At 41.8% G+C, this 440,144-nt stretch overlaps 5 protein-coding genes and 1 pseudogene across 5 annotated transcripts; 4 read left to right on the top strand and 2 right to left on the bottom strand.

Annotated features, from left to right (window-relative positions):
• The first annotated feature begins 384 nt into the window (after window positions 1-384).
• LOC139338237 (U1 spliceosomal RNA) lies at window positions 385-529 on the top strand (annotated as a pseudogene).
• Window positions 530-14,195: 13,666 nt separating this feature from the next.
• On the top strand, window positions 14,196-258,454 carry cdh13 (cadherin 13, H-cadherin (heart)). Its single transcript, XM_070971981.1, has 15 exons — window positions 14,196-14,207; window positions 14,401-14,521; window positions 44,513-44,724; window positions 57,097-57,198; window positions 73,100-73,105; window positions 73,762-73,914; window positions 98,997-99,141; window positions 139,254-139,432; window positions 188,897-189,037; window positions 204,101-204,283; window positions 204,376-204,629; window positions 222,631-222,773; window positions 241,716-241,949; window positions 243,937-244,155; window positions 256,755-258,454. The coding sequence occupies exons 1-15, from the start codon at window positions 14,196-14,198 to the stop codon at window positions 256,760-256,762; spliced, it is 2,112 nt and encodes a 703-aa protein (XP_070828082.1). The 3' UTR covers window positions 256,763-258,454.
• Window positions 258,455-322,293: 63,839 nt separating this feature from the next.
• mlycd (malonyl-CoA decarboxylase) lies at window positions 322,294-340,313 on the bottom strand. The gene is made up of 5 exons (XM_070973101.1): window positions 339,706-340,313; window positions 335,383-335,495; window positions 334,806-334,962; window positions 334,236-334,388; window positions 322,294-325,266 (listed from the first exon to the last, which is right to left on the bottom strand). Exons 1-5 carry the CDS (start codon window positions 340,249-340,251, stop codon window positions 324,721-324,723), a joined length of 1,515 nt encoding a protein of 504 aa, XP_070829202.1. The 5' UTR covers window positions 340,252-340,313; the 3' UTR covers window positions 322,294-324,720.
• Window positions 340,314-343,959: 3,646 nt separating this feature from the next.
• Window positions 343,960-377,050, top strand: LOC139338153 (DNA topoisomerase I, mitochondrial). Its single transcript, XM_070973100.1, has 19 exons — window positions 343,960-344,075; window positions 345,301-345,349; window positions 346,716-346,762; window positions 351,687-351,797; window positions 351,973-352,060; window positions 352,169-352,296; window positions 352,412-352,527; window positions 355,893-356,014; window positions 358,587-358,709; window positions 358,832-359,019; window positions 359,194-359,338; window positions 362,549-362,692; window positions 363,238-363,423; window positions 368,328-368,396; window positions 374,148-374,262; window positions 374,809-374,936; window positions 375,119-375,219; window positions 376,007-376,156; window positions 376,692-377,050. Exons 1-19 carry the CDS (start codon window positions 343,960-343,962, stop codon window positions 376,792-376,794), a joined length of 2,229 nt encoding a protein of 742 aa, XP_070829201.1. The 3' UTR covers window positions 376,795-377,050.
• Window positions 377,051-377,419: 369 nt separating this feature from the next.
• On the bottom strand, window positions 377,420-380,945 carry hsbp1b (heat shock factor binding protein 1b). The gene is made up of 4 exons (XM_070973104.1): window positions 380,735-380,945; window positions 379,280-379,346; window positions 378,847-378,973; window positions 377,420-377,927 (listed from the first exon to the last, which is right to left on the bottom strand). The coding sequence occupies exons 1-3, from the start codon at window positions 380,777-380,779 to the stop codon at window positions 378,852-378,854; spliced, it is 234 nt and encodes a 77-aa protein (XP_070829205.1). The 5' UTR covers window positions 380,780-380,945; the 3' UTR covers window positions 377,420-377,927; window positions 378,847-378,851.
• A 4,888-nt stretch (window positions 380,946-385,833) lies between these two features.
• Window positions 385,834-429,247, top strand: LOC139337939 (solute carrier family 66 member 2). The gene is made up of 4 exons (XM_070972784.1): window positions 385,834-386,042; window positions 386,720-386,853; window positions 412,615-412,831; window positions 429,073-429,247. Exons 1-4 carry the CDS (start codon window positions 385,834-385,836, stop codon window positions 429,245-429,247), a joined length of 735 nt encoding a protein of 244 aa, XP_070828885.1.
• The last annotated feature ends 10,897 nt before the right edge of the window (window positions 429,248-440,144 follow it).

Raw genomic sequence — 440,144 nt, 5'->3', positions numbered from 1 at the left:
ATTTTTGGAGAGAGGCATAAGAAGAACACAGATAGGCAAAGTTTGGAATATCCCCCTGACTACCAGGAAAAAAAAAGAAAAAAAAAGTTATCCAGTCTTTGTAAGGTCATTAGAATACTGAAAACTTTTTTTAGGACATTTTTAACACTTACTATGCTAAAATACAGTTAAAATAATTCAGAAAATGCTTTAATGTGTTGTTAAGAGACTTGTCTGAAATATACCAACAATATTTCAAGCCGAAATTCGCTCAATGAAAAGTATTCTGCACTTACTTTTCCTCTTCCCATAAAAATGCGCTTGCACTGATGGACGCCATTTTCCTTAAAGAGAAAGAGAAAGGTACCAAAGCCCCACCCCTTCACATTTGGTATCATTGGTATCATACTGGCAGGGGAGATTCCATGATCAGCAAGGTGGTTCACTCATGGTGAGGCGCATCCATTGCACTAAAGGATGTGCTGACCCATGTGGGAATCTCGACTGCATAATTTGTGGTAGTGGGGGACTGCGTACGCGCTCTCCCCTCATTTTTAAACAATTTCCTCTCGGGGATCAATAAAGGAATTCTGATTCTGATTCTGAAAAAAGCCCTAAATGTCCTCTGTAGATAGAAAAGGAGTTAATTCAGTAGTATGCAGTGGGTGGGAGATATTCAGGTTTACAATTGTCCTCCACAGAGGACAAATTTGAGCCACTGGTAGTCAGGAGGACATAGAAAAGAAAGAGGGAGACTTCTAATGTATTATGAATGCATATGGAGAATGAGTCACATCATCAGTGATTACTATGTGAGAAATGCAGTGGTGGTCATAATGTATTATGAGCCCCATCAGTCAACCACTAGTGTTTAAGCAGTCGAGATCATCCATAAGACACTTTGACACGGTCACATCTACGGAGTTTCATGGCTGCTGATATCGTGCATTAGAAAGCAGTGTGTGTGTGTGTTTATGATTGTAGTCACAAAGCATGATAATTCACTATGAATGCCCCCATAGTGCACTACAGATGTGGTCTTCATACAAAGTGGGCCTGAATTTTCATCCAGGTGTACGAGTCATGTACAGATAGTCTGTCCCACTAAAGTTAAGCGTTACTGGAGAATGGGACTTGGATTCTTGTTATGAGCCTCACAGAAAGCAGTGAGAGAAGTTTCGGATAAGAATACAAAGATGTTCTTGCCTGAGGCCTGCTGCCTTTCAAACATGGTTCACAGGTGGCTTCACACAGTGTGCTGATTGTCTCAGCCTCTTCCAGTGGTTTTTAATCAAAACAAATTTTAATCGAGGTGTTGATTAACCTTGCTGGGCTGTTGACAATAGGCATGATTAGCAAGCTGTCTAACTGAATCAGCACAAGTGAGAGGGAGACATGAATTCTATACGAGGTAAGTGATGGATGGAAGATGAGGAATATCAGAATAACAACCAGGTCAAAGTTGATTAAGCAGAAACAAAAGAACTGAGTTTCAGCAGGAAATGTAAGAGATGAGATTAGGACAAGGATAAGAGGTGAAATCGTGCTTTGGCTCAGAAATAAGGAAAAATCTGAGGAGCGGACGGTTTTGGTGTAGGCCAATATAAGGTGGAGAAAGGAGTATCAGTAGCAGCCTGTTACTTTTGATGAATGGAGGTCAACTAGGTAGGAGAAAGGTTAACTGATAACGACAGATAAACTGGGAGGGGAAACAAACACAGACCTCAATACTTTACTTCTAATGACCAGTAAGTGTGTGCAGCCCACCAGGCGCCCAACAATAGCTTTACACACCAGCTGAGAGATAACACACAGGCTTCATGAATCTACGTCCGTACGCTTTCCCATTCGTTATCTCTTCCTGTTCACCCCAGTGCATCACCGCCTGATGCCAGCCTCTGATAGGCTTGTGTTTTGGAGAGAACTCCTGATTAGAGCCATTCAAACCTGACTGGTATTGCAATTTGCAGTCTTTGAGGGCAAAGTGTGATTGCATCAACATTCTTAAGTAGGCTCTGACTGACAACACCTGAAAAGGTGTAACCTCCCTGTCAATGGGGCACCATTTCAGCTTCAGCAGCCTGTGCATTGCATTGGGTTTCCATCTGTCACTGCCACGAGTGGGAGGTTCATTGGAAACCTGTGGCTGTATTTAGACACACCAAACTCTAACAAAGACGGGAGAAAGTCACTACAATACTTATGAAAACACTCCTTTTTTCAAGTTTACTTACTGATGCTTTTAGACAAAACATCCCTTTCAAGGTGAATGAACATGCCATCTAGATAAACCTGAACGTGCTCAGATCCACACACCAAATCCCAACAGGGAAGAAATAAAGTGCATTCAAATGAATTCTGCTGGATAGCAGCTGGTGCCTGCAGCTGACGCTCTTGTTGTTTTTCAATCCCTCACTTCACACCTCTCTCCCGTTCCTGTGCGGTGAAGTGAAAGGTGTGAGAGGTGGAAGTATTGACAAGCTTGCCAACTAGAAAAGGGATTTGAGCAGAGTGACGGTGAGGACATGATACTGCCAGGGTTACGCCAGCTCACTTACGACGCAGCTCTACACTCCCCACCAGAGATGTTGGATTTGCATCGCAATGGGACCTGTCTGCTTGAATAATCTCTAAAAAGTCAAATCAGTTTTGGAGTGTTGCAAGAGAAGTTCTGATCATATGGTAGCCAGGCCAATTTGCTGTTTTGTGCGTGCTTGCTGTTACCTGAGCTCACCTCCAAGCCAGGGATCTATGAATAGAAATAGTTTGGTAAATACACACTTGATTTCATGCTCATGCATTTTTCTGCAGCCCCACTCTCCTCGCACTCATTGTTAAACATTTTCATTCTACACCAGCCCACTTTTCTGGGTAGTTTTGTTTAACACCAGGATCCACTGATCTGAAATTTACAGGTTTGCACAGTTATTTATTTTTTTTCAATTGATAGATCTACAATTTTATTTATTTCTCAGAACTAAAAACATGACAACAGTCAAGTAAGGTATTCAGTGTTTTATTCATGAGGATGTACGTAGGGTTCCTTTGTGTTACTGAAACCCAGGAGTTCTCTCCAAAACACTACCCAGTCTCACTCCAAGTTGTGTAATACCTACGTTGGTCCACAAGGCAAAACGTAGTCATTTCACAAAAACGGCTCTGAAATTGTGACATGGGCACGTTTTATCTGCCTGGTCTTTTCTGCGGGCATACTTTAGGTCACGTGACTGCCGAGTTTCTCCCCGGCGTGAACAAAAAACATGGCGGACATCCCTTCTATTTTCGGTGGAAATTGCTATATTCTAAGATAGCTTGTGGCTTTAGCTTTGTTTCGCTAACTTTTCTAGCGACAAATGTACACTTTATTATCATAGTATCCATTTGGTTTATGTATATGATCAGTAGTTTTTTCATTTCGACGTACATTCTTTCAGGTCTCTCTACGAAATTGTTGGGAAAATACGTTTTTGTTGTTGCTATGGTGGTAGCTATTGACGCTTTTAACAACGAACAGGAAGGAAGTTGATGTCGGTCACGGACCAAGTTGCTCTTAAAACTGGTTAGGCTACATTTGACCACAAATATGCTTCTGTGCATTAAATAATGACTTCTGTTTGATTTTCAAAACATAACTAAATCTTTTAAAAATTAATGATACGTTTTTTGTTGTTGCTACAGTGGTAGCTACGGACGCTATTAACAGTTCAGTGCAAACTCAAAACCCATGCTGTGTCACTACTATACCTCAAGCTACACTTTGCAGTGGGATGCTAGGTAGACGTTACTTCAAAGAAGGACAGATTGATCATGAGCCCACCTGAATTCCCATGCTGACTGCTGGTTCCACAACAGCAGCGCTCACTCATAATCACCTCCATTCAAGAGGGAACTTCCTCCTTAATTAAGTTTCATCGCCCACTCAACACATTGCGAATGTTGACCGTATTACACATAATTAAATGCCTTATAGCAACGTTTCCCAATCAGTGCAGTACTAAAACACACAACTGTATGTGCACTTGGTTATCAGTTGTGCAGAGATATGAATGCACCTGGTATTATACCTGTTTTATTCATACACAGTGGGATTAAAAATAATGATAGCTTCTGTCCTACCATATGCTTAACTTTTCGCCAGACATCCTTTTACATAAGCTTTGGCTCACTTTACTTTCAGTGACCCAAGTTTACCAATGTCTTGGCAATTAATACAGTTTTTCACGGTACTTTGAGCACAGAGTTTTTGTAGGCATTAGCCCACTTCATCCTGCCGATCTGCCTCTGCATCTTTTCTGTGTGTGTTTATCTCACTGTTTTTGTGCCTCTGCCTTTCCCTTGTTTCTCAGCTTTCTCCTTTATTACTCTCTGAATATTGCATTCACACTGTGACAACAGCCACCCAACAGCAGCTTCTTTTCTCCTCTCCATTCTCGCCCGGCTGCTCCTCCTCTATGGCGTGGCCGTGTGTTTACTGCTCCAGTGTTATTTTACAGGCCCAGCAGGTGTGGCCAGGGTTCGGCAGCCTGGGCTGGGAACCAGATGGTTTCATGACTCAGGTGCTCCATGCCTGGCTAACCTGCCAGCTGCAGGTGTCTGAGGCCCAGTCTGATTGATTCTTTCTCCCTCTCTCTGTCTCTGTCTCTCTCTCTCTCTCTCTCTACTGGCTTTCTGGCTTCATCTCAGGCTGTGGATGTCGCCAGGCCTGGATGGGTCAGCCAGACCTATACTGAGGTGTGTGCACTGACATTTACCTTGATGGAGGCAGAGGCAATGCAAGATTGAGGGGGAGAGGGAAATGTAGAGTGGGGAAGAAGAGACAGTGGCTGGATGAAATGTCAGGCAGCTGGCAGGCTGTCTGTCTGACTGGCTGGATCATTGGCAAACCATCCAGCATGCATGCAGAGACACAGACACATGCATATGCATATGCAAACACACACACACCAGACACACACTGAAAAGAACTGAAATGCATACATGCTGGCTGGTTTGCTGGATCATTGGCAAATCTATATGTGCAGACATATAGGCGGACACACAAACACACACATACTGTGTATGTACACACTCAATATTGAGAAATGTGCCTAGAAGAACACACCAGAATGCAGCATATACTCTACCAGTACTGCAGGGTTGTGCACATATGTTAAACTGTAAAACATATATGTAAACACTTTTTTGGTAATTTAAAGAGAGACAGTTGCAAGTTAAACATAGAGTTTATTCTTACAAAATGAACACAAGTAGTTGGACTGTGTTCCATATGCAGGTCAGTAAAAACAAGTGACTGAAAGAAAATCTAAATAATAAAGACATTAGAATGCATGAACACATGCACATGACGCTGACAGAAATGTCGTCCCTCTTCTTGACCTTTCTCAATCTGCCATTTTTCTTTCCTCCACGGTCTGATTGAGTTTATTCACACATACATGTAGTCACACATCACTTCCAACAGCTATCAAAGACTCTCTCTCAGCCTGTCTCCCGCTTACCCTCTTCAGCAAATATGAGGCATAGTGGCCTTCTTCATCTCTATCAGATGTGTTGTGGATTCTTGAGGCGCTATTGATTTCCACCAGAGGTGACATTTACTGCGCGCTCTGCCAAGTCATTGCCTTAATCACCTGACTGGTCCTTCACACTTGAACTGAATCATATGTCAAACTCTTGAGCGAGGAGCTGACCCATCATTGCTCCTCCCCTGTGAGTATGAGTTGACCAACATCATAGCTACAACCACAGCGACCAGGAGCCACTCAGACATGTCCTCCAGTCATCTGCCTCCCTCATGTTAATCAATACTACTGTCTACACAATCCTGCACAGTTAGCTATTACTTCATTTACCGTTTACTACGTTGCAAAGCACTAACCTTGAGATGACGGTAGTGTACGTTTTATCATAAATAATTGAGTACAACAAAGCTCTTTTAATGTCTTCGAATGTTTCTTTATTTCACTTCGTTGTTGGGAATGGATCTTACAGTAGGACGGCATGATCTGAATGCTTGAAGTGAAGCATATGGATCTTTTCTCCTGATTGAGCATTCCTTGGCTGCACTTACAGCACTAACATAAACCTAAAGACCTGCTCTCCGGCTTTTTGTCAATAGATATCTTTATTTATTTCTGCCCCATGAAAACTGATCTATAGAGAACCAATCTACGTCTATCAATCTACGCAACACACATTTTTTTCTTCCTCCTTCAGGGCTCCTTCGACTTCTTTTTCTTGTATATATATCTACTCTTTATACTAATCTCTACTTACAAACTAATTTGTATTTTAGTGATGTCTAAATATCTGTTTATAACAAGGCTAGGTTTGAACTTAAAGTGGCTATAATCAGTGTTTTTGTAATAACATCAAATGACGATCTGAAAACAATGTGATAATGAAATGAATGTGTCATTCATAGTGATGAACCTTCAGAGAATTATCATCTGAATCTGCTGCTCCCCTCACTTTTACAAAGCTTTATTTGCGAGTTTCAGTCATTGTTTGTTGTCCGGTCAGACACTTAATTGTTTCGGTTCACTGTCATAGCATCATTTTCAGCCTCAGAAGGGAGCTGTCTTTAGTAAAATACAGTTCCCTGCAGTGGAAACCAGATGACAGACTGACAGTAGCCCCCAGAGCTTGACAATACTCTCTTGACACTAGGGAAATTAATTGTGAATCTCTGTCTGAGCCTGTATCTGAGGGAGTTACATGGAGTCAGAATACATGTGTTACTTGGAGGTCAGGAGTCTCTCTGGCTGAGGGGAGCTTGGGAAGGCCTACAAAGTGAACTGCCTTGGAGAAATGGCCCACTATGATGAGGATAACTGTGCTATCTTGAGAAGGAGGTATGTCTTTGACAAAGGAAACCAGCTAGATGATGATGTGAGGCCTTCCCCTGGGTGCAGATGGAGCAAGCAGAGACAGTCACGGGTGCCGATCTCCACGGTAGGCCTGTCGATTTGGGGATCGCGTAGCTGTCAGCGGCATTTCTGAAAATCTGAAATTACACTTAGCTTAATACTCTGTCTGTGATTACAAGACAATGATAACATGGTAGGAACTGTGCGGTGAGTTGCTTGGGACAAAAACCTCAATGTTAGTGGTTCCAAGGGCACAACGGACTGAATGGCCAAATCATGGTAAAGAGAAAAGAATAAGAATTTCTCCAACAATAGTCAATGAAATTATCTTCAGCTGCTGAATCAGTTGAACCTTTGGAGAGGAAGAGTGTGCGTCTTATTACGGAAGGTTGTCTGAATTTGCAGTCTGGGCTTTGATGGGGATGAGGACGCAGATTGATTCATTGCTATCCCCACTGCAACTGGTGAGCCCTGCCCTTTTAGCCCACTGAACAGATGGCAATGAAATGACCCGATTGACCACAGTATAGGCACTCACCGCTCTCATGCAACCCAGTCTTTCTTTAGGGGACAACTGGGCCTGACCTAATTGTTTGGGCTCATCCGAAGGAACTGGAGACAAGGAGGAATTATTAGAGGTGCCAGACGGAGGCTGTATTCTTAATTTTGTTGAGGGGAAAATGGAGGTCCAGGTGGTGGATGATGACTGATGAGTGTTACTGGCCTCTTCAAGATGCCGCTTCCGCTAAGGAGACAAGGGATTCAAGGTTAGCTGGTTCGTCATGTGAAGCCATTTGATCTTTGAATTGTTCATTCAGGCCTTTAATGAGCACTTCCCACAGTGCCTCGTCATTCCACTGCCAGCACCCAAAAATCCACAGTGTGGTCTGCAACACTTCCCGATCTCATAGTGATCAGTGTGATTAAACACAGCTCTCACTTTGTGACAAAATCTCCATAGGAAATAGTGCCCAAAGAATTGCTTGCTTTCACCTCATCAGCCCATGTAAGGGCCTTTCCTCTTAAGAACCTCATAATATATTGTACCTTAGATTGATCCAATGCAAAGGTTAACGGCTGCTGATTGAAAACCTATTGAGCACTGTAGTAGGAACCCGTGGCATTTCTCCAAATCACCAGCGAAAGGCTCAGGGTCCGTGAAATATGAATCTCTTACTGGTGTGAGTGCAGGTGGTAATCACGGCTGAACAGCTGAGGCAGGTGGGGACCCTGACGGGGCTGAGGGACCGATTTGAGACGTTAACAGAGAGAGTTGATTCATTAATTGTTTTATTTGAAGTCCCATGGCTTTAGTATCGTCACAGTGTGGGCAGTGCAATTGCTCAAGGTGTCCGAGAAGGATTCCTTGTTTGGAAATAGTTTGATACATGTTTGATGTTTCCTGCTTTGAGTCTATTGGGTCCTTGTTGCCTGATCATTCTGTTAAGCCGATCTGGGAGACCATGTAAAAGATCAACCAAAGGCAATTTATTATAAAGTTTATTTGTGGTGGAGTGATGGAGCAGGACTGGTTGGATTGTGTTTTGGGAATTAGAGGCAAAAAGTGGCACAGGGCAGGCGGTGGCTGGAGCACTGGAGACTGACGAGAAGCAATATGAATGCATTATAATTCAATGTAGATGTCCCTATAGTGCACTACAGATGCGATCTTCCTAGAAAGCATTGATGGACAGATAATTATTCAAGTTAATCACACATGGTCTTAAAAGTCAAACTCTGAATCAGGTCCTGTGGGTAAACATATGCCCATGTTTGTTCACTTAGAAACAGATGTAGATGTTTTTATTCATTGCATGCTAACCCCTAAGTACCGATAGCTTCAATCTCGCTCAAGCACATCTATGAATCAAATCCTTTCATGTGTGCTACATGGTCCAGACGTGAAAGCAAAACAAGTGCACAGAAACATGCCTGCACGCAGACAAATGTACAAAAGCCCAAAGAAAGTCTTGATATGGCTCTCCTCCTGTAAAATTACCTCCACACAATGAGTGGGAACATCTGTTGAGATTGTATTTTCAATGAATTCTTCTTTTGTAAAAGAGTATTTCAAAGTGGTCAAAAGATGGGCATTGTTGAATGGTATGACCTTCACATGTCTAGTTCACTCTTAAATGGTTTCCTGATGGAAAGTATTGCCCATAATTATAGTCCCCTTTGCTAACAACATTGTCATTAGCATTGTGTTGCCTTAATGCTTTTGCTGCCCTGCTGTGACTCACTGGGGCTAGATTGTAATATTTCCTGCTTAATGGACATTAAAATAGGTGTTGATGTTGTTAAATCCTGCTGAAGAACGTGCGTAGTGTGTGGTGTGTTTATAGGGGATGCACTTGCTTACATGCACATATCACTGAGCTTGTATGTTGGTGTGCATATGAAAATGTCTTTTTTCTATTTACATGTACGTCCCATGCATCCTTACTATGCCGACATGCCTCTGGCCCTTAAGTCAACTTGACTGAGTTTATGGACCAACAAGCATTGTATCCCAGCTTGTCACGATGCTTCGTGATAGATCTGAATTACCATTTTGACATCAGCAAGAAAAGCATTAAGTCCTCTGGGTGCAGTGATTACTTTGCAGGGACATTACATGTAATGACTTCTATGGCTGACTGTCTGCCAAAGCTTGTTCATCATGCAGACAGATCTCTATAGACAGCATAGACGGTGCTGTGTGAAAGTCTTGTAACTTGCATGAGGTCTCATATAACTGTTGTTCCAAAGCCAATGAAATATTTCACCTTGTCTCTAATCTAGATTTTTCCCATTAATGCTAGAAAACATTTGAGGTTCCATTATTTCCCGATTATCAGTATATACTCTGTGACAGACAGCATCCAGTTATTATTTTCCATTGTTCATTTCTCTGGGGAAGCTACTACAGGCGGGGTCAGGAGATATGAGGATGAGCAGGTGTGTGACACTGATCACAGATGGCTCAGTTTGGCAGATGCTTATCATGCCATACTTTGTGATGTATCTAATTACAGCACCTACTGTGTCGGAATAATCCAATGATTTCCCAGATGACTATTTGAATGAATATTTGCAAAAACGCAATGAATTTTCTTGTTTTCTTACATTTTCTGTTTTTCTGATCAACTACAGAAAAACATTTGGCATTTTACTCAACCACTAGAGTTACTAGAGAGGACAATATGTGGTGGGAATTGGACTGTGACCACCTACTGAGTCAAAGTCCCCCAGTCTGTCATCTTCCCCTCTTTCCCCACTCCATAGTGGCCTTGTCCAATGTGATTTCAGTCGAATATTGACACCTTTTCACAATGTTGGTGAACATATTAATAATCAGTAGGTCCCTTCAACTCCATACTCTCTGCTTCCTTGTAGTGCTTCACCAGTCATTTCTCAGCATACAATGCTAAGATGGTCTACATACTGTAGGGATTCGGGTTTGTTCAGTGTGCTAAAATCATCAAGCTTCTGTATTTCCGAACTGCATTGCCTGCAGCACGTCTGTCAATTTTTGCAACGCAACACAATTCTGCTTCCAAAGTGATTCTTCATAATGATGCCAAACAGTAGCTATTACCAATACAAAAAGAGGGTGAGGTTACTTATTTCTCTACACCTGTCACAGCGTCACCCATCATTCAAGAAGAGGCCACATCCTTTTTATGAAATCATGAGGAATATTTGAAGGCATGCCCCACTTTCAAGGATGTTGAGAGTACAATTACAACAGAATAAATCCACACTAAGACAATTAATGAGAAAGCAAACAAAGGACAGTTAAACAGTCAAGAGCTCTAGTTTGGTACTCGTCCCACACAAAGCGGGGTCTTCATAAATTAAGTCTTACTCGCTGTCCTCCTTGGTGTCTCCATCACTGTCCTCTACTTCAGCGTCCTCCATGAAAGATGATAAAGGTGCACCTCCAGGCCCTGGTTGAGTCTCATTCTACAGGTAAAAAGCTGGCTTCGGGTCAGATTTCTCTGTCATCTTAGACAGCTGAATGTGCGCCAGGGCTGAGAGTATGTGACAGACAAGATCTGTACTTATTATTGTTATGCTGATTTTCAGTAGCTATCTAGATTGCTTGTATTTACTGTTTGAAGCAAATCACACACAGAGGATGCTGCCATGCATTTCCCTGCTTGCTTTAAGTACATCCATTCTCTCAGTGGAGTCTCTGTCAAGTTGCAAGGTTGTTTTTGTGATGTCCTCCAATCCATCAAAGAGCAGCCTCAAAAATTCAGTGGACTGCAACTTTAGTCTTAACTCCCCACCGATACATGCTCTGCATAATATGCACCTCCAACACGGACTATTAGACGCAAAATCCTCAGCACAGGAAGACACAGGACGTGCATGTTTAGCATTATAAAATGCTAGGCGAAAAACATTATGCAGAACTTGCAGTTGTTTTTCATTCAACCTATTTTGCCATTTAGCAAGTGCGTGACTGGGCTTTTCAGCTTGTTAGCAACAGCTTGTGCCATATTTGTTTGCTCTGTACACTCGTCTTGTTTAGCAAATAATGAATGAAAATTGTTTCAGACACTATAAAACACACCTGTTTTGTCGGTTAGCAGCGGATGCAAACAGCATAGCTTACAGCACACGTCGATGCACTCATTGTTAGCTTCAAACCTTGGCACAACTTGGAGCCACTTTTCAGAGAAAAGTCAGTTCCTCTGCTTGGCTTCTTTGAAGGTGGCGAACACCAAAGTAGCTGCTTAATGTCTGTTTTTTTTAATATCTCTCACAGTAGGGTACTTCACTGGGTCACATGTGGTGACAAGAAATGCGTACTGGCATGAAATGTGTATTGATGACCAGTTACTGTCACAGTCTTACCTGCTGCCATTGTTTCCTCATCTGCTCACCGGTGCCCTCAGTACTTTTCCACTCTCAGCCACACCCACCTGCCTGCTCACCTGATCACACACCTGAGACTCATTGCAATCAGTGCAGTATATAAGCTGCTCTGCCACACTCACTGATTGCCAGATTGTCATTGTCCTCATGCAAGACTCTCCAGCTAAATCTTGGACTGATCTCTCATTGCTGACCCTGCCTGTTCCCCGGTAACTGCCTCAGCCTTTTGTCCCCGACCACGAGTCTTGCTTTTTGTTTCCTGGACATTGTTTGTCTGAGTGTTTGGTGTTTGCCACACCGAACACTTACAGAGACTTGAAGACTTTGTGTTCTGCACGTCCCAAGTCTTTGCCTGCCTGTGATTGCTGGAGGTTTTATTCCCTGCACAACACCAGAGACTGTACTTGTTGCTGATAATCTGGTCCTGCCAATTCAAGATTTAAAAAGTTGATAAAAGCTTTACCTGTGGGCCGAAAACCCGCTTTGTGACAAATTACAGCTGCTGCCTTCTTCTGTTTTATGATCTCCAAATGTTGTATTACCGCATCTGCTGGATTGCAAGAGCTTCACAGTGCAAACTATTTACAGTGGGTATTTAGTACCCACCCAGAGTGATCCCATTTTCTGTTCTGTCACACAACTGGACATTATGCATATCTGTTTTTTGTGCAAAGACGTTTTTAACCTGAATTTAGCCTGGCAGACTATGTAAACTTTACAGTACATCTGAAGAAAATGTAATGCACCATGAACTCATAAAATCTTGAGCATTTACCGCAGTGCACGCTGTCATCTTTGCTATCTTTGCCGGTTCAGTCTTTAACTTCACATACAGGGGACAGACCTATAGATCTGTAAGTGAACTTGCACAGGAACAATAGAGTACATTTTTAATGAGACATCTTGCTCTTGAATAGCAGACTAAAGTTAAAAAAAAAACAAAAAAAAACTCAGTAGCATCTGTAAATGGGTCACTGTTGAAAATAATACAATGTGAAATGGTAAATAAAATGAAACGGCATGAGGCACATATCTTTGAATTAATGCGTCTCATGGTTACGTACAGTAGGAATTGTTATTTTTGCTCGGCTGCTGCTGGTGAGAGAGTGTTTGGTCTCTATCTGAGAATTAGTTTAGACAAGCCACTTAAAATCGTTCCATGTTTCCATGGGAACACCCACTCTTTAAAAGGTTGTTTTTCAAAAGAGGGGTTGAAGTGCCTTTTCCCTGTGTAATTTTTAAATTGAATAAATGTAATTTCCAGAGAAAGTGGGTCAATGAAAAGTCAAGGAAGGTAATTTTGCAGGTTTTTGTCCATTTTTGTCTGAATTCTGAAATACAACCATAGTACATCATGACCTTCCCTTCAGACTGAGTGCATGTTTACATGCACAAAGTATTCTGTTTTTTATTTTCATGCTGCTGTGGATACTCGATTAATGCAATGACGTACGCCCTGTTGTCTTTGCGTTGGTTGTTTGCATCAAAATAGGATTTTTTTCAAACTTTTTCTACCAGTTGGTGTTGTTATATTTGTACATAAACAAAGACCTATTGATATTGAAGTCTTTCATAATGTTAAAAAGTCGTTGTGTCTCTCCTTCTGACCAGAAGCATTGGCTTTTCTTTTGTGCGTGTCTCTGTCCCAGCACGCTGTTGGATAGTTAGCTTGTTTACTCGACACACAGGCAAGAGACTGTGTGTCACTAACTGCCCTAAAAACCCCAATTGAGACACATATTCAGTTTTCATTATGCCGTGGGAATGCTCCTAAAAGCTGAATAATATCCACATGTCTTAATCGGAAAAGGCTATATTAGGAATAAGGCCTAATTTGCAATATCCAAATGGAATTTGTTGTTCACATGAAGAGGGGAAAAAAAAGATAAGCTATTGAACACACTCTCTTTCGATCAATCCTTGAATAAATCATATTTTATTTAACGTTAGTGTAAGGCTGAACCATCCTAAAGTACAGCAGGTAGTAAAACCGTCATTTGCTGCCAGCCTCTCAAGCTAATGCTCTACATTTTTTGTACTTGTATCCCACACTGTCACCACAACAAGCTCAAAAGCAGTACAAGTTTGACTGATTTAAGGGGTTATTGCTGCCAAATTTCACATTACATATTCTTGGTCAATAATACTTCGTCTTTTTAAAAAAGCAGCTATGTAAAATCTGATGAATTGCCTCAAGTGATGTCACTCGAGTTGTGAAAATGCAAATAAAACCTGGGGGTATGGAGTTAAAAAGCAGTAATTTTACAAGACCTCTTCAGTCAGCTCTGCATCTCTGCTCGAGGCGAGTGGCTCGACCAGCTACCAGCATAACGACTCCACCATGGTCAATGCAGGATCCACGTTTTGACATGTTCCAAAGATCCTTCTCACAAAAAAAACATCCACTGTGAATTTGACAGCGTTATAAAAGTGCAGTGGATATTTGGTGGAGTTGTCTGTCAGTAGTTCAGAAACTTTATGCTCGTCAAAGTACTGATTTTCCTTTGTCACTGCATGTTTATGTATCTGCTCCAGCCTTGTGATGTTTATTCAGGATTAACAAGGATCAGGTCTTCAAAAGGAAAACATTTATTTATTCATTCTGTCCTCCTGCCTGTACCTGTCAGGTTTATCTCCACAGAAACTTATCGTTCTGACCTGTCCTTTGTTCTGTGTGTTGCAGGTTGCCCATGTGGGTGGCCAAGAGGATGGAGGCCATGAGGGCTGTGTACCTGGCTTCCAGGTCAAGCACTACCAGGTGGTGCATAGTGGACCTTTCCAGAAAGGCCAGGTTCTTATACAAGGTCAGTAAAAATACTTTACAATCACTTTAAATTCAAACTTTTTCTGCTTTGCTTTGGAGTTTGATCTGTTGTTCCCTCTTAAACTGATCGACACAATGTTGCATTTGTGAGTGAAGACATAAAAAAACCTGAGTGGCTTCCGAGAATTTGAATAGCAGTATATGTGTGTGTGTGTGTGTGTGTGTGTGTGTGTGTGTGTGTGTGTGTGTGTGTGTGTGTGTGTGTGTGTGTGTGTGTGTGTGTGTCATGTGAATTCTTGTTACAAATAGGAGATAGAACAACAACATAATTTGTGTCTGCAAATGAATTATTCTCCTTGATTGGATGATATTTTTACTGAAGGTTTTCTTCTTCTTCTTCTTCTTCTTCTTCTTCTTCTTCTTCTTCTTCTTCTTCTTCTTCTTCTTCTTCTTCTTCTTCTGTTCCTTCAATGAAGACAGCTTTGGGCTGTTCAGTTAACTGTGTGTGTGCTGTGTGTTCATATGCTAAGTTGCGACTGTTTTGCTGAAGCAGTTCAATCCCAATACAGCAGTCATCACGCTGGAGACTTGGCCTTCCAGAGACCGCAGTCAGCCTCTCGGCTCATTCTTATGCAGGGATGTGATCTCAGCAGGTTTATAATCAAAACATTAGAGATTTGAGAGGGAGTTTAGAGGAAGGTCACTGTGGTTTTTCTCATGGAGGCTCGCTTCCATCTCTGAGGCAGCCTCATCACCCTGTAGTTTCTTCAGTGGCCGGTCAGATTCCCCACAGACTCTCAACTCTCAGCTCCATATTGTTGCTGCAACTTACTGGTCCAGTCTGCTCCTCTGGGACCCTCCGGCAATGCTTACCTGCACAGTTCCTCTCCATCTCCACAGAGATCAGCAATAATGTATGCTGGCGAGCAGTGTGCTTCTGTGGGGCTGTGAGCTATGTCTCCAAAGAGATCGACAAAGTGCAGTCAGCTAACGCTTGTTTTATTACAAAGCTGAGAAAGTTTTCACCAATGCATGTGCTTAATAATTCATTAGCCTTTGCACTGACTTGTTTTATTCGCACAAGATGATGAAACACAATGGAAATATGTAAATTAAAATGGGAATAATTTATAGTTTATTAATGCAGTCTGTCATTTATTGCGGAACTTGTTTTTATTCCCCTCTCATTATTCAGCCTCTTTATTTATTTCATCATCCCAGTGTGTTGCTTTCCACAAGGCTGCAGCGGTAGAATTTCATTAGCTGCTTCAGTGACAAGCACATATTGTGTATCTATACAGGAGTATCACCGTTTCCTCTTCCATGGTTGGAGTGTCATGCAGCGCTTGTAGAGGTGCTCTTACACACCACAAACTTTTTGTAAGTGGCTCTCCACCAACAGACAGCTTTCTCAACTGCAAATACATACTTTCCTACCCAGATGACAAAATATGACAAATCTGAACATTTTCTTCTTCAATCTTCTTTTTCTTCTTTTTTGACTTTATTGTGTTTGATTCGACCAGCCAGCGAGGCTTTTTTTCATCTGGAGGTTCAGCGGTGCGTGCAGGAGGAGACAGAGCTCAGTTCTGCTTTAGTGCTCTGCTCTGGGACGACAGAGTGGTTCTATTACCTTGAATATGCTCCTGTCAGCAGAAACACCTCTCGCTGTGGGGGGGGGGGGCACCTGCTCAAAAGTTATGGACAGAAGCATGGGCATGCCAGTGCTCACACACATGCACGTACACACACACTCAGAGAACAATATAAATATGTACCATAATTTCCTATAAGCCACTACTTTTTTCACATGCTTTGAACCCTGCGGCTTAAACAACGAAGCGGCTAATCCATAGATTTTTACGGGTTAACAGACTCCAGGGGGCGCTCTAGCAGGAAACGCAAGAAACGGACGGGTGGAAGAGATAATGCACCGAGGAAGATGCTAGTTTGATTGTGTTTTCTGGTAGGCTAACAGGCTACTGCTGCTAGGCTAGTTGTGTTTTTTAACCAGCCGTGTTACTGCATGTTTGCTGTCGTTTTACTGTCATGTTACTGCATGTTTGCTGTCGTTTTACTGCTGTACTACTGCTGTGTTACTGCCGTGTTACAGACACTGTTTGGAAAAAAACATTTATTTACGGTAATTAAAAATTAAAAAAATCTTCTGTTTTCTGTAAATATCTCATGCTACAATGTGGGCACCTGCGGCTTATAGACAGGTGTGGCCTATATATGTACACATCTTTTTTTCTTTCTAAATTTAGTTGGTGCGGCTTATTTTCAGGTGCGCTTAATAGTCCAGAAATTACGGTATGCATGTACATGTATTATAGTGGATTTTAAAATCTCAGACACACACATGAATGTAGGCTGTGCATGCTGTAAACTGTGTCAGTGATTTATAGCTGAACACAACTGCACCACAGAAATGCTATATGGTTTCTGATCCCATTCAGTGTCTCCTAATGATTCAAAGCACTTGTACAGACTCAATGCCTCAGCAGGTACTGAAGCTGAATGGCATGTTCAAAAGCAACGATGATAAAAGAAAGAACATGTGAAAGAAAACTACAAAAGAAGCGAAGGAAGCACATAATCTCAGCATTCAGCTGAGATGTGCAGTGAGTATCTGTGGTTATGTCACTGACTGCTCTGGATGGATCGATCAGATTCAAGCATGCTAGCTTCAAAACAGCGGTCGAAGTGAAATAACAGTATGTGCGCATGTCGGTGTGTCTGTTTTTGTTCATAAACACACATGTTGTGGTGTGAAAAGTGAAAGGGAAAGCCAATTGTTAGCACAAGTTATTCAGTGCATCCCCCGGCCTGCGTGGATATCGAGGTGAGCATCGACGCTTTTTCATCTTCCCGCAATCCATTTTGCTAAATTTGAACAAATTGTCTGTTGAGTGTGAGTGTGATTCATACAGAGTGCCAGAGGCTGCAGCCAGGCTTAGTGACACATGCAGATTTATGTAAATTCTGCTCAGCCCTGTGCCACCTGCTGTAGACCTCTCTGTGTAATTACCAGTGGAGGGGCGGTCTGTTAGCAAGAGATACCTGTTGGCGCAGACCCGGGTTCAAGGACATTCATCTCGGCTAATGGCCATATCCAAGAAACAAATGCATACACATACAGAGTGCCAACATTCACTCTTTCTCTGTCTCTACCATTTCTAGGTGCTACTCCTGTTGTGTTTTTCACTACAAATACTACCATTTCCTCTCTCTGGCTCTTGGTTTTGCTACTTGTTGTGCTTGTGTGTTGTTTGCCTGCTTTTCACTTTATCAGTTTTCATCTATTGACAGTAAGTAAGGTCCATGGCCTTAATAAGAAATGATGTGCCACATCTCTAACCCTGCTGGATTGTGTGATTTGACTGTGTCGTGTCAGTGGTGTCATCTTTCAATCAGCGAACCTGACCGCATGCACACACCAAAAATGTCATGTAAAGTCACTTTCACCCAAATATCTGGATGCACCGACTGATGATTTGACAGACTCTTGAACTAAAACTCTGCACATCTGCACCACTAGATTCAAATGTTACACAATTAACCTTCTATTGCCTGCAGCTTACTGCTCAATTTAAAAAAAAAAACATCCTGACCAAAGCAGAAATTCATTTCATAAAATGAAAAGCTTGATATGAAAGCCTGTAAATTGCTTTTCACCAAGGAGTTGATTTTTTCAGGTGAGGTAAGAGATATTTGACCCGATGGTGAGGAATGCCATTTCTACTGAATAATTAACAAAAGTAAAAATGGACTTCAGCGCAACAGACACATGCCTTAAGATTGAAGAAGCAAGTGGAATGTGTGCTTCACCTTCATACGTTTTACGAATAAATGCCACGTTTTTAGTGCTCAGATACTGTTAAGATGCAGGCATTCGATGACATTTAACAAAGTATAATTAGGTTTTCTGTTCTGAAAAGTTACTTGTATTTGCTCTCTCTGCGAGGACACAGAGCAATGAGATGTATTGATTTTGATATTATGTTATAGCTTACCTTAGTTTTGCAAGCTGTTTGTTTCTTGCCTTGCGGCTGCCTTCTCAAGGGTGACAGGTTTTCTGTCAACAGCTTTGCAGGCTATCAGAAAGAGCGCTACTTTAGAACATCAGCAATGCTGCGCCTGTGTTTGAGCATCGCTGATAGCATTAAGTACCATTGTTTATTGTATGCTTTTTCTGCAACAAGTCGTGATAAGAAGACATTGTGTTCCGTTAATTAATGAAAACGTTTGGTGGAAATGCAGTTTTCGATTTTATGGTGTACTGGGAAGCTATGGGGCGTACCGCACTGACAGCCAGTAAAATGTGGAGAATAAATGAGGAGAGCCACCTTATCTGTATTCTGCAGAGCAAGACCATGGCTCTGTGAGGCATCTCCACAATCCCACCACCAACCATAATTACTCCTAAAAGCTAGGTAGCCTTTGGCATGCACTATAGCATCACTTGATTGAGCATTCCTTAAGATTTTACTTGTGAAAAATACACCTGAAGGAGAAGCTCCTGTCTGGGCTTGGCATTGCTAGCTTTAAGATTTGCACTTCTTGTTTGGCAGCAGTCTGTGGACGTGGAGCTCTCCTTGCTGGCTCAAGGCCCAAAGCATATTAACTACGTAGAGCTCCAAAGACCTCCATGCTGGCACAATTCTTGTCTCGTGCTTGTGTTCCCTCCAACTTTATCATTGAAGCAATTTAAAAGTACTTGAATTCTGACATAGCCTAGTAGTTTTAAATAAATTAGACAGTTGGAACAGCTCTCTCCTCCCTTTTATTTTTGCTTCTCCTCTCCTCGACCTGCTTTCCAACTTTAGGTGGTATAGTTTGTCCTTCCTGCTGTAGGACAGTAATGTTGTTAAGGGAAATTTTTGCATCACAAGTACACACACACACACACACACACACACACACACACACCCACGTGTGCACGCACGCACGCACGCACGCACGCACGCACACTCACTCACTCACTCACTCAAGGGGGTTTTCATCACCTGTGGGGACATTACATAGACTTACATTCATTTCCTGGAGACTTACCCTAACCCCTCAGTCTTTACCCTAATTACTAATTAGTTTTTAAATAATTGTTATAAAATATAATCTAATTATTTTTTAAATCGTGATTATAAAGTATAATTTATAAACCTATCATATCGAAATGTTATTTGCTCATCTTTTTGATTGCCTGCCAGTCAAAACGTCGTTCATGACATCATGAAGTTGCGTGTAGACCATTAATTATTGAATAGTGAATAAAAGTAAGAAAATCATTCTAAAAGTTGATGTTTCTTTACATATTTTGTAGCCTTGTCGGTGGGTTTGCAAAGGGGGTCCCCGGCCAGAAGCTAATGCTGTTTGGGGGGCCACAGCATGGAAAAGTTTGAAGAACCTCTGCCTTAAAATGTGATGATTTAAGTTGTGGGGACCTGTATTTTGTCCCCACATGTGACTGTAAATAGATTTTTGTCCCCACAACGTGAGTAATACATGGGTGCAGACACAAACACACACATACTACTCACTCTTATTTACTGTATCTTTCATCAAATACTCCATTATGCAGCATATGAAAGATGAGTTTTGTGATTTATTTGCTGCTTTAAAGGTTGCTTCCCTCCTCTGCTACACCTCATTCAAATGGATCTGTTGCTCACTGCAAACAAATGCTTTTTCTTCTCGAGTCAGTCCACCGAATGTGTTACTGCATTATGTTGATCAACCAGCACATCCCTTCTATCTTTGTCATGGTCACTGAGTACCTCATTATTTCACCACTGTTACTTTAGACAAACAACAGTCAGACGTTTGTTGGTATAGAGCAGTATACAGGCATTATATTTTACCACTATGTGTATCTGTTTTGGTGCTGCTCTGTGTGATACATTGCCAAATGTATTTTTATCTTGTGGTGTTTGCCTAAACTAAAGGAAAAAGCCAATTAGAAAGAACATTCCCTGCATGGAGATGGAGCAAGGCTATAAACAGACTAGCTTTACTGTGAATTAAGAACAGCTGTAGCCCACATGTTGCCCTACTTACTAATTTTGGCAATATAACCTGCCCTACACCCTCAACCCATCAAAAACCCACCTACTACAGGCGGTCTGTCATCCATGCAGATGTATGGATTGATTTTTTCCCTCGCTTCTGTCCGTACAGCAGGATGCATATCCTGATCATGCCACTCTCACATCTGTAATGGCGCAGCATTAATCACTTTCTGTAGCCGGAGTCACTGGGACCTGCAGCTTCTTTTCCGGTGTATTTTTAATTTGACCATAAATCAAGGTGTGCATTTGACAAATGAGTATAATTACAGGAAAGACCATTACTTGTGTGTGTGTGTGTGTGTGTGTGTGTGTGTGTGTGTGTGTGTGTGGACATGTATTAGTCATGTTTTGGGGACATAAATCTGTTTACACAGTCACATTGTGGGCATTTCCCTTCCTTATAGGTACAAAATTCATGTACTATGGTTAGACTAAGGCTTAGGTTCAGGTTTAGGTCAGCGTTAGGGTTAGCCAAGTAGTGCTTATGGATACGGTTAGGGTATATGTAGGGCACATATGTGTGTGCACACTAGTGTTCGTGTGCGTGTGTGTGCATTGGTACATGAATGTGCGGGCAGGTGTTTCTACGATACCGTATGTTTGTGAATCTGAGCGTTGTATGTACAGCATGTATACTGCGGCACGGCATTTGTTTAAAGTAGCTAATAACATGGTTGAGGAGTAAACCAAAAAGACAGACAAAGACAGAAGCAATGTGGCTCCCTGGTGGACTTACAGTGAACCTTATATAGGTCAACTCGTGACTAGAGGCTGCTGGTAGATGGTGGTTAGGATGGCTGGGATGGAAGGGGGAGGGAATGATGTTGCAGACAGAGGAGAGGACTGGAGAGGAGAAAAGAGAGAGAGAGACAGTGGAAAGTAAAGCTGAGGTGTCAGGAAATGCTTTTTTTGCAGACATAAAAACATCAGTGACAAAAGAAAATGTCATGAGAATTTTTGACTAGAATAACAATCAATGACTTCATATGTGGGCTGCTGTATGGTTCAATTCATGATTTACAGCAATATCGTTCACCAGAATATATGAATTATATTAAAATAACATGTATGGCAGGGGAAAATAAGAACATTATTTCTAACATACTTTTGCAATGGGAAGTAAACAGAAGAAACTGAACAGATTTGCTCTGCGGCTTAATGCGGAACCAGCTGATGTACCTGACAACCTACAACATGAAATCACTGAGTTGCAAAGCAACAACCTACTACTCTGAGCAGTTCTTCTCACAACTGAATCTCACAAAGACTTGCTTCCTCTCAAGGCTGACTGACCCAAAACTGGAAAACCAACAGCCAGAAGCATTTTCATCATCTGACATCAGAGGTTAGTGTGATGCATGTGTTGAATGATTTAGTATAGCCCTCGAAGGATGTTAATAAAATTATATTGGCACTTGATAGGAAAAGGGTTCCCCACCTCTGACTCATGGGCTCATTCAACATGTCACATCCAACACGAGACATTTTAGTCACTTTTACTAAAAAATGTATATCATTAAAATACAAAATGAGCTACAATTTTAAATAAACAATATACCTGTGATTTTTTTAACAACGTATTTTCTATAATTATGGTTTTATGTAGTTAAAACACTTCCATGAGGTGGACCAATGGACCAGGGAACCTAATCACAGTAACTGGCACCATAATAAAGGGGCAATACATCAATATTCTCAACAGCAACAGGCAGTCTGCAGAGAAACTTGGCCTTGGGCACCAGTGGACAAGCCACTTTTTATTCAAATGTAAATAAAAGCTGAGAAATGATTTTTTCCACAATGATGCCTCTTGTACATTGTCTTATTATCTTCTGGGAGACGTCTGTGTCATTTCCAGTCAAGAAACGACTTGCTGGTTGATTAAAAGCAACTTTAAATGAAAATTTTGCAGGGGTAAGAATCATTTTGGGCTTGACTGTATTTGTGCTTAGCAAACTAGTTACAGTAAGCTACATCAGGTGACTTTATTGTGCTAAAAAAGAATTATAGTATTAATTTTTATCTGATGCGACATTCAGATGGATGTCTTACCTTTCTGTCAGAACATCTGCTGCTGGCTGTGAACTGGCATCTTTCTCCACTGGCACAAGAACTCACATCAGCATCCCCGAGAGGCTGCCTGTGGAGGCTGCAATCACAGTCCATCAGGGGCACAGGGACAGTAGTGCCAAGACCCCATCTGCAATCACAGTGCAACTGGCAATTTTTTGAAATACTATCTCTCTCTCGCTCACTCTGTGTCTGTTGTATGTCTTTTCCAGTTTTTCTTTCCTTGTTAAGTCCCAGAAGAAGATCACTTTTTGCTTCCTTCCTACACTCAACTTAACTCAACTTGGTTTATATAGCACTTTATGCACAACACAGCAGATCCAAAGTGCTTTACAGCACACACGGAGAGGAAAAATAAAAAAATAAAACAAAGGAAACAAAGATGAGTGAGGAATATTCTCTTGTGTTGTCTCTGCCAAACCTACTTAACAGGGAAGAAATTTACATTTCATCTGCTTGTAGGTCTAACATCTATCATTCACAGCACTCCTGGAATGAAAAATAAATCTCACATGTTTAATTCAATGCAGGCTGTTCACTAAGAGGCTGTTCATCAATTAGTAACATGATGTTTTTAATTGCAGCTTTGAAGGACTTCAGGGAGCTAGTTTTGGCAAGCAGATATGAACTGTCAAGATTAATATTACATTATTCTGACCAGACGTTGACACATCTTGATTCTGCAAGAAAGTGATTGCCTGAAATATCCAGAGACCAGTCAATCAGAGCAATATGCACCAGCTAGGAACCTGTTCAGGAACTTCTTCTAGATGCCGTTAACAAATACTCACGTCTTTTGGTTTGCTTGTATTTGTAATCATCGTGTAGTTGTTTTGCCTGCCTTGAGACACATTATGCCAGAATCAGACACAAAATCTAGTGCGAATTTGAGATGATTTTGCCGTTGCTGAGCTTGAACTGTTCAAGTCCTTCTACAACTGTGTGATTACATTAGTTTATATTGACTGAGCCAGATGGTGGTAAAGCTGAAACGATAGCATTTCCATATCTTAAAACATATCATGAACTGTAGGCTATTCCCTTTCAACAACATGAAATGAATGCATTATCAGAACACAGTAGCTGAGCTAAATGCACTGTTCAGCAAAGCACAAATGATGCGAAATGAGCCCAATGCAAGATGGCAGGCTAATGGGCAAATTCAGACAAAAGAAACTTGCCAGAGGTCTCAACAGAGGCAAAGCAGCATGAAAACATGGCTCTCACAACAGAGTATTTGAGTTACTACTAAAAGACATCATATCCACAACTCTGATCTTGCTTTATTTATTTAGATGATCTGCTTTCACCAAATGAGCTGGAGCTCTTATGCAGCTATACACTCAAATCTCTGAACTGACGTAACTGTAGCACTGATGGTTTTTTTGTACTGCATCAACCACAGGACTGGGCTGTATGTCCGTCTTTGGCACAATTAAAGCAATACCATGGCCAAGGTTTCCGTTTGCTTTTCCCACATTCTTCTGTGGTTATTTTTTCTTTCAGCTTAGATTTCCTTGACTTGACAGTGTTAAGGTAGCCTTTGTTCCATACTCATCCTTAGATGAATAACAGACTCTTAACTATATGTAGTAGAAATTTCGTAGTATATAGATATATGATATATTTATGTGAGTGATAAATGTACGTATTGGGAACAAATGGTATATGTACATAATATAGCACTATGGATGTAATAATATGTAAGTATGGCTAATAGTAGCAGTTGCAGTGGATGTCAGGCAGGGCCATGGCAGGAGACGCAGCTGTAATCCACAATCCAGGTTCAGCCGCTATCCATGGGGACCTGAGAGACGACAAAGCACAAAGAGTTGAGAAACACTGGGTTATAGCATTGTTTAATACATTTAAAACAATGTAGAAAAAGTAAACTTGTATGTGTTTAATATGTTTATGTTTTGTTTTTTTTAATTCATTAAATAAAGGTCTATAGATGTCATTCTTTGTTAATCACCTACCTATATGAATGGTACAGATTCGAGAGAGAAGGGATTGTATATATTTGTAGATTATTCAGGCCGCACATCGCGAATAGCACACACCACAATAAAGTGCTCAGAGTCCCCCAGACTGTGTGCCTGGCACTTCATCTCTTCTCCACTGGCGCATTTCTGTGCACAGCTGGAGATGCAGAGACTATTGGCAAAGCATCGGTTTGCTGCTCTGTACGTGTGCTGTACCTGTCTTTGAAAAGACGTGCTGTATATTGACATTGTCCTGCATGATGCCGGTGGCTTCAGCAGGCACACATAATTAGCCATCATTATGAAACAAAAAATGTTAGAGCAAAGACTTTGTTCAGGATAATGGAGATAGCACTAGGTGGCATGGATTCAGACGCTGTTCCTCCCTCCGTTCCCTCGGTGACAGGCCTCCAGGTCCTCTGCAGGAGTTTAATTTGCTGCTGTCGGCCCTGCCTCGGTGCCAGCAACATCACTCTTCTCTTCGGCAGGTGCAATTAATAAACATCATGAGATTGGACACTTGTAGCATCAAGGTGGTTATGCTGAAGTGTTTATATAGCCTTACCATTCTGAGCAATATTTTTCTATAGATATATAGATATTTTAATAACCTAACTTTTTGAATGTATTGCGCCCAAGATTTAATTAGGTCGTATCAAAATACTTCATTATATTTTAACTTAGTTGTTACTTACACGTTCAGTCGATCGGCATTGTCTTGCCAGCCTGCCTCCCTGGTTTTGTTTGTGACAGCTGTCTCACCTTTTTTGATGTTATATGATTGAAGTCTTCATATATTTCCAATAATAACTGCAGCTCAGTGGTTGTGAACATTTAAAAGCTTCAAGACATAACCACTGCTGTTGCCATGGTGGAGCAAATTGATCGAGGTCTGACCTCTCTGGCTGCTAAAGAATAGCGTGCAGATACAGTTATCTTGACTGCTTGAGTCTGTTTTGAATCAGTCCGTCTGTGTGAACTTGAATTGACCTTTGTGGAGCTGCTTTAGATCATGGCTGATTTCTTAGGTTCATTCCAGTCAGGTGTTGGACTTTAAGCTCCACTTTTGGTAGAGCACGTAATGAAACAGGAACCTGGTGGGTGGATGATTACCAGCTGACAGGAAACAACAATCCATTTGGACAACCTGGTCAACAGCGCATGTGTCTGCACTGACGCTCTCCCGTAAGCTCATTTTTATCTAGCAATAAACTACCTTTTTTAAGATATACTTCTGAGATGATGGTCATTTTTACCAATATCTTTTAACTGGATAGTGGATTTTAGACATTGGACGTTGGGATTTTAGGTTATCAGAGAAACAGGCTCTCCCCGTCTCCACAGAAGGATGGCAGCAAACTCGGCTCCAACCAAGATTACCCTGGTAAATGCTGGATCACTAGCAAGTAAAACTTTAATTTGAATGAGTGTGTGTGTGTGTGTGTGTGTGTGTGTGTGTGTGTGTGTGTGTGTGTGTGTGTGTGTGTGTGTGTGTGTGTGTGTGTGTGTGTGTGTGTTGCTAAGTGTCGGTAAGGTAAGCTTTAGTTTTACAAGTTTTACAACTGGAATGACTTTTCTAATTTCTTGGCTGGAGTTATGCCAAAACACGAGAGGCTTCTAATTGGTGGATATTTTAACATTCATGTCTGCTGTCCTTCTAAGCCGTTGGTTAAAGACTTTCTAAGTCTCATTGACTTTTTTTCGATCTTGTACAGCCCGTGACAGGTCCTGCACAGGAGCATGGGCACACACTATATCTTGTTTGTTTTGTTTGTCTCTGCCTGTTTCATTGGAGATCTCTTTCCCCAGTCATGTTGCTAAACCGTGTGCCCCAACTCGTACTTGTTATATTTTTAACCCTTCCACTGCTGTACAGTTCCGTGGTACTAAAAATGCTGTCATGACATACTGAAGACCCTCCTTTTGTTTTAATACTGAGGAGTTTAACCTATTATGGGTCAATATTTTATTGTACCTTCTCAAACATAGAGACACAGAAATGGTGTCCCACCTTTTAAAATCCCAAACCTTGGTTGATGACACTACTTGTGTTGTCATGATGTGAATGCAGGAAACCTGAAAGCAAGTGGACAAAAGACAAATTGCAGATGTCCTTTGACATTTTAAATGGCAGCTGGTGCAGATATCAGTAAATCGTCAAAGCTAACAAGAGTAATATTTTCCTGATATTATTTCTATAATTGTCACAGGGCTCATGTTCTTTTTTATTAATATTAATGCTATTTTTAATAAACCCAATCTGCTTGCTTTGACGTTTCTTCAGAAACTGAAATATTCCGTCCCTTTTTTTGTTGACAAGATTGCAGTCATTAGAGCACACATCTTCCAGCCATCCAGCCAGTGTCTCTTTCCCTTCTTTAGGAGTTCATTGGTCATATGAAACCTTCAGCTTTTCCTTATCAGACAGAAGTTTTTCTGTTGGCCTGGTGACTCTGGATCCTCCTCAGTGCGCCTCTTGTGGAGTTCCTCAGGGTTCTATACTCAGGCCAATCCTGTTTTCCCTTTGTATGCTCCCTTAGGGTTCATTCTTAAAATCTGTGGCATCTCATTCCACTCTTACACAGACTGCCTTTGAAACAGAAAGATGCAAACTCCCTAAAACCAGCAGAACATCAAAGCTTGAATGGCATCAATTTATTTATTTATTTTTTTAACGTGAAGAAAAATAAAATCCTCTCACATATGCCACTCATATGGACCTGTGTTGCCTTCAACCATATGTGAAATCTTCTGTTTTCTGTCACCTGTTTATTATGACAAAAAAGGACAGTGGTGATATATTTTTTTATTTTAAATTGGACAAGCAGATAAACTCAGTGATAAAAACTAACTCTCAGGTTATTTGCTGGTTATACGTTCTTCTATTTTGACCCAACTTAACTATTGTACTGCCCTTTATGTTGGTGTTGGGTAGGCCTCACTTTCATGCTTGTAGCTGGTCCAGAATGCTGCAGCTTGTCTTTTGACAGGAAAACACATGTAACAGCATATTTCCTCCCAGATTTAGTCATCTCCAGGCATCTATTTACCCCCCCCCCCCCCCCCCAAAAAAAAACAAAACAAAAACACAAAAACAAAACAAAGCACTTACATTGTGATGTTTGGCTGGGGTTTTGGGCTGCAGAATAAAGTGGTACTTGTTGGTCATTGGTAACATGCCCACAGTGAAAACACAGTGTTTAAATGGAGATTTTATGCTCCGCTGCATTTACTTATCACCCAGCTGTGTCCTCATATAAGCTCTACAACTGCATTTTTAGTGTTTAAACTTTGATTATTCTGTAAACAAGACTTTCTCCTCTAGTCTTCAAGGCCAAAGTCAAGTTTCATTTTGTTTGGGACACACTAAATAAACACATAAGTTTAACATTGTTTTCTGTACAGCATTTTCTTGGACATGGATGTTGCTCTGTACCATATAGTCGTTAGCTTGTTGGACTGGTCTAAAGAGAATGTGGTCATTTTACGACTGCAAAAGGGGAATAACCTTTGTGCTTCCCTCTTGGAAAGTGTTGCTCTGTTTTGTGCTGGGATAGTCTTTTTTACGTCACTCAGTAGATTAATTTGGCTAGTGATAGCATTCTGCAGTGATAGCTTCACTGAGTTCTTATAGCAGTGCTTCGAACAATTGGATACTATGTCAACAGACTGTTCCTGGTTTTACAGTTTGAGAAAATCTGCTGGTTAAATATGGTTCAATTTCGATAAGCATGAGCAAGATTGCAATTTTATTTTATTATTTTTTTAACAATGATAAGAGTTCTAAAGGGTGAAGTTTGTATTTTATACACCATATTGTACATATATGTTGAGGAATGGCACCTCAGTGCATTGGTTTCCCAATGGAAGCATTCCATTCCATATTTAGTCCCAGGAAATTTGGCAAAACATGTCATGATGTATCCTGATCACATAAAACTGTTTATGTTAAATGCTTCTTTTTTATGGAACAAGTAGACTTCAAATACAGTGAGAAATTATTCCTGCCTGTTAATATATAAAATTAAGTCATTTGCTATAATTTAAATGGTTAATTAGAGGAACTTGCTCAGTGTAAGGGTTATCAATCAAACATAAGCATTTATTACTTATTTGTTGGTCAGTTATATGTTGTATGTCTTAACTGCTCAGCTATTGAATGCAGATCATATTGAAAATAATATTTTAAAAAAATGTCATAATGCGATGAAAGTTCACTATAAAATGAACAGCTCTGTTAAAGTTACTATTTAGAAAGGTTTTTGTTTGCACTGGTAAAGACCTTTGGTCCTCAACTGGATACACTCATGAATACATTCAGGAAGTGATGCAATTATTCTGGTCAGTTCTTCAAAAAATGCTCCAGCTCATTTTTTCCATCAGATAATTAGGGCTGTTATCACCAGTGCTAAATATGCTATTTACATGGCCTCTTGTAGGTAGTGACAGCCATCAAATAAGCCACAAATTTCTCAGAAATTCATCGTTGCAGACACACCAGCCACACATGTATCTGCATCACAGGCATTCTGTGTTATTTTAGAATACCTGTTCTTTCATGATAAGACCACAGACACGTGCACCCAGCCAATCCCTGAGTTTTCCACTTACAGATGTCATTCGGAACTGGAGCAACTGTCTAGTTCACTTGATATTTTCATGATCTATCTTTGGGTCAACCCAACCTAAAATTAAGAAAGCATACTAAATGTGACATCCTTTTGAGATTTGGTTGTTGGTTTCTTTGTAGATAAAAGAGCTTGGTCTGTACCAGCTCTATATGGAAAGTGTCCTGAGACAACTTCTGTTGTGATTTGGCGCTATACAAATAAAATTCAATTGAATTGAATTGAATAGATTTTTAACCTCTTCCTACTTTATATCTTATTCCCACATATCGTATTCCCACAACAAGCTAAAATTTCCCCACACCTGTAAAAGCAGGTGCTGGCAGGATGTATGACATTTAACGAAGGCATTGCAGAAAACAGCTCCACTATGCTTTAGTGCAGACGGCCAAGATGATTGATTAAAAAAAATGTCTTTCAAATCCCTAAATCTTTGAGAGTGCACTTTTGACTCCATCAACATCCGTAGCTCATCAAGACATACAACCAGACATCTCAAGTGAATGGTGAACTCACTCACTGAGGACATAATGATGGCTGCTGTCAAATAAGTGACAAAATTATTTTGTGTCAAAAGTTTTGTTCTCACTCGCATGCTGCTTTCCTGTCTTTAGCTCTTGGCCCAGGGCCCAGCATGGCTCCTCTTGGGTAGCCAGGGAAAGTGCTGAGTAAGTTGGTCAGAGCCCCAGGGGCTCAACCCGAGTGTTACTGGCTTCCTGAAAGCATATCGATCTGCCTGAATGCTCGAATGTATTGCTGGGTACCTGTGCATTGCTGGATGTCAGCTTGTGTTTGAAGTCACGTTTGCTTATGGATTTGTGTGTGTGTGCGTGCTTATATGTGTTTGTGTAGTCCTCTGTGTGTGTCCGTGGCGCAGAGTTGTTTGATTGACAGGTTTGGGTGTTACTGCAGTTGGCAGGAAGTTTTCAGCTTTTTTTTCTGCTTGGCTGTTAAATGGGTTGGCAAATATCCTTTCCTCTGCACTGGCCAGAAGAGAGGTTTAAAGACAACTCTGAACTTATGTGCACAAACAGCAGGGTACAGGCGCTGAGGGAAAATGCATTAATGGACAGGCGTGAAGTTACAGCAAATATATACATGATCACATGCTTAATCTCATCTAACCTTGTGCAGTCGTCCTTACAGATGCACAGGGACACTCACAGAACATCCAGATCACAGCTTTTGTTGAGCATCGAAACACTTGAGACTCATACTCATCGTCCTGGTCCTATTGTGCCCCCTAAAGTTGGCATGCTATCAGAGGCTGTGGTAAACGGCGGCGGGTGGAATTGCCAGTATACTCACTGTGACTGGTCTGTTCTCCCATGCCAAAATGGGTCATTGTTGGCTAAAATAATCCTGATATTGAGACCCAAAATGAAGATAACACTAAAAATGGAAATGGAATGAAATGGAAATAATAAACAACAGGTTAACTGGAAAATCATGTCTCAAGCTCATACGTTACAAACACAACTAATCACATGAGTTTGTAAGTAAATGTAGGTGGAAGTTCAGGATCAGGTTCAGGATCAACATTGTACAAAACATTTGACATGTTCTGACAGGAATGGATGTAACATATCAAAGGCCACAATACAATATCTATTGCGATATTTAAAAAAGATAAAATACCAGAATAAAAATATCTTTTATTAATAAATTAGTGTATACAGCATTTTTTATTCATATAGGATCTGTTTCTGACTTAAAGTGCTTCTGCTTTCTTTCTTTCATAAAATAAAATTAGCCATGACTAAAGCATGAGCAAAAAAATTTTTTGAATTGTCTTTGGCAATGAATTATTGAACCGTGTACAATAAAAAAAAAAAAAACACACTGCATCAGTCAGTAGCAGTCCTTTTCTAAAACAGTTCAAAGAGCTGTTCCATCAGGTGACCACATCCATGATCAGTTTATGTCCTCGCAGGTTTAACAGTCTCTGTTTGGTGGTCAGTTCCGCTGTGGTCATTTGAACTGGGGTGAAAACACGCTGCTACACGCCTCACTTGACCAAGCAGACGGCTGCGGCGGCCTACGTTCAAACCTGCCTGTGAAGCAAAGTGTAAAGTGTGTGTGAAACTCTTCATGTGTGGAGACAGTACAGCCTCTCTCACCGCTGCATCCACAGTTCCTGCATTGTAACAACAGCAACTGTGATGATTGTTATGCTTCATGTTGAGTTCCCACTCCAGCAGAGCAGATTTCAAAAGCTCAGCTACGTTGAGTCCAGTGTGTGATTGGAGAAGAGGCTGCATCTATCGGACAGAACCTTTCATTTCCCATCCTCTGGTCCTAACATGAGCTGTGACTGTAATCTAGCTCTGAGCAGCACGTGAAGTTCACCCATCTGTGGTTACTGAGATGCACTCTGCTTCTTTGAGGTTCTGGGTCACTTTAGCTGTTGTCTCTCGGTAAAGAGCTGCTATCACTGTGCGACTTCACTGCTGCCTTGGTGGAATTGTACACTTTGGCTCCAGTGTGTTTACGAATTTCCCAAATCCATCGTTGTCGATCACAGAAAACGGCCTTAAGTCTTGGGCTGTATGTTCTTCAGCTCTTGGACTGTTAGAGGGAAGCGAGGCTCCAGATGCTTCTTTCAGGCTCCTTTGGCCTGGCTGAAGCTTTGCTGTTTGAAGCTTTTCTGGGTGGCGATATGACAAATGGCTTCTCGTGTTTAATGTGATCCCCGTAGTGTAGTTGACCGTTGTCAGGCAGTATTTGCAAGTTGTTTTGTGTTTCTCAGTTTCATTTTCCCCATCGTCAGTTCTTGAAATGGGAAAACCTGTGAAAGTCGATGGAGCATCTTCAATCCCTTTTAGGTTATCAGCACATTGATCAGTAATTTTCTCGCAGGGTTTGCTTTTAGCAATGCTTGGCATGGACGCAAAGGATGATGGGAGTCTGTCTTCTTGACTACTATGATTGCGCCCTCTGCTGTTCAAAGAAAAACAATACAGTTTTTGACTAGGACAAGTAGTCAATTACTATGTATCATCACAGTAGATAGCGGCATGGTACCATGACAGCATCGAACCCCTTGACAGGAAGCCTGATCACACTTAGAAACACATGGTGTTGCTTTTGTATGCATATGTTTTTCTCACATCCGTCAATATCATCTTTGAGATACGGATGTCAGTTTCAACTGTGACCAGAGTTTAATGGGCTGATTTGCTCAGTGACAACAATAATCATAACAGTGTTTATTTATAAAGCACGGTGCTATAATATTACCTCGGTCCAAGGCTCATTCTGTGAAGTGTGAAGCTTATACTTCACGTGTAGTGTTTGTTTCTCACTTTTTAAATACAACACCTTTTGTACTTATACTTTTAGCATTAGGAAGTTTTAGTTGTTATTAACAAATCATCGTATAATAATGAGTCTCGACAGAACGACGAACCAGGCACAGAACTTGCTGCAGCTATATGAATGGATCTTTATGGATGTATAACCTTGATCTCGCCAGAGTTCAATAAATTATTTACTTTTTTTTTTTTTTTTCCAGTTTTGAACGTTGGGTGAGTCATTGCGGAGAAAGATTGTTGATATTGCCATCTCTACTGCAATTACATGTTAGCGTGTACTGTCCTTCTCTCTCCCATCTCCCCTCTCCTTCCCCTTGCCCTGTGCTGGGCGTGAGCTGAATATAAAATTCACTGAGTATCAACAGTCTTTCTCCTCTTTTAACATCGGAATACAACGCAAGTCGGTAAATCTCTCAAGCAAAATCTGCAGCACTGCACACTTGAGTAAAGTGTCTGTAAAAGGCTCAAGTCCAAGAGGCAGCCCTCAAGCGCACAGCAGGACAGCTCTGAGCCCTGTGCATCATACATGAACATGGACATCAGCTTTAAACTGTGAAGTTTAACACAGTCTGTAAATGCAACCCCCAGCAGGTCTAAATCCAGACGCAGAAACAAAATGTAACATTTATCGCTGGAGAACAGTTAAAAGTCAGCTGAGAGTGCAGCACTGCTGAGCGGTCACTGACACTTTTCCTACGACCCAGAGCTTCCTCTGTTGCTCTTGTAGTGCCAGATGGTTTGTCAGTTGCAATCATATGTCTGAAAGGCTATGGAATGACTTTTGACCTCTAGAATTTGTTTTGGCACTGAGCCTAAAGTCATTATTTGAGGGCTGATTTTCCAACAGTGTGGCACCTTATCCCAGGGTCCATCTGTCATCTTTAAATAGCCAGATCCACTGATGGTAACTGTGTACTGTGGTTTATTGATCCCTCACTGTTTTGTGTGCCTAAGTGCTCGGTTGTGTGGCAGATCTGCTAATACATTCATGGAATAGTAGTCAGTTTTGGCTCAGATGGCTGATGACTTCTCTAGCAGAGGTCATCTGATTCATTGTGCTGGCTGTCTGATGCTGTAGATGAATTATCAACAAGATCATCAGTTGCCTCATTTGCCGTTATGCAACTCAAGTGCCAGTTGCACTGAATATTATCTCTGTATTATCTCTCTGTCTGGTTCACTAACGGCGCTCTTAAGCAGGGATGTACAGTAAATACATAGCTCTGCATCTGATTGACTATTTGATGTGTCTTTATATGACAACAGCAGTACAGAAATGTCTGCCTTCTGCCAGGTTATCTTACTATCATCAGCTGGCATCCGGCCCTGCCCCGGCCTTCTTTGATGAAAGCGTTGCCCTGCCATGAAGAAACAAACACGGGCCGATTGAAGTTTGTTCTGGTGCTCAAAATAAACCTCCCTCACTCCCCTCAGATCTGTTGCTCTGGTTAACCTTGTCAAGCTAGGCTTCAGGGGATCTCAATCACGTAGATGCGCTGATACATTTTCATTTATATTTTCACATAAAAATAGGGTGAGGAGTGCAATCATTGGTTTTGAAATAGGAATTTAAATGAATTCAGATTTAAGCAGGTGTAACCTTGAAACAGGCAACTTCAAAGACCAAGCCTGTAGGCCCAAACATTTCCAGCTTGCGTGGAGACAGCAGGATGTTTACTGTTGCTGTCAGTGTTATGTATGCATGTTATTTACTTTTAAAAACCTTGAACAGTATATATTTTCGCTGCGGGGCTTACGAGCTCGCTGATGGAATGCAAGAATTAATTAATTACATTAAAGTGAATATTGCTTGTGTTTACCCCCCTACTTGCTATACAGCAGTCGCTGAGAAACACTGACAGGTTCACTGACTTAAAACCGTGCGCCAGGAGAGACGCAATATTTAAATCAAGGCATACGCAAGACATGCGTTGTCGAAATGTGAGCTGCACAGTTTCCAGTGTGTGTCTGCCTCAGACCTCTTTATGAAGTGCTGCTGGTAATTGTGAGCTACTGATGTGGGTTTTGTCTTGTCTTGTTTGAGTTTGTGACTGCGAGTGATAGAAGGAGATTCTGTCTCTTATGTATGTTGCATCCTGATGAACGTGGGTGATTAAAAACAAAAGTGCTGCATTCCATCAGGGGAAATACACATCGCAATTACGGCAGAGAAAAGATGTTCAGAAAACCTTGTTAAAATCTAATAAGCCCAAGGTTCTCTCTTGTTTGCCTTGTTTCGCCAAGGCCGAATATTACGATTGCAAATATACAAATTGAATTAAACTGGGAGAAAAGCCAAAACCAGAGAGATGCTGAACATGGATAGATAGTTAAGTAGATTTTTCCATTCTCCGTCTACCAGATGGATGAATTACACTGCACAAAGTGGTGTGATTGCAAATGTATACGGTTTAGAAATTACCCACAGCAATTTAGCATGTTGGCTCTGGCAGAGGATCCACAGCATCTGGAGCAGCGCTGGTCTCTGCAGCCCTGCTATTGTGATGCAGCCTCAAATCCAGCTGTGCTTCACATGTATGGAAGACATCTGGCCAAAACTAAGAGAGCCACAAGCATCAGGGAGAGCTTTTTCACAGCAGAGATGGCAGTGGAGCTCAGTCCGTCTGTCAGTGTGGTTCAGACTGAGATATTTCAACAGCTATCACATAAGTTGTCATAATATTTCACCTTCATCATCAGAGGATGAATGTTTGTGGCTTTGTGATGCCTCCAAGCTTTTCTGGTGCAGCACCAGTACACCAATTTTCATTTATTCCGAGAAATATCCTCGAGAAGGATTGGCCAGCCTTGCCATAAAAACGGCTGTACAGGTTTAATTTCGGCCAAAATGAAATGGACAGTTTACAAAACATACAGTGAAGTTCTGGGCCCATAAAAGAGGTCAGCTAAAGAGATTTTAACTCAGGCTATGCTAATTTAACTTTAACTGAAAAGAACTGACTAAACGAGGCAAAGCAGACCTCCCTAACTGGACACAAAAGGAACATATATACAGTAATGAGACCATTTCTCAAACAAAGGGGGTAACATAAAGACCTCAGGTTGATTTGATAATCGTCTCACTTGTAATCTAGTAAATTTTTATAAACTAACGCAAAACTAATGACGTTTGAATAATCTTCACCTTAGAAAATGTGAGCTTGCAACTACACTAAAACACTAAACATTATACCTGCTAAATCAACATGTTAGCACTGTGATTGGATGTTGGCATGTTGATGTTAACATTTAGCTAACTGGAGTCTTGCTTACAGTGTTTGCGTGTGTGTGTGTGTGGGGGGGGGGGGGGGGGGGATAAGGTGGTGTGCTGGTAAGGTGGATGTGCTGTAACTCAGGGCAATAACAGGGAGAGGATCACCCTGAGCCTCGTGTGAGAGAGCACCGAGCTGGTCCTCATTATTTCACTATAATTACTCTGTTTCTTTCTTTCCTCCTTGCTCGATCTCTCATTTCTCATCTGACAAACATGAACCTGTATTTACCCACAGGGAAACAGACCAAAACAATGGAGAATGAACCACCTTTGTTTTTTGACTATGACAACAGTGGAACAAGCTGAACCATCAGATCAGGACTAAACCAGCCGCTGTACAGTATTTAGTATAAGGACAGACAAAACCCTTTCATGTACATGGTGGAAGATGGTGATTTTGAGTTTGTACAATGACTTCAACTCAGCTCCTAAGCTGATAGCGATTGATCTGTCCTGTGCCAGCTTATCGTAATCAGCTTTTGCACATTTCTAAGCTGGTGATGCAACACAATCTCTGAACCTCAAGTAAATAATTTCAAGAATGTCAGTGAAGCACAGTGTAGCTTCTTTACTGTTTTGAAGGTTTTTATTGTAGATTAAAATAAAAAAAAGAAAACACAAACAATAGAAATATTTTTTCTGAGGGCATAAGTTGACAGTGACATTTTATCGCCCTGTTATTTGTTTGAACACTCAGGGAGCACATTGTGTGTTATAATTATCTAGTTGTTTTCTGTGAGCAGAAATGCATTGTGCACCGTGACAAGAACAACTATAAAAACAATGTATGTCAAACAGTAATAAGGCACAAAAGTAGATCAACAACTTTTTGTGCTCTCATCAAAAATGAAATGGCCATGTTATAGTTTTCTTTGAAGAATTTGAAATGCATAAACTTTCTTTGGAACAGGCAACACCATCAAAGAGACATTTTAAAAGCTGTTATTATGCACAGACGGCTGTATGAGTTCGAATATCACGAGTGTCCATCTGGTTTCTGATAGAGATACTACTTACCCTGCTGGGAGTGTTCACTACTTTGTCAAATCTTTGTGTGAGTGGTGCTTCACGTCAGCGGGGTGAAGTAACCTTATGTCTCAGAAATTACATTTCTAAACAAATTTGTTTTGGCTGTGAAAGAGATGCAGCAGTTTTGTGCGGTGTATACATACACAGTTCCACATGTAGGTTTTGCCAACAAGAGCACTTTGATTAAGACGAGAGAAAGATCTGTAGCATGTTCTTGTGTCTCTTGCTCAAAGATCACGAACCAAACGGAAACATATAAAAGTTTTTTTTTTTATGATGCTTTAATTGTTATTAGCAAATATTGTAATGCAATACAAGTCAAACGTGAATATTTCGAAGTCAGTGACAGCATTTTGCAGCTTTGAAGATGTTCATTAACAACATTTCCCCATTAAGTTGATAAAAAGCATAATTAAAATGGCTAAACGGCTACATCTATATAGCCATGTTTTTGTCTCTCCTTCATCCATCCTCATGTGAACTCACACACTGGTGGCAGCGAGCTACCAAGCAGGGTGCTGGCCTGACCATCAGGTGGACAGGTGGAGAGGATGGGGGATGAACTGCCAACCCTGTGATCAGTGGACGACCTGCTCTACCTCGTGAGCCACAGTCACACTGGTTGGAATTATGCTTCTGTGGAGATTCATGTAAATGTTGATGCTGCAGGCCTACCACATCTCAACATTGTGTAGAGTGGACCTGTGTGTCAAGCAAGCTGATTGGTTGATCGAGCATCCTGTCGGGGAGTCACACCTGCAATCACATGTTAGAGCAACATACATATGTATTTACAATTACAGTCATTTGACAGACACCGTTATCCAAAGTGACTTACATATGAATTCACACACAATGGCCCAAGGATGCTTCAGCATGTGGGTGCTGAGGCTGGGGACTGAACCACCCACCTCCTGATTGGCAGACAATCCCTCTACCTCCTGAGCTACAACTGCCACTTACATGGTGGTATGCAAACATAACCTGGTTGTTATGTAGCAGCAGCAGTAGTAACAGTAAGAATGTAGTTACATAGACAGAATAAACTGAGAAAGAAAGAAAGAAAGAAAGAAAGAAAGAAAGAAAGAAAGAAAGAAAGAAAGAAAGAAATGATGCAACAACATCACATTGTAAATATAAGAAATGCGATGAGATGCTGCCTTAATTGAGAGAGTAACTGTACTTTAATTGAGTTCAGTCACCAGTAAAGTGGATATTGCCACGCATCATATCATCATCAAAGGCACTAGAACACACACACACATACACACATACGTAAATGTTAGTATGCGCAGACCACACATACACTGACAAACTCAGGATACAATTCCTCTGCTGTGAATGACGTGAAAAATACCATGAGGTTTGCTAACAGCTCAGATCCTACACACTTTCCTGCTTTATCCAATGGATTGGATTGTGTTGCACAAGTAAAGGTGGAAGTGAAGGGATCTTTGTGATCTTCTGCCGTCAGGACCCCTTTAGTAGGCAAAATCTGTCAAACTGTTATCTTTGGAAAAACCCAAGCTTTTTTACCACTGAGTCCCAATAATGGCTCTTACACAATGCTCTGTGATAGGAAACTCTGGAGTGAAATGCAATTCAGGGTGTAAATACATTTTCAATAGAAGCTCCTTCTCTCTAATGCCTGGTGATTATTTGAGAGTGTGTTCTCCTGAGCCTTTTTATGACACTGAGCGTACTCTTTCTGGTTAGACAGAGCAGCTATCAGCTCAAACACACTCGTGCTGCCACCTTTGAGATTACTCCTCTGATTCCCATCTCTCCCATCGTGGAGACTTGACATTTAGTTACGAGACAGAAAATTGGCTTGAAAACACCTCAAAGGAAAACTTTAGTACCTGAGAGAGGAGGAAAAAATCCAATTTATGCAGCTGACAAAGAGAGAGGAGCCAATGTAAATATGCCTGGATACTGTTGGATGTCAAAATATGTTTTTTCATCACTGGGAAGCAGAAAATCAAGATTGCAGTTTTATGTGTAGATATTTTTGTTTTCATTGTTCGTTGTACGTTTTATCATGATTGATTGCTTAGAAGGTAACTGACATGATAGTTATAGTTGTATGGTTATATACTGTAACTTCTTGAAGGGATTTCAAGTTAAATTCATGACTAAGACATCACCAGTTGACGTGTAACTTGTAAAGAACAAAATGTGCAAAATTGGTTACAATTGTTTCTTTGTTTCATAAATTCCATTATTCAGTTTGACGTCTGAATGGAATTCAGTCAGTTGGACAGTTATACAATCCCTAAAGAACGTGGTGTTTGTGTTGCAGGCTTGAATGAGAACTTTGAAGTGTTTTCTTTTTTCTTTTTTTTTTTGGTGCCAAGAAAGCCGATGGAATAGTAAGCATGGCCCTAGGTGACTGGGTTTCTTGAACATTTGCCTCTCAGAGGCTCTACAGGAGGTTTTGGCCTGAAAGGAACTTGAATGTCAAATTTGAGGAAAAAAGTTGAATCCCCATCCACCCACCCAGCAGCTCCATCTCCTCTTGAGTCATCAGTGAGGGATTCTGGCGACCCTAATCCATGTTGTGTGCAGTTATTTCAACCCTGAGCCAGCACTCTGAAGAAAGAGAGGGGCTGCATGGTGGTGCTGGTGGTGAGTGGGGTTAGTTGCGTTCTGTCATTGTTGCCTGACTTCAAAGCCGCCAGCTCACCAGGCTCTCCTCTGAAATCCCCCAAAACCTGACAACATTAGAATACCATCAAACACTCGCTGGCTGCCTTTGAAATGCCACTGACACTGTTTGGTGCTGCAATTTGCAGGCTCTAAAGAGCGCACCCATGTTATTGAAATAAATCTGAGGGTTGTAATGGGAATGGAAATGAACACATCTTTCATGCTTTGGCTTAGAAGTGAAGGTTGAATATTGAGATGGAGCCTTGTCTCCCTGGAGAGTAGGTTGTTGACTTTGTAGCTCTCCCTCAGTGTCCATTGAAGCCCTGCCTTCTCTGTCATTTTCTTTTTAATTTTTTTTCCTCCTTCTTCTTCTCTCCCCTCTTCTATTCTTCACTCTGTTATTCTCTTCTTCACCTCATCCAGATGGGAGACAACGATTCTGTCCAGAGGGAAGATTTTAAAGTGTCTGCAGCGAGAGAGATAAAATGAGCCAGACTAAACAGTTGCAAAGGTTAAGCATACTAAATGAGTGTTTTGATAGACTTCAGTCTATTGATTTTGTAGTCAGGTAGTGCTAACCATGGACTTTTCCCATTTCACTTGGTGCCGCCATGATGGAAGATAGAAGTGTGAGGATTGATGAGTTTGAGTCACACACATCAATTGTTTCTACAAGGTAAAACAAAGAGGAGGATAGAAGAGCAGGCATATACGAGAATGAAAACAAGAAGCAGACTCTGGTGGCGAGGCCATCTGCCTATTTCATAACAACAACAATTACAGCAGAAAAATATGTGTTACAGCAGTTACAACAGTGATTTGCCATAGTACTTGAATTGAATGAATTGAATTGAATACTGTGTGGTAATCTATATGCATTAGGACTATCACTTATTAAGGCTTAAAGGACCAGTGTGCAGGAGTTGCTGGCAACAAGTGGTCAGGTTGCAGATTGCAACTAACTAAATAAATACCCTTCATCTCACTCTTTCCTTTTCAAGCATGTAGGCGAGCCTACAGTTGCCACAGAACTCACAGCAAAACGTGAAAGGTTCTCTGTAGAGCCAGTGTTTGGGTTTTCTGTTCCGGGCCACTGTATAAAAATGGCGGTGACAACATGGTCGACTCCATGCTCACAGCTGGTTTTCCAGGGGCGGGTCAGTTAGTCTTGCGCAGAACTGAGTCATTGCAAGAGTCAGTTTTGAAAAGGACTGCTCACAGTAACAGTAACAGTAACTAGTTGCTTTACAACTAAATGATTTCATCTTGTAGGTTGTCAGATACATCATCTGGTTCCACATTATATGGTGTAGAGAAAGCGTTTGTTTAGTTTTCATGTCCTGAAACTTCTCTCCAGTTGCCTGAAGGAGTTCTCACACTCACACTTAATTTGGCTTCATATAATTTCACATTTCAAAGAGAGCTGAGAAGCTGCTGCAGCTTGAGGTTCTTGGTAATGTCCACCAGGAAGGCTAAATCATACAGACACTTGCTGAGTTTCAAGCATCAGGTTTTCTCTTCATCTCTATTAATTATTCCAGACAAAATGACACTTTACTTTGTCCAGTACCAGCAGTTCTGCAGTAACAGCAAGGCACTCCTTCACAAATCCTCCTTATTTAGTTTTCTGTGTGTAAAAATTGATTATATGTATATAATATATATAATATATATGATCAAAGGAGTTCCACAAGGTTCAGTATTAGGCCCAGTCTTGTTCTCAATTTACATTAATGATTTCCTCTTTATGTGGCACAATTCTATACTGTATGGCAACTTTTATGAAATCAGCCGTCAAATGTCTGCAGTCTTCTTTTGATTCACTCCAACTTCAACTGCAAAAGTTAGTGCTAAGTTCCAATAAAACAAAATGGATGCTGTTCACCAAGTCCACTACTACTGATTCTGCTGGTGTCCACGGCACATGCATAGAAAGAGTTCCTCAATTCAAATACCTAGGTATCTGGTTGGACTGTGTTGTAGAGAGAAATGACAATGATGACAAGGTCAATCTAACTTTCAGACATCACATCAATACAATGATCGATAAATTGAGAACGACTTGTTTTTTTGAATAGAAATAAGAATTGCTTTCCGATCTCCTACGGGAAAAGAATTGTGGAATCCTTATTTTTAAGTGTTTTAGATTATGGGGATGTTATTTATAGTAGAAAACTGCTGCCTCTGCATTGAAATCACTGGATGCTGTTTACCACTCAGCCTTAAGATTTATTACTGCTGCCCACTACAGCACCCATCATTGTGTCTTTACCAAATAGTCGGCTGGCCTTCTTTGGCTGTAAGACGACATTGCTTTTTATTCATCTATAAAGCTTTAATGCAGTTGCTTCCCCCTACATTAAATCCTTTTTAAACTCTGAACTCACATAATCTCGACACTCACTCCCAGACTCCATTGATCAGATGTGCATTTTGGAAAATTTCATTTTCTTACTGTTTACCTTATACATGGAACAAGCTGCAAAAGGACTGCACTTGGACTCTCTGCCGCTACTATGGCTGTTCAAAAGCTTCATTTCAGGCCGAGTTTTAATTGATTGTAAATGTTTTTAAGTTGATGTTGTACTCCATTTTAAATACTGTATTTATTTCTTCTATTTTATTCCTAGATTTGTATTATTTACTTGACAGCATCTTATTATTCTGTATATAACTGTTTTATTATCTGCTGCTGTTTTGTTTTGTATCTCAACACCATTGTAAAGGAGGATACCTCCACAGTGGTGTTTCGAGGTGAACTAAAGGCTGAATGAATTAACATACATGCTTTCACTAATGTGTACACAACACACACGCATATGCACACATGTTTATATCTATACCTACCACCACCTTAAAAGAAAATACAGGAGGCTGATTATTCTCCTAAAAACTCAAAATGTATTAATTATATTTGACAAGTATTGATAACAATTTGATTTTCAAGTTACAGTCCTCAAGATTTCAGTCGTGGTTGATTTATCAAAACACCAGTGGTTACTTGTGATAACAGCAAGCCCTGCTGAATACTGCATTTCCCAGAATTCTGGTGCATCTGTGTACAAACAATCTCACAATGTTTGAATAATAATAAAAAAGTAGTTCAATAATTGATGTTATTCTCATTATTCCATGAAAAACCTGGGATGGAATTCATGCTACACACTGCACAAGAAGTTTTGAAATTTTTCACACAGCAGCAGAGCACAGTAAATGTGATCACCTTGCTGGGAAGTTGCAGGTGTGAAGCCTGTCACCTGCACCCGACTGTGGCTCCTCATTTATTTCCCATTACTCACTGATCTGCTGTCCAAAAAAAAAAAAAAAAAAAGGCAGAAAATGACCACGTCTTGTTTTCTTGATGCATTTCTGATGAGCTGCCAGTACTAATCTAATTGATAAATACATTGTGTTTCCTGTTGCATCTTCACAATAAAAACCACTCCATGTTATACTTCATCAGCTCAGTGCTTCTCATGTAAAGCATCAGCAATAAATGTTGGGTTTGCATTAGCAATAACGTAAGACTGATAGCGGTGAGCTAAAATTAAAAACTGTAACGATGGAATTGAATGCTTGGATCTATTTTTGTTGATCCCTTCATGCGTAAATATGTAGGTAATTTGAATCCTGTATCAAACTGAATCAGATGTTAACTGGTTGTTTTTATTGTTGTGCAAATGTATTTGCATGGCAACGATAAAAATACATTGTGTTGGCGAGGTGGTGAGGATTCAGGAGCTCACCATCAACATTACAGTACATTGTTTCAGCCTTTAACTAGCTGGTTCAGCAGAGAAAGTGCACAGTATTTGCGCTGGAGAGGGGAGCTTTGCTTTATCTTCAGAGAGGCACCACTGATCCACAAGGTGCTCTCAGAAACCTGATAAACATGGGCTCAAATCCTCCTCAGAAAGATGGCCTCCCAGTTAGAGATTTCCAGCTCTTTCTGCATGATATCCTTCAACTCTCATGTGCTACCACAGAATTTTCCTTGTCTTTATGGTGAATAAACTAGTAGCTTGGACAGACGTCAGTCCAGAAACATGTGGCTGCATTAATAATGAAAGCCATATGGAACATCCTGTTCATTATGTTTTCAAATTCAAGCAATTTCTGATCTCAAACAGAACTGAAAAAGAAAAAATGAAGCCTGCCATAAGCCGCCATATGTCTGCAGCAGATAGTTGTCTTAGCATTTTCAGACCCGCACTGAAAATTGGACAGTACAACCTCCTTTACAAATCAGCAACATGTGAACACATCCACGCATGCAAACTTCCTCTGGGACCCCTCGTTCCACATTCCACAATAGTAAGAAAACATCACGGGAGGCCGAGGTAAAGAGGAGGTGAAGGATGTGGGAAGATTGTCAGGGCTGGGCGGGGGGTGGGGGATCATGTCGCGACACTGAAGGGGAGTGTGTGAGACAGATAAAGAGAGGATGAACATGATGAGAGGGGATAAAGCCTGGTGTCGTCCTCGGCGGTATCTCCTTCTGTCAGACAAGACGGGCTCACACGTGCACGCGCCACATGCACGTTACTCTGAAGTGTCACTTTTCTTCTCCCGTACCTCAAATCCTTTCCGCTCTTCCTGTCCTGCAACTGGGTGCCGCTGCGTTCTCTGTAGTAAATGCAACAACCCTGCAACAACAAGTCAGACACATTAATAAGTCTACAACGCGTAGGATGTTTTGAAATGCGTCATAAATATTGCAGCAGGCTTGTGTGAATAGAGATCACTGAGTTTTATTGTACCCCAGCTGACAGAGCCTTTCAGAACACCCCACTCTTTCTTCAGGATATCTGTTTATCTTCAGGGCATCTGTTTATATCTGAGAATGACTTGTTTTTGTGCTTCTTTTGGCAACCTCTCCAGTTCTTTTCTTTACAGCGCGGTGTGTACCTCAGTGACTGTGTTTTATGTGGCACATTTTTCTTGACATTTCCGTTGTTTGTAATTTGTTTGGAGTGAAGGCAAAACATCTACCCATTCTGTGTGTTTCTTCCAGTCAAGTTTGATGACTGTGTGGGCAATGAGGACTTGAAGTTTGAGGTGTCGGACCCCAGCTTCCACGTGGACGGAGATCTGAATCTGGTTCCTCAGCGAGATGTCCCGTACAGCAGTCCAGTCCTGTTCATCCACGGGCTCAGTGCACATGCACATGACATGGCACAAGTGGAAGTAACTGGACTACCGGTTCAGTCGCCACACACTCTCAGGGTTAGTAGAAATTGTCGCTGGTGTGTGTGTTTCTGTGTGTGTGCCGTGTGTGTTTTTATACCAGTTTCTTCATTTACATTTCATCAAAATTGAAAAGGCTGCACTTCATCGAGGACTGAAAAGGTTATTGTACTGTAGTTCAATCAGGAGAGACTGATAAGAAGAATGAAAGAGACTGTGAGTGAAGGTAGGTCACGAAATCTCAGGGTCCTGACATGCAGCTGAATGACAACAGAGACACATCTAAAGTTTTACAGCTTACAGATGATTGGCTAAATGTGAGCGTGTCAGGTTCAGATTGGATGAAGACAAGAATGGGGTTGTGGAGCTAAGAGATAGTGAGAAACTGTGCAGCGTGACTTAGAGTATGTGCGCACAGGAGATAGTCGACCTGACTGAACTTAGCAGTGATCAAATAATGATGCCCCTGGGTGAATGAGAGGATTCATGAGCTGTTACTCAGTTTGATCCATTCATAAATAAAGTGTAAACACAACACAATGCAGTGCCGCAGGGCTTAACGTGCTAGACTTGGCCACGGCAGTCTGGAGTCTTTTCTGGTTTCTTGGCAAACTCACGGTGACAACCTGCTGAAGTTACTGCCCCCAGTCAGAAAATAGTCTTGCCCCTTACAGCAATGTAGCACTGTATCACAGTTTTTACTGTAGAGATTAAACAAATGGTTAATAGGCGACCTTTAGAAGTGCTAGTGGTGCTGGCAGTAACTGTAGAAAAGACTCCAGCAGTGCGCTTGTTAAGGAACAAATTATTATCAACAAAACAACGGCAGGCCAGGCAGGCAGCAGGAATCAACTGTGCTGCAATAGACGTTTTCTATTGCTGTGAAAAGAAGTAAACATAACATATTGGGTGCATAGAAGTGTAATGATAGTGTAATGAAAGAGACTTTTATGTGTTTGTGTTGATGTTAAGGAAATAGTTTATGTTAAGTCAGCCATACTTGCCTGTTGCTGTCAGTTACCTGGAGGTCAATTATGCTAATATTAGTTTAGACTATATTAAGTGTTACGAATTAAGCTGTGTGGAAGTTGCCAGTTCCCGTTTCACACCCAGTGTTTTTTAAAGACAGATTTCTTCAGCTTGTGTGAAATGATCCACTGCTAATTAATGACAGTAAGCTTCTTTACCTGTTGTGCCCGTTCAATTATTTATGTGCTGTATTTCTTCTTTCTCGCATTAGTAACAAGGATGACTTGCGCTGCCAGTGGCAGGCAGATGAAAAAGACTGATGGACTGTAAGCTGTGCTGACTCTTTAAGTCTGCAGCAAAGCCACATCCAGTCTGCATGCCCTGACCCGACAAGCCATGTTGGTGAAAACCTCCTTAGCCAGCTAAATCCTCCAGTACAGTAGCTTCAGACAATGTTACCAATCTGTTCATCTAACTCTTGACAAGGAAGCAAATTATTTTACCTTCCCTCAAACTGTTTCTTTAAATGAGGATACAAGGTGGAGATTTTGGTGTGGACAGCTTGCTTGGAGATGTAAAAACAGTGACACTGTGTGTCAATTACAAAACATTCATACAATAGTGATTGTAATTTCTAATTAAAAGCATTAAAAAGCGAATTCATTAAATGTTAAGAGATATCTGGTGTCAGTCATATTCATGCATGTTGCTGATTAATTTGAATCCCAATTTAAATATGAGGCATGCTCATGCAACCTTAATTATCATCAATTAACATAATTGCACCACCTCAGAGATGCCTTATTAGGCAGTTGGGAAACACCCACACCCATAATTACTGAGACCACATGGACCTATTACAGAAAGTGAAAAATAATTTCAGTGATGCAGAAAAAGTCTTCTCTTTTTAACAAGCAGATGCATTACAGCCTTTGTAAAAGATGACATGGAGAGAAAGCACAGACGAGGTGATTGATGTTACATCCACATCTGAGAAGTTAAAAGACAGAGTTTTGATTTGCTGACGAGGACCATGTGAATGACCAGCTGCTGCTGTGCTCTGCCATCACCGGAAATGTGTCAGCTTCTACCACTGTTGCGGATGGGAACAGCCACTGAGCTCAGCACTAAACCTGTCTGCAGGCCCTTGGATTGAAGCTTTGATAATAATAATTAGATTTAATAATTAGATTATTGATCCAAATTACTGACATTAAACAATGTTTGCCCCTTGAAAGGATGCAAAAGGCCTGTGAAGGTGTCCGCTGTGGGTTTCACAAATGCTTTACAGATACTCTGAATCAGTTTAGTGCAGTTTTTCTTGAATACAGGGATGCATCGGACCCACTTAAACTTTTATGAGTACTCTCTTGCCATTGTCATTTAATCATTATTCATGCATGAGGTCACATGGAGGGGAAAAGGAAAGAACGGGGGAACATAAACAGCTGTTATGTTTATGCACCAGGATTTGGTGTATAAAAAATGATGCTGGCCAGTTCCAATTATGTGGGTATGTGGCCAGTAAGCCCGCACCCCAAAACTGAGCTTTGTTTTGCTGCAAATGTGTCCTTTTGTTTGTGTAATCTACAGAAATTTGCTTCTGTAGCCAGCAAATTGACTGCCTTTCAAAACCTACTCCTAAATAAACACCATTGTCCCTCATTCATATCCTCTTTATACTGAACCTCAGCTCCTGCCCTGTTTAGTCCAAATACACTAAGTTGATTAGGAGAAGTTTCCAGGGACTGCAGGTACAGTCGGTGCTCCCTTCATTCTCTCAGAGATCATCTGTCTTCCTGCTGCAGCGCTCAGAGTCCTGCTGCTACCAGGCCTCCAGCCCTCAGCTTACTGAACGTCTCCGTCCCTTTCAGTGTGATGTAGCTCTCATCTGTTTGTGCCTCACCATCATTTATTTGGTTAGCTAGTCCGTGGGTGTTACCTTGGCAAGTCGTTGAGGATGTAAGTGAATTAGTCTTTTGGCAAGTTATGTGTGGGAGTTTTTTGTGACTCGTGACCATATGGTCTGTCTTCTGTGTGAATGAATGTGTGTGTCTCTATACTCGTAAATACTCACATTGTGGGGACTTGAGGCAACAAAGGATGCGTCCCCATAATGCAAACCATTACATTTTAGGGTCAAGGCTTGTGTTAAGGTTAGGGTCAGGGTTACATCAGGTGGAGGGTAACACTTAATACTAAGATGTGGTTATGATTAAGTCTCCAGGCAATTAATGTAAGTCTATGTCATATCCCCAAAATGTGTGTCCTGTATAGCAATTTTCTTTTATTCATGTGAGAGCTCTGCGGTGAGGTTAACATCTGTGCTTTTAAGTTAAATGCCTTCAAATCTGGCACACACAGTCACGTTCCCCTCAGGATGAATCATAGCAACTGTGATCCTTGATGCCACGATGAGGTTGACATTTGACATGGTCCAGTGCTTTGATTTATGACCAAATGCCAGAAAAACTGATAGCTGGCTAATGATAGCTCTGTGTGTATTCCAAAATAGCTAATGTTAGCATTCTAATTTGATAAACTACGGTGGCCGTCATGGTAAACACTGCACGTGCGTGGCATCAGCATGTTTGCATTGTCATCATGAGCTCGGGTGCATGCTGACATTAGCATTTAGCTCAAAACACCGTGCCAACATACAGTCTCACGGATAAGCTAGCGCGGTTGTGAACTCTTGGTCTTGTTATTGTTTATTGTATACAACTGTTAAGCTTTTAGAAATGTAGTTACATACTGAGGGGAAATCTGGTTTTCTTGTCCATCACTTCTATGGATTGCATTGTACTGACTGAAGTGATTGTTCAGGTCTGGGAATGCAGTGGAGGCTTGTGGGAAAAACAAAAATACTAAGCATAAATGGTTTGAAGATCAGGCAAATTGTAAACAACATTCAGTGTTATTATTAATAAGGAAAGATTGACTTGTGTTGTATTTAGCTGGACGCGTCCTTTAAGAGGTCGTACAACATATAGGACAGCAAAAGTCCACAGCAGTTTTCACTAGCTTGTCTTTTGTCTTTCCTTCAGTTCCTGCTGTTTGATGCCATCATGCTGAATGAGAGCAGCTTCATTTCTCAGAATGAAGTATTTAGTCATTCCTGTGGACACATATGTTGACGTCTCTGTCTATTGTAAAATAGATTGACTCCACTGTTAATTGCAGAGTATCCACAGTCACAAAGTGCTTTAATTAGGTAAAGGGTAGAGAGAGAGAGAGAGAGAGAGAGAGAGATGAAAAGATTATTGGGCAGAGAGGAAGACATCCTAAAGCTAACATATGAGAGAGGGAGAGTCCTCTCGTGAGGCAGGGTGGTGAAAAACTCTCATTATTTCACTATCAATTAATCTGCTGTGGCTCCTCGAGCTCTGGGACTCATATCATCAGGAAATCTATTGTCCCTTCCTCTGTCCACATCCTGCAGTCCCCCCCACGCTGCGCCTCTGCACTGTCTCAAGTGGCCCATCAAACACGAGTTCAGCGTGGCAGCAGCTTCTTAAGAATCTGAACTTGTTCCATGTTTTAAAGCTTGTTTCAATAAGCCGGAGGTTTGAGTGGTGGAATGATTCTGCTGGCTGCGCTGCGATGCCGAGCTTTAAATCTCCAGTCTGAGATAGCCCTCATGATAGTCCGGCTGCCTTGATGCCTCCTGTTTTTCAATTATCCTAGTGCAGAGCAAGATTCCTGTTGAGATTGTGTTTTAGCAATAAATGTCTTTGTTATGCTCTTGTCAAAGTTAGATTTTGTATTCACCCAAACCTCCCTTTGTTTTCTCTAACACAGAACGGAAACATTCCATGGTGAATTTATTGGCATAACTAATGGTATTGTAGCAGAAAATATTGGCTGGTGATAAGCGCTGCGAGCGGAGGTGGAGAGAATCTGTTTTTAATTCCTCAGCACGAGCTGTTAGTTTGCTGTACCACAAGCCCGCAGGCAGAGAAGAGGCTGATGAATGATTCCTATTATGAGCAAAACTCTGAATTCAAAGAATAATCTATTTGCAGCCGATCAATATGTGAATTAATGGAAGAATGAATTTCAATTTAACAAATGCACGCTCCAAGACATGAGCTTTTTTTGTGTGTATTATTCTGTGTTGTTTTGGTTGTGTTGTGCAGAACAACAGCTATGCAGAACATTTGCTTACCTTCAGGGGGCATTTTCAGGCACCATTCAAATGCAACAGCTGATAAGATGCAAAATAATCTGAGTCCAAAAGCCTATTTATTCTGCTTTTGTTATGTTTCATCCATTTTCACGTACTGAATGAAATGTAATATTGCATCCTGAGCAAAATCCTCATCCTGCAATGGCAAATAGATTTTCTCTAACCCGGCTTTCAGTGTTCAGTTCGGCTTCCTGGGGATGACTAAGATGTGACATCTTGCAGCCACAGCACAGCTTCTCACATTATACAACACAACACAAATAATCCTCCCCTCTGTGTCTCCTTCCCACTCACACTATCTCTCCTTAGCTTGCTCTTTAGCTGTCATTTGTTAATTCTGTTTACTGCCTTTGTTCATTGTCTTTTTTTTTTACACTGCTTCCTCCTAACCCTCCATCTTGTGCTGAAATGATTCAATATATATGCTCACTTACTTTTTTTTTTTCTAGCTTTTATGCGTGGGAGTGAATACTGGAGAGTAAAAACCAACAGGCTTATGTCATGTTAATGTAGAGCAGCACAACAAATCATCACCTTCAGAATTAAAAAGACAAAAAAGATGTGGTAATTGAAAAAGGTGTTGTCTCACATCAGGTGAAATACTGAAGCAGAAGAATACAACATAACACATATGGTAAAGATATTTATATGAGGATGTGCAAGACATACAAAACACATTCAGTACATTGGCACTGATGGGAACTGCATTTTGATAAGTGTTAATGGTGGTTGATTATCATGACTGAAAAAGACAACCAATATGCTTATAGTTTGTTTGTTTGTTTGTTTAACCTCTTCAGTACCAGGCCTATTTTGTCTGCCTCCTATCCGAAATGACCTACCCAAAATAAATAGAGTATATCTTCACAACTACAAGGGCTGTATGAATAATCTTGGTCTCAAAAGAAAGCTAAGACCTGTGAGATTACTACAGAAGTATCAGAATCAAGATATGTGTTACTGTGTCAGAATAAATTCATCTGGAACACAGTAGAATTTTTTACTTTTTATCTCCGCCTAAAAGCAAAACATTATTTTGAGTGAAAACCACCTTTAAATCATGTGATAAAGACCAAATTATTCTATGAATTAGTAAAGTAATATCGGATGAGTAACTGTGCAAGAGTACATGCCCAAATAATGAACCTGAGCAGTTTTACGGAGGTTTTCCCACAGGCGGGGGGCGGGGCTTGTGGACAGGCAAGCCAGGCAGTTGCTTGGAGCCCCCGGCCACTAGGGGGGGCCGGACCACTTATGTACAACAATGATTATTGATAGGCCTTGGCTTTCAGGGACCTCTGTTGGTTCCTGGACCTCACTTTGAGAACCATTAATCAATTTTTTCAGTATTCATCTCAAATGTCCCAGAAATTGTGCAAATTTTTGCGGCATGCACGGGTGGGGTGGGGGCCCCAGGGATTTGTTCAGGTTCCCATTTGGCTCATAGGATTCTTAAAGGTCAAGGATATAAGAAGAATTGTTACATTTTTGGAATAAATCCTAAAGTTAGGTGGCAACTGAAGCTAAAATTAGATTATTAAAATGACGCTCAGGTCTCTTAGATTTAGTTAAAAGCCTCTCTTCTGGGTGCTGTACCTTCTGCAGATGAGAGAAACTCTGACGGTGACAGAAGTCAAGGAAAACATGGATCATCGCATGGGTGACTTTTTCAGGTCAGCAGGGGATAACAAAGAAATTATTTTAGAAGTGGATTCAAGAAGAAGAAACAGGGAATGTTTCTTGGTAGTCAAAACAGCTCGTGCATTATTCCTGTAGGGTGAAAACTGCACTGGTGGGGGCTGGTAAGGAGAACGTGGAGACTCAAGCGAGACTTTCTTGCCCAATTCACACAAACTGACACGTTAGAGATGTACATTTTTCCTATAAGAAGGCTGATGATTTCAGTAGCATGAATTGCACGATGGCATTGAATAGAACTTTCATGTGCTCTAATGCATGAACCATTGAATATGAAGACAGTTTAGAGGGAAAAAAACTCTTACTTTTCATAATGTTTGTGAAATTAGTTTGCATTTAGGTCTAAATGGGGAAGTATTGAATGGCTTCATTTTACATTGAGCTTGTTTTGAAACACTTACGTCTGTTTTATTGTCAGTGCACACTCCACACCACTATCTGCGGGTGAGATTGTATACATCACTTTGGCACAGCGTTAATTAATTCTGCTAATTGAATATTTGAAAGAAGCATTAGTCATCAGCGTCTTGCTATATTCCATTTCACTAAGATGAAAAGTGTTTATACTTTGCTGATTACACTTTAACAAAGTGTGAAACATTGTGCTGTCAACACCCACATTTTGGGACATGTTACTGTGTAAATGTGTGGTTTTAGACGTAAAGTAAGAGAGCTTAACTGTGCATCAAGAGCACTGACTGATTGCCTGACCTGGCTGCATATCCAAAAGTTTATTCCACTCAGAATAGCTGTACATCCCTGTCACCAGTGGGCGATGCTGGCCTTGATATTATCCATTTCTCACCAGGTCTGCAACACATTGTCACAAATGAGTAATGACACGTCTCAATATAGCATTGAGAGTGAAAATGGCAGAATAGACAAGGACGTGACTTTACTGCCACAGTAACTCTGCGCTCAGATGACAGATGACGAAGACTCCATCTTTCTCTCCCTCACACACAAGGGAACACACACAGGCCCCATGCACACACACTGTAGTACAGTATACATACATGTTCACACTATAAACATTGTCGTTGTTGCTCTTGACTACATATTCAGATTTTCACTTCAGGACACATTCAACTCAGCACACTGCGATGCCCTAATGATCGTTTGAGAGACAGAGACAGAGGAAGAGAGAAGCAAATGCATTAAGGCTAGATCAGGGTTGATGGTGCTGCAGTAATTTATGAACAGGACACATTAAAGATTCATGGCTTCCTTCTCTGACGGTGTCACCAAGCTGTAAGAACACTATTCATCACACATGCAGACTGCAAAGAGAGACCGTGTGAAGAAAAGCTGTTGCTTGGTGAGAGGAGAGAACGAGGGAGAGGTGCAAAGTGGCACGGAAAAAGATAAAGGGGAAGAAAGTAGGTCTGCAAGTTATCTTTTGCAGAAAACCCTGTGGCGAGCCATCCACAAATAGCTGGACAAACATCTGTATCCAGCTAAACGTGCTCGTTAGTGCGTCTCGCCACCCTGATCCGCCTGCAGAACATTGATAGGTTTTAAAGCACCGTCACTCCCTTTCCATATCCACTGTATTTCAGCCCAGTGAAGACGTGGATTTGACAGCATGGTCTGGCTTAGCCCTAACCTCTGTCACCAGTCTCCACATCCAGACACTAAAATTACCTCATGGTGCCTGTTTGCCTCCCAGCTCTTCTCCCTCTCCTTTACAAATATCACACAGCTGAGACCTGTGCATGATGGGATTGACGCACTCATCCCTGGACTTCAGATTGAAGCTGGATTTTTATAGCGGCCCTTAAAAGTCCATCAACTCGCTTGTGAACCGGTCACATACATATACACACACCACTGACTGTGCTCTTGAGACACCAAATAGGTCATATAATCACACAGTTTTTTGTTTTTTTTTGTGCAGTAGTCTGTTTAACTGTTTCAGGTCCAGTTTTAGATTTCTGTCTTTGACATTATTGGGAAGGTCATCCCCCAGTGGGTTCGATAAGAGTGGCCATTTCAGAGACTGCTCTACGTGTCTGTGGTTTGTTCTGGTCGGCTTGTGTTTATGATTACTGTTTCTGTGTTCTCCCTGACCTTTGTAGTTTGGAGGGGTGGACGAACAAAGCGGTTAGTGGTGTGAGTGTTTGCTGTTGCCCTCTCTGTCTGAGCGTCGGCACTGTGCGCTCTAAACAAATGGCTCAGTTTTTCCCCTCTTACCTGTTCTCTTTCCGTCATTCTGACAGGGGTGATAGTGGTGCCAGAGTCCCTGTCAGCCAAGAACAGCAGTGAGAACAGTAAACACGCAAACAGCCCCTGCGTATACTCAGACAAACACACACACAGCCACAGTGCACATTGTCAATAAAGTGTTGCAAAGTAGGCTATATGAAGGACAAAAGAGGCTATTTGCATTGCAAATGAAACACAAAAACCTCAGGTTGGCATTTTCCCTTTCATATTGAAACTGCATTGTTATTTTAACCAGGGCTCAACAGCTTTGCTTGTTTCTGTGTCGTGTCTTTCACTGTCATTGTTCACATCAGATTAGTGCACACATTCAGTCATCTTTCTTCTGTCAAAAATGTGTTTGTTTGTTTGTTTTTTCAAAGCTTTTTGTCATCAAGGCAGCAAAAAGAAAAGCAGCTCTTTAGGAAAAATATGTGAAATGCTCCTTTTCTGCAAAGTGCCAGCAGGGACGTGTGGGTGTCTGTGTTTGACTGCTAGCAGCTGGCAGGATGAGCCCCAGCAGGGAACAGACACACAAGTACACAAACTCACTCAGGAAACTGTAGCTTATGAGCTTTGTGCAGTGTGTTGTTAGCAAGGTAATGAATGGTAAGTACTGCATTAGCATCTGAACGGCCTGAAATGATATTTGAAAGTTTTTAAGATCACTTAAGCATTTATTAGCTAACAAGGTAAGTGGTTAATTAAGAGAATTAGCTATGAACCTATTAGCTATTACCTGGAGTTAGAAATGCATTTTCCCTGTATGTTTGTTTGGCCGCTGCTTCAGCAGAGCAGGACATAACAGGCACATGTTCATTTAGAGAGGAAGACTTTCACTAATGTGGTTGTTATTGAGGTCTGTGACTCTTAGCAGTCATAGCAGGCAGCTGTCTGGCTCAGTATGACCATCTGCCTGTGATAGAGTGCTGGCATTACTGCGTCATGTAAAGATTTGATCGGCTGTATGAAAACTGTATAAAACTGGGAGATACAGCTGGGTCACTCCTGCCAACACTGGGATTTCCTGACGCCTCGCTCTACGCTGTCCCACAACCCTTACTACTGTTCGCATCCCTCTTGCATTTAGACAAGACGACAACAGTGAATGCTAAAATCACCACTAGACAACTTTGAAATATCAGAGCAACAAGGATGGAGTTAGCTTGTTCCTATATTAAGTGACTACAGCTAGGTGGTCAAAATCAGATCCCTGGTTGAAAGTGAAATGTTGTGCTTTATATAAATGACAACTCAAAAGGCTAAATAAATTCAGCACTTAGTTTATTTCTATATGTACAGATCACTTCTTGCCTCTTGGGTGTGTTAATGCTTGGCAGATTTGTTGCTTTCCCTCCATGTGACACATTAAAATTCATGTGGCATACAGTATTTGACTTCATTAAGTAGAGGTAAGCCTCCTCCCATTTGATGAATTCGTGCACAAACGTTTAGACTTTTGACTAAAGTTAATCTTTTCTTCTTCTTGTTGTGACAGAATTTTAAGGTCAGTGATTGGATTTTTCTTAATGAAATGTACCTTGGCAGATGAAGTTAACTTCTCCCTTGAGGTTTTTTATGTACACAAGCTTGTACCTTCAGCTTTTTATCGAAAAGAACCAGACATTTTCCGAAGCAGTTCTTAATACGTTGCATTGATGATTAAACCAGGAGAGTTTCATGCTGATCTGAGCTGTAGACGTGCTCTTACTGTGAGTCGCATAGCATTATCCATGGGAAAAATGAGTGGCACTTTTACTTCAGGAACCACGGGCACCTGAAACATTCCCCATGCTGTGTTCTTGTTTGGGGTGAAGGATGGACTCTACAAGCAAGCTTTGTGCTATTAGTGAGTTTTCTGCTGAGACTGTAAACCAGGGAAACGGTATTCTTACTATGAACTGATGTTTAATAGGAGCACAAATAATAGAAGAAAACCCACGGGGGATTGTCACTGATGCATATTTTGCATCTGAACTTCTCCCACTTTAATTCTCAAATTTAACAATATCTTTACATTGTGCTTGTTATGAAACTGTTAGAGGGAACATGACTTGTATTACTTGCTGTAGTCTCTATATTGTGGAATAGCACTACCCCCTTTCTACTAATGCGTCATCGTTGCTTTAACCAAGAAAATGCTTAGAGTATGGAAGCTAGTGGATGAAACCTCACAGACCTGTTCTGGTATTTTTCTTAGGTTGCCTAATCTACATGTGACGGATTAGCTCTCTGTGCAGGTCATGGCTTTCCCTCTGACCCAACTTGTGATTGCTTTAGGAGATAAGGATGCGTCATTGGGCAGCACTGCAGTGCTTGGGAAGCTTTAATTAATCCTCGGCCTGGTAGGTGTTGGAAGACATAAACAGAGGCTGATGGCAAAGAAATGAAACGTATAGGACGTCAGAGAAAATGTGAATCTCCTTTATTGAAATTTAACTGGAATAATTTCAATTTAAATAAAACATATCAAATAGTTTGGACCTTTCAGCACTAAGAGCTTATTGCTATAATATAATGTATGTCTTTAGTAAAGCATGTATGTTTTGTGGACATGAGTATTTGTATGGGTATGATGGAGCAGCCAGGACTCCAGCTTTCTCTTCCTAGTGTCACTAACAGACTTATTTTCATCAGCATCCGAGCAGGGGGGCCCTAACTGTATCAGTGATCCAAAAGCGAAGCAGAAAGGGAAAATCGCTCACTATATTATTATAAAGTAACAACCACACTCTTGTTTACAACAGCAGGAGGCTGGAGGACGAAATAAGATTATGCTATTGTGTTCTCAAGAGCAAAAAATAACATTTCAGATTGGCTCCCTGTGCATGAACAGTGCAAACGCTTCTCTAAAACCTCATCATGTCTCATTTCTACACTGTCTCTTTGTCTTTGTTGCTCTTGCTTAAAAGCTTCGTTTATTCCGCTTCGCTCTCCGGTCCTTAATTAACATTTGAGCTGAATAAAGATTAAAAATCTAAATGAAATTGAAGTGAAGGTTGTCCAGAGAATGTCTTGTCCTGTCTTCTCCTGTCCAAACGTGTAAAGCATATGGTGCTACCTGCTGGATGCAGGTGCTCAGTCTCTCGGCATTCCCTGTTTATCGTACGTACCAGTCTGCCATTAAAATCATGGGAATCAGTCCAAGACAAGCTCGTTTCAACATGTTTCAGTACTTCAAAATGCATTGTTGACTGCTTGCCATCTGTGTGTTTATGTGTCGTCAGTGGGATTCAGGTTAATTGCTCAGTAATTTTGGGCAGCTTGGGTTGGTTTAAGGATTACGGTACAGGGGTTATAACTACGCAGGATATTGTTATTTAACAATGTGGCTTCTCTTCTTTGTGTTTTAGGATATCCTGGGTCTGACGAACAGATCTAAAAGGTCCCTGCTGGTCCCTCCTATGATTGTAACTGAGAACCAGAGAGCTCCCTTCCCCAGGATCATTGGCAGGGTAAGAAACACACGGACATTCATGAACTCAGGTCAGCTTGATGACAAGGCGAGAGACAAGAAGTGCCTGTGCTGTTTTGCATTTGAAATGATCAACCTGGACAAAAACCTTCCTCAGTTACAGAACCAGCGATTTAATATGTGCATTATTTTACAGCTTCTTCTCTTTTTTTTCACCATTGTCTTCATTAGCTCCAAACATAGAGGAGTGCTCAGTAACAGATGACACCTCTCCATAGATAATTTAATGAGAGATGTAAAGATGACAGCTGTGACTGCACAGGGGAATATATGAAAAGAGAAGTGGTGGTTCTATGATTGTGATTTCATATCAAATTACAGAAAAGCATCAAACGGGTCCCTGAAGTTATTTCCAAACCTAGTGTTATTGAACCAAAGGGTTTAGAAAGTTCTTTGCCTTCACTTAATAAGTTTCATTTCATTGATCTAGAGTTAAAGTCTATTTGCATAGACTGTTTTACAGTTTCAAAAATATAGGAAGCATTATTTTCCAATCACATCCCATCATATGTATTCTGGAAATCGTACAATCTTTTCACTCAGAGACAAACTCATTGAGGACCAAACCAAAATATGTCAGCTTAAATTTAAATTTGCCTTTTAAATTATGGCAGACTAATTTGAGGCGTCTGTGGCTCAGAGCGTCGGTGGTTTGATCGCTGGCCTCAACAGTCTACATGTCGAAGTATCCTTGGGTAAGATACTGAACCCCAAATGGTTCCCGATGCTGTGCCATTGGTGCCTGAGTGTGTTTGAAGGGTTAATATTCAACAAGCAGGTCGTCGCACAAATATGCGTGTGAATGGGTGAATGCAGACTGTAAAGCGCTTGACAAGCAAATGGTCATCAGATTAGAAAAGCGTTATATAAATAGTCTATTTCCAGTTTAATACAGGCATCACAGGGGAATTTCCATCAGAGACCAAGTTTCAAAAGCTCTTAAGCAAACGCCTGCTGTCTCGTTCAAGCTTGAACTAAAAGTTGAGCGCCTACAGTTTCTTCTGAATGCTGTTTTCGTAATCTATGCAGAATATACTTTTCTTTATCTCGATCCGACAGTGACTGAGTGCACGCCATTCACAGGGCTCACGACCAGGCGCGTGGAAGTACAGCAGAACTTGCTGTTGTGCTGACTGATGATGATGTTAATAACCTTCACAAATCTGGAAATCCTAGCTGAATTTTAGTTTGAATAAAGATTCAGGATATTCTCTTTAAGATGTGTCCAGCACCAAATCAAAGCAGATTTCTCATTAATGTAGATGTGATTAGCAGCAGTGCTGTGCTTGTTGAAAAGAGAGGCCCTTGATTTCTTAATTCAAAAAGGACAGTGCTCAGTGTATGCCTGAAAAAGCCACTTGATCATAGATCATATTTATTTTGCTTGTGGCCTGGACATTGAAGAATTATTTTAATGCGATGAATAAACACGGTGAAAGCCCTCATTATCCACCACTTGATACGAGGACAAGAGGTGGTCACAAATAGACAGAAATGTGACATTGCTGCAGCTGTTTTTCTTGATTTGTTTTTGACCTCTTCAATGCCTGTTGTCCCTTAGTGTCCCCTGCATGGCATTGATCAATATTATATAATATTACTTTCCTTTTAGATATTACACACCTTTATTATGTTTTCTGACAGGAAGCTAGTGAGAAGGAAGGCATAAAAGTGATAGTATATATAATAGATGGAGGATTTGATTATTAATTCACAATAAACCGTAGTCAACCATACTGTGGATATAATGCACTGTACTGTACTGTCATGTAGGATGAAACCTGTTCAATCTGGAGTCACCCAAGGCTCATAGTGGAAACAGCAGATGCAGCGTGAGGATTGTTTTCATTTATTATCTGTTTAAGATCAATTCGAGCCCCGTGTTGGTATTGAGAGGAAACTACTTCATACAACTACTTCGTACAAGCTGTTGAGTTCAGAACTTTTTAAAGTAAATTGAAACAGCTGAGTCATCAAGACAAATTGAATAAATATGAAGAAGCAAGTGTTATCCAGAATCAAATGCTTTGCTTAAGTCTACAAATAGAGCAACGTGTTGTTTTTGTCAAGGCACTGAACTGATGCCTCAGTGTTAGACTGGCATCAGAGGTAGTGGTAAAAACAGACTGGAATACATTTGAAATTTAATTTCCTGGAAATTCAGTTGGGCACTTGTTTATATTCAGTGATATTTCAGATTGGCGATATGATTTAATCTAAGATTCATGAGCGATTCATAACTTAACAAAGGTTAACCATTCTATAATAACAGTCAATATTTGTAAATCTGAGGTTTATTTTAAAGATAGAAATGAAATGAAAAGCCTTTCTTATCACATTCCCGGTCATAGTGAGAACCCGTTGTCCAATATATAAAAAGTTTATTGTAAAGAATGAATTTCTTTGATACCCACCCACCCAATTAATCTCCAGCTTTAATTCATCCGTTAGCTAGCAGCACCGTGGTTAGCTTGCCTTGGTGTTTCCAGATTAAGGCATCTGACAGTGGGCTGCCTCAGCAGCTACATGGAGCACATGATGGGCTCTCTCTCCCTGATGGATAACTCATTAACTAACCCTCCACTCCCTGCAGCTGGAGGGCTACGCCTGCCTGCTCGGTAACGAGGGTGATGAAGATGTTGAAGGGGGCGAGTGCTCCTTTAGCAGTGAATATAGGCATCAAACTGTAATTCTCTGGGTTTTTCATGGCAATCCCGCTCAAATCAAATTGGTCCAAACGTTACGTCCAGCCTTCCTGTCTGTTTCAGTCACAAATATGTTGTGATACAGACTCTGAATACTTACAGAGAGGATCCAATAACATTAAGTACCTAAACAACAGCTGTATGTAGACTTTACAGATGCTTTAAATAAGGGGTCTGTATGTGCATATAATATAACGGATGTATCATATAAGAGGCATCTCAATGAATATATTGCAGCGCCAACATACTCTCGTACCTGAACAACTGAATAGCCACTGACTGTAAAAATGACTCCTATCACTGTTGGACAGGACTGACGACAGGCCGGTAAGACGAAGGTGGACCACAAAACCACTCGAAGCAGCAAAAGCGCTTGGTTAAGTTTAGTAAAAGAGGGGTTAAAGTAAGTTTGTTATGTACATAACATAAGTACACTATGTACCACACTGAGCTCCATAATGGCTCTTCAGAAACACATAGGTGACATCACAGAGGCTATGTCCATGTTTTATACTCTATGGTTTCACAAGGGACACAAACAGCTGTCTCCTGTTTGTCTGACCCCCCCCCCCCCCCACCTTCCTCCACAGGCAGGCTTTTTTTGCTCTTTATACCAAGTCACCTGACTTCCTCCTCTTTTTCCATCATGATCACATAATCACTGCCTGACAATAAAAGTAAACAGGGATCATAATAAGCTGCTTGCAGAGTCGAACTATATGGGCATTCTTCTGGTGAGGACAGGCTGAAAGGGGACGAAAGTTGATGTATGGAAATGACTGCCAACTGTTCATATATTATATGTGAAATCTATACTAACAACATTAATTGTTAGTGCTGTTTCCTTTGTGCCATCTTATAAACAAGGTACAATTTGTGTTGAAGGAGAGCCAGCTGCTAAAAAAAAAAAAAAAACTCCAAAATGCAAATAAATAAAGGAGCTCTCATAGGATTATACTCATCTTTCATAGCAACAGTTCTTCCATCTAAGAGCGATATTATTGAGAGATGAGGCCCTGGTCAGAAAAGAAAAGCTCGCTTGTGCTCTGAATGAGATGAAGATGAACTCTGGCATAAATTTCCATATTTATTCTGAGCAGAAACATCCGCGATCAGCTTCAGGAGGGTCGCTGCACATGACTAAAGGCGGAAGCGTATTTTTCCTGTGGCATTGCTTCAGGTGATTGGATTTCATTAAGTCTCATACAGCAGGATAAACATATTTTCTGTTTGTAGGAATGTTCCTGGTCAGCTGTAGTTATTTTAGACCAGGCTGAATGTTTTGTAACCATTAAATTGAAATGCCAGTTTGGTTATTTCCCCATACTTGTAAAACTGTTTTCTTTTCTGGACAGGATGTGGCTCTTGTGCTGTTACTTTGTCACCTTCTCAGTTAAATAATATTCTGCTTTTACCGGCCAAATCTTGACAAAAACAAAGCATATTTAAAAATGACTTAAAAGTTTTAATACTTATGCTAACAAAGCCATACTGTACATTATTAATGTTTCATGTATGGTTTGAGGTGGTGGATGATGTAACATGTATGTCACGCATGCACAGAAATGTTTTATTCATATTAGAGGTTGTGAAAACTCTGTCACCAATTCAATTTCTTATCTGTGTGTCTTACATGTGTTTGTGTTCTTTTGTTTATCTCTGTTTTTTTATTCATGTGACCCTGTTTGGTAATTTAAAAGCCTGATGAGTACATGAATTTAGATTTGGTGCACTGAAACAATAAACAGCACAATTAAATAACAGGGAATTAAAAGCTTCCCTGTTCCCACTTTTATTTTGGTGGGGAACACTAATTGTACATAACTGACAGGAAGAAAAAGCTGTGGTGGATGGATGAAAATAAAAAAGTTCAGGCTCATGACAGAAAATATATTTTTAATAGTCTATAGATTAGTTGTTAACACCCAATTGAATTCCTTCTTATTGTGAAGCACTGTCAACCCCGCTGTCAATAGGACAGCTCCATATGTTTTCAGATATCATTATGTCAGATTATGAGAGTTTGAGACCAGAGATGTTTTCTGCATGACACATTCCCTGAAGCATACTTCTCTATTTCAAGGATTTATTCATTGTTTTGTCACTGATGAAGGATTTTATTCGTCCAGCTCGGCCTCTGTGGAAAAGGCCAAAGATGGTGCGACACATCTTTACGTGACAGATTATGAATTATCATTGCATAATGCATGCAACTCCTCTAATAGCTCTCAGTTAATTTCCTCAGAAAAACAACTGCATCATTGCATTTTCTGTGGTGAGAAGTCTGTCCAGCAGGTAGATCAAATCACCTGAGTGGTGTTCGAGCAGAACAAATGGTCAGCCTAAAATCATACATTTGGACCCCGTGCGAGGCTCTACATTTATCTCTCCCCGAAGCTTTGATGTATCTCTACGTGTCAAGTAGCTTTGTTCTAGATAAGACTCGGCACTAAGAGATCAACCACATCTCTCAATGCCTGCAGAGACTAACATAAAAAGATATCCCATACTGAGCCCTGCACATAATAGATAATTGTACCCCAGAGAGCACCACCAAAGCACAGAGCCGGTGCCTCCAGCTCATACCAGCAGTACCTCAATGTGGTTCCTGTCATGCAACTTGAAGGCCTGGAGACACCAGGTCGGTAGCCATGTTAGTGTCCATGCAGTGATATCGGGGGGGTGGGGGGCTTCTGTAGTCCCCAGGGAGTTGTGCAAATTTCTCCCCAGGTGAGCTGCAGAGAGATAACAGAGAGGGATGAGAGTCAGCAGATAGGTTTGGTCTATGGGGACACAAATTATCTCTACAGTATGCTATGGAGCTGCCGTGGATTGATGGCTAACCAGTACAGCCATTGCGGGACATTTGCACATTCAGCTGAGTAATTGGATGCATACAGCATAAGAGAAATCTTTCTTTCCCTCCTTTGCAGTCCTTTAACAGTCCCCATCTTTTACCCCAATTCTTCTTCTCTCCACTTTCCATCCATCCTCCTCTCATCCTCGTATCCCGCCATCCTTCTCCCCTACCTCCACAGTCAGCTTTGCATGAGAAGACAGGCTAATGTGGGCTATTTTACCCAATAGAAGCTATATGTCGGCGACTTGGCGAAATTGATTTTCCACACCAATAGCTTTCCTCTTCTGACGCAACCTACCACTTCCATATGGCAGCCATTCATTTTTCATGCTCCCTCCTTCTCTCTGGGAGATAAGCAGCAGGGGAGAGGTGAGAATCCAAGGGCTACAATTTGACATGTATGAGTGTGTGTCTGCATGCACGTGAGAGGGACGTGTGCATGTGTGAGTGTGTGTGTCGGAGGGGTGAAGGTGGATTGGCTGTCAGCAGGACTCACAGGGGAGGGTAAGAACCTTGTTGTTTATGTCACACCTCTTGCTGGCTGTGGAATTGTTTTGATACAGAGGTCTCTCCCCTGCCCTCCCCTGGGTGCCCATAAACAGCTCACAACAATCACACAGCAGCTGGAGCATGCAATGAAACTGATATGCTTTAATGTTTCTCTTAGTACACGATGCTTCAGTCACTGCTGATAGGACCATTTTTTATACCGCTCAAGTCTTCAGGAATATAAATCAATCATAGCTTAAGTAGTTGAAATATTTATTCCTGAAGTCTTTTAGCTCATGTCTGGGATTATGTGTGAGTCAGGCTCAGCGTTCTACATAATCAATCTGGCCAAGCGTGCATTGTGATTGCACAATTGTTGACTTCCTATTGGTTTCCTGCACAAAATGGCGTGGAAATAATTGATTGATACGCTTTAAAGAGACTTTGCAATTGTCGCTGGACATAATGGGTAAAACTCTCACAATGCAAAGAGCCATAATTAAATCATCAATCATTTAAACTCTCCCGTTTGTATCCATGACGCTCATTTCCAAATAAAATACTCATCTTGTCCACCATTGCTTGTAAGAACATGTGCTTAGCTGCATCAATCATGGCAGCGAGTTAGCTGTTTAATCACGTTCCCTGAATTATCGAGGTGTTGCATATTTTTCAAAATACATTTAAAGGTGACTACGTCAGTCGTCTCTCGGGGAAATGCAGGACTTGAAATGTAATAATGGTGTCAGTGTTCTAGCACCTGTTTGTCCCATGACAAGCCATCAGCTGGCTCCAATTTTGAACAATTTTCCCTTCATCTCGTGGAGGTTTCAGATTGCAATTCTCCTAATGTCAAGAAAACTAGGAATTCTATTAAATCTTGTGGCAGGCCAATCACAGGTGTTGACCAAAGATTGGTGGTTTGACAGACAGCCGCCAGCCCCTCTTTATGTGATGAATATGTTTGTGTTTGTTGACATGTTTTGTTGAGAATGGGTGAGGATATACAACACACGTTAGACACCAACTGTAGTACATTATATGGAAAAGGATACTGTAAAGTAAGTATTAGCAGGCTTTTTGATAAATGGCAAATTTAGCTAACCTGGTCCATATATTTAAGACAGGTGCAGTGCTCTCCATGGTGATTGAGACAGTTTGTCATCTCTTGATTTGCTCTTATAGCTCAGATTGTCAAACTTTTGACTTTGAAGAAAAGTAATGAGCTACAAGAGTAGCTGAGTTAAATTTTTGCTGTGCACCTGAAGGTCTTTCAGACCTGAGAATTCAGATTGTTTGACTCACAGCATTTCGTTTAGATGCAATTAAAATATTCAAAATAAACACAAAGTGAACTGTAACTGTTGTGGAATGTATAAACCAAATTTACAAACCACAAAGGGCCAAAAATCTCAAATTCAGCTGTCCAGTTGTTCAGGAAAAATCCTCTTGAAGATACTCAATAAAAATTTTGAGCAGTACTTCATTGCCGGCAACAAAGGGGAACACGCTCAGAAACACACAGCATGCAATCCTGATGAACTCCAACTTACAGTGGTCTGTGCTCAGGGTCTGCCACGCCCCTGGGGGCATCTTCTCTTTTTTCTAAGGTTACTCTAATTTTACACCATTACCTTATCTTATCTTTCAGCAGCTGTTCTGCCTTAAATTTCCCAATCTTTCCCAGATTTGTATTGATACATTAAAGATGCATTCTTTTTATTTTCTCTTTATTCTTCCCAAATTACACCATTATCTCTTGGCCTTTTTACATGCTGATTTTTAAAAAAGGTTTACAAACTTTCATTATAAAGCAAAGAATGCATATTATAAAGTATAAAGGCATAGCACACAATACTATTGTCATTAAGTGCACTTTTGAGATTATATTAAATCGTAGTGAGACTATAAGAACATTCAGTCCATCAGTAATCATAGTAAAAAAAAACACAAATATGGGTTATAAGAGAATACATACTTAGAGAAGTAGCTGCCAAGACAGCTGCAAGGTCATGGAAAGTCCCAGAAGGCCCTGATAAGGATGCTCGACGATTTCATGATCTCTCTACCTCTGCTACAGCGTCATGCTCGGCGCATCAGCTGTTACTACGATATCACTCTCAGCAAGTCAGCTGCTATCAATCATTTCTACAACAATATCATGCTCAAAAAATCAGCTACTTTCAGCTACCATTGGTTAGAATATTTCCTCCAGTTATCACATATCATCACATATCTGTTGGAAAAAAATTATACTACATAACCTACTACGCCAGGTGACAGGTGGATTTTTTTTGCATTTTCTTTGCATGGTGGCACAGAGGTAGTGTTGTCTTCTCTGTGAGAAAGTACTAAGTTCAAGTCTCAGCATGTACAGGATCCTTGCATGATCTCCTCATGTCTGTGTGGGTTTGTTCCAGTGAAACAGCTGCAGATTATTTAGAAATCTGGACTTTTCCATAGGATGAATATATCCCTGTGATGGACTGCTGACCCACCAATCACGTAGTAGATGTTTTGCATAAATACTGGAGTGATGCATTCAGGGTCATGTAGGAAAAATTGAACTCCGTTTGGGGAATAACACTTGATTGATTTTTATTAATCATGTATAGAATCTTTTGTCGGGGCCACATTAATTACTCGTTTTTAATCTTACAGTTTGGTTTGGTTTAGGCACCCAAACTGCTTGGTTGGTTAGTCTGTAAGTGGAGCACGCTGTGGTGCACGGATGCCTCAAACAACCAAATGACTTTCTACCAGCAGACCAACATCTTCACACACCTAAGGTGACTGGGTGTGCTGGATTCACAGTCTCTCCAGTTCTAATTCTGCTGCATTAGAAGACAGATATTGGTCAGGCTCCTTTCAGAAAGCTCTTGTTTTCAAAGCTGGCTGGACGCTTCAGTCCACTTCAGTCCGCTCTGTGCAGCTCAGTTCCAGGCCAGGCCGTTCTGATCTGGGCACTCAGCAGGCCCTGCCGGCCAGTGGTCCAAAACCCGGGGATTAGACGTAGAGAGGACACAAGAGCCACGAAGCAAGAGAGAAAACCCTGATCCTTGAGTTCCTTCTTCTTTTGTAGTCTTCCATAGAAAGACGGCGGTGGTGTGATGTCATCAATTTCACACTTCACTCCTCCCCCCCGTCTGAAACTTTTACTCGCTCTGATTTCTGTCTGAAGACTTAATAGTTTGTCTGGTGCTTCCATGTCTAAAAGAGTCACTTTCTGCTGCTGAGTAATACCAAACACAACTAATATGAATTAACAGGATGTCATACTTAGTAATAAGTGATATATGTAAATATGTGTGTGTGTGTGTGTGTGTGTGTGTGTGTTTAAAAAATTGAACCGTGAAATAAAATCAATACAAGTTTGTACAAAGGAATGTCACAGCGATGTCTTTCCCTTCGTCTGTGTGCCCTTGAGGGGGATGAATGCAGATTTAACACACACACACACACACACACACACACACACACACACACACACACACACACACACACACACACACACACACACACACACAGATCCACCCTCCTCCCCACAGGCATTTCCACTGAAATCTTCTGTCTGTCTGTCTGTGTGCGTTCTTGTTCGTATAGTTCTTACAGTTTCTGTGTGTCTCCCAGTTCCATCCAAACATCTCATAGTGCACGTCACTGCGTGTGGCTGAGCCTCTGTTTCGTGTTTGTTTTCTGAGCTCCCACTGTGGTGTGAGCTCCCTGGCCAGACCTGAGGGTCTTGACAGACCGGGCTGGGGGACTTCATTGGTTCAGCTTTAAAATGAAATGATCCTAATCTCCAACCTACAGGCATAACTGATGAGTAGGCTGTATACAAAGCTGATTTCATGTCCTTATTGAATATTATTGCATCTTAAATCCTATAAAACCCAATAACTCAGATTCACCAATTCACAGGCAAACGTCAACATGAAATCTCGAACAAAGTCTGTAAAGTGATCTTAACTTTCCGTGCTGCACCGGAGCTGTCAGTTATTCAACCTGTGTTTATCTTTCCTTACCTCAATGTCCAGCTCACAAATCAAGTCAACGTGTCTGACGCGACATGACAGCTCCAATAAAGTACTGCTGGTGAGAGGAATGAGGGCCTGGTTTGGCTGTAGCCTCGGCTAATATAGAAAGGAGAACAGACACGTCTGGCACCTTTGTGCTGTTGCTTCGGTACCAAGCGCATCCTGATTTGCTCAGCCCATCAGCCTGTCTCCTTCCTCTGTCTTGCTGTACTCTAGCTGGTGTCTTACAACTGATACATGTTTATTTTCTTGCTTTATTTCTCCGTGCCCTTCTTTGTATGTTCTCCCCTGCACTTTATCTGTCTGTGGCTCTGACTATTGCTCCTCCTCTCACCAAAACAGCCCTTCAATACCAAGGCAAGCAGGAGGTGAGCAAGCTGCGCTAAATGTTACAGCACTAGAAAGCAGGCAGCCTGCGGCCCTCATCATTTAGTCTTCTATTAATTGTTTTAGGAAAACCAGAAAGTCCCTGCTTTTTTCTCCCGTCTGTCTTTCAGCTTGCTAATCATACCCGGTTGTGGCGGACGCTTGCTGGTGGTGAGTTAAACCATCTGACGGAGCTTCCAACGCATGCCTGGACCCGCACACACATCAAGCAGATGGGAAATCCATTTTGATGAGAGGGTCTCAGAACACAAAACAAAAAACAGATTTGTTGGGTGTGACCTGCCCAAGAGATGCGGTCTTTGCATGAAATTAAGCGAGACTGACTCACGGCTCATCCTGCTGTCTGAGACAGCCACAGCCTTTCAGCTTCTTAAAGTGTCAAGGCAGATGGCCGCCCACCCAGAGTCTGGTTCTGCTCGAGGTTTCTGCCTGTTAAAAGAAAGTTTTTCCTCGCCACTGTCGCCAAGTGCTTGCTCATGGGGGAATTGTTGGTTTCTCTGTAGATAAAAGAGCTTGGTCTGTGCCAGCTCTATATGGAAAGTGTCCTGAGACAACTTCTGTTGTGATTTGGCGCTATACAAATAAATAAAATTGAATTGAATTGAATTGAAAGTGAAATACTTTAAGATTCCTGAAAGTACTGCTATTTCTAAAGTTAGCTTTTTTTCAGTTGTGAGAATTGAGCAGCATTCAGTTGTTACCTTGGAAGAAAAGTAAAAACATGACATGAGGCGTGAGGACAAGCTGGATTCTGTGATTTGAAGCTTATTTTCACAAGTAGAATTTCACACTTCAACAGTAACTGTTGACCTTCTTGATGCTTGATGACAGCATTTTCAACAGAGGTCCGTCCTGATTATTTCCCCTCTCAGGACACAGTGGCTGATGGCTCATGATTAGCAGAGGCCTGGCTAACCAATCAAAGTCAGTTAATTGGCACCGTGCTTTCCCATCGCCCTTTGTTGAGGATTCGGTCGGTTCTTCCTGTCTAGTCTTCACCAGGCCTTCCCACCTCGCCTCGTCCTTGTAATTAGCAGACTGGAGTGGCGGTACAATCAGACAGAGCACTGGTCCACGCCTGGAATGCTTGTGTACACACACACACACACACACACACACATGCACGCACGCACGCACGCACGCACGCACACACACACACACACACACACACACACACACACACTTTACCTCACATTCATGTACACTTAAGGTGTCACGGGCAATAATGCAGTCACATTCACAGCACAATCAGTCCATCATTGCCTCCTCTCTCTCTCTCTCTCTCTCTCTCTCTCTCTCTCTCTCTCTCTCTCTCTCTCTCTCTCTCTCTCTCTCTCTCTCTCCCTCACACACATTGGGCTTGGCCTGGTCTCAGGAGTCCTCTCATGGCCAGTGATTGTCATTTGCAGCTGGCTGTTTGACCTTGATGGGGATAACAGAAGCACCACTGAGGGATGCTACGCTCTCTCTCTCTCTCTCTCTCTCTCTCACACCACACACACACACTGTGTACTTCCTCATTCTCCCTCAAAAAACACAAGGACACGAGGAGCGTGTGTGTTGGTGTGTGTTTGTGTGCGTGTATATACATAATTTGCATGGTAATGATTGAGTATGATGATGTTTTCTTTGGACCAACTTGTACTTTCTTTGGCACAGTTCGCTTCGCACAGCAGATTTTTCTCTTGATTTTTGGCACACACACATGCACACACACACGCGCACTAACTAAGAAAAAACACACTCAAGTGCATTTTTGTGAGTGTTAGTGAAGATGTCTGTGTGTACATACTGTATTTGTACATACTCGTGTTGCTTTTCCACAAGTTTTTGTTTGTCGCACCCCCCACCCCCCCCCCCACCCCCCCACCTGACAGGAACACAGACAGCAGGACGTATTATCAAGGTTTAAATACACACAAGCTCACGCAAACCTCCACACTTTGGTGCCGTGCCATTGTATCGCTGCTCATTTCCTCTGTGTGCTCGGAGGTGTTTGGTGTTGTGGAGCAGCGCCACACCTCCTGTCATCTTCCCACAGTATCTCGAGCCCCACAGTCTTTCATGTCTGCTCGACTGGTAATGAGAGCTGATAGAAAGAGGTGAGCTTCTCTCATCAGTCCTCCCACACACACGGAGGGAGACCGACTCGGTGGAGACAAAGCCACTGGGTGCACGTTACAATGCCAGCGTGTGTGGAAGTCAGAGTGTGTGTGTGTGTGTGTGTGTGTGTGTGTGTGTGTGTGTGTGTGTGTGTGTGTGTGTGTGTGTGTGTGTGTGTGTGCAGTGCAGATGATCACTTCTCCCCCACAGAGACATCTCCTAATCACACTAAACTTCTCCTGACACTTCAGTTACTCTTCAGATGAAGTTACTTTATCTTCATCAGTGATCTCTCCCTCCCTCGCTCTAACTTTCCACTTCCCTCTCTCTCACTTTCGCTCTCATTGTGCGTCCTCCCCCCCTCCCCTCTGTGTGTCCACTCTTGTTTTTCCCTCACTCCCCCCGCATCATCCAAGTTTGATGCAGAGCCATCTGTGAATCCAGCTAATATTGCACCTCATGCTTTTTTTGGTTTCTTCATCTGACCCAGTTTGTCACTCTCAGCAGGTGCTGCTTGCCACTGTGATTACTGCTCCGAAATATCTCTGTCCTGAGTGACAGCTATTGCACCTGTGTGAGTGTGAGTGTGTGCATGGATGGGCCTTGTGTATCAGTGTTTGTGTCCTCACAAGAATAAAAAGATTAGGGAAATGCACAATGATGGACTTACTGTGTTGTATGATTAGGGGTTTCTAACACAACTCAAAGTTTCCTTGAAATTACTGCTGTTAAAGCAAACATCCGTCAGATTACAAAGAACAAGGCTCAGGAAGAAGAAAGACAAGCAGGACAGGACAGAAGAGAGGAAATTTTTTTTTTAACATAAGTGTATCATCCACAAATGATAACTTTGTCACATGGTGTGAGCAGAACCATCTGCGACTAAAAATGGCGAAGACTAAGGAACTGGTAGTGGACCTGAGGAGACCCAAGGCACCGGTGACCCCTGTTTCCATCCAGGGGGTCAGTGTGGACATTGTGGAGGACTACAAGTACCAGGGGGTACATATTGACAATAAACTGGACTGGGCAAAGACACTGACGCTCTCTACAGGAAGGGCCAGAGTCGTCTCTATTTTCTGAGGCGACTGAGGTCCTTCAACATCTGCCGGACTATGCTGAGGATCTTCTGTGAGTCTGTGGTGGTAGTGCTGTTCTCTATGCTGTTGCATGCTGGGGCAGCAGGCTGAGGATGGCGGACGCCAACAGACTCAACAAACTGATCCGCAAGGCCAGTGACGTTGTGGGGATGGAGTGTGACTCTCTGACGGTGGTGTCAGAGAGGAGGATGCTGACTGAGCTACGGACTGTCATGGACGTCTCACACCCACTTCATGATGTGCTGGTCAGGCACAGGAGTACGTTCAGTGAGAGACTCATCCCACCAAAACTCAAGACTGAACGCCACAGGAAACCATTCCTGCCTGTGGCCTTCAAACTGTAGTTATCAGTATATATATTTTGTATATATATTTTGTTATTATTTTTTTTTCTCTTTTAATTGCACTACATGTTTATCTCTTCTGTTATCTCTTCTATCTCTTCTTCATCTCCTCTATTTCTTCCATTCCTGTATGGAGCAACTGTAACTAAAACAATTTCCCCTTGGGGATCAATAAAGTATTTCTGATTCTGATAACTGCCACGAGTGTTTCTTACACTTCTGACATTTCTCCCTGTCATCAAACAAAAACAGCAAAGCGAGTCAGCGCAGAAGGATGCAGTGGAAAACGATGAATGGAGAATAAGATATGGATGCTTAGTGGAACAGTGAGGATGGACACAGTGACAAACGGGACCCAAGAGCGAATGGGAATGGAGGGAAGAGATGAAGCATAAATGGCAGAGATCTTTGCAGAGGCTACAAGGGCTTGAGTTTTGCCTGGCATACGCTTGTAACACTGCAGTCTCATCTCCCATGCTCTTTCAAGTGGGGAGTGGAAAGGCCTTCATTTTAGCGGCTGCCCCATGGAAGCGTACCCTCATTAAAAGGGTGACCTCATGGCACCCCTCTGATCATGAGACACAGTGCAGGGGAACTGTTTAGATCCTCGACACACAGTGACAGAGCCGAGGCCCAGAAGGATGTCCTGATGGTGACAACCCGGTGTCTGTTTGTGTGGCTTCAGCACACACCAGCAATTGAAGGAATTTCGATGGTGTATGAGCATTTACACAGTGACACATTGCTGTGGTGTCGGCTCTGTCCTCCAGCACATTAAACTTGAGATGAAAACAACATGATGACGAAAGCATGCACTTTGACCTCCCTACTTCATTCTCAAATGGCTTGTATGCCAGTTATAATCCTACTGACAAACATCATGATTTTGCTTCCCTTTTAAATACATTGTATGACATTTTCAGAAATGCACATATTCCTGTTTTGGTGAGAGTTAGATGAGAAAAATGATGCCACTGTAACATCTGTACGGTAAGCTTGCAGTGGGAGCTGACACACACTTAGCTCTGCTTAGCATACAGAGTGGAAAGAATGGGGAACAGCTAGCTTGCCTACATCCATATGGTGAAATAGTCCAAACTATGATGTGGTAATCAGTAAGCTTTTGAGGTTCTGTTATTTCTTACATTTCATTACTACATTCAGTCAGCCATGCTAGTTCTTTTTGACCCTTTTTCCAGTCTTCATGCTAAGCTAAGCTAAGCTAAACCGCTTCTAGCCCTAGCTACATGTTTACTGTGAAGACATGGGATGTATGGATGGGTCAAACAAACACACCACTTGAAAGCAAACGTGAACAACCTTTTACCTAACTAGGCAGTTTTGGTGCCAGGCGTCAGAGAATGTCTAATATTATGTATGAGACACCGAGGGGTGCGACAAAGCGTTGGTATTTGACACACTGGGAATAAATATGGGATGGGACTTGTCAATACACCTTTTTTCAGCAGACATTCAGCTCAGGTGTATATAATAACATTAATGATGACTGCACTTCACTTTGGAATATCCTTGTTGTTGTCACATTATTAATTCCACCTGTGGTTTTCCTGCCATGACAGGTCAGATCTGTATGTATTCATTGTGTTATAAAGGACAAAACTTTGTTTGTCTATATAGAAAGTTTTGGCTTATTTTGGTTTATTATTTTTTATGTTATTGATTTTCACGTTTCCCTCTCCCGCATGTGCCCTGAACTGCAAAGTTCTACAAAGTCTGTGGCTCTTGCTGCTGTGTTATGTTAATCTAACATGCTGTGTTTTCTGTGTGCTTCTTTTTTTTTTTCACCTGGCCGTTCCTGCTGCCGGGGTACCTGGGGTTGCTACTGGCTACCGCAGTCTCATGTGAGTACATCCATCCAAAAAGTCCTTGGGTTAGATCGCTCCTGTCTAAGGAAAATAAGACTGTTAGTCAACTAACTTGGCAGCACTCCTCAAAAACACGACTGCATGAGACCAGTTTGTGCTTCTAAATCTTCCTCATGTTGACAATGAAAATGCTAATTTACAGAACATTCACTTTTCTTAAGGAATTCATTTTTGCATTTATCCAACTGTTCCACTTTTCTTATCGAAAATAAATCCCACCATGCATTAACAAGCGCTCACAGCGTGAGTCCAGTGCTCAGGGAGACGATGCTAACTTTCTTATTTTACAAGCTGAATTTGCCAACTGATGAAATCAAATCAAAGTCTTGTCTGACATGAATTTTTAATTGCTAGCTATCTGGGATTTGCATCACCATTGAAGGCACAGTAAAAGTCCCTTTGCTTGAGTAAAGTCAACAAATTCTAATATAAAGTGTTTTTTCAGAATGCTGCGCTTAGAAAAAAGGGTGAAAAATATCGAAGCTTTAAATAATTCTTTGCTCCAGGAAATAGGCTGTGTCAGAATTAAAAGGCGAAAGCTTACAATTGTTCAAGTTGTTGTTGGTGTGTGTGTGTGTGTGTGTGTGTGTGTGTGTGTGTGTGTGTGTGTGTGTGTGTGTGTGTGTCTGCAGGTGATTTCAACAGAGAAGGCAGGGAACCATATCTTCCGACTGACAGGCCCCGGTGCTGACCAGGATCCCAAAGGCCTGTTCACCATTGACATAGACACAGGAGACGTGTCAGTCAGCCGCTCACTGGACCGGGAGGCCATTGACTCCTACCAGGTTGGTGTGTGTGTGTGCGCCTTTGTTAGATCTGGTGCTTACTGTGTACTTTGTGTATGTTCTTTTCTTTCCTCTCTACCCACCTAGATTCCCTTTCTCCCTCTGATTCTTTCACACATTTCTTGTTTCCTTGTCAGTCTCTGTGCTTGCCGTAGTTCAGTTCCTGTTTTGTTCGTCGGTTACTTCCTCTTCAACCCGGTCAAGTTGTGCATGATACTCTGTACTCAAAAATATATTCACTTTGACTATTCTCTTTCAAATTTAGCATAAGTTTAGCACACTGGCCGGTGGAAAAAGAATGAGTTGAGGCTCGGTTTGTGACCCACTGTTCTATATCAGCAGTGTTATTTTGCAACAGACGGGCTTCGTCTTTGTGGAGGCTGAACTGATGCTTTCAGTTAGAAGTCTGTGGTTCCTCGCAGATGAAAAAACATTAGAGCCTTTTTGAGGTTCTTGCTGGGTTTGGTGCCCTCTGGGTTGTCTGCCTGACGAAACAATTTCCCCTAGAACAGACAGGGAGCGAGGGGCAAAGAAAAAGTAAGTCAATTGATGTTATCCTGTTTTCTGCAACCAGACATGAGTGCAGGTGTTCAGCTGGATGCAAGCTGTTGATAAGCTAATTGGCTTTTGTAAAAACTCAGAAATAATTCACTCTGTAAACACCAACAGATGTGAGAAGAGAGCAGGCAGGAGAAAAAGGCTGAGAGGAGCAAACATGTATTCACCAAATTTCCTCAGTTTTCCCTGCTCTGCTCTCATTATTACAGGCATGGAGTCACCAGGATATTGGCTTTTTGTGGTTACCTTTAATAACCAGTAAGTGAGCATCCCTGAATCGCATGAATGATCTGGTTAACAGATAAAATGGTCTACTGGACCAACATACAAGACATCACATGTAGCCTTCCTTTATGAACAGACAGCATCTTACTCTGACTGTGGAAAGAAATGATGACCCCGTAATAGAGGCAGTGTTTACAAAACACAAATGTTTACATGTTTACAAGCCCTTATCTAACCCTAACCCTAACCCTAACCCTAACCCTGACCCTGACCCTGACCCTAACCCTACACGTACAAAAGTGTAAGCAACGGGTGAAACAGTGTGTTATTTGCCTTCCTGTAAGCCGCTATTGTTAGCTTGTCTGGCTAACTAGCTTACCACCTTCAGTAGTAACCAAGCATTGCTTCCAAGGCTAAGGAACACATTATTAACGTATTTAGTTTGTCACAGGTTACAATAAAAAAGCCTCGTTCTCAGCTAGCACGTTGCTGATCTCAAGTGGAAGGCTAACATTAGCGGCTCTGTCCGGCCGATCAGAGGATGTGGGGAAAGTTTCACTAGTTGGCGTGACATTTGCTAAGCACACTGGCTAGTCCTCAAAGGCCCTGTGTCAAAAGGGAGAACATACTGTTTAAAATGATTCAAAGAAGTAAAGCTGTGTTAATTAAACAGCCAGACAGAGTTAAGGATGACATTGTCACAGTTTCCTTGTCATACTTACTAGGATAATCGAGCTTTACACTGTGATACAAGAATAACACTGTCTTTACTTCCATGTCTTCTACACGCATCATCAGCTAGAGAGGACACTGACTGTCTGGGACATGCAGCTTTAGCCTCAGTCAATCAATTAAGATCCCTTCACAAGGTTCTGCTGGAATAGTAGGAAAATATTAAAAAGTCATGTTCGCACAGTTGAGCTTCAGCTAATTTTAGCATAATTATCCTAAAATTCTGCCACTTGAGATGTCAGCCTGCAAAATCAGTGGTCACCAGCTAGAAATGAAAAGCCTACTTTGTTTGCCTCTGTGAAAATTAAGAATTTGCGGTCGTACACTTGCCACTATTATTGTGAGAATAGAAGGATTGACAGGTGAGCCAACAGTGATGAAGGTGGTTGGGTCACTGTTGGCTCACCTTACTTTTCACTCAGCATTGCTACTATCATTTAAAAAACAAAGATTATAGATGCATGCACAGAAAGAGCTGCAGAGGCAGAAACCTTCAAAGAAACCAAGCTTTATCCACTTATTACTTTTTCTAATATCCTCAAAGTGTTGTGACAACTCGGTAAGACAAAGTTTTTCGGGTCCTTGTTGGCTACTGCAAAAGTTTTAAAGCTCTGGAGAGGAAGACAAAGACAGAATTGGAAAAGAGGACAGCGAAGATTGAAGAGACGAGAATGAGGGTTTGGGGACCTTCTCCATAAAGATTTTACTGTGTTCAGTATGGAAAAGTTAAGCGCAGCGCATTGATATTTAATGACACAATGACTGAGCAGAATCAAATGCGAGGAGAGAGATTAAGAGACGAAGAAAAAACGATGGCAGAAGCACAGAAAAGTATCTGGAGAGCTTCAAACCAAAACCTGCACACACAAACCTTACAAACTTGTAGGTATACACAATATCAGGGTATTAATTATTAAGATAAGTATGATTTATTAGAACAGCTAGCGACAGATTGTATTGTTACCCAAGCTACTTCCTACATTACCTGCCAGAAGGAACTAATGGAACTTTGAATCCCTTATCTTTCACTTCCACAGCGTGAAGCCTCCTGAATCGATGTTAACGCTCATCTATTCGGCTTCTTTGTTGCCTCGAATGCTGCTTCTTTGATAACATGGAAGATGGCGTTGGAGCCTATTACTTACTGTAATCAGCTTTTTCATAAATATCTGTCCAGCGCGATGCTGCTCATTTCAGCCCGCAACACTGAAGTACAAGAATCGTGGGAAACACGTCTTTCGTCATGTGTCGGCTCTGCTTTGAACAGAAACAGACTTTATTGAAACTGTCAGTCAGACAGGTAGCCAGTTACCAACAAGATTAAAGAGATTCAACAGATATATGTTCATATAAAGTCTATTCAACTCACCTCAACATCAATCCGTCCACCATGCAGATAAACTTTATGGACATCAGATTAAACCTCACCAATTTCTGTATTTGCCAGCTGACCCGAGACTGAAATCCATCAGCTTTCCAAAATCCCCCTCTGAGTAAATTTGTCTCCATAGTCTGACCATTAAAACTCAGAGATTTAATTGTAGGCTTTAGTCAATCGCTAAATATTTCCATCTCAGTGAAAAACTGGACCAGTCTAATATGCCATTGTTTCAATGGCCTGCAATGAATTAGCTTCTAACACCAATTACGCCGTCAGTAATGATCCTCATCTTTTCCAACCTGATAGGTGAAATCCCAAAGGCCAGAAGCTTCTCTGTGCACATACTGCCCATGTGCTTATGCAGGAACACACACATGATGTACACACAGGCAGGCGGCTGCCTGACATCTTGCTCCGTGCTCTCATCATAAGGAGATACTAAGTCTGCATCGCGGACATAACTCGGAACAAGGGTCTCCTATCAAACGCAGCTTTGCTGTTTCTGGTCCGACACTGTGTGCAGAATGAAGACTGAATCACTTTGTAGTGCCCAGTGGTTCTCGTAGGCTGTCCCAGTCACATTCATTAAGGGTCTCCTCTCCCACTGTAGTTAATGGCTTGTTTGGGCAGGAAACATGAAATATTCAGAGACAGATTAAAATCACCATTACTCCACAGGAATTTTAAAGGCAAAGTGAAACACAGGCTTTTTCATTTTTATACAGCAAGGCCTTCTCGACAGGTTACATGTATCTGCTAAAACTGCTATCATCAATATTTTTAGATTAACATGACATCACGTGACTACTTCAGTGTGAAAGAACCACTCGAACAGATTCATCATCCGACTCTGCAGATCCTCTCACTGCTACGAAGTGTTTCACTGTCTTCTAACTAATTGGTTTGCTTTTCCAGCTGCAACTTAAATGTTTTGGCTCAGTTTCTCTGCTGTCATGAAGCAGCACTTGTTTTGAGCTGAAAACTATCTGAACAGCATCAAACTGTGGACAGCAACTATCTGCTGAGCAGGAAGAACGCTGTACAGTGATACAGCAGCGTGTCAGCATTGTGCTTACAGCTGTTTTGTTGCTTTCTCTGCTGCTCGTTCAGTCACAGTGTTAAAGGTAAATGTAGATTAAAGCCTTACACGGTTATTTCTGGCATGTTTAACATTTTCCCCAACTGGTCACATTGACATACAAACATGTAAGATGGCCATGAAAGTCGGTTATGTCAAATCAATAATCCACCAAGAGACATCACAGAACGCCATCCTGTTTCCCGTTAGGCTCTTCTTTATGATCCTGTGGATGTTGTTTTGGATACAGATTACATCTTTCTCTCCTCGGAGTGCAGCTCCTCTGGTTCAGGGTTATATCTCACGCTCATGTCAGTGCAGCCCGCTGCTGTTCAGCACAGACCCTCTAGCAATCTTCTGCCTGCCTGTATGATTAAGGTGTGGGCTTTTAAGAACCGTTGTCAATATCCAGCAATGTATCAATGTACCAAGGTTGTACTGAACTGGCCCTCCACTCCCTGCCTTTCTTTCTCTCTCCCGATTTTACAGTATGATGGTGATTGATTGATATTGGCAAAGAAACGCCTCACCCTCCCCACAAGGTCATTGTTTATGAAAATAAAATTGCCACCGGCTCAGAAAAAAATAAATCGATGAAGTTCACCGGCCTGGTGGTCAGAGTTTTGGCGGCTCAGCTTGTAATATATGGACGCAGACAGTCAAAGTACCGATGAAGCAAAACTTGGGAAACACATTATAGAAAAGCACAGTCTAACTTCAGCGATACAACAGCGAGGGGTCAGCTGAAGACAGATGGAAACCGGGAATTCTAAATAGGCTATTACAGGAAGCACAAGCACAGCAAACAAACAAACCCCAGACAAAGTAAACATTTGCTGTGGAAGAACAAACAGACACAGTGATCAGCTGGGCCACATGTTCACAAGAATTTAATGTCAAACATTATTTTCTTATTAAGCTCAATTAGGGTGAAAATGAATGTTAATGAGATGGAAAATGGAGAGGAAGGGAGAGGGGTGCCGTGAGGAGTCGGGGGCTCATCACTGCAGTTATGACAAGCCCGGATCGGGTCGAGAGTGACGGGGAAGAACTCTAATTGGTTTAGAACAGAGGAAGGATGGAACGTGAAGTGATAAATAACAGTCTTGTTTACACAGGTTGAGGGATGACCCTGAGTAATGCAGGTCATCACAACAATAAGTGCGGTGGGTCCTTTGTACGTGCTTACCTTGGAAATGCTGAAATTTTAGCTTGACAAAAAAACCATGCAGCTCTAAATAGTGTTGGTACATTATTTTAAAGCTGAAATCTCTCTCTTTTAATACATTGCCAGCATAGTCTGTCACTGTATTAAAAAAGGAAAAACAGCTGATTTTGATACTATGATTTATTCCTTTAATTCACTTGTTTTTATCCTAATAATGATTCTTCTGGCTTTCTCTGGGCCGTGTGCCTCAGAGCCAGGCGTTGCAGCTTGTGTGCCTTGCAACTCCACACCTGTGATGTCCTTTGACAGCAGATCTAAAAGGCACCATATTCTGCTCTCTATATCCTGTCTGTCAAGCCACAGCGCTCAGTGTCAAAGGCAAGGCTCACTGCAAACCCATATGGACCTATCTTAACTCTACAAAGGCCAAGCTCTGAATTGACAGCTGTTTTGAATTTTAGATTTTTAAATATCTCTGCTTTCAAAAACTGCGCAAAGCTGTCCCCTCAAAACAGTTTTGTTAGGTTGTCAAACTGTAGAAATAAAGCCAAACATTTTACCTATATTTACCTATTTTTGACAGAGCAGACATCAAACTGTGGCATCCTTTGACAGATCGCTCGCCTGGAAATGACTGGCTTTGGCTTCTGACTCTCTTTATCGTGACATTGATTTTAAAGCGTTTTATTTTAGTATTTGTATTGTAGCAACCAAGTTCAGGTGAAATATTTCAATACTGATTGTTTGAATAATGTATGCAAGATCCTATATGAGTAGACTAAGGCACAGGGCCGTCGGGGGGGAGGGGGACCCAGTCCGAACTTGAAATGCATGACACAGCTCTTCTACTTCTACTGCACTCATAATCCCGCTGCAATACGTTTTTATCAAGCAGAATAATACAGCGTAATCATACACACAGTCTCAGCTATGACTTTTTGCTTTTTATTTCAAAGGGGGGAAAATCAGCTGTGCAACAAGTGGCTTTACATCAAGTCAGCTCAGCCACTTTATTTTTGGCATGTTGACATTTTAAAGAAGTAGGTTAGGACACTTTTCATTCATAATATACGTTCATTTTCATTACAACTATACACAACATATTTACTGCACTGTGACTCTAACAGATGAGACGGACACACCTGCAGAAACTGATCATGTCAGAGTCACTTTCTGCCTTCTCGGCCGCAAACTCAGCAATAAGATCTTTAATATCCAGTTTGGATGCAATGTCTTTTTCAGCTGATAGCAGGGCAAGTCCACACAGTTAAAATAGTTTTTAATCAGTTTCAACTTTGAAAAGCTTCGCTCGCCCGATGCCACCATTACTGGAAAAGTCAACAGGATCCTGTCTTTGCAGGTCAGTCTCCTCCATTTCATGCAGTTTGTTCAGATCAAAAAGAAATCACGTTGCCACTCCTGCATTTGTTTAAAACGGTATGGAGAGCAGTGAGGGCCTGGTCCACTATCACATAGGCCTAATGACACAGCGACAATGAAAAACACGCTTAATTTGTAGGATTTGTTTTTTATTTATTTGTTTGTTTTTAATGTGACTTTGACAGAGACAGACAAAATCATATATAACTAATGTATTTATTAAAAAAAAACTGCAGGATTGCAGGCGCGAGGCCCCCTAGTGGCGCGAGGCCCTGTGCGGTTGCACAGTTGGCACAGTCCATGCGACGGCTCTGCTAACGCATGTCAGTCAAAGCTGAAGCGATGATACATTCTGGAGATTGCATTGGAATTACATGCTGTGAAAAGGTTTAACACAAACGTGAGGTTTGCAGACACATTCTGTACAACGTAGTCATCTCTCCTCATACTGTGTTTACTACATTGTATTCAAACATACATGAAGAATATTTGCATTAATAACATTTTACCACAGCGACTGTATTTCAAGCACAGCCTCGACAAGGCACCTAAACCACTTGGTCAGGTTTAGGAAAAGATCACAGCAACTTAAAGTAATGTAAATAAAATAATAAAATTAAAAAGGTCAATGTAGACTTTCAGTTTCACACAAGCTGCAAGGTCTGGGGCTGAAATACGAAGCCAGAGCAAAAGTGGCAAAAACTGCAGTCCCTTGAATGGCCACTTGAGGCAGACTCCAATAGCCCCCCACATTAAAATGCCCAACAGCAGAAATAAACAATTTGACAGTCCGGTACAAAAAATGTTTATGCTCTCTCTAGCTATTCTCCCTGTTCGTGACAAATGTAGAGGCAATCCTTAAATAATTACGAGCATTGCTGCTTTGAGTGACAGCCAGCTACGAGGCTTCATTCAGTCCACCTCAGCTCCACCCACACACCTCTGAGACCATTTTTGATTAACTGGAGGTTTGGTGGAGTCAGGCACTGCCTAGATGGCAACGGCCACCACACTGAGCTAAACAATGGCTCTTCAGAAACATACAGGTGACATCACAGAGACTACGTCCATGTTTTCTACATGTTTATGGTTTCACACAAAGCACAAGCAGTCTCCTGGGTGGAAGTCCTGTGTTTGTTTGACCTATTCATCTGCTCCACCTTCCTCCACAGGCAACTTACTGCCTGACAATAAACATAAATATGGATCCCAATAACCTGCTTGTACAAACGGCTTATACAGCCACTTTTTCCTGGTGAGGATGGGCTGGGAGTAAGGAATCTGTTGACACCTGGATAATATGCATTAATCCTCTCTTTACACGCAGTGCACATACAGCACAAAGGTGCGAGTTAAAGCATTTCAGGCAAGCTTCTCACCGATTTGTTTTAACATTCCTAACAGTGTAAGCATTAAATTGCCTCAGGCTTTTCATTTTTGCAGACAGACAGAACACGTAATTCCAACAATTTGCTAATTTGGTGACTTTGCAGAATTTGATCCCCGTGCCTTGCAGCGTAAGGCGCAGATCTCGTGGATGCCTTCAAAGTTTTGTTGTTTAATCACATTTTACAGTCACTGCTCCCCTTTCTCTCTGTCCTTTTGGCTTATACCTGCTCCGCTGTGGCTGCTTTCTTCTGCTTAGGTGTCAGAGACAGGGGATTTTTGATTAATCTGTCATGTTGCTGAGGTGGGGGAGCGCTGACTTTAGACGAAAACGCAAACGCTTGACCCTTATGGAGGTTACATAGAGTGCTCTGAGTGTTTCTTTGGCTCTTTATGGATATGGATCTTCTTTAATTAATACCAAGATGGCAAGATAGTATGCATCCAATTTCATTACCCCAGCTTGTGCACATCGCACTCTACTTCCGTTACACTCATAATTGTCCCTCCTAAACAATCGCAGGTAGGAACTGATACAAGCTCATAAGAAAAGGTGAACAGCAGCTCACTCGCCCATTGTAGCTGGGATAGGCTCCAGCCCCCCGCAACCCCGAAAGGGATAGGCGGTATAGATAATGGATGGATGGATGGATTGTAGTGAATATTAAACTTAACTCTCCAAGTCCATAATAATGAGGTGTACCACAGTATACTATACAGTATAAAAAGCAACATAAATTAGTATAATAAACTTCTGCAATTAAAATAACCCAGAAATATAATGTGTAAGGTTACATATGCTGTGGTATATATTATATATCCCACAGGGTCAAACCTTACAATGACAGAAGAGAAGGTTTTAATGAGCTGTCAAGTCTAGAAAATAGGATGCAGCCTGTAAGCGAGTGACATGTCTGGACCTTAAACCTTTAAAAAATGACATGAAGTTATATTCAGATGTATTTAAGGGAACAATCACAAGCTCATGTCCTGTTCTGTAATCTCACATCCTTGCCACACAGTAAAGATGCACTTTAATAGTTTTATCAATTTGCATACTACCAAGAATTGCTGTTTGCTGTAAAAGGTCTGATCTAAGACCGACGAAGTGATGTGTGTCAAACCTGTGTCAGTCTGCGTTATCTGACATCTTCCCACCCAGGGTTGAATGCGTGTTACGCAGTGCTTGGCTTTGAGCACGTTTCTGTATTAGGAATGAGGATTTCGGTTGAGTGACATTCAAACAACATGTATATCAATAAAGTACCTGATTAAAAAACAAGTAAGATAAGAGTTTGAGTGGAGAAAACAAGACAGCGTGAACATGTGACGAGAGAAAAAAACAATTTTCTGTAGCCGCGATAAAGGAAGGGTATACCTGAAGACCCCGTTCACATGACTGCTTCACGGACAGCGCTGTGTCTCTGACGGGCTCACTGCCGCGAGCGTGGTCCATACTGTTTAACTAAATGAACACAGTTTTCCTATTTTGGTAAACAAAACAGCCAAATGTAATGAATAATCTGGGTGTAGTGTGCCTCAAGACAGTTCGAAGAAAGAGAAAAGACTGCAGTAAGAGGACCGCAGGAAGAAGATCACAGGGAAGTGAGGACAGGCAGATGAGACGGGAGAACAATAAGACTGCAAGATTAAGAATGAAAGAAATTAAAAACCTAATTATTCATTCATAAAAAGGAACAGTATATTGCATGTTCTTCACCATAATGCGACATACAACACTGTTTCATATAGCAATTTGACGCCTTCCTCATTTACAGTGGTGTTCCTTTATGAGCCCGAGGCCTGAGACAGGTGAAGCCTGTTGTCCAAATCCCACTCCTGTTTTCTGCTTGGCTGGACTGTAATTTCCTGGGCTTTGGAGAGCAGGATACGCTGCCCTGCACACAGGAAAACAGCCCTGATGTGCACTTAGTCCCTGTATGTGGCCAAGAGATAAAGGACACACACATACAGACGCCATCAACACCAACACCACCATCACCTATTCCCCGAGCGAACAAACCTTCAGCCACCATAATGGCTCTTGCCTTTCTGAAATATAACCTCAATACTGTCAGACCACAGGGTCGCACACCACTGCACTCCGCTGATAATGCCCATGGTCTATAATTTGTTATTTCACATGCATAATTGTCAAGTTAACTGTGTTGTAACGCTCTCTGCCTATGTCAGAGACGCAGTAAACAGTATGTCAGTTTTGTATTTGTTTCATTTCTCAAACAGCAGTTCAGTTCTCAAAATTCACCTTTGAAATTTTGAATTAAATGAAAGAAACCTGAAAAATCTTTGAGCCTTTTTTTTACAGTGCAGTTCAGAGAGATTTTTCCCAAAACTTTTCACATGTTTTGCTGTTTTTAAGCCTTCCTTCAGGTCAGGATCTTTCAACTCTGAGAGTTGTGTCACTATCCCGCTGTCCTTCCAGAAACCCCCTTAACCCCCTGCGGACATACTACCATTCCCCTACTCCCAGATAACCTGATTAAACGCTGAGTGTCCTGTTGCTCAGCCTCAGGCATTACCGCTGCTAATTCAGCCTGTCCGCCACCTGCTGAGGCACATGGCACAACCCCTAATGCACTCTGCCTTAGTACTGGGGCAGCTCCACTTTCAACTGTTGAGACTGGAGACAGACACACGCTCAGTATTATCGACTAAAATGGATGACATTGACCACAATATAGGGGAAATGGACTGAAATGGGTTACTAGATTATTCAAAACTACTCTGAGGGAAGTCTAAAAGTGAAAACAGTAAGAAGAGACAAATTCATTGCTGAGAGTGAGATGCCATCTAAACATGAAAACGCATTCATTATTTAGTTATTCCTGTCAGCTGAAGGTCATTTGTTGAAGTTTGTTAGATCACGGAGCGCACAGGAGGCTGCATTCCAAGTTTCATTTCAGTCTTTCTTGAAATGAGCAAAATAAATAACCATTTTATTTTCCTGTCAACCGCCTTTCTCCACCAACTTCGCTATCAAGCACTGTTTCCTTAAAAAACCCCCACTAAAAACAGGCAAGAAGATCACCACCTGACCAGTGGTGACGAAACAGATTGGGTCTCCGGGCGCCGGTCGGATGGCGGCCCACCGCTCCTGGTCTGCCGTGGAGGAAGGTGATCAGGATGGGATAAAGGCGGAGGACAAGTTTCACCAAAATCTGCATTGTTGTGTGACTAATAAAGGGGATTGTCCCTCCGATTCTTCTCAAAGGCACATTAATTTGAAACAAATTTGCAACCAAAAACAAGTCTGCTTATGTGCGCTTGTCCAGCTTACTTACCGCAGCATTCTGTACAAAATCATCAAAATCGAAAGCCATACTAGCTGTTCAAAGAGAAAACTGCCAACCAAAATTACCAAAAACCTACTAAAGTAGAAAAAAGGACGGATGAGCCCCCGTTTTATGTTACGCCCCAGTCTAGGGGAGCAGGGATGCAACATAAAAGAGTGACCACACAGGAACAAACAAACAGTGCGGAAGCAATACGGCCAGGGCCGTAACACCACTATGAATCCTTCAATGTAAGGTTTCTTAAATCTTCTCCAAAGAATTTGTCGCTCCAAAGATGCGCAGTATACATGGTAAAAATAATTACAGAGCAGCAGAAGATGTGCAATGCTGATTAAATATTCATCTGGCTCACTGGGATAACATCTGTAGACCACTGAATTCAGTACAGCTTGTTTTCCATGAGGTACTTGATCCAAATGCTGAAGGCCTTGATTCAAAACTGTGGAGTTGATATGATTAAATTATTCATATATCAATCAAAGTTTATTTGGGAGAATGTGAAACCTGAAATTGACGTGACAGATTAGATCATTTTACTACAGAAGACTTATTCCTCTGTACACTTGCTGGAAGTACAAAAACACAAGTTGAACTGTAGTGTAACAGAGTGGAGCGTCTTCCCTCACAAGTGATCTTTGGTTGAGTACAAAGTGCAAGAGCGCACACAAACCTGACAACAAAAAAGTTTTTCTTATTATCAAATTACTCATTTTGACATTTGAGCCAGCTAAAGCAATGCACCAGCTGAAAATGCAGATTCAATAACAGATTTGATTCAATAACAGACCTCAGTGAACCTGTGTAGTATTTAGCATTTTTTTACATTTGCACACTCTAATTAAAATGCTGAGAGCGGCTCTGCAGCAGCAGGAGGCTGAGACGGACAAAACACAGAGGATGAGCATTTCATTTTAGACTGTATGGTCCAAAATATGTGTGGAGCAGCCCCGACCTGGATTCAGGACACCTCTCGTGGAAATATCAGTTAGTGAAAGTGCACTGATTTTACATTTAGTTGTTATTACACTGATTAAAACTAGTCCTTTCAAAGTCACCTCACAATCATGTAATGCGCTCTGTGACCAACAGTAGACTAGTAGTAATATATTTGAAATGACCACACTGTACACAGTGTAAATTAATGTCAGAGCCCCCCCCACCCCCCCTCCTGTAGAAGCTTTGTAGACGCTGGTCACATCATCTTTTCCAACATGTCTTTGCAAACAGATACAGCAGTCTTTTATTCAAAGAGAGAAATGAAATACCTGTACAGTGATTGCCTGGTGATGGAATAATAAAGTCCTGAGTGCATCATATCTGGGTTTCCTGTAACAGCAAATATTAAACATTACGAAAGAAGCGACAGAGACGGCAGCAGACAGGTAAGCCTAGTTTTCCACCGGCCATCCAAACAGTCCCTCCAGTGCCAGACAAAAGGAGATTGAATTATACCTTAGGAGAGGAGGGGGGCTATTTTGTACTGTGATACACCAGGGAGAGCCTTTGTGACTCTTTCAGCGCCTTTCAGAAGCAGGATTATTTTTTATCTTGCCAGACGGCCAGCTGAATGAAAGATCTTTTCTATCATTTTCTATCTTCTCTATACTTTTAACTTCCTCATTCTTTTTTACCTTCCATCTTTTGTTCAATCTCTCTCCCTCCAAAGACCACCTATTTATATCTTCTTTGACATTCCGAGGGCTTCTTTTCTTTTGATGTAATGAGGAACATTTCAGATCAGTGATTCTGGGAAAAGAGGAAAGAGGAAAAAGAAATCCGTATTCCAAGAGTGGCTGAGGAGCATGTTTTCAAAACAATTCACAGTTTCTGAGATATGTGCGCTGATTAAATAATAAGGGCTTTAAACACAAATTAAATTAATAACTACAAATTTGACCACCAATATGTTCACATTTCCAATTAAGGGGCTCCATTTAGAGTTGGTTGGTCAGACATGGATTACATGAAGAGCTATGCTGAGATTTCTTTTTCAACAAAAATCTCCATTAATGTAAGGTTTTGAGTGGCAGATGAGCCTTGTTAATGTCTTAGCAGCCAGCCAGAGTGCTTGGGATTTTATTTTGATCATATTGGATAGTAATAGACTAATATACTAATAAGTTGGGTCATGGTGTGTGCCAAATTGAAAGAGATTATTTACTCAGTTCAACATCATGTACCAAACAATTTGGGATAAATTCAGGTAAAATTAAACTGATTGGCTAGCTTTATTTAAAAAAAAAAAAAAAAAGGAGTTATAGTATAGTTAAGTAATATGTTTTTTGGATGTAAGCATATTATTTTGTTAAACACTTTAGTTTTAGATTAGTTTCATGTATTTTAGACTACAGCCATGCTTTAGCAGATGACTGTAACATGCATACCTTCTCTGTTCACCTAATTGTGTGTCTATTATGGAAATTATAAACTGTAAATATGTAAATGTGCGTTCCTGTCATATTTTATTAGGTCCATCTGAAACTTATGGCAACTAATAGAACAGTCCTCCATAATAACATGCTGATGTTTAGCAGGTATAATGTTCACTATGTTAGGAAACTATGTAAGACCCCCACTAAAAACATGCAAGAAGATCACCACCTGACCAATGGTGACCAAAGAGATTGGGTCCCCGGGCGCTGGTCAGATGGCAGCCCACCGCTTCTGGTCTGCCGTGGAGGAAGGCGACCAGGATGGGTTAAAGGCGGAGGACAAGTTTCACCAATTTGCATGGCGTGTGATTGCATGTGTGTGATTGTGTGACAAATAAAAGGGATTGTCCCTCCGGTTCTTCTTCTAGCATGCTAACATGCTAATCCGCTTTGTTTTGGACAGATTGAGATTTTAACCTGATGATGGCACTAGATGAAAAGTCAGAGGATCACCAAAGTGATCGTGTGTGTGTGTGTGTGTGTGTGTGTGTGTGTGTGTGTGTGCGTGCGTGCGTGCGTGCGTGCGTGCGTGCGTGCGTGCGTGTGCTTTGACCCACTGGTTACACTCGATGAAAAGTGAGATGTTCTAAGTCGCTACAACAAGAAACGGATATTTGTAACAAATTTCATAGAGGTCCATCCAATATTTGTTGAGATATTCAACTAAAAACCAAATAAACTCGCCTTGCTTTCTTTAAGCCTAGTGCTCTTTGTGCATTGCCCGTGTTGAGATAGATTATCATGAAAAATGTAAACTTCATGATGCTGCACCTGGAATTAAGGCAGTAGGCTTCAGACCATGAATGTCTGTCCAAAATTAAATTTGCAACCGTCAAATAGTTGGTGAGATAATTCAGTCTGGACAATGTGGTGAATGAACTGTCAGGCCAACATTGCCATCCTTAGAGACGCTGCTGGCATGACTTAAAATGCTTTGGTAAGGTCCTAATCTTATAATGCACGAATATGGGAAGTTTTTGGTTTAATGGATTTGATTACATTTACAGAAAATGATGCTCTTTAGCAGAAAACTCTGAACCAAACCCAGCTGGTCTTTCCATGTCTCTCAGAGAGTTATATGGTGAGTGCATGAAACACACATGGGAGCTGTTTTTCTTTCTTGACAGCCTGCTTCCATGTCTTAATTTTACTGGTGTAGAGTTATTTAAGATTGTGAGGGTAGATGCAGCAGATGTGTACAAGACCTTTGGATTGACATCTTTGTGTCCCAGTGGGTGTTGCTAAGGGAAGCTGCCGCCTGGAGGTGCTCACTTTTAGAGGAACGGAGGAAAAGGTGAAGTTCTTTTGGGAAACTGAGAGAAAAGAAATCATCCCTCTATTGTTATCAAACCTTGCTGAACTCCAGAAGGTGTAAGGAATGTCTCATCACAGCTATGCAGGCTGTGGGCGCAACATATCAAAATAACTGCGCAATTAAGCACTTTCTCTTGAGTTTGGTGGTAGTGGGTGTACAGTATGGTGTGGGTTTCATGTATGTATCTGTCAAATTAGATGTTGTCTGTCCAGTTTGATGTATGTATTTGTGCAAGCGGGGGTTTTACAGAAGTTGGATACAATTTTCTTTGCAGAAGGACAAATAAATCTAAGCCTAATCTAAAAGATATTGTATAAAGAAACGTCCCACGTTTGACTTCTGATGGTCAGTGGCACTGCCAGCTTCCCCACCTTCATTAGGCTGCTTTGATTGATCCGCCCCGGCCTCAGGTTCCATACTGATCTGACCAATCAAAGTCACTTTGCTGGAGCTGCACAGTAAAGCAGTTTTCAGCCAGTTTCACAGTGATCAGATTATGGCCCCCTTGCTGTGTCCAAGGGGAGCACAGAGGAGAATTTGAGGGAGGGAAAGCTCCCCTTCCTGGGGATGTCTGTGCTGTGTTAGGGCAGGACCAGGCTTCTGCAGGGTGGAGAGCAGCCTGCTGATAAAAGCTGAGCCACAGGAGTGTTTGAGAGGTGCGGGGTACTATTCACCTTGGAGCTACTGCAGAGCAGTTTCACTGGGATCTTAAGAAAACGGCAGGCAGGCAGAGACCCTTTGAATTCACCACCCCAGCAAAGAAAGGTCTACTTGAATGGCTCAGGAGGAGCTGCATGCTGAGTGAATGTAAAATGAGTCGATGGCAGTGGAAAGCAATGAAGACGCTTCCATATGCATGACTTGGCCCCTTTTCTCCACTTCCCTTTTCACTCTTCTTATTTTTGTCTGTGTTTAAGCCTGTGATAAAGCCGCCCCAGCTCAGCTACCTTTGCCTCTACTTCTGCCACAATAAGCCAAGCGCCCATTTGACTAGGTCGTCAGCTCACACCTCTGCCTACAGTATATCCCTCCCCTGTAATGAACCTAGCTTCTCATCTGGGCACAAAGGCCTTTCAAGACTGGGAGGTATCCTTGGAGACAGGAGAGGAGAGGAGAGGAGAGGAGAGGAGAGGAGAGGAGAGGAGAGGAGAGGAGAGGAGAGGAGAGGAGAGGAGAGATAGGAAGTCAATGCTTGGTTCTACTATTGAAGTAAGCCAAAGCATTTCAGAATAAAATGCTGCTACACTTATTCACCCTTGAATAATCCAGTTATGTTGCACATCCTTGTCTATATTTGTGTGTGTCATTGGGTGCACTATGACTGGCAGGTGTTTATTTTTTTGTATCTGAAGATTGTCAGTGTGATGATCTATGACCACTGACTCCTTTCCATACTGAAGAGGATCAAACCACAGTGTTTTTACACCAAGAGTGTGTCAGTATTAAAAAAAAAAAAAAAAAAAGATATCACATGTATGAGGTCCAGCACTCACACTTGTAATGCAATGGTGCTTGTCACTTACAAGCCTCGCATGGTTGAAAACAACACTTGAATAAGGAATAAGTGCAGCCTTTATTTAGAAAGTTGGCCTTTAAACAAACTGCAACTGCCCCACCATGGAGAAGTGTCAAGGTCTCAGTGTGATAATGATCTCAGCTCTGAGAGAAAATTGCCCTGCTCAAGCTTCTCCGACACTCTCTCTGCAGGAGAGAGATGCATTCACTGAGACTTGCAATGTTCACAGACAAGATGGCTCATAGTCACAGATCCACACTCTGAAGACGGGGCCGGGTCAGCCAATAAACTCGGAGGTAATGGTCACAGAGTTTATCATCTCCCCTGTGACTGACTGCCACTGATCTGGCACGGGGAAGGCCCATCTTCTCCAATTCTCTCTGCCTTTAATAAGCAATTTTCCCTCCAAATGAAATCACTGCCACATAGATGCTAATTTTCAACTTGAGAAAATATTTCGCTATGATCCATGATAGAGACAAAATAGCCTCCTAATTTCGCTAACAGGCAAGTGATGAGCCATGTGAGAAATGCAGTGCCTCGGGTCTGACTTAAACTTCTCCCACTATCTACCACACACACACACACACACATTCACACACACACTCACGCTGTGTCATTATGGCTGGCTCATTGTCTTTGTACATTGATGCAGAAAGAGTCCATAATTTATTTCAATGAGTCAAATTTAAGACAAAGCGTACATGGAAACAAGTAAGATATATTTCATATATTTTCTCATATTCTGATGGGAGCTCTCCCTTCGTTAACTTTGTTCGATTCTCAGGAGCTGGCAGCTCGACGTGATGGATGATGGTGGTGTGTAGAGTACCTGCAGTATAAGTATAACATGCTATATGCTGGAGGATGAGTGGGTCTCAGAAGACCCACATATTCCCACATGCTAATAGACAGAGCCCACATATATTCTGAAAAACAGGGATTCTCTATCACTCTTTCTGTTTGTCAGACAAAGTCATACGCACACATTCTCTATCTAGTCTATTAAGCAAAGATGGCTAAGAGGACAGGAAAGGTGCACAGGTAAGGATTTGCACAAGCATCCAACCAACGAGGACCAGTGAGGTTTCTTTATACACAAGTACAAACAGAGCTATTAGAGCAGCTACAGTAGCAGCAGTGCCAAGATGAGTATAGAGTGAGAAAAGGTACGTTGTGTTTGATAAATATTCCCTTTGCTCTGAGGACAGCTGTTTCATCAGTTTCACACAGAACCTACAGGGTAAGAAAGATGCTCTTTGTGAAAGATCATGGTTAAGGTATAAATTATGACAGCCATTTATTAGATATTTAAGGCAAATTTCAGTCAATTTTCAGTCTTAGAAGAAGAAGAACCGGAGGGACAATCTACTTTATTTGTCACACATCACACACACACACACACACACACACACGCCATGCAATTGGTGAAATTTGTCCTCCGCCTTTAACCCATCCTGGTCGTCCTTCCTCCACGGCAGACCAGGAGTGGTGGGCTGCCATCTGACCGGCGCCCGGGGACCCAGTTTCCTTTGTCACCATTGGTCAGGTGGTGATCTTCTTGCATGTTTTCAGAGGGTTTTTTTAAGGAGGATACCTCAGGTGAACACGGGGAGAACATGCAAACTCCACACAGAAAGGCCCCTTTCCTCAAGCAGCAGGCACCGAAGGCATGGTGGAGGACACGGAAGAACCTTTGAAAACCTTTAACTTCCTTCAGGAAGTCATCTCTGACCACCACATTGAGGTGCAGCAAGCACTTTTCTTCAGCTCACACCTTAATTTGACTGAGTCCTCAACCACCTTGTGAGTTCCTAGAAGAACGACATGCCTATGAGGGTTCTTTGAAGAACCCTGATTGTGTCTAGGCTTACCCAATGACGCTTTAACTCAGGAAAGCACTGCGCTGCATTGATCTCCTGGGATGGGGAAGGAAATTACAACAAAGAAATGAAAATAAACTAGATGTCAGTGATTTTTTTAGATCTTAGATGATTTAACTTGGTCATGTATTTGGTCATTTTTCAGCGAATTTTCTTTAAGGCAAAGTGAATTTGTGTTAACGTAGGTTGATTTGGTTTGGCTTTAGTTGAGCAATGTAGTAGTTCAATCCCTCAGATGGAAAAAGTCAAAATAGAGACGGAACTGGCTAAATTCAAATGTTCTGCATCTGACAGCTGTTACATAAAATTCCTTTCAAATTATTAAACTTTCACGCACACATTCATACACTGGTGGCAGGGACTAGCGTGCATTCTGCCACCTGCTCATCAGAAGCAATAACCATTCACACACAATCACACACTGATGGTGCAGCATCTGGGGCAATTTGGGGTTCAGTATTTGTCCAAGAATACTTCGACATGTAGACTGCAGGGGCCAGTGATCGAACCACACGTTTCCCAGCTCCACCTTTAAACCATGAAAATATTTGAATAAACTCAGGGAGAAAGCGCTGTATGCGAACATGTGTGTCCCAGCAGCCCAGCAAGCTTGTTCAGATGTTTTTCCTACTCAGACATCTCACACAACAGATTCACTCTCATTTTAATCCATGCAGCCGTCTGCGCCGGCTCCGTGCAGCCTCACACTTCAGCTGTGTCTCATGGGCAAAATGGGCATTTATTTATGCTTCAAGTCTTTTTTTTTTTTTTTCAACAGTACACACATAAACAGGAGTCTGATACCCAATAAAAACGCACTGAATAAATATATTTATGTACATTTTTCAACCTAGGCGAACACGTAACACATTACAGTAATCCGATATATGCTATATAATACAATATACCAAAAAATGTCAAACATTTAGTCTCATTTTCTCCATATTTAACACTGCAAGTGATGCCGCATCGGACCAACGGCAGTTCTGCTCTTGTCTTCTGAGGTAAGTAGACGTCTCTCTACTGCTAACTGTTTAACAGGAAAACACACGTGACACATGACAGCTGGTACAGAGTTTACACATTACAGTTAGTACTGCCTTTAGGTAGCATTGCTGTTTGCATAGTTATAATTACTAATCATGATAAAAAATCACAACTAGAATGTGTTTTACAGTACATTTACATCTTAATCCTACCTCCATTGCGCCAATGCTTGAGTCTGGCTTTGTTTTCAGCAGTTTTAGCTGTTAGCCAGCTTTAAGACAGGAAAGCTAACTATAATCTATAATCTGAGTCTTTGTGCTATAAACTCCTCTCACAAATGTGCAAAAGGCTAATTAGTTAAGTGCCAGTTTGTTTCTGTGACTTACATTTGTAAGTCGATAGCTGCAGCTGTGTGCATTCAACTATGCAGAACTGAAATGTTTCCAGAGTTTATGAACATTCTTTGATGATTTTGAGCAAAACAGTGATAATTAGTAGATTTTAGATTGAACAAATTTTGACCAGCTGCACACTGACAGATGAAGAGAAGAAGATGCTGAAGCTATGCTTGATTGATGAGTAAATGAAAATCTGAGCAGAGTGCAAGACTTGTCTATGGATAACAGTTTTAAATTATTTTAAGTTAAGCAATGACGGATGACATTTGAAAGTTTAATATGAAAGTTTGGAGTGCATTGTTTGCACAGAACCCAGACCCTGGATTTTGATCTTGAATCCACTGCTTACTCTTACCTGCTGCCACACTGCTCACCTGAAAGCCATCCAGACATCCAGCTACTTCCTCCTACTGCCCTCTGCCCACCAACACCACAACATCAACCTGTAGGGTTCCGACTCAACATGTCCTGAGGGGGAAAGTTATTATCATCGCTCCCCACTTCCTGCTTTTCAGATCTTGGTGGTTCCTCGTGAGGAGTTATGAGATCAGAGCCTAGATAGCTAACATCAATTTTGCACATGTTGTGCATTCATGTAATAATCCATTGCACGAGGTAGCTGACTGATATATAATGGAAACTGTCAACAGCGATTAATTATTTTTTGATTAATTTCGTCTTTAAACCATCCAATCCAACCAGCCAATCAAAGTGCACAGTATGAAATGGCCAGTAGGTGTCCATCTATATTCAAAGTATGTGTTAGGCTTTTTAATATAATTAACTGTCAACACATTTTGACTAAAATTACACAGTCATGCAGTTCTATGAATGTTGTGCGTGACAACAATTGTTAAATTATTTTAGAATAATTGTTTTGTACATATTTACAGTCATGTGGCTGAACATTCATTTAAATAGTAATTCAAGCAATTATCATGAGGAATGATTTTGTTGTTAACTGTTAACTGTTGTTTTCTTTCTGTTTTACACTACAGAATTAAGAAGACTGGAGTTCTGCACAGCACTGCTACATAAGTTTGATTATTTCTGCCATATTGTGCCAATATATCCAGCTAGTCGAATGTATTTTTACCAAATAAAGAACTGAAGTGAATACTGCACTCTCAATATGTCAAGTGTGGATGTCTGTGTTGCTGTGAAATCTGGTGGTGACAAATGTGCCAGTAAGAGTCATCACATGCTTTTTGTGTATTTTGTTAATTATGTGTTGTTGTTTTTTAAATTATATTTATTTCATTATTAATTTGACACCTCATTATTGTATTATCCTTTAAACTCCTAATGTGTTATGGAAAAGAAAAATGAATAAATTATCCTTAAATTAAATTTGATTTGCTGACATAATCTTTTGGTTTAGTAGTAGCAGTAGTAGTAAGCAATAATAGGCTGCAAACTTAAAAATGCAAATATAATCAATCGACATAATCTGCAGCTTCAATCAATCCACTTTCAGATTCTGTGTCAATTTTGGGATGCATCTGTCATTTGAGGTGCTGAGAATTGTTCACAACTGCAACGATGAAGCCTTCTAAAAATGTTGAATTAATTATTTTTATTGTTGTTGTTGTTATTTCTGAGAACATCCTGAAGCTGTCTCACCAACATGTGCAATTCAGTCTTTCAAGCTGCAAGTTGCTTCTACTTTTCCCTTGAGCATTAAATTATAGCTCCCATCAACACTACACTCAAGCCTCAAGCCAATTTTCTCTGCATACTAATACCTTTGAGCATAATAAATTATTTCACTTTTCATCGTGCACACTCAAAACCTGGTTATGCTATGATATACATTGTGTGGAATGGGAGCAAAAATATCTGCATGTTGTACCATATCGTTTAAAGAAAGTCATGCAAATAAAAGGTTCTCATGGCTGGCTTTGTTTGAAAGATCACACCATTTTCTTTGCTGCGAGACGATGTGTGTTTGATTCTGCATTCCCTCTATCTGCCAAACAGGTTATTGCTGTGTTGTTGGTGCGTACTCCCATTTGAGTGATCTGACGCTCAGCACCTCACAGATAATGTTCTCATTACTGCTCAGACATGCTGAGAAGAAAAGTTCGACTGTGTGCTTGCAGTAGTGTGTTTGTGTGTTCGTATCTGTGTGAGTAGGCGTAAGTCATGCGTACATATGCTCCTTGGCATACAACAGCGATTCTTTTGCCATGCAGATCCCTGCACGCTCGTTTCAGCCATATAGTATGTCTTTTAGAGTGTGTGAGATGTACATGTTGGGTTGAGCACAGCATTAGTTGAGAGTCAACGCTTCTGCAGGATGGAGACAAAGGGGGAAATGGTCCTTCTCATGAAAAGCCTCCCATGGTATATTTTCAAGACAGAGAGAAAGAGAGAGGCGATGATATATGAAACCATTATGCTCCTAACACCTGAAACACTTTGTTCAGCTGCATGTGTGCCATTACTGCCATTACACTATGTGCTTCAGGCTCGGTGGTGACAGAGATTGGAGGACAAAGGAAGTGGAAGACAGAGGAGTGAAATAGAGGGAGAGGAGTGGGATGACCCGTGTGATAGAGAGGTTGCATGATGTCATGCATTACTGATAGGAAGAGGAAAGGCTGCTAATGTGATGCTGCAGATAAATGATGAATTTCTCCAGCCCTGCTCCAGGGGTGGAAGTGATCTCTTTAGCCACAGATTACAATTGATACGGAGGTAATGCCATCACATATGGTACTCTTATAGGATACAGATTGCTGACGTCGGGGTGGATGTGGTGCATAGCCTCATGTGCAGATAGGATTTCTAGCAGTGTATATATTTAAATTATAATAAAGGTAATCCCAACGTTGTGACAGTTAGCACTGAAAGCATGTAGGCTATTGTTGGCATCTTCATTGTATCTTTATCTGTAGCCAAACATGCAAGACATAGGACTTTAAAATCAATACCACATTCTTTCCCAGACATTAATGTGCATAATTACAGTAAACAAAAGAGACCACTGCTGAGAAAAAATGTGTCTAATAAGGAAGATGAAGACAGCCAGTCATGTCAACCATGGTTTCACTTTTTATGCTAATCACAGTTCATTTGACAGTGGTACTTGTATACATATCACCTTCAAGGAAAGGCTTTCCTGTTTTCTTGTGATTTGAATAATTTGTTAGGCCAACTGTAATTGTACTTGTATTCATGAATACAGGTAGCAAATGCATTGAATGCTCCCACTAATACTCAGGAAAGCATTTTTCTGCATAAAGTTAAGTTGTAACATTTTTAGCCAACATTATGAGTTGTCAAAGCTGTGTTTAGACATGAGCCCAGCAACTGCTCCTCAGCATGTGGAGCGTCTCAACAGGAAAAAGGAGGCCAAAAGAGATGTGTATGCTGAAGCTATGTTGAACCTGAAACATCTCTGCTCCCAGACAAATGTGTCAAGACAATACTGGAGTCACAATTACAGTATTATACACAGTACTTGAACAATAACGCAGATAATCAAAGTCAGTCGATGCAGAGAGCCTCTTTTATCCCTGTATCTACAGAGTGATTTTAGTATCTATTGGCATTTTCAGCCAGAGGTTGGCAATGTCACCCCGTTGGTTGGTTTTGGTCTAAACTGAAACTGAAATGTCTCAACAATTATTAGATGGTCCTCAGAGAATGATGGCTTTGGTGGTCCTCTGTCTTTTCCTTGTGACTTTTAGTGAAATGTCTCAACAACCAATCAACAGATTACCATGAAATTTGGTTCAGACATTCATGGTCCCCTCAGGATGGATTGTAATGACTCTGATGATTGGATTAGTCCAATACTTTATTTTATGAGTAAATACTCCTAAAAACTAAATCCATTCCCATCAGCCTCAGCTGTATTTTGTGTCAAGTGCAAATTAGTAAATGTTAGAATGTGAACATGTTAAACTAAGATAGAGCATGTTAGCATGCTAACAAAGCACTGCTGCATTGAAATACAGTATCAGAGAGCTGCTACCATAGCTGTAGACTGTTAGTCTTGTTGATCTGTTGCTTAAGCACATTTTCTATAATTCTATTCAAAATCTCCAAATATCACCTCATCACATCAGTTCACATAGTATAACACAACAATTGGTTTGGTCTGCTAAATGTTGTGACACACTTATATTACGTCCTTTAAAATTAAATGCATTGATAAGTTGCCCCCATGTTGACATTTCCTCTGGTCATTGCTTAAACTGAGGCAAAATCCTTCATTTCCTTCATTCCTTTGATGTCATTTAAAATGTGGAAGTGTTGAGTTTCCACCTGGAAACTACATTTGCCAACTAATAGGTAGCACAAAAATGAATGAATGAACTTGGTAATCAATGAGTTTCTGTAAGATAACAATAGCAGTTATGTACAGTTTGTAGCATACTTATTTACCCACCATTGTCCATGGCAAATCTCTTAGCAGTTCAGTAAGCAGAGGAAGAGGCAGACTGACTAAACAGGACAGGGTTGTGCCATTCTGGATTGAAAACTGCTTGTTTGCTGAGTTGATACTGTGCATATTTTTACTGTACTCTGTTAAGCTGGCATGGTCCCCAAGGTTATCCCGGATGGATGGCAAGCAAGCTGGACTCCTAAATATGTGATGTGGGTCTGCTGCGTGGATATTTGAGGTTGACTGACAGCATATAGCCAGAGTTAAAACTACCTAAACTGGTATTTAAACTGGCAATCGACCATTTTTTGCGTACCCTATGATTATAAAGTTACAACATAATGGCTATAGTTGATGACACCATCAGCATTTAGATTGGTTCCCAATAAGCTTTGTTTGCCACCGGGTATGAGGGAAAAATAAGGGCTGACTGGCAATCCAGTCCGACTGGCAGCATTGGGGTGCTGAGTAAAACATAAATATAACAGAATGTGATCATTTGCTAATCCTATTTGACATATACTCAATTGAAAACAGCACAAAGACAATATATGTAATGTTTCACCTCATCAACTTCATTGATTTTTGTAAATATCTGCTTATTCTGAATTTGATGGCAGCAGCACTTTTCAAAAAGTTGGGACAGCAGCAACTAAAGACTGGAAAAGTTGTGGAACGCGTCAAAAGCTTTCCACAGGTAAACATCAGATGATAATTTAGCATAATTGTCATTTGTAGTAGTAGCGGGAGATGCAGTGATGATCACAGGGAGTCCGTTTTTGACCGTGTTTGTCTTTTCATTGGGAGGCTGGTGAGATCTTTCTGTAGCTGGATGCAGAAAAAAGCCATCTACAGTTTTAGAAAGATGACTGTAAATAAGAGCTACCCCCACAACACCATCTTTATAATTCATTTTTCTTTCCATCTGCACAGCTGGAAGTTTCAACCACAGACTTGATTGGAAACCTTGTGGAGGGACCAGCCATACTAGTGATCACTGTCATCGACCAAAATGACAACCGGCCCATCTTCAAAGAGACACGTTACACAGGAGAGGTGCTCGAGGGATCTCCTACAGGTAGGTGACATTGTTATATTGAAGGACCCCAGAGAGAACTGGACTATTATTGGATTTAGCTGGACAGCAATATCACACACACTATGATTGCTACACTTGAGATGTCCTCTGATCTTAGGTTTCGAAGCGGTTGTGTTGATGATACAGTTGTGTCTGAGCCAGGTGGTTGGATGTGTTGTTGAGGGGATGGAGCCAAATGCACATTGCACATATACACTATATCATGAGTCCGCAGTGTTATTATTTCAGACACGAGTCTCATTGGTGCATATTTTTAATGGCAGTTGCAGGCTGTCATGAATATTAGATTGAATTCAAATTCATGTGAGCCTTTAATATAAACATAATGAAAACATTTTGGATTAATTCAAATGTAAATATATGTGGATCAGCATTTACATCTTAATAAATGGGACGCTCAACTCTGTCTTTATAGTGATAGTCATGCTATGTCTGCGGAAGTGAAAACAACTTTGGCAAACCTGAAGACTGAAAATGTCTGACGCTGGCATTTCCCCACTGTGGCAGTGTGACAGACAGCATTGTGCCACTCCCTGCCCCCCACTCTCCTGTATATCCTTTAGAAGAACACTGCCATGAAGGGACTGAAAGCAACACATTTTTTTTTAACAGAAATTGCCCCATTTTTCTACACACAAAATCTTATTACATCAGAATGACTTGAAAGATGCTACACTCACAGTGGCAGTAAATATCATCATATTAGACACGTCACCTCTGCTGTGCCAGCACCTGAACGCAGCACTGTATAATCTGATGTTGTTTACCATTTGCATGAGGCTACATTTTAGCTATACAAATACAAAATAAGACCCACATAACTGTAAGATCTCTACTGGGGTAGGACCCTCAGCACCAGTTCTCAGTGCAGGATCTACAAGAGGTCTAATCAGTGGTGGAAATATCAGCCAGAACTCACTGAGGACATTCACCTGAAGGACTTTTTTTTTTTTTTTGGTTTGCTGCAACATACATGTTTCTGGTGCTTTTTCACACCTCACCTTGACACTAATGATTGTTTTACATTTATTGATCAGCAAATACGTGGTTGGTCGAATGTATTTCCTGCATTCATGAAACACGAGTAAGCTTAACCAAGCATAACCCTTTAATCCATTCACCCCTCCTCTCTGTGTCTGCAAAAGCTAAATTAAGAGCAAATTGAGATTTTATATGAGATTTGAAGACAAAGCTAAATACCATTTATAACATTGACTATAAAGAGTTTTTGGACGTCTCTTTGATTCTGATGATCGATATGCCGCCTTATGACAGATTGTTACTCTTTGACTTTATCGCAAGAGACTCTGAACGACCTTCCCCCTCCCGTCCCATCTCATGGTCAAGAGTTTAATGAATTTTGAGGCATAGCTGGCAGAGTCTTTGAGAAGACTCCTCACCTCTGGCTTCGACAGTACATCTTAACGTTCGCTGAGATGCTTTTGTCAGTTTGTCACAGTGGCTTCTTTCTTGGTCCTCTGAGCTGTTGTCACTGTTGTTGTTGTTGTCTGTTGCTGTGCGTGCCCTCACTGGGCTGAAATAAATAAGTGATGTTTGAATGTACAGTGCTTCGTTTTTCAGGAAAGATGGCGGTGATAAGCTTCTGTGTTTGGAGCAGAGGAAATTAAGATTCCAAAATGTTTTTTTATTTATGTTTTTAATGATATCTGCGTACAGCTGTGGTGTACATACAGTGGGTGTGGCATGATGCCTGGGTGTGGAGGCGGTCACACCCTGAACAAACTGTGTGTTGATCACTGCCAGGTTCTGTTCAATGGTTTCCTACAGGGCCAGTGGATCAGAATTTCTGCACCTTCTACACATGAAAATTGGTTTCTTCAGCAGTGAGGCTTTGTGGTGTAGCCACTCTGGACTGCCTGAGCAGAAAATGAGTTCCCACCACACTTACTAAAATGTATTCTTAGTCCCACAATGTTTCCAACTGTCTTAGTTGCACCACATGTCGTTGATGATGAAATTAGTGAAAATCAGTTGCTTCACCCTGTGTGCTCCTGCTGCTCACCTTGAACTGCGTTCCACTGAGTCAGTGAAATAAGAGGCCCTCAGGCCTACCTGTCAAGCCTCTTAAGGGCAAACATGCTGCAGCGTACGGGTTGTTTGAAGACTGTAGGTCCCACTCAGATGGTTAGAGGTGGAAAGCACAGGCACTACAACAAAACCTATGCACGGCAGATTCTATGACGGGTCTCACCATGTTTGTTCTCACGTCATTAGCACAAAAGCCAACAGACAAAAAACCTTTATCGCCAACTGAGCTTCACAGATAAGAGGGATTAGTCAACAAGCAGGCAGACGCAAACACGCACATGCACACACTCTCACACACAGACAGCTTCCCATAGAGACGTTTTGAGCGGTTGTCAACTTCATGCTGAACTTGTGTTATGAATCACTAATACAGACGTTGACTATGCAGTGGTATGTATTAGGTAAGCAACAGCATGTCATTACCGGCTATACAGAGGCGGATAATGGGCTGACAAAGTTGCACAGTCGAATCTTGTTAGAATAATGTAGTCAATCTAAGTGCATTTTGATGTTGTGAGCGGCAGAGCTGACATGATGAAATCTAATTGGCACCGGAAAAGAAGCGTCGATTGGCTGTTTATTCAATGATTCGGACTCCGATAATGTGGATTCCTGACCAAATGTAGAGTAAGTGATAGTGGTTTTAGTGAAATTGTTTACAGCTTGGCTTATTTGCACACTCGCTCTCGACTCTACATGCAGCCTGACATGCTTACGTAGTTTCCTGTGTATTGAGCAGGGAGAAGATGAGCCCACTCGGACTGAATCTGAAATATGACAAATTCCCCAGCAGGAATTTATTTATTATTGTTATATTTCTTTTATTGGTTTGGTCTCAGTGGGGGCCAGACCTCACAAAACACCTGACTCATCAGAGCAGCTTTTAGCCCTGACTCTGACTTTAGTGGACAAGTTAACACAGACTTCCACAAGCTCAGCACCAATACATTTTTAAAAAGTCATTTGACATTACTGGGTTAAATCTGACATCATCTGCCAAGACCTTCTTGCTTGACTTGATAGAATTGAATTTGGTTTTATATGGAATTATTTGACACTGTGTCCTTTATTTAAGAAAAAATAAATAAATAAAAATAATATGAAAGACGTTCAGTAGATGCTTTTATAACCCCGAGCTTCCTGCGAGATGCTACTGGATTATTGCCTGGTTGAATAAACCAAAGTGAGCAAAACAAAATGAACTGAAGTATGATTTTATTTCCAGTATGTATATTCTGACAGCTCCTTGGTACCTTGGTTGCCATGGATGCCAGATCCAGTTGAGCTCAGAGATAAGATGAAGGATGCAGCTCTGTGTTTCATGCATATGCCTGCACAGACATGTTCTAAATACTCCCTTTAGCCAACATGTCAGTTCAGCATCAATGATCTGTCTAGTGATAAGTCAATCATTCAGACTGTATTTAACTGTTTAATCTAAACCAAATGATGCTGCAGCTATAGACTCTATTACTTACTGTCTCGTGGCAGTAAATAAATAAATGGATGAGCAATGATTTCTTGAAGTTAAACGAGGACAAAACTGAAATCCTACTAGAAATGGTGTTTAATAATCTGGGGAAATTAACTAAATCTGATTAAATCTGAGGTTACAAGTCGCGGTGTCATCCTGGACATAGATCTTGGCTCCAAGTCCCACATCAGCAAGGTGATGAAAACTTCATTGTTTGGCCGTAAAGCAGGACCATTTCTAAACCAAAAAGATGCTGAAAAACTGATTCATGCCGTTATTTCAAGACACGTGATTACTGCAAAACATTATATACGCTGAGAGACCTCAGCTCCTTCAAAACTCTGCAGCTCGGCCATTAACCAGAACTAAGAGGGGAAAGCACTTCAGCCCAGTTTTAGCTGCTCTGCACTGGCTTCCTGTCGCATTCAGGACTGATTTTAAGGTTGTTCTCCTCGTATACAAAGCCCTTAATGGACTAGGACCAAGCTACATCGCTAACTCCCTCTTCTGTTATTTGCCTTCAAGAACACTGCGATCATCTGCTGCTGTTGTTTCCAGCAGCAGTCGAAAGAAAACAGGGGATGCAGCCTTCGTCAATTACGCTCCAAAGCTCTGGAACACACTACCTCTAGATATCAGGGAAGCAGCTCACTGAATATTTTCAAAGGAAAATTCAGAAATGTAGCTCTGTACTTTAGTCTTTCACTCGATATGACTTCCTGAAGCGGGAAACTATTGTGCTTCACCTTGCACTCACTTGGTGCATGACATTTCTTTCTTGTAAAGCACTTTATAAAGCAATTCCTGTATGAAAGGTGCTACTTAAATAAAGTTTATTATTATTATTGAGGCTGAGTCCTTCTGAAGTAAAGATGGGGAGGGGTTCACCACTCTGTGACAGACTGTGCTGGCAAATAGAGCAACTACTTTAGAATAATGTTTCTCACTGTAAAATTGCAAAGAGTTCGGCGATTTCATTGTGTTCGGTACGTAATGTCATTAAAGGTTCAGAGAATCGGAAGAAATCTCTGTGCACAAAGGACAAGGCATTGACAACAGACATGATTCTTTGGTCGACGTCACCGCATGGCTTCAGGAACACCAAAGGCCATCGTCTGTGATCACAGTTCATCACATCCACAAATGCAAGCTGAAACTCTACCATGCAGAGAGGAAACCGTATAAACTATGATGGTATGGGGATGCTTTAGTGCACACACCACAGGTAACCTACCTATTTGTGAAGGCACCATTAAGGCTGAATTATACAGGGTTTAGAGCAACACATGCCACCAAGTAGACTGCGGCTCTTTCAGGAAAGGCTTATTGCAGCAAGACAATGCCAAACCACATTCTGCACGTATTAAACAGCATGGCTCCTTAGTGAAACTGTCACCTGTCTGTAGTCCTGAATTGTCACCCACTGAACATGATTGGCGCATTATGAAATGTAAAATATGATATAAGGAGACCCTGAAGTGTCGAGCTGCTGAAATCATACACCAAGAATGGGAAACCGTTCCTCGTTCAGGATTATAGCAGTTGGTCTCCTCAGTTCCCAAACGCTTACAGTGTTGTTCAAAGGAGAGGTGAGCAGCAGAGTGGCAAACATCACCCCGTCCCAGCTTTTTTGAAACGTGTTGCTGCCATCAAATTCTAAGTGATGATAGAAATAACAGTATCATTTCTCAGTTTGATTTGTTGTCTTTGTGCCATTTTTTAATTAAATATGGGGTTTCTGTGTTTTGCAAATCATTTTTTCTCTATTTACATTTTACAGTGTCCCAACTTTTTTTGGAAACGGGGTTGTAAATGAGAGTGGGAGCAAGAAGATTCATAATGGAAAAACAAAGTCTACTTCAGGTTGATAGGGCTAACTTGTTTGCAAACAGTTGCTTATTTGCACATCCAGCAGATACAGAGCAGCATTATCATTCATTCAGAGTCATGTTGGTGGTGAACCTGTTGAGTTCAATATTCACTCTATCTCACCAACTCCTGAGAGAAATATCTGCCTCTTTAGCGGCTAAATTCTCTCTAACATCCACCAGCTCGTCTCTAACTGAGTCTGTTTGCTAAACAATGTGCTGAAACCTGCTATGAAACTCTTTACATTTCCATAATTTTCCGTGGGTTCATCACTATGAGCAACAAGCGCTCCTGAAAAAATGATTTCTTATAAATCCCTTTGTGGAAAAATAATTTCCTCGCAGCAGTTGTTGTCTATGGACGTCCTCATCTCAAAGGTCAAGAGGCCAAACTGCATTGAGGTCAGCGAAATTAATTTTTCAACTTGTTGCAACCACAAATTGATCGTCCGGCACTTTTATTTCTGTGTACTCGGGCAGTCAAAATGAAACATTATGTGATTACATTTTTAATATTTGCATATATAGTGTGTTTTGCATGCGTTCATTTTAGACTGAATATATATGCATGTGTTCTTCCACAGTTTGTGTGTGTGTGTGTGTGTGTGTGTGTGTGTGTGTGTGTGTGTGTGTGTGTGTGTGTGTGTGTGTGTGTGTGTGTGTGTGTGTGTGTGTGTGTGTCTGTGATCTGTAGCAGTGTGCTGTGTGTGTTACACAGTAGCGGCTGCATGGGCAGCAGGGGAAGCTGTAGGGGAGAATGTCACAGTGCACTGACATTTCTGCGCAAACTGATAACAAAGACAGCCAAAGCCTGAGTCTCCTGGCAAGCTCTCTCCTCTGTCTACTCCTCCACTCTTCCTTTTTTCTTTGTCCCTCTTTATCTCATTCTCTTCTCCCTTCTTGCCTTGGGCTTTGTGTACACGCTAACCTAGTCTCCTTTTCTCCCTACTTCCCAAAATTTACTGTTTTTCCATCCTGGTCAGTCCTTCCTCCGCGGCAGACCAGGAGCGGTGGGCTGCCAGCCGGCAGCGGCGCCCGGGGACCCAGTTCTTTTCGTCACCACTGGTCAGGTGGTGATCTTCTTGCATGTTTTTAGTGGGGGTTTTCATGGAGGATACCCCAGGTGAACATGGGGAGAACATGCAAACTCCACACAGAAAGGCCCCTTTCCTCAAGCAGCAGGCACCAAAGGCATGGTGGAGGACACACCCCGGCGCCCACAGCGGGAATCGAACCCGGGGCCTTCTAGCTGTGAGGCAACCATTCCACCGTGCCACCAAAATGCAAGGGGTTGGGTTGCCTGCATCATAACTTTTTCAAACCAAGTGTGGACCAGACTGTTTGTCTTTATTTACTCCCTCTGACTGCTATCACGAACAAGCAAACATTTCAACGAACAACTTTATTTTTAATGGAAGGATAAGCAGATTTTATTCTATATATTTCTAATCGTTGGCAGCTGTGAGGTGCACTGGTGGGATTTTCACACCCACATTATATTTGTATTTCTCCACATCAAAATCAATCGTGTATTTCATGTGCATCACTAATCTGCATTTTGAGTTGTATTTCACTTCCCATTCCCGTAAAATTATCCAAAGCGTACTTGCAGTGAATTGAAAGCTGGTCTTGAGCCATTTGGAGTGGTGAAGTGTCAAAGCTGTGAAGGAGAAGGTTTTTATTTCTGCCTGAATATTTTTTGTAAAAAGATGCTGTTTAAGTGAAGATTGATTTGAAAAGTCTGCACTGGGGTTTAGTTTACATCAGTGATGGTGATGTAACTGTAATGAATCAGGTCATTTACTGTAAGTAAGTGTCAGTTAATATTCATGTCATATGATGGAAACCAATGGCTGTCTGAAAAGAAAGATTAGAATGAAAGTCTGTGGTCTGGATTGATGTGCAAAATCACCTGTAATGTCATGTCAGATGCATTTCAGTATTTAACTTCTGCCTGGTGAAACTACCCAAACAGCTATCTGATGATACTTAATCTTCCTCCTCTGAGCGACGGTATGGTAATGTTACATTTTTGAGTAGTTTCCACCGTGTCAGATATCTCTGCACTTTCACTCCTCCATTTGTTTTGAAAGTTACTTGGGAGTCATTGTTGCAAAATACTAACATCACTAAAAGTCATGCATATTGCCAATTAATTTGCAGAGAGAAAACTGTTTGATGTCGAGTTTAGGGATGGAATGGTGTGCTGCTGGAAAATGACTGTGTTAAGACTGTCATGTTTTTGGCAATTTATGTTTATCTTCCCTCTGCCAACACCATGCAGGCAAGTTAAACCTAGCATCTAGGTGATATATCTTGTATAATTGGACATGATGGGATATAAATGAAGATATTACTCATAGCTGAGTCTCTGTTTGTGTTCCAGACTAATTTGTGTTTATATCAGAGGTAATTAAGGCCTGAGTTCCTGCTGCGAAGGGAGAGAGGGATGGATGTGGTCCACTGTTCTGCTCCATCTCTCTCTCCCTCTCTCTCTCTCTCTGTCTCTCTCTCTCCCTCCCTCCCTCCCTCCCTCGCTCTCTGTCACCACTAACCCACATGCCATCACAAAAATGGGGCCTATAAGGAGCACACATTGTTGGCAGACCTGCTTTATGTTGACCACTTGTCTTCACCCGTACCCTGTGTACAGTTACAGCATGGTCTGAACTACAGTCATTCACATGTCCTCCGTCCTTTGCCCCTGTCCTGCAGTTTGTCCTTACACCCCTGCCACGGTCCCTCTCAAAACACATGCTTAGTCCTCTGCTGCAGCGTCTCTGCTGCCCTGTACAATGCTGGGCAGGACTCACACTGCCAGCACGCCAGAGAAAAACGTCAGCAAAATGAAAGGAGAACAACAACAATAGCTAATTGCTAGCTCAGATAAGTTTTGTGAAAGGCTTGTACAAGAAGTTGAGGCAGAGGGTTGGTGGGGTGCCAGCAGTAGTCAGTGGGTGCAGAGAAAGCAAGTAAGAGATTGATTCAGGAGATAGATAATGATTCAACTGAGAGATTACACCAAAACTGGCAGGTAATTTGTAGCATGATGGTGCCCGTTTGTCCCATTATGGTCTCTGTCTCTGGCTTTCTCTCCCTCTCTCTCTTTGTTAGCTGGAGCACAGTCTGTCCAGCACCCCACCAGGTGAACTGCTGTCCCACAATGCCTCATTATCAGCTTGTCAACCTGAGAAAGCCTGGCAAATTAATGTCCAAGGTACTGTATCTACTGAGGTGCTGTCCAATTAACTCTAGGGCATTGTTGTGTTAGGATAAATTAGTTTTGGGTTTTTGGTTGGTTTTTTTTTGCACTTATGGATGTGTATGGACATGATGCCATTCAGCTGAGTGAAGTAATCATCCCACCTGGTCGACCTTTATTTTCCTCTAATTATTTGCTGCCTCGTATTTAGTCTCAGTGTCGAAACTGAAAGTTATTAAATGATATGCCAGTGACATTTCCAAGTATGCTAAATGATAAATCGTTGAAAGTGTAAAAAAGGGAACTGTTAACATATCGATGCAATGTGATCTAAGTCCTTATGGCCACTGGATAGACATGCATGCTCCAGTCCAGTGAGAAACTCACGTATTTATATGCATCTGTTCTCTTTTCACCAGTAAGGCGTCATTGATTTTCTTGAGCCTTCTTAACAGAGCTATCTTCTTTTGAATTACCATTGGGAGCGATATGCATTACACCACTGAGAGGGAAAAATTGCATTCTAAATGGGCTTTATTTTCAGCAGTGATTTGATCTGAATACATGTGAATATGACTTTATTTGAATACATTTCTGTGGTGTGGAGTAAATTATTTTGCTCCCTCGCAGGCTTTATGTGATTCTGTGCGTCATTCCAAAACTAAATAGCATCAACATCCATCTCTCTCTCTCTCTCTCTCTCTCTCTCTCTCAGCCTTCCTCCTCTCTCTTTCTCCCCACCCCTCCTCTGCTTGTCATGCATGAGTGTTATGTAGATGAGAATTTATTCCTAATTTCAGAGAGACAGACTTGCCCAAAAGCAGAATGTGAAGCCCCGAAAGTATAGTTGTATGAAGGTGTACAGAGGATTGGGAATTCAAGGTGTGACAATGGCTCAACTCTTGGCTTCCCTGGTGGCCGTTCCACTACTTGAGTGCTGCTAATCTATTAAAGAGTTTCTATTCTCCTTTGCCCCTACACAAAGTCCCACATCAACTCGGGCTTGATTATCTGCCCCTCTCTCCGGTTCAGCAGGGACCTGCTTCTCTCACTCACACACATGCACACGTGCATACACACACACACACACACGCTCAAAACCCTCGGAGTCCAACCAGACAAACCAATCTCTCCCCATCGTCCCGTTTCCTCTCCCCCTCCCTGACAAGAAAAGACAGCCATTACCCCTTTCAAAACCCCCACTGCACTCCAGGTTCTCCAATTTAGATTATCTCCCCTCTTTGTTTCACAAGACTGGTCCCAGCCATCATAGCCCCTCTCTATTGTTAACCAGCCTCTCAAAAGTCCACTTTTTAAAACATCTCCAAGCAGAGACTGTCTGAACAGACAGTGAATTATATAGCAGTTAATGTCACTACTTTGTGTGTAAGTAAACGATCGGTTCACAGTCTTCAAATATTACTACAATTTGAGTCCAATGTAAGATCAGGGGGATGAAATCCACAGTCTGTGTAAAAATGCTTTCGAAAAGGTCAGTTGAAGCCAATGTGAAGTTTGAGCAGTCCGAGTTAAAACAAATGAGTATTTATTGAAGTTAGTTTTTTCAGTACAAAATTCCCGCCCTTGTTTTTTCCAGTTTTCCACTTTGGAATATCTCAACAAAAGCCTGACGTGAAAACTGTTGTACATTATCTATTGATGGTACTCAGAGGATGGATTTTGATTTGGTCATGGCCTGACTTTTCATCTGTAGCGTCATGTCCATGGTGCCAGCAGTAGGTCAAAGGTTACACTTACCCCAACACGTACAATATGGATTGCCACAAAATGTTGTACCAGATGATGAATCCTAATGATTTTAGTGGTCCCCTGACATTTCCTCTAGTACCACCAGCCGGTTCACATTTGTGGTTTTGTTTGAAATGTCTCAACAACTATTGGATGGATTTCCATGAAATTTGGTACAGCATTCGTATCATTATTCATATACCGTCATGATCAGGTCAAACTTTCAGTTTCTCCAGTACTTTGGTATTTAACTGAATACCTGATAAACTAATTGCATTTCCATTAGCCTCACATGTAATTTATGTTCAAAGATCAATAGACGACACACTTAACTACGATGCTGAATATGTTATAATACCTACTAAACATCAGCACGATAGCATGCTAGTCACTGCGAGCGTGTTAGCGTGCTGTTTGCCATCAATGTGTCCAGATCTTTTGTTATGAGACATTATACAGCAGAATATATCAATGTGCAGATATTTCCTCCATAATTGAATTCAAGACAACCACAAAACTGAAACCTGGGCAAGTGCTACACACAGTTTCACAAATGGAATATCCAGATAGCCAAACTCATAGAAGAGGAATCTCACTCCCTGTCATTACCACATACGGCCCTTTGATATCCTCTTTTCACTCTCATCGTTCACCATATTGTTGATAATTACTGCAAGAGTGTAGCCCTAACAAATGGAAAATTAAAGAAGTGTGTATTTATTACTTGCTTACTTTGAGGACATTTCTAAGAAAGAAGTAAGTGTGGTCTTAAGGTTATGTGTTTTCATCAAATGTAGATACATCAAAGTGATTCCAGTTAAGCTCATAATTCGTGTATACAGCATACAGGAGTTTTAACTGGAGTAGACACTGTCTCACAAGCATTCCCATAAAGAGCTTCGTTCTTTTCTTCTAAGCAGTATGGCACTTCAGTTCTTTCATTAGGACAGTGATTTGAGCGCAGCGTACTGATGAGAATGTGATTGGAAGAGACAGCCTCCTCCATCTAGTATCCTGCTTATTCCAAATTAATACTGTGTCACGCTGAGTTTGAGTGAAGTTAACAATACACGGTCACTGAGAATCTCCTCTGATACTCCTGCTCTCCCTTCCTCTCTCACCTCCCGCAACGCTTCTGTATTTTTTTAGAGCAGTCCACTGCTTGGTATCGCACCAAGGAGCAAGAGATCACCTGAAAGCAAAAAACTCTTTGATTGAGTATTGATCAGGGATTGTCACACAAGCAAAGACGGCAAAGTTCACACATGAGAACGAGGCAGCAGCCTGCTGTGCATTTTTTGCTGTAATCAACTCTGCAGGGCAAAGAGATGTATCCATCAGTCAGGAATTACATGGCCTTGTCATCTCCGTGGTGAGCAGTGATCATGTGTTCACCAATCTTGTCAAAACGCACGCGGTACAGTTGCAAAAGTAATGGAACTGTCAAATCCGCAATATCATATCACATGCTGTACATCACCTTTTAAGCAATGGAATTTGTGTTTCATATGACATTTTAGCACTGAGTAATGAAAACGTGGACAGAAATCAATAGGAATGGGACAGCGTGAAAAACCAGTGTTTGAGAGAAGCTCACAGAGCAGTTGTAGCTGTTACAGAGGAATGGCTGTATTGATAAGAGGTTTGAGATGGGTGTAGCCATATGAAGTGATGGCGAGATGGATTTGGGCGTGTTTCTTTTCTTCTCTTCATTTATTTTTATTTTCTCTCTGACAGCTTGAAAAATGGTTTAACGATGAAAATAAAACATATAGCACTTGATAAAAATAGAATGCTGTCAGAGTCATATTTCCCTGAAGCTTTATAAAAATTGCTTTTTCTGCATTCATTTATCAAGAAATGCTCTGGTTTGTTTAGTCCCATGAGGATAGACTGCAGTATTTATGTTCTAGACACACAACAGAGAACATTCTAATTGCCTCCATGAATGCTTTTATGGTTTTGAGCACTAGAGGTAATTTCAGTATCTGAATCGATTCCCGGAAGACTTAGGCAGTAATTGGTTGAAACAGCAACTCCAGTGAACCTAGCACAATTTATTTATGATTATTGAGAGGTAAAGATCATAGATTTTTCCTGCTTTTTGTAGTATCTCTTATTTAACAATTAATGTAGTGAAACACACATTTTAATTCAAAAGTTGTACTCCCACCGTGCTCTCACAACAAAGTTGTCATTATGACACCATCATGTCTACATTTTGATAAGCAATATGATGAAGATGGCATATTAATGGTGCTGGGAACAACTATACAACCCAAATTCCCCAAAAAGTTTGGACACTATGCAAAACATAAATAAACCAGAATGTGATAATTTGCTCATTCTTCAGACGCATACTCAATTGAAAACAATATAAAGAAAATATGTTTAATGTTTGACTTCATCAGCTTCATCAATTGTTGTAAATATGTGCTTATCCTAAATTTGATACCAACAACACGTTTCAAACGAGTTGAGACAGGAGCAACAAAAGATGGGAAAGTTGTGGCATACTCAAAGCAAATAAGGGTCACTAATATTTTGAGCTTGTGAAATGTTGTTCACAAATAATTTCTCATCCTGCAGTTGTGTGCATTTGAAAAAAAATGTATGCAAATATCTGAACATGTGAATTTGTAAAAAAGTTTTGCAACTGTAAAAATATTTAGTGCGTGTGTGAAAAGGTTATGTGCACATAGATTAAAAAAAAAAAATATGCAGGAATATTTTGAACAGTGAGGTTTTCACAAATTCAGAAAGGCAGAGACTCAAATTCCCTGTTTGTGTATGTTTGTGTAACTTGACTCCAGCATCCTCCAGAAGGAAAAGGTAACCAGAACAATCCCGCTAGAATCTTTTGGCCCATGGGCAATGCCGACTGGTTTGTCAGTGGGCACCATGCTAATTGGCTTGTCAGCTCAGGTGTAAAAATAGGGTCAAAATGTGTGCTTGTAACTGGCAGCTTGTATACTTCTGCGTCACATACACAGATAGAAAATGTATGTGTCTGCATCCACAAAATATTTTTACCGCTACAAAAACATTTTGTACAGGTGCAAGTTATACCTGTGTGCACAAAATGTTTCTGTTTCTGTTTCTTAAAAACAGGAGATAGTATCATGATTGGGTATGAAAGGGACAACCTCAAAATCAGTCAATCATGAGCAAGAGTGGGGGGAGGTTCACCACCTTGTGAAATACGACTGTATAAAGGCTTTACTACATGGTCTCAAGAACAGTTCATAAAACTATTGGTAAAAAGTTTGTTTGCAAATGATTGTGTTCTGTTTTTATTTACATTTTACACTGCGTCCCAACTTTTTTGGCATTGGGGTTGTAATTTTTTTCATTTGATTTGAGCATGTATTTCTATATTAATACAGTCTCATTGCATACTTTCATTTGATGCAGTAATTGCAGAAACCATGTAGTCTGATTGCTTGAACAAAACATTGCTACCCACTTCTTGGTCTCTCTGCTTGCTCAGCTTCAACACTCTTCCCTGCCTCCGGACACCCTCTAACTATATATCACCGGACAAAGCACGATGCTTGGTCAGCTTGATCAGATTCTCAAGACCCTAGCCACCCAACAGATTTGTCACAAACCCTGTCAACTCCTCAAGTCCAACTCAACAACCCTAACCCTCCAGAACCTGCAGAGCCTTTTCAGTCCATAGCTTGTTAGTTTTCAAGCACCAACCCCGCACATATACCGGAGAAAGAGCCAAGATTTCTTATCTGATGGGCTGCTTTCTTTGGGCTTCGGTTGTGTGAAAGAAGCAAGTAAGGTCTTTGTTACTCCTCTTCCCAGTTCGTTGAGGAGATGAGGATGATCATCCCATCTGGAGCAAAGCAACTTCTGTCCTTCTGTTAAGGCTCCTGGAGTTTCTTGCTGCTGCGCAGGTAGTTGGAATAAGGAGGTGGTCCAGGGGGTTTTCCAGAACACTTTGTCTGAAACCAGTGCAAATGAATTGGAGTCTAGAGATGATGGAAAGCAGCCGAGACAAGCTAATCTCTCAGGGTTGATAACTGCATCAACATCAGAGGGTGCGGACAGGTAAGAGTGTGCCATGTGCCTTGTTACACCCCCTGACCATCTTGCCTTTGTTCCAGAATCTGAATCTGACCAATGCAGCCTGGTTGGATCCGTCTCTTCCTCCTGAAGAAAGACTGTCTACACATCAATAGCTGTCTGTATTGTGGTCAGGTTGGCCATTTCCTCTACTCGTTTCCTCTGCAATCAGTAAAAGGAAGGCAGTTGTGAGAGATATTCTGCTGACCTATACTCCCTGTTCATATCCCTCCAGAGCTTTGCTAAATGGACCCCTCATGTAGAGAGGCCTCATTTTTACCCTGCCTATGATTCTGATGCCAAAGAGGGCGCTATAGATCAAAGGACAGTTTGATATTAATACCATCCACCTGGATTCTCCCATTGAGGACAAGGACAGGTCATTCTGTTCCTCTCCCCAAACTTCCATCCTCCAAAAAGACTGCAGACCTGCTTGTTCACCACATGTTCCACCTGCATGGCATCCTTATGGATATTGTCTCTGACAGAGAACATCAGTTTGCATCCCAGTTATGGAAATCTCTTTGCTTAGCCCTTGATATTAACAGCAGTCTTTCCTCCAGAAATCATCTGCAGTCCAACTGAGGAGGCCAACCAGGAGATGAAGTCCTCTTCAAGAAAGCTTGAGGTGCCCTGCTTTGGGCTTCCACCCAGTCCCAATCACAGACCAACTGTTGCTGTGCCCCTGCCCCAGCCTACATCCCTGGTCACCCCCCAACTGTTACATCTGTCCCTAGAACATCATCTAATCTGCAGTAAACCTCGTGTGGTGCGTGATTTAGTGGCAACACGTGTCGAAGCCAGAGCAGTGCCTCTCCACCTACACCATATGCCACCAACAGATCCACACTATCAGTGTCACTCCAGCTCATTCTGTCATCTATGCTCCAGATCCAGACTCCTGTGAAGCCCAGCAACTTCTCAGATTCCACTCTGGACCTGCTCAGCTCTGCTACCTACTCATTGCTCTCTCTGCCTGGCTTGGCCTTGGCTTATATTCCATTCCTCCTGCCTGCAGTAAATTACATTATATCTCTTGCCTGACTCGTTGTCTGCACCTTTGTTCACTAGCGTAGCCCCTTAACAAGGGGTGGCAGTAGTTCAGTCCATGAGGATTTAGCTTGGGAACCATAAAGCCGATTCAAGTCCAGCACAGATGAGTATGGAGTCTGGACTCGTAGCCAGCTGAAACTTGAACAAGGCATCAAATCCCGAACTGTTTGGGGCGCCTGACTAATACATTGTGCCGTCTTCTTCTTGATGTTTACTAAGCCTGCCTTGTGTTTGTATTCTCTGTAATGAATGGGCACATTGTCTTTCAGTGCATCATATATTTAGATATTATCATTGGGAACTTCCACCTGAAAAAGATGACACCCACAATTTATTATTTTTAATCCAAAATACTGCAACAATGCATTCACTAACTTCTTAACCTCGCTTGCCGTTTTCCTGGTAAGCACAGCATAATTGTGTCCTCAAGGACGTGTCTTCCTGCTGAACTCTGTACTCTTCACTTCTTTTGATGGGCTTGTGACAGAAACTGAATAGGGCAGAGCAAAAAAAAAAAAGAAAAAGCGAGTTAAGTATTTATAATGCTGACACAGAAATGACTTCAAGAGACCTCTAGCAAAATTTGCCAGAGGAAAGTTGAAGAGTAGGAAGCACATACACAGGTAGCTGCAGAGACACACAAACACACACTTGCAGGACATAGACATGTTAACGACATACTCGAAAAAGAGCTAGAGCTGTGAATGAACTACATCACCGTTATAAAAGCTGCGACAAAGGGGGCTCAAATTAGGTTGAATGCCAATTAGCAGCATCTGTCAGCTACCTTTAAACTTTGATGTAGTGCAGTTTGGCACAGTTTTTCATTATTTCTGAGACAACTCCTTACATGTTAAACAGCTGTGTGTTTGCTGTGACTTTTTAAGCTTGGGCAGTTTAGCCTCAATTGAACTCTGTTTGTTTTGTCTTTCACACACTCACACACACACACACACACACACACACACACACACACACACACACACACACACACACACACACACACACACACATAATGTGCCAACTTGACTGACATTGAGGTTTAGCTGTCTGTTTCCTTACAAACTGTATGAAAGACATTGTTGATTTGTATGTTTTATGAGTTTGTTTGTGTTTATCTTTCTGTTCTGATGTCAAGAAGCCTCATTGTCTCTGTTGGTTTGGCATCCTGCTGCACTAATCACGGTGTTGACTGCCCTCCTCAGATAAATACGTACGTGTAGATTACACAGAGTTGCCTCATTCACTTTCATCTCCACCCAGAGGAACAATGACTTCAAAATGCAACAAAATTATTGTAATGATGGCATTTCAAAATGGCCTGTTCAGTCATGTAGTCTTGCATTCCTGCTAGATTTACGGATAATCCACCATCCACCATCATATATATTCGATATAATGTTGTATATTTCCATCCACTGTGAATATATTTATATATTTTTCTCTTTTTGTTGACATGGACGTAAACAATCTAAAATGTCTGAAGACTCGTGGGTTGAGGAGGTTGTGTTGTATTTTTGATGGACCCGTACATTCAGTCCGCCATGGCTGATCTATTTTTGAGTGACATTTTATCTTGGCAATCTCGTTGATCTTAATGAGATTTCTGTCCTTCACTGGTGTGTGTGCACACATCAGTGTATGTGAGGGTCTATGGTGGCTGCGATTAAGTGGAAAAAGAGCCCCTATCAAACAATTTGTTTCTGACAGTGAAGGCTTACGGCCCAGAGGAGGCGGGACCTCTGCTGACCTTGGACTGCTGACTGGACTAAGGAGGTTTATGACACTTGCAAGACTGTCTCACTAATACCTCCTTCAGGTCAATTACTCATGTCAGGAAGGTGATAAACATGTTTTAAGAAGGCCATAATAACAATATGACGATTAATCAAGTTTATTAACAGCCTTTGTACTTATAGATTTATAGACCAAATTAATTAGAAAACATAAAATCCGTATTATTAGCTCACAATAATTAAGTGTTTTACATGTGTGTGTGGTTGTAATGTGATACCCTGCTGGTATTTACAGTAGTAGACACAAGACCAAATGGGTGTGTACTGGCCACTATACTAAGCATGCACTTTGGTCTTGCCCATGGTTGCATCAGAAGTGAAAGCAAAACAGGAGAGGGGAGTGATGAAGAGGAGTCTGGATCTTCACATTTCACATAACAGGTTATTGTATAGTTAGTGTTAGCTGGCTTTGATGGAAAATTTGATTTTATACAGCAATATAATATAATATAGATCTGTGTTATCATATCTCTGCCACTGAAGATCTCACAGGCTTCACGGCTAAAATTTTCTGTTGGATAATTTGTGAATATATCAGAGGCTCACGCACAATTAGTGATAAAGTTACCACATTTTTTAAAATGAAAGAAATATCTGGGGACGATACTGGAGTTGAGCCTTACATTCTGTAAAAAGTTGATTTTGTGGACCGCTGTTGATAGAAATGATAGAATGAGAGAAACAAAGTAGCCAGATTGTAGTTTTTCAGTATATTTTGCACTTCACTGCACGCAAGACTCCCACCTACAAATGCTATTGCATCACTGCAGGTATTTAAAAAATTGGTAGACCAAAGCAGAAAAACTGTAGAGAGATGTAGAGACAGTAAGTAAGTAAAAAATAAGAGAAAAGGAGACTAAAAAAACGCTAAATGTGGAATATTGTGTTTCAGACAAAGCAAAGCGAAGTGCAAGGAATTCATGGTCCATGCATGCTGTAGAATATGCACGGTCCATACAGAAATACACCTCGTAAAGGCAATGTATATTTTGTGTGCTTTTGATTCAGGATAGTTTATGTGAAGGGAATTATGCTCGCTATTCAACTATTCCTTTGTTGTCTGTTGCCAGTTTATCCTTTTGTTGTGTGGAGGACTGAGACCTCATTGTCCATGTGCACATCAAAACATGTCCAGTAACACACACAACTCCTGTTCCTTGATTTCAGTCATTGATTGCAGTAGAAAATATGCACAATCCCATTTGTTGCAACAAACACCCCCCCGATCTCTGTCAGCCTGTGGCTCTCAGCCCGTCTGTCCATCCCTGCGACTCTCCCACGGCGCTGCTACGTAACTCCAGGCAGCAGCTGTTTCTTGCCTCCACTGCAAAATCTCCTGAGCAGTGAGCTGTGATTCACATGGCCCAAGTGTGGACTGGGAAAATGCAGTGCTATACATTGCATTGCCAACAGTGTCTTCAGCAGTGTCTCCTCTCTTGCCAGAGTTATTTTATATCAACAAATACAGTAACCTAGTAATATGCTTAGCTGCTATCCTGCGTATTGCTGGAACAAAACGGCTCAGAAGAAAGAACTGCCCTTGTCTTACATGATGTGTGTCACATCAGACTGCCAGGAAATGAGATCAAAATTTGGCTTTCTCGTTTAGGAGTAAATAAATAAATCCATAAATGTGAGTGACATTGACATCTCTTATCAAAGCGTTACAGCGCCTACTTCCTACCTACAGAATTGGGTTTGTATTGTTCTGTGGTTTCACTTTCATTTAACTCCTCATTAATCCCCAGGTACGGTAAAGATAAGATGTTCCACACTTTAATTTTATTCTTTACATATTGCCCAGCAATACTGCCAATTCAAAGCTAGAATACTTATTTTAGTTTGCGTATGTGTGCTTGCTTCTTTGTTCGTTTGTGGTTGATCAAGTGGTGGCGAATAAATGCACCTGTTCTTACTTTAGGTGCTTCATCATGTAAAAATCCGAGTTGTCATCATAAAAAATGGTTAAACTAAAGGAAAGAACATGGTTATTGTTAACAGAATTGTTACGTGTTCATCCACCACCCTGACCTTCACAACGCTATCTTCCGTGTTGCTTAATATCTAGTTCACCAAATTCATTCTCTTATAGTTGGTGGCAGTTGGTGGCACGGTGGAACATTGGGCAACACTGTCGCCTCCCAGCTAGAAGACTCCGGGTTCGATTCTCGTCTGTGGTGCTGTGGGCGCTGGGGGCGTGTCCTCCACCATGCCTTTGGTGCCTGCTGCCCTGTATCTCGAGGAAAAAGGGCCTTTCTGTGTGGAGTTTGCATGTTCTCCCTGCGCTCACCTGGGGTATCCTCCATAAAAACCCCCCACTAAAAACATGCAAGATCACCACCTGACCAATGGTGATGAAAGGAACTGGGTCCCCGGGCGCCGCTGTCGGCTGGCAGCCCACTGCTCCTGGTCTGCCGCAGAGGAAGGACTGACCAAGGATGGGTCAAATGCAGAGAAATAATTTCACAAGCATGGCGTGTGCATGTAGTGTGCATTGTGTTGTGCTGTGATAAATAAAGTACGTCTCTTCTCTTCTTCTTCTCTTCTTCTTGTATGTTGTGCACACTAGCAGCACTGCCATTCACTGACAATGAAAGCAGAGATAGTGGGCGGAAACACCCCAGATAATAATAAGTAGTTTGTTCACATGTGGAAGTGATTTGTTGTTCAAACATTAGTGTGGAATTGCTTTTGTCCAGCCTCCACAGAACGGATGTGAAACTTTCTAAATGAACAAACTTTCGATCCATCCAATAAAAAATCTGAACCGTGTGAAAATGTAAAAGCAGAGTGTTTGTAGCTGTCCCTCCAGGTCTTCTGTCAGCAGGCCACTCCAAATGTAAAAGGTGAGGCTTTTCATTTCACGGTGCAGAAGCTTTTGCTCTGAGAGCAGCAAATAGCTGCTAACAGCAGCTGATAACAGCACAGAAAAGTGTGCTTTTATTGATTTGTATCTGAGAAGATGTCAGGCTGTCTCTTAAAACCGCACAAAGTTTGAGATCTTTTTTAATTGTTTTAGAGTCTAGTCTTCCTTTCAATGACATTTGATGACATTTTTCTTCAATGTCAGAAATTCTACCAATGTTTTTGGGAAAAACATTTCCTTTATACACAGTCTTATTGTGTGAGTTTAGCGTTGATGCCACCGCAGTACCCACAGCTTGTTTGCTTTCATCTAAAGGGCATACTGCTTCCTGTGCTGACACAGAATATTGGCAAGGATTGTTAACTCGGACGTGCAATGTGAATGTTTCTCCTATGGATGTTGGGCAAGTTGTTAAGGCTAATGCATTAGCAAACAACTGCCTACACATGCAGCAAGAACAGAGCAACACAGGCCTCTCTGTGGAGTCCCTTATCATATGTTGTCTTGTAAATCTTATATTCACCTGCCTGGAGGCCCTGGTTTGATCTGCCAGCTGCTGAGAAAAATATCTGGGTCTTTTAGGATTGCTAGATGGTTAAATAGTTTCACCATCCACATGTTTATTTCAGTTCATCAGTGCTCTTTGTTTTGCACTGGGCAGATTGCATACTTTCCATTCAGGAGGGTGGTGTAAAATAAGCTTAAGCACAACCCAAGCAAACACAGGGAGGGATTAGTTTTATTGTTTGGATGAAAAATATTTCTTTCTTCTTTTAGACTTACAGTACGCTGTGTTCTTAGAGCCCCTTGAAGTAATATTTGATAACATAGCATATGTGTTCCACTTTCAAACAGGTGTGCTATGCGACTCTGCATGAACACAACGTATTGTTAGTCATTATCTTGATGATAACAGACCTCTATTTGTCGTCTTTGATCTTTGATGGAATCCAGCTTGAGTGAGAGCCGTGCTCTAAATAAATTGTTTTAAATGGAAATTGATTCAACCATGTCCCACGCACTTCAAAGACTCCCTTTTCATTGCATTGTTCTTTTGTGACACACAGGGATAAATAAAGCATTGTGTTTCATACACCACTGTGTAGCCACGAGCATTTCCTCCATTTGAAGAAATCAGAGTATCAATCAGAGCAATATGGTACATCTTCGACAAGTTAAAGGCCAGCCTGAAAGATTTCTGGCCTGACATACACCCTCTAGCCATCTTTTTGAACATCTGTCAGTCTTTCATAGTTGTTGCGTTTCCACAACGATATCCCAAAAAGAACCATGTACAGTTTTTCTCCACAGCCATGTTTAAATTGATGTATGTGCAGCATTATGTAACTATAAAAATGATGGGAATGGCAAATTCAAGACACTTGCTAGCAACCAAAAACTGGTGATGATGTTTTCCAACTACAGAACATCCAGTCCCTGTACGGTCTGATCCGTGTAGCCTGTAGTAAGTAGGACCTGTTGCCGGTGAGGGTTGGGCTCTGCCAAGGCTGCCCTCTGTCACTAGTTCTGTTCATAACTTTAATGGACAGAGTTTCTAGGTGCAGCCGAGTGGTGGAAGGTATCGGGTTTGTTGACCTGAGGATCTCATCTCTGCTTTTTGCGGATGATTTTGTCCTTTTGGCGTCATCGAACCACAACCTCCAGCTCTTACTGGGGCGGTTTGCAGGTGAGTGTGGAGCAGCTGGGATGAGAATCAGCACCTCCGGGTCTGAGGCCGTGGTCCTCAGCTGGAAAAGGGTGGATTGCCTGCTCTGGGTCAGGGAGGAAGTCCTCCTCCATGTGGAGGGGTTTAAGTATCTCGGGGTCTTGTTTTCAACGGAGGGTTGGAACGAACGGGAGGTTGATAGGAGGATTGGGGCATGGCCGCAGTGATGCAGGCGCTCAAACTGCCCATTGTGGTGAAGAGAGAGCTAAGCTGGAAAGCAAAGCTCTCAATTTACCATACAGTCTACGTTCCGACCCTCACCTATGGTCATGAACTTTGGGTAATGACCGAAAGAACGAGATTGCAAATACAGGCGGTCGAGATTGGGCTCAGCCTTAGAGATAGGGTGAGGAACTCGGACATCCGGGAGGAACTTGGAGTAGATCCGCTGCCAGGACACGCTGGAGGGATTATATCTCTTGGCTGGCCTGGGAACGCCTTGAGATCCATCAGCGGGAGCTGGTGGAAGTGGCTGTCCGGGCTTCCTTGCTGATGCTGTGTGGTGAGTTTTCACACGCAACACTTAGAAGTTCAACTGCTTTCACCGCATCTGCGTTAATTCTACAAGACAAACTGAAACTTTGGAACAATTTTACCAATGTGCTGGCAGCACTGCACTGGTAACAAGGCACTACATCACAAATTCTTCTTCTGAATAAGGTTTCAGCTTCTTTGTCCCTCCATACCACACTGTCTCTGTCAGAACATGGTCTTGTGAAAGCTACTTGTTGTGGACCCAAATCAAGCACATTTCTTTATAATAAAAGGGAAAACATAAATCAACTTACTTCTTCAAACACCGGCATCAGTTTCTTAGTACACAGAACAGTTGGGCTAAAGATATTTCCAAGCCATGGTTGGGATCCTGGTCTTTGTTAAAAGTAATGTGGAAATGGACAGTGGTCTCCTGTGGCAAAGTCCCACACTCTGAATGGTCATAATCATGACTATTAGTACTCAAGGAAAAAAAAAGACGACTAATAGATCACATGGAAAAAAAGTGTGAATTTCATAAATGCACTCCATATAAAGGGTTTCATCAAGTTTTGATTTTTATGATGTCATTGATTTTGCCATTCAGGCTTATAAATCAAGAACAATGGGGAAAAAAAAAGAAAAAACATTGTTCAAAGAGCCACTTAATTTGTGACTTTGTCCTACTCTCACTAATCCATTGCCTCTCTCTCTCTCTCTCTCTCTCTCTCTCTCTCTCTCTCTCTCTCTCTCTCTCTCTCTCTCTCTCGCGCTTTTAAAGTTTCTGGGTAATTAAAATAGGCTCATCGTTTAGGAGTGTACTTGCGTTTTGTCTGTGTGCTATAAAAGGTTTGTTCTTTTACAGCTTCATTTTGTTCGTCCGTTTCTGCCCTTGAATGTTTGTTCTCTTTTCACGAATCCTTGCTGGCTGATATCTTTTACAGTTAGTACAGACTCTGCAAGCACAGCATTGCAACAGAGCTGCATTGTGCCTGCTTAGTCTGTCCCATACCATTGTTTTCTCAATTTTCTATTAGTCACAGTGGTTTCATATTCTACCCACCTGATCATACCCAAAGCCATTTCAAAAATTAGGACATATTGAGGTGAAGGAAACACAAGTAGAGAGGTTGAATTACATTTTACCTGTGTGCTGTGTCCATCATTCATGCTGCAATAATACGCCTGATTGAAGAAAAGCTTGTCTGCTCATCACAGTGGCCTTTAGTGAGCCACCCCTGCATCTGCAGCCACTCACTTGGAGAGGATGTGGGCCTAGAAAGTGGGAATATGGTCACATGTTTTGACAGCGTAGGCAAACTTAGATCGGGTTGCTGTCGGTTGCCTTCCTCACAGGGCGGCCCCTGTGCTGGCTGTAGTCGTTTGCTGGAACACACCAAGACATGAACCACATCAACCACAGCCTCTTCATGGCTATGACAGTGAGAGCAAAAGTCATTGACCCTCTCTCCAGACACTCCTTGGTGGAGCTGCTCTCGACCACTTTATCGTGGTATCATCCGAGCACAGTCATTCATTAGGTAAAGTCTTGCCACATACAGTATCTGACCCTGTGCACAAACAAAGATACACTAACAGATTTTTGCTGCGATGCAAATGCTTGAAAGTTACAATTACTCACCCAGTCCGTAATGTTTGTCCATCCCCACGGAGGTGATGATCACACAGTGGAATGCACCCCGGTTACCTTGCACCTGTGCAGACATTGCTCAACAAGCAGGAATGAAGCCAGTTGCCGCAGACTCTCATCTTACAGGATGAAGACATTCTTCCCTTTGAGGTCTTCCTCACATTGCACCCTGAGTGTTGTTGGGAATCTCAGTGGTATGGTGTCTGTAGTCTCAAATAATATTGGCTTTGTGCCATCTAGGATGTCATGTTTCATCAGAGGGCAGGAGCTGGAGTCAAGCGGTGGTTCTTATTCAGTATGAAAGGTTTGGAGTTCAATAGGCCGTCACTTTGATGACGTCCAAAGATTATCATTACAATAACATAATAAACATGTTAGTAGCTATTCACATGCCTGGTGCACACTACACAACTTTTAAAATCCCAAAAATGTACCTCACTGTAATGATGTCTTCACACCCAAAATGCCATACTCTTTCAGTCTCGAATGCAATGCCTCACAAGGCCAACATAATTTGGACTAAAGTTGTTCTCCATTGAAAGCAGTGACAAAATGTCCACCCATCCATCCATTTTCTCCCACTTGATCCTTGGCAGGGTCGCAGGGGGAGCAGTCTGAGCAGGGACGCCCAAACTCCCCTCTCCCTGGACGCTTCCTCTAGCTCTTCCGGGGAGATCCCGAGGCGTTTCCAGGCCAGCCGACCGACATGGTCACTCCAGCGTGTCCTGGGTCTTCCTCTGGGCCTCCTCCCGGTGGGGCATGCCTGGAACACCTCCAGGGGGGGCATCCGATAGAGATGGCCAAGCCACCTCAGCTGACTCCTCTCGACATGGAGGAGCAGCGACTCCACTCTGAGCTCCTCCCGGGTGACATGACTAGATTCAAACCAGTAGTGACTAAGTGCATGTATGTCGTGGATGTTGATCTGACGAGACAGTGCTGGTTTAGATTCCAAGTTAGTTAACTAACGTTACCGCTCACACCTTAGCTTTAGCTTCAGTCAAGAAGAAAAGCTTACTGTTAAACCCGCTTTTCTGTTTGTTTCCTTACTAACTTGAACCCACCACATGATACCAACGTCATTACATCATTACATCGTCACGTCCACTAGATGGCACAGCTGTAGACTCTTAGTCTTGTTTTATGGTAAATATGAAAAGTGGTTTGCTTAAAAAAAATGGTGTACAATACACATTTTGAACTTTCAGGTCTTGCTTTGGACCATATATTTTTTTACATCCCAAATTTGGGAGGGAATTGAAGTTACCATATTGCAGATAATATTTACAGGCTTAAATCCAGATAAACTCAGTATTAATAGCAACTCTTTGGACAGTTAAGACAGGAAACTTCTGCTGTACTAGTGCAGACTCTGCATTTCTGTTGTTAATTTGTTCCCTGTTCTTTCATTCAATAATCATGACTAAGAAATCTTAAGAATTGAGCGATCCATAATTTAACAAAGAAGAATAAGCCTCTTGTACCTTTACTGCAGCTTTGGTGCTATAACTCATTCCATGCCCTGCATCCTCTCTTCTAGTCTACAGTAGCTAGCTGCTCCGCACTGATTGCCTCCTTTGCCTGGGTGAGATCAGATGAATGCCCACTAATAGGTTTTCAGTTTTATTCACTGAGCCCCTGGTACAGAATTAGAGGGATTTTCCGGGGGTAATTAATTGAAGTGTCCTTTTAAAGGGGAAGTATCTTTTGTCTTGATTTAGCGAGTGGAGTCATTAGCTGAAACGTCAATGGTGGAGGAGCAGAGAGATTATGGATTGGTGAATCACACATTCCCAGCTGAGTTACTGAGGCCATTTTGAGAATTATATAGGAGGTTATCAGCGGTCCTCTGACTGCAGGGAGCATTATTGTTAATCTCACATATCCAGAGGAGATGTGCACTGATATGACTATATAAGTTTTCTACAGATATATCTCCACATTCTGCTTTGTGAATCAACTGAATTATGGCCATTTGATGCTCAGGGAAGCCAAGCAGTACACAAATGAGCAAATGAAATGTGAAAATTAACAGCTCCAGTGGTGCAGACCTGTCACAGGCTGTGCTTTTGTGTGACCTATATGCATGCATCTGTGCAATTATATTTTTACCTGGATTCTTTCAGTCTTGCTGGTGGCCCTGGCCATGCTGAATCATTTAACACATATATGACAGAAGCCTCTGCACTGGCTGGAACTGCTTCACTTTGGTGAAGTGTCTGATGTCAGATGGTTGTGATGATGATGATGCTACTCAGCTGGTTTGCTGGGTTTGAATCAGTCAGTCTTGAGAGGTATTGAGTCTGAGAAGGAGTTAGCTTTGGGAAGAGCTGCTCACAATTTTTTTTTTGTCTGGTGCTAGCAGGTCTGCAGCAGCAACGAGGCACTCACATGAATGAGGTTTCAGCTTTTTAGCTATGAGCTCACTCACCACAAATCTTACACAACACTGTTTCTATCAGAGTCTTGTGGTGTTGTGAAAGCTGCTTGTTGGGCATCCAAACTCTGCATATGATTGTTAACTTTGTCCATGTGCATTTGCACTTGTAGCTCATCCTGTCATCATGTCATCATCATGTTTGTTGCTGTCATGATGCTCGAGATTAGCCTTTTTCATCGGTGCAACCACGTCCCCACAAACTAAACAAATACTTAAGCAGCAAGAAAAAAAAAAAAAAAAAAATCTTTGTTCATTTCTATTAGAAAGTGTGACAATCTGCATCTACTTACATTTTGTTGACAGGAATCATGATGCATTGACATGATATGAACGGTGATGTGTGTGTTGCATTCAGGGACCGCTCAGAAAAATGTACCATTTTAAGTTGTTTTCTTTATCACTGAAAAAACAATGAATGCATTTTTGTGTGTGTATTTATGAACTGCCTTAGAGGCTGGATCAAACGGTCTTGCAGGCTGGAATTTCCCCTTCGTTGAGCTAAATGGGTTGTGACAAATCTATCCGCCTCATTTGAAATCCTAATGAACTCTACCGCCCCTAAATGCTGCTAACCGTAAATAACAAGTTGGGATCAGCAAAAAAATGTGGCAAATGTCAAACATTATGTCTTTTAATTTGGAAAGACGACCATTTTAGATACTGAAATATGAGAAGATGCACACATATTGACATACATACACACACACACACACATTCCCACTGTTATGTAATGTACAATGTTGTCATCACCTCATTTATTCTTTGTCTGCTGTTTTCATGCAGGTTAAAGGCTTTGATCCTTTCACTTAATTTAAAAAATACATATATAAAAATAGGACAACTCAATATAATTTTACAAACTTCTCCACAGCTCACTGAGGAGACAGTGTTGTTAATTGGCTCACAACAGTTCTCGAGGCCACGCTACAAATTCATTAGAAAATGTACATTTTAAACAGATCTTCCTTTTAATTAGCACCATTTTGTAGCAAACATCCCAGCATAATTCCTTTCTAGGAAATTGTTTAAAAGACCTGTAAATTAAACATGCATTTCTCTGAACTGAATTCACTTTTTCGAATCTCTTCCCACAGTTTTCTTTAACAACATGGAGCTCAGCACAACAGGTCATCTAACATCCAAAGTGCACTTATTTATTGACACATCTCAGGATAAACTCTGTGCCAGAACACTCACAACATTTCAACGAGTGAATGAAAGTATTTGATGCTAAAACTCTGCAAGGAGATTTTGTACTTTTTCTTTTATTTTTTTTATAACTTTTTTAAATAAGGGTGCAGGCAAAAAAAAGTAGCCTAACATGATCCCCAAACAAGAATGAAAGAAGCTATAATTGAACTAACAAGAGCAAAATCTGCTATACATAGACTACAGCACAGACACAGAAAAGCTAGATGTTTTTCTTTTGTTTAGTTTAGTTTTTTTCTGAGCCAGCAATGGCTAGAGGACAGAACACAAAACCAGCGACAACCACCAACATGCAGTTGCTCACTGTAAACTGTTCAGGCCTTAGAGATCTTTGAACTTGGATGATTGCAGTCGCATGTACGCATAAATAGAGGATGACCAACAGCCCAGTTGTTGAAGGGAAGCTTCTGGTTGCCGCACATTCTTCTATGTTTTGGGGGAATGTTAGATCTGAGAAGACTCTGCATTAAATGATAGCTAAACCAAGTAATGGACACAGGATTATTATCTGAGATCAGAAAGAGAGGGAACCAGAGGAGAGAAAAAAAAAAAGAAAATTACAAATAGAAACAAAAGGACAGAAGTGAGAATCAATATGAGCAATGAGTACAGTGCAAGCATCTCCAGCTTTAAAGTGTTTAAGGAAAAGACTAATGAAATCTGGATGAAAGGTTTAACTGGATCGAATAGATTTGAAAAAGCTGTAAAGTCACCACTTCACAACCCATAAAAAGCTAATAGAAAAGAACAACCCACGATGCCATGATGAATACATGCGCAAACAGCACTGATGGTCACTGCTTTTAGCGGCTAATTTAAAGAAGAAGAAACACAGAAGAAGAAAAAGTTTTTCCAAGCAATTTCAGGGTAGAAGCGGCTTAATTTTTTTCTCATCTCTGTCAAATTCTATATAGATTGAAGGGAAAGCTGATTTAAGAGAGGGCCAATGATGCTAGAAGGGGCACTGCTGCGCAGCTTTGGGCTAGCTTCTGGGCAAAGACTCTTGAATGAAGAATCAGTAATGATGTTAGTATGACCTGGCACATGGTGGACTGTAATTTAAAAAATTAGCATGACAGATAAGTATGTAATACATCTCATGAATAGCATGATTTCAAGGCTGGATAAGCAGCCTTTTTTGATGACACCTATGACTGCTTCACTGTCACACTGAACTGCCGTGTGTTTGCGTTGCCAGAAGTGACCATGTGTCATTGCAATGGGACGAATGCATCCATTTGCTGGTGGATACTATTGTCTCCAAATAGTAGTGTAAAACTTTGTCCTTCACACAGTGACCTATAGACATATTGTCTTTTGAGTTTATTTTATTTGTTTATCTATTAAATAAACCAAGATTCTATTAGCACAGAAAGGACACTACTTTTTTGCATTGATTGTGCTGCCTTGCCCTGTCAGATATGAATCAGACTGTACGATACAAATCCACACGTATTCACCACACATACGTGAACAGGACAACTACAGATGCGTATATGCAACAGTAGTTACCACAAGTTCTCCTCCAAGTCACACCTTATTGCAAAACACCTGGGAAAGAATCTTTTTGCATGCTTGATCGATCCCTGCAATCTTCTGCAGATACGTCCAGACCTCTGGCATTCATTGTGTCCAAGAGGGACGTTTGATCATGTGGCTGGTGGTCATAAACTTTCCACCACCATGGGATGGGATTCTGCCTCAGCTGCCCCCTCTCCTCACCTGGTGCAAGTGTTTCATGGAGGTCATTGAGGAATGAAAAAAGGTGCTCAGTGTTGTAGCATGTCCCAATTAGCAGCATGTGCATTTTCATCTTTATGATTCTTTGTAGATCTCGATGTAGCTGAATGGAACAAATTTCTGTCTAGAGTCATTTTATTTTATGTTAGGTTTTGAGTGTAAATTTAACAGTTTTCAGCACAGAGTTGGTGGTGGTTGAGCGTGACTGAGAAATCAGTTTATGCATTTTGAAAGATGTGGTCACTGAATGCATTTTGTGTCAAAGCAATGAAAAGAGAGACGGTTTAGTCTACACTGACTTCTGTTGTCCTGACTGAAGACTCGTGAAAAAGCAACTTAGAAATGCAAATTACCAATTGTAAAAAACAAAACAAAACAAAACTGTAATATCAGGATAGGATTCTGGTAGTATTGCACAATTAGTAGTGTGTACTGTAACGAGAGAGGGTGCAGGCGGACAGGCTAGCAGGATTAGCAGTTAGCGGAGGCTGCGGTTAGTATGTTAGCTCAAAGAGTCGACAGACAGAGAAGTGGGGATTGCACTCAACAGTTTTATTCTATAATATTGAACATCGACCGTACAAAGCCAGGTCTCCACGGCGCTACGTTCACTAACCACACATGTGTCGTAAGACGTAGACAGCACGACCAGCACCAATTTGTTACTGAGTCTTCCTGTGGGAGTTCCTCCTGGTGGATGTCCGCAGAGCATGAGACATCGGCGAACAACAAAAAGGCTCTATACGCACAACAGAAGGAGGTGCCACCACCTTGTGGCACTATTCAGCAGTAATAGCACTTCAGACTCTGACTGTTACAGTACGTTGGTGAGAAATTAATCAAAAAAACAGCATGAAATGTCTTAGACATAATTTCTCCAAGTCTGAAATTTTCACTGGAGAGATGAACATCGTTCTGAAGATAATCCAGTCGTGTTCTTCCTGTGTTTGTGATGGTAGTGGATAGCACTGTTCAACATGTCCCTCCAAAGTCTCCCTCGGTTGAGATCTGGTGCTCACGCTCTGAGTGTTTCTTCGTTCATTTACTCACGATTTCAGGTGAACTTGCCAGCTGTCTTTAAGTTCCTGCTTCAAAGAAAAGGAAGCTGCTTTATGATTGTTTCACTTAAATTCATGGTATGAACCAGGACCAAGTGGCTATTTATATTGTAAGCTGATAAATGACCACAGGAGGTGGAAAACTATAATAGACAAAAGCCAAGAGGTGTGCCTAAGAGGGAGTAAAAGTATGTAAAAATCACCTTTGAAACTGCTAAACTCTATGAAATCATGCCTCACTTTCTGGCTCTTTTGTGTAATCTGTCTCTTAATAGCACGCATACTTCATGCATAAAATCCTGTGTGAGAGGTTGCGATCTTTCATTCAAATCACTCCCCAGGGTCTCGCCTTTTAATGAGTTGCCTTGAGCCTTCAGTCCATATTCCAAAGTCTAGTTAATATGGAAGTCTCACCTTATGATTCAACCTTGGCTCAGAAACTCATCCTTAAAGCCAAGTGCAAAACCTGACAGTGGAACAGTGAGTAGATATAACCCACCTTCCTCTTGTCAGGTACTGTGAAATTGCTCATGTGAATGTGTGCCCTGTTTTTTGGCCTGTGTATGCTCGATAAACAGGTATAAAAAATGGACAAATAAGTAACAAATTAATAGATTTTTTCTTCATATCACTTCCCAGTCCATTTCCAGCTTCCCACCCACCTCCTGACATTGGCATGTGTAATTTTTCCCACCTGTCCCAGCAGACATATCTCCTGTCCCTCCAGAGTCTCTGTCAGTCACTGTGGAGATCGCCTTTGTAGATCCATCCAATATATCATCAGCAGTAACATCAGATATGATCTGCTGTGTAATTGTGCACGCAACAAGATGATTCATTAATCCTAAGGAAACAAAAGCAATGTTCTGTCACTTCCGCGCCTCCTCAGTTTAATGAGTTGGGGGTGATCGCTCTGGCAGAGCGTTAAAAGCATGACACACTCGGACATGTCTGCTGCCATCACAGCCACCTTGTGATTGGATTTTCTGTAATGATGATGGGATCATGTGGTGTGGCTGCTGAAGTTTTCCCTTAATCAACACATCCTAGGTTGTTACTGAGTTTGCTGGTCACTGTTACAAGTGTGTACCATGAACAGCTGAGTCACCAGCTTTGATGAATTCAAAAACCATCCCGCTGCGTTAACCCTGAGCCACACTTTGCTCTCTCTATCTTAGTGTTTCTTGATCAGTGTGTCACTTCCTCAGCTGTTCCCTGCAGACCTCTGCTGAACAGCTGGCCATCCTGTTTCCCAGCACTCCCAGTGTCAGTTTCTTTTCTTTTCTTTTTTCTTTTTAATACACCGAATAGGACTTGTCGGAACATATAACAGGCAATGTTCTCGGTCACCCACCCCCCTCCATCATACACATATATTTATTACTATTCTACTTCCTTTCAAAGTCAGTTTAATACACAATTTGGAGAACTGGCAAGATAACATGCAATACCTTTTCTCCCTTTTTTAGCTTAACTCTCTGCTCTCGTTGGGGTCACAAGAGGAGGTAGTTCAGTTGGTCTTTATGCATTGTAGACTGCCTGCCAGCCTCAGGGCCTGACATTTGGCTTCACAATGGGACTTGTAAGACTCATTATGCCAGCAGAGGCAGGAGGGGACATGCAGAGATATGCAGATACGAGAGAGAAGAAGAGAGAAGTTTGCTACGAAGGGGAAAACTCTGATTAAAATCCCAAATTAAAATAGTTGTCTAGTATGAGCAGGTGCTCTCATATGTAAATGGCGCCTCAGACAAAAATACTGTAATATAGAGCTAGAACATAATAAAGATAATAGTAATACAGACTTTTTTCTGATGGTTTCTTCGGGTTTGCATGTTCTTCTGTATCTCTCTGCACAGTTTTCCTCTTAGTGTTCAGAGACCTGCAGCTCAGGCGGTATGATGACACGAAATTGCCCTGAAGCACCATCTGTGTAGACAATGCTTACCTCTAGTCCACTGTGATTATCAATGGGAGTAAGGTGGCTAAAAGATTAAGTAGAGTAATGGCTGACTGTTTATCTTACAGGAGCATAATAGTAGAAATGGAATAACCAGAGGCATTACTGGAGGCGAAGTGAAAATGCAGCGTTAAACAGAAAATGCAAATGGTATTTATTTGGCCTTTGACAGTTCATTCAACATTTCTGGAGACCTATAAGCACAAAGGCAGGTATCAGCACTATTAGATGCACTTATTAACTATTTTCAGCAACTTCTGGAGTGCTTGTGTCAGTAATCATTAGCTAAACCAACTTAATGGACATTGATCTGTTGACAGCTGACGGGGGGGCGTGAATGAGAGCGTCAACTATTTGAAGTATGTACATTCATATGCATACAGTATGTGTGTGTGTGAGTGTGTGTGTTTGACAAACTACAGACAGATTAGAAAGAGGAAAGAGGATTAGAGGAAGTCATTTTGACTTGGCTGTGTAAAGTATCCCTGATTTGAACCATGACCGTGCACAGTCTGGTATTAGTTTGGTTACTCAGCTGAGTTAAAGTCTGAGAAAGTGCTTTTTCATACACTGGACATTATAAGTGCTTATGTCTTAAAATGCATTGATACATACCTGAAAAATCAGTCCCAGGTGTTTATGGTGCTCATTTTGATTCCTATCTCATGTCTGCTTCCTCTCACTTAATACAATTCATTTATTTTTTCAATTATCAAGTTAGGATGTGATTTCATTAAGCAGCTTTGGATGTCATTGTTTAGGCAGGAGTTGTTTGCCAGGTTCTTGCGTTCATTAGCTTGTGTGTTATTTATATTCTTATTAGCCAGTTATTTATATTCTCATTAGCTCATAATATTCTCGCAGTGTGGCGAATGTGCCATCGGTATGCTGTGATGAAGGTGATAACTGTTCCCCTGTCCTCTCTGTCAATCAAGCACAACAAACACCAACCGCGAGACAAATGAATGTTTTTGTCATATAGCAACATAATCATGAATATTTTAGGTAGCCCTTCAGGCCATGCACTCAACTTGCCTATCGCAGTGACTTTTGTCATCATTAGATGCTTGATGTCTTTGTTCTTCATGGATTACAGTGGGTCACACCCAGTATAAACTGTTTATTATCTAGCTTTTCCAGTGGTCCAGCTGCAGCCTGAGCAGGGCTGGGCCCGAGAAGATAGAATGAGGAGACTGAATTGTGAAAGAGGCAGGAAAGGGCAGCTGGACTGTCCATTCACTTGACTGTCAGCTCAGAGCTCATTATATTATATTTACTTCCAGCGTAGCAGAGCTCGACACCAGCTTTCCAGCTCTACGCCTTCAGCCGCGACTGCTATTGCATCTAAATTAATTTATTGAGAAAAGTTTCCCTGAATGGTGAAACTTTTCCAAAACATTTGCTCCTCTTCCTAAGCTGTAAACATAAAGTTTCTTATCATCATTTATATTGGAAATGAAAAATATCAGAATTAGAATCAAGTTGCAGATCGATCTAGGAACAGCGTGCAAAGATGTACACGCTTTGCTGAAAATGAACCAGAATGCACTGAAATAACACTGCAGTGGTAAATCTGTTTAATGCCAAAGTAAGCTATTAGTTTGTTAAAATCTCTTATTTTTGTCTCTATCAGGGTGCTGTTGGACTGGATTTCTTGATAGATATTGATCGTCCAGTAGATCTATTCTTCCCTCTATATATATATATACAAACATACATTCAAATGACATTTTTTAAATGAACGAACAAGCAATTTTGTACTTATTTTAGTTATATTCATTAAAACTCACAAAAACTGCCCAGGTTTTATAGATATTGTCAGGTGCTTGTGGACGCTGGAACGTCTTTTGGCGATGGGTAATCAAAAATAGTTTGTGTGTTTTTAGACAGTGGTGTTGCATTTTCTTGTCGTTACGCTTGGTTTTCCTTTGAGAACATATGTCTAATATTGCTAAATTCCTTTAAACATAATCCCCAAAGTCACAGCATCCTTGCAGGTTTCATCATGACTACACTTCTTCTTAAAGCTGGGGAAAGAGCCAGACAGGTGGTTTACTTTTAGTGTTCATTCGTCTTTTGTTTTTCTGTTCTTCACATTGCCAGCTCTTCCTTTTGGAGCTTGAGAATGTGCCACATTGTCTTTTAAGTGTACAGCCTTAACAGGAAACCTCCTGGAGATGGCACAGTCATGCAGGAGAGTGCAGAGGGCACGCAAACAAACCGACGGAGTGAATAAGGTGGCAGACTGTGACTCATATGCTAACAGTGCCTTACGAGAGGAAGTTGTACAGATCAGAGAAGTGTAACAAATATGTGTTCAGACAGGTAATGAATGTGTGGAGCAGGCCCACAGTTTATACAAATATACCAGACTGATACTGTCATCCCCAGGCTTATCATTTGATCATTATCAGAAGCATTCAAAGACATGGCACACAAAAAACATCTTCTCCACACTGCGTCAAATCTTTAAATCCGATAAAAAGTGATCATGTCCACAACGTGACTGTAGCACCATGTGACGCAACACTTCTGTATTAAAAGGCAGAAAGTCAGGAAAATAAAAGTCCGAAAGATTTAAAGAGTACGACTTCACAAGTGTGACGTCGTGTGATCCAAAGAAAATAGGATCTTCAGAATCGTCTCTTTATAAAGACACAGAGGCAAACACACAGACCAGCATCGCAGTCACTGAGCGGTGGAGTGGTAACGATAGGCAGGCAAACCGTGCAGACAGGCAGAGCACAACGCAGCATTTAGTCACACAGATCGCCTCGCTGCTGAGAGCTCCTTCAGTATGATATGATAATACACCTGCACCACTTGCACAACTATCACCTTAATATTTAGACATGACTACATGCACTCAACACCCAACAGGGGACACATTTCAGACTTGAGTGGGAATAAAAATGGCTGTGCAAAGAATGAAAACCACAGAATCCTGTGTGAGTGCATTAAGCCTTCTTTTCTTGTTTAAACAAACACGATTCAGTCCTCTTTTATGTACATGCCTGTCTCCATCTGTTTTCCTTTTTCTGCTCGTTATATGAATAAATAAATATTCAGCCTTATTTACAACCTGCTTTTTGGGCCTGTAATCCTTTAAACTGAAGCCTCTACAAAGCATCATATGTCTACCAGCTCTGAGCACTTAATGAAGCGTGTGTTCTCGCTTAGAAAGGCCTTTTTCACAGCAGACATCTTGACTTCTCTTAGAAAAGTGCACGTTTCCAAAAGCATTAAAAACGTTCTTTCAAGTGTCCCAGTAAGTCACGGCAGTGTGACAGTGAAGAAACATGCACAATATCAAGACCATAAAACACCTTTTCCATCATTTTTTCCATTATTTCCACCTGTACTTTTACCACTGGGACATGTCAAAATGTCAAAACACTGTTTGCTTCATTTCGATAGTTTAGAGACTTAAAGACGTTGAACTAATATTCTAAGAAGCAAACAGATGTGGAAAAAATGATGTCATCTCTGTAGCAGAAGCATGCTTTTATTTCTTATGCGCTATCCTGTTAATCATCTGCCGATCCCTTAGATTTATCATGTGACCTTCCCAAGTGTCATGAACTCCATGTTGGAAAGCATCAGGCTGTGTTAGATTTTTGATGTTACAGTCGTGCCAGCGTTTGGGACTTCCAGAGCACTAGTTTATTTACACAACACTTTCCTGGAAAAACAAAGGGAATTATTTATGGTATTTTAACCCTACATCTAATTAGTATCAGATACACACAGTATTACATCTTTGCGTATTTTTCTAAATCAAATTTGTTGTTGGCTTACATTTAACCTAAAAAATAATTACTTTGTTTCACCAGCCTCATATTACAGTTATTAGTCATACATATCCATAAATAGATACATCACCTCATCTCTATGCATCCTACAAACAGCTGTTAAAAGTAAGTCTTTCTCTAGCTTCCGAACAAATTGCACATTTGCATTTGGAAATACTTGACGGCACCTTTTTCAGCTGAGCTTCCTTCACTTCAGAGCAGTGAGAAAAGACGAAAACACAAGTACAAACATCTCAGAAATAATCAAAACTGTTCGGGCACAAAATGTTCGTCACTTAGAATAAAAGGCTAATGGAGGAAATAGGTTTGCAGGGTATTTAATGTGCTGCTCATTACTGCTTTAATTGTCACACTGTGTTGCAGGGGTCAGTTGAGCAGCTACAGTACTTAAAAATAAAAAAGTCTGCTTCTTCTTCCCACATTTTGTACTGCTAAATATAAACATCCTTAAATCCAGACTGTATCATCCCACAGTCACACTTTAGCAAAGGTAGATTTTTAAAATGTCATTAATGTAAAAGTTCAGTTTGACCCCACTGTTAACATGGGCAACGTCAATACGACTGTGAGGGCTCCACAATGTGGACATCACTCAAATATTCTCATGCACAGTCATCTCTGCTGCCGCCTCTTCACTGCAGTCTGCTTCTTATGAATACGTGCTTGTAATTCATCGTCGTGTGTCTCAGCTGAATTGATGCTGCGTAAAGTGATTCATCCTTTAACTTGCTGTGATCTGATTCACACCTGAGAACAGAACGGGTCACTCTTTTTCAGTCACTTGAGCCTGATTAATAGAAATCCCATTTCAGGTTTTAGAATATCCATCGTGCATGATGAATAATTAAAATGAAGTCCTGATCGCTCACGCTGATGCAGATACACTGAGCCACAGTAGACTCCAACACAAACTGCCATCACATTCACCCGTTTTTTCCGTGAGGTCTATGTTCCCTTGCTTCATCTAGTCTTTTCACACTGTGTGGCACCCACAGATCTGCCGGCCCCCACTGATTTCCCTTGGTGTTTGAGAAAGATATAGGGAGTTAGCTTTAGGCAGCAGCATCATGTCCCACCAGTCTGTTTGATTAAATCAATCCACACCATGTGTATCTGTGTTTGCTTTCTGTTTCTGTGTCAATCTTGGTGTTATTTCATGTGTGAATCGGTGATGTCTTGCCTCATACCCCGTTCTCTGTTTCTCTTCTCTCTCTTTTTCTTTTTTTTTTAATAAGGACACATATGTGCATAAAAAATGGACGACATTTGTGTAACGCTTTCCTCGTCTTGCTGACCACTCAAAGCACTTTACAACACAAGTCAGGATTCACCCATTCATGCACAGACACTCATATACTTTGTAAAGTGCCACCTGCTCATTGGGAACGATAACCACTCATGCACACTCACACACTGACGGCAAAGCATTGTGGGTAATTGGGGTTCACTATCTTGCCATGTTGACTCCAGGATCCAGGATTGAACCACCGACCTTCTGATTAGTGGACCACTGCCTCCTGAGCCAAAGCAGCTATGTGCTGTATATGTACAAGTCATTATAGAGTAACTCGACAGACTTGCTACACACAGTGTTTACAGACCCTCTCTACTGTCTCCATCTTTATTGCATCACTTTCCTCTTCATGCAGCCAGTGCTGGTGTAATCCAGAAGCACAGCAGATGGCTCCAAGTGATAGTCAGGTAATAGCAGTCCTGTGCATTCACATCTATCCCGCTATATAACCATCCAATGCAGTTAAGATTGATTGAGCCTTGGCTCCTGCCAGAGGATGAAGCTGATAAAACAGGGCAATGAGACTTCAGTGAGGCCGCCCACATGATGTCACCGTATGATTAAGCACAAGAGACATCAGTTGTCAGACCTAAACCCAACCCCACCGTCCCATTACAGAATGCTAGATGTTTATCATCTAAGTTTATTGATGCTGATGCTGCGTTGTGTTCCGACTCATGAAGGCTTATTGGTTACAAGATCCTCATTTGCAAGTTGAATTACGGTATCTGATGAAGACAGTGAGGACTGAGAGGGTCAGCTTGACTCTGATGTCACATAAAACCTGTAATATGATTGTGGTGCGTTTGAGAGACCTTGGTTTGCCAGAGGGATGAGAACATAATTCACTGAGATCTGTTCAAGATAACCAATTTAGTCATCGTTTTTAACACCCTAATTTGCTGCCAGTTAGTGTGTCTGTGTGCAAACCAGTGTGTGTTTGTGCGCACGCCCACTGAGTCATCTCTAACAGTGTGGCTTTCAAGGTGTGAAGTGGAACAGAGTATAGGTAATGAAGGAGATGGGACTGTGTAATTATTCTGCAGAGGAAGGATTACTGGTTTACTTTACTATTAATGGTTCACCTTGAAGTGCAAATATCAAGGGGATAAAACCCACACTTCTCTGCCCCTCATTACCTTCAGCTGGACTAAAGACATTTGGTACCAAGCCACCATTATTAAAGTAGACTTTGCATATTTTTCAGTAGCACTTTTATTTAGATAGTTTGCCCTGTGGCACAGTTCCATCCAGTATTAAGGAGAAGCATGAAAACAGGTCGATGTTTATGAGCCATGCTATGAATCGCTACTGTTTGATGCTTAGGAGAACTTTAAGTATGTGGGTCATGTCTGAATCACAAGGTTTCTTTGCAAGAAAACACAGAAAACGTCAGTGGGTTTAATCATTTCGGGAAAGAATCTGCGTTATATATTCAGGTATTTCATAAAAAAATGCTGTTGCCTGCTCCCATATTGTTCAAAAACCCAAACAAAAGCAGAGTCACATCATCAACGACGCTGATTTTTTGTGTCATTTTAGAATTATGGTACATTATTACCAGTTCTCCACTGCTCATTTAAAAAGAATAACACCCCACCATTTAAAGTAAACCACTTCAAATTTCCTTCACACACACACACACACACACACACACACACACACACACACACACACACACACACACACACACACACACACACATTAAATCATCAGTCCTACATTTTAGAGTGTGTCAGACTATGAGACACATCCATCTGTGTCACAAACACACCATCTATAAGAATGAGTCAAACTTAGAGCCTAAACAAATGAAGGTGTGTGTGCGTGTGTGTGTACGTGTGTGTGGAATGCATGGAAGCATATCCGTGTGTAGATTCTTGCATTTGTGAGTTGTGTTGTGTGTCCTGCTGGATCTGTGTGAGTGTATCTCATCACTGACGGGAGACAGAGATCGAGGGTTGAGGGTATGTCAAGGATTGCCTCCTGTTTCAGCGCAGCTGCAGAAGCAGGATTTCCATTTTTGTCCCCATTACCAAATAAAATGCCTCATGCTGTTAGAGCTGGTGTGAGGGAAAAAACACATTAATAGGAAAGGCTAACTTTTTAAGTGGCTGTCTGGGCAGCAATCGCTTGCACTTTTCACACACCTGCTGCCATGATTGTTCTCATTTCAGAACCCTAAACACAACACGTGCTATAATACAGAATGAGTATGTAGACAACAAGCTAGTCTCACTTTAATAAACCTGCATTCAAGTGATTATTTTAAGTTCTCAGGAAATTTAAACCATGCATCTATAAACTTTAGATTGCATACTTTTTAAAGAAGTCTGAGGGTTTTCCGATTCCAAATGATTCATTAGTTCATTTCTGAGATTTATTTTAGATGCTGAATTGAACAAAATCTGTTTAATCATTGATCTCCAGAATAATAAAGCAACTCCTGCTGCGTTTTCTATAACTGCATTTTATTCCTGTAAAAGTGTTTTATTTATGACAGCTGCATTTGGCTTCTCCCTCGTATTGTACATGCATCAGATTGTACGTATCTGAGTTCACACTCAACCCCGTCTGTCCACTGTCCCCTCAGGAACCACAGTGATGACGATGATGGCGTTTGATGCAGACGACCCCGCCACGGATAACGCCGCACTGCGCTACAACATCGTCCGGCAGTCGCCAGACAATCCTTCCTCGAACATGTTCTACATCGACGCAGAAAGAGGCGACATCGTCACCGCCATCTCCCCTGTGTTACTTGACAGAGAGGTAGGTTGAGAGCGTGTGTGGTTGAAGTGGAGTGTGAGCTGTTGCTGGACACAGGTATTACACTTCACGTCACTAATGCTGCCAGTGACCAGAGTGAAGAAAGTGTGTATATATAGTATAGGTGTGTGTGCATGCATGCGTGCATGTGTGTGTGTGCCATATCCAACCAACACGAGTTTGCGTGTGTCTTTGTGAGAATGAGCACTGGTGCATCCCAATGAGCAGGCGCAGAAGCCAGTTTCTCTCCATTTCCCTGTCTAACCGGAGCGAGACAACAGGATGATTGCTTTTTCAGCAGGGTGACGAATGCCAGAACATCGATTGGGTTCGCTGGTGGAAGAGGAATATTAGCTGTTGTCAGACACTTAGCGCATAGTTTAATTGAGGTGATACACACTCATCCGCCGGCTCTGGTGGTGTCCAACAAGCCTGGCTGAAAACCTCCCATCCGGAACTGCTGGAACCATGGCAGCTAACTGCCCTGATGAGCCGCTCCCTGAGCTACAGTAAACTGTTTAATGGAGGCATAATTGATTAAAAGTGCGGTGGAATGAGATGTAATCAATGCAATGAGCACTGTTAGTGATGTTTTTTTCTGAGGCGATTGAGAGATTGAATGATTCAACAGATGTATGTTTGTGTGCAGTTTCGCATCGGTGGTAGAGAAGTCAGACTTTGGAAGCATTTTCCTTCCAGGATGTTTTAAAAGATAACACAATGGAGAGAAAAAAACCCAGCACGATTCCTCTGCCTGCCTGCAGTCAAGATTTATTACAACCCCTAACAGGCTAGTGTTCGAATAGTAGAGTTTATTTAGTATAACATCTTTCAAAGAGCAAGGTCACAACGTGCTTCATAAAAAAAAAAAAAAAAAACAAACAGCAGAAAGAAACAAACAATAAAACATAAGCAACAAAAACACAAAATTACAAACGCTAAGCATAAGGCAAGACCAAGGCCAGTTTGAATAAATGAGTCTTTAGCTGCTTTTTAAAGACACGATCACCTTTAGTTTTCAGTCAGGCATGAGGGACAGCGAGTAAGATGGTCAGGATATCTAAGTGACCTTCTGGTGATATAAGGATGGAGCAGGTCAGAGATGAACACAGGGCTGCATATGAGAGAACAAGAACCTTAAAGTGAATCCTGAACTTGATGGCAAGCCAGTGTAAGGAAGATATGGGAAGATGGGGGTGATTTGAAAGCTCAGATGTAATACAACACACCTGACAGTCACGTTTCATTGATCGTGATTTGATATCTCGATAGAAATACGTAGCTTGATCAAATATAACACCAAGATGTGCAAGATTTGACTGTACAACTGAACAAAGCGACAAATACTCTGAGCAACGCTGGAAGCAATGCTGTCTGAAGCAATGATAAGGACCTCAGTCACATCTGCATTTAGCTGTAAAAAGTGATTGGCCGCCCAGTCCTTAATGGCATTCAGACAATCATGCAAAACAGTTGGTTTGTCAGTCTCGTCAGGCTAGAAAGAAACATACAGTTGGATATCAGCAGTGTAACAGTAAAGAGAGACACTTTTAAATGCACTAATAACATGTCCTAGGGGAAGCAAATACAAAGCAACTAATTTAGAACCCTGGGGCACACCACAGGGAGGGGACATGTAGGGACATAGACAAACTTCTACCTGAGACAGTCAATCAATTTATCCATCAAATCACAACAAAACTTGTCTCCCCATATAGAACAAGTCTACACCATAGTTAAATGTACAGCGACCCAACAATTCCAACAATTCCCCATGGGCAAGCGCTTGGCGATGACGAGGGAAAACTTAACAGGCGGAAATCTTGAATAGAACCAGGCTCTGGGTGGGTGGCCATCTGCCTCAACTGGTTGGATTTAGAGAGAGAGAGAGAGAGAGAGAGAGAGAGAGAGAGAGAGCAATATGTGCAGCAATGACAACAATGGATGGAGAGAGCATCATTTACCGGTGTATCATGGGAAATCCCTTGGCAGTCTGAGACTATAGCAGCATAAGTAGGGGCTGACCCAGGCTTGCCTTGGACATAAGTTGTAGTTGTTGAAGTTGTATGATAGATTTTACAGGGAGCCAGTGCAGAGAGGGTAGTATGGGAAAAAGATGAAGTCTGTTCCTAGTTTTTTTGTCAGAATACATGCTGCAGTGTTCTAAATCAGCTACAGAGTGGCAGTTTATCAGGGCAGCCTGATACTGCAGTCTGGAAGTAACAAATGACTAGTTTTTCTGCATCATTTTGACACAAGATGTCCCTGATTTTTACATCACATAGGTGAAAAAAGGCAGTCCTTGAAACTTGTTTTACATGGGAGTTAAAGGACATCCTGATCAAGGATAACTCCCAGATTCCTTATGGTGGTCCTGGAGGCCAGGGCAATGCCATCCAAAGTAGCTACATCATACACTGCATCATCAAAGGTGTTAAGGGCCAAGTAAATGGTAAATGGACTGTATTTATATAGTGCTTTTCTAGTCTGACGGCCACTCAAAGCGCTTTTACAACACAAGTCTGTATTCACCCATTCGCACACACATATTCGTATGGCGGCTTAGCTAGCTGTTCATTACAAGTGTTATCCATTCACATACACATACACAACAGAGCACGTTCATGGCTCCACTTTCCACAGCTGCGGTGTGCCATGGATGGATCGTGCACTGTGGATGGACTGTCACAGCTGGGGACCATTTCATCAAGGCGGTGGCAGAATCACACTGGAGTCAGGTGTGATTATTTCACTTACACTACTTATTTAATGAGCGTCTTAAGGTGGTAGTCACACAAGGTTTTATCCTGACACGTTACTTTCACTTCATTGTCAGTAGGAGCTCTCTGGACAAGGCTGTACACCTGTCCCTGTCAGATTTCCATCTGTTTTCATGCAGATATGGATATATTTGTTTTCATTTGTTCAACCTGTGAAGTTTGTTGAAACCTGCATGGAAAGGAAACTCAACCAAATTGTGAAGTCAGTGATGCTCCTGTGTTTAAGATTATATGCAGTGAAGTGATGTCACAGTCTATGAAATGGCTCTTTTTTCAAATACCACCAAAGCCAAGGATTCGCAATCCAACATGTTAATTTTTTTTCCCACCAAACTAATTAAGCAGACTAATTCATGTCTGTGCGACCAGCCCTCTGTGGTATTCACGTTTGCAGATGTAACCACCTAAAAGCTGCATAAGCCTGGAGCAGCATGTATGATTGTTTTTATATTTACATGTATCTATCCTCCTCCACCCCCACATGGATACCATTTATTAGTGTGCAAGGTTTTTCAAAAACATCCTTAGGGGTTTTAGCAGTAGTCCAACCACAGTGCAGCATCTCTTTTAAAAAACAGAACAAAAGAAAAGTGAGTCTTCTTCAAAAGCACAGTCAGTCAGCAGAGCCAGATGGGAGTGCATAAGGCATAAGTTTTAAACTGTCCTCCTCAAGGTCTGAAGAGATTTAAACCCAGCCACTTCAGCACATTCTCATAAATATGGCTCTGGCATGACACCCATCGCTTCCATCCACCATCCAGACTACAGTTTTTGAGGACAGCGAGTCCAGCAGATGTGTGCACCATATTTATGGCAGAGTAAGAAAGACAGAGGTTCACCCACCAAAAGAAAGAAAAATCGAGATGGCCAAATTTTGTCTCTCCATTCCCCAAATTCCACAGACATAATTTAGGTGGAGCTCTAAGTGTATTTGGATAGACGCCTCACCTACCCCAGGGAAGCAGAAAGTAATCCGAAGAAAATTGGACAATCAATTTTGTGACATTGAAATCAGTTTGATTTTCTCTCTAGTGCTTTCTCTGAGGCGTAAAATCCTGTCTTGATATGCACATTTATTCCACCGCTCTGTGTTTTTCTCCTCACTTTGCTTTCGACACATCTCCCGTCACTGTCTTATATTATTCTGACACACAACGCTGTTGGATCAATGGCAGGCTGTAATTTTTGACAGCTAATATTGCTGGGGGTATGAGGCCATTTTCATAAGTCTGAATAGACAGTGTTCATATCTCTCGCTGGATACATGTTGAAATCTCTCTTAATCGTAATCTCTGTTCAAAGAAATCAATTTGCTCTACAACAACGTCAATCTTAGCCTGTTTTTTTAAGATTGGAAAATGTCAATGTATGGGCTGAAGGTGTGCTGTGTGGTTTCTCGTACTGCACGCACCGGAATTTAAATCTGATTAGGTCTAAAAGAGCAAATTTAACCAGTAATCAGAAACAAAAGGGTTAAAATCTATCACCAGTATCAGAAGTGTGCTTCACCCTCTATGGCGGATGTGAAGGCAAGCGTATGGCAGCTTGAGAGAGGCAGCATGAGAGGTGTTATGTTGTCTTTCAGACAGATGGAAGGGAATTATGTTTCGCTCCTGTGTGTGAACTCACATCTTAAATTCACAAATCAGCTTTTCAGAGAAAAGAAATGATCACAGATGTTAGACAGTGAGGAACTTCCATCGCAGAGGCTGAAGACATCGTCTTTCTGATCCTGCATAATACAGAAAAACTTAATCCCAATATCTCAGATGGCTGATTTATCAGTCAAATCCTAGTTTACTCAGTCAACTGTGCTTTCATGCACCACCTCCCATTGTCGCGTCCTGACTGCAGTACATGCTTTTCAGAGGCTTGTGAACTGAGAGGGGCAGAGATGTGAATCAGAAAAGTGAGCAGAGCTGAGGAGATGGAGGCTGGTAGGCAGGCAGGGCACAGTAAGTTTCCTGCTTGTCTACTACGTTCACTTAATGTGATTCATTGGCAATAAGCTACAGTGTGCTGTATACAGTGGCTTGTAATGAGGATGAATCTTCAAATGAACACATGTATACAGAGCATGAGCTATGGTCCTTTCATTCATATATTCAGATTCATACTATCCTTTGACACATGGTGAATACCAATTCAACAGCACACACACACACAACGCAGGGACAAGGTGGGGGCATGTTAATAACACACTGAATAAGAAAAAAGAAGGTGGAGCGCTGAGATTATTGGCTTGAACTCCACGCAGGATATATTCAGAGTTATAAACTGAAAGGTCAAATCTGGCAATCTGATTGGCTGTTAACTGTGATATAATGAGCGTATACCACAGCTACTATTCTAAAACGCCTTATCACAGCATATCACTCCGCTTCAGGGAAGCAACAATGTTTCCATGACAACAACCATGTGATGTGATATGTGATAAGTAATTAGGAGTCACATGTTTACGTTACGGGGCTGATTGTCAGAGAAGCAACAATGTATCCATGACAACAGTTACAGTAGGTAGCAAAAAGTTGCTGCGGTGTTTTGACGTTAACAAATAGACTAAATGAGTTGAATTCACATGTTCAAGGTTAACTTTCACCTCCAGATAGGGTTAACAACAGTAGAGTTGATTGAGCAGTGACTTTCTCCCGAAAAAAAGGCGAGGAATAGACGACATGCAGAGCTAACGTACGGAGAGGTGGGACTATTTTTTTCACAGCGGGGCTATTTTATTAGATAATATGTATTTCTGTTTAATTAAAAACTACATGAAAATTATTGTGTGTTCCTCTTTCATATTGCCATTATTGGTAACCGTTTTATAAAAGCAATACATCACGACAGGCTGTGATATACGCTCATTATACCACAGCTAAGGGGCGTTCTTCAGCCCGACGCGTAGCCGTAATTATTCTACAGGGATAAGGTGATCGTGATCTATTTCAGTCTATGCAGTGTCCATGTGCAGGCAGGCTGTAACCAGAGAGGACAGACTGCTAATGGCAGCATGACTTCCTGGCTCTCTAATGCTCTCTGGCCAATCTGGAAGCTGTCACTGCTAAGGATAGCCAATCGATGGAGTCGGCCGACCCCTCCATCCCCTTCTATGTTCGACAAAGGTGAATTACATGGAGATAAAATGGATGTGTGTGTGTGTGTTTGTGTGTGTGTGTGTGTGTGTGTGTGTGTGTGTGTGTGTGTGTGTGTGTGTGTGTGTGTGTGTGTGTGTGTGTGTGTGTAATTGTGATGTTTATATTCAGGTAAATAAACTGCATGTCGCTTTTTTTTTTTTTTTTTGAGGTTTGTTTTTTCACCCCCCTCATCTTTGAAGATGTGTTATAAATGCTTGTTAAATCCTTTTTTTATGTTAGACAGAAAGCATTTCTTAACAACCAATACAGTCCAACAACATACTTTGTTTTTGTTTTTTATCTGAAGGTGACTTTCAGATGGAAAAGCAGTGCTTAACAGTCACTATTGGAAAAAGATTTTCATCTGAATACGTCAGTCCAACAAAAGCACCATTCTCCACTCTAAGTCGGTTGAATGGTGTTCAGCCCGTTGCACTGTATAGTACATTAAAATTACCTGTTGTCAGGAACGCTCCCTACAATCATACATGTCGAGGCACACGCATCATCTGTCAGCAAATGATCTATGTGCGCTTACTTTCCTGTTGCCTGAACTGTGATTGTATCAGCTGAGAGTGACAGGTAGATAGATGAATGTACATATTTATCCCTGATCTGCAGTATGGTCTGCAGTGGTGGCTGGAAGTAAAGTGACCCGGTGTTTGTTTGGCGTGACCTTGGCAGGATGCTTCCTGACAGTGTGCCTGATAAAAAAAGCGTATGCTGTCTAATGGCTTATTTGGCTCAGTGGCAAGAGTGACTACATGCCTGTGCACTGTGATGAATGACAACTGAGGCTTTAGCAGTTTCCACTCTTCAGGAGAACTGCATTCATTTTCTCCACTTTTGGGTTGTGACCCCCCCACCCCATTATTTTCATTTGGTGTTATTTTCTCTTTTCGTCTCCCTGCCCCACCGTCTACCTCCTTTTTGTTTTTGTGTCTATCTGCCTCGCTTCCCCTTCGCTGTCAACACTTCACTGTGGACATCCAATTACTCGCAGGTCATAGCATAGTAATTCCATTCAGAGCAGCGCCGTTCAGTGCGGGCCCTCAAACAGCCATTCAAATTACATCCTCGGCTGCCTTCAGAGTTACCGCTCTGCAAAATGTTGTTTTCAAACATTTCTGGGGCCACCACCTAATCTGATCCCCCAAACATAATTGAATGTCAGTCGTCACATAAAGATGCTTTCCTCTCTTCAATTAGCGTCTTGTTTCCTCGTGTCACAGCAACGAGACAAAGCAGACAGAGAAATATTTACTCCTCCCAGGTAGAGGCAGGAGAGAGTTATTATATTATGTCATTTATATGCAAATAATACAGCGCAGGAAACACATTGATAACATTTCATTACAGCAGATCTGATGTGCACTTCACTTTATAAACTCTCTTTCATTCCCCCATAATGACCTGGAGATTGGAATGGTGCAAGTAGATGAGCTGGGTGGAGAGAGATGTAGGCAAGGATGGACAGAGTTATACGGGTGGATAAGGAGAGAAGAGGCATGGAAGCCCAGACCCAGAGTCAGTGTGAAGAGGTGCAGTACAGCCTGCGAGATGGCTGACAAGCAGAACAAATGATCAGAGAGCGAGTGAAGTGCCGGCTCGATATCTGCTAAGAGATGCAGCTTAATGGAGAAGTGAGAGTGGGAAAGGTCCATGAGTGCAGAGACAGTGGCAGGGTGAAGAACAATTTTTAGCAACAGCATAGTGATTTTATTCAAGGCAACAACAAAGAAGCCAAAGCACTTTGTATTCACCGCCCAGTGAGATGTTTTCTCAACCATATCTGCAGCCACAAGCTTCAGAGTTGTATGGAGGTAATTTAAAGATACAGAAGTGTATATCTGCAAAACTGGGAGAATCAAGACCTGCAGTATATAAATGAACTACAGCCAGTGTAGACTACAAGTACTGTGAAATATATTCATAGGTCTTTTTACCCTTCAAAAATAGTCAATACAGAATATTTTTTCTACACACTGTTGCGTCCCGTAAATGTATCATGCTTTGATCCTCATATGTATGCAGAGAAAGGAGGGTGTTGACTGGCTTTCACTTCCTAACTTTTGTTAAAGATTAACACAATGATCTTCACTGTGATTTGTGTTTCTGTTTTAATTAGATGCACCAGTTTGCCTGTGTTTCCAGTTGCCTCAATATCTGAAAGATTTCTCACTGGCAGCTAAAATTAATTCAGATATGGACTATATTAACAATGCAGATCATCTCCAAGACTGAAAAGTTCAAAATAATAAATTATGCAAAGAAAATGTGACTTTTATTGTGAAATCACAGCATATTACTGATTGGTGATTACAATATGAAATGACAGATGAATGTGGATTCTTAAAGATCCCCTCCAGACATGTTTGAAAACATGTAAAGGTACTTTGTTCAGTACATTTTTGCTCCACAGAAAGAATATTTTCTCATTGAAAATTACACATTACATTTACTCATTGTCTCTCATAGAATATAAACAGTGTGTTGAAGTTTCCACATCACACTTATCGAAATAACACATTGGACCGTGATTTCTCTCCAATCTGTGTGATGTCACAATGTTCGAATGTGCAGCATTTAGCTGACATTTATTAAGCTTTAAGCACAGAGAAATGATCCTCTTTCACAGGATGGATGTCAAAAGAGTTTTAATATCAGACTCTGCACGTACATCATTCTGCACAATAAAGATCAAACATCCAAGTGAAGTAACAAGAAGCAAAGCTTACTTTTCACATGTATTTTAAGTTCATGCAACGTTCTAACACATATGGATATTTAACTATGTATTTGCTTCATTTTCTTTCCTTCTGTATGTCACGTCAGAAGTGGGCTGAGCACCTTAGTGTATGGAATAACCATTCATTCATTCAGTCATATGATGAAAATAACAGTCAGTGCACTGTGGCATAGCCATGACCCATTTTTTTCAATAGCATTTAAAACAACATCCGTTCAAGTAAATATTTCTCACAAGCAGCACTGTCTTTGACAATGGCTTTTTTTTTCTGTCGAGGCTCGTGAGGCTGCTGTGGAGGTGACATTTGCTACAGCAAAGCAACTAGTTGAGGTTGAGTTGTCATGAGCTGCACCCACAGCTGGACTCATCTGGCTGTTTTAGTCGCTAAAGATCAGCGTTTTGCTGCAGGGAGACAACACCAAATCCGATCAAATAACACATGCCCACACATATTAGATGATGGCTTTAACCCAGAAAAGAAGTCCCGAGAAGAAAGTGAAACTCTTGAGTACATTACCAGGAGATCCCACCATAAAGAGTGCTACTGCAGTGTCTCCTTATGTGATGGCCAGTGGCCAGAGTTCTGGCAGCTGTAATCAATACACTGTAGTTGGTGTGAACCCAACCACCTCACGCTCGCTTGTTCTTCCCCGAAATGAACAAGGTGGAGACCGTTCACAGGCATTGATGAAATACAGCACCCTCCTTTCCCCCTCCATCTCATTCCTTCCTCCCCTCAGCATCCTCCTCCTCCTCCTCCTCCCTCCTCTATCATGCTTCTGTCCAGTTGCATTAGTGAGGAAATGAGATTCCCCCTAATTAATTAGATCTCTGAGTGCTAAAGATGAAGATTACATCCCAATGAAGGTTAGAGGTGTCAATCACAGGGTTTTTTTTTTTTTTTTTAGACTGAGCATTCCTCAAGATAAATTGAGCCCCCTGGGCATTGTGGGTAAAAGTGTGTGTTGTTAATCTTATTCCCCCCCCCCCCAAACATTGCTTTAATTGAGTCTCACCCACAGTAGTCAATGAAAGTCTGGGACCAGAGAGAACAACAAGGTAGAGAATTATATTCTCTAGAAGAGCAGAAAAGAGATGCTCTGTCAGAGGAGATGAGTGAGGGGAAAATGGAAATGAGAGGGATGAAGGTGAAAAATGTGATTGTTAAGACGCTAAGAGGATGAAATAATGGAAGTGAATGAAACAAGACAAATTTAATAGAGGTAAAAACAAAGACAGAAAAGGGAGTCACTCAGAGACAAATGATTCCAAACTAGAATAATGTGATTACTATTTGAAAATGTAATGATTGACTTATGAATTATGAACGCCTTTGAGCGCCGTTTAATATTTGCTAACTGGGGCCCGTAAGAGAGTAATTATAACAAATGCTTGAGAGGTTTGGTCAACTTTTTTAGGTCAAAAGTCCACATCATTTTTCCTTCCCAGCCAGTCTTAATAACACAGGTTAATCTAAATAATTCCTCAGAACGTTCAGTATTTACCCAAATGTGGCTTCCTACTTGTTTATTGGAGATACATTTTTGTGGTTAAAGGAAAAAGGTAAAATAATGTTTTTTATATAAGCAAATAAAATGACACCTAGGTCATAGCTTCCCTTGTGGTTTGCAAGAGCGCGATGACTTTCTGCTGTGTACATTCAGTAACCTGCTTAGCATCCCTGAGTGCTGTAATGACTTTTCCAACATCCATTATTTATATCCATGTGGCACCGGAGTAGAGACACTGCAGCAGCACAATCTGTTCAAAGTCTAAAGCTTGAGAAGCTGCAACCCAAGTCCCTTAAAAATTACATTTATCACTGCCTGCATTACGTTCAGTCAACATGTGTCTGAGTGAAACACTATGTTTTGAGCACCGCTCTGGAGTGGCAGGTAGGTGGATGGGCGTGTAGCTGGCACACAACAAATGAGCTTTGGTTAAGTTTAGGGAGAGATTGTGATTGCTGCTGACTTTTCTGTACTAAACTAGACCGTGATCTTTTCCTAACATCACCCAAGAGCTGCCATACATAGCCTGAAAAAAGCTAAAAAATGCATAGACTCGACGAGTGGACCCTGCATTGCAAGATTGGCTATTATGGCCGAACGCAAATGACAAACGTTGTCAGTAAACATACGTCCAGTATATAATCAACAGCATTTTCTCATTATGTTAATACAAAACATAATTCAGTGAGCGTTACGTTTCCTGTAAAACTTATTTTCCGTTGCAAATTAATTATATATGAACGTAATTTCTGGGAGACAGAGTTCAAAGCTGATGAATGATGGAAATGTTTTGACTGTCAACACAACTGCCTCTCATCAAGCTGTGATTAAAGAATGAGGTCTGACAAAATTCATTGCAATTATAAGGTTCTGCGCCAAAGAATACACAGAAATAGTAACAGCGTCTCCTGGGCGATCTCTTTTACACACAGTGTGAGTTCATTCATTATGAGGGGTACTGTAGTACAAAGCAACTTTGAGAAGTCTGAGAAAATAACCTAGACAATGTCAAGAGGGTTATTTTTCTGGTTCAGCTTGAACTCAACACAATTACATCAGCAAGCCTACATTACAAACTGGGGGTGTGGAGGGGGCTCTACTAGGTGGGGTGGATGGATACTAGGGAATAAAATCTTATTGTATATAGTGTAAATAGCTGGTGTGCACTCTTCACCTTATTTCCCTGTGCTATTTTCCAAGCTTACTGCTTCACAACCTTTTGGTTTTGCTAACCAAAAGGTTGTGTATCATCATGAGGCCCTTTGGTTTCACGTGGGGACTGGCCCTTTCTGCCACTGCACAGGGTACTGAGAGTCTGGTGTGAATAATGCTCATAAGAACATGAGTTCATTATGCCAAGTGTGAAAAGAAACCGTGAAATGTACAAAGATAGGAAGTGTTCATAATAATAATTCATAATGTAATAATTCATAATAGTGTGTGTTTGGTGCGGGAAAAAAAAAAAAAAAGGTGTTAGCCTCATGCTCATGTAGCCTAAAACAAAGCTCAAGTGGCAATAGATGCAAAATATTAGTGGCGTTCAAACATGGCTCACTGAAATTGCTATGCACAGAGGAAAAAAACAAAAAAAAACACAAGACCTTTTTAAAATTCAGAAGTAATCTACAAGACTGGAGAGTACTGACTTTTCCCGTGTCCTAAGGAGGTATTGAAAGGGCAGCGGAGAGGAGGAGGGAGGAAAGGACGGGAAGGCGAGACCGGAGAATAGAGAGATGAAGGAGAGTGACAAGCAGAGTGAGGCATGCAGGTGGAGGGCGGAATAATTAGCGCGAGGCAACTGCTCGCTGCTAGGAGGGAAACGTCTATGCTAAGTGGAAGTGAGGGCTTCAGTAATGTCAGTGAGGTCCTGGTGACACTGCACCGTCATTAGGCTTAGAGAGAGCTCCGACACTCTCAACTCCCTCTTGATGGCTTTCTCTCCCTTATGACTTCCTTCTCCCCTCCCCTCACTCCTTCTTGTCCATCCCCTATTTTTTCCTATCCTCATTGACCTGAGGTTAAAGAGTATTTGTCAACAGCTCTTTGCCTTCAGTGAACTACTACCCCCCCCCCCCCCCCCCCCCCCCCCCCCACACACACACACACACACACACACCCTGCAATAGTCCTTCAGGTGAGAATTAATTTCACCCTGTCTCCATGAGAAAGTGCATTGATTGGAAAAGTTTGTTGTTGTGTGCTCAGTACTTTTTTATTGTTCCCTTTCTCATGTCACTTTCTCTTTGGCTGTTGAAATTCAGCTTGCTTCAGTGCCTCTGCTAAAGCAGACACAATGCTTCTGTGGCCCATCTCGCTTTAGGTGACCATCTTTAACGGGCGCGGTGCATAAATCCTCCAAATGGTCATCTGCACCCCCTCCTGCAGCAGAGACATGGATCAGCTGCCTGCAGCTCGGATTTGTGCTGATAATTTCATTCTGCTTTAAAAGAGGAAATGAGAAGAGGAAGCTGCCGTTGACACAAATTGCGGCATATGTGCAGAGGTCATATAGTAACTCCCCTTGTGGAGTCCAGCAGTGGGATTCTGTAAATTGGCTTTTATTTTGTTAAGCCCAGTGCCCACTGACTGTCAAATAGGAAGTAAAATGATCTGTCTTGCCACTTTCTCTTTAATCTATTTGCAGCCAGTCTGAATCAGACTTGAATGCATGCAGCCGAGCATCGTCTTCCTACTGTGCACTGTGTCTCTCTCTGGTTTCAGAAGCACTATTCTCCCCGGACATAAACACAAAGCAATAATTGGTTTATTTTTCTATCTTAAATGTCTGTTTGCAATTTTTTCAGCAGAATCCCACAGGACGCCGAAGCTGACTAGGGAATAAGACCACAATAACAGCGTGCCACATAAATAGATGTGTATATTGAAAAGTCAATAGTGACTGTCAGCTACGGTGGTGTGGTTTTTATTTTGGGCTTCTCTTTGTTGTGTGAGGCGATGTCTGGACTGATGCCACTGTAATAGTCTTTGTTTCACATACAGCTAAGGAAATGTTCACACCTGTTGTTCGGCATATGGAAGTGTGCAGAGAATCAAACTCTTTTTGAGTCTCATTTGCATTCACATCAGGCCTGTACTGATACTATTCAGCCTAATTAAATTCCTCCGCGGTTTGCTCCTATGTTGTTAAGTAATGAATTGCAATTACAGGGAAAGTTCAACATTTGGGAAATACACTTAATACACTGGCAAGACTTTGATGGCAAGATCAATACCCTTCTCATGTCTGTACAGTAAATACTGCATATAAGCTAAGAGCCAGCAGTCAGCTTAGCTAAGAATAAAGACCAGAAATAGGGGGGAAACAGCAAGTCAAGCTCTCATTCATTTAGCTCACAAAAGCCTAAGTATAACAACAACATAGCCAGGAACAGTAACTTCCTGGAGTCTCCGCTGGTTTCTTTGCATCAGGCTCCAGGCCAAGAAATAGTTCAGAACTCAAAGCTGAATTATTGTTTTTACACTTTTTCTCTTTTTATTTTTATTCTTATTTTTTCCCCACAGGTTAAGAATACAAGATACAATGTTTTAATTAGTGGGCTTCGGAGGTGTTGGTTGGCAGATTTTGTTAACCTTTGGACAGAGCCAGGCTAACTGAGGCATTTTGAATACTGTGAATATAATGGGATTCCTTCAAAGGGCAAGTGAGGCCAGTGGCACGGAGCAAGAGAGACTTCCTCGTTTCTCTGAAAACTGGAGATACAGTATCCCGTGGCTCTGCAAGCTTGTGGAGGTACAGAGCAACTGCCTGTGAGACATTCTCCACAGAAACTTCCTCAGAAGTTTGCTCAGTGGAATGGAGTCAATATTTGACTTTTTTTTCCCAGTACAAACCTGGGGACGGAGGTTTGTATGGAAGCCATCGTCCAGCTGTCAGAGAGCAGCTCTGGGTTCTGGCAGTGACCTGCATGAATGAAAGTATGCCTGATAAGTCCTCTGGCCTCTGGGCCACAAAGATAAGAGCAGCGCCCTGACAGAAAGAGAAAAACAGAATGCAAGTCACTTACAAACTCACCATGTACAAGATGATGGTCTGCCAAAATGTGCACACACGCACACACACACAGAGTCACATGATATAATCATCTCTGATCTCTGTAGCCACCTTTTTGAGAGATATGACTTTCTGTGTCATCACTGATCATGGCACTTAAATTGCAAGAGAGAAGTAAGTGAGTGTGTGATAACATGAAGGAAAAAAGCACAATCTGACCAATTAATTTTCTAAATGGGGTTCTGTACTGTAAAAGAGAGACATACACAGACACATACACAGACATGCACCTCCTGCATACCCTGTCAACACTTGAAAATAAGGGAAATTTTCCAACGTCCCTCCCCGGGCCCTATCACTGTCCACATCCCCCCTTACATTTAGACAAGAGTACACACAATGAATCCTAAAATCACAAGTATATTTTTCAGAAAGGTTAAAAATACAGGAGTATCTCGGGAAAATGGTTGACAGCTCTGCCCCTGTTAAGGCCTGGTCATTTCAGAACGTGGCACAGCAAAATTCATTTCTGAGCCTCCGCAACAGATTTACCTGTAGAGGCTGCATGATCACAGGGCTTGTAGGTGAGTTAATGTTGCTGGCGAGCTAGCCATCAACATGGTAGCCAGGAACATGTTTGTGATAGCCAATCACAAAAAACATTTCTATTTCTTTGTGCCATACCTGATTGACATAACCACACAAACCTCCCTAACCTTAGGAAAAGAAAAAATGTATAAATCATTCATTCCTGTATCATGTGACCACGTGAAGAATGCCTGTTGTTGTGTTACTGTCTCCATCTCGCTCTATGAAAACTACACCACAAAGAAAATTAATGTCTTCATTTCCTCATGTCATTTACTGCGCAGGCCGTTATTGCCACAAAGGCATTCATTTTTCTACCTGTGTGGGAAATGACATACATACAGTGAAGCCGTGACAATTCTTTATCTACTAGCTTCCTGTTCTTCAAATTGAGTGTTGTACAATATGGAAAAAGTCCCATTTAATAAAAATGACTCTATTTTTTATTCTAAATTGGTTCTAATACATATATGACTGATCCCGACACAAAGGCTGGTTAGAAAACCGTAAGGATGAGGCAATGAGTGCAACTGTCTCCGTGTAAACTGGTGCAAAAAAAGCCTTCACTTCCCCTTAACTGATTCTAGCAACGACTTCCAACAACCGTGCTGCATCAGTCTGTCTACTGTTTGGTGCACAGAGGACAGACACTGTGATGAAATACATTGCTCTTAGTCACTGATGTTAACATATACATACGAAAGGAAGACGTATAGACACATCTAGCTGGAAATATTATAAATCCCTCATAAGTATCCAGTCTGACATGGAAAGCCATAGTGGCTTCTCTTGCCTTGCACATGCCTGTATGTTTTACTGAAGTGGGAGGAGAGGCTCGAGGGGAGGGTGCCTTCAACGATCAAACAGTGCAGTTTAATTTTGGTGTCGAGGATTATGGAGATTTGAACAGATCCTATTCAAAAGCTTACATATTCTTTGTGGATGATGCATTGCCCAATTTGACTTTGATATAAATTCCTCAAACAGAAAAAAAAAAAAAAAAAAAAAACTTACAACAGTTTTCTTTTGAAGTATTGTAGCTGCTGTGTCAGATATTGTCAGTGAATATGGAGGTGTCTGCGCAGTATCTTCTACGATGCGCTGTGAGAACTTAAGAAGCAGGCCCCACTCCCAAAGCCTAACTAATCGTTATTTACATTAGGGAACACAACTTGTGCCAAGGTCCTGAAGTAAATGCAATAATGTAGACAGATGAGATGACTAGTTTCTTGGGAAATTATCTTGACAAAGAAAATATCCATTGCCAGCAAACTGGTGTTTAATAAACTGCACAATTAGAAGTACAACCTAGAACTTTGGAATCACTGTCTTAGTAAAGGCTGGATACACGGTGTACTCATTAAAAAGTTACTAACTACAACAAATACAATCGACTGGAGTCATTGCACTCAAGATTGTCATTGATCCTTATACAAGTGCGACTATGCCAAACAATTTGGCTACTTCTGTAGACACTCAGTGGTCCAATTCAGCCTACAACACGGTGAGGTGTTGGCTGCAACTCCCACCAATAAAGTTATATAGTTTAGATGTAGATCTCACTAAAGCTGAGTTGAGGTTGGCGATGCAGGATGGCATTGTGTCACCAGCTCTTCAGGCCTAAAATGAGACAGATGAAATGTTCCTAAGGAATAAGGGAAACAATGCATTGTCCAGAGTGTTTTTATGGATTTTGGTACAGCGCTAGATGAGATGGTTAGTGTGAGACGGGGATATAGGCAGCCAATAACAAGGCAGAGAGCATTTGGTGATATAGTGATTGTATTTCAGAAGGAGTTGAAAGAACTGACTGCCATCTTGGCTTCATATGAAGTCTCGTTTTCTAGAGTCACTCTTACACTAAATATCACACAACTCGCTGCTATTCAGGCTTCGACTTTTCTAGTATTGACGGATAAAACAGTATTTCATGGAATTCAAACTCCAGTTCATTTAGGACTTCACTTCCTGTTTGGTGTGGTGGAACTTCATAGCTGCAAGTAAATCAGCAATCCAGGGTTCAAAGTTAACAGAAGATTCTGTAATACTGTCCCTTGTCTAACAAACATGCAGATTCTAGTATAATTACTATGTGATCTAAATCTAAAAACCAAGAAAAGTGAAAGCCTTTGATTCTCCCCTTTCCACAGCCAGTTGATCTGGCCCCCTCTTTTTTACTCTTGGTCATAATCACAGCGCTCCACTTAAAGAGTTAAAATCTGGAGGCTGAAGCTATTCTAGGGCACTGTGATTCTGAATATTGATGAGTCAGATTGCCAGTGGTTGGTGAGAATCAATCCAGTTGAAGAATGGGAGTGTCGGAGCTGCTGTGGCTGTGGCCAAGTTGTTGTGCTGCTTCTCAGTAGGCGAACGTGAGAAGCCTTCCTAAATACCTATCTGCCTGCATCTGTATTCCCTGCCTGGCACCCAGCAGATGCTGATGGACCCTCAGAGTTGGTTAGATTTACATATTAGTGAATCCAAACAGGTGCATGCAAAATAAAGCATGGCAGATCAACAGATTGTTGAATGCAACGTTGTCCTTAGAGGGACAGCTATCAAGGAAATGGGCTACCAACTTGAGCTCTGCACTGTACATCTAATTACAGCATCGAGTAGGTGTGTCCAACAGTAAGCCTGAAACCAGTGTAGGCACCACAGTATTGATTACTGTCCTGCCTGGTGACGTCAATGTGCGTGTGTGTGTGTGTGTGTGTGTGTGTGTGTGTGTGTGTGTGTGTGTGTGTGTGTGTGTGTGTGTGTGTGTGTGTGTGTGTGTGTGTGTGTGTGTGTGTTATTGTACTGTACGGTTTATGTGTCTCCGACAGGTGATGTTGTTGTGTCCCTCACTATGCAAGCCAGGCAGGATTTGTCCTAACTTGACATGTTTGTGTGTGTCTCAAAGAAAGTAGCCGTTTCATTAGACTCTCAGAGGGGGTCCTGGTCCCATACAGCTGGGCCAGCAAAGACTCAGTGCAAACACTAGCATACAAATTGAGCTCCATTTTTATCCTCACTCCGAAGATTTGAAACCGCTAATGTACTCATTGTTTACAGGACGCCCAATGACTGCTCAGCAAGAGTCGAGTGGCCTTCTATTTGGCGAGTTCTCCTCAGAATTAAAAATCTTAGTGTGAGGAATTATTACAATGTAACTCATTTTGTAACTTAAAGCAAGTGTTTTTTCTGTTTTTTACTTACTGGTTTCATTACAAACACCTAACATCTCCCATCAGCTGTCCATATTAATGCTTCAGTTTTTCATACCGTGAACATAAAGTCATTATGCATAGAGCATACCTTTGATTCATGACCTATTTTTACTGTCATCTTAATCTTCTTTTGGATTTACATTCAGGGTAAAGCATGTCAAATGCCACATTTAAAAGTCAGTCAGTGATTGCATAAATTTGTTAAGAGTGTAGTTTTAAGACACGCTTAATCTGCTGTGGACATTATCTGACAGCAGGAAGCACTAAACTGACATAATTCCACATTGACCACTTATTGAGATAATGGCAGCTTATATCGCTGTATTTCATTCATTGGGATAACTTCCTATGTTTTCACTGACTTGCACCATGAATTTGCATGTGTTTATCTGAGAAAATAGAGTGGAATGAGATGCCTGCATTAGTATGCATGAGCCTCATTAAATATGCACTCATCAACTCTACTTTTATTTGGATTCCCTTTGCAGTAGTACAAATCACTGGTAATCAACTGTGGTGACATTTTCCAGCAATTATAAGCAAGCTGTCTCCGTTGCAGCAGGAGCTGGAGACAGATCACTCCATTTGCTCCCAAGTGCCGCTGTGACAACATATCACTCCCATGAGAGATAAGGACATTTCATATGAGAAAAGACAGGACAAATGATATTTATGATGTGAAATTGTTCATTTTTTCCAAAGCATTTGTCAAAAATAGTTGGAATGTCACTGCTAATTTCATAGAAAAATTCTTCAAAAGAGCCGTGACATTGTGTTATTGTTACTAAAATAGCCGAAGAGTTCAGTAGGTGGAATTCAATTAAAAATTTAAATTTAATTAAGTATGAAAAAGTATGAAAACGGGTTAATTAAGTCACTAAAGTAATTATGTAGTTGCAAACAAATGTAATTATTTTTAGTATTTATATTTTTTACATTTACTGTAAGACCTCGTACTTTTTTCCATTCAGCAGAAATGCAAATACTTGCCTGTATTAGTGATCAAAGTTATCAACTTTCCATAAATTAGTGCACAAGATGAAACCTATGTATTAAATAGTTTCTACAAAATTATATTGGGACATTTCTTACTCTTTAAAGGAAGTGTTACCTCAGGGAAGGATGATTCAACACACAGAGGAGGAGGAATAGAGGGAAGAGAAGAAGAAAACAGAGAATACAAGAATATAAAGAAGTTAAGGAGCCAGTCCTGCGGTCAGTGATGAAAAGCTTAGAAATTTCTCAGAGACTGGTGCGCACTCACTGTTCAATGTGTGTGTGCAGTATTTCTAGCATGGTATATGTATACTGCTCTGTATGTGCATACATGCTGTGTATGTTGGCGTGTATTTGCACATTTATGCACTCTTTTATTGTGCTTTTTTTCCGTTGAAATCAACCTCCCGAGAGAGATGTGGTGCAACAGACTTCAGTCAATAGACAGACATAAGCTCTCCGTATGTGGTCCTGCCACTGTATTCCTTCTCTAATGAAAGAGTGCTTCAGTAGTGAGGACAAGAGAAAAAAAAAAAAAAAGTGCTCCCTAGATGCTGGGGTGCACATTAAAAGCTTCTCTCTTTTGTGATGCAACTACAATAATTTTGGAACCAACATTGTTTGCATTTTTTCTATGGTGGTTTGGGAGGCATTTAGAGGAAAGCATAGCCGAGACTGTGTCATATACAATGCAGCTTTATATGGATAATATTGTCTCAGAGTACAGAATGAGATCATATGCACAGGCTCAGGTTTGTTGCTACACAGCTGGTGTGTGTACTGAGATTTCTGGCAGTTTGAACTCACCTCCATGCCAGTACACTTTTTTTATTTTTTTTTTTGGAACAAACTGTGCATACTGCTGAGACAATACAACTGAAGAAAACCACAGAGAAAGCCTCACAAAGTCTGCAGTTGTGGCTGTGTGCTTGGTTGATTTGGTGATATCAAACTGAGGTTTCTCAACATCCTGACAACTTGAATATTAAGATACTCAGTGAATACTCATGTCGCCAATGGAACACAGATGCATTTCGTGATTTTCATGATTTTCCCAGTTTGATATAGTCGAAGTGCAATTTTATTTCTTCATTTTTTTTGTAACTGCGCTCTTTTTGTTCCGATTGCATGACAGATGCAGTGGTGGCGTCACCGTCTTCTTACCGTGTGTTCACACAGAACATGAGGCAAATGGAAAGACACACTTAGACATGGATACGCCCGGGGCGGTGGCACCTGATGCAAAGACACCTTGCTTTCTGTCTCAACACATCTTTAGACTCCCAGTTACACTTAGTCCCCTTATGCTCTTTGAGTGCATCAGAAAGCTATCCAGTTTCAAAAGAGCTGAGTGCAAGATGAGATAAGATTATCCTTTATTAATGCCACAGTGGGTAAATTTGCCGTGTTACAACAGCAAAGGAGAAAAATAAAGTACAAAGCATCAGTTAAAATAAAAGCAAGATATGACAAGCACATAAAAAGTATAATGAAACTGCACATAGGAAATTTTGATATTGCATAGTTTCATAAACAGTAATATTGCACATGAGTGTCAGTTTGGGTGTGTGTGGTCCACTGGCAGCAGTGTTGCCTGTACAGTCTGACAGCAGCAGGAAGGAGCAGCAGTATCTCTCCTTCACACTGCCGGTGAAGCAGCCAGTCACTGAAGGAGCTGCACAGTGTCAGAGGGTCCTGCGTGAGGTGGGACATGTTCTCCATCAGGGATGATAGATGAACCTTCATTCCCCCTTTTCCCTACACCAAAATGCACCCAAGAAACTTTCAAACCAGATTGAAATCTGATTGCTCAGCTCCCCTCCGGAGGTGGTTTGAAATGCATTCTAGCAAGATGCTGTAGGCTGTAAATACATCTGTCTCTCTGAGATGAATACATAATCTTTACTCCTCCTATACTCCCATAAGTAACTATGTCAGAAACAGTCTCTGTCTGATTTTCTCAGCACGTCTCTGGTCTGGCTCCCCTGTTTGTAATAATAACAGCTCGATCCTGATTTACATGTAGCTGAGAAAACCCGGACAGATTGCAAGATTTATGATCTGGATAATGTCATTGAAAGTATTTTAAATCTCATCTGGTTTTTATCTGAATAGGAGACACTTGAAATGACATGTGGAAATGAGGCCTTACGGTTGCAAAAAATATTTTGTATCAGAATGTTTCATCCTTTCAGTGCGTGCACTGACAGTGATTACACCTCAACTGACACCTCAATTCCTTTCGCCACTTTCACTTCAACTGAAACTTCCACTTCTTTCAGAGTATCTGTTTCCGCTGTCGCTACAATCTCCTCCAATGCAGCTACAACTTCAGTTCTTCTCAACATTTTGTCACAATGTTTCATCTGCATTTTTTAGTGGAAGCTGAAAGAGATGTAAATTTAATCAATTCTTTTTTCACATTTGGCCAAGTGTACCTGATTCAAGTGCAGCTTGAAGTGCAGTTGCATAAATATCTCTTTGATTGGGTGTCAGTCTGTCAATATGAATCTATCAGACAGAGCATGTGGTAAGTGAATTAGCTCGGAGGCTCACTCAAAATGTGAGGTGCTGACAATTGTGACAGGAATATTTTGTTTTGGTGTGAATTGTCAGTAAGCTTGTAGCGTCAGCATAGCTCCAGTCTCATCAGCCAAGTCTTACTGAAATCCTTTTGTCAACTCGAGATGTCTGAATTAGGATCTCTGATGTGTGTCTTGGTGTTCATTTTGATAATCACTGTTGAATTAGGAGTACATTTGAGCTGAAATACTGTGTGTTTTGGGGAGTGTTTTCTTAAGCCTATTTTACAGCTCTGGCAAACGGCAAAAAACCAGAGTGAGTTACAGTGATGTTACAAAACAGTCGGACCTGGTCTGAGAGAGAAGGTAGACCTGTTATTTCTATGTGCTGTACTTAGATTCATATACTCTGTTAGAAACAGAATGACACAAAAGCATTCTGAAACAAGTAGGATGAGAGTTTGCCATAGTCTCGATCCTTGAAACTGTCCCGTTGAGTCATCATTATTGATTCATATATTTTATGTCCGTCCTCCAACATAGCATTAAATAACCATAGTGAGACCAGGAAGCTCACTGTGAAGCTCAGGTCTTTGATTGATCATTATCTATGTAAAGAATACATTCCCAATAAATACTGCAGAGCGGATTTGCCTGTGTTGAGCCTTTGCCAATTCGATTCAATATTTTTCAAACTTACCATATAGCTCTTTCTTTCTGTTTGTCAGAACTATGTTCGTCACTGTGCTGGGGCAAAGGTTCCTCACTGGTAGTCACATAACGATGGTGTTCTAGCAACAAAGCCAGCACACAACCACCGGTGAGTGTCTCCACACAGTGTGACGTCACCTTGTTAGTTATCGGTGAAGAAGCAAGAACATACTAACATTTCAAGAGTCTGAGCAAACATCTGTTGTCGTTCCCTGTTGTGCACTACAGACAAATCCACATCAGTGGCTGCTACTTGGTGTGGAATTGATGTGTGTTAGCACTGATGTGTCTTCCTGTTCCAGTCCCTATGGCTCTAAGGGAACACAGCCACACTTAGCGAGGTTTGTTTGTGAAATGTTTCTGGACTTAGATAAAGGAAAAGGTAGCCCACTGAGATTAAGTGTGTGTGTGTGTGTGTGTGTGTGTGTGTACTAGCTGCGTCTTTATGAAACCCGATTTCAGTTTCAGACCTTGAATGAGGACCTTCAAATGGCTGTTTGAGGGTTAAGACGTGGTTTAAAGGGTTATGTTAGAATTAGGTTTAAGTCAGGGTTAGGGGTAATGGTTGGGGTTAGGCAGTTAGGCAGCTAGGCTATGTGTGTGTGTGTGTGGGGGGGGGGGGGGGGTGAGTGTGTTTGTGTGTTTGCCAAGATGAGACAGACTTTGCCTGAAACACTTCTAGCGGGTACACCTAAATGATGGAATATTAGAGTGATTTATTAGACTGATTAGAATTTAATGTTTTGCAGTAAAAATGTGGATGTCAACAGCTGGGCATTAAGGTGTGACTTTTTGTATTCTTTTATTTCATTATTAGGGTATAAGAGAAGCTGAAATCAGTGACTTTGTTCATTTTCTTCTCAGCTTTCAGCCTTTGTTTGGGCTTCATTAATCAATATTTTTCTTGGTTGCTGTGCAAACTGGGTTGTGTGTTGTCTGTGTTTTTGGTTTGTTTATTTTTGCTTTCAACCAGAGCCAGGGGCCATACCAGAGCCATATTTTTAGAGTTTACTCATCATTGTTATTATTTGGAATATTTTTTTCACTCACCGGCTTCATTGTTGATAAGGTTGCAGGGTTTCTGCTGAGCACCGTTCAAAGGTGTGCACGAGGCAGCCACAGGAGTGGGTGCATGGGTTTGAAACAAGAATCCACTTTAACCACACATTTGGCAATAAAAAGATCATTTGCAAAATTGTCTACTTCCAACAGCCATTTGCTTTTGCCAAGATGTGACTGGTTGTAGTTGTGCACACATGCTTTGTTCTCACATCAAAGTCAATTTATTTGATTTCACGTGGTCCACAAATAAAGATAAAAGATAAATGCACACAATAAAAGAATAGAAGATATGACTCCTAATGGAGTTAATGGTTATGATGGACATTGCAGACGCATTCATTTTCAGTTCCACATAGAAAATATGGTTAAACTGGGGACTTTCTGAATGTCTCTGTGACACTAAGCTCTGTTATGCTGTAAAGACATGAAGTAAATCTTTAAACTCATAATACTCCTGAACCTAACATAGGCTTTGTCAAGGTTAATCAGATTTAGTTCATTGTCCAATCTCTGAATGCTCTTTTGTCTTTTCCTTTTTTAATTTTCAAAAGAGGTGATGTTTTATTGCCAGAGAAAGAGTAAATCATGTGAAATAGAATTACTGTATCAATGTAGCACTGTAATATAAAGAGAAGCACAGGACGCTGGATGGATGTGCATTAATCTAACAATAGAAACACCCTCAATTTAAGTAAGTTCAAACCTCCAACAAGTCTATAGACTCTTGCCCTCTGACTGAATCACACCCGCTCCACTCCAAGGAGAAATCTGCATGGACTCCTCATTGGGTCACCATGCCGTTCAGGAGAACCAATCAAATGAGTCCAGCAAATGATTAATTCATCCTAATTGGTGGATTAGGAGCAGTATTTGGAACCAGTGCCCCAGCGGGATGGCCCAGCCACCTCTACTCCCCAGCGAATGCCACCCCCGTTTGATCTGCACTAATCTAATTAACACTTTAACAGGAACACCTGGGCTCTTCACTGAAGGGTCTGTGGCTGCTGTCATGCGGATGCACACACATGCACGCACATTCGTGCATGCTTCCCAGATGGGCCTTTGATAGCTCTGATGGTGGCAGGCACAGGATGATGATTGCACTTAACTCAAATACTCTCACACTCACAGACACCCATAACAACATTCATACATTGCTGCGCACACACATGCACAAAATGTATGTTCCACTTTTAGTGTGGGGGTATGTGGTAATAGGGGACTATTTTGGTCTCCAATATACGTCTAACTGCTCACTAAATGACACGATTAGACTGTGGCCTGATGGTACACCTGATTAGATTAGCCCCGGCTTGTGCTTTCTGCTCCAGCTCACCACAGCCTTAAACCCAACCTTGACCCCAATTAGCCCCACATTCATCAGAGAGAGCTTAGGGACACTGGTGCTGCAGCAGCTTATCATCCTGCTACTAATTGGCCTGATGAGGCGGGATAAATATGGTCAACATTGCAATGCAAGCCCCTCCAATCAATATGCACACCGTAAAATTAAAGAAAAAAAAGGAAAGGAGCAGAGAGGTGGTGGCAGTGAGAAAGAGAGATAGAGGGAAAGAAAGTGGTAGAGAGAGACAGGGAGAGTGTATTTTACTGTTTTGTTCAGTCACACCAAACAAAATCAGTCCTTTTTATTCAACATTATATGGTTTGTTTTAGTCGATTAAAGCGTACTAAATAGACTGACACAGAGGTGTGGGTAAATTTTGGGATGGTGGTCAATCTGAAAAAGCAAAGACACCTCAACCAGTTGGGCTCATCTCTGTCCTGTCTTGGGTTGAACAGTTATATTATAGGAATAGTCTGACTATTTGGAAATAGCTTATTTGTCTTTTTTCCAAGAATTCAGGGAGAAGATTGATATTACTCACATATCTGTATGGTAAATATGAAGCTGAAGACAGCAGTTGGTTAGCTTATCTTACCATAATGTCTGGAAACAACTACCCAGACTCAAAGATAGCAAAGCAGCAGTACCTCTATACATACAAAAACTGCAGTGTTGTTTAGATTAAACAAACAAGATATAAAGTGTTATTTAGTGAGCTAGATCTAGGTTCAGGTGTACCACTAAATTTAAAATTTGTGATTTAAATGCCTTTGAAGTTGCTTGATTGTTAGCACAAGGTGTGCTGGTTACTGCATCTCACAAACAGCTGAATTACAGCCTCTATGGTTTACCAAAATTTATGAAAGACAAAAGGCACATCTAGTCAACTGCAGTCCCTACATTAAAATTGATGGGAGAAGGAAAAAAGCCATGACTCATTCAAAACAGTTGGACAACAAACAACAGCTCAGATATAATTCTCCAAAGTGTCTTAGACAACACAATGTTGAAGCAAATGACCTACAGCTGATGAAATCTCAACTCAAGCTGCTGTCGTTTGTGGGTTTCATAAAACAGTCAAATCCAACTGCATCAGAAGCAGTGCAAAGTGAGGCAAGTGAGTTAGATACCCTGAAAGATAAGTATAAGAGATTGCAGCAAGAACAGTATGAAGCTGACAGCAGTTGGAAGAGGTAGCTGGGCCATTAAAAGAGAGACTAAAGATAAAACAGGTACACAGGTAGAGGATGCCAGGACTGCTACCACACCTCCAACCCAATGCCAAAGGTTTCCGTGAGGCAGGAGTTTCAGATCTGTGAGCACGTTCGGAAAAACGGGGTCAGAAAGACTAACTTTCCTACACAAACCTCATTAATCAGTTGGAGTCTAGGCACTGTAAAGGACATTGTGAAGATGAGACAATTGAAGCAGTCATTAGTGCAGTATGTCCAGGCTTTCGTCTGAGCAAGAGTCTTGAAGTAAAGACAGGACTGATGTTCCTCACACTTAAGACCATCCTCAGAGCTCACTTTAAAGTGGACTCCTCCTCAGATCTGCTGCACTGGGTGATGAATACCGCACAAGACCCAAAATAATCTGCCCAGAAATTCCTTTTTAGGGCAACTGAAAGAAATAGAATTGCGGAAAGCAAGTAATGAGGATGGAAGTGTTTAGTCTAGAGCTGATTGATAGTAGTCCAGTTCCAACCTAAGTGTTACCATACTAGTTATCAAGACCAACAGATGAGCTGCTAATTGAGTGAGTGAGGCTGCTATCATAGAGCACAAAAGGCAGAAAACAATGACAAAAGTAGTCATGGGAAGGTCTCAAAGACTGAGTGAAGTCCAGGCACAGGTGTAACTGAGAAGAAACTGAGATTGAACATGACAGACACTGTAAACAACAGGGAGATGGTGAAAAGGGGTAAGAGACAGGAGGCAAGCACTAGTCAAGGGCTTAAAGCTGAAGTGCCAAAAACAGAAAGGACAGTGCTAGGAACAGTAAAGGCCTTATCTGTAATGCACTGTCCATTGTCGGTTGGGTGCATTTCCAGTAGGAGCATTATGGAACACAGTAGCACAACCATAACTCATTAAATAGGGAATGGAAAAGGTGAATTTACCAAATCATACAGTAAGACCTCTTAATGAACTGTTCAGAGTTAGAGATATTGATTGGGGTAGCAGACATAAATCCCTTTCCTAAGTTTGATGGATCTGGAATTCAGACTAGGTGAAGACTCAGCCTTTGTAGAACCACTGCTAGTACCCATTCTTGTGTCAAGTGACCCAAATGTAGCAGAACAGGCAATAATTAGCTACAATGTGTTAGAGGAAATATTGACGGAAAAGTTGTGCAGCACTGAAAATCAGAGACTATCCAAAAACTGTGTAAAGCCTTTACAGTGCCATTCAAAACAGCATCGAGAGGAACACAGCGTTAACAGAGAGTAAACAAAGTAACACAGCACTAATTAATCTGGAACATCAAGGAAAAGTGTGACAAGGCAAAAACAGAGAAGCCGACTCAGTTGGATCCCCAGGGTGATATAAGTGATGTCCAAAGCAAAAACTGTGAGACAGTTACTGAGAGTGTCATGCATTTGCCGACAATGAAGATAACACAGGTTCACTTCCTTCCTTGGAGCTCCACATCACTCTTCATGGCACCACCTCAGTAAAGAAAATATACACTTCAGTTCCAAAACCACTGCACTAGGAAGTCAAAGACTTGAAATGGGGTTGGATAACTCCTCATCACTGTTTGTGATTGAGAAAGAAAGATGGAACTTTGAGATTGTGTTGCACCTACAGCGTGTTGAACAGAAAATCAGTCCCTAATTGCCACTCTATTTCTCAAATCCAGTACATACTTGACTCTTTCACTCTATCAGTGGATGAGCATCTCATATTTGACTTGAGTGCAGGCCCCACAGCAATGGCATGAGGAGACACATTCAACCTCAGCCCCGTCGATGGGGGTGAATGAGGGTGTGACTGCAGTCTTTAGTTTCCCTGCAGTCCACGAAGAGCTCCTTGGTCTTCTTGGTGTTGAGGGTCAGGTTGTTGTGGGCGCACCACATCGCAAGCTGCTGGACCTCATCCCTGTAGGCTGACTTGTCATTGTTGTTAATCAGGCCTATCACTGTGGTGTCGTCTGCGAACTTGATGATGGAATTGGAGCCATGCACAGGCACACAGTCGTGGGTGAGGGTGGGAGTAGAGGAGAGGGCTCAGCACACAGCCCTGTGGGACACCGCTGTTCAGGGTCAGGATGGCGGAGGTGTGGTTGTCTAACCTAACAGACTGGGGTCTGTTGGTCAGGAAGTCCAGGAGTCCAGTTGCAGAGGGAGGTGCTGATGCAGAGGTCACTGAGTTTGTTGACCAGCTTGGAGGGGATTACCTGTATCATGCCCCTCACTTCATGATATCCTTTCGATGGCGAAGTTCAGTGCCACAGATTCTAGGTGGGTTGCTCCACTGTCAGAGTAATACTGCAGAAAGACTAGTCTGTGTAATGACAGCTCACATATGCACACTGGTCTTAGTGAGCGAGGCATGCTCATCTACCTAGCTGAACCATTAAAACCAGATCAGAGTTTTGCAAAACAAAAGAAACAACCAGCACCCTTCCTGAAAGTTTCTTAAAACTGAACCTGCAGATATAATGGTCTTACTGAGGCAGTGAACAATGTATCAGTGACAAAGGGATCCTCTACAGACAAACAGGAGATAAAGTTCAGCTTGTCAAAAAGGACATCATTAGCCATGCTTTCAAGAGCTGCATAAAGAAATGGGACACCAAGAGGACTCTAAACTTGATTCAGGACAGATTTTATTGAGCCTATATGCACAGTGATTTTATGACTCAAGTGTGTGACTGTCTGAAGGCAAAAGGACCACACACAGTGACTTGAACCCCTCTGATGTCCATTGTGACTGCACCCTTATTTGAGCTAGTCAGTATAGACTTTTGCATTTGGAGGCCTGTAAGCAAGGATTTGAGTACATCCTAGTAATGGACCATTACTCTTGTTTTACACAGACCTACGCTACCTAAAACAAAGCTACAAAAGCTGTTGTTGCAAGGCTCCCACTCTACCTGCTGTCATTCCCATGACAACAGGAACGTATAGTGCTTTAATAGGTCTGTACTCTCCATGCTTGGCACATGCATGAACACACAAAAGGCTGACTGGAAGAACTGAGTGCTTAAGATGGTGCATGCATACAACTGCACATACAGTGGAGCCACAGGGTTTTCTCCATATTGCCTGATTTATGGCTGCCCCGTCCAATTTGCCAGTAGACCTGTACTTCAACCTACAGCCCAATGTAACACAGGAAAGTTATGCTGAGTATGTTCAGAACTGGCAAACGAGAATGCATCTAGCCAATAAGGTTGCCTCTAAAACGGCTACCAGAGAAGCTTCCAGAGGCAAAAGAGGATGTGATGAGGTCACAGTGCTGACCTTCAACCTGTTAATGAGTTCTTTTTCATTACTTGCCCGACAGAGGAGGCTGTGGTACACTCTTATCCTACTGGGTAAGTAAAATTCATGTTGTTGTGAAGAGAAGGGGCAATGATAGTCCTGTGTATGAGGTAGTACCATAGAGAGGGGGACAAAGTTTTGTGTTACACAGGAGCCTCTTACTCTAGACAAACCTATAACAGGCTCAACGAGAAATCGGGCACAAGATACGAGAACGTTGAGCTGGTGTGCCGATTCCCACGCTACCGGCAACTAAGTCAGAGAGTTGTTGGCATAAACACAGATACAGAGTGTTTTGTGCCAGATCTGGGGAGGCAAGAGAGAGAGCCAGAGCAAGAGGAAGTGGAGGAAAACATCATGGACATCACACCAGGGCACATGGTGAGGACGGTACTGCTTAGTCTGGAGAGAGCCTGCAAGAGTCATCTGAGGAACCAGCATCAGAGCAAGATGATCTGGAACCACCACCTGCAACCAACTATGGAGCTTTCGATGAGCCAACGGCAGTGGAAGTTGGTGTCAAGAACCTATAATTAAGTATGTCTCCACCTTGTAAAAGACTGTGACAACCTTGGATAAGACATGGAGGTAACAAGTTAAGGTCACACTACATAAAGACATGAAGAAATGGAAAATAAGATGGATTGGATGAAATGTAGGGGAGAGACAATTTTTTTGAGAACATATTGGACTTGCATCGTAAACCAAAGGGACTGACAACAAACTAAAAGAACTAAAAGATCAAAAATTTGGTTCTGTTACACTTGAGTGTCAGATTTGAGGTTTATTGCAATTGAAAATGTATGCTAGATACTAAGTGGAATTACTGTACACTATGATAAATCAGCACTATTATCACATCACATAGTGAATTACTGGAGTTATAAATGTAATATAAACTAAAGTGGAAAAGGATTTGCAGTGACTGTGATTTGTGCATTAGCCTGTGTGACAACATGCAAATCGCTGTATCAATAACAAAAAAAAGAAAGAAATCCTGCCTGTTTTGTAACAGTAAATGCTGCTGGTGGTCAAAGTTGTTTTTGTCTCCCAACATGTAAGACACTTTCATTTGGGGAAGGTTTTCCTTAATCATTGTCTCATCTTGGTTTTGGACAGACTCATAATTTCTTTTACAGCCAATAACAGCAGTACTCAAAATTATTGTATGCCGTTTCCACTGACACTGGACGTCCATAAACCAGTGTAGAAATCCATATAACTTCAAATCAGGTTTAATAATGATCAGATCCAGACTTTTTTTTCAGTATCAGACAAATCCAGGTGATTCTTATCTTGACAGTACAAACAGGAACGTCTAGCCAAAGCAGCAAATGTGAACAAAAGGACCACAGTATAGAGACAGTTTTAATTCAGCATTCTTATTACTGTCCACCATATCTGTTGTGCAGTGTAGTATACAGCTTGATTGGTGTTGCACAGGTGTTATTTTTACCTCAAAATCCAAATTGAAGCCTGGCACTTTGCATGACTGGACAGTGAAGGGGATATGACAAGCTGAACTAAGGAATCATCTGAAAAGTGCACAATGCAAAATGGCCAAAAGAGCCAATGAAATTTTGATTCTTAGTTTCCAGCTGTTAAAACCTTCTGTTCTGTTTCGAACCAGACCATTAACAGTTAGACAGCTGTTGTTGAAACTGAGCTGAGGCTTACTTTTTTATTTGGCCTCAGCTGTGAAAATACTTGAGACAAGTTGCCAATCTATCGCATGGTATTTCCTGCATGTTGCAGGCAGCACCATTGAAAAATAGAGTTGTGACACTCTTTCAGTGAAGGCTTTATATACTGTGAGCGCTGATCGCTTCATGAACCTCAGGTGGGCTGGCAGCCGGTGGGGAGAAGATGAACCACGCCCAGTTCAGCTCAGGTACAGACACAGTAACAGGGAGAAAGGGAGAGGGGAGGGGAAACAAGAGAAACACAAGGAAACAGGCAGGAGGATACTGCCAAGCCTGACAACACGGTCACATGGCTCATGTAGCTCTCAGTAGTTCCAAACAAACGCGCACTGTCAACCTAATTGAATGGGGTCAGGTGTGACAGACAGCAGCAGCAGCAACTATATTTGCAGCAGTTGTTGCTCAGTATGAAGGCGTAATTTGCATTGATTATGTGTCTTTGACTGCACTTATATTCACTATAGCATTTGTTGTGGGGAGTGGAGAGAGGCAGCATTAGTTAGTTTTTCTCTGTTTAATTTGGGAGTGAGGTGGGATTGCTCCCATAACACAGAATACATTTACAACATTGGTAGAAATTAACTAATCAAAAGCTCTACTTAAGTAAAATTTCGAGGAAGCTGTACTTTACTTGAGTGTTCACGTTTTCTGTTTCTGCTCCATTACATTTCACAGGCAAACAATGTACGTTTTCCTCCATCAGATTTACAATACAAAATAAAATCAACAAATAAATCACGATATATTATTTATGGATAAGGTAAGACAATACCCAGGGTGAAATCCACAAGCTACCCAGCAGTATATCTACTGAGAAAATAGCTCCACCTTTACCAGCTGCAACATTAAAGTATGTATTAATACATCAGTGATTATTAGTCAATAATATAATGTACATTATTCGGAAAATAATGTATTTATTTTTTGTGCTGTAAGTATCTTTTAATGCAAAAGATACTTTTATTGTAGCAAAATATACTCCTGTCCTTCCATCTTTTCTTATATACTTCTTCCACCGCTGACTTACAGCATGCATGCATGCATTCATATTTTTCTTGTTCTTCTATGATCATAATCATTTCCTGTTGTTAAGACATTCACATAAACATGCACAACAAGTGAATATGACAGCAACAGCTCAATTTAAGCCAAGAAAGAGCATAAATAGGGTAGATAAGTGTTTCCTTGAATGGGCAGTCTTCAAAGAAACTTATTCAACCTCCTGCCAGGAGAGAAAGATGGCAGAAAGCAGACCAGGAAAGACAGACAAACGTTCAAACCAGCCATTACATTCTTCCACCTCAGCAGTAGTAAATTTGTGGGTATTTTCAGATGTATCAATTGAACCATGTAGTAATTATAACCAGATAGACTGCCAATTTCAGAGGACCACAAGTTATTAGACAAGTGCCTATTAACCTAAATAAAATGCTCACATGTAGTTCTGAGCTTTGACTTTGATGACCAAATAAAAAACACCTTCAGACTAAAGATGAACTCTGCGCTTTAAACCTCTAATCATTGTTTCACTTCAAACTCAATGTGCTGAAGGATAGTTCCCAAACACATATTGACCCATCTCAATAAATCCAAAACTAACCGCACACCTTTAAGTTAGCCCAACACCTAAACTTCTCTTTCCTCCAGTCACAAGGGTTTGACTGGGGTTAGGTGTTCCTCACCATCAGGGATCACAGTTTAATCCCTTTCAGCATTTCAGCTGTTCCTTCTAGTTGTGATCGGGTCTGGTGACGAGCAGACGAGCTAATAACAAAATTACCAACACAGAAACCATCCATTCTGCATCCTGTGGGTCCATCTTTGTTGAGACTTGTCCTAATTTAGGTGCAGCTTATCTCAGTGCTTTGAGTGAGCACATATCACAGAGGAGCATACAGAGGAAACTTTGACTTTGGTCTGCAGAGATCTACACTTCAGTGGCCACTTTATTAGGTATACCTGTACAATCTGATGTAACACAATACACCAGCTCAGCCATAAACTCTGCTTTTATGTTGCCTGTCATGTTCAGGGGTTTTTAACGCTGTCATAGAGATGCTCATTTAATTTTATGTTTTCGCATTAAGGTCATAATTGGTTGGCAGTGTTGTACTGAGCTGCATTATATTCAGAGGTGTTTCTATTATTCCGTCTCCCTGATAAATAGGGAGGATGAAAAATTTGAAACACCCCTCCCATCCCATCCCACCCCATCCTGTGACATAAGATGCTGCTGTTAAAGTGAAGAAGGCCTTTCGGCTACAATTCAATGTCAATCCAACACTAGTGGGACAATCACATCACGCCACCGAGCCCAGATGTTGAAACCAAAAATAAATTCCATTTGTATAGAAAGATTTTGCAGCCAGGACATATCACTGATTATCAGTTATAAATATACAATGGGCATCTTCTGTAAAGCCTTACTAGAATTAAACAGGGAAGAGGACAAAACTCAGACAATTAAACACGATGACCAATAAATAAAAAGCGCTGTGGACACCACAGCAGGCGCAAAAAGCAAATTAAGCTACAGAAATGAAATAACTGCCACTGTAAAAGCACAGCACATCACTATGGCAGACAACAGAGATATACAAACTCCACAGTGACTGCAGCCACAAACACACAACAAGCAGTCCTCTCAGCCCCACTATAACCAGTCCTCTCAGCCTCTCAGCCCCACTATAACCAGTCCTCTCAGCCTCTCAGCCCCACTATAACCAGTCCTCTCAGCCTCTCTGTCCTACTATAACCAGTCCTCTCAGCCTCTCTGTCCTACTATAACCAGTCCTCACAGCCTCTCAGCCCCACTATAACCAGTCCTCTCAGCCTCTCAGCCCCACTATAACCAGTCCTCACAGCCTCTCTGTCCCACTATAACCAGTCCTCTCAGCCTCTCTGTCCTACTATAACCAGTCCTCTCAGCCTCTCTGTCCTACTATAACCAGTCCTCACAGCCTCTCAGCCCCACTATAACCAGTCCTCACAGCCTCTCTGTCCCACTATAACCAGTCCTCTCAGCCTCTCTGTCCCACTATAACCAGTCCTCACAGCCTCTCTGTCCCACTATAACCAGTCCTCTCAGCCTCTCTGTCCCACTATAACCAGTCCTCTCAGCCTCTCTGTCCCACTATAACCAGTCCTCACAGCCTCTCTGTCCCACTATAACCAGTCCTCTCAGACTCTCTGTCCCACTATAACCAGTCCTCTCAGACTCTCTTTCCCATTGCATTCCACTGAGTTTTCAATCATTTTGAGCTGAATGAAGCTCTGCAGTCATAACTGTGAGATAAATTGTCATAAGGATTGATTAAGGTTAAGGTTATGAACTAAGTTGAGGTTGAGCGAGCATTATCTTCAAAATAAAGCATTTTGAATAGAATTTATTGATGTTAGAATTGCATTTTCTCTATAAAAACTGACCTTACCTATTATTATCCCTCGTCCTGCCTCCCATTGACTTTTTTCCTGTCCCATTCCAGTCACGTTATGAACAGTGAAACTGACTCCCATCCCGTGGGAATCCCACAGGAATCCTGTGTCCCACAGAATTGATGAGGAAATGTCAGCCTCAGTTCAGTGTCACACCACCTTTAACTATGACCTCAGGAATGAACATATGATTGATAACACGCGATAGACACTTTTCTGTCATCCCCAAACAGAGAGAAAAAAGTGTCTTGACATAATGTAAATTAAAGGTCAAAAAATTTGTAAATATAAAATGATTGAAGTGATGCTGGTCCAACAATCATGCAACAAAATCTTTATGCGCACATATAAAAGTTTGATCAGTCTAATTGAAGCTGGGCTGCGATTCCAACTCCACAGCAGAATTGCCCTAGTTACTGAGAGATATTCTAGTTTGAGGTGTATACATTTCTGTACCCGCAAGGGACTGACGGATGAGACGGAGATCTCACAGTGGTGATTTCAACTTTCTCTAAAGGAAGCACATGTACACTTCTGCTTAGGGAGCGCTTTGAACATTCAAAGTGCTCTCTGTGCTTTTTTCAGAGATAGTTGGAATCACCTGTGTGAAATCATTCTCTCATTTCTGTGACATCCTCACATGCCACGTTTTCTGGGAAATAAAATGAAATGTTTCACTGTTATTAGTCACCACGAGCCGTACGCCACTGTATTTGACCTGACAGCTGTTAAAAAATATAACTTCAGTTTTGTGGTCCTGCACAAGCAGCTGGCCTGAGAGACTGTTTTGACTGCAAGGGACAACGAATACAATTCCACCTGGTGTCAGCACAAGGCCATGCAGTCCTGGGAGGTTTCATTCTCCTCAGCTGCAGCTACACACACACACACACACACACACACACACACACACACACACACACACACACACCGACCAAAATGTGAAAGCGAGAGAGGGGTTGTTGTTGGTGGGATATGGTGTTTGAATACTCTTAAAATGTTTCTATGAAGCCTAAAAACATTTATACAGTTTATCAGTTACACTGAGTTAAAACTAAAGCAATCTATTATTCTATCTGGGCATTCTAATCGATTATTAATCAATTATTTTGAAGATACAGAGAGCTGTTCTGACAGTTACATACATACCTTGTTGCTTTTTGGATCCTTTGTAGATAACTGGCTTGAAAGGTCAGTCTCCCATGGTTTCACACGTCAGCTCCTCAGCACAAATATATATCAAGTAATTAGCTATCTGCAGTTATACTTTCTTTTTACTGTTATCATCCACATTTATTCTGCTGATCTTTTCACCCGTCACAGGTGCATAGTCTAACAAACAAGGTGTGTAATGACTGAATTAACCAAGGAACAACAATGCCAGATACAGGCAAGCTGTATTTTCTAATTTTATTCTTTTTTTTAATCAGGTGTGTCGCCTTTAACAGAAAATCTAATTACTGAGGATAAACTTTGTATGCCAACTGAACACCAACAATGGAAATTAATTTTAGGTCAACTGACATATGGTTAGGGGCGGCACGGTGGCGCAGCAGGTAGTGCGCCTGCCTCACATCAAAAAGGTTGTCGGTTCGACCTCTGCGTGAAGTTTGCATGTTCTTCCCATACATGCGTGGGTTCTCTCCGGGCACTCCGGCTTCCTCCCACAGACCAAAAAAATGCTCATTAGGTTGATTGGTGACTCTAAAATTGTCCTTAAGTGTAAGTGTGAATGGTTGTTTGTCTGTATATGTTGCCCTGCGATCGACTGGCGACCGGTTCAGGGTGTACCCCGCCTCTCGCCCAATGACAGCTTGGATAGGCTCCAGCCCCCCTGCGACCCTGAAAGGGATAGTGGGGTATAGACAATGGATGGATGGATGGATGGATGGATGGATGGATGGATGGATGGATGGATGGATGGATGGATGGACAGACAGACATATGGATATGGTAGCTAGTGAAGTGGTGCTCATGTTCGCTAGGGTTAATAAACATTAATAAATAATAAACATTAATTGAAAATGGCTAAACAAAATACCATCATTAAACGCATGAGAGGTAAGTGAAGACACTTTGAATGCACATTTCACAACTCTAATAGAGGACTATGGGAATATTGCAACTCTCTTATTCAGCAGCGCTGGTTGCAGTATATCACTGAAATCAAATTTAATCTGCTCAGACATGTGTCCTGTATGTGGGATTAACATGTCAGCGTTTCCAGGGTTGACAGTGTTGAGAGTAAGTTGGGAGGTGATGCATATTTTACTGCACCATCAGCACAACAGGTACACCGGTTATCTAGGCCTCTAGCATGGCCGGCGGTGTCTACAAAATCTACACAAACTGCCATTAATGGTATATGTGAATCAGCATGGGTCAAAATCCTTGTGAGCCTTTCTGGCATCCTACTCAATTTGTGCTTTGAAGAATTCATACTGTTCTCAAGGGAAAAGAAAATCCAATCATATATGTCTCCAAAATAAACAAAAAACAAAGACAAGAAAGCGAAAAAGACAAAATAATTGATGAAGAATTTTGATCCTTGCAACTGTAGTCACAAACGCTTAGGTTAGAAGAGCGTGCATAAAAGAGGGGAAGGCATGGAGTCAGAGGATAGTAGAAAGAGAAAAGAAAGAGAGAAATATTGAACTACAGAGCCCACTTGACAGTCCTTTGAGCATCAGCCGTAGGGGAAAATTGGGACTTGTTTCACTTGAATGCATGTTCAATTGCTCACTGTTTTGTATGGTTTCTCTCCAGCAGAATCATTTGAACTATTCATTTTGTTCTCTGTAGAGAAGAGGTGGAATCATAGTAGCCTGACACTTGTACTTGTCAAGCCTACACTTCAAAACTAGTATTTACTGTGCACATAGATTGCCTGTTGTGGAAGGCAGGGACACTGTAATCCTGTTAGAATAGCTCATTAAATTTCTTTTTTTGTGATGCTGTGTGTTGTGGCTGTTTGCAAACTAGATTAGCTCCAGTATAACTCTAAGGAGCGTACTTCAAACTCGGTTTTGATTTAATCAAACACTGATACAATATCATAGAAATCCTGTTAGCAAACATTTGCTGAAAATTTGATTCTTACAAAATCTACAACAGCTGTAGCTGTAGCTGTAATCTGAATTTAACCTATTAAAATGATTCAATCAAGAAAAAATGCACATGTAAACTAAAGGATGACTTGTATTTTTAGTGCCAAAATTTAGCTTTGAATTTCAGCACTTCAAGGTGTCCTCCTTTTGAGATAAATCTTTCCTTTCATTTAGACCTGTAGAAGAAACAGTTCCCCAAAGTTGCCAGCCAGTCAAAACGAGGGCTTTTTCAGTTTCTGCATAAATAGTACTCAGTGTAGCTTTTCAAAGAAAAGGACACATTTTACACTGTAGATTTAAATAAACCTTCTTTCAGAACAATGTTTTCATACTTCTGCTGCTAACTGGCAGATGATAAACTGCAGAATTAACCCATAAACTGCACTTGAATTCAAACACTTGCTCATAGTTCTTCTGTACTGCATCTACCTCTGATCATTTATGTTAATTGGCCCCGTATATTAAAGGAATACCTTACCGATTCAACAATTAAATTCTCTCATTACACATAGCGCAATGCATGAAAAAGAACAACCGCAGTGTATCCTCTAGCTGCAGAGTGAGTAATCTGAGCCATTTCATAAGTCAAATTACCCAGAAAGTGGTGCAATTTTTGTGCTTTCAAGCTTCCCACCCACATGTGCTCAAGGAGGTCATTCTGAAAAGTGGGCTTCACTGCTCTGAGTAAAGAATAAAAGTTGAGGAAGATTTCTCTGGTATCTCCATCGAACAAGCTGATGGACGACCACATTGTTTTGAAGTGTACAGCAGACAACAGTTAATATTATGTTTCAACCTGTAGCTGAAGAGCCAAGCTAAAGAGCAGTACCAGGCAGCGAGACAGGCGTCTGTACAATGTGTGGGGGAGGGGGAACTAACAGCTGAGGCTGACTGTCAGTGTCCCTGTACAAAAGGTTTCACATGTCTATGGAGAGAGTCCCCTGGCTGCAATGATTTTGTCTGAGCTGGATTTTTATTAAAAGAGATGGCAGAGGGAGCAAGGCTGCTTGTTGCAGAGAATCAAGGCTGTGAACCTCTCAGGCTCAGGTGTGCTGAAACGCTGCAGGACACATAAAGTCAACTCGACATGACAGTGTGTTTCTATTAGAGCGAGAGGAAAAACGTCAGCCAGGCAAGTTCTTTTCAGTCACCGGCTTTTCTAATTGTGCCAAACAAACCAATTTTCATTTACTTCGCCGTTGGTAAGACTACTAGTGGCTCACCTAAAAGCCAGACTGTAGTCTTCTTTGTGATTATCATGATGTAATTGGCCGCAGTCTCCAAACCTGCCTGTTTGTGTCTCTGCACTGATTTGTGGACAGTGCCTCGATCAGATAAATCTAACTGAATATCAGGAGCTACAGGAGATAAGGGGCTGGAGGATATGTAGCTTTTGGTAGCTTTACAGCACTGCTCAACAAAATTTGAAAAGCATTTAAGATGATTAACTTGTGTCTTTAAGCCTTGGGCTCACTTCCTGAATGAATATTAGACATTGCACTTCTGTCAAACCATTAAATTATGTTTTAGTCATTTTGGATCTTGGCCCATTTACATATTTCCACACAGTAACCTTTTATGCATAAAATCTATTATTTCACTACTTTTTAGTCTCTGTCAGTGAATGAAATGATACTGGGAAACCCATTTTCACTTACAACTCATCCCATATGGACACTTGGTCAGAACACCTTGGCATCACTTTTTAAGGCTCTGGGTAGACCTTCACCATCATTTCTTAACCTGTAGGGTTGTGCAATTGCGTGTTAGAGGTATCCCTTTCTCACCTCCAACACGTCAAACTAATGAGCACAAAAGTGAGAAAAGTTCTCGTGGAGGAGGTGGAGGTGGTTGGCTAGGTCAAGCACAGGAGAGAGGGGTTCTTGTGCCATGTGAAACCAAAAGTGAACATTGACTTCCTTCTAAATTATGTTTGAAGATCTTTTCTAAACCTAACCAAGTAGGTTTGTTGCCTAAACTGTGACTGTTCCACAGCATCAACCAGATGTTCTTTATTGTAGCAAGCTTTATTTTGAAAGTCTAAACAGACACTCCTAACCGGACATTGCATATTATTATTGCTAACTTGACTGCGGAGCCTTCCTCTAGTGTCCGTATGTGACGAGTTGGGAGTGAGAATGTGTTGAACTAAACTTTCAGGCTTTCATACTGAATGCCTGATGATACTATGTGGCAGATGTAGGTATGATGGAATCCTCATTCTGTTGTCCATCGTTCTACACGACCATCAGTCTCCAATAGCTGCCGGTTTCAGTACATTTTACACCATAAACCATCATACTGGAATTTAATAACCAACCAAGTCCACCTGACCTCCTTGGATTTAAATGCTGAGTTGAATTGTATCTCTACCCCCGACACCTTTGATTTAACAAGGCCACTGAGAGCAGCCTCACACATCACCTTTGCATTAACTCTGGCACACAGCAGCAGAGACAGCTGTAATATCTGTGTGTTAAACGAAGAACTGTCTCTTCAAAATGAGAAAAAGTCAATGAAAAGCAAATTTAACTGTGATGTTTTTCAGTGTAGCTGAACAGTTGTTGATTCAACTTAAGCTCAACAATCAAAGTTGACTTTTCTCACATTTCCAGGTCGAATCAGGTTAAACTGTTTCACAGCGTGAGTGTTAAAGGCAAAGCCATCGAGGTCTAGCTGAGGTATTCAGATTCATACTTGCTCCCCTCACCTGCCCTCATTTGATTGCCGCTGTGTGCTTTTTGAACGCAAGGTTCTACTTTTCTATGTTGTTGCTGGAAATTAGATCTTCAGGAAAAGAAATGTGATTTAAAGGAAATAAATGGAATGAGAAAAATGAAATTAGATATTAAATGATGGCATAACATGATTGGCTCACAGGGTATACAATATACATTCAAATTCAAAGGATTTCAAATCTCATCTACAGCTGAGAGTCAACTCTGATCCAGACAGATGTAAACAGATGTAAACTCAGTAAGCACAGACTAAACAGCATGCTTTGGGTGTGAACAGTGCTGAAGCTTCAACACTGAGTGCGATCATTAGTTGTATGAAGAAAGTTACCACACTTCTTTCCTCTGGTGTTCTACTATCCTACGCAGCCCCTTTAGTGCCACCAAGAAAAAAAAAAAAACATTTCGTGCGCTTGAGATACTAAAACGTGCGCACGTTTAAGCTAAATCGTGCGCTCGATTTAATTAGCTCGTTCATTTAGACAGACAGGCGGCAACACATCGCATGTCTCAGGGCAAGAGCAACAAAATGTCATTATAGGACATTCAGAGGTGAAAATAAAAGTTAACTAGCTGAGTTCTCTCCAATGTGTCGCGTGTGTGACTGTGATCATCTGAAGTGGTCACTACGGAGAGCCGTATGCACGGACAAGTCAAAGCGTGGGAAATGACTATCTCGAGCGCATGTTTTGGTATCTCGTGCACTCGATTCAGTATTTCGTGCGTACATTTTAGTATCTCGTGCATGCAATATAGTCTTTTTTTTTTTTTTCTTTGTGGCACTTCAGGGGCTCCGTACTATCCTCTGATTTCATTTCTTCCCCTTTTTGTGCACACTCTTCTAACCTTAATATTTGTGACCAGAGTTTTTTTTTTTAATCAATTATTTAGTCTTCTTTTTCTTTCTTGTCTGACTCTGTAGACTTATGTGATTGGATTTCCCTTCGCCTTGAGAACAGAGGTGTTCCACTTACAGTGATTGTGTGTTGGGCTCTGAGGGCTGCCAAATGCAGGTGACATACAGTCAATACTGTGAATGAATGCATCCTCAGATGGAGGACTGGAGCCGCTGCTGCTCTGCTAATGTTCCTGTGCCTCCTGTGAGTGTGTTATACAGTGATGTAGGTGGAATATCTCTGGTTCTGATCGACAAAGTATGAAAAACGCTTTTTGTCAAACAAAGGAAACAGAATCAAGCAGCAGGGATTCACTCCTTCAATATAACTCAGTATTGGTGTGTTTAGCATCAAGGCTGGATCAGCCAAGCTCGCTCTTATGGTCGATTAACTGTTCTCTCATTTGTATGCTGTGAGGTTAGTTGTAAGTGATGGAGGCTGAAGTCAAGATAATGGTCTGTGAATTTACCAGTGGAATGTCAAGTAAACCCTGTGCAGTAAACGGGCTAGTGGTAAAATCTGTATGCTATGTATGTTAGTCAACATCTTTATTGAACTGATAGACGACAGCTGTGGTCCAGCAATGTATAATTATAGAACATCTTTATATGTAACATAATAGTTTACTGATGATAATGAAAATCATTATTAAAAGTGAAAATATACTTCATCCATCCATTGTCTATACCTGACTATCCCTTTTCGGGGTTGTGGGGGGGCTGGAGCCTTTCCCAGCTGTCAACGGGCGAGGGGCGGGGTACACCCTGGACCGGTCGCCAGCCTATCGCAGGGCAACATGCAAAGACAGACAACCATTCACACTCACACTCACCAATTAACCTAATGAGCATGTTTTTGGTCTGTGGGAGGAAGCCGGAGTGCCCGGAGAGAACCCACGCATGCACAGGAAGAACATGCAAACTTCACACAGAAAGGCCCTGCCCGGCCCGGGGATCAAACCGGCGACCTTCTTGCTGTGAGGCACATGCACTACCTATTACACAGAAAACATAATGTAATGTCGGGTGTGGACAGGGACCATTTCACGGTTGATAACCCTTTACATCACGCTCCTCCTGATCTGTATATGTAAGGCTTAAGAATAATTCTCTTTAATGATATCCAACTATATGGATTCTGTCAAAGTTGAATCATTGAAAGGTTATGTTTGATGACCCAGCCCATCGAGGTTTAATGCAGCAGTTATCAATATTCCTGTTTTGAATTGTACAGAAGAAAGGAGAAAGGAAAAAAAAGCTTAAAATTAAACACTGTTATCAATGCGTCACCCTCCCAACACCACCATCGTATGTGTCTTACGCTGTCCTCTGGGTGAATGCTAACCATGCCTAAGCAGCTGATGAAAGAAATAGATCAGTTGCGTAGGTTGCAGTGGCCCAGATAAGGGCCTCACACAGCTGCCATCCTACTGTAATTAACTTGTGTCAAAGTGATTAATCATGTGTCTATAGAGGTGGAGAGCAGGAGGCTGCCGGCGACCTGTGAGGTGAAGTAGAGCTAAAATGTTTGAGGGAGAGAGAGTTTGGAATCTAATTACGGTATTAAAAAAATCAGTACATTAATATGTATGATGAAGACAAACAGACGTGTATTTTCCACTGACATGATAGCATCACCAGCATTTTAATAATGTCTGTCAAACATGCACACTGTGGCTTGAGCACCTGAGTTACCAAAGCTCATGTCAGCCACCAACACACACGCATTCACACACACCTGCTGTGTACCAGATTTGAGCCCCTGTAAAGGCACACGAGTTGAATTTTTGAAGTTACTGTAGACTGGTTTTACTCCAGATGATATGTGATCTTGCTGTCTTTCTCTTACAATCTGGCCGGCAGCCCACTGAGCACATAGCCAGTTGCAGACAGCATGCAATGAGCTACCTAATGAGCTGCCTGCATTACTGTCCAGCAGTGCCCCCACTAAAAGTTCTGAGCATTTGGAAAAACAAGAGGTTTATTAAAGTAGTATTGCTCTTTGATGTAATATAAATTTCATGGGGATCATGCCCTAATAATGCCTCTTCAGATTTTCTGTTTGTCCGGCAGCCTGTACGTAATAGTTCCCAGAATTTGTACCCTACCCACCACCATGAGGTTGACGTTTGTAGTTTGGAATGAAATGTCTTAACAACTACTGGATTGCTTGAAATTTGCCACAGGAACTCATGTCCCCTTGAAGATTATTTGCTGATCCCCATGACTTTTCAATTATTACCATCATCAGGTCAAAATTTGTATTTGTCCAATAGTTTGTTTAATCACCAAATACCTGCAAAAACCCGCCTCAGCTGTTCTTTAGTGCTAACTAGAAAATGTGAGCATCCTCCCACGAAGCTGTCCTGTAAGCAATGCTGCGAGGGAACACGCCTAAAGCTTTCAGTCCCACAGCTTCAGAAATATTAGTTTAACAGTTCCCGCTCCTCACAGGGATATCGAGTGATAGACTGCGAATGGGCTTTGACAATGATGGATGGAAAGACCAGAGGGAACAATCCCAACAGGCTCATAAAGGTGATGCCAACCTTGCATCCAGAAAAGCATACGTTTATGTGTATTCATTTTAGTATCCTCAAACGAAACAATGAAAATCTAACATGATTTAAGACTGAACATACCCATTTTGGAGGCCTCCAAACACGCAGTTCAGCAGTGATACAACGACATGTTCCAATGTCAAGGACAAAAGGCAGGATCTGAATTTTTAGCAAAAAGCTCTCCACGGTAAAAAAAAAAAAGTTGAGAGGAATAATGTTGTTCTTTTAGAAATACTGTCACTAGTGGGTTTTCTTTGGGTTACATTTCTCTGCTAAGCCTTTTTATGTCTGTCATCATTTCTGTAAGCATTTGAAAAGTGGCCTGAAGAATGCCGAATGGTTTAGTGCTGAGAGTGAGCACTAGTGAGGGTCCGGAGGAGAACAAAGAACCCGCTGCCATTTTGATTATAATATCACACCTATTCAGAGAGTTAATGTGGTGTCTCAGATGTCAGGCTGCTCTCTTCCTCTCACATTCTGTTCTCTTCCTCTTCTCACTTCTCCCTCTCCATTCCTCTTTCTTGCTCTCGTCCTCTCCTTTCTCCTTGCTTTGTGCCTGGGATCAGTCCTCACTCAAGGGGCTTTGATGAAATTCTTTCAAGGCAGAATGCGATGGTCTGAAATGTCATTCTCCAGTCAGATGCGTCATGTCATGAAATAAGGCCTGTCATGTCAGGTACACTCAGCTTCATTAGCCCTTTGTTCAGCATCACATCAGCTTTGCTAAACACGACCGCTCGATGAAATCACTCGTGGCTTCCTAGTTTTGCTGCTACTTTCTGTCAAAGTACCTTTCAGTGTCTTACCTGCTGACTTGTCCTCTCTGTGCTGTCAGTACCTTTCCACTCTCACTCACCTGCCAGCCACGCCCACACTCACCTGAGATTCATGCTTATCAGGTCATTATCAGGTCAATCTGTAATTCATCCATCCATTTTCTATACCGCCTATCCCTTTCAGGGTTTCGGGGGGCTCACACTAACACCTAGAGTCACCAATTAACCTAATGAGCATGTTTTTGGTCTGTGGGAGGAAGCCGGAGTGCCCGGAGAGAACCCACGCATGCACGGGAAGAACATGCAAACTTCACACAGAAAGGCCCGACCCGGGGATCAAACCGGCAACCTTCTTGCTGTGAGGCACGCGCACTACCTGCTGCGCCACCGTGCAGCCACGTAATTCATCCAATACCTTGGTTTATGACCAAATCCCTGCAAAACTAATGATATTCCCATCAGTCACAGCTGTACTTTGTGTTCAGTAGCGTTAATTTCATTAACAAAACAGATGAAATACGTTCCTCAACAAGCTTCTCTTTTCCGTGACAATGACGAGACAGCATCAACGTCAGTCAACATTAAAAGTGAATCAATGTACAATTAGACAAAAATTTTAAATGCAGCAGTTCTGTTCCTGTGCTACACTTCAAGTAGGTTTATCTGCAGACACGAAGTAGCTGCATGATACACCCAAGGAAAGGTTAGCTGTAGGTGGAGAGAGTTCAGGAACCGTGACACCCCAGTTAAGAGTCATGTCCTGTATCTGCGCCACTGTGACCCTCTGTAACCTGACAAAAATGATTTGATTAGTTAAATCTCTGGGGGTGTGTCATGTGGTAAAGTGGGTGTGTTGTGTAGTGTGCAAGACTGCATCATGACTGAGAGAGCATCTGTGTGTCAGTTGTTGGATTAAAGCTGGAATGAGTGTGCAAATATGCACACTGACGTTTCAGACAGATCGCAAGTTCATCTAAAGCAGCAGTAGATTATTGAAAAACATTAATCATTAATTAAACAATGCAAACCACTTGCATGTTAGCAGTGTTACTGTGTGCATGTTGGCTTGCTGGCATTCAAATTTAGTTCAAAGCACTGCTGTGCCTTGTTTCCATGTTGATATCGATGTATATTAATGTGGCAAACATGCCAAACAACAAAGTAATCAAACTGATCAATCAAACATTGGACAAAACTTGAATACCCATTTTATTAGATTACAACTACCTTCAAATCCTCCATTTACAACAATAATGGATCAATACGATTGATCATGTTGTATATTAATCCTTGATTAAAATTGATCCTTTCTGGACTACTCCTGTCGTATAAAGAGAAATTACTGGAGCCATTTAGCTGAAAAACGTATTGACAGTATGGAAAGACATAGAGAGAGTGTAGGTTGACAACCAATGCTTTAAATACTGAAACACACCACCATTAATTTGATTTAGTCTACTTAAGCCCACAAGAGAAATAGCCCAAAAGTTACTTTTCCTACTGACTATATCAGTATTTCTACTCACAAAAGTTTAATCAGGTGTTTCCAGACAAATTAACAAGGAGCTGAAAAATGAAGGGGCTGACTGAGAGGAGTATCTCATGCTGTGCCAGTAGAAGTTTTCAGACAACTGGAGGGAATAATTCCCCATTGCTGTAACTCTTGCCCAGAGTGAATTTGAACATCTTTTCTCAGCCAGGTACTGCCAGGGAGTTTATAATTGAGTTGAGACTCGGGAAATACTCATTAAGACATTGTCAGTCGCCAGAGGAGGCCACTCTCAATGTATTTAGACACCACTGAGACTGCAGGTATCCCAGGGCCCTTCTCCTCTCCAGGTGGAGGGCAGAAGTGTGCATCTGCGTGCAGGTGTGTGTGTGTGTGCGTCTTCATGTGTGATTGTGTGCATGCGTTTAATAAACTCACAGGTCCATGGAGCACCATCTGCCTGCACAGTGTTTGATTGAGCAAGCTTTGGTTGTGAGGGACACCCCTGTCAGCCACTATGTGAGACAAACCATTAATAGAAACACCTGTTTATTGTCTTGCTCTTTCCACGTCTTATGAGGAGCAGCTGAATGGAAGGAGTTTACAACAGGAGGAGATACTAGCCTCTGTAAATAAGAACAGACAGTTAGAGGCACTGAATCATGTTTTTAGTTCATTTGGTATTGTATTCGCACATGCAGCTCATTTACATGTTGCTGATTCATGAGATAAAATGATAGATTGTTGCATTTTAGTTCTGGTGATTCACGCCATAAACAGGCTGCGCCGGGGTTCAACCAATCTTGGCTCGATTGTTTTGTCTCGCATCCAAGCGCGATTGCTGTGTTCACCTCTACCCAAACAAACCGATTTTTGGCAGGTGACACTGAAACGACTGCTCCAAGGAGACATGTGAATATGTTTTATGTATTTATACATGCCACTTGGCATGCTGAGGTCTGTGTGGATGATGGAGGGACTAACAGGTGTGTTTAGAAACCAAATGCAATACCACCAGTACACAGAGATTACCTTTACCGACTTTAAACGCAGACTTGGCAGAGACAGATAAGTAGCCGCGCAGTTCAAAGTTCAGCTTGGTGTTTAAAGTCTCACAGAATATAAGCTGCTGCAAATCACTAAGTGAGCAGGGGAAACTCACACAGTTCACTGCTTTTAGGCAGTCTCTTTAAAAGCAAAACAATCACAGGCGAACAGGCACAGGCAGGAGACTGAACGCTCTGTGACACCTGTTTCCCGTTCAAAGAACCGCTCGTGTTCTTGAAATAAAAATTTGGTGAGTACACTCAAGATTTTGACCATACACTATGTAGTTCCTGACCTCGATACGTCATTTCAGTGAATCATCTCTCACTGTGTGTAAGTTCTAGCTGAGGTGATAATTAAAACGAGCCTCAAGGTGTCCAGCCATTGATCGTTTGATCTCCCCCTGCCTGCCTCAGATTAGATTGATTAGAGCACTATCCATCTATCCATCTATCTGTCTGTCTATGATGAGAACAGGTAAAAGTAGAACGCACACCGACAGCTGCCACTGCTGCTCAGTTTGACGCCGAGCAGAGAATTTGTGCACAGCGTGAGGGGATATTGGGTCACAGCTCTTTGGCGATAAACAATATCATTAACAATAATGTGGCTGACTGTCCACCATGAATAAATGTAAAAGATGTAGAGACACGATGAGGAAGAGAAAATGATGCAAACGCACTGGTGGGTTTAGGGCCGTCAGAGCGTGTCTGGTGTACAAATATGATTGAAGAAGATGAATATTCTAAACAGTTTTGAACTAGCGTTTATCATTGCCAACCATGAGCTGGCATGAATGAGAGCTGCTCTTTTAATGCTGGTGTTACTGCTTAAATCCAACCATGTGATGCTGTAACACTGACCTCAAATTGAAATGAATGTCTCAGCGGCTAACAAAGCACTTTTACAATGAGCCTGCACAGTTGGCTAAAGTAACTACACAGTAACAGCCTCAGCTGGAGCAGTACCTTAGTGTCCATCAGCTGGCACTTAATGCCCTCCTATAGGCGTTGTAGTGTTCAACAAGGGTCTAATGAAAAGCCTGTCTGATCGACAAAAAGCAAGGAAAAGGGAAAGGAAAGGAATTCCCGCGCAGCATGTGTTTTTTTGTTTGGTTTTGTTTGTCTTTGTGCGTGTATGAGCGTGCATTGCACTGTGTTCATGTGCATCCCTCCTCTGTGTTTTGTACCAGGGGTTGATGAGAGGTGTACATGCACTCAGAGGTGAATCTACAATGCAGGAGGGAGCTCCAGCAGCATTTTCAGGGAGACAGATGGATGGAGTTTATTAAGCATGTGACAGTTAACACCCCCAGTAGGGAGAAAACACTGCAGAGGATAAATAAATGTTGGCTTTACCAGCCCCCACCTCCTGTTATTTGTACGCCGGAGTCAACATTTCTATTATACACGAATTATGGTAACAGATGATTATTGCTGTTATGATCATTATGAATGCCATCCTGTTGCTGTGTGAGCTACTGTATGTTTATCCCAAGTTTTATATAGTCTGCTAGGAAGAAGGCCAGTAAATGAATCGCATATCTAATCTGGAGATTTGCACGTTGGGAAAGTTGCTTTGTAATCGAGGTCAGATTGTGTTGTAAGCATGAATGACGTGGGCTCAAATTGGGTTTTATTAATCCTCAGCACATTCTTTTATCTGCGACAGTCAAATACCAACAAAAATAACCAGAAACAGGTGTGAAGATTCTAAAAGCACAGCAAAGTCCCAGAACAATCACTCTGATTTTACAGATTGTGTTGAGGAAAATAATTCCTTCTTCTTGGGCAGGGCCTAGAAACCTTGATCTTAGATTCCCTAAAGCATTGTGGGAGATGTGTGGAAAAACCAGCTCGGAGCACTTGGGGATTTTTAAAATGAATGAGCAAAAACCTTACATAGCATGCTCGTACTTTGATCCCATACTGCATAGCTGTAGAGACCCTTTTCTTCTCTTTCACCACGCTATCTCTTCTTCCATGTATGAATTTCAAAATGTGAATTCCTCACATTTCCTGAGAGATGTGGCCAGTGTTTACCAGAGCTTTTAACACCGCTATGTGAGGGTGAGGGCGCACATTTACACCATGATGTGTTTTTATTTTCAGCCGTTCTCCAGTCAGTTGATGGTAGATTCAAGCCTCCAGTGGACTGCTATAAGAGCTTTTAAGCTCGAGGATCTTACAGTAGAGTTAAACACTGTGTTAAGTGTTAGCTTTTGCTTTAGGCGGATTAATCGCTCACTTGGCAAATAATTCATCTAATAATGATTTTTCCATGATTCACCTCTCAAATAGATTCTGCTAATCACTGAGGGTATTTCACTGTGACTTGAGTGAATGCAGTCCTCCCTGATGCAGAAGCTACTGTATGACCTTGTTTGTCTTTCATTGTCTGAAAGTGATATAACTGCTCTGCCTTTAAACTGCTTTACACTTTTTTGCTGTCCACATGTTTTCTTGGTAGCCTTCTGTCTAAAGTCCTTCCTCCATTATTCTCGTTGTTTCTTTCTCCCCAGACACTATAGTAACTTTTTCTTTTATCTTCTGTGCCCATATATATTTCAGCTTTTTTAACTCTGCATCACTGCGTACTTGTTTTCCAGACACTGCCAACCACAACATATGAGTTAGAGATTGTGGCCAAGGACATGGCAGGAAGTGAGGTCGGCCTAACAGGAACAGCCACGGCTACCATTACCATCACAGACAAGAACGACCACGCCCCTGAGTTCACTCATCCACTGGTGAGCAACATCCCTTTGTGTTTCTCTCTTTGCTGTGTCACGTGCATGTGCAGCCTTTATGCGAGTAAACTGCCAAAGCCAGTCTTCAAAAAACAGCCGCGTGGCAGATCAGATGTAGAGGTGGATCATTGTGGAGCTGTGGTAACTGCACAGTAATGGCTCACATGCAAATTTATAATAATGGCTTTTCCGTTCTTTCAATCAGTGACACTCAACACTTCCATTGCAGATGTTTGACATTCAGCGCTCTGTCACTGCTTAATGTGAAACACCTGTGCAGGAGGTGTTAAACGTTCACTGATAGCAGCGAATCACTGATCTGAAGTACAGCAAAGTAGATGCAGTTGTCAATTTGTGAGAAAGGACAGTATTTCTATTAAAAGGAGAGAGTCAGTGGGTGTGAGATGTCTTTATTGTTTCACAGAGGGAATCAGTGCTGTGCAAATGTACTTCAGTCTGAAATTACCAAGACAAAACATGGAGGAAGCTTTGATTGTTTGCCACCACTACAGCAACAGTCATGTCAGATCTGCTAATCAGCCGCTCTCAGTTTCTCTTTTTGAACTATTGTGAAACAGAAATATTGTTTTCATCCACTTACTAATTTGAATTGCTTTTACTTTGTCATTACTTCAATCAGTATTAAGCCGCTGTGAATGCCACTCAGCACTGAACACTTGCCGAACAGTAAAGAAAGCAATTATGCCCTTTGAATAGCCAGAATGCTTTTAATGTGAAACACTACCCAAAAGAACAACAAAGCAGGCACAGTCTGTATGAATCAGTGATTAACAGTCGAAGTAGTACGCACTGTATGTTTCAACACATCAGGTGAGCAACACAAAGAGCAAAGTGAAACAGGAGGGAAGAAAAACAGGGAGGCTTTTCTAACATATTATAAATATATGATAAAATATACTAACAATACAGAAGAAATTTGGTGGAAAAACCTCTGAATTGCACCTGTTTTAAACAGGCCTGGTTGCCTTTTCAGCCAAGGTATTAGAGAATTTACCGTCATGCAGGATTAAAACTAAACTTATGCTCTATGCTCTGCCAACCAAGTAAAAACATTATTAATGTAATACTCAGACTTTAGTCTTTATACTGTAGTAATGGCTTGTGCAGGGGACGCTCGACAGACCACTCAAGTCCTCAGCAAACATCATTGCATAGTCACACAACCAACCTTTTATGGAAACGAGCCACCTGCAGCATGCACAGCTGCCCCATGCATTTCATGTGCATGTGTGTTTTCACCCCGATCCATGACTTACCAACTCAGTGTGATCTTTACCTTTCTTATATATATAGAAGATTTCTGTCTTTGTCTGTGAAAGGTAAAGCTCAGAAAATAACCAGTATAGATCACAGGGTGTGCATGCGTGTGCAAAGGACATATGTGACATGTAATAAGACTGCAATATAACTGGGTGTTATGGGTGCATAGGCAAGATAAGAGAGCAAGAGTGGGAGTCGACGTGTTGTGGTTCAGTGATGGTTTGTTTAGTCAGCAATGCCTTAAGGCGTCAGTGAAAAGCTAACAGACTGAACTGGTGCCTGCCAGTCACGCTATGAAATAAAATTTACATGTACTAAAAATAGAAAATAGCCCACAGTGAATCCCACCTTGTGCCACCTGATGATGAATTTGTCAGAGGCTGCGACCGTGGCTGTTTCCTTTTCTCTCTTCATCCCTGCGTCTCACCTCCGCAGGTGAGAAAACAGAAAAGGTCCTGTCGAAAAAGACCCTCCCACGACCTTAAGGTGCGGTTGTAACACTGATTTGTGTTGTTCTTAATGGAAACGCCTGCAGCTATTGTCAGGTTTTGAGACACATCACACTTTGGCCCAACCAAACCTTCCCTACAGCCCTTGCATGATGCATTGGGGTGTCAGGGGAACTTGTAAGGAGCGCAGCTCAGATGTGAAATGTTACAGCTCAGAGGGCTCAGCAGGGCCGTGCAGAGTGCACCATGTCCGTGTCCCAGTTAATGTTCTCATTTCTCACTGGGAAGAGATCTGTTTAACGGCATGGAGAAATGGAGCTTTTAAAAAACAAGTGTTTGAAGGCCCTAAGCTCCCTGTGTAAATCCTCTACCCTCCACTCTCCCTGACCGCATCCAACCTGCCCATGAATCATCTGCAACCTCTCAGATGACCGCCATCATATTGGGAGCATGTTTGCGTCAGTGGCAGCTCTCGAGCTTTCACTGTATAAATAATTCAGCTAAATATTCCACTCTTTTCATAGAACTTTACAAAATCCCGTCCTTCAAAGGAATATTGAGTTGTCTTTTCTGAAGGCTCAACCTCCTGCAGACCAGTAATGTATGTAAGTCTTCCAAGTTGAGAGCAGAACTCAAGCAGAGAAAAGATAGAGAGAAAGATGAAAAGATGAGTAGAAAGAGTCCAACATAGCGGGAGTGTAAATGAGAAAAGCAAGCAAATGAATGTTCAGATGTGTTCCACCTTGTTATTATTCATTAAATCCTGTGTAGCTGGGTTTTGTCAATTGACATTTTGTTTGAATTCAGCGAGCGTAATCCCAGCATAGGGTGCCTCTGTTTTTCTTCAGACCTACCTACCGCAGCTTTGTGCATAGAGACAGCTATTCATAGCTTGTGAAGTCTTTGCCTCAGACCACCACTCCACTCCCGCGTAGATCCTCAGATCAGCCAGCAGGGAATCTCTTCTCCTGTCCTCCCTAATTCATCTTTTTGCATTGATGCTGTTGAAGTTATACTTCACGTAAGAATTACAAAACAAGTGAGCATAAGCTCTGTGCTTTGAAAAGGAATAATTGTCAGCTCCTGAATATGTTTTACAGTAGACACGCTGTCATCAGTTGATGTTCTTGTTGCGCTGCTTTCTCATTTTCCTTGTGTTATTTTGATTGTCAACGATTTGGTTCTTGTATCATTGAGCCATAACATAGCATGCTGACATCTGTGCAGGACATGGACAACCGCTCTGACCCTCTGTAACAACCTTGGAATCGAAATTCAAAGTGAAATCTGACTCCTTCTTTCTATTTTTCAAAGAGGGATAAAAGACTATTCTGACACACTAGCAGAAACAGCGACTGAGCATAAGGCATGTGAGGAAGCTAAGAGAGCAGATGTGCTGTTAGCTTCATAAAGCAGGTTTTTCCTCCCCTTTTATCAACTAGCACACATAATTGGTTATGTACGTAGCAATTTAACATATTGGTCGGTTTACAGGCTCAAACATTAGGGAGGGGGAGGAGGATGCAGAGTGATGCTAGTTACCCTAGCTTGCTAAATTAGCACTGATTCCGACAGATGTTTCCTCGTTATTTCAGCTGCTGAGTAATGCACAGCTCCTGCACATTCATTCTTATCTTTGTCCCACATTATTAATACCGGAGAAGTAGTCCTATTAAATCAGACTTCACAGAAGACAGTGACACCTAAAACGATGGACAAGATGTCTGTCACTCAGCTCAGACACACATTTTTTTTTTTTAATGTTGACCAATACCTCCAGCTCAAGTCTGCCCATAAAATGAAAGAGGCTGTCCAAACAGATGTGAATGTCAGACAGACCATGAGTGGATCGGTCCTGTCAGGGGGAAAGAGTAAAAGGCAAACTGTACAGTTTGCCAAAGAGTATTTTCTGTCACCCATGGTGGACTGTCTGACCTGATGCAGCATTCAGCAGGGGTCTCCCACGTCTGATCAGTGCAAGGCAGAGGACACAGAGTGGAATTGCTCATTTTATGATACCCCAGATGTTCCCAGAGGACCATAAGTTAGCTGTTATTAGATTGCACTATGTTTTGAGTCATCATGTAATATTTAGTTACGCCACAGCTTTCTCCCAGATACACAAATTGACAGCTCTCTGAGGATGTAAGCAGAGGATGTACCCCCTTCACATGCATGAGAGTGCATGTGCATGTGTGAGAGAGAGGAATGCAACCAATAACCCGCTTGGTGGAAATGAATCTTCCAAAGGCCAGGCTACACCATCATGAGAGGTTTTGGACTCACAGCTAAAATGAGATTTACAGTGCCTGCGAAGTCTTTTTATTTCCTTTACCTTCATGCTGAGAGTAGAGGAAGACTTTGAAATTGCATAAAAAAGCACAAATTGCTGCATGAAAATGTACCAGAAGGCAAGAAATGAAAAATCTCATCTCAAGTTAAATGTAACCGTTAGCTGGTGTATAGACTGAATAGAAAGATCCACTGGAACAAAGGCACGATTTAATTTTGAGGGAAAAAAGGAAGACAAGTGAAATTATTGATAACAAACATTGAAGGAGGATTCCCCTTAAGACAAACAATTGGGATCATTGATTGGTCGTTAGGCATACAGTCAGTACAGAGAGCCACATGATAAGAGCACATTTACGGAGAAATCCTGGCAGCTCTCTTCAAGGGAGGGGAGGTAAAATCTTGCCAAAAAGTCAGTAGATTTGTTGGTTTTTTTGGCGGGAAAAAAAAGTTGCTAAAAGGCGCTTGTGCATCGCCAACACTTTCAAGACAGTCGCTAAGCTGGCAGCACTGATGTCTGAAGTATTTTTAGTCTTACACAGATATTGGGCCAATCAAAGCACAGCACTGTCATTGTTTGTTGGAAACAGAAATGTGCGCTGACTGGAAAACATTCATGCAAGGGCTGTGATCCCAACACAAAACCAAGTCAAAGTGAAATGCGCTCAGCTAAAAAGTTTTCAAAACAAACAAAATAATTTTGATTTCAGCTGGACTTTAAAGCAGCACCTCGGGAGTGAAAAGCTGCTTCGAGTGAAGAGTTAGCTGTTCTTAGATGTTGAAAGTGATTGTCACGAATGCAATACTGAAATATGAACATGCACACGGCGCTTCAAATCTCTCATAAAATAGGCACGAATTAGCTGCGGTTTGGCGGAATTAGCTGCCAAACTGCGATTTCTTTAAAGGACGGATGATTCAGTGTAATCTATCTTCCATTTACAAAATCATAAGCTAAGGTACCTTTCTTACGGTACGAGGAAATTTATTACATTTTGCTTCTGTGGAGGATTGAGCTCTGACCTGATTAATTTTTATAGTGACGGTCTAATCCTGTTTTTATGAGGAGGAGAAATAAGAAAAAAATGATATGGAATCCCTTGGCGGTTTCTGAAAGGCCGGATATGCAGACTCCTATGACAAAAGTGAATATTCCTCCTCATGAATTTTTCTGCCAGTTGCAGCTGGGGCTATATCATCTCCATATGTGCTCTCAGTACACTGTGTCTGAGATTTTGTGCTGTGTTGAATTTGATATCACAGTGCTTTGCTCACACTGTACCAGAGAACTTTTGTGAATCTTAAACTTTTGTACCAGTTGATGCTCGTATCAGAGCAGACACGGGCATCTCCTTGTCTTCTTCCATGCTGAGCACCTTTTGCCCTTCAGATCTCTTTCCTTCTCTGTTATTTCATTCTTCCTTGTCCACCAATATCTTGATCCTCCCTTCATTCTCCTCCTCTGCGCTCGCACACCTCGCCTCACTTCCTCTCTGTCCTCTCTGCTAATTCCACACCATGTCTGGCTGGGTCTATTTCCCCCTGGTCCTCATAACAAGACCATGATGGACCTTATCAAATCTGTCACTCAAACTCCCTGACAGCCAGTCTGTCTTTTTTCTCACTTAATTTTGCACTCTTTCTCTGCGCTTGTCTGTATTTCTGTCTGCTTCCCGTGTCCCTCTCTCCTTTTTTTCCCTGCTCTGTCTCTTCTATGATGGCCAGGAGAATATGCTCACCTGCAATCCATCTGTCCCGCTGATAAAGACGTCAGTGGTGATGGGTGTAGCACCAGGCACAGGGCAGCAGGGCCCTGTCAGAGCTGGTCTGTCTTGGGGGATGGCTAACGGGTGTCACGGATTAGTCTGGGCTTTGCATGATTGCTTCAGTAGCTCTGAGATACACACAGCGCTTACCCTGGGTGATTCGGCGGCGTAGTCAGCCAGAAATCTCTGTCACAAAGAGGAAGGAATGGGGGAGGATTTGTGCACTCTATGTTCGGTCAGAGGCTTGTACGAAGGACGAAGGTACACATGTTTGTGTGTTTGGATGTGTGTGGATGGACACATGAATGCACAAACACATCAGATGTGGGGAGTATATCCTTGAAACTTTTTGCAATTTGAGATTGAATGCTGTTGGTCAGCATTTCAGCTTTCCTCTAGATAAATAAACCTGTTTCGAGAATTAAAAAAGGTATCTTGCTAAAGCATGTCTGATCCATGTTAGATCATATTTGCACAAATTTGGAATTATATTTCATTTGCTCAGTCATCATCTGGTGTTTGGAAAGTGTCCATTTCTAAGGTAATTTCTATTTCGTCATGTGAGAACATGCTGCATAAAACAGGTGACCCATGAAGGGTGTTACTGGATCATTTTATTCAGATGTGATAAATAGACACCCCCAGTCTCTACAATGAAAAGTGAAGAAGCACTTGAAAGAAGTGTGAATGACCACTTCAGATAGCAGCAGGCATATTGTCCCTCGACTGTGAAGTTTGCTTCGAAGAATCACAAAATCAAACCTGCCTGCCTCCACACAGGCTTATCTGAAAATGCTGTCGTGTGCTTTTTGTAATATTCTGTTCTCTCAAAGGACCTGGCCACAGATTTTTGGTGCAGCATACAGTATATGGCTATATTAGATTTAATATCCATCTCATTATGGTTTTTATCATTAATCCTTTTATATCGCCCACCTAATGCAGGACCCTTCTGCCTGCCACTGATTGATTGACGTATACATAAAATGGGCTTAATTGCTCATTGCGAAGTACCAGTCTACATCCCACTGCAGATAAGGAGTGTAGCCAATGGAGATAAAGGAATAAGTAATCTATGTGTAAGAGCAACACGTTTCTGTCTGATGTATTTTGCTCCTTACGGCTCCAAAGTACAGGTCACACATTTGTGTTTGATGTGCCCGCGAAATCAATGAGTCACAGCTTTTCCTTTGATTCCGGTTTTATTCTGCAAAGATTTTTCACACACGCAAAACAAAAACAGATCAGTCTTACCAGAGCAGAGGGAGAGGCAGGTGCTCCGCCGTGCAATTGAAAAGGAAATAACAGATTTGGTGCTTAGCAGCTCTCTAAAACTGTATGGTTGCATGTCTGAGAACTCTTAGCCATAGTGGACACACCTGATAAGGCCGGCGCTACAGGTACCTGTCTATCAAGGACATTCATTTTTTGTCTTTCATTTATTTATTGACTGCTGCAGTAGTGAATATCGACATAATTCAGAGGAGAGTTTAATTTGTATATTAAAAAAACAGGACTGTATTGAAACGCTTCAGTGGACACCTTAATGGATACTTGCTGTAACAATTATGCATGCCTCAAGTTAATGAGTTTGTATGATGCATCATCCAGCCATGACGGAGACCTGGGGTTGAGGTTCATGTAGGATACCTCCCGCTTAGATGTATGTTGTGACAAACACAATTAGGAAGCCAGCTAGGGATTGTGTCCTTGTTACACTAATGACTCCTACAGTGGTACGGTGGCACAAGTGCTAACACTGTCGCTAGAATCTCCCGTTCGAATCCCGCTGTGGGCGCTGGTGGCGTGTCCTCCACCATGCCTTCAGTGCCTGCTGCTCGAGGAAAAAGGGGCCTTTTTGTGTGGAGTTTGCATGTTCTCCCCGTGTTCACGTGGGTTTTCCTCCATAAAATATACCCCCACTAAAAACATGCAAGAAGATCACCACCTGACCAATGTGACAAAGGAAACTGGGTCCCCAGGCAGCGGTCGGATGGCAGCCCACCGCTCCTGGTCTGCTGCGGAGGAAGGACGACCAGGATGGGTTAAAGGCGGAGGAAAAATTTCACCAGTGCATGGTGTGTGTGTGTGTGTGTGTGTGTGTGTGTGTGTGTGTGTGTGTGTGTGTGTGTGCGTGTGCGTGTGTGTGTGTGTGTGTGCATGTGTGATGTTTTGTGTGATCAATAAAGTCCCTCCGATTCTTCTTCCTACTGGGTGGAACCATTGATCATGTCCTCCCTCTGGTCAACAGCATAGCTAGCAGAACATTTAAACATGGACATTTAAACTGGAAAGAAAGAAAGAAAGAAAGAAAGAAAGAAAGAAAGAAAGAAAGAAAGAAAGAAAGAAAGAAAGAAAGAAAGAAAGAAAGAAGCACATCAGAGAAACAACTATTTCCCCTTCCCAGCCACTGTAAAGCTGTGTCTGTGCCTTGTATTGCTGACAGTAGTAAAATGTATGTGAGGTCAGGTGGTTGTGGTAATGTACCTATATGACATTTTCAAGGACTTCCTCTCACAGCCTCATGGTGAACTGTTTAACAGTCTACTCAGTGATACAGGTGCAATGTTGGAATGAACAATGGAAACTCTGACTTTCACTGGTGACCACCAGGGTGAAATGCAGCGGGAAGAACAGATTGTTGGTTTATGATAAGTTACAAAACGCCATTGGAGACGGACTGTGCGATGCTATCCAGTGTCATACATAAGCTGTGACACTTGAATGGCTGCTGGAGTTTGTGAAGCACGTGGTTATTAATTACACCATGTGCCTGTTTTCATGAGGAGTCCTTTCTTTTTTTTTTTACTGAACTCCGGCGCATTGACAAATATGAGGGCCGTCATGTTCGGCAAAGGTAGAAAAGCTGCTTTGCTGAATGTCAGATTCATCGAAAATCTATCTTTGGAAACAGCCTGAGCAGAAGCTGTTTAAATTTAATAAAAAAGACACAGGTAAGCTCATTAGCTCTCCAGGCACACTTACTGTACGCAGGCTTAAAGCCAGGGGGAAGGGTAAAATGTGAATGGGATGGAGAGAGAGCTAACTTGCCAATCCCAGGCACAGTGTCTGTGTACGGGATTGTGTGGGAAGATGAGCGATCATGTGCACTTGGTTTCAGTTCAGTTTCATGCCGGTACAATGAAAATGGTGCCTTTTTACAGATTTGCGGTCTCTCTACACCTCGTTCTGCTGAGAGTTAAGCTGCTTTTCAAAGCTGATAAAGGAAAGACAAGTGGCTGCTTGAAAATGTGCACAATCCCTGTTTAAGTCAGAGATTTCTTTTCTAAATTTGACTTTTACCTCCGTGACGTCTACTCCGGTGTTTCATTAGTACAAAGGAGCCAAGAATGACTAAACTGGTGTTCAATGACCCCGTCATGCATAGTTTTGAGACTTTTAACCATGTTATGACACGTTATGTTCAAGGTGTCACATCATTTCTAGATTTTTGCGTTTTGTGTTAGGACTTATCCACTTATAGCAGACAGTCTACACTCGCTTTCTATGATCCGTCTTTGGAGGATCAGAAAACGTAGCAAGTAAGATGAGTTGGACTTAAAGACGGTTAGAAAAAGTGAGAAAGAATTAAAGAAAAAAAAAGTTGGAAAAGTAAGCAACACACCCAGGAAGACAAACTTGGAACGCCTCTGCTGCAGCGCCTCCCTCTTGTGATGTGGCGATGGAGCAAATGCTACTCGGAAGCAAAATAGTCTTGTCTCAGGAGGTTTAATGTAATGAGCCGCTGTGATGTGAGTTCCCTTTCAGAGAAAATCTTTGGGGCAGCGGGGACGTGTCACAAAGTACTTTCCATTAGGACAAATGAACAGCTGCTCAGCTGTCTGTCTGGCTGCCTGTCAGAGCAGCAATGACTGCCATCTATATTCATAACACACTCTGACAGACATCCAGGAGTAAAATAAGTTGATTTCAACTCCATCCATCCGTCTCCCGTGTGTGTATGTGTGCATGGTGCTGTGTAGTATGTGTAACAATATGGTGAGCGTGTTTGTGTTTTCTTGACTGCATATGTGTGCGTTTCTCTGTTTATTTGTGTATGTCTGTGAGAGGGAGGACAAGCTGCGAAAGTCAGATTGATAAATTTGACAGCGTGTAGCAGCCGGTGTCACACTCAAAACAACCGCTTTGTTACTTACTCCTAACCCTGACTCATTTTATTTCTGTCTCTCTGCCTCATACTCATTTTGTCTTTCTTTTCACTCAGTCTTTATCCTTGTATATTAAGGCTGTAGCTCTTCACACAACAGTCTGACTCAAAGAAAGTCTTGGTCACTGGTCTATAACAAGCAAACAAAGCCAGCTGGCGAAGAAAGACAAATTAAAAGCCTGTATAAGAAATAGGAGGCAGTTTTCATAGTAGTGTTAATGAGGCAGAGAGCATTTAGTGTTACTCTGACAGATGTGTATGTGTGTCTCTTCTGAGCCTCCACATCTCTTTCTCTGGCCCTTTTCCAGAATTTTAGGCTTCCATCTGTTGGGGAGGAGGTACAATGAATGTTGTTGACGGTGTCAAGAAGAGGTTTTTGTGCAATTGCGCTGTGTTTTCAGAAATCAACCAGCTGTTTTGCTTGGATTTGCAGATGTTTACCACCATTGGTTCAGACTTCCTCTTAAGAACGCTGAAATTGAAAGAGAGCTGCATTTTAGGTTGAGCATTACCACACAGCCTCCCAGAGCGAGTGAGTAAGCGACAGGGTGACAACTTTTGACAAATGTCTGGCCATGGTGGCAGATTGTGCTCTCTGAAGCATCCTTGACTTTTTGTTAGTGTTGATTTCATTTCATTATTATTGGATTTCTTGGCCACCAGCTGGTTCCTCATTGGTCCTGTAAATGATAACTGATAATATAAAGTTAAGTTTCAGTTGATCGATGTAAAATAATGCTGAATGGATCATACAAACTATGTCTTTAGTTACACCACAAACAGTTCACTTTACACCAGCTTTGATAAAATGTCACAAGGACAGTGCAAACATGCTGATGTTTAGCAGGTATGTTTACCATGTCCATGATAACATTTGCTCATTAACACTACACAGCACACCTGAGGCTACTGTTGGAATACCATTACTTTTGCAGGTTATGAAACAAAGTATTGGACAAACAAAAATTTTGAACTAATGGCACGAGATGAAAATCGCCAAATTTGTTCCAGTGATTTCATGGTGATCCATTCTGTCCAACGGGCACAAGAGGGAAAGTCAGTCGTTAGGGTTCATCCTCTGGGTACTTTCAATATCTGCTTCCAATTTTATGGCTTTAAAGCAATCGACTGACTGACCGATCCTTTGCCATCCTTTGAGCCATTAGCGTGTCATCTCGGACCTGGTAGATGCTGAGCCCATAGCACCATAGTTTCATTTGCTGGCAGATGGAACTTGCTCTACCAAAGGTCATACTGTAGTATCTTGGCTGACGTGCAATGGCAACTACTACAGGTACTACATTTTTTTTTCTGAGATGACAGCAAATGACAAAGGCATATATGAAATAATTACTGTGCCTATATTATGTTATCCAATGCTACTATTATAAGTACAATAATTGGTACAACAATCGCAGCTCCAATTGCCGCCTACGTAGCAATTATTGTACTGTTAAAGAAATGACAACCACTTGTCAATGTAAACTTTAAGAGTGTGGTATTTTCCGTACTGTTCCAGACAAACAGTGGTTTCCATTCAGCTTTACGTGGTATGAAAATCAGTTATTACTTTTGACACATGCTACAGTTGTGTCATCAATAACTGTGAACGTCAAATCTGCATCAGCTGTTGTGTTACGTCTATGTCTATCACTTTTGTATAATAACATTTAGTGAAGATTTCGCACTGTTACATTAATAACAATAATGTAACAAGCAGTTTGAGGGTCAGCACACACACAAGCTGTAGCCGTATGTTATTAAAGCAGGTTCACACGTGACGTGCCATACACTTAAATAACGAGCAAACAAACAAAAGCCAACATCACAATCATAAACATGCTCCAAAAATTAAAGCATTTTTTTAATGATATAAGTGTCAACTGAAACTTGACTGTCTCCAAGTCATCTTCTGGCAGCATGACATTACTTTGAAGATTTCTGGGACAGATTAGTGAAAAAGCCTGGCGTAAAAAGAAACGGGAAACAGAAAATCAATGCTACACTAGTCTTTACTCCTTGGAATTGTAAATGTCTGAAGTGTAGGGCTCTGTGATTTATGGTCACTGCCAGCAACATCTATCTATCTATCTATCTATCTATCTATCTATCTATCTATCTATCTATCTATCTATCTATCTATCTATCTATCTATCTATCTATCTATCTATCTATCTAGTTCTACGTGTATTTATGTCAAGTGTACATCTTGTGTGTGTGTGTGTGTGTGTGTGTGTGTGTGTGTGTGTGTGTGTGTGTGTGTGTGTGTGTGTGTGTGTGTGTGTCTGCCCTGCCCTGGTCATGGGGTCATCTTTTCCTGAGAGTGGAGTGAGTAAGAGCCACTACTGTAATTGGCTCTCTGTCTGAGGCTGGAGTCACACACACACACACACACACACACACACACACACACACACACACACACACACACACACAGATAAAAGCGAACCTAAAGACAGACCTTTATTTTCCCCTTCACCATTTCTCCACTCTCTCTCTTAATGTGTTTAAGTCATCTCAGGCCAGCAGCTCTGCCTTACTTAGTCATTTCCTTCCAGTCTTTCAGGTGACTGGTTGCTTTGTGCTCCAGGTGGAATTGCGGCCTTATCAGCAGAAGGGCAGGAGCCCAGTGGCCACATCACACAGAATACAGCATTTCCTCCAACCGCATGACTGCCCCACATGATTAAACCCAATCTGAGCAGCTGTTGTCTGTGTGTCTGTACTGTGTGTGTGTTTGCGGGTGTGTATTGCTCATGTTGTGGGGACAGAAATGTGTTTACACAGTCACATGTGGGGATACATCTTCCATATGGCGACAAAACACAAGTCGCCACGGCGTTAATCATACAGTTTCAGGGTGAGGGTTAGGGTAAGGTTAAGTTAAGGTTACGGTGAGGGTAAGAGTCCCCTGTGTCATGTCCCCAGGAGATATGGAAACAGGGCTGTGTGTTGTTGCGTGAGGGGAGCAGAGAGCGAGAGGCCTTGGAAATGTTGCAGCTAAGCCTCATCAACAGTGTGAAGTGGGAGGAGAGAGGTGAGCACAGGAATGCCAGTGACGTGCATCTGTTTCTGATCGCAGCGCTTGTATCTGTGAGGATGCGCAGTGAAGGCATGTTGCTAGTGTTTATAAAATTGCTTTCACTCCTTCAGAGCTCCTGTAAAAGAAAGAGTCAAGGCAATAGCTTAAAAATGAGCACAGGCCACATCATTTTCACATGATGCTCGTGTGCCAGATTGCCACAGGCTTGCGGGACAAAAGGACCAACAATTCCACGTGAAAAAGAGTGTGTTTCTATCCTGTGTGCCCTGAATGACTGTGAATAGTTCAACGTGTTTTTTTTTTTTTTAACAAGCTTTGGATGAATAAAAAAAAAGGGAAGAAAGAAAGGAAAGAAAAGAAATCAATGTTTGTCTCTCTTCAGATAAATGCATGGAGCCAGGCAGTGTAAGGCGGTAAGAGGGTAATCTGAGAAACAACAATACCATGGGCTGACAGGAGACACAGTAATCTAGGCTGGACCAGCGCTATCCTTAAACAGGGTGTTCTGTGTCTGAAAGATTACACTATAAGCTCTGACACCATAATGGTCTTCACACACACACACACACACACACACACACACACACACACACACACACACACACACACACACACGCCCACACACACTCACTCATTCACAGAGTTGCTTCTGCAACGATACCCCTGTTCACAATGTAGTCCTCAGTGAAAGCTTTGCTGGTAGAATGCATCGATGGGAATCAGACTGAGGCCTGCCAACAGTGGGCAGAGAGGCGGGGAGTCATTGATACAGAAACAGACATGAGATGGATTGTAAAGAACAACGATGGAGGAATGTTGTTTCTTCTGTTTGTGCATGCATTCATATGTGCAATAGTTCCTCTGTGAATTCATGTTCAGACAGCCTATCAATGAATACATGCTCTTTCTTTCTTTCTTTCTTTCTTTCTTTCTTTCTTTCTTTCTTGAAATCAAGGAAAGGACAAACATAAGGAAAGGAATGCTATCAAAAATACGAAGCTTTATTTCATAAAGCAATAGGTTGTTTGCAGTCACATGACCTTAAATTCAGATGGAGGGCAGGAGGTGAAAACTGCAATGGACGAGACGGAGGAAAGTACTAGTACTAGTAGTTCCTGTAGTAGTTTGGATGAAATTACGAGAGAAAGGAACATGTGTTGGATGTGAACTTACGTTATGAAGAGGAGCGTCTTGTTAGCAGTTGGGTGCACGACCTCAGTACCACTGTTATTTAGTTTTTGCTTGGGTGCATAGCTTTTATTATCCTGTAGATTAACCTAGAAACAAACGTCACATTCAACGTTGCTGAATGTTAATCTTTACGTAATCGCTGTTTGCCAGGGTAATCACTCGTAAAGGTCCGGTGAAACGCCGCTAAAGACGTGGATCGTCGTGAAACAAGACAGAGAACATTATTTATGTTGACTTGTCTTATGTGATACTGTTGACACTGATTTAACTAGTGTTAATCATGTCGCTCGTAGCTATTACTTTAAATCTCTCACCCTCGATTTGAAACAATAGCTACTATTACACCACCGCTCCTCCAGACCACAGACCTTTTCCACCCTTATGAACAACTTTTGGTACTTGATGAAGCTCGTTGTGGTGTCTTGGTTTGACCAATTTGAGCAACCCTAAATGATGCAAAACAAAAGCATTTTGAGTGAATGTTTTAGTGCTTCAGTGCAGAAAATCACTTCCTGCCCTCCATCTGCAGTTTGCACCACAACGAAAGAGTGATGTGATTATTTATTTATATTACTGTATATTTATATTTATTTATATGTTTTTAAAGGCGAGGATGATAAGATCTTCAAAAAATTGTAATTGTTATTTTAATTATTTGTCCTGCATTGTTTATATCCATATTTGTGGATATAAGTCAGTAAAACTGTAAAATTCACATTCAGTCTGAACACTGGTAGAGTTGCCTAAATCATCTCCTAAAAGAAAGTCCTTATCTGTGCTGTTCAGTCAGATTGTTTTTGTTACAGTCTCTAGATTCAGGTACCCATCGTTTTTCTTGCTCACTAATGGTGATTTGTCTGTCTGTCTCCTCAGTTTGAGGCGTATGTGAATGAGGGCTCAACGGGTGTGGTGGTCAACCTGACAGTGGACGACAGAGACGACCCGGCCACGGGAGCAGGGAGGGCTACCTACTCTATAATTAATGGAGATCCCACACAAAGCTTTGAGATCCAAACAAACCCAGATAATAATGAGGGAATGCTCTCTGTTGTCAAGGTAAAGTATGCGCCCTGCCCCACGCGTTCATACACTGCAGTAAGTCACATAATCGCCCGTCCCTTACCTTCCCAATCATTTTCCCCATTCAGCCTCTGGACTACGAGGCCACAGCCTTCCACACGCTACTCATCAAAGTAGAGAACGAGGATCCGCTGATTTCTCACGTCGGTTATGGCCCCAGCTCCACGGCCACTGTTCATGTCACAGTCCTGGACATCAACGAGGGCCCTGTCTTCTTCCCCGACCCCCTGACAGTCAACAGGATGGAAAACATTCCCGTGGGCAGCTTTGTGGCCTCGCTCAACGCTACAGATCCAGACATATTACAGATACAGAGCATCAGGTAAGGAGATGTGGGTGACAAAGTGAGAATAAGTTGAGCTGCAAGACTATGAACGAGAGCTTGTTTGTTGGTCATCTGCTGTAGACTGCCACTCTGTATTGTCAGTAATGAGCTTTCCCATATTCGAGTCACTCAGCTTCAGTCTGTTTAGTTGAGCAAGATAATCAAGAGTGTTTGCTAATGGGAGTCTTTAAGAAGCACTTTAAGTTTTCTCGCATATAAAGGCACCTTCTCACCTCTCTCAGAGTCCTGCGTCTTCATCACTCCGCCTCGTTATCCCTCTCATCTGATCTCCTCCATCCCATCTTCATTTTTTTCTTTGCCTGTTTTTTCTGTCTGCGTCGTGTAAACAGACCGAGGATATTTCCTGGACCATCTACAATTTACTGGCACAGGTCAAGCCATTCACCCCAGTCAACTGAAAAGTCACAGAGTGGGGCAGCTCGTTAATTTTAACTGTTTCCGAAAAAAGCCCTCCCTCAAATATCACCATCGTCATAACAAGAAGGCCATTAGTTTCACTATGTACTACAATAAAAATTATTTCTCTTGCTGCCAGAGGGAGCCCCATAGCGTGCTGCACTCCCTTTTACAAGATGAAAAACTCATCATTGCATTTATTGGCTTTCAGGCCTAATTTATACTCAATTTAGATTGCGCTTTTTCTGCTCCCTCAGAGTTATATATCGTGTAAAAACATTGTTAAATAAACACATGGGGATAATAATGACTCAGGGAAATAAAACTCACCAGATCGTGACTTAACTGCTTAAAATTATTGATGCTGCTCCATGCAGTGTGAAACATAGTCGCTGTGTCGGCATCAAATGCTACATGAGGTGGAGTTGCTCCACTGAATGAGTCCTGAGCTCCTCTCCTGTAGGAGTGTAGGAGTCAGGACAGTAACCATAACGCTTTCATCAGTGCTGGTCTGGGATCAGCGGTAAGGTCACAGGACCATAGAAATGTCAAAATGTCTGAGATCTCCGAATTCAATTCTTGCCTGCATGTTAGAAGGACATTTGAATTATAGGACAGTTTATGTCTTGTGTTGGGTTTGTTGTAAGGCAGAAATGTGCTCTATTGAACACTGCTTTACTCAGAAAGCTTACTTTAAATCTACTGTGCAGCCAGCAGTTTCATAGTTGTGAAAATGGATGGATAAAGTAGAAAGAAACAAATAATGAAAGCATAGATTAAAGTCATCCAGTGGTTACAGTTTTTTCACACTAACATTATGTAGCTTACAAATGCAAATCTTACAAGACTGAGAGTCCACAGCCATGCTAGCAGCTCTTGAGGATGTGGACTGCATGGACTGTATTGTATATCAAAGCACTTTTAAAACACAAGTCTGCATTCACCCACTCACATGAACATTGTGGTAACCATTATGTTCATTGAACCACCGTCTGATAAGTGGACGACCACGGTTACGAAGTCCACATGCAGAGTTTAGTGTGTTACTGTAACACGTGGGTAAATCAGTCTGGAAAGGGCTGACCCAGGGTTGTTTCCCTGCATTTATTTTCTCAATAAAGCCAAACAGCACTGACCAGATTTCATTCTTTTTCTTAAAATACATCTATATACATTAATTTAACAGCTCAGTGTACACATTAGAAGCTACGATCTATTAAAACAGGCAAGAAAACGTTTAACATATTAGTAGAGTATGACAGTAAATCTCCCCAAAACAATGAGGAACTACACAAAAGAAAAAATCAGTCGACACCTGGTGGGCAAACTAAAAAGGTGTGTGAGGCTGGGTGGCTAAACAGAAGCAGTGAAAACTGTAACATGTCACAAAGCGAAGTACTGCAGAAGACAATAAAATCCATAACTGCCTACACCTCCTAAACATGGAAAGTAACACAAGTCAGACTGGGACATGGATGCTCATTTCACCTGGAAAAGGCTCAGAGCACAAACACACGTTTTTTAATTTCTCCAATGCCTTCAATATTAAATCAAATCAAACTTTATTTATATAGCACTTTTCAAACATGATAAAATGCAGCACAAAGTGCTTTACAACAGTTAAAAACATTACAAAGGACAACATAAAAACAGAGAAAACCCATCCCTCCCACCCTCCGTATGTACATATGCACGCACGCGCACACACACACACACACACACACACAGTAGTGAGACAACACCACCTTTGGGGCCGTCCACACTGAGAGGAGTCATCGCAGACTATGACCACAGGGGGCGCCGGCACCCAGGCCCCCCCGACTCCGACAGACAGGTGGACCCCCACACCAAGGTGGGGAGCCCCCCGTCCAGCCGGGCCAAAGGGACCCAGGAACAGCACCCCCAACAGCAGAGTAGACACAACTCTCAGTGTGAAGGACCCTCCTGAGGAAACACTGGAGTTAAAAGTAAAAGGCACGATATAAGATAACTAAACTAAAATGAATTAAACAGTTAAAGATAATAAATAAAGTAGATTAAATAGGATAAAATACTACAAAATATAAAACAGCCAAATAAAAGGCATCAACATAAGATAAAACCTGATAAGAACGCAAGAAGAATACCATAAAGCCCCTGCTTCCCAGGGGCAAGTTAGAGCTCACAGGGATGGAGAACCACCGCATGGCATGGATCCAACCACAATATGTGAGGATACAGGACTGAGAGTCCAACATCGTTGACAGCAGCACGGGGGCCCAGCAAAGAACAGTCCTGGCTCCCTTCCTCTTCGCTGTCTACACTGCAGACTCCAGGCACAAATAAGCTAACTGACACCTGCGAAAGTTCGAGTCTGCGATCACTGGCCTCATCGCAGATTAGGATGGCAAGCAATACAGAGAGCTGACCCAGGGATTTGTGCCAGTGGAGCCACCTCCAAATCAGTGCAGAGACAAGCAAAAAGCCGGTAGTGCACCTCTGCAGGGGTAATTACTCTCCTCCTACACCAGTGAACATCCAGGTTACCGACATTGTGATGGTGGAATCTTACGAGTGTTCACCTGAATAAAAATCTGTGCTGGACTGATACAAATGCACTATGAGAAAGGCCAGAGCAGATTGTATCTGCTTAGGTCATTTGGAGTACAGGGGGCACTCCTGAGACCTCTGTGGAGGCATCATGGAGTGGTCTGCTGGGCCAGCAACATCTTAACTGCTGACAAGTAGTGACTTAACAGACTGGTTAAGAGGGCTGGGAACGCCTCCTCGACACAGTGGAGTTGATGGGAGAAAGGAGAATGATGGCTAAGTTATCATCCCTGATGGATATTATCATCCCAAAATGAAGCACTTTTAGGATGATAACTCGCAGTGCATTCTTTCTTTCAGACAAAACTAGCACATTTTTCTTTATTCTACATTCAGTCTTTATTGCTACTTATATACTCGTCCTTCAGCTGCTCGGTCTTCAATAACTGCTGTACCGCTGCCGCCGAGTAGCACTCCAAAAGAAAAACTCCCCACTGACGCAAGACTTTAAGTTTCAATTGTTTGCTGTCCCTGAACAACAGTATGAATTTCTATATAACACATAAAGGTCTGCTCCAAAGATGTCAGTGATGTTTCATCTATCTATATCCGTGGAGAGCTCTGCCTTTTGGATATTCTTTCATATATCTGCATCCTTCTAACTTCATCCTTCCTGGTCTGCTTCTCTCTTCTCAGCATATGTTTCTGTATTTATCTCATGGTGCCTGAGTTTGTTCCCGTTTCATCCTCTGACATTTTGCCTGTAACGGTGACTTTGAAGTGTCATGACTGTGACCTGGAGACAGATTGGGGACATTGTGGAAGATAGACAGTTGGAGAGGTGGAAATAAGGAGTGAGCACGCACAGAGTGAAACAGCAAAAAAAGAGGAGATCTGTTTCCCTTCGTCTCCTTCCTTGTCTTTCTCTGCATAACCATGTGTGTGTGTGTGTGTCTCAGTGTAGCTTCCCCCTGGGATGCAAAGGTCAAATGCATTTGACATGGAACACACTCACTGGTCAGAGGCCGTAACACACAAACAGGTGTGATTGTGTGTGTATGTTTGCAGGACTACTTTAATTCACCATTAACTTATGGACCAGTATGTTGACATATGAGGACTAATGCACATAAGCAGGCTCACTAATACCTTCTTTATATTTTACATAACAGGTCTGTGTAGAAAACATGCGGACACAAAGTAGCCGGCTGTTTTAAGCAACACAATTTCTGAAATTTGCATTACAGTGAGCAGTAAGCCCTGTTTGCACAGGACTATTGTTACTTGGGGTCCTCAGTGATTTCAATAATTGCAGCAGTCATCCGTGTTCCTAAACCTGTGTTAATCTGTCGCATGTGACATTTCTGAAGGGATCGTCCAGTGAGAGATGAGTAATAAAATATTTTCTATGCTGCTTCAACTAAATTTATTACTGCATTTTAGCCAGTACAAAGCAGCAAGTACAAAAGGTGGTTGATCCTATATTCTACAGAAAAGTCATCTGATGCTAGTTAGCAGCTGAGCTAATTAAACTGCCAAAGGGCATCATGGGTATCCATGCACAAAAACTGAGATATACACATGCACTTTGACACAAGGTGTGTGCTAAGATGGGATGTTTAAAGAGTTAAAAGTCACAGTGATACAGAAATAGAGCGTCTTTTACCTGCACTGTGTCTTGTTTCCACCTGAAATGCAATGTACAAGAGGGGCACAGCTGTCAGAGGGACTGGATCGCTTGTCCCAAATCATGTGTGATTATAAAAAGTGATGTGGGTTCAAGATGAGTTACCCAAAATATTCTGATAAAAAAGCAATTGAAAAACCACAAACAAAACCGCAAAGTTTGTAAAACCGCTGGGTGTAGCATTGGTGACTGGAATCACAAATATTTTAACACTAAATGGAACCTAGCCACCATTAATCATATTAACTACACCTGTGCTTTTCCAGGGCTGACAAGGCAAACTGTCTGTCATGAAAAGGGTCTACTGTCCACAGTCGGCATCATAATAGCAGGCACAAAACAGGCAATAAAGAACAGGGAAGTTCACTCCAATGGCAAGAATACTTAGACTGAAATGACAAACGACGTGAGAGCAGCTTTAGTTTGTGCATGCTGAAACACTATTTAGCTGATGCAAGACAGGTGTGCAGGCAGGTGCACTGCAGCTTCACTCTTCATATGTTTTCCACGTGATGACCGCATTGACATCAAGGCTCAGTTTACTGTAATTTACTACCTCCGTGAACATTAACGGAAAAGTTAATTGGAGGTGTATTAGATTAATTTAGAACAGCCATTGATTCTACTTGATGTCGCAGACTGCAGGAGTATGCCACAAAAGCTAGTGAGCATAGGACCAGGCTTTGCTGTGAAGCTTCTCATTAGCCTGGTTTCTAGCTCAGAGCCACGCAGAACTCAGCAGGGTTAATCGGTGCTGTCTCATTATCCAAGTTATTAGACAGCACTCCGTAACCTTTTTTTTTAATGCTGTTGAGAAACAGGTTATTTGCCTGCGAGGGTGTAACATTTCAGCAAATTATTAAATCTGTTACACTCTGACCGCAAACGCTCTGAAGTGACTCGTCTTCTCTCGTTTCATAATGTCGAAAATGCGAAGCGAAAGATTTCCTGGAGGAGATGTAATTAAATCCTAATGATAAAAGAAATGTTTCTCACAACATTTAGTGTTCGCATGAATCACATGGTGCAGCTATTAATAGATTTTTTGAATATTAAATTCTGAATGTATTAAACAGTGCTCAGGGCAAAATGAGTTATGATTTTAATTTACCTTATTTTGGAGCAGTGGTGAAGCGCGTGATTAAAAACAAGAAAACAATTTCCTCCTGCATCAGCGCAGCACTTTCGCTCTAACTGACCCTGATAGTCCGTACCGTCATTCTTCCTCTAACAAGGGGAATTTGTTTCTGCTGAAGAAGTTTTCTGCCCTTTTGACTGGTTTAGTCGAGCAGAATGGCTCATGCAGAAGAAGAATCAGACAGAGAACGATGGTGTGGATGGGAAACACAGAGAGTTGGACTCACTCTTGACAAAAGTTTATCTCTGGTAAACCTCTGACTTCAGAAGTGTTTTTCTTGATGTGTGGGCGCTTGACATTAAGCGAATATATATCACTTCAGGGTACATTTGTACCCTCAAATTTGGAATAAAGTTTACCCACAAAGTTTACTCTGACATTTTCTCAAATCCTATCTTGAACTTGACTCTTCACGCTGCTCCAGTGCCAATCTGGTAGGCTGTGAAGAGAGAGCAAATAATCTAAAGTGTCATTAAGAAAGTTTGCCTACTTTAATTAGGTCTCATTTCTAGTGACAGGACTCTCATCAGTTGTTGAGTAACTATTTACACTGAAGCAACTGATGCTTGATGGGGAAAGGAGAGGACCTGGTGTGCAGCAGTGAATCATGGGAGATATCATCAGTGCAAAGTCGATGCTAATGTTGGAGGGAGAAGTAAATGTTGTGAATGATTCGATTATTTTTTCTGTCAAGCGATCAGAGTAAATATTTGCAGCATTTCCCCACTAAAGCCAGACAACAGTCCGAAACAATGCAGACATTTCCAGAGAATTTCCACCACATGGGGAAGCTGCAGATAACACAGAGTGCTTTGAACAATAGTTGGACAGAAAGTCTGAGTGAGAAAAAAAAACTGGCAATAAAAATAAAAACATTTCCGTTGTGTTTCTGAAAATATATGCTTTCACATTGTGCTGTATGTCCCACTTTAGCCATCGCTCAAAGGTCCTCAGACCACGACTTCTCCAAAATACATTTAAGTTATTTTCTTTTCCTTGCTTTTGAAAATAGAGGGAATCTCAAACTGCCGGGTCATCCATTATTCAGCAGCTACCTGTCTGCTTTCCCTTCTCACTCCGGTCATATTCGAGTTAAAAGGGATGGGACTAAAAAGAAGAGGGATGGGGAGCTGGAATGTCAGCTGTGAAAACTGGCAGATAGCTTTGAGGAGCAGAGGTAAGGGAAAAGATGAGGAAAGAGACAGTGAGACAGACTGACGCATGGACAGACGGACGGACGGACGGACGGACAGACAGACAGACAGACTGTAAGGATGACAGAGTACAGGAGGTGTTGAATGCTACAAAGGCTGACCTGTGAGGGGTCAGACAGCATGATCTCCTTCAGATCTGCCTGAAATTGTGCCTGTCTACGCAAGATAACCAGAGGAAGAAAGACAGGGATAGGAAGGATGCGGGACACGAGAGAAAGATCACAGCAAAACACACCGAGACGGCGCACTGGGGAGGATATAATACTGGGATGAGTTAATACAAGTAGACGGCCATTAATGAAGATTGACTGGCTGAGACCGTAGTGCAAATGTGTCCAGCCTGGATGTACTTGGCCAGTTAAATACTCTGGTTGCAATAATACTCTTGCAGAACTTTTGCAAACTGATTCCACAAGTTGGCCCAAAGTTCAAAGTGGCCATGCACACACACACACACAGCAGCAGAACGGACAAACATTTGTTTGCCCTGAAGTTTGCCGCAAAGAAATGGCACAAGTACAACTAAATGGATTTTGCCTGCAACCAGTCTGTCTTCCTCTCTCTCCGTCTATCAGCAAATTAACCCTGCAAAACAAGTCAAAGCAGCAGTAGCTGGGTCATTCATACAACATCAGCTGAGCAACTCTGAAAAGCTGCACACGACCACAGACCACATCAGATTCAGGTGCTGTGTTTTGCTTTTCGAGCAGTTTTATAGGCTGGTTTTGCAGTAACTATGTTGATCTCAGCGCAGTGTGTGAAGCTTTTGTCGTCACTCCCTGTCAGTCCACAACGACAAGCACTTTCAGTATATATTTCATGTTTTATTTTATCTAAACATTTTTATCTATATTTCTAATTTTGGTAATAATTACTGACAATATCAATAAACAGATAAAAAGGCAGATAAAACAAACTTTTCATTCTCAGGGCAGTCAAAAGAGAAAGCTTTGAATCGAACTACAATACCTTTGGCTGTGGTAACGCATGCTCAACTCATACTAGTTACTAATTGTAACTAATGATACTAATCGTGTGAAATCATTTGAAACAGCTCCCGAATCTTTGTCATCAGAAACCAGTGTAAATATAAAATAATTAATAATTGACCCATAGCTATAGCTATAGTCACGGGGGCACAGAACGTTTTTGGACAGGTACTCAGGTGAGTACCAGTAGATGGTGTTTGGTTCTCAGCCCATGCACAGCGCAGAGCTTTCCATGCACGCCAGCTGTGCTCTAAATACTCATTGAAGTCCAGCTGGTGACTTTCTTATATTTAGTTTGGATTCTAATAAATCAACTCGCTGTGGGTGCACATTTAATGACCACCAGCCTCAGCTTGAAAACAAAGCAAGCCTGATGAGAGAGAGCTGTCAGTATAGGAAGACAGAGGATGTGCATGTTTGCATGTTTAACCTTATGAAATGCTAGCAGAAAAACATCACCGAGAGCTTGCTGTTGTTTTTAACATTAACGCGTTTTGTCATTTAGCAAGTGGCTCTTCTCAGCTTGACTAGCTTGTTTGTTGGAAATAGCCCTCATCGTTAGCTTCCACTTTTCAGAGAAAACTCTCTTCCTCTGCTCATGTTCAGTTTGTCTTCGTCGGTGGCGGAACACCAAAGTAGCTGCTTAATGTGTGTAGTTTCTGGAACATCTTGTTGACAGAAGTGTATATTGATGACCAATGACAGTTGCTGCTGTATTCTTCTTCTTTTGAGTTGTATGGCCGTTGGAGTCAGTAAGCATTGTATTAGTGGGGCTACTGTTTTAGGAAGCATTGCATCATCTAAATACACAATATGGGCCGTCTTTGAGGAAGTTTCAAGGATATGAGTTGCAGGTTTTTACTCTAATGTCGCCCGGCAGAGTGAAACAGGCTGAGTCATACAGTCTCCTCTTTTCCTGTCTCTTTCCTCTGTCCTTCTGGGATGTGAAGAGGCTGATCACAGGCTAATCAGATGTTTAGATTTATGCCTCATTTCTAGCAGCTGAGTAAAGGCATGCCAAATGCATGGTGCAGGAGGGAAGAGAGAGTGTGTGGGAGAGAGAGAGAGACGCGACGATCGGGGGCAGGGAGAGGCTTTAGTCATACAGTCAGTATGCCAGGAAATAATTAAAACAATCCTAAAAGATGCCAAGAGGAACGGGAGAGAGGGATGCTGTGCTGTGAAGCAGGAGTAAATTGCTTTTCTTCCTGTTAATTACAGGGTTATGGTTTTCAACTGATGCAAAGAAGTGCTGTTTTGCACCTTATTATGATAATAACTTTTTGTTCTGTGCTGTGTTACTCAAGCTTGCTAATTTATGAAAATTACATTGGAGTCAATGAGGACGACGCACTGGTGACACTTTGTGTCTATGTGCAGATACACTCGCGTACATGGATGCTGTCTCTGTGCATTCGTGTGTCCAAGGAGTGTCCTTGCATACTCCTCTCTGTTCCTGCCAAATACTGACAATGAAAACCTTTCATTTTCATCTTTGATTTCCAGCCCGCCGCCCCTCTGCGCTCGCTCCGCTGTTGCTGTTAAGTCGACACAGTGGGTCTTTGTTCAGTGTGCTCAGTGGAGCCTCTGCAGTTGTTGAGTGGAGTTGGCAGACAGCCTCCTCTAGACTTTACCTGGCAAACCGCAAACAATAGCCAAGAGCCTGAAGAGGGCGGATAGAGCCTTTGAGGCTTTTTGAGTTAGTGCAAAAGGTAAATCAAAGGAAGGCTGTTTGATATTCAGTCACACTCTTGGCCAGGTCTTATCCAAGGTAGGCTGGGACACTGCATCAGTAACTGTAAAGAGAAGACAGGCAGAGCAAAGAGGCTGTCCTCTCCGGTGCTGCCACCTATGCAAAGTTTGTGCATAGAGGACATTGAAGCGAAATAAAGGAAAAGAAATGTGAAGTTGCTTCTGTCACTTGTAACGTTCAGACAGGATGGTGTCTCTCTGCTGCCACTGGTCTTTACTTCTCCACTGTGTCCCCTCTCTCAACTTTCACCTTCTGTCCTTTAATTCGCACACATAATGCCAGCCAGCATTCGCTTCCCCCTCTCTCAGCGCCGTCACATTTATTTTCCCAGTACAGACCTGCTGCACTGTGCTGATACAGAACAGAAATATGAGCAGGTGTGACGTGGGTGATTTGTCCACATGGCCTGGAGCAGTGGTTTGCTCAAACTCAGCTCAGTTTAAAGTTGAAATCCAGCCCAGTGTGGCTGACCGAGGTCTTTGTAGGCGACCCCAGAGGAGCCCTTTATTTTTCAAGCACAATTGCTCCAAAGCCAAATTCTCTTGGTCTTTTTCTTTCTCTGTCTCTTGGAAAAGAAGGCAAAAGAATAAAGACAGAGTTTTCAACATGTGTCCAAATTTATCAGTGCAAATATTCTTGCTCTCTTACTTATTTTGCAGTTAATTCACCACTTTAGCTCAGTGATGTGCACACAGTGAAAAGCAGTGGTTGTTTCTATTGCTTTTCACCAGTTCAATGGGAGGTTTTGTTACCTTGCCAAATGACCACCTGGTACCAGAGTCCTGCAATGAATTGGGTCACTGGTTCATGCTCCTTTCAGGGAATTATTTGTAAGTGGGTGGTCTGAAGGTGAAATAAACAGGAGAAACGTATAAAGAAGAAGCTGTTTTAGGTTCACCTTTAGCTCTTTGATTTATTTTCAAGTTGTCAATACAATGTTGTCATGTTCATCACGTTTTAAGTTGACATTACCCGAGATTTCCATCAGGTGCATATCCATGACATCGTGTATGCCATGTGTATTTGCTCCATCCTCCACATGTCTCCAATCCTCACTGGTTGTGTTTCAGAAGAGGAGGACTGTTCTGCCTGCCCAGCTTTGTTGACTTGCTCACTCAGTCATTTTCCCTTGATTTTTGTGCTTCTACCATGATAATAAGCTTCATAGTTTATTTATTCATTAACTTTTGTCTGTTTTAATTGCATTTATTGTTGAGGTATGGTTGGGAGTCTGCACAGGGTGCTTTATTTTGAAAGTTTACTGGATTCTCTACACTGTTCCTGTGTCTGACTTCCAGTCTTGCTTGATCTGCCTTGTGCACACATATTCTCCATGGAGCACAGCATAGATACGCTTCTGAAACAGAGATGCTACGTGCCTGCTGGATTAGCATGTGTTGACTAGATTGGCAGTGATCAGATCTGTCATTCATGTCACGGGTGGAACATTTGGAATCCTGTTTTTGGCCAAGTTTAATATTTTCCACTTGTATCTTGTTTTTGGTCTCCACCAACTCAACCAACTCGTTTCACTCTGTTCATCAGGTAAATGCTCACATTATCTGTCTGCTGTTGGGTGCTGAGCAGGTAGGTAGGAGTACAGTGAATGTGAAACAAATTATGAGCCTTACACCAAAGCCATAAGCTGAAAGATGCTGTAATGATCCGTAGTCAGATCTCTGTGGGTTTGTCATTATGAGTGACAGCTCTCACATGCAGGTCATTATGTGACCTATTATTAACATTGATCGTAGTACCCATAATTCTCTGGGCCCTCTGAGCCCATTTAAATAGAGGACAGGTCAAGTCATAAATGGGTCAGATTTTGTCCAAAATTGATTTAGAGTTTGCGGGCAGTGGGACAGTTCTGGCATTGACCTTTGTGGATGTGGGGTGGGTATAGGTTTGTAAAACTGGACTCAGGTGACACCACCGGAGATGAAGCAAAGCTGAGAGGAGATGAGTGGGGAGAGAATTCGTTTTCAGTACACACTTATTCGCAGTTCCAGTCTCAGACGTCCCTGTCTCGTTTATTCTCGATCCATCTCCTGATTTCACCCTCCCCCCTCTGCCCTCCCCCTCTTTCTTTTCTCCTCCTCTTGCATTGCTGGCCACGAATTTGGATTAAGTGTACAGTTGTTACGGCCAGACGCAAGTCGGCACAACCCCTGTACTTTCACTGCACGTCTCTTGATTGATGCTCTCATATCTATTGCTCACACACATTCAGCAGCTCTCTGATAGAAGCACACTGTTAGCATTGGCTCTGTGCCTTCTCCTTTCTCTCAGTAAGTTAGACTCCAATCACTGGAAGATCTTGCTGGCAGGAGAGAGAGACGACAGTGATAGAGAGACAGATAAAGGCAGCAAGATAAAGTAAGAGCCAACAGAGAGCGAGGACAGAAAGAGAGAAAGTCAGAAAAAAATGGGGGGGTGGGGGGAATGCATAATACATTTTCCTGTAATATGCTGCTATTGCCATCCAAGTGTATGAGTGTACACTTGTCTAAGTTGCAGCGCACTGCAGAAAAGTGGAAATGGGCAACACTGACACTTAAAATAGCAGGACTAAGCTCTTGTGTAGTGCTGGTGGTGTGTATCTGCCAACGGGGTTATACATGAGAGAAAGCAGAGTTTGCTAAACAAACAGAGCAGAGATATGTGACCTTCCTCTCTCTTAATATATACGTACTTATAGCCATTCAGATATTCAGATTGGCTGCTTTCCCCTTCAGAGCGTTCAATCATTATTCTCTAAAGCCTCACAGAACCACGTGGGAATCACTTTTTGCACCTGTGTTGTTGACACTCATTTCTGTCTCATTACGCATCACAGTCCTCGCTGCTGGGCATTTTAATCAGCCAAACAGCAGTTTAGCTTCTGGCCTTTCCGGTCACACTACCCATCACATGAACTCTGTCATTAAAAGAACGGTCGTCTCTCATCCAATTTCGTCTGATTGTTCAGTAAGCCAAAATGTAGGATAAAATTAAGGTAAGATTATACAAAGATTACAAGTGAAACAATACTATAAAGACTAAGCACTGGCATCTTCATCATCATTTCTTTTTACATTACATAAATCGCCCTTTGGCTCTGAAATCATCTCACAGATCCCTGGAGGGGCTCCAGAGCCTGCAGTTGAGAACCAATGCTCCACTACCCCAATCCAATTTACCTCGTAAAATTAGCGTATGCATGACCTGACCAATAGCCCTCGATCGTTATGGCTCTATTGTGAAACACGACGATGCACATTCAGAGAGGGAGGTGAGGGCATGAATGTCCATCTCCCCCCTTGAAATCCACACAGGCTCAGCAGAAAAACAAGCTGCGCTGTAAGGGAGAGATGGATAAATTCAGCATATGCTATGGGAGTTTCACTTGGACTCTAACCTGATCTGGACATTAAACTGAGCTGTGAGCAGTTGGTATGAGCCTGTGCAATTTCCCTTCCCAGTATAAAGGGGAATAATTGAAGGTCAGATGCTGTTATTATTTTTAACACCCACAGTCATGTTTATATATAACTGATGTATCTAATATGCATGAAATAGATGGTGTTACTACTGCAACAGGTGCCACCAGCATTACCAAAACCACAGCAGCCGACGTGTTTGCTATAGTGTTCAGAGGAAGTCCTCATATCTCAGTGACATTGTTTGAAGAAGAAGAAGAAGAGACATACTTTTATTATCACGACACAAACATGCACACACTACATGCACACGTCATGCTTTTGTGAAATTATTTCTCCGCGTTTGACTCATCCTGGAATGTCGTTCCTCCGCGGCAGACCAGGAGCGGTGGGCTGCCAGCCGACAGCGGCGCCCAGGGGCCCAGTTCCTTTTTGTCACCATTGGTCAGGTGGACTAATCAATGCACTAATCAATATTTTATTTTGTATACAAACAATGAGAGCAAGGATTATTTATCATGGAAAATTGTGACAATCCCAGAGCTATAGAGAGTGTAGTGGATGCCTAAACAGGCAACTGTTTGCTAACATGTTAGCCAATAATAAGGTAATACAAATGTGTGTGTGCCTATGTGTGTCATTATCAGTGGATTGTGGAATTCTGGCCCCAACTGACCAAACGTTTATGCCACTCAGACTTCTTGATTTGGGTTAGAAAAAGACCATGGTCACAAGGGGGAAGCCATCGTTTGACACAAGGTTCAATTTACCCGAGATGAGGAGCACTGCTCAGCCTGTGAAAACAGCTGTATGGCCTCTGGGAAAATAACTGTGGTGATGTCATAATGATGTCATCAGGGTTACCTTGACTTAAATGTGAAACCTGGGTATGTGGCGTTTGAAAGCAGTGGATTTTTAGGAGGCAGGAAGGGTCTCATGAAAGATGCTGTTGAGTTGTATCATGGGAAATGTATGCCCCACCATTCTTTTTAAAATCTGTCTCTTGTGAGTCACCAACATTTTGACCAAGGGACCAATACAGACTGCCGCCTCCATCACGGTCACACGCTTTGCACACATAATCATCCACTTCACTTCTTCCTTATGCTACTTATAATGGACCGTCATTACTCACATGACCACAAGAGGATCTCATTAGGACAACACCAACAAACATGTAGGTCATTTATGCATTTTAGCAAATTCCCAATTCTGTCATTTTTCAGCATGAGGACAGTCTCTGTGTTGTCTAATGTCTCACATGTCTCTCTATACTGAAGATGTAAAGTACTATGAAAGTCCCATCATTATGCAAGAAGGGTTTAAGTCAGTTAAGATTATGTGACAAACCATTTAAGATCATGTGATTGAGTGTCTCCACAGAGACATGATTTACAAAGAAGAGTCACAACAACCAGCACATGCGCTCTGATCGGTATCAAATGAAGCAAATTGAAAAGCACTTTCATGGCAAAACCTTTTATTAGAAAAGTAAATTGTCCAACTCTGACCTCATCAGAGACCCGCCTTTGTTATTAGTCACCTATGTGCATTCAAACAAGAACCAGCATGAACAACCACTCTATGTCACTACTGCTTGGAAGAGGTGCATATCTTAAACAAACAAGAGCAATAATCAGCATTTATGCAAAGAGCTCTCCTTTACAGCACTCACTACTCAGCTTTTATCTTCTCTCTAAATGAGCTCTTACCACAAATCAAATTGTGTCTCTCTCTTAGTCTGTGTGTCCCACCCACACCTGCTATTGACACAAAAACACACACAGATGCACACAATAAATGCCAGCATGTTGCTCCTGGTGCATTATAAGCAGGCAACAAGCTTCATTCTCCCTCCTGCTCCCAGATCCCTTTGAGTTATCTGAGACAACTGAAGAACAAGACTCAGATCAGAGCGAGATGGAGCTCATCTGTCTCAGCACATTCACAAGAGCGACATTGGATTAGCTGTCAAAATACGTTTGTTACATCCTCAATAAGTATTGGTTAAGACTCAGTTTTTTTGTGCTCTGAAAGATTTTTGCGGTGTTTTCTGCGCAGATAAATACCAGACCCTCTGCAGAATTGCATGTTTTTAATTATAACAAAAAAGATAAAATGCTTACAGATCATTTAAACTCACCTATTTCTTTTAATAAACCTGAAATGATAGCTTCTTTTTTTAAAAAGTCACCTTTAATGAGACACCTTGATAGTCAGACACTGGACTCCTGCCAGCTCCAACCACATTTTTCTGCGTCCTCTTACAACAGAGGGCAATCCCTTACCAAAACATACACTCTTATACACACACACACACACACACACACACACACACACACACACACACACACACACACACACACACACACAAGCCCTGCCTGGGCTGTGAATGCAGCTCTAGCAACTCAGAGTAGCCCCTGAGGGTGTAGCTCTGCAGTGCAGTGGAAAGAGCAATATAACGGTCTGCTCTCTAACATTGGGGTCACAGTGTTTGCCTCACGATGTGGCACTTTCTGCCACTCAAGCAAAAATCTGGACAAATCACCTCGCTGTCCTGAGAATTATTGCGCAATGCAAGCAGAATATACAGCCCACTTTTGCTTTTTGCTTGCTTTTGTGTGTGCATGCTTAAAGTGGATGTGTGTATTTGTGGCTAAATGATGACACGTGTGATCATTGTCTTTGTGTCTCATTTGTTTTGGCCTTCTCTGGTTTTGGAGATAACCATGTATAACCAGATATGAATATTCCTAATGGCTTTTTAATGTCTTTCTAATTTGCCCTTTAAAGGGCTCTAATGGACTGTCCCCATGTTTTCACAGAGGGAAGGAACAGCGGATCTGACTCATTTACTGGTTACCTTTGAGCCTGCACTAAAGCAAACAGAAGCATTTCACTTCTTCAGAACTTCTGCTGTTGGATAAAACACACCCTGATATTTAACTCAACAGTCTGTGTAGCTCCATTGTGTTTGGCTGTCAGATGTGGAGTAACCCACATGTCTGACAGAGGTTCCCAGGGTTTGAGCTTCAGAGTGAATCTGAGAGGTTATGTGGGATGAAAATGAACATTTAAGGGAAGATTGTAGGAATGAATACAGGCCAGTTCAATCCCTGGCTAACATTGAGGGATTTAGACACGAGGGCGTCACTGGGAAAGACATAGCAGAGTATAAAAAGTTAGAACGAGATATTACATAGCACATTTTCAGTTGTATAGTTGCCGTTGATGTCTGGATTCAGATACAGAGGTACCCCATACACTTTGTCATTAAACTGAATAATTAGATATTTTGGAACATACAATGAGATTTATCCCACTTTCATTTTTTCAGTCCGTGTACATATCTTTAACATGTAACACAGCGGTCATTGTGTGTGTCTGATAGTGAAGTTCGTGATAGGAGGAGTGAGCCATGTGAAGGTTAATAATGCGTGAGCCTGACTCTGTTTTATTGGCTTAGCCGGCCTCAGGACTCACGTGGGTGCTCTATGTGTGTTTGCTTATGTATGTATGTGTAACAAAGAGGGAGGTGTGCAGAAAGAAACCATGCACATAATGATATATACGCGTCGTTATTAATAGTGCATTGCCTCTTCTGTTACAATAAAACATGCGTGTTGGTTAACGGTGGTAATCACTGCCAGGGAAAGTGTGTGTGAGTGAGAGCGTGAGGGGAAAGGTGTGAGCAGAGGTTGATTGCAAAGCCATTTCCCAAGGCTTTGTCGCGCTCTGTTAGCTGAGGAGTTCCATTTCAAAGACAATTTGTCTACTGCTGAGCACTTTGGCAACGAACGGCCTTGTGGAGAAGAAAGTCTGTCATCTCGCGTGTGTGTGTGTGTGTGTGTGTGTGTGTGTGTGTGTGTGTGTGTGCGTCTGAGGAACTTCTAGCTGCACGTGTGCATTCTGTGCACATATGAGTGATGCGCCACTGAACATATAAAAACAACTTAGAAATACTTTTGCTTATAATGTGTATGTGTGTGTGCGCACATTCTTGTGTGTACACAGCAAAGTAGTGCACTAGAGCTCCTAAATCAATCACTTATGACATTAACACAGATGCAAGTCCCTTCCAATCACCATCCACTAGTCATCAGTGGCCGGCTGAGTGACCACATTAACAGGGTCGTGATCTGCTCTTTGGCTTGTTTTCAAGGCGTTGCTCGCTTGGCCGTTTGCCCGCAAGATTTTCGGAGAGGTCCTCCATCATCTTTAAACCTCAGGCCAACGGGAGCTGCTGCTGTTGCAGTCAGCTACGCATGCATGCACTCAGCGTCAGAGCCTATGCACAGGAAGTAACTGTGGGCCTACTTTCACAGCATTTTCTTTTTCATTCAGCACCATCTTTAACAGACAACACAGCGTCTGCTTTCTTTCACTGAACATATCATTGACAAACCTTAAATGAAATGAAATGCTTTTGACCATAACATTATGTCCTTCTGTCTCATTGATAGCTGTACTGTCACAGTCTCAGTCTCTGATGTGCTTTAGATTAGTTAGTCTTGTTTTCACCTTTTTTTTTTTTCTTTCCATGTAATTGGTAGCTGGTGTTGTTGCTCATTTGTATTTATGTTTTCACCCAAAAAGCATAAATTACAGTTGTATTATTTTTTCTATATGTTTTCTTAGCAGGCATCAGGTGTCCAGTGGAGTCATACAATGTATCCTACAAATACATCGAATCTCTTGTCTGTGTGTGTCTATGGGGCTGTCTGTCAGAGGGATGCAAGGAACTGAAAAAATAAAGGACCAAAATAAATAGTAAAACAACTTGTCTGCAAGACAGAGTGTAGTTGATGTTCTGGTGCTTATATGGTTACATATTTCGCTTATTTTCTCTCAGGTATGCTGTTCTGCGAGACCCAGCAGCCTGGCTGAGTGTGAACCCGGTCAGAGGGACTGTCAACACTTCGGCCGCGCTGGACCGTGAGTCGCCATATGTCCATGACAATAAATACACAGCTGTCTTCATAGCCACAGATAACGGTGAGTGTCAGATACCCCACTGCATGAAAATGATGAAAGATAATGAGACACACACAGTATGTGACATATTATAAATAATGTGTGAAACCTTTACATAAATATGAGTCAATTTTGCTACTGAAGGGGTTTGAAATACCAAAACTGATGCCTGGTAGATAATTCACTGAAAACCACCATTTGATGCACAAAGAGTGTTAAAGGTTTGTTTGGATCAAATAAATGCTGCGCTGTTTGTCTGGACAGTGATAGGCCTGGTCGATAAAGTGACAAAAATAAAAACAGTACGAATGTCCCATTTGTACTGTTTAAATAAAAAGTGTAATACAATGACACCACCGTCAACAAAAATATAAAGCTCACATCAACTACTTCAACTTCAACCTGATGCAAAGTGTGAAGTGTTTTTCAGGGTAAAGGTGTGATAAAGATTCCACTTTACCTCCTACCATAGATTAATCTCATTTGCATTATACAAAGAATTCACGGATGGTGAGCGCCGTGCAGAATCGTTGAAGTAAACAGGAAGAAAAAGCAGAAACAAGGCCTGCCTGTGCATTCTTGGAAAGGACTGACCCTGTCTGTTAGTTTCACCTAGCCACAGTGAAACTGCCGTTATCCTGTGGTGACAATGGGATGGCCTTAAGTGGCACTGTTTCTGTCAGACCATATGGTGGCTGGTTGGCAGTGTCAGTGGAGCTGCTGCTCTGAGACTTTCCGAGGCACAGATGAAAGTGTCAAGAGCCCCAGCACATCTCTCCCTTTTCTCTTGGCTTCTCCCTTCCCTGTGTCTCTCTGTCTCTTTGTCCCTTTGTCCCCCCCATCTCTCTCTCTCTCCCTCTTGCTCTCTGTCTCTCTCCCTATCAATCTATCTGGTCTCCTGTGCTCAGGGAGATTCTGACAGATCCATTAGAGGAACTGAAAGATTCTATTAGTAGGCAGCAGAATAGCACTGTTGTGCTGGAGAATTTGGCAGCCTTGGAAAGATGAGCGTTTGAAAGAGGAGTCATGATGAGGGGGAGAAAGTGGAGGGAGTGGAAGGGTCAGGGGAAGAAGAGAAAGGAAGGGACATAAGAGGAGATAACAGGAGAGAGATATAGAACCAGGGAAGTGGGAAAGGAACAGGTGGAGAGGATAAATGAAGATTACGAGTGGGCAGGACGGGAGGTGTAAGTTTAGTGTTGGAGCCAGAAGAAGAGCCAGGCTGAGAAGAAACTGTACAGCTTGATGTATAAAGTTTCAAGGTACTCATTGAAACTCTTACACAGTATATCTACATTAAAGATATACTTTAACATTTTGGTAAACATGAAGCTGAGACCAGCAACAGCTTAGCTTAGCACGAAGACCAGAGGAAAAAGCTGGTCGGACTCTGTCTAAAGAACACAAAATCCACCTTTCAATATCTCCAGAACACACTGATTAATACATTACATCTCATTTGTTAATCAAGAATCCAAGTGTAAAGCAAAACTTTGAGCTAAATTCTAACATCAGAACGATAGCATACATTACAATCGCAACGCTAGCATGCTTACGTTAGGCAGATTTAGTGTTTACCATGTTCCCCAGTTCAGTTTTAGCTGACTGATACTAAACACGGTTGTAGAAGTACATCTGAAGTTGTCATCAGTTTTGCAGGTAGCCTACTTGTTAACCAAATTATTGGACAAATTTTAATTTTGACCTGATGATGGCGCTAGATGAGAAGTCAGAATAAAGGGATGGACCGACCAGCCGTGCCGTCCACAGCCTGTCTATTTATGTCTAAGAGGTAAGGTTAGACTGTCCATGTTGACTCTAGCCCTCTATTCTACCTACGCAGACATAAGCAAGGAGAGCCATGAAGTTCCTGCACCCCGATCTTTAACACCCAACCTGTATTGATGCCTGTGCATGTGGTGTGTGTGCATGGCTGAAATGTGAGCAGAATACCGATATTGGCTCGACCCCCGCCTCGCCTCTTTCGCTGCACGCGCTGTCAATGACAGGACAAATTTGCTCCTTCTCCACAGCGATCTGTGCAGTGATTGTATGATAACCCACCTGTGTAGACTACAAACAGGGTATCAGCTGACCCTTAGATCTTCATCTTTAAGTGGAGACATCAGATGAATACATGTCTATGCTGCGCTGGAGAGGAGGAAGGTGAGAGGAATAGACTTTTGTCAAACGGAAAGGGAGGAGGTCAGAGGAGAGGCATATGACAAGTACCTGTACATAAAGGAGAATTGGGAAAGCATGTTCTGGAATAAAAAGAAAATTGATTGAAAGAAACAGATCTTTAAGGGAGGTTACAGAGAGGTCTGCATTACATTGATGTGCAGTTTTTCTAGGTATATTTCATCACACACGATCCTAAAAATCGACTATCAACCATGAAATTAGATTTTTCCCCGCTGAATATTTGCCAGTAATCTTAACTCTTGTGCGTAACTGAAGGCCTGAGAGTGTGTCAGGAATAAGGATTTTGTCCTTTGTCATGGGCTGTCCCATGGCCAGTTTAAGCCAATTTGACCTTATGTACTAGCTTGAAACGGGAAGTATACTCTTGGTGAATGTTTTGCATGGTTAGCAACAGATTGACTGCAGCTCTCGGTGAGGGCAGGTCAGCTGGAGCAGCTCTCCAGGCAGCAACAGATGGTGAACGATGGAGCGGACATACTACAGGGAGGGAAGGAAGGAAGTTGGGATCAGGGAAGAGAGACAAAGACGGTAGACGCAAATAGCACAAAGGACAAAAGGGGAAAGAAAAAAAGAAAGGAAAAGTGAAGAGAAGGGAAGAGGAGAAGATCTGGGGGTGTGACAAGGCAGTGAAGAAATAATAATGTTGATATCAGGGTTAGGTTTATTTCTGGACATTGTCTCCCTCCTCGCATCATGTGTGTCTGAGTTAATGGCTGAAAAGTCACGGCCCAGTTTTGCCTGGGCAGCTGCACCTGGCATTTTGTTGGAGCAATATTGTTTGAGGAGATTTTTGAGTTCCAACCTGAGCAGAGGGCTTGATGGGCTGTTTATATAAACTCTCAGCAGTGGCTTCTGGTTTTGCACGCCAACTAATTCTCTTCTGCTCTCTGATTCCCCACCGGGACACCAGCTGTTCCCGCATCTTACCCCCTTCCCTTTCCTTCACATTAGTGTTTGTATTCAGTGTTGGCAGATCAGTGTGTTGGTGTGTGGCGGGATCGTAGTTGTGTGTTCATCCTGGTTTTTAATGTCTTTGTCCTGGTACACGCAGTGCCTCCCTAGCCTGCCCCGGCGTATCCACTCACTACATTATGTTGTGGTTCAATGTTTTCTCCTGCTCCTCATTTAAATGTTAAACCGCCTCCTGGTGGGAGCCATTTGTCATTGGGAGGCATGAATACATTATGAAGGCCCCAGTTGTATGAAATACGGTTGCGCACACACATCCACACACACATGCAGTCTTCAGTGTCTGCTGCCACCAATCCTCCGATTAAAAACTCCTAAGTTATGCACGACGGAGTCGAGCAGTGTTTGCTTTGAACACATGGACGTACGGAGGAGAGACCTCCATTTGGACCAGAGCTGACGGTGTTTGTGTGTGTATGTATCTGTATCACAGTGAGACAACCTTCACACAGACAAAGAGAGCTTTGTTAATTACGGGAATATTAAGTATTACACACACATAGAGTCAGACCGAGCGGTGTGATAAGCCTCAGCATTCATCACAGTCAGATCACATCCCCTCTGGTTTAAATCAAAAGCAGCAGGCAAAGGGAGAGAGAGGATGCTGAATTCTAATGGCTCGCAGAACAAAACTCTTTGGTGCTCAGATAGATGTAAAATTAAATAGGGCTGTGTGTGTGCGTGTGTGTCTTTCCATGTTTGTGCAGTATGTGTGCATCTGTCCATCTCTCTGTGACAGGTCTGCATAATAGGTTCATCATCTCTTCTCTCAAAAGAGGCAAAAGACTGACAGTGTTAGCCAGCTGTCAGTAGCAGAGATTACCTCTGTGTGTGCGTGCGTGTGTGTGTGCGCGCGTGCGCACCTTTGTGTGTCTCTACATGTGTCCGTCTTTGTGTGTGATGTCTGCCGCTGTGCTGCCTCATTGCTATACTAAGTGCTGGGAACCAGTGTGCTGCTCATTGCAGTAATGGGCTGAGTAATTTCCCTGTTTCAGGCCAGCCCAGATACAATGGATTTACTGCTAAGTGTCTGTCATGTCCCCAGCACACTGTGAGGCAGCCCGGCAGGCTAAATGCAGAGAGATAGGCTCATGTTGTGTCTTTAGAAGACTGTGATCAGGCCGCCTCAAACTGCAGCAGGGAAATAATAAAGCATGATGAGCCAATGTGTCAGTCCAGCGCGCTCAGATCCTCAGGCCAAGAATAGAATAGAGTAGAACAGTCTTTTAGCTCTTCAGCTCCAGCTTTAAAACGCACCCTGATTTAGTTATTAATGAATCAATATTTGATTAATAGGGGATCAGCTGTTAGCAGTTAGAGAATGCTGGGAAATCAGCAGTGACTGCCCTCTGTAACTTTCCAAAGAATCCATTATACTAGAGTCAAGATAGCAAGAGCTGAAGGGGTGACTGTGTCTAATAGATGGGAAATATAGTCACAGAAGGCTCAATGTGGAGGCGACAAAATGAGAAACATGATGAGACAAGCTCGAGTGTCAAGGTAGAGAGAGAAGTGAAAGGTGAAAATGATCAGAACGATATGACAAAGAACTCAAGTGAAATGTTTCTGGAGGAAAGTGAGACTTATGCCAGTCTGTTGCAATGGTCGCTGTGTCAGAATAGGCGATTACAGGGTCATAAATCCTAGCCGTGACTTATCCGACATGACAGACTATATGCTGGACCCCTACCAGTCACAGCTTGCCGTCTTCATGACGTGTGTGATGTCGTCCAGCATAAGAAGATCAGAGGCTTTGGGAGACAGCACTTGAGTGCTGGAAGTGTTTACTCACCCCTTTCTCCTCTTAAGGTTGCTTTCACTCCATTTCTGTCTCCCTCTTGTCAATCCCTTCATAGAGACAGCCACCAAGGAAAGCAGGTTAACTACTGTGATGAAACGTGTTCTTGCCCAACCAATCAATTATGACCCTGTGTAGCAGCGGGCTGGGGTGATGCCAGGGTGGGGGCAGGCTGTAGAGCTGGAAATCGACGCATCTTGACCCAGGATAATGGCAGTGTAATGGGATATGCTCTGGATGGATCACAGCTCAACACTGTCTTGCCTTCTGTGTCCTCCCCCGTCTTGCTGCACTGCCTCATTAACCCCAAATACACGGCGTCTTTCCCACTTTAGCGCTTGCACCTCCCAGCGCTGTCTCTCTCTTCCTGTCCCTCTCTGACTGCCTTTCTCTTTCATTTCTCTACTTGTCGGGGAACCTCTGGGGGAAGTCGCCACCTTGTAAACAGGTTTGCGTTACATCTGTGATTAAAGAATACCTTTGTTCCGTTTTGCCAGGCAAGAAGCGTCTCTCTCTCTCTCGTTGGCTGTTATCAGGCCCTGCCTCTAGTGTCCTTGGAATACTGATTCATCCACAGATCAGAAGTTATCGCTGCGCCTGGCACACTAAAATAAACACTACCCACTCAGCAAGAGAGCCTCAGTCTGAATGCAGTGATACCAGGGTACTTATTTTGTAAAATACTGAAACTACTGGTTATGTGGAAAGTGAGCATATTCAATATGATTAAAATTTAAAAAGAGCCCCCCGCCTCCTCATCCAGCACAGGACTTTCCACAAGGGCGTCCTCTGTGTAGATATGGACAGCTTTAGGAGCAGTTCTAATGACAGGGATCAAAATGAAATGAGATGAGTGGGTAGTGGAGATGGAGACTGATGGATGAAGTCAAACGATGGAATTAGGCAAACACGATGGACAATTTCTTTCAGGAAAGTATGTAATTTGAGCAAGAGTGGAAATCTGTCAGAGGCTTCATACCTGATGAAGACTTTAAGGCACCATCTGTGCATGTCGTGTGTATTTATCTGTCTGGGCTGTGTGGTGGCGGTGGTGGGAGTGTGGTGTGCCGAACCAGGAGGGTTTTTAATCACACAGTTGCTGTAAAGGCCTCAATATGACGAAGCTTTCATGTTAGAACTGGCACATACAGTAACAACAATCAGGTCACCCAGTTTACACCTGGTGCTAAGATGTGATCTGGGTATGGAAACGTTCTCTGTATAATGACGGCCAGTGACGATGACGGTTCGGAGGAAATGACGTTTAATTTCTCCAAAACTGTGTTTTCTCGTTTCCTCTCTCCTCATATCTTTGCATCTCTCCTCTCATCTTCAGTGGAAAGGATTACAATGAAAATGGATGGAAAAGATGCAAGTGAAGGAAACATGAATGCAATTAAGGGAATTGGGATCTGCCCAGTGTTATAGTAGGAGCAACACAGGTGTTACTAACATTAATGATGTTTAACTGTGACAGTCAGCTAGTGTTCGGACTTTTAACTTCTTAGCCCTCCGAAAAGGCTTGACAGGAAGCACACAGTGGGCATAACTCGTGTTATCCTTTGTCTTCTTTTATTTTTATAACAAAGGGACCTCAGGCGACATAGTTGTCACAGGCAACACAGGTCATAAACCTAGAATGAATTCAAAAATAACATGTTACATATAGTAACTTTTTTACCTTTTACTAATACTTTTTAATGTAAACAAATTGACTTTTTTAATATTTATCATTCAAATATACTCCTATGAATTAAAGCCATGAACTGAACTGCACACAGTAGACCCAAATGATTAATCACAGTATAAACATTAGCAATTAACATTTAAACTAAATGCTAACAACAGCCAGCTAAACGCTAGCTTAGAAGGCTAACGGCGTTAGCTTAACATGCTAACCGGCGATGCTAACCGGCGATACTAACCGCGAGCTAGCGGCGCTAATCGGGAGTAGTCAACAACATTATCTCACACCCAACAGTCTCATATCACCCTTCTAAGACTGCCTAGCAATGAAATGAATACCAACGCAATATATTTATGTTACTCATTGTTAGCAGTTAGCTTACCAATGGGCCGTGTACTTCTGTCAAATAACCGACAAAACTGCCGTAACACCGGAAATCATACGAACCCTTTCAAAATAAAAGCGGGAGTGCAAACTCTTAAAATAAATTAGATAGGTTCACAAATCAAGATCAAATAACTAAAGTCTTGACAGCTAGGATGGACCCCGAAACCAAAGCAGCTGAATGGAATTCAGCCATCCTTCATTTTTATTATTTACACCTGTGCTTCTTCTACTCTGACATGTTAAGATGTCCTCTGTGAAAGAGGCCGACAGACAATCAGGGAATTAGGAGCACAAATTCGGGAGAAAACAGGTGCCTGTATTGGGCCTTTAATCATTTTTTAATTAATTTTGGTGTATTGCTGTTTGCACAACGGAAAGCAAACTACAGTAAAATCTGAGTAAAACAGGTACACTGCAGCTTTTTATGTTTCAGACTGGCCCAGTAGGCCATTTGATCCTCCTTAAGTGCAGTGACTAGTGTGAGTTTAACAAACTTACTAATTAAAGTTGTTTCACTTGGATTATTCATTTTCATCTGACACCTTATCTCAGTAAAAAATCCTGTACCAAGCTCTGGGAGCAGACCAAAACAAGAAATCTTCCAAGGAAGGCAATTTTGGTGTTTAATTAGTGCAGAATAGCTTGCAGTGTAAGTCTGCTTTAAGCCGTATCAATACCCTCCCCCTCCCATCACTTGGTGTAATAGCCAGCGACTGATAACCCAAACTCTATTCTGAAAGTAATTTGCCAGACTAGCAGCGATGCACCTGTCCCCAGCACCACGTCTCTCCCTGAAGTCATCTCTCTTAATGACTTGTGCCTATTGTAATTGGCTCTGGCTGGTTTCATTTACAGTTCTGATCAGCCAATCAGATTAGCAGGGTGTCATGTGATAGTGTTTGCAGAAGCCCTGAGGAGACTGATGAGTGATGGGACAGAATGAAGTGGGTTATCTGAAGGGAGTTTTAACAAGGTCTGGGACTTAGACAGATAGAGAGGAACTGGAAAATACCAAAAACCCAAAAGAATACTGTATCCTTCAGCTTGACAGTGAGTGCACACCATGGTAGAAGAAGCTGCTCTTTCCATGAAATGTACTGACCAGAGGAAAGTGAAATGGCTTATCCTCCTGAGACCCAGCCTATTCATTTGTGTCCTCTGTAGTGGACATTTGGTTTTGGTCTATATCTTTTGACTCATTTGAGCTACCCAGCTAAGTCCTGGTGTGCTCAGTGGAGGACATCCTGGCCTTTCCAGTGATATCTCATGTGTTTGGGTGGGATGAGGAGAACTTTGTTTTCATGCTGAGACAAAGTGGAGACTGCAGCAAAACGCAAACGCCAGGAAAAGAGAAAAGATAAGTCAAATATTGTTAAGATATTGTTTTTTTAACTATGGTAATCATATATTTTCTTGTTTATGAACATATCAGCAATCATAAATTGGAGTAAGAGTTCAATTAAACTTTTTGTTAAGAAAAATAATAGCAATGTTATGAATGTTTAATAATGTCAATTTAGTGCAGTAGTTCAACAAAAGATACAGGCCACATGTTCAGGTTCATTTAAAAAATGGACTGACATTCTTGTTTTCTTGTCAGCCCGTTATGATTTCGTTGTGTTATGGTAAAATCGTTCTGTTAGTTCACTACAGTGGACATGCTGTAAAATCTGAACAAAAAACATTTTTACAAAATTCAAAATTGTGAGTTGTTTTAGCTCCAAAGAGGCAGGAAATCACAAAAAAAAAAAATAAATAAATTGAAGGATACTTTTTCCTCAGTTCTCAGGAGGATATAACGCTCCTTTGTGGGTTAAAATACTGACTTCACCCATTGCATTGATTCAGATGCCATTAAGTATCAACCCCCTCTGTACTGAAAGAGGGGTAAAAAATCAAGAAATATGATTGAATAAAAAATGTAAAAAATGTCAAGTTAAGCAACGTCTCCTGTAAATGTCATGCCTGAAAGTGTTTTGCAGCATTTTTTCTTACTACAAGCTGTTTTATTTATTTGTTTTTGTTTGTTTTAAAGTTAAAGTTGTGCTAGACTAACAAATATTATATTCAACTCATGCCATATTCCAGTGACGTGCAGTCAGGGGAGGCCGTGTCTCACCTGTTAAAATATAACTTAAAAAAAAACTTGCTGTGGTTTCTAAGGAGGAAATTTGGACTTAAGCTCATGACTGTTCTGTAAATTTGTTTTCTGTATGATTTCAACATTTCTATGGTCAAAATCGCTAATTTTACGCATTTCCTGTTCAAACACATGGGAGAAGGGATGAGCTGTGCCACACACACTGACTGATGCAGGAAGCTGGCGCACGCCCGTTGCTGTCTCTCTTTATATTGGCCATGAATGCGCAGTGAAAATGCTCCGGCTGAGGCAGACAGTACCGTGTCGCACTGATAGGTGGCAGTGCTGAGCTCCATCGGCGCAATGCACGTCGCTGCGTGCTCTCCTACGCAGAGGGCCATAGCGAGTGTTCAAATTTTAAATAAAAAAGAGAGATCAGCCAAAAAAAACCATTAAAATTAAAAAATCGAATTTGACCTTATATAAAATATTCTTTTGTTTTTCTTGCTATCGTATTGTTGAACAGCGTGGAATTGATTAAAGCATAATTAAAAGCTTTTAAAACAACTAAATGTTTCAATTAAGGTCAACATTGAAATATAAGCTTCTATTTGGGTTCATATATTTTTACATCTGACTCAGTCAGACTCGAGTCAGCAGTCACTAATCTCACCGCACGTCACTGCCATATTCTGCCAATAGATCACATCATCACGCTGGACCTTTTAGGCCTTATGGTCGTTAATACATTTCAGAATGCTTCCTCTGAACATGCAGTAAGATGAGGCTTGAGACGGTTTCATTTAAAGACAGTATTTTTGAACCTATCTTACTTTACTTTATTTTACTTTACCTTTTCCCTGATAAAAAACACATACAGTATATTGCTTTTTTGCCTCTTATCACACACATATGCTGTTGTGTTTCTGATTTGTGTCGTTTGTTATTTGGTGTGCAGTTTTACCTTCTGTGCTGTGATTTGTCTTTGTGATAGCTGTATAATTCTGGTCTGCACTCGCTGTGGAAACATATTTCACAACGGGCAACTATACAATCCAATGTTGTTCAACACAGGAAAAGGAAGTACCCCAGTGCGCTAGCATACAGATCTCAACATCGTGTGCACTCGCTGTGGCCCGCGCTGCGGCTCAATGTGCTTGAATCGAGTCGTGTAACAGTTCAAACAAGAACGGACTCGGGAAGCTCTTACAGTTGACAAAGAGAAATGGGGAAATTCAGCAGTGCATGTCAACCTTGTGCATTATGGCTCAGCATTGTGCTGTTCCTGTGTGTGTAGGGAGTAAAGGAGTATGGTTTGTCGTGTTCAGCAGCAGTCAGCGTAAAGCGATAGGGAAAAGGTTTAACTGCATTCCAGGACGTTTCATATGTTCATCTGATTTCCAAAAATAATTTCCCTTCAGAGGTCCTGTTGTTCTGCTCTCATCTCCTCCCTTTCTCATTTTAGATTTGCCCTTCATTTATCTTTTCTCTCTCTCCTCTATTACCTTGTAGTGGTGCACCTGTGAATTCGTCTTCCTGACTGTTTAGCTGCAGCATGATGTATTGTGACATTTTCCAATGAGCCATTCTTCATGCACAAGCCCTGCTCCTGGCTTCCTCTAGTCCCTGCTTGTTGTTGTTTCATTTCCTCCATCATCTACTTTTATGTGACTGATTAAAATAATCATAGTAATAACAATGCTGAATATTTGCTGCCAAGGGCATCATCCGCTGGTTGTTTGTAAGCTGTCTTGGTATTTAATGGTTATTCTAATGAGAAAAAGAAATTTAGCCAGATGACAACAGTCTTTTTTCAGCTTTGTCCTTGGTGACAAACTCTAGTAGTGGACCTTTTTAATCCTATGAATTCACCGGTGGCCAGAGCACTTATTTCACAGTATTCTATGTATGACTTGAGAAAATGAGAAAGGAACCTGCTCTCCTTTCCCCCCTCCCATCACCTCATATCATAAAACTTCACTGCAATGACAAAAAATGTAAGACCTAACAGATCATAGGTTTTATTCTCACCACACCATGCAATGCCTCTTTTACAACAGCGAGAAGAAAAAAGCCACAGAAAGAAAAAATAAAAAGATAACACAAAGAGACAGTCAGACAGACAGAGAGCATTAGCCTAAAGCCAAGGCATTGGGAGCAAAGGAGTGTTTGGGGGTAGACAGAGAGATATAAAGCGAAAACAGAAAGAAAGAAAAAGAAAGCTCAGTTTGTAGCCTGTAGCTGTGGATTAGACCCGACGGCCCCAGGAGTCAATCAGTCTGCTTGCTCCTCTCATCTCTGAGCATGCGGGAGAATAACAGGGCTGTATAACTGCCAGCCAGGGGCAGGTGGAGGTGTCGGGAGTAGCGCTGGACGATGGAGATGGAGCAGGAGGCCAAAGCCTTTAAGAAGAGGGTGGAGGTGATGAAGGCTGCTTTTGAAAAATTTCTTTGACTTACATCTTTGTTTCATGCGTCCTACACGCATTGTGTTCTGCAAGACTTGGATGCTGCAACCTGAAAATACTGTAATATTGGTCTAAATATTACGGTAGCACAAATACAAAGTATCTGTCTGTGAAACACGTCATATACTCGCAAGTTTATTGCAAGTTATATCAATTTTAGCCATGATTGTGTAGTGTATTACAAACCATTGACATTTTCACCACCTGCTCTTTGAGACCAGGGGTCGGAGTTGGATAATCCAGCCTTGACGCCACTGCTCAGCTAAAAAGTCAGATATATCCTCCCTGCTAGGGTGGAGACCAAAAACAGAGCTAAAAGAGAGAACATATTGTAGTTACATTATGCAGGTGGCCAGAAAGTTGACTCTGATATCTGATGGTTATGCAATAAGCAAGTCTGTGAAATCAACTTAAAAGGCGATGGTATGCCAGAGTTGTGTTTACAGCTTTTTTCCTCAAGTAGTCAAAAAATATGCTAATATGTTAATTAGGAGGTATATTTTGCATCTTCCTTGGAGATAGTTCAGTCAGATGTGTTAAATTGCACAAAGCTTGCATTTGGTGTCCAGTCCTGACCTCAACGCTGCCCACCAGTACAAGCTAATCAGATGTCTGAAGGGCAGAGGTGAGGTTTTTAAAATAGCATATGTAGATGGTTTTACAGAAGTTGTTTTCATTATTTTTTTGCATATGAGCTGTGTAGTAGCAGCACACCAGTCATCTTAATTTGGTTGCCATCTTGCAAAGGCTCTGCTGGATATATATGATGCATTTAGTTGAGTTTGTCGTGTGCGAGTGTTGCACACTGAAGTTGTGTGACTGAACTGGCTCGGAGGCTCCTTTTAGTATTGAAGAGGAATTTTTATGGGGACAATTAAACTTAATCTCTGTCGTTAATTAATGTAATTCCTGCTCTGAAACCAATTTATTAGAATCAATCCCCACTTGTGTAAAGTTAATTTTAGCTTAGAACTGTTAAATTTTTCAGTAGAAAATAATACATCATTCATTATCTCATTTGTACAAAAAATACTCTTCACTTGAATAAAGAAGTTACTTAGCTTATGCAAGTTTCAAAACTTTCTGACTTCATACCAGCAAACTAATTAAACCCTAAATAGAGCAGGCGGGAGAGCAGGCTGTGAAAAAAGGAGGGCTTCAGACTAAAACAGTGCAGGGATTTTCATCTCCATTTATGTTGTTTTAACTCATTAGCGAGATGCAATGTCAGAGCCTTAAAGGTGATTGGATGATTTTAGATTTGACAAAACCTAATTCACTTGAAGGCACAGTGTGACCGAGTTGTATGGTACATTGCAACGCCTGAGGGCAAATAGTGCTGAGGGGAGATGGATATTGTCAAAGTTGTACAAATACTAGCGCTGTGGCTCTATGGCAGGGATGGCATTGTCAGTCTGGATTTCACTGGACTGCCATGAAATTTTGTACAGACACTCATGGTCCTCAGATGATTAAGCCTGTAGAGTTTGGTACCAGAAATAACAGAAAAGCCAATGATGGTTATGGTAAATATTAACCTGCTGAATATCTTGTTTGAATGCTGGTGTTAGCATTTAGCTCAAAGCACCACTGTGCCAGTCAATGTGTGCATAGACTGTTAGTCTCGTTACTGAAATTGGTGCCGTTAAATCTTCTGCCTGCCAAATTAATAATTCTTTCACATCTCTGACACTTGAAAAGAGGCAAAGTAAACAAACAAAACTTAAATCATAGACTACCACAGAGCCATCAGAGAGCATAATAATAAGAGGTTCATAGAGTTTTAATGTGACTGTGCATCATAAAGGGAGATACGGGCACAGACCTGGAACAGTGTCACACTAAACTGCAGTAAACAGAAGAAATTTGCTTTGCTGTGGTTGTTGTTAAATGACTTTATACCCGTCAAAATGCTCATTAATACTGACAAATTGTGTTTGGGATGTTCAACAAAATAATTGAGTAATTCTTATCTGAAGTACCAGAGGAAGAGATTTAAGTCTTAGATGACACAAGCACTTCCTGAGAGGCAGTGAGCAAAGACCTTTGTCCCCATTTTAATCTGGTTTTACATTGATCTGACCAATCTGTGCCCTCTACTCTTCGGGCCAAATTTTGCACTGATATTTCTGCAAGATTGAAACCTCTTTTAATTAGACAGGAACGCTCTGTTGCCAGCCAGTTCGACAGCTTGATGCGGCTATGAATATATTTTCAACGAAGGACGATGAGAGGTTTCATCACCCCCAAAGTGATCATCTCCTTTTGGCATCACAGCAAATCCTTCCGTGTCCCTTCCTCCTTAAAGATTGCATACTTCACTTTTTATGTTCTTTTTAGTGCCTAACATGCGGCGATGGGTCGACGCATTGTAGCTGCGAAGATCCATAAATTGCCCGTCTCCTTTAGAAACTTGCAGTGTGTTAAATCAGAACTTTTGTGACAAAGCGGTGTGAAGTAGAGGCCAGCAGACAAGCTCCATTGATGCCAAGGCAGGCTGGTGATGACACAGACATGATGCAATGGAGATAAGGAGGAGAGAGGAGCAGAAAAATAGAGTGAGGAGTATTCATTTAGGAAGACAAACAGCTTCATTTAAAGCTAGCCAAGCACAGAGATGGCCTCTCCCACTACAAATGGGTTGAAATTTGCATCTTTTCGCTGACGAGGGATCTGAGCCTCATCCTCACTCTCTTGGTCTCACCTCTCGAGTGATAATAGATTATCTAAGGTCTCGCCTGAGAGCTGCTGATTTTTTTTAAACACACTTTACCTGAGCTTTTGCTCAGGTAATTCCTACCTGCTTTTGATCTGTGGCTGATATTGTCACTACCTTAGCCATCTACAGCAAATAAGGGCTGCTTTGTTTCATTCCTTGACTGCATACAGAACAAAACAAAGAGAGCAGAGATAGCAGTAATTTCACGATTATGACACAGTAGACATTTGCACCATTGTATTTGATTTCTCCATATCTATCATAATCACAATCTGCTGATGGCTTTTCAACTGAGAATGAAACTAAAGTTTGGAGCTCAGCGAACAGATCGTGAAGATTACCCGATAAACTCTCTGCAGACTGTCACAGAGCAGAAAATGTTTTAGTTGCAGGTGAATATTCTCTGCTCCTGCCATCCATCATTCATTTCTCTTGTGTCTTCTTTGTTGAAAACCTTGTGTTGCTACCAGGGCCGGAGCGGGACTCATTTTCAGCCCTGGAGTTTCATCCCCTCAGACCGGCCCACTTTAGATCACGACCTATTATTATTAAAATCATGTAATTACAACCTTACATTTAAAGTCTACAATAGCGCACTTTTATGTAAAGCCTTGTAATTCAGTGTATTTTTCTAAAATATTTTCAATTCAGTGCAAGTAAGGGTTGCTTCACAATGTAGATTTATATCAACATGAGTGCACAACCTCAACATTATTCTTTACAACACAAGCTTTTCAACAATATCTGAATCTATATTCTGTTCAGTAAGTGTTCGTTTGGGCATAGAAAGTGGTTTATTGGAACTAATTCTTGCTTGTTCACACACTGTTACAACAGCTCACCTGCTCCTTCCATACTGACAGGAGCAATCCCCCTAAAAATGGTGATAATTCTCAGCACAAATCTCCCCTTTTTCAAAGCCTTCTGATCAATTCAGGTCAGTTTCATTAATGTAGTGCTGAATCATCGAGCATCTCAGGGCACTTTTCATATAGAGCAGGTCTGCACTATACTCTTCATTCTATTAATTATAATAATATTCACTCAATGAGCAATCCTACCCGCCCACTCTGGACTTGTGGGCTCATGGCTGGTGCTTGGTGCTGGATCTTGCTTCTAGAATTTAAATAACGTTATGTTATATGCCACTACACTACACAATTCATTGACATGATAATTAATTAACTTGAACGGTGGTTTGCAGGCAAAGTTCAACATCTTGTCGTGCCCGTTTCATCGTCCTCATTTGTCGTTTCCAACCGCGAGCCCGTTTTCCTGAAAAAGTTGCCAATTTTAGCACATTTGGCTGCGTCTGTTTCCAAAGCTCTCTTCTTTTTGATTGTTGCCTTCGCGCCACACTTGCTCTTCCTATTTTCCATCTTTGAAACACCACTGACAGATTGCACAGATGTGTTATGTCAGGGTGCGTCTGCAAAAAAGAAAGAAAGAAAGAAAGAAAGAAAGAAAGAAAGAAAGAAAGAAAGAAAGAAAGAAAGAAAGAAAGAAAGAAAGCGCTGCCATTGGAGGCGAAGGCAACCCAGGGACAGCGGTAGCAGAATACATGATCAACCCAGTGCCATGACTGAACACCAGCCAAAAAAAAAAAGAAACAAAAAGTGACCGGCCCTCGCAGTCCAAACATCAGACCGGCCCACCGGGAATTGTCCCGGTCCTCCCGATTAGCCACTCCGGGCCTGGTTGCTACACCCAAATTGGTGTATTTATTTACTGTTATCACTACTGCTTTTGGTCTGGAAGAGTGAGAGTATTCCAGCTTTGCAATTGACCCAGTTTTGTGTCGGTTGGTGGGAATGCAGAGAGGAGTAGCCACTTGTGTGTGTGAGTAGCTGTCTGTATGGGTGTATATGAAGCTGGATGACTGCCATTATTGCAGAGAATCAGCACCTACAGATGCCTGTAAGGTCTCCACTACACTTGACACATAGGTCTTTCATGCATTTGCACAAATAGTAAATATTTAGCAGTTGGATAACCTCCATCGCCCTGCCACAGGGATTTAGCAGCTCGGGCAACACTTTACGTTGCTCCTGTTTATGAAGTTGTGTGTGAATAAAAAGCCTCAGCAGGGAGGTGAGGAATTACTTTCAGGTGTATTTGACATTTCTGTCATACTTAGGTAAGCAGTTCCTGTGAAGTCTACTCCAGTGCATGTTTACACATATACGATGTGTATATGGCATTTAAATGAAAAACATTATGAACACCTTACAGCAGGGCTTTGGTCTCCATTTTAAGTCAGCGGAAAGCAAACTCTCAAAGGTTTTTTGGGGTTTGAAAGTACCAATTCTCTGTAATATGACTTCAAAGTGTAATACAGTGGCATTCATTCTGGCATCCAGTTGACTGCCACCTGAAACCCCACAGCAGTACAGCAACTAGAAATGGCTGGTCTGTCAAGCTTTGGATGTCGAGAAGCTATGCACGCTGCTCTAGTAGGAGTGATACTCCTCGTATTAAGAGTTTAGCTGAATCTTGAGCATCCATCCATCCATCCATTTTCTATACCCGACAGTCCCTTTTTGGGGTAGCGGGGGAGCTGGAGCCTCTCCCAGCTGTCAACAGGCGAGAGGCGGGGTACACCTGGGGCAACACACACAAACATACAACCATTCATGCTCACACTCACACCTAAGGACAATTTAGAGTCACCAATCAACCTAATGAGCATGTTTTTGGTCTGTGGGAGGAAGCCGGAGTGCCCGGAGAGAACCCACGCATGCACGGGAAGAACATGCAAACTTCACACAGAAAGGCCCCGCCCAACCCGGGGGTCGAACCGGTGACCTTCTTGCTGTGAGGCACGCACACTACCTGCTGCGCCACCGTGCAGCCCGAATCTTGAGCATATCCAGCTCATTAGCTTATTACTGACAAAGGTAACCCCGCATTACTTCCAAGGCCAAGGAGCATCATTAACTATTTGTTTGGGGTTACAGGTCACCTTAAAAATCTCTTCATGAGCCAATAATTGATTCACGCTGTAGCATTTCCCACTGTTTGTACCAAACATGGAAGCATCAGGGTTTAGGTAATATTAGCAGCTCTGTCCTGCATTTAGAGAAGTTTACCCAAAACCCCAATCAACATTTACCTGAGGCAGTGCTACTTCTGTCAAAGGCGTTGGTCAGTTCTCATCAGAAAAAGCCTTTTCTCTAATGTTAAAAGAGAAAACAAAGGCTACTGTTTGAGCATCCAAACATGTCAGCTAAGCAGCCAGACAAAGTTATGTTGCAATGTACTTCACATTTTCTTCATGTTTCCAGTAATAAGACTGACTCGCTCTACACTGCCATCCTGATCAAACCTGGAAAAGATTTACCTCCTCTACGTCATGTCTCATACTTGAACTTTCAAACATCCTCGTCATTGTGCTTTATTAGTTTGCTGTTTTTAATGTTTGTCCTAAAAAGTTTTAGCATTTCATGGCAGAAAGATTTTCTGCGTACAGCTTTCTCTATCAGCACTACAAAAACCCAAAGTATCACTTGACATTTATTACACATATATCTTGACTTGTTTTCCCCCCTTCTCTCCCCTAAATTGTCTGCAAATATGTTGGTTTTTTGGGGGTTTTTTTTTACCTCGTAGAGGTGGAGGAGACCTATTTTCCAATTACAGATCTTGTCTTAAGGTGTTAATTGCTGACTGACCTCCAGAGCTGTTGCGGATGCTGTTCGAATTTTTTAATAACCTCTAATCGCAGTGAAACAGAGAGCAGCAGTAGACGAGAGCGACACTGGTTTTTAACGCGGCATCCTTCAATAAGGTGTTATCTCATATAAACACAGTGGTTGGCCTCGTGCCAAGTCACAGTGCCTTTTTGAAAGCGTGAGCCTCTGTGATTCATGGCTCTCTGACATTAAAAGGACACACATTTTTGTTTTGTTTGGGTTAAATCGGGTCAGCTGAGGAGAAAAGAGGAGGATGGATATGTTTATCAGCATTTTGGCTTGTACGAAGCACCGGGCCTTTATTTGCTCTCGGATTTCAGCTGAAAGCTTTTTGAAGTTGCAGAATGAAAAACATTTCAAGGAAAATTAACTTGAATAATCACGAGTGCACAGAAGTACACAATGCTTCGCTGCAGCCACGTTGCATTATTACTCCTTTCGCATGCCAGATGTTCACGTTTCTCAGGCACGGTGGACCGGTGGAAACACTGTCGCCTCACAGCTAGAAGGTCCTGGGTTCAATTCCCGCCGTGGGCGTGTCCTCCACCATGCCTTCGGTGCCTGCTGCTCGAGGAAAGGGGCCTTTCTGTGTGGAGTTTGCATGTTCTCTCCGTGTTCACCTGGGGTATCCTCCTTAAAAAAAAAACACTAAAAACATGCAAGATGATCACCACTGGGTCCCCGGGCGCCGGTTGGATGGCAGCCCACCGCTCCTGGTCTGCCGCGGAGGAAGGATGACCAGGATGGGATAAACGCGGAGGACAAATTTCACCAATTGCATGGCGTGTTTGCGTGTGTGTGACAAATAAAGGGTTTGTCCCTCTGATTCTTCTTCTTCTTCTTCTTCTTCTTCTCACACAGTGATGATCATCCAGGCCTGCAGTAGAGCACAACATTTTGCTGAGTGAATCAACAAACTTTTTCCTCTATCTTAATGTGTGTGTTTTGTGTGTTTGCAGGCAGCCCACCAGCCACAGGCACTGGCACACTGGTCATTCACCTGGAAGACTACAATGACAATGCCCCCTATGTAGTACCATCAGTAGCACGGGTGTGCGAAGATGCCCATGATATGAATGTGGCCATAGTTGGGGGGCGGGACAAGGACCTCACACCCAACGCTGCACCATTTAAGATAGAACTGGCCAAACAGCCCGGCCTGGATAAAACATGGAAGGTTACCAGGGTCAACTGTGAGTATTCTGTCCTGAAATGAGATGTTTGCTCTTCAACTGAACTGACGTTCATCAATTCATAAATGTTTCACACAAGAGGGAGAAATGCCTGTTTATTCACCACCAATAACCTCAATAGACCACACCACAAAATTTGTTAACAGTGTGTGTGAGTCTCTTTTTCTCCCCTGTTTCGTCCACACTATTTTTCTTTTCACTCAGAGCTTAAAGCCAGTTCTCAAAGGGTTGCCAAAAGGCACCGCGGGGAATGCAGAAATAAAAATAAACAAAGAAAACGTATGAAAAGGGTGAGAAAAAGTAACAGTAAACAGAAACAGCACAGAATATTGAAGGGTCACTTCCATGCTGAATACCAAGCAAAACAATCTTAATTGCAGATGCGAGTGCAGATCACATGATAAGGATGAAGAGGGGGAGGATAGACAGACAGCCAAGACATTGATTCAGGGTTGCATCATGACCGACTGCGCTGTCTGTGTGTGTGTTTGAGCGACAGAGCAGAGCTAAAACCTGCCCAGAGGTATTAGCTGTGAGTGACAGTGGGAGAGGGGGGTGCAGACACTCCTCAATCACCCCTGCTGGAAGAGACAGATATGGCCAGCAGAGAAAGAGCCCACTACCAGCGAAATGGATTGGCACTGTGCTCTCCGCTGAGTGTGTGTGCGTGTGTTTTCAGGGATGTGTGTGTAACCAGAGGTAGAAGCGCTGGTCGTTATGCCTCTCTGTATAAATACCATTGTTCATGAAGCGGTTTGTGAACAGTGACAGATACATTTAAAAACATGTTATTCAATTTCACTCTTGGTTGTCAGTTTTATCATACAGATGAGTGAAAGATGAGAGGAATAGACATTTTTGTAGCTGCACTTCTTCACTTTCTTGCCATAAGTTCAATGGCGTGCTGCTCTATGTCTGGAGGATAAATACTGTAAAAAGGTAACAAAATCTTTAAAGCTTATTAATTTAACACATTATATCTGGTTTGCTTAATACTAACAAGTCTGAAGTGTGAAGAACAACAAAGGCCAGGCTAACTTTCCCCCCATTTCCAGTCTTTGTGCTAAGTTACACACTTCTATTTAATGGTCAGAAATGAGACTGGTATCGTCCTCCCTCTGAACTCTCAGCGAGAAATGCCAAACTATTCCTTTAAATAATAAACCTGAAGAAATGAGTGAAGATGATGTGAATCATATGCTTTAGCTTTGACAGTCAACAGATCTCACCCCAGTTGAACACCTATAGGACCAAATGAGACAAAAGTCTATGCCCAGGCTTGTGGTGGAGCTCCGTACTGGCACACTTTAAACTGTTTTTTCCGTTAACATGTCTCTCATCTGTGAAGCGTTAACTCATGTGGCTGAGCTGTAACATGAGCCGTGTTTAACAGATCAGATGGTCGACTGCAGCATGTTTAAATAAACCACCCGCGCAGGATTCTGTCTGATTGTACTGAGGTGATCCGACAGTCAGCCGTTTGTTGATTTGTCCGACGCTGATGGGGGTGATTTGAAAGAAAGGCATCTGCATTTCTAAAACTGTTGCTTACTGCTGCCTTGTGACATAGTTTTGAGCGCGTGGTTTGACAGTGAATTTTCTCATTAAATAAAAGTCACCTTACCTGGATTTAACATCCGTGGCAGACACGTAAAATGAGCAGCTTTGCATATTGTGGCACATTTCAGCATGAGGCGTGCTTGCTCCAGGATTTTTTCTTGTGTCTCTTAAGGAATTTTAGAGTGTGATGCAACAAAGTGCAACAATCTCACGCAACTTAAGCGGTGACAATTTTTGTCGCTTCAGTCGTCAGGAATGGCCTGGCAAACAGTTACTTGAGGAAGATAAGTTTTGCTTAATAATACACATATTTAGTTCTGCTTTGCCAAATGGGACAGAATGGACGGACATTGCGTGCATGCACAATTGAGGATCATTGTGCACGCACTTTATTAAACCTCCCTCTTCCTCTGTGTGTCCCCCACAGCCACACACTCCCAAATCATGCTTTTGCACAGTCTGAAGAAAGCCAACTACCAGCTCCCGTTGCTCATCACTGATTCAGGAGTGCCCCCTTTGTCTAACAGCACAGAGGTCAAAGTTCAGGTGTGTGTTTGTAAGAAGAACAAGATGCACTGCAGCTCCTCTCACTCCCACCGCGCCAGCCTTCTCGTGCTGCTCGCAACACTCCTGCTCGCCCTACTCTGTAAGTACCACCACAACCACAACACAAAAACAGCTTAATGTTTTATTCGCTGCTGTCCTTGTTTAAACTTGGATTAATGAAATGTTACTATATGTTGCTTCCAGCTTGTCCTTTGGTGACCTGTCATTCATGCATTTGGCATTTTTCCATTCATTTTACATAATATGTCTTGTGCATTTCACATTTCTTTAGTTTTTTGCCGCCATGCCTGAGGCACTCCCCGGAAAGTCAAACTTGAATTTACTCTGAATATCTCATTTAAACCATTAGCGATAGCATGAATAATTCAGCCTCCTCCATTCACAACACAAACGTAATGAAGGACGTCCAACAGCTGCTTTGGTGAGAAGAAAAATCATTTGCAACCTTTAAGGCCTCCAGATCCTGTTCTCCCACCTGGGCTCGTTCTCTGTAGTTTATAGTCTGGCTCACTGTATGCTGGAGGCTGGGTGCAGCGGGAGGGATGGTGAGAGAGCGGAGCATGAGAGGGAGGAAGAAAAGAAGAAATGATGGAAGAATGGAACGAAGAGGAAGAAAAAATAAAGACATTTTAGACTGAAAAAATGGTGTAGTTGTAATTATATCACCTTCTGCTGATTTATGTTTGACTGTGAAATGTTTCACTGAAGATTATCAGAAAAATGTCTCCTTTCCTCTTCCCAGCTCTCTTTCCTCTCTATTGATCTTGATATCTTTTTTCTCCCTCTCTCACGTCCCGTTGATCAGTCCTGCTTGCACATTCTGCCTCATTTCCTGTCTCATCATTGGGTCCTCTGTGCTGCAGTTTTTCCTCCCCTGAACAACTTCTCTTGCTCTTTTGCTTTTTCTCTGTCTAGCAATCGGCCACACTCTACCCATAATCCTTTGCTTACAGGCAGAATCTCTGTGTCTCATCATCTAATTTTCCCTCTGTATCTGTGAATCATAGCATCTAGCATGACCCATCGATCTCCCTCTGGCTATGCATCAGTCTGCCGATTGTTGTATATCTTTTCTCCAGGCATTTATTAATAGCAGATGACTTGCTGTGTATGGGAAGCCCTTGTTTGAATCTGCGCCTTGAGGAGCTCTTCATCTCGTTCTCTCGTGATGCAGTTACTTACCTGCAACTTCTGTTAAAAACTTACTCACAGGACATAAAGTATAAATTAAACTGACACTGCGTAGAAAGCAACAGCATAAGCGCTCCAGTGATGATAGACCATTAGTCGCGCTTTCGCTGCGACACACTAATCATGGGCGTAAGCTGATGCTGTGTCAGCGTTCACGGGCGAGCAGCCACCTCTTGGAAAGTTTCATGGCAGAAATCCTGAGAGTATCCCAGCTGGAACAGTCAGTAAGCTTTTCATGCTCTCCTTTTTCGAAATATTTTGTTATCTGCCGTTGCTCTAGTAGCAGCAGCAGCAGTGTCTGAACTAGAAAGCATGATAATTGGTTGACGTGCCAAGATGACATTAGGAGAGTCTTCTCCGCAGATGTCCTTTTGCTCTGCGCGACAGTAGCATTCATTACTCTACTGTAAACTGTGGAGTGACACACAGTGGCATTCATTAACCAAATAGCTGCTCCAGATGACAGATTCTTGGGCTGCCTGGTCCTGAGCCTGCGTACATGTCCATTCATTTGGACTGAAGCATGTTTGCATTGTCAGAACATAAGTAAGAATGAGCTGCGTTACCCTGGAGCTGGAGACTAAAGAGAGAGAGAGAGAGAAGAAGCAAGGTGTGTGTGCATGTGTGTCTCTATCGAGAGCTTCAGATAGTATTACAGCTGGGCAATGCAGGTTCCACCAATTCAGATGCAGAACACACAAACACGCAGGAGCCCAGAGAGATGACTCCTGCTCGAGCTCATCGCAGAGACCTGTGCTGGGGGACAGATAGAGGGGACTGATCACTGCAGTGTGTAGTCAGATAGTCTGACAGAGAGGCAAAGAGGATCCTGTTTCAATTCCCTTATCTCCAAGCTAAACTCTGACCCTGCAGGAGAGAGATGAGGAGAAGAAAAATGGAAAGAGCCAGAGGGGAAGAACGGAGAAAGGAGATGAGAATAAAGGTGTGGAGATTAAGCTCTTCTGTTTTGTTCTGTTTTTGCCCACCGGGCTACAGGCAAACGGCCACGCCGCAGTACAGTTTTCTTAATTTCTCTGCTTCCTTGCAACTGTATCTCTTACTTTTCCACCCCTTCATTTTACCTCTGTCTTAGTACCCAACTCTATCCAGGCAAAGAAATTTCCATAATGAGGAAAGAATTATATTAAACATATCTGTAAACTGTTTGTACTCGATGTGTCCATGAAAGCACTCGCTGGAGTGAAGGGAAGGATTCTGGTCAAGGTTAAGCACTGAAAAAATCAACGTAAATTTTCAGCATGAGGCATGAAACATAGCAAATCAAATCAATCCTGAACCCAAACCTGAATGCTTCTTCAACCGTAAGCAGACATTCTGAAGTAAATAGACCCAAATGCGAGAGAGAGTCAACTGAGAGTGGACAGGACAGGACAGGTGAAAGTCCAGTTCCAAATTACTCCTGACAACAGGCTGACAGGGCATAGGCTGGAGCCCAAGAGCAGGCACCCGGGCCCGTATTCACAAAGCATCCTCAGGCTAAAAGTAGCTCTTAGTGATGTCATTCTTAGAAAAATCCTCAAATTCTAAGATTAAGCGCTTCTCACACTCGTCGCTCGTGTGTAAAAGGAGAGGGAACGACGCATTGATCTGCTGGGCAACGCACTCCCAAACCTGCCTCTTCCCTTGGGCTGTAATCCCGGGACTCAGCTTCCCTCTTAACACTGTTTTATTTCCATCCACGAGCTGTGCCAGCAGCAGGTACTGCTCTTGTGTCCAGTTTCTTGTTCTCTTTGTATCCATTTCGTTCGTTGTTTTGGTAATTCTGTCAAATCAAAGCGCTTTTTATAAGGACGCCAGCAGCTGAGTCTGCGTCCACCATTCATATCAAATACATTCAGTGGTAAAATTACCAGCATGGACAGTAAACATAACAATAAGCAAATCAATATAATCGGCATGTGAGTGAGGTACGTTCAAACATTTTGAAGCTGTGTCACAATTAATTTAATTTTACTGAGTTTCATCATCACGACATAAAATTAATGTCATGATTACACATTTCGGGCTGCACGGTGGCGCAGCAGGTAGTGCGCGTGCCTCACAGCAAGAAGGTTGCCGGTTCGATCCCCGGGTCAGGCGGGGCCTTTCTGTGTGAAGTTTGCATGTTCTTCCCGTGCATGCGTGGGTTCTCTCCGGGTACTCCGGCTTCCTCCCACAGACCAAAAACATGCTCATTAGGTTAATTGATGACTCTAAATTGTCCGTAGGTGTGAGTGTGAGTGTGAATGTTTGTTTGTCCTTGCATGTGGCCCTGCAATCGGCTGGCGACCGGTTCAGGGTGTACCCCGCCTCTCGCCCATTGTAGCTGGGATAGGCTCCCCCCCGCAACCCCGAAAGGGATAGGCAGTATAGATAATGGATGGATGGATGGATTACACATTTCTTAATACAGTCCAAGTTATATGATCGGTTGATTTTACTGTCCGTTCATTACAAGGAGCGCGGAGTGCATCTTTTTTTTTTTTGTCCTCTTCCCTTTTTGTTGTAACCAATCACAGCTTTTAGAAGACTGCGTCATACCTAGCAGAGGGGTCAACCACAGCTCCTCACTAAGATAAAAGTTTGTGTGCCCTCCTTGCTCTGAGTTGCTCTGAGACACTTCCTGAATCACTCTCAAGCTGAGATTCCTTGCTAAAGGCTAAGTTAGGAGCTCTCTTAGAGGACCCTGAGAAGCTTTGTGAATACGGGCCCTGGGCCCAAAGAGCAGGAGTCAGGAAGGCAGGAAGCAGACGAGGCAAAAATATCACAACACCACAAAGGTCAGCAGATGATCAACGAATATTTGGCGAAAGGTCAGCCTCTTTATGCTGTGTCAGCACAGGGGTCTTGATTGAGTAATTGCAATAAAACACACACAAGACAGACAGGGGAGAGACAGACAAGAGACAGGGGGAAAGGGAAAGGACAACAGGACAAAAAGGAGGGGAACCGCAGATCCTGACAAGAAGTGCAAACCAGTGGTTCCCACAGTGGGCACTGCTGGGTCCAATTTACACTTCCATTTCAAGTGTCTCATATATGGATCAAATTCATATAAGATGTGAAACACTTTAATTTACACTTAGTAAAATATGCGTCGCTGTTGGCGAGATCACGTACGTGATTACAGTCCATCCTGGTTTTCTCAGATACATGCAAGTCAGAGTCAGCACCCCTCCGGTACGGAAGGAGGTGGTAATGCATGCGAAGCTGTCAAAGCTGTGACAGGAAAAGGAGAGAGATTGAGGATGTGAAGCGGTTATTTCTGCTTACTGACATAGTAACACTATAGGAAGGGTAAAGATTACGTATGCGTCTTGATCATTTGCACCTTTCCAACATCTGGCTGGAATGCACCTCTGTAGGTGATACATTTCTGAAACTGCATTTACACTGATTACATTTCTACTGAATATTACACTCTCAGACATGTAGGAAATAAGGGTTAGATGGATAAATTACCTATTAACACCCCAGTTAAATATGCAGCATAAATTGGACATATGACAAATCACAATTGTGGGTCGTCAACGTAGCCCAACACGCTTCTCTTTGACTTCAATCATTGGAAAGATTTGTCATTGTAAATGGAGCTCAAACAAATCTCTGCTGCATCTCAAACTCAGCCTGAGATGACCGAACCTTAGACTTAACCTTAACCTCAGACTATGATGTGAAAGCTGCTTAGCATACACTGCTTTTAGTGGATAGAAGAAGCAAAGTGTCGTACACTGGAATGTCCCACCTGCAAGAAAAACCTACCAAACATGCCAAAGTTGCCAAAGCAAACTTAAATCAGGAAAGGAAGGGATACCATGGTTTTTAGAAAAACTTGACCTGAACACAACAAGCAAGATGTGAACCCATGTCTTCAAGTCTGTGCATGTGACGCCATACTGCAAGGATGGAAAAAGCACCTGAGCAGTAATTAAATTTCAGTTTGAATATATTTTGTACAAGACAGGGTTGTCGTTTGTCTCTGTGTCTGAAGCATCAGTTACGTAACACAAGACATGAACCACAGATAGTTGTTCTCTGTTTAGAGGTCATCTCTACAATCTCAGCAGCTTGCATTTTGTGTGTGCATGTGTGTGTGTTTGGACTGTGGGTGATGTATTTCTGTGTATCCAGTGTTGATGTGTTTCTGAGGGAGGATGTGAGAAAAGAGAGAAAACAGAAAATGCTCTCTCACCTTGTACCTTTAAGCTTGTATATTTTCTGCAAACACACAAAAAATGACAGAAAATGACACTTGAATGAAGAGAATGGATGAAACGAGTTGATTTTTGTTGAAGAGGATGATCATTTCTCCCCCACGGACAGATTTTCTCTTGTTGTGCGGATCTACTGGAAGCCAAAAGAATTGAAATGATGTGTGGGTTGTGAAGCCTGCTTGTTAATATGGTCAGGAACTGTGCCGCCGCTGACAATGGCGTCCGTCGGATCACACCTTTCCATCTGTACCTGAAGCATGCACGCTCTTTTCCATCAGCAGCACTGAGCCTAGCAGCACTGCCAAAAGTAGAGCCACGTCCTCTCTGGTTTTCTGTCCTAGCTCTCAGGCATGTAACACCCACTGGGGTTGCTTTTCAGTGCCTTAAATAATGTATGTAAACCTGCAGGACAGAGTGGAAGGGGGAGCGAGTGCCTGTGTGCGCAGAGTGCCAACATACTGTATACGGTGTCTTCTAATGCTTACGAGGCCTTTGTTGCTGTTGCTGGATTGGCAGATAAATCCCAGGGCTTTGCAGGGGCCTACTTTCACTCCCCTCCATTGGTAAGCCTTTCTTTTTTAGATCAATGTGCCACAGACTCTCGCACACATCCATCCCACGCACACACAAACACACACACGCACCCATACACACACAAATTACCACAAAGTTGTGAACAATTACATTATTATCCCGCCGTCCTGTGAAAGGAAATGTTTGTGGATATAGAAAAACCAGCACAGACGCGCTCAGATCCAGGGTGCTAAATGTCCATGTCACAGCAGCCATTGTTCACCTGAGATTAGACTGCCTAATTGGGCAAACTGTGTGCAGTCAGTACGTGCTCCGATTCTTGTGTGCGGATGCACACAAAAAAGAACAGCTACTCATAAGAATGATTCCTAATTTTAGAAGTAATTACAAGCAGGAAAGCTCCGCTTTAGCTGGAAAACCAAAACAGATGACCACACTGCCCCCTATCAGTGCACATGTGTACTGAGGTGCCTTTTACAGCACATGCACTGTCTCTGCAGCAGCCTCACTGTCGCTCATCCTCAAAGTGGATGATGGCTGGAGGCAGTAGGCTGGTTGGGCAGTATGCAAATAATGTGTATTTTACACATAAAGGTCGTGCGGACATCGCTGCGCTTTGAAGATGACTGTGTTTTTCCTCTGAGTGTGATTTGGCTTATTCCTACTTCTTCTCACAGATACACACACACATCCATTACATCCTACACTGCACCAATTCACCCTGCATTTGCTCAATTTAGAAAGGTCCACAAGCTCGAACTGCATGCTAAAATCTTCTCCGTGCAGAATTACGAGCGTCCGCTGCAGATTTGTCTGCAGTTGTAATCCACCGCAGAGAACTGCTTCCCTTGTGTGTCTCTGTAATTTCAGCAAGAGTAATGATGTAATTCAAAGTGTAAAGGAGAGAGAGAGGGCAAGAGAGAGAGAGGGCGGAGTAAAAACAAAGCATTTACCATTAAACACAACAAACAACTCCCAGCCCAGATGCCACTAATTTACCTCCATCCTCCCGGGGTTTAAGTCCGCACTATTCCTCCTCTCTGATCCCTCGCTTCGCTCTGACAGCCACTTTTCCTTTTCCTTCTACAGCTCTACACTAATCCCCTCCCAGCTATAGAGACAGGATGTTTAGGGGCTTATTTACTCTTGTAAAAATATGGCTTTTTCACAGCTCCCTTTGAAGAGACCTCGTGCCACTGATGTGTGTGGTGTAAGGGTTGTTTCTGCCTTCAGATCAAACTGTGAAGGGTTTTTGAACTGAGCTTTGAATATGAAGGGCATGCAAAGGGGTGTATCATTTCTTAAGAGAAAAGCCTTTGACCAAGTTGCTTATTCTACTTGTAAACACTGATTAATGGAAGCAATGTGATTCATGAACGCAGAAATCCATTGCTAGTACATTATTACCTCGCGTTAATATGTAAACCGTGCAGTTTAGCATTTTAGATACTCGAAAAGTTGTCGTATTTTCTCTGAATATATATGAATTATTCGTTGATCATTAGCAAGTGATGCTTAAAGGCATCATAAATTGTTTATGAATATAAAGTTGTAGCAGCAGACTGCACTCGTGTTTTGCTCATGTATTATGAATGACTTGTTGCTACATTTGCTGGTACATTTGTTGAACAGTTGTACAGGGATATACAGCGACTACGGCTCCAAAGCTGAAGTTGCCAAAAATGAAAGTCAAGAAAATGTTTAAGCTGTTTGTTGCCAACACGATGAGGCGACATGAATGTTCAGCGTCCGATTTCTATGTCAGCCCGCACAGACTGGTAATGTTACGTATAAATATCAGCCCTTGTAGCATTTGAATAAAGACCTCTCAAACTGATATTTAGACTGCAATTAAAATCAGGCTTCTAACACTGACGTGCAATTTGGGACGCTTTCAAGCTTTATGTGTGACTTTCCCAACAACATCATTTGAATCTAAAACAATATACTTTATAATCCATTACAAATGAAATTCTTCATCTAATAATTTTATTCATCATGTTTTTTCACTGACAAGTTCATTTAAAAAAATATTTTTCATACAGCCAACTCATTCATCATTGCATTCTGGGCTGGTAAAGGCTTATTAAGTTTCATTAGAGTCAGTGTTACCCTGACAGATTCTGTCTTCCTCCGTAACGTTTCCTCTTCATGCTGCAATGCCGCTGTTTTGTCTAGCAGCCGTGACATACCTGGGCTAATCAACTGTCACACTTCTCTCCTCCCTGCAATTAGAAAGGCTGAAAACAGTTACTGTTCCCTCCAGTGTCCCGTTTGATTCTTCCTCGCCTCCCGCAGCTTGTTAAATTTGCATTTTACGCATTAAGCTGACACTTTTACCCAGAGACACTTACAATAAGCGGAGACAGTAAGATAAGTCAACATCAGTGAAGCGCTGTGATACCCCATTAGGTCATCTTTATACATGGCGGAAAAAGGGTTTGAGCCAAAATGTATTCCTTTCTATCTGGTGCTGTGAAATGCAAATAGGTTCATTTTCTGGCACAGGTAGCTGTGTTTCATCTAGAGTTGGAACAGGAGAGTGACAGAGGGGGTTGTTTATATACAGCATATGCAGGAAATTCAGGTTGTTTACACCATCTATGAGGGACATTTTCCAAGTGGTGGAAGGATGTGAAAACATTATACAGGCTGTGATAAATGTCACACTCATACCTCACATTGCAGGGTATGTATATGTGCGGGCGTCCATGTTTGAGAGTTTTCTATACATCACCAACCACAGCTACAAACGTACATCAAGGAGAAGTATAATGTGGTGGGAATCATTATAAAAACTTCCCTCTGTGAGTCTCTAGAGGAGCACAGCGTGGTATTGTGACTAATTCCACTAGCTGTAACGTAAAGTGACTCTTTCAGAACCCAGCCAACCTCAGGTATAGTGATTATATTCTGTTCATCCCTCTCTTTCTCACTTCCTCTTCTTCCTATCTAATACTCTCTTTCATCTGTTCCTGACCTATCAGTTCAGTGCCTGTGTCTGCACAGGAGCTGAGGTGAATTGATTTGCAATGTATTTTCATGTCAGGGCCTTGACTTTTTAGCCAGAGGGGGAGAATTGCCTCTTTTATATCCAGTTCCTCATGTGAGGTGAAATAGGGCTGCCGGAGCCTCATTAGATTTGCAAAAACCAATATCTGAGTCTCGATTGCCTTCAAGTGTTTCTTGACTTTTATTTCATTTTGGAGGGGGGTGGGGACACTCAGGCCTGAGCGAAGTGAAAGGGGGGAGTGGAAGAAAAACAATAGAGAAAGAAAAATCAATTGGCCCCATCCCCACCCCTTCCATCCCGCCCACCCTATTAGTTATTCACCCATTCAGGCGCGTTTCGATCGCTTCAGAATTTTTTGAAGTGTACTGTCCAATTCATTTCAGAATGTCTGGAAAAATTATAGTTCGCATTCATCAAGACCGTTCCCTAATCTCATTGAGAAAAAGAGAGATGTAGAGAGTCAGAGATGGGGGGAGGATAAAGACAGAAAGACATATTTGGATGTCAACAGTCGAAATGCACGATGAGTTCGTCTGGCTGCCAGCTCACCGAACAAAGCGCACGAGAGCTGTGACCACCAACAGTGAGGGCACCAGTGCGACCCACTCATGCACTAACAACAGAAACACAGGGAGCACAAAGCAACAGTAAACCCTTTAGAAACAATCACTAGCTGTGACAAATTTGCCACCTCGAAACTGGTTGTTTTACACCACATTTTGCTGCATGCATTTCGCTGTATTATCAGGAAAAGGCAAAGCTTAGAGGTAAGCCTGTTAAGTAAAGCATCAGACATTGTTTCATTGCCGTCTTATATCGGTCCAGCACCTGCCTTTTGTGCTATTTGGATGTGTGCGGCGACTACGCATTTCTTAGACCTGATCTGTAACCACTGCATCTGTTTATGGAGGTGTTGCACACACAGTGCACTTAAACACAGTCACAGTCGTCAGAAGCATAAACTGCGACTGCGATCACTTTCTTTGCTACAGAATTTACTGTGAATGCTGCAGTCACTTTCATATTTCATATTTGTCTCATTATACATCATTGTAACAATATAGAGTCCAACATAATCACAACAGATTCATCTGTTATTTATCAGTCCTGGATTAATAAATTGAAATCTGTTCTACATTCTTAAAAAAAAGTCTTAGTAAAGACTTTAATAATGTGTAAATCTGTTGATGGGGAAAATCTTTAGCACTGTCAAATCAAAAGCAATCAGTGATTTAAACGGGAGGTCACTGCAGAGTAACAAGCTGCTACATAACTTCTGAAAACGTCAGTTTAAGGGGAGGAAACAAAATATTACACTTAGCTGTCACTACTTGAAAACGTAGGTTTACATTGTCCAGATATGGAGAAACAGATGTGTTTCAGAGCTAGTAGCCTCCTTTCAAGCAGTTTAAAATGAGTGGGAAATATTATGTTACTAAGCTACTGATGTTATTTGATCTTCACATAATGTTACATTTGTAATTCACTTGTTAAATTGCATTTTCTTTAAGTGTGGGGTCAGATGTCTCTAATATGATTCATATCAGCTCGCACAATATATCATCATTAACATAACATTAGCTTTGTCAGTTTATTAGTTAGTGTAAATTAGGAATCACAGCAGTTACACCTGGTATTTACCATGTTGGATATTTGGTGAAACTATTCTCTGTGTGAGAACTAGTATGTGAGGTGTAAACCTTTTTGATTTACAGTGCTTAACGAATTTATTCGACCACCTCTCATAAAAACAAGAAAACAAATATTTTAGAAATCTTTCAAAAACTAAAAATGTTATTGCAAATAACAAAGTGAAACGACTAAATAGTCCTTTTTCCACACATAATAACCAAAAAACATAATATTTTGTACTGTATGGCCTCCTTTGGCCTTGATAGCAGCTTGCATTCTTGCTGGCACTGTTTTTATCTACTTTTCAACAGTCATTTTTGTTATTGAGTTCCAAATAGTTTCTAGCTGTTCCCACAGACCTGCTTTAGATGAAACTTTTGTGCGATCAACCTTTGAATCTACCAAATCTCAAATTTGTTCAATAGGATTCAAATCCAGACTTTGACTTGGCCAGTCCATCAGTTCCAGTACTCCATTGTCTTGTTGGTATATGAACCCACGCTCAATCAGATTCAGTCCAGAAGGGATTGAGTTCTCAAAGAGCATTCAGTGAATCTGCTACACAGAGCATGTGACGAGCATTAGCAATGCAAAAAGCAGAGGACACTGTTTTTGTTATATGACCGTCAATTAGTGACAGTGACATCACAGCGGTCTGTGTCATTCACCACTGGTGGGAGAAATGTAAAAAAGAAGAAGAAGAAGAAGAAGAAACGTACTCTTTATTATCACTGCATCACATGAACACACTACATGCACACACCATGCTTTGTGAAATTATTTCTCCACATTTGACCCATCCTGGAATGGCCCATCCTGCATGGTGGAGGACACGCCCCCAGGGCCCACAGCGGGAATCGAACCAGAACCTTCTAGCTGTGAGGCGACAGTGTTACTACTTGTGCCACCTTTTTTTTTTTTTTTTTTTTTTTTTAAAGTGAAAACTATGAATTTGGTTGTCACAATAATTGAAAATTTCACTTCATGAAATGTTCAATAGAAAAATAAAATTGTGGATAATATGTGAAAGACCTAGAAGACCCAGACTGTTCATATCCACAGCACAATCTGAGTGTAGTCCAAGCAGAGTGACCTTTTCCTGAACTCGCACTGAGCAGTTTGGTACCAAGTGGATCGACCTGTGTAACCACTTAAATATCATTCAGTTTTGTCTCACCGTTTGACTCCTGCATTGTCCTAAAGTAGAGGTTAGGGACATTGTAGGGGCCCGCTGTACCCTGTCCAATCCAGTCATATCAGAAAACAGATTAAAAAAAAAGTAGACAGAAAAAAGGGATGAGAATGAGCAAACTGGCGAGCAGGAGTGAGGAGGGTCTCTGCGTCAGAAAGAGGGAGCAGACTTGGAGGAGATGTCTGCAGAGACGATCAATAAACTCTCACATTTCATACTGTTGTGTGTGTCTGTCTGTGTGTGTGTGTGTGTGTGTATGTGCATGCTGTGTGCATTCATTTGACTGTGTGTTTGTTACATGTTGTGAGCGATTGTATCAGACTGATGTCAGACTACCCGATGCTCATTCAAACCTCTGTATCACCAGGGAAAACCCGGCATCGCTTCAAATGAGCACATGCATGTTCTGCGAGACTCTCGTTAAGTTTACGACTCGAACCAGACTCTCATCTCCGTTCAGCGCGGATTTCTTTGTTGAACGTGTCCTTGGTACCGTAAACTGAACTCATTCTGAAGTAAAAATTTAAACATTTGCAAGTACACAGTCAGTAGCCAATTAATCTTGGCTGCAGCCACTCCAGGAAGTGTCTCTTAATGGCATGATAAATCAAAAGCTCAGTGCACCTCAGGTTTGGAGAGAGTTGCTTGTGTTCAGCCATATTGATTGAACTGTCCAGGGTGTTGAGTGTGCTACACGCTGACACAGTTTCAGGGTGGACTTTCACATTAAAGCCAGTCTGACTAACAATTCTAACTTCTCTGTTTTGCCCTCACTGAATATTTAATGATGTGTTTCCATCACCTGTCCTCTGTAACTGACCGCAGATGATCTGGTTAAGTGATGACCTTGACTTTATCTTTTCTTTTCTTCTCCCCACACATTCCCTCCCCATCCTTTTCAGGCCTGTAGATTCTGCTGAAACCTCCCGTAGCCCTTTTTGCAACACTGAAAAGCAACGACTCCCCCACGCAACCCAGGCTTAGGAGAGAAGAAGAAGCAGAAGAAGCAGAAGAAGAAGAAGAAGAAGAAGAAGAAGAAGAAGAAGAAGAAGAAGAAGAAGAGGAGGAGGAGAAGAAAGAGTCTTCTCACCACACCAAATCAAACATGAGATTACACACAATTCCCACCGGCACAACTGCTGTATAACACCCCTCAGAGCTTTTTTAAAAGTTTCTCACTCGTGTCTCTTTTCACTCTTGTCCCCTTCTCTTCATCTTCACTTTGGTTGTTCCATCTGTCCTTCCCCCCACTCCAGTCTTCTCTCATCTTACCTCTATCTTCTCCTGAGTTTATTTCTCCTCTTCCCTCTGCACTTCCTCCGCCATCGATTGTTCCATTTCTTTTTTACAGTTTTTATTGTATTGCATTTTGGCATCGCACCATTACACTGGCAGACAAACACTGGATGTTAGCAGCATTCATGGCACCGTGCCACATGCGTAGGAGATACTTGAAACAACATGTACATTGATATTGTAACAAAACAAAAGCTATAGATGAGTTTCACATTGGCCCTCACCTTAATCCTCTGGTCTTTTCCCTCAGTTCATCTGAAACCTCTCGCTTCCTCTGCAGCTTTCTTTTCCTTCTTCCCTCTTTTTCCTCTCATAGCTACCTCTGTTTTCTTTTTCCCTCTTTGTCCATCCTTCCTTCCTTCACCCTCCCCCATGCATAGATATCGTCCTATCTGTCTGCCTCTCCCTCCCTGTCTACCCCTCTATCTCATCGACCTCTCTGTGTCTCTTGTTGGGCCAGCGAACACTGCGAAGGCTGAGCTACTGTCCTGGTCGAGGAAGAGCATTGACTTTTTGATGTGTTTCTTTCTTTTCTCGTCACAGACTGTGTTTGATCTCATTTCCCTCTTTAAGTGGAGAGAACAAAGCCTGTTTCTTTGTCTGAAATGGTTGTAGTCTTTTAGGGCAAGGTGGTAGCCAGAAGCCTTCAAAGTCAGAAGCTCTCTGGAGTCCTTTCTTCGATTTACTTCTGTTTTCATTGCATTAGTTGTCATGGAGTGGAAAACAGTATATCTTTATAGTAACGGTGTAAACCTTAAAAAAAAAAAGTACTATTATATAAATATTTTATTTTTTACCATTGTATAAATATACAGTATTGATTAACTTATGTACTTTGATTGCAAGTTCCTTGATCACCCACACAGTGAGTAAATAAAAAGAGGAAACCTTTTTTCTGTGAATTTTAGGAACTATTTCTAATGGTATTGATGTGTTGGCTATTTTATTGTAACATCTTTTTTTGCTTTCTTGTTTGTTTTCTTTGTTATTTTTGAAATCTGTGATTAATTGCAGAATCAGGAGTCTTGCTTTGACGACTGCCACGTGTTTCGGTTTGATTTTGTCTCCAGTCAGTTCTGCCCTCTCCTGTTCTCTCTCCATCTGTAATTACAAGTCACAAGAAGATGTGTAAGAAGAAAACTAAGGCTGTGGTTCGGTGGATAGTTCAGCTTTTTCTCTTGCGCTCATCAGAAGAACGTAGTGTGTGTGGGTTCGTGTGGAAAAAGCCACCTTAAAGGAAAAAGATGACATTTTGAATGAGTTATGTCTGTCTTTTGCACTAATTTAATAAAGCCGTTACTGAAAATTCCCGCTGTTTTGCAAAATTATGTGTACTGAAATGCTATTGGGTCCCTGGTGAAAGGAACTGTGAACACGTAAATGCCATTTACATCTGTACAATTCTGCACCTCATTCGATCCCACTGAAGGAATAGTTTATTTGCTTTCTTGCCACAAGTTAGATGAGAAGATAGATACCACTCTTGTATTATTATAGTTATAAGTTTCAAGTAACTAGTATCATTTAGCAACAATGCTCAGGTCCAAAGCTTCTCTGTATTGGTTATAGATTCACTCAGCATGGTGTGATATCAGCAGCTGAGTTATTATGTAAATAACTGAACAATTATTACAGAGCAATTTATGAACATAGTTTAGAATTACAGTAAATACTCTAGTCTGAGTTTAGGCTAAAAGCAATATTCTGCCCAAACACCTCGAGGTGCAGTCAGCTCCCAGGGAACAGAAAGGTCAGTTACATAAACCATATTTATGTGTGTTTTTAAGATAATCGATAAGATCTCAACACTGACTCTAAAAGCTACTTTGGCCTGTGGGAAACCAGTGCACAGACACTAAAACTGGGCAGACAAGCTATGATGAGAGTGGCTGGAGACTGAGGCTCTTTGACAGCGTTCTGAATAAGCAGTACTGAAGAGGAGTTTTGAGTGACACAGGAGTTCAGAGACTTACGTAACTCACTCCTGACTCATATAAAATAAATGCATGAATGAGCTGAAGGCCGTGATATCAGTGCTTGAATTTCCAAAACACTGAGCTGCACAAAGTACAGATGTGATTTTTGAGCTTAATTGGAATTAAAGTAGTGTTGTTAGGTTGTCTGTCCCGTAGTTGTAATAACATACTGACAGTGATGGGTAGAGTACTGAAAATCTATACCTGGGTAAAAGTACAATTACTTCCATAAAAAATGACTAAAAAAACAGGAAAAAAGGGAAAAGTGAAAACTGCCTTTTGAGAAACCTACTTAAATTCAGTTCAATTCAGTTCAATTCAATTTTATTTGTATAGCGCCAAATCACAACAGAAGTTGTCTCAGGACACTTTCCATATAGAGCTGGTACAGACCAAGCTCTTTTATCTACAGAGAAACCAACAATTCCCCCAATTCCAAGCTGTTTAAATAAAAGCAAAAAGTTGCTTTCCATTTCAATATTCTTTCTGGTGTGCATGTCAGTGTAAAATAATAGCACTTGGGGATAAAACTGCTGATACTAATGACAGTTAATATTGAACATTAGTGTAACTGCTTTCTAAAGCAAACAATTTAAAGGCCCAACACACCATCACCTACAAGATAAATTAATGCCATCATCATAACATCAAACATTATATGTTACGCATGAAAAATGAACATAGCTCATGTTAGCTGGCTTACTATTCTCACCTGCAGTACGTTCAGCTTACTTCAACGTACACAGAGGTTAAAGAGGAGTTTCCAGAAGCTCAGTGGGGTTTTTTGGGTGGCACCAAAAACACTTCAACATACAGTATATCTGTTATTTGTTCTGGACTCATAAAAAGTGTGTCCAGATGAAGGCAGGGATTGTTGCTGGAAGCTGCCTCTTGTTGGGTTTTGCTGTCATCATTGCATCATGGTCAGAAGACAGGTGGTGCTTGTTTTTCTTGCAGGCAGCTTCCAACCTGGCATCTGTAGTAGAGGTGCTCCTCACACGCTCTCTCCTCTACACTCAGTTCCCGCATTTGCAGCAGTACGCTGTCAAAATTCACCTCTGCCTCTATTCATCTTCAGTGACCATGGAGTGGCAGACTTCTCTGCTTCATTTTTAAAGAGGACCAGTTGTTACAATAAGCAATCTGCTGGGAAGAGCCCCTACAGTCTTGTCTATGAAGGCAGACATGGGAGATGAAAGATTATGTCAGTCTGTTTCAATATATTAATCTGAGCTGTGATATTGTGGATATGTAAGTGTGTCCCTGCCAAATCCATAGGTATACAGTAGATAGCAAGATAGCAAACTGATGAAATGTATGTTTCCCTTGGAAGATGTGTCGGTCTTGATGTCCATTTTGTCCAATTTGGGTCAGGGTCAGGGTCAGGGTCAGGGTCAGGGTTAGGGTTAGGGTTAGGGTTAGGGGTTAGGGTTAGGGTTAGGAGGGTGACAGAAGCTCAACTCAAGACCTTTAGTTGTGTTTTCTTGTCATGTTGGCCAAAGTGGAAATTTTCCCACAGAATGACTGCTGGATCAGCGGGCATTGTGTGTTCCAGGGTTGAAGAATAGAAGTAACAGGTAGAGGTAAGTTTCACAACCTTAAAAAGTCTGCAGCTACATGCACTACAACGCTCTGTTCCACGGGGAAGAGTGACTGATCTATAGGGCCCATCAAAGCGTGTTGCTAGCATAAAATATATCCATCCATCCATCCATTATCTATACCGCCTATCCCTTTCGGGGTTGCGGGGGGCTGGAGCCTATCCCAGCTACAATGGGCGAGAGGCAGGGTACACCCTGAACTGTCGCCAGCCGATTGCAGAATGCCGCAAATGAGTATGACTCACGAAATGATACACTGGAGCACATAGTACAGAAAGCCTTTCAAAGACTGTGATTAAGAAAGGAAGAAAGTGATTTGCTAAAAGTTGCTGGCCATTGGGACAGCGAATTGATTTTCATTCAGACAGGTTAAAAGTGTGCACCCACTGACGTACGCTGACACCAGCTGCGATAAAAGTCATGGTTAGAAATAACCGTCGTCGCAGTTATAATGGTGGACGTTTCATGTCTGTTTGATGCAGCATCTCTTTAGTGCCACAATAAGATACGATTTCATTTGAATGTAATAACCTCAAATCAGAAAAGTCTTTTTTCTCTTTAAACACTCTTTCTCGACTCTTCAGCAACAAAGCACTCGAACGCTGTATCTACAGTAAGGAATGCATTTTGAAGTCAGCTCTCTACACAGATAGCTGTCAGCTTTAATGAACGCAATCAGCACTCCTCAAAAACTCCCCACACATTTCCAAGCTATTTTAATGAGCCGTGGGTCTTAAAACCCTTGTTTGTCTTCCTTTGTTACTTGTGCATCACTTCTAAATTAATATTCGTTTGTATCTGATGGAATTCTGTTTTTGCTCTCTATTCTGAAATCTGTGATCTCTGACTTTGACGTGTATAGATATGAACACTTCACAGTTCTGCTGTCTTGGTTGATCAGTGCTTACTCTAATGAAGAGAACCTATTATTTGCACTGTGCTGTATTGGATTTGCGTATGTCAGACTCACAAAAGCTAATGGAGAATTTCAAAGACCTTTTGGAACAAATGGAACCTTCTATTGGCAGTTGAGTAGTTAACTCAAAATTCACAAAAGAACTGTTCATTCTCAGTTTTGTGTTGCTAAAGACAAGTAAAACAGACAGAATGCTGCTATGTATGCACCTGCACATGTGCAAATGCTCACAAGTGCTCATTAACCTGTGGTGGACTGTCATTTGGAAATGATGGGTGCAGGTTACATTAATGATTGCAGCAGTTTCTAGTTCATGTACAGCCACCCACTTCCCATGTAAAAAAACATGTGATACAATGGCACATATTTCCATATGGTTGTCAGTTTGGGCTCAACCAATTCATGTGCCACATTTCTTCTTTTTCATATCAGACACTGGAAAAAGTAGCTCAGACAAATATTTTGACACGCAAGCAATGATGAAGTAGGACAAGGTGAGTTCTGGAAGGAAGGACAAACAGGACATGCAATTGTGAGGTGTGCAATTTCCTAAGACAATAATGGTACCTTAAAAGCATTAGCGCAGTTTAGTGCTTGTTTTGCTGTGTAGAGTGTTGACGACATGCTGAATTTCATTAAACACCGCTAAGGGTTTTAGACTTTCCTTCTTGTCAGTTAGAGGTCAAGCAGACATATGGTGTCAGAAGTCGTGCAGGGGACCGGGCTGGATCAACATGCTGGAGTTTAATCCTCCAGAGGAATTTATGTTCGTCAGTCCAGGAGAATGACTGAGCGGAAGCTGCAGGATAGCCACCAAGCTGTACTGAGAGGATTTGTTGTGTTTTGCAAAAAGAGAAACTGGATCCAAATGTTGAAACTCAGAAAACGCCGGAGACAGGAGTAATGTAAGGAAAATATCAGTCTAATGAATCTTCAAGACAGTGCAACAGACAAGTCTTGTAGATCTGCGTACAAAGGTGTAGATGAGATCATTGAGAGTGATCAGGCATCTGGTCACAGTGTTAAAGTTATGTTATGAAATGTTGTAAGAATGCATCTTCAAGTGGGAGATGTGACTTATGGAATTTCCTATGACAGTGATGGTACCACAAAGGCATCAGCACATACAATATGTTGCAAGACTTCGAGGTATGTGATGTGAGAAAACAGTCAGGAAGGACAGGATGTTCCTGTGCGTTGATGATGCCATATGCCACATGTCACCATGTGGGTAAACAAAGAGAGGCCTACATGTAAAAATTAAAGCCTGAGCAATGAAACTGCACCAAAGCCCCATCAGGCCTTGAGTGCAAGATACGGTTTGAATCCAAATCCTGGTTTTCCATTGGACAAGACCTAGCAGAACTCCTCATTGCCTTTCCACTGCAACATCATATGCTGCTCTTAACAGACCACCCAATGGTATTGTTGTTTGAAATACCTCAATCATTGTGCTTGCTGTTTGTTTCTATATGCCTACTGTGTTACATTGCTTTTAACACATCCACACACACAGACCTTAAATACATAGATAGCATCGTAGCATAACTCAGCTAAGGTAAAATAAACTATTGTATCACATCTGTCTACTTCTTAGCCTTGATGCAAGACTCTCCAGCAATTGCTCTTGGACAGATTTCCCTCTATCGACCCAGCCTGCCTTTGACCTCGCCTGCTCTCCTATCCCCTAGTAAAGACCTCCCCTTAGTGACCCTGACTATGTCTCTCACCTTGCCCCTTCTGAACCTGATAATCAGTAAGACTGTTTGCCTTCAAAGTTGAAAATAAATTTTTTAAATAGCAGGAAAATGTTCTGAAAGAAAGGCAGGGTGACTTTTCCTCCACCTTTCTGTAGCTTCAAAACAAAACCATCTATTGGTTGACTATTTTAATTTCACTTACTAATTAGAAGTGGCTGCTTTATAGCATTACCAACATGGAGGATTTCCGCCTCACAGCTCCCTTAGACTTTAATTCTGGAAATGCCAATAGCAACCACACCATCCAATAATAATGATACTAATATCCTCCATCTGCAATCTCCCACTCAGCCATTCAGGCTCATTTATTCCATCCTAGATGATCATTGAGCACCCATTAACACAAGATCCTCATCTGTAATGACCACTCAATTATCATTTTCACTCTCATTCTACTTAGGCTTAGCAAGGTTAAGTAATGCCCTGAACCTGTGACAAACGTTGAATGGGCCATTGGCAGATATTGGTGGTAATTACAGTAGCAGTATTTTCAACCAGGCCTTAAAGGGTTTCTTTATTCTCTCCTTCATCTGTCAATTGTTATTTTACCTCACTCATCACTCTGATAATGTTGCATCATGTGCTGCAGTCGGATGGCCATGTCACCCTGATCCTTATCCGCAACCAGTGACCCCACCTCCATCACTAACACTCCCAATTGTTGAACTATAAGTTCAAAACCTTGATCTCAAAATGTCATTACTGTTGTTGGGACGACAAAGGATGCCTCAAAGCCATCCACAACTATCCAATAAAATGAACACAACGAAAGCATTTTACAAAGAGGCGAATGGTAACAACGGTGCTTGAATTTCCCTCACAGATTGTTGGTGCATGCTGCTACAAAAAACTGTTCTCATAATAGAATTCATGCTTTTTAGCCATGCTAGCAGTGTGGCTTGAATGGTAATGTATGTCAGTTGGTCCACCACTTTTGTCCATATCTCAATAACTAATGGATGGATTGCCATAAAATTCCCTCAGGACGAGTTGAAATACTTTTAATTATCCCCTAATTCTTTAACAAGAGCCATCATATATTTGTTCAATACCTTGGTTTTTATATACATCTTCAGGGTTATCTTGCTTAGTGCCATTTTTTGCCATAAAATCAAATGAAAATTAAACAACTTAACTTGATAACTTTCTACTCTCATCTCTAATGCTAATCAGTCCTGTGAACCGAATATGTTCTTTGCTCACAATACCAACTGTATCATCAGCCTTGACACAGCAGGGACGCCCTACTGAAGGGCATGGATATTCATATCAAGCACATGCTGCAGATAAAGAGGCAGAAAGAGAGGAAGAGCCAGCATTGACCTTGATCTGCACTGAGATGCGGGTACCTTCCTCCAGCTTGTATCTATAGTGTGTTTTGATTAACAGTCTGCAATAAAAAGCAGATTTTTCCATTCTCAAGGTCTTTCCTTCCACAGAGCATAATGTAGACAGATGGTCCCTCTCTGCTATTTCATTTCATCATGTCTTGAGCAGACGCCATTGTTATTTATCAGCTGAAACTGAACCTACTGGCAACCAGCTAACAATCAATGGCTATGGAGGCTCTTGAGCTATGGTGATGACTTCATTGATCCTATTCTGATACCTGTAAAAGAAACAATCACTTGTTTTGTGAAATGAAGTGCAACATTTAAAAAGGATTAGCAGTATTGTGGATATGAAGTGAACGTTCCAAGAATAAAAATATCAGACAAGGATAAGTTGCCACAGGAGAGCCTGGTGCAGGTTTTGATTCTATTGTTTTGAACTTTTTTTTTCTATTTCTTGTGAGAATAAGTTGTTCATAAGAGAGTTCAGATGGAAGCATGTGTTTAAATTTTAAAATGCTTTCACATTAACAATTTGAGGGCATACATAGTGCATCTGCTGAAGTCTCTGTGCCATCCAGGTGTTTTTACTCAGGTTTTCTCTTGTCTGCCTCTCCATAGCTGTCTAAAAGGAAGAGATGGATATTTTGGGAAACATCCTAAACTTACCGTGCCTTCTCTTGCTGAGAGTAAGATGAGAAGATCTATTCCACTCTAATATTGGTCTGTTATTGTAGACCTAGAGAAAGGAGACCATTAGTGAAGCTTAGAATGACCAATAAGTCCAGAAGTATAAAGAAACAGCTTGCCAGGCTCTGTCAAAATTTAAAAACATTAACATGTTATATCTAATTTGTTAAACCCTATACAAACAGAACAGTAAGAAATGGACAATATATGGTTTTATGAGCAGTTATGTGCTGTACTAAACAGTTTTTTTTAAATAATAATCGTTTTATCTATCTCTGGACGAGGTGGAGAATATGTGCATTTTGTTGAATTACGCCTTCATTTTTTGATTTTCTTCAAAGTTTCTGTAATAATGTTAGCGTTTGCTAAACACCAGCACTTAGAAAAGGCAGACTGTATCCTCATTAAGCATTACCATCCCTATTAGCAGGACATCTTAAAAGAGTCAATGAGTGAAGCTGCGAAGACCAGTGAGGAAGAACAGCCTCTTTCATTAAATGCAAAGGTGCACAGTTAATATGCTGTAAATATTGCATTTAATAGCCTTTTCCAGTCAAACATCCATTTTGCCAAGTCAACATTTGTACACAAAACACCATTTGAAGTCTCTTTTAGCAATTTCCTAGTCCTCTCGGTTTGTCACTGACAAGTTTCAAGGTCGATAACACACTGCTCCCTCATTTCCCGTGTTGCCTCACACACAGAAAGGTGTTTAACAGCAAGCATTGATATGAAAATGAAGCCATAAAAGATAGAATGAAGTTGTGTACATGGATGTCAACAACATTGCATCTGCCTCCATGCCCGTCATGTATTACTAACTAAATTAAACACAGCCCCTCTGGATAAAAACTACATTAATCAACAAACCCCATACTTTTTGCAAACCTAGTATAGGAAGGTATATCGTAATAATACAACTGATAAACAGTACAACTGATTTCCAGTGTGTATAAGAGGCGATAAAGAACATATGGTCATGGAGAATGAGGGTGAGTGCTCAGATTTTGTGACCTTCTCATGTGCCATGTTTATTTAAATCAGCTAGTGTTCATTTGTTTGTTTTCCAGGGCTTTAGTCATTCAGACAGTTTGCCTTCTAGGGTTATAATGTGGTGCCTCAGAGGATTTATCATTAATCTACTTAACATATTTGGGATTTAGGAAGCACTGGCAACATGCCATACTAGCTTTAATGCCTGTCTCTCCAGGACCCATTTAGGGCCCTGTGGTCTCTTAAAATTACATGTTGATTAAAATATCATATTAGCATTTTATGACATCCCTGACATGTCATGTCTCTTCTGCAGATGGCTTAACTTTACAAACAAAAGAAAGGAAAATAGATAATTATTGGGATTGGGCGCATCTTATGAATACAGTACATCTGTCTGTTTGTGTTGCAGTGTTTAATGCCACTCATTGTCCCCCGGGGGTCATGAATACAAGTGGAGAACAACCCTTGAAATCAAGAGGGAATGTAAACAAGATGTTTTATTTATGTTGTAAGCAGTGTCAACATGATGATTTATATTGGCATGATCAGTCTGATCTTTGCATGTTTTTAGCCACACAATGTCAGACATAAGCATGTGTGGAGACATCCCGCTGAGCTGCTCAACATGCATTGTCATGGTTGTCATATTGTTCACACTTCCAACACAGAGGACTCTCTCTGCAGGACTAATCTATGTTGCAGCAGCTGAAGTATGTTATAATGTCTTAACCAAAGCGGGTAGCAAAAATGAGGCATCAGAGTTCCCCAGCGTACCAATTTGTTTCCACTGTTGTGCTCATTGTGTCTCTTTGCGGTCGGATGCCCGTGATTTTCTCCCTGACTGTCCCTAACTATGAGGAGCAGCAGACAGACTCAGCACATTCGCTCACAGGATACATTTACAGTGATGCAACTCAGTGGGTGTTCAGGTGGTCACAGGAACACATTAAGGGCAAATTTATATGCGGATTCATGAACCACTTTGATCAGGACTGATGAAGCAGGAATAACTTAACAGGAGCAACAAGGAAATGGATTTCTGTGCCACATCAGTAGAAAGACTTCACCGCCGTCTGTCCACAGCTGTTTGGAAGTTTGTTGTATCTTCTCTTCTGTCCATCTGCTCTTAACTGAAAACGTTCACTTCAGTTTTTGCCTTTTCATGTGGTGTACATCCTGAACAATCATATTCTATTATCTACAATCTTGGTACCAGCAGTTCAGTCACGCACATTTGAGATTAAGGTAAAAGTGTTTAAAAGGGCTCTTTCTGCTTCTCTATGCAAAATGACACGAAGAACATATTGTGAAAGCTGAACAGTCGTCAGTGAAGTGTCAATATTTCTTATGTAACTGTAGTACTTTTTAATTCCAGATATAAGTCATTCTTCACGGCAATGCTCAGTGCTTGCAACTATGTAGATCATCTAATCATCATTTACCAAGGATTTCCAGTAATGTTGTACAAACAAAGTCAATTTGCATGACAATTAAAGGAATTTGCTTGGAGATTAGTGGCACCAAGGGATGAATCTCCTCTCTTATTAACCACAAAATCACTACGGTGTATGGAAATTACAAAATGAAGTCTTTGCATTACACTTGTGGATTATAAGATGACAGAAATAAAATTAGAGAGAAGATCTTCCCCGCTTCCGAAAAGCTCTTTTTCCCCCCATTTGCCCATCATGACTTCTTGTGAAAGAGTGATAACTCAGATACCTGACTGCTTTGTTGAGCAAAGAGGAACTCTGCATGTTAGTCTAATTGTGGTCAGCAGTGTCACTAATAGCTATTGCTGTCTATCCTTCACTTTCTTACCTTATTAATTGTGGAGGCAAAGTCAATTAAAAGGACTCTGGCCTTTCCAGTTTCTAATCACTTTGGTTTCTTGGGATTGGTGAAGGGAAAGATCATGGTTACACTTTAATGATGATGAAAAATGATGATGATGTCAGTGTTTCACTATACTAAACAACAGGTTATAATAGGCTTGCATATCTTAGTACATACAACATGTGTGCAACTTTGCATGTATGCAACAATTTCATGTTGCCAAAATGATTTTTTGTGTAATGGTGCCCACATTACAGCTTCATATTTTATGAATCTGCAAAACATTCACTGTTGTGTGGCACCTAAAGCAGGGTTAAGGTTAGACAATTAAAGTCACTGGTAAGACTGTGGTTATTATTAACTTATGTCACTATTAAATCACAAAAACATAACCCTTCCTTCCCAGCTAAATCAATGTCTCCTTGTTATGCAAGTGGTCAAAGAAACAGGATTTCTTTGTGTCGCTGTTCTGATGTATTCTCAAGTTTATAATGACGATGTACTATTTGTTACAGGCTACCTAGTAAGGTAGCTTTAGTTTACCAAATGGTTACCAAGACTGTAATTCCTGCTGCTGCTTATTGTGGTATTGTGCTGAAACTGTCAATGAATTTTTTTTTTTTTCTTTTAGGAATTATAACACATCACCTGAGCAGTGTGGGGCTGATGTCATCAGGGCCTGTAGCTTTCCTTGCCTTTACGTTTGTTCTCAGAACCCATTCCCTCTCTTCTGTTTCTCTTTGACCAATGCAAATATCACTCCTAGTCCTGATCTAATGCATCACCAACAATCAAAACTTTGTCAAGTTTAACAATCACAGAGGAATAAAAGATTGCCAACTACAGTTAGAAGGCCAATATTTGGGCCAGGTGAGTTAATCAACACACGCTTACAAAGATTATGTTATGCTCAGTGGTGGTAATCAGGACTCAAACGCAGACTCAGAAGTGGAGTGACCGGTTAACCATTTATTGCAACATTGTCTTAGACCCCGTTTACACTTGGGGCAAATGCATATGTTTTCATGCTGTTTGGCCTCTCGTTTACACACAGAGTTTTTTTTTCACAGAAAATGATCATTTTTAAAAACTCCGGCTGAAGTGGAGATTTCTGAAAAAGCCGGCTATTTGTCAGCGTGTAAACTGGGTTAAACAGCGTTTTAGGTTCCGAAACGTCACAACATGCGACTGAATACTTAACGTCATGTGACAACCTTGTTTACACTCGCGCCCATAGGTTGGGCATAGTTATGATGCGCTCGACGGCGTATTTATCCGGGTTCATATAAACGACAACAGTTTTGAAAACGATGTTGTGTGCACGATGTTATTTTTGAAAACGGAGGGGCCAAAATATCCGTTTTCCAAAATACCCTGCTACGTGTAAACTTAGGCATAGTCTTACCTGCTGCCACTGTTTCGTCATCTACTCACTGGTGCCCTCAGTACTTTTCCGCTCTCAGCCACAGCCACCTGCCTGCTCACCTGATCACACACCTGAGACTCATTGCAATCAGTGCAGTATATAAGCTGTTCAGCCAGACCGTCATTGTTCTCATGCAAGACTCTCCAGCTGTATTTCATGGACTGATCTCCCATTGCCAACCCCGCCTGTTTCCGACCACGCCTGTTCCCCGGATCCCCGGTAACTACCTTAGCCTTTTGTCCCTGACCACAGGTCTTGCTTGTCGTTTCCTGGATGTTGTTTGCCTGAGTGTTTGCCACACCAAACACTTACAGAGCCAGTCCTGCACTTCAAGTGTTGAACTCATCGATATCCACCGTGCAGCAGATGAACTGTTTAAAAAAAACAGCAGCTAAGCCTTCACCCTGACCAGACATCCCGTGTGCTGACAAAGGCACAGCCTATGGGACATAGTTCAGACAAGGCCACACTTCAATGAGGTCTTCATAATAAACAAAAAGTCCAGATCAAATGACATACAATGAAGTCCCATTGGGTAAAAGTCTTATTGGGCATGGACTTTGCATTGATTAACGCCATCTTAATTGAAGTGGAGTGTAATGACTGACTATGATTGCAACAATTGCAAACTAGTAAAAGCATCCATAAATGCATGTTGAAAAAATGTGATAAAAAGTTTGATATTCCTCTCTAATGTACCAGAGTAAAAACTTAAAGTCTCACACAAATGCCAATTTTGCATCAATTTTTATTTACTCCATGTTCCCCATTCACACTGCAACTGTTCTTAAATGAATTCTCCACATACTGTGAACATGGTCTAATTCAGGTAATTCGCTTTTTCAGGAGCCATAATTCCTCAGTGACTGGGCCTATGCCTCACAAACATTTTGTACTCTGCCTCACACATTTCCCCATGTCCAATCAGTTCCTATTGACTTCCTGGACACTTCATGGATTGCATTCCCATGGAGAAAATGAATGCTAACATTCAGCAGATGTAATTTAGAAAAGAGCCTTGGTGCCTCAATCAAACTAGCAAATTCAAAAACAGGATTGAGATTCAAAGCTTTTTGAATGGCATTAGCAAAATGCTGCCTATACTTATATAACTTTATGATTGCTGGGTAATGTTTCTTAAGGCTGTCTGATTTTCAAAATAGATAAAATAATTTGTTCTCTATGGGAGGTCAAGTTCAGTTTTATCTTTGAGCCCTGGTGCAGTTGGGAGAACACAGCCCCGACCACTGTACTGGAAGTACTGCAGGTCACAAAGGTGGGTCTCGCCGGACCGCAAGGCAGGGGTCCATGTCCAGGCTGTGTCCTGTTTCACAGCCTGTGATTAAGTCAAATCATCTGGGGACATTAGTAATTTCTCCCTGAGTTTGGGGTTAGTAGTGTGTTCAGCCAGCTGATCCCTTATCATTTCCTCCTCCAGTGCCCTGAACTTACACAGGCCAGCCAAACCTCTCAGGTCGGCTACATAATGATGCACCAACTCATCCGTGCGTTGTCGACGTTGGCAAGACAATCCAACGGACCAAAAACGCTCTGCAGGGCCGCAAAATGTCCAGCCAGCAGTGTGACACAGTCATTGTAAGAAAAAGCAGAAACTCCATCCTTGTTTTGCCAATGTTATGTCCAATAACTTGCAGATTGCGATTCAGTTCTCATCCTTCGCTTGATTGACTCTAGCATCAACACCCGACAACAACACTCCCACTTCATCTCTTGTACTTCATTGTTTGATGTTAAGCCGCTTCACCTTGCTGTAACATGAGCCACAACTGTAGTGACAAACACTCAGGAGAGGAGGAAGCCAGACCAGACCAGCAGCCACGCCCTGCAGTAAAACACACACAAGACAGACAAAGAAGAGACAGACAAGAGACAGAGGGGAATGGAAACACAAAGGCACAACGGGGCAAAAGGGAACGGAAACTGCAGATCCTGATTATTTGTTGGTCACATTTCAAATTCTTGTCGGTCACTCGTACTCCATTTGATCTTGGCTTGATCTCACACACAGAGTTGACAGGCAACCCTGTGTTGTGTGAGCAATCATAAACTGTTTAAAAAAAAAAACTGTGCAGCATCATCACATTCAATAAACCTAACTCAACTCCGTATTTCATGTTCCAATTTTAACCCCGACATGTCCACATTAACACAGAGCCTTGTGCTGATTACCCAGTGCTGTTGTCAGTCTGATGCTGTTGAAGTGTAGGTGAAGACCAGTACTGAAGGAGACCTCAGTGGATTAAATTAGGCACTGTTCTGAATTGCGAAGCACTGACTGCCAATTGGAAAATATACTTTGCAGACACTAATTGCAACAGTTTTTCAAACTCAATCTTGCATCACCTCAGGGCTTTAATATCAAATCTCTGCCTGTTAATGCCTGAATTTGATTTGACACAAGAAGCCCTGAAGTTGAAGCTGAGGATTTGGGAGACCAGTTTAGAGGTTGTGTGTCAGCAAAGTGGTTAGCTAAGCTACTTATTGTATTATACAGAGTTATTGTCATTATTTTGCTTGGTTCTGTATGTGAAGCCTTTATTGCACACGCTTTGCTGTCTTCCCTGAGGAGATAAATAAGAAAAGCAACACAAAAATAAGAGAACAAAAAGAGATAATTCCTTGATTCCTTGGCAGTGTGGTGAAAGCAAATTGCAGAAAAGCTCAAAGAAAAGATTAAGCTTTTCTTCTTTCTAACAGACTGTGAATAAAAGTTAAAAAAAAAAGAAAAAAAAGGAAAAAAAAGTGCAGCACATCTGCTCCAACACAGCCTTTATAAAGGTCACATTGAGTTTCAGTTTTAGTAGATTTTTCGTTTTTAATTGCTGAGTTTCACACCTTGTTTATATCATTGACCCGATGTGCGCCTCTACTCCTCAGTCTGTGCTAAGTACAAATAAGAGTCCTAGGCAAGTTATTAGGCAAAGTATACACATGGATGGATTACCAAACCGTCTGAAGAGCCTCTGTTTTAAATGACTGTATCTACAAAGAGACACAAAACTACTAGAAAGAGACACAAATGACTACAAAGAGATAACATTATGAAAAACAATGTAGCTGTATTGTTTTGCAATTCTTATGTCTCTTTGTGTTCTTATCTTGTTCTTATGTAGGTTAGATGTCTGTGCCCAGGACCTCCTTGTCACGTAATCTGTCCATGGATGTAGCAACATGTGCTGATGTTGTGCAAGTGGAGTGTAAAAAAATTTGAGCTCTTGTAACAACTAAGAGTTCTTTTGTTGTCACCGAGTGTTCTGGTTTATTAGTTTTCTGTCAGGATGAAAAGTGGCTGATTCCTGCCCCTCCTCGAGTCACTGACCATGCAGTAGGATAGATTCAGCTGTGGAGAAGATTTTTATTAATTGGAATTCAAAATGCTGGTGCCAGTTTCTCAGTAATATGTCATCCAGGAAACATTTGCTCTGTCTGGATTCCTCAAAGGTTCATTTTTCTGGTGCTTGTCTTAATTCATAATGTTTTATCACTGGCTTTGAGAGGGATGATTACTTTATGTTGGACAGAGTGAAAATCCAACAAGAACCATATGCATGCACAGTATTTGCAATCAATTGTTGAGCTGCACCTCAGAATTTGGATATTTGCCTTTTGATCCTACACTATAGCTCCAATATACCAACTTGATTCCTGCAGACAGCAGCTGCATTCATTTAGCCATTGTTTTGCTTCGTCGAAATATTGTTTGCATGCATGATAGAAACATGTAGTTTCCATCAGCGTGCTAAAGCAGGGATTGCCAACCTGCTGCATGGTTCTCAAATCAGCCCTCTGAGATCTAGTACAGAAGATATAACAGGTGTTGGAACATGTAGTTGATGTGAAATTCACTGGCAAGAGAGGAATTATACCAACAGCAGAAGGAAGTGTGAGGCAACACACACTTTGGTCAATATGAAACTTTTCAGAGTTCCATTTCCTTCTTAAGAAACAGGGACTCCATATGAAAGAACTTCTCACTGAGTGCAAAAAACAAACAAATAAATAATAAAAAGATGCACCTCACAGGCTAGAGGCAAGTCTCACTTAGGCTTATATGTTCTTTGTACAAATTACTACAATCCAGGATGTTGCATTGCTAAGGAAATAGGCTGTTAACGCAATAATTCAAGAAACTCTTCCCGCTCTGATGAAGACTAGAACATCCACTGGCCAGTATTCTGTTTGCCAGATTTTGTCAGATATAATGCACAAATATTTTCTCGACATTAGTTTACTAATAATGCTACAGCTCATATACTTAACATGCACATGTAAAGGCTGCTCCACTTGGTGTTATACAGTACATGCGCTAAATTTGAATTAAGTGTGTCCCTTCTCTGTCTTGTTAATGACACTTATGTTTTCTTACAGGCATCCTATCAAATGCTGATTTTCTACTAATGAACAAACAGAGCTGTGGGCCGAAGACGTAGCCCTGCATTAGGTCCTTCAGGAAGCCAAGACCAGACTTTGCGCATGGATGTTCTTATGACAAAAAGTTTGTCAGGGTCAGGTAACTTGAAAACTGCAGTGCATGCCAAAGCTACAGGACTCTCAAAGGGTGTAAAGAGATAAACAAAGGCTGCACTAGCTGCCCAGCTTTTCCTTCAGATTGTCCAAGGTCATGACACCACAGACAAAATACCTGCAGACACAGGGGCTGCACATCTGGTCACAAGATTCATTATTCTTGGGTCTTCCTGTGGTCCACACAAAAAAAAAAATTCAATTATCAATGATGATTCTGACAACTCGCAATACACTAAAAACATGGCAACATTTCAAGCTCATAATGTAGAGCTTTGAGCTGGTCTAAAAGGAAAATGATGGCTTCGGAAATGACAAGAATTTTATTCCCCAACAATATGAGTAGTGTATGTGTGGGCTAGTCTTTGTTGAAGCTCAAGGACATTTTAGTCCCAGTCCACCCCTGAAAGCAACCACAGAAGACAGCAGCAGAAACTGTTAAGTTGGAGCAGTTAGCCTTGGTTGTATTTCCTGACCTGAACTCAAAATGCAGAACACAGAAACTGGAGGATTGAATAGTAAAAAGGATGTATGATCACAAACATGGATAATGTTCTCAGGGAGATGTTCTTGGTAGATCCAGACAAAGAGCAGGCAGGTTGGTAAAATGAGTTAGCAGGTTCTTCAGGCGGTGGACTGGAGCTGATTCTGAGACTCAAGGAAAATAGATTTAGTCACGCAAAAAACAGACAAGGCAAAACTCTAAAGCAAAGCACAGGGGCGAGCAAAGCGACCAAGGCGTGTTACCATGCTGGGTACAACAATCTGCCAAAGACTGATGAGGAGATCCAGGTTTTTATGCTGTGGTTGATAAGTGTGGATTGGCTGCAGCTGGGGTGGCTGATGGTGCTGGGAGCAGGTGTAGGTGAACCATGATTGTCCTTCCTGAGTTTCAACATTCCATCCTAAAAAGCCAGGTTTCCAGCAGCTCAGTCCCGGCAGTCTGACAGCAGCTCTTTGGATCTGTCCTCGACCTCCATCATTTGCTTTGTGAACAAGATCTGTCAGACGGTGTTGGGCCCAGTGCCCCAGTTGGCTAGCTGTCCATGTGGCTTTCTGTTCAGTTTTGTAATTGTATAACCATGGAGTGGGAAAACATTAACAATTTTTGGGGAAACCTCCCTGCTTAATTTCTTGGTCATACCACAATGAACACCTCCTTAGACCTAAATGAATGAATAGGTTCATTCCCAGTGAGAGGAAGAACAACATACATGATCATTACCTCCATTCATTGTAAAACAGCTGGAGTTTGCTTAGGTTTAGATCAGGGGTGGGGAACCTCCGCTTTCCGGACAAAATGCAAACCAATTTGGTCTGACCTGCGAGGCATTTCATGAATGTAAAAAAGCAACTTAGAAATACAAAAATATTTGCTCGAGCAACTACTTTTTTCAGCGCTAAAAGAAATTAACATAAAAAAGTAGACTAGCACGTTTTCGGGAGTGTGCAACACACACATAGCGGTTGTGTTTGATGATGACATGCAGCATGGCATCCTGACACGAGATTTTAACAGTTCCAGATTCAGAAAGGTCATACACTGTGTGAATAATTTGATTGGAAATGTTCCCACATTTTTAAAGGAGATAATTCAGTGCTGGCTGTTTTTTCACTTTCACTCCAGAACATTGGGATGAAATTCTGCAGCTCTAACATATGAATTGAAGTGAAACCAATGTTTTTTTGAAAAAAAAAAAAAAAAAAAAAAAAAGTCAAAGTGATGTAATGTGCAATGAAGCTGTGCCTCCATCCAGATGTTTCCTCTGTAGTATTCAGGAAAGAAAGTGTAAGAAGGAACAATGACCGTAAAAAACACTGGGAATGATGGGGAAGGTTTATTGAAACTAGGCTGGTTACAAATTTTTTAGATAAAAAATAGCGTTAAGTGTAGAATTTAAAGAGTTACGTTAACTAAATGTTTTTGTTTGTTGTTTCATCTGGGACTAGCCAGCACAACACAGGAGATGGATTCTTTTCTTTGTTGTTTTGGCCTTAGTTGACCCTGAATTTTACTGCTTTAGTTTATTGTCCCAATTTCACATTTTGTAGTAACAATAAATGACGTCACTTTAATTGCAAATTAGTGTTCGGACGTTGGTTTGGGGACCAGGGAGAGAACAACCTTTTAACTTTTATGTTGCAGTCCTAACAGTCCTAACAATCTAAGTATATTGTAATTTTAAATTAAAGCTGCCTCAGTATGTGTAATGTGAAGGGGGTCACATTACAGAGAATTATTACCAAACTCTGCAGCCCAATCCTGCTCTACAGAGTGTTTTAGGGTCTTTCATCTCATCAAGTGGATTTATGGCCCACAGATTTCCTATTTTGGTTTATTCTCACTTCTCTTATCAACCTCGATGTGACTGTCGCAGGCTTTTGTATTTAGCGGAAACTAACTGTATGCTGCACGTCCGGCATCAAACAGCAGACAGAGTATAGCTGGCTGTGGCTCAGGAGGTAGAGTGGTCCTCTGCCAGTCAGGAGGTTGGTGGTTCAATCCTCGGCAGTCCACATGCTGAAGTATCCTCAGGCAAGATACCAAACACATCGGTGTGTGAATTCACATGTATGTCGCTTTGGATAAAAGCAAATGACTGATCGTAATTGATTGTAAAGACACGACTCAAAATGAATGCAGATTTTGGTCTACGCTAGCTAACACTTTTGCCACATCAACTTTACGGGGCCATTATTTGCCAAATGTGAGTGATAATGCAGGTTGAAGGTGCCTTTTAATAATCAGGCCCTGTGAACCCAAATGGTTATTTCAGTTTTTCTAGCTAATTGGGCCTCCCCTCAGGTTGAATTTGATGGAGCTACACTGGAATTATGTGAAGTCACCAGAGTGACCAAAAATAATTAGAAAGGTCAAGCTCTTCCACAGGTGCAACAAAATCAACAGCAGGATCAGAGATGTCAAGCACATTGTGTACACACTCGCACAGTCCTCAGAGGAGGTCTGGACCTGGTGAGTGAAAACACCTGTGTGCATCAGTGGACACAAAGCAAAAATCTCTCACACACAGAGAGAAAAGGTTCAAATTAACTTTCAGATACAGCTTAAATGGGCAAATCAAAGACTGAACGAACTTTGTGAAAGACAGAATTTATGTTACTTTGTAGACTGTGTCACATGGTCATGAATAATGAATCTACCAGAGGGCTCTTTAGTTGTCAAACTGACATGATTAACATAAAGTAACGCAGACATTATTAACATAGTTTAACAGTTGATATGACAGACAGATATTTTTACCCTGCCATTAGAGGGAACAGCTAATCATGGCACACTGGCAGTGACTAGGGATCAAACCTATACCTTTGTCACACAGGTGCTGAAATGTGTCTAGTGGTTATGGACACATCTTGAAATTCCAGCACACTTTCCTGAATATTAAAAGCTATTAAAGGTTTTAACATTTACAAGTCTCTGGCAGGTTAATGCAGATACAACGCAAGTGAATTAAACATTTCCTCATTCATTCCTGCCCAGCTCTAGTAACACATAAGTTACATTATTTTAAGTCTGCATTATTGTCTATCTAATTTTATAATTTTATGGCATGTGTTATGAGTGTGTCTGTGTGTGTTTGCCTCACATACAACTGCATGTGTGTCTTATGATTAACGGTCGTATCCCTGATGTATATTGATCTTGCCAGTGGAAGACAGATTGCTGTCTGATAACTGGATCACTGTTACCTTCTTATTCTCTCCTTTCCCTCTGGCTCGCTCAGTCTCACAGTTTTTTTTTTCTACCTAGCAGTGATACATGTAATGTAATTGGAAGGAATGTCATGTGATTCACAGCATCTGGGCCCAAAGAAGACCTCAGTGGTCGGATACGTGAAGAGTATGTGGAAGTGAAGGCAAGGTTTGATATCTGGCTGCAGTGATTTGTTCCAATTCAGCCAATTTGTGGTATGTGGTGATGATGTCAGCCATCAAGGCTAGATACAGTTAGCGATGTCAGATGGGCTTCAGATCAGGACTCATTGTAGACAAACACCAAACTTTCTCACAGACCTTGATGCCTGAGGACATTGTCAGGTCGAAACAAGAAAGCTGAAAGCTGTCCATCAGACTTCGATACTTACTAAACAAACGGACCGAGACCATCTGAAAAGGTAGATTTTCCAAGCAGACTTCAGCATGGTTATTTTGTATGGACCAATCAGAGAAAAGTGATCATCCAGTGTGAATGTGGAGACTTTCCATGACTGTTAGGTATATTGTGCTTATCTTCTGCTGCGAGTGTTTGGACTGATTCTCTGAAACATAAATAAAAACATCAGGTTCAGTAAAGTGCTGCATGACCTGCTTGCCAGTCACCAGCATTTGATTTCCCCATGGGAGTCCAAATAGCAATGATGATGCAGGATTACATCACAAGAACTGTCCAATGAACGAGTGACCTGTTTCATGTTCGCTCCTTTTGGTTCAACATGAAAGCAGTGTGTATAATAATCTAAGATTTGTCCTAACTGAAACTTAAGTGTCTTTATAGTGTATACAGCAACAAAGTTAGTCCAGATCAATTACAGCAGCTGCACCATCCTTTCATTCTTTTTCAATTCCACCCACATTCAGCATTTCCATAATCACATTTGTCACTTGAGGAAGAATAATAATGGATCCAGGATGAAGAAGGTGTGGCATTGCTACACTTGTCATGGGAAACAAAAGAATATATGAGTACTTGTTCATGTCTGAGCAGGGAAAGAGAAAAGGAGAAAAGCAAGACAGAAAGTCTTAAGTGGCCTTAAAGATGGCTGAGGGGCAGCTCAGTGATAAGCAGTGCACTTACAATATACAAGTCAACTGGCTTAGTAATTCAGCTAAGAGTTAATGAGAATGGATGTTTGCCTCTATTGCCTCTCTCCCTTACGCTTCCTGCTGGTGTCTGCTGATAGGCCACACTGCATTTATCTTCTCGCAGTGACACCTTTCAACACAACGTTACAGATCACAGTGAGTAGAATAAAGGGGGGGCGGGGGGCACACCGTGTCATCTGACATCTAGGAGTGCAGTTCTCACCTCTGATGTCCTTTTGTGAGAAAAGAGGAAAGAAGGACGGAGAAAGAGGGAAGGAGCGAGATGGAGAGAGCGATTAGATCAGTCCATTCAGTCGCTTCAAATGTTCTGTTTATTTGGTGAAAGAGAACACTGCTGATAAGAGAGGCAACAGTTAAAGCACTTCTTGCCAGTGAGATAGTGCTCTAAATATTCTGACACCTACGACATGCTTTTATCTCCAGTGGGACAAAGCAAAGAGACTGACCCAGAGGTTCTGGTCGAACTTGTTTAAGTATCTAAAAATAGATACTTGGAATAACTAATGGGTTCAATCTGAATAAACTCATTACAAGAGCTCAGGTCCAAACCTACTGTAAGCTCGTGTGTGTCCAGCCAAAAATTTATTCTACTGTCAAGTGTGGACAGTAGAATAAATTGTATGAAAAGACCTTTCAGTGTGCAGCCTGGTGTACATACAGAAAACCCTGAGAGCAACAATGGTGACGAAGGAGAACCGGGTCCCCAGGCGCCGCTGTCGGCTGGCAGCCCTCCACTCCTGGTCTGCCGCGGAGGAAGGCAAACGATGGATGGGTCAAATGCAGAGAAATAAGAATTTCACGAAGCATGGCATGTGCATTGTGCATGATGTTGTGTGTGATAAAAATAAAGTATGCTTCTTCTTCTTCTTCTAAATGCTAAACGCATAGCATTGTAATAGATACTACAGTACCTAATGAGTTCACACAGAGCAGCTGTGCCAGCAGGTGACTGAGTCAGGTAATTGAGAGCAGGTGAGCATACACAAATACACTGAGGTGAGAGATGAAGCAGGTGTTCTATCGTGTCCTTTTACTGTTTCATCATTAAAACTAGAAAAATATTTTTTCAAAGAAGCTCATACCTCATACAAGCAGAATCGAGTCACTCTGAAAAAGCAAAACACAGCAGATACTTTGACTTTTCATCATAAACACAGATGTAACTAATACCATTAATAATGTCTCAGCATTCAAGTCTCCCAGTAAGTCGTCGCAGACAGCGAGCCAGCACGCACAGTAACAGGACCCTGAAACTGAAGCAGCTAAATGGAACGCAGCTGTCGTTATTTTTATTATTTACTCCTGAGCTTCGCCTGCTGTGACAGTGTTTTGGCATCTGTTAAGCCTTCAACTTCATTTATTTATTACTTGTGCAACAGCCCCCACACCAACGCAGATCACAGCGCTGTTTTCCCTCTGAACACCTGCTATGATGTGTAGTCTTTTCAGGATGAATGTTCTTTTGGCTGGAGACAGTGTCTGATCACATCAGGAAAGTTCATCTGCATGTCCTCGAAAATTAAGTGGTGCTTGGATGTTTGTTTGTATGTTTTAGCTGCTTGCAAGTCTTGTGAGGCAGCAGGTGGCTTCTTCAGTTTTGACTCTAAAGTTCTCTTCATTCCCTCCAAACTGGGCACTCAGCACTGATTGCAGTTGGACAGTGGTGCAAATTTGTGTCAGTGGTCACCAAAGTTGCTAACCCTGACCCCTAACCCTAACACTAGCACTGTAGCATCCCACATATTCGTTTAGCCTTTTGGACTAAAGTTTTGCAATAAATGTTGATGTTGTGGTGTTTTTTAATGTCTTTTGTCCTCTTCATTATTAGAAATCCCTGCCAAGCCTGTAAAGAAGCGCAAATAAAACAAGAAATTGCACCAAGAAAGTGATAAAATACAAAATCTGTTTCTGCATCTGTTGTTGTAGAAACATTCAGAAGGTTATAGCAGAGCTGGAAAAAGGCTTAATACCCTTAAAATGTATGAGTGTAAAGTGTTTGTATCATCAGCTTCGAACAAAGAATTTATTATTCGCTGAAGATGGAGCATAATTGCAGACATTGTACTACAGAAAAATTAAACCTTTCATGAAACTTAATTAAGCTTGAGGCAAAACAACGCTTGCCAGGCAGTGGGCTTCTGGTTAGAAAATGAATACAGTGGGCTTCCCTTGCGAAGGATGAAATATCTCATTTAGAGGGCCTTGTCAGGACAGGGGCCAATCAATAGCTACTATGATGTATTAGCGCTGTAACGCTGAGGCTGCGGCAAATAATATGTAATATGGATTAACATCTTTCTATCCCACTAGACCTGCAAGACCTGGCATTTATCTCTCTGTTTGAAGGGCCAGAGACACTGTGCAGGGACTTCCTGCTGCCCTATTACCACATTTATTAAAATTAGCTCTGGGACACACAGCAAAGATGCAAGAGCAATCCTCAGTCATCTATCTGTCTGTTCAAAACTGTGTCTCTCTCTTCCTCCTACTCTCTGTGCTGGTGGCAGCAGCAGGGTGATGGATGACATTACCCAGCAGGGGTTCAGGAGGCGGTATTATCATGGAGCAGGTATTAGCATGGAGCCTCTCAGTCCCATCTCAGCCCATCGATTTGGGCTGCTGCCTGACCCTAACCTCCTAAAAGGGCCTTCAGCCTGGAAGAACAGAGCCATGGTACAAGCCCTGGGGATAAACTTTGCCCAGGCCCCGGTCCTTCATCATCCTTATTCATCCCTTGTTGCCATCCACCCCCTCCCTCCCCTCTGCTCCGTTTCAGCTTCCTCTCCTCTCTTCCAGCTTATTGCCAAATATTAATTCCACAAAAACAAACCTGATAAATCCTGAATTATTACTAGCATTTACTGCTGAAAGGATATATACCATATGCTGTTATCCCACAGCTGAAGACACCTATATCATTGCCAATACAGTTCCTTCCCAAATGAGTTTTCTGTTGTTTTGAATTTTATTGTAAAGCAGGACATTATCATCATGTTGATAATACAGATCAGGAAAAACTGTTTTTGCAAAATGCACAGTGCTCTCTCTCTCTCTCTCTCCTGAAATTCCTCTCTTTCTCTGTTATAAGTAAAAAAAAAAACAAGTGTGAACAGTGTGTAGATGCATTTTGATTTACACGCACAGACACGCGCAAAAGCACCGCCGGCGCATTATTTTCGGTGCTGCTGCCCTGTTTATAAGGTGATTAGAGAGTTAGGAATCCCCAACATCATTTGCAAACAGTATGGTTCCATTCACTGTTGACAAGCGTGACCCTGTAATCCACTAATTGTTTAGGATGGAAGTGAAAAAAGACCAGACCGCACAAGCTCAGTGAGAGTTTCATCTGGAAGGAAACTTTTCCTGTGCTTTCCTTTTAGGCTTTTTTCCTCATTTCCAACCAAATCAGTCGACTGAAACCATAGAATTTTTGCTGTTGTTTGTTCAGCTTTATCTCACTGTGTAGGGACTCTTTGCTGCGTAGATTTGTACATACCTTTAATAATCACATACAAAAGCATGATACAAACAAAGTGACAGAGATCCATGCATCAGAACAAATACATGCAATGAGAATCAGCGCAATGATTTACGTTTGGTGATGTAGGTCAGAACTAGGGCTGTCACCTTTTAATCAATTTATAGGAAACAAAATGTGATAAAATGTTTGTTCTTAACGCTCACAAGCTTGACCTATTGCACGTCCAATCGACCTATCAGTCAAAGTAAGCTAATAAATAAAAATGAAGGAGGATAGTAGCGAGCAAAGCCATGCCGGTCAGATAATAAGCATAAGCATCAAAGAAGCAGCGGTTTTGTAGGTTCTACACTGTAGATCAGAAAATGATCAATAAAGTAGCTTCGCAGAGTATCGATCACCTGTCACATGATGAGGCCTCTCAGTGCTAGTATAGCTCTTTGTGACTAGGTTGTGAAATTAAATGGAAATTTTAAAACAGCTTGAGGTCTGAGTTATTGATTGAACTTAAGAACGAGAGCACAAACACACCACAAGAACTTCTTAACGTTTCCTGTCTGAAGAGATGTTGGATAGACTTTAATGTGCTCTATTCGAGATGCATGCATCGCCAAGTGTAAATGCTGTAAGCCATACAACAAAAAGAAGTGGGTAGTTATGTACAGTCAACAGTCAAAGCTTCAGCATGCTCGCTTTCATGCTACTAAATCTACTTTTTAAAAAGTAAAATTTTGCCAATTTACCTGCTGCTCAAGCTGAAACTTACTCTTTAGCACAATTTAAAGCAAGCAGTGAGGAGTCTTATAGATTTCATGAATATGCCATCGATTAAATATCATTTTGTTATTATTTGTGTACTAGACCTACTGTGTATAAGCATGTGGGACTGCAAGATGCAGAGCATGAATGAAAAGAAAACAGACGATATGGAAAGAGATTAAAGAGATTAATATATTAGGTGAGAGGAGGCTGAAAAGGAAAGAAGAGCAGATCAACTGAGCAAAGCAAATTCAACACACACACACACACACACACACACACACACACACACACACACACACACACACACACACACACACATATATGCATACATACAGGAGCCTCAGGCCGTATATGTTCCACCAGACTGTTTCATCCAGACTGCGGGGCCATTCAGAAATGCAAAAAAGCTGTAATTTTTTTCCAGCTGTAAAGTTCTTCTGCACAATCCCTGAACACAGCACACACAGCAGCGGCTGATGTCACAGAAATTAACAAATGATTATTTTTGGTTGAAGTTGAAGATAAGCCAGTGTGCCAAAGCTATTTTGTTAGGACGGTCCTGCATGGATGATCGAGCTCAACGCTAAGAAACTGAAACCTCATTCAGAAGGAGAATCTGTGAAGGAGTGCCTTGCTGCTGCTGTGGAGCTGATAGCACCGGACAAAGTAAAAATTGTCCCAAAGTGCCATTTAGTGTGGAATAATAACTCATAGAGATTAAGAAAAAGCTGATGTGGAAATTCAACGATATTAAGTGTCTGTGTGATTTGGCCTTCATGGTGGACATTACCAAGAACCTCTCACGGTGAACCTCAAGCTCCAGCAGCTCCTCAGCTCTCTATTTTCAAATGTGAAATCATTTGCATCCAAATTAAAGCTGTGACAAATGGAAAGAGGAAACACTGAGCATTTTCCTACTCTGCAAGAACAAAAGCTGCTATGACATCTGAATACCCTCCTGACTACCAGTAGCTCAAATTTGTCCTCTGTGAAGGACATTTGTAAACCTGAATATCTCCAACCCACTGCATACTACTGAATAAACTGCTTTTCTATCTACAGAGGACATTTGGGGTTTTTCACTGATACCAAATTTGAAGGGGTGGGTCTTTGGTACCTTTCTCTTTCTCATTAAGGAAAATGGCGTCCATCAGTGCAAGCGCATTTTATGGGAATACGAAAAGTAAGTGCAGAATACTTTTTATTGAGCAAATTTTGGCTTGAAATGTTGTTGGCATATTTTAGATAAGTCTCACATTAAAACACTGTCTGAATTATTAAAACTGTATTTTAGCACAGTATTTAGGTGTTTTTTGTTTTGTTTTTTAATGTTTTCAGTACTCTAATTACCTTACAAAGATTGGAGAATTTTTAAAAATTGTGATTGGACAATATTTTTTTCCTGGTAGTCAGGAGGTTATGGTGATGAGTGTGAAAACTCCTTCAGGCATGTGGGGAGAGCTTTCAGGACATAAAGGCCAAGGCTACGCAGATACAACTGCTGCCACCTCAAAACATTAAAACTATTTAATTCCTGCTATGAAATATCACCTCATAAGAAAAGCATGCCTTAATATGCCACACATAATATACCTGCACCTTTCTGTGTATATACACGCGTGTTTTTGCTGGTTTTGCTCAGTAAAAGCAGGTAAAATCTAAAACACTCTCTTGAGATCTCTGTGGAATTTCCCTTAAACTGATGTGATTTTAAGCCAGGTCTCATCACCTCATCTCACCATCTTCTGCTGCTAATGATGACACCACGACAAACATAAAAGCTTCTTGCTTTTAGGCAATAAAGAGAGAGAGAAACACAACTCAGACTGCTGAAAATGGCCTGCTTAACATGGAGAGACATACCCGCTGACACAAGTTCGTCAGTATAACCTGAACTGTTCCCTTAGTGGACCTTACCAAGCAGGAAACAGTGATACAAAATGTGACAAATTTTAATAAAATCTTAATTTGCTGATCATTGTTCTGCATAGAAAATCAAGGATTTATTCATTTAGATCCAACCCACAAAATAAATGGAGAACGATGTGGATATCAAGAAGCAAATTTGATGCATGGATAAATTAACAGTGATGAAGCGTCAAACCTACCAACCATCTCCAATTGGATTTTTTGTCTCATCCTTTTGAATAGGAAGAAAGAACACAATTATGAGAAGAAAATGCCCTTTCTTTTAGAAACTGAATACTCCTCAACTCAAACTTTCATTTGATGCCATTGGAAACTCCAAACAAAACTGCCGTGTAATTAGAGGAACGTGTCATCATTCTGTCCTGCACACAGCTCCCAAACCTTTGGACCAACAGAAATACAAAAATGCAGAACTGTGGATGGCATAGATGGCGACCATGTCGAGGGGTCACTGACAAAAGCACAATGATCTTTTCTCAATAACTGTGAGGTCATGACTGTTGACTAATTCCTTGTACAATTCTGTTATGATTTTGAGGCAGAGCAAAAAATAAGGAGGTGAACCCGATGATGCAGACTAAAAAAAAAAAGGCAAGTTGGAGGAAGTGGGTGAAGTTGGTGTATCGATAAATGGGACAAAGTGCAATGCAAACAGATTTGGTGAAAAATTATGACGTACAACTGTACATGAAGTGTGTGACTTTCATTCACTGAACGCCTTTGCTGTACTGAGGAGATGAAAAATGTCATCTCATCTGTGTGGAGCTTTAGGGAGGCTGTAATATTCTGCACATTAATACATGATGTAAACATAAATGCCATACTTTGATCATCCTTTCTGCTTTGCTTTTCACTGTTTGAGGTTTTGGTTGGTGCCAAATTCAATTTTGTCATCTTGTTGTGCCAGTTGTACCTTCTGTTTATCTCAGTGAAGAAACTCCAAATAAGCTAGAAGGTAAGAAGATAAGAGAGCAGATTAACACAGTATTTAATCCATCCCTTAAAGTTTTGCTTGTGTTTTTGATTTGTGGAAAGGATAAGATAAAAAAAACAAAACAATACACCCATCGAACTGCAGACTTATGTACACTGCTTCAACATGTGGAGAAATCTGAACCTTGACAGAGCTGCCATGTCTAGCTTTTCTAAATATTTCAGACGATGCAATAAATGCTAAAAAAAACAAACCTCAATTAAAATTGACATTAAAGCATGCTTTTTATTTTCATTGCTATTTGTTTTATTTTTTGCATGTCCACTTATATATTAGTGGTCCAGCATGTTTCAGCCTGGCTTTCATCAGGGTGCGTCTGTGCATATCCATGCAGTGTAATAACCTCACCAATCTTAATCAATGATACGACAACCGCCCACTGATTGTCTCTTGCTCTATCGAAACGCTCACTCCTGCGCCCGTGTTTCTGTGTCTCTCCCAGCGCGCCGGCAGACTGACAGAGGGGGTGTCAGAGTGAGACAGCGGCGCCCAACAAATGCCACGAAATCCTGCGATAAACAAGCGAGAAAGAGGCAACGCTCCCGTGGTCTGATTAGAGCAGCCATGGGGGAACACAGTGAGGAGACTTAATTAAAACTCATCTAGATGGAAAACGTGATGAAAAAAAATGCCATTTTGTTGGGCTGCTGGCAGCTCCAGGCTTATTGAATATTTGTGCACCTCATCACAGTGTGAGTGAGGTGGGGGCTTAAAGAGGAGCTCACTAGCCAACTGACTAATGTAGATCATGTTTGTGAAAATGATCACAATTAAGTATGTGCTGTGACCGCCTGGGTTACAGCCATAACAATCAAAGTTATGCTTCACTGAGCAGAGAGCAGGTTTCTTTCTGTTTCCTACTCTTCTCTCGCGTTCCTTGCTCCTCCTCTCCCTCTCCGTTGGCATGACTCTGATCAAAGTAAAGACACATTAAGACATTCTTGTGGCTGCAACAATAGTTAGAGCACACCTCTTGCACAATGGTCTCTCCCTATGCACTTCATCCATTTTTCCTTTTCATCCCGCTCTCTACCGAGGCATCTAAATGACAGCACACCACTGCAATGGAGCCCATCTCAAACACCCATTAAAAATAATGAGATGGCCATTTTCACTGCCTGTTACTTGAAAACAATCCATATCGCACAGGGGGCCCCTGGCAGAGACTGAGGGGGAGCCAAGCAGAAGGTAACAATTGCTGAGAGTAGATTTACTTAATAACCTCTTGTTGTCCTTGGTCAGACTACTGAGCTGGTCTCCTGCAGTAAACCCATCCAAACTGGCTACTGGTTCTCAGGGAAAATGACAAAAATGACATTTTTTTTTCTTCAATGCTCAAGTAGAAGGAGCGATGTGATTGGCATCTGTCTGTGTGTTTGATGTGTCGCCCAGGGGAACGTGTCAGCCCACCAAGTCTATGAATAATTAACAGGATTTTTGTGCTTTTTCACGATTGCTCGCCAACTACAGTAACCATAGTGAATTTTAATCATTTATTTCGATGATTTTATGAAAAAGAAGCCACTGTCTGACAAACAGAACTGTTTAAACTGTTGGCACGAAGGCAGAATTACACCTTTTTGGTTTACTCTTCGGCTGAATACGCCTTGAGGATTAATTCATAGTTTGGTGTGAATTTTAACACATAAGTTGTCCCTGCTGTAATACCACATCTACTGTACGTGTCTGGTGTTTATCAGGCGGTGTTGTGCATGCATTATATCTCAAAGCAATCATGTTTACATCATCATATTCACCTTGCAATAGAGAGAAAGACAACATGCAGTCAATATGTACAGTAGCATGCAGACCACATGCAACTTGCAGCTTTTGGGGTCCCTGCACAGCCCTGATATGTAGTTTTGTTTCTGGGGTACGCCAGCTATGGTGAGAATTGTTGGTTTCTTTGTAGATAAAAGAGCTTGGTCTGTACCAGCTCTATATGGAAAGTGTCCTGAGACAACTTCTGTTGTGATTTGGCGCTATACAAATAAAATTGAATTGAATTGAATTGAATTGAACATACTATGAGGGGGTTACTTTACTTCAAACAAACTTTGTATTTGTTTGTTTGTATTTATCCAATTACATCTCAAAGCAAAAGTGTACAGTTGAATTGCACTGCGTCCATGACCTCTCTTGATGAACTCTGTATGTTTTGTGCGTCTGTGTTGTCTCAATACTATAAATGGCAGTCACACAACGAAGTGACAATCAGACACATAATAGGTGGGATCCCCCTTGCGTTTTCTTCAGCACTGCACATCACTTTGTTCAATAAAACGTCACGATGGCTTGTGATTGGTCAACAGTGCTAATTTGCAGTCAGGGTTCACCAAAGTTGAACTCCACATGAAACATTTGTGTAAATTCATTTCGCCTCCTCGAGCAGATCCTCTGATTGCGGCAATTCTATTGGAATTAGTTGTTTATGTCACAAAATATCAACATTTTTAATCCTGGTGATTCCAAGAATGTTGCACCCTCAGTCAACATTACAGGAAAAATGTTTTTTTTATTTTTTTACAAAGGTTGAAAACAGGAGAAATTTACAGGAAGCATTTTAAAACAGGAGGACAGTGGAGTAGAAGAAGAGAAGGGTAAAATACAGGAGAATACCAGGAAAAAGTTGAGTGTTGACAGGTCTGAAATCAGCACTGGCAGGGCAGCCAATTAGAAGTCGAAGCAGAGGAGGGGAGTTTATAGCAGATCTTTCTGACAGGCCAACGCAACAGACAGTCCTGAGGGATGAGCCGTCCTTTGTGACTAATAAATAACTCTGATGTTCACAAAGCATTCCTCTTCTGAACACCTCTCCTACAAAAAGCATGTTCCCTCACAATTAGTGGAGCCTTCCCGGGGACTCCATGTTGAAAACGTTCCAGCCGCTGTGTTTTAGCCCCTCTGAACTGTAACTTACAAGTCATCCTGAAAGTGAAGTGTCCTTCATCCAAACATTAAATCCCTTCAGGTATGAGTGTTCTCTGACCTTCATATGACAAAAGAGAGAAGAAGATAACATATTTAAAGAGGATATATTCGGTCTTTGTGTGCAGCATGCATCAACAACTTGACAAAAACAACATTCATAGCTGTTGTGAACAGCCACACTGTTGAAATGGGTTGCCATCATAGAGAGAGCGAAGACAGGACAGTCGTCCAAAAGAAGATAACAGCACACACTTTTGGACAGTCTCGCCTTGATGGCAAGTCTATGAAGCGTCCTCATGGTGTTGCACTGCTTTGTACACGCAGAAGTAGTTATGTGAAGTATGAAAAGAGAGAGTTTGAGAGAGAGGGTCCAATCCTGTTGAATCACCACTATAGAATATTGTTATGGAAAGATCCAGTTTTTGGACATGGTTATGTGCTGTCTTTGTTAGTTTCCCACTTGAGAGCCCTGTCCAGTTTTCTTTTCTGGGGAAACGTAACAATTTGGGGGCTCGTCCGGGATCTGAAATAAATGGCCTCAAATAAATGGGAGGCTCTGAATAAATATAGAAAGACAGACCTGCTACAGATTGCTCACCAGTTTGACATCGCAGTGACGGCAGGAAGCAGAAAGGATGCAGTGAAACAGGCTGTAGTCACTGGTCTGTTGGAGAAGAAGTTTGGACGATTTGTGTTTGGTGAAAAATCATTCTGTGATTCTCGTGACAAATTTGTGTTTGAAGAATAAAAAGATTTAAAGGACAGAAAATGTGCAGAATGTTTACCCAGAGTGGGTTTTGGCTATGTGAGTTGATAATTTGGATACGATATGGTTTTCTGGCCTGTCCAAATATCTTGAGAAATTTAGTGGTGTGGGCAACATGTATATGAGTTTGTGTTGAAGTGGGAGTTTGTTTTTGTGTAATTCCAACAAAACCTGTTAGATATGTATAACAACAATATATACAACAGTTAAAGGGATTAGGGAGGGGGGAAAAAAGTTGTGCTGTGTTGGTGAATGTGATTTTGATCAGCAATTGTTAAAGTAGGCAGAAGCATTTGTCCACATAAACAGCTGACTGACTGCTGGTATGAGCCCGTCTCTCCTGTCAGGTTGGACTAATCGGGATCCCCTGTGCTCTCAATTACAGCATAGTCTCCATTCTGCCATGTTTGGCCACAGAACTACCTTTGATGAATATTTCATTTTGGCTTTAGAGGTATCCACAAAATGGTGAGTGCAGTTACTAACAACCAGCTTGCTGCTGACAAAGGCGCTTGTTCCTCGTAGTTTCTCATTAACTGTTGCTCAGGTTTACTTTTGGCGTAGCTGATCCAAAAATAATTAATAGTACTAACATCTACCTGTTTTATCATTTTCATTCCACTTCTTCTGGTAAGCCAGAGCAAGCAAATTATAACTGTGCACATAGTCCCAACAAAGCTGTACGGGAAGAAGAGGTTGAAGGAAAACAGGAGGAAAATCCATTTGTACAGCAGTTGGTACTGAATTGTGCAAACAGCTGTGCCTGGTCGTGCTGAACACAAAAGAAAAGAATGGCCCCGTCTTTAACAAAATGAAAGCAATTACCAGAACATTTCCCCTGGGTTTTCATCAAGAGACACCGCTGTTCTGAACAACTTGACTTTGCGTGTGTGCTTTGCCTGAGACAGAAGGATAGATAGAGAGAAAAAGAAATAAAGAAAGCAAGAGAAGAATGAGGGGGCAAGGCTAACAATGTTGACTGGCTAAAACAAAGACAGGAAAAGCCATCTAAATGAGCACCACAGGGGATGGTAGAAATGTCCACAGATGATAGTGACCTGCTGAAATGACTTTTCCAAGCAACATACATTAGGAAGTGTTCTGTGTAATGCCTCTGGTGGCTGTAATGTGGCTGCAATGCTGTTTGCCCTAGTGCCTCTTCAACAAGTGAATTAAACACCCTATTCTGCCCCCTGCAATTTACCAGAATGGCTATATAGTTGGACTGGGGGGTGCCATCAGTGTGTGTATGTCTGTGCATGTGTGTGTGTATCTAACAAAGCAGTAAAGCTGGAGATGACCACCACCACCACCGCAACAACAGGCTGATGTCCTACCAGCTGGCCCCATCACCACACACACATACAAACACACACTTGGGTCAGGCGTCCTGTGTCCCAGAGAAAGTGCAGGGGCAGAGAGGTTGTTCGGTTGCATACGTCGGTGTTGTTTGCCTGACTCATTGATCCTTTCTCTGACTGAGGTTGGTGCATGTTAGAATCTATGGCCCTGACCGTGGCTCTGAAATACCAGCAGCCTTACTGTGCTGTGCATTGATAAATCCTGTCCATGGTGCTGAAGGAGAAGACAGATTTGAGACTGCGTCTGTCTTATCTTGGATCTCTTATATTCACTAAACTATACACTACAAATACTCCATTCTATACTGTATTAAAGCCTGTATACTACAGAGATGCAGTTGCAGAACAGTGAGGGGATCATAGATACTCATCGCTGCCTGTAGTATTCCTATAATATTACTGTATTTCATTGATCATTTATTTGCACGTGCGCTGCTGAAAATACAGCAGAAGCACAAGCCGTCTCTGTAACAGGATAATTTAGGGGGGACATGATTACAGATGTAGTTTTCACTTGAGCTGTAATGATTAATTGGTTTGTTTTCAACTATTAAATTAATCTGCAACTGTTTTGATAATTAATCAGTTTGAGTAATTTTTTTTAAAGAAAAAAATCAAGATTCTCTGATTCCAGTTTCTTAAATGTGAAGGTTTTTAATTCCTCTATGACAGTAAACTGAATATCTTTGGGTCTTGGACAAAAACAGGACATTTGAGGACATCATCTTGTGCTTTGGGAAACAATGGTTGATATTTTTTACCGTTTTCTGACATGTTATAGACCAAACAACTAATCGACTCATTGGGAAACTAACTGAGAGATTAAGACAAGGGTCAGGGTTTGCGCCTTCCCCGTAGATTAACTTTTATACTCAAACCATTCAGTAACTCTTTGTATGCTAAATGGAAGCACCTGCATTTGTTGTGTTTTCAAGGCCACCCTGATGCCATTGCTGCCCAAAGGAAGCATAGAGCACAGATGATATCACATAAACCTCTGCGATGGCTGGCACTGCTTCTTTTTGCGTCTGACGTCAGTAGTGATGAAGGTGACGCTGCTCTCAGCTGGCTTCAGGTTTGGGTCAGTCAGGCTTTAATGGAACTGAGTCAGTTGTGGAAAGAGCTGCTCACAGTAGCAGGTCTTTGCCTGCTCACTGATTTCACATTGTTGGTTGTCAGGCACAACAGCTGGTTCCACATTAAACAGCAGAGTAAATATGTTAGTTCCTTTTGTTTACTTTTTATGTCCTGAAACCTCTTTCCAAATGCCTGGAGGAGTTTTCGCATTCAGCAGCATATTCAGATGTCATAGCAGCTTTTGTTCTTTGTCTCTTTGTTCTTCTTTAGAAGAGGCTTAATGACTGAGGCTTAAAGCCTTTGGAAGAATGCCAGGTTGGAAAGAGTTGTTAACGATGACTATTAGTTCTTCCATCAGTCTGCTCAAAAGTGCTTTAATATCAAGGCAACAGGTGGATGAACTGAGATTGGAGATTTCTTCAAGTGTTTTCTCATTAACTGGATTAAATTGTATCGTGCCCAACGAGTTACCTCTGGAGGACTGCGATAATGATGCTTTTTTTGTTTGGTATTTTACAATTGAAAATTAAAAAGGGATGGAAGGTCGCTGGATTTGCTGATAGAAAGTAGTTTTGGGGATACTGGAAAAGGAGGGTTGGTTAAACGGCCGGTTAACCTATGGCAGCACACAAGATCTGTGAGTTAAGACTGGTCTTGTTGGTGATCTCACCTTTTTTAGAGTTCAATTCTAATCTTGATTTTTGGTAGATCAAAGAATACACAGAGGTTATCTGATACATCTGTGTACCATCACAGTGACATTTGAGATGTTAATACTCTTTGTTATATCTAGATCTCGAGTGTGTGCCCTCTATTGTGGGTGTGCTCTTTCTCATGTTGAGTTAGATCAAATGTGGTATGACAGAGAGTTCAATGGCATTTTCGTCATTAACATCTATGTGTTCATTAAGATTACCTGTAATGACTAGACTAATTCTGTGCAAGCAATTGAAAGCATAACTGTAAAATCATCAGGTGAGTATTTTAGTGGCTTATATATGATTATATAGAATACTTGGATAGAATTTCATTTCCATTTTAAATGACACATATTCAAAGGATGAAAACGCTCCAAAGTATGTGTTATTACAAAGTAACTTATGACTAAAAAAAACACAAACACCCCATCCTTTTTTGTCCTGTCATACTGCAGACTTAAACCTGAAGTTTGGTTGGGTTGGTTGAATAAAGTTCACATGTCCAGTATTTTACAAAACTCACCTGGAGTAGGCAACTAATGTTTGAAAAAAAAAAAAGACAATAAAGTTGACTCACTAAATCAAGTAGTATTAGTTCACTCAGTCGAGGTAAACCTTCATGGTAGGTACCTTGATACAAACGACCCAAAGCCACCCCATCAGTCGTAGCTTACAGCAGTGACTCTTACTCTCACCCGTGTGCTCAGTGTCTCCGTGGCAGACAACCTCAAGCCATTCGCTACCTGCCACTCTCCACTGCCCGTCCAGCTCAGCATTCCTGGATCTGAAAATTATCATTTTGCTCAATAAACTGTTATAATTGCTCCCTATCCCATATTCTGCTTTTGAGTCCTGCACTGCCACCATTATGACAGCATCACTATCACTATCACTTTTATTGCCTTAAAATCACTGTGCTTCTCAGTAATTTTAACTTTAACTCATATTGACAAACTCACATAGAATTATTATCTGTTGCAACTCCCCGCAGCTCAACAGGGCAATTTTACTGATTTTGTTGAATCTCAAAACAAAGTTCAGAGGACACTTCGGTCATGAATTCTAATGTTGCTCCACTTCTGCTGAATGTGTAAATAAGCAACAGTTTGAAAGTGAACCACATTGACTTTTATCAAAGTTGCATTTACAGCTTGTTTCTGCAGCGTCCAAGTGGCCAAAAAAATCAATTATTGAAGTCTGAAGTGAGTTTAATGTTGTGGTATTTGTACTTTGAATGCCTCCATGTTGCCAGATTCGGCTCTACTCCACAACATTTCATGTGGAAATGTTGAAATGAAATGAAGTGAATGTTATGTGAAACCCTCTTCACTTATTCTCTGACAGCTATAGAAGTTAGTTACTTTGAAGATTAACATTTTCCATATTATACATATTACGACCAACAAAGGTGTAATAAAACATGAATTGTGCACAGTCCCGTTGGGATTGGGAGCATGGGACCTTTGAGAATTTTGGGCTTTGGGTCTTGTTCCAAAGTGAAGATAAAATGGAGTGAGAGGTGGATTTGGGCAACATCTCGGCAAAGATAGAGCTGGGCTGGAAAACAAGGGCCTAATTACTGAACATATGCTCCAGTCTTCACCTATGGTCATGAGGTCTGGCAAGTGACCAACAGAATGAAAATTAGGCAGCTAAAATTAGTTTTTTGGGGTTTTTTTTTCGTGGTCTGAGTTCATCCTTTGGCACAGTTTGCAGAGCTTTGATATCTGGAGGGAGCTCTGCATAGAAGTTCATTTGAGCTGGTTCACTCATCTGAACAGGATGCCCGCTGGTCTCCTCCTTGTGGCAGTATTCTGGACACGTCCAACTAAGAGGAGACCACTAGGCACAGCCAAAACAGGCTGAAGGGATTATACATCCCATCTGGCCTGGTAACACCTCGGGCTACCCCCAGAAGAGCTGGAGGGTGTGACAGGAGAGAGGAATGTCTGGGTATTTATGCAACTGTCTGTGTTATAAAGGGAAGCAGAGAGTCAGTTATGGTCATGCAACTGGACGTTTGTTTGTATGTTTGTAAGTATGTAAGATGGGAAAAAGAAGAATAGAAATAGGAAAAACTAGGAAGAAAGAAATAGAGATGCAAGTACCTATACAGGTGCATATATCGATGTTGCAGTGTCACATTAAAATGTAATTATGTATCATGAAGTCATTTGTTATTTTTAACTTTCCTACCTGTGACAGTGGTATTTATGAAAGTGATGCTTTTCTTGGGTTAATGGGTTGTTGAATACAGTGTCTCTGTTACTACCTTTTGTCCATTGGATAATGTGTCAGAAAATAATTTTCAAAAATATTTCAGTCTGAATGTGAATGAATAATTAAAGTGGCTATTAAAAAAAAATCCTCTAGCATTCCCCCTCAAAAATCCAATTCAAATCAATTCAAAAGTCTGCTGTGTTTTTCTTAGTAGATTGGAAAGTGATCATTTCTCTGGTGTTTTTGCTTTTGTAATTACATGGTGTAGCCAACACTGGCATCATTTAACTTGATTTTCAGTTGGATATTTGTTCTTTTGCACATGGTTAGTGTAGCTGCTTACCTGCTGTGCCTTTACTGGGTTTTAGAGAAAAACTGTTATTGCTGATGCATGGACAAATAACACAAATCACCCTCTGTGCAACAAAAGATTTTTCCCAGAAGAGCAGACTGCTTGGTTTATAACTGCGCATTTACTACATTAAAGCTTGCAATATATACTTTTAATCAGACCAAAATCACAGCTGATTATGTGAAATTGCTAAGCTAGACAGGCGTGGGTACACAGAAGGAGGAGGCCACAGAGCTTTCCTGAACACCAAATGAGCAAATGTAGAGTTTTAAATTGACCAAAATGTGGCTCAGACATTAATTTTATGAAACATAACAAGGTCATGATTGGACAGACCAGAAGTATGTTAGACATCTAAAAAGGTTTTTACTCTTTTTTGCGAAAACTTGTTCACATTGTAAAGGGCATGAAGCTGGGACAGATGCCGTTTTCATGAAGGATAAAACACTTAAAATCCATCATCAGGATGACTGTTCAATAGTCAGAGGAAACGCCTTGGTTGGAGTATCATTTAATGGGATTTTTAAAAGGGAGGGTCCAATTAAAGATTGACTTGCATTTTGTGAAATGCAGGATCCAGCCATTTTTGAACTTGGCCCACACTATAGCAGATATGAGCCTCTGCTGCTTTCAGGTGGTCCGCAGATGTGTCCCAAACTCTTCTAAAATTGGCCTGATACTGGAAGAGAGACAATAAAAAGTGAATAATAGCGGAATTAAAACTTGACAGACAAAGGAAAGATGTTGCATAAGACAAGTGCAGTGTGGGGAGCAGTTTTCAGAGGTTTAATGCTCTCAAAGACAGATGGGATTTTTTTTTCTCTCTGAATGATGATACATTGTGCTCTACACTGTGATACATGTCAGTCCTTCTATGCTGCTGAGCCCAGCAATTAATATTTTCAATCTGATTAAGTTAATTAAATACCAATCTATGAAACGATACCAGCGTGGTGAGGAGAGCTAATAGTTCAATTAGTTCAATTAAAGTTTTGTTATGAATGCACTTTATGTCCATCATTGTGAATAACTGAATGCCAATCAGCTTTTCATCTGGAGCATTGCAACATGCATTATGTGCTAAGTGCCTTGAATCTCTGAAGAGGAGGGGATGTAAAAGGGTAATTTGGCAATAAAGAAGCTATCCGTTCACTTCATTCCCAACCCATAGACTAATTTGTTAGCGATGACCCAATCATCAACTGTTCTGTGCTTTCAATCTTTCGGCTGGGTTATGTTACAGTCCACTTAATGGATTTATTGATTGATCCTGTTGTTTATTTGTGGATTAATTTGCATGTAATTGTTTAATGGCCTGCTCTTGCAGCTCTTTGTCATGACTCATCATGCAAGATGGTAATCTTTAATGGAAGTACTTGTACTGAATTTTAATGCAAATTACATTTTGTTGAAGACATATTTATATCTAATAATAATGTCCAGTGAAAATAACTGGCAAGTAAAATGTGGAAAACATTCTGAAAGAGTTGATTTCATCCAAACCAGAGTTGGTAGTGACTGTTGAAACAATGCAAAGATGAACCAAGAAGGTTTTGAGTGTTTTATGTGTTTTGGTTTACGATGATAAAATCACTGTTTCTGTGAATGGAGTCTGGTGGCATCATTTTATTTGTTTATTTTCCAATGTGTAAGTATGTAGATCTTTAAAAAAGGCATGTTTATCTGGAAATAATATACAAGTAGTATGTCTCTCATTGTGTTGCCTCTTATTGACATAATACATAGAAATAGATATTCGATTAATCCGAGCTGAAACGTATCGAGCCTCAAACCCACTGCGCCACCCAATGGTTGAAGGATGCTATTACACAACTCCAGTGCTCTTTGGAATGAATGGACTGGGACATCTTTCAAGCTGATCTGGATGAAAGAGTTTCTGTTATCACTGACTACATCAAGTTCCACCAAACCCACAACAACCAGGGCTGTGTAGATTCATACCTCACAAGAGGTAGCTCTAAGATCACTTCACAGATTAAAATGAACAAGTTCACATTCATAGCTCAGTCAAGTTCACAGTCCCAAAAAATGAAAGCATTCATCTTCATTTATTGGCTGCAGATCTCCAATAATGTAGTCTAGAAAGTTACAAGTCTGTCATTTACAAAATGCTCTGAGTGTGACTTGCATGGAGGGACTTCAACTTGACGTGTCGTTTCATAGCCAGTTTGGCTGATCTTCAGACCTGACTGGTACAACCTAACTGTTTCTGTTGGAATCTGCTATGATTACTTAATAAAACTCATTCAAATATTCATCGCTGCTTCTGAATTGGCAGTTGCACTAGTCATGCCAGCGTAACAATTTTTTCTCCAGCATGGGAAAGTCATGAGATGCCTAGCTATGACTGGCTAGTACTCACTGGCTTCATTGGTTGGCTGGGTTGGTCAGGTTTAGGCATGAGGCATGAGGCATGAAGAGACTGCTTAGGGTTGGTACCCTTTCATGAGCCTGCACATCCCATATTCACACAGGGGGATGTCCAGTAGCTTCTGGGCAAGTGCAGGTCTGGCAAGGCATAAGGGCCAGATGATGATCAAGTAGCTTCACCATGTTATGTCAACATCCCTTAACACCACATCTACTGAAGGTTGTTGACACTGTTAGAATAGGGACAGCGTCCTGACCAACTGTCATTACCAACAGTGGAGCCCCTCAGGGTTGTCTTCTCACCAGTCTTCAAGCCAGATTTGTGTTTACTGTTATTAGTCACAGGGAACCATAGACATGATTAGCTGTGTTGTGCAGCTTGAGTCTGTTGCTGTATTCTTTCTAACAACTGTAAAAAAAAAAAAAAAAAAAAAAAGACTTCAGTTTTGTGCACAAGAAGCTGGTGAAAGAGACTGTTTCGACTGCAAGGCAGGGCGATTACAAGTTCACATACCATGGTTGTTTTCAGTAACTCTCTCCCTAGAGCTGGTCCCACCACAAGGCTGTGTATTGTTGGGACCAGGATTTTTTATCTCTTCCACTGCATTAGCCCTGTCCCTAGACACACACACACACACACACACACACACACACACACACACACACACACACACACACACACACACACACACACACACACACACACACACAGTAAACAGTAGTTGAAAGGAAGGCTATGTAAACGCCTCTGTAGCCCAAATGAATTGTATGTCACATGTACACTGTTTACATATTTGCCAAATGTTTGTCTGGGTTGTTGTTGATAGGATATGGTATTTACACTCCACTACTGTTAAAATAATGTTTCTGTTCAAGTGAAATTACAATGTATTAACTTACCATCCACTGCAAAATGAACTTCAATGGCCTCCGCTATTTCTGAAAACATAAGCAAACATGTCACAACTTGTAAAGTTGGAGCTTTCACAAACTTTCCACTTTTAAGGTTGTGAATACCACAAGAGGAGGGCATTCTTCTCATGAATATTCTAAACACGACGCCATTTGAAGGCTGCGTAGGCCTCCTGGAGCCCTTTAGAAAAGACAGACTTTCTCTTCAGCATGATAGCTAATGCTGCATCATCTTGCCCATAGCAGCAGCCTTGACAACAACAGACTGATTGATTGGCACGCATAGCAGTGTTGAATTCAGACGCATGGTACATTGTTTATGTTGTTATATTCGTTTAGGTAATGAGTGAGACAGACCATGAAATGCGTGATAAGCACAATATGCTTGACTTTCAAGTGCTTACGTTGTGAGAACACTGTTGCTAAACAACAGCAGCATCGGCTTCTAGAAGCCACCAAGGCCAGCAATTCAGTAAGCTTGAGAGCAGCGAATGTAAAGAAGGAAGTGCAAAGGCATAATGGCAGAGGAAAATGCTATGGAAGTGCTGAAAGCAAGTGTGATAATGTTATCATTATTTAATTTTTGGTGAAAACTGGGGACAATTTGGTAGTCAACATTGAAAACCATGACATTTTAGTCTGTCAGGACTCAGGACACCAATCCTTAAACTGGGACTAACTTCTGGTCACCTCACCTCGGCAAGACACTGAACCCCAGCCACTGGGGATGCACAGGCCAGTGCATTCCTAACTGCCAAACCCAGACAAATCAGATCACTATGCTGGGCGGGGCTCATCTGAAAATGGAAAGTGCTAATAGGACAATGCTATTGTAAAGCCACAATGGCCATGGCTCAAGGCTGAAACCAATATGGAATCGGCTGAAGTTATAGTACCACCAATAGGTGCTACATGCATGTTCCAGAAAGTCAGTAGCACTTATTGACACTTCTCCTGTTCACACACAAACCAGGATTAGTATGCAACACAGACAGAGAACAGATTGCCACATTATGATGCAATTTTTGGGAAATTTTCAGCATTTAGTAATTTAGTAAACTCGCTGGAAACCAGTCAAGTTATGAAACTCCCTAGACTCATTCAAAAGGCTTCAACTTCACTCCAGCTCTTTTTTTTAATATTCATAAATACTTATTGATATAATCAAGAACAAATAAATAATTACTTGCTCCCAGTTTGGTCAAGTGTCTCATCTGGGAGGATAGAAGAGTCCATAGAGAAGATTGAGGAGACAGTTGCATATACCTAAAGCAGATGCTAATAATATGGAGAACAAAGAATGCAACCAAGACCAATTTGACATCAAACACATGTAGAAAGAAGAGGAGACTAAAGACAAAGAATCCTCAGTAGGAGATAAATGACAGGCTCAGCTGCCTGGAAAGAGCACAGCAACTAGATGAGAACAGGCTCTGAAAAGAAGTGGATTCATGAAAGAGGATGCCAACCGCTAAGCTCAAAGAGGTGGGGGGGGGGGGGGGGGGGGTGTAAGACGGTGAGTAAGACTCACAGGCATGTCTTTGGGGGGGGGGGTGTAAGACGGTGAGTAAGACTCACAGGCATGTCTCTAGGCACTGGACTGATGACTGAGAGGATAGAGACAAGAGAAGATCAAAGGTGATAAACTTAGGGATGATTTATGATCTGCAGGAGAGGAATAGAACAAGAACTCAAGCAATATTAAACAATAGATTAAAGGCCTATACTGCCTCAGCTGTGTAATAATATCTCACTGGATTCTAACAGTTTCTTTCCTCAACTTGTTCTTCTTCCTCAACATGTAATCTTTCCTCTCCCATCACCCAACCAAACTTCTTCCGCAACTTTTCGCTCCCTGTCCAGAGTCTAGTACCATAATCCTAAATCCAGGTACTTAATTTTGGATGAAATCTCTGAATTGTTGATCTTCCATTACTTTGACTTTGTGTCAATATGACATAAGAAGTGAATTTTCTTTAAGCAGATTATGTTCAAAATTTCCACAATCAGTTACAACTTCTTTCTGAAGGCCACAAACCTTTTAAAACTCTTTTCCAATCTTCAGGAGAAGTGTGAGGTTTCATAACCTCAGCCATGCTTAATTTATTGAAATACATGCTATACATAGGCCGACCGGTTGCCTAGTCATTTGAATGGATATTGGATATTGAATGCTTTGACGTTCCTTGTTCCCTAGATACAGGCATATCACTTTGGCAGAAAGATGGATGAACTGTCTCATTTTCATTTTAATGAAAACAGATGGGAAGAATCAGTGCCAGCACAAACATTGTTTCCACAGCTTGATTTGATACCATTATGATTACAAACTCAACAGTTTGTTAATGGCTTTACTGGTGTTAGAAAGGGAGGCATGATGATTGAGGCATGTCATCTACACATGTGTATTCTGCTTTCTTCCTCCACTTATGACATGCAAATATACACATGCTTCAACTCGCCTTAAACCCAAGGGCAGCTCAGCACTAGCATGATTTGATATGCTAATGCCAGGTGTCATGCATGGATACATGGACTTCTCTAATTTCTATTGACACTACTTAATTCCTCTCTCCCTTAGCTCATCATATATGGATTCACCATTGGCAAACTGAATCTGTCTCACACTTTAAGGGAATGGACTTCAGCATGATTGCCATTTGATAGTTTTCCCTGTTGAACTTCTGCAAATGTCAGCTGGAGAAAGATTGATAGAAGGAGTCATAAATCTGACCTACTGAATTGCATGCACCACTTCCTTTTCATCATGTTTCCCTAAAGTAGCACCTGAACGATGATATTGTGCAACTCTCAGATTCACAATGTCTCTTTCCAGAAGCAACAACCTAATTACTCAATATAATAAACAGACCTTGCTGTGGATATATAAAATAGTTGCCAATGAAAGTAAGATTTGTGGATTATCCTGAGTGAATGGGGTATTGTTCATGTTCTATGCTACATAGACGTGAAAGGACCATGTGAAAAGTGGACTGTAAAGACAGCAGAGGCAGACAGAAAGACCCATTTGAGAAGTATTTGGCAAACAAACATAAAAAATACGATAAGGCATTAACAACAGAAGAAAAAGATGAGTTATATTTTATTAAGTTATATTTTGATGAATATAGGTATAGGAATATAGGTGTATGAGTGTATAACGCAACACTTTCCCCATAGGCTCATCCTGCAAAGGCCTGAGCTTAGCTTATTGGTTTTTATCTTATTTCAGACTGATTTTATGTAGACTTTGATAAGGGCAAGCGTTATAGGACTTTGTCTCTGGTCATTTTGAAGAGCTGCTATTCATGCACAGGCGCCATAAACCTGCACCTTTATTCAAACAAGAGGCTTGATCAGCCGAGTGAGTTCAACAGCAGTGGTCCGAGTTATTTATGAGTCAGTGGTTCTACTGAAGGAGTCCTGCTATACCTTCATCAATCATTAGGTTTCAGGGCTTAGAGCTTGAATGTGGCTGGTTGCTCTGTGCTTCGCTGTAGGCATAAAGAAAGGTGGATTCAGTATTGCTATTTATGTCAGTAAGAAATTGTGGTGGTGGAAGTGATGGAACTAGAGATCAGCAAGTCTTCTGTAGGTCAAGAATAACCGCCGCAAACTTAATGCATCTGGCCACAAGTTGATGATGTCTGCTGGCTGGGGCAAAAATACCACGTTTCAATGAAAAAAATGTGATTTAGTCTATTACAATCTACTAATACAAAGTGATACCATGTAGTTTCATGGATCATTGTGTACAGTATGGTGAAACAGAAGAAGATATGGACAATTTAATTGATTATCATTAAAGTATAATGTTGCTGGAGACACAAATCACAGTGAACATAATGGTACTGCCGGAGCTGTAAGAGGATTATATTGAAGTGCTCTATCTGAAGAAGAAAACATGTATAGCATGATATTACTGTAATTGGACACAGTAATTATACATATAGCTCCAATCCGAAACTCAGCACAAGCACAGAAAATGAACTTGGGCTTGTTGAAAATGGCTTTGTGAATGTTTTTACCCTCATGCCTGCAACAGTCTCGTTGCAGGTAAATTAATTACCAGTAAATTAAATGACTGTAACTTAATTACAGCACCCTTGCAACTTAAACCACAGTGCTAAGTGTATTTGAGTGTGCTTTTAGACGCAAACGACAATAGCATAAGTTGGAAACCTTTAAGAATGCAGTCTAATTACAAAATTATTAGAACACAATAGGCAGGGGTAATTTCTACCACAATCAGAAATATCATGTACCTGTCCCATCAGTAAACATGATACTTTGATGTAATATAGCTGGTCTTTGCAGTACTGTCACCAGCACAGCATGAGCAAGTCTGATGTGAAAGTGAGAAAGACACAGAGAAAGTATTGCAGTATTAAAGTATTAAAAGCGGACTGTGACCTCTGGGTTTTGTCAGCAATATTTATCTAATGCCAGAGCAATCAACATGGAATAGCAAAGGAATCTCAATCAGATGCAAAGCCATCGATGCACGCTGGGCATGAGGAGAGGAGATAAAGACAGAAGGAGATAGACATAGAGTCTGGCTGTGTTGGTGCAATATGGAGAGGAGGAGGAATAAAATAAGTTAAGCTGGTCCTGGGAGCAACTGAATCAGAAACAAAAATCATTTATACTGATTCTAACTCCTCCTGATGTAGAGCTTTAATCTAAACACACGACCATCACTATTCACTTGGCCTGGTTCAGCTTGTCAAGAAACTATTGCTTCACTTCAGTTTGAATCTAATGTGTCTACCGTCCTCAATGACTGCACCACTGGGTTACAGAAACCATTGTATTCTAAGATCAAACATCTGTTTCTCTGTACCTTTATGTTTTGCAGTACATTTATGGCCACCAAAAAATAAAATGCGCTTACAAAAAAATCTGTAATTACAGTGATTGCAAACACGATTGAGTGATTCTATGACATATTTATGTTTGACTAATAAATATATACAGATTAAACATAGGTTAAATATTTCCCACTGGACCCACAGCTGAGCTTCACCTCATGGCTTTCTGACTGAGGAGAGCAGAAGCAGGACTCTGGATGGCACAATCATCTCTTTGCTTTCATACATTTGAGAATGGAGTTGCAACCTCCTCTTCGTGGACTGATTTCTGTTTTTATCTCGTTTGTCTGTCTCTGATTGTTTTGTGGTGGAAATATCTACTTTCTCTCTCTCTCTGTGTATTTTAGCATTTTACCAGTGACTAGTTAGTACTAATAAAGTTTACTCTCGCTATCACTCCCTCTGTTCAAGATAAATTCACCCCCCTTAGCTACTGATGCTAAGTATTTAAAGATTTTTTTTAATCTAAATAGTAACATGATGATGTCACAATTATGCAAATCAGCACATTACAGATTTTTGGCAGTTTGCAACAGTGACACTCACCACAGCTAGTGTAGCATGGACAGCAACATATTGCTGCAAGTCAGAGCTCATCCATGTCTGTGCTGGAAAATCAGGGAGTTTGGTGGAGCTTTGACAGTCACTGGAGGGCCGCTGTGTGAGGGTACCTGTGTGTTAGCTCATCTAGCAGCTCTATTTATGGAGTCAGATCAGTCTCAGTGTTGATGAATGCACACAGAGGGATTTACAAATGTATTTCGGGTTTTATGTAAAATAGCTCCACATAAACATTTTTCAGTGCACACAAAAAATGTTGTTGTATATATTGTAGCCAATCAGATGTCTCCTTCCACTTCAGCCAGTCACATAAGTGTAGATTCAAGGGTATCATTTAATGTGATCACAGAGCATTAAATCTGAGAAGTCTGTAATTATGAATTAGACAATAAAACCAGAGCATGGTTTCGCAGACATCAGCCGTTTTCTTTCCCAGGACTGTTTTTACACCCTATGACATTAAACAAGATCTAGAAATGATGAGGTGAAAAGTGTAACATGATGTGCATGTAGCCATAACATTTGCATTACAATTACATTATTCTCGACGTACATATGAATTCACACACCGGTGACACAGCATCAGAGTCAGTTTTGGGGTTCGGTGTCTTGCCCAAGGATACTTTGGCATGTGGACTGCCGAGGCCAGGGGTCGAACCAACCCCCTCCTGATTGCTGGACCACTGAGTAGTGTAATGAGTAATGTGCTGAATGGAACAGGAAAGTGACACAGTGGTTGTACACTGATCCTACCACACATTGAACTATGATGCACCAGCTCAACAGGGGTTGAGTCTGTCAGCCCCTCATGTAAGAAAAGACATTTGTTCTTTTCTGTTCAGTTTGCTTTGTATGAACTCCACCAGGGGCAAATTTTGGCTTGATAACATTGTGCTATTTTATGAGTAAATAAGAAGGCCTTAGATCTCTACTGAAATTATATTTCCAACTTCTTATGCAGGCTGATGAGGATGCATTTCTTTTCATACAAATGAAGAACAATTATTCATAAACAAGAGAACAGGGACAAAAGACACAACAGTGATCTGTGCGTGCAAAAACAAGAGCAAACAAGACAGTTTCTGGGGACTAGCTACCTTGCACTGTTTCCATTATATTAAGAATTAGGTTTTACCTGTCAACACAGAGATCTGAAAATAAGGAAAATTTTCCATTGGTCTACCCTGGGTCGTCCCAAATCCCCCTTACAGTATATTTGGAGAGGGGTGCACACAGTGAATTTTAAAATCACCACCGGCCAAACACTTGTTTTAAAATATCAGAACAACAAGGATTAGATTAACTAGTTCCTATGTTAAGTGACTACATCCCTGCATTATTTGAATTAAAAGGCCAGATAAATTCAGCACTCAGTTTATGTATTACTTGGACATGAACACGTCACTTACACATTACATTTTAATTGATATTTTGAGGGGCTACTGGCAGGTGAGACAGTTGGCGGGTTATTATGAAGATGGATGGCAGAGATAGTATAAATGCAGTCATGAGTAGAGCATCATCAGAAAACTTTCCTGCATCCTCATCACAAAATCTAGTGTCAGAAGTTTGTAAAGGAACACGGGGGAACATTTCACTGACAGAGGAAAGAATGGATTCAATTAAATAACAGCAAATTTTGGAAGCAAGCATCACACCATCTGTCAACACGCTAAAGATGAGAAGAGGATGATTTCTACAGCAGGGTATGATTCTAAACACACAAATCTCAAAATTCACAATGGACTACCTCAAGAGGCAGGCTGAAGGCTCTCACAGTCTCCTGACCTAAGCATCTTCAAAAATCTGTGGACAGGCCTCAAAAGAGCAGTACAAGCCAGACAAGAATCTTTTTTTTCATTTTCCAAGGAAAAATCCCCCAAAGAAGAACTGAAAAACTCCTAGCTGGCTACATAAAGCATTTACAAGTTGTGATACTTACCAAAGGTAAGGTAAAGTGCTGACTGGAATTAGTAATGGCAATGACGGTACTGTTGCCACAGCTAAACAAACTTTTCCTCTCTTTCGTTGTCCCACCTGACAGCAGCAGCCTCAGCATCCCTCCTGCTCCTCCTCCTCTTCCCATCTGATTGCCCTCTGGAGAGAGCACCTGATTGGTCAACACTCAGGAAAATGTCGTGGGACATGTCACACTAGGCGTGTCAAGACAAGAAAATTCTGACATGCTAGTCTTTTCATCCGGCTGTCGTGTCGTTGGGGCGTCCAGGACATTTAGCATGTCACACTACACGGGCAAAAATCATTGTGCAGCGTCATTGTGCAAGCTCAGGAATGAACAGGCAGGATTGTGTAAGGGGAGGGGGTGCATTGACCAGATATTTGCACCCCTCGCAATATTATAGAACAATGCACAGAATGACAGAGGCAACTATACATCAATTTTGTCGACTTTGAAAAGGCATTTGATAGCATACACTGTGACGGCCTCTGGATGTATGAAATCCCACAGCACATAGTGGACCTCATCAAGACCTTCTATACCAACTTCAAATGCCAGGTGGGAAAGAGTAGCCTAGCTTTCCGTAAAGACAGGAGTCAAACAAGGATGTGTGAGGCCAGCATTGCTCTTTAGCATCATTATAGACTGGGTGATGCGCCACACACCTGAAGAAAAAACAAGAGGTATAAGATGGACCCTCTTCTGAGCATTGGAAGACCTTGATTTTGCTGATGATCTAGCTTGAGTCTCACACACTCACCAACACATGCAAGAGAAGACATCGGCTACTTTGCACAGCAAGTTGGCCTGAAAATAAACCAGAGGAAATCTGAAGTGATGACACTAAACATCTCAGATCCACTATCAATCCATGTGAATGGTGAAGCTCTAAAAACAACAAAGGAGTTCACCTACCTTGGGAGTACTGTAAGATTTGATGGGGGCATAAAAAACAGAATCAATAAAGCTAGAAATGCATTCAGAATGTTGAACAACATATGGAAATCCCAGCAATATAGAACCAAGACAAAACTTAAGTTATATCAGAGCTGCGTGCTATCCACCCTCCTGTATGGTGCAGAATGCTGACAGCAAGTGACATATGCCAACTGTCAGTCTTCCACACAGGGAGTCTGAGAAGAATCTGTCGGATTTTTTGGCCCAACAAGATAACAAAACAAGATCTATTGACAAGATGCCAGCAAGACAGCATGGATAACATTGTAACAAAGCGGTGCTGGAACTGGATTGGACATGTTTTGGGACGAGAGCAAGACAGCATCCCAAGAGAAGCCCTTCGCTGGACACCTGAAGGAAAAGAAAAAGAGGACGACCCAAGAACACCTGGCGTCGCACAGTAGAGGAAGAAATGAAATCTATGAGCCTGACATGGGAAGGTGTCCAGAAAACAGCCCAGAATCGACCAGAGTGGAGAACCTTTGTGGCTGCCCTACTTGCCAGGAGGCAAAACGAGCAGTAAGTAAGTAAGTGCTATACGGGTACAGATGCCCGACTGTCATTCATGATCGGCCACAACAACATTGTCTCAGAACTTTAGATTTGTATAGTCTGATCCAGGCATATGTGTTTGGTCAGTCAGACTTGCAGGACAGTTATATGAGGAGAGCTCATGTGAGAAGAAGTACAAGTGCAGTCACACAGAAGTGCATATAACTGCATATATATAGCAAAGCTGCCTAAAAACCTCAACGTTCTCTTTATATGTGGTATGTCTTTCATGCTCTTCTCTCATCCTCTATTCCTCTCAGCACTGCTCTGTGCTCCTCTTCTGCACAGACAGACTTGTTTATTCCTCTGCTTTGCTTTAGATTGGTTAAGCTGTCTGTGGCAGAGTAGCAAGAAGCTTGTTTGTTAGGTCTGTGGTTGGAAGGACAGCGAGAGGCTTGATAGATTCATTAATGTTGCTTTGGTCTTCCATTTCAAGGCTGCACAAATGTTCTAATGTATATTTACGTGTGTTTTTGTGGCTGTGAATGTGTTTTTTTCTTGAAAAACATGAGGGGAAAAAGCAAGTCTAAGTGAGTAAGCGTATGTGTGTCTGTGGCCATGTATTGCTCGTGTTAGGGGACATAAATCGCTCTACACAGTCACATTGTGGGGACTAACATGTTCAGAAGGCTTAGGTGTTATATGGGGTTTTTAATAGTAGAGATGCTGTGGTGTACAGGAAACCTTTCTCATCTTTTTTATAGGCACTGTAGCATAATTTGCATTGTATTAGGTACGTGGCTGCAGAATCATGAATAATTTGACACTTATCTGACACTATCAGGCCACCTGAAGGTCCTGTCTGTTCAGGTCAAAGAGAAATCCTTGGCAGAAATCCTGGAGGAGCTGGACCGCTGTAGGTCACAGCCGCTAACCACTGTGGTTGTCAAAACCAAATCAAAAAGTCAGCAAGTCTCCAAGAGACGTCCAACATCATCTACTGCCAATACTACCTTACTACCCACACTGTGGTTAACTCCTACTGCCACTGAGATGGGTTCATGCAGTTAACTTTTACTTTCCTCTGAGGTCAGAAAGGCCAGATAGAAGATTCCAGTGCTTCACCGTCAGCTTATTTGTGCACTGGGATGCTGCTGTGTAGCTGAGGTGATGGACTGAGCTGTTAAGGCTTTATTTTATGTGATATTACAGCATTTATTTAGTGCCTACACAAACACACTGATGAGTAATGGTTAAATGAGGATCAACACTTGATATTAGAGGTTAACACAGGTCCATCTGAACCAGTGGACCTGAGATCTAACCCAGGACCTGTATGGGTTTGGAACCAAGTTTTATACAATCAATCAGATCCAGGTCAGGTGCCATGATATCCATACTAAATCCACACCATGCCATATCACCATAGCAACATCCATGAAAAGACACATAAAGCATCAAATGGAAAGTGGCAAGAATGTAAATATCATAAACTCAAACTCTTTTCCACTTGGTAAATTGAGCCCAATCTGTATACAGCATTCAGAAATCTTGAATTTACAGTGATGTTGATAGATTGTTGATGATTAAAATTCAAAAGGAAGCAATGAACTCATTGCTGATGCATTCAGTGGATGTGCTCTATTTTCACCCTGATGCTATACAGTGAATTAACAGTGTTGAACGTCAGTGTTTAATTTGGTGTGTATCTAATCCACCAACCTGCAAGTATTTTAGTGAGAAATTGTAATTTTTGAAACAATTTGCCTCTCATACCAATGGTCTTCTCCAACCAAAATAGCGCAGCCAACCAACAGTTTTGAGTTTCTATGGAAACATTTTATCTTTATGGATTATATAGATGCTAAATTGGCAAGGAGACTGTCATCATATGTCACCTTTCATCCTGTGTTTTTAGAGTACTGTTTTTTTGCAGATATGTAAGGAATTTTTAATTTCTCATATTTCTTATTCTAGATTGGTATAATGTTTTCATGGGAGAGCACACTGAGCTTCCATTTAATTCAATACTGTATCTATATCGTAGTGATTGAAACTATATCAAAATCATTATCATTATCCACTTTTTGTTAAAGGTTAATCAAAGCCTTTGCACATGCTCCCCCTGACCTGTCTGTGCTCTAGGTTGAATAGGCATACAAAAATTCACACTGCCTGTCTAGGCCTTTGGTCTGCACTATGGAAATGCATGCTGATAAACCTTTGGTTGACTCCTGCTCTGGACATGTGTAAGCTGATAGTGTTCCATCTTACCAACAGCCACCAGTGAAAGCATGCCACATAACTGATCTTAAAGATACTCAACTACTCCCCTCATTCCTCCTGGAGGATTACAAGCTTGACCAGATCTTACAGGGATGCATCTTAGTCCTCAGTAATCATGACAAGCTTCACATAAATCTCCTCAGGTCGCCTTTTACACAGCTCAGAAAACTGAAGAGAGCAGTGTAGCATTTTTAAGTGGTCAGACATGTTCAGAGGCTGTCCTCCACAAAGAATCTGACTCAGAGAATCTTTTCTTAGGAAAACATCTACATTCACATGGAAAGGTAACATAATTAAATACCTAGGAGTACAAATACCCAAGGATGTATCTGCCATCTATGACCACAACTATGCCCCCTTGACAGGGGACATTAAAGCAAATCTAAATTGCTGGTCATCATTATTGTTGAACATGTACAACTGAATAGATGCCATAAAGAATATATTACCGACACTGCGCTTTCTTTTTCAGTCACTGGGCGTTGAAGTACCTCTTAAGCAATTTAAGGAATGGAATGAAATGGAACTGAATGATTTCAGCATTTATCTGGGGAAAGCAAAAACCAAGAATTAGATTTCAGACATTACAACTGCCGAGGGCAGGAGGTGGTCTGGCTTTACCCTGCTTGGAAGATTACTACAGAGCAGCACAGATGGGTTCTCTGATTTTTTGGTGACCCTGAGAATGATGCAGAATGGAAAGACTTAGACCAAAGTCAAATAAGTATACCTCTCCAGTCTATACTGGGAGACGAAACTCTCCTGAAAAAAACAAAAACAAACAAACTGGATTGCAGTCCCTCTAAACGTTTGGCATAAAGAACTTAAAGACTTAAAGATGGTGAATTTAAAAGAAATGCAAGTATGTTACATTGGATGGCATATGATACAGGCTTCATACCAGCTCAAATGGATGGTAGATTTACATACCGGATGCATATGGGTTTTGTATTATATCCTCTAGTAAAGATTTAGGACACAGGACACATTTCAACATGTTAATGGTATCTTCACAAATGTGCAGTTGACCGATGGCATGTGCGGTAATGCACCTCCGTACCATCACAGGTGCTGGCTTTTGAACTGTGTGCTGATAACTAGTGGCGTTGCTAGGGTCTCTTGGGGCTCCAAGCAAGAAATCCCTGGGGCCCCCACCCCCCCTGTGCACATTGCAAAAATTTGTTTTTTGCACACATAGATGCACAATTTCTGGGACATTTGAGATGAATACTAAAAAAATAGATTAGTGGTTCTCAAAGTTAGGTCCAGGGACTAACAGAGGTCCCTGAAAGCCAAGGCCTATAAATAATCGTTGTTGTAAATAAGTGGCCGGGGCCCCCATAGCGGCTAGGGGCTCTACTGCCTGGTTTGCCTGTCCACAAGCCCTGCCCCTGCTGATAACAAGCTGGTCCCTGTAGGGTTTTGATGGTAATGGACCTCTACAAACAGGATGAGAGCCAGAGGGATTGAAGTGTGGAGGTGGTGTAATAATAAGCAGTCTCGGACAAGAAGTTGTTTTTTTTTCAGAGCTCTGATTCTTTTTGTTCTTTAATGGTGGCCATACACAGGTAACACGGAAATGCACAGTCTTACCCAAACATTGCTGAATGCTGCACAAAGAGGGTTCCAACAGAGCAGATCACCGTAGCAAATCTTACCAGCCAGCCTCCTCTCACTATCCAACAAAAGATCTCCCTCACCTGCAAACTATCCTCATTACTTGATTTTGGCCCACACCATTACCCATGTGAAGGGGCCCCCCAGACACAAACTTCTTTAAAAACACACATCTACTATTTAATGTTGTCAAATATTACTTTGTACAAAATGTAAATGTAACCCCTTTTTCCCTTAGTGTCTATAGTTTACACTGAGGCCACACTCAAACAGATTAAACAGGTCCTAGGTTCTCAGCTAAAGTTGGTGAATTCGCTGGGGTTTTTCTCTACTGCTTTAAATAAAAAGGACTCGATCAATGGGATGAGAAAAGGAAAATATTTAGCGCGGTGCCTCCACTGAAAACTTACTATACTACTTGATCACTAGCAAAATACGTAAGCCCTCAGAAATACAGTTTACTCCAAAAGAATGTTAAACAACCATAGATAAAGGTAAAACACAAACATTTATTTGTTAAACCTTCTCTTTAGTTCTTTGGATTTGTACCTTTAAATTAATGAATGCTTCAGGAATGAAATAAACAAATCAAAAAAAAATAATAAACAAAACACTTTCTGTATTTTAAACTCTTTTTACCCTTTCAGTTCAATAAAACAGTTTTTAGTTTGCGTCAACCAAACAATGAAATTAAAGTTTTTAATTTGAGTTCAATCTCAGCTCTTTTTAGTGAAAAGCAACCCTTATGAAATTAGTTTCTTTTTAGCTTATTTATAAACCAAATCATTTTTAATAAACCAATCACTTATGAAATATTTATCTAGGTGTGTTTTTAATCTTTTAACTGTTTTCACCTACGGAGTGCTCACTCAAGACCCAAATGCATAGAAATATCAAAACAGTGTTTCTGTGTATTCAAACACAGTAACCAGTACTCACACCTGTACCCAAAAGTATTTTTCACAGTTCACATAAATTATAATGGTACCAGTAAAAGTCTAACCCAAACGCTTGGTTAATCTTCCTAACCGTTGGGGCCCATTTGAAGAGTTGGTGCACATGAAGTTTGTCCAGTGAAAGAACTTAACCTTTTGAAACCCGGGACAGTTCACACAGTCTGCTTTAACACAGTCCGGTGTCTGTATCCTTCACTCGGTTCTGTTCCAACGTCAAGTACTCACGCGACCTCGCGTTGTAGAAGCAACATGGCGATGCAGCCAGCCAGGCCGTAGAGCGATGTCCAGACAGCTCCCGCCGAGTCCCGTAGCTCCAGCTACCTGCGACACGTCCTCGTTCTCTGCCGTCACCTCATCCGCTCCGTCCTCACGCGCGCACGAATGTGTGTGTCGACTTCCTCGTGTCCGTTCTGTGAAGCAGGCTAGTTCTCTGCCACTGAGCTAACTCACAGCACGAGCTAGTAGCGGAGTCCATGCTAGCGCAGCTCGTAAAACTTCACCGTCGTGTAAACTACTCACACTCGACTGACATACGTGAAAAGAGCACTGTGGCCGGTTGAAGTCTCTCTGGACAGTGCAATATCTGGGCCAACTTTTAGTTCGAGTCTCCAAACATTGACTTAACGCTCTCTCTGGCTCTGCTGAGGAGGAGAAAACGCCGCCAGCTCCTTCACTGTCCCGGTGGCGTCTGGGATACTTCTTCCCGGGGAAAACTCTAGTCTTCTTATTTAAAACAAACAAAACTTAACCTTTATCATTTTTACCGACCATAGAATATTTTTAAACATTATGAAATATGAATTACAGAGTTAATATATGAACGATATTTATTTTAACAGGACTATCGGAAAACCTGAAAACCAGAGGATTCTGGGAAATGAAGTCCTACATTACGCTGTGTTTTAGAAACAATATAAAGGAAGAATGTGCATATTTTTACCATCACTCAGATTACAGAAAAACAGTAAAAATAGAAAACGAATGTTTTTACTCATTTTTAGAGAATCCTACGTAAAGAACTCTAGTCTAATGGTAAGGTTAATCAAAAATACATAATAAACTGAAGAAACAACAAACAAAAACCTAACTTAGCAACTCCCCCCCGCTACTCGCTCCCCTCTCTCTACATTACACATTGGTACAACCTAACAAGGTGATGTGGACCTGCTGGAGTCCTGTGGCTGCATTTTCATGTGTGCACTCCATGAAAACACGCCCCCGGAAGTCGACCTCAAAGACAGAGAGGTTAGTCAAAATAAAAGCACCAAACCAAAATAACAAACTTCCTGCATTAGTCAATTCTTTCTCACTTGACAACAATGTTCAATGTATTTTTCACCTTACTGAGGGGGGGGGGGGGGGGGGGGGGGGGTGCTTTCCAGACCCCTCATAGTCCCTCTCCTCTTTAGGTCGTGTGAAAGAAAGGAAATAGATTTAACTCAAGAAATAAGACGAAATGAACCATCCAACCTGGATTGACTAATGAGCCTAAACTATTTATAACCAAGGTGAAAGTGGCTTAAAAATCTTTTTAAACATTCATCTTTTAGTTGAGTGCAGGACCATTAGTTTGATAAGAGATATATGGGTATACAGTCTTTGTTGAACATAAAGCGCTGACTTTGTATTAAAGTATCTGGTCTTTGGATTTAACTGTATATTGTTACCCCAACTCCAGTCAAATCTAGAACTGGTCCTTTATGTGTAAATAGTGTATTGGTGGATACAAGTGCTACACATTAAGTCTCAGAGTCTGACCCCCTGAGTAATTCAATAATGTGAAAGCTGAAAGTTTCCATGTGGAAAGTCTTACTTTTATCTACATGCTGCGTAGATAGAAGTTTCTCTGTGGGGAAGACTTCAGATAATGTGAAAACAGCAGAGGGTAAGCAGGCCAGCATCCATAATAAATTTACAAAATTGTCACCCCTATCCTACCACCATTACTGTCATTATCCAACCTCCTAAAGACACAGCAAGGTCAATTAACCTCCTTCATTACCACTGCTATAGGCCTTGTGCTCCAAAGGAAAGAACAAGATGGGAAACAGGATGGGGGAATGACTGAGGGGTGTCAGTGTGCTAGGAATAAAGGAATAAATCAGCGGAATGAAAAATAAGAAAATTTGTCTCACCATTGTTAGCTCCCGCTCTCCCATCCCGCCTGTTGCAAGAAGAGCATGGATTCACGAGCCAAGGCTTGCGTGTCAGCCCAGCTGCTGCATCTATTTAAATGAGACTCAGCTTCATGAAGTGAGACCGCGTATCCTTTCAATATGCAGCTCTGCAACTGCTGTGCATGTCTAGATGAAGGGAGGCAGACACAGTGTTGAGACAGAGGGAGACGGAGAGGGTGCCGTGTGAGCTGATCTGAGGGAGAGAAAAAGAGCAAACCGATTTTTGATGATAGCTCTGCGGATGCATGGGTGAGATTGAAAATGTGGAGGAGGTTTATAGCGCTAATGGGTTGCTGGGATGCACGCAGTGACTGTAAAAAACAAACTGTGTTGACAGGAAAGCCACTGACTCATTACTCAGTGTGTCTGTGGAAGAGAGCAAAGGTAAGCCAAAAGCTCTCTCTCACTGCATGTGTTATATTTTATCAGATAAAGGAAACTTTGGAAGAGGCAAGCTGACATTCATTAAAAATGCTTGTCTTCGAGTGTTAGGAGGTTTCAACTTTAGATGGAGTATGAATGATACACCTGAGAGCTGTTAATAAGACATGAATTAGTAGCTTGACTTCACAAATGATCTGAAAATGATATATCACAAATATGAAGAGGAACAAAACAAATATTTTTGTTTATTTATTTCTCTTCTTTTGCTTGTTTGTTTGCATGTTTGTTTTATTCTTTTAAAATTCAAGAGAGTTCATCAAACAGTTTGAAGGGAAACGTCGTGGGTGCTCATCATCTGAAATCAGTTGTATAATGGCTTCTGCGACCGTGGAGGAGCTTTGTCAAGTCTGAGAAAATAGCCCTGGTTACGTCATCAGGGTTATCTGAGCCTGGGCCAATCAATGACAACATATATTTAACAGAGGGCCTGTGTTACTGGGACTAGAGTTAAAAAGGTGTGGTCAGGCAGGGACGTTCTGTTGAAGTTCTGCACCTTGGCAAGTGAAGGATTCAGTGTTTTTTGAGCTTCACTCATACTAGGGACTAAAAGTTAGTCCCTACTATACTACAACATGAATAGTCCCTAATATATCTCTGCCTTTACTGCATTGATTTTGACCCTTTTTGTTAGCCATGCTAGCAGTGTGGCTCTTGGGATGGCAGTCAGTCAGTCCACCCATTTGGCTCAGACGAAAATACCCTATCTCCAAAAAACAGTGGGTGGATTTTAACTGTGTTTGTACAGGCATTCACCGTTCCAAGGATGAATCCTAATGCCTTTCCTTTTTCATCCGGCAGCATCCACATGTTGACATTTCTGATTTTCAGGTGGATTTTCACTACAACCATTGAAGAGTTAGGGTTAGACTTTAATTAATTGTCATAACTTTGGTGATTTCTGAACAATTAAGTTAGCTCCATCATCTGGTCGATGTTCTGGGGTTAGGGTTAGGAGTTGGGTCCACAACCTCAGTACGGTATATTATTATTATTATTAATATTATATATCCATTTTCTATACCCGACTATCCCTTTTCGGGGTTGCGGGGGGGCTGGAGCCTATCCCAGCTGTCAGTGGGCGAGAGGCGGGGTACACCCTGAGCCGGTCGCCAGTCGATCGCAGGGTAACATATACAGACAGACAACCATTCACCCTCACACTCACACCTAAGGACAATTTAGAGTCACCAGTTAATCTAATGAGCATGTTTTTGGTCTGTGGGAGGAAGCCGGAGTGCCCGGAGAGCCCACACATGCACAGGAAGAACATGCAAACTTCACACAGAAAGGCCATGCCCAACATGGGGATCGAACCGGCGACCATCTTGCTGTGAGGCACGCGCACCGTGCTGCCCAGTTTCATTGGCCTTGACAGGCATTTCGATAAAGATTCTTCAGGTTGGTCTCTGGAAGGTGCAATCCTCATACTTATGTGTTGTAGCTTCTTTCCCTCTCTCAGGGAACATTCGTTATATGCATAACATTCAGTTTGTTTCCTAAGTGTCAAAAGTTTAAAACGTTTGTGATGCCACTGCTACCTCTGCCCAGTTACATCTTTTTCATTCAATAACCCAATCTGATACAAGATGTCAAGTCAACTAATGCTGACTAATTGCAATAGATGAAGGATGTGGAAAATGCCATCAGCAAGCCAAATTAGTTTCAATTATGGCCTATAAGCAGATATAGCAGATCTGTCAATCTCCAACTCACTCTGCAACTGGGACAGAGGGGGTGGGTGGGGTGAGTCGTACGGAATAACAGCATGGACCCAAAGGGCGAGGGAGGAGAGGAAGGGAAGTCTGCAAGAGGAAAGTATGGACTTCTGAGTGCATTGGAAGTATCATCACCTGTATGAGTGAGAATCTTCACAGACATAAGGTATAGAAAAGAGACAGAGGCTACGATAGATAAGAAAAGCCAGGGACAGAAGGTGTTTGGCCAGCCAACACATCAGAGAAGCGTTCGAATTATATGCAGTAACAATTCACTCTGAGTGAAACTCTGCTGCCCTCTAAAGGTTAAATCTTGCAAAATATGTGCAGATTTGAAATGTGGAACGTGTGTGTTTGTTGCCCGATGTGTGTATGTGGGCGTCCTGATTGCTCGTAAAACCGTGAAGCCCTTTGAAGGCAGACCAAGGGATTGGATAAGCTGTGGGTGCAGCGTCGGGTTACCGGAGGGCGGAGAAGGAGGAGAATGGTGACGATGTGAGGTGAGAAGCATGAAGGAGGGCCAGCGTCAGCAACCAGGAAGAATGGATTAACACACTTGGATGAACCCTCCCCTCACGCACACACACACCCGCACACACACACACACAGAGGACATTGACTTACATTCATTTCCTGCACATTTACCCTCACCCTAATCAGTCACAACCACTCCTTGTCTAACCCTTACCCTAAGCTAAATCTAAACCTAACTTTACCCTACTCTTAACCAAAGTTATCACTCTAAAATCTAATGATTAATGTCAGGGGGACTTGCCTTTTGTCCCCCAAAAGAAGGCGAATAATACAGAGTAATACACATCCACACACACACACACACACACACACACACACACACACACACACACAGTTGCATATTTACACATCCGGCAGTTGCAGAGCAACATGAGCATTTGTTTGGAGCCATGTTCCTGTCCGCCCAATGAATGTACCTGTTAGCTCTGTTTTTGGTTTTCAGTAACTGCTGATGGGATGCTCCACTCTGTCTGCCATTTGGAGCTGGTTCATAGAAGATACCTCTTTGAATTATTCTACAAATGAAGTCAGTGTCGCAGATACAAGAAATATAAAAAATCTGCAAATTGACCTGCAATTTTACTCAATCTGATTAATTTAACTTTTTTTACTATTTTTTGTAGACAATGCAGCATTTTCAATTCAAGGCCAAATATTATGTCTGTGGAATGTGGGAGGTAAACCCACATTTTCTTATTCATTCACAAACTTACCTTCTCATTTACCAGCTTTCTCATTCCTTGAAGCTGCACAGTCCTTTCATTGAGCTCTTTTTTTAACTTTGCAACCTCTCTAATCTCCTCATTTAGCACATTGATGTAAAAGCTGTTCTTGTCCACATGCAAGATCTGGCTTTGCACGTCCATGTCTATGTGGTGTCTTCTGAGAGTGACAATGCTGCTTTTCAGTTTCTGAGGCTCATTGATATATCACATGCATGTCCGTCCTTAAGACACAGATGAAAGGTCTCCAGTGGTTTGACCTTAGCCCTCAGCTCATTGCACTCTGACATTACTGCTCTTCACTTTGTGTTTGAGGTGTTTTGTTCAGGTTGTGTTTGTCTGAGCAGGCCTTCTTTAGCTTGGCTCTTATTTTTGTGCACCTAGACTGTTCCTGTCTTTTTCTGTCTTCTAGAAACTTGTTGGTGTCCTTCATTTCATTTAATGCAAAAAGTGAAATAGTATTCTTATTATTTTCAGTAGACGAATGCACCTCCACTTTTGTCATTTTCATCTTTGAAGCAGATAGCTCCACATTAGTGTTTCCAGTGACTCAGTGTTTTTTTGTGTGTTTCTTTGTTTTATTTTTTGACAGTGTCCTCTAATGCAGACACCTTCTGAGCCAGATCCTCCTTCTCTTTCTTCAGAGCTATTATCGTCATCTCCTGCTCTTTGTTCTCTTTGTCCGGGCCGAGATTTGCAAATTTTGCAGCCTCATTCATTTTCTTTTTTCATCTTCAAGGGCTCCTTGTTTTTCTTTTTGAACACATTGTGGAAGCTTTTCGCAAGCAAATGTTTAACATCCTAGGTTTTTGCTTCATTGTTTAATTTGCTAACATGTAATTTGGTTTTTAGTTTCCTCTCCTCTTCCTGGCTTTCAACTCTAGAGTTTGGATTTTCATCTCAAGATTAGCTGTTTTGTGCTTTTGAAACATAGCCTCATTCAGGTAACGCCTCCAGTCTGCCACAGTTGTATCTACCCTGATTATTTCTGCCTGTTTTTTCCTGTCTCTTGCTGTCTTGACTCCTGTTTTTTATGTCCAGGTGCCTTCATAGTTTCACTCATTACATTTTTGAGGGAAATGCTGTACTATATATTCCATGACTACACACATAATTAATAATTCTATTGCAATGTGTGAGTATCAGACACATGGTAAACTAGTGAATTACTATATATTATTATAAATTAACACAGATTATGAAGAGTAAGTATTTTTACTGGGACCACCTGGACCAGCTGCAACATTAAAATACTACGTTATATTAATACATCAGAACTGTAATACATTCACGTGAAGTATTGATTGACTTTTACTTCTAAAACATGGAGACAGAAAGCATGTAACATAAAAAAAAACATGAACATGAATATGAATATGTAACATCTGCTCCTAGAACATAGTCTGCTCTGCAGTAACCTGCAGGCTCCCTCAGAGCCTCTCGCTCTGCCTCCCTCCCCTGGTCCGGCCGGGGCTGCCATTCCGTTCTCATTCCCAGAGCGTCAAATACCGACGCTTTGTCAAGCCTCTCTGTGTCTCATACAGACGCACAAGGCACCTTTTATCACAGAGGTCGACTATTTCAGTTTGTTATAACGTCATTCGAGGGCCATAGTAAATTATTGAACACATACCGTATATCACAATAACCTCTGCAATGGCTGGAAGGTAAGATAAGACTTTTTTGATCCCACACCAGGGAAATTAAGTCATTACAGCCAGCAAGTATTACAAAAAGAAAAAAAAAAAAACAAAACAGAGGGGTCAAGATAAAAGTATTAATATATTATAGAATATTTGAGTAACAACCATTGTGTACATTATGTACAGATTATAGAAATACTAAATGTCATAAAAATACTATTGCCAATATTCATATGTGAAAACTACCAATGTTGTATGATGTATTGCATAAGAAGGACACTGAATTTCACAAGTCTATATATGTATAATATGTACAATTTATAGAAATACTTTTGTCAATAAAGATGATTAATAGTGTCATTGCACAGGATGTAATGTATTGCACCAGATGAAATGGATAATGTGAGCATATATTGGCATTGATAACAGTAGTGCAAGTAGAGCAAGACCTGATCATTTCTGGATAACCAATCAACTGATTCTGCTGTCCTTTCCAACTTGTGAGGGACTTGTGTCTTGTCTCCTAAAGTGGGTCCCCACAATGTGATTGTGTAAACAAATTTATGTCCCCACAACATGAGTAATACACAGCCACACATGAGAGAGAGAGAGACACACACAGAGGACACAAGGGGACATAGGAAACAGGAGGTATTTGGGAAGCAATACAGCCAAACCCCGACATCGCCTGGCAGTAACGCCAGCCTTTGGGAAGGTCTTCTCCTCCTCTCAGGTTTAACTGAAAATTCCACTTTCCACACTTCACCATTTACTTGCAAATACAACTGTGAATAGACAAAGCAATGACATTTAGAATATATGTGCAAAAGTCTGCAAATTTTTTTCAAAATGTCAAGAAAACACCACACATTGTCAAATTTAGGATACATCCTCAAAAAACCCCAGAAAGTTGATGGACTTTTTTCAGGCAAATAAAGGACTCTTTGATTTTAACGCCACACCAGATACACTTTACTGACTTTACTGAAAAGTAGGTTATGCAGTATAGCTAATTGCCTGGTTCCAGGACTTTAAATCCACCCACTCCAGCGAGTTGACGGATTGGCATCATGACATGAAACAGTGGTTTCTCATCTGAAAAAGCAGATGATCTAATGAGCGCCATGGGGACTAACGATTAGCCAATTAGCACCATAGGTGGGACTGACACCGTTGTCACGCTGTTGTCAAGCAATGTCAAGCTGCGTGTCAGAACCGAGACGGCATACAAACAACGTGACCATTATAGACAAGACAGACACTGCTGTCTCCCACTGTTGTTTCAGTATTTTCCCATTTTCCTGTATTTTTAACCTTTCTTAAAAAAAAAAAAAAAAACATAGCGAAAAGAAGTTTATGTAAGAGATTTGTGTGCCATGCTTTTCTTTCTGGTTTGAAGCCGGCAGGTGGGCCCGGTTGGAAAAGGTGATGTCTCACACTGTTGTTCATCAGTTAGAATTTGCCAACATCTGAATCAAACTCTGACGACAGGTGGTGGGTTGTTTGGTTACTGCTAATCAGATCTGATTCAATCACATTCATGTAGCAATGAAGGAGATTAGCATGTATGAGTGTTAAATGCTTCAGAAATAATACTCTGGGGTGTTTTTAAAAAACAATGTTTCTTATTTAGTCACAAGTATTTAACAGTACTTGATGATACTGAAGAATTTCATTTGGGAGACAGACATCTCTAGACTGTGGAAGCATTTTTGGACCCATCTGATGAATAGTTGTGACATTAGAAATCTAGTGCAACCCTTCACGGTCAGAACTCATGCCCATATTGTTTCAGTGGTTTTGCAACGTTTTGAAGTCACACTTTCACATTCACTTGAACTCAAGGAAGAACGGGTCACATTTTAGTGGTCAAGGGCAAAGGTCACTGTGACCTCACGTACATCACACTCTCCTAAAGACAACATGTCAGGAATACCAGGAGGGAATTTCAATACTGATTAGACTTTGGTGGTCAGAGGTCAGGGTTGCTGTGACCTTATAAACATGTTTTTGGCCAGACGTCAAGAATCCATAAGCTAATTATGTCACAATTTCACGCAAATGTCTCGAATAATATGATTATGTGATGTAATGACAATTCATATGCAGAAGGTAAAGGTCCACTCTAACCTCAACGACTGTTGGGATTGTAAAGATCGTCTGTGCCGCCGGCTTGAAGGCATTTTACAGTTTGTAGCTGCTTTGCAGCAGCATCCATATTGAAGCATTGTAGTCCACCACAGGCTCATTGGTTCTGCTGATATGGAGCTTCAGGTGATTGTTGTTGCACCATGTGATGAAGCTCTCCATCAGTCCTCTCTGCTCCTCTGTAAACATAGTGTGTAAGTGAAGACAGCATGTCTCTCACTGGACATTATTAGCTCGAATCATGCATGTCAATAGAGTTACAACTTCCATTTCACAAAACAACACTGTTTATTAAATTCCTTCAAAATCATATATTATCAGTCTGGACCGACATGAATGTAAACTTCCTTTGTTTGTTTGTTTGCTTTTGGTTTATTGACAATATATTATTAAATATGACATATTCATCGGTGATACAATCCAGCACTTATTTCAGTTGTTGTCCTTTTGAACTTGCCATGCAGATGAAGACAAAAGGTGTTTATATCTCAGACTCTCAATACATGAAAATGCCACAGCCACCACTCTGCCGTCACTCTCTGACTCTTCTGGCCACAGTGAACTGTAAAAAATGGATTAGTTTCATTTGTAAGGCAATTATCTCTGAATGAGGGACAAGAAATGGAATACACCGCTGCCACGCACACATGCATTTGCCATCTTCAAAAAAAAGAAAGAAGGATTGTCTGAATTATTTTTAGATGAGGCATGAATTTCCACAGCAGACAGTTTCTAATCAATTTTAATCAGGTCTTCTGCTGCTTTTTGGAAAGTATTGGATCAGAGACGTGTCAGGCAACAGAGTAGAACAATATTGAACTTGGCTTTGAATCCATTATCAACATGCTGGGGCTGAAAATGTGACAAAACTGCAATCTGATTAGATACAAATGAAGACTGGTCTACACCGATGTCGAAAAGTCTCAGTGATCTGAGTAGTTGTTGCTACATTTGTCTACAAAAAGCTCTAAAATAGCTGTCCAACTTAACTGTTATTAGATCACAGATGTTTAATAAATGACATGTTGACTTTGTTATTATATCTTAAGTACTTACATGTTTAGATTCCATTCATTTGAAAACCATTTTTAAACTGCATTTAAGACATGACGTGCTTTACCGTTAGCAGAGCTACAGCAGGATTTGACTCATCTGCTGAGGAGGTGTGTATCATTTCATTTAGCGGGACCCGATGTGTCCATAAATGAGATTTCAGCACTGTAACTGTTTGCTGTGTGAGCCATTTGTCCTCTAAGCGCTATGGCTAAAGTCATTATTCTCACTATACAACACACTTCTAAAATTAGCTGGTGGACTCACACCTCTTTGTGGTCTCTGCCATTGGTCATTCCTGGGCAAAGTTGACTCAAAGCAAGCTCGAGCTGCCAGCAGCAGCAAGTGTGGAAAAGGTCATTGTTGTCTCCATGGCAACCCATACCACAGCATGCATCATCCTCTATTGTGTGATGTTGTGACAGTGTCACTCTTTTCCGTCTCCCACACACATCTGTGCACAGATTGTCTCCCATACCTGTGGAGACGCTCATACTGTCTGTCAAGGGCATCCTTTAAACAACTGTACTTTTTATCCTCCTCCCCCTATCTTCACAACTGAACACCATCAATCTAGTCATTTACTTTAACTTTATTTCTCACTCCATTAGTTTCTAGGACACAGAGTGGCACAGCGAGAGGAAAAAGGTGTGGGGGAGGGACAGAGAACATGAAAAAAACAAAAGAAAGTTTGGCTCCTCGGAGAGCTAAAATGTAATTTCACAGTCAACTTGCTGTGATATATTATTTCACAACAATGGGGTGTGGGCTGATATGAGCCCTGCTTGGCACCTGTACAGAGCAGTTAGAACATCAGTGATGGCTCTCTGGAGGGTTTGGTGGTTTGTGTGTGTGTGTGTGTGTGTGTGTGTGTGTGTGTGTGTGTGTGTGTGAAGGCAAAATTATCCCCAAAAAATACAATAAAATCCACTGAATGGAGCCACGAGGAGAGCTCAGCCCAGTGAGCACAGTCCACTGTAAAATATGAGTAGTCATGATAGACAGCAAAACTAATTCCAGTTTTGTTTAGTTTTTAATATGAACTAATATTTCCCAACTGTGATTTCTGCCTTTCTGTGCTGAGGTTTAGTAGGGAAAATCTGTGTGACAGCTGGTATATAGAAACCCAACCTGAGAGAGGGAGAGAGAAAAGACAGCATCCAGTACTCTCCCATTCGTCAACATGTCTGCAATGAGACAGCTCAGCCAAATAAAAGAATCTAAACATCATTTATTGTTGTAGCTGCACTCCCGCCTTGCTCCTGCTTCACCATTAAATACACTCCAGGAACACGGTGCAGCATTGACAGATGCCTCGTGCTTCATTAGCTCCAGTCCCTCAGCCTGGGCAGCACTAGCACAGTATCACACAGCTCTGACCACAAACCCAATGAGGCAACAAGCCTGAGCTATACACGACGTACAGAATGGGATTAGACACATCGTGTGATAAAATGTTTTAATTTCACTTCAAAAATAAAATCAGCTCACGTGCATTCAAGTGGTGCTTGTGAATTTTTTTCTCTTTGGATGTTTGATCACACATGTCAACTGAAAACAAATTATACGGATTCAGGTTTGTCAGTCAAAATACTGATGGTATCAAGTGCCACCTATACATTCATGAGTGAGTCCTTGTCTCGTTCTCACAGTTTGCTGTTCTTCTGAAACTGGGACACCAGTCCGAGCACCTGCTCTGAAGCCGGGATGACTTTATTCTGCAGGTAAAGAACGCTGTTTTTGGATGTTTCGTTCAGGAAGTAGCGATAGTTCACCATGATGCCGCAGGAGTTCGCCACACCCCTCGGGCTGGTGTCGGCGTGCCAGTTGAGACGCCACATGGTGGCGCCGTTTTGCAGGTGGAAGTTGGCCACTGGGTTGAGAGCATAGCCCCGCCTCTTCTCCCCGTAGAGGTACCACGCACAGAGACGCATCAGGGCAGGCTCCAGCACACGGCACAGCCGCTCAGAGTGCATCCACTCACTGGTGCCGATCATCTTGCGGAGGGCCTCGGTGGGTGGGGTCCCTGGGGCTGAGCCAGTGGCCTGTTCCACCTCCTTCCACTCCTGCTCAGAGAGGAGGTCAGGGGCCCGGCCTTCCTTCCTGTACTGGCTGAGCAGGCCTTGGAGCCAGGAGGAGAAGCCAGGGATCGGAGACAGGCTGGAGAACTGAGCCATGTGAGGGAATTCACTCTGGAAGACATGAGGAGAGAGGGGGAGGTCGAGTTCAGTCTTTTGAGATCCAGGACCATTTTACACCCTGTCTAATTCACTGGGCCCTTTACTCCCTTCTATTCCTCAATTTCAGGGGTCAGACTATCTGTTAAAACTCCTTGTTTAGTTTTTTTCCCTACACCTTTATTGGTTTCATAACAGCCCTAGAGCAGATTGATGTCACTTCATTATCTTTTTCATTATCTTTTCCTTTGGTGCAGATGACGCTAATTCATTAGCATCCATGTACTGCATGTAGGTGTTTGTTCATCTTTCCACTGCACGGCTACACACTTGCTGGCTGTGAATAAGGTCAATTCTAATAAATCTGAGTTTGTTTTTATTGACTCTTATCATAGTTGTGTTGCCCAGCAGGGTTACTCTTAGTTCAGTGGGGATGGTTATTCCAGCATTACTATTCCAGTTTACATCTTTGGCATAACTGGGAATATTGAAGCTTAATTCTACTTAGCCTGTCAGGCGTATAGGATGTTCAATATATTGACTGTATTGTGTAATTTTATGTCTAGTGTTAAATGAGAAACACTGACGACCAAATACACAGGACTTCCCATCCCAGTCTTCACAATTACACTCAAGGTCTTCTTCCCATTTGCATTTCACTCCGAATGCTTCCCACCCAATGATTTCTCTTAAACCCTCTTACTCCCTGATTGTCATGCAGAAATTCATCTAGAGGCAACTCTTCTAATGAACGTAGATGGCCATCTTATTTGAGATGATTAAGTGCCTAACCTGGAGATATTTTAAAAAAGGGAGCACAGTGTAGCCTGTACTGGGAGATCTCAACAGTCTGAAGGGCTCCATCTTAAAACCGATTCCCAAAAGTTGTGGTACATTTTGTAAACTGTAATTTTGTGATACCATCTCTGAGGGCTTCGGGTGAAGATGGATTGAACAGTATGTATGAACAGTGATTGGATTTGTTGTGTTAACCAGGAGTGAATTTAAAGATTGATTCCGACTTCAGCTTTTCAGGTGTCTGTCTAATTTGCTTCCATATAACTGGGTGAGTTTTCTCTGCTTGCCATGTCCATACTGCTCCCATTTGAGCCGCCCAGTGAAAGTATTCAAAATTAGACATTTTTCACTTTTGTCAAGAGGGCTTTGTAGTGCTGTCATTTTCATCCTGGGTGGTGTGTTCCTCCATATAAACTGTGTTTTATATAGTTCAGGGGCTGAGGTTGGTAACATCTGGAAAAGACTGGTATTTTGACATTATATTCATTGTAATGCTTGAATTAAGGGACAAAAGTACGTCATTCCATCTCTTACAATCCCCTTTTGTATTTTTAGTAATGGCGTGTAGTTGAGGGAGAATATATTTTGCACCTCATTTGGGATTTTAAGTTCTGATGTGATTAGGCCTCCACTGAAACACAGAACCAGAAGACTGAACGTTAGCTCTGGCATTGAGAGGCATGAATATTCTTTTGTTTGTATTAATCCAGTAGCCTGAAATTTTCCCATACTGTCAGTGATCCATCAGAGCTGGAACAGATTCATCTGGCCTTGAGAGGTATGCCAATATATTCTTACGGCTTTCATCATCTGCTCTTTTGTAATAATGACCTCTACTGCCTTATAATCTGATTGTGCAGGAAGATCAGGCCTAAATTCGCTCTGTGATGTCCTTTAGATGATTCAGAGCAGCTAAAGGGTCTGAAGTGTCAAATTTAGGCCACTTCTTTCTTTGCAAATGTGAGACATAAGGAATTTCCTACTCCCTCCCACCATATTTCACCCAATCACACACACACGTGCACACATACACTTTCCTATAGGAAACATGTAACCCAAATTCCCCAAGCCCCTCTTTCTTCCTGCATCATGTGCAAAGTGCAGAAAAGTTATTATGACTTTCATGAGAGCCTTTTTTTTTTTTTTTGCTCAGAAAATCTTGGGGAGGGGCGAAGACTCTGTATTGTAGTCTTACTGACATTACGCTCTGCAGCTACATACAGCATGCTCACTGCCAGAGCTCGACAAAATGAGCAACAGAAGCAAAAGGTCGACAGGCCTGGAGGCTCTGGAACACATTCTTGTGAAGTAGAAGACCATTTTGAGGTCAGTCCAGATTATGACAATTCAGATTATGGATCCCCCAATATCAGTCAGGCAATACTGTCTGCAGAAAACATGAAATAGTGCCAGGGCCCACCAGGATGGCAGGGTCATAGACATCAAGTCAGCTTTTGAGCAGCTTCTACAAATGACTAATCTTGAAGGAAGGCATGCTTTTGGGAAGAAGTGGAAGGAGCTGAATGAAATGCATTTACATGCAAATTTGGGACTCCTCATCCTCACTGGGGTGTGCAGGCGTTGAGCAGGATGGCCACTTGCTGCAGTTGCTCTTTGCACTTTCATCTATTTTTATCTCTTCCTACTTTGTTCTTTAGGTTTATTCTAAGGACATTTAGCTATTGAGTTGTGCCCCTCTGTAACCGTGTGGATTACAGCAGTTTTGATCACTTCTCTGGTGGCAGGCAGACTTTGTTCTGATCGTCAAGCCACCGGTGCACAACACTGCAGCTGGGATCAGTTGATGGCTCTTTGACAGGCCAGAATGTCCTACCACGTTCACCAAATCCCAGAGGAGATTAGGACAAAGCTTTGGGCTACGGGGAAAGGGAAGGATGTCAAGGCAGCGCAAGGCAGAGGCACAGAGGGAGAGAAGGAAATACAAGCCGTGTCTCCCCTCTCTCATCATGGGTAATGTGAGCACTAGCCAGGAGTCAACAGGCGCTCAGAGAATATTAGGATTCTTGATATATATGAACATATGAATGAATGAAAATTTCCCTGCTAATAAAATTCAGAAATTTTGAATCTTTAAGTAAGTGGGATGCAAATCTCCATCTGTTATGTCTGATTAGAGAACTCAAAAAAATAAGACCAAGGGCTGTGTTTGTCTTACAGACTATTTGTGTCTATAATAAACACATTTACTGAGTCTTTGTATGAGAAATGATTTATTTTTGTTTGCTGAATGTATGTATTGCAGTTGAGGAAGTGTGGAAGTTTGAGGACATCCGTGCAAACTTGTTTTTAGTTTCGAGCATGGGGAGGCAGATTTCCATGAAGTCGGAGTTGTAGGAGGAGGAGGAGGTCATACTATGTTTTCATGTTTGATGTTCATGCGTGAAAAGTTTGGAAGCAATGTTCTTCTAATGTGCACCCCACTCTGTGTTAAATATGGAAGTAAAGACCTGAGGTATGCAGGTATGTTTGAAAGGGTTTAAAAACTCAGTTTTAATCCACTAACAATAAAGTCTTGGAATCATTTACATGCATTCAGAGACAGCTCTTTCTCAACCTGCCTTAACTGGTTTGACGAGAGGAAAACAAAAAAACAAACTCAAGGAAGGGACGGGCATGAGAAAACAAGGAAAACTTAGAAAGAACACAGGTGGCAGCAGAGATTTGATCCGCATCTGAATCAAAAGGGAACCAGTTTCACAAGAATGGCAATAAGTGAGATGTTTGATGAGTGTTTACTCAACCTCAGTATGAAAACACAGAAGAACATTTTCATCTTGGTGGTCAGGCTGCTGCTCAGCCCTTCAATTCCTCAGACAGGGAAGACATTGCGAATCAACAACATTGCTTCATGATGCTGCCCTGCTGATGGAGATGGATGATCCCCTCTCTCCTTCCCTGCCTCTCATTCTATCCTCCTCCTCCTCAGTCGTCTGCACTCTCACCTTTAATACCAGTCCCAGTCTCTGACTCACCCTCTGTCTAACATCAACACACCGGTGTCTGGGTTGATAAGTGACACAGTGATGTGGCATAGGAATGAGTGGATGCAGATCAAACTGGAAGTGTCAGACAACCCCTGGAGGGACACGCTGCCTCGCTCTGCAGCATTGTTTTCACTTCTTCCTCCTTGATATCACTTTCTTGTCACTTCAAAACTCAGCCATCTCACTTCACACATACTGGATTCTACCTATGTCGAGTGTGGGCAGGGTTAACAAAGAAAATAAGGTGGTGGATATAAGGACAGAGGTGACAGAGCAGGTGAAAAGGGAACAGAGAGGAAAGGACAGAGAGGAAAAGGAGGAGCAGTGCCAGAACTGTGCTCCAGGGTCCAATCAACAAAGACAAGCAATACCTCCTGCCTTCACCTTAAATCACGACTGTGACCTTTTCTTTTCTACTCTATCATCTATCCATCATCTCAGTGGTCCCTCTGTGGCTGCGCTGCTCCTCTCTTCGCCTTTAAGAAGGTAAAGCCCTGTCAGAAAACCAGGGACTCTGGAGAATACGACTGTACTATGGTTTTGTGGAGCCTCGAGGGCAGAGCACTGCACTGACACTTTCAGGGTCAGGGGTTCAATTCCCACTAGGGTCATAAAAAATAATTGCGGGATAATAAAAGGGTCCAGAAAGGGGTATGAAAGTCACACAGAAAAGTTACATTTCTAACAGTGGCTATTCTGCCTAACAGTGGAATCTTTGTGATAAGGTGAAGTTAAAATAGTGTAAAATCAAATATTCTTATGCTGCTACTGGATTGGCTAGCCTAGGTTTTAGCCTAGTGGCTAGGCTAGCTGAGGCTTTTGAGGTTTTAGCACTTCTATTCTTTTACTTGTCTCGACGCCTGGCTGATTACACCCTCACTGCCATCATGGGTATATCTCTACAGCGAGTTAGCCTCCATTGAGCAGCTCATCTTGGTCTTTCTCCAGCGGCAGACAAACCTAGCATTGCTGTAGTGTCCCTATTCCACCAGTCTACCAGCAAACGTGAAATACCCTGACACAGTACACTCATCTACTAGCTGTTCCAGCTTGACCTCAGGGGTCAAGGATAAGAAGAGATACTCCCACCCCCCTCTATGATTCCCAGGATGATGCCAATGACTTGGAGTGGTCTAACTTCTTTTCGTCACATTCACTGCTGAGTATAGGCTGTAATGGAGGAAATCATGAAGTTACATCTAACGCTTCCAAAAAGTACAGATTTCCGTACATCAGCTCCTGCTTCAACACCCGGAGCTCCTGCTGCTCTGCCTGTCCATGATCCCTCTGGTCAGTGGACTGCATCGCTGCATTCACCGAGCCCAGGTAGCATCATGCCTCTGCTTCCACCAAAACTAGCCATCTTACTGGACAACTTTGAAGTTACTGAAAATGTAAATGAAGCCACTCATCACCATGTAACATTCTGGATGCGATGAAAACTACAGGGTTATTGGGTTATGGTTGTCATGTCCTGAAGATTACAAATACATCTCCAAAAATAGGAATCTTCCCAGATGCCTTGAAAACAGCTATTGTAAAACCTTTACTAAAGAAATCAAACTTCACCAACTGGCTGATATCCAAAATTCCTTTCATCAGTAAGATATGATGAAAGACTGAGCAGAAAGTTAACTCCTTTCCTGAAGAAAATTATATCCTGGAGGGATTTCAACCAGGCTTTAGAAAAATACCACAGCATACAAGCCCTGAAATGACTCTTAATGAAATAATTAGTGACCTCAGACAAAATTCTGATGAAATTAACGTCTAAAATCTTGTCCTCCTCTTAACCTAAGTGCAGTGTTTGATATGATTAACGATGACACCTTAATCAATCTTCTTGAAAAGCTAGTTGGTGTTTTGACTGTGTGTTAAACTAGTTTAAAACATTTATTGAAGGGAGAAAGTTTTTTTGTCTTGGTCTCACCAAACATAATGCCACTTCATAACATCATTAGAGAGCACTATGTATGTTTCCACAAACGTGGATGACACACAACCATACATCTCTACTGAAATAATGCTGCAGCTCTATACTCTATTACTGTTTTTTGGCAATAAATAAATGGACGACCAATCATTTTCTCAGTTAAACAAGGAGTAAACTGATGTCGTACTACCCACCCATAAAACAAGAGAGAAATTGTTATACTAGATTCAGGTGTAAGATTCAAGGCCCAAAATGGTGATGAAACCTTTTTCCACCTTAGAAACATCGCTAAAAAGCAACTATTTGTAAATCAAAAAGATACTGAAATACTGATTCAAGCCTATATGTCAAGCAGAGTCGAGTACCATAACTATATTTACTGGCCCCACAAGAAAAACACTTGCAGACTTCAGCTCATTCAAAACTCTGCAGCTCAGCTATTAACCAGAATCAAGAGGATTCCTGTATCTAATATTGATTTTATGGTCCTCCTCCTTGTATACAAAGCTCTTAATGGGCTAGGACCATGCTACACTGCCAACATGCATGTTCACTATTTTCCTTCAAGAACACTGTGTACATCTGCTGCTGGTTTAGTGGAAGTTTCCAGCAACAGCTGAATGCAGCCTTTGTCAATTCTGCCCAAAAGCTATGGACACACTACTATAGATATCAATGAAAGGATTTTAAAAGAAAGCTAAATACTAATCACTTCAGCCTTGAACTAGCTATGACTTTCCTAAGGCAGGCCTGACACTTTTGCACTTTGCCTTACACAGCTGTATTTCTTGTAAAATGTTGAGTTTTACTTGATTTTATACATTATTTGTCACTCAAACGTGGAGGAAACTGCAAGGGCTTGGGTAATGTCCATATGAACTAGTGTAGTATTATATCCAAAGTGAACTATGACTACAGACTATTCAGTCTGAATGAATTCCATGATAATTCCTGAGTCAAACTCGGCCTTAGACTTTTTATGAAAAGATTTGATTCCATTGCAGACAAGCATGCCGCTTTTAAGAAACTGAGTTTAAAAAGAGTTTAAGAAAAGGATCAGTCCTTCTTTCTGTTCAGAAATTGCAGATATATTACTTGTTAGAAAGGGGGCAGAGCATGTGTAACTAAATGACCAGCTAATTGGCAATATTTTCATCAATGGTTTCTTGTACATTAGATAATGAGCAGGAACGTGTCACTGTTTTTATTAACTTATCTAAGGTCTTTGAAACGATACGATACAGTATGATACGGTACGGTACAGTACAATACGATACGATACGATACGATACGATACGATACGATACGATACGATACGATACGATACGATACGGTACGATACGGTACGGTACGGTACGGTACGGTACGGCCATCAGATTCTTTTGAAATGTATTAGTGCTTTGACTATTCAAAAATGCAGGCCAACTGCTCAGTCAAGCTTTTTATCTGTTATGGACATTAGTGATGTTATTTTTATGCGTTCTTCTGCCTCCACTCTAAAACCTCAAGATGCAGTCTTTCATTCTGCCATTAGGTTCATAAGTGGATGTGGCATCAGAGCAACTGATGCTTACTATATGAGAACATTGTGTGGCAGTCGGCACTGCACTCTGTTTATCTATAAACCACTTCTAACTATCTGAGTGTCTCTCATGTCTTCTGAACTATAAATCAAGTCTGCACTGCACAAGGTCCCAAGACTGTTTGGTCCTCAAGGATCACATCAATACTGAGACTGGGAAAATACCATGCACCACACAAATCAACAACCTCCAAAATCTCTTAAAACTAGACAAGTTGATCCCTTTTAATCACCTTTAATCTAATTTGATAGATTTAGAGGGGTGTGAATGTAGGTGTTCTATATCTTACGTCGTGTTGTTTTGCATGTATTGTAATTTTTAGATTTATTTTTAATGTGTTCTCATCAGGTTGTCATTGTGAAAGTAAAATAAATACAGAATGAGTAAAAAATAATAATTTCATTATAAATATCAATAGCAAACACACAGCAAAACAGATGTGTTTAGGTTATATGGCAATAATTTCTTTGGGTAAAATAGTCAGTAAAAAATGAACACATAACAACCTATATCAAGATTAATAGAACCTCCTTTCCAACCTTGGACAAAAATAGCCCTGATGCTACAGCAGAAAACACAAAACAATATTTGCTGAGCTCACTGAAAAAAGCCAATAGGTGAAAAGCTTGCAGCACTCAACAGTCCCATTGTATGAATAATGAAAGTAGAAGAAGTTTAAAGCTCTGAAACCTGATTTTTTTGAGGATACACTACAAAGAGCTATTTCCCATCTGTTTGGAGAGTGGCTATTGATGTTCCTTTCAATGTTCCAATCAATTAACAAGTGCGAGCTGGAGTGGCCCGACGTGAAGGGCTCTTCTGCGCTTATTGAGAGAGATGGATGAGATTTCATTTCTGCCTGTCTGGTGACGACTGCTGTCTATGTGTGTATGCATACAGCAAACGCTAAAACAAGTGGGAGATTTATGATTCGGCACAAAACAAAAACTTTTCAAAAGCAATCAAAAATGATAACACTTTGCCAGCTGGGCCACACCTGAAGGCTTCTGTATGCAAACTCCGCCAAAGGGAAGGAGCTGAGGAGCTCTGCAGAAGGAGGACAGCTGTATGCTTGCCTTTATTGCTTCCTGTGCATCATGATAAGGTGTTATTATCTAGCTATAATCAGACGGGAGGGCTTAAAAGCTTCACTGATAAGAAAGGATATTTTATGGTTAAGTGTTTATGTAATCTGCTTCTTTTGTGACCTTTTGTACTTTCCCTCAGCTTTACTCAAGCTAAGTCTTCATAGGAAGTCAAATAGAACCATTCAAATAAGTATTTTCCAATGGTGTTGGTTTCATTTTCATTTAATTTACAAAACAATTCCTAAAAACATTCTGTAAACTTAATCTTAGCCTCACCTCACATATCCAACCAGGTAATATACAATTCAGAGGGTTTATTAGAAGCTCCCAACATTATGTTCATCGCTGAATTTTAATCATTGTTGTCGTTATTAAATATGCTGGTACATTTACACAAGGCAAAATTGTGCTTGTGAATGTACTTCACTGAATTTGTTTCTTTTTTTCCGTTATATCCACCACTTGTGAACATACCCCAACTAAACCTAAATAAGTTTATTTTTTCAAGTTCATTTCATGGCTGCCACATCCATAGATCTATGTACTACATGACATCCCGCTTCCCACCCACACTCACCCGTAGTTCTCGGACCACCCTCTTGATGAGATAGTTGCCCAGCTCCACCCCTTGTAGGCCCCCCTGAGTGGAAGAGATGGAGTAGAAGATGGCTGCATTTATCTTATTCACGTCCTCCTCGGAGTGAAGAGTAGCAAACTCGCGGACGATACTCTAAGAGGAGAAAACACACATTTTTGTCGAATCACAAAGACAAACTCTGCATTACTCGCCCAGATAAAAGCCCATTCTCACTCTTCTTAGCTAGAGACAGCAGTCCCTTACACTATTTCAGAGCTGCTGGTGCACAATTGTGGATATCGCTGCACTATTTCACACCATGGAAAATTTCAGTGTTGTCAAAAGCACCTTTTCCTCACTGTAAGCGGCAAGAGAAAGAAGTCAGCACCGTGGAGGTACTCCCGCAGGGATATGCACTTTAAAGGTCTCGCTATTGTTTTTCACACAGCAATAATCCATTTGTCAGCAGAGCAGAGGAACAAAATAGTAAATCCCAGAAGTTTAACTATCCTCCAAGGTGAGGTAAAGTGAGACAAACGACTGTAACAGCCAGCAGCTATTGCTTCTAACCTGAATGTTATCAGAGATGTCTTCAGTGAGAGCCACGTGGAGCACAACCAGAGGTTCTCCTGGCATTGCGGCATGGGTGAAGGCATAGCAACGGCGATATGGCCCCACTCTGCGCTTCAGGTCAGTCCAGTTCCTTACAGGGTGCACTGCCTCATACCTGGCAGAGGGCTGACGGTCAGTCTTTCAGTTTTCAATCAATCACTTCAGACTGAGGTTGATAAAAGAAAGACTTTCATTTACAGCTCATTTTGCTCCTGAAACAACCATCTCTGGCAGATTTGACTGGCTGTAGCTAGCGAGGTAATTAAGCCACAGTTATCTTGGGGAGTTGGTTTAAGTGCCATCTCTGGATGACTTTTTCATACTTGATGCTAATGTGTCTGAAATATACACTTAGGTTAGATTTGTGCTGTTTGAAATTCTAGATAGAGTCGCAAAGCTGTGATTGGACAATCACGATTCGGGGGAGAGGTTTAGCAAACTTGTCATAATGTGCTGCATCATTAGTATGCAAGAAAAGAGATAATGATGAAAAGAGAGAGGAAGAGAAAGAAAAGAGAAACACAAATGCCCTTACTGGCTGATCTTCTGTAGGATCTCACAAGGGGACTGCCAGGTGATTCTCTCCAGTCGGAGCAGACCGACAGAAAACCACTCAGACAGCAAACTCTTCAACGTGCCATTCAGGTCCTGGAACAGAAAAAAGGTGAGAGCTTAGACCGAACATCCACATCCAGCTGAATATTGAAAATTCACCACATTCTTTCTCTTGGCAGCTAGTCTGTTGGGAAAAATACAAGCAGAGAGAGTTGCATTTGTATTTCACAATAGAGCAGGCACCATATATTATATAAATAAAAAACTTGTATGCAGGTAACTCTTTCATGCACATGTTAAGAAAAAGGTCATGGTAGCCACTATATTGAGTCATCCAAGCACTGCAAGGAATGTCCTTTTACTGTATCTATGGAAGAATTTTGTTGTCCTTCCTTTATATCTCATAGAGAAGAAACACCATCAAAGTTTTCTCCGGAAACTGCAACTTTTATATGACTATTAAAGAGCCGGACAAACACACTGTCTCTACAACCTCATCACCTCTTTTACAGCTCACATGCTCTACTTCATTGACTGACAGCGAAGATGTTTAAGTTTGTCTGGGGGCTATAAACAATTCCACACCAGTGTCTTCCACATGGTGTGGGGTGCACGGTCCCCCGGGTGCCTGTGCGCTGCTTTAATGTTTTACACATTATGAGTAGTGATTTGTTTGAGATTGCAATGGGTGTATAGGAGGCACTTCAATAAACAACTTGCCATTTCAAAGCAGGCATGTCCACCTGAAAAGGTCAGACTTCATTTAAAGCAAATCTCCTCTAAACACACAAACAAGCGCACACAGCAAACACATACACACCAACACACTCACACAAATAAATACAGCTTGTAAGCTTCAGGCTTACATTAATGCTCGCTTGTCAGTCATGATAAAAGCTAATGCAAACACGCTCATATAGAGTGCAAAAGGGACTATCTGAAGTTCTCTGCAGCAACTATGGAAGACAAAACTAACCAAACTTGAAATTCTTCCCCACATATATGCATCAGGCCCTGCATTATTCAGCGAGCACCTGAGAGTTGGAAAAAAAAATTAGGCAAAACTTCCATCACTGCTTATGTGATGATGTATGTGTGTGTAAGTGCATGTGTGTATTTGTGTTCCTCTAACTTCACAAACTGCCTGAGGTGAAATAATCTATGACGGCTGATAATCCCAGCCTAGCGTTTCTGTGGGAAAGAACGCAGTGCATCAACAAGCCATGTGAGTGCAGCCGCTGCCTTGGGTAGCCAATTCTCGCCCACACAAAAGGAAGGCCAAACTGAGATGTGTATGCCATTGACCTAGCAGAAGATGGAGTCCTTTGAAATGGAAGAAGCTAGCATTAGAGGTCTGAGGTTAGGAGGGAGGTGGAGGGAAGGAGTGAAGGCAACACAAGAAAATCTTGGACTCCATTAGAAAGAAAATAAAGCAACACTTTTTGACACTGCTGCTGTATCAATGCAGTGAGGCACCGATGTTAGGAGCCAATACAGCCTCTGATACCTTGAGCTGCAGTTGTATTGTGAGGGTCAGTCTATCCAAGGCCAAATGGCCTCACTGATACTTTATGAAATCCCAGAAAGCCAGCTGAAATAGCATCTCCGACTTGCCTTTACATCTTTTATCCGCTCAGTTTGTGGACAGGTGAATGGAAGGAGGAGGGAGCAGGAACGTCAAAAATCAATCGAACAACCAAGAGAGATTAAGCTAGCATAGAACTCAGAGATACTCTTGCGAGACCTGCCGTGATCGCAGTGTTGTGACATCCAAACTTTGATTACTTCAGTGGTTCTAGAAGTTGTATCGTTCTTTCCCTCCGTGTTTCCGTGGTGCTTTGATTATCCGCTTCATTGTTTTTGCAATCTTTTCCAGTTCCCTGGTATGCACGTGATATAAGCATAGCAAAAGCTTCATATCTGCCATGACCTTTTCTATTTTTAGCGCAATCGATTCTGGCAATAACAACAAGATTGCTTTGCACACCCAAGACCAAGGTGGTCGCACTCAGTACCAGTAAGCACACTGTAGGTAGCTTAGACCTTTTTAAGCTACAAAAGGTCTCAGTGGGCCTTGGTTATTGAGATTAAAAGCATCTGAATCACCTCTCAGCAGGACAAAAATAGATTCTGAGCAGGAGAGAAGAGGCTAGAAGTCCTCTGGCAATACAGCAGTCAGCCTCTTTGAAAATCATGTTAAGCTCAAAGCAAACAAAACACAAAAACTCTCATCAGGAAGACGACAGAAAGCTGTTCTGGCCCAGAATGATCTTTAGCAGGACAGTTTGAGTTGGACCATTATAGCTTCAGGTGGCACACACAGCAGGTTTGTCATCTTCATCACCGCATCTCAGCATAACAAGTTTCCACGCATCATTTCATCTAGTACGTTTGAGAAAAGTGGGCACAGACACAGTATCTGATTCAGACTAAGCCTCTGAATGCCTGATTGGTTTAGTGTTTGGAAACACAAAGAATCTTTCACAATGGTGACTTTTGGTACTTTGGATTATGTCGACATCTATTATTCACTATGGAGGCTTGAAGAACTACTGGTGGCCTGCGACACACAAATAATAATTCTCCAGCCAGCGAGCTTCTGAAAAGGCACAGATCAGTTTAACCCTAATCCACTTCACATCAGCTCAGTATGATTCCAACTTCAACATAATTAACAACATAAGGAATACCAGCCAGACTAACGGATAACAAACACAAACTCCAACAGCTCTGTGGTCTACGTGAAGCTTCAAAATTCATTGTTTAAAAAAAATAACATATCCTGTTTCACCTTGTGGGTAACTAAATACTGCAGGCCGGATACTGATTGCCCTCACTGAGGAGCATATTTATTTCTATTATGTGCTACAGCCTCCCGTACAAACAATGAAACTTGAACTGGAACAATTAATAGAGGAGTTGATGAACTCAAAAATAATGGCAACTGGTTTTTGTTTTGTTTTTTTAACAACTGACTCACTGACGCTTTTCTCTTGCTAATGTGATAGTACCTTTAATTCTTGAGGTTTTGGTGGTCTTATGTGATAACACTGGGTTTTAGGAAACTGTGACTTTTGTGACATTTAGACCAAAAAAGAATCAATCAGCAGCTCAAAATAAAACTACTACAGACAGAAATAAATACACTCCTATAGATTATGGTTGGAAAAATATCTATTTGCACATTTATGTACACAGTGGTTTAGTTTAGGTGATGCACAGGTGGAGAGAGTTGGATATGCTCGTCTGTAAAATCATTCTCTTTGCACTGACTGGGTGAGCATGAACATCTATGGTACATTACACATTTTGTATACATTTGCGCTTCAGCCTCAGGTGCTTGATTTGGTCTCAGATGGAATCAAACCATTCAGTTAATTTGAATACTCAAATAAAATAAATGCAAGCGATTAACATGAGAGTAAGCTTTCCATCTGGAAACTGCTCTGCTCTTATTTCAAGGTGTCCACTGAGACTCGTACACTCCACTGCTGAGCTGAGCTGCACTGAAAATTGTAATTATATTTGACTGAACATGAAAGACTGAACAATGAAGTAAATGCCACTAGAAAATGTAGCTTTTATGAAAAATATGTTGGCAAAAATGTGCCCTAAAGGGAACAATAAGGGGACTGTGGGAGCCATGTCTGTGTGATGGATGTTTTTCTATCCCACTGCAATTCATTTTTTTTTTTTTTTTCCATTTAGACTTCAAACTATTCATGACATTGACGTTACATTACGTTTTATATTCTGCTCTTTAACCTTGTGGCTGCAGCGTGGTGGCTCTTGCCCCTTCATGAACAGAATTAAACTTTGTTATCGGGTCTGTTTTAACTCAACAGCTTTCCAGCAGCAGAAGGAAGAAGCAGCTCTGACCAGAGAAGTTGATCTATGCAGACAAGACAAACAGAAAATATGAAGGAAGGCCTGAAACTGTGCTTGACCAGTGTTTTGTGCCAAGTAAGCTGTTAAAACTGTCCTCCAAAAAAAAAAAATCCAAAGCTATGAAGAAACAAGATCTAATTCGCTTCCTCTACCCTGGTGAGGAGGGGAAACTGGGGCAAAGTTGATTGCCACTCAAGCTGTGCGTCATATGAGCCAATGTGATGGGGCAAAGCCAGGGGTGCAGCGCTGAGGCCCCTCCTGTAAGCAGCTGCACGGCTGATGCTGTTCAAACATACCACATGCAATGCAGCTAAAGTCCAAACATTCAAGCTCAGCCAAGTGCCATACGCCTAAATGCGAACGCCACCGCTTGACTCATGCGAGCACCCGTAGAAATAAAAAACAAGTGTTTTACCCTAATGTGCGGGCTCTCGCTCGGTTTGGATGAGATTATTTCAAGCACATCGGCTCGGAGATCCACCAGAAACTTCACCCCACCCTCGACCCTGCTTATATGATTCAGCAACTGTTTATATCGGGGAGTCAAGCTGTACCGCAGCCTGTCTTCGACTTGCAAAATGGTCGCCAAGTCTCGTAGCTGAGTGTCCAACAGCTTCACAGCCAGCTCTGAAACGCTTTTATGCTCAACTCCGAAGTCTTGAGACAGCTTCGCCAGGAAACTCAGTTTGTCTTCCTTGTCGAGGCTGCTGTAGAACTGCATAAACTCCAAGCTGTTTGATTCGGGGGGAGGAGGGGATTTGTCTCTCGTTTCGTATGTAGGTAAAGGTGCAACGACCCTCGCCAGTATCTCATCCATGCCCGTGACAGCGCCACGAATTGGGGTCGAGTACCAGCGCCAAATGCCGACGTTCGAGCCCCCCACAGTCGCTTTGAGTAGTGCCCGGTGTCGCCAGCACCTCACACTACCGCGGAAAGCCAAAATAACCGGGTGGGATATCATCGCCGGGAGGGAGCTGCGCTGTCAGTTCGGGACCCGCGACCAGTGAGCACACAGGAAGGCACTTCCGGGTTCTGGGTCTCTTAAAGAGACAGTACGGATGTGCCGGCGTCAAGTGAGGAGGTTTGATTTGAGGCAAAGACAAGTCAAACCACTCTTGGGGGTCAATAAAATTTCCTTTATCAGATAAACACACACATACACACTTGTACCAAATTCAAAAGTGAACATAAATATGTTTGTCCTTTATTTTTATTATATAAATCAGAAATATTATTATTGATATAACATCTGTTTTAACTGCTGCTACTTCAAACATTTTGTTTCAGTTCTTTTTTTGTTTGTTTATTAAGCAAATTCATGTGTTTGTCTCAATACATGGTTTTATTTTCTCCTCATACTGAGAACAAAGTTGATTGTTGATGACTGTGAAGTAAATGAATAGGGTGCAGAATGAAAGTTTATTTTTAAATCAAATTTTCTTATTTGCATGTGGCCACAAATTAATACATTGTCATTTGGATTTTTTTTTTTTATTCCACGATGTGTTAACCTTTAAACAAACAACAAAGGATAATTCACTGTGATATGAAAACCTAAAGGTCTGCAGACAGCATGTAGGTAGAGCTTGGTTTTCAATCCAGCGACTGACTAATGAGTTATATACGGTACCCATAAAAGTGAATCCAGAGAGGATCTGTAGCTCAAAAATGGGTCTGCTTGACTTTAACTGCTCAAATTTAATGTACCACAATATGAAAACCACACTGGCACATTTTCTGTGAGCATCATGTCGTATAAAAACAATAGGAGAACATAATAAGAAAATAAATGCAGCATTTCAAGAATGCACACTCAGACTACTACCATTTGTCCTCCTTTCACTGAATATGAAAAAAACTTGGTGTGTATGTGCAGGAGATAGTGCAGGATGTCTCCAGTGTGTTTAATCAGGATTGCTCAAAGGCATCTTGGCTTATGGTGAGATTGGTACAAGTGGGTGCATGTCGCTCACATTTTGGTGAATTCTTGCCCAGCACAGTAAGAGGTCATCTGACAGGATCAGGGGCATCTTGCAATGCAAACACTTTCCTTTTACCTTCCATGTCCTCAATAATCTGCAGATCATAACCTCTGAAACACATTTTTGTAAGCAGATTTCTGGATGGTGTTACAAAGGATCATCCAAATCCTTTATAGTCATGTTACATTTTTTTCAACTACCATATTTAACCAATTCCATTTATTTTAAAGCATTTTGTGTATATGAAGTAAAGAACGATCTCTTGTTAGATTAACAGCTTGTCATGAATATTTTCTTCTGGTTAAGGAATCTGTTCTAATTAACATACTGAGACCCCAAATCCTAAATGTTTATGGCAGCTACATAAATATACTAGATAAATGACAGCACTTGTGATATGGTTCAGTGAATATTAGTATTAATAGATAATTTGATGGGAAAGGCCTATACTCAACATTGCTGGCAATAGTCCATGTTCATTTGGTTTTGGATAAGTATGAAATACAGTATCTCAGAAAAATGTTGAATTCTATCATTCATGCTCATTCTTGCTAGTTTATTGTCAAACATTTGAGTAACAGAAACCTGCACTTGAATGGGACTTCTTCTTATGTATTTGCTAATTATCTCTACTCATTAGATAAATAAATTAAAGCAAAACAGGAACACAACAATAATGCCTTCCTATTGTTATATTTGATTGAGAAGAGCTGTAGGCTGACAGACATACAGTCACATAGACCACAGAGCATCATTTTACAGTCCTAATCTATTGGCTGGACAGAGAATAGAGTCTTACTTAAGTGTTTCACATCACCAAGGGTTTTTAACAAACATTTTCTAAACCTCTATGCTGCTTTAATGTAACCTGAGAAAACTCCACTTACAACAATCTGCAGTCCACCTCTGTGGGTACATGCTGTACATTATTGCTTCTGTCTGCTGCCCTTTTCCACTTCACCAAATCCTCCAGCTCCTCTACTGGAATCCTTCATCTGAGGTGAAAGCATCAATCATCTGTCCTGTGCTGCCTGACGACGTTTGATCTGCCTCCCCACAGACTGATATATCAATACTTGTAATATATTAACTATGGGCAGCTCAATCCTGTCATCTACTGGGTCTGCATAATGTTTGAATGCTAACATTTTTGAAGGTGAAGTTTTTGAATTAATCAATAATGTAAATGCTAAAATATCCATTATTGCTTCCTCGTAGTCAATAGGTCATAAGGCTCCAATAACCAGAAATAACTTAACTATCCAGTTTTGTTTTGTTTTTTTGTTTAAGAAGAACTTTTTAATAGTCTTACTGTTGATTCTCCATTTAACAAGAATGAAATTATGATAGGAATAAAATATGGTCTCTAATTAAATGCAGTCTAAATTAATAGTAATAATTATTTAAAAGCTTCAGCAAAACAATGATCTTAGTATTGTCTGTTAAAAAAAAAAAATCACGGTTTTGACACTAGTGTTCGCAGCATCCAACTATGATCCATACTGTCATTTTCCTCCTCTGAGTCGGGGATGAAGTGCAGTTGATAGAGATAAATTTTTGCCTCGGGCAAGGATGACCAGACACTACAAAAAAGACTCGATTTCTCTGTATAAATTGAGGAGAAAGTGAGAACAAATATGTGGACTTAAAGAGAGGATGTGATGACTATAATGCAAAGCAATGGCAAAATGTGAAATAACTTTGTGTCACAAGGTTAATCAGGAGGCAAACTGAGGTCATGAAGCCAAGTGTTCCTTGGGACTTGCTTGCTTGACCCTGTTCGGTGCAACTTGGCACCTCAGATGACTGTGACAGTTTCTTCCTCCATTATTTATGACCTGTCAAATATTCCCTCCTTCCAGCAGCGTTTTTTTTTTTTTTTTAAATCACACATATACATCAGTTCACAAAACATTTTCCTCACTAAACAATAATATGGTGCAATGCAAGGTGAAACAAACAATGATACAGATTTTGATCACTAAGATGCCTCATCCATTGGAGTTACATAAAAATATAACAAATTGTGTTTAGCCTTTTAAAAGATGTGCCCCTATCAGCACACCAATCCTTAAAATAATTCAAAAACAGTGATGCTGCTTCTCATCCTGTGAGGTTTTGTCAGAGTGGTGATGTCCCTGAGAAGTCATCTCTGCAGCACCTAACCGAAACCTTGAAGCCACGCGTATATTTTCAACCCAAGACATCATGCAGTCAGACGGGTCACAAATTACGTATTAACGCCATCGAACCTGGCAACTCTGGGTACTCCTTCAACCAATCAAAATTGAGATGGAATCCACGCCCTCCCAGCTCAACGGCAGGAGAAGTCGGCGTTCAACCGTGTCCATGACGTGCATTCAACGGCGTGAAAAGTTTGTATTTTCGCTAAATATAGCCGAGTATTTGACGACATTGCAAGTGGTGAGCGAGTCTGTGATACATAACGTCACATTTTCACTAGCCAACGTGGAATAAGAAATATTTACTAACGCTGAAGTTAAAGTTGCTTTTTTCTGCCGACATTAGCTAAAGTTAACTAGCTAGCAGTTAATTGGCTAACTTGGGAAAGCTAAAGCTCTCCAGGCCGCTCGTTTTTTGTGTTTATCTTTTTTTTGTTCTCCAGTAAATATATTTGCTTCCAGTCATTTCTGATTCACTGTGCTCTACGGAGGGACGTGTGAAAGATGGGAAGAGAGAAGGAGGTTAAAGGAGAAGGAAAGGCCAAACACAAAGCAACCAAGCTGAAAAGGCTGAGTGACTGTGAGAGTGCCGGTGCGGGGGGAGATGCGACCAAGAGCAGGTGAGCTGTGTGTGAATGCGCGTGTGAGTCAAGACGGGTAAATTACCGGCTGACACTTACACTTTATGTAGCACTTAATCATTATTCCATCAAGAGCAAGTCAGGTGCCATGATCAAATAAGTTATCCGCATGGCCCCCTATCGTTATTGCCAAGTTAGAGCGGCTCCTTAATATATGCATGTGGCCTGATTGCAGCACATCCAACATCTGTTCAGCAGCTTTTTTTTTTTTGCACACATCCTCTAAATAGCATTGCTTTTCATGTTGAAATGTGGAGACTAATTTGGAAAAAAATACTTGCAATGGTGATAAATGAGTAAGAACCATATGGCAGTGTGTGACAGACTGAAAGGTGTTACTGAGAGAGTGCAGCACTGGCTGAGCTGTCAAGCCGGCCGGTGGCATTGAGTGCATGCGTTCATTTCACTCAGTACAGTGGGCACTCCATCTTCATATGAATAAATTAATTTACCTTGATATCTGATGTGTTTATTACCATGCATACTGTATGAGAGCAGACAAATGAATGTGGAGTGATTTGTCATCGACTTGTGTAATTGATGAGAGCAGGGAGATGGATAGACAACGGTAAGCGCTGCAGGCAGTAGAGCAGGCAGCTTTCTGTGACAGCTAGCCTCATGTTATTTCATGGCACACTGACTGAATTACTGATTAAGGATCAGCTTATCCTCATCAGCTACAAGATTCATGGATCTAATTTTCCCGAGCGTGGACGGGCTTCCTGCTTTGAGTGTTGTACTGCCTTTCGTCCGATGCTCAAAGTTGTGATTTCAGATTTTTTAAAATTAAATAGTGAGGGAATAAATGCAGCTCAATTTCATGTTACATTGAGCCCTGAGGGGTGAAAAGGTCAGACTGAAAAGAAACATGTTCAGAGCTGTAGGAGGATCCTCTGAGACATTGCTTGTCTGATTGGTGGCATTTTATTGCATTGTCTGACTAGAATGACGCTAACCAGGCAAAGACATGAATCTAACATCAGCTTAATATGATCTCACTCTAAGCCTGCACTTAAAAGGACAGCTCAAAGTGTCTCGTAAGGGCTTATTCAGTCATGACACAGTAAAAGGGAAAGCAGCCTTCCCTTCGCAGCTCTACAAGATTTCTCTGACTGCTCATGTGTTACAAACACTGCATCACTAACAAGCCTTTTCTCTTCCTCTCATTTTCATCTGTGGCCCATCTTGATATCCCGATGAGCAGTGCAAAGTCAACTAAACCGAAAACTGATCATGGAAAGTCTCGTAAGAAGGTAAATCACTCATTTTCTTCTCAGTGTGCTGCACAGGCTAAAATTTGACCTGCTTAGTCTGACCCCGGTTTAGAACATCTCAATGGAAATCCGGTGTCCTCTTCTCCAGCGGAGGGATTGTGATTGTCATGTGAGTCCGTCCATAACTCTTGCCCTGTTTGGAATTAGCACGTCAAATACCAGGGTGAGAATTCCAGCTCCTGTTACCCAGCGAGCCCAGCTCTGACTGTCAGAGCTGCAGCGTGTCCTAGTTCATCATCTCAATGCTATTTCGTTCCCGCAACAGTTGCAGTGTATATGTACATGCATACCAATACCCAGGACCATGGAAATAATGATCTTAATCCCCCCTCCAAAACAAACAACAAACACTCAAACCAAAAAACATTAGTTTACCAAATGTAGTAATTTCCATGTGTTCACTGGATCTTGCTCTCAGCTTCTAACCAAGAGCCTCAGATAAAAGATTTGGCTATGCACGTTAACGTGTTGATATGCAACAGCTGTGCGTACGTCTCACTGGGAGTCCTTGGAAATATGACATAACCGTGAGTGGTTGTATGAGTATTTTAAGACTTCATTCACAACTAAGGCTGGATGATATGCAAAAAAAAATGTAAATAAATAAAGAAAATATGTATCATTCTGATTATTTAGACATTTACACTGAAAAAATATACAATTGACCGAGTTCCCATGTGTCCTGGAAGGCAGTTGACACATTTTCCAGTCATGGAAAATCTTGTGTTGTCCTCAAAAATGATTTCAGTATTCTTTAATATTTTCCTTGAGCTGAGAATGAACTATTTGGCTCTCTGTCAGAGCATCCCAAAATGGATAACATTGCTTTCTGAAAGGCTATGTCCAGGATGTTATTAACCTTCAAATGGTAGTTTATGGATGAGAGTGTTCTGAATAGGATGCTCTGGGTTATGTTGTGAAGTCACATCACATGGTAACACATGCAGGTCGGGTGACATTTATAATTAAACTCTGAATAATGTAAGTTACATTATTCTTGGAAATATTAGTCACTGCTGGCTGGTCACTGTGGTAGTTTTTAATAGATTTGTTGATTAATGTTTCTTTCGTCCCAAGTTGTTTTAAGTGTTTGAATAATGTTGAATGTTTGGTCATTCATGCAGCATTTGTTTTGGTCTGAGACGCTGATGCACTAGTGCGACATCTAGGGGCTGAAAATCTCATAGCACCTGTAGAGTTTGTGATTTAGCTGTGGCTAGGAGCACAGGCTTCAAATGTGTGTTGGTTATTGTAGAAATATATGCATGGTGTCATAGGCCATCGGTGTGCATGCGCTTGCATTTCAGTTGTGCTGTGTGGAACTTAAAACATGGTCTCCCCTCAGGTCAAGACGCCCAAGATGGAGACCCCGGAGTCAGCCGGCAGTCTCAGGTAGGGATGGAGTCATATTACCAGTACGCTGTATCTCATTAAAGGCAGTGATGAGATGCTGATGAGCTGCTGTGGAGTTGTTGTGCCAGAAATCTTTTCTGTCTCTCTTTTTCTTTTCTTCCATCCTCCCTCCTGAAGTGATGGAAATGAATTTGTGTGTTTTGATGTTTAAGGGCCCTGGACAGAAGACATTGCCATTTTATACAGTATATTAAGCTGTCTCACAGAAAATTAATTTTGCTCTGCACTGAGGACAAATATCTGTGGCTTGTCAGGAAGGTAAAAAATGAGTGTGCATGGTTTGAGTAGTTGGACGCTCAGGAGGGTGTTGCTGGGATGACAGACTCTGGCCGAAGGCCTGCTGCGTCAAATCTGCCTCACAGCAGTGTTTTTACAGAGTTGTTAATGGATTGTTTCCCAGATGCAGACTTAACCCAGCTCAATATGATGAGTGACATTTCAAAGGACATAAAGTTTTCAGCTAAGTTCTGGCTTTTAAAGTTTTTTTTTCCCTCCAGAAAGGTGGTAATTCGACCTCCTTCGTATAGCTTTGTTTTGTTTTTTGATTTTGCTCAGCGTAAAAAAAAACATAACCGTTCCGACATACGCTTTTTTCTCCTCACATTGAGCACTCAAAGTAAACTAAAAAGCCAGCGGACACAGTCAGGTAAAGGCTTCTGCTGCTGTGTATGTGGTGGAACGAGCTCTCCACATCTTCTGTCAGTTTTTGGTCGTGGCCACATGGTTGAATGCACTTATTTTAAAGTCACTTCAGATAAAAGCATCAGCTAAATAACTGTAATATAAAGTAATTTCAAGTGAATAGAAAAATAGTTTCACAAGTGCTGCTGCAGAGGTTAGGCACGTTGATGTGTCAGTGTGAATGTGATGTAACAGCTGCAGGCAGGCTGTGGGGTCTCTGCATTTACTGGTCATTAGGAATCCCTTTGTCCCTGACCAGAGCTGGCGCACAGAGCGCTATTCAAAGGGAACCTGTTTGAGCACCTTTAGTCAGTGTGGCTGTACAGTATGTGGTCCATAGTCGCACGTTGTGGCCATTATTGTAAGCACAATGCCTTGATGAAGAATGTCAAGCAAGTTGGAATAAGCACTTTGTTTGAGTAGGCCTTTATGCAGTGTGAGTGTAGTTAGGGCTTGAGTCCTTGATTATGTTGTCGCAAGCTGTGCTACTTTCTTAAGGGTGATGTCCTTGATGGTGTTATTACTGACTCCTGATGAAAGCTGAAAGCTCAGCATTCTCGTTACCCCCCTTTTTTAAAGCTTCTCTTTAAAAGTAACTAACACTTATTCACCCAGAAACAGCTAATATTTCTCTTCATCACATCTCCTCTTCCTATCAGCTGCTGTGTGTCTGCAGTGAATCTGAAGCTGAGGAGAGATGAGGAGTTTCTCCTTGAGCTGTTTCTCATCAGTGTGTTTAATATTTAACAAGTAAAAAGAGTTTAAAGTAATTTTTTTTCGCTTTTATGATCTCTCAAAGGTAATGGCTGCATTAGTGTTGAAACTTAATTAATAAACTTGATTAATATTGATTGCCCTGAACACATTTATAGACTTTATTTTGTCATTAGAATATAACAATAACGATAAGGGCTGTCAAAATTGGCCAAAATGATGTTCCCTGTTTAAAAACACAAAGGTTCAAACCTTTTTCATATCAATTTTTTGTGCATTACGTCCATAAGAGGGCAAACCAATACAACAAGAGACATACTACTTGAATATTGTGTCAACATAAATGTCTTTTAAAAGATCTACATACCTACATGTTACAAAATATACAAATTAAATCATGTCTTATATTGTTGTTGACTTATTTGCTTGACGTGTGCGCATGTCCATGTGTCCTGGAGGACTTCAGAGTCCTGGAGGACTTCAGAGTCCTGGAGGACTTCAGAGTCCTGGAGGACTTCAGAGTCCTGGAGGACTTCAGAGTCCTGGACAAAAAGGAGGAATTCCAGTCACATATGATCTAACTAATGGAGATCCCACTTTTTTGTTCAGTATTGAATGAGAGCGCAGCAGCCGGCAGACATGAACAAGCTGCAGTTTTACCCCCCCCGGTTCTTAACGAACCGTCAATGTACATCCACTGAAAGTGTTTGTTTTTTGCCATCGACAGCCTCAGATTGTTATATAAGTGTCTGAAAACATTATGGAAAAGATCCTTCCAAAGAATACCAGAATAGCTGTTATATCGCTCTCACAAAGCCACCGGACGCCATTCACAAAAACAGCGAAACAAAGTAAGTAGGTAAAACTTACCAAAACCCTCGTGGTTCGTCTTCCCACTGTTCTAGTAATCATCACCGACTGGTTGAAATAAACCCTTTATTCACTGAGTCGGGAGAGGAGCAGAGAGAGAGGGGGTGGACATCAGAGAAGCAGCGGGGGAAATGGAGCTGGAATATTTAATATTTTCACTTCTGACTCAGAATTATTTTCATAGGACGTTATGACAGGAGAGACTTAAATATGTTTATATGCAGGCCTGTCCAGAGTTTTCAAAGGACATTTTGTGAGTTGAATTTCATACATGAAGGATGTTTAAGTCTCACATTTGTGCTGTGTGCAGGTTTTAGGTTGCGCTAACTTGATGAGCAGGAACAGCTAAACGTAGCAGTTAACTTCAAAAAGTCATTTGTTTGCCATTTTTATTTGCAGTGTAGCATTGGTGCTGCTGAAATATAGCTCACAAAGACTGACTTACATGTGATGTGCATCGTTTTTAGAAATACGATTCATGATATACAGTCTCTGCAAGCGCATCATTCAGCTTTTGCCTATGGTCCCGTGGTAAAACAGAGCTAACAAAGAATGTAATAATTTGTAGTATCAAATGGCAATACTTAAGAATTTGGTATCTGGAGTGACAGTGAGCCAGCATGCATGGTACCAGGACACTGAAGCTAAAGCAGCTAAATGAATTCAGCCATCATTCATTTCATTTTTTACGCCAGTGCTTTTCTGACTGTGACCTTTACATTACAAATGTGTTGAATGGGCTCGTATCTCATGTTATTAAATGTTCCTACGGTGAAATCCTTCCTTCTGTTTTAGTTATTAAAGTCCAAAATGTATTTTCTCTAAAGGTAAAACAAAAGGTCCCATATCATCTTTGTTTTACATCTGGGCTCAGCCGCTTACAGCATTTACAACAAAGACCAGCTGGAGTCAGAGACCAGAGAACCTGAGAGAAGGCTCATTACTCTCAATCAGAAGCCATCAGGGCCCAAACTATAGAAATGTGTTAGGCTCGCACAGCGTCTGCCAGGTAGTTACCGTAGTGGCTTGTAATGGGGATTCATTGAACCAGTTTGGCAATTATATGCTACAGTGCTTTACGTTTTCCCCATTTCCCCCTTAACTAAATGTTATGTGTGAAGTAAAGGAGAATTCTGTCATTTATTAGCAGGAGAGACTCAGATTTGTTGATTTCTTACTTTTGGCTATATCTCTACCCACCAGATCCTCGCCCTGCAGGGAAATCCAAGCTTGCAGTTGTGCAATTATTACTTTTACTTCTAATTGCTGTAATTATGTCATTATCATTAGTGTTTCAATGATGTTGCTTAATTACCATAATTATGTGATTTCTTGTGGTCAGTGTGTCATCACTGTTTCTTTTTTTCTCTATTCCACATGGTGGCTAATTTTGTCCCAACTCTGTCACCAGCTGTGTGGCAGACAGCAGTGAAAAGCGCGATTAAGCTTTTATTTGGCCTTGTTATTAGCTCGTTAAGTGGGGGCTAATTCAAAATGGGCAGCTCAAGACAGATTTTCCAAGTCAAAACAGCATAGCTTATAAGATCTTCGAAATTTGCTTTGAAAACCAAGGTACCCTTGTAAACTGCAGTTTGAGAGGGTGACATTTAACCATAAGCTCAGCTTCAAAGCTGCTGTCTACCATGTGCGGGGTGTTTAGAAATAAAGAATTATCGCTGCATGCGACAACAAAGTAGAAGGCTGTGACGTCACTGAGCAAAGGCCAAAACATCACCAGCTGGTAAAGGAAGGTGCACGCCGGACGTCCATGCCAGGGTCGCCACACTGCTCAGTGACACATATTAAACACTGAAACGAGATCCCACTAGTGTACGCAAGAAAAAGGCCATACCATAGGATGTTTACAACAGCCACAGATGGAGAAAACCCTGTACCCTAGGAGAAGCCATCCCATGCACGTATGAGCACCTCGAGGCTCAATGGAGGAACCTCCCTTAGGCACATATCAGCCAAACATGTATCTACCATCTTTGCCCAGTTAGTTGGCAACATGCCTCACCATGTTAACCCTCCATGAACTTAATGAACAAGAGTGTCTAGTATATGCAGTCCAATGCAGTGAGGAATGTCAGATAAGGGACACTCATTCCAGGACAACAACATCCATATTTTGGACGGGGAGGACAGGTGGTTTGACAGAGGAGTGAAAGAGGCCATTTAAGTATTAAAATAGACAAACCATCCCTGAACAGAGGAGGAGGTCTGCGACACCACTTATGCCACAGCTGCAATGCCGTCCTTTCACGCCTGCCCAGGACATTAAGCAACTTTTCACAGTTGGCCACATGTGACAGCCTGAACAATTACTGGTCACACAGCCGGTCACACCCAACTGTTTTCAACAACCGTGCTAATGACTACACAGAGCTGAAACCTGGCACTCTCCACCAGTCAGAACTGAAGAAGCCTCTTGGATGAGGGGCGAAACGTTGTCACGTTTCTACAACCACGTCCAGTTGCCCTTGATTTAAGCCTCCTTGGATAATCATGACCTGGATGACTGAATCCTCACAGACACTACAAAGCAGACTCTGAACATCAGCAGTATTATGATGAGCTCACTGAACTTTATATTACAAATGAACAGTGACTGTCCTCTCCTCTTTTTGTGGTTTAGCGATGAAATGGTGAAACAGGAGCCGGTGGACGATGACTTTACTGCAAGCAAGAAAGGGTTGAAAAGGAAAAGAATTAAGGATGAGCCCATGGACGAGCCTGTTACACATTCGTAAGTCTGATCAGCTGTTTGGGCTGTGGATTGGTATCTAATATTAGAGTATGGTTCACATCTCAGACACTTTAAATATTTGTTTAGGAATATTTGAATTTGGTAGTTAATGAGCTACCAACCTTCAGCATTGTATAAGCTATTAGTATTCTGTCTGTTTTCTGGTTACCTGCAGCTCAAAGAGAAAAGATAAGCAACATGGGCAGGAAGAAGAAAGCAACGGGGAAGCTCAGAAAAAGAAGTCAAGGAGGAGAACAGAGAAGGTAAACACTTGTCCTCCTGAGGTAATCTATCTCCCATCAATGATACTGGAAAAGCCGTTCACAATGGGAGCGTTTGAATTCACATCTTAAGTGTTTTTCTCGCCACAGACGGTAAAAAAAGAGGAAGGAGAGCATCCCGTCTCCAAAAAACCCAAGAGGACAAAGGAGGAGGTAGACGAGGCAAGACAGTTGAAGATCAAAAAGAAGGAGGAGGAGGAGCAGACTCGCTGGAGATGGTTGGGAAACGCTGCTCTTTTCATCTGACATTGACCAAACATGGGGAAGGAGGAGAGCAGCAATTTCCTCTTTTCACATACGTCCTCATTTTTTCATCATCTTGCTTTGTGTCAGGTGGGAGGAAGAGAAGTATGAAGATGGGGTGAAGTGGAGGTTCCTGGAACACAATGGTCCCTACTTCCCTCCTGACTACCAGCCTCTGCCAGACGACGTTCACTTCTACTATGACGGTCAGTTGAGAATGAACGTACCAGACAGGGTGATTTACGTAGGGTTGAAAAGGTTTTACACACATTATTTTTGGTATACTATACGTATTTTCTCTCAGCACTGCACAGTAACATAACTTTTTGTTGTTTTTCTGGGATCCTTTTTGTTAACTAAGGCTAACTTTACAAAATCAGCATAAAAGCAGCAATAAGAAGAAAGTAAATAAAACAATAGATCATGTAAAGAGAATAAAATGGGGAGTCAAAAGTAGTGATAATACAACAAATAATCAAAAAGTGACAGCAGCACAGTATATCACAATCACACATAATGTTTCATGAAGCACATACATGGGAATTTGTAAAAGTTAAAGGACCAGGATTTAGTGGCATCTAGTGGCGAGGTTGCAGATTGCAACCCCTGCCTCACCATTTCCTTTCCAAGCTTGTAGGAGTTTGGTTTGTCCATTCTTGCCTACTGTAGAAAGATGGCCTTGGAACATGGCGGAGTCCGTTGAAGAAGAGACTCTGTAGATATAAAGGGCTCGTTCTCCGGGCTCCAGACTAACTTTCTCCATTTGTAGCACGGGTGTTACATGGCACCCAACACGTTCATATTTCTTCCATCTTAACCATAATACTCATGAATGCCTTGGTGATAAATAGACAGTTTGCAGAAATAACAATGCGCTGTTTTATCTTACAGTCACAGAGTGACATAGTTCTTTAAGAGAGTCAGTCTTCATGGATTTTTAAAGAGAGGCTGTAGCACCTCCTGAAACCGGACATTATAAAAACAGCAAGTCATTAACAGTTTAAACTTAGTGTTAAAATGACTTGGCGTGATGCAGGATGGGAAAGAGGATTTGCTCGTTTTTTGTCCGTTTATTACCGCATGTATGAGTCCATTATTAGATTCCTTGTGATGCTGCCTCTGTAAATTGAGGAATTTTACAGAAAGTTTTTCAAATATCCCACCAGGCTTTGAGACTAACGGGACAGTAGAAAATGTGTTTGGAACAGACAGAGATTAAGACTGTTGCTTAGCAGATAAAAACTGAAGCGACCTCAGACTACAATGGAGTACGCCTCCTCATGCGAGTACGACAGTTGCTATCAGATATTATTGATGTTTTGGATCACAGTGATGCTGCCAGGTATGCGTCGTGGTAAAATCTCAAAGGACGCAGTTAACTCACAATAGAAGGGGGACACACCCTATTTTTATCCCTGACAATGCAAAATTGTGAGCAACAAATATGTTGTGAAATTGGCAGGAGAGCTAGATATCTGTTAGCAGCCAGTGATATCAAAATATACTTTAAAGCCTGGATCAGACTACATGAATTGAGCCCGATTTTGAGACGTTTTTGTCATGGCTGGCCAATCACCAGCGTCGTGGCCGTTAGTGAATGTCAGTCTGCACCGTGTTGCTGGCTGTCCTGTCATAGCGTTATACCCGGTCCTAACTGTGAGATTATGCTTATCATAACTCCAGTAGCATATGGTTAGCTAGCTACTAATTCCAGATCAAACATTAACATAGTCTATTTGATGCGACCAACACAGCCAAGCCTGTGCCTTGTAGAATAAATAACTATGGAAATAAAATTACTATATGTGAAACTCGTACCTGTAATTGTTATCCAGATTTACACCGCCTCTTACATTTGCGTTTAATGTTTCATCACGTCCACAGCCGTTTTCTCGTTCTGACTGGTGTCTATATTTTGGGGCACACAAGACCGCCAGCATCACACACAACTTGTCTGTCAGTTTGACTGACGGTTGCTTCGCAACTGTGCAACTGCGATTAGTTGGGGTCATATGTGTAGTCTTACCAGTAACCCGACCAAGTGCAGACTGGCCCATTTCAAGATGAAATATATTACTACATTAGAAATATTGATCTATATGTGATAATATCACTTTTATGTTGGTTAATGGGCTTATTTTAATTACTCAATATAATGCTGGGTAGCTTAATCTATAGTGCCTATGAGACAAGAAACAGAAGGACTCCAGGGAAGACAGCGAATTACTAACATGCCTTAATGGGACATGCATTTGCACAGAGAGGAAGAGGAGGGGAGTGGGGCTCAGTGTATGATAAGAAGCTCCCCCGCAGTCTAAGCCTATAGTGGCATAACGATGGTGAGTCCAATGTTCCAGTCTCTGTAACAAGATGTGATGTTCAGTGGTCAGTCATTGATTAACTTTGATGAAAGAGGATATCCAGTTCTCACACCGCAGTTGTCCAGCTGTGTGAAGGTGTGAACGGAGCCAGGGTTTGAATTTCTCTCACGTTCTCTTTTTCACATTTTGCCTGTACAACCAAGTGTGCACAATGAACGCCCTCCAGGAGAGGCCGTCTTAAAATGTGCCCCGTTATCGCCAAACGTCGCCATTATTGTGTCTGTACGGTAGCCGGCTCGGTTGTGCAGGAGCGTCGTCCCCCAGCAGGACAGTTGGGGATAAAAATGCATCGAAGTAACGTCGAGCCTCTTTGAAGTTCAAGAAAAAGTCTTGAGTGTTTAATTTCATGGCTTTCCCTCCGCAGTTGCAAGAACTCTGCCTTTTTGTACACATTTGAAAACAGGACAGGCAAATTATACCCTAACATCAAAAGAAACGCTCCGAGATGCTTTAACATCGGTCTGGAATAATGTAGAGTCTCAAATTTTCTTGATCTTACAAATTAAGACCAGACAGAGTGCAAGCTCAGATTTAAGGGGCCACAGGAGAAAGTTAAATTCAGTTCAAACCTTATTTGTTTAGCTCTGTGTCACACAAATCAGCGCAAGTGCTTTACTTAAACAAAGAAAAATAAACAAGAACTTCCATGCGTGTGTGCACATAAATACACACACACCCCAACATACACATTGTACAAAGCAATTCAAAGTGCTTTACATCGAAACAATCTAGTCTAACATCAGCAGGCAGACTCTTCCATTGATCATAGATGCAAATATGCTGAAGACTTTGTGAAAGTCCTCGACACATGGAGCTGATTTCCACTTTGTGACTGAAGAGATCTGGTGGGATTGTAAACTGACAGCATGTCTAAAGTGTATTGTGGAGCCAGACGTGTACTGGGTCAAGCACTGATTGATGACTGTAATTGTTATTGCTTTGTTCAGCGATCCAGCCACAGCGACAGATTTGACCTGATTTGAATTCCTGTTTGCACGTGCTCGTTTGTAATTCAGTCTTAGCTGTGGAGCTGAACGTACATCTTTGTCTCTGAGCACGTCTCTATCAGTCGTCTGACTGGACTCCAGAGGAGTTGTGGTATCATAGCTTGCTGGATTCTGATTTGAGCTTCCAGAAATAGCTTCCTCTGTTGAATTAAAATGGCATGCTTGTGTTTTCTTTGTCTGCAGGTAAGAAGGTGAAGCTTAGCCCTGCAGCTGAGGAGGTGGCTTTGTTCTTTGCCCAGATGTTGGACCATGAATACACCACCAAGAAGGTGTTTCGGGAGAACTTCTTTGAAGACTGGAAGAAGGTAAAGAAAGACAGTCAGAGCACCTGCAGCTCAGAGGTTTATTCCTGCTGCTAACGTTGAAATCAACAAATGAAATGAGGTGAATTTTACATTTGCATCAAAACAAGCCCCCCTGAACACTTTTGGCAGATTTGTTTTTTGTCCATTTCACTTAATGACACTACAGTTATGGCGACTGGCAGCTGTGGTCTATGTACATGACTACTTCATCTCAGTCATAATTTAACTGTTGATACACGGGAATCATGCCGTGGCAGCTTGGCATAATGTCAGCGCCTCAAACCTTCTCTTCATAACAACCTCAGTGCGGCGCTGGTTGTCTGTCTTCCAGCTTTGTGTTAATGCACGTGTGTGAGTGTGACTGCTACCTGCACGCTAGTGTCAGTCAGGGTGTCCTCTGCATCGAGAAAACACCGTGCTGAGCCCCAAGGCATATCATGCAGAATTAATTTTGCGCTGCTTAGTGCTCAATGCACTTGAAAATACGATTTGTGTGAAGGCATTGATATGCTAATCCATACAAGTAGCTCCCCTGCATATGAACAAATCCAATTAAACAGTTTTATTATAGCCGGAAAAAACTCTCCTCGCTCCACTGCCCTCAGTGCCCACCGACTGTCGGGTGTCAGTCATGCTTAGACACGCAGACTGAATACGTGTCCGCACCGTCAGAGGGATTGTGGAGAGAGGTGTGTGTGTGCGTGTGTGCGTGCTGATCTAGAGGTTTCTGCATCTCATCTCCTACGACCATTGGACGACACATCTGGATCAGATCAATGTTGCCCTGGAAAGCTTATAGATGAGTTATTCCCTGTTTTCTTAATGATGTGTTCAGTCTGGATACACTTTTGTTAGTCCAGTGGTGACCTGTAAATCTTCCTGCTATTATGATCTATGTGTTTATGCGGTAAGCATTAGCGTCAGTGCCCTGCGTGAAGACAATAAGATCAAGAAGATCTCATTAAAAGTTCTCATCATTGTTCACTGATACATTCTGCCACTCGAGGCCAGTTTGACTTTTAAAAATAGATATCCACACAATGGGTTTTTGGTCTGAACGGGCAGATACTCCCTGAAATGTTGTCCCATTGTTGCAGTAGCTTTCTTGGTTGGCCATATGAAAAGCCACTTGTGTTGTCATGACATTTTAGCAGGAGAGACCTCTGAGGTGACCATAAAGCCTCTGCTGAATGGCTCTGTATTGCTGCCCTGTTAGTGACCTCTTTGATGGGGTGACCCCCTTGTGCAATAATTTCCGAAAGTTGACAGTTGCAGCTGAAACTCCGCTGCCGCTCCCCTCAGTGTACTGCTGTGTCATGACTGTTTAGCTTGCTCAGCAGCGGCCTTCTCAGAAGGAAATGGTACGCACTGTGCCCTTTCATAACGATACCACTTCATTCTTTTTCTGTCTGCTCCACCTCCATAACAATGAGCAATTAAAGGAAAGGTCACTGATGTGCTTTGATCACACTGCTCTCATTTGTTTTTTTATGATACATTATTGTTGTAATGCCCTATTTGACAGGGGTTCAGCACTCGGTATTAATAGCTCCCATTAGATTGAATAAAGCAGCATTATGTGCAGGTCCTTTGTCTGTGTCTTCCTGCATTTCAACATTTTGACTAGAAGTGTTGGGATGTGCATCCTTTCTGTGATCAGTATTAAGAGTTTGAGTTAAAAATGCATTTGTTCTTCTGATATTAGGGCTGGGCGGCATACCGGTTCACACCGAATACCGGTGTATATTTTTCTTGTGATACGAATTTTTAATATACTGCCACGCCGGTGTATGTGATTACACAACGTCTGGAATGCTGCGCCGCGTGACCGTTTCAGACGGGACCGTTTTTAATGTTGCGCTTCTCAACAGGCATGGTGCGGGGGCGTGGTGAGGGTAAACTGTAGTGCTCTGGTGTTACGTTACGGTGAAGATGGACGGGACAGACGTTGAATGTTCCGAAATCGAAGCTGCAGAACTGGTAGAACATGATGACACACAAGAACTTGTGCTAAAAAGAGGTGTCGTGTCGTGTCGTGTCTGTTGCTTTTTTTTTTTTTTGTCAGGCTAAAGTCGTCGTCGGATCGGCAACATGAGCAATTTGCTCCAGTTCAGACGTTCAATGCTCACGCTAGGAAGCACCAGTCCTAATGTGTAGCTTATCAGAATGACGGGGAGAATCTCAGTTAAAAGCCTGTGATTTACATTTTTGGTCATACCGCCCAGCACTATCTGATATTTTATAACTGTTGAACTGAACTAACAGTTCTTTTCATTATAGATAATCTGATTGATTTTTGTATATAATTGATTAATTGTAAACTGCCCCGGGGTGAGCAGCAGAAAATGGATGGATGAGTGAATGATGTAGTCGATGAAACGGTTCCCCAGGCATTTTTCATTCTTGCTTGATAAATGGCTGAAAAGATGCATTGATGATCAAAATTGTTGTTTAATTTTCAAATAGACTAATTGTTTTATCAAAGATATCCCAGTGTTCGTGCAGATAGAACCTCAAACAAGCAAACTCAAGAGGGGATCACACTTCAGTGATGAAAATTGTGTCTGTTCAGGAAATGAACCATGAAGAGAATTTGCTGATTCAGCAACTTGACAAATGTGACTTTGGAGAGATTCATGCCATGCATAAAGCCAAAGTGGAGGCCAGGAAAAACATGAGCAAGGAGGAGAAACTGGTGAGCTTCTGCCTTTTTTTCTGCTGTTGTTGTCATAGTGCTTCCTGTTGCTGTCTAAAGAAAGTAAGCACGTATCATTTAGGTTGCGGGTGATTAATATTTCTGTTTTATTTCTGATTTAGATTTTGAAAGAGGCCAACCAGAAGATAGTGGATGAGTACGGCTACTGTCTGCTTGACCACCACAAAGAGCGCATTGGCAACTTTAAGATTGAGCCTCCAGGGCTGTTTCGGGGAAGAGGCGAGCATCCCAAACAGGGCATGCTGAAGAAAAGGATCCAGCCAGAGGACGTCATCATCAACTGCAGCGAGTGAGAGGGGGGCTAAGGGGCTTTAAACTGCATGCAGAGATCTCTAGTTCTGCATCACTTCCTCACTCTGGTGTCATACATTTATGTGTAAGAGGCTTGCAGCTTGTACTCCAATGCTGCGACTGCTTACACATGCACACACGTTCATTCACGTTCGCCCTCTTTCGTCGTCAGACAAGCCCGTGTCCCTGCGCCGCCTGCCGGTCACCAATGGAAGGAAGTTCGACATGACAACACCGTGACGTGGCTGGCCAGCTGGACTGAGAACATCCAAGGCTCCATTAAATACATCATGTTAAACGCCAACTCAAAGCTGAAGGTACGGACAAAAACTGTGTGTCACAGGAACATGTTTCAGTGAGTTTAAGGCTAAATGAACACTTTTAATCTAACCAGCTGTTTTAATGGTGTAGTTCAGAGACAGACAGGCACAGGCTGGTTTAATGGTGTTGGTTTACAGTACTCAAATTTGATCCAACAGGCTTTTTAGATGAGGTTTTCGCTCCGACAAGCATCTGAATGCACCACTGGTCAGCTGCTTGTCAGTCAACAAAAATCCAACTTTGACAGAAATGACAGATGTCATGTTATTCACCACGGTGAATTATGTTTCTCACGCACGTTACACAGGTCTTTAAGTTGAGTTTTTTTCCCTCAAGCGACAATGTTGTGAATGGAGTCCAGTCCACTGCCTGAAACACAGAAAAAAACCCACAGTCTGCTTTGGAAAATGCTCAACATAGGCCTTATTTAGGGTGTTTTTAAAGCTTTATTTACCTGGTATTGTCATACTATATAAGTAAAACACCATGGGCTGACAACACCAATGGAGGGAAAGGAATCTTAATTCCACAGTGCCTCCTTCCATTCGTTTATCAGGCATATCCTCAGGTTGTGTTCCAAACAGGTTCATAGTGCTGTGAAAAGGGTTTGTTTGTTTGTTTGTCTGTCTGGATGTGGGGATAACAACAGGGTTAAACAGTGACAATGGTTCAGTTTTAGAAATATGTAATCCAAATCTGCGCCAAGCCTAAAAGAGAATTTCTGCTTCAAAAGAGACGCTCGATGGCAATGCTGAAGCAAAGTTCTGGAATATTATGAGATAATTTGAGTCACGCAGGTAGGACTTTGGTTGAAACAGCAACAGCACTTTGGTTATAAGTGCTGTTGCTGCACTAAAGGTTAAAAAGAGGTTGAGTGACTGAGTCTCCCCAGAGTTAAACAGTAACTGTATTCACTAAGAAAATCTGTTGAGCAGCTGAAAGAGAATGGGAAAACAAACTGTTCTTACAGTTCATCATAACATATACAAAGAAGCCATCACTGTCTGTAACAAAGCAGTACATCTGGAAGAAAAGATGACTTCTTTAAGGTTATTACAGAGATTACTGGTAACTATTAACCACTGTTGACCAGCTACTCAACACCTCCCCCACCTGTATGCAGCTCTGTGCATCACACTGAAGAAACTGCATTGTTTTTCAATAACAGTAACTTCAGTTCAAGTCAGCATTGCTGCTGATATAAACACAGATCTGTAGAAAATACATAACCATGGAAAAATTCACCTGTATTACATCAGCCGCACTCTGCAACACTGTTGAGTGTAACTCCTCTACCCCATATGTTGACCCTGTACAACGTTTTGTTTTCACCAAAGGAGTATAAATATCATGCAAACGGAAAGTTTCCAGATCTTCTCCATATTTTTAGGGTTCAAGCCCCAAAGAGGAAGAACCCTGTTGTGTTTGTGCCAGTTTGTTATTGTTATTGTTATTATTATGATGATGATAATTATTTTTTGCCATAGTGGCTCAACCAAAAAAGGGGCAGTGCTTAGCAGGAATATGGCCAATTAACAGTTTGTCCAATCGTCACAAATCTTGGTACAGGTCTTCAGGTGTCCAACCTATAGGGGGGCACTAAAAATGCTAAAACCTCAAAACCCACTATACAGAATTTCACCAATTTAAGTGTGCATGCTCTTACCAAAATCTGAAGTGCCGTATTGATAGGTGCAAGTGGCTGTGGCCTGTCGCATATTTGTTCATAAAAGCAATCCTGATTGATTTGTTCAAATCCGATGAGGGGGGAGCAGATGATGTCTGAGTGTGCTTAATTGAAATGCTGCAGGTTTTGTGAGCGTGAAACAGCTGCATGATTGGTCTCACTCCCCCTTTAGACAGAATTAAAGTAGCTGAAGTGAGTTTGCTCACCTTTGCAAGGCCTGAAAACCGGTTTATTGCTGCTTGCAGCTTTAAGTTTGGCCAATTCAGCTGCTTCCTAATGTGGAATGTGAAGGGGCTTGAAACTTGAAATAAATTTACACAACACTTGTTTCCTGACATCATGTGTCTGAGGAACGTGACGTCTGTTTTGGGGTTGCAGAGAGCTGCCTGGTGACATCATTAGAGAGCACAATATATGTTCCCATAGTGATGCAGCTGACGCACAACTCTGCTCTCGGCTCTAAAACAAAAAGAGAAATGGTGTTTAATAATCTGGGGAAAGTAACTCCCTAGTTTAAATTTGAGGTTACAAGTCTTGCTGTTGTCCTTAATTCAGATCTAAGATTGATGTTCCACATCAGCAAGGTGATGAAAACTTCATTTTTCCACCTTAGAAACATAGCTGAAGTTTGGCCGTGTCTAAATCAAACAGAAATGCAGAGAAACTGATTCATGCCTTTATTCCAGGCCGACTTGATTACTGTAACGCACTGTTTACTTCAGCTCATTCAAAACTGCGCCTCGGCCATTAACCAGAGCCCAGAGGAGAGAGCTCATCAGTCCAGTTTATTGTATTACTGCTGTTCAGTGGGTTTCATTTCACATCTTCTGCGATGCATTCTCTTTATTCTATTTTCATCCTTCTTTTTGTCTTATTTTTACTATTACTATCATTCTCCATCTTATTTTACTATCCTGGTTTTCATGTTCATTCTGTCCTTTTATGTGCAGCACTGGGTGCATGTAATCGCTTTATTGTAAAGCTCTTCGAGCTGCATTTCATCAATGAAAGGTGCACTACAAATAAAATGTATTGTTTTTTTAGATAAGGAAAACAGACTGCTATCCAGTTATTTCCTTTTATGAAGGCACAGAACATGTGAGCAAACGGCTTCCTTTGTCTTAAAGATTGCAGTGTGTTCAAATGCAACACCAAGGGGAACTCCACCGATTTCAGTCTGTTCACAGGTCTGAAGGAGTACTATTGCATATGTGTAAAAAGGAGTAAAAACCTTTTATCGCTTCAACACTTATACTAAATGTCTGCTTGTTGGCAGAATATGATGGCCTGTCTGCATTCATGTCATCAGTACTGTGTTGAATAATGTGTTGATTTGAGGCCTTTTTGAGGAAAATGACTCGTGTCGTTGTGTCGTGGTTTGTGTCGTCATTTTGTTTCATGTTTCGTCCCTCTGCTGTCTCCCTTTCTGGACTTTTTTCCTTCCCGCTCACTGTTGCTTTCTCTTCGTCTGCACCCCTCTTCCTCCTCCTCTCCCCTTCTTTTCGCCCCATGTATGCAGGGAGAGAAGGACTGGGAGAAATATGAGGTTGCTCGGAAGCTGAAGTCGTGCGTGGACAGCATCCGCAACCAGTACCTCCAGGATCTCAAATCTAAAGAGATGAAATCACGGCAAAGAGCTGTGGCCCTCTACTTCATAGACAAGGTCTGGTTTGGAGCCACTGGTGGAGGAAAAACTCTGAAGTGAAGATGCAATAATTAGTTTTAATTGTTTTACACGTCAGTGCCAGAAATATGCTGTCAGTTTCACAAACTCTCCTTAGTGATTAGGGCTGACACCAGGAGCCAAGTGAACACATTGGAATTCACTGCAATGTGTCTTGATTGGCTTTTCTCACCTACCTGGGTGGAAGATCTTTTACAAGGAGGAAAACTGATTATATGGAGCCTTTTTCCTCCAGTGACTCTGAAGTTATTTATCTCATTTTGTGTTGAGTGAAATGATAGATCGAGTGTGCGATTGCTTTTGGCTCATGCCAAAGACTATTTACATTCTGATTCGCCCTCGTTGTGTTTATTATGTCATCCTGAATTTCTGCTTCACGTTGCGTGTGTCTGGGTGTATATTAAATGATTATCTGACCGGCACATATTTGCTCAGTGAATATGGGAGGGATGGTGGTGAAAGTGCTGGGGGAGTATTCAAGGATGTTTTAATGTGTATTTACCTCTCTGTCTTCTGGCCCCAAGCTGGCACTGAGAGCTGGCAATGAGAAGGAGGAGGGAGAGACGGCCGACACGGTGGGCTGCTGCTCGCTCCGCGTCGAGCACATCACCCTCCATGAGGAGCTGGAGGGCAGCAAGTATGTGGTTGAGTTTGACTTCCTGGGTAAAGACTCCATTCGCTACTACAACAAGGTCCCCGTCATCAGCAAGGTAAAGCAACCACAATTGCACAAAAACACTTCCTCACACACACTCTTTCCTGTTGTCATGCATTTGCTTGGACCTGGGGATGATGATAGCTAATATGGGGCTAATCAGTCCATAGAAGAGAACCTCGAAAGGAACATTAGCTGAGCCATTCATGGCAATACATAAGCAGTTTATTTCATCATAATCTAGGCGCTGCCCTTTGGGTTTTGGCAGCAGCCCCCGCAGAGAAGGTCACTTGCATACATATCGACATGCACAGAGCCCGAGGCAAAGGGGGAACTGAGAAATGTCTTCAGGGCACAGTTGTAGATTGGATTCCTGCGGCTGTGGTGGCTTCACTTGTCTGCAGGATCCAGGACCCCTTTTGCTCTTTTTCCCAAAGTTGGTGTTTTGCTCTTTTCGGAACTCTGTGTTTTACTATTGAAGCACACTTTGTTATCATTACGAGTGTCTACTCGTGAGGCGGATCAATAGAAGTTCAACTGTTAAGTGACAAAATATTAAAAATGTTATGAATATCAATGAATTTGATGTAATACTACGTTGCGCTACTTTTTTTTATTCAAATCAAATCAAATCTTCTGCAAGACAGCCTCCATCTGCAGCACATCCACACCAACAGAATGTGAGTCCCCACTGAACTCCTGATTTGCATCTGCTGATGTGGTTCCTCTTCTGAGAGTCTGCTGAAGTGATGAGCTCTTGCTGGTGCACTGCCCCCCTCCTTGCTCTCTTTCTCTCTCTCTCTCTCTCCCTCTCTCTCTATCCCCTCTCTCTCTCTCTCTCTCTGTCTGTCTCTCTCGCTCCCTTTCTCTCTCTCCCTCTCTCTCTATCCCCTCCCTCTCTCTCTCTCCCTTCTTCCCTCTCTCTTTTCCTCCCTCCCTCTCTCTCTATCTCCCTCTCTCTCTGTCCGTCTGTCTCTCTCTTTCCCTCCCTCTCTCCCTCTCCCGTTCCCTCCCTCCCTCCCTCTCTCTCTGTCTCCCTCTCTCTGTCTGTCTGTCTCTCTCTCCCTCTCCCCTTCCCTCTCTTCCCTCTCTCTCTCTCTCTCTCTCTCTCTCTCTCTCTCTCTCCCTCTCTGTCTCTCCCTCCCTCTCTCTATGTCTCTCTCTCTCTGTCTGTCTCTCTCCCTCCCCTCCCCTATCTTCCCTCTCTCTCTCCCCTCCCTCTCTCTCTATCTCCCTCTCTCTCTGTCCGTCTGTCTCTCTCTTTCCCTCCCTTTCTCCCTCTCCTGTTCCCTCCCTCCCTCCCTCTGTCTGTCTGTCTCTCTCTCTCTCCCTCTCCCCTTCCCTCTCTTCCCTCTCTCTCTCTCCCTCTCTGTCTCTCCCTCCCTCTCTCTATGTCTCTCTCTCTCTCTGTCTGTCTCTCTCCCTCCCCTCCCCTATCTTCCCTCTCTCTCTCCCCCTCCCTTTCTCTCTATCTCCCTCTTGCAGCAAAGTTTATTTTTCTTTTCATTCAGATTACATGCTGTGAGAACTTGTAATAGTCGGAAAAAATATTTTTGACCAGTTGCATCCATATTTTGGCAGTTTAATATAATAGTATTGTATTTTCTCTAATGAGGATTAGACAGCCTTGTTTTAGTAGTTTTAGTATTCAGCAGTATTTCTTGGTAACACTTCAGAACGGTCCTGTTAGAACTGTACTTCCATGAAGATGAGGGACTCGCAAGAGACAGAAAAATTGTCAGTATCGAAGCAGCAGACTCTGAGATGACCTGAGTATCAGCCCCTGTTATGGGTCCAGATCCAAAAACACTGAATCCTACATTTCCCCACACAACTTAGTATCTTTCATTAGACCTAGTGATGCCGAGATATATATCATAGGTAGTAATGGGTGGTACTGTGCCGACGCTTCGGAGAGGAACCTGTAAACTATAGGTAATTGTAATTGTAATTTTATCAATTTGCAATACACTTAAGACCGTCCTGCAACAGTGCAACCATGGGAAATAAATAAATGTATTAATAAATGCATTTCAGGTGTCATTCATGTACTCATTCATATAAATAAAATTAGATTTTTGTTTAGTGTACTATGGGTATGTAACATGACAATACACTGGAATCTAATATTACTTGTCAGATGTTTATCAATAGATGATTTTGTCAACGTTTGAATAACTCATAATGTAAGGGGAACACTTGTTTTCAAACCGTTGCAGTGTTTTAACAAGGTAAGGGTCGGCGGACGTGCTTGTGAACATGAAGAGGGCAGTGGATTTGATTGTGCAGCTTAAGGACTTCATTCATTTTTATTCAGAAACAAATGATGGACTGAGTCCAACACATTCCCCTCATTATTTTCATGCAAAGCACAAAAATGCCTCAGCGTGGATGAGGTGTTGTTGTTGTACCCCAGTTCTTTAGCACACAGCAAACACTTCACCTTGGACTAAAAGAAAAGACAGTGAAAAATATAGTACATTGCATAACAAACACAAGTAATAGTGTTACTGAAAGAGGACTTATTTTATTGGGGGGAGATCAGATCAAGATGTTCCCACATGGGGGAAAACTTTCTCTTTCTCACAGGCTCCGGCAAAATGCACCTCTATGTCACACACAAACCAACAAATCACCAACACTAACCCACCAAGTGTGAGTGGATCCAATGCGGTATATATATGTTCATAAACCGCGCCTATAGTCGAACCAATTCCTGAACCAGCGAGGCCTCAAACGTCACCAGTGACGTCACTCGCCCTAAGCGACACAAGCGTCGATACACGCTTCACTAAACACTTCCGGGATTTCTCAACACAAGCTCCGAAGCGTCGGCACGGTACAACCCATCACTAATTAGACCCCAACCTGCCTTTAGAAATGTCCACATCCTTCAGTCCACACCTCGAGGCCCAGTCTGCCAACATGGGTATTTTAAAAGATGAGGTATTGCAGTTATCAGTTCATTGAAACAGTAAATGTTGATGTGTGCTGTAATGAGCTGAAACCACAATACAAGACAACAAAATGTGTACGGAAGCTTTTTTTCTTTATTTTGTTTAGTAGTCTGTGATCTGTCAAACAGAAACAGTCACATTAGCATGTGTGTGCACACATGTATGTGTGTGTGTGCACGTATGCATATGTAAATTTTCAACCCTCCTCATGTGTCACCCCATGCCATCTTCTTTTCCAGAGATGGAAAAAGCAATGTTAGCACCTGACAGCCAAAGTGTTTTGTTTCTTGGCAGAACATATAATTATTCAAATGAGCGCTTTCAAAAGCAACACATTAGCTAGAATTAATTAGTCCCTCGCATATTTTAGCATTGTCAATTCCCAAGGAAATCAGTGAGATTGCTGCTAAATGTCACATGGAATAAAATAGAACAAGGATGCAAGGAAGGAATTTCCATTTCTAACCTCTGGAGGGGTTTGTAATCATTTCATCTAATACTTGGGGTTATATATTTGGCCTGTATATACTGAATACGCAATGTGCAGCGTCCACAAAAACAGCTGCATGCAGACAACAGGGCAGTTCTGGGAGTGAGTACAACAATGGCAATGAAGCGGAGCCACGACATGCATGATATGGACCGCCAATGCAGCATGTCCCACATGTGATTTAATGGAAAGCAAAACTGATTGTGGTCGGAAGTGGGAAGTAGCCGGAAGAGTTAAGCATACACGCTTGACTAATGAGCACCTCAGTGTCAAGGTTTGTCGTTTAAAAAACAAGCAGCTACTTATTACTCAATTTGAACAGTGCGCTGAATGACTTCATCAAATAGCTCCAGAGTGTGGGGACACCTGCAGATGTATAAACGCATTGTGTTGGGTGAGTTCAGCCTGCTGAGCATTTATTCATTTATTTTTCAACTGATTATTTCCATTCTTTACACACACACACACACACACACACACACACACACTAAACCAATTAGGCGAGTTCACTTTGGTGTTTCTGCCTCTTAGACACTGATTTACATTTTCATCCCAAAAGCACTTGCAGTTTACTTTATATTTTTAGTTTGTTTGCCAAGGGGAACAAAATTGCCACACAAATCAGCCAGTGAATATGTCAGTTTGTGTTTTTTAAACAACACGTGTTGCTATTAATTGGTGTCTTGCATATTTTACTATTTTATTAGGGGAGCAGTGCATCCAGGCTGCAAATACTGGAAATGTCAGCTGTAATTGTCCCAGTTTCACTCCTCTGGCTCCGCTCTGAGATGGACAGATCTCTTCTCCTCACCTTACTTTTCTTGGAGAAATGATGCCACTGATTGGCCAGATGTGAAAAACTGTGGTATTTACATTTATTTGATCAAATCACCAGATAAGATTTACGGAAATATAGTTAGCCTAAAACTGGCATTTGGATTTTTGACCCGTTAGTGACAAAACGCCTGCTGCGTACTGAGTGTCAGGTTTCTTCCTGCTTGTGCCTCGTGTTGTTGCCTGTATCCATGTTTGTCTTAAAGGCTCAGGTTTTCGGTTTGGCAGCTTAGAAAGCGTTCGGTTTGGGTTCTTTACCCTGCTGGTAGTGCATCCCACCCTGCAGCAGCTTTCAGGCTTTTCTAATATTTGCTGTCGGACGGAAGTGACTCGGAGGCAGCGTCAAAGTCAACGAAGATTGTTTTCCCCTCCAGGTGTGGGCGACACATGGTTGCGCTCTGTCTCTATTGAATGCAGTTTCACCTCCAGTGTTTTAAAAAACATCCAAATTGCATCAGTTGGGCCTGAAATGATGGTGAACGATTGGCTGGTTTGCTATTCTTCAGTTCTTATAATACAAATACATGAATGCTCTTAGTAGTCGTCCATAAGTGAAACATAAACTTCAAATAATCAGGACCTCATCAGTTTCCTCTCCCAGTGTCAGTGTAAGTAAATGTTAATTTTTATGGTGTACACTTTTGTCATTTGATCAAATTAGTCCCTATGTGTTTTCAGGTTTTTAAGAATCTTAAGCTGTTCCTGGAGAACAAGCAGCCTGGAGACGACCTCTTCGACCGTCTGAACGTGAGTGTCTCACTGACTGCCTCTTTGTTTGCTTCCTGTTTGCAAGCCTTTTGTTAAACATTGCCAGGTGATGCACTGCATTTCTTTTGTAAAAATAAAAAAAAAAAAAAGAAAAGAAAGAAAAAAGTTAAAACGGCCCACAAGCACTTTGAATAATTGCTAACTTTGTCAAAGAGTGCCTGAATTTGTCAGGGGTTGTGTAAAACGTGTGAGAGACTTCCCTCAGGTGTGTAATATTTGAAGAAAAGTCAGAAAAAGATTGTGAAAGCAAAACAGAATTATATTTTTTTCATGTTTTCTGGAGACAGAAGATTGCAGTAAAGGAAAGGCAGGGACTAAATTGTCAGGTGTAAGAGATGAGATTGAATGAAGATGAGCCATTGGTGTGGAGAGATGAAAGGGGTAAAGCGAGGAAACGGGAGTGAGGAGAAGGGGGAGGATGTTGGAAGCAGGGGGACTGAAAGCAGAAAAGGAGTTTCAGAAGAGAGAGAGGATGGACTCTACTAGATAAAAATGAAACTGAACGAGTGGAAATTGAAAGTGAACATGCTGGGCGGATGAATTTCCACACATAAAAATCTGGCGTCCTCTCAAGCTGTTCGTCTAGCTGCAGGCAGGAAGGCCACACAGAATGCAGCAGTGGTGCTCACGGTTTGGTTAGTCTGCTGCACCGAGATGCGGGGCTTCTCTGGACACACTCAGTCTTCACAAAACAAGATCGACTGCATTATTTGTCTATTTCAGACCATCCTCCAGGTTAACAGATTGTCAAGGAAATACATTTAGAATCACTCAATATGCAGGTTTCTTCACTGCCTGCCTCGACCTGTGTGTGACGACTGCTTCCAATGAACTGCTGCTGCTCACATGCATGTGGTGTCCACACAGACGGCGCTGCTGCTGCTGACAGCCCTATTTTTCCAACATTGAGGTTTCCTTGCACCAGATATTTTTATGTCTGTGACTGTTCTACAGATAAACTGTATGATATGATTAGGGTTGTCCTAAACGATTATTTTTCTCTCCATTAATCTATCGATTATTTCTTCAATTGATTTTTTTGTTCTTGATTTTATGTTCATGTTAAGGATACTTTGTGTGAGCACAGATGCTCTTTCTGGTGTGCGTCCCTCTTCAAAATCTTTTTTTTTTTTTTTTTTTGGAGGGGAAAAAACTGTGCCACATCAGTTTGCCTTAACCTGAAAAATAGACACATAAAGCAGAGTGCACATTGAAATATTAGGACAACGATTTTGAAAAGGCACATTTTATATATTAGTACAGTCACGGACTATACTAAGCAGACCAGTGTTTCCTCTTGGATTTTTTTTAAGCAGCGGGGGCAGGACATCACCCTCACCCCCAGTTAAATAGGATCTGGCATACTGTGCTGCGTCCGGGGTCTCTGCTCCTACAGAGAGCTCGCCGGAGCGGCGACAGAGTACATACAAGAATAGATAACACGTGTTTATATGTATGGAAGGATAAAGCAGCGGAACCAGTAAAAGTACTACACAATTTGACTAGAGTGAACAAATCAGCTCCGCTACATAATGTAGCTACATTGCTGAAATACTGAAACAACGGTCTGGTAACATTGTGTTAACGCACGTTACCGTCAACGCTGCAAAACCAACTCATTTTCTCCAGCCTTTTGCTTTCTGTCTTCCTCCAGCAGCACACCTGGATAGCTGTGGTGCTGCCATCTCAGCTTTGCAAATGCTGCAAACGACCAGGCCATTTGTCCTCTCTTTAAAATACGTCCATACTTTTGACTTCTTTGACCGTTTTTTTTTTTTTTTTTTGCTGTTTAGTGGTATAACTTCTGCCTTCTTCTCCATCCGAGACTTTGCAGCGTCAAGACTCCGCCATTTGGTTTTTGAACGTAAAGCGCGCGTGTGTAAATTGCGTAATCGACGGTATGTTGTACGCGTCGACGTATTTACGTAATCAATTAGGTCGATTAATTGGGACAGTGCTAGATATGATGTCAAAATGACTATCAACGGGTCATTTTTAAAGTCTGATTTTGGGCTCTGAAATGAAAAGCAACAGGTTCCATGAAGCACACGCACTGCTCATGCAGGCAGGCAGGCAGTGTGTCCCAGGCGTTGGAGTGGAAATCAGGTTACTGCCGCAGCAGCTCACAGCCTGGTGACCTTGGGTTAAGTGCTGTTCATTGCTGAGAAATTCATTGTGATTTGCTCAAGAGAGATGGGGTTGTAGGTGGGAAGGTGTGCAACAGATGAATGGTCACGCTGGAGGAGACGGGTTTAATGAAACAGGAAGAAAGAGATGCAAAGCACAGAGGTTTGAGAGCCAGCCCACATGTCGGTATAGATAGACTGACAGGTCGGAAAAGGAAGATACAAGACAGGACGGGAGTGAAGAGGGTGGGGTGAAGCGATGGAGCAATTGGAGGAAGGGGTGCAGTGCCTCTGCTCCTTGCCCTCCACTGTGTCAGGAAATGTCAGGGTGTGTTGGAGGTGGAATGGTAATGGCTGCTGTGGGCAGGCCTGATTGACACCCAGAAAGGCCAGGCCACTGAGAGGGGGGTAGGAAAGTGACAGCTGGTCCAGGTGAGGGGAGGTTAGGAGAGAGAAGGAAAAGGTAGGTGGTGGATAGAGAGGGAGGAGAGGGAGCAGCCGTAAGATGTGGAAATGGAGTGGAAGAGGAGTGGTGGAACTATAGAGTGTGCCTTTATCCTCAGCTGGCCTTGTGTAGGAAGACATTGTTGAATTATGAATAGCAGACTGAAAGGTAAATAAGAAAACCAGAGTTACGCGACCGGTAGCCATATTCAAAGCTTAACATGCTCACCAGGAAGACTAGCCTCTCTGGTGAGCATGGTGTTATTTCTTCTGTATATGTGTCAAAAGGCTAGAAGGACAGAGGAGCCACTGTGCTGCTCACGATGGCTCAGGCTTTGTTCATCTAAAGAAATATTCACAAAAGTGTCCTGCAAGCTCAGTGGTGTTAAGGTGTTAGTACGCTCAAGAGAAATTAGTTTATGCAACGTGTCTGAAGTGTTTGTAACTGTTTAAAGGGTTAAAAGCAGCCCATTGCAGATCTGCGCTACCATTTTGCACTCAGCACTGGTGCTACAGAGGTTGAACGTTTTGTAGCGCAGCACGAGTACAAAACATGTTGCCTTCTCTCAAAACAACCACAGGTCGTGCAGTTCATCACTTAACAGGCTTGTGACTGGCAAAGGACATGAATGTTGCATGCAGGCCAACATCCAGCAGGAAACGTGTTCAGGCAAATGTTTTCTTTATTCGCCCATAATGGTACATTGCAGGGAAATAACACGTCTTGTAACAGTTCAAATGAGCAGCATGAATAATTATTAGTGATTTATACAGACAAATATGGGAGTTGGTGTAGCAAATAAAAACTATAATCCAAAAGATATCTTTGTTTTTCCACAAACTGCAACAGATTGGCCACATCTAAGGCGTGTGAGCAGACATCACTTAAGAAAGGACTCATCTTTTAGGGGGACGTCTCCTCGAGTCTTCTGTGGAGCCTCCCTGCCCCAGCAACAGAGCAGAGCTGCTGTCCCTCACTTCCTTTAATACGTTTAATTTACTTTCCGTTAGTTGTAATTATGTCTTTTTTATCAATTCTTCATTCAGTTAAATTCTGTGATAGACATGCATGCATTACATCCTGTGAGCAGCAGCAGAAGTATAGAATCGAGTTGCTAAAACAAACAAAAAAAGCCTTTGTTACACAAAATTGGTGTTCGATTGTGGGGGGGAAAGCAGCTCTTGTTCGTGCCTCGGCCGCTGCACTGAATGCACCGCATGACGGACAGAAGTCACACAACCAGAATTTCCATTATCCAGTAATTAACTTTTTTTTTTTTTTTTTACTGGGAAGAGCTGTTCTCTCTGATGTCCACGCTATCTTCTGCTGGTTTGGTGAATGAAGGGTTTAGTTCAGCCCTCTGGGGTTAGTTGTGATTGTTGGATAGATGAACCAAGAATGTTTTGGTCAGTTTTGTTTAGTTTCGTTTTGAATTAAATGTGTTTTGTGATGAAAATGAATATTTCTGTGAATGGAGTCCGGTGGCTTTGTAGCAGTTGTTTCTGGTTACAGATCCTAATCACATATAACAATCTGAGTCTGTCAGTGGCAAAAACAAACACTTTTAGTGGACATGCATTGATGGTGTCAACATGCCCAGAGGGATTATGTTGCCGGGCTGCAGTGCTCTCATTCAATACTGAACCAGTATGAAAAATTGTTGTCCCCACTGGACACAAAACATGGGAAAATAAGGTCCATGAACAGAATATTTGAAACAAAATCCTCCCGTTCCTCTGGGAAAAGACGCGATTGTGTGAAACTGCTGCCTCACCTGCACTTACCACCTGGTCCTGGTCGTTTCAGAAAAGTCAAAAATGATCAGATGCAGTCCCCCAGGTGCTACATCAGAAAAGTGTCGGGAGAGGGGCTCCAGTACACAGTCTGCAGTTTCAGGTTAACTGGGACCTGAGTGGGATTTCTTTAAGTAAGTCTTAGTCAAATTTATAAAGTTACCACCTGCAGTGTGGCGAATTCCCTATGAGCTGCTTTATTTTGGCACAGTTCATTATTTATCCTTCACTTGATTGTTCTACCGCCATCGAATAGAAGGTTTTTTATTATGTTTTTTCAGGGAACTATGCAGGGAACACACTAATTGGACCCAGTGAAAATTGAAAAGCAGGTCATCATTGCTAGTTTAGAAGGGAAACAATCAACATTTGTCTGACATTAGTTGCCATCGTCTCACATTGGCCAGCAGTATATTAATGAAAGTCCAGAATAGCGTCCTGTTTTCTACATGGGAAATCACAGCTGCAGTAATGACAAGTTGTAATAGTGTTTTAGGAGATGACAGGGATGACACACAACAGAGGTATCTTACTTGCCCCTCAGACTCGCAGACACCTTCATTAGTGTTGCGGGGGCAGAGTGGTAGCTCATTAGTAAAGCAGGCACGACGGCAACTGTGTGTGTGTGCGCATGTGTGTACCTGAATGCACATGTATGTTTACATGGAAACCCTCCTCACCCTGTTTCTAAAAGGCTCCTGTGGTGAGACACACACATTTTGTCCAAGTCGTTGACCCCAGACAGCCGGGTCCTGACCTCGCTCTGATTAAACCAGCCACATTATTATTGTAATCTTCGTCAGTCATAAGAGTTATTCCTCCTTCCGCCACAGCTGTGAGCTCCCCGGCGAGCTCACGTGGGCGCTCGTTTTTCACATCTGTGTGCTTTTATCTGCGTTTAGAAATCCATGTGTTATCTGCCTCTCAAGTGCACGTGTTTGCGCCTCCTATCACTGTGTGTGCAGTGAGCGTCCATGTTTGTTTTGCTTCCACTCCAGTGCTCTGCCCTTACACTGTTCTGGTGAAGCTGCAGCCATTTGACATGAGCTAATGGCTCTCTAACCAGTGGCTATGATGGCTCCAAGTTGTTATAATACCTGCAGAAATGTTAGAAGGGAAGTAGTGCTGTGATCTTTTTTTAGTCTCCTCGCTCTAATGGATGATGACGATAATGCAGGCAGAGCTGGTATTTTATGTGTTTTGTTTATTATGGTATATAACAGACACTTTTAACCATGCTGTGTTGCAATGCCATACTGCCACCTAGTGGTGGAGTTGTGACTCAGTGGCTTTGCGATGCTGCATTTGTTGTGTACCATGCTGAAGTGTTTCTCTTAGTCCCTCGCTTTCCTCTTTCTCATTACAGACGGTCTCGCTGAACAAGCACCTGAGTTCTCTCATGCCGGGTCTGAGCGCGAAGGTCTTCAGGACGTACAACGCCTCCATCACCTTACAGCAGCAGCTCAAAGAGCTCACAAACAGTAAGTGGCTCACACTCACTATCCTATAAAGCAGTCTAATGTTTCATAAATCACTTTTACTGGCAGCAGCTGGACACGTACCAGTCGCTTCGATACTGGCGCCTTTTATCAGTCTGGCTCTTATCATTGGCTGCTTGTGCCATGATAAAACTTTTTTTTTTATTTTTAGCTCACTTGATTCAAGATACCCTGACATCAGCCAGCTTCTGCAGTCACGGCAGGTGCACATTACCACTGTACCCAGTGCTGTGCACCTCTTCCTCGCTCTTATCTCCGTCCCATTGGTTGCCTCTGCCATAGTTTCTCATTCAGAGATAGAAGTGTCACACTCTCCTCTCATTCCTGAATTGCCACTGAGAGGAAATCTGCTGGTTGACATTTGGCTCGACTGGGTGCGATGTGGTGTGATGGTGGGTGGGCAATAACAACATGAGGGACCCCAGAATGGTTTTATCTTTCACGTCTGTGCATAATTGTGGTTATATGTGTGTTCTCAGTTGGATTTTCCTGTTAAAATACAAATGACTGTTCTGTCGCCCTCCGAAGAGTTTGACAGTACGGCAGAGAAACTGCTGTCCTACAACAGGGCCAACAGAGCAGTTGCTATTCTGTGTAACCACCAGCGGGCACCGCCAAAGACCTTTAATCAGTCTATGGCCAACCTCCAGGCCAAGGTAAGGACCGCTTGGACACAGTCATTCTTCACACCAACACAATGCAGGAGCAGGGACAATAATGTGCGGCTGTCACAGTTTATTGAGAGAAGGCCAGCAGAAAATTCAAGAGACTTTGAATTGTTGTAACTTTTCCAGTCCAGTAATCCACATGTAAAAACACGCCTATGTCCTCAACCCAGATTGACGCTCGAAAGGAGCAGCTGGCGCAAGCAAAGATGGAGCTGAAGCAGGCCAAGAAGGAGACCAAGACCAAAGGCAGCTCCGACCCCAAGCTGCACATGTAAGAGTAACAAGCCAAAACCCAGCAAGCTCTGGACATCAAACAACCAAAAGTGATTGACAGCAGTCTCAAAATACAAACACGTCTTCTGTGCAGAGTGAATCAAAAGGTGCACACACAGACCTGTAGGAAGGTAACTGCAAACATTACCAGTAACTGCCTCACTGTGAATAATGAGCCGTGGGCTAATGCTGTAGGAAATGTTAGATCTTGAACATGAAATCGCAGAAGGTGTGATGATAATCGTGCTGTTCATTCGTCTTTGTGTTTAGAGCCAAAAGGCGATTACAGACACTGTTATCTGTATTACAGCGCGGTCAGACATCCACATCTGGACTCCTGCTTCTGTGTGTACACTCTGCATTGCTTTTAATTCCTGATTGAGAAGTTAATCCTTGGATTATGTAGTATTGAGCAGCACAGAGAAGAAAAACATTTGGCTCTGCTAGACATCAGATGCTGTTAGTGACAACAGCCAGGACTCAAATCCACACACTGACATAAGCTGCTGTCTGTCTCCCCGAGACTTTCACTCGTTTACAGCATTGAATGATTGATTTTTTGTAGACGGTGGTTTTCTGCAGGTGGGACATTTTCTCCCCTTTTTCTAGTTATTTGGCGTCCTCTGGTGATGAAAGCTACACACTGACGGAAACACACTCCTTTTTGCCCGACCACAATGTGGAAAGAATGCACATAGAAAGATCAGGAGTCTTATTTCAACCCTGTTTCTGCCAGAGGTGTCTGACTGTGGCGCCTGCCTTCGTGTAAACATATTTTCTGTCAGGCTGGTGAAGCGAAAGAAGGCGGCAGTGATTCGCTGTGAGGAGCAGCTACTTAAGATGGAGGTCCAGGCGACTGACAGAGAGGAAAACAAACAGATTGCACTGGGTACCTCCAAGCTCAACTACCTGGACCCGCGCATTAGCGTGGCTTGGTGAGTGACTATTAATGCTGTGAACAAATTTGTTGCCTTGGCGAAAACACTTTTACATCCTCTGCCTAAATTCATGAATGTGCTTGCCTACGTGTGAGCACACAGATGTTGAACTACCTGCACCACCTCCATCTGGGGCCTGTAGCCAGTTTTATTAGTCAGCCTGCTCATTGTGAGTTTAGTTTGGGATTTTCAGCATTGTGAAGCTGGTGTTTATCATCATAGTAACCCGAGTCACAGGCTCGACCAGGCAGGCTCAGCTCAGATTGAAGTATTGCATTCACAGTACTAACAGATTAAAACAGTGAGATTACAGGTCGTTAGACTCACTTTAACACTTTTTTTTTTGGTTTATTTGCTTTTATTCCTATCATTTCTGCTGCTTGTATTCTTGCAGCGTGTTCATGGTCTCCATGTGGACACCTTTGCTTGTTTTTAAAAGAAAGAAATGAGACCTGTTGAAAGATTAACTGCTGGGTTAACCTTGATATTTATTCTGCAGTCTGTGCTTAACAATCTGTTCCTGTGTGTTCAGGTGTAAGAACATGGAGGTACATGTAGAAAAAATCTACAATAAGACCCAAAGGGACAAGTTCGCCTGGGCCATCGACATGACGGAGGCAGACTTTGAGTTTTAACTTTAAACTCCAGTCTCATCAGCTGACACTGAGATGCAGCTAAGGAACTGTTCACTTTCTAATACATACAGCTCTTCACATTGCATTTCTGATGTTCATGGATTACTGACGTACTTCATTAGATCATGTGACATGTTTTGTTTGCCGCTGTTCATTTCTGTTTCATGCTCCTGGCACTTTATTTTGAAGATCACTGTGGGTTAGTTGTTTTGTTTGTTCATTTTGCACTTGCATTAATTTGAATAAAGTTTCTTTCTATGCAGTGAAGTGACAAAGACGTGGTTACAATCTGTGTAAGTGCTACTTTTGACTACGCGTTGTTGTAAATACCTCTAATTCCATACTCACTAAATGCTAGTCAAAAATATTTTATCGACCATAATAAAAGATATATTTCTAATTCCTCGGCTTAGGAATACTAAAGTGGAATTTCACTACATGTAAACAATATAGACCAAAAAACATGCAACACTGAGACGTTCCAGATAATTTACATTATAAAATACAAGTGTAGCTTGAAAAAATAAATGCAGAAAAACACTGGGCACCTCATAGTTAATTCTACTTTTAGAAATTCACTCAGCACCTAACCTAGTATTTCTTATGTAACACATGACAAACAGCATTGTATTAAATAGCTTTAATAGAGGAAAATTAGAATTGGAATGCATCCCACAGCTTGGTAGTATCAGTGCTGTTTGAAGAACACTGCAGGCTTCAGATGTTCACTGTGCCCATTTCCCACATTGGTAGGAATGGAGGTTGTACTGGCCTGTTCGCCTGCGGGTTGTACTGCCCAGAACAGGTTCGGGCCATACTGTCCCCCTCTCCTCGTGGGATTTAATTAATTGTATCTGATGGCAGCGAAATAACCACCAGGTCTGCGCACAAGTCCATAAGTTGCATTCCTGCACGTATTAGGTTCTGAAGGGCATATCACACTATTCTAGCTTACAAATAACGTTCAACTTTTCAAGTCATGACACAACTGGAACCGTTTATCACAATGTTCGATAATATAAAAAAGCATTTCACACTACAACACACCAAATCAATACAAGTCATTTTCAGAATGACAAAAAGTCTGCTGCTCCTGAATATAGGACCGACTTCACTCAGTGTAGCTGAGGAACCTGCGGACAGATAAAACACACGGTCCATGATGGCGGAAACTGGTTCAAAGACAACAGGTGATTTCATTCAGAAAGAGGTGAGCATACATTTTGACACATTTACATGTGCAGGATTAGCACCAAGTGCTTCAATTGGCAACAGACCAGATATCTATCTACATATATTTGTGTGTGTGTGTGTGTATTAAAGCTGCAGTAAGTAACTTGTATAAAAGTTTTTTTTTGTCATATTTGCTAAAACTGTCCCTATGTCCAGACAGCAGTACATGAAACATGTAATCTGTGGAAAAAAAACGGCTCCATTGATCCCACCTACTGCTCCTACTGCCGTTTGCAAGAATCCACTGTGCCCGACACAAAACAGCCAATCAGAGCCAGAGGAGCGTCAGAGGGAGTGTCTGACATCTATCAATCACTACTCACACATGCTGTGAACCGCCCCCTCCCTCTGCTCATGCTGCCAGCTGCCACTCAGTCAAACAGCGCTGTGAGCGGCGTCAGGAGGCTAGTGAAAGCTATGGCGGAGCAACAGCCAATCACAAAGCAGAAACTGCCCATACTGCCGCCGCCAACAACAGCATATATGGCAAAGACAACAAATAACAAGCTATTATGGTGATTGTTATAGTAACACTCTGCAGCACGTGCGGTATGTTAGCGACTGTGATGTAGTGGCTGGGCAGAGTTTGCTTGTTTCCGATGCTAAGGCTAACGTTACTGGTTGTCACGGCAGCTGCTGCAGGGAGGAGGGGCTTGGAGGCGGGGCATGAGTGCAGCGGAGAGGGAGGGAGACTGACGTGGAACTGGTGTTGGTTCAAATTTTCAGGCTAAATCTGCTCTCTTCTCCATCTTACCTATTGCAGCTTTAAGAATATATGAAAATACACTGGTTTATACTGGTCCACCACTTCCTTCTTACCTTCATTATGAGCCTTGACCCTCTTTAGCCTTTTCCGGTGTTGCCTCAATCTCTTCAACACCAGCCTGGGTCATCAGATCAGCAATGTTCTTCTCCAAGTCATCGATGCGTGTGCTCATCTCATCGAGTGGAGAATCCATTAAGGAACATAATTCACAAATTTACTCTTTAATAATGATAATAACAAGCTTTACTTGTATAGCACCTTTCATACAGGAATTGCAGCTCAAGGTGCTTCACTACGAAATGATGTGTGAGTCAGTCTTAGTCTATATTTTGATTATGAAAGGAAACTGGAGAGTGTGTGAAACAGATGAGGATGTAAGAACTCTACAGTGAGACCTCAGTCTAGTATTAGATTAAAATTCTTCACCTTAATGCATTAATCAATGAAAAGTGGATTGCTGGCATTTTAAAGCACTGGTTAGGATATTCCTCCCGATGATCTGGTCTGACATGGTCTGGAACTTGTCCTGCATCTGCTGCAGCAGAGTCTGGACCTGTGAGACAAACAGCACAGATACTGTCACTGAAACAGCTGAGCCACAAATCAATGAATCCACTGATCAAAGTGGGTTCACTGAGGATGGCGGCCATACATCAAAACTACCAGTTTAATCTGAAGAGGACGTCAGGAGATAGTAGATGGTGAACAGACTGTATTTATATGGTGCTTTTCTACTCAACCAGCCACTCAAAGTGCTTTACACACATACCACCATAACCCACACACTGATGGAGTTCAGTATCTTCCCCAAGGGGACTTCGACATGCAGACCACCAAACTTCTCTATCACAAAACCACAGCCATCCATAGTAACACACACACCCCATAATCCCACCATAAATGCACTATTCCAGACTAACAATGCTCTTGAATCATGAGCCCTCCCACTCTGATGCACCATGCCTGTCTACTTTTTGAATTACATAAAAAAAAATGCACCTGCTGATAACAAAACTATCTTTAATGTAAGTTTTCTTGACATCAATGTAAACTCAGTAACCACGAGAGATAATTATTTAATTCACTATGAAAAGCACGTGTGTTGAACCGTGAACGCACCATGAATTCATTCTGCTCTGTACTGATGCATTGTCTGTCTGCCTATCACATCACGTGACAGTGGTTTCCAAAGTGATGCCTTTGACCCCAACTTTAATTTCACCAAACGGACTGTTCACATGCTAAAGACTGAGGTCACGAGGGGCCTTCCTCTGAGGAGGCACGAGGATAAAATGAAAGTGAATTAAACATGTAAATATGAACATATACAACTGGGGGCCTTGACAGGAGGGAGTTTTTACAGGCTTTACTCGACAGTTTCAGTGAAAACAAAAGTGTATAGAAAAAAAATAAGATCGTAGGAAAAATAAATAAAACTAGCACAGATGATTTTAACGCTCACGCTCATCTCCATGACAACACAGAAACATTACCTCGCCTGTGTTTGTATTTAATAGATGAGAAGCAGATTTGCACAATGAAACTGCACGTGATTCAAAACAATGACAGCTGACAGTAGAACAGTCACTATCAGAACACGTATCTCTACATAACTGACGTTACACAGCAGCATAACTTGTATTTATGTAACGCTATGCGGGTTACTCGGTTGTGATTTGGTGATGTCATTTACGGACCAACTGACCATTACATAACGTGATGAAGCTAAACACAAGTCAGGACGTTCTGGCTTCACCAGACAGGTTGAACACTTTGAGCACATGAACCTACATTAATACGCAAACAAATAACTAGCATGAAATGCTAACGATACGCTATACTCTGGCTAAGCATTGCTCGCTAACTTATAGCTTGCCTCGTTAGCATTCTTATTGCCTTTTGCTAGCTAGGCTAACGCTAGCTAGCTCGATCACGACTCACCACATTGGTAAGGTCCTGCACCGACTTAGGGTCCGTCTCGGCCATGTTGTAGAGTAAATGATTATCAGTGCCTAAACAGTACTAAAATTCAGAGAGCTACCAACCGATTATTTTACTATCAGGTTTGCAACTGTTCGAAATAGATAGCAGTCCCTCACACCACCCTCCGCACAGTCAGCTGTTCCACAACACAAAAACTCTCGCGACAGCTGCGTCACGGCGCTAAGACTTGTGGAACTTTGAGTTTTGAGTGGAGAGCATGTACAGTAGGCTGCTTAGTAGTTTTGTTTACCTCCTCCTCCCCCACGAAGACCCCGTCATTCAAAGCATTTGTCCATTAGAGCCAGCCTGCGTCCCATTAAATGCCCCAGCGACCCACACGTTTAACAGGGGGAGTTCGGTGCGTCTGAAAATGATGCAGAACCTGGATGTGTGCGTGTATTTGTGCGCGCGTGTGTAAGTGTGCGTGCCTGCCTGCGCGTGCACTCCTCTCCTCCTCTTGAGAACGAGTTCGGATCTGAAAGTTGGAATGGCCCGCGAGCGAGGTGTGCTGTGACGCCGGGACAGCTCTGCGGGTCGGTGTTTGGAAAAGGTGAAAGAAAGTGGATGAAGGTGAGTAAAGTTCTGTCAGACGGCCATAAAATCTGTACCAGCGGCGTCAGAGGGGGGAAACGTGCGCGTTGTGAGCGCGGCTTTTAAAACTAAAATGACCGTTTTGGAACAAAGGCGCAGACTTTCTCAGAGGACCTTTGTTTTGGATACTAGAGAGCTGTTTTGCTCAGAGCGCTGAATTCAACATTACACGCGTTCAGTCTGCTCCGCGCGCTCATATTAATGCGTAACAGCGTAGCCAGACGCTGTAATAGCTGCTCCTCGCTGAGCTGCAGCGCTGTGCTGCGCTCAACTGTAGTTGCCCAGTAGCCCCAAATGATGTGTGAGCGTTCAGACATGTCAGTGACCCAGCCCCAGGAAGCTATGCTTTGCTTACATAACACAGCTCGCTCTGTTACTGGAGGTGTCCCAACACATTCAGGCTCCTGGTGTCTGAAGTTATTCACACCGCGAGGCAGAAGGAAATGGCTTGGGTTGTTAAATCCCTGAGTAATGTTTAACTGTAGCAAACCTGTAAAAAAGACATTTATGGGTTGTGTTTTGCATTCACTTCACATTGTTGATGGTTTAACAATGGAGAGTTTATGTAGTCTTGCATTGTAATACAACCACGATTCCCCAAAATCTGGGATCCCTGTGCTGGGACGCTTTGTCAAACAGAAATACAACAGAATGTGGTAACTTGCTACTCAACTAAAGACAGTGCAAAGACAATATATTTAATGTTTGACCTCAATGGCCTCATTGATTTCTGTTAATATATTCTTATTCTGAACTTGATTCAGCAGCACTTTTCAAACATGTTGGGACAGGAGCAACTAAAGACTGGGAAAGAAGAAGATATTTTCCCTTTATTTGACACAATTTACACACAACATGCAGAGTTAAGGGGGAAACTGCACACGACATGTGTTTTGTGAAAATTTTTCTCCACTTTTGACCCATCCATGGTCAGTCCTTCCTCCGATGGGGGGTGGGCTGCCAGTCGACCGGCGCCCGGGGACCCAATTTCTTCTATCACCATTGGTCAGGTGGTGATCTTCTTGCATGTTTTTAGTGGGGGTATTTTTATGGAGGATACCCCGGGTGAACACAGGTAGAACATGCAAACTCCACATGGAAAGGCCCCCTTTTTTTCCAGGCACTGAAGGCATGGTGGAGGACACGCCACCAGCGCCCACAGCGGGATTCGAACCGACACCTTCTAGCTGTGAGGCGACAGTGTTACCACTTGTCCCACCGTGCCACCTAAAGTGGTGGAATACTCCAAAAACACCTGTTTGGATCATTCCACAGGTAAACAGGCACATTGGTAACAGGTGATCGTATCATGATTGGGTATGAAAGGGGCATCCTGGAAAGGCTCAGTCAATCACAAGCGAGGATGGAGAGAGGTTCACCACTTTGTGAACACATGATTGTATAAAGGAGATTAACAAATGAGCTCAGGAACACCTCACAAAACTATTGGCGGCAAACACAGTTTGTTTGCATATGATTGCATTCTGGTTTTATTTTTCTTTACACTGTGCTCCATCGACTTTGGTGGTCTAATTGATCTTTTTAAAGTGCTCTGCAGAAATGACAGACACACACTGACCTGCTGTATCGATACCGTGAGAACTGGCTGGAATTGCCTCTACCTTTATCTTAGCTCTATCCGTCAGAGCATCTGGGCCTTGGCTGGGATATTGAAGTCTTTATGTCCTTACTTACAGCTGAGTTATGTGAAACAGCACATGTCTAATGAGTAATCAGACCCTGTTCATCCTCTCAATCACTGCTGATGCTCCAAGTGCAGCTGCATCTGCTGCCGTGTTGAAACGGCCTATTATCAGCAGCCCAATCGTGGCGGTGATAAAAGTTATCACCAGACAACCTGTTCGTGAGGTTGTTTATGTTGTTTTGACTTATGCACATCTCACTGAGTTAACCCAGTGTTGACTGCTGTTTAAGCTACACTGAGCGACTTCTCAGCTGACACCTACCGCCAAATATCTATAGAATAATGCATAAGACTTTATTTTTATGCTGCCCCCTGTTTTAGATTTTAGATCTGCCAATGAAAGCATTGTTAAACAGTCACACAGGAACCAATTTTCCGTACTTTTCACTGTTTGCAACATACTGGCTCTTACATCAAGAGTGTCCACACGCCATTTCCTTTCCCGCAGAGTTGTTTATCAGAATCAGAAAATCAGTCTGAAATGTGATGAACCACTCAGTTTGTTCTATGGGGTGCTCAAACAGACTGACACAGGCAGAACAGGCGGTGTTCACTTTGCCATTAAAGAAAGAGAAAATCTCACTTTTTGCTGTACTGTGGGAAGTACAAGGATTTGAGCGAGGGTTTAAGCAATATGTGTCCTGGGTTCAAGATTCTTTATTGTCATGTATTTGTAATGTAACATCGTCACCAGTAATGAAATGTTTTGTGCTTAGTGCCAACTCGACTTCACGGTGCAATATTCAGAATGAAATATATACATATATATAAAAAAGAAAAAAGAATAAGGTATTTACAAGAGTGAATAAAACAGAGGTAGCATAAAAATAGAATAAAAACACCAGAGTAAGGTCTGAAAACTGAATATATGACAAAGCACAAGAGTGTGTGAGTGTGAAATCCATCCATCTCCCCGATCCTTCATGAACCACCTTATCTGTGTGTGGAGAAAAGTCAGCGTGCAGTGTTATCTGCAAAATACGGCGACTGTTGTCATGCAATCAGAGAAAGAAGCACATAGTAAATATCTCTGAATGATCCCATCTTTAAAAGATCGTGCGTGTCTCAAGTCTATTTGTCGTCATCCATTTAGTTTTATTGTAAAAAAAAAAAAAAAAAAGTTGAATTTAACTTTGGTAATAATGTAACTTGAACATTTGTGCCTTATTTGAATTTGAGTTTGAAAGAGATCATTTCTACCATTGTCCCTGTAAAGCTGATGTTACCACCCCTGAAGAATGCCTGCTAACACCTGCCAAAAACACCACTGTTTAAAGGATTAGAGTACACAAGTGTATGAAGTAGCTGAGCAGCAGACTGGACATCTTGTTAATAAAATGTGTTCAGAGTGAGGAAGCTGTAGTGTTAATTACTAATTAAAATAATGTGATTATTCAATCCTTCAATAAAAAGATAACTACCATGCTTCCTCTCTGCCTGTGGGTCCTGAACTTAAAGACAACCAATATGATTGACTGCAATAAAAAGGTTTTCTAATCCGTTTTTCAGCTGGTGAGTTCTGCTTCTGTGATCGGTTGGTGGTGGTAGATTAGTGGAGACAGAGAGGCGGAGCTGTTAGTGTATTTGTTTCTGAAGAGCCTTAGTGACAGCGGCTCTGGCCGTCACCATCTCGGCACTACCTAACTCTGCCTAACTCCAGACTAATCCAAAAATAGGGGGGTGGAGCGGAGGTGGACCGAATGAAGACTGCTTGCTGAAAACTAGCAGCTAGCAGTCACTAAACGTGGTCATGCCCATAATTATGCTTAACTGAAAGCCTTAATTTAATTTAACAAGTGGATTGTACAAAAATTCACCCTGTGCAGTTTTAGCTATAGAGACCAAACCTCTTTTCTTTATCATGCTGTAAACATGTACACATTTATTTCTTAATATGTGTTCTATGGGGATTGACTCGCTTTTGGAGGCAAAGTGGCCGCTTGAGGAGCTGCAGTTTTTGGCACTTCAACATTTATATGTTTACCTGTTGCACCACTTCTATTCACATAACCTTCAGGTGTGACCATCTCTGCCTGAACAGTATGTGTCTGTATGTGCATGTAGTGCATGGACAGCATGTGCATTTGGGCTGCACCGAGGAATTGTTTTTTCATTTTACTTACTAATCAGTCAGTAAGTGAAATAATGTTTTCTGACTTAGAAATGGCTGGCAACCATAACAAAATGCAGGAAAAGGGGAAAAAAGGCACGTTTAACCTGCAAACACTGAGAGACGCGGACTTGTTTACAGTAGCTACAGAAAAAGGTCTGCACTCACATGTAAGTTTAAGAGTCTGTAATGCACTCAGTAGAAAGGTGAAAACATGGTCAAGGACTGAAATCTGTATACTGAGTCGTTGCTGCTGCTGTGCATATTAAAGAATATACTGTGTAAATTCTATTTTCTCTAAATCTGAAGATATGTTAATGTTGGCATAAGCTTGGCCATTAGGCCAGAGCAGCCGTCTTAGTGAGAGAGTATTGTGCAGTCAGCAGGGAGAGTTATTTAAAACAGGCGGAAAACAAACTGGTCCATACACAGCTGAGGCATTTAAGCGTAATCAGCTTAATAAGTGTTACTGCTGTTGGCCTGTTGGGGAATGTTGGTTTCAGACCCTGTTATTGACCTCTGGTTACCTCAGACCTCCATCCACGCTCACTCTACTCAACTCCCAGTATTTTGAAAGTGACTTATCATTTTGTTGCCTCCCAGGTGCAACCTCTAGACCCCCCTGGACACCCCTAAGCCTGTCTTAGAGTGATGGATGCAGAGGTGGTTCCGAAGGAGGAGGACATGGACGGCTCGTGGACACTGCTGTCCTGGCTGGCGTCCTGCCTCATGGTGTTCGGGGGAGCCCTGCCCTATGTGCCACAGTACCAGGAGATCCAGAGGAGCAGCAACAGTGAGGGCTTCTCCACCAGAGTCTGCCTGGTGCTGCTCATCGCCAACATCCTGCGCATCTTCTTCTGGTGAGGAAGACAGGGACATGTCCGAGTATTCATACCTTGAGTTTTCGTATGTCCTCTGGATTTTTTCCATCTGCTTTTTCTTTTTTTGCAATTGGGATGGGACAGGCCATCGACAAAGTCATTCCTCAGATAGAATAAAATGAGATTGATTATATCATGTGAGCCACAAACTGTATACTGAGGCTTAATTCTTGTTTTACACATCATCTTAATGCATGGGCTGCACGGTGGCGCAGCAGGTAGTGCGGGTGCCTCACAGCAAGAAGGTTGCCGGTTCGATCCCCGGGTCAGGCGGGGCCTTTCTGTGTGAAGTTTGCATGTTCTTCCCGTGCATGTGTGGGTTCTCTCCGGGTACTCCGGCTTCCTCCCACAGACCAAAAACATGCTCATTAGGTTAATCGATGACTCTAAATAGGTAGGTGTAGGTGTGAGTGTGAATGTTTGTTTGTCTTTGCATGCGGCCCTGCAATCGGCTGGCGACCGGTTCAGGGTGTACCCCGCCTCTCGCCCATTGTATAGGCGGTATAGATAATGGATGGATGGATCTTAATGCATTATTATTATTAATTTAATTGCGAGTGCCACATGAATTTGTTGTCTGTACTGTGTTTTTAGATTGTGTTCTGTACCTTCTCTCCATCTGGAATGTGATGGGTGCTTTGGTTGCGTCCTTGCAGGATAGGGAAGCAGTTCGAGCTCACCCTGCTGCTCCAGAGCGTGGTGATGATCATCACCATGTTCGCCATGCTCCACCTCTGCTGCGCTGTCCAAAACACCAACCGAGTGAGCACCAAGCAGCACCGGCTTTCAGGTAACCAGCTCTGTACCAAAACAGCCTTGACTTCTGACAGTCATAACTAACAGCAGCTGACAGAACAACACGATCACTGTCATGCTTATATAGTAATTAAAGCTCAGTGTGGTGATATATCCAGCATGCCACTTCTCTGTGTCAGCGTTTTAGATGCCAAGGGCTTCAACTCCTACGTCTTGCCAAAAGAGGGGGCCATTGGAAAAGCTTACATGGCAAGACTGTTTTCAAAATACCTCGTCTCTGACAACCACCGATTAACCTCTAATTTGACATTTATTTGCCTTATTCTTTCCTGAATAGTGACCTAAGGCGCGATATGTCTGACATTAAAACAGATGCAGCGACACACTGGTAATGGTAAAGCCTGAACGGTAATGAAAATAATGGTCATAAGTATTACGATAGGTAAGAAAGTGGAAGGGAAAACGCATTCGTCCTGTGGATATGTGCGCTGACCTGCTGCCACACATAATATCAGTCTTGCGTGTGTGTTTGTGTGTGTGTTGTCTGCAGAGGGAGCGAAGCCATCCAGAATTATTCAAAGGGTCACTCTTTGTTGGAACTGTCTTTCATGCTGATTGTATTTTTTTTCCATAGAGATGCTGGAGTTGATTGCTTCTGAAAACGGGCTGACAGACAGTCAATCTAAGCACAGTTTTTATTAGATCACAGCCTATGGAGTGAAACTGAATGATTGAATATTGTAATACACAGATCATGTAGAGCAGAATGCATTATTAAAGACAGAGATTATGACAAGTGTTTTGGTTTTACGTCGTTTGACCTGCGAGGGGGGAAATAGGAAAGCTGAATGTGTGGCGTATTTGTGTCGCTGTCAGTGACAGTTCTGTCAGAGTGATTTAGAAACCAGAGACTGCATGTGTGTGGACACAAGAGGAAAGATCATCCTTATTACAGGCATCTGTGAGCCGGTGTGTTACTCATCACAAGCCTGTTTTTATTTCAAGGCCCACGCTTCAACTTTTTTATGGGGAACATAACAATTTATGGTGGTGGATTGCGTGTTTTCTCTGAGGGTGAAGCATCTTCATTGGCTTTATATCCATCTGTGCTCAATATTTGTACACGTGTTGCACACACATAGGACACCAAGCCTGCCTGCAAGCCAATGATGCAGCTCAGGATCAAATTTTCTCACACCAAGTTTGTCTTTCGTGACCTATCGGTTGCTAAAGCACAGCATGACCACCCTCTTACATCAAGTCCCCCCTGCTCTCTAAAGGGTGGGCCTGAGGTCTGGTTTCACGTAGCAAGAAGGGAGATGGTGGGGGTCAAGACAGGAATAGATCAGAGCAGCCTTTCGTCCCTTCATCCCTCCAAGTCTTTCCAGCTGATCGAGGTCATCTCTATGTAAAGACGTTTCTTCTCCCAAGATACACATTGGCATGATGTGGACCTAGTTTTGAAGATCTGTCAGGCTGAACTCTTTCTTGACATTTCTCCGCTCCCCTCCCAGCATCCTTCTCTGCTCTTTAGCTTCCTCTTCTTCCACCTTCCTTCACTGTTGTCCTCCTGTCCTGTCTCCCTCTTGTCCTTCTGTTACTCTTTCATCTGCTCCCACCTTTCCTCCTCCCCTAACTCCTCCTTTCAGCTTGGACATCTGAGACTGAAGTCCATGTGCGCCACACCAGGGTCACCCTGTGATCCCACTGCCTGCCTGCCAACACCTGTTCCCCACTCACTGACCTCAATTCCAGTTCCTGAACACACACACACGCACACACACACACACACACACACACACACACACACACACACACACACACACACACACACACACACACACACACACACACACACACTGAGAGATACTGTGAAATGGAGCATTGCTTGTCACTTGATGAATCTGATTCGTACATGTTGCACAGGTGTACAGGTGTTTCCTGTGTTTTAGTGACACATGTCTTCTGATTTTGCTCTTTATATCACTGAAGGGTCTCCAGTGTGCTGCAGGCAAAAATCTGGCGTGCTGTTTGGATTCATGTGGGCTCCAGCCAAGCTTTTTCTGCTAAGCACAGCTGCTTGTAGTAATGCTAAATGCTTAGATATAACATACCCAGACCTTTTTTGAGTCCCAGCCTGAGTTTGATTTCCTGCTCTCTCCTGAACCTGCTTGTCTACTCTCATACTTGTTTACTGTTGCATCCATCCATGGCACATTTACATAATGCCTTCCTCAACACACCGTAGGCGTTAACCGTTGTTGCCAGGAAACAATGCTGGATACCTTTCTGATGTACGGTATGTAAGGAAAATGGCGAACACGTTAGTAGTCTCTATTGTCATTTCAATCGAGTACACAGTGAGATGAAACAACGATCGTCCAACACAGAGACTGCACACAACCAATAATCATCTTGCACACTGCAGGGCTACAACATCTGCTTATTTTTTCACTGAGGTTTATTTATTTATTCATTCACACATGCATGATAGTGTAAATAACTCTACATCCATTAAGTAGTGAATTCACCAGTGTCAGATAATGCTCAATAAGTATCGCCAGAAAAAACAATTCATTTATACTGTTGGATTTATACCCTGCTTTCAGTAGGGTGTTCCTAAGTACTGCTGGGCTTGCAGCACATCATCAATCATGAGAACATACTGAAGAGGAGCCCATGTTTCATAGAGCAACAGTATAGAAACCATTAAGAAAGGAAAAGGAGAACACAGTTGACAAGTCATACACAGAGGATGTAAGTGGCAAGTGGGTGTCCACTTCCTCATTGACATCCACATCTGCAGTGTAGATAAGAAAGACATCCTTTATTCATCACACTACACAACGTGCACACACACGCCGTGCATGGTGAAATTCTTCTTCCGCGTTTAACCCATGGGCTGCCAGCCGACCGGCGCCCGGGGACCCAGTTCCTTCTTCGTCACCATTGGTCAGGTGGTGATCTTCATGCATGTTTTTAGAGGGGATCCCCCAGGTGAACACGGGGAGAACATGCAAACTCCACACAGAAAGGCCCCTTTCCTCAAGATAAGGGGCAGCAGGCACTGAAGGCATGGTGGAGGACATGCCCTCAGAGCCCACAGCGCCCCAGACGGGAATCGAACCCGGGACCTTCTGGCTGTGAGGCGACAGTGTTACCACTGTTCCACTGTGCCACCAGAACCAGAATAGTTCATGTGTAGTTCATGTGTTGCTGTGTCCGCCCTCTGTGGGAGTTGGACATGTTCTATTCCAGTGTAACTGAGAGGCACCAGCGTGGTTCATCAGACTGATGTGGTTGGCCACAGCACTCTTTTGGTCATGCTCTCTGATTTGTTCTGGTTTTGCATGTGTGTGGACATCCACAGCGGCATTTGAGTATTGATATCACATTGGTGGTTTTACCTGAGATGATACCTTTAGCAACAGCAGATAGTTTCCTTGTGTGTGGCTGACGAATGTCTTGGCTTTGCTGGTGGAATTACACTCTTACAGTCAATCTCTCGAGGGATCTTTTCCATGATGCTGTCAGACACATAGAAGAACGATCTGAGCTCGTCAGTGGCAAAAACAATCCGTTTTAGCAAATGTGCTTTGACAGCGCACACACACGGCTAAAGGGACGACACTGCAGACCATTATGCAGCCAGCAGTGTCCTGCACCGAGGGAAAGCCTGATGCACGGCCCAAAGCTCCGCACATTCCAGCTGCATTTAAAATGAGATTTTGCTATAAAAGATTGAGATTAACACTTTAAAATGTTTTCTTCTTTTTAGACTAGTTGTCTGTTTAAACTTCCATTTAACCGTTAGGGAAATTAGTCTCTGCTTCTAAGCAGACCAAACTCCTGTAGTGTGACTACAAGGATGGTCCACCAAGAAGGAAACAAGACACGCTCCTCCACAAACCTCCGAGGAACGACGAAGCACAAATGTCACCCGGACGAGCTTCACCTTTTCATTTAATTGGAGGCTGAAAGAGAATAAACATAATTAGACCCAATTGAATTTTAAAGTCAGGTCACCTTCAATATCATTAATGAGCAGGTATGGACAGGGTGAATTTAATGTATTTTTGTTTGAGTGTGTGTGTGTGTGTGCATGCATGCGTGTACATTAGCTAAGCAGTTAATGCTGCTTAAATCTGGTGATGGCGCAGCAACTGCAGAATGAAAGCTCAGCAAAACCAAGCTGTGTTTGATCTGTGTCAGCATTGTTTTGCTCATGAGTGGTCAGTGTTACTGTTCAGGTAATACAAATATCTTTAATCTCATTGTATACATGTACAACAAGACTCAAGGTGCCGTATCAGGCTACATAGCAGACAAGGAATATAAATATAAAATATAAATGTGAAATATAAAAACATCAAAATATAGATATAAGGAAAAATGATAAATAGGCATAGAGCAAATTTTGTGCACACACAGACCCACAGAGGTAAAACTCAAACATCAATATGTAGATATTTAATAAGGAAAATATGTTCTGAGTTAATTCAGAAGTGAAACATGTTAAAAATTAATTTTGGTTACTTGTGGACTAAAACTGGAGCTTCATCTTCAGAGTCTTAGTTACGGTCTCTACACTGAGCTGACTCACAGTTAAGACTTTGCAGTGACTTCCAGTGGCCCCCCCAGGGTGCCACATTAAGGGTCCTGACCTTATGATACTGGGATTTCAAGGCTGATAGGGGTTGAGGGGAGAGAATATGCTCAAAGGCAACTGTGACATCAGGCTAAATGCAATGAAAGTGAGGAGCTACTTTGAGTAAGTGCAAGCAGAAAGTGCAAGGACTTGGAATGAGGAAATTGTTATTGCTTACATTTAGTATTCAGTGAATTATTGACACTAAGTGTCAAAAAATGAATAGAATTTTAATGATTTGAGCATCTAGAAGTTCACATTTGATCCAGTAAAAAGTGGAACAACATCCTCCTCTACTGGTTGCATTGGGTAAAGCACAACCTGACCACTTAGGCACGTTTCATATCAGCTCTCACGCTGTTATTTTAATTGGTAAAGTGCATGCATTTTCTGTTCTTCTACATTATTTTCCCACATTTAACCAGCCGACACTCAGCTTTCACCTGCTACGCCGCTTTGTGAGTCACCTGGCAAAGAGCTACAATTGCTTTTTAGCATCCTCTTTGTGGGAGCCAGCGAGAGCTTACCAGACCATAAACAGGAAGAGATGGGACTCCTGATTGCTGGTCTTGACCCTGCGGTCATCCTTAAAACCGTTAGCACTCAAGTGGTGAAAGCAATTTCAGTTTGCTTCAGATAACCTCTTTGGGAGAGGTTAGACAGAGGACGCGTGATAGGAATCGTTTAAAGAAGGTCTGTTCAGTCGGTCAGTGCGCTAATACTCACTGCTAATGTTACAAAATGAACTCTCTCTTTCACACAACCAGGCGAGAACATGTGATAACAAACTCGAGTTGCTGTCTTAGAGCTGGAAATTCACAGAGGACCAACCAGTATACCTTTGAAATAAATGAGTGAATCAGTAGGCTCATAACTACTGTTCACTGCTTTTAGACGTTGAGGGGAAGCTGAATATTTGACTTTTTCTCCTCCAGCTTACATCTTTTAATGCACTGAATTGTGAACCTTTAACTTCCCTGTGTTGAAGCTGCTTCTTGGGCTAAGTTCCCTGCTGTCCACATGACCACCTAATACATTATCAGTGGAGGGTGAAAGTGTTTGCATTTCCTCAGACAAACGTGCGACTTTTTTTTTTTTTTTTAAAAAGAAAGGCTTTCTTTGGCCTTTTGTAGACGGAGAAGATGCAGCAAAGGGCCATAGGTTAGGAATGGAGCCCAGGCCACTGCAGAGAGGACGCAGCCTTATTTCATGGTGCGCACCCTCTTCCAGGTGAGCTAACTGGGCACACCCTAATGTACGGCTTTTAACAGCATTTGAGGACAACATTTCTATGAATGCCTTGTCTGCATGTGTTTTTTCTGTTCTCCTGTTGTTTCCGACTTTGACCCAATCCGCTGTCACAGTAAGGTAATTACTGAATGGTGCAGTGCAGAGTATCACGACTCTGCCACTCACCCTTATCTGCATCATTCTGGCAGCGCTGCAGTGGGACGAATCAGCTGTAACAAACACAAGCACGCACAGAGACACACAGTGACACTGACACACAGACATACACTGCCCAACCCGAACAATCGCATTGAAACAGACCACACAAAAGTGTTCTGCTTACTTTCAACGTCAAGTGCATTTCATTAAAATGAAACCCTTGATAACAGCGCTGTTTAATTAGCAAGTCAAATGAAGTCAGGTAGGTGAGAGGTGCTTTATCAGTAGTCGACCTTATTGGATTACACGGACAGACTGTTTAAAATATGGAAGCAAAATAAGAAGCCTCAGAGGGAGAGTGTGGACATCATTTCTTGTAAGTTTTCACTGAAAAAAAAACCGTCAGAATGCATAATGTTTCCCGTTATGTTTGAATATAGTGCTTGAAAAATGCTTACGAATTGGAATTAGTAAGATTTTACTGATACCAATTCCATTATTTATTCTGCTGATCAGTCCAATTCTTTTATCCATTCCCTTATTGATTTCTGATTAGCTTGAATCCAGCTGGCTATAGCCTGAGAGCTTGCTGTAGAGACCGTCTGTCTGCACAGCATTTGTTTTCATTTAGGTCTTCGTAGTCAAACTCAAAATCTGCTAAACCTGCCTGTGTGGCACTAATGTTAGTATAAGAGGACATTTACCCTCGTTTAGAGACATGCTGCTCAGCTGTGGCACTGAATTTTACTTGTAAAAAGCTGCACAAACCCTGAAACATACATAAATGTGGACAACCTGAAAAATACTTCATTACCGAGGTTTGAATTGAACTAAAAAAAGAAGTGTGGATGCGAGAAGTAGGGGTGCTGAGGGGCTGCAGCACCAGGTATGCTAGAAGCAGGCATTATAAAAACCATCAATCGATGCAGAGACAGAGTAAGAGAGAGAGAGAGAATATGGACAGCAGTATGGACGAGATAAAAAACTTTCTTTGATGTGGTTTATCAGCGAAGCGTGCGACCGTCACTGCAGACTGGAGCCTCTGTTAACAGCGACAGACACGCAGAGCTGCGTTTAGGCTTTGCTCGTCATCTCTATGAAACGTCTGTATCCTCGCTGTCCAGGCTCTCTCTGTCTGTCTCTCTCTGTCTGTCTCTCTCTGTCTGTCTCTCTCTCTCTCTGTCTCTCTGCCTCTGCATCGCCTCCTCTTCTCATGCAGTTCAGTGTCGCTGGCTGTGTAGCTGCTGTGGCCGCTTTGACAAATGGTGTTCAAGTCTGCTGTCGCGAGAAACGCTCTCAGATTAGCACGATTGTAGGAAAATAACTGTATAATTTATGCAAGACAGATCAGCCAGGAAATCTGCCACTGCACATATCATCATTCTTTTCTTGAACTGTTATGGTTGATATTCTGATTATGAGCCTATGCACCACAACTCAGTAAACGCCTTGAAATGTTGGCTTGATTGTGCTTAGAAGTAATGGTGACTCATACAGGCTGTGGATGTGTCATATGACATGCTGACCAGCCAAATGGTGTGTTGCTATAAATTCAGCTCCTGTAAGGAATTGTGGGATGGCATTATGTCATTTCCTTTGATTAAGGATGGTCCAGTGTATTCTTTGCTGAAAGAGAAAGGAAGTCACTCATTCCACTGTTCCTAAACAGAAAAGGACTCTTCAGCCGCACCCGTCACTGCGCATGCAGGTTGTTAATGGTATTAGTGACACCTGTGGTTTTCCTACTCTGACAAATCCACGTCTGCCGTGCCGTGAAAAAAACCTGTTTTCTTGTGCTCCATATCTTACATTCTTTCCTCAGTCTGCCCTTCAGGAGAAAACTTTGCTTGTCATAGTCAGATTTCATATTGCAGTTTTTTCCTTTCTGCACAGTTTGTGCATTCAGTGATTTTTTTTGCTGCCCACTCTCTAATCCCAAACGGCTAACCTTCCTCCAAACACATAAACGCACCCATCAGTTTATTTGTTGGAAATGTGCTAGAAAATGTAAAAGACTGGAGTCCTTTGATCCTTGAATGATCAATGGATTCAGTGGGTGACATTTCAAAGAGCCTTCACCCACAATCTCCTAATCAGCCGGTTTTCATAGGAGCCATTAGCCCCTATATCCTCAACTTATTGTACAAGATTCAATGGAGACACCTCTCATCTAACACGTCACACTGAGTGTGAATCTGAATGTGTTCTCAATTGACCCAGCTGGTCCAGAAAAGGTCACATGAAACAGAATAAAAACTTTCGGTAACGGAACATTTGATATTGAGAACACTTCTCAGCCTCTCTCCGAGGGTCTGCCCCGTTACCTTGTGGTTATTTATGGATGTGGATTAGTCATTCATTAACTTGTCTTTGACCCCGCTGAACTGGTTGTGTCAGGCACGACAGTGTCACCTCATTAGACCAGCACGAGAGAGACGACCTGACAAACAGACACCATCTATCTCCATCCATCTCCGCCATATAACCCGACAGCGTGCGTGCGTGTGTGTGTGAGCGTGTGTGTGTACGTGTGAAGAGACTGGATGTTGGGGTATGTGAACCCATCTGTTATGCGTCTGTGAGTGAATATTGTAATTTAGTTGTGTTCAGTTATCCAGTAATTAATACATTTTGTTTGGTTTTGCTTTGGTCGCTTTGGTTGTTTCATTGTTGAAGTCCGACAAGTGGAAGTCTGTCCTGTTGTCGTGTCTGCTGAAAATAGGTTTCTGAGTTAAACATGAAAATATTCTGGCTCTATACGTCCTTTCCCGTCCTTTCTCTTGCTCTTGTCCCGATTTGTTAAAGTAGAATTTATTTTAATGAATCCAGAGTTAGTGATGATTGTTGGAACAGTGAAAAGACATGTTGCATTTAAAGACTTAGACTTTAACTTTATTGATCCCGATTTGGGAAATTCTTCTTTTTTTCTTTAAATGAACGTCATTTTACAATGATAAAGTTCCTGCTTCTGTGAATGGAGTCTGGGGGCTTTGGTAAGTGTGATATAGCTGCTGTTTCTGGTTAAACAAAACAGATCTTACTGTTTAACACAAAGGTCTATCTCTGTGGGGATCTTTTCCATAATATTGTCAGACACTTCCAACAATCTGAGCGTCAAAATCAAACACTTTCAGTGGATTACATTGCAGCCTGTTTCATGGCTGCTGCCTGCAGCGCTCTCATTCAGTACTGGAAAAGCTCCTAAATTATTGTCTCTGTTAGTCACTTTGATACAAAAACACAGGAAAACTGTTGTGATTGGTCATTGTGAGTGTGTTTTTTTCTTGTTCTGTGCATGTTTTCCTCTCTTCTCCTGTGTCTGCAGTGGAGGTGTGGCCTGGCGGTGCACACCTGAGGCTGATTCCTCTGATTTTCACCTGCACTTAAGCAGCGTGGCGGCTTCGCCTCGCTGCTTCTTGCCTGACTTTCCAGCCATTCTTGTCCTTGTTATCATAGCCTCCATAGATCTCATAGCTCGTTTCCTAGTCGCCTTGTGTGGATTTTGTTTGTTTCTTGGTGTGTGTGTGTTTTCCTCGCATAGCTCCCTCACTTTGTTCCTACCTTAGTCTATCTTTAGAGTTTGTCTGTTGTCCTGCCTGCTCGCCATGGTGTAGTAGATAGTTTAGTTTAGGGCTGAATTTGTGTTTTGTTTCTATACTTCGGGGTTGTTTTGGTTGTATTTGTAGTATCGAGCTTCTGCCTTTTTGGGGTCTAAACCAAAACACCAGACTACGAGTCTTAACAAAAACAGGGTCCACAATCTGATAACAGTCCCGCAGTTCCTCCTGTCTGTCCGAGACATTGAAATCTTTCAGGACACGTGAACTGGCACCAGTTGGAAACTCTGTCGCTTTCATTGATTGAAAATGTAAGATCTCAGTTATCACGAAGATAAGGTAACATTATGAGCATCGCATGCCAATTTGTCTGTTGTTGGCTGCAAAAATCAACTGGATCAACTGGGTGGAAATTTCCCCACAATAACAACTGGAAAAGTCTTGGGCCATATGTGTGCGCTAATCATTTTACTTTGGACTGCCTTGAGGGCCAACACAAAAAGAAGGGCTGCGACCTAGATCATTTTCGTTATCAGTCATCAGTTTACTTTTTCACAGTTAACCTTATTATTGATAAAACGTCAGAAAATAGTTAGCCTGTAGCTAACGAGCAGCCTTTAGCCTGATCAGCTGCATTGTACTGACAGGCTCGATTATTTAAGTCACACATCAACCAAATTAAATACACGTTCACAAAGCCTTCTTTGTCAGCACAGTGGTTGCGGCTCACGGCAGCCTGCAGCAGGTGAAAACTCACAGCAGCAGGAAAGCTCATTCAGCTCCTCGGCAGCTGATTGTCTTCCTCTTTGACATTCCCGTCCCTTCAGTTGTCTGTGTCCATTGTGTCTTCATTATCTCTATTTTGCAGCTTTTCCCTCCTCTCTCTCTGTCACAGATCTCAAATATTCTTCCTCATCTTCTCCTTGAATTGCTTGGTCTCTTCCTCTCATCACTGCATGCTTACCTCCAGTAAGAAAACAAACATTAGTTATTTTTTGAGGTTTGCAGCTTTTCTGTGAGGCCAGAGGAGATTCACACCACAGAGAAACAAATCTGCTGATTATGAACAAGCTGTACCTCTGCTAGACTGTACAGGCTCTGGCTTTTAGATGCTTTCCAAGCTGAAATTCATAGGAATCTCTATGAAACTCCTCCAGCAATGCATATAAGGTGAGAGAAATTGTAGTGCAGCTCATGCGATTCTTGCATTAGCCCTTGACTCCACGATGTCAAAGAAGTGCCATGGTAAACACAGATCCTTGTGGGATTTAAGCTCATTATTCCCTCCATGATTTGAACTGAAATCAGATCGGCTTCAACCTTTCCTCTTTGGTTCTGTCACGGCTTCAAGCTCAGTGTGTTGTGCTCTGATTAGACCCGAACAGAGGGGACGTGATAGAGTTGAATTTTAAAAACCCTCTGGCTCGATCATTAAGAGAAAACTCTCTCACACACAGACCCAGAGACACAAATAACCTGCTTTAAGGAAAATATGCACACTAAAACCAGTTGCTGTCAAAAATCTTCATTCATAATCTTTATATTTTCCTTATTCCAGTGAACAACTGGCCAAATAGACATTATCAATTCAATGTTGTAATTAAGTCTGCTAGTGTCAGTTAACCATCCAAGCATTACTAAGTTCATGAGTGACTCATGAGTTTGAGAGACACTGGGTTTCCTAAGCTGTAACTTTAAAACATATCCTTTCATAGAAAGTTTTCAAACCCCAAACTCTACAAAAAAAAATCCTGATCCATGTTGTTGAGGAACAGGCACTTACAGCTGTGTGTATCGTCGTGGATGTAGCAGGGTGCCTGCTTCCTGCTGTCCTAATTGGAGAGATGGTGCTGTGCCCTGGGCACTGTGGCATGAGACACTAGACTTGTGCAGATTTTTCTGACTCGTATCACAACATGCCACACTGCGCTTCCTGAGAACACCAGTGCCTGCAGGACTGCCCTCCAACCCAAACACATGCACGCACACACACGGGCACACACACACACACACACACACACACACGCACACACACACACGCACCTGTAAAGGCAAACCATGACAAACATCCAAATTTGGCTAGAAAAATATCCTTGTCACTGAGAAACTGTATCAGACTCATGCAGACTTTTATAACTTTCACTGCTCCTGCATATCAGACGGCGACTCAACAAGCAGCTCAGATAATTATCAGAATAACAATTAAACCAAAACAACAAACAAACTTGAAGCTGTTTACTAATAATCAGTTAAAAACCATGCAGTGACTTTATGTGCAGAAGAAGTTCTTGTAAACTGATTTGAAGCAGGTGAAGGCTGCGACCAACATGTTCAAGCTGAAGTGGGCTCTGATCGACAAGTTTTACTCTTCACTGGATCAATCCGAACTGAATCTAATTAACATGATTCATTTAACACGGACACACCAGACACTCCACAATACTTCCATTATTTTCATTTCTGCCAGAATAAGCATGTTGGAAGCTGCCATTATTCTGTGTTATTGTGTCTTAATATGAGTGCTCACTATCAGATGATAGACTCTGTGCAGATCTTAGGATAGAAATAAATACACTGGGTGCACAGAATTATTTGAGTAAGTGTATTTACTGTAGCTTTTTAATAAAATAACAGCACACTTTGAGTAGCCACGATTTACCACTGTTTCAAGGGTGTTCATGTCTTGCGCTCACCCGGAGAAGAAAACGTCCCATTTCCCCAACGTAATTAACACCTTGACACTGGAACAGTGGGCACACTGAATGATGAGCGAATGTCAGATGGAAACACACTGCAGAATGTGGAACTCAGTAAAACTCAGGCAGCAGACACATTCAGATTTTAAGTACTGGTATCTTTCAAATGTACTGGCCACTCTCAGCAAGGTTTAGCAAATATCAAGCATATTTGCTAAACTGCTGTTAAGTCCTACCAGGATGTGTGTTTTGATCATCTGACTTGAACGAGTCCCATCACCTCTTGTCTCTGGGTGAAAAGCAGCAGAAAGAACCATGTCCTCCTTCACTCAAACTTCATTCATTTACTCCTGCAACACTGAGTCTATTTAAAGCCCTGATATCTCTCCGTGAGCCCAAACTGTACATCCTATGTTATTTCTCTCCTCCTCCCTCTGAAAGCCAGGACACATGTCAAGGACACGTGGTGAGATACTGACCATCCATGCCCAGTTCCTATTATTTAAAAATGTTTTTGACAGTGTGACACATAACTCGTTGTAGACACCAAGGCTGATTTTGTTTGTGGTGATTTTCTAGTATTTCTGTGGAGTATGACGTTATTTACATTGTCTGCTAACGTCCAGCAGACTTTATGTTGTATATTTATATTGTTATGATTTGACAAGGCTGTCCTATCAAAGTAGCCATGATACGTAAAGCTGGTTCATCTCCCTGTTCTTTGTCAGAGTCCATATATGCATACATAACTTATCTGTTTAGATAAAAGCACTGAAACACGCACACGTTTTACACATGTTTACATTTTGTGACTCGCACGTGAAAGGGAGATACAGAGGTTAGGTTGAAAAATATTAAGAGGCTACAATGTTTTTGCTTCCATAGCACGAAAAAAACCTTATTTTCTAGCACTAAAGTGATGCACTCAAAGAAAAAAGCAATGTTTTAATCTTTGATGTAATGTGTCCTATTTAGATTAAAGAGGCACAACGTGGAGCTGACATGAACATATTTTGTACGTAACTAAAGCACCAGCATGTCCACCTGATACCATGTTTGTACAACAACCTGGCAGCCAGTTGCTTCTTCTTAATGTTGCTTGTACAGTAGTTTAAAACACACTAAATACATTGTAAATAAACTTAATCTTAAGGCAAAGGCAAATTTATTTGTATAGCACAATGCATACACCACGCAATTCAAAGTCCTTTACAGAAGCATAAAAACATTCAAATCATAAATAGAAAATACATTTCAAAGAAAGAAAGAAAGAAAGAAAGAAAGAAAGAAAGAAAGAAAGAAAGAAAGAAAGAAAGAAATTAGAAGAGAAAATAAAAATAAAAATAAAATACTTTTAAAGAAGCCAGTAAAAGACAATCATTTAGCATTTAGAATGATTAAAATCATTGAGCAGATATATTTACTTTAATCAAAAGCTTTAGCAAATAATAATGTTTTCAAGCCTGATTGAAATGAGCTGACAGTTGGTGCAGACCTCAGGTGTGCAGGGAGAATGTTCCACAGGTGAGGAGCATAATAACTGAAAGCTGCTTCACTTTGTTTGTTTCTGATTCAGGAACACACAATAGACCTGTCCCTGATGACCTGAGAGCTCTGGATGCTTCATATGGAGTTAATAAATCTAGAATATATTTTGGTCCTAGACCATTTAATGCTTTGTAGACCAACAGTAAGATTTTAAAGTCTATTCTTTGACTCACAGGAAGCCAATGCAGTGATCTGAGGACTGGTGTGATATGGTCCATTTTTCTGCTGTTTGTAAGGACTCGTGCAGCATTTTGGATCAGCTGTAGTTGCCTAATTGTTTTTTTGTTTAAGCCAGTAAAGACTCCATTGCAATAGTCCAACCTACTGAAAATGAATGCATGAACAAATTTTTCATGTCTTCTTTGGACAGACATCTCTTAATTCTGGTTATATTTTTCAGGTGGTAGTAGTCTGATTTGGTAATGAGCTTTAAATGGTTGTTATTATTTAGGTCCGAATCAATAATTACACCAAGTTGTCCAGCTTTATCTGTTGTTGTCAGTGACATGGAGTTAAGGTGAGCACTGATCTTTGACCTTTCATTTTTGGGGCCAAATACAATCACTTCTGTCTTATCTGCATTAAGCTGAAGAAAATTCTGGCACATCCACTCATTGATTTGATGAATACACTCACTCAGTGAAAGTAAGGGACTGTAGTCATGTGATGACAGAAATATAAAGTTGTGTATCATCTGCGTAAGTATGATAAGAAATATTATGATGCTCCATAATCTGAGCTAGGGGCAGCATGTAGATATTGAAAAGAAGTGGCTCTAGCATCTTGCAGTTTCCTTTGGCAGTCATTATGCTTGCTATGGATTCTGTTTATTCATTTCCTTCTCAACCACTATTATAATTACATAGCTACAGGTATAAACTGTCCCAATAAACTGCACTGGACATTATCTTCTGGTGGTAACTACACATGGGGAGAGGGGAACAAAGGAAAGTAGCCAGTTGCATCGTGAGGAAGGTCAATGGACATTCTATCTAAATAATGACTTTTAATGAGGCTCTTCTATCCTAATTACTGTCTGCTCAGACTGAGTGATGAGGTAATTGTATCGTGAGGAAGAAGATGGAGAAGTGTTTGTGCCTGTGCTTACTACATGTGTGTGTTAGACCTAAAGATTAACATATAGAAGAAGATCATGCTGTCAGCTGCTGATTCTGAGTATTCCCTTACATCTCAGAGCACGCTGGGAGAAAGATAGCAGCTTTTATATACATATGATAACATGCATTTGTTTGACATCACAGTCACAGTTTTCTCTGTCACACATTCAGAATTAAAGCCCATTTCCAGTAGTGTGGCTAAGCACGAGATGTGGAAACCCGATCAAAGATTTACAGCATTGAGCACACTGACTCAAGTTCCCAAGTGAGATGCCTCATGATTCTTCATGAGTAATTTATACAGCTTTAAGCTTGGTCAAACATGAGATTGTCCACAGTGTTTCTTAAATCTCATATTGTCTCATGTTGTCAGACAGACTTTACAGGATGGCGGGATGCATCACAGGTGTTGAGTGATGTGACTGCAGGGAGCAATAAGGCTTATGATGTCTTCCTTTGAATCCATAACATTAGGAAATGTCAACATGTGGCCTAATGTGCCCAATAACTACGTAATGTTATCTCCACAAGCTCCGGTCAGTCATAATGCTTCTAATAAACTGCGCCGATGCAGTGTGTATCACACACATTTCAGTTGCATTCAGTTGTCAGTGTGTGTTAAACATTAAACCTGGATGTATTCAGACCATGAAGACCACATAAAGGAAATGCATGTTAAATATGAACCCCTCTTTTGTGAAGGTCACATTGTTTGGTCTGGAACACTTTTGACATCCACAGTATAATTCTGCAGCTAATAATAGACCCCCACCCCCCACCCCCACCCTGACTTTGTTTTTCCTATATTTTATTTACACCTGCTTATCTCCATAGGAACAAAGCCTCCCATCGATAATGTGTCTGACCTTGTAGACCCTAGTAAGTAGTTTGGATCTTTTTGATCTCCTGTGCTGTTGTGTCCTTATCTGGACTTGATGACTCTTCCATCTGGTCAACAGTTGATCATTATCGGACCAGATCACCTCCACACACAGCGGGGCTTAACTCTGGCTCTGTGAGCGTCTTTAACGAGAAGGAAACGGGGAGAGGAAGAGTGTGTTTACACACACATCACTAATGTGTTTGTGTGTCTGTGAGTGAGTGAATGAGGGAGACACAATGAATCTCAGCTGTTGTTAATTTGATCTCCTCTTCTGTCTTTGTCATACTCTGCCGGGGTGAGTGCTCCAGCAATGCTTCACCTCCTCAACTCCGTCCACTCCACTCCACCATCCTCAGCACCAAGGTCAATGCACCTCAGCACTTTGGCTTCACCGCTCGGTCTAGTTATCATCCATAAAGCTCACAGAACCACAGCTTTTCAGGACCCTTTTATGTCTAAGCAGGTAAAAAATGTACTCAAGCCAAAAAGTAGTGTTACTTCTTAAAAAAAGGTCTTGTACAAAGAGATTTGTGACACATACAAGTGATTTAAAACAAACTTAGGTCTCTTAGGTTGGAACTGAATTTATAAGCGGTCCAGATGTGTCACATGACTCGTACAGATAGTCCACCTCCAACAGTACCGAGTGTATTAAAACTAACCTGCATGTTTGACTTGAACCAGATAAATGGTGTTCTGTCGGGATAAGGGCTGATAAGCACATTGTAGAAAAACAAAACAGACATTCAACTGTGAAAACAAGCAGCACTGCCACGGCGCCTGTTCTTGTGTGGGCCCGGGCCACGCACTAAATGCACTGCATGAGGGGCAGGAGTCACACAAAGGAAGCTTCTGCTGTCTGGTAATGAACTGGGGAAATCTGCTGAAGTCCGACATATTTACCTCTCTGTGGTCATGGGTTGGGTGTAAGAGATGTAACAGATGGAATATTAGATGGAATATTCCAGCTCTACATGCTGCTTCCCCGCTGCTTTGTCCGGGTTTAAGAGATGTGAGTGTTGGAATGATGAACATCAAACCAAGAAGGTTTTGGTTTCTGTTTGAGTTTGAATGAAGTGTGTTTTATAATGATAAAATGATTGTTTCTGTTAGAGCCATTTTTATCTATGTGTGCGTCAAAGAGGCAAGTACTCTTCAGGTGTGCTCCTTACCGGGAGAAGCACACAGTTTACCACCGTTTAGTGGCTACACTTTAAGCCTTCTTGTTTGTTTTACATACAAGTTATTGGTGTAAGTGTGTGTAGATCGTAAAGGCTGTATTGGTACACAGTGTTGTAAATAAATACATCTTGAGCACAAGTCCCCGGATGTTTGATTCACTACATGGAGCCGCCATGACGACGCGTCAATTAGATATCCCAATAGCAGCCCCTCGCTGTGGTTTAGGTTTTGTTTTGTTGAAATCCAGTCATTACACTTTCTATAAATGAACCTGGTGGCTTTTGCGAAGGTTTCTGGTTAAACAAAAGGGATCTTAGCACCTCTTCCATGGCTGCTGGCTGCAGCACTCTCGCTCAATATTGGATAACAATAATTTCAAAAATTCTTGTCCCCATTAGTCACTTGGATACAAACATGTGGGAAAATAGGGTCCATAAACAGACAATATTTTGCTGGAACTTGTCCCATTTGTCTGGGACATTGAAATCTTCCAGGACATGTGGACTGGCACCAGAGTGAATTATTCAACAACACTTTAGAGAACATTATTTTATCTGTTTGATTTGTAATCTGTAGGTACGTTGGTGTTTTCAACAATGTTTATGTTGAAATGAATACACCTGTACAAGTAGTTTGTCTCTTGTTGTTCTGGTAGATGTTTGAATGCTTTAAAAGTATGTGTTTTTTAGCAGGAATAATTGAACCTCACACAGGAGTGAGCCATCAATCTTCCTCTCGCGAAGCTGAACATCCTCACCAGCCGGTTTACAAAAAATGTTTGAATTGACCCTCTCTGCTCGTCTCTGTCTGTCCGTTCTGTTAATGGATAGATGGAGACAAACAAGTGGCTCCTGTCATGCGTATGATGTGAAGGCTGTTCAGTCCCTGTCACTGAAGGATGTGCATTCTGACTTGTATACAGAGGGTTAGGGTTAGTGTTTAGGATCGCAGACTTATTACTGTATGGAAAAGGGAAGAACATTACATCCATTAGCGCATAACAGAGGTCAAGCAGTCCCAGAATTGTTGCCGTGGGTCATTAATGCCAATAGACCTCATTAGTTCTGCCTCGCCTGGGTCAAGAGGCCTGAAAGAACACACAAACACTCAGTGGAGAAGCAATCAGCTGTGGAAACACGGTCGTGGTTTACTCGCAAGGTCAAACCTGCCCTCTTTCAGGAGAGCTGTTGCGGTAGAGGTAGGAGTGTTCTTAAAGAGAGATTTTTTGCTGAATGCATGAACAGAAGACGTTTTTCTGTCTCTATCACAGTGTTGTGTATGTTTGGTTGTGTTATTTAATCTTTTTTTTCTTTGCATGCAGTAAACAAACGGTAATTGAAAAAATTACTCAGGAGACATAATATGATCAGATGTATAGTATATACTGTATACTGTACAGAATATATATATATTTATACGAGCAAGCTCCTGTTAGCTCGAGCAGGGGTTCCCAAACTTTTCCATGCCGTGGCCCCCCAAACAGCATTAGCTTCTGGCCCCCTTTGCAAACCCACTGACAATGCTACAAAATATGTAAAGAAACATCAACTTTTCGAATGACTTTCTTACTTTTATTCACTATTCAATAATTATTACATTTGTGTAGCATAAGAATATTAACGAGCAGGTTTTCAACACGACTAAATTCCCACTGAATAATGAACTTTTCAACAAACTGTTAACAGACAAGAACAGAACAAAAGAAATCAAACCTCTCAAGTGTGTGTGTGTGTGTGTGAGTGACAGACAGATTACACTAGTGGGAGGGATGGGCTTGGTGGTAAATTATATTGTATAATGATGATTTAAAAAATAATTAGTAAATAATTATTATTATTTTTATTTTTGCTTTTTTTCTTATCTTCCCTCCAATTTTCTGAGGCCCCCCTAGTGCCACCTGGCAGCCCCCACTTTGAAAACCACTGAGCTAGAGCAACCTAAGGGAAGGACACAACACTTTCTTTTGCTGTTTATAAACTAATCTGTCTTAACATTTTGCAGTCGCAACCCTGCCAAGGTAACGCACAAACAAGCAAATCCAGGCTCTTGAGCAGCTTAGCTAGTTAGCTAAGGAGCATCTGAGCTCAGGGTCATCCAGTGACTGTGTGACGCTAACTGTCCTGATATCACTCTCTTCTTACCTTTCAACCTTGCAGCTTATAGCGCATCATTTGTAGCTGCCAGTAGGGGCCGTCTATTCAAAGGCACACAATGTCTCACCATGAGGCATTCATGCAAGCAACTGTAAAACCATTGACTTGTGAATGTATTACTGGGATGTTTCTGCATGAATGGCTTTTGTTATACACAAAATATTATGCAAATGAGTGTGCCAGCCGTCCCTGTGAATAGATACGCATTAGACAATGCAGACAAGCTTTTTTGTTTTGGTGGATGTGACCAAACGCAGTTTAGAGAGACCACTGCAGGGACTTAAGAAATAATGTGGCTCCCTGTTAAAACTTCATTAATTTTGTCCATTTGCTGCACAGAAAAGATAAAAATAGGCGATGTGCTTTCAACCTACAGAGCAGTGAAGCAACAAATTCAAAACTGGACTAAACATGTAAGCTGGAAGGATTATGCAACAGAAACAAATCAAAGCTCCAATACATAATGCACAGTACGGCCTGTTACAGTATGCCTCATTCCCTTCACATACACACAGAAGCTAGTGGAAGTCGTAGTTAGTAATTGCTCTGGACGTTGTGATTCCCTTGTGCGTGTAGGGCCCAGGAAAGTCTGTTTAAAGTTTCCCAGATTTCATGTCATCAGATTTTTACTTCCAAGTTTAATTTTTCTGAATTCAGTGTTTTAGAACTTAAGAACATTTTGTCCTTAGAAAGAGCATCTCATCGTGGGCAGATAATGAGACTTCAACAGTTATATCAATGAATTTGGTGTAACAGGAGGCTCCATGAAATTGCGGGCAGAAGTAGTTGAAAGTTTTAGTTGTTCAGTCAGCGTTACTATTTTTGTTAATAAATTAGCCAAATGTTTTACCAGAGAAGGCAGCTGTGTAATGAAGTTCCTCTTCTCCAAAGTTAAATATGAACTAGTTCAAGAGAGGAAATCTACTGGGAAGGCAATTTGTTCTTGTGTGTGCTTCTGTGTGTTACATTCCCACAGTAACTTAATGAGTGGGCATTATTTTAGAAGCTTTTGTATTATTCAGAGAGCTGACAGAGAAACAGGGAGACACGGAGCAGTGGACCCTCTCCTATCTGTCTTCACTTTGTTCTGTCCTTCTGGTGGACAAATTCACTGGGATGTGGTGTCCATATTAAAGCTTGTTGAGACGCTATCAGAGGGTTTTTCTGCTGTGTCTGTGCTGCTGATGCTCTGTGCAGTTGTGAAAAAACACACATGCGTTCTGTATGTTCAGCTCATACATACTGAGATCACCCTCGACCAGCGTCTGGACCCTTGTGTTGTCAGCATGATCTGTGGGCAAACTAAAAAAAAAAAGAAGAAATAATCTGCAGATTAGATCAGTGAGCCGAGCATCCAGCAGAGAGCCTGCAAGGGATGTCAAACAGAAACTTTCACACGCCTTAAGATACACAGCCGAGTCGCTCCGCTCGCAGACGGACAGTGCTGAGTCAGCATATCTCTCAAGCTCTCTGGCTGTCAGTATCCATCCTTGTCTCTGTCTCAGAGTCTGTCAGCTCCATATTGTGTTTTCTCTGCTCAGCCTGATGGGAAACAGCGAGTTCAGCCTCCATATATCTACTTGACCCACTCTAGGCGGTCTGACTCCCTCACCCTCCATCACCCTCCATCCCTCCAACCCATCTCTATTCCTCGTCTCCCTCCTCTGTGCAGCCTGTCTGAGCTAACATCTGATAATGCTCCACCTCAGATAGACCCAGTAAGGCTGTCACAACAGCTGTCCAGACTCACACTTACACAAACTGAGTGACTTATCCGGAAAGAGCAACTTCAGATCTTCCCAGAATAACTTCACACGCAGGTATTGACTTCCCTGCCGCTGCTTCCTCACCCGTTTTAGTAATTGAATTGTTTGATCTTGGATGGGCTTTGTGTAAACAAAGAGTCTGTGTGACAGAGAGCGTCTTGTCTCCTCCTGGCACTTGGGAGCCTTTGGGGTCTTTGAAGTGCAGCTCTGGCCTCAACACACACCAGACAGGAGGACGCTGTTTGGAAAGGCCTTGGCCAGATGTACTGTCCCGGGGTGTCAGGGCAGCAGCCACAAAGGAGGTGTGTGTGTACTTGTGTTTGCTGCATAGTGCAGACCAGAACAAGTTTTTAACCAACAGAGTGGGGACATTTTTGGAAATTGAGTTGATGGTTAAGATTAGGGAATGCATTATGCACGTGTGTGAAGACACTGTCTTTGCGGGAGTGATGCATGATATGAGAGGAGGACAAATAAAAGAGATGACTCCATGAATGATGCATAGCGGTCTAGCTTCGAGCTCACACTCTTCTGGGCAATTTGATTATGCAGGTAAACATACGAGGTTGTATGAGACAGGGGTGAAATGGGATAGAGCGAGGGAGCGGGGAGAAGAGGAGGGGAAGCGAGTGTCTTGCTTTGTAAATGAAAATAGATTGGATTACCTGGTATGAGGGCAGGAGAAGAGTGTTTGTGGTGTTTGGGTGTGTGTGTGTGCAGGTGCTGCTGATAAGCGGGAGAGAGGGAGGGGAAGCTGAATTGAAAATGGAGAGATGTAAATGTGAGAGGCTCAGCGGGAGGCTTTATACACTGAAAAGTTGACAGTAGTTTTGAAATAGCGCTACTGTCATTGTTGCTGCTGTCAGCATGTTTATGCTTGGCCACCTTGGCCTCATTCAGACTGAAATGAAAGGGCTTTTATGGTGCTGGTAAAGGGCGGCCTCTCGCCCTCTCCTGCCTCTCTCCCTCTGCCAGATGCCAGCGGCTGCAGCGACTGTAGGTTTGATGTTGTGTTAGTGAAGTTGCATCGAGCGAAGAGGAACTTGTGAATAAGTGTGTCAGGCTCTCTGTCTTCAGCTCTTCCAGTGTCATATTTTGTGAGAACAGACATAAGTCATAGCCTGAGAGTTGATAGTTGTCAAGAAGCATGTGTGTGAAGGAGCTAAGAAGCATGTGTGTTGAGCTCCGACGCTCTCCTCGTCCATCTTGCGTGCTCGTTGTCAGCTGTGGGTGACGTGTCTGTTGTGTCTGCGGGTGATAAAGCCATTCATCACATTCACTGTTGGCCACAAACACGCCACGCTGCACTCGCTGCAAGATGTCTCACTTTCTCCGTCCCAAGACGCAACAGCCGATGCAGCTAACTGGAGTGGAATGGTGAACAATGCCATCAGGATCGCTTTAACATTCAAATGGTAGTTTATGGATGAGAGTGTTTTGAATACAAGTCACATCACATGGTAACACATGCAGGTTGGATGATATTTGTGATTTAAGTGGCTGAAACTCTGAATGTTGTAAGTTACATTATTCTTGTAAATATTAGTCACTGCTGGCTGCTAACTGTGGTAGTTGTTATCTGGTATATAGACTAATGTTGCTTTCTTCCTAACTTGTTTTAAACAGTTGAATAATGTTAGATTGGTGCTTGCGAAGGTATAAAGGTTCTATATATGAGATATACTGTATATGTTATGTTATATATATGATATATATATGGGACCTCCCACACAGCATTGTAAAAGTGAGAAAGGCAGAGTGAAGTTCAAAGCAATGCTACAGTAACAGTGTCCCAAACAGCCAATTGAGACCATCAAACTTTAGCCACCTGAAGCAAGTTTCAGTTGATGTTTTAAGGTTGCTAGCATTTACAGGATAGCTAGCAAGCTAATAGTTACTTTACATAGATTAAGGTAACTCAGCATGTTGATGAAATAGCTCCTTACCAAGCTGGATATGCTACTAATGTTGCCAAAATAATTAAAAATCAATTTTCCTTCAAATGAAATGATAGCCAAGACACACATACTCTTGCTTGCCTAGTGTGCTTACCTTGTCACTTGACATTGTTCACAAAAACGTAACTTTATTTGGTTGATTACCTTGTGTGTTCAGGCACTGCTTTCTCTAAGAGGGAGGAGAGGTGTGGCCAACATGCCCCTTTGTCTGCCAGCTGCCAGCGATCATTGGCAGTGTGAAAAGATGGTCCAACTAGACTGATTGAAGGTCTGTTTTGATACAGCTGCATAGTAGGTACACTGTGATGCTCATGGGGACGACATTGACAGTCTCACACACGGTGTAACAAAGTATATCGACTTCTGTGTAGACAATGCTGTACTGACCAGTTTTTTTTACGGTGTTTTTCGAACAGCAAACCCTGGATTACTCCTGACATAAAGGTCCTCCTTAAGGAAAAATGGCAGTCTTTAGGTCAGGTAATAAAGAGCTGAAGAATATGCAGAGAGAGGATCGAGATCAAAACAGCTGCAGGGGAGGAACTCAGGGGGAGGCTGCAGGTCTGCTGGCATTAGCTTAAGGCTTCTTAAGTCCTGTACAGACCAGTTTTGGGGGATAGCTGAATACAATTTCAACATGAGCCTGAAGCTGGGGAGAGTGCCACAGCTGTGGAAAACATCCTGCATGGTACCAGTTGTCAAAGACTGCACACCTCAATGACCTCAACAGCTTCAGGCCAGTGGCGCTCTTATCACACCTGATGAAGACGCTGGAGAGGCTGGTCCTTACTTACTGACACTGAGATGAATGTTACCTGCTGCATTGCTTTCTGGGTGCAGCACAGTTTTGTTCCATCCTCCATGCGGCTTCAAACCCACACAGGGGGTTTTATTTTGAAAACTGACTGGATTCTTTGTGCTGTTCCCGTGTCTGACTTCCTGTCTCTCATCTGCTCTGCACACTTTAACGTGGCATCCATAAAAAAAAAATCAAAAACACACATATTTACGAGAGTGTAAACAGCAAATACAGGACATTTGTTGGTTGCCAAAATAGCCACTGTTTTTCTCATATCTATCATTTGATTAATTGTTGGGGCACTGGTGTACAGTACACTCCTAATCTTAATCCAAGTCCTGGCCAAACTGCTGCTGGAGCAATCACTCATTTATGATTGATTTGTCAATAGACTAAAGATATTCAGCAACAATTCTGATCAATCCTTTAAGTAATGTGTTACCAGAAATGCCAAGCATTGTCATTTCAATATAAAGGTTAGCTGCTTTTCTCAGTTTTGTCATTTTAATTTGAATATCTCTGAGTTTTGGATTGTTGTTTGGACAAAAAAAGGTGATTTGCACAATCACCTTGGGTTTTTTATTTATTTATTTTTGGCTTTATTCAGTATTTGACAGTGGATACAGGTCAGGAAATATGGGGAGAAAGAGCAAGACGGATGCCAAACAACATAGTGCCTCAGCCGAAATCGAACAGGAGATGTTACAGTCAAATTGTACAGAAGTGTCCCATCCACAGGGATGATGAGTTAAAGAGATCACCCATTATTACATACAGGGATTTTATAGATTTCATGATTCATTAAAAAAATTGACAGGTCAAAATAATTTGTTACAGCCCCAAAACTGCTGCAAGATTTTTCTTTTAAGTCAACATTCGTCTTTCATCCGTATATGAATTCACATTAGCAAATGCAGAATACACACACATGCACGTATTTTTGCTACTTTCAGTGTGAAAAGTTATAGCAGCACATGTTAAAGTCAAATTCTACACTTGTGTGCTCACGTAAACTTATTTAGCCATCAATTCCTTTTAGCTGATGTCAGCTGGTTTTCTGCAGCTCTGTAGTCATACATAAGCAATGAGGGATCATCAGTCATCTCACATTATGGTCCCTAAAGGAGAGGCCTAATGGTGACGGGAATGTAGTTGTAGTTGGCCTAATGTTTCCCCTAACAACCAGCTACCCTTACACCAGGATCCAAGCTGTGAACAACAGGAGAGACATGGTTTTACGGAGGTTGCTGGACCACTGCGACTATTTAAATGTTGGTTCAATTCCAATTAGAAATTACACACTGACTTTTGCACTCAGTCCTGTGCAACCCGCCTCCTCCATTCAAGTTCAGTAGTAAACAACAGCTTCAAACAGCGGTGGTATTGATATTTATCACAGAATTGTAAAAGCCGCAAATGATAAATAGAGTTCTGTCAGTGGACAGATAGCTTTATACCAAAGGTAATACATTTTCTAAATGTATAGTCTTGCTTCGCCAAAGGCCAGATTATTCCAAAGTAATAGAAATGTAAAAGCTTTGCAGCGTCTCATTTGTCTTTGTTCCATTCACTTATGCATGTGCACAGTATTGATTTAGCAGTGCTGTCTTTGCAGAATATCCACGCATCCCTTAATGAAACGCTTTTATTTCTGCTCTTTCCTCCTCCTGTCTTTTCCCCGCTATATCGCCCACTCTATGTCTGTCACTACTGCTCTTCTCTTTCCAACTTCACATTGTGCAAGCACCTTCTCACCCTCCAGCACCACACACACACACACACACACACACACACACACACACACACGCACACACACACACACACACACACACACACACACACACACACACACACACACTTCCCCACTCTTGCTCTGCCTCTTTATTCGATCATCTCTTCTCGCTCTTCTGTCTGCTTTCTCTTCTTTAAACCCTCCCACACTTTTCCCCAATCTTCACTTTGTTTCAGGTTTCCTGTCTCCTCTACCTGTCACATCTACTCAGTGTATCTTCCCCTTGCTGTAAACAACACTGATACCAAGTATTGAACAAAAGTTAAATTGTTTCTCTGCATCTGCTTCATTCTCTCGCATCTTCAGACTTGGACCTTAGCTACTTCTGGAAGTGGAGCACATTTGAGGACTACCTGCTCTTCTGCTTCGGCTTCACTGTGCTATGTGCACTTGTCACCTTGCTGCTGCTGGACTCTGCTGTGTTTGTGGAGACGCTGGGGTCCCTGGCCGTGATGTTTGAAGCCATGCTGGGCCTCCCACAGCTGCTGCAAAACTTCCACAACAGCTCCACCAAAGGCATGAGGTAAAGCACACAAGTTGGTACAGTCCCTCCTTTCAGGGGTCATGTTTACACAAAATATAAAAGGGTAATGATGATACTGTAAAATAAGAATGTATCTGCCTTCTAAATCAGCTATTATGACTTAAAAGTATCAAAATATCTCCTCAAAGAAATGTTCTTGACACTATCATCACATACATTTTAAGATCATTTCCAAGGTTTATACTGTACCCACATTGAATTCAAGTCACCTTTAATGGAGAGAGGGAGTAGAAGATGAGGGAGGGGACGAACAAAAAGCTGAGCTTGCATTTTCAATGTTTTTTTGGTTGTTGTTGTGAACAGAGGTCAATGTGCATACTGCTTAACCTCTCAGGTAGATGACTGTGAGATCAATTACACCCCTAATGGCACAGAAACTCATGCTAATTATGATCATTATTTCCTCATTATGCCTCTTGTCTGTCATCAGTGCAGAAACTATTCGTATAAGGGTTGAATGCCTTGTGTGTGTGTGTGTGTGTGTGTGTGTGTGTGTGTGTGTGTGTGTGTGTGTGTGTGTATTCGGATCTTGAAGTGACATCAAGTGGAATTAGCAACTCTCCCTGGAGTTGAGAGTAGTTTTGCTTTTCAGTTCTTGACTCAAAATTCCTTCATACACAAATACACAGTCACAAAATATATGGCTTTTAGGGTTGCAACTAGAGCCCTATCGGAGAGTGTTTTCCTAACCTCGCTCCTGCCCACTCCCTCTGGATTTCTGGCCATGACTGTCCACTACTGCAATGTATGAGTCTACTCTTGTCCTGACCCACAAAGATTCTGACCATTCATTATTCTTCCGCTGCTCAGGTAGCAACACATTGTTTTACTATGTAGTATTAATAAACAGATGCATACCTGTCAGTAGTGATGTAGCAAAATTCCGCTCTAGTTCAATAAGTACTCCTAAGTACACCTCGTCCAGTGCAAAATTGCATTGTATTTATTTATTTTACTTGTTATTTTAGAATATATGTTGTATGGTAATCTGCACAATAACAAAAAACTGGACAGGTATGTTGCCTCATCCCAGAAGTATCGTATTTGTGCCCATCATAGGTCAATACTTTTGCGCATTTGACACAACTAAGAAAATCCAGGTCCCAAACTTCCCTTTCCCAGCTCTGACTGGGGGATCCCGAGGCGTTCCCAGGCCATTGTGGAGATACAATCTCTCCACCTAGTCCTGGGTCTTCCCCGTGGTCTCCTCCCAGCTGGACGTGCCTGGAACACCTCCCTGGGGAGGCGCCCAGGGGGCATCCTTACCAGATGCCCAAACTACCTCAACTGGCTCCTTTCAACGCAAAGGAGCAGCGGCTCTACTCCGAGTCCCTCACAGATGACTGAGCTTCTCACCCTATCTCTTAGGGAGATGTCAGCCACCCTCCTGAGGAAACCCATTTCAGCCACTTGTACCCGCGATCTAGTTCTTTCGGTCATGATCCAGCCCTCATGACCATAGGTGAGAGTCGGAACAAAGATTGACCGGTTGGTGGAGAGCTCAATGGTGCGGTAGAGCGAACGCAATACCGCCCCCGCTGCTCTGATTCTCCGACCAATCTCACGTTCCATTGTCCCCTCACTTGTGAACAAGACCCCGAGGTACTTGAACTCCTTCACTTGGGGGAAAGACTCATTCCCTACCCGGAGTAGGCAATCGGTTTCCTGCTGAGAACCATGGCCTCAGATTTAGAGGTGCTGATCCTCATCCCAGCCGCTTCACACTCGGCTGCCAACTGATCCAGTGAGCACTGGAGGACACAGACCGATGATGCTAACAGGACCACATCATCTGCAAAAAGCAGTGATGAGACCCTCAGCACACCGAACTGCAGACCCTCCTCCCCCCGACTATGCCTTGATATCCTGTCCACGAATATCATGAACAGGATTGGTGACAAGGCACAGCCCTGATGGAGGCCAACCCCCACCGGAAACAAGTCCGACTTACTGCCAACTTTGGTCTTCTTTTCAGCTTTATTTTTTGACTACATCCTTCTGGTTAGTGGGAACTGGCATTTATTTTTTGACCACTTGCAGCAACCCTTTCTGGCACTCTGGAAGAAACTTTTGTGAGGAGACTGAGCAGTGTGATCTGTGTACTTCCCTTGAGCCCATCCGAAAGTCCTTCTCCATGGCTTCCCCTAACTTCTCACACACCTGGGTTTCTGCTTTAGTGACTACCAAAGTCACAGCCTCACTTGCCCATCTGTAACTATCGACTGCTTCAGGAGACACCTGGGACACCAAATCTGAAAGGCCTCCTTCTTCTGCTTGATGACCTTCTTCATTGCTGGTGTCAACCAGCGGGTTCTTAACTCAACTCCTAGCAGCCACTCCACTCCTCAATGGAGGCTTTGATGATGGCCCACTCAGATGTCCCAGGATGCACAAGAAAAGTTTGGGTTTACCAGGTCTGCCTCCCCACCATCTGATGATTAGATCAGATGGTGGGGGTGATCAGATGACAGCTCTGCTCCTCTCTTCACCTGAGTTTCCAAGACACATGGCTACAGACTGACATTAACAGGATCCTGTTGCTTGGTAATGGCTACAGTTTACTCTCACTCATTTATCCTCCTCTCCCCTTTCATCTTGTAAATCCTCTTATTTTTCTTTACCATTGCTGTTCTGTCCTAGTTTGTTTTGTTGTATTTTTTGTTGAATCCCCAAAGCATAACAATACTGTAGAAATACTGCACACTTGGGAAAAAAGGGGAGGTGAGAAGGGCCTTGCTTCTTTAGGTGCCACCTATTGTTTTCTCCAGTGTTGACTGTACAGCGACAGTTCTTCTTCAAGTCCTCCATGTTTTCTCGATGAATTGTCACTCAGTATTGTCACAGTAGCTTTGCAGAGGAAAATTCAATCAAGCCTGCGTATATTTTACCTCACATGCATCCTAAACACAAGAAATAAGCTCTGAATAGACTTACGCTTTGAAGTCTTCAGGTAATACAGTAGTGCTGCAGTATAGTTGATTTACTGTTTAAATGGCAAGATGGTCTTTCCTGGTAATATGCCCCATTTCACATATAGTGTCCTCAGGGTGGACATCTGGGCTTGCACTTCCTATGAGCACTCATTCAACTCAGAGTGAATATCACACCAAAGATTAAATACACAATAACACTACATAAGGGCTGGGATGACTGATGAATGAGTGAGGAACATCAGTTCGTTATGATGAGCCACTGAAAACAACACAGTTGCTAGAAAATATTTCATAATACTAAATTACTCTTAATGCTTCTGTTTCAACGTGAATATTTCCTCACCTCAGTATCGATCTCCACCACCTAATTGCACAAATGAGCCTGTGTGGTTGAAACAGCTGATTCAGCACTACTGTCTCTTTGTGCATAACATGTTTCAGGTCTTGACCTCCATCACATGTACTTAAGGATTGTCCCATTTGTTCAGTTAGGCTCGAACAAACTGTTTTCCAGATTTGATGATTCAGCACATAGTCTGCACTTCCTCTCATGCTATCCCATGTGAAACGGTTCCTTGTTGTTGTTCAATCAGACTCCCCTGAGTCCTGTTACTGAGGTGTGGTGATGAGTGTATAGATCCTTTTCATCAAGGACTGCTCACTTTTTCCAGGCCACCCAAATGATCGCCTTCAAACAGACGCCTGTTTTGGAAAACCAGAGAGAGAGTTAGAGTGAAAGAGATGAACACAATTTGCTTCTTTGTCATTATTGACACTTTGCATGTGTGTGTGTGTGCACACATTCACGCTCATACCACTGCTCCTGGGAAACCGAGGAATGGGCAGAGTGGTGATGGAGGGATACAATAAAGGGGATAAGACTGGATGAGGTGCAGAAAAAGACGATAGATGTGATAGAGAAGGAAATATATGGCATGTAGAGATCGCATCTGACAATGAGCCCACTTTATTTCTAGCCTCATTTTGTAACTGGTCCATTAGTTTGATCCCTGGACTGGCAGAACAAAGTTGGTTAAGGAAATCGAAAGAGCTTCTTCCTCCCTCATTAACGCAACTGAGGTCTCCTCGAGCGAAGGCCCTGAACCCCAACTGCTCCACTGGAGCTGCTCAGTGGCCATCAAATCAGAGTGTGGCTGCTCTGGGCAGCTTCAGGGTGCCACTGTGTGAGTGTGAACAGTGCACTGCTGCAAAAGAGAGTATTACTCTGTGAAATTTCAGCGCATATATAAAAGAATAAAAAAACTGGTCATAATCAATCATTTTTGTGAGCTCTTTGTGACCGCCAGAAGATAAGAGCATGAGTTGTTCTCATTCTACGGAGTAAACCTTGATTTTCTAACATGGGGTCATGTAGGGCTCAGTCATCAGCGTACAACACAGCAGAGCTTCTTTGGTGTGGAATGAGTGAACCAAACTACAGGCGTGTTACTGAATGGATTTACCATTTTGTATATTTAGCCCTCCAGTTTGTTTCCATGACCTCATTTTGTTTCCAAATTGTACTGTGACAGTACAGTAGTACTAGTACTAGTACTAGTACATGCTGTTCAAAGAGTACATTTGTTTAAGCTTTCATCTGACAGGGTTTGGTTGTTGAGTGATGCTGTCACCTGCCTGACACTTGGAAGCACTGATTCCTCAGGTGGAAACTACAGCTGAATAGTAAAGCCGTGGTTTGTTTATATAAAAATGAATGTTTCTGTGTGAGCGATTGCTCAGCACTCTCTGCTCCGCTGCCTGAGGATCCTGCCTGTTTTTCTCTCCCCTCTCATTAAACTTTATCTATTTTGCCTTCTCTCCAGTTCTCCTCTCCCAGCTCTGCACCAGTGTCAGTGATTCAAATACAGAACTGCTTCCCATCTCGACGGATACTTATCTTTGTTCGTTTCCATCCCTTAGACAGCTCCTGTGCTGTTCCTCTTCTCTACTCTTTTCTGCCTTTCTCAGTAAAATTTACTGTTCTTTATTGTCATGAATATGACAAACCACCAGTCAGCTAACATTCAGTTGAGTCCAGCAAAAAGAATAGATGCACGCCTGCCCCATTGTGTGTGTACCATTCCCTCCCTGTGCCACTCACACCTTCACAGCTAGCAGCTTGTTTCTTGCTGTCAGTTCTAGGTGACACCTGTCAAGCGTTAATGATGGTCCTGTTGCCATGTCCTTTCAAGAGCAGCCTATTGAAGGTTTCCCGTTTCCCTTGAGGTTACCATGAGACCATGTCGGACCAAGGGTCAGTATCTTGGTCCTGGAGGATACCGTGCAGACCTGTGAACCAAAGTTGTGAGTCTTAAAATGGGAACACATCTGTAAGGTGAGTGTGAGGACAGTGGCTGGATACACAGTATGGTGCAGCACATGTGCACAGCTGTGCTCTGCTATCAGTGATTCTGCTGTACAAGAAACTGAATCACTTATCTTAGGCTGCAAACGTACTAAACGTTACCTTACACTTCAAAAGCACTGAATGTTGGTGATTCAAAATGATGGAGGAGTCCCAGTACAAATTGTTGGCACGGTGGTGACACTGTCGCCTCACTGCGAGAAGGTCCAGGGTTGGACCTTTTAGCTGGTCAACCAACCAAAAAAGCTGTCTGGACACTGGACGCTTCCGGTGATAAATTTGGGACACAGACATTTTGGACAGACCATGCAAAGACATCACAGACATCACAAGATTCTCCCTGTAACCAAACACATAATGGGAATAAAATAGTGACTTAACTTCAGTCTCTTGCTCTTTATGTTAACGTGTAATAATAATGTGATCTGAACTTAAGTTTATGAGTTGTTTGCTTGCTGCTTACTTCTTTGATCTAAAAAATAGGGATTCCTTGTGTCTGTCCATGAGTAATGCATTTCTGTTTAATCCCTAATTTCACTGAGAATTTTCATCCTGTGTTTGATTCCTCCTGCTGACTGCTGATGTAAATGACATTTTATCCATTACATACCACAGAGGTGTTTTGTCATCGAGTTGATCTTAACCAGCTATGATTTCTGTGAGTGACAGGGATCAGTGACTTGTCTGTACTGCAGACTTTACATAAGTTGCCACACTAAAGATGGGAAACTAAAAGGAATTAAAAGTGTATCTTAAAAGTGTACCAGTAGTAGTGAGTGGATTTAATTCCTATTGGCTTAGTGTAACCTTGCAAAATATGCTTTTTGTTTTCTGTGAGCGTCTGATTTTCATTTAAGAAACAGTCACGACAAATAGAGCACTGTTTTAAATCAATTATGAGAATATAGACGATAAATACACTGAAATAGCCATCACCATCGGACTCATCTCATCTATTCTGGCTTGTCTACATTCTGCAAAAAAAACAGCATCTAAAATACTCTTGCGCAAACTCTATGCGTTATTCTTTTTCCTCCTCGTCTCCCCTCTGCTTCATTTGGTGAAGTAGAATCCATCTTTTTCTGGCAGGTTGGGAACTTTTTGTTGTTTGCCTGCGTGCAATCGATCAACATGCATAATTCATAGTTAGTGGGTTAAGAGCAGCTCGGCTTCTCGCTCTCTCTCTCTCGCTGGGCCCTTTGATTTTCATCTATCTGCCCCCCTCGGGGAGGGCTCCAGCCCTGCTGCTAAATCATCTCACGCACTCTCTTGTGTAGGCACACACGTGTATTCAAGCATTTACAAGCGTGGACACACACACACATCATGGCGACGTACACAGAAGAAGAAGTGGTGATTGAAGCTTTCAACACCAGCCCCTGCTGCTCAAGTGGGTCTCTTCCCGTAGAGTTGTGTATTAGTATTATCAAGCAGTTACAAGGACTGGCTCACCCCCCTACTCATACAAATTGTGGTCCCCCACCTAAAGATTAAAGCCCACACAAGGTATGATTTCTGATTAGCTGCCTGTTTATTTCTACAACCGCAATGGAAAATTTGCTTTGTGTCTACTGAATCACAAAATGTTCTCAGTCATGAGAATTTCAGAGAAATCTCCAACACCGTTCAAAAGTTTGAAATCGCCGGCCACAAAAGCACGATTCAGCACAGTCAGCTGGCTGAGAGGCTACACTGTATTTTTGAATGATCCTTCATGCTTTTGGGTTGTAGAAATTCCTCTTTCTAAATAGATGTTGATAGATTTGGTATGACGGCTTAGTACATGGAGAACAGAATGCTGTGCAATGGTTCAGTCACCACTGATAGAGCAGAAGGAGAAAAAGATACCTCTGAGCAACATTTAAAGGAATATGAGAAATAACCAGTCAGAAAAAAGAGCATTGCCTGAGTGTGTTGCTTTATCAAAGTAATTCTTAAAACTTCCAAAATAGAAATAGAAAGTTAGTCCATAGGATGGCATTGGGACAGCTGAACATATTATGGACTGCCAAATCACCACCTGTTTAAGCCTGTCGAGTATAACCACTGACGGGTGTTTACAGGAAAAAAATGGTATGGTGGGTAACAGAATTCTCCCGTCATGCAACACTGTGGGAACTTCACTTAATTGAAGTTTTAATCATTTAATTTTTCTTCATTTTCGCCTAAAACTATTCAGAGTTTGAATCACATTGTTTGTAGGGGACAGCGGAAGAAGATATAGTAAGTGATCCCAACCTTTTGTGTACCCACGCATAATCAATTTCAATTCAATTCAATTCAATTCAATTCAATTCAATTCAATTCAATTCAATTCAATTCAATTTAATTCAATTCAATTCAGTTCAGTTCAATTCAATTTTATTTGTATAGCGCCAAATCACAACAGAAGTTGTCTCAGGACACTTTCCAAATAGAGCTGGTACAGACCAAGCTCTTTTATCTACAAAGAAACCAACAATTCCCCCATGAGCAAGCACTTGGCGACAGCGGCGAGGAAAAACTTCCTTTTAACAGGCAGAAACCTCGAGCAGAACCAGACTCTGGGTGGGCGGCCATCTGCCTCGACCGGTTGGGTGAGAGAGGAAGAGCAAGAGAGGGAGAGTGAGACAGACAGACAGACAGACAGACAGACAGACAGACAGACAGACAGACAGACAGACAGACAGACAGACAGACAGACAGAAATGCAGTCAGAGAGAGAGAGAGAGACAGACACGCAGTCACAGTAACAGTGACAGTGGATGTAATAACAGCAGTAGCAGTTGCAGTGGATGTCAGGCAGGGCCAAGGCAGGAGACGCAGCTGAAATCCACAATCCAGATTCAGCCACTGTCCATGGGAACCTGCAAGACGACAAAGCACAGAGACTCCGGGGAAGGAGCTAAGTTAGTAACACGCCGTGGTAGGACATGAAAGCGTGCGGATGGAGAGGGACAGAAGGACGGAGGAGCTCGGTGTATCTTTGGAGGTCCCCCGACAGTCTAATCCTATCTCTATCTAATCTAATCCAGACATTGCAGAGTCAGTGTTAGTGTAACCAGTGTACCCAGTGTGTCTTTTTCTTAAATGGGAAGGTGGCACTGTCTAGTGATTTCAGTGTTGTAGATTGTATTGTTTCTATAAATAAATAGAAATATAAAAATAGTAATTGTTTCTGGATCTACTACACGGTCACCTTGACATTTGTACTCTGGACTGCAGTCATAAAACTTATGTGCATGGGTGCAGAAACATGATAGCAGTCTGTTCTGTATGCCATGTTTCTCTCCAGTTGGCTATTTCTTCATCCCAATGTCCATCCATCCATCCATCCATCCATCCATCAAATAGTCCCTTGGGCAGTGGACAAGGTGAAAGTCAGCAGAGGAGGCTGGGACAAGAAGATAAAGAGACAGCAGTTGACAGGGGTAGTGGCAGAGAAGGGGGTTGGGTGTGAGGAGTGAATACAAGAAGAGAGACAGATTGGTTTACATATATAAACAAGCAGAGGCACACATTGGGGAGCTGAGGGCGCTGGGCAATTGCGCAGCGAGGTCAAAAGATGCAAAAAGGACACAGAAGAGAGTAAACCCAATAAAGCACCTGTTCTAATGAGGTATATCTGTTGCAGTAAATCAACCAGCTGCAGCAACAGAGATCCTGTTAACCCTCTGAACCCTGTTGTTACAGATGTTACATGATACACCAATACATTAAATGGAACCTGCCTGTAATCCCCATGGAGATATTTGGTTACTTTAGAAACTTCTGGATCTTGATTTGAATAAAATATGAAGCTGTATGTTTGACCGGTGCATTGCCTGCTAGGATATTGTTTTTTGTGTAGGGATGCAACTCATTACTTTAGCTACTGATTAAAACAATGCATTCATTTTTGGTCTTTGTTATTCATCAGCTAATTGTTTCATCACTTTTAATCATTTTACTAAACTTTGTTTAGTTTTTTCTGTCCCTCTCAGAGCTCCCACAACCCCAGCAGATCACTGCTTACAAAACTTGCTCTTCCATCTCAATAGGGAAAGATCTCACATTAACCATAATAAGAGGCAGTATGGATGGTTTATATTGTCTTTTCTTCTGCACTTTGCCCCGGCTCTGTATCCCCTCCTCCTTCTCCTTATTTGCGTGGGGATCTTCGGTCTTTCCACTGGGAGTACCTTCATGTTGCGCAGTGCTATCAGCTCTTCCGATGTGTAAACAATGGAGCTGTGACTGAATTGATCTCCTGATGTTGTTTTAAGTAATTGAGGAAAAAATAGAAAGCAGATCACTAGTTTCACCAGTTGTACATCCATACGTACACACCATCGACCGAGACTAGTGACACAAGAAATACTCGAAAAACACAAAAACACACTAAGACAAGACTAAGATGTAACAACAGACTTTCTTTACTGTTGTAAATGTTACCAGACAATGACCAAATAATGTAAAACTGGCGTTTTCACCCCTCAATATTGGCAAAATTCCATGTTTTCATTCATTCATTAATTCATTCATTTTATTTGTTTTTATTATTATGCACCACCAGGAAAGACAGAGATAATTGTCAATCCTGTTTAATAATGTTAACCTAAAAAACTGTAACCATAACCTCAAAACTGTAACCCTTCTGTGTGTGTGTGTCTAACCCTAACCCGGCAAACTCGATGTTTAATCGAAGTGAATAATTCAGTGTCAATTTAACCACAATACAAATCGACCGTGTTTATTAGCCTGCGCTAACTCGCAAGCTACGAGAGCTAAGTATTTGCAATAACGTCGGTAAACCGTTCATGACAAACGTGAAGTAATGTCAGCCAGTACAAACTAGAATATAGTTGTCAAACAATTATCTCATGGTTATACCTCACCTGAACGGAGGTACCTTCAACACTTCAAGCTGTGACTTGCTGCAAACTTTCGTCAAACAGGAAGCGGGAGGGAGGGGCGTCGAGTGGGACATACGTGTTTTGTTTTAAACGTCTGACAGCGAATTGAGATGACTGAACTGACAGTACATGCAAGAGAATGTGCACAAGCCATTCATAATGAAAACAGAAAATCGGCAAAAGTGGAGATACGTGGTTTTCATCGAAGGTGATATGTTACCTAATAGAGCATCAAACAGTTCTACAGCTTTGATGGACTGAAAGAAACGTAAATAGCAGCAGGTTACACTGGGATTCTTTTATTTTTAGAAATATTTTGAAAATTGCTACGATTGCTGTAAAACTCTAGTAACATTAAACAGTAACTTACAGGATTTAGTGGAATCAAGCAGATTACAGCTAACTGACTACCCCTCGCCTCACCCTTGTCTGACCAGTCACGTCAGAGAACCTGCGGTATGTCGGTTCTGGGCTACTCTAGAAACATGTCTTGTACAATATGGCGGACTTCATGGAAGAGGACCTGCTATTGAAAACATAATTATTCTTAACCAAGAAAACTTTGTGCTGCTTGTTACCAAGACAGTGCAGCTAATGTGCATCTGTTCATCAGTGATCCTCTCCTTTATACTGATTTTAGATGTTCCACAAGATGTGTTTCACAAAGTGACATTTAAATATGCATCAGGCAAATTTGTGGATGTTTGGCACATGAAATCACTAACGCAGTAACACCTCACTTTTTTCTCCTCTCTCCCATGTCGCTGCCTCTCTTTCTGAATGCCAGTCAGCCCTGTTTCCTGCAGTAGTGTTCCACTCGTCCACTCCAGCCGCTTAGAGGAGCTAATAGCCGGCCTGACAGCACTCGTTCAATACACAGCACAATTACTGCCTGGCCCACATGCGGCACAGCCATCACACTGTGCAATCAGACCCCCCCTCGCTTTCTCCATCGCTGGCCCCTATCCTGTCACTCTCCAGCTCTCCATCAGAGTGGCTTGGTTTCTCACCCTTCTCTAGATTTATCGCCCTCCTGCCCAGCCACATTGTCATCCATCTCTCATCATTTTCCTTTTACCTCCATCGTCTTTCATCCATCTCCCAGCCCCCATCTTTTCCTTTCCATCTCTGAATTACACCGTTTCACCCTTTCCTCTCTCACCTCTTGCCACTTGGCTCAGATGCAGGTGTCAGGTCAGCAGGAATCAATAAGAGACTGAACTGAGTCAGCGCAATTGCGCATCAATATGTTTGTGGGTGTGTGTGTGTGTTTGTGTGTGTGTGTCCTCTTTGAAGATACCGTAATACAAATTAACAATTTTATGGTTTGCTTGTGCTGTTTTTGTGCAAACTAAAGCAAACTGGCACACATTCTGGTTGACGTACGTGTATGTGCCTATGTGTGATTGTGTGTGTGTGTGTGTGTGTGTGTGTGTGTGTGTGTGTGTGTGTGTGTGTGTGTGTGTGTGTGTGTGTGTGTGTGTGTGTGTGTGTGTGTGTGTGTGAGACTCAATTTGTCAGTCAATAATCTCAGTCGATACCATAATAACTCCCTCTCCCAGTGGACACTCAAACCGTCACTCAGGACCAAGTTCAGTTGTTTGTTCTGTGTGTCTTTCATCATCTTTCAGCTGAGCCACAAGTCCCACGATTAATTGTATCACAGCCAGATGGAGCAACATGAGACTAGCATGACAGTGTGTGTGTGTGTGTGTGTGTGTGTGTGTGTGTGTGTGTGTGTGTGTGTGTGTGTGTGTGTGTGTGTGTGTGTCTGTGCGTGTGTGTGTGCTCCTGCCAAAGATGAACGACCTCAAACACTGATGTTTTGTCTCCGTTCCGCCGCGCTGCTATACAGACTGCTTTTGTACAAATGACCCGCCCCCCCCATAATTACATTGTTAATGAGTCATCCTCGTTAATGCTGTTTGCTGTCTCTAGAGAAAAGAAATTAGCTAAAGGGGGTACAGAGAATTTGGGAGAGCGAGGGAGGGTGAAGGAAGGTGAGGCAGAGGCACAGAGGGTAGCAGAGAAGGACAGAGACGATGTTAAAAACTTCTACTATGGTTATGCAGTGCAAATTAGCTACAAATATAAGAATATGACTTATATGTTTAATAGTGAAGTCGTGTGCTCAGATTTATGGCTATCGTTTCTCAGTTTTCCACAGCCCTTCAGCAGTGGGGGTGACTGTGTTCGCTCCTCTGTTAGAGCATTGGTTTTATTCAAAAGGTTAAGTCAGAAATCAGCCAGACTCTTACACTGGAGAGCAATGGTGTAAAAGTAATTTGTGCATCTCTGAATTCCCATAATTACTTTCCAGTCTTACTGAGAATTGCATAAAAATCCCAAGCATGGCAGAATATCAGAGTGTAGGGATAGGTTAGAAAATGAATGTTGTAATCATTTACATGGAGATGTAGCTCATACCAGCCTACATAGCCGACTTATGCTGTTTTTCATTCTGTGCATGACCTCAAACCATTCCCTCTTGCACATTTGGGCTGAAACAGCTGTAACATGTAATTTGCCTGAATTCATTTGAACGCAGCACAGGTGGCCTAATCCGAGCTATGCTGTAGAAATGACATTGTTCAGTGAACAGATAATCGCAGATCAAAAATAGTTTTTTTCTCCTCCACGTTCAAATGGTAACTTGAAGTTTGAATAAGAAGTGACAGTATTATTTCTATTCCATTATCTTAACTGAAACACTACCTCATCACAAGTCGTTTTTTGTTTCAACCAGCAGGCTAACTGTGCTGTAAAATGCAACTTTATTTTTTAACTTGATCATGTCTCACAGTAGAAGCTGATAAAAGTCACAAACATTATTCCCTTTTATATAGAGGAGGAGCAGAGAAAAGACAATAACAGAGATGATAAAAGTGAAGATGACAGTTGAGCGGGACAACAGAGGAAAAAAAAAGTGGCACAGTGAAATGAAAATATGCAAGTAGAGATGAAGCACAACTATGAAGTTCAACAAAGGGTGCTCTCTGAGGAGCAAAAAGCTTCAGTGGAATAAAAAGCAGTTATTTTCCTTTAGGAATACTGACAGCTCAGAGGGAGAGAAGTAAAAGCATGATGACTGTAAGTTCTTTAGCACACATCCAGCTGCTTGGTCAGCCTCTGGGAGAGGTGGAAATAGCCTGATTCTTACTAAAGCCTGAGGTGCTTAAATTGGGTCAACTGTGCCTCAGAAGGTAGAGCGGGTCCTTCGCTAATCAGGAGGTCTGTGGCAAGATACTGAACATCCCACATTGCTCTGTGTGAGCGTCTGTAAATGTAGCATGTGTTGTACCTTTACCATGTGGAGGCAGGAAAATCAGTTGGACCAGAGAGGGAAAAGCAGGGAGCTGTGTGTTGACTGAAGCGGACTGGCTTCATCTTGTTGGCTCTTTTTCATCTCACATCAAGGGTAGATCTGTTCTAGCTTTGAATGGAAATAAATCAATAACAGAATGTATTTTTGCTGAGCAAAGGCCACCATACACACAAGTGACAGCCTACAAGATAGGGGTGAATAATAAAGCTGAGCCTAAGGGCAACAGTCACAAAGACGATAAAACTGACTTAGTCGTGTCTTTTATACAACTTACAGAAGCCTCTGTAAGCTACGGGTCGTCTGTCGAAGGGTCTATTTCCTCGCTTATGAGTCCAACCTTTCATTTTTAAAATTGCAACTTTTGTGCACATTTGTCAATTTCTCCGAAGCAGATTACGTTTGTGGACATATCCTCTAGGCTTGGTGTCCCCCTTCCTGTTTCCCATGGAAACAGCCTGACAGAAACTGCAGCTAGTTAGCCTAGCTTGCTAGCATTGGCACTGATTACCGCTTTTCTGTTCAAAATTCACAGCAGCAAGTAGTGCTGTGATGTCAGCAGTTGAATCACACTATTGACCAATAGTGTACAGAGTCAGAATAATGTAACACCCTGTGTGTCCATTGGGATGTCACATGGTGTAACTAACTCTTCTTAGAGCTGATCCACACAGATATTGGACCAATCAAATTACCAGTACTGATATTGTCAAGCAGATACATAAATGAAATTTTGACTTGAATACAGTACATTTAAAAACTTCCCCTACAGTCCATTTTGTGACATTTAATGACTCAGTTTATGAGTCAGTGGGGATGTGATTCCCTATGAAAGTGTCCAGATATCCAGCCTGACTGTCCCATGTATTGTAACAGATCTCACTTCAACTTCAATCAGCATCCTGTGGCTCTCTAGCACAGCCTGTGTTTGCAGCACGCACTAGTTTGGGTTATTAATCACATTTCAATGCAGCATGCAGTGTCTACATTTAGTACATTCCCTGATATGTTGAATAATGATGTCCTCATTTCCATGCAAGGGCAGGATTATTCGCTGGAAATGTTTCAGTTCCTCATCGGGCCTGAAGGGAGCCCAGGGGAGAGTTGGGAGTTTGACATGACTCTGCAAGGAGAGATCAAGGATTTTACAGGACAGCTGTCCCAATAGTCGTTAGGCTGCCTCTACCCCCATGCACACTCATCATCCATATCTATCTGATGAAGGTTCACAGAGGTTCCTCTCTTTCTCCCTGGTGGTTCTTGCTGTCTTAGCCCTGTCTCTCTTACTGCATGCTAGATAAATGCCCTCCTCTGCAGTCTCTCTTTCTCTCCTTTCCTTTTCCCTCACCCCTCTGACCCTTACAGTATGTTTCATTGATGACTGATGGTCCTGCTCCATCCCCAGGCCCAGTCATCCCTAATAAAAAGAATAAACTCATATTACATTCATACCTGTGAGACTTCATTGCTCAGAGAGCGAGAGCGAGAGCAGAGGAGGGAGCAGAGACTAAGTGGAGCGAGGAGGGAGGGCAGAGACTGTGAGGGGTAAGAGTTAAAGAAACATGGCAGTAAATGAGTCGAGACGGCAACAAAAAGTACAGAAAGGGGCTAAGGAGGAACAGCATGAGAAATGATAGAAAGCGATGAGTGGAGGAGTGCAAGAAGGGGTATTGTGTTTACAATGTAAGCTCATTTTGTCATTAGAAAGATGGCATATCGAACGGATCGTCTGCAGGACAGCCTCCGTATGCAGCTTGAACACAGTCAATGGGTCTGACGGAGGCTCCTCTCATGTTCGGGCAATGCTTCTCCGTGTTTACGATGTTTGACCAGAAACAGATGCAGCTTTTTCATTTTTTTTTCCGACAGAATATCGCGATCTTCTTTATTAATTTGCGCCACAGTGTAAAAACAGCACATCCTAATATTAGGGTGGCACGGTGGTACAGTGGCAACACTCGCCTCACAGCAAGAAGGTCTGATGGGTTTGAATCCCATCTGGGGCGCTGTGGGCGCTGGCGTGTCGTCCACCATGCCTTCGGTGCATGTTTGCATGTTCTCCCCGTGTTCACCTGCGGTGTCCTCCATAAAAAAACCCACTAAAAACATGCAAGAAGATCACCGCCTGACCAATGGTGACGGAAGGAAACTGGGTCCCCGGGCGCCGCTGTTGGCTGGCAGCCCACCGCTCCTGGTCTGCCGCGGAGGAAGGACTGACCATGGATGGGTCAAATATCATAATTTCACAAGAAGCATGGCGTGTGCATGTAGTGTGCATTTGTGATGCGATAAATAAAGTACGTCTCTTCTTTTCTCTATCATCAGGGGTAAAGTGCTGTATTATCTCTGGCTGGGACTAATAACCTCCTGAAGTCACAGCTGATTACTTGGCAGCTGGTCCCGCTGGGTTAGCAAATTAAACAAGATATAAAGTGTGAATTAGTGAGCTTTAGAGATGCTAGTAGGTGGGTTGTGTTGCCTTTCAAACAACTAGCTGTTTCCACTTTTATGCTAGGCACATTTTCTAAATGGCAAAATATTCCTTTAAGAGAAGACCCCAGGGGCCCCTGGACGCTGAGGCTGTGCCGTCACCACAGCGGCACAGTGGCCTTTTGGTGCATATCGTCCCCAATCTCCCTCTCACTTTCTGCTTGGTCACCCTCTGGCAAATTAAAGCAAAACCCCAAATGAATTAAGAAATAAAACCATGTCTCTTTTTGTTCCAGTGTGAAGATGGTGCTGCTCTGGACAGCCGGTGATGTCTTCAAGACCACCTACTTTGTGATGAACGAAAGCCCGACTCAGTTCTGGGTTTGCGGAGTATTCCAGATCATAATCGACGTGGCCATCCTGCTGCAGGTCCTTTTCTACAGCCAAGACACACGGGTCAAGCTAGGGTGAACCTGCCGTTTGCTTTGGGCTACGTACAAACTACAGCTTGTGTGTAGATTTCAACTTTTTGATAAAATCAGCTGTTAAGTTGATGGAATTGTCCTGGGAGGCGTTTAGCATCAAGAACAAGGAGAAAACCATAGTCAGTATATTTCATACAGCCAGAGTTTAAGTTATATGGGTATAATGCAGACCCAAACCGTCAAGTGCAATTAAACAAGTAGTTTTAGCCTTGAACAAACTACCAATAACAAAACACCTTTGTCTTTAAACTAAGGTGAGGAAGTTTTTGGTGCATTTTTATTTTTGAAAATATTTGTTCTGTGTTGAACGTTATTTGGATCCTGAAGTGTAGTGGACATGGAAAGCAGAAGAGGGAAACATTACTCACGTTGGCAGCTCACGAACAGCAGATCTGTGCTGCTGTAATGGCAGCTGTAATAACCAGTCCTGCACTGATGGCCCTGCGCTGGCATCTACTGCCTGACTGATGAGTTTCCCACTTCACACTCCACTCCTTACTGTACTGTTCTCCCCATACATTGTGTGTGTGTGTGTGTGTGTGTGTGTGTGTGTGTGTGTGAGATGTGAAAAAATGTGGCCATGCTGTCGTGCTTTGCACTGTACCTCAGACACGAAACCTTTTGTAGACACCAAAGAATATGTCAGACTCAGGTCAAAATATGTAACTTAGCGTTACTGAATATTTGTGGCATTAGTTCAACCATGTATGTCATCATCGCATCACTTGTTTTTAGCATCTCCTCATCTTCTGATTCTGTTTTCGCTCTTTCAAAAAGCGCTTTTGTTCTTCGAGACAGCAACAGTGAAACATGACCTGACAACAGGACAGTCATAAGCTCTGTGGATGAGTGATGGTTGAATCAACATACTCAGCAGGAATATTACAGTATAACTTCCCTTCATCTTTTATTGAACACGTTTCGTTTTAACACTCCTAAGCAAGAAAGACTTTGTTAAAAGATGTATGAATTAAATGGCCTTTTTTTCAGAGGGCTCTAACTCCTCTGCACACTAAACAGGAGTGTGGCTCTTCCCAGCGTCATCAGTATTTTCTGTGGACCCTCCCCTTGAATTGAAAAAGACCGCAACACTGAGGCCCGTCATGATAATTACATTATCGACTTATCGTGTGATATGGACGTGACCGTGATCGTGTTTGCTGACCTTGATGTTGCCTGTTGTGTTAATATGCATGTTTGTTTAGCTGTCACCTACTTTTTAGCCAGAGTAAGGAGCAGGGTTTTACCCTGCCGCTGTAAGACTTTGGCACAGTGCCTAAGCCCAGTGAATCACTCTATTTTATTTTATTTTGAAAAGGGCTTGTAAAAAAAATAACTACTGCCACTGAGTGACCTTTGCACAGGAGGCAGCTTTGAGGGTACAGGCTGTAATATTTTTACCCCATCAATCAGATCGGATGACGTAACGTCAGCAGCATCAGTTCTGTCTGATTGTCCATCGTCACGCTTGTGTTGCATAACTCCTATGTAGCTATTTATGTGATTAAATATATCAAAGGAAAGCTAAAAGACCCCCCCTGCACTCCCAGAAAGTCACACTGCCCTTCCTTTCGATGACCCTCAGATTAGAATATTTAACTTTCCCTCTCATTGCATGTTAAACCATTTGTAGACAGGCAGTCTAAAGCAGTAAAGGACTTCGAAGCATCTTCAATCTCTCAGAAATGCTCCATTAAACAGAGGACTGTTTCTGTAACGCATGCCATTACACAAACATTAAAACCTTATTTATCCATCCCAGCCTTCCGAAATGCACATATATTTTATTCAGAAGTTCTGTTTCTAATCGAAACACTAATCTAAAGCTCTGCTTCTCTCACCTGTTTCTTGATAGAGTCCTCTAACAAAAGCACTGCAGGATAAAACGAATCAGTAGCAGCAGCTGATCAGTAGTCAGCGCAGGTTTCTTTTTCCTCCCTCTAGGCATTATTTAATTAAGTAATAAAGCTACTGCACCTGTTTATTTAGTCTTTCAGTCACCTTTTTAATTCAGCAGCCAGTTTGTGTCCATCTGTTAATCTATAGCTGTCTGTTTTTAGTTTCTCTTCAGTAAACATCTTGTTTAGATTTCACACTGCAGTGCTTATGGTTTGCATCATGCAGACAACGTCTTCCTGCAGCCGCCAGTATGCCTCAGCCACAAGATAACATTTGTAAAGATAGCAGATTTGCATCTCAGTGTATTTCAGTGTTATCCTCAAGGCCAGCATGTAGAAATTTAGAAATATATGAAACAGAATTTTGATAAAACTTGACTGCGGATCACAACAAGCCTGTGGTGAACTTTGCAGGAGCCTTATGAGTATTTCTGGTGATAGGAATTCTCAATTAAAAGTGTGAGGAATTAGCACACCTACAGTCTTATTATTGGCCATGCCGCATCAATTAGTCTTTTCATATTTAATTCTTTAACCCCTCCACACACACACGCACACATCCTTTTGTGTGTTCGTGTGTGTGGTTCGGATGAAAACAGGATGCAGTGTTCTATAAATAGCGCGTCAATTAGAAAGAAGTTACCACGGCTAAACCCTCACAGGTGCCGTTAATTCAAGTTGTTTTGAGATTTATAGATCAGAGGTTTGTAAGTTACAAATTGGATTCTTAGAAACTGTTTTAAGTAATATTTTTTTATGCTCAATGATCTAGTCACTAATTTCAAGTATAAATCTAAGATGTATTTTATAAATGAGGCCCCGAGTCTGGAAATGGGCAGCTAGCCTGACTCTGTCCAAAGGTGACAGTACACTTACCAGCATCCCTCCGTTGGTTGACAGTTACTGCTCCTGGCCAATAAAGAGCATTGCACATAACCCCCGCATTAAATAGTTAATTGTAATTTTTACATTTGAGTTTTGTCGAGGTTAAACAAATGTTAATTAGTGTGCTTTAGAGGCGTGAGGAGGTGGACCTTGTTACCATTGGACAAAGCCAGGCTAAGCGTTTCCAATCTTTATGCCAAATTAAGCTAACTGGCAGCTAGCTGTAGCATCACATTACCATTGTGACTGCATGACAGTGGTATCGAGTTTCTCATCTAACTTTCAGCAAGAAAGTAAACTAACATGTTTCCCAAAAACTGTTGCTTCAAGGTTCATACTTTCATCGAAAGTAATATTATGATTCATTGTAAGCACTATGTGGGAATATCTTGCATTTTGTGTTTGATGGTGTCAAATATTGTCAGATATTTCTGGAATCAGTCAAAAATGATATTTGTACAAGTGTCCAGGTTGCTGGTAGACTATTCTGATGCCCAGCTAACACTGCAGACTCAGCTTTGCTCTGTGACCTTCCATTGTGGAAATCACACCACGTGTATACATGAGTTCTTCAATTATAGTTATCTTACATTACATCTGTTGGCCATATTGTAAGCTATATGTGTCTTATCTCATGTACCCTGCACACCACAGTCGAATTGCAATGGCATTATTCCTGTATTCTATATGCTCTTATCACTAGATGTGTATCTTTTATATTGTCTCTCTCAGCAGAGGCTCAGAACAGCACCCTCAGTGGATTTAGTTTAATATTCCTCCCCTGCAGCATTTTCTTCTGAAGGGCAGTAGGACAGATTAGCAAACACGCTGCCTGGTTACAATAATCCCTCACCCAAGTTGACATTATGGTTAATGTTCTTGGTGCCTTACCATGACAGCACTTATAAGAAATAGGTGGTTTGTTATTTCTGAGGAGGTAGAGGGTCGGATCGTTACTTCTTCCAGATGCAAACTATGTATTTCATGTCTATCATGAAACATTTAACAAGCTGGGATGTAAATAAACAGAAATGTGAATAAAAACATAATGTAATCATTTGCAAACGAGCTGTGTTTTCATGAAGTGTTTCAGAGCTCTTTATCCAATCATGTGTTCACAAAGTGGTGAACGTCTCTCCATCCTCGCTTGTGAACGACTGAGCCTTTCCAGTCATACCCAATCATGATACTCTCACCTGTTACCAATGGACCTGTTTACCTGTGGAATGATCCAAACAGGTGTTTTTGGAGCATTTGTGTGATTTTTCGTTTTCAGGTTATTTGTGGGATCTGTGAAAACACGTAATTGTTGCTTTTGAAGTTAACACAGTGTACACTATTGACATCACATTTGCCAAAAATCCTCCAAAATGTATGTATGTAAAATATTTATTTGCCCAAATATAAACTATTAATGTTGTGGTCTTGTTTTGGTTCTGACACTGATATTGAAAAACCAAAAAATCTGATCTGAGCCCAGCAGGCTACTGTGACTTACAGCTGGGAGAATTTTTACTCAAAATCTGATCTGAAACCTCAAGCGAACCCTTTAAGCCCTGGACTATCGGACCTGAATCATTTAAGGATAAAAATAAGCTTTCATACACGTGTATATAAAACTTTTCCATGCTATAATCCCCACTGTAGCTTTCATACTGAGCTGTGGGTGTGTGAGAGCTGTCCTGCACCAAGAGCCGGACTGTGTCTGCTGCTGAACACACGAGGGGGAAATTGATGAGTGGGGGCTAATTAAGATGAGTATTTCTTTAAGACTTTAATCTCCTCTGGTTAATGCATCATTGCACTGACATATACCATCTCAAGGTAAGACCTGCTGACAGTCAGCAGTGCAGAGGAGCACTGCAGTATGGATTGTAAAATATTAAAATGGATACAGTAGATAATGGGAGGCTCTCTATGCTTTATAGATGAGTTGGACAAGGACAAGCTGTGCTGCACCTGTTGGTGCCTTTACTCTACTCATTTCCTGACCTGGCTGGTACATCCATTAATAATAAGTTGACTACAAGTCAGGCTGGAGCCTCTCTGTGTATCTGATGGCCGTATGTCGTACCTGTGCTTGTATCATACAGTCTGCTTGATTGTTATCACTCTTGTGTCCAGCCAGTGAAGACACACGTGACACAATTGAGATATTTCATAATAAATCTTATTCATACTGGACCGATCTGTCTGCCTGCTATTACCTGCCTTCCTGTCTTTCTGTCCACCCATTCATCAGCCGATCATCCGACATGTCTGTCTATACGGTGACTTGTTTAATGATAGATGAGGTGGGCTAAAATAGTCCACCTGCATCTCATGCCTGTGATGTGCTACACGTCCCTGTCCTGCCCTGTCTTCATGCTGTGAAAGACAGTAATGGCACTTTTCATCTCCATTGAGTGTTCTAAACTCCGCTTCATAAGCAGTCCGGTTTTAATCAATGCTAATCGTACTGCTCTATTGTGGACGTACTCCAGGAATATTCTGTGCAGATCTGTCTTTTTTTTACAAGGCTGTGAGTCATGGAAGTAAGTCAAGGCAACTAAGATGTGCATTTTAATATTCTGTTCAACTGAGAGCCTCTCCTATCTGGACCTCTGACCCCACGTGGACAGTAAGAGGACACACTTTAGCGATCTGTCATGAAAAGAAACTGGAGCTAGAAACATTGGGTTCAACATATAAGAGCTGATTCCACATATTCAAATGCAAGATGAGAATATTAGCAATCTGTCGACAGGCTGCAACTTTCAGAAGTAGCTATGGCAACCTGCAGCCAAGGCCAGTCGTACAGTTATGAAGACTTTAAAGCTTGTACAGCTTTATTCTTGAGTTGATGTAATACAGCTTCACAGAAAAACATGATTTGTCTCCAAACTGCTGTATTAATGACTTTTATGTGTGTAACCTTGTAAACTGTAATCAGCACCTAGATGTGTATGTTTTGAAAATCTGAAATTCAATTTCAATTTAATCCCTGTAGGGGCAACTTGGAAAATGGACGTCATCCATCTCTTACTCATGTTTCCACCAAAAGCTACAGTTCTTGGGAACCTTTTGTTTTGCCAGCACCTCAGGCGACTAAGTAGACATATGGCCATCCATTTTCCTTCTGTAATAAAGGCAGAATCACCACTAATAAAAGGAGAAATGAACAGGGGAGTGAGCTAGAAAGAGAGATCAAACACACTTTATTCTTGGAATCCAGGCCTGAAGCAGGCGGATGGTTGTGTATTAATGGACCCAAGCCTCTCTGAAAGCTGAAGAACATGAGGGAAATTGATCTCTTATCTTGTTGTCGAACTAATGAAAACATGTTCTTGCTCATTTCTAGTAGGAACCCCTTTTAAAATTGACCTTTGAACCCTCTCTATGGTCAGAAAGTGGATGATGGAGAGAAGGAGAGGAGAGGCTCTGGTGATGAGACATGACAGAGGAAAGGTCTTTCACTCCGCTGATGTTTCTCAGCCTTTGCAGGCTTAAGTTGGAGCACTAAAATCAAGAGGGAGAAAGCAGGAGAGGAGAAAGGGAGACATGAGGTAGAAAACAAGGTGCAGAACTATTCAGTTTGTAGCCTATTACTGCAGTAAAAGCCAGCATTGGAGAGAGGTCAGAGTTAACCGTGAAAGACAAAAGTAGCAAATATAAGGCACCAGAGGGAAAGACAAAGTGCAACTCAAACTGAGTGTTTTTTGGGAAATGTAGCATAACCAGATGGCTGAAGGCTTAGAGCAGTGTCATGGTCCCACAGTCCAGGACAGTCAGGCATGTAATGGCAGGCCGGGCACAGCGGGACAGCATCAAACTCTCGAGATGGATGAGTTTTTTTTCGAGGTCACAGACTGCAGAGAACAGCGAGGTGCAGGGAGGAGGAGAAGGACGAAGTACGCAGAGGGACACAGTGTACAGAAGACTGCAGTATTATAATGATATCATAATGAATACCTTTAAAACTTTGGATGTTTTGAGACTTTTGGGGGAGGAAAAGATGCACTTTGAAATGTCATTACTGCTTCACTGGATTTGACTGAGGAACCACTATAAGAGTGTACAAAATGTCAAAATTGAAGCGCCCACTTTAGATTTTAAAAGCATGTTACATAACAAATGTGAAGGCACGGTGTTACATTACATGACTTTCCTGTCTGACTATTACTGTCCAGAAGCCTCTGCATGCAGAGACCTTGTGCAGCCATCATATAATTACAGGGACTGTATAGGAAATAGGGAACATTGTATAGCTGTTCAAACTCATGCAGAGAATCCATCAAAGATTTATTAATTATTCTTCACACTTCAGCAGGATAATCCTGCCTTTTATATTCCTTATATTCTGAGGTTTAAAACTTTATCTTCACCTCACAAAGGAGAGGCAGTGATGTGAGTGACGTGTCCACATCGGTATTGTAGCTGTTCAGACTGTAGTTTCAGCAAATATGTGCAAAGCTGCACTAATCACTATCTCAATACTCTGACTCTGCAGCTCCCCTCAGAATCACACTGAGCTTTTTCAGCCTGCTTCAGCTCATTCTTTTGGCTTTGTAGCAGCCTTACAGTTTTTGTTGAGTCTCACGGCTCTCATTGACCTTGTTTCCAGCAGGCAGCTGTTTTCAGTGAAAAAGCCCTGATCAGCCCACTGTACACTACTTGTCCAGCACCAAATGGCAGCCAGGCAGCGTTTGTGACTCAAAGTGGAGCATTTGGCAGCTTTAAGAGCCAGATATTTTTTCAGGTATTGGTGGGGACTGAAAATAGAGCTAGGAGAAGAGTGAATGTTGGACTTCACATTCATCGGGTGGCAAATATCACAAATTAAAAAGAACGCTCATGCTGCTCTGTGTCTGAATGCATAAACAGGCTGCTGTTACAACTAACACTTTTAACACAACAACTTTAAAAGGTGTTAAAGCTGTATGTTAGTGTTGTTTTTTTTAATTCATCAATATCGCAGCTTTATTATCTAATGTTCTAGTCTCAGTCTCGAGATTACATGTTTCTCATAGTATACAATAAGTTAGATCTTACATTACATTGATCGATAACTATAGGGAGAAATGATTGTACAACCCTTCACTACACTGTTTTTAGCTGAAACGATTAGTTGATTAATTCATTCTTCAACAGAAAAATAATCATCAAAAATCCTAAAATTTTGTGATTCAGTTTTGGATGTTTCCTCGTAGTTCCTCTGATAGTAAAACAGATGAGTATCTTTGGGTTTTGGGCTGTTTTTGGACAAAAAAAGACATTTGAAAATGTCATGTGGGGCTTTTTGAACATTTTGACATGATGATATCTTTCACCGTTTTCTCATGAGTGAATCAAGAAATTGAACGGTAAGTTTTGTTTTTTTATAGCCCCCAGCTCATAGTCACACAATAAGTTTGCCAAAGTTAATTCACCAAAGGGAAGGAAAAAAAGGGGTACTTGTACTGTAGCTATTTCCTCTTTAAGCAGTGCTTAGTGACTGTGGAATGAGTAAACCAGGCCTGAAGCAGGCAGATGGTGCAGAGGCTCAGTGCATCTTCACGCAGCATGAAGAGGAGGGAGCGACCCAGCAGGACCAGGATCAAACCCCTCTGATGGATGGTCTCATCTGGCCTGTTTTTACAACCATGGAGTCAGAACCACAACAGGGATCAGAGCAGAGCATCACAGGTCATACGTCACACCACGGACAAAATGTAAAGGTCATGCATAACAGCTGAGACAATGTATAAGTGGTGCTGCTTGCGCTGACCTCCATATGAGGTGTTCTCCAAATGGGAGGCTGCTGCAGTGTATTTTGCAAAAGGAAGGGTTTTGTTTGAGGCTCCTGTAGCAACTGTAAGTGAAGAGACAAGGACATTTTTCTCTGAGGACGCACTTTCTTCACCAACTGCTCCCCTGTGGAGTGCATGCTTTCCTTTGCTTTCCCTGACATTTCTCCACAGATGGCCAAATAGCTGGTTTTACATCATCTTGTTCTGACTCAGGTTTATTTTGGAACCATTAGTCCTGTGAAGGGGACAGGTTCTTCTGTCTGGGAAGTTTTACCAGTTTCTTTCCGTTTGCGTGACTGTGAGCCATACACTGTGTGGATGTGTTCATATTGACTGCTGTGTGTGCGTGTGTGGTTGTTTACATGCTGTCCATCATGACGGTGAATGCAGCACAGCAAGTGTCATGTTACGGGGAACAATGACATTAGCTGCTGTTGTTACAGCGGAGCCAGACGACATGCCAGCCGGCCAGTAAACAGGTAAGCGATGACAAAGACTGAACTCTGGGAAAAGGAAGATGACATCTATACGAGCTCGTAGTGTGGAGAATTCAGCTGGCAAAGAGTGTCAATGAAGATTACAACAGTTATTCTGACAGAAAAAAATGTGCCATTTTACTGCTTTATTGATAATGTCATGCAGCCCTCAAAACAGTAATCCAGGCACCTAAACAGAGCTGCAACAGCTCAAAACATCCATCCATCCATCCATTATCTATACCGCCTATCCCTTTCGGGGTTGCGGGGGGCTGGAGCCTATCCCAGCTACAATGGGCGAGAGGCGGGGTACACCCTGAACCGGTCGCCAGCTGATTGCAGGGCCACATGCAAAGACAGACAAACATTCATACTCACACTCACACCTACGGACAATTTTGAGTCATCAATTAACCTAATGAGCATGTTTTTGGTCTGTGGGAGGAAGCCGGAGTACCCGGAGAGAACCCACGCATGCACGGGAAGAACATGCAAACTTCACACAGAAAGGCCCCGTCTGACCCGGGGATCGAACCGGCAACCCTCTTGCTGTGAGGCACACGCACTACCTGCTGCGCCACCGTGCAGCCCAGCTCAAAACAATATAGAAAATTAACAGAGTTAAATGAAGGAAAATGACTAAATGATCTGATGAGAGTGATGCAGAATCAGTGGGAGTGACTGCAGGGGGAAGGACAAAAGCTCAGGGTTAGAGCGATGATAGGATATTTACTGAAGGCTGCTTATTTCCCATGTTATTTATGTGAACCCTTATTGAGAGCGAGTGCTGTTGTTTATGATAGATGCATACCTATGATAGATGTGAAATCTTTTTTCTCTCCCTGATACTCACCATTTCCATTCTCATCACACCCAGCACCCGGACCTTGGTTCATATTGACACAAGCTGCTTCCACTTCCAGTGCATCTCACCTGTTTTGTAACCAACTTTGACATTTCCTTATTCCTATGGGTTTCTTTTTCTGATCTCAAGCTTTGTGTATGGTTTTGTGTCACACTTTAAAACATTGCTGAGCTGAACTTTGCTTCAGGTCACATTGTCCTCCGAGCCCTCGTTGCTCTCTGAAGTCATCCCTCAAGGGTCAAGCCAGTAACTATCAGAATAATTGATCACAACAACTTGGTGTCAGAAGTGGGACCCTGGACCAAGGTAATTCACTGAGTCTTTTCAAGTGATTTTTCTCTGTCCAGGATTTCCTGAGTTTCTTTAAACATTGTGAAAGTAGAGGAAAGGTGTCTCCATGTCATAAATTACGGTTTGTTGGAGAAAAGGGTGTTTTCCTTTTCCATAGAAAGAGAAATGTGATTTCTCAGTTTTAATAAGAGTGTTGAGTTTCACACTCAAAAGAACAGAACAGTCTCAGTTTTAATGTAAGTGTGGAGTTTCACACTTAAAGGACAGTTATGTGGTATCTGGCTTGCTTTTCGTAAAGAGTTTGGTTGCTGTAGGAGACAGGAATGGCCAAGTCACAGAGCAAAAGGAAGGCATCTGCCACCACAAAAAAAACATACATCTAATGTGCAAAGGGCGCGCAAAGCAAATACGCCTGTCCTCATCCAGATAATATTCCTGATCTGAATGAGAATTTTTTTATTTGCCAGACTGGCCAGAATCATCATATCCACAGATTTCCAAGAAGAGGTGCTTTTCTTGATTTCTGCGAGACAGATGAATGATGCAATGGACGGTCCAGATTGGCATTATAAATACATGAAAAAGGCAGCCAGTGCATGGAAAAAGTTAAGGCATTATGGGATGGGTGTCACCCACCAGCTGCTTCTTTGCCTGTGATGTGCACTGTATCAGGCCCAAAGCCTATAGATGAGCAGAGTGA

The sequence above is a fragment of the Chaetodon trifascialis genome, chromosome 10 (assembly GCF_039877785.1).
Source record: "Chaetodon trifascialis isolate fChaTrf1 chromosome 10, fChaTrf1.hap1, whole genome shotgun sequence".
NCBI classification, from domain to species: domain Eukaryota; kingdom Metazoa; phylum Chordata; class Actinopteri; order Chaetodontiformes; family Chaetodontidae; genus Chaetodon; species Chaetodon trifascialis.
This window is presented reverse-complemented; position numbering and strand designations above follow the sequence as displayed.

Excerpts from the sequence above, each read along its gene's own strand:
- cdh13 (XM_070971981.1), top strand. Across the intron at positions 73,915-98,996 it reads AGGCCATTGACTCCTACCAG|CTGGAAGTTTCAACCACAGA; the intron begins GTTGGTGTGTGT and ends CCATCTGCACAG. Across the intron at positions 99,142-139,253 it reads GCTCGAGGGATCTCCTACAG|GAACCACAGTGATGACGATG; the intron begins GTAGGTGACATT and ends CTGTCCCCTCAG.
- mlycd (XM_070973101.1), bottom strand. The coding sequence starts at position 340,251 with ATGATATCCCACCCGGTTATTTTGGCTTTCCGCGGTAGTGTGAGGTGC. Across the intron at positions 335,496-339,705 it reads GCGAGAGCCCGCACATTAGG|GACCTGAATGGCACGTTGAA; the intron begins GTAAAACACTTG and ends TTTCTGTTCCAG. Across the intron at positions 325,267-334,235 it reads GGGTGGTCCGAGAACTACGG|AGTGAATTCCCTCACATGGC; the intron begins GTGAGTGTGGGT and ends CATGTCTTCCAG.
- LOC139338153 (XM_070973100.1), top strand. The coding sequence starts at position 343,960 with ATGGGAAGAGAGAAGGAGGTTAAAGGAGAAGGAAAGGCCAAACACAAA. Across the intron at positions 352,528-355,892 it reads CGTTCACTTCTACTATGACG|GTAAGAAGGTGAAGCTTAGC; the intron begins GTCAGTTGAGAA and ends CTTTGTCTGCAG. Across the intron at positions 356,015-358,586 it reads TCTTTGAAGACTGGAAGAAG|GAAATGAACCATGAAGAGAA; the intron begins GTAAAGAAAGAC and ends GTGTCTGTTCAG.
- hsbp1b (XM_070973104.1), bottom strand. The coding sequence starts at position 380,779 with ATGGCCGAGACGGACCCTAAGTCGGTGCAGGACCTTACCAATGTG. Across the intron at positions 379,347-380,734 it reads TGCAGGACCTTACCAATGTG|GTCCAGACTCTGCTGCAGCA; the intron begins GTGAGTCGTGAT and ends TTTGTCTCACAG. Across the intron at positions 378,974-379,279 it reads AGACCAGATCATCGGGAGGA|TCGATGAGATGAGCACACGC; the intron begins ATATCCTAACCA and ends TGGATTCTCCAC.
- LOC139337939 (XM_070972784.1), top strand. The coding sequence starts at position 385,834 with ATGGATGCAGAGGTGGTTCCGAAGGAGGAGGACATGGACGGCTCGTGG. Across the intron at positions 386,043-386,719 it reads ATCCTGCGCATCTTCTTCTG|GATAGGGAAGCAGTTCGAGC; the intron begins GTGAGGAAGACA and ends GCGTCCTTGCAG. Across the intron at positions 412,832-429,072 it reads AGCTCCACCAAAGGCATGAG|TGTGAAGATGGTGCTGCTCT; the intron begins GTAAAGCACACA and ends TTTTTGTTCCAG.